Source organism: Pan paniscus, chromosome 16, assembly GCF_029289425.2.
Source record: "Pan paniscus chromosome 16, NHGRI_mPanPan1-v2.0_pri, whole genome shotgun sequence".
Classification (NCBI taxonomy): domain Eukaryota; kingdom Metazoa; phylum Chordata; class Mammalia; order Primates; family Hominidae; genus Pan; species Pan paniscus.
Window position 1 is genome coordinate 39,095,238 of NC_073265.2, and position 559,321 is coordinate 39,654,558.

General features: G+C 40.1%; 4 protein-coding genes and 1 non-coding gene across 18 annotated transcripts; 1 reads left to right on the forward strand and 4 right to left on the reverse strand.

The window, feature by feature from the left end:
• Positions 1-351: 351 nt before the first annotated feature.
• ATP8B4 (ATPase phospholipid transporting 8B4 (putative)) lies at positions 352-266,887 on the reverse strand. The gene is made up of 30 exons (XM_063596635.1): positions 263,278-266,887; positions 263,069-263,184; positions 254,328-254,419; positions 250,864-250,933; positions 216,858-216,916; positions 190,196-190,309; positions 187,454-187,552; positions 181,945-182,006; positions 153,941-154,013; positions 145,246-145,316; positions 139,767-139,849; positions 130,483-130,641; positions 124,293-124,381; positions 121,596-121,792; positions 114,570-114,778; positions 103,985-104,028; positions 76,040-76,205; positions 73,140-73,328; positions 65,428-65,543; positions 62,300-62,464; positions 60,893-61,004; positions 58,989-59,094; positions 43,142-43,289; positions 40,115-40,298; positions 39,339-39,562; positions 21,389-21,472; positions 18,300-18,545; positions 8,370-8,508; positions 4,245-4,375; positions 352-2,586 (listed from the first exon to the last, which is right to left on the reverse strand). The coding sequence occupies exons 4-30, from the start codon at positions 250,889-250,891 to the stop codon at positions 2,305-2,307; spliced, it is 3,579 nt and encodes a 1,192-aa protein (XP_063452705.1). The 5' UTR covers positions 250,892-250,933; positions 254,328-254,419; positions 263,069-263,184; positions 263,278-266,887; the 3' UTR covers positions 352-2,304.
• A 60,202-nt stretch (positions 266,888-327,089) lies between these two features.
• SLC27A2 (solute carrier family 27 member 2) lies at positions 327,090-379,301 on the forward strand. Of its 2 annotated transcripts, XM_003831503.5 has the most exons (10): positions 327,090-327,571; positions 342,116-342,325; positions 347,094-347,252; positions 349,906-350,030; positions 365,901-366,095; positions 368,922-369,012; positions 369,914-370,112; positions 371,872-371,969; positions 376,787-376,917; positions 378,835-379,301. In XM_003831503.5, the coding sequence occupies exons 1-10, from the start codon at positions 327,094-327,096 to the stop codon at positions 379,009-379,011; spliced, it is 1,863 nt and encodes a 620-aa protein (XP_003831551.1). In that variant the 5' UTR covers positions 327,090-327,093; the 3' UTR covers positions 379,012-379,301. The 2 variants fall into 2 exon arrangements, with proteins under 2 accessions (XP_003831551.1, XP_003831552.1); XM_003831504.5 differs by lacking the exon at positions 347,094-347,252.
• A 5,548-nt stretch (positions 379,302-384,849) lies between these two features.
• On the reverse strand, positions 384,850-408,954 carry HDC (histidine decarboxylase). 2 transcript variants are annotated; one of them, XM_003831505.5, is made up of 12 exons: positions 408,497-408,954; positions 406,121-406,293; positions 401,283-401,396; positions 400,304-400,426; positions 397,426-397,560; positions 397,026-397,169; positions 396,494-396,560; positions 395,507-395,669; positions 395,325-395,415; positions 391,143-391,241; positions 386,058-386,159; positions 384,851-385,920 (listed from the first exon to the last, which is right to left on the reverse strand). In XM_003831505.5, exons 1-12 carry the CDS (start codon positions 408,525-408,527, stop codon positions 385,174-385,176), a joined length of 1,989 nt encoding a protein of 662 aa, XP_003831553.3. In that variant the 5' UTR covers positions 408,528-408,954; the 3' UTR covers positions 384,851-385,173. The 2 variants fall into 2 exon arrangements, with proteins under 2 accessions (XP_054954972.2, XP_003831553.3); XM_055098997.2 differs by lacking the exons at positions 400,304-400,426; positions 401,283-401,396 and having other exon boundaries at positions 384,850-385,920; positions 408,497-408,648.
• Positions 408,955-420,132: 11,178 nt separating this feature from the next.
• Positions 420,133-516,517, reverse strand: GABPB1 (GA binding protein transcription factor subunit beta 1). 12 transcript variants are annotated; one of them, XM_063596636.1, is made up of 11 exons: positions 499,766-516,513; positions 492,556-492,799; positions 491,130-491,153; positions 454,712-454,819; positions 448,984-449,151; positions 445,757-445,951; positions 444,097-444,208; positions 443,629-443,742; positions 432,332-432,517; positions 428,920-429,035; positions 420,133-421,657 (listed from the first exon to the last, which is right to left on the reverse strand). In XM_063596636.1, exons 4-11 carry the CDS (start codon positions 454,817-454,819, stop codon positions 421,505-421,507), a joined length of 1,152 nt encoding a protein of 383 aa, XP_063452706.1. In that variant the 5' UTR covers positions 491,130-491,153; positions 492,556-492,799; positions 499,766-516,513; the 3' UTR covers positions 420,133-421,504. The 12 variants fall into 12 exon arrangements, with proteins under 12 accessions (XP_063452706.1, XP_024781437.1, XP_008973176.2 ...); XM_024925669.4 differs by lacking the exon at positions 492,556-492,799 and having other exon boundaries at positions 432,332-432,514; positions 444,061-444,208; positions 499,766-516,517; XM_008974928.6 differs by lacking the exon at positions 492,556-492,799 and having other exon boundaries at positions 444,061-444,208; positions 499,766-516,514.
• Positions 492,183-492,289, reverse strand: LOC112437383 (U6 spliceosomal RNA). The gene has a single exon (XR_003026002.1). It is a non-coding gene; the product is annotated as a U6 spliceosomal RNA (small nuclear RNA).
• Positions 516,518-559,321: the final 42,804 nt, after the last annotated feature.

The window sequence follows — 559,321 nt, forward strand, 5'->3', positions numbered from 1 at the left end:
GTTCAAAATAATCCCTGGCACTTGTAATTGAATGATCTCGCAATGGGTGTGTGAGTTTACTTGGATCTCATGGGGCCAAAGTAAGCTGATAATATGTTTCTCTCACAATCACCCACACTATTTGTTTATAAACAGCCTTATTTAATTTAAACCGGACTTGCAAAATTGGACCACTTCTAATCTTTCCTATCCATTACACATAGGTCCAATTGTTTCATTTTATTCTTGACTCTGATTCTAAGAATGAGTACATTTTCCTCAGCATGTAAAGGAGAGAAAAAAATACCCGTGGACTAATGTAACAAAAATCTCCCCAATGAATTTCCCATAAAGAAGAGATAAAACATCAAGTACCAATAGTGCCAAAACATTTACTGAAAGTTTTCAAATCTTGCAAAAATGTTACAAAAAGTGAGCAAATGTGGTGAAACTAATGACAAATTAGACATTGAAAACCAACATCTGGTTAAGTGTAGGCAGGCATGTAAGGGAAAGACAACGTCCATAGGCAGTTACTATGGTAAAGGACTGCATTTGACTCTTTTACACATATTATTTCATTTGATCCCATTTAGGAAAAATTATCCCAGACTTGAAAATTTTGGTTTTAAAAAATTGTGACCTATAAATATCACATTAGCTCATTATCCATCAAACTCACTCAAGTGTCACCTGACTCTCTTGGGAAATGTAACTTTGTCTGACCAAGAATTTAATAGGGACCAGATTAAGGACTCTGTAGAATTAGAAGTTGATTTGTAGAAAACCATTAAGACATGATGCTTTATTTTTGCTTTCTGGTAGAGAAATGTACCTCCACGGTTATAATTTTAGTTCCCTGTAGGACCCTAACCAGTTTTATATCTTTCTGGCAATTTCATTTTATCAAAGCCTTCCTCACTGACTATTTAGATTCCAGTTTTTTCATATTCTCTTCCAATTGCTCTGTTATACTGATGTTGAGTTAACTGGAACTTAACTCATCTGTTTATGAAATAATTATGTTTTTAATAATTTCAGAGTTTGTGCTTTGACAGACAATCATCAACCAACCACGTGAGGTAGGTAGTATGTCCTCATTTTACAGAGGAAGAAACTGAGTCTCAGAGAAGGCACATTATCATCCAAGTTTATAGAGGTAAGAAGTGACAGAACTGAGGTTTTCACACAAATATGCCCGAATCACTTTATGGAAAATACACTGATGATTCATATGTGGACTGAAATTTGAGCTGCAACATCTCCAAAAAAACAACCTTACCTACATATGTTTACTACATGTTTGAATTATAAACATGACAGCTGAGTATCAAAAGCAACTAATTTTAAACAATCTAAACCTGAGTTTTTAAATAGTAATTTAAACAATTATTTATTAATTTGTTTGGCTTCAATTCTGAAGCTTTAAAAATTGGAAATGTTGAAAATATTTGCCCATAGACTATATGGAATATTATCATTAAAGTGTGAAATTCCAGTGCTTTGCTGATTCTATTAATGGTCTGGATGATGCTCAGCAAATTACTACTGAGGTTGTTAGAAAAGCCATTGAAAAGTATTTAGAATACTTAGTGGCGAGCCTCTCTCACATTTCATAAGCATGTCCTTACATGACACAGACTGAGAGCTTTTTGAATAAATTTGATCAAATTACCAGCCTATCCTGCTGCAAAGATGTTCAGTCTCCTTTGTCCCTAGACTGGTATAAAAATGAGAAACACAAGCACACTTTTGTATTCTTCAGGCTTGGAAGCCATTTGTTGTCCTGGCTGAACAGACAGGTAGATATCAAGACTAAAGAGTGACATGCAACTCAGTCTGAAAGCAACACAGTACACGCTTTAAATTGTAAAAGTATACCTTGGGAAAGGCTGATCTTACAGATACATGTTTATCTGTCAATAGGCATGCTTTTCAGCTTGGATATATACCTTTAAAATGCACCCTTTTATCCGCCTGAGGATCCATTCAGTGAATATGCAGCTTTACAAGTTTTTCTCCATAAATAAGATTCTAAAGTTCAGGTCAAATGGTATCTAGGTTGATTAAAAAAAAAAAATCTGTACTTGTAACAGCGAGTGTTTTGTCCACCAAATCACAAACTAGACAGTGACCCTCTGGCCTGGTTTTCCATAGCGCACACTCCTGTTTGATGGGCACTGGCAGTTGTCTGCCGCAGATTTAAGTTAAGTGAGGCAATCTGCCTGCCCCACCTCTTGCCTCAAATCTCAAACTCTGGAGCCAGCAGAATTTCAGCTCCACCTGAAGTGAAAAGATAACTATGTGGTTTAAATTCATATTGACTCACAGTTTCACTGTTTTATCCTGGCTAAAGCTGCTCACTGTGTCTGTGGTTTTCTTACATAAATTTTCAATCCAGCTAGTGCTATTATAATGTGTCTTTTCCAGCCCTGATGTTGGGGGTGGATTTTTAGCTCGCATATTTTTTCCAGATGTGATAAGCTCTCCATAGCCTTCTTGGTGAGCAAAAGCATATCCAGACCTTCTTGAGCTTGACCTGCGGGTCCGAGGCCTTCGGCTACTTGGAGGCCTTGCCTTCTTTTGAGCCTTCTGCCACCGGCGGATCTGGAGAGAAACAGACCCAAAGTGAGATGATGCATCCAAATGATAGACTCCAGGCAGTGGCCCACTTTGTAAAGTGAAAGCCTTTTTTTTTTATAAGTAAAAACAACATTGCAAAAGGAAGTTTTAAATCTAAAAACTAAGAAATTTTCCACCCAAAAGATAACACTGGGGGGGCACTGGTCCATTTTTATCTCTATCGAGACACTATTAAGTAATTAAGAAATATCAGACAAATTCCATTATTGTCTCTCATATATCTTCAATGCATACGAGCATACATTTGTATAGAAAGATTTTCTAACATGCACCGCCCAAAGTCAGCATAATAATTTATAATTTCATTCTCCCAAAACAGCCTTTTTCCTCTCTTTTAGAGATTCTCTGGATCCAACAGTTGTCAGTAACTGGACTAGAAGAAAATTCAGAAAATGAGTCAGAAATATTCAATTCTTGTGGTAGCTCAATGTATCATGAGACTTCCAGGGTTTTGATTTATCTTAGGTTTGTATGGCCTTTCTAAATGTTCCCTATTATGTGAGTAGGTTTCCCACAACTCTTTCATTTCCCTGTAAAGCTAAGGAGAAAAAGACCTGAGGTTTGTTGTAAGCGACCTTGTTCTCTGGTTTGGCAAATCACTTGGATCCTGACTTTTGTGTCAGGAGAAACATCACGATCAAATTTATCAGACAAACAAGCACACCCTTCCTTCCTTAACTCATCCGCCATTTTCTGGGTTTATGTCAGAATGAGCTTGGAGAACCAAAGAGAGAGGACAGATATGACAAGGGACTCCGAATTTTTCCAGAAGGAATCTTTTTACACTTTGGTCCCAAAATGTCAGAGACATCATGATTTAAAAAAATGTGTGTGTGTGTGTGTCTGTCTGTCTGTCTGTCTACCTACCTACCTACTTCAGTCTCTCTCAGCATCACTGGCCTGGTCCCACTCACCACAGCAGCATGTTCCCCCTTCTCATGACATGGCTATGAATGTTTGTCTCCCTTTCTTTCTCCTTTTCACGCTTTATCTGAGTCCTGACCTAAGTTGATATTGTCCTACTTACTCCTCTTCCCATGAAATTCTGAAATATGTTCTGTTAATTCTCCAGTTAAGGAATTTCTATAACCTGTTCTTCCTATTTTCCTTCCAAGTGTACTAATCTACCCAGCATGCTGCTCTTCCCCTTCTTAATCTGTTCAGAAGGTAACATCTCACCCATGTTTCTGAATCTGCTACTGGATTTCTACAAAAATGTTAAGCCCCTTTGACTCATACCATGCTTGTCTCTCTTTTATTGTGCTTGTACTTGCCCTCAAATCAGTATCTTTTCCTATAGCTTGCCTTTCCCTTGGAAAAATTATCCAAAATGATGCCTGTGATCTTCTTTTTAAAAGTCAGCTTTTTAAAATACCCAGTTCAACTTGTAATTTATGACTCCCCATCCACATTTAGTATAGATGCCTCTCTTCATGGCACTAAGGACTAGTACATTCAAGACGTGGGAAGTCCCATCTATTCTGATGTGATCTCATGCACCAGTAGGTGTTTGCTTGTGACAATTTCATTAGCCCATCTCTGAGCTTCCAATAAGGCAGAAAAGGACACCATTTCAAGAGCCAAAAACCAGCCTTCAAGTATTCATCAGCACTGTGACATACCTGATCACTCAGGGTTGGGTATAAATCCACCTTCAAAAATCTGAATGCCACCACTGGCATAACCGAAGCCACTGTTGTTAAGAGAATTACAAGCCAGATGCACTTCTGGGTCAGGGAATGTCGTGCATTACCTATCAATCATTAAAGAAAATATACACTGTGGTTACAAGTAGGACTGAATTATTAATTAATAGGTTCTTTGTTCCTACAAGATCTTTTTTTTTTTTTTTGAGATGGAGTCTTGCTCTGTCTTCCAGGCTGGTGGAATGCAGTGGTGCGATCTCAGCTCACTGCAAACTCTGCCTCCTGAGTTCATGCCATTCTCCTGCCTCAGCCTCCTGAGTAGCTGGGACTACAGGTGCCCGCCACCAAGCCCGGCTAATTTTTTTTGTATTTTTGGTAGAGGCAGGGTTTCACCATGTTAGCCAGGATGGTCTCGATCTGACCTCATGATCCTCCCGCCTCGGCCTCCCAAAGTGCTAGGATTACAGGCATGAGCTACCACGCCTGGCCAAGATCTTTTCTCAATGGTGAGATTTGGATCACCTAATGTCACCATGATGATAAGAAGGCAGAAGTGCTAAGATCACCCTCAGGAACAGCTTAGTGGCCTGATCACTTAGAGATTACCAGCCTGAGCCAAGCATTCTCTCACCCAGGCTCAGTCTAATATCACTCACGGAGCACAATTCTCTCTTCCAGCATCAAGATCTTGTGGTTACAAAGCAGCCATTATTTTTAAAAGGCACATTTACCCTTTACCCTTGTGGACTCTTGAATTAAAACTATCACATCAAAACTACACAAAAAATGTTCCAGATGCAGGTACAATCTCAAGTAATGATCGCATTGATTGGCTTGTCATAAAAGGGGAGCTTTATCTATTGCAGGACCAACTTTTTAATTTCAGGCAATGGCCTGAGAAAACCTGCCTCAGAGGAACTTGTTATTTCTCTATTGTTCACTTGGTTATGAAGTCCCCAAAGTTCCAAGATCAAGAAGGCTCCTGGGTTTGTGAAAAGAACATTCCCTCAGCAGGAGACTGTTGATGCAGCCATCCAACATGCTAGGGCAAAAGGACAGTGAAACTCATTTCCAAGCCTGAAGCCAGTTTCCTTACTTTTTACTCACACCTCACATACCCCATTGTGGGTTTAAACAAGGCAATACGGGTCAGTAAGGCAGGCAGACAAGCTCCATGGGAAGATGCCAACCCTGCTTATATCACCAAAATAAACTTTTGTCCCTGTTCATTTTCTAGAGATTTATCATCATACCCCCAGTTATCCAGGTCCCCTATCTCAGTATTCAAATGTTACCACCATTCAAATGTGCTTTGGGTATGAGGGCTTGGCTACTGAATGGTATGTCTGCTTTTTCTGGCTTTAGAGAGAGGAATCTGCCTACCCAAGAGCAGCTGATTCCAGTTGCCTTCAGCCATGGGCAGAAACAAACTTGACTTAATAAATTAAATGTCTCTTTGAGCTCCTTGAAGCTTGGTACCCTCAGGCATGGCTGGGAAAACAAGCTTCACTTTGAAACCACACTCCTGTTTGCTGCTAGCTACTAAGGAAAAAAAAATTTTCCTGAAACCCCAATGTTGATCTAACTTTTAAAAAATTTCACTGGAGCTCAGTAATTAATTACTGAAATGGCTTGTGCTTAGCTGGAAAGAGTGGTCCCTGCACAAATTACTTTCTCCAGTTGAGGCATTCTAGTCTCATTATGCATCACAGTGCTCTCTTAGGACTGGAAATCTTCTAGTCAATACACTGAACTTTTCGTTTTGGCAAACGATCTTAAAAAAATAAAACAAAAATAGTTTTGGTGTCTTTGTTTCCCAATATGCTTATTCTTACTCATGACCAACATGTCTCTACATAGTTGGAATCTTTTGGTAAACAACGTATTACCAGTACATATTAAGTAAGAGTGGTGCAACTTAAAGATTTCCATTTACATGTAGGAAAAGGCAAAAGGTGAAGAACATTTTTAAGTGTATGCGTGAATTTAAATTGAATTACAATTTCAGGTGCCTTTGCATCAATGTGGATTTGTAACCTTACTAACCTTATAATCCTATTTTAGTCCTTGTGGTCTTATTTTGCTTTCTACATAAATTAGTCCAAGAATTTACTTCCTCAATTAGTGGATACAAATCTCACTCTTGCCTGATTAAGTTCAAGAATGTTGGTCACTGCGCATCTCTCTTTTCCAGTTTGTTTAGATGAACTCGGTTAGCAGCTTATTTCACACACACTAGAGATTTCAAAACCTCTGAGAAAGTATATTAATATCCCTCTTTTATAAAGCTCAGTGGCCTTTGCTGGGAATCATTTTGAAATGTGGAGTGCAATGATGGTATACCCTATACATAGACCAGAGGTATACTCTTTGTAGAATAATAGAATCTTTTTTAAGGGATTTTAGAGGGTCCTTTGCTACTCATCTGATGTTCAAATTCCTCTGCAATCTTCCCACCAGTAATCAAGCCACATTTGCATGAATAATAATAATCACCATCACCATGGTTAACATTTATTTAAAAAGTACTATGTACCAGGATACATGCTAAGTGCTTTATATGTATTATTTCATTTAATCCTCATAAATTTTCCATGAAAATAGGCTTATTAATATCCTCAGTTTATAAGTGAAGACATTAATGCATAGTATAATATTGTGAGCTGTATGTTTGGTCGTCTTCTCTGTTTTCTGGCATAGATTGAAAACTCCTCGAAATCCTCAGTGATATGTGTCTTTTTATTTGTTAATGAGTTGACTGATGGCTGGAAGTCCCTAGGTAGCTTCAGGATGGGGGCTGGTCATCAGAAAGACTAAGGTAGGATTAGAGGGTTGGGAGTTTCAGCTCCAGCCTCTAATCTCCTGGAAGGGAAGAGGGACTGAAGGTTAAGTTGATCACCAATGGCCAATGACTTTATCAGTCATGCCTATATAAAAAATGCCTTCATAACAGCCTTAAAGAACAGGGTTCAAAGAGTTCCTAGATAGCTGAACATGTAGAGGTTCCTGGAGGGCAGCGTTCCTGGAGGGCAGCATGCCTGGAAAGGGCATGGAAGTTCCACGCCCCTTCCTCCACACATTGCTCTATGCATCTCTTTATCTGTATCCTTTGTAATATCCTTTATAGTAAACCAGTAAATGTAAGTGTCTCCCTGAGTTCTTTGAGCCACTCTAGAAATTAATCAAACCCAGGGAGGGGGTTAGGGGGAACCCCAATTTATAGCCATCTGGTCAAAAGTAGAGGTAAAACATCCTGTGGCTTGCTACTAGCATTGGAAGTGTGGGTGCAGTCATGTGGAACTTAGCCCTCAACTTGTAGGATCTGACACTACCTCCAAGTAGATATTGCCGGAATTGAATTGGAGAATATCCAGCTGGGGTCCTCTGCAGAAACACCTCATTGGTTGTTGGTGGGAAGAAATCCCTACTTCTTGGTGACCAGAGGTCACAGAAGTCTTCTGTGTTGCTTGCTGAATGAGAGTATAGGAGAAACTGAGTTTTGTTTATTCCTATATATTCTCACATGGAAAGAAGAAACTTGCCCAAAGTCACACAGCTTGTTAAGTGGCACAGCTGGCGCTTGAACCCTGACTGACTAACTACAAAGCCTACTCCTCATGCCACTTATGGATTAATGTCCAGGAATTTTTAGAAGGCTCTAAATTATACATTGTTTCATTCTTATCTAAATGCAAATAAGTTCTATGGGTGAATTTTGGCAGATGTTGGTGATAATGTGGCATAAAAGGAGAGTCTAGTATTTCTTTTTCTTCTCTCTACCATATATGAGCATTTGACAGGTCTTCAGGTAGCCCTAATATATGTGCTATGCCTCTCATTTGCAAAGAGACAGCCTACTACATGTAAGCTGTTGAGAACCTGTAAGCTACTGTGAGTGATTCTTCTGCATCCAGCAGAGACAGCAGAAACTGAGCTTTTAGAGCCACTTTTAAACTCGGAAGCCTTCGGATGCCTGGCTCAATCAATTTCTGGACAAAGGATCACTAATCATCCCCAGCTCTACCTAACACAAAAAATAAATTATAAGACAAGTAAACAGCAGCAGACACTAGGTTCCACTAGTCAACATGACTCACTTACCAACAAATGGAAACTGGTTTGGGAAGATGCCAAAGATGCCATTACTGTGCATTGTAAATAAAATGGAGAAATAAATGGCAATGCTCCCCCAGATGAAGACGTGATTAATGAAAGTCCAGTAACTGGTATCCAAGGCTATCTGTAAATAAAATCAAATGCAAACGGGAGGTCTTTGAGGATTAAAACAGCATCATTTTACCTCGTGATGTTTCCCGAGAACTGCCCTGTGGCAGGAAGGTTGCACCTGCCTAGTTGCCAAGCCAACCACGGGCATCCCCACTTTCTGAACACACACAGGGGACTGATCTGACTTCATATTTCTGGTAGAAAATTGACTTTAGAACTTCTATACGCAAGCCATTATATCTGCCAAGGTCGAGTCAGAATCAGGAGGTAAGATGTTAAACATGTTAAACTTCTTTTAAGTGAGAAATATGAAAGCACAATGGCTTATAATTTTTAAGTTACTTTCCAAATGTCTCTCAAAACTTTTCTATTGGAAAAAAATTCTTTCTGTGATGGGCAAGTGCAACATTTTATACTCTGTAAGTAAATTTTCACAATACCATTTTTACACATGCATGATCTTTTTTACACCAATATCCCAACTCATTTTGATGATCCTTTCTCTTCAATTACTCAACTTATAACAAAGAAAATTCTTCAGCCTTATTTTGGCATAAAATTCAGAAACTGGGATTCACAATGGCCTGGAAGCATGGTCACGAGCTCTTCTTCCTTCTAGTAACTTGTGGCGGCAGCTCAGCTAGAAGAGTGGTCTGCTACTGGAGAATCAAGGACACCACTGGTAAATATGAACACTTGAGTTCTTCAGAGAATAAAAAAGTAGGTTCTGGTATCATTATTTGCATCTCATAGTTCCCAAGTGATCCACGTCCAAGTGAAGGTTTGTATTTCTAGTAGTTTGTTGCAAGACTAAAGATTTCTCATCTGTCTGAGGGGGCCCTACCTGCTTAGTAAATAGATCCCTCTCAACATGCTGAGACATACTTTCTCTTCCCACTTGTAATTTACTGTCCCTTAAAATGTTTCCCCATTAAAATGATGCTGGCAGCCTTTGATGTGAACTACAGGGTTTATAAAAGTACAGGCTTTCCTCCCCTCAGGAGGTCTGAAAACAGCCCTGCCATCCATGCCTCAGCAAAGACATGCCCGCTTTCCAGTTCATTTGGCTGCCAAGACATTTCACCAAAATCTCCAACTTTACCTTCCACCACCTGTTAGTTTAACACTCTCAAGAGTCAACGATAGCCTGATCTGTGTGGGTAAGAGTAGGCAAAGAAAAATTACAACCCATTTAAAAGGTTTCAGCGAAAAAGCAAGAATAGGTGGCTCCTATTGAAGCAGAACTAATAGAAGAGACAGACAAGCACGATAACAACAACAAAATATAATAAGACCCCGTAAGAAGATGCAATTAGGTCACATAAAAAAAAATCTGAAAGAAAAACACACTATTTCTGAATTTAAAAATTCAACAGCAAAACCAAAGAATAGTCAATGAATAGAACTAAATTAATATTCTGGACAAAACAATACAAATAATATCTCACAATAGAGAACAAAGACTTGGAGACATGGAAACCATTTTCAAAAAGATATGAGACATGAATAGCAAATTCATAGATCTCAGATCTATGACTCCAATATACAAATAATGGCATTTTAGAAAGAGAAAAAGGAATAAATAGAAAAGTAACAATCAAAGAAATGACAGCCGAAAACTGCTCTGTGATAACAAATAGCATAGATTTTCAGATTGAGAGGGTCCTTTAGTTCCTATCCAAAGTAATGAAAGAAGATTCTGGTGACATAATCTTTTACACAGAGAAGGAAAAAGAATCAACCTAACATCAAACTGTCACAGTGAAACTGTGAAACAACACAAAATTGTTGAAACAACAACTATATAGTGAAGAAACAACAAAGTTCCTAAAGAAAAAGACTGACTCAAGGATCTTATGCTCATCCAATATATCATGTAAATGTAAAGGCAAAGACAGAAAACATTGAGCTAAAAAGTATAACATCTCAATATCCTTTCTGAAGAAATTACCCAAGGATATCTCTGCAATGAAATAAAAATTAAAACTGTACAAAGACCTCAAAATAACAGAAGACAGGTCATAAAAATAGTGGTGAGCAATGCTTCTTGTAAATGTATAGTTAGTTCTAGATGAGTAATAATGTATGAGGGCAGTATTAATTTGGAAAAAAATGGGAATAGTCAGCAAATATGTTACAGGAGGAGCATTTAATAACCTCCTGGAATTAAATTCTAAATAATTAACATGTAAGAGTTGGGGATGGGAGTGAGGACAAAGAAGGGTAAGTAAGATAAAAACATTGCCAAAACTGTTTAATTGAAGAAGCATAAGGAAAGGTTTAGAACAAGATAGTGAAACATTTGATGAAGGATAGAATTTCATATTATCTGTGGAATTCCATTCTGCCAATATGGAAATATATATATTTAAATAACTATGAAAATAAAGAGAAATCACTAGTAAAATAAGAATATAATAGTAAAACTTGTAAGTTATTCATTAGAAATGGGATTTTTTTGTTGTTGTTGTTGAGATGGAGTCTTGCTCTTGTCGCCAATGGTGTGATCTTGGCTCATGGCGACCTCTGCCTCCTGGGTTCAAGCGATTCTCCTGCCTCAGCCTCCTGAGTAGCTGGGACTACAGGCAGGCACCACCATGCCTGGCTAATTTTTTTGCATTTTTAGTAGAGACAGGGTTTCACCATGTTGGCCAGGCTGGTCTTGAACCTCCTGACCTCAGGTAATCCGCCCGCCTCGGCCTCACAAAGTGCTAGGATTACAGGTGTGAGCCACTGAGCCTGGCCAGAAATTGGATATTTTAAAACCATGATTAACGCATACAAGTATGAAAAAGTAAAAAAAAAAAAAAAAAAAAAAAAAAATTGAAAAGCAGAATTAAAAGTAATCAGAAAATAATATTAATATAGCATGATAAAATACAAGTTATTATAATAAAAATGAGTAGCTTAAACATTCTTATCAAGGAAGACTAATAGAATGAGACAAGAAATAAATGGAAATTAAGAAATTGGCCCAGATTATGTATCAGGCAAATGTAAACTAAAAAAAGCAAGGGAAGAAAACTAATATAAAAATATAAAACTTAAGAATCTTTTATTATGAAAAAAGATTAAAACTACAAAGAAAAATTAATAATCAGAAACCATTATGTGGCAAAGATATAGCTTAAATTATACGAGGTAAAAATCTCTTTGAAACACACGGAAAACTTAATAGGAATCATAATCACAATGGCAAACTTTAATATGCTTTTCTCAGCATTTGACAGACATGATGGCAAAGGTGATGGTTCTTCTGGAAGTCTATGGCGAACCTTTTGGCAGCCCGTCCCCAGGGTGATGACAACCAAGCTGTAAGGTGTAATAACAGCAGTGTTTCCACTGAAGCTACCTAATATGTTTTAATAAAGCTCTTTTTTTAGCTTAAATTTTTAAAGTGTCTGTCATTTGGAACTACTATCTTTTTGGGAACATATTATGGCAATATTTATGAAAATTTTAAATGTACATACTCTCTGACCCAGTAATGAAAACAGCAAAATACCATTCTTTATCCCCCAGATTGGTAAAAATTAGGAGTTCTAACCCCAGAAGTCTCATTTCTAGGAACTTATCTGACAGTATATAAAATATATGTACTAATATATGCATTGTAGCATTGCTTCAATAGCAAAAAACATATAGAAACATCTTGTATGTTTATCAATAGATGATAAATACTTATACATTCATATTATGAATTTCTGTGCAGCTATTAAAACAATTAAGATAGATCTGAATGTGTTGATTTGGAAAGCTGACCAGAATATCTAGTTAAGCAAGAAAAGCATATTACAGAACAATATACATAATTATTATCCCCTTTTGTTAAATATGTGTGTATGCGTCATCTCAAAGTACAGAAAATGTATGGGAGGATTTAAGCTATGGTCATCATCATAGTAGTTAAAGAAGGGAAGGAAAGGAAGATGGTTCATTTTATTTTAAACACTTTTGTACTCTTTGAAATGTTTAAAAGAGCATTTTATAATTCAAATAATTGAAAAATACTTTTTTTTAAAAACAATAGAGACTTCTTAAATTTGGCCTGTAGCATCAGCAGGACATAAGATTTATAACTGTAATTACAGACCATGGAAATTTCATGGGGTTGTTACCACAATGAAAAGTCAAGCTTAAACAGTGAGGAAAGGATATTAATGCTGCTGTCAAAGTGAGCTTATTCACAGAATTCCTTAAAGTTATTATTCTATATATTAAAGACCACAGTTTTTGATTGAAGCCAAAATTGCCTAGCATCCATGGTTACAAACATTTACATACTTGGGTCTAAGAACTCTGGTATGGTAAAACAGACATTTTCAGGGCTTCCTAGAAATAAAAACAAGTGGTAATATTTGCCAAAGAATTAGACTGAAATGACAGAAACTGGGAGTCTATATATTCCTCAAGTTGAAACTCTGCCATCGAAAGAAACACCTATGTGCTTGTCATCTATTAACAGTTTGTCTCCCATGTTAGCCAAGGGTGATACTGGTATCCTAGGTATTCCCACATGAGTGAGAGAGGTGGGGACCACGAATTCCCTGTACTTACTATGTGACTGGGGAGGCCCACAGCTTCTACTTATCTTTACAAAGAAGGGAGGTTCACATAGCTTTGGAGCTGGGCATCTGGAGTCAGAAGACCTCTGTTCAAATCCTGGCCTACCACTTTTTGTATGACTTGGAATATAACTTAATCTTCTTGTTAAGTCTGTTTTCTCAATGGTGGTAATAGTACTTACATTTCATAGGACCATAAAGATAATTAAATGAGATAATGGGATTATCCCAGTATATGGCACAGTATCCAGTGTTTCCTTTACGCTCAGTATAAGGTTTGTTCTCATATTTCTTGAAAATTTTGTGTTTTAACCAGTCTCACTGTAGACTTTGTTCCAGATAACACTGGAATTAGACAGAACTGGATTCTCCTGGCTCTGGGACTTACTGTGTGACCTCAGGCAAGTCATTTAACCTCTCTGAACTTTATCTATAAAAGCAGCCCATAATATTTACTGCATAATGGCATCATGAGGAGCAAGTATAATGCATGGTATCACTCATGGTGGTGATGATGATACAGGTCTCTTACAGCTGCCATCAAGGACAGGCCTGCTTTGGTCATCTAGGTTAAGACAGACAGAGTTGAAGGATAGGTGGATAACACAACCAAATTATTTTCACTTCCTTTGCTCAATTTTAACCTCTCTCCTCATATCCCTTTGCCCCTGTATTCTTTAGCCCTGTGGTTTCCGTTAGGAATGTAGTGGCAAACAAAGCATGCCAGACACTGGAAGCCTCCACTCATTCTGCTTCTAGGCCACCATTTCTAGCCTGGATCTTTTCTACCTCATCCTCCTGTCCAGAAAGTTATCCTCAATCTCCTAGCTGTTTTAGGCCCTCAAGCACTCAGAATTAATGGTGGGAGTGGGACTGGGAGTGAGGGCAGGGAGAAATTAGGTAGGGGAGAAAACAATGGGCTGGGAGTATGTGGATAAGGTATAAGGAACTTCAACCCTGTAACGTGGCAAAGTGATCCCAGCCACAGAGGGGTGACAAGCAGCACCACCTCTTTTAAAGTACATGACTTTCTGTCTGCATTGCAATGATGAGGATTACATTCCACTGCTTCCCAACTATGCCTAACTACCCAAAGCCCAGTAATAATTGTGCTGTAGGAAATGCTTGCCTCAAATCTTTAACAGAATAATCACAGATGCCTTTATTAAAGAACATCGACTTGGGAAATCAGACTGTTGGATCTTAGTGCTAAACCTGCAATGTTGTCACTGTGTGATCTTGGGCAAATCCCTTATACCGTTGGGGCCCCTATTATAGCAATTTTATTTAAAATTACACCTGCTACAGTTTTAACATATAACCACTAATTCTTTGATACTCCTTCCTCTAGGAGGTAAAAGTTAATTCTCCTTCTCTTGAATGTAGGTTGGACTCAGTGACTTACTTTTAGGCACTAGAATATGGAAAGGGAAATATAGTCAGCTTACAGTGGAGAAACCTGAAAAACATCATTGTAAGCAAGTAGTCAAGATTAGCATCACCTGTATAAATCATGTTGCTATCATGTGCTCCCTGATAGATGAGACAAGAACACATCACTCTTTGTGATTCTTTCCCCAAATCCACAACCTCAGTCTATTTCTAAGAAAAAACATCAGAAAACCCAAACTGAAAAACATTCTACAAAATACCTGGTGACCAGTCTTCAAAAGTGTCAAGGTCATGAAAGACAAGCAAAGACTATAGAACTGTCAGAGATGGGAGGAGACTAAGGAACATGACCACTAAATTCAATGTGGGATCCTGGATTGGATCCTAGAAAAGAAAAGGGTAATTAATGGAAAAACTGGAGAAATCTGAATCAAATCTGTAGCTCAGTTAATAGTATTATACCAATGCTAATTTCATAGTTTTAACAAATGCACCATGGTGAGGTAAGATGTTAATATTAACATCAGAGAAAAGCTAGGTGAGGGTATGCAGGAACTGTCTTTGCAGTATCTGCAACTCTTCTACAAATTTAAAATTATTCCGAAATTAAAAGTTTTTTAAAGAAATTATTCCTGTTTGAACAAGATGTATTCATTATTTCCCAAGCAACAGAAGGTTATCCATTTTTTAATTATAAAATAATTCAAAGTAATACTCTAAATCAGTGAAGGGCTGCTGAGAAGGGTAATTTGCACCCTTCAGCTGAAAATGATACAATCTATTTGGAAAGCCATTTGGCAATATGTGTCAAGTGCCTTAAACTTCCTTATGTCTTCTAGCCCAGAATTCCCACCTTTAAGGAGATAACCTTAGAAAATAACTAGAGGATCATGCTGAGAATTATGTACTACATGAAACTTTGCCATTGTATAATTTGCCATAGTGAAATGTAGAAGCAATCTAACAGCAACATGGTTGAATAAATTATGGCACATTCATATGGTGGAATACTACAGCCATTAAAAGGGATATTTCAAAGAATATTTTATAAATAAGATAAATGCTTGTGACACAAAGTTAAGTGAAAAAATAAGACATAAAATTATATATATACAATCCGATTTCCATTTTTTTCATGCTAACCCTGATTTGTGATGACGTGTGAATTTTAATTTTTCCCTGCATTTTTATGCTTTTCTGGAATTTCCTGCAATGTATTCCTTTTATAATAAGACTAAAAGGATTTTGTGTTTTTAGGGCAGAGGCTCCACAGGTACATACATGGCCTAAGTTTCTGCCTGGCTGCAGGAGGTGTGGCGACCGCAGCACATCCCACCTTCTGAGGCCATGCAGTACTTGACTCTCCCTGCACTGCCTTGCTTTTGAAGGCATCTAAAATCTCTCACTTTTCCCCATACCACATCTCACAGCTGGGTCATTCTGCTGGACTCAGCACAGGAGGACCCTCTCTCAGACTGGTTGGAAACTTTGGGCACATTTGAAAACTGTCAACACAATCTGTAAACACATCAGTTATAATGATTCTTTCCTAGGAACTTGACACACCAGATGAACTCTCTTGTTATGACAGCATCAGTAGCAGGAGAATTTCCTCTCAACATCTCCCTCATTTATTCAATACTCAAGAAATATCCATTGTGTGTCACACTAACAGGTGATGTGCTCAGCTCTGGGTATACAGCGATTAACAGACATTTCCACTGCCTTCGTGAAGGTTACACTCTAGGAGGTAGAAAGACATTAAACGAGAGAACACACCACTAAATTTGTACTTACAAGGGGAGATGACAACTATGAGATAAAATAATTGATTTCTATTCCACTAGAGAAAATAAAGGGGCCTTAGTTTAAATGGATCCAGGGAGGCCCCTCTGAAGAAATGACATGTGAGGGAAACTGAGAGAAGAATGTTCCAGGCAGGAAAGAGCAAAGCCATAAGGCAAGCAAGAGACTGGTGAATTCCAGGAGCAGAACAAAAGCCAGTGTGGCTGGGGCGTGTGAGTAATGGGATTGGAGGGATGACTAGGACCACTATTGTCCCTGAGGAGATGGAAGGCAGAGAATAGATTTTGAAGAGACAAATGGCCATTAAGGTCTGAAGCAAATGGATTTGGATTTCCTCTTGCAAAACATCCTGAATGAGGGGCTAATGGTTACTTTGAGCCTAAGGTGTGAATCCTCTCTGAAAAAACACGGATATCATTCTATATCATTCTTATAAAACTTGGATAATCAAGGGTTAGAAATTTCAAAAGTTTATTTTAAAAACTTCAAGCAACAAGAAGTCACTTGAAGCTTTTAAAATAAACTTTTGAAGTTCTGTAATTTTTTCGTGACTAAACAATGTTTTTAAAATGTGGTAGTTTCTGTGGGCTCTCAACTTGTGAGAAAGGAGAAATGTAATTTCAACATTCAACTGGAATAAGAACTGTATGTTTTATGAGAAAAACAGCTTCTAAACATAAAGTTAATATAAAAACATGGCACTGGCACTACTGTAATAGCACATAAAACAAATTATGGGCAAGCAAAAAAAAAGAGAAAAAGATGCATGGGCATAACAGCAGGCTTTTTCTAAAATTATAAAGATTAAGTTAACCAAAAACTGTAGGGTTAATTGTGAACACCAGTTTCACACACACACATGCATGCATGTACACATGCACACACACATACACACAAACATTTAATGCTTATTACATGTCACACCTATAATGACTCTTCCAGGTAATTTATTACCCTTACTTATAAACAGATCATGTTAACAGGACAGTATGAAGAATGTTTTCTATTTGCTGCTTCTTCAGATAGTGGCCTTTTATTTCAGTTACTACCTTTCAAATAATCTCTTGGAGTACCAAGGAACAGGTCTGAGCCAGAGGTGAATCAGCTGTTACCACTAAAAAGATGTCCCTGTACACCCCACCACTGTCTTCTCTATGGAAGGAGAATCCAGAGAATTGGAAATGTACCCTCATGACAGAGAAGATCACCTAATTATTAACAGTTTGCTCAGTAATCAAAAGACAACAAAATAAAACAGAGGTCACATAGCTTGCTGAACCTACTCGGAGCTACAGATAGTAATAGAGGAAAAGTTTTTCTAACTATGTGCGGTGATGCATGCCTATAATCTCAGCCACCTGGAGGCCAAGGTGAGCAATTACTTAAGCCCAGGAGCTCTAGACAAGCTTGGGCAACATAGCAAGGCCTCCTCTCAAGAAATAAAAGTTTTTGTGAACTCTAACTCAGTATCTAATGGCATTGACCACATTCACAGTAAAAAGGAAATAGAGACACAACTCAAGATGGAAGGTCAATGGAACCTCAAAAAATCATCCCCACCAGAAGAGCTCCTCTGAGTGTGAGATTCGGATATGCTACAGATATAGCATTGAACCTCTTGAATAACTCCATAGAAATGTATTGCCAAGCAAACTTTAGATCTCACTTTAAAACCTGGCAGTTATTAAGTCTTAAAGAAATCATGGGAAAGTTTCTCCTTCTGTTATTGGAATTTTTTTTCCTTCAAATACAAGAAGGAAATAATAGTATAATCATTTCTCTTTACATACAATGCACAACCCAAAGAAGTGATACATTGTGAGGTTTCTACTAACATGGATGTTACAGACACCTAATGCTAATTCTCCCCAGTAATTTATGTTAAAGCTTCCTGCTTTCATCTCAAAATGTGTACTTAAAAGGAAAGCCCCAGTATTCCTTTAGGATTATTTCCCCCCAACAAGTAGACAAAATCAATCAACAATGAAATAGTAAAAGTTGTAAACCCATCAAGTTAAGGTGCTTACACCGACAGCGTTACCTGCACACTGACCACAATGACCAAAGATGTGGCCATGGTAACTGCAAAGGACTGGTAGTCAGCAATATGTTGCCCATCTTCTCCAGCCACGTTGTAAAAGGCCCCATAGGGGATGAAGAAAAGGACTAATGAGGTGTAGATTCCATGCAACACGCAAATGAAAAATTTACGCTTGTTAAAAAGCAGATTCAGCTGTCCCGGTTTGTAGAGCTGGGGACAGTCCATGCTGTTCTGGTCACTCACATCCTGTAAACAGAGTGTAATTTCAGTGGAGAAGGATTAAAAAGAGTCAGAGAGGCCTTGTATTCCCTATCTTCAGAAATATCAAATCCCTGTTTAAACATGTCCTAAAATGCACTACTCACTGGGCCAGAACAGGACATTATCTTGTTTGTATTCCCACAATAAACCAGAAGATAATAAAATGATCTCTACTTTACAGAGAAGGAGCTTGAGTCTCCAAGAGAGATTCATGAGAGGTCACACAGCTCGTAAGTAGCAGAACCAGGGCTTGGTTTGAGCCTAGCTATTGGCTTCAAATTGAAGTTTCTTTCCTACACTCTCCTGCAGGCTGTCAGAAGCATTCGTGCTCCCAGAATTCCAGCACATCATGTGCAGCCAATGGGCCCCAGAAGTTAATTGTCAAGGTAGTGAGTGGTAGTGACCAGGAGATGACAGCAGAGAGCTGTGGAGTCAGAATTGTCAAATCAGAGCTCATGACTTTGGAGGGAAGTGAGCAGGAAGAAGAGAGCAGGGAAAAGGGGAAACTGCATTTGGGATTCCAGGTGAGAAGGAGGCTGGGATGAGGATCCTACCCAGTGAGAATTTTAACAGCAGTTACCAGGTGTTCAGGACAAAGAAAGAATATAGACAGAATGAGAAGGTGGCACATTTGACACCAACCAGGTCCCAAGAGAAACTAAAGGCTTCTCAAACCTAATGTGCACACAAATCGCCTGGGAAACAGATTGTGATTCAATAGGGCTGAGGGCCCAAGACTGCATTTCCAGCCAGCTCCAAAGTAATGCTGATAACCACAGTGAGCACCAAAGCCAAATGCCAAAAACCAAAAAGGATGGCAAGAATCAACCACAGGGGACATCAGAGGACCACAGGTGGAGGAGAAGAGGCAAAAGTGGAAGCAACACAGGTGGTGAACTATTGTGGGAGAGGAACATTCCCCTTCCTGCTTGTGGGATGGCCCAGGTCTCTCCAAACAGAGTCCCATGGAAAAACACAGGCATATTCTCTTTAGAAAGTCCTGTTTTTAGATGCTTTTCGATGCTTGTTCCCCTAGTTCAGTGACTGAGGGTTATGTGCGCAGGCTTTGAAACAAGACAGTCATGAGCTCAATCCCTGGTAACGGGTTTAGCTGGTGTGTTATCTTAAACCTGTTACTTAATCCGCCTGAGCCTTGGTTTCCTCATGCCCAGAAATGCAAACAATAACACCTCCCACATGGAACTATCACCATGATTAAACCAATATGTAAAGTATTTAGTAGAGTTCTTGCCACATCATAAGTAATAAATATGCCAGATGCTTCTATAAATAACAATTAATAAAATAATGATAATAACAACAATAGCAATAATGTAGCAACCTCAAAGTTAAGAGGCCTGGTTCTAGTCTTAGCTGTGTCACTTATTGGCTGTGTGGCTTTAGGGAAATGACTCTCCAAGGCTTGGTTTCTGCCTTAAAAAATGAGCAGATCTGTTGATGATTGCTGAGGCCTGTCCAGCATAGCATTCCACGATCCTGTGATCAGTTTAAGGGCCAAGGTTGACAAAGCAGGAAAGGAGAGAGGAGCAGACACTCAACTTGATGGTAATAGGAAGCCTTATTATATTTTTTTTGAATTGCACAATAACCATCTTTTCCCAGAAACTGCTTTATTTTTATTATTTTATTCCACATTCTGGGCAGCTACAAAGCTCCAAGAAAAGAAACACTTGTAAACATGGGCGCTGAGAAATGAATGTGCTTAATCCTTTACATCTAAGGTCTTCAGAAGTTCATTACTTTTTGTATAATTCCAGAAAATATGCCTTTCGCAAACTGCCCTTTTTACATATGAGAAGGGAGACTTAACAACTGACTACAAAGCCAGCCAAATGGGAGACTGGAGTGAGCTCATAATGTGAAGATTTATATTTTGCAATAGACGGCTTTGGGCCAGAAAATGAGGCCTAGCAAATAGGTCTAACAACAGCCTGGAGAAAATCTGGTCTCCTTAAAAATACTTTTTAAAAAACAAAAAGTCTTTTTAAAAATAAGACACTCTAATTGTGCCACGGAAATTCCACTGGCTAGTCTTTCACTTCCCCACAGGCAGCCAGACTTTTTCCCCTTTCCAGGAAGTCCCTTCCAAGGCTCTGAGTATGCCAAGGATCTACCATTTTTGTGATTGATCCTCTCCTTTCTCCCCACTCAAGCACATTGATGCTGGGACAAAAGAAATCCATGCTTTTTCTTTCCTTGGCCATGGAGCTTCTCGTCCTCCTCTCCCACTGGCAGACTGCTCTACTGGTCTGTGGCTCCTGTTCTGGGCTGTGTGTAACAAGGAAGTCTCACTGCAGATGCTGGCAACAAGGGAGTCTCACTGCAGGTGTTAGCCCCCTGTGTTCCAACCTAGCTCCATGATTTTCTATCATTGCATGGTTCTTTATAAGCTCTCAGAGGCTAACATTTCCCCGTGTGTGAACCACAGACACTAGTTCTGAGACATATTAATTAATAGGTGCTATATGAAAACAAAGTACAGTCATAGAAGTTTGGGAAATGCTGGGTTAAAATGAAGTTAAAGAGATTACCGTACAGGACTTCTAGAGCCTTTAGAGCAATCTATGGGGTGTGAACCTCTAAGAGAAGAGCAACCAACTTTTATCAAATAATGCTTTTGGGGAAGCTAGGGTATAGGGGTAAGGAAGGCACAGTGGACCTGGAAGCATGTGTGATCCATGCAAAAGCAACTAAAACAACTGCATTCCTAGGGCTGCTACTTAGAATTGTGTTTTCTACTTAAAACCCACAAAAAACTAAAAGGCATAAAAGAGAAACTAAGTTATAAAGATGGAAAAAAAACATACCTGGTCAAAAATCCCCATGGCTAAAACAGGCAGTGATGTGTAAACAATGTTAAAAAGGGTGATGAACCACTGGTCATAAACAGTCTGAAAAGAAATATAACATATAAGTGAGAAACATCATCCATAGTAGTGAGAATATTCACATTTAGGTTAAATAACCAGGTTTTCTGAGGTGGGTGGGAGTTGACTTTTGGAATCAGACAAATATGAATTATTTCCTAGACCTGCCTCTTATCAGCTCTGCTGCCTTAATGGGATACTAGATCTCTCTAAACGGCAGTTTCTTTATCTCTAAAGTGATGTATACCCTTCCTGCAGTGTGGCAGTGAGGACAAAATAATACATGCAGTAGTACCCCTAACATAGTGCAGGACACGTATGAGCCCCTGACCTTGTGGTGGGTTGCCATTTTATTCTCCAGGTTTTCAGTGGCTTATAATGAGTCCAATTATCTGATCCAAGTGGTAAACAAAGGATTCACTAAAATCTTCAGAGATAAATATAGTAATAAGCCTGTTATTTCTATCCTGTGTTAAAATGGAGAGGTTTTTGCGGGGGAGTGGTTTAAAGCAATATGGGCATGAAGCTACATGCTCACTATATGGGCATAAATAGCAAAACAACAAAAATATCCCCTCACACCTTTGTAGACTAATTACACAAGAATTCCCTGCATGGGCCTCACTAAAAGTCAATGAGGCATGTGAAGCAGGCATATATCCCCATTTTGCCTATGAGTACACACAGATGTGGAAACAGAACCTTTCGGTTACAGAGCTTATTATGGGCAAAAGCAAAAATTAAAATCAACTTAATTAGTTAGCCGGTAGTAAGTGCTAGAGAGGAAAGGGGATAGGGAATGTGGGAGGGCTGTAATTGTAATACAGCAGATTGAAGAAAGTCTCACTGAGAAGTGAATTTGAGATAAGACCTGAAGGAAATGGATCTAACATGCAGCTTTCTGAAACAGCTGGAAATGCTGGGATGTGCAGCATTCTATACTGCAAGTAGGCCCCATGAAACAACCCTAAGGCAAGAAAGCATCCACTATGCCCAGAGAACAGCAAGGTGGCCCAGTTGGGTAGAGCAGAGTGACCTGTAGGAAGAATAATGGATGTCAGGAGGTAAGAAGAACAATCCTATGTAACTAAACATGGCTTATTACCTAAGTGAAAGTAGAAGACATTAGAGGACTTTAAGCAAAGGAGCAACCTGGTCTTATTTATATTTTAACAGGATTACTCTGGATGCTATGCTGAGAAGAAACTGAAGACAATGGTGGAAGTGGGAAAGCTTATGACTCAGAATAACTATGTCTAATAACAAATTTTAAGTTCTCTTCATGGTAACTCTCCTTTGTTACTCTCTGATTCCTATTTTCATTATGTGGTCTAAACCCAGCTGTAAGGATTTAGAAAGGGGGACTATATCCAATGACATGCTGATAAATGTTTAACAACAGGCTAAAAAAAAAAAAAAGCCGGCCAGGTGTGGTGGCTCACACCTGTAATCCCAGCACTTTGGGAGGCCTAGGTGGGTGGATCATGAGGTCAGGAGATCGAGACCATCCTGGCTAACATGGTGAAACCCCGTCTCTACTAAAAATACAAAAAATTAGCCAGGCATGGTGGCGGGCGCCTGTAGTCCCAGCTACTCAGGAGGCTGAGGCAGGAGAATGGCATGAACCCGAGAGGCTGAGGTTGCAGTAAGCCAAGATCACGCCACTGCACTCCAGCCTGGGTGACAAAGGAAGACTCCATCTCAAAAAAACAAACAAACAAACAAACAAACAAAAGCCTTGATTTGTAGCATTTGCCAATTTCCATGGTATAAATATTCCTCCATGACTGATTTCAAGCAATGATGCCACTGAATGTGGAGTTGAGACATACTCACCATTATATAGTATTTCTACTATACAGACCCAATATAATCTCAAGAGCATAAATAGTAAAACATGGGAAAATAATTAGCAAGGGATTCATTTTGAGTATATTAACTGTCTTTTGTTTTTAATATAACTTAAATTGTAAATTTATATAACTTTTAATAATGGCTGTATTTAACCACTGGCTCACAAAATTCATGAAAATTTAACAATCAGCTCTTGTGAATCAGTATGGGCCAGTTCCAAGATACCACAGCCTAGGTCCATGCTGGGAGCAAAGTGATACAAGACAGCTGCAGCCACGTGAAGGATAATGCACTCAATGTGGCATGAGAGAACCTGCAGCAGCTACCTGAAGGATAATGCACTCAATGTGGCATGAGAGAACCTGCAGAAGGGCAGGGCAGTAGTCCACTAGTCAGGCAACCATGAGAACAGACTGGAAAAGCTGGCTGGCACTCCCTGGAACCCCCTTGGGTATTTAGCAGAGGTATCTGAAAGAAGCCTGAATTTATCATACAGGATAGGGGGCACGTGCCATAATAATTGATTCATACCAAACCTCCTGCTGAAGATAACGAAAAAAGTTGAGAAAAAAACAAATGCATCTTCATCAAAGTATCAATGAACTAACAAGACAGTGGGGAATGACTTGTCAAGATCAAGAAGAGAATTAGAACTTAATAACTATCTCAAGGCCTAGGATAATGCGATCCTTCTCCAGACTCTCTGTTTATTTCCTTCTATCAGCTGTTGAGGACAGAATGAAGGCCTGATATTTTCTGGGCTAGCCAACTGTCCTGCTATGGCAGAGTCTGTGACCTCACTGCTGGGAGGCTGCCTTTGGGTCCCAGCCCAGAGTAGGAAGGGTTTCATCATGATCTCTACCCTTGATAGGCACTGAACCTTCTCCCTTCAGCCCAGGAAACTACTGAAGGCACAGCTCAATCTGTCAGTTGCCTCCTGTAGATTATCAACATTCCCAAGGTACATGGTTCAGAGCAGTGCGACCCCACAGGGTCCCAGCCCAGAGCAGCAGTTGTGACAGGGTCCCAGTATCCAACTCCTATCTACTGTCAAGAGTCCACCAAAACTGCAGCTCAGCCTCTTTATCTTCCTTCTGACGAGTGAATGTGTCCAACTCTACTTCTAGATACATATGTTCACAAATGTCTATCTTCGTGCAGTGGGATACATATAAAAATACTCATAGCAGCATTGGTCGTAATAGTCCCCAAACAAAAACAACCAAAACATCCTTCAAGTGTGGGATAAAGACATTATCATGTATCGATATAACAGAATACTATAGAATAATGAAAAGCAAAGAATTATAACTATATCCCAAAACAAATGAATAAAAACTACATATAATATTGAGCAAAAGAAGCCAGATACAAAGGCATAATTGCATTTAAATACAGTGCGAAAGTATGAAAATCTATTCCTATGTTGTTTCGGAACTCCTAATCATATGGTAAAGTTATAAAACAGAAGAAATGTGACTAAAAGGGTAATGGTCACCTCTAGAGGATTGGAAAGAGGTCTCGAGGAAAAGCAGGAGAGCTGTTGGGTGTTTGGAAATGTTATATTTCTTGCACTGGATCATGGTACATGGGTGTTCATTTCACAACAATTTAAGCTGATATTTATATACTTTTTAATATATTCGTTAAACTTTACCAATGATAAAAAATTTAAAAATTAAACATGTGACCTTCTTTTATAGTTATAGCCCAGTGAGATTTCAGAGAGTAGGAAGATTCCAAAAATCCTGATGCCCAGGCCACACCCCAGGCCAATTAAATCAGTATCTCTGGGAGAAGGATCTAAGTTTTGGTCATTTTAAATTTTTCCCAGGTAGTTCCAATGTGAAGCCAAGATTGGGAATTACACTTACTTCCATTTTTTTTTTTTAAAAGCAGAGCAGCTGACACAAATCTTCAACTCATTGATGATGGCATCTGACAGTTCCAGGTATTAAGAAGAAAGAATCTGAGAAATTATGGCGTACTCAACTGTGGACAGCTGAAAGTCTGGCATAGCGTGCCCTCATCATCACAAATGGGCTCGCATTACAAGCTACACTTATTTGACAACTATCAGCATTTGTCAACTGGCACTCAGATTTGAAGCCTCATTTCACAACTGGAGCAAGAGAGGACAGGAAGGAAAAATCAGAGTAAGGTTTCAATGAGTTTCTGCAAATTCTCAGAAGTTTTGCTGCCACTCAGTGTCACAATAACAAAAAGAAATAAAAATAGCTGATATTTACTAAACATCTACTCTGTGCCATTTTAAGTGCTTTACATACATCGGCTCATTAAATTTTAACAACCACATAAGGTAGGTACTATTAATAGTTCCCAGTTTATACATGGGAAAACTGAGGCCTATCAAGGTTAGGAGATTGCTCAATGTCATACCTTAAATGCAAAGGTTTTCTCCATGATGTGCTTATTTCACATTGCATGCCTGTATCAAAACATCTCATGTACCCAATAAATACATATACCTACTATGTACCCACAATTTTTAAAAATAATATTTAAAAAAAAACCCAAAGGGGAAAAAAAGGTTTTCCAAGTATAGTTCAGAACCTTTTAGGGGATCCATAATGTCAAAACTATTTTCACAATAATACAAAAAGTTATGTATTTACCCTTTCACCCCATTCTCTCATGAGTCTGTGTGATATGTGACATCACAGCTGGTTGAATGCAGATGATATGAGAACCCAGGTGTCTTCTATTATGTTAACTAGTTTTACAAAAGTGTAAAACAATGGCATTCTTCTCATTAACTTGTTTTTGTTTCGGAAAATACAATCATTTTTCTTAAAAGTATGTTACTTTTGTAAACACGTCATGGGTTCACTATTTTTTAACAAATTAATAAAAGTATTTAGATTTTTTTCTTCATTTTCATTTCTAAGATGATAAATATTGATAGTGGGGTCCTGAGATCACAAAGTTTGAGAACCGCCAGCCAAGCAAGTGTCAGAGCTAACTGCAAGCCTATGAACCTTAATGCCCACAACACTGATCACTACATGAAACCACCTCTCTCAATCAGTGGTGTCATTTGGAAAGCTTCCTTGGCCTGGTACAGTGGCTCACACCTGTAATCCCAACACTTTGGGGGTCGAGGCTAGTGGATCACTTGAGCTCAGGAGTTCAAGACCAGCCTTGGCAACATGGTGAAACCTGTCTCTACCAAAAATACAAAAAAATTGGCTGGTCATGATGGTGTGCACCTTGTGATCCCAGCTACTTGGGAGGCTGAGGCAGGAGAATCACTTGAACATGGGAGGCCGAGGCTGCAGTGAGCCGAGATCATACCACTGCACTCCAGCCTGGGAGACAGAAGTGAAATCCTGCCTCCAAAAAAAAAAAAAAGAAAAAGAAAAAAAGTTTCCTTGAAGGCTTTTTCCCTCACCTTGTTTAATGTAATTGAGAGCATACACAATTTTATATGCTATTTTTTGGCATTTAAAACAGGGGTCCCCAACAGCCTATAACAGTCCATAGCCTGTTATGAACCAGGCCTCACAGCAGGTGAGTGGCAGGCAAGCGAGCCTGAGCTCCACCTCCTGTCAGATGAGCGGCCGCATAAGATAATCATAGGAGCATGAACCCTGTTGTGAACTGTGCATATGCCAGTTCTATGCCTGATGATCTGAGGTGGAACAGTCTCATCCCAAAACCACCCCCACTGGTCTGTGGAAAATTGTCTTCCATGAAACATCCCTGGTACCAAAAAGATTGGGTACCACTGATTTAAAATAACAACATTAGCATTGACCTGGGTTAAAACCCTCTAATGGCTTTCCATTTTACTTGGAATGAATCCAGACTCCCTATTCGTCATGTCCTAAGAGCCCTTCCTGGTCCTCTGCCTGCCAGACTCTTCAACTTCACCTCACAACCTTCTCACCCTCCCTCACCTAGCTGAGGCTTCGCTGATGGGCTTTCTCCAACTTATCTGGCTCATTCCTGCCTCAGGACATTTGCACTGGCTGTACCCTCTGCCTGGAACACTTTAATCCCAAGGTATTCATATGGAAGTTTCCTCTGAACACTCAGGTCACAACTCCAGTGTCACCTCACCCTCTCAGTGAGACCTTTTACATTACCAAGTTCTTTCTTAACAATTCTGATATTATCTTACTGATTTCTTTATTATCTGTCTTCATCCCACTAGAATATAATCTCCATGAAAACAGAAATTTACTCACAACTATAATTTTAATGCCCAGAGCAGGATCTAGCCATTGGTAGATACTCTACAAATATTTGTTGACTATAGGTACTCTATAAATACTTGTTGAATCAATTATTTTACAACTTTTTAGTAAATGCTACATATTTAACTTTCTACTAGGCATTTTCCCATAGATGCACCATAGATTCAAACTTAATATATCAAGACCAGAGCTCATCCTCATATTACCTTAACCAGACGCCCCTCCTGGGTTCCCTATACCAGTATCTGATACCATCACATCCACCCCAGCATCCAAATCAGAAATCTGAGATTTGTCCCTCTCTCCAACACCCCATATCAAATAACTCCCCAGATACCTGATGGCTTGTGTTCCTGCCCAAGCTATTCTTCACTTCTGGAACTTTCCTCCTGTTGTCTCCTCTGCTGGGATGTCCATCCTCTTACTTCTCATCTGCTTCAATATGTTTGATCCTGGAAGGGTCAGCATGGGAGGGGGAGTGGGCAGGTCTTCCAGGAAGCCTTTCTGAGTCCTGGCCACTCCCTGCCTCCATGAGTGGCTTCTGGACCACTCATTGGTAGTTCCATGATGCCCCTATACCTCACTGCTTCTTAACTACTGACTTACAATTATTTATATGCTGGTTCCTAGCCCTGTCTCACTAGACTGTGAGCTACTTGAGAGCGGGTAATCTAACTCACCCGTGGGGCCCAAGAACCAAACTCAGCACCTGCTCAATAAAAGGAAGCTGGTGTCTTAAGGGTAAGGGAGTCGGCAGACAGAACTGTGTGAATTTGAGTAGGATACTCAATCTCTCTGAGTCTTGGTTTCCTAGGCTATAAAATGAGGATTACAGGGAGGCTGTGAGCATTCAATGAAATGAGGTAAATGCCACGACAGCACCTGAAAGACACTGCTCAATAAGTGAGCACCATATTATGGAAGGAAGAAAGGAGGGAGGATGGGGGGAGCATGCAGGGATCCAAGCTTCAAGAGATGTGTTTAATGGGTAAATAAAAAGGTACATTTTCATGCTAATCATATTTTTATAAAAATAGAATTCTTTATTGAGACAATTAACCATAGATATTTATTTCTATAATAAACTATGGTAGCCATGAGATCAATATAACATCAGAACAAGATTTAAAGAAAAATGAGTACCTTGGTACAATTACTTTCTTCATGAATACTTAATTATTTCAATCACTGTTCACTCTAATTCTGGTTTTTATCTCAGGCTCTACCAAAATGTGTTAACCTGAGTCCTTTACCTTAGAAACCAACTTTGCCATATGGGCATTGGCTTAGCACAGTTTAGACTTCAGGGTCTTTCACAGAAATTAAGGCCACAAGCAATTTTTTTTTTTTTTTTGAGACAGAATTTCACTCTTTTGCCCAGACTGGAGTGCAGTGGCACAATCTCGGCTCACTGCAGCCTCTGCCCTCTGGGTTCAAGCGATTCTCCTGCCTCAGCCTCCCGAGTAGCTGGGATTACAGGCGCCTGCCACCATGCCTGGCTAATTTTTGTATTTTTAGTATAGACGGGGTTTTGCCATGTTGGCCAGGCTGGTCTTGAACTCCTGGCCTCAGGTGATCCACCTGCCTTGGCCTCCCCCAAAGTGCTGGGATTACAAGCATAAACCACCGTTCCTGGCCAAGCAATGTTTCTTCTACAACAGGTTTCTGTTGAAGAATCCTTGCAAGAGATCTCCAGCTACTCAAATAGTTATTCTAGTAAATGCCCCACTTCTACTTGTGGTCCTTAGATCCCCTTGGAAAAATTTTAAGGCCCCCTTCTGGTGACTAGGACTAGCTGAGAGGGGCACATGAGCCCAGATCAACCTCCCTGTTTCTCCCCTTCCAAGCATGCTCGGGCACTCTACCACCTCTTCTTCCCTCCCAACCCACCCAACACAGGTTGACCAGCTGCCCTGAAGAGAGGGGCAGGGTGGAGGTTGAGGGATGATGACTCTTTTCAGATTTCTAGGTTGACACTCTGATTTTGGGTGACTCAAATTGTTTATATAAAAGGAGTCCCACAAAAAACCATTTTCCCTAGGGCACCCGTACTCACAGGGGAAGCCATGGCACCTCTGCCTCCAAAATATTTGTTCCCTATCTCCAATACTCTGAACAAGAGAGAAAAGCCATGCTACTACAAGATGTCACAAGTCTGTTTAAAATCCTATAAGTGTCTCTTCACAGATCAGAAAAAAACAACAGGGAGGAGAGTTCATTTTTCCAACTTCACTGTTTTTTCTATTTAAGGAAAGCTCCTCGCTCCCTTCTTTATGGGAGCAATTTATCAGCCTTATCAACCATTTTATATAGAGTTAAAAATACTCCAGCTACAAATTACAATCTAAAAACAGCTTGGAGAACACAAAACCTATGATTTATAGAATGACACATTTAAATAAACCTTAATAAAGTTCTTAAACAGCTGCAAAGGGCTTTCTGCTCTTTCTGCTTGACCACTGGCTGAGATCCTTGTTCAAATAACAGGATGAACTTACTACCTCTTTGGAGATGTGTATCCCCCTTTTCCTATGTGTTGCAGAGGAAACCTATCTAATGACCTTTTGGGGGCCTTAAAAAACATTTGTCATTTAAAGAAAACACATTGTGGAATAAATATGAGGTGCTCAGCCTCAGCACATCTGTTATTGATTTGTGTAATTAGTAAAAACCCACTCGCAGCATCCAGGAGGAGTGACCCAGGCCTGAGCACTCGTCCAGTCCTGGACTTTCCCCAGAGCACATCTGGAAGGTGAGGGGGAGCAGAGCTACCATGCCAGGTGGAGATGGGCTCACAGGTAACCAAATCCATGAAGTCTTCAAAGCCTTAAGATTAGTCGTAGTCTTTCACGTCACTTTCCAAACTTTTTGTTGCTTTATTATACTGTTTGACAGAACTAAAGTTTTTCCAGCCTTGACAAGATAATTGCTTCCATATCACAGTAGAATTGAAGAAAAAAAAAACATACACAGCCCTGTATCTCACTGACAATGATAAATTGTCATCAGATAATATCATCTCACAAGTACACAGTACCAGTAGTTGCGTAGTTTTAAGCATGAATTTTCTAAATAGGACTTCAACCAATTTTTTTTATTTAGCTGTATCCTTGGTAGGGGACAGTTCCTCTTTATGAAAAGTCCTGAAAGCATAGGGTGCTTTTAAAATAAGTTACAGGTATAAATTGTGAATCCAAACCCACAGTGGATGCCACAAAACTCATGTGGGTTTCAATAATAGATTGGGATAAGGCATGTCCTTAAAAAGAATCCATGATTCAGTTTAGAGACTTAGTCTCCTTTATCCAAACCTCTCTGTTCCAGAAATCTGGCTGGAAATCTCATTAGAACAAATTATATTTAATTTGTTTCTCAGTGGCAGTTGAGTTGGAGCATTTGCCAGCAGAAGGTGTCCTCAAGCTTCCAGATGATTCTACAAACAGTTCGCCCAGGGACAGGCCTGTCCCTCCCACAGCTCTAAGCTGTGACACACCCCGCAAGACATGAGGTCTCTTTCAATAGAGAGCTCATTTCCTCCACATAGTCATATTGAACTGAGTGTTTCTGGACATTTCTCCTTTAGATTCCAAATAAAGCAAACATTTGCTGATTAGGGGTTGAGGGAAGACAGTTTAAAAAAAAAAAAGGATATGGCCATTAGCTTTTCCAAATTTATGACAACCCAAGAGGTCACTTATCATCAGGTAGAGTAGGCAGAGCGCTGAAGTGGGAGCCAGGAGACTTGGTTCCGGTCCTAGCCTTGCCTACCGCTGATCCTCAGCTCCTGCAGGATCAGGATGCTCCTCTGTAAAACGAGGGACTGGACTCAATGTCTCTGAAATTCTCTGCCAGAGTAAAGATTCTAGGTTCAACAAGATACATACTTTTTGTTCTTTGTTCCCGCTGCTTCTCCCAAGAAATTCCACCCAACATAGGAAACAAAAGGGAGTCTGGTCCGTGGGTTCTTTTCACTGTACATCTCAAGCCAATCACAACATAAGCAACGTACTGAAGTTAACCAGAGGAAAGTCCATAAACCAACTACAACCCAGACTACATCACATCACCATCCATCACAGATGTCCTAAGTGCCACCATCCCACAGGCAGTAATGCTCCCACCCATCGGCCTTCTTGAAGCCTTGCACACCACAGCTGGATTTGCCTACACATGTGCCCCAGCCCACCTACCAGGATGGGGCATTGGCTGGAATCTGCTGGAGCTCTCATCAGAGAATAATTGCCTGGATAAAATCCACCAGGCCCCAAAGGCAGACTGATGTAGTAAAGAAATAGCACATGTCACTTCATTAAATAATTAAGCTGGTGTTTTAGAAAGTCAACATTGTGTCTTAAAAAACACAATCTGTTTACATTTGTTCAGATGTTTTCAGCTGAAGAAAGGATTACTTCCAAACAATCTGTTGAGAGGTACACGGAAGAATATTTAGGCGCTTATGAATCATGCTGTGATTTGACAGGTTGGCCCCAAGACATGGCTTATCCATAGTAAATTTATTCCAAAGAAATTTTTGGTAGAGAAATAAAAGAAAGGAGATTATGGGATTATTCAACATTTGTTATGCATTTATGAAAATAAAATCTTTCCCAGACTGTAGGTTCCTTGAGGGTAGGAACAGCATCCCTTTGATTCACTCTGTTGTTCCTGGGGGGCCATCAGAGCACCTGGCCCTAAATTGGCACCCAGTTTATTGTTGGTAAATGAACAAGCATTCAGACCACAGGTTCTGCATTGGACAATATGTGTGAGAGTCTCACTGCTGTCGGGACTGGACAGAGAAAGTGATGGAAGATTAGGCCTACCCAGGAATGGCCTCTAAAGAGATGCTGGCTATTACCAAATCTGCCAGGCCTTGGAGTTATTACTACTGGCTCCATTTCACTATGGAGCTTTCAATCCTGTTAAAGCAGTTTAGGAGAGGGGTGGCAGGGAGTGGGAAGACCTCAGATAGCTGACTTTCTTTAAAAGACTGGAAGTAAGTGGCTATCTAAGGGGCTTTAGGGGCTAAGAAAGTCTCATCATCCAACACATGGTGTTGGAGGCCAAAGCCACATGTTGGGTGATCTTAACGGGGAGGTGAGAGAGTATGACAGTGAAATTGTCCCCCATTCAAAAATTCTCATTCTCTGTAGTTCTTACAAATAGGTTGTTTTCTTTTCACTTGCCTCATTTACAGCATATTGTCCTTAGAAAAACAGGACTAAAAAAAAGCCAAAACATTTTTCAGTTAAACCTGTTGCTAATCAGGCCCTTCCAGTGAAAAACAGGGAATGGAAAAGAGACAATGATCCCTGCCAATCCCAATTCCAAATCCGAGCCACCTTCACAGCCAGTCTTCAATACCGCGAACATGCCAGGCCACTCCCATGTGGGGTGTGGCTGGGGAACACCAGAGTTTCCAGCTTTACAGTGGTAGAACACCTGCTCTAGAACAGGCTTCTTGCTATAGACAATACTGCTAAGCTCCCCATTCAATGCCATGAAGTTTTTGAAAGGTATTTCTCAGTGAGTTGGTGTTAAACAGAATTTTAGAAATTACAAGATTTTAGCTAATTACAGGTCAGTTGGAAAGTGTATGAGGGGAGGGATGTCCTCCTTTTACTCCACAGTCTCACACCCTTCTGCAAATCAAGCCCCAAATCCCTGAAGGGAGCTAGAATTTCAGGCCTTCAGATCTCCACTTAATTTTTAAAATATTCATACACTTGCTTGCAGACTAATTGTGCCTAAGTCATCCCAGATCCTCCTAAGTCATCCTAGATCCTCACACATTTCTCCTTTCCCCATGCTTTCAAATTACCTTTAAATACAAGTTTGTTTGTTTGTTGTTTGTTTGCTTTGAGATGGAGTCTCGCTCCATCACCCAGGCTGGAATGCAGTGGTGTGATCTCAGCTCACTGCAACCTCCACCTCCCAGGTTCAAGCGATTCTCCTACCTCAGCCTCCTAAGTAGCTGGGATTACAGGCACGCTCCACCACGTCCAGCTATTTTTTGTATTTTTAGTAGAGACGAAGTTTTACTATGTTGGCCAGGTTGGTCTCAAACTCCTGACCTCAAGCGATCTGCCCACCTTGGCCTCCCAAAGTGCTAGGATTGCAGGTGCGAGCCACTGCACCCAACTAAATACAATGTTTTTATTAGACTGATTTATGCACTTATTTATTTCCCAATGAGAAAAACCAGTTCTAGGTGGGCAAGAGTTTGTCCTTTTCATTATTTTGTTTTCTCTTCCCAAGATAGCAAGCAAGTCTTTCTATTAGCAAGTTGACAATGTCATGTGACTCACAGATGAGGAAGACAGAAATTATTAAATTAAAAACAACATCTTGGGCCAGGCACAGTGGCTCATGCCTGTAATCCCAGCATTTTGAGGGGTCGAGACAGGGGGATCACGAGGTCAGGAGATTGAGACCATCCTGGCTAACATGGTGAAACCCTGTCTCTACTAAAAAAACACAAAAATTAGTTGGGCATGATGGCACGTGCCTGTAGTCCCAGGTACTCGGGAGGCTGAGGCAGGAGAATCATGTGAACCTGGGAGGTGGAGCTTGCAGTGAGCCGAGATCACACCACCGCACTCCAGCTTGGCAAGAGAGCAAGACTCACCTAAAAAAAAAAAAAAAAAAAAATCTTAAGTCTATAGACTCAGAATAGTTAAATAATTTATAATCTGGGTTTCAGAATGTCATTAAGAAAAATAACATGTTTGAAGAATGTAAATCAAGAGAACTTTCTTAAAGTGTGACAAGTTGTGTTTTTAATAAGAAAGCTATAAAAGAATATGATTGTAGTAGTATAAAAGTTGAGATATATTCACATATAAATATTTTTATAAGATGAAAAAAACTTTGAGAATAATGGAAAAGACTTTGCAGAAGTTTAAACGTAAACCCTTATTTTGATATATAAAATGGGTATTTTGTCCCTTGGACTAGAGTTAATTATTAAAATGGAAGTTTTTGTAAAGGGAGAAACATAAAGAGCCTGTTCCTATGGGGACAATATTCTTGTTATCATTTTGCTGTTTGTACATCTTATTGTTTTCAAAACACTGGAACTGGGATAAATAGTGAGGCAATGTCAAGTTTTGAAATTGTTGCTATAGAAGCATCCATTCCAGAATGTCCCAAAGTGAGCTCCATATGGCACCTGTTCTACAGGACATTATATGTGTTGCTTAGAAAAAGCAGCGTTCCATGCAAAATGAGTTTGGGTAATAATACCAAATCTCATTGACTCTAAAGCACAATTGATTGTAAGAAATACCATTATCAATGCCAAAATTCAACCAAATGGGGAATCTAACATTCCCATAAAGCTAGGGCAACAAAGAGCTACATCCTCAGTGTATAAGAGAAATCTTCATGCAGAAAGGGACTGCAAGGAAACTAGCCTATGTCAACTTTGCACTAACTAAAGGGAGAGACAAAATCTCTCTTGAAAACATGGACTACAAGCTGGTATTCACTAGAATCTGCAATCTGAATTCAAAAAATCTTTGGAAAGAGAAAGATCTTAGGTTGGCAGCAGTGCCCACAGGGAACTGGATGAAGTCACACAAATGCTCTCTGGAAAACCTGACTTCAATCCAGATCAAAGGATATTGTAATATACTTTTGATTGTAAAGACATATCCAAGTTTTAGAGATGTCAGATGTGAGAATACATGTATATGCATCTTGGAGTCAAATATAGTAGTGTTTCTTTACATTTGGACTTGTCAGAGCCTACAATTCACAGACTAATGTGAACTGTAAATTTTTAAGCCTGAAGAGAGAAGATGGGGAGGTGAGAGTGGGAAGAAATAGAATTTACTGGACAGTAGAACTCCCAAATATTATTATTTAGAAAATATCGAACAAAGAGCTGATATAGACTAAGAGGTGGAAACAATCCAAATGTCCATAGATGGATACATGGATAAACAAAATGTAGTATATACATACAATGTAACACAATTCAGCCTTAAAAAGAGGAAAAATACTGCCACATGCTACAACATGGATGAATCTTGAGGACACTATGCTAAGTGAAATAAGCATGTCACAAAAAGACAAATACTATATGATTCCATTTATATGAGGTATCTAAAGTAGGAAAACTCATAGAAAAAGAAAGTAGAATGGTGGTTGCCAGGCACTAGGGGAAATGCAGAGTTGTTATTTAGTGGATATAAAGTTTCAGTTTTGCAGAAAGAAAAAGTTTTAGAGATCTGTTACACAACAATGTGTACATAGTTAGCACCACCGAACTCTACATTTAAAAGTAGTTAAGTTGGTAAATTTTATGTGTTTTTTACCATAATTAAGCTAATATAGACCATGATTGTAAAACCTACTTCATATGGTTATTGTAACTACTGAGCTAATAAAAGTAAAACATTTAGACAATGCCTGAAACATAGTAAGTACTATTTAAATGTTAGGTATAATTATAACTTGTTTGTATCCCTACTTGTTAGTGTCAACAATATCATGATTCTACAAAGAAGCTGACCCCACAGCATTGAAGCCACTACATGGGTACTGTCACTGACTGGCTGTCCTCTCCTCTCCAACAGGTGATAAGCAATTACTACTTGTCACTCTCCTGGAAAGCCTATCTGCTTCTCTAACAAGTCTGGAAATAAAACCTTAAACCTTCCACAACATGAACAGCTAATAAAATTTGTCAGATCACACTTTGCCATGCCCATCAAGAGCACACTTCTTAACATACCCAGGACATAAGGTCCAGGAGGCACCACGGCCTGACACATAGCAAAGGCTTAGTGAATATTTATTAAATGAGTGAAATCCTTAAATAGTGGGACCAAAGTACCCTTTCCAGTATAAGCTTTGGTCCCAATTTGATAAGGTCATCATACAAATTGGGGCAAAGTAGAGAGCGGTCCAGGACTCCTATTCAGAGGCCCAATTATTTTTATATGGTGATTGCTCCTCTGCGTAAAAAAAGGTATCCTGCCCTATTTAAATCAGACAAGAACCAGCCAAAACACCTGGAAAATCCACTCTATATCTTTCCTAGAATGAAAGGATGTATAAATAACTAAGAAATGTATCACCTGTAGCCCAATTAACTATTGTATCATATTAATATTAACACAACTGAGAAAAACAGCATTCCATATTCTGAAATCAGTTCCATAACCGCATTTAGATCTTAAGACCCTGAGCCCCTTTGCCACAGTGGTGATCAGGCTGCACACGTTTAAACAGACCAGATCCAGAGCCTGCAGGGATGGCCCCTGGGGTGGGTAGAGTAAGTGGCAACTGTGTGAGTGACTGTAGGCACGTCGGAATGGCTCTCTTTGCTGCACCTGCCTCAAGCATGGGAAAGGACTATAGAAACACCCACCAACATGAAATGACTAGAAGGCCTTCTATATGGCAGGTAACATTCAAGATTTTATTACAGATGTATCGATGAGTTAGATGTACTTCTTTTCCTCAAGGAGCTAATGGTTAAGCTAGGTAAGATATAATAGACTGGCTAAACTGGGGAAAGAAATCCTGTACCATGAACAGACATCCCTTTTCCACCTGGCCCTGTCTTAGCGCAGGTAAAATATGCTTCAGGGACAGTGGTCTGATAAGAGGGCTGAAAGGATTTTAAATCCTCTGGAAAAATTCAACTGGGGGAGATCAGCTGTTGGCTTAACTGGCCCCTCTGCTTTAGAAAAGATGAATACGGTCTAATGTTGTTGACAAAACAAAAAGTCAGCAGATTGGACTTTACTCTGGTCTGGGTTCAAGGAAGCAGAACTTGGGATACTCTTCTAGGTTTTCTAGCCCAGTGGTTCTCAAAGTACAGTTCTAGGGGCTAGAGCCCAGTGGGCAGTGCTTTAACCAGCCCTCCAGGTGATTCCCATGCACGCTAAAGCTTGAGAACCACTGGTCCAACCCAATTCACTGGCTTAAGAAAGAACACAGATGGTCAACTGGGACTAACAATGGATTCAAAATGAAGATTGTGCAATTAGCTAGAGCTTTCAGTGTAAAAAAACAAAAGGGAAAGGAAGGGACACAGAAAAGAAACATGTTAGTTAAATCAAACATTTCAGAAACCTAATCACAGACAGGTGGTGTGCCTTACAGCTGGGTTCAACCATCAAGCTGCTCATGTCTTTGGGGCAATTATTGTTCTCCCTTGTTGTTCTCTTTTAAAATGCAAATACCAGTGAAAGAATAAAAATTCTAGTTGCTTAATATCTGGCTCTGACCGATTTTATCAGAACCCAGAAAATGACCTAAATGTAGAGGTTAGAAGTCACTGAACATTAGTTTCAACTTCACAGTTTTAACAGACAACTTAGTGGAACAGTTGCCTATTCAAGCTTTGTGTGTCTGCAAATACAAATCATTGACTACTCTTCTGTGTTCTAAGAGTTTTTAAATGGGGTTTGTCCCTTCATAGTCTTGAGATTCTTCAGCCTTAAGCCTTTGGAATATGAAAATTAGATCTCTTAGAAACACCCGTTAGCAGATGGTCTTGCTTTGTTCTTATGTGGAAGGAAAATCAGCAGACTAGGAAGCCCCAGGCCACATTCCAATGCTTGTCTTTGTTGGACAAAGGAGGAATTATGAGCGTGCAAATAACCCCAGCCCCACGCCTACTCTGAAGTAGCACTAAGATAACTTCTACTTCTGAGTAGCTAAAATCAAGACTCTGCTTTACTTCAACTGTCAAGAGAGTAACCAAAAAAAGGCAAAAATATCAACATAATCTACTCTTAGTTTAGGGCATGTTATCCTAAAAAGAGAAAATTAGGAATGGGAACAGGTATGCCTCACTTTAAGAAATCTTAATTTCCCAGAAGAAGGAAAAAATGTTGAAAATGTATTTTCATTGTAAAAAGGAATTCACTAATCTCCCTTAGCACATGTAAGAAGAAGATGCCAAGATTTCATTTATCCTCAGTCTTTTTGAATAAAATGATTTTTTAAAAATCACCTTCATGCATATTGTTGGATCCAGTGTCATTGATTAAACCCAAAGAAGGGAAGAACAATTGAATAAATCTCTGAGTGTTATGGTTACCATTTCATTTTCAAGGACAATCTTTTTCTTGTATTGTTGTTCAAAATGTCAATGCCATATCTACATTTAAGTTTTTGGCAACAAATTTTTTAAATTTATAAGTATATTTAAATGATATAGACATTACATTTTACAGTTGATTCATTGGGTCAAAACTTTTCTGATATTGAAGATGTGTGGTTAAATAACTATCCTTTAATGTATAAGAAGCGATATAAAAATAGAATCCTAATTTATACATTTGCTAATTTTCTTTCTTCCTACCAGCATTATCTATAGATCAACTTTTAGCTGATGAATTGCTGTCTAAACAGCTTTGATGTCAGAGTACCAATCAGTCCAGATACATTTAGTGTGTTGGATAAGACACCATCTTCCCAGTAAAGATACCTCAACATTTCTTATTAGTGATTTGCAGACTTCTGTTCTAAATTAAAACTCTACCACAAGCTTACCTGTCATCATACCAAAAACATTTCAACAAAAACTAAAGTATGCATGGAAGGAGTACTCACTGGTTGACTATCTAAATAAGAAAATAAATAAATAAAATTCCAGCTAGATACATATTCTTCCTGGGTGCAAAGCTCAAGTCAACTATCAATTACATAATTGTAATACTGTTACTTGAATCAGCCATTAAAAAATGCTCTGAATTTATTAGTAAAGAGCTATGAAGAAGAGTCATTTGTAATATCATACAAAAAACAAAAAACAAAAAAAACAAAAACAAAAAAAACATGCTTTTACCAACCTGGGCTGAGAAACCACAGAAGAAACCAAACCAGAAATGCACAAGTGTAAATGCAAAATTCTTATAGAAGAAATAGCATAAGAATTTGCACATTCGGAAATAAGACCACCTTCCATGAACAAGGAGAAGCCTTTGGAGATATCTAAACTGTGCAAATGAATAGTCGCTGGCTAAGACTGCTTGCAATCCTTCCTGGCCGCTGATGCCAATACCAATGTGAGCACCTACAAAGGAAAGAGGAACACTGTCATTCCCAAAACAAAGCCACAATCTCTTTCGGAAACTTGTCATTCCTCTTTCATTTACGGAAAACTTACAGCCATTGCAATTATAATTTTTCACGTATATTATCTCATGAAACACTTATGATAGATATTTATCTTAGTTTTACAAAAGAGAAAGTCAGCCTCAGAAAAGTTCAGTGACTTACAGAAGTTTTTACAATTTGTAAGTGGCAAAGATGGGGTTAAAGTCACATGTTACAAATGTGGGTCTGGTGTTCTTTCCTCTACACCGTAGCTACTTACTTCCTCAAATAGTAAAAGGTGAACGACGTCTTTTTCTAGCCTAAAAACACACAAATGGTTTATTTAAAGACAAAGAAATTTTGTTACGAATACTAATAATGGTGGTAGCATTGGACCCAGAAGTATCATTCATTTTAGAATCACTGGCAAAATTAAATTTTAATGCAATCTAGTGATTATATATTGCCAAATGCTGAAACTGAGGACCCCATGTATGCAGCATACCCCATTGAGCAAATATCCTCTTACTTTTAATCATGCTGACATCATTGGCCCCATCACCAATGGCCAAAGTAACAGCATTTCTGTACTTCTTCACCAGCTCTACCACTTGGGCTTTCTGGAGTGGAGTGACCCTGCAGCAAATTACAGTCTTACACATGCAAGCAAGTTCTAGGAGATCATTCTTGACATCACTTTCTAGGGCATGAGCCTGTGTGATTAAAAATAAAATTCAAACAAGAACAGGAAACAATAAATGAAGGTTGAGAAACAAGACAAATGTCTTGTTTTGTTTGCTAAAACCATTTCATTTGTTTGCTAAACCATTTCATTCACTCCAAAAAGTCATTGTTGATTCAGAATCACACAAGCAACAACAACCAAAGAAATGAGTATTGAACTCCTAAGCAAATTTTAAAATACTACTAAGGAATTTTAAAATAAAAATACACGAAACTGCCATTTATATGTCTTCCTTGATATCATGCTGCACTGGAGAGAGAGAGTTAAATGCTGGAGAAGTTCTAGAAACCATTAAAATTGATGAAAACAAAAGACAGAACCTATCTACCAGCTCACCAAGTTTAGAATGAACTACAAATGATGATGTTTTGTTTATTCTATCTGATGGGCTTTTTGTTTCTTTGCACTGTTGTTTTGTATATTTAGTTTGTTGTGATTGTTAATGTGCAGGCAAAATGAAAAGCAGATGATCTGGGGATTGTCCCTTGAAGAACACAGTGACTGAAACCCAGAGAGGCCTGTGCAAAAGGGGGGCACGCAAGCTGCGTCACAGACAGGGTTCCTCAACCATTTCTACTCTTGCTCCTATCCAAATGCATAAGAGCCTTTAGCTATACCAAGAAATCACTAAAAAAGATAGCACAATCCCTTCCAATTAACTGTGCAATTTTTTTTCCTAGAAAATGTTTTACTGTAAATTCTTTAATAAACACATTAAGAGGAAACAAATCCACTTACACTTTGAGTCATCAGTATCTTTGAGTGAATCTTTAGCAAGACATTCACAGCCCATCACAATCTGGCCCCTGCATTCCTTTTGAGTTTTATCTTCTATCACCACTTTTAAGTCTACACTTTTTTCCCATCATGCCAAATTGCTTGTTCCTCATGATTGAATGGGCTCTTTCTTGCCTCTGTGCCTTTGTACTTGCCATTACCTCTACTTGAAAATATCACTCTCTCCAGGAAGTCTTCCCTGATTCTCCCACAAGGAAGTAAATTTGTCTCCCTCTGTGCTCTCAAAGCATTGTGTTCATTCCTCTTTTACAGTATTTGTCATACCACTGTGTGATTATCTCACCCACTAGACAGCAATCCCTAAAACGAGAACCATGTTCTATTCACAGTCTTATCCTCAGACTTTAGCACTGTGACCGGGGCACGCTTAATAAAAATGTCAATGGATGAATGGCTGGATGGGTAAATGAATATAAAAACATAACTCAGTACAGAAAATTCTCATGTTCAAACCTATAATTCCTAGGTGAAATTGTGAGTTGGCATTTTCAAATATTACCACTCTTTCTTAAAGAGAAAACAGATAATTGTCTGTCTTGCCTAGAATGGTCTCTTTCTCTCTCTCTCTCTTTTTTATTATCAGCAAGTGAAAAACTATGCTAAGACTCTGAGAAAAAACAAAGGCCCAATTACATTCTGCAAAGCATCAGGATTTGAGCAAATTAGAATCATGATTTAAAAAAAAAAGAAAGAAAGAAAAAGCTTTCTGACCATACTAGCAAAAACATAGTCAAGTCTCCTTAAATAAAAAACGGCATTTCATGGTTCCATGAGTTTCAGGCTTTGAATATGATGGTGTTCTTGAAGAGCATCTATCTTACCTCCTTCTTTCAATGCACTTAGAGACAGAGAGAGAGAATGGTATAAATTATCACCTGAGTACTCTAATGCCACCACACATTGGATTCTTTGAGCCTGAGAGAAAGTCAAAGTATAACTCATAAGGTTCCCTTTCCATATTGTGGTCTCTGGGGAATTCAGCTTGGGGGCCACCAGCTTTAAGACCCAGATGACAGTCGTAATTTTCAGTTACTGTTCTTCTGTGCATAAAGGAATTTTGCGTCATGTGGACAAACTTTCAACTGAGTTTGGCCTGCAGCTGAGCTCTGTAACTTTCCGTGGTGTAGAAGGCAACACATCATTATGTCTGGAATCCAGCTGGATAATGCTCTAAGCACTACGAGCTAACAACAGACAGCTGATCGCAAGGGAGAAAACACAATATCCTCATACCCAACTTCTTTTGTCCTCTAAGAAACTGTCTACAAGAAGATACATTTATTGTCCAAACCCTAAAGTGAAAAATGATCATCAAAGCCAGAGAAAGATGTGAGATTAATTCTTTGTGCATATAAATTATAATTTCACTGGAGTGTAATTGGAGCTTTTGCATTTTAAATTAGAAACTCAGAAGAGTATTTTCATGTTTGTTCAAGATTCAGAATCTGAACTACATTAAAAGTACAATGCAAGTTCATTCTATTAGGACAAGAACCAGATTTCCTAATCAAAGCAAATTGTTTGGCATTGCTGTAAAATGCTGCTATTTAGAAAAACCACTAGAGGTATCTTAATGGCAATAATTTCGTATAGTAATTACATGAAGGTCAGGTTGTGCTCCACAAATCACAAACATTAGTAAGAGCAATAATTATAATACATCCACCCAGTTGCATTCTTTTAATTAAGTAACAGTGAGCTGTAACACTCCCCTCTAGAAAGGCACTTAAATAATACTGCTAAGTGGTCTATAGTCATTTAGACAAGATTGATATTCTGTGAATTTAGCATTTCTTTGGAACCTCCCCTTTACTGTGGTGATCCAAATAATAATGTATGAGATATATATTAGAAGTTTCCTTTCCCTTTGCAAACAGGAAATCATCGCATATGCCCTGTATCTAGTAGTGACATTTGTCTGGAAAAGACAAAGGAGTTCTCATTATGATAGCACAAAAGAGATGATTATTGCAGTGAAGAAAAAGAAAGGACAAAAACCTTAGGCAAACTCACCAAACTGTGGCCATTTATGATTAAGGCATAATCTCCTGTTAGCGTTTCTTCTACAATAGAATCCAACTCCAGCTGCTGCTTTTTTTCACAAACTACATGGCCATTGGAAAAATTTCTGTTTTGTCCAAACAAATTTTGTTTTGCTTTCCTTAAAGGAGAGGGTGAAAAGTGAAACATAACAAAGCATACAGAGCATGCCTACTAACTCTAACAAGAAACTTGCCTAGAGGTAAATTTATTTCACCACTATTCAGAGAGAATATGGCATAAGACCCAGTTTCAGTAAGCAAGCTGGATAATTCTTTGTGATGGGAATATCATAGCAAATTTCCAAATTCCAGGATGTAGGAGAGTAAACATAATGAAAATACAATATCTTAAACATTTAAAATGACTTAAAAGCTAAATCACCATCTTGAGCTGTGTTTGAACTAGGGGATCTTGATAGATTTGGTACTTAAGATTGTCTGAGCTTCAAGGGCTTAAGAACCACTATCTGGCATGCATGCTGTTAAATAATGGAAAGCACAAGACTAAAGACAATTGATGAAATCTTCTAGGAATTCCAGGACATCTATATATAAAATAAATTCATCAATTTGAGGTACAATGTAATACGATCCAGCTTAAAATAGTCCTCTGAGAAACATATTTTTTAAAAAAATTTTAACAAGAAAAAAATGATGGTACTTACTGAATTGGCATAGCCATTATAATAGAACATTTTAAGAAAAAATTGTATTCAGCTTAAAAAATAGAATAAATCTTCTAGGAAAAAAACTAGACACCAAAGTATAGAGGGTTGTTCCAAATGGAAACGCCCTCCAAATGCTCTAGATCTAATTAGCAGTAGCTATAAAACAATCCTGCTCACATCCCATGCATCTCTGCCATCTAAGAGGAAGATTGTATGGTGACATAGCACACTTAGAAGTGGCATTCTACTGTTCTCTCCAAAATGGAAAGATGATGCCTTTAAAGGAAGGGAAATTCCTCTTCAAGAACAGCTGAGTGCAGGCTTTGAAGTAACATAAGGCAAGCTGACAAACCTACAGAAGCTTCAACCACAACCAGAGAACTATCCAGCATGGGTCATAACTGGCGTTTACAAAATGAGCACTCAGGAGAACATGGAGAGTGAGAGAAGACCAGAAAGTGAATATTGTGTCTTTTGGCGAAATGAAGTTACTCAACCTGTGTAGAAAATGTTTATTAAAATGGTTTTATGCCGAGGCTCCTCTGAAAGAAGAGAATGTCCACTTACCAAAACAACTGTTTTAGCCCTCAGCTGTCTAATTATTTGAAAATGTAACACCAATTGTTTACATACTAAGTTTAAAAATAAAAATGATACAAAAAGATACATTAACTTCTAGCTCAATATCTCCTTCTGCTGTCCAAGACCAAAATCACATCTGCATTTAGGAACCCAGAGGTCACATGGTTCCAAGAATGATATCACACATTTAACAATCAGTTTGCAGAATCAAAGAAAAAGATGTATAAAGTCAGAGTGCTATGTGTGAAATTTAGGGAGTTACAAAGGGGAGAGGGAGGTAGAACAGACATGAAAAATCATTGTTTTAAGTGAGAGGATCAGACTTTCCCATCAGATAACTATGTCAGGGAATCCTCCTCACAGTCATGAAAATGTACAGTGCCAAATAATAAAGAAAGCAAGGGAGACAAGTTCCTTGGAAATGAACATTTCTCTGACAATGTTGCAGAGCTCATAAATTGCAACTTCAGAAAGCACCACAGGGAAAACATCTCCTGAGTACTCCTTTTGAGTAAAGTTCTCACTCGCTGTATAAATGACTCAATCTGTTTTCCCCTTAGAGAGTGAAAACATTCCAAAGAAGGGTGAAGTTCATGAAAGTATTGGCTGAAATTCTATTTACTTAGGATTTTTTTCTCCTTAAACTGTCTTCCTAACATCTCACATGAACCCTTTTCCAGGCAGAAAAGGGACAGTTTTTCTGGCTCTGCTGAAATTGTCACTGCATTTTCTCGGTACAGGCCAACGTCTCTTGGCCAGATTGGGCTTTCATATTTCTAGACCTTTGCCCACGCTCTGTAGCTGTCATTTCTTTTTCTTCCTGGAACTTAGCTCTTCAAACACCAGCTGGTTCTCACAAAAACGATTTATTAGGAAGGGAAAAAGCTACACATAACTCCCTTCAATGACTATGAGCTATACATTTTTGAAGCGTAACACACAATGCTTAACCACATAATACAAATAACAAATGCTAAAACAAAAGAGTGCCTGTTTTTTCCAAGCTGCGTAATGAAGGGCAGTTTATTACAATTCTTGGCATGCAGAATCGCATTAACAGTTGAGGCAACTGTGGCATTCACAGCCCCATGTCACTACAAGCACAGCAAAGCATAGTTAGGCACATACTGGCTTGCATACAACCTATAAAGAAGAAAAGAGGATGGTTGGAAAAAAGAGTCGTTTAGTCAGTCCTCTTAAGGCACTCTATATTGAAAGGTTAAATTGATCTGTTGTGGCCAGGCACAGTGGTTCATGCCTGTAATCCCAGCATTTGGGGAGGCTGAGGCGGGCAGATCACCTGAGGTCAGGAGTTCAAGACCAGCCTGAACAACATAGAGAAACCCCCATCTCTACCAAAAATACAAAATTAGCTAGGCTTGGTGGCACATGCCTGTAATCCTAGCTACTCGGGAGACTGAGGCAGGAGAATCACTTGAACCTGGGAGGCGGAGGTTGCAGTGAGCCAAGATGGCGCCATTGCACTCCAGCCTGGGCAACAAGAGCAAAAATCCATCTCAAAAAAAAAAAAAAAAAAATCGATCTGTTGGGAAATGGATTGAAACCATGACATCCTGTTTAAAAGAAGAAAATCTGGACTTTGATATGAAAGCTGGAGCTTTGAGCTTGGAACCTGGAAACCTGGGTTCAGACTGCCTCTGACATCTTATGTTTGTTTCCACAGTTGAGTTATCTGACCTCTAGCCACTTGATTAGCCAGCGACAGATCCATGGCTGGAACCTACGTCTTCGCATTCACAGTTCTTGGTCTACTGCACCAAGCTGGTTTACACATAGAGTCAGCCACAGACTGCCTCTAGGTTGGACTAAGACACAGTGCTGGAGGGACAGTTTTAAGGGACAGCGCTACCCTGCCAACAGTAGAGAAAGGGAGAAAGTACATGAAATTTTGATTTGAATTCCCAGTTCTATTCCTTACTACCCTACCTGAGAGACCTTTAAGATGTTCAACCACTGAACCAGTTTCATTATTAGAGTTCAGGAAATGGGACCAGCCAGTCAGTTTGGCTAGTGCCCCAAGCAGTCAAAATAGATCATGAAAACTTGGGCTGCTGCACCAGTGTGTGCCAGAAGATCTACAGGATTACCTAAGTAAGTGCTCTAAAATTTTATGATTCATGAGAGAAATTTAATGTACTAAAACATTTTTCCTGGGTGACTAGGGGTTAGGAATTAGGACCAAAATGCATTTTGTTTGGCCTGCACAGTGTCTTAAAGAATCTCTATGGCTTTATGGCCAACATGATGTTCCCACTCACCAAAGGCCCCGTCACTCCCTGATGTATAATAGATAGCCCAGATCACATGATTAATGCTATATGCCTGTTCCTGAAGCCATTTGCATTTGAGAACCCTGCACATTCAAATAAATAATTTTCCACCAAGTAGATGTTCAAAAAATACTGATGCATATTTTGTTGATTAAAGAAGAAATATCAATTCCTAGTTATATCACTGGGATACTTCTTAGAAGCAGTGGAGTCACTTTATGATTTAGTTAAAGAACATGAGTTTTTCTAATAACAAAACACGTGATCAATGCTACAAAAATGAAACACGGAATGAGTTTTCCTCTCAGATCAATCAAAATTAAATTCTCAGTCTGTTTTCCTTTCAGCAGAAGACATATGAATTGGTGAAATGTATTCAATGTAGTAATTTTCTGAGAAACCATAGCAGGGTTTAATTGTAGCTTTCTAGGCATGCCTTTAATAATAAGGCAGCTACAGCAGCAAAATTAACCCAGGACTCAAAGTGTCTAAAATGGTTTCACGACACTAAATTTGAAACAAGCCATATGTATGATATGTATAAAAATTATATATCCATGTTTATGAAATAATCTAAGCACATTTGACAGGTTTAAATATAAGCATTTTGGTCATTTCTTTTCAATAGCTACTATTGTTCAGATCCTGTTCTTTGGTTACACTTTCTTTTTAAATGAACTCCCACTGAACTCAAAAGCATAACACAAGAAAAAGAGATGGTGCAAATTTATGATTTCAATATTTCATCCCAAAGCTGTAGGCTTAGATATAAGTAGCTGAGATTAGGAGTATAGAGAGCAACTTTGAGCAATAGCTTTTTTGGATGCCATTTTACCCCCAGTCCTAATATTAAGAAAATGCACATTATAACTATAATGATTTCTCTTACATAGAATTTTCTATCATACGTTGCCTCTCTGTCTTATACTCTAAGAATGGGGTTACCTACAAGTCTGAGTAGAAATAACATTATTTTCCAGTCAGCTGAGCAAGGTGGCCCCAAGGCTCCTGAAATATTGAGTCTAGCTGGAAATTCTTTATTTTTTTTCTTTTGAATATTTTTTCTTCTCATTAAAAAAGATAACTTTTTTAGCTTTTTTCTAATTGTAAAAGCATTACACAAACACTATTACAACATCAGATAATACAAACAGCCATGAAGAAGGAAGTAAACATGATCCATAATTCTATCACCCAGAGAGAACCACTGTTTATATCCTCCAGATCTTGATAGGCAAGGAGGTAAGGAGGTGGGTAGATGTATAGTGTTTTATACATATATGTACCTACACATATATATATATATACACACACACACACGCACACACGCACACACACTTTTTTGCAAAAAGAGAGATCATATTACGCATGATGTTTTGTAGTCTCATTTATCATTTAACAAAAATATCATGGACATTTTCCAATGTCAAAAAATACAAAATCACTCTGAATGACTGAAGAGTGTTCCATTGCATGTATATATCATAGCATTTAACAAAATCCTTCATGGCTGGTTATTTGAGCTATTTCTCATCTCTATTATCATAAATCAATACAGCAATAAATATTCCTTTTTATACAAATTCATACATTTGTTCACTTATTTTCTTAAGGGAAATTTCTAGAAGAATCACTGGGTAAAACTATGCGTATGTGTAATTTTGAAATATATCGCTAGTTTGTCCTCTAGGGAGTTTCTATCAACTTACAGTCCCAACAACAGCATACAAGTAGTTCACATTTCTCCATATTCTTTCCACGTAATGACAGTTGTGTCATCTAGTCAACCAAATGTAGTTGGATAAAATCTTGAGATATTAACTCAATCGCTCCTTTTCCCACTACTACTAGGACCACAAGTGATCCTCTCCATTTAACTAGAAACATACTTTGCTTCAGGAGGATCTGCAGAGCCAAATATAGAAGGAGAAAAATAGAACCAAACTTTTGTTTTTGAGCACCAAAATAGGGCTTTGAAACTCATAGCAGCATCATTAGTCTGAATTTCAGCAATCTGGAATTTCACTAATTGGACTTTTGGAAAAAGAAGGGGGGGATTTCTTTAAGTATCAAAAGAATAAACTTCAAATGAGTCAAGGCATTAAAATGATGACAAAAGGAGCAGAGTAGGAAGAAATTACTTTCCTTCATTTCCCATCCCAGCCTAGGGAAAAAGGACTTTGAGGAGTTTAGAAACTGATAAGTGATGGCTAAAAAAAGCCTGGGTCCTGACCCGCCCCTGAATTGGTAGTGGATGAAGGAACCATGTGGCTAATGGAATCCTCAGATAAATTTAGGGGAAACAGCAGAGTAAAGGGATTTTAGAAACTGAAGTGGCCATATAAGAACACAAGTCATCTTGGGCATAGAGAGGTGAGGAAGAGCAGCCACACTTTCCATGGTTCCCCAGCAGAGTGTGGAAGTCAGCCAAGAGGGAAAGCCAACAACAACCCTAAGAGAGCAGAGACCAGACAGGAACACAGACGTGGGAAGTGCTGGATGCCAGCAGGGTAGACACTGATGAACAGGCAATTGTACATCCCAGACTTGAACTAAATTTAACTGAAAATGCCTAGTTTAATTGTTCTGTCCTCAGACAGAAAGAGGTTCAAGTTCAGTTTTAGAAAATTTAATGAGTTTCTATTCTTGCATGCCTGAGCACACTCTGGGCTGTGAAACCTAGCAGTGACAAAGCCTCCTACTATTTCTCTTCACATCCAATCAAATTACAAGACCTATTCATTCTACCTCCAAAAAGCTGTCTATTTTATTCTACCCTTTCCTTCCCCACTGTTTCAGGCCTGCTGTCCTTATTGGGGAAATAGTTACAAAAGTAGTCCTTGTTGGTGGAAAGATTGGGATCAGTGGCTGAAAGAATGAAGGAAGGGAGAAGGGAGGAAATAGACAAGGAATGAGGAAGGCAAGAAAGATGCTCATGGAACAGTCATAAAGCTTTAAGTTCTTATCTAATCCCCCAAATAAAATAAGATATAGGGTAGATATTTGTATCCCCATTTTACAAATAAGGAAACCAAGCAGACAGAGGTTATTCACATATCAAAAGTTTCCCACTCAGCCTAAGCATGAAGCTGAGATTCCAACTTGAATCCAGCTGACATGAAGCCCATACTCTTTCTCCTACATCTGCTATTTCCCCTGGAAATTTCTGCTGACTCTACTTGCTAATCTGGTGTCTGACCATTTACTCAAGTGAAGCAGTAAGATACCTTAACAACTATATTTTTAGGTTAATTATTAAAGGGAATAAAAATAAATCTGAGGTATGTTTAGGGAAACACATCGCAAGTACACAGCCTCTGAGACCAAGCTGCCTAGATTCACATCCCACCTGAACCACGGACTACTTTGGGCAAGTTACTTACCCTCTATATACTTCAACTTCCTTATATGTCCAACAGGGAAAACAGTAATGCCTATGATTGAGTTTCTTAAGAACAAAATGAGGTAATACATGTGTACTGCCTACAATACTCTTCCAGGCACTGTCTCAAAACATTTAGCAACAGGCTTATTAAAATCTAGATCTGTTTGCATCTATCTTCCTTCAGCAAGAGTCAAGTTCTGAATGAGAGTGGTCCTTCAAGATGTACGACTAAAGGCATCTGGCAGTTGCCTCCTCCACAAAGAAGCACCAAGATAGAGAGTAGATAATCATACTTCAAATATGTCATCTAAGAGAAAATATTGGAATTCAAGAGAGAAGTGACAGGAAACACCTAAAAGAAGGAGAGGGAAACAAGGCATCGTGTCTGGCTGGGAGCCCAGAAAGGCTCTCCTATGTAGGGAAAGTATAAGTGAGGGATGCCCAGTGGTCCACAATCTCACCACAGACTCCACTCCTAGCCATGGGAGAGCCTCTCAACCCTTTCAGACCCTGAAATTAACATAGGGAGCTGCCTGAAGACAAGGCAGTGCCATTGCCCCAGAGAGGGAGCTCACACTGGGTCCCACATACCACAAAATGACAGCAAAGTGTCATTTTGAGAGCCCAGTCCCACCAGACTGCATCCTGCCTGAGGGCCCAACAGTACCTGGCTTTCCACATTCCTGGAGCTCCACTGACATTCCCCACCTGCAGCCACCACCACTGCCACCACTGCCACCATGGCCAAAGTGCAAGACGCTGACAGCAACCCCACTACCCTTCCAGCAACAGGACTTCCTCACATTTCCACATGCCCTAAGGATAGGCTACCTTACATATAGCTGCCACCTACAGCCAAAGCACACACTTCCCAGCCACCTGCCTAAGGCTGCTACTACTAAAAGCAATCCCACTCACCCCAGCAGCCAGCACGGCCAGAGTGCAGCTACTGCCACCCCCACCTAAGCATTCCACCAGAGGCCTTGGGATAACCCTGTCCCTGCCACCACAGCCAGCACCCATACATACCACTGGACAGCGGGGAGAAGGGGAACATACAGACAGGTCTGTCCAGTCTGGCTTTGACCGCACTCCATACCCCCCACCCCAGTACTTGAGCATACCACCTAGGGGCCTGAGGATCACCCTGCTCCATCCACCATCCACTGCCGTGGCTCCATCCATCATCATGACCACTCCTCCCAGAGACTGGAAGACAGACTAACCCAGCCTGCCACTACCACCACAGCTAGCACCCACCTGCACTTACCACCCGTGGACCTGGGGAATGGCCTGACCAGCCTGTCACAGCCACTGCCAACACCAGCATAGGCTATTTGGGAGCCAGAGAGTTGTCCAACCACTGCTACTGCCATTGCCTATGCCATGCCTGCAGCCCAGGGGCCCAAGGTCCAGCCCACTGTTTCTACTGCTGTCACCTAAGCAAGCCTCCTGGTGGCCCAAGAATCATCCCACCAGGACACACTAATGCCAGTGCCAAATGTGCTACCCTTGGGCCCAAAGACAGGCAGACTCAGCCTACCACTGCTCCCACTGGGGCCCAAGGACTGTCCCACCTGCTGTCCCCATGCCCAATAAAACTTCACTACAGTCTCCATTAACAACCACACCCTAAGCCACTGAGGAAGTCACAGACACCACTGGCTTTGTTTACCAAAAAAAAAAAAAAAAAAAAAGAAAGCCAAATAAATTATATGGAGACTATACTACTGCACACATCCAGAATCAAAGCCAAAGTGCCCTACCCAACCAATACCAAGATACATATTGAGGAAGTCCTCTCCTATGAAAGTAAATCCACAAAATTGGAAGAAGCGACTGTTATACCAGATGTGCAGATAGCAACATAAGGACACAAGAAACGTGAAAAAGCTAGGAAATACAACTCCAAAGGAACACCATAATTCTCCAGTAACAGATTCCAATGAATAGGAAATTTATGAAATTCCCATAAAAATAATTCAAAATAATGATATTAAGGAAGTTTAGTGAGATACAAGAGAACAAAGATAAACAATACAAAGAAATGAAAAAAACAATTCAGGATATGATTGAGAAATTTACCAAAGAGGTAGATATCATAACGAAGAACCAAACAGAAATCCTGCAACTGAAGAATTCATTGAATGAAATAAAAAAATATATTTGAGAGTTTGGACAATAGACTAGATCAAGCAGAAGAGAGAATTTCAGAAGAAGACAGGTCTCTTGAAATAACCCAAACAAAAGTAAAACAAAAGAATTAGCAAGAGTAGACAAAGCCTACATAACATGCGAGACAACATAAAGCAACCACATATCTGAATTATCAGCATTCCCAAAGGTGAAGAGAGAACAAAAGCATTCAAAAGCCTATTGTTGAAATAATAGATAAAATCTTCCCAACTCTAGCAAGAGATTTAGACATTGAAATACAGGAGGCCCAGCAATCCCCAAACAGGTACAATGCAAAAAGGTTTTCTCTGTGATACATTATAGTCAAACTGTCTAAAGTCAATGACAATGATAAAATTCTAAAAATAGCAAGAGAAAAGCATCTAGTCACCTATAAAGGAGTCTCCATCAGACTTACCGTAGACTTATCAGTAAAAACCTTACAAGCCAGAAGATAACAGGATAATACATTCAAAGTGCTGAAAGACAGTATCTGGAAGTCAAGAAATACTATACCCAGCAAAGTTATCCTTTTTGGAGAAATAAGTTTATTTCTAAATAAAGTTACTTTATTGTGGAGAAATAAAATTACCCTCTTTGGGGAAATAAAGTCTTTCCCAGACAAGCAAAAACTAAGGGAATTCAACACTACTAGAAAAGCCCTACAAAATAATTGAGGGAATCCTAAACCTGGAAGCAAAAGGACAATATCTACTATTAAGAACAACACATAAAAGTGCAAAACTCACTGGTAAAGCAAACACACCAATGAGGAAGAGAAAGGACTCAAAGTTACAACTAAAGAAAACTACTGACACAAAAATATATAATAAAAAAGAAATAAAGGAACAGAAGATACATACAACATCCAGAAAACAATTAACAATGTGACAGGAACAAAACCTCACATATCAATAGCAACTTTCAATGGAAATGAATTAAATTTTCCACTTGAAAAATACAGAATGGCGGAATGGGTTTTTTAAAAATGTGATCCAGATGGCCTGGATCTGGATCTATAAAAATGTGATCTATATGCTGCCTACAAGAAACTCCTTAACCTGTAAAGACACCTATAGACTGAAAGTAAAGGTATAGAAAAAGATATTCCTCACAAACAGAAACCAAAAGCAAACAGGAGTAGCTATACTTATATCAGATACAAGACACTTTAAGCCAAAAATAGTAAAAAGAGCCAAAATTATCATTTTATAATGATAAACGGATCAGTTCAGTAAGAGGATATTACAATAAGAGGATATTACAATTCTAAATATATATTCACCCAACACTGAAGTACCCAGATTATAAAGCAGATATCATTAGATCTAAAGGGAGAAGTAGACTCCAATACAATAATAATGAGGGACTTCAACAGTACATTCTCAACATTAAATAAATCATTTAGACAGATAATCAACAAAGAACATTAGATTTAAACTGGACTTTAGATCAAATGGACTGAACAGACATCCACAGGACATTTTATCCAACACTTGCAGAATACACATTCTTCTCACCAGCACATGAAACATTCTCCAGTATAGATCATAAGTTAGGCCTCAAAATCAGTCTCAACGAATTTTTGAAAATTGAAGTCATATCAAGTATCTTCTCAGACCACAATGGAATGAAACTAGAAATCAATACCAAAAGGAACTTAGAAACAATACACTACATGAAAATTAAACATGTTCCTGAATGAATACTGGGCCAATGAAAAAAGTAAGATGAAAATGAAAAGATTTCCTCAAACATATGAAAATGGAAACAAAACATACCAAAACCTATGGAATACAGCAAAAGCACTGCTAAGAGAGAATTTTATAGCAATAAATGCCTACATCAAAAAAGTAAAAAGATTTTAAATAAGCAATATAATGAAATGACTGAAAGAACCCGAAAAGCAAGAACAAAACCCAAAATTAGTAGAAGGTAAAAGATAATAAAGATCAGAGCATATGTAAATAAAATAGACTAAAAAATACAAAGGATCAATGAAATGAAAACTTGGTTTTTTTGAAAAGATGAACAAAGTTAATAAACTTTTAGCTAGACTAACCAAGAAAAAAAGAGAGAGGATCCAAATAAACAAAATCAGGAATGAAAACAAAGACATTACAACTTATGCCACAGAAATATATAAGATCAAGACTTTAAGAACAACTATATGCTAACTAACAGGAAAACCTAGAAGAAATGGATAAATTTCTGGACACATGCAAACTTCTAAGATTGAATCAGGAAGAAACGGAAAATCTGAACATACCAAAAGCCAATAATGAGATTGAGTCTGCAATAAAAAGTCTCCCAACAAAGAAAAACCCAGAATTGGATGACTTCACTACCAGATTCTACCAAACATGTAAAGAAGAATTACTATAAATTATCCTTAAGTATACCAAAAAACTGAAGAGAAGGGAATTCTCCCTAACTTGTTCTACAAGGCCAGCATTACCCTCATACCAAAATCAGAGAAGAACACAACAAAAAAAGAAAACTACAGATCAATATCTCTGATGAACATAGACATAAATATTCTCAACAAAAAAAGTAACAAACTAAGTCCAACAGTAGGCTTGAGTGTGGTGGCTCCATGCCTTGTTTTGCCGTGTTTCCCAGGCTAGTCTCAAACTCCTGGGCTCAAATGATCCTCCTGTGGGAAGCGGAGGCAGGCAGATCATTTGAGCACAGGAATATGAAAACAGCCTAGGAAACATGGCAAAACTCTATCTCTACAAAAAATACAAAAATTAGTTGGGTGTGGTGGTGGCTTATACCTGTAGTCCCCACTACTCAGGACGCTGAAGTGGGAGGATCACTTGAGCCCCTGAGGTCAATGCTGCAGTGAGCTATGATTGCACCACTGCAGTGAAAGCCAGGTGACAGAGCACCTGGCTTTTTTTTTTTTTTTTTTTTTTTGTCTCAAAAAAAAAAAATTCCTACAACAGATCAAAAATATAATACACCACGATCAAGTGAAATTTATCCCAGGAATGCAAGCATGGTTCAACATACGTAATAAATATGATACATCACGTCAACAAAATGAAGGACAAAAACCATATAGTTATCTCAATCGATGCAGAAAAATCATTTGATAAAATTCAACATCCCTTCATAAAAACTCTCAACAAACTAGGTGTAGATGGAACACAACTCAACATAATACAATCCATATATGACACCCACAGCTAACATCATACTGAATGGGGAAGAGTTGAAACCCTTTTTTCTAAGAACTGGAACAAGACAAGGATGCTCACTTTTACCACTCCTATTCAACATAACTGAAATTCCTAGTCAGAGCAATCAGGCAAGAGAAAAAAATAGAAGCCATCCAAATTGAAAAATAGAAGTCAAATTGTTCCTGTTTGCAAGCAACATGATCTTACATTCAGAAAAAATTCAAATGATTCCATCAAAAACTCTTAGAACTGATAACCAAATTCAGTAAAGTTTCAGGATACAAAATCAAGATACAAAATCAGTAGTGTTTCTATACACCAATAATGAAGTACCTGAGAAAGTACCTGAGAAAGAAAGCAATCCCATTTACAATAGCTGTAAAAAAATAAAATACTTAAGGATAAATTTAACCAAGGAGGTGAAAAACCTCCACAAGGAAAACTACAAAACACCAGTGAAAGAAATTGGAGAGGGCACAAACAAATGAAAAGACATTCCATGCTCATGGATTGGAAGAATTAATATTGTTAAAATTATCATACTATGTTATTTTTCACAGAAATGGAAAAAAAATTCCTAACATTCATATGGAACCAAAAAAGAGCCCAAATAGCCAAAGCAATCCTGACCAAAAAGAACAAAGCTGGAGGCATCACACTACCTGACTACAAAATATATCACAAGACTAAAGTAACCAAAACAGCATGGTATTGGTATAAAACAGACACATAGGCCAATGGAACAGAATACAGAACCCAGAAATAAATCCAAACATTTACAGTCAATGGATTTTTGACAAAGACACTAAGTACACACACTAGAGAACAGACATCCTCTTCAATAAGTAGTGATGGGAAAACTGAATATCCATATGCAGAAGAATGAAACTGGACCCCTAACTCTCACCATATACAAAAATTAACTCAATATGAATTAAAGACTTAAACATAATCCCCAAAATGATATAACTACTAGAAGATAACATAGGGAAAACAACTTCCAGACACTGGTCTCTAGGCAATGATTTTACGGCTAAGACCTCAAAAGCACAGGCAACAAAAACATAGGCAAGTGAGACTACATGAAATGAAAAAGCTTCTGCACAGCAAAGGAAACAATCAACAGACTGAAGAGACAGTCTGTTGAAAGGCAGAAAGCATTTGCAAAGTATTCATCTAACAAGGGAGTAATATCTGGAATATACAAGGAACTCAATTAAAACAGTAAGAAAACAATCCCATTAAAAAGCAAAGAACATGAATAGACATTTCTCAAAATAAGACACACAAATAGCCAACTTATATATGAAAAATGCTCAACATCATTAATTATCAGAGACATGCAAATCAAAACTACAATGAGATGTGATTTTATTTCAGCTAGAATAGCTACTATTAAATAAATAAATTAATAAATAACAGATGCTGGTAAAGGGAGCTATTACACTTTGTTGGTGAGAATGTAAATTAGTACAGCCACTAGAGAAAACACTATGGAGATTTCTCCAAAAACTAAAAATAGAACTACCATATAATCTAACAATCCCAGTACTGGGTATTTATTCAAAGAAAATGAAATTACTATATCAAAGGGATATCTGCACCCCATGTTTACTGTAGCACTACTCATAATATCAAATATATATGAAATCAACCCAAGTGTCCATAAATGGATGAATCAATAAAGAAAATGTGGTGTATACACATACAATGGAATACTATTCAACCATCAAAAAAGAATGAAATCCTACCATTTTAAGCAACATGAATGGAACCAGGGGTTCCATGTTAAGTCAAATAAGGCACAGAATGACAAGTTTCACATGTTCTCACTCCTATGCGAAAACTAAAAAAGTTGATCTCATAGAGAGTAGAATGATAGATACCAGACACTAGGAAGGTTGTATGGGTGGGAATGTGGGGGATGAAGACAGGTTGGTTAATTAGTACAAACGTATAGTTAGATGGAAGGAATAAATTATAAAGTTCAACAGCAGAGTATGGTGGCTATAGTTAGCAACCATGTATTGTATATTTCAAGTTAGCCAGAAGAGAGGACTTTCTTTCCCAACACAAAGAAATGATAAAGACTCAAAGTGATGGATATCCTAAATACACTGACTTGAACATTATACATTCTATCCATATAATAAAATATCACATGTGCCCCCAAAATATGTATAAATATTGTATATCAATTTAAAGAGTCAATCCAAAAATCAAAAGGTAAAGAATCTACTTTTAAAATTTTAATTGATTATTAAATAAGTTACTAATATTTCCCCAACTGACTCTATGGGGTCTATCATTAAAATTATACCAATAATAATATTTAAATTATATTAGTAGTAGCTAATTAAATTTCCCAATTTTTATTTGGCAAAGACATGTGCAGTATTTAGTCATAGTTTCTAACCAGCACGATATAGCAGGTTTGTTTTTTTTTTTTAACTGCAGGTAAAACCGAGAGGCTGGGAGATTCGTGTACAAGTACCATCAAGTAGTGGTGCTGACTTTTAAGACTTCCTTTTTTTAAAGTTCAGGAAGAATAGTTTAATGACAGAGACATATTTGGGAAGCCACAGAGCTCTACTATTATATTGAAGGAAGGTTAGCTCCCCATCTAGAATGGAGCAAGCGATAAGTAATTTGCATCTGTGTCATCATTCTGCTTGGCCAGTGTCTAAGTGAGCTGAGCTTAGAGAAGCTACTACAAGCAGCAAGCAAGCAAAAATTGTTATAAGACAGTATTTTTTAAGTTCTAGGAAAATATTTTTGTAGATTTTTAAACGTTCTTCTCCAAATAAAGTAACAAGAAATAAGGAAATGAAACAAATTGGTACATCTTAAGAAATATTATTTCTCAAACTTTAATGTCTGTCCACTGCTACCTCCAATTTCAGCACTTATGTATTTTCTGGTACTGTGCAGTAGTTACACAAATCTCACAGTATTTTATTTCACATAAACAGTATATATCTGGGTTCAATAGTAACTACATCAAAATATCTACTTTCTTTAATGCTGAAAGACTCTATTCCATCTTTATATGCTGTTTACAGCTGTTTTCCAAACTTATCTGATCATAAGCTTCATCTAGGTGCTTATTAAATACAAATACAAAGTCCCATATCCCATTCCGTGTAGATTCTTAATTTGTAGGTCAGAATGAAGCTAGGGCATTGGTATTTTTAAGAAGTATCTCATGATACTGATCACTCATCACCATGCAAGAGTTAGCAGGTACTAACCAAAGCACAATTTTAAAGGACAACTCAACATAGCTGATTTGAAATTCTTTTCTAAAAATAGTTGAGAGGCCTGAAGACAATAATTCATTACTGATATCAGCTTCATCTCAGTTTGTCACCAAAATGAAAGGAAGTTTAGGAAACATGCACAAAGAATTTTATACTAAGTTAAGACCACAGGAAACTATAGCATAGCTTTTCACTTTCTCAACTCTCTGATCTTTTTTCCCTCCCTCCCTCTCGTCCTTCCATCCTTTCCTCCTTCCTTCAACACCTACCTGAGTTCTTCTCTCACTTCCACAGCATTATTCCCTGCTATCACAAACACATCATTCATGTCATCAGTCAGCATGTTGCAGGCATAACCGATGTTGATGGCAGTTTCTAACACAAAATAAAGCCCAAGTCAGTTAAAATGTTACTTAATAACCTAAGTCCATTTTTAATGAAAGTTTTGAGGGCTTAGCTGTATTTTCTTAAAGCCTACAGGGGGCTGATGTCAGAGAGAGCACAACAGGTGATAAAATACAAGCAGTGCAGAGGGAAATTCAAAGACCTGGGTTTCAGGATCAAATTCCCTACTTGCTAAACCCATGCACAAGTAGCAACACTAACAAATGTGCAGCCTTCTCATCTAGTTTTCAGAAAAACCTTTTCATTCCCAAATTAGCACTCATGACAATAAGATCTTGTGACATAATATGTACAAATATAAAACCTTTGACCAGAAGTCTGAATACTGTCTTGGGAGAGATAAACTACTAAACTTAGCCAATATTTAATTCTGAAATGGAAGACAATTTGAAGAAAAAACTCACAAAATGTTCAGTTGAATGACAAAAAAAAATGCTCTTATGAAATTTTTATAGTTCTCTCACACACAACATTGCCATTTTCCCATTAAATATATGGAAATTTGGAATTTGACTATCATCTCAAAAACCACCCAGCACTGTTCTCCTAGAGAACTGGAGAATCAGATGGTGTTGGGTAATTCTTCCTCTAATTTTATAGAAATGGAACCTAAGATAATCAGATAACTCCTTCTATCTAATAGAGTTATTTGATTGTCTCTAACTGTATAGAATAATTATACTCTAGCTAATTCTATGGAATCATTAGTTTTGTCCTAAATTAAGGAAGGTAATTGATAAAATCTCATCATATACCTTGTATAAACCACAGAAATTAAAGCTAAATAATAGTAAACTCATGGATATTAGTAATAATAGAATGGCTGTAACTGACCAAAATCAAACTCTAGAGAGTTTCTACCTAGTAACACACTGGAGTGCTCAACTTTCTACTGTTTATTTTTTGTGATCAATGATTTGGATAAAGATGCAGAGAATTGATGCATCACATCTGCAGATCCCCTAATGCTATAAAAAATACCTAATAAGTAGATAGAATTTTAACATAGGTGTATGCCAGTTAATTGAATATTTTTCGTTTACTAATAGCCAAGCATAAAATCATTTTTGTTTTAACCATTACTGCTAGCAGTAGATCAAAAATATGTTGGTCCCCTTTTCTTTCATAGGAAACACAGTAGAACATGATGATTCACTAACGATTTGGCATTTTGTCAAGCCTGAAGGTCAATGAATTCTCACTGTACCTTGTATAGACAGTCCTGGAATTCAGCCAGGTTGCACTGTTAAGCTGTTGTAGTTATTAAAATACCAAAATATTTCTATAAATGGTTGATAAACAGCTGTTTCCCTGAGCTTCTTCAAAGTGTTCCCATCACCCTGACACTTCCCCTAAGATCCTTCAAATTCCCCACCATCAAGAAACTAAAGGAGTAACCCAAGGTCTCCAATATCCTGCTTTAGTTCTGTGCCAATATCTGTCCTGACTGGGGACAGTGTTCATATAAACCAATTGTTAAACATTTTTAATACCATTTTTGCCTCTAGGTGTAATGATTATATTCAAGAGGCAATTGGACCGAAACTTAACTGACTCCAGCTTATACTATGGAAGGCATTTTGTTAGTTTGGTTTGTTTTAAAATAGATTCTTGCAATACATTAACTTCCTCTTCTCTATTTCAAGTCTTTCCTATGTGGAAGATTGGGTGAATATTTAATTACTTAACCTTTCTGGTTAATTAAAATTTTGTGATATAAGTCATCTCCCCATTTTCAAAATATCATCAACATTCATTTTCAAGTTACCTTGTTTGTCTCCTGTTAGGACCCAGATCTTAATATTGGCTAGTGATAAACTTGTAACTGTTTCAATAACACCCTCCTGTAACTTATCTTCTACAGCAGTGGCACCTAGTAGCTTTATTGAAAAAGAGAGAAAAGTTTATGTTAATGCATGCAAACAATATCTATAACATCTATGGATTTCACTCACAGATTCTGGAGGCCAAAGAATATTAATTGAAGACAGAAATTATGATACATTGATATAGCAGGCATCCTATTTTGTGTGAAAGTGGATTGGGAAGGACTCCAGAAGGAAGTTCCCAAATCAAGCCAACTTAGCAGAGATCTTGGGACTTATTATTTACTTGAAGGGGCTGATATGCTCAGATAACATGTTAGCGTGAGCAGTAGGAAGCCATTTGGACTTAAGAACTCCCCAGCTGCTTCCCCACTTATATCAACAGTGGAGGAGTCCAAAGAATAGCCTTCATCTCATAGTCAGGAAGCTGATCACAAAAAGTCTAGTCATTCTTCTACATTAACAAACCAGCAGATGCCATAAACTAAAGTGAAAGTTCCTGCATGATTTTTCCTTTTCCTTTCTTTCTTTTTTCTTTTGAGATGGAGTCTTCCTCTGTCGCCCAGGCTGGAGTGCAGTGGCGCGATCTCGGCTCACTGCAAGCTCCACCTCCCGGGTTCACACCATTCTCCTGCCTCAGCCTCCCAAGTAGTTGGGACTACAGGCGCCCGCCACCGCACCCGGCTAATTTTTTGTATTTTTAGTAGAGACGGGGTTTCACCATGCTAGCCAGGATGGTCTCCATCTCCGGACCTCGTGATCCGCCCACCTCGGCCTCCTGAAGTGCTGGGATTACAGGCGTGAGCCACCGCGCCCTGCCACGATTTTTCATCAAAAGTTGAGCAAAGCATACTCTCTAGTACCTCACAGTGGGTGAGGTATTCCTGGCCACTGGGGCTTCAGGTAAGAGTGGTTTTTAGAATAGACCATGCTCTGGATAGCACAGATATCATCAGAATCTCATGGCTTAGGATGGTTTAGAGCTGTAGCCCCATTCTTCACAGCAAATTTCTCTGCTCTAAAAAGGTGGGTAATAAAACAAGGAGAAAAGTAAAAATTCCATAACATCAAGGACCATCAGAGGTTGACAAAGAATAGGTAGCCTACTATCTTCTACTCTTGGGAAGCTTCCAATTGCATAAGCTACTGCTAATAGAAATACAATTCTAGGCTCTCTAGGACCATACGTGGAAAACTCAAAGCCAAGATATAAAGCATGATTCAGTGATTGAAAGAGAAACATCTGCTGTGTGCAAGATGATTTAGCCAATGGCTTATTCCTATGCTAAATCTCTAAACACATACTATCTTTCCTGTAAACACAAACCATCATGCTTCTAAACTCATACCATCAAATCTCTTTCAATTTCTTCATATAGCCCAGCTATTCGTTCATCCCTCTCTTCTGTGGCAGCATTCGCATCTTCAAGCATCTTATGCCACTCTTTAAAGTACTTGTCATCCAGGTCTCTGTATGCGATGGCCAAGGTCCGAAGGCCTTCCCCTGCAAATTCCTGCCAGAGATGACATAGACTCATGAACCATCAAAGAAACAATAAGCACAGAAATAACAACAACAAAAATAATTGGTAAGAAAATTTTCACTCAAATTCATTTTGTACCAAGAGCACTGCTTGGCTATCCTTACTCTCAACTTTTTAATCTCCTCAGAAATGGGAGATAATGTGTTTATTTTCCGTTTTATTTCTATGAGGTTAAAACATGCAGGGGAGCAAGTCTTCCCCCTAAACACAGCTGAAAAGCCTGCTGAAGTGTCCTAGTTGAGAGGTGATCAATGACACCCATGACTTGAGATATTCATTTATGGCAACATATATTTGTTTCCAATCTGTCCTTGACGGAAGGAAGCATTTCTGGCCATGAGAGGGACCCAGTGTGTTTTATGGACCTCAGCTTTCAGTGAAGAGGAAAGGACCCTTAGAGAAGCCATAGTCCTGAAATCAAAGGCAGGAGGCTCTCCCCAGGAACCACAACATGACATCACACCAAAGTCTTGTCACATTCCCCCTAGTGATATGCCTATGCCTAAAATTGAGTCCTACTTTTGCATATGCTTGAAAATTTTCATAATAAAAAGCTAAAAGTAAATAATAAATGAAGAAATAGATGTTAAATAGTCAGATATTAGAAGTTTAAGCATATTACTTAAGGTTATAACAATAACCTCTAGGGCAAAAGGGGAGAGAAAGGAAGAAAAGCTAATATAAGTGGTTGCTTCTGGGAAGCAGGACTAAATATGGAGGCTGACCTTCACTCTTCATTATAGACTCCTCCATGAAACTTTTTATTTTTTGCTATATTAAAGTTTTATCTTAATAATAACAAATTGTTGGGAATTTTAAAGATACCATTATCAAGTCAGCTTAGTGCAAAAAAGGTATTATTTTTTAGAAGCTATAGTCTATGAAGTTAGTACTAAATTAGTCAAACTGATTGGGGAAGCATACTCTTCCTTTTTCCTGTATCGTGACAATCTCAAACACCTTTGGTGCTTTATCCTAATAGTAGGGGAAAAGAAAAAGAGGAGACTGGTGTTTGCTAAGTGTCTCACACAGCCATAGTAACTAGAAACATATGTAGATTGCTTTGGGGGAAATGCTCAAAAACTCCCATTCCGCTTGTGCTTCCAGTGGTCATTTTATGGGCCTCTACACTGCAAGTAAAGCATTTTTATGGCCATTTCTGCTCCTTTGGGTATTGCCACTGAGTATGTCTCCTCTGTGGTGTTTTGGCGTATGGTACACATAGAGGTTTATAATCAGGCGTAGGTTAAACTGTGAGATATTGTAATTAGGTAAATAGAAAAGTCAATGCATACTGCAATGAGATGGTTTACCCCAGACAGATATTGAGAAAAATTATCCAAATTTATATAGTAGGCAGTTGGTAGCACTTCGGATATTGGAATCACATTTTGCAAGCCCTGCCTTTCAAGACCACAACTGGATCCCCTACTGATCTGAAAATCTAGTTACTGTCTTGTAATGATCTTTTGTCCTCTTAATTCACACAAGCACTTTTTTGCCTTTAACTTGCAACCCCACTGGGCATTACCACTGCCTTCCTCTCTGTTCTGCACAACAGTGAATGAACAATAAGATGACATTACAAAAGGAAACAGATGATTTAAATTATTTAATTAGTACATGAAACACAAGTTCAATCCTAAATGAGCATTTTATTAAGGTCTTTTCCTATCATTAAACAATTCGAAATCAGTAATTAAATAAACATTTAAGACCTCAGAATCTAGAAGTCAAAATGAATAAAGTGAATGAAGCAAAGAGCAAGTTAAATTTATATTACCTGAAAAAAATTATTTTGCAGAGAAATGTAAAAAGACCAAATTAGGTTTCCTACAGTTTAGTATTAAAGGAGAATGTATGAAAAACCAGGGCCTTGGTGTTTGAGTAACGGCAAAAAGTCAGACACTTATGATTCCAGTGTTGTGTTCATTAAAAAAAATTTAAAAGACCATGCTGGCCTCCTGGAAAAGATTAAAAGAAAATCAATTCTCTATTGGAAAGACAAAAAACAATAGCTATGTTTGTAACCAATATTACTAAACCATCATTTTTAAAATTTAAAGTGAGGCAGAGGATTTTTTTTATTTGTTTATTTGCTTTTTAAAGATTCAGGGAATGTTTTGCATTAAATATAGGGTCTGACAAAGAACATGAATACTCAATAATACCTTAAAGGAAAGAAACCAATGAGAAAATGACAGTTTTGACCAGATGCCCTTAAATGGAACCACAGACAAATATTTGAGACACACTTGAATCTCAGGTTTAAAACAAGTAATGCTCATATTAATTCCCATTCCCTTACTTTTTGGCATTTAACAAAAAAAGTGCCAAAAATCACTCTTACTTCTTTCAGAAAGCTTTTGGAAAGAAATTATGCTGGTCTCAGAATATACAAGTTTGGTGTCTGAGGGTAGTGACTCATCATGATTTATGACCTGAATAAAAAGACCCTTAGAGGAGAAAGTGTGCACCAGAGACTATTTTCCTCTCACAATCTAAACACAACTCTAAACTTTCCCTAGAGGTAATCATAAGATATTCCACTGGTGCCAAACACATCAGAACCCAAGGAAAAGGAGCTCTCTGTCTCCTCTTTCCAAAACTAGTCCAGTCTTCCAAGAGGAGCAACATGAAGCTGCAGGGGAGTTACAGCAGGTTCCCTAGACGCCCACATTCTGTGGCTACTACTCAGTTGCTGTGTGTTCCTCCACCTGTAGAGACTGACTGGACTTCCAACGGGGCAGAAAGGGGGGTGGTCCTTGTGCCAATTCCCAGACAATCATTGGCACAGCTTCCTGTGGAACCATTCTCCAGATGCTTTCTATTTCAGTAGTCAAATCATTTAGCTGCTATTTTTTTTAAACAAGACCTAACCATAGGAGATGGCAAAAGGGCCATTGTGCTAACCTTAAGACGGAGGCACTTACACTGAGGTGGTCTGACGTCAAAGACAAAAGGACTTCATTGGAAGGATGAAGTTTTTCAAACAGAATAGTATCTGCTCCTTTGGAATAAAGCTTTATCTGTCCTTCTGGGTTTCGAACTGAAAAGAAAAAAGTTTGGAAAAGCAGAATATAATCAACGACATACATCAAAATTAGATTCTCCCAGAGCTCCAGCCTGGCAATTTGGAAATGGGCATAATGTTTTAGCCAGTAGTAAGACACTCGGTGCCTTTGGTTAGGTCATTACCTAAGTCACTTGGCTTTATTCTCATTTATTAACTTAAGAAATGCTCCATCTACTGGAATCTTTGATTTCCCAAATTCAGAAACAAGTGTTTTTATTCTGAAGCATATGACCTTCCTGTTTTCCTTGCTTACTATTTCTGAAGGGTTGATACATTTAAATTAAGTCTTCATCTCCATATTAAGGAGAATTGAGAGCTTTATTTGCCTGTCTCCTGGTGTGAAATTCAAGACCTGCTGTTCAAATCAGTATCAGTGCTATGCTAAATCATCTCCATATGCAATTCTAGCCATTCAAAGTCATGGTTTATGCATTTTTTCTTGGCCCTTGCTGACATATTTCTTCATCCCTTTTACTCCGGAAAAGTCCATTAATTCTTGGTGGTTCGTTCTTGGGTAACAATTCTGGCTGAAAACACACTTCACAGAGGGGCTTTTAAAAATAAAGTTTCCACCTCATTCCCATTGGAAATCTATATCAGTAGTACTGTGTTTTTAACCTGCCCCACAGGTTTGAGATTGACAGCCCTTCCTAGGCTACCCTCAACTCCATTCCCACCGACAACCCCCAGCATATTGCTGTTAGACAAAGCTTTCTTTCAAACCACAGAACACTTGGCCTAACTTTTTAGGTTTAGTTGTACAGCTTGACACATAGTAGGCAATTAATAATTATTTGTTGAATGAATGAATGACATGGCTGGATATTTCTTCCCAGAACTGCCTACAACTTAAGACAACTGCCTTTGTCACAACTTCATAATCTGAATACTCTTGCCCTCATAGGCTTCATCAGTTCAGTCAAAGATCATTACATGCTTTCTACTCAATTATCCCATTTATCTACAAAGAGAATGCCTCAAAAAAAGGTTAACATAAATGTTTACTATTAATTACTGTTAATGTAATGCCAAAGAAAATGGCAAACAAAATTTAGTGCTTAGTTTAAAAAAATATAAAAACCAAAATACAATGTTACCCTCCCCTCTACCCCAGTCTACACTTATCTATTCTAGTTTCCTCCTGGCTTACATAGATCTAATAACATACCCTGGAAGCTTTTTAGGACTGGGCCTTGTCTAGGTCTTGTCTTCTGTTTTAAGACCCTTGGTTAGCTTGCCTAATTGCCAGAACTCATGCGGGTTTTCTTGTACTCTAGCTCTAACCCCTACATTGGGGAAAAAGAAAGAGAAAAACATATGCAATTTATCTTAATCCTAGGAAAGACTCTCTCTTGATTTTCTTGTACAATAATCCAATTTAATAATTTCCCTTATATTTTCTCCCTTCCAACACCAGAGGTATAAAGGCAAAGGATGAATAACCTACATTTGCCTGTATTTTGTATTCTAGACTAGGACATTAGTTCTCTAACTTATGGTCTCAGGACCTTCTTTATAATTTTTCAATGCTGAGTGAGGATTCTAAAAAGTTTTTTTAAGTGAATGTTATCTATCAATATCCATATTAGAAATTAAAAATGAGAAATTTTATTATATCAGTTTTATAACACTAGTCACTATAATTATTATTATAAATCTAACATATAAGCATAAATAACATTTCTATAAAAAAACTATATTTTCCAAAAAATATTAGTTTGGAGATTGGCATTATTTTACATGATTACAGATCTTTGTAACATCTAGTTTAATAAAAGAGGGTTGGATTCCCATATCTGTTTCTGCATTCATTCTGTTGTGACATCACATGTCACGTGGCTTCTGCAAAACTCCATGGTATACTCATGAGAAAAAGAATGAAAAAGATAAATAATAGTGATATTATAATGAAAATACTTTTGTCCTTGTGCATCCTCTGAAAAACTCACAAAGCTCCCTAAGGTTCCCTGGACCACACATTTAGAATCACTGGTCTGGAAGAATCACAAACTGATTGTGATTTGTGTAAATCCCTTACCATCACTGTATCTCAGTTCCTACATGTGAAAAGGAGATGTTTAAACAATCTAACTTCAAAGGTCCTTTGCAGCAGTACAATTTTCTGATTCAATAAATACTTTCCATCCCTGATACTTTCCCTTAACCTAGTATTTGTCCCTTTAAATTTGATTTTGTGGAAATCCAATTTCATGGAATCCTGCTTATGTTTACTCATTAAACATTTGCTTTAGCAGCAAGTTTTATATCTCTTTTCTTCCAAGCCTTCTGGTCATTTCTGTTCAAAGTTAATTAAATCTAAGTCATTTCAGAAGTTAGTATTTCTTAAATAAACTAAAAAGGACATAGTTTTAAATGGTCAAGATAACATATGGCCAGAACTTGGACAAAGGTTACAGTTTTTAGGTTATAAAATCTTCTCCCAATGCTTTCCATTTAAATATTAGTGTTCTTCAGAGATTTACTCGGGGTCTTTTTTTATCTTCCCATCCTTCATACTGTCCATGGGCAACTGCATCATTTCTATGGCTTCAGGTTCCATCATCAGGCTGTTTTCAAATGTGTATCTCCTGTCCAATCCATCTCTAGCACGCCATTCTGACCTGCACATCCGACTACCAATTGAAAATCTCTTGGATATGCTCAGGCACACCAAACTCATACTGGACATATTACCCTCCTCCAATAATTAGCTACTCCTCTTATATCCCCAGTCTTAGTAATCAGCTTCACCATCCACTCAGTCTCCCAAATCAGAAATCTGGGCATCACTCACAGTTCTCCCTTCACCAACCATACATCTAAGGGAAGCTACGGATTTCTCTTGCCACTTCTCTCTTGCCTAGAAAATCACTTTAACCTAACTGGTTTTACCCATTCCAGTACCGCTTCCTTCCAGACTCTTCCGTATATTCCAGTTACAGTCATCTTCACGCTGCTGCTTAGAATCCTGCAACAGCTTCCCTCTCCCTTCTATGAAGTTTGGACTCCTTGACATGGCATATAGAGCTTATTAAGAGCTGCACTATCCAGTCTGTTTCACCATGTTCTCTTGGATGCAGCCACATAGAACTACCTTTCAACTTTTCACATTCTCCCTTAGCTTGAAGGCCCTGGAACATAGGGGGAACTTAAATCAATATTTACTTAATTAAGATGAACCAAAATTGTGCACAATTTATTGAAAGCAGAAGCTATGCCTTTGTGACATAAAGGAAAGAAAAAATGTCATAAATGGCTTCCAGTTAGATGCAACAGCAGCACTGTGAAGGGTGGTAAATAATTCTATTTTGCCGTATCGCCGCTGTTCATACATCTACACAGAGAAATGCCTGTCACATGACAGTGTGATTTGTACTTTGATAATCTTGAAAAAGTTTAGAGTTGAGCAACTTTTATCTAAAGATCTCATAAGAGCCTTCTGAGAAGCTTCTTGTAATTTATTCTTCTTTAATGGTTATCTGCCACTTGCCCCTGTTAATAGCTATCTCTGAATTTTATCTCTGTATTTCTATTTACAGAATTAGTAGAATTGGTCCTTCCAAAACTATATAATGTCATTTATATTTTTTACTAATATAGTATATTCTGTTCCCTCTGGAAAAAAATCCTTTATAGAAATCCATTTTTATATAGATACTTCTGACTTAAATCAGGGCTCTTTCTTCAGAATGAAAGTACTACTGGTATTGAAATTATACATTGATGATTTAGTGAATAATGGCTGCCACCCAAAAACGAGGAAGCAGAAGAGGGAGGAGGAGAAAGGGGAGGATCAGCAGCAACAGAAGCAATGCCTGAGCCTTCGCATCAGGGTGTTGTTCCTACAGACCAACCCATGTGACGATCATGAGACCAAGATTGTTTTCTGCCTTGTTATCATGCAAAGACTTTTCTGCCCTGGTAGAGTCCCTCTAAAAATCCTCCTCATTAAAAACCAAACAGAATAAAAATAAATCCAGCAAACCTTCATGCATTCTGTGGTAGAGCACTACCTTTCCTCATATGGGATCCATTAAGGCAAACATCTGATGTTTGTGGTTAGGCTGCGATTTCTCCACAGCCTGTAATGGTGACCAATGCTGAGGAAAAGCCAAACATCTCCCTGTGTAGCAATTTTAGGTTTTTGTCAACACCCTCAGAGCAAAAAGAAACCAACTCTGGGCCAAACCAACATCAATAACACCTTCCCTGAGGCTGTAAATAGAAGATAGCTCCTGCTGATACAACATTAAGCCAACACCTAGAACGGCATGTGTGCTCATCAGTGACACTGGTGATGACTTCCCTGTTGTCAAAACATAAAAATAAAAATAAACATTCTCAGATGTTGTTTGGTTTTTACCTGCTGAGAGCCACCTTTCAAGGCTAGTTTCTAGTAGTTAGAGACCAAAAACCCTACTGTTAACGTATAAACACTTTTTAAATAGTAAGAAATTGATTAAATACAATGAGTAGGATATTCATAACTTACAAAGTGTTGGGTTGAGTAGTATTTCATAAACATTAATAGAAAACTTATCATGTGCCAAGCTCTGTGCTTTGCCTTGGACAGTTTAGGAAGACTAAGGTATAGCAGTTGCCTGAGGTAGCACACAGTTTAATGACTGGGATAGTTGTGAGTGTCATGGGACTAATACCACACTGGTGTTATGAACAAGGCATTCTGGGGAACACAGAAGAATGTGGTTATTTGGAGAATAGAAAAAGAATTGAAAAATGGGTAACATTTGAATTGGACATTACCAGATGAGTAGTAGGGAACATTTCCAAGAAGAGAAGTGGGGGAAAGGAGTATTCAAGACGGGAACAGCATGTCCAAAGGGTATAACAGCAACAGTGCATCCAGGGATGGTGAGGTCTAGTTGAGCTCAAAGTTTTGGAAAGTAGAAGAAAAGTAGATTGAGATCAGATTGCAAATAATTTTGCACGTCATACTAATGACTTTTTCTTTTAAGGTTTGGGAAGCCACCTAGGCTTTTTAAGTAGGGGGTAGTAAAATCAGGCCTATGTTTTAGAAAGAATATCCTGGTGACAGCATAGAGGATTATTTTAACAGCAAATAATTTTGAAGATATTACAATAATACAAGCAAGCAGTGACAAGAATCTTAACTAAGGCAGGGTACTGGGAATTAGGAAAAAAGGACAAAAAACTTTTATGATTAAAAAGGGGTTTATGAGGCCATTTTAATAAATATTATTCTGATGCCTCTGAGGAGAGACTTACAAACAGGGTGACAACAGAATATTCTAGAGATGTTAAGGCCTGAGAGTGGAAGAGAAGGAGATGGATTAGAGAAATGTCTCAAACATCTCTGGGGAAAATAATGGATAGTATTTGAGGATCTATTAGACTAGAGAAGTGGTCCCCAAACTGTGATTCCCTGACCAGTGGCATCAGCATCACCCACAAGCTTGTTAGAAATGCAAATTGGTGGGCCCCACCTCAGACCAGCTAAATCAGAAACTAGAGGCTAGGGCCCAGCAATCTGTATTGTAACAAGCCCTCCTGGTGATGCTGATGGGAGCTAAAGTTTGAGAACCATCAGCCAAGGGGCACAAAAGCTATGGAAAAAAGTGAGTGAGCTATAATAGGGCTTAAAAGACCAGATTTTGGAAAACCTGGGTTCACATATCTGATCTGCCTCTTACCCAACTGTGCCACAAGTTGTGTTACAGCTGTGTGACAATCTTGGGCAAGTTACTTAAAATCTTTGCATTTAGTCTCCTCTTGTCTTAAATGGGACATGCATGTTACATGCAGTTGCAACAATTCAATAAAAGAATTCATTATAAAGTTCATGGACAAGCATACAATGAGACAGGTAACTGTGAATTTTAATACAGATTATAGAAAGAACTATAGTTGTGAGAAAGAAAGTTCCATATTTGACATAAAACTTTAGGTAACAATCCAGTGACAGGACATAACGGAAGCTGAAAATGTGTGTTTGGACTCTAGCAAGAGATTGAAGCTAAACAGCTGTATAAGAAGGTCACAGAATATAAGCAATAGCTACCACCATGTATGTGCTCAAGATCATCCGAGAAGAACACAGGAGCTCAAAAGAGAAAAGGACATCAATATTGAAGAATGGGATGAAGGAGAATAGTCAGCAAAGGAGCTTGAGAAAGAAAACAATGGGACAAGAAGAGAAACAGGAGCCAGAAAGTTTACAGAGACCAAAACAGGAGTGTCAAGAAAACAGGGCCAACAGTCTCAAATACTACTAAGTTTAAAAAAATAGATAGATGAACAGATTAATAAGGAAAAGCCATTGGACTGGGAAGTTACAAGGTTAATGGAAACCTCTGAGAAAGCATTTCTTCTTGAGTATAGGAAGAAGAAACTTAACCCTAATGGGATGAAAAGAGTAAGAAAGGCAAGAAGCAAAAACTGACCTGAGAAATTAATCTGGGATGGAAAGCAGAAAAATATAGTGGCAAAGTCAGTGGACACCAGCATATGAAGAATATCTTTAAGGAAACAGGAGGATAATATAGTTGTGGGCTGAAGGAAGGAGCCAGTAATTGAGAAATTGAAGGCAAAAGCAAGAAGTGAGCAAGCAAGGAGGGATAAGGAATGGGACTGGAAAAACCTTCAGCTTTGAAAAGGAAAAAGAGCAATTGTTTTCTGATGCAGGAGAGTAAATTATTAAAGATACAGCTTAGGGATGAAGGGGGAGGATGGGGAAAAGACTTAATGGTGTGCATTCCTGAGGGCCTTTATTTTCTTAGAGAAATAGGAGATGAATTTAGCTTTCAAGAGTAAAGAAGATTGTAGCAGTGTTGAGAACTTGAGGAAATAGCCAAGGTTTAGAATATCTATTGTGAAAATGGAAAAAGGCACTAAATATGAATGAGAGGGACATTGACACAGCACTAAGAGTTAGCATTGAGTCAGGAAAGCACAGATTTGTTGTGGTGCTAAATATAATATTAGGTGGTCCTCCCCAGCAATGGAGGTGGACAGAGAAAATGAATGATAATGAGGAGGCTGAGGACGATGTTCACAACAACTGTCATGTGCCAAGCAATTTAGAAACTCATCTGGAGCCAGTATTGTATAGTGAACAAGTGAATGGGCTATGCAGTCACACTTCCTAGGTCTGAATCCCAGCTATTCTACTTCAAACTATGCGAACCTGGGCAAGTTACTCAACCTTTCTGTGTCTTAGTTTCATTATCTGTTAATGGGTATAAATATAATAGTTCCTACCTTATTAGGATTGTTGGGACAATTGAATAAATTAATTCATGGAGAGCATTTTTGTGGTTTATTTTTAAAATTTTTTTATATTTTTATTGATATATTGAACATACTCATATAAGGCATTTAGAACAGTGCTGGGCACATAATGAGCACTTGATAAATGTTAGTTATATATCACTGCAGTATTGAGGCTAGGTTGAGCAACACAAGAGTTTATACAGAAAGTTTCAAAACTATCACAACCCTCAGCACATAGCCAAAAGTGAAATTAATCCTTGAAAAGCATAACCACAACAGTATGAAAAGATCAAAAATAGTCTTAGCTACCAACCATACCTATGACAGACATCCTTTTTCTGGTGTTGTTGAAATCCAAAAAGGCAAGTAATTGATAAGTAGCCAGTGTTCCCAATTCTTCTATTGTTATGGTCTCTGGGGTCCGGGATTTAAAAATGAACCCAAAATTTCTAGCGGCAGTCACTAGAGCCCCTTCATCAGGTGACTGAACTTGGTAAATCAGCTCTCCTATAAGGTAAAGAAACAAGTGTATCAATACTGACTAACAGCTAACATTCATAGAGTTCCAATGCCAACTCCAACTCATTATTTAACACCCAACTCAAGCATCAGGTCTAAAAATCTTTCCTGTCCTCAGATCTTTTCTACTCACCAACAGCTCAATCTGGTATCTGTCCTCTGGGATACCATAGGACTCTATGCATATCACTGCTATAGCCCTTGTCATCTTATAGGAAAACATCCATTTCCGAGTCTGCCTCTTCACTGTGCTCAGTTTCTTAGGTTAGAGATCAAACCTTTGTATTTTCTGTGACTAGAGATGTGCCATGAATGTTTTGTAAACTAAAACATTTTAATATATATTAACCCAAATAATCCTCAGGGCAGCCTTTGAGGTAGAGAGATTATTAAAATTATTATTTCCATTTTATACTGGTGGAACCTATGACTGAGAGAGGTTACATGAGTTTGATGAGATCACACAGCTAAAGAGTGATGGAGAGATACTCCAAATTCTACGTCAGTCTGCCACTAATGACCATTTTATGAGAATGCATACAAGAAATCCCTTGAAATGTAAGAAATCAAACCAGGATATTAATACTTGTTACCTGATATTTTGTGTAGTTGGAGTGGGGGTAAGAGGGGAGAGGAGACAAAAAGAATAAAATAAGTTATATGTATATATACATATATAGAGAGAGAGTTTATAAAACAGCATATATAAAGTAAGCCCTTATATAAAATTATATTTATATGTAAAAATTAATTTGAAAATTAATTAGTTTAATATTTAAAGACTATTAATTAGGCAGAGCTAGACCCATATTTCCTGATTTATAGTCATGTCCAAGATAATTGTTAAGTAAGCAAGTTGCATATTAATGGCTATACTATGAGTTCTTTTTGTTAAAAAGAAACAAATCACCTAAATATCTAGAAATATTCTTGAATATATGTATATATTTATGAGCCAGAGGAAAGGGTGAAATGATACACACTAGATGTTACCAGTGGTTACCTCTGTAGGGGTGAGACTGGAGTTCAGGGAAGCTACCATTAGCTTCACCTTTATAAATTTTTGTATTGTATTGTTCCACTTGATACAATAGACATGAATGAATTTTTGAAATTCACAAAAGGAAAAAACTTAAAGCAATTACTTGATCTACCCACGAAATAACATAAGTTCTACTTCTGGTAACATGGTGGAATGGGTGTCAGGACCAATCTCAACTGCTACAAACAACTATAAAAGCATTTTAATATTCTTAAATACATTCATGAACTTGCAAGAAAGTAAGAACTGTTCAGGTCAGAGACTGAGAAAAAGAACACTTAAGGGATTAAAGAAGCACATTAGCCAGCATTTGCCTTGAGGGTGTTTTCTGAACCAGGAGAACTTGATAATTGGTTTTCAATGTCTCTGGGCTTTAATTTAAAAAGCCATAGCCCAGTACCTGTCTAAGGTGAGAGTCCAGTGAAAGATGGCCTCTCAAAACTGGGTCCCCCAAAGACTACTCTCAATATAAGGGTAAACTGGACACCCATGCCCCCTTGAAGAGGGCTTGGAATAAAACTTGCCTAAATAGAACCCTCCTTATAATTGGAAGGGAAAAAAATATCTGCCAAGAATTTATAACCAATCACTGACTCTCATGTAAACTTGCATTCTGAATTCACAATATCTAGGTGGCCTGAAAGAAATCAAGTTGAAACTTTAGTTTAAAATGTTTCTACATTAGAACGTTGAAGCAAATGTAAATCCTTTCTGGAGGAACCAACTGGACCCAAAAAATTTATATAAATTAAGTTCAAAGTAAAATGGTCAGCTCACAGTGAAAAGTATAAAACAACAACAAGTAAAACCTAAGAACCAACAGAAACAATGCAGAATAAGATCTGAAAAAAAAATTAGATATTGGAAGTATCAGAAACAGCACATGCAATATATTTAACAGATTTCAAGAAATAAAATTGAAATATAAAATTAAACAGATTTGAGAAAGAACCAAAGACCTTGTAGGAAGAATTAGTGGGCTGAGGAAAACATATAAATGGAATAGATTAGGTTCAACTAGGGCAAGAAGCCAGTTCACTATACCATTATCTACCTGTCTCACAGCTTCAAAATGTTAAGTGGCCCAACTGGTTTTGTTCTATCCTATGAACCCTGAGTTCCAAACAACCATCTCACAAGTGTGAGGACCTTCTCATAATGGAGCCTAAATAAGACTATTCTAATATCAAGGTCAATTTATCTCTGTTACTGGGAAAATTCATTCTAAGCATATGCCTGAAGGTCATCTGCATCTATTAGATATGCATACTGATAATGAGAGATGTGTGACTCAACTGTATTTCAGTATTTGTCCTGGCTACCCAGAAGCTTACAGTCAAATGTGGTGCCCAATTGTAAGAACGATGTCATCCCTTGACTAGCATATTTGGGTCCTCACTTTTCCATTGTCCTTGTTTCTTTTCTTTTTCACTTAAATCTCTCCACATTTTTTCAAAACATATGGGATATAAACTATGTTCTATCTTTAACTTGAAAATCCTTCAAATTTAACATCAGTTTCTGTGTTAAAAAACAAAAACAAAAAACAAGGCTCACTGCTCAAACGCTTAATTTGTAAATCCTTCAAATTTAGTGTCAGTTTCAATTTTAAAAAACAAAAACAAGGTTCACCACTCAGACATAACTTTTCACTTACCTGCGCTATTCTCTTCTGACATTACAGTGTGGCAGAGAGCAAGTAACCTAAGGAATTCATGAACTTTGGGATCACCCATTTTAATGGATTCCATCAGATTGTGGTCAAAGAACTGAAATTCTCTATCCGCTTGAGATTTGACTGAGAAATCCACAGGCTCTTTTTCCTGTAGGAGAACAACAACAACAAAAATAACCATAAACCTCATTCCAATAATTATCTTTTAAAATTCAAAAATAGTTCCCCCAAGTATTTTTAGTGTATTATTTTGCAGCCTCAAATGTCTGGCACTAAAATGGCTGTTTCATCATTACTGTTAAATATAATCTTCTCATTTCAGAACCATGTACCAAAGAAGTGAACTTTCCAAAAGTATATGGGAAAGAAAAATCACAAAACTATATGGGATGGCTGTACAGATCCTCAAATGCTCAATACAACTTCAAAATACAAAAAAGCACAGAAAATGCAAAGTTTTTTCAAAACCTACTTGACGGCAAAACCTGATCTGACTTGAACCCATTTGTGCAGCAATATCTGACCTGGAATGTTATGTATTTAATGATGGCTTCTTAAAGCCTACCTAATACTTGTGAATTAATATTTTCTAATACAAAAACATTAATGTGTTTGATTACAGGTACTTTCTCAGATGTCACTGGAGTTATTGCATAATAAAAGGGCAGACAACACCATATTGTCTTTCTACAACCAGAAAATCCTGAATTTCTAAATATATCTGGCTCCAAAGTTTTCGATATGGAACTGTGAGCCTGTATCTATTTCAGGAGCAAGCCTACAGAAGGTTCCACTCTGAACACTTACATATAAGAGCTTTATCAGCTGCAGAGTCCACATTTCCTCCCCCGGGATTATTGCTAAAGTTTTTATTCTTAAAGACTCCATTAACTTTTGCAATTGATTCTAAAGTTACAAGAGCAGATAGGATTGTAACTACTTTTTTAAAGAGAAACTCCATTAACTTTTGCAATTGATTCTAAAGTTACAAAAGCAGATAGGATTATAACTACTTTTTTAAAGAGAAACAATGCTGTGGGCAATTGCAATTATCTATTCTGTGTCACAAAGCTTGTTAATACCTACAGTAAAATTGGAGCCACATGTAGGTCCTTTGTTCCTTGAAATCAAATTTATTCTAAAATTAATAATACTGAATAAAATAAGAGATATTTATTATCTCTATAATAGGCCCAACATTATGCTAACAGTTTTATATGGAATATTACATATAATCTTCCTAACAATGATGTGTAGTGGATACTACTATTATCCCCGTTTTACAGATGAGAACCTGAGCATTGCCAAGGCCAACCATATATATCCATCAGCCAGGACTCAAACTTAGCCAAAAATCCATGCTTCAAATACTTTGCCATAACAACTCCTTAATATAATTCTGGATTATTTCCCTGCCCCCTTACTAATAAAATAACGGCTGCCATATATCAAGTGTTTACAGTATACTAGTTTCTTTTTTAAGTACTTTTAATGTTTTCAATCAAAGCAATACATGCAAAGAGTTACAAAATCAAATACTACATTAAGGCATATCTAGTAAAGCAAGAGACTCTTCATGCCCCCACCTCCATCACCACAGCCCCAGTCCCACTCCCCAGAGAAAATTACTCTCAAACTTCAGAAGGTACATCAAATGGTTACCCCAAAAACTGTAAATTATGTACATATATTACCATTTCTGGATTTATAAATATTAGACCTTTTCCAAAATCAGACAAAGATATAAGTCATTTACTTCTCCACTTTCTTTTTCCAAAAATATAGGCATATCCAGTTTAATTTCCTTAATGATTATTTCTGCAACTCTAAGTAACATACAGAAGGCTGTTTTGTTTTGTTTCAGTTCATCAATTATAAACACTCCCTAACTGGTAAGATGAGGTTATTACCCACTCCTCATCTCCTCTTCACTTCTCCCTCCAACCTATTTATTTATTTTTTTTCTATTTCACTATAGAGGTTTAAAACATTTGTGTTCTTTTCTGTAGCCAAACTTAAATACTTTTTATTGGTCTAAAGATTGATTCTAAAAGTTGAAAATGAATAAAAGATATGTACATAAGTCTGTCTTTGAACTATGGTTCACAGCAGAGGAAAATGTGCACTTTGTTATATGGGCCTTCGTGGTGTCACCCACTCAAGGCTGATTGTTTGTCAGGTCTGCTGCTCAGCTGCATCCTGGGATTACTCTCTTGGGCTGGAGTCACTGTTTCCTCACCCCATGCCACTCCCTTTCTTAATTGATTCTCTTGCTTGTAGCATATCTTAAACATATTTCATAAGACAAAGATCATGGGAGGCAAAAGTTATGAGGCTTTCTGCTTGAAAATGTCTTTATCCTGCCTCACACTTGTCTCATGGTTTGACACAATATCGAATTTTAGGTTGAGAGCCATTTGAAGGGATCACTCCACTGTCCTCTGGCATCTTGTGTTGCTGATGGTAAATCTGATGTTAGTCTGACTTTCATCTTTTGGTAAGTGCCCCACTTCTCTCCTTTAAAAGCTTTAAGTTCCTCTCTTTATCCTTTCTGGTTTGTAATTTTAGAGGTATTGATCTTGTTTCATTCATTGTTTCTGAGTATTCAGGAGACTCTTTCAATTGGAAGATTTGGGGAAGTTCTCTTCTGATATTTCTTTATAATTTTCTCCTCTTCATTATTTTTTGGTTGTTTGTTTGTTTGTTTTTCCATTCTTTCATCTAGAAAACAGTCTTAGTTAAATTTTGGATCTGCCAGTTGACCCTTTATTTTGTCTTTATTCTCTGATGTTCTGAGTCTTTCTTTTCATTCTACTTTCTGGGAGAGTCTCTTGACTTAATCTTCCACCCCTTCTATTGAATGTTTTGGTTTGTCAAGATTTTTTTTTAAATTTCCAGAAACTCTTTTCTTTTTTTCCTGACTGTGTTCTCTCCAGAGCATCTTGTTCTTGTTTCATGGATGTTATAACTTCCCAAATCTCTGTGCTGATGTTCGAGTTTTCCAATTTATAGTTTATAACTGTTGGTGGGTTCTGTTCTATTTTCTTAATTATCTTAGGTCATATTTTTTACTGCATTTTGGTTTTTATCTCTCACATTTATCACAGAAATGTTCCTAATGTACAGTGACTTGTTACTGCTCAGGCATCTTTAACACCAAGACTGAGCGAACTCTACAAAGGCAGGACTTATTGGCTATCACGTTTCACTTTAGGGTGAATGAGAGAGAAGGTGGTCCTTGTGATTTCAAGCCCCTAAGATCAAGGATGTAGCAGACTTTTCACTAGGGCACAAAAACCCTCATTAGCTGCCCCAATTCTACCCAGAAAATATGTGCTATGTTTATACTGAAGACCTCTTTTTGCAGGGAGGAATTCAATAGACCTTCACATATTCAATTAAGCCTCACAGGGCCAGGACTAGGTAAGACAAGAGACAGGTATAGTTCACAATATTTAAGGAGGCAAACTCCATGTTTTCATTTGTGCATTCAGAAAACATGTATTGAGTGCCCAGTATGTACCAAGCACTTTTCTAGGTGATAGGGATTCAGAAATGAACAAAACAAAAATCTCTAGCCTCATGGATCTTAGACTATCTATGGTTTGACATTTTTCAGCCAACTATTAAGATATTTGAAACACAAAATATGAGTACTTTAACTCTTATGAAAAGAAATAAATATTAAAAAGAATATTTTAATAGTAATTCCAGTACTGAACACACATATTGTCCAGAATTTCAGGATATATCAGCCATTCATTGATTAATACACAATACAGTATGCTTTCAAATAGGCAGTGAACATTTATTCATCAAATATTTATCATGCACCTACTGTGGGCCAGGCAATGTTTTGAGTGCTGGGGATAGAATGGTAAACCAAATGCTATTCCTGCCCTCAATGAAATCCAGTCTATTTTGGGACACTGAAAAACAGGCCATATATGGTAAGTGCCATGATAAGGCAAGCACGTTGGACCCGGGGGAAGGAAGAGAGGTGTCAGGAAATATTCCCAAACAAGTAACATCTAAGCCAAAGCTGAAGAGATGAGCAGGAGTTACCCAGATAGAAAGGTAGGCAAATATTGTTTCAAGCCAAGGGTATAATTTGCAAAGGCCTATGTGAGAAAGTGAGTGTGGCAATTAAGTACATAGTTTACAGGCCGTGTAGAACTACCACACAATAGAAACTATAAAGCAACCAGCTGACAGTTTCATGATAGGGTCAAAACTGCCCATATCAATATTAACTTTGAATGCGAATGGTCTACATGCCCCACTTAAAAGGCACACAGAGGCAAACTGGATAAAACAAGAGACCCATCTCACATGTAGCAACACCCATAGGCTCAAAGTAAAAAGTTGGAGAAAGTTCTGTCACACAAATGGAAAACAGAAAAGACCAAGGATCACTATTCTTCTAACAGATGAAACACACTGTAAACCAATAACAGTAAAAAAACAAAGAAGGGCATTACCTAATGATAAGGGATATAACTCAACCAGAAGACTTACCTATCCAAAATATATATGCAGTCAATATTGGAACACCCATATTCATAAAACAAGTACTTCTAGACCTACAAAGAGACTTAGCCACACAATAATAGAGGGAGACTCCAACACCCCACTGACAGCTTTAGACAGATCATCAAGGCAGAAAACTAGCAAAGAAATTCTGGACTTGAATTCAATACTTGACCAATTGGACCTAATAGACATCTACATGATACTCTACCCATCAACCACAGAATATACATACTTCTCTTCTGCACGTGACACATACTCCAAGATCAACCACATACTCAGACATAAAGCAAATCTCAACAAAGTCAAAAAAATCAAAATTATATGAATCATATTCTCAGACCAAAGTAGGACAAAAATAGAAATCAATACCAAGAAGATCTCAGAAAACCACACAATTACATGTAAATTAAACACTCCTGAATGACTTTTGCGTAAAGTATGAAATTAAGGCAGAAGTCAAAAATTATTTGAAATAAATGAAAACAGAGACACAACATATCAAAATCTCTGGGATGAGGCAAAAGCAGTAATAAGGGGAAAGTTTATAGTGCTAAACAATTTCCTTAAAAAGTTAGAAAGATCTCAATTAATGACTTAACACATACCTACAAAAAAAAGAACAAGAAAAAATTAACCCCAAAGCTAGCAGAACAAACTAACACCAAAGCTAACAAATGTCACAGCAGAACTGAATGCAATTGAGACCCAAAAGTCTATACAATCAATAAAACCAAAAGTTGGTTTTTTTGAAAGAATAAACAAGATTGATAGACCACTAGCAAGATTAACAAAGAAAAAACAGAGAAAAGATCCAAAAAACATAATAAAAAACACAAATGTGACATTATAATCAATCTCACAGAAACACAAAAGATCCTCAGAGGCTATTATGAATACCTCTATGCACACAAACTAGAAAACCTAGAGGAAGTGGATAAATTCCTGGAAACACACAATATCCCAAGATTGAATCAAGAAGAAATTGAAACCCTGAACAGACCAATATTGAGTTCTGAAATTGAATTAGTAATTTAAAAACCCACAAACCAGAAAAACGTTCAGACCAGATGGATTCACAGCCAAATTCTACCAGATGTATACAGAAAAGCTGGTACCAATTCTATTGAAACTACTACAAAAAAGTGAGCAGGATGGACTCTTCTCTAACTCATTCTACAAAGCCAGCATTCCCCGATAGAAAATATGCCAAAGACACAATGATAAAAGAAAACTACAGGCCAATATCAGAGAAATTCAAATCAAAACCACAATGAGATACCATCTCACACCAGTCAGAATGGCATTAGAAAGCCAAAAACAACAGATGCTGGTGAGGATGTGGAGTAAAGGGAATGCTTATATGTTGGTGGGAGTGTAAATTAGTTCAGCCACTGTGGAAAGCAGTCTGGAGATTTCTCAAATAATCTAAAACAGAACTACCATTTAAGCCAACAGCCCATTACTGGGTATATACCCAAAAGAAAATAAATTGTTCTGCCGAAAATACACATGCACTTGTATGTTCATCATGGTATTATTCACAATAGCAAAGACATGGAATCAACCCAGGTGCCATCAACAATGGACTGGATAAAGAAAATGTGGTACATACACACCATGGAATACTAGACAGCCATAAAAAAGAATGAAATCATGCCCTTTGTAGCCACATGGATGCAGCTGGAGGCCATTACCTTAAGCAAACTAATGTAAGAGCACAAAATCAAACACTATATGTTCTCATTTATAAGTGGGAGCTAAACATTGGGTACACACAGTCATAAAGGTGCAACAATAGACACCAGGGACTGCTACAGCAGGGAGGTAGGGAGTGGGGTAAGGGTTGAAGAACTACCTATTCAGTACTATGTTCACTCCCTGGGTGATGGAATCAATCATACCTCAAATCTCCGCATCATGCAATATACCCATGTAACAAACCTGCACAAGTATCCCTTGAATCTAAATTGAAGTTGAAATTATAAAAAAAATTTTAATCAACAAACAAAATAGACAAAGAAAAATGAGGGTGGTTTATTTGGAAAGACTCTAAGGAGTACCATATGGCTGAAGTATCTGGTTCATGTGGCTGAAAATGAATCTGGAAAGAGAATAAGGGGCTAGGTCCTCAATGACTTAGTCTACAAAAGGCCAAACTCTTCTAGACAATTACTAAGGCTTCTTTCCTCACTTCTGGATGATTTGCCTATTGCACTCTAAAAGTATCTGAAATCAAAAAAGGAGGAATTTTCAGGCAGAGCACCAATTGGTCAATAACATTTAGATTTTTGACTTGTTCATCACAGCATAAAAACAGAGTCCCTCCTTGTCTTGCTAGAATTCACCCTCGAGAGACATAGAGAGAAAGACAGAGAGAGCAAGACAGAGAATGAGAAAGAGAAAGCAAACTATATTTTTAGGGAAATTAATAGAACCCAAGCCACACCTTTTTGAATTAGGTGTGATTGCAACCAAACTGGGAAAAGAAAGAATTATGGTGGGGGATAGGGAGTAGACATTTATAGGGGAGGGGTAATAAAGGGAGAAGAGACAAGATAATACAAAGAGAGCACTCACAGTGGTTAAAATCTCACAGGAAAAAAAGCCCACTAACACAAAATGCTTAGAGGGAAGGAACATAACCTTTATTTACTATAATAGTAAAGGGTGTGAGTCAACTGTCAAGAGGAGGTTCCTGGACTTGGTTTGATCCCAGAGACAAAGAAGGCAAAACTAAACAAGGAATTCCAGAGACAATAAAAATTTCCAGGAAACATGCTGACTCTGGGTTAGCAGAGAGAAAAAGTTTGACCTATTGCCATAGGCTGGTGCAAGGTAACAGCTAATCACATTTAATACAAAATCCTGAACCAGAACAAAGAAATCACCCTTACCCTTATTCCAAAATGAACCTTCTGCAATTAACTGATCAAAGAAAAATTCAGTTCCTACAATAATGAATAATTTTAAAAAAACCTTTATTGAAAAGGGAAGGCTTGTACACTGCTGGTAGGAATATAAATTAGTACACCCTCTATGGAAAACAATATGGATATTTCTCCAAGAAATGAAAGTAGATCTACCATTGAATCCAGCAAACCCACTACTAGGTATCCACCCAAAGGAAAATAAGTCATCATATAAAAAGACACCTGCACACATATTTTTATCAAAGTACAATGCACAATTGCAAAGATACAAAACCAATTTAAAACAGGCATCAACTGATGAGTAAATAAAGAAAATGTGGTATATATACACCGTGGAATACTACTCAGCCATAAAAAAGAATAAAATGTTTTTTTGCAGCAACTTGTATGAGGTTGGAGCCCATTCCTCCAAGTGAAATAACTAAGAAATGGAAAACCAAATACCATATGTCCTCACTTATAAGTGGAAGCTAAGCTATGGGTATGCAAAGGTATATAGAGTGGTGTAACAGACATTGCAGATTCAGAAGCGAGGAGGGTGGGAAGAGGGTAAGTGATAAAAATCTACATATGAGATACAATGCACACTACTCAGGTGATGAGTGCAGTGTAATCTCAGACTTCACGACTGCAATTCATCCATGTAACCAAAAACCACTTGTACCCCAAATGCTATTGAAATAAAACTATATTAAAAATAAAATAAAAAGAAACCTCTATAGGAATCATACAATGATACTACAAAAAAAAGTAATGTACAGAAAAAAATAATAAAAGATGAAGTACATTCACTAGTAATAAAGCAGAAGAAAACTGTGACCAAACATTTCCTCCTTAATTTAAAAAAGGAAAATTGGATGAAGCCAACAATCTATAAAGCAATAACACAAGACAGAAACTTGGGGAGGAGGTATTTAGAAAACAGCAGAAAATAAAATAACATGGCAGTGTTCAAAAAAGAAGAAAAAAATAGGGCTACTGCAGAAACTAAAGTGAAATTGGAGAGAGCACTGGGGTAAAAAAGAAACTACAGAAAACACAGTAGTCCCATATCTCCCCACATCCTAGTGATTTAAAGAGGAATAGAAGTAAGAAAAGTCATTTAAAAAAAAAGTCATTAAAAAAACATGGTGAAACCCGGTCTCTACTAAAAAATACAAAAAATTAGCCAGATGAGGTGGCAGGTGCCTGTAGTCCCAGCTACTCGGGAGGCTGAGGCAGGAGAATGGCATGAACCTGGGAGGCAGAGCTTGCAGTGAGCCGAGATTGCGCCACTGCACTCCAGCCTGGGCGACAGAGCAAGACTCCATCTCAAAAAAAAAAACCAACAATAAAAAGAAATGAACAAAATAAAATTCCAGAAATTAGTCTAAAGAAACAGAGGTATATGAATTACCTGGCAAATAATTCAAAATAGCTGTTGTAAAGATGCTCTACAAGCTCAAGAAAATGATGCATAAGCAAAATTAACAAAAATTTTTTTTATCTTTACAAATATCAACAAAAAGACTTTAAAAAAATTTTTTAAAACAAATTTTGGAGCTGAAGAATACAATAAATGAATTGAAAAATTCACTACAAGGGTTCAACAGCAGACTTGATCAAACAGGAAAAAAATTCACCAAACAAAGACAAGTCATTTGTAATTATCCAGTTAAGGGGAAAAAAGAGAAAAAGAATGAAAAAGGTGAAAAAATCTTTATGGACTCATAGGCCACCATTAAACAGAACAGCTTATGCATTATGAGAGTTTGAGGACAAGAGAGATGGAAAGGACCAGAAAGCTTATTTAAATAAATAATGCCTGATAACTTCCCAAATCTAGAGAAGGAAATGGAGATCCATTTTCAAGAAGCCCAAAGATCACCAAATTAAATGAAACAAACAAAAAAAAACCACACTAAAATATAATCAAATTGTCAAAAGTCAAAGAGAATTTTAAAAACAGGAAGAGAAAAGCAACTCATCATGTACAAGGGAACCTCCACAAGATCATCAGTAGATTTTCCAGCAGAAACCTTGCAGTCCAGGAGGGAGTGGGACAATATTTTCAAAGGGCTGAAAAAAACATCTGCCAACAAAGAATAACAGACCCAGCTAAACTCTCCTTCAAAAATGAAAGAGAGATAAAGACTTTCTCAGAGAGAAACTCTTAGGGAGTGAATCACCACTAGACCTGCCTTACAAGAAATGCCAAAGGGAGTCTTTCAAATTGAAATGAAAGGATGCAAAACAGCAACATGATAGCATGAAAAAATATGAAAGTCATTGGTAAAGGTAAATACATGGATGAATACAGAATACTGTATTACTGTAATGGTGGTAGTTAAATCACTTTTCATTCAAATATAAAAGCTGACAGACCAAACTATTTAAAATAACTGTAACCACAATAGCTTAAAGGTACATAATATGAACAGATGCAAATTGTGACATTTAAAAGTATAGCATTTTTGTATGTGATTTAACTTAAGTTGTTATCAACTTAAACTATCATAACTATAAGATATCTTATGTAATCTCCAAGGCAACCAGAAAAAGTACCTATAGAACTTACATAAAAGAAAAACAGAAAGGAATCAAAGCATCTTAATACGAAAGACTGACAAAACACAAAGGAAGACAGCAAGAGACAAAAAGACAAAAGAACTACTATATAACAGAAAATGAGTAACAAAATGGTAATAGTAAATCCTTTCCTGTAATAATTACTTTAAATGTGAATGGATTAAGTTCACCAATTAAAAGACATAAAGTGATTAAATGGATTTTTAAAAAATCATCACCCAACTATATGCTGCCTGCAAGAAACTCACTTGAGATTTAAGGACACACATAGTCTAAAAGTGAAGGGATGGAAAAAAATATTCCATGAAAATGGCAAACAAAAGAGAGAAGAGGTGGTCATATTTAAGAGACACAGCGGACTTTAAGTCAAAAGCCATTACAAGAGACAAATATGGACATTTCATAAAAGGGTCAATCCACCAGGATGATATAGCAATTATAAGTCTACATGCCCCCAACATCAGATCATCGAAATATATGAAGCAACCATTGACAGAACTGAAGGGAGACTTAGACAGCATTACAATAATAGTAAGAGGTGTCAATATTTCACTTTCAACACTAGATAGGAAATCCAGACAGATCAATAAGGAAACAGAGGACTTGAACAACCCTATAAGACCAAATGGACCCAACATATATACAACAAAACATTCTGCCCAACAACAGCAGAATGCACATTCTGTGTGAAGGTAGCACAGACTATTGCCAAGAATAGATCACATGTTAGAGCACAAAAGAAATCTCAACAAATTTAAGATTAAGATTATGTCAAATATATTTTCTGACCACAATGTGATGAAACTAGAAATCAATAGCAAAAGGAAAAGTGGAATCCTCACCAAAATGTGGAAATTAAATAGTATTCTTGAATAGCCACTGGCTCAAAAAAGAAATTTGAAAATATTTCAAGACAAATGAAAGTGAAATACAACATGCCAAACCTCATGGCATATAGCAAAAGCAGTACTAAGGAGGAAGTTCATAGCAATAAATGCATATAATTAAAAGAAGAATGATCTCAGACAATTTAATTTTATACCTCAAAGAGCTAGAGTCATGTAACAAAAAGCTAAAATAAATAAAACCATGAGGGAAAGAAAAAACATGATGACAGAAATTAAGAGAATCTTAAGAGACTTACGAAAAGTTATAGACCAACAAAGTGGAAACACTAGAAAAACAGACAAACTCCTAGAAACATAAAACCTACCAAAACTAAATCATGAAAAATAGAAAGTCTAAGCATACCCAGAGCTAGTATAGAGAGTGAATCAGTAATCTGAAACCTCCTGACAAAGAAAAGCCCAAGACCAGATGGTTTCACTGGTGAATTCTACCAAACATGTAGAGTATAATTAATGCCAATCCTACTCAAACTCTTCCAAAAAAATTGATCAAGAGGGAACACTTCCAAACTCATTTTGAAGGCCAGTATTATTCTGACAACAAAACCAGACAAAGACAACACAAGAAAAGTATATACAAGCTGATTACCCCAATTAACATGCAAAAATCCCCAACAAAAGACTAGTAAATTGAATCACATTAAAAGGATCATATGCTACAACAAAGTGGGATTTATTCCTGGGATTGAAGGATGATTCAACATACAAAAATCAATATGAAACACCACATTAACAGAACAAAGAATAAAATCACATGATCATCTCAAAATATGCAGAAAAAGCATTTGACAAAATTAAACATCCATTCATGATTTAAAAAGAAACTCTCAACAAAAAAGAAACAGCAGAAAAATACCTTATAATAATAAAGTCCATATATGAAAAACTCACAGATAACATCATACTCAATGTCAAAAAACTGAAAGCTTTTTCTGTAAAATCAAGAACATGGCAGGGATGCCCATTCTCATCACTTCTACTAGATGTAATACTAGTAGTCCTAGCCAGTGCAGTTAGACAAGAAAAAGAAAGAAAAGGCACATCAATTGGAAAGGAAGAAATAAAAATGTCCCTATGTGAAGATGATGCTATCTTACATATCCTAGGTGCACCATTTTTTAAAAATATTAAAATAAATGAATTCTGTAAAGTTACAAGACAAAAAATTTTAAAAAGTAAAGTTGCAGTACAAAAATCAGTTACATTTCTATATAGTAACAACAAGCAACCCCCAAAAATGAAGAAAACGATCTCATCTAAAGTAACATCAAAAAGAATACAACACTAAGGAATAACATTAACGAAGGAGATGAAAGACTTGTAGTAAATTCTTATGATTATATGTTGCCTTTGCATTCATTTTGAATATAATTCAACTTTCTCAGTCCAGAAGCAGGGCTCAGTCATCCTTAACACACTTCCCAGTTCTATACCACACACAAACGGACTAAGCCAGTAGCCACAGATTAGAACTTAGAAGCATCTTCTCTTGCCTAGCAGACTGGGTTCCCCAATTTCCTGTTGCTTCCTTTAAACAGATCATTCAAGCATTTTCCTGTGAGCTTAAAGTGACCCAAACTCTATTTCCTTACATATCCTGCTAATTAATCCTTTTTTTTTTTTTTAAATCTCTCTGCCTGACTCTTCCTTCCTGTTTCTTGCAACCCAGGGATGAAGGACTGCCCTCCTAACCTATTACACCCTCCTTGCCCAGGATCTCTAAGTAAAAATATTTGAACTTATTTCTTATCGTGGTGGTGTATTGAATTTACATCTTCCATCTGAAGAAGGAGGGGCTGCCCCAGACTGGGTTGTTCCTGGAACACTGGGAAGAACACAAGGCCTAGCTCCCAGCACCGGGACAATGGTCAGCCAGGCATAAACTGAACACTGGTCAGACAAGAGCCACAGGAGTGTCTGCCAATATAAACAAGTTTCCCATGTGAAGGACTCCTTGGCAAATGATCAGACAACTAAGCATTAGGTCACCCGCCAGGTAAAAGAAATATCCCCTGAAAGGCACACTGTAAACATCTATGTCCAGCTCTCCTTCATTTCTATCATGGTAGGGTTGTTGCTAGCTGCTCTGGCGCTGGAGCCCCAATTTGAGCTGGGGGCTCTCAAAACCCTTGCACACTGAAAATTAGAAAACATTGATGAGGCCGGGTGCAGTGGCTCATGCTTGTAATCCCAGCATTTTGAGAAGCCAAGGTAGGCGGATCACGAAGTCAGGAGATTGAGACCATCCTGGCCAACATGGTGAAACCCTGTCTCTACTAAAATACAAAACATTAGCCGGGCGTGGTGACACGTGCCTGTAGTCCCAGCTACTTGGGAGGCTGAGGCAGAGGAATCACTTGAACCTGGGAGGCAGAGGTTGCAAGTGAGCTGAGATCTCACCACTGCACTCCAGCCTGGCGACTGGCAACAGAGTGAGACTCCGTCTCAAAAAAAAAAAAAAAAAAAAAAAAAGAAAACATTGATGAAAGCAATCAAAGACACAAATAAATGAATATGTATCCAATGGTCTTGGAGTAGAAGACTTAATATTGTTAAAATCTCCATATTGCCCAAAGTGAACCATAGAAATCCCCATCAAAATTCCAATGGTATTTTTTTTACAGAAGTATTAAAAAAATTCTAAAATTCATATGGAACCACAAATGACCCCAGATAGCTAAAACTATCTTGAGGAAGAAGGACCAAGCTGGGGTCCTCACAATTCCTGATTTCAAACATGTTACAAGCTACAGCCATCAAAGCAGTGGGGTACTGGTATCCCCAGTAAAGACAGACACAGACCAGTGGAATAGAATAGAGAACACAGAAATAAACCCACACATAAACAGATGAATGAATTTCAACAAGGGTTCCAAGACTATACAGCAGGGAAAGGATAGTCTTTTCAACAAACAGAGTGAGGAAAACTAGATATGCACAGGCAAAAGAAAAAAATGGACCATTATCTTACATCTAACACAAAAATCAAATTAAAATACATTGAAAATTGAAACATAATCCCTGAAACTATAAAACTCCTAGAAGAAAACATGGAAGAAAAGCTTCATAACAATGGTCTTGACAATGACTTCTTGCATAGACATGACAACAAAAGCACAGACAATGAAACCAAAAACAAATAAGTGGAATTATATCAAATGTAAAAGTCTCTGCTCAGGACCGGGCGCAATGGCTTATGCCTGTAATCCCAGCACTTTGGGAGGTCGAGGCGGCAGATCAGGAGGTCAGGAGTTCGAGACCAGCCTGGCCAGCATGGTGAAACGCTGTCTCTACTAAAAATACAACAACAACAAAAAAATCAGCCAGGCATGGTGGCACACGCCTGTAGTCCCAGCTACTTGGGAGGCTGAGGCAGGAGAATTGTTTGAACCTGGCAGATGGAGGTTGCAGTGAGCCAAGATTGTGCCACTGCACTCCAGCCTGGGTGACAGAGTGAGACTCTGTCTCAAAAAAAAAAAAAAAAAAAAAAAAAAAAAAGACTGCTCAGCAAAGGAAATAATCAACAGAGTGAAAAGGCAACTTATGGAATGGGAGGAAATATGTGCAGATCATATATCTGATAAGGGGTTACTAGCCTGTTGAGCTTTTTTTCATATGTTTGTTGGCCATGTAAATGTCTTCTTTTGAGAAGTGTCTGTTCATATACTTTGCCGACTTTTTGATGGAGTTGTCTTTTTCTTGTAAATATGTTTACGTTCCTTGTAAATTATGGATATTAGACCTTTGTCAGATGGGTAGATTGCAAAATTTTTCTCCCATTCTGTAGGTAGCCTGTTCACTCTGATGATAGTTTCTTTTGCTGTGCAGAAGCTCTTTAGTTTAATTACATCCCATCAGTCAATTTTGGATTTTGTTGCAATTCCTTTTGGCATTTTTGTAATGAAGTCTTTGCCCATGTCTATCTCTTGAATGGTATTGCCTAGGTTTTCTTCTGCTGAATAGAAGATCCTTTCCCTATTGCTTGTTGTTGTCAGGTTCGTCGAAGATCAGATGGTTGTAAATGTGTGGTCTTATTTGTGAGGTCTCTGTTCTGCCCCACTAGTCTATATGTTTGTTTTGGTACTGGTATTATGCTGTTTTGGTTATGGTAGCCTGGTAGTATAGTTTGAAGTCAGGTAGCATGATGCCTCCAGCCTTGTTATTTTTGCTTAGGATTGTCTTGGCTATACAGGGTCTTCTTCAATTCCATATGAAATTTAACATAGCTTTTTCTAATTCTGTGAAGAATGACAATGGTAGTTTGATGGGAATAGCATTGAATCTATAAATTACTTTGGGCAGTATGGCCATTTTCATGATATTGATTCCTCCTATCCATGAGCATGGAATGTTTTCCCATTTGTTTGTGTTCTCTCTTATGTCCTTGAGCAGTGGTTTGTAGTTCTCCTTGAAGAAGTCCTTCACATCCTTTGTTTGCTGTATTCCTTGGTATTTTATTCTCTTCGTAGTGATTGTGAATGCGAGTTCATTCATTATTTGGCTCTCTGCTTGCCTATTGTTGGTGTAAAGGAATGTTTGTGATTTCTGCACATTGATTTTGTATCCTGAGACTTTGCTGAAGTTGCTTATCAGTTCAAGAAGTTTTTGTGCTGAGACGATGGGGTTTTCTAAATATAAAATCATATCGTATGCCAACAAAGACAATTTGACTTCCTCTCTTCCTATTTGAATACCCTTTATTTCTTTCTCTTGCCTGACTACCCTGGCCAGAACTTTCAATATTATGTTGAATGGGAATGGTGAGAGAGGGCATCTTGCACTGGTTTTCAAAGGGAATGCTTCCAGCTTTTGCCCATTCAATATGATATTGGTTGTGGGTTTGTCATAAATAGCTATTATTTTGAGATATGTCCCATCAATACCTAGCTTATTGAGAGTTTTTAACATTAAGGGATGTTAAAGTTTATCAAAGGCCTTTTCTGCATCTATTGAGAAAATCATGGGATTTTTGTCTTTGGTTCTGTTTATGTGATGGATTATGTTTATTGATTTGCATATGTTGAACCAGCCTTGCATCCCAGGGATGAAGCTGACTTGATCATGGTGGATAAGTTTTTTGATGTGCTGGTGGATTCAGTTTGCCAGTATTTTATTGAAGATTTTTGCATCGATGTTCATCAGGGATATTGGCCTGAAGTTTTCTTTTTTTGTTGTGTCTCTTCCTGGTTTTGGTATCAGGATGATGCTGGCTTCATAAAATGAGTATGGAGGAGTCCCTCCTTTTCAATTGTTTGAAATAGTTTCAGAAGGAATGGTACCAGCTCCTCCTTGTATTTCTGGTACAATTCAGCTGTGAATCTGTCTGGTCCTGGGCTTTTTTTGGTTGGTAGGCTATTAATTACTGCCTCAATTTCAGAGCTTGTTATTGGTCTACTCAAGGATTCAACTTCTTCCTGGTTTAGTCTTGATAAGGTGTATGCATCCAGGAATTTATCCATTTCTTCTAGGTTTTCTAGTTTATTAGTGTAGTGGTGTTTATAGTATTCTCTGATGGTAGTTTGTGTTTCTGCGAGGTCAGTGGTGATATCCCCTTTATCATTTTTTATTGTGTCTGTTTGATTCTTCTCTCTCTTCTTCTTTTTTAGTCTAGCTAGCCATCTATGTATTAACTAAAAAAAAAAAACAACAAAAAACAGCTCCTGGATTCGTCGATTTTTTGGAGGGTTTTTTGTGTCTCTATCTCCTTCAATTCTTCCATGCTGTTAGTTATTTCTTGTCTTCTGCTAGCTTTTGGATTAGTTTGCTCTTGCCTCTCTAGCTCTTTTAATTGTAATGTTAGGGTGTTGATTTGAGAACTTTCTAGCTTTCTGATGTGGGCATTTAGTGCTATAAATTTCCCTCTTAATGCTGCTTTAGCTGTGTCTCAGAGATTCTGGTACACTGTCTCTTTGTTCTCATTGGTTTCAAAGAACTTCTTGATTTCTGCCTTAATTTCATTACCCAGGAGTCATTCAGAAGCAGGTTGTTTAATTTCCATGAAATTGTGTCATTTTGAGTGAGTTTCTTAATCCTGAGTTCTAATTTAATTGCACTGTGGTCTGAGAGACCGTTTTTTTGTGATTTCAGTTCTTTTGCATTTGCTGAGGAGTGTTTTACGTCCAATTATGTGTTCAATTTTAGAATAAGTGCCATGTGGCACTAAGAAGAATGTATATTCTGTTGATCTGGGGTAGACAGTACTGTAGACATCTACTAGGTCCACTTGATCCAGAGCTGATTTCAAGTGCTGAATATCCTTGGTAATTTGCAGTCTCATTGATGTGTCTAATACTGACAGTGGGATGTTAAAGTCTCCCACTATTATTGTGTGGGAGTCTAAGTCTCTGTAGGTCTCTAAGAACTTGTTTTATGAATCTGGTTGCTCCTGTACTGGGTGCATATATACTCAGAATAGTTAACTCTTCTTGTTGAATTGTTCCCTTTACCATTATGTAATGCCCTTCTTAGTCTTTTTTTTATCTTTCTTGGTTTAAAGTCCAATTTGTCAGAGACTAGGATTGCAAACCCTGCTTTTTTTTGCTTTCCATTTTCTTGATAAATTTTCCTCCATCCCTTTATTTGGAGCCTGTTTCTTTGCACATAAGGTGAGTCTCCTGAATACAGCACACTAGTGGGTCTTGATTCCCTATCCAATTTCCCAATCTGTGCCTTTTCATTGGGGCATTTAGCTCATTTATATTTAAGGTTAGTATCGTTATATGTGAATTTGATCCTGTCATCATGATGCTATTTGGTTATTTTGCACACTAGTTGATGCGGTCTCTTCATAGTGTCATTGGTCTTTATAATTTAATGTATTTTTTCAGTGGCTGGTATGGGTTTTTCCTTTCCATATTCAGTGTTTCTTTGAGGAGCTCTTGCACAGCAGGCTTGGTGGTAACAAAATCCCTCAGCATTTGCTTATCTGGAAAGGATTTTATTTCTCCTTCACTTATGAATCTTAGTTTGGCTGGATACGAAATCCTGGGTTGAAAATTCTTTTCTTTAAGAATGTTGAATACTGACCCCCAATCTCTTCTGGCTTGTAGAGTTTCTGCTGAGAGACCTGCTGTTAGTCTGATGGGCTTCCCTCTGTGGGCAACATAGCCTTACTCTCTGGCTGCCCTTAGCAGTTTTTCCTTCATTTTGACCTTGGAGAATCTAAAGATTATATGCCTTGGGGTTGATCTTCTCATGGAGTATCTTAATGATGTTCTCTGTATTTCTTGAATTTGCATGTTGGACTGTCTTGCTAGGTTGGGGAAGTTCTCCTGGATAATATCCTAAAGTGTTTCTTTTCAGATTGTTTCCATTTTCCCCTTCTCCTTCTGGTCCTCCAATCAATCATAGGTTTGGTGTTTTTATGAAGTCCCATATTTCTTGGAGCTTTGTTCCTTACTTTTCGTTCTTTTTTTCTCTATTCTTGTCTGCTTGTCTTATTTCAGTAAGGTAGTCTTTGAACTCTGATATCCTTTCTTCTGTTTGGTCAATTCGGCTGTTGATACTTGTATATATTTCACGAACTTCTCATACTGTGTTTTTCAGCTCCATCAGGTCATTTATGTTCCTCTCTAAACTGATTATTCCAGTTAGCAATTCCTCTAACCTTTTATCAAGATTCTTAGGTTCTTTGCATTGGGTTAGAACACGCTCCTTTAGCTCATCATAGTTTTTTATTACCCATTTTCTGAAGCCTACATCTACCAATTCACCCATCTGATCCTCTGTCCAGTTCTGCACCCTTGATGGAGAGATGTTGCAATCATTTGGAGGAGAAGAGGTGCTCTAGCCTTTTGGGTTTTCAGCACTTTTTTTTGTTAATTCTTTCTCATCTTCATGAGTTTGTCTCATTTTGGTCTTTGAGGCTGCTGACTCTTGGATGGGGTTTTTGTGGGGGCCTTTTGTTGTTGTTGTCAATACTGTTGTTGCTTTCTGCTTGTTTTTCTTTCAATAGTCAGGTTCCTCTTCTGCAGGGCTGCTGCAGTTTGCTGGGGGTTCACTTCAGGCCTTATTCATCTGATTCACTCCCATGCCTGGAGATGTCACTCAAGGAGGCTGGAGAGCAGCAAAAATGGGTGCCTTCTCCTTCTGGGACCTCTGACCTCGAGGGGCACCAACCTGATGCCAGTAGGATCACTCTTGTATAGGGTGTCTGACAACCCCTGTTGAAGGGTCTTGCCCAGCAGGGTGGCATGGGGAGCAGGACCCATTTAACGAAGCACTTTGTCTCTTGGTGGAGGGGCTGTGTTTCACTGGGTGGAAACCCATTTAATCTGGGCTGCCCAGATTCCTCAGAACAACCAGGAGGAGAGGCTAAGTCTGCTGGTGTGCAGAGACTGCGGCCACCCCTCCCCCTAGGGGCTCAGGTCCAGGGAAAGCCAAATCCTATCCCTAAGTCTCTGGCTGGAGTTACTGGAGACCCTACAGGGAAGCCCAGCTCACTGAGAAGGATGGGTCAGGGTTAGACCCGAAGAGGCCCTCTGGCCGCAGACTACCACAGCCAGTGTGTTGAGCTGTGGGGACAAGTCTTGGGACCAAGCTGTTCAGCCTCCCTGGCTCCAGCAGGGGAAAAGTGCATCCTGGAGCTACAGAAATTGGTGCTGCCCTTCCCCCACCCAGGGAGCTTAGCATGTTAGGCGGTTGTGAGTCCCATTGCTGATTGCTGCTCCTTCCTCAAGGAGCTCAAAAGGCTTAAACAGCAGGCAGCAGCAGCCAGTGGTGGTCACCCCTCCCTCGGGGAGTTCAGCAGGGCTTAAGCAGATTCCAGCTGAGAATGTGCACATTCCGGAGTTGGGATGCTAGACCTTGGTGGGTTTGCAAGTGGGATCTTCTGATCAGTGGGTTGCACAGTTCTGTGGAAAAAGCACAGTTTCCCTGGCTGGGTAGCGTGCTCACTCACTGCCTCCCTTGGCTGGAGGCAGGGGGTTCCCCTTCTCTGTATGTCTCTCAGGTAGGCCGCCCACCACACTGCTCTTCCTTCTCTCCGTGGGTCATGCCAGCCTTCTAGTCAATTTTGAAGAGAGAACCTGGATACCTTGGTTGCCGGTGAAGGATTCACATGCTTATTATGGCTTTTTTTATGGGAGCCTCTGAATGTCACTGCTACTAGTCAGCCATTTTGGCCCTGCCCTGGCTTCCCTACTTTTGAGGGTTTGGGTCTCAGACTGGCTTTCTTGCTCCTCAGCTTGCAGATGGCCTATTGTGGGACTTCATCTTGTGACTGTGTGAGTCAATTCTCCTTAATAAACTCCCCTTCGTGTATACATATATCCTATTAGTTCTGTCCTTCTAGAGAACCCTGACTAATACAGCAACAAAACAATTGATAAGTAGGACCTAATTAAACTAAAGAGCTTCTGCACAGCAAGAGAACCATCAAGAGAGTAAAAAGACAACCCACAGATTGGGAGAAAATACTCACAAACTATGCATTCAACAAAGACTTAATATCGAGAATTGATAAGGAACTTAAATCATCAAGCAAAAAATGAATATTCCTACTAAAAAGTCAGCAAAGGACATGAACAGACACTTCTCAAAAGAAGACATACAAGCGGCAAACATGAAAAAATGCTCATGATCATTAATCATCAGAGAAATGCAAATCAAAATCACAACAAGATACCATCTCACACCAGTCAGAAAAATTTTTGTTAAAAAATCAAAAAACAACAGATGTTGGTGAGGCTGCGGAGAAAAGGGGACACTTACACATTCTTGGTGCAAATGAAATGAGTCCAGCCACTGTGGAGAGCCATTTGGAGATTTCTCAGAAAACTAACAGTTGAACTACCATTTGACTCAGCAACCCTATTACTGGGTAATTCCCAAAAGAAAATAAATCATTCTACAGAAGGGACACCTACACCCACATGCCTATCACATTGCTATTCATAACAGCAAAAAACATAGAATAAACCCAGATGCCCATCAGCGGTGGATAGGATTAAGAAAATGTGGTAAATATACACTATGCAGTACTATGCAGCCATTAAAAAATGAACAAAATTATATTCTTTGCAGCTACACAGATGCAGCTGGAGGCCATTATCTTAAGCAAACTAATGCAGAAACAGAAAACCAAATACCACATGTTCTCACTTATAAGTGGAAGCTAAACATTGGGCACACATGGACACAAAGATGGGAACAATAGCCAGTGGGAATTACTAGAGGTAGCATAGAGAGAGGAGAACAGGAGCTGAAAAACTACCTCTTGGGTACTGTGCTTACTACCTGGGTGATGGGTTCAACTGTATCCCAAACCTCAGCATTCTGCAATATGCCTTTGTAACAAACCTGCACATGTACCCCGATTCTAAAACAAAAGTGGAAGAAAGAAAACAAACAAACAAAAAACACACAAACAAAACAGAAAATCCCAAGTATTGTTGAGGATGTAGAAAGATTGGAATCCTGGTGCACTGTTCATAGAAATGTAAAATGGTGTAGTCACGATAGAAAACACTATGAAAGTTCCTCAAAAAATTAAAAATAAAACTACCATACTATCCTGCAATCTCTTATATGTCCAAAAGAATGGAAATCAGGATCTTGAAAAGATATTTGCATTCCCATGTTCATTGCAGCATTATCACAATAGCCAAGAGGTGGAAGCAACCTAAATGTCCATGAATAGACAAACAGATAAGGGAAATGTGATAGATACGTACAATGGAATATTATTCAGCCATAAAAAAGGAGGAAATCCTGTCATGCTACAATATGGATGACTCTTGGCATTATTATAAATGAAAAGCGCTGGTCACAGAATGACAAATACAGAATTATTCCACTTTTATGAGATCTCTAAAGCACTCAAACTCATCGAAACATGAAATAAAATGGTTCTTGCTAGAGACTGGGGAAATGAGAATATGGTGATTTGCTGTGAAATTAGTATAGAGTTTCAGTCATGCAACATTAAAAAAATTCTACAGATTTGCTATGAGCTTACAGTTAACACTACCATACTCAACACTAAAAAAGTTGTTAAGCGTAAAAAATAGAAACAAAATGAATAAAATGGAATTAAATAAAGAACAGAAAAAAATAGTGGGAAAGATTCAATAGTAAATATGATCCCTATTAAGGGATTACTGACTTCTGGAATGTACAATATATACTTTTAAAAGTTTATGACTCAAGTATTATCCCTGTAATAATGTCTTTTCAAAAACATTTGATGGGAAATAAGTTTGACAGATGCTTTGTCTTAGAGATTGTAGAATAATATTGTTTTACACTTTATCCAAGTATATGAGATGACTTATACACAAGACACTCAGTTACTTATGTTGGTCACAGAATCATAGAAACTTATTTAAACACAGACTGTTTTGTTCATGTAATAAATTTTGAACACAGTTGCATTATAAGTTTTTATATTTTAAAATATTTAAAATAAGTGTATATATTATTATATGACTAGTAAGTTCTAAAATACACACTGGCCTTGGACTTCCCTAAAACCATCCAGAGAAGAAACCGGCCCAAAGAGTTTATAGACAAACTGTCAAATATAAAGTTAACAAATAGTTCTCAACAGATTTTTCTTGAGACAGAGTATCACTCTCACCCAGGCTGGAATGCAGTGGCGAGATCATGGCTCATTGCAGCCTGGAACTGATGGATTCAAGTGATCCTCCTATCTCAGCCTCCCAAGTGTCTAGGACTACAGGTGTGCCCCAGCATGCCTAGCTAATTGGTTTTTTTTGTTGTTTGTAGAGGCACGGTCTCACTATGTTGCCCAGGCTGGTCTCAAACTCCTAGCCTCAAACAATCCTCCCACCTCACCTCTCAAAGTGCTGTGACTATAGGTGTGAGCCACCACACTTGGCCTGAATAGGTATTTCTTATGAAGTATTCTTGAAATTAGAGGGTGAACTTCAGCCAAATAGAAAAATAACTGAAAAAAATAAATGAGAAAGGGACTAGTTAGTGGTGGACACAAAATATCTTTAGCTGAAGGAATAGGTCTAAAACCAATAGATTAGGATGACAAAACAAAATGCAAATATTACACACTTGACTATGTGAAAAGATTGCAAAAAAAAAAATTGGGAGAACATGTTGATTTCCTCATTTTGGTAGTTGAAAACCAAAAAATATCTTTTAAAGCTGCAAATCGACTCATAGAAATTTATATACATTTCAGATTAAGAGTACTATTAAGAAAAATATTAGGAAAATATGAGGAAAGGAAAGAGAAATAATAATCTCATCAATGTTCATATTAGGAAATTGATCAATGCTGCCTTAAGAAAAAATTTAAAGTATTATGTAAACACTTGAGAGTATACAGTACAGAAACAATAAAATACTTCCTTAAATATTACAAGAAATGCACACAAACACACACGCAGAGTAAAAGAAAGAGACCATATAAGGAAATAATTATTAAGAATTATAAAGACAAAAAGTAATAACCGAAAATATTATAACAGAACCAAGACAAGATATAGCCCCATGTAAATGGGCCAAACTCGTTAAAAGATTGGAACTTAAAGCAAAAGCAAACTATAGCCCTGTGTTCTACACAAAAGATATACCTAAATCAAAGTAATTCAGAAACTTTGAAAATAAAAGGTGGGCAAATATAAATGAAAAATACTCAAGAATAATGATCTTAATATCAAATGACGTTTAAATCAGGCCAAGAAGAATTGAATGAGTCAAAAAAGAGTACTTTTAATGTTAAATTGTGTAATTCATAATAAAAGTTAAACCATTATGACCATCAATGTAACCAAAAACTAGCATCAATACTCAATAAAACAGACTTTGGAATATATATGACCTATGATCAGAACACTTTAATTAGCTTCTTCAACTCAAACAGATAACATAAATAAAAGATAAATAATTATATAGAAGACCTAAAAAAATATAATTAACAAGATAGAGCTAAATTATACATAGCTAATTCCTACCTTAAGAACAGAGAATACAAGTACTTTCTTCTTAAGGGTCCTGAAACATTAATAACAATTAACCTTATTAAGCCACAAAGAAAACCTCAATAAATTCTAAAAGGTAGAAACAATAAAAATATATTCTTTTATTAAAAGTGCAATAAAATTAGGGAGAAAAAACCCTTACCACCTGCAAATTTTAAATTCTTCCTTAAAAGCTTATGGTTCAAACTCAATGGTTCAATTTGAACTCACTGATATTAGAAAAATAAAGATAAAATAATCATATAAAAATAAAATTAAAATACTTTAATAAACTACATGCCAAAATATATGTAATAAAACTAAAGCAGTGTTCAGGGGGAAATTGTTAACCTTAAATATTTGTATTCTTAAAAAACAGGAAAGAATAAAAATAAATAAATAAAGCATCCAAATATGAAGTAGGGAAAAGCAAAACAAAAAACTGTAAGGAACGAAGAAGGCATTAATTAATAAAGAAGCAGAAGTTATTGATTAAAATGCAGGAAAAAAATAAGTAAATCCAACAGCTATACTTTTTCATGGGAGAAGGGGCAACTAAACTATTTACTAACATAATTAAGACAGAAAAGGACAAAAACAACACATAAGAAATAATAAAAAGAACCACAGATAAAGAGGAAATTAAAAGACCTATGAGTCTTTTCAAATAAATGTGAAAAGAAATATGAATTTAAAAGACTTATGAGTCTTTGTAAATAAATGTGAAAATAAATGTGAATTTAAAAGACTTATGAGAGCTTGCAAATAAATGTGAAAATCTGATTGAATTTGACAATATTCTAAGAAAATATAATTTTCCAAATCACTCCAAAAGAGATAGAAATTCTAAACAGATAACTACTGTAGACAAGACTGTAAGAACATTATCTAAGAGCTACCACCTGAAATAGCACCAGGTCCACATAATTTTATAGGGGAATTTTATGAAAACTTTAAGGCATATATTATTTTGATTTTATATAAACTGTCCCACAGAATACAAAAAGAAGGAAGGATCCCTTATTTATGTTTCTAAAGCAAATATAACATTGGTAGCAAAACAAATATTATCCCAAAAAAGAACACTGCAGAACCATGTCTCTTACAAAGATCAATGCGCATATCTAAATAAAGCATTAGTAAATAGAATCTAGTAGCATATTAAAAAACAGTTTAACATGACAAGTGGCATTTATTCCAGGAAAATATGGATGAAATTGAATCTGTTAATATGATTCATCATATTAATATATCCACGGAAGAAAAAACATTTTATTATCCTCATGGGTGACAAAGGGCTATTGCTAAATTCAGTATCCAACTTGTACTTTAGAAAAATAAATTTTTATGTGTGAAAATAAATTTATATTCATAGAATAGATGAATATTCCAAAAATATATCTATTCTAATCCAAATTTTTCATTCTGTTTAGTGGGATAATACTAGAAGCATATGCACTAATGTCAGAAATAAAGATATTTTAAAAAAGACCATATTACTTTGTATTATTCTAAGAGTACTAACCAATGCAATTAGATAAGAAAAATAAATTAAAAGTAAAAAAGTTAGAATGACATGGATAAAATTGTCTCTATTTCCAGATAGTATGGTTATATACTTGGAAACCCCACAAAAAAGACTAGAAGTTACTATAAACAAAAGAAAATATAGTAAGACAGTGTTACACAAAATTAACAATCAAATTTATTGCTTTCATATTAAGAGGCATAATGGAGAGAAAGACACTAGGTGGAAACAATAACCCCAAAAATTAATTGCATACCTAGGAATAATTTTTTTAATGAGCAAGGTATTTATGCAGAAAACCTGAAAATGCTTCTGAGAGGCACAAAATATGAATTAAGTAGCTTGAAATACATACTGTGTTCTTGGATAAGAAGATTCAACATCATAAGGATATTAACACTTCCTAAGATAATCAATAAATTTAACATCATTCTAACAAAAATATCATGAGGAAAGCTAAATAAGCAAAACAGTCAAGAGAAATCTAGGGGAAAAAAAGAGCACTGAAAAACAACCAGTCTTACCAAATGTTAGAGCCTTGAGCCTTGTCAATAAATTTTTTGGTTTTTTTTTTTTTTTTTTTTTTTGGAGACGGAGTCTCTGTCACCCAGTCTGGAGTGCAGTGGCGAGATCTCAGCTCACTGCAACCTCTGCCTCCCAGGTTCAAGCAAATCTCCTGCCTCAGGCTCCCAAGTAGCTGGGACTATAGGCACCACCACCACGCTTGGCTAATTTTTATGTTTTTAGTAGAGACGGGGTTTTACCATGTTGGCCAGGCTGGCCTTGAACTCTTGACCTCATGTGATCCTCCTGCCTCAGCCTCCCAAAGTGCTGGGATTACAGGCATGAGCCACTATGCCCAGCCTTTGTCAATAATTAAAACAGTATGATGCTAACATATGCCAGAAAGAAAACACATCAAAAATTCAGTAATAGACCTAGCACACAAGAGTTAGGCATGCTATAAAAGTAATATCCCAAATCAGTGAAAAAGAGGACAGGCTTTTAAGTAAATGGGTAAAGTCAGTAATCATCTAGAGAAAAATATAGTTGGACTTATATTTTACATCCCACACCAGGATAAAATCCAAATGAATCTAAGATTTAAATGTAAAACATTAACTCTATAATGATGGTGTGCTTTATATCTAAGGCATAAACCTCAGTGATGGAGGAAAAAGTGATAAACTCAATTACATGAAAATAAAATATTTTTCATGGCAAAAATACCAGAAAAAATAATCATGGGACAAAGGACAAATTGGGAAAAGAATACATAAAACTCATTTCACAGACAAATACTTATTTTCCCTAATATAGAAATATACAAGTTAATTTTTGTCATAGACAACCCAATAGAAGAAAATGGGTAAAAAAATTATGAACCAGAGGCCGGGCACAGTGGCTCACGCCTGTAATCCCAGCACTTTGGGAGGCTGAGGCGGGTGGATCACGAGGTCAGGAGATGAAGACCATCCTGGCTAACATGGTGAAACCTGGTCTCTACTAAAAAATACAAAAAATTAGCCAGGCGTGGTGGTGGGCGCCTGTAGTCCCAGCTACTCGGGAGGCTGAGGCAGGAGAATGGCGTGAACCCAGGAGGCAGAGCTTGCAGTGAGCCGAGATTGCGCCACTGCACTCCAGCCTGGGCGAAAGAGCAAGACTCCATCTAAAAAAAAAAAAAAAAAAAAATTATGAACCAGAAACTTACAGAAATATCATAAGCTCTTAAACATGAAAATATGTTGAACCTACTTATAATAAGAGAAGTTAAAATTAGAACCAATATTGATGTACCCATTTTTCATATAATCTCATCAAAGATCATAAACTTTGATAAAACATTGTGTTGGTGACAGTGGGGGAAATCAGACACTCTTACACTTGTTTGTGTCAGGGTAAATTGTTATAAATTCTAAAGAAGGCAATTTGCAATATTTATCAAATTACAAATGCAGATACCTTTTGATTTAGCAATTCTATTTCTAGAAACAGATTCTATATTCTCTAACATGTGAAATAACATATGTACACAGTTTTTTTTGCTGCATTTTCTTTACTAGAAAAATATTGAAAATCCTAAATGTCCATTAGAGTCTCTTCATATAAATTTTGGAACATCAATATAACGAAATACCATTCAGCCATTAGAAAGAATGAGAAAGTACTTTTTAAAAACTAATCTAGAAAGATCTCCAAGATATATTATTGAGAACACTGAAGAACATTATGTAAATTATGCTACCACCTATGTAATTATTTTTCTCACTATGTAAAAGGTGTGGAAATATAATTCCTTGTATCTGCATAAATATCTCAAGAATAAAAAATAGAAGGAACTCTGTGGTTGGTTCAGTAATATGAGAAGGAATTTTGAATCATATTAATCTATTTTTTAATGCTATGCATTAAGTATCTCATCTGGTCTTAGTGGAAATCAGGACACTAAAAGTTTATCATTTTCTTAAAAGTACATATAATTTGAAATTAAAACTAAGAATAAAATTTTATCACTTCCACACCTGAGTTATTTCTGTCTTCTGATCCAGGTCATCATGTACTTCACCTGACAAAACAAAAATTGAGAATTAAAAGTAAGTGAAACCGAAATTAGAATTAGACATTTAGTTTTAAGGAATACACTTATTATTTATTACATCACCATTACTAAATGGCATTATGAATTTAAACAGGCGAATGGTTTTAGGAGTGCTTTCAAATTGTAACCATAAACATGGCAATTATGCAGTGAGACATTCGTGTTTGCCCAAGATAGGACTAAAATGCAGTAGGCATTAAAACAAAAAATGAAGCAATTATGTTTTTCTGTAAATGTTATCATTCTGTTATTACATTATCTATGATATTTGCAAGAGGCAAATTTCTATCTTCCACGTCATTCCCACTGTTGAGAAATCCAAAATGATATCCTTGCCAGGCCAATTCTTCCCAATGCAGAACTTTGCCTATCTTGGTTTGGGCCAGATACATCTGTGTAATATCAAGATCAAATTAGCATGTAAGCCTTAAACAATGCCAGTACTTTCTGCAGTCAGAAAACATAGCCACCCATATGCCAGAAATTTAAAATAACTTTTTTCTTAGTACAAAGCTAATATGTACTTATTATAGATCTAATAGAAAATAAGGGACATTTACAATAGAAAATAAAAATCACTTCCCTTCATCCAGAAATAACTACTATTTGTAGAATGATTTTATCGTGTATTTTTATATACACATATATTCACCATATTGTTCATAATCTTCTTGTTCTTACAGTTTTTAACCATGTAAAGTATGAGAATTTCTCCTATCAAATTGTTGTGAATCTTATTTTGAATCGTTGTATAGTAGCCCACGATTATAGATGTAGCATAATTTATTTTCCCTTTCCCTATTGTGAGTCATTAATTTTTTTTAATTTTTACTTGGCATTGGAAGGTTTCATACTATTTGCCAGGATTAAATTTCTTATAATAATAATGAGTTACTTAAAGAAACTACCATCAGAGTGAACAGACAACCTACAGAATGAGAGAAAATTTTTGCAATCTATCCATCTGACAAAGGTCTAATATCCAGAATCTACAAGGAACTTAAACAAATTTACAAGAGAAAAAACCCGACAACCGCCATTAAAATGTGGGCAAAGGACATGAACAGACACTTCTCAAAAGAAGAATAAATGGGGACAACAAAAATATGAAAAAAAGCTTAACATTACTGATCATTGTAGAGAAATGCAAATCAAAACCACAATGAGAAACCACCTCACACCAGTCAGAATGGCTATTACTAAAAGGTCAAAAAATAACAGGTGCTGGCAAGGTTGTGGAGAGAAAGAAACTCTTACAGTGGGACTGTAAATTAGTTCAACCATTGTGGAAGACAGTGTGGCGATTCCTCAAGGACCTAAAGGCAGAAATAACATTAGATCCAGCATTCCAATTACTGGGTATATATCAAAGGAATATAAATCATTCTATTATAAAGATACACACACATATGTTCATTGCAACACTAATCACAATAGAAAAGACATGGAATTAGCCTAATTCCCATCACTGATAGACTGGGTAAAGAAAATGTGGTACATATACACTGTGGAATACTATGCAGCCATGAAAAGGAATGAGGTCATGTCCTTTGCCGGGACATGGATAGAGCTGGAATCCATCATCCTCAGCAAACTAACACAGGAACAGGAAACCAAACACTGCATGTTCTCACTTATAAGTGGGAGCTGAATGATGAGAACACATGGACACATGCGGGATACAGCACACACTGGGGCCTGTTGATGTGGGAAGGGAGAGCATCAAGAATAGCTAAAGAATGCTGGGCTTAATACCTAGGTGATGGCATGATCTGTCTAGGAAACCACCATGGCACACGTTTACCTATGTAACAAACCTGTACATCCTGAACAAGTACCCCTGAACTTAAAAGTTGAAAAAAAAAAAGTTACTTGAATCAACCTGTGCCAGGCTCTTAAATTATCACTGATCCTTATAATAAACTTGCAAAGTGAAGATTTTCATTTCTGTTTTATGGATAAGGGAACCAAAGAATGGTTCAAAATGACATGACTAAATGAAAACTAAAGTAAGCATAGTGGGTTTTTAAATCTAAGTTCTCTCTCTCTTCGTTATACAATGCTATGAGCACCAACCACTTGACAAGCAGTTCTATTTGTTGTTTCTCTGGGGTGCTGGTCTGAATCTGGAATGCTGTATGGCTGCTGTGTGGGAGGAGTCCCTGAGCTAGTGAGTGAATCTGGCCTAGCACCTGGAATTTAAATCTCAAATTCACTGTGTTATGCTCTAGTGGTTACCCTGTAGGCAGTCACTGTAATAAAATGATGGAAAAGAGAAAAAGAAAAAAAAAACTGTGTCTTTGTGTTAAATGGTCTGCCTCCTCCCTACAATAAAAGCCCATTTACAGGGCTGTTGATGAAAGTGAAGAAAAATTGCCTAAGAAGATAATATTTCTTAGCCAGGAAATAGAAGATTTAGATAAATTAAAGTCAAATGTTAAATTTTCCCAAGGCCTACATCTGTGATATTAATACCCCCAACTTGTATGAAAACAAGGAAAAATGATTCTGAAACATTGAGTGCTTTAGTAAGAATTTATTTTAATGATGTTATAAATGCATTATAAATTATAACAGCATATAAATTAAGAGTCTAAAGGGATTACTTAAACCTTTAAGTTACTTTCCTGCATTTCACGAGAGGAATTACAAGCTATCATGGGATTTGTGAATTTGGAGATTTGCAAAAATCTTGTGAAAGTCAAGAGCCTTCTCCAAAAATAGGACATTTATCACAAAATGTGATAAACATTTCAACAAATGAATCTTGGTCCACATGTCTGATAAGTCCTTTAAGATTGCTTCCTAGAAGTGATTGTATTATTAGATCAATATGTGGCAAAAAAAATCCAAAAGGTCCCCAAAACTCAAAATATTTTCAATATTCTGATTAAAAGTTTCCCATTTAAACTATGTTTTGGGTTAAAGCAATATTTTTAGAAAGCCTCTGAAAATAATGTCCAATGGGAACTTTTTAAGGAAAGGTTCTATGTTATTTACCAGTCATTATGATACTGATATAAGATTAATACATTGATATAACAATGCAACTGTGGGCTTGTGGAAGTCCAGGTTGGAAATCATCTTGTCTACTGCCAGAGAAGGCAGGAGGGGAAGCTAGGAGTGGAAGACAGCTGAGGAAACCATAATGACCATGGGTTATAGGGGTGTGGGTAACCAAAGGAGGTCAAAAAGTAGGAGATTGCAAACATCAACTTCTTCTTAGTTTTGTTCAGGGTCAAATCTTGCTTTAAAATACTTGGCAATGTGTGAAGTTTCCCATCAGGGGACAAAGGAAAAGTTTCCCCTCTTTCTTGGATTTCCTTTACTTCCTGAGATTTCTGTATTGAGAAAGTGGACACTCAGAATCCCATGAAGGGACATTGGGAGACCAGAGGAATCCACAGAAAGTTCCGCAGAGCCTCTGTGCTCTCAGCAGAAGGAACAATCTGCAAAATGGCCAGCGTTGGGGTGACAAGGGTCACATATAAACAGAATGCTTGAAAAGCCAAATATAGAGCATGTATTCTGATAAAAGCACGCAAACAAGAAGTGGGTATTAATGAAACAGCTTATCTGGCCATTCAAGGCAGCCCCGTAAATGAATAGTAGATTCCCAAAACCATGTGCACTTACATAAACCCCAGAGCTGATAGGAATCAAGTATAAAATGCTGCCCTTACTGACATAACTCAGGCTACCAAGAACTTGCCCTCCCTAGGATATGGTTCTATTCAGCACTACAAAACAGAATCACACAGCTGGGGGGGACCTGGGCAAGATGGCCAAATAGGAACAGCTCCGGTCCGTAGCTCCCAATGAGATCAACACAGAAGGGGGGCAATTCTGCATTTCCAACTAAGGTAACTGGCTAATCTCATTGGGACTGGTTAGACAGTGGGTGCAGCCCATGAAGGGCAAGCAGAAATAGGGTGGGGTGTCACCTCTCCAGGGAAGTGCAAGGAGTCAGGGAACTCCCTCCCCTAGCAAAGGGAAGCCTTGAGGGACTGTGCCATGAAGAACGGTGCATTCCAGCCCAGATACTACACTTTTCCCATGGTCTTCGCAACCCGCAGAGCAGGAGATTCCCTCAGGTGCCTACACCACCAGGGCCCTGGGTTTCAAGCACAAAACTGGGCAGCCATTTGGGCAGGCCCCAAGCTAGCTGCAGGAGTTTTTTTTCATACCCCAGTGGCACCTGGAATGCCAGTGAGACAGAACCGTTCACACCCCTGGAAAGGGGACTGAAGTCAGGGAGCCAAGTGGTCTAACTCAGCAGATCCCACCCCCATGGAGCCCAGCAAGCTAAGATCCACTGGCTTGAAATTCTCACTGCCAGCACAGCAGTCTGAAGTTGACCTGGGACGCTCGAACTTGGTGGTGGGAGGGGCATCCGCCATTACGGAGGCTTGAGTAGGCAGTTTTCCCCTCACGGTGTAAACAAAGCCAGGATGTTCAAACCAGGCGGAGCCCACCGCAGCTCAGCAAAGCCTCTGTAGCCAGACTGCCTTTCTAGATTCCTCCTCTCTGGGCAGGGAATCTCTGAAAGAAAGGCAGCGGTCCCAGTCAGGGGCTTACAGATAAAACTCCCATCTCCCAAGGACAGAGCACCTGGGGGAAGGGGTGGCTGTGCACGCAGCTTCAGCAGAATTATATGTTCCTGCCTGCTGGCTCTGAAGAGAGCAGCAGATCTCCCAGCACAGCACTCCAGCTCTGCTAAGGGACAGACTGCTTCCTCAAGTGGGTCCCTGACCCCTGTGTATCCTGACTGGGAGACATCTCCCAGCAGAGGTTGACAGACACCTTATATAGGAGAGTCCTGGCTGACATCTGGCAAGTGCCCCTCTGGGACAAAGCTTCCAGAGGAAAGAACAGGCAGCAATTTTTGCTGTTCTGCAGCCTCCGCTGGTGATACTCAGGCAAACAGGGTCTGGAGTGGACCTCCAGCAAACTCCAGCAGACCTGCAGCTGAGGGGCCTGACTGTTAGAAGGAAAACTAACAAACAGAAGTGAATAGCATCAACATCAACAAAAAGGACATCCACACAAAACGCCATCCGAAGGTCACCAACAACAAAGACCAAAGGTAGATAAATCCATGAAGATGAGGAAAAACCGTGCAAAAAAGCTGAAAATGCCAAAAACCAGAACGCCTCTTCTCCTGCAAAGGATCACAACTGCTCACCAGCAAGGGAACAAAACTGGACAGAGAATGAGTTTGACAAACTGACAGAAGTAGGCTTCAGAAGGTGGGTAAAAACAAACTCCTCCCAGCTAAAGGAACATGTTCTAACCCAATGCAAGGAAGCTAAGAACTTTGTAAAAAGGTTAGACAAATTGCTAGCTAGAATAACCAGTTGGGAGAAGAACATAAGTGACCTGATGGAGCTGAAAAACACAGCACAAGAACTTCGTGAAGCATAGATAAGAATCAATAGCTGAATCGATAAAGTGGAAGAAAGGATATCAGAGAGATTGAAGATCAACTTAATGAAATAAAGCATGAAGAAAAGATTAGAGAAAAAAGAACGAAAAGGAATGAATAAAGCCTCCAAGAAATATGGGACTATGTGAAAAGACCAAACCTACGTTTCATTGGTGTACCTGAAAGTGATGGGGAGAATGGAACCAAGTTGGAAAACACCCTTCAGGATATTATCCAGGAGAACTTCCCCAACCTAGCGAGGCAGGCCAACATTCAAATTCAGAAAATACAGAGAACACCACAAAGATACTCCTTGAGAAGAGCAACTCCAAGACACATACTCATCAGATTCATCAAGGTTGAAATGAAGGAAAAAATGTTAAGCACAGCCAGAGAAAAAGGTCAGGTTACCCACAAAGGGAAGCCCATCAGACTAACAGTGGATCTCTCTGCAGAAACTCTACAAGCCAGAAGAGAGTGAGGGTCAATATTCAACAGTCTTAAAGTAAAGAATTTTCAACCCAGAATTTCATATCCAGCCAAACTAAGCTTCATAAGCGAAGGAGAAATAAACGCCTTTACAGACAAGGAAATGTTGAGAGATTTTTGTCACCACCAGGCCTGCCTTACAAGAGCTCCTGAAAGAAGCACTAAATATGGAAAGGAAAAACCCATACCAGCCACTGCAAAAACATACCAAATTGTAAAGACCATTGACACTATGAAGAAACTGCATCAACTAATGGGCAAAATGACCAGCTAGCATCATAATGACAGGATCAAATTCACACATAACAATATTAACCTTAAATGTAAACGGGCTAAATGCCCCAATTAAAAGACACACTGGCAAATTGCATAAAGAGTCAAGACCCACTGGTGTGCTGTATTCAGGAGACCCATCTCATGTGCAAAGACACACATAGGCTCAAAATAAAGGGATGGAGGAATATTTACCAAACAAATGGAAAGCAAAAAAAAGCAGGGGTTGCAATCCTAGTCTCTGAAAAAACAGACTTTAAACCAACAAAGACCAAAAGAGACAAAGAAGGGCATTACATAATGGTAAAGGGATCAATGCAACAAGAAGAGTTAACTATCCTAAATATATATGCATCCAATACAGGAGCACCCAGATTCATAAAGCAAGTTCTTAGAGACGTACAAACAGACTTAGACTCCCACACAATTATAGTAGGAGACTTTAACACCTCATTGTCAATATTAGACAGATCAACGAGACAGAAAATTAACAAGGATATGCAGCACTTGAACTCAACTCTGGACCAAGCAGACCTAATAGACATCTACAGAACTCTCCACCCCAAATCAACAGAATATACATTCTTCTCAGCACCACATTGCATTTATTCTAAACCTGACCACATAATTGGAAGTAAAACACTCCTCAGCAAATGCAAAAGAATGGAAATCACAACAAACAGTCTCTCAGACCACAGTGCAATCAAAGTAGAACTCAGGGTTAAGAAATTCACTCAAAACCACACAACTACATGGAAACTGAACAACTTGCTCCTGAATGACTACTAGGTAAATAACAAAATAAAGGCAGAAATAAGTAAGTTCTTTGAAACCAATGAGAACAAAGAAACGATGTACCAGAATCTCTGGGACACAGATAAAGCAGTGTTTAGAGGGAAATTTATAGCAACAAATGCCTACAGGAGAAAGATGGAAAGATCTAAAATTGACATCCTAACATCACAATTAAAATAACTAGAGAAGAAAGAGCAAACAAATTCAAAAGCTAGCAGAAGACAAGAAATAACTAACATCAGAACAGAATGGAAGGAGATAGAGACACGAAAAACCCTTCAAAAAATCAATGAGTCCAGGAGCTGGTCTTTTGAAAAGATTAACAAAATAGACAGACCACTAGCCAGAATAATAAAGAAGGAAAGAGAGAAGAATCAAATAGACACAATAAAAAATTATAAAAGGGATATCACCACTGATCCCACAGAAATAAAACTACCATGAGATAATACTATAAACACCTCTATGCAAATAAACTAGAAAATCTAGAAGAAATGGATACATTCCTGGACACATCAACCTCCCAAGACTAAACCAGGAAGAAGTCAAATGCCTGAATAGACCAATAACAAGTTCTGAAATTGAGGCAGTAATTAATAGCCTACCAACAAAAAAAGCCCAAGGCCAGAGAGATTCACGGCTGAAATGTACCAGAAATACAAAAAGGAGCTGGTACCATTCCTTCTGAAACTATTCCAAACAATAGAAATGGAGAAACTCCTCCCTAACTCATTTTATCAGGCCAGCCTCATCCTGATACAAAACTGGGAAGAGACACAACAAAAAAAGAAAATTTCAGGCCAATATCCCTGATGAACATCAATGCGAAAATCCTCAATAAAATACTGGCAAACCAAATCCAGCAGCACTTCAAAAAGCTTATCCACCACAATCAAGTTGGCTTCATCCCTGGGATGTAAGGTGGTTCAACATATGCAAATCAATAAATATAATCCATCACATAAACAGAACCAATGATAAAAACCACATGATTATCTCAATAGATGCAGAAAAGGCATTTGATAAAATTCAGCACCCCTTCATGCTAAAAACTCTCAATAAACTAGGTATTGAGGGAATGTATCTCAAAATAATAAGAGCTATTTATGACAAACCCACAGCCGATATCATACTGAATGGGCAAAAGCTGGAAACATTCCCTTTGAAAACCAGCACAAGACAAGGATGCTCTCTCTCGCCACTTCTGTTCAACATAGTATTGGAAGTTCTGACCAGGGCAATCAGGCAAGAGAACGAAATAAAGGGTATTCAGATAGGAAGAGAGGAAATCAAATTGTCTCTGTTTGCAGATGACATGATTGCATATTTAGAAAACCCCATCGTCTCAGCCCCAAATCCCCTTAAGCTGATAAGCAACTTCAGCAAAGTCTCAGGATACAAAATCAGTGTGCAAAAATCAAAAGCATTCCTATACACCAATAATAGACAAACAGAGAGCCAAATGATGAGTGAACTCCCATTCACAATAGCTACAAAGAGAATAAAATACCTAGAAATACAGCAAACAAGGAATGTGAAGGACCTTTTCAAGGAGAGCTACAAACCACTGTTCTAGAACATGAGAGAGGACACAAACAATGGGAAAACATCCCATGCTCATGGATAGGAAGAATCAATATTGTGAAAATGGCCATACTGCCCAAAGTAATTTACAGATTCAGTGCTATCCCCATCAAGCTACCATTGACTTTCTTCACAGAATTAGAAAAAACTACTTTAAATTTCATATGGAACCAAAAAAGAGCCCATATAGCCAAGACAATCCTAAGCAAAAAGAACAAAGCTGGAGGCATTACACTACCTGACTTCAAACTATACTACAAGGCTACAGCAACCAAAACAGCATGTACTGCTACCAAAAGAGATATATAGACGAATTGAACAGAACAGAGGCCTCAGAAATAACGCCACACACCTACAACCCATCTGATCTTTGACAAACCTTCAAAAACAAGCAATGGAGAAAGGATTCCCTATTTAATAAATGGTATTGGGAAAACTGGCTAGCCATATGCAGAAAACTGTAACTGGACCCCTTCCTTACACCTTATACAAAAATTAACTCAAGATGGACTAAAAACTTAAACATAAGACCTAAAACCATAAAAACCTAGAAGAAAACCTAGGCAATGCCATTCAGGACATAGGCATGGGCAAAGACTTCATGACTAAAACACCAAAAGCAATGGCAAATGGGACCTAATTAAACTAAAGAGCTTCTGCACAGCAAAAGAAACTATCATCAGAGTGAACAGGCAACCTACAGAATGGGAGAAAATATTTTCAATCTATCCATCTGACAAAGGACTAATATCCAGAATCTACAAAGAACTTAAACAAATTTACAAGATAAAAACAAACAACCCCATCAAAAAGTGGGCAAAGGATATGAACAGACACTTCTCAAAAGAAGACATTTATGCGGCCAGCAAACATATGAAAAAAAGCTCATCATCACTGGTCATTAGAGAAATGCAAATCAAAACCACAGTGAGATATCATCTCAGGCCAGTTAGAATGGCAATCATTAAAAAGTCAGGAAAAAAACACATGCTGGAGAGGATGTAGAGAAATAGGAACACTTTTACACTGTTGGTGGGAATGTGAATTAGTTCAACCATTGTGGAAGACAGTGTGGCAATTCCTCAAGGATCTAAACCAGAAATACCATTTGACCCAGCAATTCCATTACTGGGTATATACCCAAAGGATTACAAATCATTCTCCTGTAAAGACACATGCACACATATGTTTATTGCTGCACTATTCACAATACCAAAGACTTGGAACCTACCCAAATGCCCATCAGTGATAGACTGAATAAAGAAAATATGGCACATATACACCATGAAATACTATTGCAGCCATAAAAAAGGATGAATTCATGTCCTTTGCAGAGACATGGGTGAGGCTGGAAACCATCATTCTCAGCAAACTAACACAGGAACAGAAAACCAAACACCGCATATTCTCACTCGTAAGTGGGAACTGAACAATGACAACACATGAACACAGGGAGGGGAACATCACACACCAGGGAGTGTTGGGACGTGGGAGGCTAGGGGAGGGATGGCATTAGGAGAAATACCTAATGTAGACGACGGGTTGATGGGTACAGCAAACCACCATGGTACATGTATAGCTATGTAACAAACTTGCACGTTCTGCACATGTATCCCAAAACTTAAAGTATAATAATAATAAAAAAGAATCACACAGAGCACTGAAACGAACTTCAGAGAGTATCATATCTAACCCTCTTCTCTATCCATGAATGGCAATAAACCCAAAGTTTCATCTAAATTACTCAACATTTATCCAATACATATTTAGTGAGAATTTATCATCTGCCAAGCATATCAGCATCTATATGGTAGATGCTGACGGTGCCCATATTAATAAGAAAGCCAGTGATTGTTTTGGATTTTTAAATTTTTTTTAATGGGGTCAGTTATTCAAGAAATTGTTAACAATATCGTTAAGAGAAAGGAACTGTTTCTCTTACCATAGATTCTCCCATTAATGGAACATCTTTTAAAGGTCATGATGTTTTGAGTGAGGGTACCCGTTTTGTCGGAGAAAATGTACTCAATCTGCCCCAGTTCCTCATTGAGCGTGGTCGTTCGAGCCTCTGCAGGTATTGCTTTTCGAGAATAATACATCTTCCGGTCCCAGTTTATAAAATAACTGTGTCCTAGACGAATTACTTCCACACTATCATCCATTAAAATGGAAAAAAAGAAAGAAATGCTCCATTAATTTCAGAACATACAATATTTTGCCAAAATAAGAAGTCTGCCAAAGTCTCCAGGGGTTAAAGGAAAATGTGGATGCTCTGTCCCTAGGTCCCAGGGATCTTCAGAAGCTTCTCAACAGAGTCTGTTTATAAACATTTCCAAGTCATTTTCTACAAAACCATAAAACAATAAGTCAGCTTAGGACAAAGCTTTAGGGAATGTTTCCTGGTTTTCTACATTAAACAGGCCCGGTGGAGACTTTGTGTGTAGCGTATTATTTTGTGTCTCCTCCTATAAGATACGGCAGTGGTCCCCAACCTTTTGGTCACCGGGGACCAGTTTTGTGGAGGACGCTTTTCCACAGATCAGGGGAAGGGGGATGGTTTCAGGATGATTCAAGCACATTACAATTAATGTGCACTTTATTTCTATTATAACACTGCAATATAAAAACTGCTGTGCAGTTCACAATAGGGTTTGCACTCCTTTGAGAATCTAATGCTGCTGCCACTGATCTGACAGGAGGCAGAGCTCAGGTCTGTGGCCTGGGAGTTACGGAACTCTGTGGTAGGGGAAACTAATGATTATTGAAGATGTTTGTCTTATGTCTGATCTAAAGAAATGTGCTATTGAGAACATTCTCTCCAATACATTGTTTGATGTGGCTTCACTTTGCCAAAAGAGATAGAAAATAGTATTTCCATGAAGCAGAACCAAACCATAACAAATACTGAGTGAAAACAGGATGTGTTGTCATACCACTCTTCCCATTTACCATGAAAAGAGTGTTGCATCACATTCTAATTACATAATTACATTATTACAATAATTATGATTAATATAATCCTGATTACATTCTAGTAATCATTTATGACTTCCAGCTCCAGAAGCAGAATTTTTATGGCAAAGTGTATGAACTCTCTCAATGCTCAATGTCATACATAATGCCAAACTAATTTCCAAAAACGTCATAGCAACATAAGTTTCTACCATCAGATTATTAAGAATTATCTTTCACCACATGCAAATTCAAAAGGTATGTCACCACTGTTCACTGCATTTCTTATCAATGAGTTTAACACTTTTTTCAAATTTTATTGGCCAGTGACATTTCTTCTTGGAACTATCTAATTGTATCTGCCTATTTTATTTTTCCTATTCTGATATCAGTGTATTTATTAATGATTTGTAAGAATTCTATAGTTATTAAGTCTATTAATTCTGTCAAAAAACAATGCAAATATTTTATCCAATTTATCATTTGTCTTTTTTTTTTTTTTTTTTTTGAGACGGAGTTCCGCTCTTGTTGCCTAAGCTGGAGTGCAACGGCGCAATCTCGGCTCACTGCAACTTCCACCTCCCTGGTTCAAGCAATTCTCCTGCCTCAGCCTCCCGAGTTGCTGGGATTACAGGCATGCTCCACTATGCCCAGCTAATTTTTGTATTTTTAGTAGAGACGGGGTTTCACTACTACTACTCGAACTACTCGAGTACTCAAACTACTGCCCTCAGGTGATCCACCCACCCCGGCCTCCCAAAGTCCTGGGATTATAGGTGTGAGCCACCGCACCCAGCCACTTGTCCTTTTTTTTTTTTTTAGAGACAGGGTCTTGCTATGTTGCCCAGGTTGGCCTCAAATTCCTGAGCTCAAGCGATCCTCCCACCTCTGCCTCTAGAGTAGCTGGGACTGCATGCACCACCACAGCTGGCTGATTGTCTTTTCATTTTGTTTCCAGTTTTTCAATATGAGTTTTCTCTTTCTAAAGGATCAAATTTATCAAAAGTTTATACTTTCTGTTTTTGTAGTTTTGTTTAGATATGTCTTCTCTATGCCAAGATTATATATACAGACATCTACATTTTTCTTTGTTTTTATTGATATTTTCCTTATTTAATTCCTTATCCCAATTGAAATTTTTGATTGAAATTGAAAGTTTGATATACATATGAGGAGCAAATTTCAAGTTTTCCAAATAAGAAGATTTTACATCACCATTTGTTGAACAATCAATCCTTTCTCCATTAAGCTGGGATGCTTTCTGTGTCACAAATAAATCATTTTACTCACTAGCATCTGATTTATGGATTTCAATTGTATTCATTGATATGACACTTACTACATCTGTTGTTTTCATTATTGTAGCTTTATAATAACTGGCAATACGTACAAGAAACGAAATCACCTTTATTCTCTTCCTCTTCAAAAATTCTTAACTATAATCACCCATTTATTTTTCCTGATAGAATCAATGTATCCATCTAAGTAAACATTTGAATCAATGTATTAATTTTTCTACAAAATTTATTTGAGATTTTTATTAGGTCTATGTTAAACCCTTATTTGAAAAGAACTGATATTTTATAAACTTAAATACAACTTCAAGAAGGTCAAATCTTTTTAGGAATTCCATTTTTTAAAGTACCTCAATTAGTAAGGAATTTTAGTTTAGTTTAGTTTTGCTTTTTCATATAGATTCATACCATAGTCTTATAGAATTGTTCTTGAACATCACAGTTGCCCCTTGAATCTGTGGGGGATCCCTTACATAAAATGGCAGAGTATTTGCATATAGCCTATCCATAACTTTTTTGTATACCTTAAGTCATCTCTAGATTACTTATAATACCTAATACAATGTAAATGCTATGTAAACAGTTGTTATACTGTATTGTTTAGGGAATAATGACAAGAAAAAACTCTGTACATGTTCAGTACAGACCCAACCATCCTTTTTTTATCCAAATATTTTCCATCTATGGTTGGTAGAGTCCATAGATACAAAACCCACGGATACAAAGGGCAGAATATAAAACTTTTTACTGATAGGATAAGTTTTTAAATTGTTGTTGTCTAAAAGAAAGCTTTTAATTTTTTTAATGTTACTTTCATAATCAGACACAACCAAATTGTCCTACTGAAAGTTTTACAGATTATTCTTATGGATTGACTAGATTTATAATCATATTATTGTCTGTGTTCTTCCTTTCTAATAGGTTTATTTCAGTTTCATGTCTTATTTTATTCATGGATATTTCAGTTTCACGTCTTTGTAATTTACAAGGATATCCAGAACAGTAGAAAATAGTTATGGTAATAGCAGGAACCATAGCTTATTTCTGATCTTAGTGGAAATTAATCCTTGGTTTTTCTCATCTGTAAAGTGAGAAAGTTGGGCTAGATGACACTCAAATCCTTTCTGGTTATAAATTATATGCTTCAAGTTCTAAAAGTACATGACATACCTATGTTTCCCTCCCCAAAAGAGGTATGGCGCCAATTCATTTTTTAACTATTTGGATGGTAGCAGTTTTTTTCTCCCTGAAATTACACTGTGACTATGTAGAGTATGATATGATATTAAGATACATAACTCACACTCTTTATTTATTTATATATTTTCATATATGGTTTACTCTTCTGCATCCCACCCCACCCCCACCCTCCATGTAAATTCCTTGCTAGCTGGTCTGATTCAGCTTTATTTTCCTTATTCTTTTCACTCAAAAAGCATTAGCACTTACAATGGGCTGGGGTAGTGTCTTGCCCATCAGAGGCAGTCAATCAGTCTTGAGTGTATGAATTTTAACTCTTTAGACTCTAATTTTACCAACAGGGACATTAAGACTTAGAGAGATAAAGTGACTAACCCAAGGTCACATCAATAATTAGCCACAGAGCCAAGACTAGAACTCAGGGATTTGGGAAAGCCAGTGCAGAACAGGCCTTAAGAATGGCATTATGAGGGTCACAACACAAATCATGAAGTTCTTTATTTATCTGAAAGTCTAGTAGCTCCCTGTAATCTTAAACCAAAGTGAATGAAACAATTTGATTGTTGTGTTATAGTATAATCCAATGGAAGTATTCAAAATTTATTCAAATTCCTAGAACTTAAAAGTCTGAAGAGAAAATGGGCATCGTTTTTGTTTGGGAAAAGAGGATTCAGAAGAGTCACAGTGGAACATTCAGCGCTTTCTTTTACAATAGCAGAGAAAAGGAGAAAAATATTCAGAGTTAACATAATCCAGCCACTTAGTGTTTTCTGCCTGAACACTCACAGAACAGAGCTTATAATTTCACCCAGTCTCAGGCAAAACAAGCAACATAGAAATGAATTCCTATTGCTTTGGAAAGAATACTCAAAAGCTAATTCCTTGGGAAAACAATGGCTGCATTTCTTAAGATTATGTATTAAAAAAAAACTGTAGCTGGGTACGCCTTAACACAACAGATAAACAAACTGACAACATAGAAATATCCTACCAAAATAAGTGTCCTTTGCTCACCTGGAATTGTTAACCATTCAAAGCAAATACTGAACTTCTATCCTCAAGTGATATATGGCACTAATTTACTCTTTGTACATATTCTAAAGCCTAATAGAAGCTTTGGCAGAAGGTCTTCATCATTCCAGACAGAAATACCTGGGTATTCTCTTTTCCTATGTCTCAATCTTTAGGACCGAGAAACCTGAAATTCCTTGGAATGCTTTTTCCCTCGAGTTAAGATCAGAATCACTGTACTTATTTGGTAAGAGAAAAGCTCTCATTTGTCTTCATCCATATGCCTAACAACAAGGACAGAACTCTAGACTCTTTTTTTTCTTTTGATTTCTTCACTGAGTAATAAATCATACATAGCTTAGGGATAGAGGAAAACACTGTCCCAACTCTCAGAAGACTTCTGCCCCTCTTTAGCTCATGATCCTGAGCAAATCCTCTCATCCCATTTTGAAAGCAGCTCAGCAAATCCTACTTCATAAGATTGTTGGGCAACATAAATGAGATAAAGTATGTGGAAGTGTAAAATATAAAAGGCTAAAAAAAGAGAAAAGTATTCAGAGTTTTAAGGTATCATATTTTATGGTATATTATAGAACATCAGTAATTTTGAACATTATAAGAAAGAATGCATAAGAAAGTAGTTTTTAAGTGATAAAGTGTTATACTGATATCAAATATATATTTATAATGTTATCTAAAGGTAAGGTGATATTATTTGGAGAATAAAGTAACTCAGAAATTAATTCTTTTAATCCCCTTATTTTATGGGGAAGTACATATTTGACAAGCAAACTAAGGCACAGAGAAGCCAAGCACTTTCTCCAAGGTCACACAGCTATTAGTGGCAGTACCAAGACCAGAAACTGGGTTTGGACAATTATAAATACGTTTTCTGTCAAATGTACCATGGCACATTAGAAGTATAAGGAATGCCAACCTGAGAATCTACCTTTGGTCTATTAAAAAAAATCAACCTTTCAAATCATTAAATGAAAATGCCAATGTACTTCAAAGAATGTATACATAATATACTTCCTTTGTGAGGACATATGAAACTGCACATGTGCAGATGGAAAGCCACTATGCACATTTATTATTCATTTAGGATATAAAGGAATGCTATAAAAGCTGACTGTAGCTCTTCTGGCAAAGAGCAGGATTTACTACAGACTTTATAATTGGATACAAGCATGAGAGGTCCTCAGAATCAAAGATGAGCCAGTAGGATATAGTTTAAATAGAGCCCTCTCTGACCACAGCTCCAGAGGGCCCAAAGCAATTTGTGGTATTGTGGCCACATGCCACTACTTCAAGTGAATTTCCCACAACTTGGCATTTCAGTCTCCTGACCACTATCCAAAACAAGGGTGGATTTTGTGCATTAAACTTCCCTTGCTTCATCATAGCTAGGTTTTTGAAGAGAGATAAAAAGAGGTTCATAAAAATAAGTGGGGATTTGGAGCTGATGATTTTGTGTATTGTTAAAGTACTGATGATGAGAACTGTCAACCAACCAAATCCCATCTTAGCTCCAATGTTTTGGGGACAGTCTGGCTCAGCCTTGTTAGGATTAGGATAAAAAATGTCCCAGGTACAGATTCTAGGGCCAATTTCTAAGCTTTATCAAATACACACACACACACACACACACACACACACACACACACACACACATATACGCATACATATGTATATAAATAAAGAGGGGTGTGTGTGTGTGTGTGTGTATGTGTTCTGTTTGTGTGCATAGACAGACAGAGAGGCAAAAAGAGAGACCACCTTAGCTCTAATTTATGGGACCGAATCTAATCCTGACAGATCAAATTGTAGTAGAAGTTATAAATCATACTTCTTATCTTACAATGGACTAGCACCACCTACTATATTTTAACTCCTTTATGTACACACTTATAGTTACTAATAATAGGAAAAGCTAATATTCATTAAGCTTTTATAATGTGTCAGGAATTCTTAGAGCTTTATAGACATGTATTCACTCCTCATACAATTGTATGAGGTAGAACTATTATTTTCTTCATTTTTAAAATGAGGGAACTGAGGCACTAGAAGATGAAGCTACTTGCCCAAGGTTATGGAGCTAGTAAGTGGTAGAATAGGACCTGAATCCATGTATCCATAGAGCCAGTCTAGCGGCAAAGAGGCACCCTCTCTATAGATCTCCCCAATGTTCTTCCTTTTCTTACTCAAAATTAACCCAATTCTAATTGATCAGGTTACATGAGATTATATTGTAGTGCATGTCTTACAAAGAAAAACATTTCTAAGAAACCAAATCAAATCAAGAAGAAAATTAACCGCATTTATTGTAATTTGAAAACATAAAAGTTAACAGATTAAACAGCTAAGCTGTCCCATTTGTAACAGATGTTGCAGATCATAAGCAGTTAAGAGCAACACATCTATTGCACTGCTGAAACTTTAAAACAAACAATATTGGAAACAAAGGTTTTGATGAAATTATTTCATTAAAATATAAACTCTCATCTTACCTCACATATAAGGAAATGGGTACAACTGTATTGAGAATAATAATATATGACCAGAATGTTAAGAATCCGGAGAACACAGAGCTCTTCTCTCCTTCATTCCAAAAGAGGAAAGTTCTGAATTGGTCCCCAGTTTGACTCTCCCAGATTGAATTTCCTATTGCAAGAATAATTCCCAAGCATATCAGAAACCCAAAAATCTGAAATAAGATAGAAGTCTGGTTAAGGTTAACTTGAACTCAAAATTAGTCATATCAACATGATCTAATTACGTGTCTAACTCCAAGAAATAGTCATTTGAAAAGCAAGTATGCAAACCTCTTCTTACCATTAATCATATGAATTATGTCAGGAACTCAGCTAAATATTTTACATACATTTTCTCACCGAATTTGCCCATTGACTCTCTAAGATGGGAACAGTCATTATCCCCACTTTACAGTTTAAAAACAAAGTAAAATGGAAGCACAAGAAAGACTATGTAACTTGTCTATGTTCACATAGTTAACAACTTCACATCCTCAGTTTGTGGTAAGTACATATATTTAGGTGGCTTAATTAAAGGAGACCATATGCACTGATTTGCCCTGGATGGCCCCACTTTACAACTATTGTGGATGTAATAGTAATAATGTTGCATTTCACCTTCAAAGGTGTCCTGTTTGGATGATAAATTATATGGCCACCCAAGGCATAAATGCAAAAGAAAATATCAGTGATAAAGAACAATTTCATACTAATCAAGTCTCTTGGCTATAGATCTGGCTGTACAATCGTTACTTGAGATCAACAAGAAATATAAGGATAATTAAAATACTTCATGGCATATACACTTTACTTTTAGGATAAAAATGTGGGAAGCAACTTGAAAACCACTAGCAGACTCTTACGTGGTTATTAGTAGAAGTATTAGAAAAACACATATTTGTAGGTATAACAACTAGAGAGACAACAAGGTCAATCCACAGTGAGTCTAAAACCCTTCCTGGGAAAGGAAAGGCCACGAACTCAGTGAGCATGGTTAAGACATGAATTGAACAAGATGTTGTGGAGACTTTGTTCAGCTGAGTGTCACACTATGTTGGGAGCTGAGACCAGCCAATGTTGAGGGAGGGGTAGGGCTAGAGAACAGAAATGGATTTTCCTTTACTTCCTTTTTCTTCCAAGAAGGAATATTCAGAAATTCTAGAGCTTCTTTCTTCTTTATTCCATAATATGGGCATGTAAGAATAGGTGTATAAGAAGAAAAGATTGGGAAAAGCCTGATTTAAAGTATATTAGAAAACCATGTATGAGAGAAAAGTAGGACTGTGAATCCCCAAAAATTCTATGACTTTGGTACCTATATTATAGTATCTTCTTTAATGGCTGAGACTACAAATTAATTAAACATAATGACTTTAGAGCATTAAAATTTAATGTAAAATACATTAAATGCCATAATTTAAGAATTGATTTGGCTTATAACTCCCCAGTGGATCATCCTATTTTCTAGTATGAAAGATTGGGTCAGTTTGCTCTGTGGTGGGTAGACACACCCTGCATGCCCTGAAGTGGAGTCAGGGCTATTTATGTGAGAAATTCCTGAGGGGCAGAGGGGTGACAGGCCCTTACGGGCATGTCTTCTTGGCCTCATAGGCTCTGTATGAAGGTGACTGGTATTGCTGGAGAAAACCCCGGTCTGCAGGTGATACTGAAAGTAAAACACAGAGCCTGGCCAATATTTTGTGCACAGCAAGTGCTAATTACCTTCTTTCCTTATTCAGAGTCCAATTGTTACATATCAGGTAAGCAAATACATATTGAGCTCAGATTCTTTATGATTGTGAGCCTGTGATAGGGTACATGGGAAAACATGGTTTGAAGTCACAGTCTTTATATTTTAAAGTGGCTGTCTTCGAACTTTACCCCTATATAAGCAGACAAAGCAGTATTACACAAAGACTAGATAGTATATCAATAGTATGAGGTAGCACAGGATTAACTGACAAAAGGATGGAATGTAAGGAATATCTGAATGTTTTTGGTAAACGAGTAGTAGAGAAGATCATTTCAAAAGAATCAGAAGTAAAAAAAAAAATTCATAAGAGAAAGATAATCATGAGCTAAGGAGGTTAGAAGCCTCTGTGAAGGAGGAGAACTGTGAGGTGGGGCTCAAAGGATTTATAACCAGAACCACCTACATAATTTGCAGGGTTCAGTGCAAAATGAAAACGTGGGACCTTCTGTTCTAAAAGTATTAAGAATTTCTAGATGGCAACAGAAGTTGAATAAACCAAACATAAGGCCCTCTGAGTGTGGGGCCCTGTGTGGTTACACAGATCACACACCCGTGAAGCCAGCCCTGCCCACCATAAGCTATGTATAGAGGATCTGAAAAAAAGTAAGAAAACAAAAACACCAAACTGCCTTAAAAACTATGTTTGGTTTTCCAAAAACAAATCCCTGGGATATGGGGAGTTTGTAAGACCATGAATACCTCCATAAACACTAACCTACCTCTCATGATAAATTCTACCACTGGTTGAGAAATTAGCATAATCTAGAAAATAGAAGGCAGTGTAACTGAGCCTCAAATGGAAAATCCCCAAAAACAAACTCCACAAGGAGAATGTAGGCTTCTTAAAGAATTCCCAGCAAGATACAGTAAATATACTAAGATAACGATGACTAGTGATATCGCCTAGTTTTGTAACTTACCCATAGTACTAGAGTATTCATCAATCTATCAATGCTTGTCCTTTTAAACTTTGTCTTACCACTGTTCTGCATTAGTTTAGTGTCAGGACCTGCAAAAACAAAAAAAAGTAAATAACTTTGAAATGATATGATTATGTATTCTTATTCTTATTAATGCTCATATCAAATGTCTCTGAAAGAAAAAAATATTTATTTTTCACAATAATTTAACTTTTATTAAGAGCAAGGGCCATTAAGTTGTATATGATTCTCAACAATTAGGTTAACAACAATCCTGGAAGCTGCAAGAGATGTGATCTTCTTAGACCAGGATAAATACAGTCAGAACTTGTAGTTGAAAGGTTTAAGTAAAGCTAGTTTTTCAAAGTCTATGCATGAATATGCTTCTAGTTTGACATAGTTAAAGATAACAAAGTCAACAAAAGTGAGGAATAATTTGGAAATATTAAAAATAATGCAGCAACAAACACAATTCAGAACACTAAGGTAAAAAATGGAAAAATAAATCAAATTCTAGATCTGTTTCCCAAAAAGATTTGAGGTCCCTTTGAAGGAGAAACTAGAATAGCCCCCCAAAATACATCAGCAAGTAATTTAAACCTTTATTGTGTATTGTATACTGCATGTATATAATATGTAATTTTTGTAAAGACAAGAACTGTCTTAAATGTTGTGTTAGATTTATTTCAGGTAATTACATTATCCCATGATAAGTGCCTTGTTCCAGGAATTCTAATATAATCAACTGCTTTAGAAGTGGGTTATTAGATGATAAACAAATAAGAATATTGAAAAATTTTGTTAAAGAAATTCCTTGTGGACAGAGAAAATGCTAAATAGAAGCAATTAAGTTTTAATTAAAGCTAATTTCTCCAGTGTTTCCTCTTCACATATTCTCCTCATGATTTTCAATTCATAGAGCCATTTAATATAGGAGAAAGGGGGAAATTAAAGAAAGGAGAAAAGGGAGGCACACCCAAAATTATATACCACTCCAGAAGTCAGGGAAGGACAGGCACATCCTTAAAAGACTTTTCTTTATGTAAAAGAAAAACAGAAGCAATAATTGAGGTTTCATAACAATTCATTGTCTGAAGTTGGAAATTGTACCGCAGTGTCCTATTCCTAGCTACTGCTGTGTATAGACCACCCACATTTTCTCAGAATCATTTATTAAAATCATATGAACATTGAGGATGGGAAATATTTCTTTTATGGTAAAGATCACAAAGGCCAAATAGTCTGCAGCCAGAGCACCCTGAACATACTTGATCTCATCTGATCTCAGAAGCTAAGCTAAGCAGGTCAGGCCTGGTTAGTACTTAGATGGGAGACTGCCTGGGGATATTTGGTGCTGTAGGCTTAAAAACACACACACACACACACATAAAGTTTGTGGTTGCTAAAAACTGAAATATGAAAAGACCAGTTAGGTGCTGAAAATGTACATTCCATTAGGCACACAAATGCACACAGACTAATAAGGAATCCTTTTTATGGATTATTAAGCATTTATGTAAATATAACCACAAATGTTTATATGCACATCCTGAAAGAATTTTCTACACTCAACAGCCTCCGTTTTCTTATCTCCCACTCGTCACTCAACCTAGTCTCTGGGCCAATCACAACACCAAAACAGATCTGGTGTTATCATCAATATCCTCCATAACTTCTTGACTATTCAGCAACCTTTGACACTGTTGACTATTCCATCCTTTTGAAACATACTCTTCCTTTAGCTTCTGTGTTATAATATTCTCCTGCTTTCCTTCCTACCTCTTTGGTAGCTCCTTTCCTGTCTTCCATGATACTTACTCCCCCTTCCCTTTACCCAGCTACTAAAGACTGAGAATCCTTAAGACTCAGGCATAGGTCACCTTATCTTCTTACTCAATCTACCTTCCCTGAGCAATCTCACCTAAGACCGTAGCTTTGAGACCAATAGTTTTAATAATATAGACAAGATGTGTATCCCCAGCTCATGCTGTTCCTCTGAGCTTTAAATCTATATATTTAAACCTACATATTTTGTTGCCTGTATATTTCCACCTGGATTCTTCTAAGGCCTCTCAAGTGGCCCTTGTCCAATCTGGCTTACAATCTTCCTCCAAGCTTCTTATCTCAGTGAGTATCATCACCATCCATCCAGTTGCGAAGGTTGGAAGAAACCTCAGTCATAGTTGATACCTTTATCATCCTCATCTTCAAGCCTGGTCATCAAAGCTTGTCAATTCAACTTTCTAAACTTTCTAAAAGCCTTCTGAATTTATCTACTTCCCTCTCCTTTCCTAATCTGAGGGACCATCACCTCTCAACTGTAAAAACCTAGAAACTTTGTCTCCCTGTATCCACTCTGCCCCCAAAACTAACCAATATTTTTCCTCCTCCCCAACCCCAGGACCTGCTGTCTATTTACAAACATTACAAACAGTGTTGGCAAGATTAAGCCTTTCACAATTAACACATATATACCCCACCTGTTTGAAAACTTACAATGGCGTCCCTAAGCTCTTAGGATAAAGACCAAACTTCTGGATACTGACCACAAGGTCTACCAGCATGGTCTAGCCCCTATCCATGTCTCCAGTCCCATATCCATCCCTATCCTCTGTGCTCTCCATACCCCATACTGGCCTTCTTTTTTGACCTCACTTTCCTTACTCCTGCCACAGGGCCTTGGCCATTGATATGATTTTGGCTTGAGATTAATGCCTCTTTCTCTCTCCTACCATACTGAAAATCATATGAGTGAAGGTACTGCATTTGTTTTTGTTCACATTTTTAATCCCCAATGAGTAAGTAGCATAATGCCCAGCATATAGTAGACATTCAATAAATAATTTGTAAGTAAACTAATTTTTAAGTAAATTAATTTTTTGAACATCTACATTTCACCTATAATCTCAGCTAATGCTTACAACAAACTAACAAATTAGGCACTATTATCCTCAGTTCACTAATAATGAAACTGAGTTTAAAGAATTGAACTTGCCTGAGATTTCTCATCTAGTAAGTGTCAGAGCAAGAATTTGAACCTCGACATAAGTAATTCTAAAGTTCTTGGTCTTTACTATTTTCTAAAACTATATGAAATAGTCAACCAATATTTAAGACTGTGTCTCATTCAGGATCCTAAAAGGAAATAGATGGCACATTGAACAAAGAGAATTGGAGGAAGTTTTATTTATAAAAGAACTCTTTACAAAAAGCATAGGTGGGATTATAGGGGAAACAAAAGGTTAGTGCATTAACCAAGGGCATGTAGCAAGCAAGCTGTTTCTCCACCTGAGCCAGAAGGGATGAAGGGAAGGAATGGCTACTGGACCCTCAGGGAAAGAGGTGACAGGAATTTGCAGCCCTTAGAGTAAGAGTGGCCTTCCGTTGATAGATCTGGCCAGCCTGAAGTTACCACACAAGAATGCAGCCTGGAGGAGTAAATACCTTGATCGTAATCTCCTTCTTCCTTTTGATCTCTTCCTAGGGATCCCCGAGACAAAACCCAACCAGAAGCAGAAGTACAAGGTAACCTATTAGTATAAACCACACAAGTAAGCCTCCTAGGGCAGAAAGAATGGTAGAAAAAGGTGAGAGGAAATCCGGAAAGCAAACAGAAGACATCTAGGACAAAAATGCAGTGTACACTCAAGATGGTACAGACTCCTAGAGACTGTTTAAATGAATATAATTCCTGCCCTCAGAAACAAGATTTTCTCCTCTCTTGAGCATAAAGAAGGCATTACCAGGGAGGTGTAGCCTAGCTGTTAATATATATTAGACCTTCATAAATTATAGGTTTGTAAAGCAAACCATATCTGTGTCATCTATATTCGTTGCACAATTCCTAGTGGTAGGTATAACTAGAGTAATAACACAGAAAGAATACTTAATAATTCATTTTGGATTTTTTTTTTTTTTGAGATGGAGTCTCGCTCTGTCGCCCAGGCTGGAGTGCAGTGGTGCGATCGCGGCTCACTACAAGCTCCACCTCCCAGGTTCATGCCATTCTCCTGCCTCAGCCTCCCGAGTAGCTGGGACTACAGGCGCCTGCCAACACGCCTGGCTAATTTTTTGTATTTTTAGTAGAGACAGGGTTTCACCATGTTAGCCAGGATGGTCTCAATCTCCTGACCTCGTGATCCACCCGCCTCAGCCTCCCAAAGTGCTGGGATTACAGGCGTGAGCCACCACGCCCGGCAGATATTTTTCATTAGACCTAGGTGTTCACCTGGAACTAGTTCCCCAACTAAATGTCTTAAGACTTAGAGGTTTTGTGACATCCATTTGTTCATCTCTGACATGGACGAAGCCAACCACTAATTCTTCTGTTTGCCAGCATTCTAATTAAGCTTTCTACTAACATTTGTGACCAGACTAAAGTCAATGCAGGCATGCTCTGCTTTACAAACATCCACTTGATAAGGTCTGCAAGTGAACACCGTGGCCAAATCACAAAAGAAGAGGGTGTTCCTCTCTCCCTGCTGCCTGCTGCCAAGGTCCAGAGAGCAGTAAGTTTTTCCAACTCTCAGCCTAGAGAGCAGGCTGGGTGCCCTGAATTAAATTTGAAAGAAGGGAGAAGCAGAAAAGGAAGGAAAATAGCATTTGTCAAGCATCCTTTTCTGTATGCATTATCTCACTGAGCCTTTAAAATGACCCTAATGTACTCATTATTATCCCCATGTTACAGCAGAAAAAAGTAAAGCTTACAAAGTTTAAGTAACCAAAGCTTACAGTCCTACAGCTGGTAAAATAATAATAACAATAAATAAAAAATAATAATAAATCCAAACTCAGGTCTGCCCAATCCAAATTCTGTGAACTTTCTGTTACACTTCCTTGGAGGGAGACCTATTCAACTTACCAACCAACTTCCTTGTTTTTCAGAACATTTTCCCACAAAGAAACCTTACAAAGAAGAACTTGGCCTCTCAGCGGTTCACAACAACCGCCCTAGCATGAAACGTTGTAGCTGAACTAGAGTCCTGAATTAGCCATTCCAAACAAGGTCACGGAAATGCAAAGTTTGGGACTATATCCCATCCATAGGATGAAGCACCTCCATCTCTATGATGACAGGAAGCAAATCAGGAGGGTATTTCCCAACAGAAGACCATGAAATTTCCCCATCATTAAGTAGGAAGATAAAGGAATGTTCATGGACAAGCCTAGCTCTCTTTTTCTCTGTGTAATGAAATATATAATCATATGTTTATTTCTCCAACTAAAATGTAAAAGCGCATATACTGGCTCATTTCTAGGGATTTCCCAAGTCTTTACAATGGCAATGCCGCAAGCAGCAAGAGCACTGCTAACACCAACAGCTGACAGTATTTAGAGGAATTGGGAGAACGTTTCTAGGTTTGGAACACTTTTAAGACTTTAATGAACACTTTGTTGTTGTTGAGGAAGGTCAGTTAAGAAAAACATTCCAATTTTGATTGCACATAGTCAAGAGGCCCAAAACACATCTTAATTTGGTGTCACAATAAACAGGACTTTTAAAATCAAGGGCTGGCAATTGAAGCCATGAGTACAATTTGAGTGGCTTTATGAAATGATGCTACTGTAAGCTTTCTTAGCAAGAGAGGGCCACCTCGGGCCTACAGAAATAAAGCAGAGAAAAGAAATTTGGTGGGCAAGAAGAGTAAGAGGCACCTCCTCCCACCCACCCACCCCCATCATGCACAGTCTTTCCAGAACCCACTCTCCTATTTACAAACAGTGGAAAAAGCTATGGAGTATAAACAGAAATGATTACAGGATCAAGAAGCCTTTTCCAAATGGTCTGCTTGACCTTTGCAAACTACAAAATTAACTGCACAGCCAGGGGCTTTCTTTCATACTCTTATCCACTTTAAAGGTAGATTCATACATAAAATGACAAAGGTGATTAAGATGGGGTTAATAAAGAAAAATTAAGCAGTAGGTATCTAGCACCCACTGTCTAGTTAAAGCTCCAGCATCCTTAAGAATAAGATGTCAGTAGTTCCTCATACAGCAGGGCCACCTGGACTATTTTCAGAGCAATAGTGTTTTCTCCTGGCGTCCTACAATCTGAAGTCAACTCCAGAGCACGACTTTGCATGGAATGAAAGCACTGCGCTCATCAGAACACAGAGAATCATAGACTGTGCTGGTGTACGTAGCAGGAAAGGTTCCCACAGAGCTGGCCTTGGGTCACATGCTGTACCTGCAAAAATAACCATTCCAAAACACCAGCTGGTATTTCTCAGGATGCAGCCTCTCAGGATTATCTTCTCATTGTTGAGGGAGTGCTTGCTGTCTTTCCAAGAAAGGATTCCCATGAATTTATCTAACTTGTTGTTAGGCACCTCACAGACAACAATCCCTGGAAAATAAAAAAACAAAACAAACCTCTTTATGACTCACCCAAAATTCTCTTCAGAAGCCCACAGCACTGTTTTACCACTGTTTCCCTCTCCTTTAGACAGCCTGGGGTTACATATAAAGAATTGTGCTAGAAAAAAATAAGCTGGGAGGTAGAAAAATGGAAAGCCATCAACTATTTTGAAACACAGTTTTCTGTACTGTCCAAATAAAAATAGAAAAAACAAATAACAACAGAAACCTTAACAGCCATGGGATATTTTTTCCTTAAAAAAGAAAAAAAAGCATATCTTTACTTCCGGTTTATAACAAATAATTTTTGAAAAGATAAAGCAGTGACTGTCCTAAAAGTTTCTCTTATTCCATCTCTTTTAGCTAAATGTGAACTTTTACACAGTTTAAAATAGCATACTTCTAGTCTCACAACAAAAGTTAACCATCTTTCTAAGCTCACAATCAGGATTTCTGAGGTCCTACTGTATTCCACCAGAAAGAAACCTGGGCCTTGTTTGCCCCATGAGCCTGAGAATGCGTGTGATTCCTTTCAGCTGTTCTATGCTTCTTATCTTGATTAGATTCAGAGTTCTGGGGACTCTGAAAGGCACCATATAACTTGCCCCTAACTGGCTAGAAGATGTTTCTAGTTTCTTTAATTCCAAACCAAGGGCATGCCCACTCCAAATCAACGAATCAATTCGTTCCATTATTTCAATATGAAAATATACATTCAGGATGAGGGTTCCCTAGATAGAAAAAGAAACCACAAATAATCTTTCACGGACCCTGCCACAAAACATAACTATTAGATTAATATACATATCCACTGCAAACAGGTAAGGTTAAATTTTTTATATATAATGAGTACAAAGACGTGAAAGAACAGAATGGAGGGAGAGAGGGACAGAGGGAGGAAGGAAAAAAGAGAGGGGAGATATGAAAAGGAAGCTGTGGGTAGATCCAATCAGGGTTTGAGCCAGAGTCAGGGGTGAGATTAGTACCTACAAAGTTCTCTCTCTCAAAAACAAACAAACAAAAATACACTTACATTTAATCAGAATTCAAAAGGGCAAGTTGGAACATAAAACATAGCATTTGGAAAATAAAAAGGGGACTGTATCTTTAGCGCTGATTAAAGAGAAAGGGGACCACGTCAGCCTAGAGATCCTCTATATTACACTGACTCCATCCACTCTTCAAGCTGCCTTCTGAACTTAAAAGAGGCTTCTTAGGGGGGTCCCCTTTCTCCCTAGGATGCTCCCTTTAAAACTACTAAACAGAGGTAACAGCAACCAGTTGCCACATGGCCACGTCACTCCTGACCAACCATTTCACTAACAGACCTTGCATTAAAAAAGCAAAAGCAAATAAAACTGTGAAAGGAATGAGGGACTTATGTCCTCAGGGCTGCTTTTCCAACCTCCACCTGTCTTTCCCCAATATAACAAAAGTACTGCCTGAAGCCTCCCCACTTAGGAACTCACTGGCAGTTTCCCAGACATCCCTATTTCCCACTGCTAAATAGAGACTGCTGGCAGGAGGATTTGGATAAGACAAACAACCTTGCCAAGGGAAGGGGCTGAATTCTGGTTAGCTCCGTGATAGCCTATCACTGATAGTAAAAAGTAAATTAAAACTGATTTAAACTGGCTCAAGTTGTTTGGACAACTATGTTGTAGATGAGGAGACATTTTCTAAATCCCTGAATTCAGTATCTTTTTTTCTTGACCAATAATTTTCATTCTGAATTGTAAAATCTTGAATTGGCTATCACCAGCAAAATCTACATAAAATAACAGGTTGACAGCAACACTTGAAGTTTATTCCAGATTCTTGACCCAAGACTCAATTTCTCAGGCTTCAAACCTAGCCACTTAAAAAAAAAAAATGTGCTTTGGGCAAAAACAACATGATATGCAGTCCCTGCCAAAAGGAATATAAAAAACAGGTTCATTTGATCATTTCTATTGTCATAAGCAAAGACTGACATGGAGGCAAATACAGCCTTAAACATGTTGGCTTGCCCCTCCCTGACCTCACACCAAGGGTGTGGTTCTAGACAGGAACAGGCAGTAAGGCCAAGGGGTACTGCCTGGGTTCTTGGAGGCTAAGCCCCAATTCAGCCTTTCTCAAAGAGTATGGTCTCGGTGATGTAAGTTCTAAATACAGGCCCCAGTCAAAACAAAATGGTGGGAACAAAGCCAAACTACATTTGTTTTTATCATCAGAAGTGCTCGGCTTCCCCTTTTTAAGCTCTATTAGCATAAAACACACACTTCCCAATTTCTTTTGTACCACTTTCGAAAAGCGATGAACAGATTCCTCTGAAGGGAGCACTGTATTCACCTCTGTATTCCTATAACCTATTATACTATCTACATAATAGGATCTTTGTCGAAGAGATGGATAGAAAAAATTTCAGATGATTTCGAGAGAGGTTAAGAGATGAGATGGATATTAGAGCAGATCTAAGAAAAATGGAAAAAGTGGGTATATTTCCATGATAGTAATGAAGGACTAGAAAATCAAATAGCCCAGGCACAACCGCCGGGGCTTAGTTTGGCCTAAATCTAAAGGGAGTCGAGTAGATCTGAGAGTACTGAAAAAAGGTGAGAGCATTAAAGTGCATTAGAAGCAACCAAAATGAGAGCCTAGCCATGAAGCATAACAAGGATGAGGGGAAAGCTCTCTTAGGACCCTTCTTCTTTTTGCTGGTTGAATCAGAGAAGAGAAAGAGGCAGTAAATGATCAGTTTGACAATCGATGAGGAAACAGTTAAGGAAAAAATCGCATCATTTCTCACATAGTCATTTACTGAATACATGTTTGGAGCACAAAGTCATCTTTAACGGGCAATAATAAAGCTGGAAGAAAATCACGTCAGTAATGAAGTGTAAATACAATCAAACTAGCTGGTCATATCTGTTTGCCCCTCTGAAGAGAAGACATGAAAGCAGATTGCAATTTATCCATTTGACAATCACACAGAAATGCTCTAGACCCATACTGAAAAAAATCTACAGGATCTCATTCTAGACCTTCTTAAGCATTCTAGATTTAGTCAGCTGGATCGTTGGTTAATTACCAACTTGACAGACTTCTCGAGCTAAGTATTTACCTCAAAGTGAAAGTCTGTAGTTTATCATAAAAATGGAACTCAGTGCCCAATAGTCTATGATTTTCCGGAGAAGCTGGCTTCATCTCTTCATATACATTATTAATAGAAATAGTTCTTGATTATCTGTACTGCAACTCTTCCATAAGACAAATCATCCAGCAAATAAAACATCAATATTGCTGTTCAAGAATTTCTCTAGCCAAGAGTTTTTTAGCGTTTTAGAGATTGCCCACTAGTGTTTGCCCTGATGATTGTGACAAATATTTATTTTCTTAGAAAGAAGTATGTCACCTTCCTATTTTCTAAAGCTTCTTTACTCTTCAACTGTCAAGGCTCACCCATCCATCATTACCACCATAATGGCATGTCGGCACCAGCAGTAAAGAGGGAAATTATTCTTCACACCTTTACATGGAATCTATGCCTCATGCGTCAGCTGTGCTGTTGGGTTGTGCTCCTGTCCAGGTGAATAGGAAAGCTATCTGGTAAGCAAAAAAACTCACAAGATGCTAACCAAGCTATTTTTTTTTAACCAAAAAGAGATGCTTATTTTTCCATGTTTTAATTACACACATGCTATTCTTTAGAAAGAACCACAAAATATACAAGGATTCCTGAATAAAGAGTCAACCTTTCCTCGGTTCAGAATTCAGCATTAACAGTCATACAAAATATGTAAACTTGTCAGGAGTTGCAGAAAACAGATCTCAGTTCAGTCAGTAACAATATGCAAAAGATTCTTAAACACATTTTGACAATTTACATCCGGGGTTTTCCCCAAGGAATAAGAATGTCCAGTTTACATAATAATAATTGACAAGTATTTCAGTTACTTGTTTATAAAAGCTTTTCAATTCCCATAAGACTTTAACATGAAAATCAAGGCCCAATCTCTTTTTATATTATATTTGATCTATAATATTAGATCAAGTTATGTATCTTTTCTTACAAAATTCAAGAGACCATAAATCATTTTTTTCTGATGTTTGAAATGTATAAAAATATTTTCATGAGAACTTTTCAAATAAATGGATTTACCTGCCAAAACCCAACTCTCTTGTGTGCACTGGTCTCTACATTTGGCCAAGTCTTCTATAAACTCTTGTCAGGGATCCTGACATTCAAAATCACTGAGAACATTGCTACGTTTTAAAAATATGATGACCTCATCCTTGTGCTGGATGGACTTGATCTCTGGTAATTAATTTCATACCTTTGGGTTTAGAATATTTTAAAATTTCATTTATTTCCCTAATCAAGAGCTAAGCTCTTGTGCTAATTTTTCCTAACCCTCCAATGCTGTCTTTCTACTTTGGTTTACAACCTGGGGTTTTGTGTCCTTTTGTGTCCTTTGTAAAATAGGCTTTGCCAGAAGTCCAGGGTTCATAGTCTGGCTTCTCCACTTAACAGCCATATGACACTGGGAAAGTTAATCAATTTACCTGGGTCTCTTTATCCATAAATTGAGCTAATAATAATCTCTTCCTTCAAGAGCTGTAAGGGTTTAACAAGATAATGTGTGCAATTACTCAGCATGGTGCCTGGTACATAGTGAGTTCTTGCTCACATATCAACATCATGTTTAGGGCCTGAGAACTTTAGGGCCTTTACCTTATCAAAGGCTTCTTTAGGGATGAGCCCTTGTTCAAGTCTGTCTTCTCCCCTGGGAAATAAGCTCTATAAAAGTAAGGCCTGAGCCTGACTTATTAACCACTGTATCCCAGTCTTAACAAATCCCTTGGCCTTGTGTTAAATATACATTTGCTGAATGAATAATGGGTGACTGTATGTATGGATGAAAGAAATAAGTCCACCAGAAAGACACTATCTTTGAATATAGATGCAAAAGTGAGGAGGCAGAGAGACTTACCAGAGACATCCTGAGATTTCAACCCATCTCAGTTCTGACCCTATGTGTCTGAAACCTGGAGTCCCCATTGGGAACTTCTCTGGGGATAGGAGTGGGAAATTCAGGTCTTTAGATACTTGGAAGATGTGCTTTTATGATTCAAGGACAGAAAATTGTAATTTAGTGCTAGAGAAAGTATTTTGGCAAGTCTCAGAAGAGAAAACACACAGTAACCAGAAGCAAAAATAATGCCATACCCAGATTTGCCCAGAAGTCACAAATTAAAACATATACTTAGCAGACAGAACATGGTAAAGAGTGTGACTCCCATATCATCTCATCGATTATACCTTGCCAAAGCTAGCCAGGGCATTGCCAAACATATACAATGTTGATATCCTATTTTAATTTAAACTAAAGGATGCAATATCTAGTTTTGATTCCCATGAGTCAAGAAAGTCTTTTTCCAATCACCAGAGGAAAACCTGAAATCTATTGATATTTCATTAGGACAAAGTTGAATAAAGAAGACACAAAAAAGGGAGTAGAAAAAGAACGAGGAGCAAAGGATCAAAAGAACCTTGGTAATATATGGAGAGATCATTTATAATTCTACATACTTTGTTTTGCATCTTGTACTTAGGAGGTACTTAATAAACAGACTTAAACTAATATGGAGAGAGTGATAAAAACAAAGATAAAGAATGACAGAAAAGTGACCCTGCAGGTGGAGAAAATAGCTAACAAAAAAGTGAAGGAAGAAGATGAGATGAGAACAGTAAGCAAGAATACAGGAAGGAAAGAAAGGAAAGAGAAGAATGGTGAAATGCAGTAGTTAGAAAACCATGTGCTGATAGTAGTGTGTGTGTGTGTCAGAGATATTAAAATTGAAATGTGTAAATTAGGGCTTGGAAAGAAGTGATGGAGAAAATAATCGAAGGCCAAGGAAAGCAAGAGCAATCGTGGGAAGGATTTAGGGTTTATTAACTGTCCTAACTCTTCCAAAGACTTCCATGCCGCACCTTGCATCATCCTCTTGGTCTTTAAATTTGGCTGCTAACTGGGGGGAATCTAATTTGTATGTTGTTTCTAATTTATTTTCCCTTAATTCATCTATTCATTCTTCTGATGTTTTCTTAGAAACAGGAAATTATATTTTTACTTATTAGAATAAACCCATAAAACTCCCTGTTGCCTTGAACTTCAAGGTAGATTGAAATGCAGCCCAAGATTTTAAAATGAAAAAGTAACTTAACAGAAACCTGGATTTTAGCCCAGAAGTGTACCAGCCTCATGAATCTGGCATTACATGTTTTCTGAAAAGCTGACCACAGTTTAAGTATATATAATCATAAAAAAGAGAGGTCTGTGTTGTCTTTATTTGTGAAAACAATTATTCATTGGGGATTTGGTGAGTTGCCCATTCTGTATGAAGCAAATTCAAGTCATATCTAGTAAGTAATAATTATTAACACACCTTAAAAGTAAATTTTGTGAAGTATTTTTAAATGGCTATTTTTATATATAAGCAAGTCCTTTAACTTCTCAAGACCTGTTACCTCATCTGAGAGGAAAGTGTTTTCAGCCTGAGCAACACCACTTGTATTGGTTTAAATTTGGAGCTACTGTGTTCCATTTTCTTACTTCAGAAAGGATCTGAAGTAAAGACATTTTAAAACTACCATGCCAGCTGATCCCTCTCCCAGACACCTGCCTTCCAGGAGGAGAGGATCCAGCACTCCTTCTTGGTCCTACAAGGCCACTTCAGGAAGCTTAAGCTTCCTCCTCACCCCATTGTTTCACACTCTCTTCCCAGTCTCTTTACGTTAGGACTTTCCTTTGCCCTCCCATGTCTTTTTGGGGCCTGACGCTAGTCTTCCTCTCGGTCCCCCAGTGGGATTTGTAACTATTTATTTATTCATCCAGCAGGGATTTACTGAGTACCTACTATGTGCTAGATGTTGTTCTAGAAGCTTGGCGTACATCAGTGAATAAAACAAAGATCCTTGTGTAGCTTACACTGAAGCAGATAAAGATGGACAATAAATAATTAACTTTAAAAATAAATGAATTATCCAGTATGCCAGACAGTGCTAAGTGCTATAAGAAGAAGAAAAAGCCAAGCAGGGTATGGTGGATTGAGAGTATAAGGAGTCATGCTGAGGAGAGGGATGCTTAACCCCAGTCCTGCAGTTCCATGTAAGAAATCCACCTAATCCAGCCTGGCTCCTTATGCATTATCCTGGCATCAACTTACATGGCCATGATTCTTGAAGGGTGTGGTAGAGACAGTTAATGCTCAACAAGTATTCATACTTGTTATTTCCTAGCCTCCCTTGCAGTTAAGTCAGGGCCAGGTGACAATGTTAGCCAATGAACTATAAGAGGAAGAAGAATTTAAAAACCATTGTGTCTCTTTCATCTTACCCTTAGCCCAATGCAGTGATCTCAGATGCCATTAGTCCAGATACTGTGGCTCCATGATGGAGAAGGCCACCCAACCCACTAAGAATGTGACATGAGCAAGAATAAGCCTTTACTGTGTTTATGCCACTAAGATTGCAGGGCTGTTTATAACTGCATCATAGTGTAGCCTATCTGAGCAAGCATCTAGGAAAGAATGGGACCTAAATAATTGCTAACAATCATGTTCTGCTTTTTGATGATTAGCAACACTAAAAATCATGAATTTCTACCTCCTCGTAGATCAATAGAGGTATAAAGGTAAATTCTGCCAGGAAAGAAATGAGTAATAGTAAATTATATTTAGATGGCCTTTTTGGGACTCCATGAATATTCAATGAGGTATTTTAAGCAAGTATTTTGATTCATGAACACAATTTACTTTTCTTGGATTCACATAACAGTAAAATTTCATTGAAAAAATTACTTAGTAGAAAATGTATAATTTGTTTTATTCTAATCAAAATATTTCTTGGACCATTCAGTTTCCTGGCTACTCTCTGACTTCAATCTCAATTCGGAGGAATTTTTTTTTCTATAAACATCTGTTATAAAAGCACTCATTTAAGAGAGATTAAAATATTAACAGAATCCAGACAGAGTTTACAAGCAATTGCAAAGCACAGGCAATAGGAGCTCTAAGCTCTGCACTGGAGAAACTTTAAAATATAAACTTGCCTGTGCTTTAACTCATGTGATTATGCTAATACCCTTGTCCATGTTTTCCCTAAGTGGATCCCCCAAAAACACATTTTGAAAGATTGTCTCAAACTCATGAAAATCCATTAGTAAATAAAGCCAATCTGTATGGATATACTAATACTCTGGGCCAGACTGTCAAGTGGGTAAAGCAGGAGACCACTGAGGAGTGAAAGGGAGACTCCAGAGATTCTCTCTGCAGCCTATTATGTTGCCTAAAATCCTACAATCAGTGTCTCTTTCCTTTGACTCTTGAAGTATTGTGTTGCTCTGCGGTATCTTAATCATACATGCAGATATCCTTAGAATGGACAACATCTAGAGGTTGTTCCATGACTACTTAAGAATAACTTTAACAGAATAGAACAAGATATAGGTAGAAAAGGAAAGGCAAGAGAGATTATACTGAAGATCGGGGACCAGCTGAATGGTATGAAGATGGAAATACTAAAACCATGGTCTAAAATAAAAGTCAACAGATGACCAACTGATTAATAAATCAGAATATTCTTCTTGAACACCTAATATCTTCAAGACATTATGCTAAGCGCCGTGCAAGGTACAGAAATACATGAGGCAGGATGACTGTCTTCATGAAGTTTGAGGTCTCCTAGTTAGTCTTTGTTATGGAGCCAGGAAATGGATGGGTGGTTAGACCTAGAACTAGAAATACAAGGGTGGCCAATATTTCTCCCCAGCAAGTCTGTATATGGCTTCAGGGAGGCCAACATCAAGCAAGTAAAGGGTATTATGGGATTGAAGTAAATGATATTTAAAAAGGAAACAAGCATGAAATGAACGATGAACTGATAAAGCCATTCTCTCCTTGGCAAACATTTTTACTCTTTTTAGCGTGCGAAGAAATTACAGGCTTTGATGCCTGGAGAATTTTATGTCCTTCCACCAAATAAAAAGAAACATAAATTGGATCTCACATTACTTTGTTGCATTGCTTTTCGGGTTTGAGATTTTTGTTTGTTTATCTGTTTAAAATACTTACCATCAAACCCTGCAAGTCTGCTGATATCTGCTCCAAGTTCTGAAGTAACTGATAGTGCATGGCGGACTTTTAGGTTCGTTTCCCTGTGAAATTATTGACATGACATGAATTTTTATATGGAACAGCCCAACAGCATCCTACCAAAGCAGTCAGGTGGGTGTAGCACATGCAAAGCCAAACCCAAGAGATCCAAGAAACTCTCCTTTGAATGTCATTCACACTTCGCTCACTGTTTCAGGAAAGTGGGCAGGGCTTCTTGGGCTCCAAAGAGTTGGCATTCTACCCATGGCACATCTTTATAACAACACAATGATCTGTTTTGCAGTTTGAAAGAACAGAGGACATAACAAATATGGTTTCATTTGAACCTACTCAGACATCATGCATGAGTTACAAAACACATTCAGAATTGGAACACAGTTGCCAAATAAAGGAGGCTAATATCACTCCAGAGTCTACTATCTACATAGGAGTTTTACTTGCAAAAAATGGTCATGACTAATTTCACAGTAGCTGAAATTTAAATGGGAAAGGGAATACAGCTTTCATTTTCTTAGAGAATCAATCCAAGAAACCCGTAAGTCTAAAATAGACAACCTAGACAAGCTCAGCAAGTCACAGTGAGTTGGGCATCTTCTTATAGGTGAGACCACACATATTTTGGACAGATGGCTCTCTGATATTCATAAATGGCTAGCAGTTAAGATTCTATGGCCATCACTTACGTCTTGTTTTAAGGGCTTGCCATCCCAGTTTTCTCACTGAATTCAGCCTAATTCTCTTATACTGTAGCTTAAGATCAGCTATCAGAGTTCTATCTTTTATGCAAATGTTTAGTGGTACTTTCCTTCAGTCAACAAATATTGATTAAATACATACCCTAGTCACCCAAGATACGCAATGCTGCCCCAAGAGTATGACAATCCTCTTGGGGAAAACGAGTGGTAGGTAAAAAAGCAAACATCACTGTGTGGAATTTTGTGCAAACCCATGAAATAACTCATTTTAGACAGCCAAAAAGCAGGTACCTAAGAAGGCATCCAATCTTAACCTTCCGTAAATGAATTTCACAATGATGTAGGACAATATGAGTCCAACTCAAGGAATACCCATTGCTAAAATAGCTTTCTTCAGGAAAGCCTAAGTTGGATGTATAATTCAAGCTAGTTTGCTTAAAAGTAATCTTATTAATCAAAACCTGCTGATTTCTAGGACGCAGAGATGAGTAGGAATTGAGATAGTCAAGAACTTCATAGATGAAGCAGAAATTGAGCTGGGCTTGACGGACAAGAGTGAGATAAGTGGTATAGAGGCTAAAGGGCCAACATGTCCATCCATTTAAACAACTGTTCAAATAACTGAAATAGTCACACCAAAAAAGCCAGACAGCCCTAGTTCTTTAGCCCTAATCTACGTCATGTAATTTATCAAAGTTTATCATCATTTTGAATTACTTCCTCAGGATCCTCTCCACTATCTCAGTTCTACCTTCAAATGTGAAAAAACAAAAGAGGAAGAATAATCACACACAGGCCTTCCTGATACTTTTAAAAAGTATTTTCCTTTGGGTATATACCCAGTAATGGGATGGCTGAGTCAAATGGTATTTCTAGTTCTAGATCCCTGAGGAATCGCCACACTGACTTCCACAAGGGTTGAACTAGTTTACAGTCCCACCAACAGTGTAAAAGTGTTCCTATTTCTCCACATCCTCTCCAGCACCTGTTGTTTCCTGACTTTTTAATGATTGCCATTCTAACTGGTGTGAGATGGTATCTCATTGTAGTTTCGATTTGCATTTCTCTGATGGCCAGTGATGGTGAGCATTTTTTCACGTGTTTTTTGGCTGCATAAATGTCTTCTTTTGAGAAGTGTCTGTTCATGTCCTTCACCCACTTTTTGATGAGGTTGTTTGTTTTTTTCTTGTAAATTTGTTTGAGTTCATTGTAGATTCTGGATATCAGTCCTTTGTCAGATGAGTAGGTTGCGAAAATTGTCTCCCATTTTGTAGTTGCCTGTTCACTCTGATGGTAGTTTCTTTTGCTGTGCAGAAGCTCTTTAGTTTAATTAGATCCCATTTGTCAATTTTGGCTTTTGTTGCCATTGCTCTTGGTGTTTTAGACATGAAGTCCTTGCCCATGCCTATGTCCTGAGTGGTAATGCTTAGGTTTTCTTCTAGGGTTTTTATGGTTTTAGGTCTAATGTTTAAGTCTTTAATCCATCTTGAATTAATTTTTGTATAAGGTGTAAGGAAGGGATCCAGTTTCAGCTTTCTACATATGGCTAGCCAGTTTTCCCAGCACCATTTATTAAATAGGGAATCCTTTCCCCATTGCTTGTTTTTCTCAGGTTTGTCAAATATCAGATAGTTGTAGATAAATCATGCTGCTATAAAGACACATGCACACATGTTTATTGCGGCACTATTCACAATAGCAAAGACTTGGAACCAACCCAAATGTCCAACAATGATAGATTGGATTAAGAAAATGTGGCACATATACACCATGGAATACTATGCAGCCAAAAAAAAAAATGATGAGTTCATGTCCTTTGTAGGGACATGGATGAAATTGGAAATCATCATTCTCAGTAAACTATCGCAAGAACAAAAAACCAAACACTGCATATTCTCACTCATAGGTGGGAACTGAACAATGAGAACACATGGACACAGGAAGGGGAACATCACACTCTGGGGACTGTTGTGGGGTGGGGGGAGGGGGGAGGGATAGCTTTAGGAGATATACCTAATGCTAAATGACGAGTTAATGGGTGCAGCACACCAGCATGGCACATGTATACATATGTAACTAACCTGTACATTGTGCACATGTACCCTAAAACTTAAAGTATAATAATAATAAAATGAAATTTTAAAAAAAGTATTTTCCAGGACTCCTGATTAATGCCTTCATTGTCATTCCACACTCTTGCTTAATCTGCCTGAGTATCTTGATAAACTTCAAAGTGATTTTCAGCATAAGAAACAATACCAAAAGATGCTGTGTACCCCTTATTCAGAATTGCATCTTACTACAGTTTCACATCTTGCAAAATATAGTATAATATCACAACCACGATATTGATATTGAAATAGTTAAGATACAGAACATTTCTATCACTGCGGGATCCCTCAGGTTGTGCTCCATAGCCGTACCCACCTCCCTGCCTTTCCCACCCCATCTTAACACCTGGAAACTACTAATCTGTTCTCTATTTCCATGATTTTGCCTTTTCAAAAGGCAAAAATTTTATAAACAGAATTATACTGTATGTGACCTTTGGGATTGGCTATTTTTTGTCAGTATAATTCTCTGAAGATTCATCCAGAGTGTTACATGTATCAGTAGTTCACTGATTTTCATTGCTAAGTAGTATTCCATGGTATGGATGTACCACAATTTATTCAACCATTGACTTATTGAAGGATATTCAAGTTGTTTTCATTTCTGGATGTTATGAATAAAGCCACCATAAACATTCATGTACAGGTTTTTGTACAAACATGTCTTCATTTCTCTGGGATAAATGCCCAGGGGTGAAATTGTTGGGTTGTATGTTAACTGCATGTTCAGTTTTTAAGAAACTACAAAACCATTTTCCAGAGTGATTGTAGCATGTTACATTCCCACCCACAATGTATGAATAATCCTGTTTCCCTACTCCCTTGCTAGCATTTGGAGTTGTCACTCTTTTTCATTTTAGCCATTCTGATAGGTCTGTAGTGAGATCTTATTGTAGTTTTAGCTTGTATTTCCTCAGTAGCTAATGATGTTGAGCATCTTTTCATGTGCTTATTTGCCATTTGTACGTCCTCTTTGGTGAAATGTCTCTTTTATGTCATTTGCCCATTTTCAAATGGGATGGTTTGTTTTTTTACTATTGAGTTTTAAGAAGTTTTTAAAAAATATATTCAAGATACAAGTCCCTGGTCAAATAGATGGTTTACAAATATTTTCTTCCAGTCTGTAACTTATCTTTAAGTCCTCCTAACAGGAACTTCTGTGGAACAAAAATTTTTAATTTCTTGAAGTCCAGTTTATCAATGTTTTCCTTTTATGGATTATGTTTTCTGTGTCAAGTCTAAGAATCTGACCAGACAGCCCTAGATTTCAAAGATTTCCTCCTATTTTTTTCCTCAAAGCTTTTTATACTTTACATTTGAAATCAATTTCTGTAATATTTATAGAGCTATTCAAATTATCTATTTCATATTAAGTGTATAGTCTTTTTTTTGAGAAAGTGGTCCATTTCTTCTAAATTGTCAACTTTATGTGTGCACAGTTGTTTGTAGTATTTCTTTTTTACCTTTATAATGTCTTCAGGATCTACACCAAATTGCCATGGTTCATGCATAATATGCTAATTTGTGTCTTCTCCTTTTTTTTCTTTTATCAGTATTCTTAGAGGTTTGTCACTTGTATTGATGTTTCCAAAGAACTAGCTCTGTGTCGTTGATTTTCTTTTTTTTTTGTTTGTTTTCAAGTCTATTTATTTCTGCTCTTATCTTATTATCTCCTTTCTTCTGCTTCTTTGGGGTTTATTTTGCTGTTTTCTAGGGTTTTTAGATGAATGATGAGATTATTTATTTGAGAATTTTTCTCTTTTCAAATGTATGCCATAAATGTTCCTCTCAGAACTGTTTTAGTTGTGTCTGAACTGTTCTGTCCAAAGTAGGGTCCCACAGACTAAAGCACTATTTGAATAGCTCAATATGACAATAATTTGGAAGGCACCAGTTAAAACCATGGACTCTGGTGTCAGACTGCCAGGTTCGAGTCCTGGCTTCACTCTTCAGATGTTTTGGACAAATTACCTAGGCTCTCTAAGCCTTGATTTCATTGTCTGTACAATAGGGCATAATTACATAGCACCTACATCAGGATTAAATGATAAATTCCATCTAAAGAACACAAATACATAGTGTCATTAAAATGTAAGCATTCAATAAATGTTTTTATGCCAGACAAACTAAATCCTCTAAAACAGAACTGCTATATGGTCTATAACTAAATTCTAAATTAATATCAACATCAAAACTGCATCATATTCTGTTTCTCTCTTCTTTTTCTATGACTTCATTTGACACAGTTCCAAAAGGTTGCCTTTTAAAGTAACATCAGTCCTTCCTTCCCTCCTCAAGGAATCTTGATCTCTACCCCTCTCATTTTCCCTATAAAATCACTTGAAATCAAAACAAGCAAAAACTTTTTTTAAAAAATCTAAGGAATCTTACTGAAGATTCTCTGTATAAAGTTATTCCTGTATATAAGTTTCGCTCACTGTTTCTGCAAGAAAATAAATTTAAGAGAAAAAACAGTTTCAAAATTACTGTAGAGTAATTAACTGTGGACTTTGCAATGTAAACTCCTATGTCTCCCAAGAAGATACTGAACAAGGTTAAGTCTTATCTCTAAAGACATTACTTTTAAATAAATTAAAAACCAACCAAATTATTCTAATTTTAATAACTTACCCATCAAGCTCAGCAGTTTCAACGTAACAGAGACCATGTGGCTCACTACTTGATAGGAGAAGTAAATCAGCCTATTTTCAAAAATCATAACAAAAGAATACTTGAGAAGTTAGATTGGTTGAAAGTCTTCTACAGTATATCACCTCTTGACTACTAAAGAGGCAACAGAGCCTCAGAAATAGAGTAAAAGAAGTGAGATCCTGTTCTACCTCTATGTCATATGCCCTGAACCAAACCCTCCCTCTTCCCTGTTCCTCCTTTATATGCCCCTTGACTATCACAACATAAGCAAGGAAAGGAGCTATCATATGAATTAATAGCTACTTGATTCACCTTTTTTTAATGAAACATATAAATTCTATTTTCTTGCTTTGATAATTACTAACATAAAACTCTCTCCAATAAATAATTGGAAATATATGCACAAACTTTAATTACCTAGTGTCATCAGTTAAAAGCAGGGAGCAGGCAAAGGAGATGGGGAAAAGACAGAAGGGAAATAGATGGAGGAAACTAAAAAAATAAAATAAAAATAAGAGGGGCAAGGAACTTAAGAAAGAGATAAAGATGGAAAGAAAAAAGTAAAAGATGGTAGGGAGTAAGAAAGAGGAGAGCTAAGATAAAGTAGGGACTAAGGAAAACAGCAAGACAGAAGAGAAAATGTAGTCAAAGGCAGTGGGAAAAAATCATACTGAGTAGTTTGGGTTTTTCAGAGATAAACAGTTCTATTCTGATGTCCAATTGAGCTTTGCATATCACCTATCACAATTCAGTTTTAGCATCCTGGTAGCTCTCTAAATTGGCAAAGTGCTTATTGATTTTATTTCAAATTTCTAAACTTATTTTAAAAATAAGTGTTTTTATAAAATTTTGAAGGGTCTGAATGTCTAAAAAGAATTGGCTTAAATTTTAGCAATTTAGTTTGAGACATTAGCCTAACAATTTTCTAGCTATGTCTGAATGTATGATTGGCATTCCAAATCTGTGATATTTTCTTACCTTTATTTTTAAAAACATTAGAATTGCTTTGTTCTTGAATCTTGGGGGTTAAATTTAGAATCAACTTACTTTCTTGATTGTCTCAAGCTTTTAAATTTGCAACTCAAAAATAGGGTGTGCATGCGTGTGTGTGTGTGTGTGTGTGTGTGTGTGTGTGTGTGTGTGGTTTTGTCTAAATTGGGATAAAACAGAGCTGGGGAAAAATACCCTGTGACGGCCCCTATAAGAATAAGTGGGTTTGCATTACCAAGGCTCTTACACAACTCTGAATCAAAGAGCCACAGAAGCTTGTTGAGGCAGAAATTCTCTGACTTGTCACACTGTGAACAGAGGAAAGCCACATAAAGAAAGTGATTGCCGCTCTTGGGCCAAAAACTACCCATCCTGATTTTAAAGGAAAAAAAATTTTTTCTTGAAAATTCACCTTGATCTTATTTCCCACATTTAAATTTCAATGCATAAAAGCAGGCACCAGGCACTAAACAGCAATAGACCTTAACAGTCAGTCTATGGGCCTGCACCTCTCCTCCCCTGGGCTTAAAAGGCTCATTTTAAACAAAATCCAAAATTCTCTAATCCTAAGAATCTGTGATTGAATATAGAGAAAGATGCCTATTTGTACCCAGGGCTGCTTTTCTTTGAAACTCGAATCCAGTGTTACTGTTAAAGACTGGGTGGGGCTGCACTCACACTCACACCGTGGTAAACAAGGGGTGGAGTCCCTGCACACAGCTGGCTAGGAACATGTGACTGAGGCGCCACTGCCATCTGGCGGTCAGATTCTCTCCTGAGCAGTGACCCAGCTTCCCACAGGCTGACCCCCATAGGTTCCAGGCTAACTGTTCTTGCTCACTGTACTCTCCAGGACCAAGACGCCTACCTTCCCCACCTCCGCCCATCTCCCCAGTTACCAGCTTTTTCTTTGATGTTCTCTGAACCTTCCTCCTGCTTTCCTACTCCTTGATGGCCTTGCTGCACTCCCTTCATCCATCCTCCCTTCTCCCTGTCCCTCTGCTGAGGCCTGCTGTTCCCTTTTGTTAACCTCGTCCTTCAAGGCGTTAATTCATTGTGGTTGAGGAGGGAGTGCGAAGGGAAGGCCCAGCGGGGCTGGGAGGATAAGCGGTCAATGCGTTCATTGTCATGCAGGCAGGCCTATATTCTAGTGCACTCAGTCATAATTCTGAAAAGGAAAGGGCAGGAGAGCTGCAGAAAAAGCCCTGCTCATCCCTTGTCACCCATTTGCCAGAAGTGCTGTGCCAGGAGTGGAGCAACCCATGAATTTTGGGGCCCACTTTCCCCAGGACTCTGAGTCTCACAACAGGCCTCCTCAAGCTGACTCATCCAGTAAATCCTACGGGGACCCAATTCCTAGTTGATCCAGAAACTTGTGTTCCAGGTGTAGGTGTTTATGATTCCAAATAACATAGCTGATATTTAGTGAGGGTTTACTATGTGTCCATCACCGTCCTAAGAGCTTCACATGCGCTATTTTATTTAACATTCACAGAAATCCTGTAACGCAGGTCCTATTGTTATCTCCACTTTACAGATGAGCAAAGTAAGGCCCAGAGGGCTTCTGTAACTTCCTCAAGGTCACACAGTAAGTGGAGGAGTCAGGATTTGAATCTGGGCAGTATGAGGCATATACTGCAAGGGATACCAAAATGAGTAAAAATCTCTTTGCTTCAAGGATTTGTATAGTTTAATAAAGGCAGAATATAAGGGTTCTAAGAGCCTCATTAACAAAGTGCTATGAAAGGAGTGCAAATGAGAGTGCAACATTGGGTTGGTAGTTGAGGAAGGGCGTCATGGAATATTCTAGATGCAGTGAAAGGAAGTCCCCAGGCAGAATGACTAGCAGGAGTAAAGAAGAGGAAAGGAAAAGCGTGAATATCCAAACTCACAAGTGGGCCAGGATATCATTAATTCCAATCAGAACCACCTATCATATGCCCCATATTTACTTTCTTTTGTGAATTATTCATGCCTTTTCTCCTTGCTCTGCCAGGAGAGGCTCTGCTATGTTCTTCATGAAGGAACCGGTGTTTTCCAACACAACGCCCCTTCCCCAACTTCCATGGGCAACAGAAAACAAATATTCCCATCAGAGGGAACCTGAAAAGAATGCACTGAACATATTTGGGTCCTCAGAGCCAAAGACATTGTCCTCATAGGGTTATCAGGCATAATAAATATTTGTTGAGTTAAAGAATAAAGTAAAATGTAAAGCAATGATAACACCCTAAAGCTGTACAATTCTTTAAGGATTTATAAAACCCTCTCTCATAATTGTGTCGTTTTACTCTCTTTACAACCCCATGAGTGAGTAGTATTATTCCCATTGTATGGATGAGGAACCCGGGAGGTCATATCTGGCCCAGGAGTGAGGGAGGAATAGACTCTACCACACCCACCAGAAGAACTAAATTAACTCATGTAAAGCCCATGGCCCTTCCAAAGTCACTGAGGAACCCAAGGGCCCAAGAGACTTAACACAATCCTCATGGACACTCATAGCTTAAATTGCAGAGCTGGAACTAGAATTTAGAACTTCTGATCCCAAAATGTATGCTCTTTTCCTCTGGTGGGCTACTAAATCACTGGAACACAACTATGAAAAACAGAAAGTATTTCACTTTGTTTTATGTTTTGTTTTGCTTTGTTGGTGTTCAAAAATCAAAACTACAATGGTGAAAGAATATTTGGATTGTGGCTCCATGACCTGATGGAAAGATAAATTTGTAGAATTAAGTTGAACACTTTTGGATCGCCTTTTATTTTTTAGGCCATTCTCACACATAGAGTTCTTCATCGTCTCTATCATCTACAACATTATCTTTTATTTTAATCCAAAAATAAAAATAAACAAAATAGCTCATGCATTGAGTCAAAAAATGAGAATGAGATCCTAAAATGAAGTTTATATGGTAATAGGTAACATTTGTATTTAAAATTTAAATTTCAGGTCCAATAAATGCATATTGATTACTAATATGTACGGGATACATCATTGTTTTTCTAATTACAGTGATTTGAGAAGAATAAGAAAAAGATGGTGATAAAGAAGAGAAGGAAGGCTGAGAATAATAATGGACATCATAAAATTTATTAACAGGCAGGCTGCTCCTCTAGTAAAAAAAAAAATTGCCTGAATATTTTACCCCCACTTTCTACTGTCATATAAATATGACAAATAGATATATATCAGAGAGAGAGACAGAAAGAGATAGAAAGATAGAGATGGTTTATTTACAGCAAATAGGTTGGAACAACAAGCAACTCTGACGTGAAGTTATAAAACTTAAAAGAGCAATGAGGGCAATGAGACCACCAAAAAAAAAAAAAAGGCCTCTCTGGAAGTGTGTCCAAGATAGGTGTTGAAAAAGAACAGATGAAATTCCCTGATGAGTCAAGAAAGAGCAAAAGCCCACCCCAGTCACGCCTGGAGTTTAGGTCAAATTAATCTTTCTAGCCCTATCATTTCCGAAGAATAAAATTGTCAATTCCTCTATCAGAAGAATGCCGTGGTTTTAAAACAACAATTCTGTGAATGCCTTTTTGTGAAGGGAAAGGAAGGACTTTTCAAACAAGCTAAATAACTCAATTCTAGTAATGTTCAAATATGCTCATGCCAAGTAAGGATTTTATTTCTACCATCAGCTAAGAAAAGTGAAACAACACAAGAGTACTGCTGTCCAGTGAAGGAAAAAGGTACGCCTGGCTCCCACGGTCCGAGTTCCGGTGGTATCAGGAACTCTGCAGTATGTTTTTCTAACAAAATTTATTTGGTTCTTCTGATGCAAGTCAGACTCCTTGTGGTATCTGAATTATATTCTGCATTTTTCCTGGTCCTTCCAAAAAACTAGGAATTCTAGCAATTCAGCCCACAAGTATTCTTGAATTTTAAAATGTACATACAAATGCAGAACAAGGAAGTTCCCTACATAAAAAAATAAATAAAAATAAATAAAAGGTAAGTAACTTCTGAATATGCCAGCTAATTGGCAATCTCCGGTGAGCTTTTTTCCTTGCTTAAAATTTACTGATAAACTGACATAAATCAGGTTGCAAATTCTAAGTTCAAACAGCTAGAAGTTATGCATCTGCACTGGGCACAACATATTTTCTGATCACTTGGCTTCCAGCATCCAAGCCAAGGGCCCCTAACTCTGGTAGCCCAGACTCAAGTCAATGAGGATGACTGTTCCAATGGAGTAAGGAACAGCAAATGGTAGTGGTTAGAAGTGGGGGCACTTGAGCTACATTGCATAGACTTAACTCCTGAATGTCCCATTGGCGAGCTGTTTGACGGCACTGTGCCTCTGTTTTCTCATCTGTAAAGTGAGAGCAATAAGGATACTATGTAACCTGCCCTTACTGGGCTAATGTGAGGATTAAATGAGTTAATCACATGAAGTGCTTGTTAATATTGTCTGGCATGTGGCGTATGGCCAATCAATGCTAGCAATTGTTTTCATGACCTTCATGACCTGGTTTCCCCCAAATCTACCTCAGTATAACTCCTAAGTGGGTCTCTTTCAGGGGCCTGTAAGTTTTGCCCCCCGAATATAAGCTCTCTGAAGCCCCCGCCAGCTGATACCAGAGTGCAGGGAGATATATTAGTACTCCTAAGTGATTCCAATGGTTCACCAAAAAAAAAAATTTTCTTGCCCTTGAAAATGGTTTTGTAGGTGCTGAGTAGATAGACATGGAAAAACTTTGAACAAAATTACCTAATCAAGAGGTTCAGTGAGGTGGATTTGAAGGACTCCCATCCTCAGTTATCCAAAGATTAGGCCAACAGAACTACATTTGTAGGAGTCAAACAGAGAACAATGGAGATAAAAATATCTTTTTTTCATAAAGCTGTTATTACTGATAAAGACCAGGCTTCAGGTCTGTGGCCCAAATGGGCTTCACTCCTGTTAGACAAACTCATCGAGCCACAGATGCTGGAAGCTCTAAGTTGCCCTGGCCCTCCCAATACCCCCACCACAGGGATTTGCTTCTATAAAATTGATAGCGTGGAAGAGCAGAGCAGAACAGACTCTCTGCACACAGGTGCAGCTCAAAGAGAACAAGAATTAAGGAAGCATCACCTAGGTCATGTGGCGCCACTCCCAGCTCCCAAACTCACCAATCAGAGAAGTCACTCCTAGGAGAAAGGCGTGAGCAACTGGATGAAAGACACTTAGAGTGTTATTTTGGTGCTGTCCCTCCAAACGATAACAAGAGGAAGAGTGGAAAATAAGCATTCTCACCCCATCATGGGAACCACCATAAAAGGCCACATCCGTGTGTCTAATACAGTAGCCACAAATCACATGTAGCTATTTAAATCTAAATTAATTAAAATTCAAAATTCTGCTCTTCAATTGCACTTGTGCTTGCCTTCTGTATTTCACTTCATTGAAGCTTTTGCAATAGCAAGTAAGCACACATACCATAATATAGAAAATATAACCAAATTAAAAACAAAGACCAAAGAAAATACAAATTCAAATATAAAGGCTAGAGGGCCAATTGGAGCCTAGATCTGCTGGCCATGAGGCACCATAGAGTTAAAAGCTTTGAGACATAGATTTCACTGCTGCTTTTCTGGACCCACTCCTAAAAATGTGATAAATCAGCACACTATGGCGTTAGTAAACAAGTGAGTCCAGTCTGATGTTCACCCTTGTTAGAGCACGTTCATGGGGCTCCTAACACTCATTGTTTTTACTGAATACCTGAAGTAGAAACATACCTAGCATTGCCCCTGAAATATTCTATTCCAAATAAAATGATAGTTAAGTGTGTGGCATATATCCGTTTATGCTAATAACTCTTCAATAATCTGACACTATCTAGCTGAAATCATTGCCAAAAACATTTGAATGCACACATCTAAGAATTCCACATGTCCCTTTTTTATAAGTTAAGGTTATCCACTTAGAAGCACCAAAACTCTTTCACTGTAATCATTTTAATTGAGAGTAGAACTCGAATGAGTTGCCTGGAGCCCTTTCTTCTTAGACAAAGAACCCTGAATATATGTGATCTTTAATTAGGGCAGATACTGTTTACTGGTATCCTATTGATCCAGAACATCTGAATTTTTGTAAATTTATATCTACTTTTCTTTTTTTTCCTGTCTTCTTTCTTACAAAGATCAACACTTAACTATTCAGCCAACATTTACCAAATGCCCCTGTTGATGGAACATGGCACCAAGTGTTGGAGAACAGGCAAATCAATAGGTGCTTTGCCTGCAAGAATCGTATAGTCCAGTGTCAGCTTAGACAGAGAATCACAGCATGGAAGGGATTTTTGAGATCCTGTAGTGGTCTAGCATCTTACCTGACACATGGACAAACAAAAGACAAAGAAGATAAAGTCTTTACTGTCACTGAAAGAATGAAGCAAAGCCTCAGTTCTCTCCCAGTTCCCCATCTAGTGCCCTTACACTGGAGCTACCTTGATTCCATGCACAGAGTATGTTCTAACAGACACCACCTTCCAGGGTATTATTCCTAATCTTTAATGAGCTGAAAAATAAGATGGACAAGTAAATTTAAATTGTGGCTTAAATAAAAGTAAATAGATTGCGAGTGAGAACCTGGCAAACTGTTCTGCTTATAAGGAGCTTAACCAGAGTGGACTTTGAGACCTCTGTTTTGGCTGCCGACACCTTTTTGTTTATTTTTGGTTCCCAGCTATTTTCCAAAGCATTGTGGTTACCAGAGAAATAAGCACTTCTCTACTGAAAGTGTGAACTCTTTTGTGAATGGCCTGTCTACTGAGTAGTCTCCTTAGTGTGGGTTGTTCTGGAGAATTCAGTATACACAGATGGTGCATTAATGAAAGAAGACTGTTTCTGAAAGTGAATGTTTAGGACTCTTAACTGAGTTGTTGTTCTTGTAAATAACTCTTGGGGCCATATTTTTTCCCCTGTGGTAAAATGTCTCAACTTGATACACAAAATAGCACTCAACACAAAAAATTTCATATGTAATCTAATATATATTTGACATAAGCAATACAATAACTTGAATTTTTTAATCTCTGATCTCAATAACTTTTGTTACCTTAAATTTAATTTGAACTATAGTTAGTTGCATATATTTTAGTGATTAGACTAATCCCTTGAATTTTATTAAGGAAATTATAACATAGGCCATTTGAGTATATAAATTATAATATATTTGATAAAGTAAAATCTCATTAATAACATGTTATTAATTCAGCACAATCAATAAACATTTTCTAATTTTTAAGGAAGAACCATATCTTTTCTCTTTCTCTAGCTTATTTTTTTTTCAAATATACTATAAATTAACAATACTAATCAGGATATTAACAGTACTAATCACAAAATACGTGAGAGCAGACTTTTTAAAGTACTCAGGAGCATTTTTAAAACTCTTATTTAAATCAAATATTGGCTAATTTAAAATCTTTTGTTCCGATTAATTTAAAAGATCTCTAGGGAAATGGACAAGGTGATACTCATTCAACCTTATGTGAGTTGCCAAGTTATTGAAACTAATAAATCAACGTCTTTTAAAATATTTCATAATTGAGACTTTTTACTAATACATACTGATGATAATTATTCTGGATTAGTAAGGATTTACTAAATTTGCAAATGTAAATACTTCCATATATATGCTACTTTAATCTGAGATAAATTATTCAAACAATATTGAATACTTACAGCAACAAATTGGTTATTTTCTAATTTAATGATGTCTCCCACTTTGACATTCATCCATTTTTCATTCTGCAGTCTAAAAACAAAAATAAAATTAATTTTCTTCAAGAATGAAGAATTGAAAGTATAACCAAGGGAATGTATTCACAATGTAGCATCATATAACAGAGGAAGCAGGCAAGACTTTCCTAGTATGTTAATTCAAAATGGTCTTACATTAACACGGGAACAAAGGCCCAGAGAGGTTAAGTGATTGGTCAAAGATACCCAGTGAGTTAGTGGTACTCCTGGGCTAAACTCAAATGCTAAACTCTTGGCTGAGCACTCTTTCCACCACCTATGGTGCCAGCTTTATGCAGCAGCTATGAAATCTCAATAAATTTTAGTCACTGACATTCTTTTCCAACTCGATTGATAAATACAGAAACATCATTGCCATTGCCTCAGAAGTCTATTTAACTGGAGGCAAAAAAGCAAAGGAGACAGTGGCAAGGTAGAGCAATAGCTAAAATGCAAGTAAAAGGAAAAATATGTTAAACTCTGGAAAGGACAAGAACAACAAAGCATGATAAAAGAAGCCTTGGAAGACTGAAAGAGAAGGACTACCTACAAACCAGCACTGAGGCTGAAGGACAGGCTTGGTGGTATTCTAACAGGACAGCAGCTCAGAATAGAGAACAACACAGTCAACCTACTGCACTGCTTTCTGTGCAGGTCATGTATATGATGGAGCCCCAAGACCACCCTCCACCCAGTTCAAAGGGGTTTATTATGAAAAGCTATTGTGTCCATTGAATTTGGCCCCTGATGACAAGTTAGTCAGGGCTGTCCAAAACCAGACAGGCCTGGTTTTGGATGCAGACCACCTAGGCCAGTATACCATGATTCTAATCATTCCTTCTGAAATTCCCTGAAATGTAAACCAGCTTTGTTTTCCAACTTGGAAGTTTTCATCACATTTCTTTCTCAGAGATTCCCTTCTAAGAGAAAAGGTTGGGATGAGTAGAGCAGGTTTGCCCAAAAGTTGAGGTGGACAGGTTAATTTCATTGTACTTTAAAAAAAAATAACCTAATTTACTTGTTTTATAGGCTGGAAAATAGTTTTAAATATTTATTCGACTGTGAAATATGCCTCACACTATCAACTCTGCTGGATCATTTGGCTTAAACACTCAAAGAATTTTTCTTTAATACAGATCCAAGTACACGTTGTTCTGGAAATTTTTCAATTGCAGTATTTTCATCTCTAGCCAGAATTCAATCATTTTTCCAGTGCTACACTTTTCTGAACTTCATCTAGTTTGACAACAATAGAAGAACCTATGAAGCCTTCTAAATCTCATTTATCTTTACAGGTATGAATTATGTGCTGGTTAATTTCTCCTAGAGACACCTCCTCTGGCACCTTAGTGACACTTCTCAGCAAACAACATCTTAGAAAAAATGGGCATGAGTGGACAGAGAAGGCTATTGTGTCATTGTTGGAAACTGCACTGCTACCAAATTGCCTTGAAGTCTCTACTGAAAGTGCACCTGTCTCAGGAAGAAGTCAAGATGATATTGCGTCTTATTTCCAAACTCTTATTCTTCCAACTTGTATAGCACAAGCTCTAGGAAGGATTATACAAGAAACAGTAGGCAGTAGTTCTGGATGTTGACGCCGAGCCTAGCACAATCCAAACTACTTCATCAATAACCTTTACAATGGACAATTGGACACACTTTTCAGGTTTGTGGACAGAACCCTAACAAGAAGAAAGCACAGCCCTCACAAAGTAAGACCATGAGAGGAAATTGTCTTATGATTTGACAAAGTTATCAGAAACTGAACGAAGAGTAAGAAAAAGAAGCACAAAATAGATTATTTTAAAGAGGAGAAAGTAACAGTCTACAAATGTAACTAGAGTTTACAGAAAAAGAGCCTGGAGATATTGGTAAACCATAGGCTGTGTGAGATGCCTTGCTTAACCTCTGATTTGAATATATCCCTGTAGAACAATCAGTATGTACAATACAATCAGAGGAGTTTTTACATTATCCCCTATTCTGTCTTAGCAAATATTAATATATATAACTGCACTTAACTAGGAACTCAGAGATACATCTAATGAGCACTAAGGATCATAGCAACAGAAGTACCCAAACTTGCTGAATAAGCATAAACTGATAAAGACCTATAAACAAATTTAAATAATCTATATTTTGAATCCAATCATTTTTCTTGTCCTACCTACAACCACCATCACTGACAATAATGCATAAAAAATATCCCAGCAGTACTGGAGGGTCAGACAAAATGATTTGCTTTAAAACTCATCTTCAAAATATTTCTAGACTTCTAAAATTTTAGCTTGTATGGTGATTGGGTTTTGTCACCAACTTGAAACATGAAAGCAGACACTCCCTGGCTCTAAATGTGTGATGCAGCTATTCTCAGGGTTCATGTTTAAAGCAATCTTGCACCATAGCTCTTCTAGGGGGACATAGGATGGCCTTTTGGGCTGTGAAGGTGACACTGGCTCCACAGACTCAGCACCTTCAAACTTTGCTTTTGCCATTGTCAAAAGGTGAAAGCTCCTGTAGATGAATTGCAGTATATGAATATTCTGAAAAGAAAGGAGAAGTTATAAGATTTTAAAATGTGGCTCAATTTTCAGCATCATATAATTATTTCAGAGTATAAAACTCTGACATAATCTAGTTAATGCTTCTTAGAATCCGTTTTTTTAAATACATATGGGATAATAAGATAGCCTTTACCTTAGCAAACTCACAAGTCAATTGCTAAATAAGCCAAAATCCAAGTAAAAAATTCATAAAATTTATATTCCAAAGGCACCATAAAACATACGGAGTTTAACTGCCACAGAACAGCAACTAGAATTATTTGAAGCAAATTTTTAAAAAATATGCCATTATATATCTACTCTCAGAACTCTGAGTTCTAAGAAAAGGAGGTAAGAGATAGCAAATGCAACTAATAATTTTTGATAAACTGGTCTGAACCTGCTTCTTCCTGATGAGGCATAGCATACTAAGAGCTGCTAGACTTCACTGAAAATCTCCTTGAGAAAATGCAAGTCTGAGAGTGAGGTAGCACCTATCATGCTCCATGTCACTAGACTATTGCTTTCAGAAGCTGAAAATCAAGTGTTGACCTTAAGGAACACTTTTGGAAGCAATATTGCAAGTGCATTGCTAAAGCTTGAGAAACAAAAGAGGGGATTTTCAATGGGTTCATCAAGGTCATCCTTTCCATGTTCTAATGCTCCTGATTTCCCACAGCAACATGGATTCCTGAAAAGGGGATTTCCTCACAAGCTACAGAAGTGTTGGGGTACTAGAGAGAGTAGATAATAAAGGTCAATATAATTGACCTCCCCAATTAACCAATCAATCCACTTAACACTGAGCTTGGTTTCTTCTTTAATCTCAAGCACATGTCAGCCTTATAACACTCAAAAGTATTCCCTTGCTCATACACTTTTTTTGTTCACCACTCCATCCTGAGGACTTAGAATAATACCTAGTTCACAGCAGGCACTCAATAAGTATGCAGTGAATGAATGATAAATAAATTAAGGAGTATAGAATCATTATTTCCAAAAACATTTGCTGAATGATAGCATTTGCCTGAATGTCTAATAAGAATTATAGCATCCCATGTTTATTTAGTGCTTACTGCATTCCAGGGACTGTACTGATCCCTTCATGTATAGGGCGCCAAATAAAATAAATAACACCTCAATTAAATTTGAATTTCAGATAAACAACAAATTATTTTTAGTATATATTCCATGAAATATTTGGGACACATTTATACAAAAACATTATTATTGTTTATCTGAAATCCAAATTTAAATAGAGTCTTATATTTTAATTTGCTACATCTGGCAACACTATTCATGTATCTTATCTCATTTAATCCTCACAACAGCCCTAGAGATAGGTATTGTTTTGACTTCCATTTTACAGAATAGGACACTGAGGTTCATAGAAATTGAGATCTTTGCCTTATTTTGCAGTATCTATCAAAAGTTTAAATGACCACACACTTTGAAAACTGATCCTACAGGTACTCAAATATGAATGTACCAGGATATTTATTGCAGCATTATTTGTAGCAGAAATTGATTAGAAGCCACGAAAACGTCCATCAATAGGAATTAGATAGATGTACAATGAAACACTTACTTAATCATGGTTCATTCACTCAATGGAATATAGTGCAGCCACTGAAAAGGATAAGGTAGGTCTATATGTGCTAATATGAAATATGCTGTAAGTTACATTATTAGGAAATGTAAAAAGAAGTAAGTGCATGTAGGATATATTATACATTTTTATAGGCATAGAAAATTTCTTGAAAGATACACAAGAAACTACTGTGGTTGACAATAGAGAAAGAAAATGAAGAGGGAAATTGGGATGGAAGAGAGACTTCGTTTCCATTTTACGTTCTTTTGTACTGTTTAAATTATTTGGCATTACACATATTAGTATTTTAATGGCCAACTGAAAAGAAGAATAGAAGCAGAAAGAAGTAATAGAAGAAAACTTGGCCAAGGTCACATATAAGTGGCAGGTCTGGGACCAGAACCCAAGTTTGTCTGGCTACAAAGCCCATGCTCTTAATACATCTATATTTATTGTTGCTTTTTATTTCCCAGAGTAATTATGTATTACCTATATAGAAAAAGATTGGACCCTAAGGAGCTGAAAGGACCCAATCATGGCAACAGTGCACACTCCCAGCATTTAAAACCAGTTGATCCAAAGACAGCTTGCAATCATGATCCCCTGACACAAACACTCAGTGGACAGCAGCAGTTTCTGGTTCTTTTCAATCCCAGTACCATCAGAGCTGCGCTAGAGGAAAACATACAGCTTGGCCCTAATCCCCTAATAACAGAGTGGTGAACAGGATCTCACTATGTTGAGAATGAACATAACGCTCATGTCTTTGGAATCTATTTATTTTAAAGAATGCAGATGTTTCCCTTTTTTCTCCATTCTTCTTAGCAAAATGCTTATGCTGAGGCAAAATCACACAGGGAGGTCTCTGGTCAGCTGCTGAAGATGCTCTCTCACCAATTTTGCCAGGGAGGAGGGTGAAAATAAGAGATGATGAAAGATGTAGTGCTATAGCATGGAGAATTTAGTTTAACAATTTGCTGAGAAAAAGTAATCAATCTTACAGATGCCCTGCCTAATTTATATAAATCCTATTGTGCATTATTCAGATGCAGAAATAGACACACAATTTAGTCTTCCTATTTTGAAAACAAAATGATCAACTCACTAAGTTTTACCTGAACAATAAGCCTGCTGAATGTTTTACAGGAAATGTATTCTCTTTCATCATTTTCCTAAACTGAAACCCTTGCCCAAATGAGCCTCCTAAGACTCTATCTTCTGTAGATTCTTAGTAGGATTCTGTGAATAGATGGCTATAGATTATGAAGACACAGGAATTCAGAAGAAAATGATTTCAAAGAAAGACAATTCCATCTGTTCTCCCTTATGAAAGCTAGAGGAACTATCTTAGATTGACCATGGAGAAAACAGAGCTATTGGTCTAGGTTGGATTCCTGGGTAGTAGATTTAGAGGGAGCTTTATGTATAAGAGGTTGATTGGCAAGTTCTCTTGGGATTAACACCTGTAAGAGAGGAAAGAAGCACTGCTGGACAGAGGGAGCAGTTGGGCTGTTGATGTAGCCACAACGAAAGCCACAGCCAAGACCACGGAGAGCTCTGGAGCTCTGGAGCTGGAACAGGCCTTTACAATAGGATCAAGGGGACCAGGACTTTATACCATGGCATGATTCAGTCATTGGATGCAGGATGACCCCAGAAAGGAGGAGTGTCCTTAAGGAAAACACTCTCGTCAGCCAAGGGCAATTCCCAGAGAGGGCTGCCAGCTGAAGGTTATATGTGGGCGGCACTCCTGACAGCTGGGAAAATATGTTCTGCAGTCCTAAGGGGGGATGTGGGTGGCACAGCAAAACATCCACTACAAACTGAGAGCCCATTCCCAGCTTTGCTATCAATATCTTCATGTATTTATAACATTCCCTTGCGGGGCAGCGGGCAGGGGAGGTCTCACTTTGTTGCCAAGGCTGGTCTTGAACTCCTGGCTTCAAGTGATTTTCCTGCCTCAGCCTCCCAAAGTGCTGAGATTACAGGTGTGAACCAATATTCCTTTTTTAATTCTAAGCTCCACCTTTCTATCATTTCAATTTCAATACTATAAAGTTAATGCAGGCAAGCTGCCATGAATCTTTGTGCTTCCCCAATCCAAGTTTAAAACTTCTGGGGAAAACAAATCTGTAAAATCTTAGGTCATCTGATTCACCTCCTTTGCCAACAGTACAATAAAGTTGGGAGATACATTTCTAGTACCTATCTATTAAAAATATTCTACAGATAACCACCGACTATCTAACTATCCTAAGAACAATGTCTATAGGAAAAAATCACTGTTTCTGAAATCTTTCTTATATGAAGAACATATTTTGATTTAAAAAATGTACAATCACCTTAGCCCAAGTAGATCAACTATTTTCTTCATCTAAGTGGCCACATATTATTTTGAAAAATCAGAGAATTCACTCTTACTAAGCTTAATAGCAAATAATTATCCTCTTTTTGAAAAAAACAAATACCCCAAAAGAAGATAGTTTCCAATGGAAAAGAAAACCTGGATATCTTAGTTCCAGGATAAAAGGCCTATGTTATATTTTTTCATTGCCTCTAGTGATAGTCTCAATCAATTTGCCCATATAGAGCCAAGTGAAGAGATAACCTAATGTCTCTTAAACCAGAAAAAATATTGGCTGCCTTACATGTCAACTAATAATACAAGCCATAGCAACACAGACAAAGCGAAAGTGCTGCTCAATGGTGTGATGTGGTTTGTTCTGGCCAGAAAACCTAACATTCTGGAAATAGCATTTCTGATTTTACAGCACAAAGTACAATTAAAGGTATCACTGGAATATCAGGAGTTGATTTACTTATTAGGTTTGCAGTAATACTGTCCCAGAACTTTTTAAGAAAATTTCAAGATGTCACTTTAAAATAAGTTGTAATGTTTATCATCCCTAGTTCCTCAAAAATGGGATAGCACATAAGTCGAATTCTTTTTTTTTCTTTTTTTTTCTGAAACGGAGTCTCACTCTGTCATCCAGGCTGGAGTGCAGTGGCACCATCTTGGCTCACTGCACCCTTGACCTCCTGGGTTCAAACTATTCTCGTGCCTCAGCAGCCTGAGTAGCTGGGATTACAGACATGCATCACCACACCTGGCTAATTTTTGTATTTTTAGTAGAGACAGCGTTTCGCCATGTTGGCCAGGCTGGTCTTGAACTCCTGGCCTCAAGTGATCTGCCCGCCTCAGCCTCCCAAAGTGCTGGGGTTACAGGCATGAGCCACCAAGCTTGGCCCTAGAATTCTTAATGAGTTCATCACTGGCATATGCGGTATCATCACCCTGCATTAATGAGTTTAAGACCACTCTTATGTGTACAAAATGACCCCTCTAATCTAGACACCATGCTGAGTGTCAGAGCTGCAAGTGGAATCAGATACAGACTGTGGTTATCAAAAAACCTGAAGACTAGTGGAAAAATATAAGTCTGGCTCTTAAATAACCACAACTAAACTATCTCTGTCTTCTGATACCCGGAGTATATGGATATCTTCCCGTCAACAATGAAGAATACCTGCACTTCAGAATGACCTCAGTGTTAGATTGTTTGCCATATAGCTGTCATCAAAAGTCCAGTGAGAAAACTGATAGACCAGAAAGATTGTCTAATAAAGGATATATTAACTTTCATTTCTCAAGATATTCCAAGCTTTGTCCCCATAAATGGTGAGCTCATCAGAAAACTATATGCCTGGACTGTATTATTCTGGTCCCTCTAGGCTTGTCTTCTCAGAATCATAACTTAACATCATGCCAACAGATTTCAGTCAGGATTTATTTATAATCATGGGTAAAATATCTCTACTCTCTGAAGCTTCAACCATTATGTCACTTACATTTTTCTCAGGACCAGGATAAATCTTCTTCCTTACAATTACCAGAGTACTTCCTGTCATTAGACCCTCAGCTTTGTACCTTCAGCACCTTCATTATGAGGAGAAACAAAGTTCGAGTCAATGTAAATCCATGAATGACAAATCTTGATCGGTCATTTAAACAAAAACCAGGAAATTTTATAGTAAGACTCTGTCCCTGTCCTTTGAGGATGACTTTTTAGGAACAATCTTGACACTTGCAGAAACCAAATTCTGTTGAGAATGGGCCAGAAATTGGAATTTAAATTTTACACCTTTAAAGAAGAGAATATTGGCCCCCTTGTTTATGAAGGAAATGATGTAGCATAGTAGAAGAGTACATGTTGTAGAACTGGAAAACATGCACTTGAGTCAAAGCTTCAGAACCAACCAGCCTTCAGGCAAGATATTGATTGAGACTGGAATTCTCTGCTATGACCTACCAAAACCGGCTCTTATCAACCCCTCAGAATGTCTTTATTCAGAAAACTGAGGTCTTTGAAATGCCACAAACCCACCTAACATTTAAACACCTGTCTTTCATGACATTTTTTACTTTCAGATGAAATAGATTCATTAAAGCATTTTGTAAACTGTAAAATAATATATACATTTAAAATACTGTGACTATTTTTTATTATTATGAAGCACCTCATTATAAGGATTGTACATTCTGATTTTGATTTCAAGTCTTCAAAAGAGCTATCTGCACTCACTTTCTCTACTTCTTGACTGTCCATGCTTTCTCCAATCAGGATTTTGTCTCCATCCTTCCAACTGCAACCTCTCTGGTCATCCTGTATGTTACTAAATCCGATGATCAGTTCTCAGTCTTCACTTTATTTATCACAGTTGGCCACCCCCTCTTTCTTCAAACCTTTTCTTTGTTTTAACTCCAGAACATCCAAGTAGTTTTCCTCTTATTTCATTAGTCACTGCTTCTCACACCCTTAGCCAGCCCTTTCTCTTTCGCCCATCTTCAAACTTTGGAGTGCCTGAGAGCTAGAGTTCCTCTCTCCACTATGTAGGGCCCAGAATCTTCATCCAAGGTGGCCAAATGACTTTTTTTTTTTTTTGAAACAGGGTCTCTGTTGCCCAGACTGGAGTGCATGGCATGATCTCTGCTTGCTGCAGCCTTGAATTTCCAGGCATCAATCCTCCCTCCTCAGCCTCCTGAGTAGCTGCGACTGCAGGTGCACACCACCATGCCTGGCTAATTTTTATATTTTTAGTAGAAATGGGGTTTTGCCCATTTGCCCAGGTTGGTCTCAAATTTCTGCTCTCAAGTGATCTGCTTGCCTTGGCCTCCCAAAGTGCTGAGATTATAGGCATAGGCTACTGCAACAGGCCTTGGATGAGGTTTTTGGTTTTTTTTTTTTTTAGATGGAGTTTCTTTCTTGTTGCCCAGGCAGGATGGAGTGCAATGGCACAGTCTCGGCTCACTGCAACATCCACTTCCCAGGTTCAAGCGATTGTCCTGCCTCAGCCTCCCAAGCAGCTGGGATTACAGGTGCCCACCACCATGCCTGGCTAATTTTTTTGTATTTTTAGTAGAGAAAGGGTTTCACCATGTTGGCCAGGCTGGTCTCAAACTCCTGACCTCAGGTGATCTGCCCGCCTCAGCCTCCCAAAGTGTGATGACTTTTAAATTATATCTTCAGCCCACACCTCTCCCCTAAGCTTCAGTAATGCATTCCTCTACAGAATGACTAATATCTTGATAGAATTCTGGTTTCCTAGACCAGGCAGAAAACCACCACCACCACCACATGCTTCTTCCCCAGTTTTCTCCATCTTGGAACCTCAGCCAACAACTAGGTTTCCTGATGCCTCTCTTCATACCCACCCAGTACACCAACATATTGCCTCTGCCCTCAAAATACATCTCAGTCTGTGGTTATTAGGTGATATTTATTAAGGTACTACTGCTATTTTGTCAAATGTAGTAATGGTAGTATGGCTAAATATATGTAAGTCCTTATATGTTCAAGATAAATACTAAAGTATTGATAGATAACAGAATATGACATACAGGATTTGCTTTTAAAATACCCCAGAAAATAAAATAATAAAAATTGATACAAAATAGCAAGAAGTATGCAAGTATACAAGAATAGCAAGTTGCTGCAGCTAGGTAATACATAGAAAAGGATTCATTGTACTGTTCTATTTGTGTGTGCATGTGTGTCTGAAAATCCATGAGTGATGGTGATTATGATAGATAGATAGATAGATAGATAGATAGATAGATAGATAGATAGATAGACAGATAGATAGATAATTCTACTTCTGTTTATGTCCTTCACTGCTAACACTCATGTCCATGGCATCATCATCATACCTGGACAAGAGTAGAAAACAAAATTTGTCACCGTCATTCTGCTCTTGTCTCTCTCTACTGTCTACTGTCTACACAGAAGCCAGCGAAATATTTTTATTGTTCATATAATTTTCCTGCTGAAAACCCTCCAGTAGCTTCTCATTACATTTAACATAAAATTGGAATTCTCTATCACTACCTCTAGGAATTGGCTCTTGCCAGCCCTTCAGCACTCCCCTTTATCACAATACTCTAGCCACAGTAGACATCTTACTTACAGTAAGTAGAACCTTACTGTCAGGTTCATTTCCACCTTGGAGCTTTTATACTTGTTGTTTCTTCTACCCAAGATCTTGGCATGGCTAGCTGCCTCTCAGTTCAAATATTACCTCTTCAAGGGGCCTTCTCTGGTCACCCTCTTTAAAATCATCTCCCCATCTCCCATCCCATCACTCTCTATCCTATTCCCCTATTTCATTTTCTTTGTTGTACTTACAACTACTTGAAATCATATTATTTATTTACATTTTGTTTATTATGTGTCTTCCACACTAGAATGTTGTTCACTAGGGCAGGGATTTATCTGGCCTCCTCATTTCTGTATCCTTAGTACATAGGAGAGTGCGTGGCACATATTAGGGGCTCAATACATATTGGTGAATGAATATTTGAACAGATTAGCTATTTATGTGATCACTCATAATGTGTGCATAGCATATTTAGTTCTAGAGCTGACATGAGTAATAGTTTCACAAGGCTATGTCTCCTGGGAAGACCCTAAGAAAGTGTAACAAACCTAATGACAAAGTCTGGAAAGAGGGTAAGGACAGGATGAATCATTGTAAGGCAAAGGATAACAGTTTAGACAATAAAAGAAATAAATAAAAACTTTTTTCCAAAGGAAAAAAGTGGAAAGCAAAATTGCATATATTGCATGGGCTCTTTTGCATATATGTATATTTGCCACAAAAAAAATGCAACAACAAGGGATAATACGTTTCCCTAAAAAGTAGACATTTTTACTTTTCTGAGTTTTTCACATTTTTAGTTGATAAATTTTAGATAAAAACTCACTTCTCAGAAGCCTCCTTTGTTCCCCAGACTGGCCTAAGTACCCCTTCTTTAGTGCTTCCGTTGAGGTCCATCAACACATCCATCCTCCTATACATTATATTGAAACTAAAAACTTGGTTGTCTCCCTGCCCTACCAACTGTGAGTTATGAAAACAGAAATGCTATGTTAATCATCTTTGGCACATGGGAGATACTCACTATCTGCAGAAATAAGATAGACCTAAAGATTCCTCTGGTTCAGAGCACCCATGCTATGTCTGCTCTTAACAATGCTGGGACAATAATTCAAATGACCCCAACAAAATTGGCTGTATTATTGAGGCTTATCATTTTTTCCAATTCAAGCCAATAGGATTAGAGTGTAAGCAGGAACTGCAACACGCTCCCCTGGCCCAACCTATGACATGAACTAGAGTGCCCCAAAAAATCCTCTATTTCCAGACCCGTCAGGTCTGGGTAAACCTGGCCTCTGGTGAAGGTCCTAAATCTGTTTCCCCATGCCCCGTTCACCACAGTAAGTCCCTGGAACAGGGGAAAGCCTTGGGCTCAGGGATGGTATATCAAATGGCAGTTGCATTTCTCATATTTTAGGAATGAGATGGATAAGAAAGACCTTCTAATGCAATCCCTTCATTATTCATTGGCACTACTCAAACCCCAAAGTCTCTAGGTTGTTTTTCTACTCCCTGGATATATCTATATGACAATTTTTTGCCTGGAGTAGACTCCATTTTTCTCTATTAGGAAGATGAAAACTTTCTGCCAGAAAGTTGCCCTTTTAATTACTTTCTGGAAAACACTCTAAGTTATGTGCTCCACCCAGCTCCAGGATGAAGTTTTTCTGCTTAATAGCAATGACAGGCTGGCCTCATACTCCTCCAAGCCCTCTCTGCTTTCTAGCGATCAAGGGGTTTAAAGACCTTATGGTCTTATTTATAGTCTGTAAAAATATGTCTAAATATATGTATAAGCAATCTTCTGTCTTCTGAATTCCTTTCTTAATCACAAGAGCCACTACTGGGAACAATATTTTCAATTTGGTTAATCAGGAGATTTCGTGCCAGGGATCGTGACCATAATTAGGTACATTTGGGTAAAACTTTTATTAGTTTGACATTATCAGTACCAGATTTGAAATTTAACACAAGCAAATCTGCAGGCCAATTATAAGCATTTATACCACAGTCCTTTGCATATTTGTTTGCATAAACTCTAATCCCTACATTTTTAGGCATCTATTACTCTAAAATGCTCCCTATTTAATAGGGCCTCTGTTGCTTATTGTTTTCCTATCATTCTTTTTATCTCAATTCCAGTGTTCTTTCTTCTTCATCCTTAGAAAGAGAGTAAGAAATGAGATACAGAGCAAAGACAAAATTTAGAATACAGAGAAAGCAAGAAAAAAGAATCTAAAGACAGCCACCAAAACAGAATGAAAGGTGTCCCTGGTAACCTAGTGTGGAAAGCATGACAGCATCTCTTCACCTCTGCACCCACAAAAAATTGAGACCAAAGGCAAAAAAGAAAAAAAAAAAAGCCTTTTAAAACTATAATGAAGGATCAGGTGAAAAAGAGAAAGACTAATAAAGAAAATAGGACATATGCTGAAAAATATTTCTCAAAATGAGAAGTGATACTCTAGTACATTAGTTATCTGATGGGGTGCAAATTAAGGAAGCCATGTACCTTTTCTCATTTTTTATTTGTCTTGTTCTTACTGGAAAATTAGGTTCTATTATTTTTTAAAATATTAACATATTATCACTCAAGTTTCAAAGGAAGGATTAAATGAATAAAAGTAAATTCCCATAAAAGTTATGCATCTAGCAGTTTAGCTATGGTTCTGTGACCCCAAAACTTATTTCTAATAAAGCAAGCATTTGCAGAGCTGAGTTCTCACAGTGGTTAAGTCTGGATTTGTCCACCCTGGACAGACGGAGAGAGTAAACAGATTGTATGATAGAGGTAGGTAATTTCCAACAGATACTTAATAACTGAGCCTAGAAAGAAAAAAACCTCAGCTCTTCCCTTTTGGCAGAGCTTTAAATTTTTTTTCACATTTTGAAACTATTTACAGTTCATATGGTTTCCAGACCTACTCTCCAAAACCAAGGGCATCATCCCCTGCCTGGGTCTCTCAGTGCTCCACATGTGATTTCTCAGGCAGCCAGCCAGATGAGCATTTGATTTGAAAATGAAGCCTTAAATTTAGCAGTGTGAAAGGGGAAAGCATGTAAGAACATAAATGCCTGGAAAGGGGCAAGGTAACCAGATGAGGACAGCTGGGTGAATACTCTTCGTCATCCAGGCAATTCAGAAAGTGCCGCTGCAAGGGAAACGTCCACTGCAAACCCCAGCAAGTCTATTTCTGCTTCTCCACCGGGTGTCTAGGGCCGCCTGTCACATTTTTGCTTGTCCAACTTGCTGCAACCTGGGGGCAGCTGCGAATGAAACAGTAAGCATTGCTTCAAATCATATCTTGAGCTCTGCTAATTAAGAAATGAAGTCCAGGCAGACCTAAATCCTTCCCTTTCCTTAAGTGTCAGACACTGTCCCATACATGTTAATTTCCAGCAGTGCCCAAGAGACTCCCAGTAACACAGAACACTAGGGTAAAGATGGGCTTGGTATCCAAGGACCTCACACTCTCAAGTGCAATGATAGCCAGCAGCGATGTGCACAAACACACAACATATGAATACTTCTCCTTGCCCCATATTAGTTACAGGGAAGAAAAGAGGAGTCTAAAATATATTCTGCTTTTGCCCCAAGAGGCTTTATTTAATTCACTTTAGTGCATTTTGCCCACTATCATGTAATTATTGCGTATCAACTGCATGGGAATATGGAGATTGTCTCAGCCTCAAGTAAGTCACAGCAGTAATAGGAACAGACAGACAAGTATAGCAATAGGCAATTAGCCTCTCCCCATATCTATCTTGACCCCTCTGCATTAGCTTCTTCCCATGCAGCAGGTATGAGATTTTCCAAAGACAAACTCTTCCACACAATCCCTCTGTTATGAGGAAAAAGACCCAAACTCTTAATGTAGCCTTGAAGGCCCTGCAGGGTCTGGCCTCTGATGGCTTCTCCAGCCCTGTCTGCCCCTTCTCTTCTCTCCGCCTTATTCTCTGGACTTCTGCCAATCAGTCCCTCATAATCACCATCCTCCTTCCCCTCCACAGGACCTTTGCACATGATTTTCCCTCTGGAATTCTTCTCATCCCATTGCTCCAACTCCTATTACCACCTTTGCCTAGTTAACTCCTAGTCATCATTATGTTTTCAGCTCAAATGTACTACTCCCTTAAAGAATCCATTCCTAAACTGCTTCACCTCACCTCTACCAACCCCCACAAAAAATACTTGTCTTTAGAACCACACTCTTTTCCTTAGCAGCATTTGCCTTGGTTTGTAATTATACACTACTTAGCATGGCTATTTTATTATCTACTTCCCTGACCAGACACTAAGCTCTGTGATTGCAGAGAACATGTCTGTTTGGGTAGACCTGCATTTGCAGAATATAGCTCAATGCCTGGCACACAGGATTCACTCAATAAAGATTGACAAGTAAATGAAAGGTAAGGAGACCATTATGATACTATGTGTCATGACATAATAGAGTGCTATTATCAAAACAAAGAAAGATGGTGGGAATATGATCAGGACATTACCCTAGTAGCCTCATGCTTTGAATTGTCTCCTGACACCTTTTGCTACAATTTCTTCCATCTGGAATACAATTTATCTCCACTGTTGGAAGACCTGATGATTAAAGTTCTTCTTCCTTACCTAATCCATTTTGTAACTTTCAGATCCTACCCTCCTTGTTCCACTGTCATCTCTACTACTATTACTATCAAATCCATCCTCATACTTTCAATATTCCATTTGCTGTTAAATCTTTTTATCAGGTGGAGTCACTGACTCCCCTTCTTTGGCTCCTCACCATCACACCAAAGCTGAAGAGGATCACAGAGTCACTGTACTTAAAGCCTGAGAGGAACCTTGAAATATCTGGCCCAGTGGTACTCAAACTTCAATGTACATGAGAATCCCATGAAGTGCTCATTAAAAATAGAGTCCTCAGTCCCAGACCCAAAAAGTTTGATTCAAGAGGTCCGGGAAAGAGCCCAGGAATCTGCACCTGGGTGATTCAGATGCAGGTGGTCCTCAGACCTCATGTGCAGAGGTATTGACCAGTGCTGTGATGCTTGTGGAGGCTCCTCAAGATCTACCATAAAGGGTGAGAGGGCAGCCGAGAGCACCTGCTCTGAGCAACTGCACTATACATAAGATTTCATTTGAAAAGGGTTCTGCTTATTGGAAAAAGAAATGTTTGAAAATGACTGGTATCCAATATCTTTGTTTCATAGATGAGAAAACTCAAGTCCTTGGTCCTCAGTCATGTAGCCAATTCATGACAGAGCAGGACTGAACCTCAGCCTCCTGACACCAGGCTAGTGGACTTTTCCCAATGCCTTCCTGCCTTGTGGGGTAGAAAGACAACAGAGGTTCTCACTGCTGTGTTGCCCAAGAGTCTTACAATGAGTAGCCTGCATATGAAGATGGTACTTGTGATGGACCACATTGCACCAGAGCACATAACTGGAGGGACAGGAGATGGTGGATTTGGGCTCATTTTTCATCCAGCATATTCTCAGCCTCCCTCTTCAATAAGCCTGTAAAGACCTAGTCATCCTCTATGGCCTGACCTGTTCCTGGGTTCTCTAATGCTCTCCCCACCCTCTCACCCCACCATTCCATTAGCTGTTCAATGGCTGACTTTTGCTGGGGGGCCAATTCTATCAAGGGTTATTCTGAGACAATGAAATCCCTGCCACCAGCCCCCCAAAACTAGTATTAGCCATCCCTACCCCATATGTGTGCACCCAAAGCACCCAGTGCACCTGGAGCACCTCATACTTCCTTGCACCTACTGCTGTCAACTAAGAGTCTATTTGTCCATCTCTTCCCCTAGACCCCAGACTCCTTGAGGGCAGTGACATGGGTCCTAATAGTCCATGTGTCCGTAGCATCTAGCACAGTGGCTGGTACTCAGAAGTGTTATTTAAATATGGGATGGATGGGTGGATGGATGGGTGGATGGGTGGATGGATGGGTGGATGGGTGGGTGGGTGGATGGATGGATGGATGGATGGATGGATGGAAAACATGAATCCCTGCTGCTACTCTCAATGTTCCTATAAAACCTCTATCATATCCCTGAGGAAGCCCTAGCACATGCTGATTGACACTGAGCCAGCTAGATTATCTGAATGAAATTCGTCCCCTGTTGCCAACAGAGCTCCTTAAATCTCCACTGCTGTTTGTGTGCTCTCCTCCATGAAGCCCTCTCCAAACTCAATTCCATTTCTCAATACTTAACTTTTTTTCTTTCCCCCTGCAACTCCATCATACTGGACTGAACACTGGACATTAAGCAAATTTAAAATCCAGTAAGTGTTTATTGTGAAGGAATGCTAAGCTTATGGAAAATGTACTTTATTGCACCATAGACAGTAAGTTCTCACTTAACGTCGTGGATAGGTCCTTGAAAACTATGATTTTAAGTGTAATGAAATGTAACAAAATCAAGTTTTTCCTCACCCATGCTATAATAAATGACTTTGAACTCAACAACGTTATTTGAGGACCTACTGTATACTGTTTCACTTGAAGTCACAGTTTCCAAGAACCTATCAGCAATGTTAAGTGAGGACTTACTGTATTCTCCATTAGAAAATACCATCAACTTTCTTCACATCTTCAAAATCTATTCTTTCTCCATCATTAGAGTCCGTTACCTTCCTTCTACAATATTCAGTATCACTCTCAATTATATTTCCCAGTCTTCCTCATCTCACAGCTCTTCCACAATGTCACTGCCAGAGTCTTCTTTCCATATGTTGCTGATGATGTTACTTTTTACAGCCCCCAAATTTCCCAGGTCCTTTTGAGTCCTTAGATCTAATTTAGAGATCATTACTCTTACTTTCTATGCTGTCTGCCTCTATCTTTTCCTTTTCCTTCCAGTATTGCACATCTGATTCTTGTCAAAGATCAGTAAGCAGAGAGAATTAGAACATGCCTAACATGGAATAAGGAAATAGATCTCAGTATTTTAGAAAACTGGTCAAGTTTAAAAATGTTCCAGTGTTCCTGAGTTACAGCTTCAAAGCACCATTCCCAACTAGGCTCCCCAAACCTACCAAGGTTTTCTACCACCGGGCATTGTTTCATCTGCAGAGCCTGTATACTGACAAGAACTTTTGAGAGCTGCACATTCCTAATGAGATGAGTCATTTTGCTCACACACCTTACCCAGAAGTAAAAACAACAAAATGTGAGAGTATCCTGGCAATTCTACAGATAAACCTATCCTGTACCATATACATATGATTGCATTATATTTGGGGAAAACACTATATCTTATTAAATTCTGTATCCTCAGCATATAGTAGGTTGGTGCAAAAGTAATTGTGGAATAACTTTTACTTTTGCACCAACCTAATAGCATTCTGCCTGACACATAGTAGGCAGAGAATAAGTGTCTACTGAGTGAAAGAACGAACAAATGAATGAACATAGAACCTCTCAAGTAAAAGCTAAAAACAAGTGAGTATTAGTCTTCTAGGGCTGCTATAACATGTCACCACAAACTATGTGGCTTAAAAGCAAATCATCACGAACCAACTGCTTTAAAACAACTTTGGCCAGGCGCAGTGGCTCACGCCTGTAATCCCAGCACTTTGGGAGGCCGAGGCAGGCGGATCATGAGGTCAGGAGATTGAGACCATCCTGGCCAACATGGTAAAACCCCGTCTCTACTAAAATACAAAAAATTAGCCAGGCTTGGTGGCACACGCCTGTAGTCCCAGCTACTCGGGAGGCCGAGGCAAGAGAATCACTTGAATCCAGGAGGTGGAGGTTGCAGTGAGCTGAGATCACGCCACACGCCACTGAACTCCAGCCTGGCAACAGAGCAAGACTCCATCTTAAAAACAAACAAACAAACAAACAAACAAACAAACAGAAAAAAACAGCAGAATTTTATTCTCTTGCAGCTCTTCAGGCAAGAATTCCAAAATCAAAGTGTTAGCAAGGCTGTAAACCCTCTGGAGACTCTAAGGGAGAATCTGTTCCAGGCTTCTCTCCTAGCTTCTGATAGCTTCAAGCATTCCTTGGCTTGGGGCTATGTAATTCCAATCTTTGCCTCCACCTGCACATAAGCTTCTTTTCTGTGTCTCTTCTTTCCTTCTCTTCTCTCATAAAGACACTGGTGGTTGGGTTTAGAGTCCACCCTAATCCAGGATGATCTTACCTCAAGATCTTTAATTTAATTATGTCTGCTAAGAGCCTTTTTCCAACTAAGATCATATTTACAGATTCTGTTGCAAATATCTTTGTACTATTCAACCATGACAGTAGGATGTAGTATAAAATAATCTCGATTATTGTTAAAAGGCATATTGTGTGGAGAAGCAGAGAGGAAAAAGAAGAGGAGGAAGCAAAGATGAAGGAGAGGGAATCATAAAATGCATCCACAAATTAATTGTAGTTAACTCTGATCTGGGTAGCAAGATCAAGGGTGATTTCTATGTTTTGTTTGTACTCTTCCGAGTTTTCTTAATTTACTACACACAGCAAAAACATCATACACCAATTTAAAATGCATGGAAGAAATTAACCCATTGAAATATATCAGGAAGTGTAAAGCAAAATGCCCCTGTAGTAAAAATTTGCTGGGAGGAAAAATTGATGAGAAATAATCAACAAATGCTGTTAAAATGTTGGTTTGGTTTGGTGTAGACAACCTTTGAGCTCTGAATGAAACCAAATTTCTTCACTATAATATTTTGATCTCTTTTAGCTTTCAGATTTTAAGATCCTAAGAAAACTTTATATTTTTAAAATTAATGTTCTAACATCTCCAAGGCCTTTGTGGTTGAGGTTTGAGTTTTTTTTTTTTCTTTCCAAAAGAAATTCTGGATCTCCTCCCAATAACAACTGAGAAAAGATGCATAAACCTATTTTTTTAAAAAAGAGAAAGAACAGAGTTCTAAATGGCACATAGAACTTGGTGTATCTTTAACTTCCATTATCATCTAAGATAAATGCATCCTGGTTACAAAAGACCCTGCTATTCTGGTGATTGGCTGCAATAGATTTGAGTTCAGAGCTGAGGGAGAATCAAACTACTTTGTGTAATAGGGAGGAGATCAATTTGAGGGGTCCCAGACACCAAGACAGGGGAGACTGGAGCCAGCTACACTGAGCACAGAATGGGGGAAGGAGACATTAAAAAGGCCAAAAACTGAGGAGAACTTTGGTGAAGAAAAATGTTGAAATGGGATTTCATGTCGCTGGCTAAGGAGTGTATGAAATAAACCCCCTCAATTTTCTCCCCCACAAATTCTTCAGTCAACTCTACCTTGCCCTCTAAGCCTTCTATGTGAGAGGGCTCTTTGAAGGAGCTTTAAGAAGAGAAAAAGAGAACAGCTAACATCTGGGTCACATAAACTTTAAAAAGAAATTAAGAGATGCCACTGGAAACCCATGTGCAGAGTTTTGAAAGTGTTATAATTTCCTCTTATTTCAAGATGTACCTCATTTGGAGAAATAGTACCATTTAGAAATTCAACCCTTAAAAAATTGTATTCATGCAATATAATAACTGATTACAGTGGAAAATCATTTAAAGAACTACAATAATGTCACGGCTCACATACAGAAACCAGCCCATTGGCAAAGGAACCCTTCCATCTGCAAAGCTGAGAACCAGAAACTGCCCAAGAAATGATCAATCCAAGACTTAAGAAGCTGAAATTAACTTATTGAAGGCAAAATTGTTTTGAAGCACTATTACTGTAAGTTGAATATTCATTTTTAAACCACTTCACTGAGTTCAAAAAGCACTGAGACCACTCTTGTTAGCTTGCTTTTGAACTCATTGTTATGCCTATGGCTGTTACACCCATAAAAGTGTGTTTTATTAATATTGTTTTTTAAAAAAAGAATCAAATTTTTCTCCTCAAAATCTCCTTTCAAATCTGCAAGTCTGTTCCTATAGACCCTAAATACCTTTCCCCTAGCCCCAGTGGTACCATCATTATGTATACGTAATCTGGGTGGGCTGGAGATAAAAGACTCAGGTAGTTGGTCCTGTGCCTTGTGTTTAACCACTCTAATTTCAAGCCCACAATTGAAATGGAATAACTCAATGGAGGGTACATCAATTCTCCCATGTGATCAACAAGATCCCACTCTCCCACTTACAAGACACACACAGACACACTAAATGTGTGTAAGCTGCAAATACACTGAGTTCAATGACCTTTGGGTTTTTTTGTTGCAGGTGCTCAAACAGAAAAAGTAAGAGAATATTTAATAAGAGTAGTAATTCACACTTACCCAAGACTGACATACTGGATAAAATCCAGCAGAAGGCCATATCATATACATCCAACCCCCTACCACCACCTTCCTTGGTAAGTTGTTTCCAAGAATATAGCAGCAAATTATAAATCTCTTGACCATAGGTCTACATGCCTCTAACCTGGAAGTACAAGGAAGGTGGGAACAGGTCCTTCCTAGCTGCCTGAAGGATCTGCTAGCCACCCCTCTGAATCAATACACAAATTTGCTATCAAGATGCTACAGACCAGAACACTACTTTATATACTTCACTTTTAAATGCTATATAGTTAATTATTGTAATATAAAACATATTCAAATTGTTTTAAATTGTTACTGTTTGGGGATTTACATGTATTCTACTTTTTGATTCAACAAATATTTATTCTTTAAAATTTTACTTTAAGTTCTGGGATACGTGTGCAGGTTTGTTACATAGGTATACATGTGCCATTGTGGTTTGCTGCACCTATCAACCCGTCATCTAGGTTTTAAACCCTGCATGCATTAGGTATTTGTCCTAATGCTCTCCCTCCCCTTGCCCCCCACCCCCTGACAGGCCCTGGTGTGTGATGTTCCCCTCCCTATGTCCATGTGTTCTCATTGTTCAACTCCCACTTATGAATGAGAACATGTGGTATTTGGTTTTCTGTTCCTGTGTTAGTTTGCTGAGAATAATGGCTTCCAGCTTCATCCATGTCCCTGCAAAGGATATGAACTCATTCTTTTTTATGGCTGCATAGTATTCCATGGTGTATATGTGCCATATTTTCTTTATCCAGTCTATCATTGATGGGCATTTGGGTTGGTTCCAAGTTTTTGCTACTGTAAATAGTGCTGCAATAAACATACGTGTGCATGTGCCTTTAGGGTAGAATGACTTATAATACTTTGGGCAAATATCCAGTAATGGAATTGCTGGGTCAAATGGTATTTCTGGTTCTAGATCAAGAAAGATCAAGAAATTATATTTTAAAATTGAAAACAAACATCCAAACAACAGAGAAATGGTACGTGAATTGTGAGATATGCACTGGATGGAATGTTATGTAGCCCCTAAAAATCGTATGTATAAAGAAATAAGAAATCATAATGATATGATATAAAGTAGAAGCAGAAGGATAAAAATGTAAATACACAATTATAAGAAATCTTGGCATAGAAAAAAAGACAGAGAGGAAATATAAGAAAATAGTAACAATAATTACTTTGGATAGTGGAAGAATGAATGTTATTTTCTTCCATCCACTTTTTCTTGTTTTCCAAATTTCTCTTAATGAATATATGCTGCTTTTATAAAGGAAAAAAATACACAACAAAGAAAAAATAAAACCGAATTTTAAATCCTAATATCCAAAGGGAGTCATCACTCAAACTAGAAAAGTTGATTGAACAAGTTGTTCCTATTGAAAGAGTATATTTGTTCACGTAATTATGCAGCATCTAGAAACACCAGACTTGGAAAGTGCAGAGACAATACTCTACAGTAGTAAAAGAAAGCTCCTTCCTTTCCCCATAATACACAGTTTCCAAAAATGAATAAGATTGATGGAAACAGGCCTATGAGAGCTTCAGAGATTTAAGCAAAATTTACCAATGCCCAGGAAAGTATAAAGTAGAATGTTGCACAAAAAGCTTACAGTCAAGTACAATTTAAAATCTAAAAGTGTCAGGGAAATATCCCGACTAAATGAAGGGCAATTGCACTGAAGCATCTGATCTCAGACTGTTCTAATGCAAAATCTTAAGTTTAGAAGATGCTGGAGAAGTAAAAATGTTAAGAAGTGATATGGACTCTATTTGTTAATAATGACACAAAGAAGGGATGCTAGCAGCCTGGAAGAATGAAAAGAGAATCCTCGGCTTTTTAAAATACTTATTATGTGAAAAACTATGCTTACCATCTTATTTTTTAATAATTTAACTTTTATTTTAGATTCAGGGGATACATGTGCAGGATCATTACATGGGAATATTGTGTGATGCTGAGGTTTGGGATACAAATGATCCTACCACTCAGGTAGTGAGCATAGTACTCAATAGGTAGTTTTCCAATCCCTGTCCTGCTCCCCTTCTCCCTTCTCTAGTAGTTCACAATGTTTATTCCTATCTTTATATCCATGTGTACTCAATAACTAGCCCCCACTTATAAGTGAGAACATGTGGTTTTTGGTTTTCTGTTCCTGTGTTAATTTACTTAGGATAATACCCTCCAGCAGCATCCGTGTTGCTGCAGAGAACATGATTTTGTTCTTTTTTATGGCTATGTAGTATTCCATGGTGTATATATACCACATTTTCTTCATCCAGTCCATTATTGATGGGCATTTAGGAAGATTCCATGTCTTTGCTATTGTGAACAGTGCTGCAATGAACATATGTGTGTGTGTGTGTGTATTTATGGTAGAATGACTTATTTTCCACTGGGTGTATATCCAGTAATGAAATTGCTGGGTCAAATAGTAGTTCTGTTTTACGTTCTTTGAGAAATATCCACACTGCTTTCCACAGTGACTAAGTAATTTACATTCCCACCAACGGTGTATAGATGCTTGCCATTTTGGATTAAATGGAATTCCTTTCCTTGAGTGTTTTTTTTTTTTTTTTTTTTAGATAGAGTTTCACTCTTGTCACCCAGGCTGGAGTGCAATGGCATGATCTCGGCTCACTGCAACCTCCCCCTCTGGGTTCAAATAATTCTCCTGCCTCATCCTCCTGGGTAGCTGGGATTACCAGTGCCTGCCACCATGCCCAGCTAATTTTTGTATTTTTGGTAGAGATGGGGTTTCACCATGTTGGTCAAGCTGGTCTCAAAATCCTGACCTCAGGTTACCCACCTTCTCGGCCTCCCAAACTGCTGGGTTTACAGGCATGAGCCACCACACCCGGCCATTGAGTGTCTCTTAAAATTAGACATAAAATATAAGTATAAACAGACAGATATGGGTAAAGATATGGCTTCAATTAGAGGTTCTCAAACCTGTCTGTACATTAGACTCATCTTGGAAACTTTAAGAAACACCAGGGCCTCATCCCCAAGACCCTCATTTAATTGCTCTGGGCTGTAAATGGGATGTGGGTATTTTTTAACTCCTCCAAGTGATTCTAATGTGATGTCCAGTTTGAGGAGCATGGGATTAGGTGACCTCTGCAGGAACTTTCAGGATCCCTCTCACTTGCCCTTCACCTGCCCAGTTGCTCCCACGGTGGCCAGGAATAGTTAGCATGACTTGAGGAAACATCCTCTTATGAAACATTTAAGTATGTATTGGTACTCGCAGACTTGCCAACAGTATCTTGTAGCCTAGGGCTGAGAATGTGCACTTCTTGTGCAGCAGTCACATTAACTTCTACAATAAGGAATCATGCCACCGCTACTTACTTTTAAAACAAAAGTCATCAAAAGATTTTACCAAAAGCTAATACAACACCCATTTCTTAAGCACTTTCACATATTACAACAGTTTGTAAAGGCAGAAGATTTGTCCTGATTTGAAAGGAATAGAGTAAGAAAACAAAAAAAAAGCGAAATTGTAGAGGAAGGTTAGAAAGGAAGGGTTTCACTTCCATAATTATATCGTGGCTGAGGTTTACATTATAATTCACTTGGTGCTAAGAATGTTACGAGTAATGCTCCAGGCACTGAAAGTGTGGATGTATGTGTGTACTTACATATGCAAATTAACATATAGGTAAACTACATATATATTACATAATGATGTTTATATGTATATGATTGTATACAAAGCCCTTCAAACATAAAATAAATAGAGAAGACTTGATGAGACCACAAAGTCCACACTTGACACATTGCATCATGAATGGATAGAACTCTAACGTAGACTCTTACCTGCCATGAAACCCTGGGCTAGTCATCCCTTCTGGGCCTTAATCCCCTCATCTTTAAAATTGGGGCACTATTACCCACACCTTAGGGTTTTATGAGACTTAAGTGTGGGAGCACTGGGGCCCACACATAGTAGTTGCTCAATAAACGTGTTGAATCTGAATGTAGCCACCCACTTTCCTGGCTCCTGAGCACAGGAGAAGGGGTACCTGAAGCCCGGAAGGAAAATCAATTGCCCAAAGTCACACAGTAATCACTTACAAGGACCCAGGTTTCCTGACTGCTACTTTTCATCCCACTTTCTTCCCTTTAGGGTCCTCCTCTCCAAAGCTGACTATGCCCTGCCTCCTTCCAGGACATGCCAATGGCTCCTGCCCTAGTTTGAAGACCCTAAGTCCAAGACCTTCTGCCAGGAATACACAAGGGAAGCCACAAGCACCTGGCAGTGCCCAACCCAATGTGACACCCACCCCAGCAACACCTGGACTCCCAGAGCCCAGATCCCCTCCAGCCATTTTACTTTATTCCTGAATTGTGGCCCACAGATGCCAAGGATAGGGCCAAAACACTTTTTAAATATTTTCTCTTAATATTGCCATGGGCTTAATTATGCATTAACTACTATCTTATACCTGCTTCCCTGGAAGCAGATCCTGAGATGAGTATTCACATGCAAGTGGCTCATTAAGAAAGTATTTCTAGGAGAAACTGGGAAGGGAGATGAGAAGCAACAGAGGAAAGGGGAAGAAGCCAAGCAAGAGTGTGATTGCAGGCAAGTCCTGTCCTCAGCCCGAGCTCAAGGGGCACTCACGAGTGCAAGTTACACCTCAGTGTTTGTCCAACCTGAGGCAGGAGAGCTGCTGTTTGACGCTCGTGCCCCAGTTGGTCACTGGGTCCAATATCCCAAGGGCCAAGCCATGAAGAAAGTGGCAGGTGCAAGCTCTTAGAAGTAATGCACATGGGTGATTGGGGATGAGCACAGAAAGACAGGGAGATCTGGGCAGAACCCCAACAGCATCCTCCATAACTGATTTCCCCAATATCTCAAAATCCAAAAAGTGAAAAGCCAGTCTCCATAGCCTGAGCACATTCTACAGAAACCACCATCCTATGCACTGGAATTGGCTAATGATGGGATTTAGCAGAATTTAACAGGACAAGTCCGTCTTGTAGGTTGCCCTCTCTGCAAGGACTTGTTACAGCATAGTTTGAAAATTCAACAGATACTGTGGTAGGCTCAAGGGACACAAACACAATCAAGAGAAAGAACCCCTACCCTAGAGAAGCTCAAGGTTGTGGATAATCTCTCAAATGGACATTTTTGCCTGATTTTTCACTGAATCCTAAAAAATACTCCATTCCATTCTCAATGATAGATGATTCTCCCTTCAACTTTACAGGATCAGCAACAATGCTTTTCAATACATCATGCCATATTGCGTTACAAAGAGATACTATCTCACAAGGAATTAACAAAAAGCTAAATAAAACCACAAGAAAGTAACACTAACACTATTTCAAATGATAATGATAATGATAGTCACCATGTGTGGGAGACACATAGTCATCACATTTCTGAATATCGAAGTTATTGGATTAATCCCATGGCCTCCAAATAGAGGCCCCAACGTCTATCACAATCCAGGTATTTTGACTGGTAATTTGAGAGACATTAAAAGATATGCTAGTTATTAGTTCAAATTCACTATGTAAGTGTATTTACTTTTAACACACTTTATATGAGATGAGACTTCAAAGTAATGAGACTGATGATTAGATGTTCCTTGGGAAAGGAACGTATTAACATCAGATCTAATACACAGTCAGAACTTTCAGACTTGAGAAAGTCAAGATATGCAACAGTGCTACCCAGAACCACACATACTCTGTCTTATAAAGAGCCTTTTAAAGAAGTAACAAGACTACATGGAGAATGCTAACAACATACAAGACACTGGGCCAAGCATTTTACAGAACTCCTTTAACTTTGACAGCAACTCCATCCATGGGAGAGAACACATTATAACCCCACCTTACAGAGGAGAAATCCAGTGCTTACAGATATTAAAAACTTCCCCAAGACCACAGAATTATTCAGAGTAGGACAAAACTCATACTTAAGTCTCTCAGTGCAAAATGCATACTTTTAACACCATATTGTGGCGGCAATGATTCAAAACCAGCTAACCTGGAATTGAACCATGGGGGTCCAGGCACGTTTATGGCTTATCCATGTCACACCAGGATCACACTTTCCAAGGCTCTGTCTCTACAACTATGGTTTTAGCTTAAGATCATTTTTCTTCACTGTCCTTTTTACACCATTTTCTAAAACAAGCCAAAAGAAAAACTGTAGGTATTCATTGTTATTAGAAATCAATCAATATTTTAGTTATAGAGATTACTTCAATATCACCATGTATTGCCTAAGCTACCTAGCCCCTCTTGATATCTTTAGCATTTTCCCTCACATACGGCTAATTCATTTTATTATTTTCTCTTTAAAAATTACATTCTTCACGGTATCCAAATGATTCAAAATCATTGCCTGATGTGACTGACTGCCAGATTTAAGTACATCATTAAAATTTACTTTGCCACATTATCATTAGCAAAAAAATAAGGGGGGGGACAGCAAAAAAGAGAGTAAGAAATGATGGAAAGAAGTTTTAAAATTACCCCTGCTAAGTTTTCTGGAGGTGTTTTTGCTGTCGTTTGTGGATAAATGCATGTGTTTTTAAAGCATTTCTGATTCTAGCACTGTTCCCACAAATACTTTTTCTTCATTGATGGATGAATATAAAAGCAATGAAAAAATTGTACTATGGTAGATGGCCCATGTATATTCCACTATCAAGTGAATACAAAATTCTTATCACTACCACTTGATACAGTAATGTGTGAGAAGTCTCTCTAGCAATATTCCCCAGAAATTACCAAATTAAATAATTCACACACTCATGAAACATCTACCACATACAAAACCCCATATGCACCAATTCTAAATAGTACTGGATCTAGAAATGGAAAGTGACAAAGATGTGTCTGTGTTCCATAAAAGGTACACCAAAGGAATCTGAAGTCAAAGTTGAGTGAGTAGCACAAGCATTTGCGGAACATAAAAGAGAGCCATGAAGATAAAATGGAATTAAAGTTCAATTTTTAATAAATTAAAGGGAAAAAAGAATCATGTATCTAATTAAAAGAGAAAGCCACCAATCGTCAAGAGCTGTTTCAGGGTCCTAGAAATTTTCAGAATAACCCACAGAATGTATTTCTTACTTGCTGTTGATGAGCACTTCAGACTGCCGATTATTCACTTGATTATCACTCTTGTGGCGAAACTGAAAAATCAAAGTGTTTGTGAGAAAACACATTACAAGGTACTTTGTCAGCCCAAATAAGCACACTGGCAATACTTTGAGTTCATCCATTTAAACAGTGTTGTCACTGGTCTAAGATGACACTGTTTGGGCTTCCTGTGAACCCAGCTCTACATGTTCTAAATCTAAATCAAAACCCTTCTCACTACATTACACTCTGGATGTCACCAATGAAACAACAAGGCTAGCCACTACTCTTCCAATCTCCACACGTTTAGTTGCTTCTAAGAAGACAATATGCTCTCTACTGTACCTTATAGTCTCAGAGAAAACCATGTATTAATTTTGATGTCTTTAACAAGGAATGGGGCTTCCATTTCTCTCCCATGTGTACTGAGTGCTTTATTAGAACATCATTCTTCCTGTTTTATGGATTTCTTTGAAGTCAAGAAGTCACTTGTAACAACATGAATTTTTATTCTCCAGAAATTCTAATTGTTAACAGTGATCTTATGAAGTACTGAGCATTTAAAACAAAAATTAGAATCCAATACTGAAACACATTTGGTGTAGATTGGTGATTTATGTCCAAATGGTTGTATTTCTTATTGTTTACTCCAGTAATGTAAGCATCTTATATAGCTTGAAAGAATCTCAATATTAAGAGCTCTCTACTAGGCTCATAAATTAGCAGTCATTCAGGTAAGTCTTTCTATGTGAAATGTCAAGATCAGATAGTAGTAGTAGGCTATAAGAGAAAAAAAAGTAATATAGAGAAAATGGTAATACCATTAGTAATGGGCTATAATATAGTTATTTCAGCAAATTAGCCTACATGCACAGATGAATAGGGGTAGTCTTTTCAGAAGACAGAAACTTCAATTTCATAGATTTTAATCATCAGAATGTTTTTTTTTTTCTTAAATACAAAATGTTGTGTCAAAATCACAAAATACAAAATGCTTCAACCAGCCCTTTTCCTTTTTCTACAGCCTTCCCAAATCCATCCCAATCTTTCTATTATGCTATGCCCAGTACATACAATTACTCAGAATGGCAGGTATAAGTTAATAGATATTACCAGTAAAAATAAGAAAACAAGCTCTTTAGCATTTGTTAACATAAAATTAGTTTATGATAATGGTAAAGAAGTAAATTAAGTCACACGTCACCCATTGACATGAATACTTCTTCCTACAAGTAGAACAATAGAAATGGAAACATTATTTGATCTGAGTGCACAATTTGGAAGGGTTGCTGAATATTCTCTCCTCCACCATATCTACACAGCATTCGTCTCCACTCTGCCCTGTGCCATGAAAAGCTGGGCTCTGTGGTCCCTGTCCTGTGGCTTCTGGTAAGATTTGGCCAACAGATAGTACTGGCAGAAGATTCGAGTCAGAGAAAAGTGAAATGAGGGAATTTATCCCCTGGCTTTCTTCTAGCTGGGTTAGCAATGGCTGCTTCCACAGACAGGCACAGCTGCTACAAACAGGCCTCAACTATGTCTCCAGGTCTGGTCACTCCTTCATTCCTTTGCCTCTTCAGGTCTAGTAGTATTGCCAACCATGTTGCTGCCATAGCTGCTTTTCCTTGCCCACACCCTTTGTAAATGATCCCATCATTATTAAACTCTCCAATCCACCCAATTTCAGGGTGACCTCTGTGTTTTGCCAAGACCCTGACTGGTGAAGGTGTCCAGTTAATGAACTGGCACATAACATCACAAAAAGGTGAAAGCACATTCAAGCATTAACTGCAATGGAATCAAAAGGAGACTTTTTGTTTAGTCATGTAAATCCCCTAAATTGACTAGCTGAACATCACAGAAAAAGACCAGTCAGCTCATCCCCCAAAAGCTGAGCAGCTCACTCTCGGGGAGATGTAATCACTTCTACTTCTGCTCAGGTTTTACCAAGAGGACTTGATATTGGAGTAGATGGAGTCTGGAAGGATTAGAAATGGTAGTTTCAAGGCCAGCCTGACTCTTATTGACAATTTCTCCTCTAAGAAATAAATATGAAGTCTCAGAGGGGAACTTCCACAGGAAAGAAAGGAAGTAGAGGGCTAGCATTCATTGTGTACTCCCTGTGAGCTAGGTTCTATACCTGATGCTTTACACATATCGCTTTCTCTCTTCCCAACAGCTCTGGTGTCATTGGCTATGTTATACAGAAAAGGAAAGGTTTGAGAAGTTAAGTCATTTGCCTCATGTCAAACTGTTAGTACATGGTAGGGTAAGGTGGTAGGATAGTAAGGTGTCTTTCTCCAAAGCCAATATTCTTTCTACTCTACCATTTATTCCTCTATGAAGTGTGACTATAATGAAGACCTTTAAGGCCAATATGTAGGAACTCATGCATCTAAATGAGTACCATTTCCCTGAAAAATCAGATAACATGGAAAAACCACACATTTACTCCAAAGATGCCATTGCTCAAATGATTGTTGAAATTTCCTCTCTTAGAATTACCTCTGGAGCTCATAGCCTGTTCCTCAGAATGTTCTCTATCCTTTGAGAATTGAGCTCTATGTCCTTTGAAAAGACATAATGAGATGTCTCATGTTTTGAAATATATGAAAGCCACTCTTAGAAAGCATGTCTGGTGGATAAGATTTTTGATTAGGCTTGAGAAGTAGCATTTGTTTCCAAAGCTGTGAAGCCATTAAGTCATAAGACTACCTTGTACACTGACCTTCAGAAGACAATTCTATAAGAAGAGACCCCAAAGTACCTTGAACAATGGCAACCTCACAGGAATCAGTAAACTCCAGGAACATCCCAAGTTAGCCACTTTAATGTGATATTACTCATCAGTGTGGATGGATCCTATGTGTTTGTTAAAAATCTGGGGCCAGGCACAGTGGCTCATGCCTGTAATCCCAGGACTTTGAGAAGCCAAGGCAGGCAGATCACGAGGTCAGATCGAGACCATCTTGGCTAACATGGTGAAACCCCATCTCTACTAAAAATACAAAAAATTAGCCAGGTGTAGTGGTACGTGTCTATAGTCCCAGCTACTCAGGAGGCTGAGGCAGGAGAATTGCTTGAACCCGGGAGGCGGAGGTTGCAGTAAGCCAAGATTGCGCCACTGCACTCCAGCTTGGGTGACAGAGCAAAACTCCGTCTCAAAACAAACAAACAAACAAAAAATTTTCAACACAGTAAAACCCCATCTCTGCTAAAACACAAAAAATTAGCCAGGCGTTGCAGCATACACCTGTAGTCCCAGCTACTCAGGAGGCTGAGGCAAGAGAATTGCTTGAACCCATGAGGCAGAAGTTGCAGTGAGCCGAGATCATGCCACTGCACTCCAACCTGGGTGACAGAGTGAGACTCTGTCTTAAAAAAAAAAAAAAAAAAAAAAACTAACCTCAAAGGTTATAGTCAAAATGTGAACCATGAAATAGGCTAGAAATTTCATTAAGAAATGAAGAGTTATATCCTGTGTATTCTTTAAAAAATGATATATGAAGACACATGCATTATTTGTGTGTATGTGTGCTCTTTTAAAATGACTTGCATCAAATTGATTTATCAAAAAATTATATGTAAGATAACTATGAGGAAATATCACATGAACCAACTTGATAAGTACAAATCTTCCCATATGTCTTCACCATACTCAACTACTCTTAGCAGGGGTGAGTTCCCACTTTCTCCATAATGTCTTCCCTAATTCTCTTTCACACATCCCACCTCTGTTATCAATCTAGCTACTGAAGTTCATCTTCCCCCCTCAAAGAACCAAAGCACTTTGGTTCTTTTAAATTATGAATTTCACACCATTTTTATCTCATATTATTATTGTTCATGAACATGACCCACCTCCCTCTACTGAATGTTAAGTTTTTTTTTTAACTTCGTTTTCTGGTGTCTCTTTCATTTCTGCATTCTCCATATAGCTTAGCACAGAGGGGTGTGGTGAGTAAGTGCCAGTGTTCTGAAAACAGATTGCTTGAGATAGACTACTACAGACTAAAACAACCATGAAAAAGTATGTCTGTTAAGCCAATAATATAGATAAAATGGAATCACAAAAAACACTCCATTAATCTAAAAGTAGGGAGAGAAAAATATAATGAAGAGCCAATGGGGCATATAGAAAGCAACAGCAAGATAAAAGATGGCCTAACCATAATGATAATTATATTAAACATAAATGGGTTAAATATTCCAATTGAAAGGCAGAGATTTTCAGATTTTATTAAAAATTATTAGCCTACTATATATGCTGTCTACAAGAAAACCATTTTAAAGATACAGATGGGTTAAAAATAGGCAACAGGAAATATGGGTGTGAGCTCAGAGGAGTGACTTGGGCTAGGAATATAAACCTGTAACTCATTGGCATAGACAGTTATTGAGGGGGCACATGCAATCACTCAGGATGAAAATATAATTTGTCTGGATTTAGAATGTTTGGTTTTCCCAAGACTATGTTTTGTCTTTGAGTGAGAATGACTTCCTTTGGGTTATGCAGACTTTAAAATTCTCTATTGCCTTATATCTGACTTATTTACATTAGTTTCCTGACTTTTGAAGCTACAGTTGACCCTTGAAGAACATAAATTTGAACTGCACAGGTCCACTTATACACAGATTTTTTTTCTCTAAAGGCTACATTGAGTGTGCTTGCTCTCCTGCTTCCCCTTCCTCTGCTTCCGCAACCCCTGAGACAGTAAAACCAATTCCTCCTCTTCCTCTTCCTCCTTAGCCTACTAAACATGAAGATGACAAGAATGAAAACCTTCATGATGATCTACTTCCACTTAATGAATAGCATACATATTTCTCTTCTTTATAATTTTCTTAATAACATTTTCTTTTCTCTAGCTTACTTTATTATAAGAATACAGTGTATAATAAATATAACATACAAAATATGTGTTAATCAACTGTTTATGTTATTGGTAAGGCTTCTGGCCAACAATAGGCTATTAGTAAAGTTTTGAGAGAGTCAAAACTTATACATGAATTTTTGACTGTACAGGGAGTTGGTGTCCCTAACCCCCACATCATTCAAGGATCAACTATATTTGACTTTGTAACTCCTAATATAATGACAACAATGTATAAGAATACCTAATATTTACCAGCTCTCAAACCTTAAACAAAGACATGTGATAAAGAATAAGTAACACTTCACTGAGTGAATGCAGGTTGATTTCCAATTCTGCTCTTCCACAAATTGGTTGTATTATTAGCAAATCACTAGCTCTTTCTGGGCTTTAGTTTTCTCATCTATAAAAGGAGAAAGTGAATCTAGTTACTGAAGCCTTCTTGCTTTTAAACAGGCTCTGGTTTTACAGCACCTGTATTAATCATCAAACAAATAGTAAAATAGCTTTATATGATATTGACCAAAATAACTTCATTCAAAATTTCAAATGTATCTTCATTATCTATTTCTGAGAAGCCACAACTGAAATTGAGACCTCAAGAATGCTCAAGAGCAAATACTCACATAGTCATCTGTGGCATCTTTGACAGCTGTCATAGTTATCACCAGGACCAAAGGCACAATGGTGGTAAACCAGGTCAAGGAGGAAATTTCTGGAATTAGCTGAAACAAACATTCCAAATAGTTTAGGGCTTTTAAAGTTAGAAAATATATCTTCCAAATTGTGTCATTTAATTTTAAATTAATGGGGTTATATTGACTTATTTGTACAAATGGAGAATGACTTTCAATAATTTAAGTGTTTGTATTTGGTTATAAGACACATAGAGTAGAATTATTATTGAACTTGTTTTCAAACTACCTAACCAAAAACTGAAATTTTTATAGCAAGGGGAGAAGCTTTTTGAAATCTCTCACAGATGATCACTTTCTCCAATATGTTAAATTTCACCCATCTTTTTTGCTTTTCATGTCAACTTTTAACAATTTTACCAACTCCTCTTTTTACCAATTCCCAAAGAGAGATTGTTTGAACATCTGCCTTGCACCAGACACCGTGCCAGGTACTTTCCATTTATTACATCATTTAATCCTCGGAAAAGTTCATTGAGTTAGATTCCTACCAGGATTGTTTTCGTATAATCCCGGAAGGTTTGTATTCCACATAAATAGTTCCCCCAGTACACAACACAGAATACTACATTATGAATGGTGACCAGGAGTCAGGAAATGTTGCAGACCTGGGTATCATGTCCCAATTTTATAAATGAAGAATCTAACAGGTCATGCAACTGGGCCAAGATCACATACTGTTACAATTTGAAACTAGGTCTCTTGGACTCCAAGCCCTATTCCCTTGTGCCCATACCTCCAAAGCCACCCACATAAGAGAGACATAGTGACAGTGGACATAAATCTCTTAGGTGGTTTTCAAATGGGATTCATTTGAAAATCTGCTGCTTCAGGGTCATCAGGCAGGAAAGGATGGGGTAGAGACGGTCAGTGGCTAAAGATCAGGCCCCATCAAAACAACTCTAAATCAATTTTATATAGCAGCTTCCATGTAAGATTTTTTTTAAAAAACTCAAAAGCCTCTGATGTAGCAGTAAAAATGTTGAGCTTGGTGTCAGAAAAGCTAAATTCTAGTCCTAGTTCATCATCAACTCATGGTGAAAGCTTTACCACCTAATCTCTCTGGGTCTAATTTCTTCATCAATAAAGAAAGGAGAGGTTAGACTGAACCATCCCAAAGTTCCCTTCTAAATATAAAATTCTATGAACAAGAGCCTTTGGCCACAAATGAGAAAGCCATTAGAGAAATGAATTCAAAATTCTGGAATGGTGTGAAGTGTTACTTGAAGAAACCAAAAGCAACTTTATGGGGAGAGGTGGGGGGAAGAAATTTGGACTCTAAGCTTTCTTCAACAAATAGTAAGGTGTTTATTCATTGTTTGTTTTTGTTTTCCTGATCAGCACCCAGTTCTTCTCAAATATACTCCTATTTCTTAGGGAACCATCATATCCCCTCACTTTCTGTCCACATAACTTTAGGAAACTGATTCCACCATGGATCCAGGGTTTGGCATATGATCTTGGTTAAGTCAATTACTGGATCAAACTCTTGAGCCACAGTGACAGGTTTAGGAATGAAGATACAGCTCCAATCAGAACTAATCTCAAGACTTTTGCTGGAGCAACAGAAAAAGTAATTCCTTCATTCATTTTCTTTCTCTCTCTTTCTCTCTCTCCCCGCCCCCACCTCTGCCCCGCTCTCTCTCTCTCTGACTTGAGTTGGAACCAGGAAGCTGTCAGGGCCACCAAGTAGAGGGCCTACCTAAGAAAGGCCAATGTGTGAAAACAAAAACAAAAACAAAACAAAACAAAAACAGAGAAAGAGAAGCCACATCCTGATGAAATTGTGCCCATGAATCCAGTAATACCTGAAATGAGATACCCATGAATAATTTATCTTTTGCTCAAACTAATTAAGATTTCTGTCACTTGAAACATATTCTTAAATAGATATTCAATTAAAGAGAAAACAGTACTCAAATCTATTAATCTAATCCATCTTCTTACTTCTTAGCCATTCTCGACCTACCAGTTTTATCTGCTTAAAGTATGCTAACATAAATACTAGGTAAATAACTGGCTAACATGAACTATTTATGTGTGTGTACAGTATGTATGTGTACAGTATATATGTAGCTTCCTTGATTCATATTTTTTTCCTTCCCAAAATATCCATAAAAGCTGAAATTTCATTTAAAGGCAAATTTTAGTCAGGAGAAAAAGCAAAGGTTACTAACTACCAATTAACCATTCAAAACTGCAAAAGTAGTCACCTACAGTGAAATAACATATAGCATCATCACTTTATGTATATTAAAAATATGTCACTGTTCTTAAATGAAAATGAAATGTGCAAAATTAAGCTCTGCAACCTACTCAGTCACCTAAGATTCTGCCTCAACTCTGGCAATCCCCACACTGTAGATGCGAAAGGGAGATAAAGAAAGGAGGGAGGCTATGAACAGTAATTATTAGGCTCTGGTTTGGTTCAAATAAAGTGCAAGGCTGTGTTTTAAAGTGACCTCAGTGTTTAAAATGATGAATGTACTACTTTTTAACCATTCCTACCTCTCCCACGTTTGTGAAGAGAAACAGCAACAACAAGATTAAAAATCTGATAAAGGATGATTTTACCTAATCACGAACATTTAGCTAAGTAAATTGACTTACTTTTTACAATTTTATGAATACTTTAAACAAACAGATAATAGAGAAATACAACCTAAATATTACCTGTAAGATCAGAAGGCAAAGAAAATAGGCATTTGCCACTCTTTGGAACTGTTCAAATAAATTAATTGGCAAGAAGGTGAGAATATTATATTTCGATGTGTGGATACGATTATCCTGGAAAAGAAATAGCATCATGTTAGTTTGGGGCAAGGCATTGCTCATGATCAGAAATAGCTGTAAAACCTACAAGCCTGAGCCAGAGTAAGAAAGATAAGCCGGTTATCTAGGAAATTTCAACTCTGTGTGGCTCAAGGCCTTCATTTTTCCCAAGATGATATGCTCCTGATACTAGGTGAAATTACTGGTCCATGCCATAAACTCACCTGTAACTAAATATGTATCAAATGCAAAAGTCTACCCCTGAGATTTCTGACTTAAGCACTCAACTATTTGGCAGTCATTGCTTGAGTACCTACTGTATGCAGTATTGAGTTCCTGTTGGAGCCCGCAAGGCAGGAGGGAACTTCAGAAATCATCTGGTCCACCTTCCCAAAGCATGACCCTTTTAGATACCTCTGACAAAGGGCTCCTAGGTCTGTCTTAGAAGATCTCCTGTGATGGGAAACTGACTGCCTTGCAAGGCAGCCTGTCCCCATTTCAGAACGGGAATTGCTGGAATGGTCCTTATTATGAGGAACCCAAATCTGCCTCCCTATAACTTCTTTTTTTTTTAATAACTATTTTTTTCTACTTTTATTTTAGGTTCAGGAGCATGTGTGCAGGATTGTCACATGAGAGAACTACATGTCACTGAGGTTTGGTGTATGAATGATCCTGTCATCAGGTAAAGAGCATGTTAGAGTGGGTGGAGAGCTAGACATTAACAGGAGGGGAGCTCCTGGGAAAGGAAACCTCTGGGAAGGCTCACACCTGAGGGACCACCCAAAATTTGCATATTGATGCCATTTCTAATGGTTGTTGGGGGGCACTTAGTCATATGTGGGTAGGAGAGCGAGAAGGTAGCCACACAGAAAGAAACACCGCAGAATGCCTCTTAAGACACCCCAATAATCATTCACTCTGCAGTTAAAATGTCAGAATGTCGTTAGCTACATGCTAATAAGGAGGGCAAAGGGGGCCAAGCACAGTGGCTCACGCCTATAATCCCAGCATTTTGGGAGGCAGAGGTGGGTGGATCACCTGAGGTCAGGAGTTCGAGACCAGCCTGGCCAACAAGATGAAACCCCCTCTATACTATAAATACAAAAATTAGCCAGGCATGGTTGTGCACGCCTGTAATCCCAGCTACTCAGGAGACTGAGGCAGGAGAATCGCTTGAACCCAGGAGGCGGAGGTCGCACTGAGCCGGGATTGCACCACTGCACTCCAGCCTGGGTGACGGAGCAAGACTCTGCCAAAAAAAAAAAGGAAAAACGATGGGCAAAGGGGACATTACCAAGAGAAACCTGGCACCACAAGTACAGATTAGGACACACAAGGAAATTCCAAAGAGATATGCAGGCCCAACAGGTATAGATTTGACCACTATACAACCTTTCTGGGGTGGCAGCAATGAGCAGGGCCATCAGACAGGATTTGTACTGATCACCAGCCCACACATGCACATTAACCAACAGTAAGGGAGGGTCCCACAAGCCTAGGCGAGGAGTTAAGGCAGGAGTGGGAAAAACTAGGCAAAGGAGAAAGGTGGAGAACTGAGACAGGGGCAGTAATTTGCAGAAAAAGTCCAGCATGATAAAGCTCCCTGTGCAGAACCTTTGGAACTGTTTTCGCACAGGATCATCCCACTCCTCCTTTGGGGTGTACCCATTTTTCCTACAATAAGCTCTTTACAATATATTTCTTTTCAATAACATTTTTTGCTATCTTTGTACTGTCTCTTGGTTGAAATCTTTCTTCCAAGTTAGACAAGAGCTGGGACATCCACTCTCCCTAGTAACAAGCATAGTATCCAATAGGTAGTTTTTCAACCCTTACCCCCACCCTTTCACTCTCCTCACTCTAGTAATCCCCAATGTCTATTGCTGCTGTATATGTCCATGAGTACCCATTGTTCAGCCCCCACTCATAAGTGAGAACTTGCAGTCTTTGGTTTTATGATCCTGTGTTAATTCACTTCAGATAATGGCCTCCAGCTGCACCCATGCTGCTGCAAAGGACATGTTTCATTCTTTTTTTATGCCTGTGTGGTATTCCATGGTGTATATGTACCACATTTTTCTTTATCCAGTCCACCATTGATGGGCATCTAGGTTGACTCCATGTCTTTGCTATTGTAAATAGTGCCGTAATGAACATACAAGTGCATGTGTCTTTATGGTAGAACGATTTATTTTCCATTGGGTGTATACCCAGTAATTGGATTGCTGGGTCAAATACTAGTTCTCTTTTAGGTTCTTTGAGGAATTGCCACACTGTTTTCCACAATGGCTGAACTTATTTACACTCCTACCAACAGTGTATAAGCATTCCTTTTTCTCTGCAACCTCACCAACATCTGTTATTTTTTTTCTTTTTTTACTTTTTAATAATGGCCATTCTGACTGGTGTGAGATGGTATCTGATTGTGGTTTTGATTTGCCTTTCTTTAATGATTAGTGTTATTTAGCATTTTTTCATATATTTGTTGGTCACATGTATGTCTTCTTTTGAGAAGTGTCTTCTTGCCACATAGCAAATTCCATGCCTGGGGTCACCTAGACCAAGTCTAAGGCCTTTCTATGTTGATAACCTTCAAATACTTGAGAACCACTCATAGGACTCCCATAAATATTTATTCTGACTCAGACATTCCCAAACCTTTCAACCATTCTCCATGATTTATTTTACAGACATTTCTTCCCAGTCAGGCTCTTTTGGGTCCATCCCAGCTTCTCTGCATCTCTCTTAAAACATGATGCCTAGAACCAAACACAACTGCAGATCTGGCTCAACAAGTCTATGTATAGTAAGGACTTTGATGTCCTGTGTTCTGAACTATTGTACTGACATGTCCAAAGATTTCATTGGCATTCTGGCAATTGTGTCTCACTATATCTTCATATTAAGTTTTGATCAACAAAAATTCCTAGATCATTTCTACATAAATCACTATTAAATCATCTTTCCCTTTCTATACATTTATAGTTGGTTTTTAAAATATTTATGTATACATCTTTCATATTTCCTATTACACCAGCCTAATGAAAAAATATTTAATCTTGAGTATACTATCTAAAGCATTAAATATTCCTCCCAGCTTTGTGTCATCAGAAAATTTCAAACACATGCCTTTTATATGTTCTTCCAAAGCTGTAGACAAATATACATTAAAAAAAAAAACAGGCTAAATGCACCAAAAGAAATTTTAATTAAACCAATAAAGCTATGGCAAACTACTAGAGACCTCTCTACAAATTAATGTTAACAATTTTTTCAGATTTAACATGTTTTATATAAAACATATTAAATATGTTTTATTTAACCATTTGTAAAGCCATGTAACTATATTATTTGAGGCTTAATTCTATCCTATCCACAAAGATAACATGAGAAATTTGGGGTGACAGATATTACTGAAATTCAGAATCAATATGCCCAGAATAATATTTTTTAAATGAGGTTAGTTTGGGGTAACTTGTTTTAGGTGAACCTACACTGGCTCCTAGCCATCACTCCTATCTGTTTTTTTAAAGTCCAGTCGTCTGTTAAATGACCATTTTTAACATTTGATATGGTTGGGCTGTGTCCCTACCCAAATCTCATCTTGAATTGTAGTTCCCATAATCCTCACATGTCATAGGAGGGACCCGATGGGAGATAATTGAATCATTAGAGTGGTTACCCTGATGCTGCTATTCTCATGATAGTGAGTGAGTTTTCACAAGATCTGACCATTTTATAAGGGGCTTTCCCCTCTTTTGCTCAGCACTTCTCCTTGTTGCCTCCATGTGAAGAAGGACGTGTTTGCTTCCCCTTCCATCGACTCTAAGATTCCTTAGGCCTCCCCAGCCATGCTGAACTGTGAATTAATTAAACCTCTTTTCTTTATAAGTTACCCAGTCTCAGGTATGTCTTTATTAGCAGCATGAAAACGGACTAATACAACATTTGTCAGGAATCAAGGTGTCCAGTTTTGTGCTACAAGTTCTGGGAAAATAAGAAGAGATGTCAAGAGAAGAGTTTCCAGCTTAGTTGGTCTGATGCACATTAATGTACTGAAAACTGTTCTGAAAGCTAATAATGATGATATTGCAGTATGTTAACTACTCAAGAAGTTAACACACTGCAAAATAGGGTGTTGGTACTGTCAATCACATGTTTTTCTAAAGAAAGGACTTGGAGAAAAGAATGGGGAAGATTAAAGCTAAGGAGAAAATACAGTTAAATAAGGAGCTCACATTCCTAATTCTGTTTTATACTTTCCTTCTAACTTAAAGCTAAAATAGAGGTTAGCCTAGCATCTTGCAAAAAGGACATATGCAATGTCTATAACCGTCAAAACCACGGCAGGAATTATAAAGACACTCTCCTACAAAACTGAGTTCCATATAGGTAAAGAGCTAATTCTGTGGGATAAATAATGCCAAACAGAAACAAGGACAATTTTCTCCTATTTGCTTAGCTTGACATATAGCAATGATTGTGTTTGTTCTACTCGTTCTGTTGTAACTTAGTCACAGATGATGAAAACCCTCACAGCTTTGAATGGGAACAAGGAACAAGGGCTCCCCCTCCTGGAAAATCTCTGGGCCAGTCTACTTTTCTTTGTTTTTCAACCAAAAGCAAAACACATTTCCATTTCCACTGCCCTGTCCAAGCATATGAGTACTGCATTGGTAAGACCTTAAATCAGGCACATTAATATTTAGTCATTTCATAGGCTATAAGGCCTACAGTCCAATCTGAGTACAGTTCATTCCATAATAAGGCACAGAAAGATCTTCACCACTATCCTCTCAGAAGTACTTTCCCACCATGAATGACTACAAACATCCCAATCCAAAAGAAAAGGAGTAGACTCCATGGAGCCTCTTTGGTGCTGATAAAAGCCAAACTAGAGGCCACGGCATTAGCTTGTTAGTGAGGAGGAATGGTTAACAGATTCCATGATGAGGTAGGCTTGGGCTCACAGTCACAGGTGATGCCAGACCTGGGCAGGGTCCCACATAGTGGGAAAGTGCCTCCCCGTAAATGAATGTGAGGAAGATGTTCCCTGTGGAAAATGTGCTTCCAAGAGGGAGAAGGGCAAAGATGAGCTGAGGCCCATTATTCCTCCAAGATTGGCCCATCAGGTCAATGACTTCATCTCACATGTGGCAGAGTAGTAATGGAGTTGGGAGAGAAGGGTCACACCAGTAGAGAACCCTCCACCTGGAAGGCAATGTCATTGCTTCTCTAAAATATTTTAATGCAAAGGCCCTTAGGTAGGCAAAAGGTGGCATACTTGGGGATCTAGAAGAGGGCCTATGAGGCTGGACTGCAGAGATCAGCACAAACAGACTAGATGGAGTAGTTCCTCAGAATACATACTAAGAATTTTAGTCGTCCTTATTATCAAGACCAAAAGAGTCTTTATTATAAAGACTAATAAAGACTAAAATCCTAAGTGAAGGAGGAATTACTGAAACATCTTAAGCAAAGAAGTAACTTGAGATTTTTATTTTAAAATATCACCCTAGCTAGGTGGAGAACAAATCAGTGGTAACACAAGAATAGATATGAAAAGAGCGATGAGGAGGTCTTTGCATTAGTCCAGGTGAGAGATGATGCACAGCTTGGATCAGGGTGGGGACAGAAGGAACGACCATGAATGGTAATAATTACTGACATTTATCAAGCTCTTACTATATGTACTAAGAGTTTTACATTTTACAGCTCATCTTATCCTCTCAACATTCTTATGAAATAGGTACTATTATTTCCATTCTGTAGAAGGGAAATCCAAGGTTCAGAGAGATTAAGTAACTTACTAACTTACACGAGTTGACACAGCTTGTAAGTGGTGATTGTAAGAGCCAGGATTTGGATCTAGCAATAGACATTCTGCTCCAGAACCCACCCTCTTCACCACTGTGCTGCCCCAATTCATTGCAAAGCAGTTATCTCTTCTGCTTTCAGAGTAATCTGCCCTTGCTCTCTCTTCCAGTCTGCATTTCAAGCCTGCTGCCACTTTCTTACCAAAGGAAATTCAGTATATTTACCTTCTCCTCTCTAGTCAAGCCCTTCAGGCAGAGCCCTCGTTCTACTGCCTGATGTATGCTTACAGTTTCCTTGGATTCTCTTTCAGTTCCCCTCAAGAATGATTCTCTTGGCCCCTAATAAAGCTCAATGCAGACAAATAGTACACATAACCACTCCCTTACTTTAGCTTTCAACAGAAGCACAGTGGCCAAAGTCCTTTATATTTCCAGCATTTACTACTTGGTGGGGGGGTGGGGTGAAGGTGGGGAATAAAGTAAAGAAAATGGAGTAAAAATGACAAATTTTTCAGAGACGGGCTACCAAATAAAATATTAATAAAATGGGAAGTATTATTTTTTCTAGAGATCCTCATTATACATGCAAAGTAAGTATATTGCTTAAGTAAACAAAGCAAATAGAAGATAACAAACTCTGCTATATTAGCAAACATTTGGAGCATTTGGGAGATTGCCTCAATTTTTCCACTGGCAAAATGGAACTAATAACATTTCTTATATATTTATAGGACTATCATGGAAATGAGAGCATAGATGTAAAAATATTTCTGCTAAATTGAAAGAATTATGCAAATATAGGATTTTTGTGAGTGATCCCAAATAATTCAACTGTATCAAGAAATGCAATGTACTGGTCAGGATAACCAGCTATGCTACAGTAATAACTCCAAAATCTTCACAGCTTAACCCAATAAGAGTTTGTTTCTTGTTCATGCTACTTGCCCAACATGAGTCTCCTCATCAGATACTCATAACGGACCACCCACCATCTCCAATGCTTCGAGGTATATTACCAGAGGAAAAAGAAGCTCTGAACAGTCTCACTCTCAAATGTAATGCTTCAACCCAAATGCTCACAACTTACTGGCCAAAAGAGTCACCATGGGTCCAAAAGACAGAAAGCTAGAAACATTAATGGATATCACTAATGGCTACTGCAACCAGTAATGGATGCTAACCTAGTATTTTGAGAGTAAGAGACATATCTACTAGCAAATATATCAAAAACCAACTGGCTGGGCACGGTGGCTCACGCCTGTAATCCCAGCACTTTGGGAGGCCGAGGCGGGCGGATCACAAGGTCAGGAGATCGAGATCAGCCTGCAGCCTGGCTAACATGGTGAAACCCCATCTCTACTAAAAATACAAAAAAAATTAGCCATGTGTGGTGGCAGGTGCCTGTAGTCCCAGCTACTTGGGAGGCTGAGGCAGGAGAGTGGCATGAACCCGGGAGGCTGAGCTTGCAGTGAGCCGAGATGGTGCCACTGCACTCCAGCCTGGGCGACAGAGGGAGACTCCGCCTCAAAAAAAAAAAAAAAGAAAAACACCAGCCTCAGCACTTTAAATTCAGTTCTGTTAACGACGCATGTAATATTCCTTTGACTATTTCCTCTCCCCATCAGCTAAACAATGTGCCAAATTCCTTAGTTTCACGAACTGCATAGATTCATCTCCCATCCATAATTCCAGGGTCAAATTAGCTTAAGGCAAGTACATGGCCCACCCTCCTAATTACAATTTTGAATTCAGACACTGGCACATAAACTACGTCAATTCTGAAATTTGCTGATAATGTAAGCTTTCTCTTTTCTATTGCATTCCAATCTGGAAACAAGTAGCCCTAGAGATTACTAACAGCAACTTGGGGCTATGAGTGGGGAGGCTGCCAAGAACAAACTCCGCACTAAAAATGCAGGGCCAAGAAATGCAGAGAAAGAAACTAGACCAAGCCTCTCCTGAGACTAGCCCTATCTCTGGACTTTTCAGTTACATGATCTGTCCATTCAACTCAAACTAAGTCAATTTGAGTTGGTTTTTCTTTTACTCTCAACCAACCAAACACCAGGTAAGAACATTCTTAATACATGCAAGATCAGTTTGCTTTTTAAATAATAGCTTACTTGTATCTCTATGTTTGTCTTAAAGAATGCATCCCAGAAGGCTTAAACCCAAATGAGCTCAGCAGTTGTCCAGAGACACTGCCTACGTCTATGAATCCCACAAGCCCCAGGAGCTTTTGCAATCAGTACCACAGTTTCCTCACTATCAAATCATCATCCCACATTTGATGAAACATTTGTACATCATGACAACTATAAAAAGTAACTTTCCAGAGCTTGAGGGGGAAAACATCTAGCCCCTCTTCCCACAAAAGGAGGCAAATACAGTATTTTTATGGTACAATCCAGATTCCAGAGACAGAAATAATCCTGACTAATAAGGGAGAGATTATCTCTAAGCCATAAAATAAAAAACAAAAAGGGATTGTGTCCACAAACTACTGGCATAAAAAAGGAAGTAGCCAAAAGGCATTTGTACTGCTCAGAAAATATGTGAATCACCCATGTGCATGCAAAGATCCCAAAAGAATGCATGTATGGGACCTGGAGATTAGACATCTGGTACCTCACTGATACCAGGAAGAACCCCTGGTAGCTCCTCAGTATCAGCTGACTGTTGCCTGGTGCAGAGTCCACAGCTTTCCAGGATAGGGGCAATGGAAAGATGACAGTGCTCTTCTACGAACGCTGCTGAGGAAGCCTCAATCACAGAAGAGGCTTTGCAGAGTGTGTCAATCAATACTGACTACACTCATCATCACCACCACCACCACCACCATCATCTTAACGTTCTCCTGAGCCTCAGCTCCCAGACTTGAGCAGAAAACGTGTATGAGGAGGGAAAGAGCAGAGGGCACATATCCCCCAACATTCATTCATTCATTCATTCAACTAATTTTTGTTAAAGTCCTTCTGTGCTTCAGGCAATAATGTTATTGAGCCAGGGCTACAGACATGAGTAAGCAAAGACCCTCCCATCATCGAGTAAGTTTGTATGTTAGTTGTGGAGAGAGAGGCAGGAACAAGCAGACAATAAACTTGTAAACTGATGACACAATCTAAGGAGATGATCATCAAATACTATGACAAAAACAATGAACAATAGAGCAAGAGCACCTTGCCTGCCAAGACTCCCTCAGGAAGCCTTCTTGCTTGATTTTCCAGGTTAATGCAGTATCAAGATTACCCTACTTGGTGAGACCAGTGGGAATACGTGTCCCCTAGGGGTGCTCGTTTCCTGGGTGCCCAAAAGAATCCTTTGGGCTATGAGAAATAAAAAAGGACTTCATGTATATTTTAACTAAAAATGTTAAAGTTACTAACATTTAATTACTATATACAATATATGTATATGTATATATATATATACACACACACACCTATAGCAAAGACAATATAATATCTATATTATCTATAGTAAAAATATATAGTACACACATGCATATATGTGTATACACATATATAAATATTAACAGTAAAGACAATCTATGTATTGTCTATATGTATACACACATATAGATTAATTTCTTTTTTTTTTTTATTTTTTATTGAGACAGGGTCTCGCTATGTTGCCCAGGCTGATCTCGAACTCCTGGCCTCAGGTGATCCTCCCACCTCGGCCTCTCAAAGAACTGGGATTACAGGTATGAGCCACCACATTCGGTCAGATTTAATTTTCTTTTACAAGTGAGGGACATGCTCATAAACTTTGAAAACTGTGGACTAAACACTGTTATGGACAAAGGAGCTCATCTGTGCCTCCTCCTTTTAGATCAGATGTCACTAAGACTTGGGCACATAATGGAGAACATATAACTTTCTATGTCATAGATTCTCTGGGTCATACAGTGACACCAGATAATGGTATTGCCTCCTTCCATCTGCAGGCGCTATGCTGAACACTGTATCATCTCAGGCAGTCCTTAAAAAATCCAATGAGCTGTGACTATTTCAGCACCATTTTACAGATGAGGAAACTGAGGCTTAGAACAGTTGTGAGGGTTGCCCATAAAAGCAAGTATTGTACAATCCTGTGTTCTCCCAAATGGTGTTTCGTGAGCAACGAGTCAGAAACTAGGAAGTCTCTAGACTGCCTTTTGGTTAATGGACTCACTGGCCCTCATCTGACATCCTTCACTCTGGTGAAGAACAGAACCTCTCTAAACTAAAGCACAGTGAAGAGCTCACATTAATTCAATCAGCTGGAGCAGTCACTTCCAGTCCTTTCAATCTAGGGAGAACATTGCTGGGCTTGTCTAGGGAGCTCATTTTCCATCTAGACCCCAGGAACAGAGATAGTGGCCAGGAAAGCTTTCAGGCCTCTGTCTCCCCACAAAGCAAATCTGCCTGACAGCATCATAAACTTTGTTCTCTTTTCTACCTTCCAGCCTTAATTTAGTGTTCCAGTGTCTGAAAGACAGTTCTAGAGCTAGTAAATGGCCTAGGAATAGTAATTTATCTACAAAGAACTAATTTTGGATAATTATCAGGGGAACAAATTAAATTTCCCTCTGAGATTAATTTAATCACACTAATTTTTTTTTCTCCAGGGTGTTTAGACGCATATAACATTTTAGGTAGTTGCAGTAAAATGTTTACTTTCTTTTTGTGACATCTAAAAAGGGACTGAAAATACAGACAGAAAGAGAAAGAGAGAGAAAAAGACCTAGCATATGCCTTCTCCAGAGAGATAAGAAGAAGGCATACAAAAGAGCAAAAGAAAAGAAAGCAAAGATTGTATTTCAGTGGGACTTTCCTGGGGCATCCCTAATGATCTGTTTGCCTCCTATCTCTGCTGGCTAGAGCTCATCTATGCCTCCTCCTTTTAAATCAACTGAGGATCTAGGGAGTCAGCCCTCAGCTTTGGCCCACGAATTCGTCTTACCCTGAGCTTTAGGGATCTTGTATGATCAGAGTGGGCATTTCTTTGAGTTGAGGTGGGGGCTGGCTTGTTCAAGCCCATTTCCTGAACTACAACTTTGGACAACTTAGTGCAGATGGACTGCTTTGTTTATTTGGTCTGAAAATTAGACCATGTTCACGCTGCTGTGTAGTCTGGGGACTAGGCCAAATTTCAAGACCTCAGTGTTTACAACAATAAGAAAGACACAATGGAAAAGTCCAGTTAACGAGGAAAGGCACCCATAAAGAATTTTCCAAAGGGCCAAAGAGTTATAATAGCACACGATACACAGTCTAATCCTTCCTAGCACTCTACTTCTTATACTAGAGTTCTACATAAATAACACCACCTCAGGGGTAGCTATGCAATTTTCTCCTGAACCCCTAAGGATCAGATGGAAAGTACATGCAGTTGTCAGCACCCTCTGCCATGCCCAGGGGGTACTGGAGCAACTGGGACCCTGATCCACTCATGAAGGTATTCTCCTGCAACAGTCCTAGCCTTTCCTGGTCTCCAGCCCCTTCACAGCCAGGTTGGGGAGTAAATCTATATTCAAACAAACCCACAACACCTGGCTTTGTGGTTTTTTTTTTGTTGTTGAGTGGCTTTTGTTTGGGAGTAGAGGTGTTGAGAGGGAGAGAATAGAAGACCGGGAAATACAGAAGGAAAATTCTCCACATGGGGCAGGTAGGGGAGGGCAGGGGGAAAAAAAAGAGTTTTAAAGCATCTTCTATCATTAAAACACATCAATAATAATTTATGAATAAAGTGCCAATCTTTAATTTTTGTGATTATATCATGCACAACGGGTTTGATGAATTTTCACCAAATTTGAGGTTATGCTTGAGATAGTCTGAGTTAAATAAAGACTATCATAAATTTGCTTTGGGGGACTGACAATGGAGTTCCCTGATTACATATACAAAAATAGGCATTTGTCTTCTGTAGGAGCCAACATGGAGATTCAATAAGAAGCTCATGTGGATCCTGAGCAGAGCAAGAGCTGCACGGTGAGAAGATGCACAGCGAGTCTCCAATCAAAACTCACTAGGCCAGATCCTCTAAGTCACTGAACTGATTTGCAACTGAGCCACTTCTACGGGAACAATTCTAAGTACCAGGCTTCAGGTCAAATAACAGTGTGACTTAGTTGTTTAATAGTTAATGATCCACCAGAGCATCACTAGGAAGGCCAGCTAGGAATAACTGTTAACATACAAAACTGTGAAACAAAGCAAACCAGATCCTTTCCCCTGTTCCCTGAATGAATGAATGAATGAATGAACAAATGAATGAATGAATCAAGGGCTCTGGCTGCAGTTCCTGAACCTCCTCCACCATCTCATTTCACTGCCTTCATAATCCTCTTCCCTAGTGCATTCCTCATCCATGTTCCTTTTCCCGATTCACTCCATCTGGCATAAGGGTTAGAAAACAAAGTTCATCCAGACACTTATGCAAGTGTGTCAGTTTTTCAGGAGGAAGAAGCCAGAGAAGTCAGAGGGTTTGGAGGAACAAAATCAGGAGGCTTGTCAGAGGAATAGACAACTGTGCCCAGTATCCCTCCCTCTGAGGGTGACCAGGGGTGCTATCAATGAGACGAGGGAATTGAAGGGCTGGAGGAGGCAAAACCTAGGGGTCTGTGGCCTGAGCCCTTTTTTAGAAACTGGTTTTCCCCAAATGGTTAATATTTCTTGGTATATAACTCCACAAGATATCAAGCCTGCTTTAGATATTCTCTTCCCACAATTGTCATTTCCAGTACTGTAAAATGAGTTGCTTATACCCTCAGTAAGGAAACTGAAACCCAGAAAGGCTAAAAGGCACTTGCCTCGGCTGAGCCAGAGCCATGACCCACAGCGTCCCCTGGGTTTCTAGGAAATTTTCTGATTCCAGAACTAAAGAAAAGCTGCCACTAGGAAGGAAGGAGGGCAGGCAGACATGCCGTACTGAAAGGAACTACTTATGTGACAAGACAGATCACCTCAAGCCTTAAACTTAATACACGCAGGTTAAGAACAAAGACCTTCCTCACAAACCTGGTTTCAGGAAAGCTTCAAGAACTTCTTGAAGACATTTTTCCCAAAAAATCTACTCATATTCACCACAGTGAAACAACAATCCAATTAAATAATACTTGAGTGCGTGCAATTTTCCCAAGAGATATTTAGAAAAAAGTGAGGGCTTAGAGTCCTGAATCTGAAAAGTGATTCCATGTTTTATCAACTAAGTGACCTTTCTCTTAATTCCTCCAATCCTTCATTTCCCCCATGTAAATTTGCATGGGAATACCTGCCATGCAGAGTTGTTGTGAAGATTAAATGAGATGATACATGTAAAGTGCTTAGCACTGTGCTTGACAATTAAATACTTTCCCCGCCCCGCCCCCACCACCACCTCTTTGCTTTTGCCAAAATCTTCCAGGCACTACTAACTAAAATAAGAGAGAATCAGTTCAGAACTTCTGAAACTCAAATATGTATATGAATCATTTTGGTTTTTGTTAAAATGCAGTGATACACCTGGAGTTTTGTGGTGGGGCCCGAGAGTCTGCATTTCTAACAAGCTCCAGGTGAGGCCAATGACGCTGGTCTGTCTGTGGACCACACTTCAAGAAGCAGAGTATTAAAGAGCTCTAAGAGTTTTGATAGGCACAAATTGCTGTGATATAGGAAAGGTTGCATGCAGCTTTTTCAAAAGTTGATATAAGTTAAATTAGTACAAATCCAAGGGAGTCCCATTTGTGCACTAGAGACTATGAACTTTAGGAGGTACTGGATTCCCCCAGTAGGCCGTGGAGTTGAATCAATGTCACAGATGAAACACTGAAATGCCTTACTCCGGGATTTAGGCTAGAAGTACAATGTGCCCTTTTGACTCAGCTGAAGATATTTTTCTGGACTTCGTTTTCAATCCTTTAAGAGAAGTATATTGGATAAAAAAAAAAATCAGTGAAAAATCAGATTTTTTCCCCTCCACTTTCAATTTAAGCTCTGGCAAATAAAAAGATCAGATCAAGCATCAAATTGGAAAATAAAGGAATCATGGAGGAAATTCCACAGGAATGTGGAAGCAAGAAGGAGCATAACAGGCTGAGGAAAAGGAATAGGGATCAAAGATATTCTTATTTTTAAAAAATGTACATCCCAAAGTACACAGGCATCATTTCCACAGGCAATAGCATATAGGCCCTGAACAGTTTCAGGAATTTAGTAATAACTATTTGTTGATAAAACATAAATTCATAACTATTCCAATGTCAAAATATCTGATTGATTTTAATAAGCCTATATAAAACTCACATTTGAATTAAAGAAACAAAAAAAATTAACTGCTTTTCATATTTAAAGAAGTACTTTTCAGTGAGCTCATCATCTTCAGTCAGTTTAGGTTTAGATCTACTTAACATGTGACTGGCACTTGGCTTTTTGAGTAGCCAAATGGTTCCCCAAATCCAGACAGGGATTCAAAGTATAGTGCAAGTTGGGAAGTTTTCAAGCCAAGTCAGGTCATTTTTACACTACATAAATGAAACATGGTATTTTACCATTCTTTCATTCTCTTTGAAAGACATTACCAATATGAACAACTTTAAGAAAAGAAATGCATTTATCTCTTCCTAGAAAATTATCTTCCTTACCCAGATACAGTGAAAATGTTTATTATAAGCTAACACCATTCATTTTCATACTTAACTTTGTAATGTCTAATACTGTTATTTCATTTATGCATGTGAAATAATCTCAAAATTCCAAGAGTTCCTGAAGGGCTGAGACCTTATACGTTTTTAAGTGTCTAGAGCATTTAACAAAGTGATAAGCAAGAATTACTCAATACATGTGATATAGTTTGGATGTGTGTCCCCACCCAAGTCTCATATTGAAATGTAATCTCCAGTGTTGGAGGTGGGGCCTAGTGGGAGGTGATTGGATCATGAGGGCAGTTTCTTAGGGATGGCTTAGCACCATCCCCCTTGGTACTGTCCTTACAATAGTGAGTTCTAGTGAGATCTTGTCATTTAAAAGTGTATGTCACCTTCCCACTCACTCTCTTGCTCCTGCTTTCACCATGTGATGTGCCTGTTCCCCCTTCACCTTCTACTATGATTGGAGGCTTCCTGAAGCCTCCCCAGAAGCAGATGCTGCTATGCTTCCTGTACAGCCTTGTAGAACCGAGCCAATTAATCCTCTTTTCTTATAAATTACCCAGTCTCAGGTACTTCTTTATGGCAATGCAAGAACAGTCCAAGACAACATGGCTGATAAACCCAATTGGAAAAAATACAAAATAATATATGAGAGGAAGACAATTCCACTTATCAGAAAATAACATGAGCTAATACAATTTTTCATAATTAACGATGCATCACAATAATTTTCAGTACCTAACCTATAGAACTTCTTTTGCCAGAGAAAGATAGGCATTAGCACAAATATAGATTTTTCACATTATTTAGCACAACATGCAGTTTATTAATTTTCTCATATCAGAGTACAAGGGAGAAAAAAAATCAAATATTCCTTTAGCTCATTTTCTCACCTAGAAAAGCATTTCTTTTTCTGCAAAGCATTGCAAAGAAGTTCAGCTCAATTGTGCTTCTAACCTCAAAATCGTCTTTCTTAGGACAATGGCGTTTTTGTGGTATTGAATCTACAAGAGTCTTTGAAATATCACACATGGTACTAAGTGGTTTGCAAGAATCATAGGAATATGACTTGGGGAGGAATCTTCAAAGTTCAGTTATTCATTCTATCCTTCTGCTTCCATACATGTAGAAATAATCTAAACCAGCACTATAATAGATGTCTTTAAAAAAAAAAAAAAGCCTTTCTGCTTATTAAGACAGAGAGCAATATTACTACATAATTAAACAAAAATTGGGCTGCCAGCAAAGACAGTTCATTATAGAAATTGGAACTAGTTAAGTAAACAAAATGTAATGATTAACGGCCCAACAGCAACCTATAGGGAGGTCTCTAGTGATAAGACGCATGGCTATGTTCTTCATTGTGTTGTGCTCAGTATTTTTATTATTAACTTAGATCAGTGATTAATCCAGGTTGCCCATTAGAATCACTAGGGGAACTTTAAAAAAAAAAATGCCTGGACTCCACCCCTAAAGCTTCTGATTTAATTGGCCCATTTGTTTAACTATCAATGACAATACAGAGAGATGCTAAAGTCCGCATAGATACAATAATAAAAGGAATAGTTTAATGACAGAGTAAGTGCCTATTATGTGCCAACAAGCCCTATGACAAGCAAGATATGGAGATAAATGTGACACGGTTCTTGTCATTAACAATAAAAATAAAATTAATATGAGATTAATAGACTCAACAGTCACTGAAAAGATAGTACAGTCTTAGACTGTATTAATAATCTTTCTCTACTTCAAGATGGTCAAATAAATTCTAGACTATTGTGTTTGACTTTGGAGGAACCCACTTGAAGAAGTTATAGAAAAACTGAGGCTCTTTGAAAAGAAAAGGAATAGCAGGTGATTTTCCTGGAGATCTGTTTATTCGATGAATTTGTGTTTGATATTTTAAACACAAATATCTGAAGTGTTGTTGCATGAAACAGAAGACATGTTTGCTCTGCTTTGGTCTCTGAAGAAAAGCTAAAACAATGGAAAATAAAGCAAGAGAATATCAATTTGGCTCAATTGATGGAAAAATTACCTAATGACTAAAACTACCCAAATAAAGAAAAGGCTGTTTGGGGAGGTAATGAGGTCCCCTCTTCTAAAGGGATAAAAGCACAGACAGGACATGGAGTTGGTTAGAATTCTGTAAAGAGAGTTGAATGGAAAAGCTTTAAAGGATAATTCCACACAGAGATTCCACAGTGTATTGTACTGAAGCTAATTTCCTTGCAGTACCTAAGAAATCAGGTTTTTCCTTTTGTATAAAAAAAGCCCTTCTTCCCTAAACTTTTGGACAATTGGTACACAATGATGTCACCATCTATAACTTACCTAGATGACACCTGAACAGCCACATCTGTAATGATGTGAACTGACAACCAAGGAGGACACATAAAACCCAGTACAATCAGGACTGCTAGAGACACCAAGTCAAGGGTATCAGGAGCTAGAGATTTAGATCAACAGTCTTGGCATGTGACTCTGATTGCTGTCCTCTGCTTAATTCCTCTGAGAACAGTCTCTCATTATTCAAGCAAAAACTTTCTTACAAAACTGTATACACTTCCTCACAACTACGACACTACCTCCGTGCACACAGTCATGCAATAGACACAGATTTATTGACAAATATATAGCCCAAGTCTTGGATCATTTTTAAAGAATTTTCAAGTTTAATGCCTAAGTAGCTTACTTTTATAATAAACCTGCAAATTGTATACTTGATGTATTAGTCTATTCTCATGCTACTATAACAAAATACCTGAGACTGGTAATTTATAAAGACAAGAGGTTTAATTAGCTCATGGTTCTGCAGGCTGTACATGAAGCATAGAGGCTTCTGCTTCTGAGGAAGCCTTAAGAAACTTGCAATCATGGCAGAAGGCAAAGGGGAAGCAGGCACATCTTACACGGTTGAAGCAGGAGCAAAAGAGAGAGGGAGGAGGTGCTACACACTTTTAAACAACCAGATCTCAGGATAACTCACTGTCACTATCATGAGAACAACACCGAGGGGATGGTGCTAACCCACTCATAAGAACTTCATCCTCATAATCCAGTCACCTTCTACTATGCCCCACCTCCAACACTAGCGATGACAATTCGACATGAGATTTGGTGGGAACACAGATCCAAATCATATCATTTGATAATTGCTATGAGAGTAGATTTTAAGTGTTCTCATCACAAAAAAATGATAAGTTATGTGAGATAAGGCATATGTAAATCAGGTCGATTTAGCCATTTTGTAATTTATACATATTTCAAAACATTATGTTGTGTACTATAAATATATACAAATTTTATTTGTCAAAAAAAGAAACTACATAGAAAATCAGGTGTAAAATGTGACAGTAATCTGGGTACTAGTTTCATAATAGTGGACACGAATTTAAGATCACCTTGGTACATAAATGATTTGATCTTTCAACAACAAAATGCAAAACATGATTGTTACCATCTTTTAACAATAAGATTCCCAGAACCAGACCATTTGGTCCAGTAAAGAAGATTGCAAAACAAGATAAAAACCACTTTGAGACCGTTGGGGTTAGTGGTTTTTTTCCGTTAACCTCTCAATTGTTACTAAACTTGCCCAATTTCATCCACACAGTTGATTTATGGATTATTTTCATGAACCATTTGCCAACAAAGGAAACTCCATTTATAGTTCCTTCTTCACAAGTAACTTACTCTTCTTTCTATGTAATCTTTTCATTTCTCAATCTTAAATTTATTCCATTACAGCCAAGCTATAATAGAGCAAAATTCTGCCATCAAAAATTGCTTATTTTAACTCTTGTAATTCCAATTACATATTGCTTGCATACTTTTCAGTTTTGTACCATTGCAGTGAAGAAAGTAAAAATAAAAATAAATAAATAAGCCAAATCTGTATTTTTTTTTAACTTAAAATTTACTTCTCAAAGCAGATGGAATGGGAACTAGTTTATGAGGATGCTGAAATTATCTCAAGCCTGGAACAGGTAAATAACAAACAAATACCTCAGAGAACTTACCTAGATTCTTTAATTACTTTAATATGCCATTTTAGAACATTTAGGAATAGAAATTCAGAGGCCAGAAAAAAAAAAAAAGATTAAAACAGGCAAACTAAATTAGGGAAACAAGAAACCAGACGAATGCTTAGCCAAAGAATAACACTATTTAAACAAATCAGATGTCAAAAAGATAAAAAATATTTATGTTTTTATACTCTTGAATCCAGAAAGAAAATGAATTTGAGAGATATCCAAAAAATATATTTTCTCCTACAAGTAAATTATTTATAAAGAAAAAATTAAAACCTTTGCCATGTCAAACTTAGAATAACATACACAGATATTAACAGCACACAAAATAGAAGCCATTTTCAATGTTTGCTAAAAAGCCACTGTTACTATGGTGATGCCCCAATACAAAAAAGCAACAACTAACAACCAGAAACCCATAACAAATGCAAGTTACTGGTGCTTTCCATGACTAATTCCAACGTGTCACACTGCTTGTCATCATCTGTACTCTTTAGTTGGTGCATCTGGTCGTCAGCCCCATAGGTGAGGATCTGCATCATGTGGGCAGTACAGCTATGCTGCTCAAGAAGAATAGAGACCCAAATGTCCCATCAGTCCGGGGATGTGTTTCAACATGGTGACATCCCAAGAGTCTCCCAAAGAAAATATTTACGGAGTTTTACCTTTCCATGGATTTTAAACACATACTTAAAAAGCAAAAATATGTGAAAAGATTGATTTTAAAATGGTTGACCAAATTTCAGTCAGCCTGAAAGCTTTTATACCGTTTCTCTTCTCTTTATTGCAAGCTATTAATTGAATTAGCTCTACCCCACCCCCTCTTTCTTTTTTATACAGTTTGTGGGGTTTTTTTCTGCCCTCTGACTTTTAAACCTCAACTTTCTTAAAAAATTAAAACGGCTTTCTTCAGGTCCTCCAGTTACTTCCTTCTATTAAAGATGTTTTCCCTTAGTTCTTAACCTCATAGGCACCTACCATTAGACCAGTTCACCACTCCCTCTTTCCTGAGACGTTCCCTTCCTTAACACTTTCCTCCACTGTCCTCTCTTCGTTCACTTCAATCCTTGCTGTCCTCCGTTCCTTCTTAAGTTCTTTCCCTCCCACTCTCTAACAAACTGAGTTTCCACCCCATACCTCACATTTAGCAAGTTCCATCACTGCTTAACAAGCCCCACTTCTCTCCTAGCTCAAAGTTTCTCCTTCCAGCCGATATTCCTAAATCTACAGCTCCCACCACACCCAACTTACGTTCTGTGTTAACCTGGCCATTTCCGTTTGGGGATTTGGCCTATTTTATATGGAGGGCAAATAAAATCTCTTTTCACTTTGTGATTCCCCAGCTCCTGACAGCCAATTACCTCATGTTTAAACTCTCTTTTTAAATAGTCTGTTCTCACCTACCCAAACCATAATTCCTCATGACATACTGTCACTTCTCTTAGCCTGTAGTCTAAGGTCTGACTACAGGCTTTTGCTCCTGTCTCCCCTTGCTAACACTGGTGGTACAAATAAACAAGGCAGGAATCATTTCCCACTTCCTCTGGCAAAACTTCCTCAAACACTTTCGTGTACTTTGAGCTCTCCTTTCCCTAGCATTTACAGGCCACATCACAAAATTAGAATTTCACAGCACCTTTTCATTCTTACCTATTATTAGTTTCATTCTAGTGTGCTGGGCTTCTCTTCCTGAGTAGACTATATCTGCTCCTTGAAGGTAGAAAGCAGAATTTGTACCCCCTTTCTTAATAGCTCCAGTAGCACTCAACACACTGCTAGTCTAAGCAGGCAGGTCCTGTAGCATGCACTTTGGGGCCCACCTAAACATACTCTGCCTACACTAGCTTCTTCATGTATTGTTATCCCTTTGAGCTTTATATGCTTTTTGTACATTGCCGCAAATACAGTTTGGAAAATAAATGAGGAAAAGGCAACAAACGTACCTGTTGCTAGGTATAGAGCGGGTATGTAGTGAATATTAAATTCTGAAAATTATTTTTATTTCTATTAAAGAAAAGGGGACAATGAATGGTCTATGCACTCCACACACAGGAACATAAAATTTTCCTGTTAAGCCAGTCTTTTCTCAGAGAAACACAGATACATTATTATGATGTGGGCCTAAAGAGGCCCAGTGACCATCTCGGCTCACACACTGAGAATGATGGTGAACCATATTTTTCTACTCTACTCTCAACCACTTAGATTCTGAGTTAAGAGGAGAGAGAAGTTTGCTGACTGTGGAAACGTACAAAGTCCTATTTAAATGGGCGGGAGGGAAATAAAAGGAGTTCATGTTGCAGGGAGCCTTAGTGGTGTGACTGTAGCACTGACTGCTGGGGGTTGGAGGTACTCAACCACATTGTTGCACTGAATGAACACTTTGGAAAATCCAAATGGGCATTGTTTTACCAACCACAAAAAATCATGGGAGCAGCAAATAGATTTCATCCAATAACTAGGATATCAACAAGGCATTTGCAGATTCTAGGAATAAACTACAGCATTAGAATCATAATTTTTAGGTGGGATTCTTTCTTTCTAAGCATGTAAAACTACTGGTTAAATCTTCATCAATTTACATAAGCCTATGCACTTCCTAAATGGGATCAATAACTCCACTAAGGAAAAAAATCCTTTAAAAACTGCCTACCTACCTTTGTGCATTAAATATATTCAGATAAAATTTATTAAGTGTTTTGGCTTTACTGAAGTTTCTGAGTTTGAGGCAGGGTAAGTTTCTCATCACTCAAATAAGTTAATCTCCCTTCTCAAATTCTGTTAAAGTTCAAGAGAATTGAATGGGGATAGATCATGCCTGGGCCTATGTGACAGAGAGTGAGAGAAGAAGAACCAATGAGAACCAGTGCTTTCCATCATCATCTTTTTGAACTTTTAAACAAAATCAGAAAATAGCTATAATTAAGCTAACACTTTTTCTGATCTTTTAACATTAATACATTTTAATACAACTTCAACTGTTTTCACCACTTCTACCATTCACTCTGAAATCCTTTTAACAGGAATGAGTCTGGCTGTTTGGCTCACTCACAATTTTTCTTTTAACAATTATTAACATTAACATATTTTAAAACAACTGTTTTCTACTTCTATTATTCATTCCTATTATTAACCAAGAAAACATTGAACTCCCTTCTAATGAGAATAATTCTTCTAGCACTTGGCTCACTTTCCCTCCACTCTTCAATCTCATTTTGTCTTACACATTTTGGCAGTCTAAATCCCTCTTGTAATTTGACGTTTTTACCTTCCAGTTCTCACAATATCATGTCTAATTTACAAACTAATTTGACTTAGAATCATTAACCTTATCTTTTATGTTCTAAACCTTTATTTCTCAAAAGTGCTTTTGATCATTTTTAAACCTGTGCTATGTCCTATAATGTGATTTGCAGCTTTAGAGTTTGTTGATAAATGAAGGTTCTCGAGGTATTGAAGTATCTTCTGCCAGCCTTCCAGGAAAAAAGTTTGTCTGATCAGGCATAATGTTTCTGGAAATCACACAATTTATCAGAGCTATCTGTAAATTTTTCTCCTAAATTCTTACCTATAAAAGCCCAGGGTAATATTTAAGGCCACTCTTAGCCTCAGATTGTAAAATTGTGTATCTCCTTTATCTACTTTTGTCTTTAGAATATAAGAACTTTACCAGTGGTTATATGAGGAAAGGCAAAGTGATTAGGGTTTGTTTTGTTGTTGTTGTTTGGTTGGTTGATTGGTTTTTTGTTTTATTTGTATTTTGTTTGTTTTCCAAGAACGCTCAAAAGAGCCACATGACATCATGAAAAAAAATATAGGTTTTAGAATCTGGCCAGTCTGCACTAGAATTCCAGCTTTGTTACCTTTTAGTTGCATGACTTAGACAAGTTACTAAATGGAGCCCCATCTTCATCTCAGCAAGTTTTGTGGAAGACTGAAATATGTTCAAAGCACCTGGTACACAGTTGGGTTCAAGCTGTATGGATGTGAGCTATTATCTGTGTGACCCTGAGCAAGTCACTTAAGTGAGATCTCAATGGCTTAACATTTCCATATATTAAAAAAGATAATAAAAAAGTAAGAAATAAGACTATTTCGTGGACTAGTTATAAGATTAAATAAGTTTAATATAGTACAGTGCTTAGAACCATGCCTTTCATATGGTGAGCCCTACCTGTTTTAAGCTATCATTATCACTATCTTTATTAATTATTATTAGCACTCTCCCTGGGATATGTTGAAGTCTCTCCACATTCATTTCCATCTGGAGTGATATTCTTTAAAGCTGGGCAAGACTGAGCAAAAGACACCAGGATGCTGCCTTTCTTAAAAGGATATTCCATTTAGGGGTTAAAAAAAAAAAAGCTTAAAATCAGATAGGCATAGGTTCAAATCCCAGCTCTACTTAGACTAGCTCATAGGGTTGTTGTATTTTACTCTACTTTACTCCTTACAATAACTGTATTAAATAGGTACTTTGATTATCCCCAATATATAGCAGAATAGACTGAGGCTGAGAGAGGCTCCACAGTTCACTGCATGGCCAGGCATCCTTTTGGGTGTTCCCAAACCAAGGCAACACCACCTAGGTGTAGCTGAGGGTCCCATGCTCCTTCTAAGAGCATGGCAGGTGCTCATTTTCTCTGAGCCAAAATGGAAGTCCTTTAATCTGGGATATCTGTGCCCCTCTCTGCTCTGTAGTTTTCTTTCTCCACTTTTGCTGTCATTCTTGGTTTTGCCAACCCATAGTGGAATTTGATTTTATCTTGGTTTTTTGTTTTGTGTTTTGTTTTGTTTTGTTTGTTTTTTGACATGGAGTCTCACTCTGTAACCCAGGCTGCAGTGCAGTGGCACAATCTTGGCTCACTGCAACCTCCGCCTTCCAGGTTCAAGCAATTCTTCTGCCTCAGCCTCTTGTGTAGCTGGACTATACACGCCCCGCACCACCACACCTGGCTAATTTTTGTATTTTTAGTATAGACAGGGTTTCACCATATTGGCCAGGCTGGTCTCAAACTCCTGACCTCGTGATCCACCCACCTCGGACTCCCAAAGTTCTGGGATTACAGGCGTGAATCACCATGCCCAGCCCATCTTGGTATGTTTTAACTCAGAGATGGAGCTATCTTGTTCAATCTGCTGTAGCCACAGGATATTCCTCTACTGCCTTGTGATTGTTAGGAAACCCAACAGAAGAGCCACAGCCACACATGTGCGTGCTTTTGTTCAATATCATGAAAACTCAAGAGAAAATCATGTCTATATCATTAGCATTTATGACTTTTAAAAGAAAGAAAGATCTGAAGCAATGGCAAATTGTTAACATCTATTCAATATGGGTGATAGGCAAATGGTATGTTGTTATTCCCCGTGCTTCTCTGTGAGTCTGCAATATTCCATTAATTAAGCAAAAATAATTGTAAATTGAAAAGAGCGTATCACTTTACAAGGCACAAACGAAATAAGGCTTTCCTTATAGGGTTACTACTCACAGAAGGAAAATATTTGTTACATATTGGAAAACAAGTAAACGCAGCCAAGTACTTAAATGCATAATTACCCCATAGCAGATTAGTTATTGCTGGGTATTTTTCTCAAGGTCTTAAATATACATGTATCTAGCTCTCTGATTTGGGACTTGATGGTCAAGCCTTTCAGAGGTCATTCTCCACAGTCAAAGGACTGGCTATAGAATGGATGGAAAGGCATGGGGCCAAGTCTGGTGTTCACCAGGAGAGCTGAATGACCATATGTCAGGAGGCCATACAGAGTGACATTTGTCACCTTGGGGAATTATAGCCCCTCCCTCTCCCAGGCTAAGAAGCATGTTGATCAGCCTCCTGAGAGGGATTTCTTGTCTCAAGAGCAGACTTACTTTAACCAAGCTTACAAGACTGATGAATAAAATCAGAATGCCAGTATATTGTTCTACAATGAGAAATCTGTCATGGAGGTGGCATACTGAATTCCTACAGGGAAACCTACATTGAAAATCAAATTATAATCATAAGTTTGCATGACTAGCACAGCATGAAAAAAGAGAAATTTAAGCTACCTCTCCTAAATATTAATAAATATTAATATTAATTAATAATTGATTAATAATTAATCAAGCTATAATAGCCCAATGCATTCATCTCCATATATGGGAAAGATCTGCCAATAGGAACAACACACAAAAAACTCCACTGACCAAAATTCTCTCTCCTCTAGTTGGTACCTAATGGACACTGCCAAAGTTTGCCCCTGGGACTCTCATATTTCTATGCTTTAATAGCCATCAAACCCCTCTTTGAATTGAGAATTTCTTTCATTAAATGTGCTGGTAAACTCAATCATACAACAGGTCTTATAGGCCACATATCACCTACAGAAACAACTCTACCACTTTTCTATCTTAGAGCTTATAAAAGATTCCAGGTAGCAACTTACACAGAGTCATAGAAGAATAAGATCTTTATGAAGGCCCATGATGTAATTCATGAAGTTGTTCACCACTGTAGCTTACAACAGTGCCAGTCACTTAGTAGACATTCCATAAATATTCCTTACATCAATGAAAAAAATCCTCACTTAAAATAAACTGTTCAGTACAAGCCTAAAGCCCACACATGTAATCATTCTGTAAATACAATCATTCAGGACCTGGGAACTTTATCTTTTTTTTTTTTTCCTTTTGAGACGGAGTCTCCCTCTGTCACCCAGGCTGGAGTGAGTGCAATGGTGCGATCTTGGCTCACTGCAACCTCCACCTCCTGGGTTCAAGCGATTCTCCTGCCTCAGCCTCCCGAGTAGCTGGGACTACAGGTGCCCACCATCATGCCTAACTTTTGCATTTTTAATAGAGACGGGGTTTCACCATATTGGCCAGGCTGGTCTCGAACCCCTGACCTTGTGATCTGCCCACCTTGGCCTCCCAAACTAGTGTTGGGACTACAGGCATGAGTCACTGCGCCCGGCCTCTCTCTCTCTCTCTCTCTCTATATATATATATATATATATACACACACACACACACACATTATACATATACGCATATATATATGTGTGTGTGTATATATATATGTGTGTGTGTGTGTTTTTAACTTCTGGGACACGTGCAGAATGTGCAGGTTTGTTACATAGGTATACACGTGCCATGGTGGTTTGCTGCACCCATCAGCCCGTCATCTACATTAGGTATTTCTCCTAATGCTATCCCTCCCCTAGCTCCCTAGGCCCTGACAGGCTCTGCTGTGTGATGTTCCTCTCCCTGAGTCCATGTGTTCTCATTGTTCAACTCCCACTTAAGAGTGACGACATGCAGTGTTTGGTTTTCTGTTCCTGTGTTAGTTTGCTGAGAATGATGGTTTCCAACTTCATCCACGTCCTTGCAAAGGACATGAACTCATTCTTTTTTATGGGTGCATAGTATTCCATGGTGTATATGTGCCACATTTTCTTTATCCAGTCTATGCCCAAATCATGGGCATTTAGGTTGGTTCCAGGTCCTCGCTATTGAGAACAGTGTTGCAATAAACATACATGTGCATGTGTCTTTATAGTAAAATTATTTATAATCCTTTGGGTATATACCCAGTAATGGGATTGCTGGGTCAAATAGTATTTCTGGTTCTAGATCCCTGAGGAATTGCCACACTGTCTTCCAGAATGGTGGGAGTGGAACTTTATCTTACATATATTTTTCCACATTCAGCCTGAGTTGCTTAGAGAAAATCCCTCAAATGCCATTCATCAACCACTAGCTAACGTCACTACATCCATCACTAAGTGCTACCAAAAAGGTCCATTTTCATATTATTCCTATGGATTCTACTAACCAAATGGGTACCAAAATGAGCTAAACATCAATTCTTGAGAAAGAAGAGATTTTATCATCTTCCCATGACAATAAGCATACCAACTACTCTTAGTGGGAGAGAAATACGTTTGTAAACATTACTAAGATCTGTATTTATGGAAACATATGTCACCTTGCTGTCAAAATGGGCCAATGAAGAAAGTTTTTGGTGAAGTCATAAAGTTCTAGAAGACATGCATCCCACTGTCTTTAGGTAAGACCTATCCCAGTACGTATGTGTTATGTGTGTTTCACTCACCGCATACTGGAACTTTTCATTATATTCACGGTCATTGGCTTTCACTATCCGTTCCACTTCTAAAGAGAGAGAAATCAGGTATGAAATTAAATTGTAGGCCCACAGAAACAAATAACTCATTAAAACAACAAGACTTAGGTTGCTTTGTTGTTAAGGCTGCAAGAATTCTTTTCTTTCAAATTTGAAGGGTATTGGCTTTTTCCAGTGTACATTTTGGAACATGTGTTGTAAAGTCCCAAAATGGAAAGCTACAATGTTTCTCATTGTCCTCCTGATGCCAACCATAAAGCAAAACATTATGTGTCTCCAATTTCTATGTATCTTCAGCACCACAAAGACCCTTTCTCTTAACTTCAAGTGGTGCCTAAGAGAAGGAGCTGACAAAGTCAAATGCATCCTGGCAAGGAATGCTTTGTGGGGTTTGTTGCTACAAAGTCACAAAACATAACATAGCCAAAAAAAAACCATACAGAAGTGGCCAGTGAGGTCACTCACCTTATGGTCTTAGAACCAAAGGTGATATCTGTAAGCAGCCCAGGCATATTAAGAGGAATGACACATAATCAGGAGACTGAGAGCTGCCCTTAGCTGGAAGTGACCAAAGAATAAAATCTCTTCTGAAAGCAAATGCAAACACCAGTACAAATAATAATATAAAAAGGACAATAAACCTAAAGATTATGACAGTGCAGAATAAAAATTTGCAGAGGGCAAGATAAGACAGTGCCCCAGAAACACCGGCAGAACAAGTTTAGTAGTAAGGGTAGCAAGCTCTTGCTCCATGTTTACTGAAGAGATACTTCCAGAGTTGACCAAAGATTTAGGATGGAATGATGAAAGCTATGAGAAAAGAGTCAGCAAGGTAACCACCAGATGTCAATGCTGGATTCTCATGGCGAGTGACTTGACCTTCTCACCATTAAATTCCCTTAATCCCATAATTCTCCAACTGGGTAGGTGACAGGTGGTAAAAGGTGGAGGGATTGCAGTAAGAGTCTGAGTTTAGAGAAGGCACTTACAACCAGAGATAAAGGAGACTGGATGGTGGAAAGTAACTTGGAGACACGTGTTGGGGATGGAGGAGGGAAGAGCAAAAGAAAAGTGAAAAGAAGAGCTGGAAGCAGAAGGGAGATGAGGAAAATGAGGGAGATGAAGAGGGAGAGAAGGAAGGAAGGAATATATTTCAGCACCCACCCCTTGCATGCCAGGCACCATGAATTGTAAGAACAAATTTTTTCCAAAAGTGCAGGCAGAATCTCTCTGTAGCCCTGGTGGTTCAACTCCCAAGACTGAAGGTCACCTCTAAGGACTGCTCCTGACAAATGACACTCTGTCTTTGGTTACGACTGGGTTTCTACCATTTGTAGGGTGTTTTGTCTGTCCAGTAACCACCTGCATGGTTTCCCTCTTGCCTATCTAATAAAGCCAGGTCTCTGTGATGGTTCCTGTTTTCTAGTCTGGCTCAACTAACTGCTGATAAGAACAATATTGGACTGGTGTCAACAGTTGATGATACCTAAATGGGTTTGCTCCTAACCTATAACTTTGAAATCCAGAATCCACCAGGAAGCAACCTCTCAACCACCCACCCACCTGAAGGAAACACCTCAAACCCTGGCTAAAAAGCACCATCCTGTCTTTCTTGCTGATACCCCAACAAAGAATTAAAACATCAAATCCCAAAGTGGTACTTTGAAAGGTGAGGGAACCTAAATGCTTAAAAAGCTAGAAACTTATTTATATAACATCACCATAACCCAGAAGTAGTAAAATTGCTGACAGGAAAGCAAAAAAATGTTACTGGGATGGTAGGAGCGAGGGCTCTTCCTGCATGGCAAAAGGTTAACCTGGACCACTGGTATGCTGCATGTAATTAATAGATTATAGCAGCAAAACAAAAATCAGATATATTAATTGTATATTAATTGGCTTTAGCTTGTTTCATATACATTCAGATGATGATCCTTCTAAAATTTCACATTTATATGAAGCACATCCAAGAGTAGAATTCTATAGTTCTGTACCTAATTTTACCCACTCCAAACACCAGAATCTTGACTCTGTGAGCCACACAGAAACCATCCTGGGCTGGGTGTGGTGGCTCACGCCTGTAATCCCAGCACTTTGGGAGGCTGAGGCAGGCGGATCACAAGGTCAAGGGATCGAGACCATCCTGGCCAACATGGTGAAACCCCATCTCTACTAAAAATACAAAAATTAGCTGGGCGTGGTGGCACATGCCTGTAGTCCCAGCTACTCAGGAGGCTGAGGCAGGAAAATCACTTGAACCTGGGAGGCGGAGGTTGCAGTGAGCCAAGATTACACCACTGCACCCCAGCCTGGCGACAGAGCAAGACTCCATCTCAAAAAAAAAAAAAAAAGAGAAAAAAGAAAAAAAAGAAACCATCCTGTCCAGCATCTCCATGTAACCACACTCCACAAGGATAGGGACTAGCCCATTCCCAAAGCAGCCAAGTAGTTTCGATGGTAGGTCAGTTTGGATCTTCTTTCAGGTATCCAAATTGCTCTCATCCCCCAAAACCTGATTAGAGCCAGGAAGCCCACTTTTGTTTCTAAATCCTTCTTAATAAGTATTAATCGTTGTCTCTGTTACTTCTACTAATTATCATCTTTATGAACTAAGTCTTCCTGGATTAATTCTGGCAGAAAATTTAGCATCCCTTCATTAAGTTCTGTAAAATACTGGCTTTGGTTCTAAATTGCTACAGTTTTCTGTCTTTAACCTGACTATGCTACACCTGAATTATCTTTGCAGGAATTAACTTTCTTCTCTGTGCTACCAAAGTGTATGAGGGGATATAAAGACCTTTTGGCAATAAATCACATCCTGGAAAAAAAGGATGCTGAAAACAAATCCCCCATAACTATTCCCATTGAGAAAGGCTCAGAGGTTCAATGACCTAAAGCCTGATACTTCAGAGGCATCATGGGATCCTTCCATATGTAAGAGGAATGAAAGGAAACTAGTCACCAAGGGGTTGATGATTTACCAGTGTGAGCTCACACCTGCACAATTATCACTGAATTTGTCCAGTTCCAAAAAGGAGTAAGGCAATATATAAGGATGTATAAAATATAGTAAGCCAGCATGTTTAAAGTGGACTAAAACAGCTAAAAGAGCTTCTGGTTTAAGATGGCAAGTCGAGTCTGTCTTTTTCCTCCCTTCCTTCTCAGGTCCCTCTGAAATTACAGAAAACATTTTTTAAGACTGAAAACATAACAGTGCTGGAAAACAAGAGTAGTGGCTAGCAGAGGTTCATAAATTTTGAAGAAAGCCTAGAGAATAAAATAGAAAGCAGATGAGATCATTTTGACTGGGAGAAAAAAGATAGAAATAACTCTAGCCAAAAGAATTAGAGTGATCTTCCCAGTGAGCCCAGAGCAGCTCTAAATTCAGAGTCAGTAAATATGAAGATTGAGAGTATGTTATGGACAGGGTGACAGGCCCAGGTTATGCCTATTATCTTGTCAAAATAATTGATAGGTTCCCCTTTCATTCTCAAAAGTGTCTCCATTTGATGATAAATTATATTACCACCTTAGAGTAATTAAAAAAATAACTGAACAAGTTGGGATCTCCCACACCCCCTTCTTTGCCCACAAAGAGAGTAGGCAACACGTCAGGGAAGGAAACCAAGGGTGGGTATTCAGGCCTGAGAAGGAAGAGCTCTGCCCCTCTACAGCAGCTATAACCAACTTGGCCCCTAGTAAAGCCTGCCTGACTGGGGCCATTGTGGGATTTGCCAGACTGCCTGACTAACCCACAGAAAAGCCTCTGTCAGCAGGCTGCTCACTCCTGTTCAAAGGAGAGGCCTGGCAGAGAAAAAGACCCTTGCGATGGCACTAATCTATCTAGTCTTTTATTTATAAATACAAACCAGTAACAGCTGAGAAAAACCAAGAGCACAAAAAAGAGGGATCCAACAAGAAGAAATAATGCTGAATACAGGTAGAAAAAGGGGATTGGTTTCTCTTTTTAATTCTGATTAGTGCCTTGAATATATATACATAGATATATAGGTTTTTTAGAGATGCTTTTTTTTTTTTTTTGAGATTGTGCCACTGCATACCACTCTGTCACCCAGGCTGGTATGCAGTGGCACAGTTGTAGTTCACCGCAGTCTCGAACTCCTGGGTTCAAACAGTCCTCTCACCACAACCTCCTGAATAGCTGGGACTGCAAGCATGAGCCACCATACCCAGCACCTCGAAGATATTTAAGAAGACATGGCATCCATGAAACAAGAACAAGCTAATATAAACAAAGAAACCAGAGAACAAGAAAAAGTCCCTAGAAATTAAAAATATTTACTGGACACACTGGAGAGTAGAATGGACAAGATGGAAGAACAGATTGGATAAATCTCACAAAATATACATCAAAATGACAAACAGGAGGAAAATGTGGAAAAAAAAACGTAGGATAAGGGAACATCGACAGTGGATAGGTGAAAACAATCAAGTAAATAGAAGAAAACTGCCCTGCTCCAGAGTAAGATGTAACTCTTCAAAGTGAAAGGGCCACCAAGTACCAATCAGGATGAATGAAAATGAACCCACAAACCTTCATAAAATTTTGAGCTCCAAGGACAAGGAGATAATCCCAAAAACTTCCAAAAGAAAAAAAAAATGGTTAGCCTGAAACATAAGAATCAGACCAATATGACATTTCTCATCAGCAATAAGGATGCTAGAAGACATTGGAGTGATTATTTTCAGTTTTAAAGAAAAATATTTTGAAACTTAGAATTCTATACCCAGCCAAATAATCAAGTGTGAAGGGGAAATAAAGACATCTCTGCAAAAGTGTTTACAGACAACGACCATCTACAAAACAGCTACTCAAGAATGTACAACAGTAAGACCTACTATTTGACAGCAAACCAGGTGACTATAGTCAATAACTTAATTGTACACTTAAAAATAACTAAAAGTATAATTGGATTGTTTCTAATACAAAGGAAAATGTTTGAGGGGATGGATACCCCATTTTACATGACGTGATTATTATATACTCCATGTCTGTACCAAAATATCTAATGTATAACCCATAAATAGACATACCTACTATGTACTCACAAAAATTAAAATAAAAAATTTTACAAAAAAGAATGTACAACAGGAAAAATACTTGTTTAAATGTTTACAGTACAGTAGGGTGGAAGAAGATATAGAAGGAAGAATGATAATCAACCAGAGTCAAGAATGATAATAAAAATAGCTAATCCAATGACCCACACACCTGATCCAGGTGTGCCACAAATGTCACAGAATAAGGGAATGCCTGTCTATTGCCATTTATTTTACAAAGTCTGTGAGGTAATAAAGTCAATTTATCAGTAAAAGTACAATTATTAGTAGTTCTGGTAGGTAATAATAAATGAATTTCTCAGGAAAAGTACAATTACTAGTAATTCTTGCCTCAGGCATTAATTTACCTTAGAAATCCTCATAAGGAAGTCATTGTTTGATATAAAGAACGTAAAATAAGGTTTTTGTAACAACCCTAAGGATATTATCTCAGGACACAATTCAGAGGGGTCTATGATGGGGTCTCTGTACTCATTCTCTGTTGATCTGATTAAATCCAGGAATATATTTTGGGATATTTGAATGAATGCATAAGCTATGTGTTCGTTGACTAATCATTCTTATTTCTATCAACTTCACTGTAATAAATACTATGTGACCATGAACTTGAGATTGAACTTCCTGGAACATACCTGGAATGCTGCTACACTGTATTGCTGGCTGAGTACAAGACCCGAAAGAAGATCAAGTTGGTAATAGCATTTGCATCATTTTTTGACACCTGAGGAGCCTAACAGAAACATGTGCCTGGATAGGAAGGAAGCCATCCTTTGTCATTCTAGTGATCCAAGATAACAGCCATCAGCAGAGGCAGAAATCTCTTAGACATTTGTTTTGAATCTGCTCCAGAATATAGAAAAATAGATAAGTAAGCCTTCAAAGTGCTACTCCATATAGGATGACGATAATAACCTTAAATCCCCCAAAATCATAAAATCCAATATAATTTGATGCCTTCCTCAACCAAATAGGATAGCAATTAAGCACTCATTGGATGCTTGTCTTTGAGCCATGTACTTCCAGTTATATTCTCCAAGATAATTAAATGAGAATACCTCATTTATTTTAGGAAGTAAACATTTATAAATCAGTTAAATATTAGGGAACATTTATCAAAAAGAATAACCCAGTTTCAGAATAATTAATCTATAGCTCCCTACTTCCCTGCAAAAAAAGAATTATCTCATAGGGCTGATGGTTTGTTAAAGTCGCTCCTGGTTTATGATTAAAAACAAAACTATATCCACTTGTGCTTGTCTTTCCATTTGGAAAGGGAAGATACAGACAGAACATCTGAAAGTGTAATCAGATCACTAAGAAACAAGTTTAAAAGATGAGAGGGACGTAATACTATCTTGCTAGAATTTTTTTTTTTTAATAAGTAGAGACAGGGTCTCACTATGTTGCTCAGGCTGGTCTCGAACTCCTGGCCTCAAACAATCCTCCCACCTTGGCCTCCCAAAGTGGTGGAATTACAGGCATGAACCACCATGTCTGGCCCCCTGCTAGAAATTTTTAAGTTCAATTAAGGTGTTGTTCCCCTGTTAGGAAGACTTTTAGGACCCATAAAAATGAGAGTTTAATGAAAGAGTCCTCATAGGCCGGGCGCAGTGGCTCAAGCCTGTAATCCCAGCACTTTGGGAGGCCGAGGCAGGCAGATCATGATGTCAGGAGATCGAGACCATCCTGGCTAACATGGTGAAACCCCATCTCTACGAAAAATACAAAAAATTAGCCAGGCGTGGTGGCGGGCACCTGTAGTCCCAGCTACTATGGAGGCTGAGGCAGGAGAATGGCGTGAACCCAGGAGGCGGAGCTTGCAGTGAGCCGAGATCACGCCACTGCACTCCAGCCTGGGGGACAGAGCGAGACTACGTCTCAAGAAAAAAAAAAAAAAAAAAGAGTCCTCATAAAAGAAAAAGACACTTGGACCTTGAGGCAACAAGAGCCAGTGATCCTTCTGCAAGTACCTATACAAGCACATTTTAACTCATACCTCTCTTTACTTATGGTTTCTCAGTAAAATAATGCCACTGTGTGTTATAATCATTTAATGAGGAAATATATGGAAAATACATTGTAAACAGAAAAATACCAGAAAAATCCTTTTTTAAAAAACTGAAAAATAGTAAATGGGCAAAAAAGGAAATCACTCAAGCTTGAATAGTCAGTCTTAAAGTTGCTAATATGATTATTTCCCAAGAAGATCTTGAAGTAATTTTTTAAATATTTTCAATGGAAATTGGCAAATGCCCATTGATTCTACTCCAGGTCCTCAAAGGCAACACCCAACTCCTAATCTGGCCTCTTCTCCATCATAATATAATAAATTATACATTATCCAACTTCCACTTCCAGTAGGCAAAAGAAAACAGGCCATTTACAACCTTTTCCTAAAAATCAGTTTGTGAACAATTTGTAACACCTTAGTATTTAAGATTAGGTAGTGAACGCATGAGGTCTGCTAATAAGAGCTAGAGTAAAGGGAAGAGTTAGCAAGTTTCCACTAGACCCACGAGCGATCACAGCAAGTATGAATCCCTAATTAATAAATACAACAGTCTTTCTTTAATTAACTCCAGAGCATTTTGTCCTTCACCAAATGTGGTTTAGAAAACAGCCTCAGGCACTTGGCTGTAGACCCTCAAAATCATGAAATGATGAAGCACCATGGAGCATTCGGGGTCCCTATATAGAACTCAGTGATATAGACTGATATTTCCTGAGCAAGACCGGTACTGATCCAAAAGCTGAAGAATGTCTCCAAACATGAAGTGTCATTTGGGGTTTAGGGTGATTGTGGGTTTTTTGGGGTTGGGTCAGAAATCTCTGAAAAATTTCCTCAAGCTAAATCAATAACTTAAGCTTCTTCCTTTCCTAATTTTCTTTCATTCTTCATAATCTGGTCCATGTAGTTGGAAGCCAAAGCAATTCATTAAAGACATGAGGAAAGAACAATGAGTGGGGAGAGCTTTAAAGAAAAGGAGTCCCTCAGCCTCCAAGATTTCCTGAGTTGACTCCAAGAACACATTCTGATACAATTGAAAAATGTGTCCCGAGTTGGGGTTTCCTATTGAAACCCAGTGGTGACCTGCAGCTTCTGGAACTTATTGACATTTAAGCAGAAAACCAAAGAGAATAGAAGGAAAAAAAAACTCTTCCCACAATTTTTTTACGCTTTCCTCACAAGAGAGCTTGGAAACAAAGTTAGGGGATTCAAACAAATACTAAAGGGCCTTGGGTTTGTTTTTCTCTTGGCTGAGCCAATTTGCTCATCAGGTCCAGATAGCTGGAAAATTTGATTTGAGAGCTTTATTCCTTCCAGGGCTCACTATAGCTTCACAAAGAAATGTAAAATTTTTACCAATTCATTATTCATTCCTCTTCTAGGATACATGAACTGGATTATACAAATTACACATAAAATTAATAAAATCTCCATATAAACCCTCAGCATGTAGCTTTCCATAAGTAAAGATTCATGACTAGAGATTTAAGACTTATTATGATAATGATAATAGTAATAGCTAACATTAATTGAGCACTTATTTCAAGCTAGATACTACATGAAGTGTTTCACACACATTATTTTATTAATCCTCAGAACAATCCCATTAGGTACATGCTGTTATCAGCCCTACTTTACAGGGGAAGAAACAGAGTCCTAGCAAGATTATGTGGTAAAGTCAGAATGCAAACACAGAACTGCCTCCCTTATAAAAGAAGCTCGGAGGAGATTCTAGATATAAGGAGATGGTGGTGGTACAGTGCATAGATGACTGGGAAACTGCAAATTGGTGTGTGCCTTGGTCCAAAGGTCAAAGAGAGGGGGAAGAGCCCTCTCATCAAATGCAATACTCCAGATGTACATCAAATCACACACCCCATCCCAAACAACCTCGTGGCCCAGTCACTTCCCATGCTTCGTCATCTCCAGGGTTGGTCTCTGCTGCACTGGGAAGGCCTTCCTGTAGTGCGTGTTTCCTCTCTCCTTGGAGACTTTGGGCAGTTCACTAAGAATACTCCTGTTCAAAACTGACTGTTTTCTTTGAAACTTTTCGTATATGTGCCTGTTCTAATCTGTTCTTTTCTATCTACATTCTTTTACAATTAGATTATCTATAGCAAAAAAATGCATTTTTATGGACTGGACCATACTGAATGCTTTCTCTAAAGATGAGAAATAGTCATTTCTTTCTTTCTGTATCATCTCTACTCAAAGAAAAAAAAAATCAGCATCTGCCCCAAAGATTATAAGAGCCTAGAAGCCAGAGGGCATTTAATTTTCCTCTGTGAAACACAGGCTGGCCACCTAAGGGTTGGCCAAGAAAGCCTCCTGTCATAAAATGAGAGGAAATAACTCCAGGCATAAAAGAAAGACAGGCAAGAAAGAGCTCTGAAGAGAGCACTTCTCTGCTTGATACCTCAGGGGTTGCACAGGAAGCTTTCAATTCGTGTTTGTCACTTTAAGATGCATGAGGCTATAAACTGAGTTTCTTTAATACGTATTGGTTTCCACATCTCAGCTCCCTGAATCCATATGGCAAATAAAATTTACTAGAGCCAAGGGAAAGTGATTTATCCCAAAAATATTTATTGAGCTCGTTTGAGCAAGGCTAATAGAGCTGCCCATCTAGCTAGAATAGCTAGTCAGCAAAGACAAAACAAAGACAAACAAGACAATGATTGCCTTCAAAGTATTTTCATGCCCACAGATATGTGCACAGCAAGGATGCAGAAGACAGGCCAGAGAGCCACAGCAACTGGAGAAAAGGAACATCACATCCAGACGGGTGGCCAAAAAGCATCCCTGCCTGTCCCAGGCAGCTCTGAAGGGAGCTTACGTAGCCATATACAAACCATGGAGTATGCAGGGTTATTTTGCCAGGCACCTGACCCAGACTACACCACCGTGATGTAATGAAAAGGAATTTGGTGGAGGCGGTCTGCCATCTAAGATGGGGTAAAAAACATGGACACTAAAAGAGGACATCACCACAGTCTCATCTCAGCTGTTCCTTCTAATATCAGTCCAAGTGTGAAAAGACCAACAAAAAAATAGGAGCCTCACTTTATTTACCTATTCATGACACATTCAGGTAATAAGGCTTTAAAAAGAGATACAAGGGGGCCAGGATTTGAGGCAGAAAAGAAAGGTGGTAAATGCTCAGAATCGGCCACTTCTCAGGCCTCCTCTGCACACACCCTGGTCCAAGCCACCATCCTCGCTGCCCAGGCTACTGCAACAGCCTCCCCTCTGGTCTCAATGCTTCTGCCCCTTCGCCCTACCATCTATTCTCAATGAACAGCCAGAATGCTCCTTTCAGAATTCTATCAGTTTTCCACTGCTGCTCTAACAAATTACCATGAATTTAGTGGCATAAGACAACATAAACATTATCTTACAGTTCTGAAAGTCAGCAGTCTGAAAAAGGTCTTACAGGGCTAAAATTAAGGTGTCAGCAGGGCTGAGTTCCTTCTAGAGACCCTAGGGAAGAATGTGTTTCTTGACTCTCCAGCTTCTAAAAGCTGCCCACGTCCCTTGGCTCATGGCCCACAGCAGTCCAACCTCTGCTTTCGTTGTCACATCTCATTCTCTGCCCTTGACCCTCCTGACTCCCTCTGATAAGGATCCCTGCAGTTACACTGGGCCTACCTCCATCATTCAGGATATTCTCACCACCCTCAAGATCCCTTCACTTAAGCACATCCACAAAGTTCCTTTTGCCTTGTAAGGTAATGTATTCACAGGTTCTGGGACGTCATTGGGGCAAGGGGTATTATTTTGCCTACTGCAAGTCTTATCTCTCTCTCCTACTCAAGGCCATCCACTAGCTCTTCATCTGAAGACACAGAAGCCAGTTGTTACCAAGGCCTTCAGGGCCCTGCCTAATCTTTACACATCTACCCCATTACCTCCCTGGCCTCACATCACCACCAGAGGCCAACTTACCATGAAGCTAAACAAGCTTCAGCTCACCTCACTTGCACAGTTCATCCCAAGGAGTAGCACTAGAAATGTGTTTGCATAGTCCTTTTTTTTCAGTTTATAAAAGTCAAGTATTTTAGCCACAGGGGGCTGAGACCATCATCTCCTCCACTTTAACGTTCCTTCCATCACACTTTGCCTAATATCAGATGGTGCTGCTTGGAACCAGATAAGGGGCAATCAGGTGCAACTACATGAGTTTGTGTTTCCTGGAGTCTACTTATGTGATTCACAGATACTTCTACATAGAGTTCAGTTATTGGTGGTCAGGAATGCAGATCCACGCAGTGCCGTAACATAAGAATCTAGGGCCCAAGATCACATGGCAACATGATCACATCCTACGGCACCTGGCACTAGAAGTGTATGGATTGTGGAAGAGACTGGAGGTTTGAAATATAGAGCTAGAAGTAAGCCTGTGCAGAATTCTCCCAATCACCAGACGTGTAAAATTATATATGTAAGATTTAGTATTCAACAATTCCTAGTCAAAACAATATATCTCCCATCAGAAGTACAAGGAGTATCAAGTAAATGTATATGTATATGCATATGTATGTATCTATATGTAAAACATTTTATTACGTATTTCATTTTATTATATATAATATATATGATATAGATTATTTTATTATATATAATAAACATATCATATATATTTATATTTTTATATATGATATATATTTATATATGATATATATGATATATATTTAGATGATATATCAAATATATCATATATATTTATTATATATAATCATAATATATAGATCTATATTTATTATATATAATATATATAATATATATCTATATATTATTTTAATAAATATAGATCTATACTTACTATATAAAATAAAATAAATATAGATCTATATTTATTATATATAATAAAATAATATAGAGATCTATATTTATTATGTATAATAAATATAGATCTATACTTATATAATAAAATAAATATAGATCTATATTATATATAAAATAATATAGAGATCTATATTATATATAAAATAATATAGAGATCTATATTTATTATATATAATAAAATAATATAGAGATCTATATTATATATAATAAAATAATATAGAGATCTATATTTATTATATATAATAAAATAATATAGAGATCTATATTTATTATATATAATAACATAGAGATCTATATTATATATAATAAAATAACATAGAGATCTATATTTATTATATATAATAAAATAACATAGAGATCTATATTTATTATATATAATAAAATAACATAGAGATCTATATTTATTATATATAATAAAATAACATAGAGATCTATAATTATATATAATAAAATAACATAGAGATCTATATTTATTATATATAATAAAATAATATAGAGATCTATATTTATTATATATAATAAAATAATATAGAGATCTATATTTATTATATATAATAAAATAATATAGAGATCTATATTATATATAATAAATATAGATCTATATTTATTATATATTATATATAGATCTATATTTATTATATATAATAATATATAGATCTCTATTATATATAATAATATATAGATCTCTATTATATATAATATATATAGATCTATATTTATTATATATAATAAAATAAATATAGATCTATATATATTATATATAATAAAATAATATATAGATCTATATTTATTATATATAATAGAATAATATATAGATCTATATCTATTATATATAATAAAATAACATATAGATCTATATTTATTATATAATATATAAATCTATATTTATTATATATAATAAAATAATATATAGATATATATTATACATATATTTATTATATATTATATATCTTATATATTTGATATATAATATATATACACTCCTCATATTCTTGAGAGGTGATAAATTCTGTTTTGACTAGGAGTTGATGAATACATGTATGACATGATATGCTTATTATACTTAGTAAGTATAATAAACATATTTTTCTTTTTTCATGGGGATTTCACAGAATAAAATGCATTAGAATTCCTGTGCTTATAGAGCATAAACCTACTTACAGCAGCACTACTTATGGCAAGTATATCTGTAACAGTTCATATATGAAAGAAACTTGGTGGAAGTTTTTCCAAGGTTGACCATTCTAAATGTTTATGTGACATTGTGAAGTCACAAAGGTGAAAATTTTTTCTAAGCTACCATAATTCTTAAGTTAATGTTAATTAACTATACCAAAGGAAAAACTGAATTATCTAAGTCTCTCTTTAGGAAATTTTGTAACAAAATAATTGTTATATGAGAGGCAATCAAAAATAAAAGGCCAAAAATAAATAAATAAAACATTTTATAAAGGCACATTCAGCAAAATGAAGACATTGTGTTGTTTTTCTGAATTTTGGGATGCTTGGGGTATTTTGCAAATTTTCAAAATTATAATTTATAGAGATTTTCTCACTCTAAATAAATATTTTTTATTATACCTGATTTTGTATTTTGTATTTATATTAGCTTAAGACCTCAAAAAACCTAGATCCAGGTTGGGCACGATGGCTCACACCTGTAATCCCAGCACTTTAGGAGGCCAAGGCGGGTGGATCACCTGAGCAGGAGCTCGAGACCAGCCTGACCAACATGGTGAAACCACATCTCTACTAAAAATACAATTAGCTGGGCGTGGTGGCAGGCGTCTGTAGTCCCAGCTACTTGGGAAGAATTGCTTGAACCCGGGAGGCGTCTCTGCACTCCAGCTTGGGTGACAGAGCGAGACTCCCTCTAAAAAAAAAACAAAAAACAAAAAACAAACAAACAAAAAAACCCTCGATCCAGCCCTGACAACCACTGTCCCCCATCTTCATTCAACTCCAGCCTCAGTGGCCTCTTGTTCCTTGACCACACCAGGTCCATTCTCATCTCATGGCCTTTGCACTTACTGTTCCCTCTGCCTGGCATGCTTATCGCTCAAGTATTTACATGGCTGCCGCCTCACTTCCTTCAAATCTGCAATCAAATATGTCTTCTTAATTCAGCCTTCCATGGTTATCCTTTTTGAAACTGCAGCACACTCCCACCCAATGTAGAAGATTATTTATTCATTTATTTTGTTGATAGTCTTTCTGCCCCGCCCCCCGACCAGAATGTGAGCTCCATGCAGGTTGAGGGCTTTTTACTTCTTTAAACCTGTTTTGTTCACAGCTGTACCTGCAACCTTTGGAACAGTGTCTAGCACATAATCAATGTTCAGTATATATTTCTGAAATGGACAGAATGATGGATGGATGGATGGCTAGATAGATGAATGGATAGATAAATCAATAAGTGAATGAATGGTTTCTCAAAGATCAGATGGTTGTAGATGTGCAGTCTTATTTCTGAGTTCTCTATTCTGTTCCATTGGTCTATGTGTCTGTTTTTGTACCAGTACCATGCTGTTTTGGTTACCTGACAAAAACAAGCAATGGGGAAAGGATTTCCTTTTTAATAAAGGGTGCTAGGAGAACTGGCTAGCCATATGCAGAAGATTGAAACTGGACCCCTTCCTTATGCCTTATATGAAAATTAACTCAAGATGGATTAAAGACTCAAATGTAAAACCCAAAACTATAAAAACCCTAAAAGAAAATCTAGGCAGTACCATTCAAGACATAGGCATGGGCAAAGATTTCATGACAAAAATATCAAAAGCAATTGCAACAAAAGTAAAAGTTGACAAATGGGATCTAATTAAACTAAAGAGCTTCTGCACAGCAAAACGAACTATCATCAGAGTGAACAGACAGCCTACAGAATGGGAAAAAATTTTTGCAATCTATCCACCTGACAAAGATCTAACAACCAGAATCTATAAGGAACTTAAACAAATTTACAAGAAAAAGCAAACAACCACATTGAAAAGTGGGCAAAGGACATGAACTTCTCAAAAGAAGACATTTATGTGGGCAACAAACATGAAAAAAGGCTCAACATCACTGACTATTAGAGAAATGCAAATAAAAACCACAATGAGATACTATCTCACACCAGTCAGAATGGCAATTATTAAAAAGTCAAGAAACCACAGATGCTAGTGAGGCTGTGGAGAAACAGGAACTTCTTTTTTTCTTTCTTTCTTTTTTTTTGAGACAGAGTCTCACTCTGTCTCCCAGGCTGGAGTGCAATGGCGCGATCTTGAGAAACAGGAATGTTTTTACACTATTGGTGGGAATATAAATTACTCCAACCATTGCGGAAGTCAGTATGGCGATTCCTCAAAGAGCTACGGGCAGAAATACCATTTGCCCCAGCAATCCCATTACTAGGTATATACCCGAAGGAATATAAATCATTCTATTACAAAGATACATGCACACGTATGTTCATTGCAGCACTATTCACAATGGCAAAGACATAGAATCAACCCAAATGCCCATCAATGATAGACTGGATAAAGAAAATGTGGTACATATACATCATGGAATACTATGCAGCCATAAAAAGGAATGAAATCATGTCCTGTGCAGGGACATGGATGGAGCTGGAAGCCATTATCCTCAGCACACTAAAACAGGAACAAAGAACCAAACATCACATGTTCTCACTTATAAGTGGGAGATGAACAGTGAGAACACATGGACACAGGGAGGGGAAGAACACACACTGGGGCCTGTGGGGTAGGGGAACAACGGGAGGGAGAGCATCGGGAAAAATAGTTAATGCATGCTGGGCTTAATTCCTAGGTGACAGGTTGATAGATGCAGCAAACCACCATGGCGCACATTTACCTATGTAACAAACCTGCACATCCTGCACATGTATCCCAGAACTTAAATAAAATAAAATAATAAAAATCTAATTCCCTATGTGATGCAATTTAGAGGTGGGACCTTGGGAGGTGATTAGGTCATGAAGGCAGAGGCCTCACAAATGAAATTAGTGCCACCCCTGTCAAAGGGACCACAGAAAGCTCCCTCATCCCTTCTGCCATGTGAGGACACAGTAAAAACATGGCTGTCTATGAACAAGGAAGCAAGCCTCACCAGATACTGAATCTGCTGACCACTTGATTGGATTTCACCATCTCTAGAACTGTGAGGAATACATTTCTGTTTCGTTTTTTAAAAAGTGAATGAATGAATGACTAGTCAATATTTTTTATTTTTCATAAGACAATCAGCACTACTACAGTGAAACAAGATCATACTAGCCAAAATTATTGAAATGTGATTTTTTTTTTTTTAGAGATGGGATTTCCCTGTGTTACCAGGGCTGGTCTCAAACTCTTGGGCTCAAAAGATTCTCTAGCCTTGGCCTTCCAAAGTACGGGGATTACAGGTATGAGCCACCTCACTTGGCCTGAAATGTGATGTTTAAATTAGCTTTTTCACCATGTAAAAAGTAAATTTACAATTCACAGTAGGCTTTTAATTTCTGAGTTATTAAGAGTACTTTTATTTATAGAAAATATCATATTTGGTTAGCTCTCTTTTAGGTGCTTTTAAAAAAAAGAAAATAGCACATTTGAGATTACCTCACATGCTTTAAGATTTCATTCTGCCATCAAAAGAGAGTCCAGATTTCAAAATTAAGTCCAGAAATTTAAAAATTATAATTATTTTTATATTGGGAAGTTCTGTTTGGACAAATTGTGAGAGCAACATTAGATGAGAACTAGGTCCCCTGGGGTACTCTAACTCAAGTAGCATTGACTGACAATACTCAGCCTAATACAGTGACAGATAACATTCATTAACTGCTTACCCTATATGTCAGATTCTGGCTCAAATACTGGATCAAAGGGGTGTTCTGTAGTAATGGTTGTATGGAAGGGACTTAAAAGCATTTTACAACAAAGTATAATTCTATGGATGAAAATTTTTACTTAAACATTTTTTTATAAAACCAAAATATGGCAATTAGATTGTATACTTGGAAATCATAAATAATGAAGAAACGTAGAGTTAGAAAAATGCATTTGGAAATATGTTCTAAGCCCAATGAATGTATCCAACATAGAATATTATTTTAAGTATTTAATCATTTTATTTTTCACTGTAGTTTGAAGCATTTCCAAATAGATTTACATTTGTTTATGTGTCCTGACTAAAGTTTAGCTCATTCCAGCAGAGAAGACTAATTAATATATTGATTGACCATTTTCTTATTCAACTTAACATTTTTTTCATTTCTCACTCATACATCTTCCTGATGTATTCAAATAATCACCTAATAACTATAAAATACTAATATTTAATGTATTCTTATAAACTTATAAAACAGATTATTTAAAAATTAACTTGTGACTTCAGCTTCCTATATAATGTAGTAACTTGTGTCAGGACCAACCCACCTGCTAAGAATAACGATAAATGCTAGAGGAAATATACATAGCTACTTGAAGATCTCATGGAACAACAAAACAGCCAGAATTTAAATAGCCAAGATCCGGAAGAAAAGAGAAATGTATTAAAGTAAACCTGATATTCTGTACCTTTCCCCTTGAAACACTTGCTAATTCCAAAGCTGCCCAGAAGTGAGAAAAAACAATAATTAGAGTTCAGAGCCTAGCAGGGAAGAGAGGTCTTGGTACACACTAAGTTTTCATTTCACTTCTAAAGGATTATATTTGATGAGACAAACCAATGAAAATATACTAAACCTTATAAAGATTGAAATTCAGCCTCAAAAGTATCTCGGTCCCTGACTGGATCAAGACAATCTGCTCCTTCTCTAACTGCTACCCAGATGTAAAGTAAATCCTCCTGAAGGAAGACATTATCCAGATCCTCTACAATTTTTCATTTACAATATCTAGCATTCAATAACAAATTAGTGGTTATGGCAGAAGATAATATCAAATTATTGAAAACAAAAAGAAATAAATATAAAATAAAAACAGATGATCCAGATATTAGAACTATTAGATTTGGACTTTAACTGATGAACATGTACATTAAAAAGATAACAAGATGGAAAATTTCACTAAAGAACTGAAATATATGTAAAAGAAACAAATGAAAACTCTAGAATTTGAAAATATAGTAAATTCAGAATTCAACATATGAACAGAAAATTAGAAACAGCAACATAGGGTAATAGTAAGCTGGAAACTGGTCAGTAGAAAATATGAAAACTGCATATGGAAAGATGAAAAGTTTAAAATTTCAGAAAAGAGCATAAAAAGATAAGATATATGGTTAAAGGTTTATCATATGTGTAACTGGATTCCCATTGAGGAGAACAGAGAGAATAGGGGATAGAAACATCCCTGAGGATATTCTGACTGGGAATTTTCCAAAACTTTCAAAAGACATCAAACTACAAAATGAAGAATTTCTAAGAATCCCAAGCCGGATAAAAAAAGAAACTATATCTAGACACATAATAGTAATACTTCTCAAAGACAAAGTTTTTGAAGCAGCCACAGGAAAAAGATACGTCATCTTCAAAAAAGTAATAATAAGATTGTCACCTTACTTTTCAAAAAAGTCAGTGGAGGCCTGAATGCAGTGGAAAGATATCTTTAAAGTGCCAGAAGAAAAGAGTATCAACATAGAATTCTCCACCCAGTGGAAATATTCACATTCAAATGTAAATCCAAAATAAATACTTTTTCTAACTGACAAAAAGTGATAGAATTCATTACCAGCATTCCCACATTTAAAAAAAAAAAAGGAAGTCTTAAGAAAGAAGAAAAACTATTCTAGATAGAATGCAGAAAAATAAAAAATAACAGAATGATTACGGGTAAATCTGCACAAATAATTACTGTACTGACAATAATACATGTTATTTATTACTGTTGCACTGCTGCTTTTAAAATGTACCAAGAATTAAATACATGGTAATGATAGCATAAAAATGTGATTAAAAGAGTTAAAATATTCTAAATTCATGATATTGTTGATAAAGTAGTAAAAGTACTCATTCAACTATACAGAAATGTTGTTAACCAGAGTAATCACAAAAAGAAGTTTAAAGGAATGATGACTGCCAAGCTAACAGGTGGTTGGAACTAGAATAAAAATATTTGATTAATGCAAAAGAAGGCAATAAAAAGAAAATCAATGAATAACAACAAATATTAAGATAATGGATTTATTTTACTACTGATACAAATATAGCAATAACTATATTAGATATAAGTAAGTAGACTAAATATTCTACTTAAAAGCCAAAGTTTATCAAACTGAATTTTTTAAAACTCTATATGCAGCATCTTAAATATAAAAATATTAAAGAGTTTAAAGTAAAAAAAAATGTGAAAATATATAACATGCAACATTAACCATAGGAAATCTGGTATTATCATACTCATATCAGATAAATTAAACTTTAATACAATAAGCACTGCTAGAGACAGAGTCATCCCATAGTAACAAAAGATTGATCTTCCAGGACTATACAACAACTCTAAATTTGTATGCATCCAATAACGTAGCCTCAAAATATGTAAAGAAAAACCTGACAAACCAAAAGGAGAAATACACAAATTCAAAAAATATCTTGATAAACTAAAGTATGTCTGTGAGGGTGAATTTTGTGTGTCAACTTGACTTGGCTACAGGGTGCTCAGATATTTGGTCAAGCACAGTTCTGGTGTGTCTGTGAGGGTCTTTCTGGATGAGATCAACATTTTAATCAGTAGGCAGCGTAAAGCAGATCACCATCCCTGATGTGTGTGGGATTCATCCGATCAGCTCAAGGCCTGAATAGAACAAAAAGGCTGAGTAGAAGGAACTCCTCTTGCCTTTGAGCTGGGACATCAGTATTTTCTTGCCTTCAGACTCAAACTAAAACATTGGCTCTTCCTGGGTCTCAAGCCTGCTGGCATTTGGACTGAAATCATGCCACTGGCTCTCCTGGGTCTCCAGTTTGCCAACTGCAAATCAGGACTTTTCAGCATCAATAATCATACGAGGCAAATCCATATAGCATTTATATATAATATAAATGAATATATATAAATGCATACATATATCCATATATGTATGTATTTGGACACATACATACATGTATATATACACCTATATACAAATATAGGTGTATATACACATATATACAAATATACACATATATACACGTATATACACATATACATGTATATATATTTTTATATTATTATATATTGTATATTATTATATATACATATATATTTGTATATATGTGTGTGTGTGTATATATATATACTACTATATATATATACACACACACATATACATTCCGTTTTACTAGAGAATCCTGACTAATTCAATGACTCTACATCAACTTAATAAATACAGAAACATAACACCTGACTCAAGACCCTTTCGTGGTTTTTCTGCCTTCACTGCGAGCTCAGTGAGCCATAAGTACAAATTCCCAAAAGCTGCTAATACAATCTTAATGGAAGCCAAATTCCAGATCAGCAGAATCTGGTACCACTCCATTCCAAGTTAAGTCAGACTACATCTTGAAAACTGGGTTCAACCGAACCCAGTTGTAAGCAATATAGAAGCCACTGGAGAAGCCAAGAGCATCAAAACGTTTTGTGACCATGATGTGTTCATTCAAACATCTACTCAGTAGATGTCCAGGTTCTAGAACAAAGTGACACACACCATACTACATGTTGCAGGGTCAAAAATGAGAAAGATAGCAGCCCTTCCCTGGTGAAGCTCATATTATAGGTAAGATACTGAGAGTCTAAAAACTATGAACCATGTCATATATTAGAGGAAACTTGCAGGTGTCCACCCAAAAAATCAGGGACTGAAAGAGAGAGAAAATATTAGCAAAAGAAAGAGAGCATGTGGCAAAATGAGAGAGATCTTCAAATATTTGATTGTTTTTAAGGTAGATGGCAGAATAAATACTCTGTTATTCCAAAATTCAGAACAGAAAGTAAACTTTACAAGGATCTGAAATTCTGTTAACATATGGTTGAATTTACTGTCAAAACAGATAATGAGGTTGAACACAGTGGCTCACGCCTGTAATCGTTAACACTTTAGGAGGCCCAGGGTGAAAGATTACTTCAGGCCAGGCCTTCAAGACAAACCTGAACAGTATAGTGAGACCCTATCTTTACAAAAAAATTAAAAAACTAGCCAGGTGTGGTGGCACAGCTGTAGACGTGGCTACTTGGGAGGCTGAAGTGGGAGGATCATTTGAGCCCAAGAGTTTGAGGCTGTAGTGAGCTATGATCACCACTGCACTCCAGCCTGGGTGACAGAGTGAGACCCTGCTTCTAAAAAAAAAAAGAAAAAGAAAGAGAATTAGACATCTCCCAAATTAGATATCTGAGCTACTTGTCAGAGCAATATTCAAGGAAAATATTCATCAGCGCTATAGAAACAGATTGTCAAAGTAGAAATAAAGCTGGAAAAACTGACTTCGAAGATTCTTCTAATTCCCAGGTTTTCTAATTCTGTGCAATCTAAAGCTATATTGATACAACTATTAGATCAAAATCAGCAACAGTTGGAAATAACGTATAATGTTTAGGAAAGATTTCACAATAAACACCATAGTTTTAAAAGTCATCTCTATAGAGATGAACAGAAACCAAAATAGAGGGGGAGTTCTCTGAGGAACAAAGTGAACAGAGAGAAAAGTGCAGAAGACTGAGCCAGGGGGAAATTCCACCACCGGGGTGCAATGAAGGAGACGGAGGCAGAGCAGCCTGAGAAGCAAGAAGTATCTGCATGAGGGTCATGAAACCCAAGAAAAAAAGAGTTTTTGTGGAGAGAATAGCCGCTCTCCCCTAATTCCACAGAGAGGTGAGGGAAGGGTGGTGGAGAGGAACACTCCCTGGGGCTTCTCTTTAGGAAGTCCTCTGTGACTGGTGGTTTGTGACAGCATCCTAACCTAGCCCATATCCTGAGTAATAAAACAGACTGCTCTATGTGAATAAAGTTAAAGCAGCACACAAACTTAGGAAGGGTTTGAAAGGCAGAAGACATCTCCTACCTGTACTTTTATTTATATCTCTGCACTATGACTATGGGAGAAGATTTAAAAATATATAGTGTATCCTGTCTGAGAAAAAAACTTCTATTCCAAAGTGACTTAAAAACAGGATAAATTCTAGACCACACCTAGGACTAAGGACTGCAATGCTGCCTCCCTGTCACTCCCAATCATAAAAGCTGATGAACCTATGACTGGAAGGCTTATGCCCTGCAATATTTATAACAAGAAGCAAAGATTCAGTCTCTACAATAATTTCAAGCATCTTTTTGCACAGAATTTTAGTATAGTGAAATGGAAGATATTAAGTCTTTCTCTCTCATCTCTAGTGGAACCAAAGATAATTTCCCATGCCTTTTCTCTCTGGACACCAAAAAGTTATTAAAACGTAGAAGAGAACTCATTAGGAAACAGAACCCCAAAGTTATGAGAGGGCTTTTGTGAAGCCAGCACTGTCTTACGTATGTCACTCGCTGGCCAGCACCATGTGGTACTTCATTTCAACAGCCTCATTCAACCAAACTAAGAAAATAGATGACTTTTTAAAACATGATCCAATTTAAAATAAATTATTATGGTAGATGAAATGCAAATTCAAACAAAAACTAGTTCCTTCACAAGAGCAACTGAAAATCTACTTGAGAAAACAGCTTTTGGATTTATTGTTCCATAAGAGATAAACCCAATAAGAAATAACACTTTTTAAACATATAAATTAATACAAATAAAAATACTTTTATATGCATTGATAAGGTACCTATAAGGATAGGTTCCATGTCTTATTCATCTTTTTTATCACCCTCTATCAAAGGACAAGCACATTACCTGTTAAATAATATATGCTCAAAGCAATGTTTATGGTGTTATGTAATCTAATTATACAAAAAAAAAAAAAAACAAAAAAAAACACAGACTTTATTCCCCAAGTGCAGGCCAAAAACAATACTTTCCAAAATGCTGTTGGCATTGAACCTCCATGACCCCTAGGTCCTATTACGGCCTGTTAGTTTGTTAAACAGATGTGATAATGAAACATTTATTGTAAGAGAAGTCATTGTAAATGCCTGAGAAGCAGGTATATCAACTTCAACCAAAGCAACTGACCACTGTCATTTGCACCACACTGGCAGGCCTCTAGAGAGTCACCATAAGTAAACCCTTTTGAAAGAGTCCCAGAGGGTACAGAAGAGGCTTCCAGGATGTCCCCTTGGAAATCAGAGCCCTATACAAGTCACCTCAGTAAATAGGAAACCCACCTGTGTATATAATGCTCATGTCAGCCATAAAACTGGACAACACTGTTTTTGTAAAACTTAGAGCTCTCCCTCTCCCTCTCCCCCTCCCCCTCTCCCTGGTCTCTCTCTGATGCCACCAAAGTTGTGAAAGCCGAGGCTGGACTGTACTGCCGCCATCTCGGCTCACTGCAACCTCCCTGCCTGATTCTCCTGCCTCAGACTGCTGAGTGCCTGGGATTGCAGGTGCGCGCCGCCACACCTGACTGGTTTTTGCATTTTTTGGTGGAGACGGGGTTTCACCGTGTTGGCCGGGCTGGTCTCCAGCTCCTGACCGCGAGTGATCTGCCTGCCTCGGCCTCCCGAGGTGCCGGGATTGCAGACGGAGTCTCGCTCACTCAGTGCTCAATGTTGCCCAGGCTGGAGTGCAGTGGCACGATCTCGGCTCGCTACAACCTCCACCTCCCAGCCGCCTGCCTTGGCCTCCCAAAGTGCGGAGATTGCAGCCTCTGCCCGGCCACCACCCCGTCTGGGAAGTGAGGAGCGTCTCTGCCTGGCCGCCCATCGTCTGGGATGTGAGGAGCCCCTCTGCCTGGCCACCCAGTCTGGGAAGTGAGGAGCGCCTCTTCCCGGCCGCCATCCCGTCTAGGAAGTGAGGAGTGTTTCTGCCGGGCCGCCCATCGTCTGAGATGTGGGGAGTACCTCTGCCCCGCCGCCCCATCTGGGATGTGAGGAGCACCTCTGCCCAGCCGCGACCCCATCTGGGAACTGAGGAGTGTCTCTGCCCGACCACCACCCCATCTGGGAGGTGAGGAGCATCTCTGCCCGGCCGCCCCGTCTGAGAAGTGAGGAGTCCCTCCGCCCGGCAGCCGCCCCGTCCGGGAGGTGGGGGGCAGCCCCCACCCGGCCGGCCGCCCCATCCGGGAGGGAGGTGGGGGGTGCCTCCGCCCGGCCGCTGCCCCATCTGGGAGGTGGGGGGCGCCTCTGCTCGGCCGCCCCGTCTGGGAAGTGAGGAGCCCCTCTGCCCGGCCGCCACCCCGTCTGGGAGGTGTACCCAACAGCTCATTGAGAACGGGCCATGATGACGATGGAGGTTTTGTCGAATAGAAGAGGGGGAAATGTGGGGAAAGGAAAGAGAGATCGGATCGTTAACTGTGTCTGTGTGGAAAGAAGTAGACATGGGAAACTCCATTTTGTTCTGTACTAGGAAAAATTCTTCTGCCTTGGGATGCTGTTAATCTATAACCTTACCCCCAACCCCATGCTCTCTGAAACATGTGCTGTGTCCACTCAGGGTTAAATGGATTAAGGGCGGTGCAAGATGTGCTTTGTTAAACAGATGCTTGAAGGCAGCATGCTCGTTGAGAGTCATCACCACTCCCTAATCTCAAGTACCCAGGGACACAAACACTGCGGAAGGCCGCAGGATCCTCTGTCTAGGAAAACCAGAGACCCTTGTTCACATGTTTATCTGCTGACCTTCCCTCCACTATTGTCCTATGACCCTGCCAAATCCCCCTCTCCGAGGAACACCCAAGAATGATCAATAAATACTAAAAAAATAAAAAAATTTTAAAAAAAAGAAAATTTAAAAAAAAACTTAGAAATTAGGAGTTTTCAGGAGAAAAACCTAGAAATCAATGAACTGTATCATATATCTATGAATTCAGTACTAACATTTACATACTGCTTTTATAATTTATGAGTTACTTCACATATATTTCATTTTACGTTCATGCTCACAGTAACCTTCAGAGGTAAACATTAGTCCCATTTTACAAATGCGAAAATTGAGGCTCAGAGGATTTGAATACAAATGCCTGGTAAGTAGAACCAGGTTCATTCCTATCACTTCTGACTCATGTTGTTTCTGTCACGCAACAATTGTGTTCACAAAGGACAATTACGGAATATTAACAGAGCCTTGTAAACCCATAATACCCACTCTGGCCAAACCCAGTAAATTCTTATGCTATTGATCTGTTATGTCACAGTCACCTAAATTCAAATAGTATGTGTAAGTTGGCAAGAAAAAATTAAAGATTTTGGTTGTGTCATGAAAATACATAAGTACCATAGAGTTCTGTATTGTCAGGTGACTTTTTTTTTTTTTTTTTTTTTTTTTTAGATAGGGTCTCACTCTGTCACACAGGCTGGAGTAAAATGGCACAATCATAGCTCACTGCAACCTTGACCTCCTGGGCTCAAGCTATCCTCCCACCTCAGTCTCCTGAGTAGTACAGAACCATGCCACCATGCCCAGCTAATTTTTAATTTTTTGCAGAGACAGGGTATTGCTATGTGGCCCAGGCTGGTCTCAAACTCCTGGCCTCAAGTGATCCTCCCACCTCAGCCTCCCAAAGCACTAGGATAACAGGCATGAGCCACCAAGCCCAGTCTACCACATGGTTTTTAAACTTATAGTGGCAATAATAACTTGAAAGGACTACTCCCACTAAAAGCATATTTAACTACTTTCTATATGTAGATTCACAAAAATAAGCATAAGAAGCTGTCTCTCTCTCTCCTCCCCAAGATATACAGAGTTGCTCTCTGGAAGGCTATTTCACCCCAGTATGCATATCTGATTCAGGGCTGACTTATCCATGAGGCATAGTAGGCAGAGTGTCTAGGGCCCATGATATTTTCAAGAGCCCACAAAACTGTTTCAATTTTCATTTATTTCAAAATCAGAGGAAAAATGAATATAATAGTAATGGATACATAATAATGAATCTAACCTGGATTATATTTGTCTTTATACTGACATATTCATCAAACATAATTTTTCATATGTTTTTATGGAGGAAGGGACCCACAAAGGCAAAAGTGCCTAGGGCCCACAGAAGACATACACAGCCCTGGTCTGATTCATCCTACCCTACACCCCATAAACATACTAAGGCAGTAATGTGTTCTGACTCCACAACCCCCACATTTTGGAATAAAGAACAGCTAAGCTGGTTTAAAGAAGGCCTCTAATTATGTACTTCTTTTGCTTCCCATATTTCTAAACTAATGAGATCTGAATTAGGTATTTTACCCATAAACAACCTTCTTCCTGGTTGCGGAAAAGCACGTGTACAATTTTTTTTCTTTTCTTTTCTTTTTTTAGAGACTAGGTCCCAGTCTGTCACTCAGGCAGGAGTGCAGTAGCACAATCAGAGCTCACTGAAGCCTCAATCTCCTGGGCCCATGTGATCCTCCCACCTCAGTCCCCCAAGGAGCTGGAACTACAGGCACGTGCCACCATGCCCGGCTACTTTTTAAATTTTTGGTAGAGACAGGGGTCTCACTGTGTGGCCCACTCTGGTCTAAAACTCCTGACCTCAAGCGATCCTCCTAACTCAGCCTCCCAAAGTGCTGAGATTGCAGGTGTGAGCCACTGCACCCTGTCACTTGTACACTTCAAAACAATTTGTCTTTGGGCCTCTCATACAAGCTATAAGGAAAGAGTGAATTTCAAAGAACAAACAGAAAATAGACTGTAATCATAAATAGACTGTAATCATAATGTTTTAAACATTTGAGTCAAGGGGCTGGACCTTTTTACATCTTAAAGAATGCAAGACGTGCCAGGCGCGGTGGCTCACGCCTGTAATCCCAGCACTTTGGGAGGCCGAGGCGGGCGGATCACCTGAGGTCAGGAGTTCAAGACCAACCTCAACATGGAGAAACCCCATCTCTACTAAAAATACAAAATTAGCCAGGCGTGGTGGTGCATGCCTGTAATCCCAGCTACTCGGGAGGCTGAGGCAGGAGAATTGCTTGAATCCGGGAGGCGGAGGTTGCAGTGAGCTGAGATCACACCACTGCACTCCAGCCTGGGCAACAAGAGCAAAACTCCATCTCAAAAAAAAAAAAAAAAAAAAAGAATGCAAGACATCTGAATATGGAGATAATAAAGAATAAAGCATATCTGGGAGAAAATTGTTATTTCCCCACAAGACCCATGGCTGGCTTGTCATATTTTCACACACATCATCAATGTCCTATGCTTCCCAATGATGTTGTGAAAGTGCATAGAAATGTAAGGGCAACTTTATTAAAGACTGCAGACGTGAACTTTCTCACTGAGATAAAATATCATCTCTGCATGATTTTTCCCTCTGACAACTCCAGGCTGATTAGAAGATCTCCAGTCTGTACCCCTCTGGCAAAGATACCACTTGTAGGCAAATATACCACTTGTAGGCAAATATACCACTTATAGTGATGTTTAATAAACTATTTTAAGTTATCCTTGCTACCATAAACTTAAAAATTGTATCAGAATACATATATTTTATTGAATTGTAAAAAGCCATTTGAAGTCAAGGTTGGTGCTACCTCACAAATTATAAGGACTCAAAAATGTTTGTGGAGTGACTAAATAAATGAATGCATGTTTTAGGTTAAAATAAAAAGCTCTCCAGACTATTGCCAGATCTACAGAAACTGATGTCATCTAAGGAGGATCACAAAGATGTGTCAGTCCCACTCATGATGATACAAATGATGGTGATCATTTCATCACGTCAGTCTTGCAGGTCATGGGCCATTGTGACAAGTCCAAGAAGAAGTGACTGGCCTCAGCTTTCTCTGCCAGTCACTGTCAGGAAGTGAATGCAGACACAGTTACACAGCCAAAACTTAGACTCACTACATAGCAATTAGCATTTGTCGGTAAAATGAAGTTCTGTGTGAGGAGGATTAACAAGTTCCATTCCTCATCAAAAAACTGTCAATTAACTAATTAATGTGTCAATTAACTAATTAATAAAAAAACAATTATGTACACAGTATTTGTGCCAAAAATATTTAACCCAAATTACTTTAGAAGAAATTAAACCATGCTAGAATATTCAATAAAATGGATAGACTAGACGTTCCCAAAATTCAAAATAATGAAAAATTATTTTAAATTTAAAAGAAAATAAAGGAATTAGCCAAATTCAGTTTATGAACATTGATTGGATACTGTACCAAAAATTAAAACCAATTCCAAGAGATGAGATATACTGGGGACCACTGAGGAAAGTGAAAAATGGGATATATGCCATTTATCAATGTTACATTTCTCAGGTATGGTGATGATAATGTGGGTATGCAGGAGAATGTCCTTGTTCTTAGGGGATGTGTGCTGAAGTATTTGGGGTAAGTGTCATGATGTCTACAACATTTGACAAAAACAACAGAAACCTGTGTGTCATAAAGACTCACATGAACTTAAGGTAATGGGGTGGAAAAAGATATTCTATGCACATGGACAACAAAAGCAAGCAGGAGTAGCTATTCTCATAACAGACAAAAGAAACCTTAAAGCAACAGCAGTTAAAAAAGACAAAGAGGGAAATTATATAATGATAAAAGGACTAGTCCAACAGGAAATTATCACAATGTTAAATATATATGCACCTAACACTTGAGCTCCCAAATTTATAAAACAATTACTACTAGACCTTAGAAACAAGATAGACAGCAACACAATAATAGTGGGAGACTTCAGTACTCTACTAACAGCACTAGACGGGTCATCAAGACAGAAAGTCAACAAGGAAATGATGAACTTAAACTATACCCTAAAACAGATGGACTTAACAGATATTTACAGAACATTCTACCCAACAAATGCAGAATACACATTCTATTCATCAGCACATGGAATATTCTCCAAGATAGACCATATGAAAGTCCACAAAACAAGTCTCAACAAATTTAAGAAAATTGAAATTATAGCAAGTACTCTCTTAAACCACAGTGGAATAAAATTGGAAATCAACTCCAAAAGGAACCCTTAAAACCATGCAAATAAATGGAAATTAAATAACCTGCTCCTGAATGATCATTGGGTCAACAATGAAATCAAGATGGAAATTTAGAAATTCTTCAAACTGAGCAATAATAGTGACACAACCTAACAAAACCTCTGGGATACAGCAAAAGCGGTGCTAAGAGGAAACTTCATAGCATTAAATGCCTACATCAAAAAGTCTGAAAGAGCACAAGTAGACAATCTAAGGTCACATCTCAAGGAACTAGAGAAACAAGAACAAACCAAACCCAAGCCCAGCAGAAGAAAAGAAATAACCAAGATCAGAGCACACTAAATGAATTTGAAACAAAAAAAAACCACACAAAAGACAAATGAAACAAAAAGCTGATTCTTTGAAAAGGTAAATAAAATTGATAGACCATTAGTGAGATTAACCAAGAAAAGAAGAGAGAAGATCCAAATAAGCTCAATTAGAAATGAAACAGGAGATATTACAACCAATACCACAGAAATACAAAAGATCACTCAAGGCCACTATGAACACCTTTACGTCCATAAACTGGAAAACCTAAAGGAAATGGATAAATTCCTGGAAATATACAACCCTCCTAGATTAAACCAGGAACAAACAGAAACTCTGAACAGACCAATAACAAACAGTGAGATTGAAATGGTAATTTAAAAGTTGCCAACAACAAAAAAGTCCAGGATCACAAGAATTCACAAATGAATTCTATCAGACATTCAAAGAATTGGTACCAATCCTTTTGACACTATTCCACAAGATAGACAAAGAGAGAATCCTCCCTAAATCATTCTATGAAGCCAGTATCACCCTAATACCAAAACCAGGGATGGACATAACAAAAAAAAAAAAACTACAGAACAATATCCTTTATGAATATAGATGTAAAACTCCTCAACAAAATACCAGCTAGCCAAATCCAACAACATGTCAAAAAGATTCTCCAACATAATCAAGTGAGTTTCATACCAGGGATGCAGGTGAAACATACACAAGTCAATAAATGTGATATACCACATAAATAGAATTAAAAACAAAAATCACATGATCATCTCAATAGATGCAGAAAAAGTATTTGACAAAATCCAGCATCCCTTTATGATTAAAACCCTCAGCAAAATCAGCATAGAAAGGGCACACCTTAAGTTAATAGAAGCCATCTATGACAAACCCACAGCCAACATTATACTGAATAGGGAAAAGTTGAAAGCATTCCCCCTGAGAACTGGAACAAGACAAGGATGCCCATTTTCACCACTTCTATTCAACATAGTACTGGAAGTCCTAGCCAGAGCAATCAGACAAGAGAAAGAAATAAAGGGCATCCAAATCAGTAAAGAGAAAGTCAAACTGTTGCTGTTTGCTGATGACATGATCATACACCTAGAAAACCCTAAAGACTCTTCCAAAAAGCTCCTAGAAACGGTAAATGAATTCAGTAGTTTCAGGATACAAAATTAATATACACAAATCAGTAGCCCTGCTATACACCAACAGCAACCAAGCTGAGAATCAAATGAAGAACTCAAACCTTTTTATCATAGCCATAAAAAAGATACTTAGGAATATACTTAACCAAGGAGGTGAAAGACCTCTACAAGGAAGACTATAAAACACTGCTGAAAGAAATCATAGATGACACAAACAAATGGAAACACATGCTCATGGATGGGTAGAATCAATATTGTAAAAATGACTATACTGCCAAAAGCAATCTACAAATTCAATGCAATTCCCATCAAAATACCAACATCATTTTTCACAGAACTAGAAAAAACAATACTAAAATTCATGTGGAACCAAAAAGAGCCCACATAGCCAAAGCAAGACTAAGCAAAAAGAACAAATCTAGAAGCATTACATTACCCGACTTCAAACTATACTATAAGGCCCTAGGCACCAAAACAGCATAATGCTGGTATAAAAACAGGCATGTAGACCAATGCAACAGAATAGAGAAGCCAGAAGTAAAGCTAAATATTTACAGTCACCTGATCTTTGACAAATCAAACAAAATCATCAATGGGGGAAAGGATACCCAATTTAACAAATGGTGCTGGGATAATTGGCAAGCCACATGTGGAAGAATGAAACTGGATTCTCATCTCTCACCTTATACAAAAATCAACTCAAGATGAATCAAAGACTTAAATCTAAGAACTGAAACTATAAAAATTATAGAAGATAACATCAGAAAAACCCTTCTAGACACTGGCTTAGGCAAAGATTTCATGACCAAGAACCCAAGAGCAAATGCAACAAAAACAAACATAAATAAATGGTACTTCATTAAACTAAAAAGCTTCTGCACAGCAAAAGAAATAATCAGCCAATAGACAACCCACAGTGTAGGAGAAAAATCTTCACAATCTATACATCCGACAAAAGACTAATATCCAGAATCTACAAGGAACTCAAACAAATCAGCAAGAAAAAAAACAAACGGATCCCATCAAAAAGTGGCCTAAGGACATGAATAGACAATTCTCAAAAGAGGATATACAAATGGCCAACAAATATATGAAAAAATGCTCAACATCACTAATTATCAGGGAAATGCAAATCAAAACCACAATGTGATACCACCTCCCTGCTGCAAGAAAGGCCATAATCAAAAAATAATAAATGTTGATGTAGATGTGGTAAAAAGGAAATATGTTTACACTGTTGGTGGGAATGTAATCTAGTACAACCATTATGGAAAACAGTGTGAAGATTCCTTGAAGAACTAAAAGTAGATCTACCATTTGACCCAGCAATCCCACTCCTGGGTATCTACCCAGAGGAAGAGAAGTCATTATACAAAAAAGATACTTGCACACGCATGTTTATAGCAGCACAATTCTCAATCGCAAACAATATGGAAGCAGCCAAAATGCCCATCAATCAACAAGCAAATAAAGAAAATATGGCATATATATATATATATATATACACACACACACACACACACACGCACCCATATATACACTATGGAATACTACTCAGCCATAAGAATGAACGAAATAATGGCATTTGCAGCAACCTGGATGGAATTGGAGACCATTATTCTAAGTGAAGTAACTCAGGAATGGAAAACCAAACATCATATGTCCTCACCCATAAGTGGGAGCTAAGCTATGAGGATGCAAAGGCATAAGAATGATACAATGGATTTTGGGGACTTGGGGGAAAGGGTGGCAGGGAGAGTGAGGGAAAAAAGACTACAAATTGGGAACAGTGTATACTGCTCAGGTTATGGGTACACCAAATCTCAGAAATCACCACTAAAGAATTTATTCATGTAACCAAACACTACCTATTCCCCAAAAACCTACTGAAATTTGAAAGAAAAAAAAAAAGACCCCACGTGTGTGTTTGTACATATGAGGGCATGTGTTTGTATAGAAAAAGAGACAGACAGTAAGGAAGCACATGTGGCAAAATAGTAATAATTGTATAATTAAGGTGAAGGGTTTCTGCGTGTTCATCATATCATTCTTTCAATTCTGTAAAATTCAACATTTTCAAAATTAAAAGTTAGGGGAAACGTAAATAAAAATAATGTTATTGAGAAATGTTTAAAGACATAAAAGATGTCTGTGATTATAATTCTAAGTTTAAAGAGGAGGTTTCAAAATAATGTACAGGATAATTCCATTTGGGGATATATATTTGGATCGATATACACAAATACATTAATAGAGGTCACTATAATTAGAGCCCTGTAAAGTTGTGCAACACAGCAACCTCAAGTAGTTATTTCTAGGTGGCATGATTACAGCGACTTATGCTTTCTTATTTTTATTTCCAAAAATTTCCTACTTTTACATATATGCATTAATATATACATATACATATGAATTACTGTTTAAGAGAATAAGACCTGGATCTCAGATCATGTTAGAACACATCAAAAGTTTGCAACACTGGGTCCTGTTGAAAACTTGTTTGTGTTAAAGTCAGTTAATCTTATCGTCACACTATTAAGATTGTATATAAATAAATCATTTTACTGGAAAAAAATGGGTGGCAATAATTCTAGACTCCTGATTAGCATTGGGAATATGAATATATTGCCCCAGAGGGCATAATTAATGGCCTGTGGGTGGGAACCACATTGAGACAGAGTTCAGCTCATTATGAGACTAAATGTTGCAATGAATAAGTATCCAACAAGAGAATGAAGTGCATCATGATATAATTACCTGCAGAAGTAGGTTAACCACCTATCAGGGACGATATTGGAAGGAAGGACAGGGCACTATGTAAACTCTAATCCAGCCTTTAGTCTCTAAAGAGTCTATGGTCAAAAATAAAGAAAACAGCCATAATAGGTTGGACACACGTCCACTGAAGGAAAAATTACATAATAGCCTGTCACTGACTAACTAGAGACAAAAGAGACAATCAACACTCTCTGGTGTGGATGCTCTATTAAAGAAATTGGATTCAGCAAACTGAAAAGTGTTAATAATACTATTAATTACTCAACCAAATTACTCAACCTAAAAAACAAAGTGTGTTTTCTGCTATCATGATCAAAATTATTTCTAACTATATGAACTCTGTTTTAAATGTTGGTGTGTTCACACAATGGAACACTGCTTTGAAATTTAAAATGAAGAACAAACTATTAATACATTCAACTGTATAGGTATATGTCAAAAACCTTATGCTGAGCACAAGCAGCAATACGAAAGAACACATACTGTATGATTTCATTTATATTCATTTCAAAAGTAGGTAAAACTGATCTGACAGAAATCAAAAGATGGTCACAGTGGGTGTAGAAAGAATGAACGAAAAGGAGCACAAGGGAACTTTCTGGGGTGATAGAAATCAATGTTCTATATCTTGTTTTATACACCCTTTGTAGTTACATGGGTGTATATAATCATCGAAGTTCATTGAGCTGAACACCTAGACCTGTGTGCTTTTTATATATAAATAAAACTTCCATGAAAAAATTAAAATTATATTTTTAAAATATCACTTTGCATCATTGGAAGAACTCAAAACTTACCACGCAATTTCTTTTCACTGCAGAACATTATTATACCTGATCTTTCACCAGGTCTCAATAAGTGGCCTACCTAAGAAAAAGAAGTATGCAATATTAGTATCTGAAAAATACACAATAACTATAAATTTACCTCCTTTAACTTTCTTCCTAGACAAATCTAGATAATTAGGAAGTCACTGACACAGGAAAGAACAACAGATTTATCAGGCTTTAGTCCAGCCAGATAAGAATAATTCTGTACAAAAATAATCTATTTGTATTTTAAAGGCCATATGAGACAACTCAAGGTAAGCACAAATGCGCCACTCAATTTGGCATTCAAATTGAATCAAATATATCTCAAATCCTGTGAATCAGAATATCTCAGGGGTGAGGTTCCAGCATCTGCCTTTTATTTAAATGCCATAGGTGATTCTTTCACAAGCCACAGCTGAGAACCACAACTGAACTTCGAGAGCTATGTGTGACAGGAAATTATTGCCCAGGCTCTAGAGAAACAAAATGCAATCCAAAACTTTTCCTCAATTTATTCTCATGAACGTAGTCTTCTCCAGGCAGTTATTTTTTTTAAACCAGAATAATATCATTATTATATTTCATTTTTTCCCTACATGTGGTCTAATTTTCTTCACATTGTAAACTCTTAGAGATTTAGAATGATAAATGAAGGAGCAAACAAGTAATTTCAAACATTCAAAACCCAAAAGACCAAGGAAATAAATGCACCTTTGCAAACACATGACAGTGCAGGCAGAGGTACTGACCACATGCTCTTTCAGTTAGAAAAAAAATGACTGGTTTGCTTCCTGCTCAGGAAAGTGGTGTGGCAGGATGCGGCCAACACACATAAAGAAGAAGTTGGTCGGTCATATGGTGACCAGAGAAGGGGAAGAACAACACTTATGGCTTAGCAGTTACAAGAAAAGAGGTTGCAGAGGAAGTTCATCAACACACACTGCTCCACTACAAATCCCCGAGAAGTCTAAAAAGCCTGAGACCATCATTTCTTCCTTTTCTGGCCCCTGGAGTATGCCTAACAAATAGGGTCACTGACACTTTGCAGGACCCAGTGTTTTCTAGGGGCCAGGTTACTAAAACTTACGAATCCAAGCAAGGACATAGGGGTGTCGCTGCCGGGTGTTGCTAAAAGCAAGGCTAGGTCATCAAATATGACCCCATCAGTAACTCCCCTGTTGCTCCCTCCACATCTTCAACCAGCTGCCAGCAAGGCTGCCCAAGACCATCCCTCCTAGCCCCGCCTCTCTACTCCCCCACCCCAGCCCCAGGCAGTGGGTTATCTCCAGGACATGCCTGCTGACCAGTGCTTGCTCTCCCTCTATGTTCCTCCCTTGTTCCAGGCTTGGCCACCTGTAGACCAGTCTCCACATCAAAGCCAGAGTTATCATTATAAAGGGGAATGGCATCATGTCACACCCCTGCTAAAAACCCTGCAAACACCTCTTGTTGGCCTCAGGAAAAAAACTCTAACATGACTCCTAGGACCTTCTGCGACTTGATCCCTGCTCATCTTTCCAGCCTGTTTCCTCATCACTCTCCTTCCCTGCTCCCATGCTTCCCTGCACCTCCTCATGTCTGCACTCCAGAAATATACAACTCAGCCTCTTTCCATTTGGGGGCCTTCACACATGCTCTTCCCTCTGCCTGTAGCCATCTGTCTCCACCCCCTTTATCCGACTAGCTCCTACTCATCTGTCCAATGTCAACTCATATATCATTTCCTTTAGGAGGCCTTCTCTGACCTCCCCAAATCAGAGATAGGAGGAGCACTTCCTGTGTGTTCCCGTAGAACCTGGCACTGCCCATGTGAGAGCCCCTATCACTCTAGAATACATTTTTCTATTATATTGGCTATTTCCCCATTATTCCACAAACTCTTTTAGGACAAGGCTCCATAGCTGTATCTCCAGCATCTAATGCCTGTCTGGCACGTAGTAATGCTCAGTAAACACTTGTTGAATGAGAAATTAATTTATATGAGAAATGGAGGAAGGGCTTCCAGATGCTAAAAGACACTTTCCTTTTAGCAACTATCCCTCCCTGGATCCCAGACCCCGGCCCCAAAATGTCTTAGATCTGCCTTCCCAAGCTGGAGTGGCTGCAGCTTTTTTGGCTGCTCCCTCCTTTTTTCTGGTCCCCATCTTCCTACACACCCTTATCTTCAGCCTGGGAAGAACCTCAAAGCATGAGCAAAACTGGGTTAGCAATAGGAAGAGTGCTGCAGGCAAATTGAAGAGCAGAAGAAAGAAGAGAAAATGAGCAAACCTGGGGAGAGGAGGCACTAGAGTTATAAAGGAAGATTCACAAAAACGATGTTTGGTGGTAAAGACTTCCTGTCAAAAATACCACAGACAAAAGTGAGTTTTCATCCATGAAGGACTTTGTTGTTTGTTTCACAAAATACTCAAAAAACAAACAAAAAACAAAATTGTTTTTGTTTCACGAATAGTCATAGCAACAAATACAAAATGGTATTGGGCAGGTGAATGAATTCTGTGACAACGACATCTGTATCTGGTGGCCCCACTTGGCCAGAGGGTAAAGGCTCATCAGCAAGGTCTAAGCCAACTTGTCAGGGCTTGAAAATTCTCCAGTGGGACTAAGTCAACATGTTCTGTGTTCATGGGCTGAGTCCCCAGAGCAGAGGAAAGGAAGAACAATTCTTCAAGCAAGATTGAAAAAAAAGGGGACTCTATACCCAAACAGCGGCAATGAGAATGCAGGCAGAAGACATTTATCTCTCAGAAAGCTAATCAAAGTACCAGGCACTTGGCAGCTTATCCTTTCTTTGTCCTTATTGGATGCTAGATTGGTGTGAGGGACTGGTACTAACAGTTAACAAACATGAACTTAAATACAATTGTGTAATATAAGGTAACTAAGGAGAATATATCCATGTAACCTCTTCTCTATCTTATTTTAGATCTTCCTGCTAGCACTTCTCATTTTAAAAGTTCCTAGACATTCAAACATAAAGCAATGTCATATTCTTCCATATTCTTCCTAAAATTACTTTTAAAACATACAGCTATGTTGCTACTGTTAATTTCTCCAATACCATCTTCCAAAGTGTCTTTGAAACCTTTTATTTTGAACATACTGAATAAATCCATTTTTCAATTTTAGCCATTTTTCATTTTGTAGAAAATATTCTGTCATGGTAATTATATAATCACTATTGCATGAAATAAACAATATTTCTATAAGATTTCCAGAAGTTGTTTCTTATTAATGATCCTAGTCAAGTGTTGTCACTCTAAAACATAAAGTAACATCGAAAAAATAAGAATTGACATTCAAGTCCATGTTTCCTCAAATCTAGTCTTTTTCTAGTAGCAATGGCAATCAGGTATACTTTACGGAGGACTCATAGTAATGTAGCAGATTCTAGTTTAACTCTAGAAGCAACATTTAGTCCCGTCATTCTTGCAAATTTATCAACTCACCGAAATACCACCACTGACACTCGCTCCACCTCTAAAGGTTGTCAGAGTAAAGAAAAAGTCATCTTTCGTTGAACTTTTGGAACAGTAAAGATCTAAGGAAATAGATTAAACAAAATCAGTTGAAAGAAAAAGGTTTGCTAAAGTCAAGTCTAGCTCTAGAAGCAGGAACTTAGGATTTTGAAATTTAACCCTTTACAAGTACTGAAGCAAACAATATTTACAAGAATAAGTTCTCCCTCTTAAAAACTGCCTCAAAGTAGAGGAAATGGAAAAAGGAAAGCTGCTAGATGAGTCTTATGTTACCCTTAGCTTCTTATGGCTAAGGTATAATTAAATAAATGGTATAATTAAAATTATACCATTTTAATCTTATGCCAGGGATTAAAATGGTAGTTTCTTCATGTGAAAATCCTAGAGGGTTGCTTTTAATAAGGGAAGTGTGAGAAAGTAGAGAGAGGAATGTAGCAAATAATAGCTAAGGACTTTACATATATTAATTTAAAAAGCAGTGCATATTTGTTTTAAAGATTGAAATTCATACTTCCATAAATGCTTTTTTTTTTTACATTTCAAGTTTGGGTGTTGAATCTTGGTCACAGAAAATAATTTTCTAATGCAAGAAATAGCAAAGTCAAAAGAAGATGCCAGTTTGTACAGGGAAATTAAAGAGTTGGTTTTAGACACCTTGATATTGAAGATACCAAGACCTCCATGCTGGAACTGCTACTTAAGCATCCTGTGAGGAAGAGGGCAGCCTTCCACAAGGAGGTCTCTTCTTACAGTGAAAATGGGCACATCTGGGTGCAGGTGACTCAACACTTTAAGCAAAGGATTAAAATGGAGAGTCTCTTTAATGATCTGAGGCCGTTCAGCAATCAAGTTATTACAGCTAATTCCCCTTGCTCTGATTCCATGCTCACCAAGCAACCTGCTGATAATAATTTGCTTTCCCACAGAAGCCTGCCCACAGGGAAAGAATGCACTTGTCATGCTGAAGTGAACATTCTGGTTCTCCTGACAGTTAGAGTATGTATTTTAAATTAATAAATTGTCATTCTTATTTTATATCATCAGTTTCCTGAGCTACTATTAATCTGCCCCCAGAAAGATCTGTTTTGGGTGTGCTATTGAATTATGGTCCAAAGTCTACAGGACAAATGGCCCACTCTGGCCATAGTAAACTCACCAAAAGCCATCCAAGAGAACAGCCCTCGGAGCTGTTCGGGGGGATGGGGAAGCAGGACATGGTGGTCAGAAGCCTGTCCTTTGGGGCCACACGCCTTGTTCTTGGATTCCTGCTTTTTCCACTAACTCATTACAGAATCTGGGGCAAATAAGCTCTGTAAACCTCAGAGCCAACCTGGGTGGGTCGTGGGGACAGGGCACATAATGAGAGTGTACATTTGATATTAGTTATCTTAAAGGCAGACCATTGATGTCTCTTTGTCAACATTTCTGCATAAACATTAGGAACAAATGAGGACAGCGAGTGTAACTCCTTTAAGACATTCTGCAATAAAAGAAAGGAGATAATGGCTGGGCGGGGTGGCTCATGCCTGTAATCCCAACACTTTGGGAGGCTGAAGTGGGAGGATTGTTTGAATCCAGGAGTTCTAGACCAGCCTGAGCAAATTGTGAGACCTGGTCTGTATAAAAATAAATAAATAAATGGACATAAGGGTGAACAGGTGATGGGACTTAAAGAGAAGCTCTGTTTGCAGTGAGGAGCTAGAGGGCATGTGGTAAACTGAAGGGTTGGGGCCAGTGGAAAGAGAAAGATTGAAAATATGAAGTAGAGTGACAGAAAAGCAAAGGAATTAGAGGAGATTGGAAAAAAAAAAGGGAAAAGGAAGGAGCCAGGGCAGTTGAGGAAGAGACAGGAACAGTGCAGGCCAGGAAAAAGCACAGGCAGAGCCTTGGCAGCCCCCCTTGCTGGCCCAGAGACCTGCCCAGGCGAGCCCCTCCCTGTCTGTCTCCTATCTGAGAGCCTAGGGAGGAACTGAAGTGTTCCCACCATGGTGGGGATCTTATACTTCCTTTGGGTGTGGGTGCTCTCCAGTTCTCTGAAGACTCAGGAAAAAGCAGGCCAAGGAGGAAGGGACCCAATATGGAACATGCCCAAGCCCAGACTCAATATCCAACGTGCCCAACCCCAGATCTCCTTCTATGCTCCTTTCTCTGTTCCGTTCGGCTTGCCTCCTCTCCTCTTTGGAGGCAGAGTGCTACAAAGGAGAGACTTTTAGAATAGCAAGGTTCAAGTCCCAGTTCAGTGGCTTTCTATCTAGCATTACTTTGAGCAAGTCATGTACCCTGCCTGAGACTCAATCTCCACATCTGTAAAGTGGAGATGGGAATGCCTTCCTCCAAGCTGTGTGAGGTTAAGTACACAGGTAAGAACAGTTCACGCCATAAAAGTGTGTTCCCTCCATCTCATTTCCACCTCCCCAGTCTACTTTTTCTCCTCTTACTCCATCTCCTTCTCTCCCAGTTTCCTTTCCATTTCCCTAACATTTTTTCACAATTCTCAACAAGGCCCCTGCTTCCCATCCCAACCCACCATCTCTCTGAGGACTAACCCAACCAAGCGTGGAGAGGAAGAGGCTCCCTGTGAGGGCTGCACCAGTGTGGTCTTGAGCAGGAGCTGGGTCTGAGGATGTCAAGCAAGGATGACAGGAGGAAGGAACAAGCCCTTCTCTCCTCCAGCTGCCCAGCCCTTCCCCTTTCCTCCCTCTGGCCCTAGGTTCCCAGAGCCTGAAGAGCAAAGCCTCAGAGAGTCCTCCCACCCTGGGACCCATATAGGGGTGACCTTGCTGTCCCACAGGCATCCCTGCCTGCCAACCCAAAATATTACCTGCAGCCCCAGTGCTGGCCCCGAGGAGAAGGTAGGATTGGGGAACTGAAACTCAGCTATGAGACCCCAGAGATGGGCGATCCAGATGAAGCAGAGTAATCTCAGCCTTGGGAGCTGAGAGAGCGAGAGAAAAAGGAACAAGCCCAGGCTTCTGTCCTGCATGTGTGCAGTTTTGAGTGTGAGTGTGAGGGTGGGAGCTAAAGATAATTCTATTTGGTATCAGTGACAGCTGCCAACAGCCACAGTGCTTGTAGATTGTAGGAACTGTACAAAAGTTGAAGTAAAAAAAAAATTAAGCCAATCTATGTATGTGTGTATGTGTGTATGTATGGGTGTGTGTAAAAGCCAAATTTATAAGGCCAGGAGCGGTGGCTCACACCTGTAATCCCAGCACTTTGGGAGGCCGAGGTGGGTGGATCACCTGAGGTCAGGAGTTCGAGACCAGCCTGACCAACATGGAAAAACCCCGTCTCTACTAAAAATACAAAAATTAGCTGGGCGTGGTGGCACATGCCTGTAATCCCAGCTACTCAGGAGGCTGAGGCAGGAGAATCACTTGAGCCCAGGAGGCAGAGGTTGCGGTGAGCTGAGATCATGCCATTGCACTCCAGCCCGGGCAACAACACGAAACTGCATCTCAAAAAAAAAAAAAAAAAAAGCCAAATTTATAAATGGCTTGCAACTACAGGTATATGCAATTACCGTGCCTCAACAATAAATTATTGTTATATTTACTGTATAACATACAGCAGGTTAATTGTTGTGAGTCAATTAATGGACTCATGTCCATACAGGAGTCTCTTTATATTCTAGTCATGCAGCCATCACCCAGCCACAACATTTCAAAGCTTCTCTTCGTCCTCTCACATATCCCCTGTTCATTTTCCTTCTTGGTCTCCTAGTTTCTTTTTTTTTTTTTTTTTTTTTTTTTTAATTTTCATAGACTATTGGGAAACAGTTTGGTTACATGAGTAAGTTCTTTAGTGGTGATCTGTGAGATTTTGGTGCACCCATCACATGAGTAGTATACACTGCACCCAATTTGTAGTCCTTTATTCCTCACTCCCTTCCTACCCTTTCCCCCTGAGTCCATAAAGTCCACTGTGCCATTCTTATGCCTTTGCATCCTCATAGCTTAGCTCCCACTTATAAGTGAGAACATACGATGTTTGCTTTTCCATTCCTGAGTTACTTCAATCAAAACTTCAGGCAACATTGGAAGTACTTATAGAAATGTATTCTAGTTTCCTTTTCTCCTTCCCTTCTCTTCCTTTCCTAGTCTGCTCTTGCTGGTCTCTTTCTCATTTTCCCCTCCTTGTCCTCATCCTGTCCCTCTTCTCTCAACCCTGCTTTGGCCATCTTCCTTCCTCTTCTCACTTCCCTATTGCTCCACCAGTGCTGGCGTTAGGCCGCCCAAGTTTGCTCCTGTTAACCCTAGAATCTCAAGCAAGTTCCCCTCCCTTCTAAGCTCCAGTTTTCTCCTCTGTGGACAATCAGAGTAACTCATAGGATCACTAGGAAAACTAAACCAAGCCATCTTCATAAAGAAATTAGCTCAATGCCTGCTGCCACAAAGTTAGTACTCAATAAGGGAAAGCGATGATTATTTTTATTTTTCTTAAAATGTATTAACTCTCCACATGGAAAAAACCTCCTACCAAATTTGAGAACCATGTCCTCCCTCTACTGACATTCAATTATCAAAGACTTATCAGGTGCCTCCTCTATAGCTAACATGGGCTGGGCATGAGGGAGGCAAAAATTCATTTCCAGTCTTTCAAAAGCCCACAGTCTGGGGAAGATGAGAGCAGACAGAAACATAAAAGACCATTCGAATGGTGAGTGTAGGCCAGACACAGTGGCTCACACCTGTAATCCCAACACTTTGGGAGGCCAAGGTGGGCAGATGCCCTCTATCTCCTCACTTGAGTCCAGGAGTTTGAGACTAGTCTGGGAAACATGGCGAAACCCTGTCTTTACAAAAAATTAGCCAAGCATGGTGGCTCATGCCTCCAGTCCCACTGCTTGGGAGGCTAAAGTGGGAGGACCACTTGAGCCCAGAAGCTCAAGGCTGCAGTGAGCTGTGATTGTGCCACTTCACTCCAGCCTGGGTGACACAGAAGACCCTGTCTCAAAATAAATAAATAAATAAAAATTTTAAAAATGGATGATGAGTGCAGGGCTATGGTAGAAGGAGGGATGGAGAACTATGGAAGCAGAGGAAAGGCAGTCACCAAGCCTGCTTTGCAGAGTCAGCGAAGACCTCACAGATGGCAATTCTGAGTTGAGTCCTTTTAAAAGGAAAAGAAGAGCTTACTAAATAAAACAAGGTAAGGACAAGTCAAAGGAACAGCGTGAGGAAAGGCCAAGTGTTGTGAAAGGGAAGGAAGGTTTGCGGAGCAGTGATAGTCATGGCAAGCAGAACATACAGACATAGGAAGAATGTGCAGTGATATGGGGCTGACAAGGCAGGTAAGAGCTGGATTCTGAAAGACAGGATCATCTTCATCATTGTCCTTATTGTCACTGCCATTCACTGGGGACTTGGCCTTGTGCTAAGAACTTGACACGTGTTGTCTTATTCAGTCCTCACCAAAACTCTACGAGCAGGAATTATCATTATCCCCATTTTATAGATAAGGTGACAGACAGCATTGCCATGGTCAAGATCCTGTGGTTGCTCCTGCAGGTTGCGGGGAGACAGAAGAGGTATCTAAGTAGAATGGCACAATTAGAATTCAGCCCTCTTTTCCATTATCCTTGTTCCCTTTTGTCTCTCTGTGCCAGTCCAGGCTGTCGGAGATTTTAGGAAGGTTAATCTCACAGTATGGGCTGGCACAAGAGGAGATGGAGGAGCAATGACAACTGGCAAATGGGGCTGAATTCTAGAAATGTTTCCATAGTTAAATATGCAGTCTATAAATGATCTGTATGGGCCAGACATGGTGGCTCATGCCTGTAATCCCAGCACTTTGGAAGGCCGAGGCAGATGGATTGCTTGAGCCCAGGAGTTAGAGACCAGCCTGGGCAACATAGTGAGACCCTGTCTGTTCAAATAAAATAAATGGTCTGTGTGTTTGGATGCAGAACAAGGAGGAATCTGGGGTGACTTCCAGGTTTTTGCCTTGGGACACTGAGGGAATAGAGGTGCCACTATGATGATAAATACAGCAGTGAAGGGAAAAGGAGGAGAAGGTGGAGGGGCAGAAGAAGGAATTGGGATGAAAAAATAATGTATTTAGTTTGAACATGTGGGCTTAAAATGCAACTTGATCATTGAAAACATCCTCACAGCACTAAAGACAAAAAGACAGATTTGTAGACTTGGAATCATCAACATATAAGGAAGGAGTGAAGTCAAGGGGGAATGAATGACCTCACCCAGAAAGGACAAGAACAAAGAGAGGTGAGGAAAGGACAGAGGACGAGGAACAAGGACAGAGCTCTAGAGGGCGCTCAACTTCAAAAGAAAGGTCAGTGAAGGATCCATTGAAATGAAATGCTGTGGCCCTCCCTCTGTGACCTCTTCCCCTAGGCATCTAGCACAGTGCCTGGCACTGGGTAGGTACTCAAACTCCAGTTGAGTAAATAAAAGGAGAGAGAAAAGCAAGGTAGCTTTAAAGTAAGGAAGGACCATGTTTCCAAAAACATAACGATCAATAATATTTAATATTTAATTAGAATTTATTAATATTTGAAATATATAATGTTGCTAGGAGGTTACTATTTTTTAATATCTTTTCATGAGAGATCCTACAAATAAATACTTGTTTCTAATTCTTACTCATGCTATACAAGAATTTAGATTACACACATTAAGTTTTGTTTTTTATTTTTTATTTATTTATTTTTTTGTGGAGACAGAGTCTCGCTCTGTCACCCAGGCTGGAGTGTAGTGGCCTGATCTCGGCTCACTGCAACCTCCACCACACGGTTCAGGCGATTCTCCTGCCTCAGCCTCCTGAGTAGTTGAGATTACAGGAGCCCACCACCGTGCCTGGTAAATTTTTGTATTTTTAGTAGAGAGGGTGTTTCATCATGTTGGCCAGAGTAGTCTCAAACTCCTGACCTCAAGTAATCCACTTGCCTCAGCCTCCCAAAGTGCTGGGATTACAGGCATGAGCCATTGCATCTGGCCAAACATACATTAAGTTTAATTTCAATGACAGCTACAATTTCCAATTTACTTTTAGATGGTTAGTTAACTCTTTTCCTACTAAATGAAAATATTCAATATGCCACATATGAAAAAAATAAAATTCTCCCACCCACAAAAAAATCCTCCAGGGGCACAAAAAAAATCATTTGTTCCCTCATTTTTAAAGATTTCTGCATGATGAGACAATATAAAGGCACAATATAGGTTAAAATAAATCACTCTGTGGTTTCTCAAAAAAAGTGAAAACAGATCCACCATATGATCCAGCAATCCCACTTCTGGGAATACATCCAAAAGAAAGGAAATAAGTACCTTGAAGAGATATGTGTACTCCCCTGTTTATTGCAGCACTATTCACAATAGCCAAGATATGGAAGCAATAATATTTCTTCTTGAGGAATAAAATTTTTAAATGTGGTATTTATATACAATGGAATATTATTCAGCCATGAAAAAGAATAAAACTCTATCATTTGCAGCAACATGGATGGAACTGGAGGATATTATGTTAAGCAAAATAAGCCAGGCACAGAAAGACAAATATCACATATCCTCTGTCATATGTGGGAGCTAAAAAAGTTGATCTCATGAAGGTAGAGAGGGAGAATGGTGGTTACCAGAGGTTAGGAAGGGGAAGAGGAAGAAGAGGGTGAAGGTAGGCGGGTTAATGGGTACAAACATATACTCAGAAGGAACAGGTTCTAGTATTTGATAACACGGTAGTATGACAATAGATAACGATAATTTTTTATTTATAATAAACGGTATAAACGATAAAATAAATGATATAGATAATGATAATTTATTGTATCTCAAAATAGCTAGCAGATTTGGAATGTTCCCAACACAAAGAAATGGTAAATGTTTGAGGTGATATATATGCTAATTACACATCGTATGCATATACCAAAATATCACATGTACCCCATAAATATGTGCAGTTATTACGTATCACATAAAAAATAAAAAATAAATTTAAAAAAATCAAAACTGAAATCACTCTGAGTTTACATTTTGTAGTAAAGGCCAGCATGGAGCAACAGCTGAGTAAAAGGGGATACTTCATGGGCACAGGTGTTGGTAATCCCACAAGAAAACCTGTGTTTCCTCATTTACTTTCTAACAAGACTTCAGCTTCCAATTAATGTTTTTCACCAGTTTTCTTTTCTTCAAAACAGCTAATTGTTAACCAGGGACCTGAGACACTCTCTTGCCTATAAACAAAACAACTAGAAGGATACCTTTTTCTGTTCAGACAAATTTTAGCACTAAAAACATAACCCTCAAACCTCAGAGGGATAGCTCAGTGCAAACTGTTCATGTCTAAAGCATAAATTGACCATAAACAATATATTGAATAGGTGCACTGTATACAAACCCCGTGAAAAAAATAAAACCACAAAAGGAAGTGACAAAGACCTACAAACCAAGAAGAAATGCACCTTTATGCTACTATCATTGGTCATTTAATAGGCATGCTAACAGAATAAAAAATAGACATTTCAAACAACAAAAAAGAAAATGTCACATCTCCCATTTCCAACTAACTCCCCCAAATTTATTTTTTAGCAAAAGGGGAATAATAAAGAATATTTGTGAAACCTTAGTCACCAAGATGAAAACAGCAAAACAAAATAGGGATCTGGAGAAAAGAAACAGATCGTTCCAACCAGCCCACAGCTAAATTTCCACTTCATCTCACTAACCATTGAATGCTACCCATCTACTCACCTCAACCCAGACTTAATCCTCTCCCCCAAAAGGAAGATTTCTCAGCGGTGCAGGAAGATCAAACAGGTATCCATTCCGTGACCACGCCAAGGAGAAAAGCAAGGCTACTTTGAAAGCTTGAGGGATGATACAGAAAACAAACTGGGTCTCTAGGGGGCATTCTCAAAAACCTGAGATCAACTCCTGGAAAAACACTCTTGACCACTTACCACCACCGGAAGCTGCTAGATGGCAATCAGAATCAGCATCTCATCAGAAGAAGAGGAAGACCTTACAAGAAAGCAGCTTCACTGCCAGTGAGGAATTGAGGGAGAAAAACACTCCTTGGAAAAATGCTGAAAGCCCTGAACAGCCTCTCCTCCCCTAGTTGCCTGCTCCTGCTGACAGGACAGAACTCGTTAATCTTGGGGAAACAAAAGGAAACTCCCAAGAGGCTGGCTTCTGAGGATGGCTTCCTCTGTGGGAATCAAGAATTCAGAAGGATGAAAATGAACAATGGAAGGGGACACCGGCTACCAGGTCTACTTACCAAACTTTTACCAGCCCTTGACTGAGCAAGATAAGCAAATCTCTTTGCAGTTCCCACCTGCTTTTGCAGAGATGAAAGAATCAGCAGTGGGTTTTTGTCACTTTTTTTTTTTTTTTTTTTTTACAGGGGAAGTTCAGCTCTCTTATGGATGAAAGCTAAGCATACTCAAGCGACATTTAGTAGGCAAAGCAATGACACTTCTTTCCCAACATCCTTAATTTCAGCACAGAAGATGCAAACATTAACCCTGATGGTACCAAAGAACAAATGCACATAGGAAATGGATTTACATCTTTTAGTTTGGAATTGCTTTTAAGGGGATTCTTGTCGTTAAAGCGGGATTAGATGAAAATAAAATATTTTGGTGCATATCTATTTTTAAAAGGAAAAATATGGCTTCTTTTAAATATGCCTAAAGCCATCTAGGAAATTTTCAGAAGTTGCATCAGATTTGCCAGTTAAGTACTGAAATCAAATAGATTTTAATCATGTCTCTATAACCAGAGCAAGCTAATCCCCTGCGCACCATCAACTCCACTCTCCTGGAACATCCTCATGCTGGGCCCTCAGGTTTTCACAGAAACAAGAGCCTTTTCCTACCAAGGTTCCACAGTAACAAGAAACTACAGATTTCTGGAAATAAGAGAGATGGCTTTCTTTCTTACATGATAAAAGAGGACCAAGAACAGCTTAGAGCAGGAAGCAATCATCTCTTTAAAATATTTAAAATAAAAAACACTTTTAAGTGAAAAACATTTTTAAGTATCACCTCTATACCATTTTTAAACCTATCATATGGGGCAAATATAAGTTTGGTAATTCCCTTTGTTAAAGAAGATATAAGGAAATCAGGGCCTTTTCCTTTTCCTATACTGTTAGTGGGAATATAAATTGGTAAAATATTTTTTAAAGGAAAATAAGTATAGTAGTGCCTATCAAGTATTGAAATGTGTACGTGTTTTTATTTCTTAGGAATTTACCTTATAGAAAACCACACACACGTGCAAACATATCTCTAAATATGTTAATTATAGCACTATGATAGCAACAACAAAAAAACACCTAAAAATGGCTTACATATAAGAGACTGCCTAAATAAGTTAAGGTATATTGATACAAAAGAGTACTATGTAGCCATTCAAAAGAGGTTAGAATTGGAGTAAGGAATCACGTCATCTGAGTTTAGTTCTGTCTCCACCAGTGACTGGCCAGGTGACTATGCAAGCTCCTACACTTATCTGGGCCATCTGTAAAAAGATGATCATTATAGAACTTACCTCATAGGATTGTTGCAACTAAAACAGTGCCTGGAGCAAAGTAGAGACTCAATAAATTTAGCTATTATAAATAAGAGATAGGCCTCTTCAGACTGACATAGAAAAAGATGTCCAAGATGTACTGTCAAGTGAAAAGATCAAGTTGCAGAAGAATTGTGTATAAGATAATCTCATTTTTTAAAAATATTTTAAATGTGCTCGCTGTTTATTGTCTCCCTCCCACTAAAATAAAAGCTCCTTGAGAGCAGGGACTTTTATTTACTGTTGAACTCCCAGTGTCCATAATAAGCACTCATGAATAATGAATAATGTTGAATGAATAATGATAACAGCAAGGCTCAGCAAGAAGAATAGGTGAATTCACAGAGACAGAGAGTAGAGGCTACCAAGGGCTGCAGGAAGAGAGTATGGGAAGGTATTCTTTAATGGGTACAGGGTTTCAGATTGGGATGATGGAAAAGTCCTGGAGATGGATAATGGTGATAGTTATACAACACTGTGAATGTACTTAAAGCCACTGAACTGTACACTTAAAGGTAGTTAAAATGATAAATGTCATGTTATGTATACCTAGCACAACTTTTTCAAAAATTTCTACTTTTTCTTCATAAGGAGTAGAAAGACGGGGAACAGAGAAGGATGTCCATCTTATAGAGGACTATTACTAGTGTGACTGCAAACCCTTGCTAATCAGAAAACAGTTTAAATTCTCGATTTAGGATACAAGAAAAAAAAAAAACCTTTTATTCCCATTATACAAAGGTAGCTAAACAGAGCTTAAACTTTCATCCCTATTAGGCAGTATGTGCACTGTCAGAACGCCAGGTCTGTGTTTTCAAGAGGCCTTATTTTGTTTTAAAGCCTTACTTTTGACAAACGTCCTTTATGTCTGTAGTCTAGAGTTTTCAAAGTGCTTTCTCAAGGATCATCTCAACTTGTCCTGACAAAAATCTCATGATCATATTAAAGGAATTTTAATTAAGTATCTGAGCATTTGAGAGAAAAAAAGAATTCCGAATTTACTCACTCTTTTACCTTGTTCTCCAACTTTACACACATTTCATCAAAACGAAGAGATGGAAATTTTTATTCTTAAGAATCTGAAACCACACAGCTATAAGTCTAATATACAAGGAATAAATAGCATCGTATGTTTCTTAGAACCTGTAAATATCTCTTGCCTAACTGCCAAGATAGCTAAGAAAGCCAATGAATTACGGTTTTAGATAAACAGATTAACTACCTGTAGCAAGTGGGATGGCCTGGCCTATAGTTTGAAATCTACAGTTGGAAGAAATTGATCTAACATATTTTCATTCAACAGATGCAAATACTCTGCTAGACACTTTGTGGGACATAGAAAAGATGAACAAAATATGATTCCTGCTCCTGTGATGCTTATCAGCTGCTGGAAGGAATCAGATGTGCAAATGAGGAGATTCTACAATTTAAGTCTCTGACATTGAGAATGGGATTGACAAATAGTAGATTTAGTCACTTTATGTCAATTCAATTTAATAACAATAAAATAAATTTAGATTTAATTGATTACCTGGAATTTAGTCATAACAGAAGTTTTAGGTTTTGTTGTTTGTCTGTTTGTTTGCTTGCTTGCTTTTAAGGCCAACAAGGGAAGATTGAGTTGATTGAAATGTCAAACCAAGTCCTTGGTGTCAGCCTAAACAGCAGAGAAGTAGCTCTGGCCTAAAATTGCAATTTGGGAATATGCACTAAATAATGAAAGAAAATCAGAACAAAGTATTTCATAATTCTATAAGCATATTCTTGAAGAATCCACCTGCTCCAAGCAGACTAGAAGCCCACTTGAATCTCCTAAAGTCTACACTGGAGTCTACACTGCAAACCTACTCACTAAAGAATGAGAATTGCTGAAGTGTAAATCATAGAACATTGTGTAAATTACTCACCCACCTTAAGCCTTAACTTCCTGGTTGCAAAATTGGGAAGATTAAAACCTTCTTCTCAAGCTGTTTGTGAAGATTAAATGAGATATTCATTAAATAAATAACAAATGGATAAAAGTATGCATTCATATGAAAATTGTATATGCAGTGATAGAATAAGAATAAATAGCACACAACCCAGCACGTGTCACATAAGCCATTGTCTAACAAAGGTCAGTATCTTCTTTACTATCTCTCCAGAATCCAAATGCGACTACATTTTCTTTATCAGAACAGATAGGAGACTGAAGCCACCTTTGCAAAAATTATAACAGTGAGAAGATTATGACAGTGAAAGACATCTGACCTAACTGACTCCATCTTGCTTCTAACCTCCAAGCTGTCCTTGTCATTCCTGGGCATAGGCTGAACTAACTTTGGGAAAAATTTAGTTTATAGTTTAACTTTGCAACAAAGATGGTAACAGCCCTTCCCCAAACAAACCCCCTTCTTACCTAGGGACCAGTCTGCCTTTGTAGGACTAACAAATTAGCTACAAGATTAAAAATTATGGCTTAGGAGTCATGCAGCCAGAGGCTGCAAGATTCTGAACCTTCCCATATTGCTCCTGAATGGTTTACAGAATTAACCAGGAACAGAAGACAGCAAGGAAAACCCAGTTCAACCTCCTGTGATTTCATCTTCAACTCGACCAATCAGCATTCCCCACTTTCTGACCCCCTACCCACAAAATTATCCTTAAAAACCCCAATCCCCAAATTTTCAGGGAGACTGATTTGAGTAATAATAAAACTCCTGTCTCCCATACAGCTGCCTCTGTGTAAATTAAACTCTTTCTCTGTTGCAATTCCCCTGTCTTAATAAATTGGCTCTGTCTAGGCAGCAGGCAATGAGAACCCACTGGGCAGTTATGAGACCTTTGAATTCTGAGCTACTCCACATCTCCAGTTCTTTTCATCCTGATCCAACCATCTGTCTTCTCCTCCTCTCTCTAGGGCAGTATTCCCCAAGCATATCCTTTCCATACACCATAAAACAGCATAAACAGACATTTTAAAGGGATGATATCAATAAAGATAATTCAAAGTTTTTGTATTTTCTTCCTGCACCCCAGAGGAGTTATTCAGAACCTCCTTACCTCAGCAGGTGACAGGAGTACAGTACACTAATAATGTTCCTGGGCCACCACGCCCCCTTCTCTCTAGTGATTGAAACCAATTTGCCTCCCATTCAAAAACAGATCCAACAAGTCTTTGAAGTAACATATGCCCTCATAGCCTTTAATATCTAAAAAGAAAGTATAGTTTTCTAACCTCTTGTAGTTTCATTTATTATCTGGCACTTTCCACTGTGTATTGGGCCGAAGTTCACCAAGAGAAGGTAACTCAACTCCTCCCCCACCCCAATTTCCCCACCAATTACTTAACCTTTTATGAAATAAAGGAGGTTTCTTTACATTGGCCAACATAAACGACTGACCCATTGTTGGTAGTGCCATTTCCTATGTGAGATTTTCCATCCTCCATGAAAAGACTCACAGTTAAGTTTTAGTTATTACTCAACTAACTCATGAAAAGAACAAAAAGAGAATAAGAGAATGCAAACAAGAAGTTAGAAGTTAAGCCACAGATAGAGACCCGGATTTAGAAGTAGAGGACTTTTCTACTCTACTAATAAAATTTCAGGAATTAAACTTAAAGTAATATAAATCCACCACTACATTACAATTAAGCTGGTAAGATTTTAAAAAGAAAAAAAAAGATACCTAAATTTATGGGTGCTAAATGTCACCTCTGGGAACCAGCTCCTGACAGTGATCTGGACTTTCCCTCAAGGGCTCTCCTGAATATCCCTTTCAGTGCAGACACTCAGACACAAGCAAGAACAATAGATCCTACAGGGCTTGTTGTTATGCAAGCCCACTCACCAAAACCAGGTGATTTGCATTTAATTTGCCCTTTCAAATACTATCTGAACCATGTGTTCCAGAACTAGATGACCCAGCTTTAAACCAGACAGCCTAACACCAAGCCAGACTATTGGCAACTCTAGTTGTAAAAGTCATTCTAACAATTCATTTCCAAGTGATGAATGCTCCACAGCCAAAACTGGATCCTGGAATAGGCTGTTGGCATCAGCAAGAGAAACACTCCCTAAAATAATGTATCTCTTGCTATCAGGGGAGTATAGTATCTTCTTTGCACATAATAGGTATCCAGTAAAGACTTTTGGCCTCCGCTTTTTTATAGATTGACATCATAAGAAGTCCTTCCAACAATCAGGGCATTTACAAGAAAGGAGTAGTAGAACAATGAACCCGATCTGGATCAGTTTCAGGGCTACATGGTTCTTGTTATCTCAGAGTCTCCAAGACCCAAGGAGCAGCCAGACACTTACGGTCTTTTAACACTCACTCCAGCCCTATTTTCTCCTTAGCAAACTGTCATCCCAATGAGAAGAGACGCTCTGCTCTTCATCTCTTTACCCTTTTAGTCTGTCCTCCAGGTCACTGGGCGTGAAAATTTCCTACCCCTTATATGACACTTGGGAAGTATAGGGTCCAAGATCAAAGGAGTTCAGGCTCTTAATCAGGACATGTCTCTGGGACATTTCACACATTCTTCACCATTTTCCAAGCCCCAATTCTGTATCAACCCCTCTGCAAGGCATTGGGGACCCCAAAGTAACCGAGACCTGGTCTCTGTGAGAAAAGAAAAATAGCTCAGAGCAGTCTGCACTACGGGAGGTTCGAAAAATTTATCAGGCCCAAAGAGACAGGAGTCTAAGATTTCAGTCATGTGACCCCCCCAAACCCATCTGTGGGGGCAATTGTTTAAAGGCATTTTGTTCCTAACTACCTGCCTCACCTATTACCTTCATGTTCCTGGAATTTTAATACAAAGAAACAACATATAGCCAATCAATAACTTATGTTATTTTAATGTAAATTCTTGGTAAACAACTTAGAAACTGCCTCTTCTTTTCTTTAAAAACCTGCTTGTAACTGCTGCTACAGCTTGTAACTGCAGGAAACTGAATCTATGCTCCCAGGTTGCAATCCTCAAGCTTGGCCCAAATAAACCCTCTAGTTATATCTATTTTGCCTGGGATTCTTTCTTTTAGGTTGATATCTGCCCTAACAAGAATCCTTCTAGTGAAAGAGAAAATAGTTGTGAACAAATTGTGACACAATGTGATAGTAACTCTAATTTAGGTGTCCCTTGTCCAAACAGGCTTTGGAACTACAGGAGAGGGGAAGCCATATTTCAGTGTGGGTGTGGAGGTGTCACGGGAAACCCTCAGAACAAGTGAACAAGTGAAGCTGAGTCCTGAAAGATGAGTAGATGAGTTAGGGAGGGTCTTATTAGTTCCTAACAAGCTAACAGTCCAAAAAAAAAAAACAAAACTTCACTAATACTGTCAGAGGCGTCCAAGGCCTTTGAACCAGAGCAACTCCATCTTACATTCCCAGAAGGTTAGTCATTCTTAGACACAGTTTCAGTTAAGAGAACAGGTTAATAATGTTTACTGAACAGACCCAGGAAATGTCCTGATGACCTGATATTGTTACTGGAAAGGGATCCCAATCCAGATCCCAAGAGAGGGTTCCTGGACCTTGTGCAAGAAAGATTTCCGTTTGGTGGAGGTCCAAGTTTCTGAAAAGTAAACTCAGGGTCATATGTCAAGATGTTATCTTTAGCTTCTGTAGAGAACCAAACATCTTATGACTATAACTTCTTTAGCTATTATTTTAAGCTACTATTACTTTCTTACTTATCAAGTTGCTCATTTAATTCTCAGGACCAGCTAGGTGCCTGGAATTTCCATTGAAGAAACTCAAGATTTTCCTTTATTTCCATGCTGGGTGGAGGGTGGCAGGCAATCTGATAAGCAAGGAGGTAATAATAGCTTGAAACAATAGCCAAAGAAGTTAGAGTCCCAATAGAAACTAAAAATAACATCTTAACATATGTCCCTGAGCTGTTTTGCAGAAACCTGCCCACCGCCCCCACACCCCCCGCCACCAAATGGAAAACACCATCCACTGGCACAATAGACCTTGGGGAAGGGGGAACTGGGGACTGAACTCTGACCACTGTTCTTCATTCTAAATTTCTTCCTGAGGGGCCTGGCAGAAGTCACACCTACAGGCCAGAGTTCAACATTCCTTTCTGCTGACCCCAAGTTTTTAAACAAATCTTAACCAATCGCAGATCGGGAAATCTTTGAATCTACCTGTCACCTGTGGACCCCCACTTCAAGATGTCTCCCCCTTTTTAGGTCAAACCAATAGCCTCCATGTATTGATTTATGGCTCTGCCTGGAACCTCTGCCTCCCTGCCTTTAAAAACTCTTACATGTAAGCCATCAAGGGGTTTGGGTTTTAAGATTAGTTGCCCATTTCTCCTTACATAGCACCCTGCAATAAATGCTTCACTTTTCCTCACTGTAAATCAATCCCAGTGTTAGTATTTGGCTTTGCTGCATGGGCAGGCAGATTAACTGACCCACGTTCAGTTCAGTAACAATGGCCTTCCTCTACTGTGACTTGGGCTTCCATTCTAAATGGCTTGAGTGAGTCACAAACATACATCCCACAGCATTTGTGAATGTGGAGAGCAAAAGTGAGTTGGCCATCATCTCAGTATATCAGTCAAGGTAATTTCTAGGTCCTAATGGATCAGAGACCAGGGAAAGATTAGGCAAGAATTGAGTCATGGAAGCCTCAAATGTTGCCTTATACACACTATCTCTGAGGATAGCAACCTAGATGCATTCTCTCTTAGATAAATAAACTGCTGCAGCTTGTGCTATAATGCCGATTGCAAAGAAATTGATCCTACAAAACTAGAAGACTGCACTGGGGCAGGAGGTTAAAGCATCGGATGGCAGGAGGGAGATAAAACTGTTCAAGGCAGCTCTAGGACCATCCTGTCCTCTAGAGATATCCCATTATACATAGGGAGAGGAACAAACACCAGTAAGGTCTGTCTTTGAAGAAATATTTATTTCAGGTGAACAATACCAAGGTGTGCCTCACTGTGGTTCTGCACACATCCCCACCAATGCTGAGCCACCTTTAGGTAGAGTGTGCCCCAGTCTCAAGGCCCAGGAGCTACAGCAGATGAGCAGATGATGGAGCTACTTCTTGTGCAACCCCATGTTTCTGTGCATTTCAGGGTAAGGAAGGTGCTACCTTCAGAGCTTCTCTTTTGAGTAAGCCAGTGTTTCGTTTTGTATCCAGTCTGTCAAGGAAAGAAGGAATTAATATCACCCCAGAAAAGCAGGAGGAACACTTATGGAGTTAAGTCATGCCAGAGACCAGCGAAAGAAGGGGAATCATGGAGACAGACACCAGAGTCCTGGGTTTTCCTAGCTTCAGAGCTAAACTTCAAGAGGGAGCTGGCTTTAGAAACATCCAGAGAGTTGGAGTCACATGGAAAATCTAGGCTAAGCACCCATTTCCTTTGGCTCTGAAGGGTGCCCTTGTCCATTAGAGCATCAGATACAGCAAGGCTGGGAGCAGTATGGAACACTGGAGGAGAAAGGTGGCTGCAGATGCTTGAGGCTATGTTCCCGCCTCCTTGTGGCTGATGAAGGGCAAGGCCTGGGCCAAAATGATAAGATCTGCTTGTGCAAAGAGAATCCAGAGGACCTGGCATGGATCCAAGGCTCCCACTTCCCTCTACTGTCACAGAGTCACACAGGTTCTCTGTGATGCCATTCTGGAGAGAAGCAGGAGAGGAGAGGGACACCCAAAGGCCCTAAAAAAGACTAAATAATCAAAAGCTTATTTGAACTGGAAAAGACTGTGGTTGGTAAATTGATCAGTGGAAGGTTTATTGGGGATTATTTTTCCCTACTTACCCTTTGGAGTGTGTGAGTTAGTGAAAAAGGACAGATCCTTTGTAAAAAGTTAAGTAGGCTGGGCGCAGTGGCTCATGCCTATAATCCCAGCACTTTGGGAGGCCAAGGTGGGCGGAGTTCGAGAACTCACAAGATCAGGAGTTCGAGACCAGCCTGACCAACATGGTGAAACCCTGTCTCTACTAAAAATACAAAAATTAGCTGGGCCTGGTGGTGCGCACCGGTAATCTCAGCTACTCAGGAGGCTGAGGCAGAAGAATCACTTGAACCCGGGAGGTGGAGGTTGCAGAGAGCTGAGATCGCGTCATTGCACTCCAGCCTGGGTGACAGAGCGAGACTCCGTCTCAAAATAAATAAATAAATAAATAAAAGTTAAGTAGCCACATTTTTTAGGGCACATAGGTAATAGTGTGAGTAAATTGTGACCCCAGCTACCTCATGTCCATCACTAAATGCAATCTGTTTTTTTTTTCTTGTTATCTTGAGGAGTCAAATTCGTATCAAGAACACCGTATTAGTTTCCTAGGGCTGGAGTAGCAAAGTACCACAAGCTGGGTGGCTTAAAACAAGGGAAACTGATTCTCTCACAGTTCTAGAGGCTGGAAGACCAAAATCAAGGTGTTGGCAAAGCTGGTTTCTTATGGAGGTTCTGAGGGAGAATATGTTCCATGACTCTCTTCAGCTTCTGGTACTTGCTGACAATCTTTGGCATTCTTTGGCTTGTAGACCCATCCCTCCACACTCTGCCTCTATCAACACATGGCATGCCCTTTGTGTGTCTTCTCTGTTTCTTCATGTCTTTATATGGCCCTCTTATCAGGACATGATTAGATTTGGGCTCCATTCTAATCAAATATGACCTCAATCTTAACATCTGCAAAGACTCCATTTCCAAGTAAGGCCACATTCCAACGTTCCAGGTAGACATGAATTTTGGGCCACACTATTCAATGCAGCACAAATGCAAAAGGGGATTTTAATTAATGGCCAGTATTGAAATTATGTGGTAGACTAGGTCAAGAGATCGAGACCATCCTTGGCAACATGGTGAAACCCCGTCGCTACCAAAAATACAAAAATTAGTTGGGCATGGTGGCACGTGCCTGTAGTCCCAGCTACTCAGGAAGCTGAGGCAGGAGAATCGCTTGAACCCAGGAGGCGGAGGCTGCAGTGAGTCGAGATGGTGCCACTGCACTCCAGCCTGGTGACAGAGCAAGACTCTGACTCAAAAAAAAAAAAAAAAGAAAGAAAGAAAGAAAGAAAAGAAAAGAAATTACATGGTAGAGTACTAGGGAGATTTTCATTTGCTATAAAGAGATCTAGAGGTCTCCACCACTTGGCCAGACTAGACTTCTTTGGTTCTCTACTCTACATGAATGTTGAGGCCTTTTCACAGCCTGCCCAGATGCCCTTTCCCTGCCTTGTTTACCTGGCTAAATTTTCCACATCTTTCAGGTCTTAACTGCATTCTCACTTCCTCCAGGAACCCTCTTCAGAGAATTTTAAGAAATCAGAGCTTCTCTGGGCTCCCATGATATGCTGCTTTTCCCCATCATGGCACTTGCCTTGCTATAATCTCACACCTGTCCACTTGTCTGGGTCTCCAATGCCTGAGGGTAGCAACTCAATTTCCCACTGGTAGCACTGGGCCTAGCACAGAATATAAGAGCCCAGGACTCCTGTGATAAGATTACCCAGGCTCTGGTGAGTAACTGAGTATTCTTATATAAGTCACTCAACTTCTTGGGAACTCAGTTTCTTCATCTAAAAAATAAGAGTCTTGGCTGGGTGCAGTGGCTTATGCCTGTAATCCCGGCAGTTTGGGAGGCTGAGGCGAGCGGATCACAAGGTCAGGAGATCGAGACCATCCTGGCTAACAAGGTGAAACCCCGTCTCTACTAAAAATATAAAAAATTAGCCAGGCGTGGTGGCAGGCGCCTGTAGTCCCAGCTACTCGGGAGGCTGAGGCAGGAGAATTGCTTGAACCCAGGAGGCGGAGGCTGCAGTGAGTCGAGATGGTTCCACTGCACTCCAGTCTGGTGACAGAGCAAGACTCTGACTCAAAAAAAATTAAAAAAATAAAAATAAATAAGAGTCTTGGATTGCTATGTCTAAGCAACCCTCCTTAGTCTAACGTTCTATGTTAGTAATTGTATTAGTCCATTTTCATACTGATATAAAGGACTACCCAAGACTTGGTAATTTATAAACAAAAGAGGTGTAATTGACTCACAGTTTCAGCATGGCTGGGGAGGTCTCAGGAAACTTACAATCATGGCAGAAGGTGATGGGAAAGCATGGCACCTTCTTCACAAGGCAGCAGGAAGGAGAAGTGCCTAGTGAAGGGGAAAGAGCCCCTTATAAAACCATCAGATCTCATGAGAATTCACTCACTATCACGAGAACAGCATGGGGGAAACTGCCCCCATGATTCCGTTACCTCCCCCTGATCTCTCCTTGACACATGGGGATTATGGGGATTATGAAGATTACAATTAAAAATGAGATTTGGATGGGGACACAAAACCTAACCACATCAATAATGATAGGTAAGAACTTCTAATAGCTATGCAGTACTTAATAGTTCTAAGTGCTTCACATATAGTAATTCATTTCATATTACAATAATTCTATCCTTTACAGATAAAGAATCAGAGAAACAGAGAGGTTAAAGAACTTTCACAAAGCTGCAGAGCTAGAAAATAGCAGAAGTGGAATTTGAACCTGACAGTCTGGTTCTAGAATCTATGTGCCTAACCAATCCACTATCTCTGCCTCTCTATAATGATTCTCCTTTTATTCGCTAGAGGAGCTGGTGTGAATGTTTCATCCCCAAGGAACCAGATATGTCTGATTCTTCATTTATATGCTAGAAATATAAGCTCTAGTTCATCACAATTAGGCAAAAAGGGGAGTAACATTTCAATATCTTATAATCAAATGTTTAACACTAATATATAAGCATTGATATACTTCAAACTCTTAGTAGTATCTTTGGAATAATACTAACAATAGTTATATATTATTATATTCATATAATATTATATTATACTAATATTAATTGAAATATAAATATTTTAATACTAAAATACTAAAAATATTTATATTTCAATTAATATTATCATGTAATTAGAAATATTTTAAAAATAAAGGTTATAAAATCACGCAGCTACTGCTCTTGCACCTGTTACTCAGCATTAGAAACAAAAATGTTTTGTTCTGGAAATTTAACCTGATTATATTTATATTAGTCCAAATTCTTATTAGATTTATTTTGTCCTTTCACTTATTTTTAAAGGTAATGCCAAAGGCCATTGTTTCTATGCCTGATTATAGTACTCACACACACTATAATAGTCATTCAACAATTGGCCTGTGGTTTGGCACCCCTGAAACCAACTTGAAAATAAACAAGTTATTGGCAATATTTATTTAAATACAGGCTGTATTACTATTAAATAATTAGTATCCTGTTTCATGACTTTCATAATAAAAAGTACAGGAACAGCCATCCTGAGCTTGCATTGGTAATATGAATATTAATTAGATATGGATTCTTTTATGGATCCATAAAAATTGGGTGAAGGATATGAACAGATGCTTCTCAAAAGAAGACACTTATGCAGCCAACAAACATGAAAAAAGGCTCATCATCACTGGTCATTAGAGAAATGCAATTCAAAACCACAATAAGACACCATCTCATGCCAGTTAGAATGGCGATCATTAAAAAGTCAGGAAACAACAGACCCTGCAGAGGATGTGGAGAAATAGGAACACTTATAAATTGTTGGTGGGAGTGTAAATTAGTTCAACCATTGTGGAAGACAGTGTGGCAATTCCTCAAGAATCTAGAAGCAGAATTACCATTTGACCCAGCAATCCCATTACTGGGTATATACTCAAAGGATTATAAATCATTCTACTATAAAGACACAGGCACAGATATGTTTATTGCAGCACTATTCACACTAGCAAAGACTTGGAACCAACCCAAATGCCCATCAGTGACAGACTGGATAAAGAAAATGTGGCACATGTACACCATGGAATACTATGCAGCCATAAAAAAGGATGAGTTCATGTCCTTTGCAGGGACATGGATGAAGCTGGAAGCCATCATTCTCAGCAAACTAACACAGGAACAGAAAAGCAAACACCACATGTTCTCATTCAAAAGTGGGAGTTGAACAATGAGAACACATGGACACAGGGAGGGGAACATCACACACCAGGGCCTGTTGAGGGGTGGGGGGCTAGGGGAGGGATAGCATTAGGAGAAATACCTAATGTAGATGATGGGTTGATAGGTGCAGCAAACCACCAATGGCACATGTATACTCATGTAACAAACCTGCACATTCTGCACATGTATTCCAGAACTTAAAGTATAATTTTAAAAAAACTTGAAGTTTTGTACATACAATGGAATATTATTCAGCCATGAAAAAGAAGAAAATCCTTCCATTTGTGACAACCTAGATCAGCCTGGAAGACATTATGCTAGGTGAAATAGACCAGAAACAGAAAGATAAATACTGTATAATCTCACTTACCTGTGAAATCTAAAAAAGTCAAACTCACTGGGCATAGTGGCCGACACCTATAATCCTAGCACTTTGGGAAGCAAAGGCAGGAGGATTGCTTGAGCCCAGGAGTTTGAGACCAGCCTGTGCAATATGGGGAAACTTCATCTCTACAAAAAAAAATTTACAAAAAACTAGCCAGGCGTGGTGGCATGTGCCTGTAGTCCCAGCTACTCAGGAGGCTGAGGTGGGTGAATCACCTGAGTCTGGGGAGGTGGAGGCTGCAGTTAGCCACGATCACGCCACTGCATTCCAGCCTGGGTGACAGAGTGAGACCCTGTATCAAAAATAAAAAACAAAAATAAATTAAAAATAAGAAAGTCAAACTCACAGAAGCAGAGAGCATAATAAGCAGTTGCCAGGGGCTGGGGTTAGAGAAATAGGGAGATGTTGGTCAAAATTTACGAACTTTCAGTTATAAGATGAATATGTTTTGGAGATCTAATATACAACATGATGATTATAGTTAATAATACTGCATTGTATACTTGGAATTTGCTAAGAGAGTAAATCTTAAGCATTCTCTCCACACACACAAAATAATGAGCCAGGTATGGTGGTTCATGCATGGAATCGCAACACTTTGGGAGGCCAAGGCAGGAGGACCGCTGAGGCCAGGAGCTTAAGACCAGCCTGGGCACCATAGCAAGACCCCATCTCTATAAAAAATAAAAATTTAAAATAAAAAAATGGTAACTGTGTGGTGATTGGATATGTTAATTAGCTTGATTACGGTAACTATTTCACAATGTATATGTATATCAAAGCATCACATTGTATACCTTAAATATAGACAATTTTTATTCATAAATTATACCTCAGTAAAACTAAGGAAAAATAATATGTAAGAATGATAGACTGTCAGTGAGAGGGAAATGGAAAAAAAGAAAAATAGACTGTCAAAAGTAAAAATAAATAAAAATTAAAAGTTGGAGTTTAGCAGAAGAAATAAAACATAATGTAAAAATAACTATGGCAAGTAAACTATGCAATGATCAGTGCTCTTATAAAGGTGGAAAGAAAGTTGCAACGGGAAAGAAAGGCAAGTGAGAAGAGGGGCAAGATCAGAGCAGACTTTGGGGAAGAGAAAGCTCTTGAGCTAGTCCTTGAAGATTGGTGTGATTCCTGTATACAACAATAAGGAGTGAAAGCCATTCAAGTAGAAAGAACAGCAGGAACAAGGAGAATCAGAAAACAGAATATCTGCAAAGAACATCAAATACTGTACTTTAGTCTATCTGGCAAGTGGAGTGCATAGGAGATAATGGGAAATCAGGGGAAAAAACATATGTTAGGGTTAGATTATGACCCTTACAATTATCCTAGTACATGACAATAATAGTCTAAGGCAGTGTCAACAAGAATGGAGAACAAAGTATAGATTCAAGAAATATTCCAAATATAGAACTGACAACATTTGGCAACAGAAGAGGAAGGAAGAGGTAAAAAGTCAAAGATGATGTCACATTCTTTGCCCTAATGGCTAGGGGAATGTTGGTGGCATTGACAAGAATAAGGAGAGTGAACGTGGAACAAATTCTGGTCCATCTGTTTGAGTTCTGCATACCAATGCTCAGCTAGCTCATCACAAAGCAGAAGTAGAGAACATTTCAAGCTCAACAGTCACTCTGTGACTCATCAGATGTGAGGGTGAAGTTATTTTTACTCTCACAGCAGTAAAACAAAACCTGAACATTGTTAAAAAGATTCTTCAGGTTTTCTGAATGTTCAAGTGGGTCGTCTAGAACAACAAGCCTTAACTTAGAGCCTCAAAGTCTAATCTTAGAGGAAAATTTAAATGGTTTTATGTCCCCAGTCCTTTAGTCCTTAGCTGGTTGAAATCTAAAAGCTATCTTTTCTCCTTTTGAGATATGAGTGTGACACATCATTCATCTCTAAACTTTCTCAGTTTTCTCTTCATTAAATATTTAGTGTGACAAATTCAGCTTGTAGGTTGATAAGGAGGTACTCTACATTTCATTATCTGGATTTTCCCTCCAACAATATTCTGAATAGTTTTTCCATATTGCTCTCAATCTTTAACCACTCCACCATCACTTGATGGTGTCACACTTCAGAGAACCTTTCATTTTAACCCCATTTCCATGAATCATTATCATTGTGGCTTGCGGGAATTGCTTGAGCTATACCCAGAGCATCTGACCTGTCATATCTGCCCAAGATCACTTTATGTGACCTTTTATGTGCACATATGGCCACGCCCCTAGACATTCTGTAAATCTAAACTAAGTATGGGGAACAAACTCATTAAAAATCCAAGCACAAGAATTCCACATGAGACTTTACCTGGTGGCACAATAAGCAAATGCTTTCCGCTAAACAAGGAATTGGAGTCTACTTTCTGGACATATTTTCACCAGTCATCATAACTGAAACCTGACATACATAAAACTGTAACTAAATACCAATGCCGTTGAAGCAGAGTACCATAAAGAGAAATGTCCTAGGCTCCTCTTATATCCAATGGGGAAACTTTCTATCCAATTAAGGGAACACACATGTAGCTTCAAACGGCCTACAAAAGAATGCTAAATTCTCACTGATAAACTCATATCTCCCCAAAATTAAACTGAACGGTCCTCTGACATTTAATAATTCTTTCATGTACATTTCAATGAAAGGTGAAGCTGTTTTATTTAATCCAACCTTGAGTGTGGATACTTTCCTCTTCCGAACTATTGATATAACCATGACATTTAAATGCACACAAGTAGCAGCAATTCCATTTGGATCCCCTGATTGAGTCAATTACTGTGACGTTAAGCATGCCCATTCCATCCCAGAGTTTAAGTAAACAAGACCACCCCTCCCTGCTCTTAGCCGAGGATTTATGAGGGTCGTGTGTCTGGCACTCAGGGAGATGTTGGCTTTCTCTCACCAGTGATTCCATATACAATACTGTCATATAATTTTTAGATTTTTCAAAGACTTCAAAGTTCACAGCCTTCTGTGAAGTTGCTATCTGGGCATGTTTATCATGGCAAGGACTAAAGGCAGGAGCGCTATGCAGAAACTTCAAACTGTGGGCACTTCACAAATGCATTGTGTGCATCTATAAAATGTCAAAACGTCCAGGAGAAAAATTTAAAAGCCAGTCAGTTCACCACTCATACAGGGATAAAGCCAGGCTGGGGCAAATGTGGCTTAAATGTTGGGTTGGAAAGACTGTTTGATTTTTCCATGATCAAGACATTGTATCCTAATTGTTTCCTTTGCTAAATGAGCAGTGCTTAATTGCTAAGTAGAAATTAGTTCACTTCCTCCCTTCTCTCTTTTTGAAAGTGACCAGATGTCCCATTTGGGGGGTTTACCCTTTGTGATGTGGTACTGAGAACACAGGACAAACTTTGTGTGTCTTAAGAGGCCACACTGCTTGATGGTGAGCTTGGGGCTCTGGAGTCAGACGGCCTTTGCGTGAAGCCCAGCTCTGCCACGCAGCAGCTGAACACCACCGGACAAGTTACCCTGTGTGTCTCAGTTACCCCGTCTGTAAGATGGGGTTGATAGTAATGGTACTACCTCATCAAGCTGTGAGGATCCAATAAAATAATGTGCTGAGTACATGAAAAGTATTCCATACATATTATTTTATTATTATAATTGAAACATTGGACAAAAGAAATGAAAGTTCTTTTCTTCAGTTCAGGGATGAATCCCTGAAACACCAGTAAGGATTCTCTTATTTGGGTTCTGAATTCTGTATCCCCATAGCTTTTGGACATATCGATGTCCTACAATGCATCAATTACTGTGCAAGAGGCTTCTCAAATATAATAGTCACAGAATCAAGCAACAAGCTAGCACTGATTTAACGTCAATCTTCCCAAAAATACTATCTCATTCACTCTCTTTACGTTCCATTCATCCAACAAGGATCTATTATGAGCCAGCCAATGGGTTACCCAAGTGGAGCTACCTAATATCCCTGGCTCTTACCAATCAAAGTAAATTCTTCTAGAAAAGGAATGTTTTGAGAGAAGCTGTCTAGATCCTCCATGTTAGCCGGCACATTCTGGAAGGCTCTTCAGAGGGTTAGCAGGTTATCAGACATCTTTCCATGCAGTCCTGACTGAGGAGAGCCACTGTGTCCTTTGCATGCTGAGCATCACTGTGCATCATCATGACTCACAAGCGATCAATCACCGAATGACATTTAAACATCTTGACTAACTACCAGCAGCATTTTGCTTCAGTTATTGGAAGTGTCTCAGAGTGAATGTGCTCTAAGATCTGAATCACTGTCTCTGAGGGCAACAATGCAAATTGCCAAGAAATGCATAACAAACAACCACGGCACAAGAATAGCCTTGTTGCATGTCACTGTGCACCATGAGGCATCTGATGTTTCTGCCTCCTTAATCATGCTCACGATGCTTCTTCTTGTGAAGTGACGCACATGATCCTTAGAGACATATACAGTGTTAGAGCTGGGAGGGACGTCATCTTGAAGATGAGGTGATCATCACAGAGAGGAGTGGAAGGAAGCTAACATTTATTAAATTCCAGGACCCAGGTCTCCTAACTGCTACTTCAAGGATGTTTTCACTGTACTATATCTAGTGACAAGATTCTCTGCTCAGCTATTCCCTTATCAAAGTTCTCACTTACCAACTTAATTATCAATATTTTAGTAACTGTGAGCTGTGAGCACAACCTGCCAACCATAATGCTCATCTTAGTATCGCTCTAGCCACTGGATGAGAGATTCTATCACATTTTCATCCTTCGGCAATCTGTAAACCACATTGGGATAGCTTGTCTCATACCCTGGTGGTGAGAGGGTAGATTGGTGCAATCTTTCCAGAAGGCAGCATTGCAATGTATCAAACACTCCATACATGTGTCTACCTTGGGACTCAATCCTTCTGTTTCCAGGAATTTACACTAAAGAAATGATCTGAGGTGTGTCAAAGGTGTGTGTACATGATTAGCAAGGGACAGAGCATTGCAGGTCCAGATAGATAAATAGATAGATAGATAGATAGATAGATAGATAGATAGATAGATAGATAGATAGATAGGCAGGCCATGATAGATAGATAGACAGACAGACAGACAGACAGACAGATGATAGACAGATGATAGATAGATAGATAGATAGATAGACAGATAGATAGATACCTGAATAAATTATCTGCTCAGTCATTGGTTACCCGCACCTAAACACCCTAAAAGGCACCACTGCCACACCTTAATATCCTAATAGGCATCATCTCCCACCTGGTGGCAGATACTGGAATTATACAATGCCAAGGATGAACTATTATCTAAGAAGCATACCTTGTAAAGTCAACTGAATTTCACTGACTGGAAATATCCTCATTTCAAACTAGAAATTAGAAATTTTTAAAATAAAAACATTACTTCCCAGTCACTTCTTATCTTTTTCTCCCTTTATTGTTCTCTTATACCCATACAACCACCACTTTCTCCTAGTCTTCTACCTTCTAAGAAGTCTGTCTGCATTGTAAATCCTTTTTATTTCCAAAGTCAAAGTAGCATGATAGGACTTAATTGCTGGTATAGGGGAAATTGTGTGAATAGATAAGGTAATTAAATGTGTCTGTTCTCATGCTGGCAAGGCTGTGGAGAAAACAATGCTTTTACACTATTGGTGGGAGTGTAAATTAGTTCAACCATTGTGGAAGATAGTGTGGAGATTCCTCAAGGATCTAGAACCAGAAATACCATTTGACCCAGCAATCCCATTACTGGGTATATACCCAAAGGATTATAAATCATTGTACTAAAAAGACACATGCACACGTATGTTTATTGCAGCACTATTCACACTAGCAAAGACTTGGAACCAACCCAAATGCCCATCAATGACAGATTGGATAAAGAAAATGTGGCACTTATACACCAAAGAATACCATGCAGCCATAAAAAGAATGAGTTCATGTCCTTTGCAGGGACATGGATGAAGCTGGAAGCCATCATTCTCAGCAAACTAACACAGGAACAGAAAACCAAACACCGCATGTTCTCACTCATAAGTGGGAGTTGAAAAATGAGAATACATGGACACAGGGAGGGGAACATCATACACCAGGGCCTGTCGGGGGGTTGGGGGCAAGGGGAGGGATAGCACTAGGACAAATACCCAATGCGTGCAGAGTTTAAAACCTAGATGACGGGTTGATAGGAGCGGTAAACCACCATGGCACATGTATACCTATGCAACAAACCTGCATGTTCTACACATGTATCCCAGAACTTAAAGTAAAATAAAAATAAATAAATAAATAAATAAATAAATGTGTCCGTTCGATGGATGAGTCAATACACCTTAGAGTGACTGTAATAGATCAGACTACTAGTTCAGGCATTAAGTAGTTCTCACTGTTAACAATCTTCCTGCAAAACTTCAAATTTTATTTTCAGAAAATTCACTGACTATCCTGGAATATGCATATTAGGGGAAGTAACTTCATGAACCACTACACCCTAAAGAAACTATTTTTGTTAGAGATCACATTTTCTCTTGAGTCCAACTGCACAGCAAGATGTTTTCTGCTTGATGGGCAGATAGAAATTAAAACTGGATAAGCACAATAGGTGTGTGAATACCATATGTTCTCACTTATAATAAATGGGAGGTAAGCTATGAGTACGCAAAGGCATACAGAGTGGTATGATGGACTTTAGAGATTCAGAAGGGGAATGATGGAAGGGGAGCTAGTGACTAAAAAACTACATAATGGGTACAGTGTGCACTATTTGGGTGACAGGTGCACTGAAATCTCAAAACTCACCAGTATATAATTTATCCATGTAAAAAAACAAATGCTTGTACCCCAAAAGCTATTGAAATAAAAAATGTTTTTAAAGAAAGAGAATAAAAGAATAAGAAAGATGAGTACGTTGAGCCATCACTGATATCTAGGAGCTCCCCCAGGGTAACCATGACAACACTAGTTTCCAAGCAGCAAAGCCTAGTAATGTGATAAGCCAAGCTGAACACTCCAGGCCCAGACTCCTGACTCTTCCAAGACTGGCCTTGGGATGTAGTTAAATCACTTACAATCCATTTCCTAATGTGTAATGTGTAAGCCATAATTATATCCCTGTCTACCCAGCACTGGGTTGGATCAACACTAGAAATTCATTAAATATTTTTTGATTGATTACCTCCCACAGAGTAGTTATGAAAACTTAGATAACAAAGCATTTAGGAAGGATTAAGAGTGCCATAAATGTCATTACTCAGTAAATGTTATTTACCAAAGTAGATCAATATTTATCATGTATTAAAACCATAACATAGTTTCATTTGTTCTAATTCCTGGATTCAAAATATACAAAGAATGAAATAACACACCATACTTCTCTGGGGAAAACTACTGATATATGATTTTTACTATATGTTTAGAGCACTGGTTCCTAAACATCCACCTGAATAAATTGCAAGAGAATCAACAGGAGACCTTTTCAAAACATAGGGACTTTTAGGCCCCACTCCTGGAGATTCAAATTCTGTAGTTCTGGGATGAGACTGGGGAATCCACTCTTTTTTAAAACTCCTAAGGTGATTGTAATGTGCAGGCAACTTTGGGAAGCACTAACTGAGAATGTACAAATACTGATCTCTCTAAGACAATTAGACTATCCTTGAAAGAGAAAAATCTACTAGTACCTTCTAGAACTCCATCATGGAAGGAGCTGTTGGTCAGAGATCCCCACCCCGATATCTGTGACTCTGGTATGCTCTTGACCTGCACCTGCCTCCAGGGCCCCGTCTTCTTTGTTCCTCTTTCCCCTTTTCTTAAGTCTGACTCCATCTGCCCCAACCCTTGGGACATTCCCTTTCCAAGACCAGCCACAGAAAGAGTGGCGACCTCCTTTTCCTCTTCCTGTTTGGCTGCCCCTACAGATAAACCAAGGGCTCTTTCCCTTTTAAGTGATGCTAACTGATTAATACCACCAAGAATAGGGAAACCAAAACACAACAAACTTAGAGGTGAAAGGTTCCAGACTCTCCAAGGCCTTACCACCACGATCCTGGGCCACGGTTTTTGATTCCTATTGGAGAAAGAGCAAGGCAAAAAGTTTGGGTAGAAATTCTCAGTAATGGGCTGAGAGGACCTCACAGGCAATCAGGGCAGGGTTCTTAGAAATACAATCCAATTATTCATTTATAATACTTATTGAGCGTCTCTTAAGTGACAGCCATTTCACTCACCAAGAGACTGATAAGAACAAAATCTTTCCCCTCAAAAAGCTCACGATCTTCCGTGAAAGGAACATATGTAAACAGGTGATTTATACACACATTGTGTGAGAACTTGTGATGGAGCCGCACTGTGCATATGTGGCTATTTAATTTTAAATTTATTAAAATTAAATAAAAGTACAGAAAATGGGTGAATTTTATGGCATGTAAATTATACCCCAATAAAGTTGTTTTAAAGAGTTAAAGTTTTTTAAAAGTGAAATAAAATTAAGAATTCCTTTCCTCAACCACACTAGCTGGGTTTCCAGTGGCTGCCATATTGGACAGCACACACAACATATTTCCATGAACACAGAAAGTCTGCACAGCACTGTGAGAGAGGTGTTGCGGTAAGCCAGAGGAGGGAGCAACTTCTCTGCTTGAGGAGGGCACATAAGGCTTCACATATGGCATGTTTGAGGGGCTCTTGAAAGACGAATATGAGTTTTTCCTAAAATGTAAGAACTGAGGTAGGGAAAGAGGAAGTGGACAGAATGTACAAAGGCAGAGAAGTTGCATGGTGTGTTCAGGGAATGCTGAGAAATATAACTAGAAACACTGGTTGTGTGGGACTCAGAAGCGAGTTATGATGCTGAAGAAGTAGGTCCTGAACAGGAGCCATGGGGCAGCTCTGGATGCCGAAGGAAAGCAGCTTTTATCCCTGATGGCAAGGAAGCCAACAGTGATGTTCACTTGTTTGTACGTTCATTTTTTATGAATAGACTTTTTATTGCAATATAATATACATACAGAAAAACACACAGAGCATCCAGGACACAACTCAGAGTTATCACGAAAGGTACCCAACTGTATAATCACCATCAAGGTCAAGAAACAACATGTCAGCAACTCAAAAGCCCACCCTTTCACGCCCCTTCCCACCCCTTCCCACTCACCGTCCACTTCCTCTTCCCCAAAGCAACTCTAGCCTAGATTAAACCCTACGGATCTGTTTTGTATTTTAATAGAGGTTTTTCAAGCAGGAAAACAACATGGCTATATTTCATTTTGAAGAAGAACATCTTGGCAGCTCAGTGGAAGAGTCTGTGGTAGAAAGAAATGGTGGTAGAAAGCAACGAGGAATGATAAAGATGGCTCTAGTTTAAGGTAATAATGAAAAGAGGCTGATGTCCAGGGAATCTTAGTAATAAAAATCATAGCATTTACTGAGTCCTCGATATTTTCCAGGCACTGAAGTGTGGGCATGGCATAGATCTTAACATTCAATACCCCCATGCAATCCTCCAAAGTCAGTAGGCATGCAGGGAGGGAGAGGCAAAGCCAAGACTCAATTACGCACACATCTGCTTCCACCATCTATGGCCTTGACTGTTACTCTGCCTCTGTTTCTACTATCCTCCCTTTTGAGAAGAAACGAACTGTTTCAGGGTCTGACTATGTATAATGCATAGGAAGGAGTTAAGAATGAATTAAATGCTTAGCTTAGGAGAGAAGCTGAAGACCTGGAGATGCCAGGACCTTCCTTTGAGGATATCAACCTCATCAAAGCCCTCATTTCCCTTAAAGGCAAGAACTTTTCTTCTAAAAATAGAAATTAAAGAGCAAGTAATTCTAGTTGGCTGCCAAAACTGTGCCATCAGAGGCTTGATGTTGTATTATCTATTGATGTGTAACAAATCACCCCCAACACTTAGTGGCTTAAAACAACAATATAGTGTCTGTGGGTCAGAAACTCAGAAGCAAGTGGATGGGCAGTTTTGGCTTGCTGCCTTCAGTCAGATATTAGTTGATTCTGCAGTCACCCAGGGGCTTGACTGGGGCTGGAGGAATCACTTTCTGAATGGCTCACTCACATGGTGGGCACGTTGGTGCTGACTGTTGAGTAAGGACCTCAGCTTCTCTCCAAGTAGATCTCTCCATAAAGCTGCTTTAGTGTCCTCATAGAATGCAGCTGGCTCTCCTCAAAGTGAGTGATCCAAGACACTAAAGCAGAAACTACAAAGCTTTTGATAAGCTAACCTCAGAAGTAACACATTTTTACTTTCACCATATTCCATCAGTTATTGACCATACAGAGTCAGCCGTGAGTCAGTGTGGTCATTTCACAGTGCATGAGTACCAGGCAGCATGGATCTCTGGAGGTCAACTTAGAGGCTAGGTGCCACAGTAGTAAAGGGTGGCTTTGTGCAAATCACAAGTGTTCTATGAAGCATTTCAAATGGAAACAGGGAGGGACGATTCTGCATTCTTGACAGATGGAACAGCGTGATTAAAGGTACCATGTTATATGGCCTCTGTCTGATTTGGCTAAAGTGAACTGATCATGAGTGAGGGGGAGAAAACCCAGAAAATACAGGCCCACATTGTAGACTGACTTGCATGTCTAAAAAGGGAACATCAACTTCACCTGTAGATAAATGGGAGCCACACATGCTAGCTCAGTGAAAGGATGACATGTAAGGATCATAAAACATTAGAATGGAAGGGCTTTTTGAGACCAACTTCCTATCAATAGATTGTTTTCATGGTGCCCTGAAAGCTGAGCCAATTCAGGTCCCTTTGTTTTACCAAAGGAAACATACTAGGTCAGGGTTGTGCCTTAGGAAGGCAGTCCTGGCCACAATGTGGAAAATCGATTTAGAGGAGGGAAGAATGGAAGCAGGGATTCCAAGTTGAAACCTTAGTCCATTTCCCAGTATGAAAAGCCTAGAGTATGATGATGGTGGTAGAAATGCAAAGGAGGGGAAGAGACGTGAAAAACATTCTGAGATAATTGTAGTGAACATGATAGACTTTTGCATTCACAGTGTATTAGTCCGTTTTTCACACTGCTGTAAAGAAATATCTGAGACTGGGTAATTTGTAAAGAAAAGAGGTTTGATTGACTCACAGTTACGCATGGCTGGGGAGGCCTCAGGAAACTTACAATCATGGCAGAAGGCAAAGAGGAAGCAAGGCACATCTCACATGGCAGCAGGAGAGAAGAGCAAAAAGGGAAAATGTCAAACACTTACAAAACCGTCAGATCACATGAGACTCACTCACTATCTTGAGAACAGCATGGGGGCGTTACCTCCCACCAGGTCCCTCCCTTGACACATGGGGATTACAATTCAAGATGAGATTTGGGTAGGGACACAGAGCCAAACTATATCACAAAGTTAAGGCATGTTTTCCTTCACTTCATCATGAAAGAATAACTTAATATGAGATGACATAATTTGCAATTACCCTTTTTTTTTTTTTTTTTACATCTTTCCTTGTATCCACAGGGCCTACCTTTCCCTAACTATCAACTCATATCTATGATTTCCTTCAGCACCTTTTTCAAAGTTCACTTACTCCTGGAAGCCATCACTGACTACTCTCAGCTGATCAGATCACTCCTGCCCTCTATACTTACGGAAGTAGTTGCTTCCATATCATATTACACTACTGAATATCGTAGAAGATATTTCGTTCCTATAGCCTAGCTGAGCCATGAAAAGCAGTGACAGATATTAAATAGAACTTTTTGAAAGATCTATTGAGTTAACCAGGGGTATGGTATTACCTCTACAATACCGGCTATATGTACCAGATCCTAATCTGAGTTAAAATGAACCTTGATATTTAGTTTACTTTTTGGCTTTGACTACTTTTTACTTGTTTTAAAAATCAGGATAAAACAAAATTGAACAAAAAATACAGAGGTAAAGTGCATTCAATAAAGAGATTTTAATTAACACTGGGCATAAAAATACATTTTACTGAATCTTAAGGGTTTTTTAACATTTGCTGTTTATAGTATCTTGTCTGATTTGAGAGGCTATCAAATCACAGATCAGTCATACATTGATTCAGGATCAGTCTCTTTCTTTTTTCAGTATATTACATTACTAAGGGATAAACTGGATTTAATTTTAAAAGTTAAACTGGTATTATCTGAAAAATGAATCCATTTAAAATATTTCTGCATTGGGTGGGAGTCTGTCCTAAACACACTCCACAGCTCATCATTCCATGTAGGTGAGTCACCCTATCCCAGAACACAAAGGAAACTTATTCTTGGAGTGTTACTGCCATCTAGTGGAAATTTTACTAAATGTGAATAAATTCTTAAGGCTAATTAGGCCCCCTACTCTCTTCACCGCCACTCTCACCATGCCTTTTTTTCTTTTTCCTTTCTTTCTTTCTTTCTTTCTTTCTTGCTATCACAGGTGCATTCAGGTACACCAAGAAGAGAAAATGCTTGCTTAGTCATTGGGAACTTTTTTGAAAATTGGTGCTTTGTGCCCAGCAAGACAATACTTCTATTTGGCCAAAGCTGCTTTGTCAGAAAATATATGAATATGTCCTAATTTTTGCAAAAAAAGAAATGCATAAAGGATTAACCAGAAACTAATGGGATTGATTACCTAAAGCAAAAGGATGAAAATGAATGAGAAAGATGGAAAAAGATAGAACTCTTCTGTTTATATTTTTATATAGTTTTTACTTTTGAACCACATAAATGTTTACTTTTTTTTTTTTTTTTTTGAGACGGAGTCTCACTCTGTTGCCCAGGCTGGAGTGCAGTAGCATGAGCTCAGCTCACTGCAACCTCCGCCCTCCGAGTTCAAGCGGTTCTCCTACCTCAGCATCCCGAGTAGCTGGGATTACAGGCATCTGCCACAGCGCCCAGCTAATTTTGTGTGTTTTTAGTAGAGACGGGGTTTCACCATCTTGGCCAGGCTGGTCTTGAAATCTGACCTCGTAATCCACCCGCCTTGGCCTCCCAAAGTGCTGGGATTACAGGCGTGAGCCACCATGCCCGGCCTATATTTTCAAATATAAAATTTAGTCACCAGGCTGGGAGGACTGTAAGTTGAACAGAAACAGAAACAAATCAACCTAAGCATGTATCATATAAAAAATGTAATTATTCAGAACAAGAAAAATAATTATTCCAAGTAACTTGTGAATGTGAAATTCTAACTGGCCACCCTCAGGGAATATTCTAAGGATAATAATTAAGAAAGCCTTGAACTTTACCTGGTAAGGTAAGTTTGTCTTTGGTAGTGGTATTGATGTAGTAATTCTGAAACTACTTTGTGTGTGTTTTAGAATTTCAAATAGATAAACATATTGATCTTCCTGGTGTTGCAGGACTTTTCCTTAGTTCAGCTAAAGACAGGGTCCTTTTTCTGTCCCATGGTCACCAACATTTAGGCTCATAGATGGTTTGAAGTGTGAGTAAAGCAGGGTTGTATTGGGTAAAAGGGAAACAAAGGGAAAACAGGGATCCTCCTAAGGCCAGAGTCCCTGCTAGAGAACTTCCCATCCACAAGTTCCACACAGGAAGAGGAGGAGCCTTGAATCCCAGGTTCCACACAGGAAGAGGAACCCTGCTGCAAATGTTGTGAACTTCTGTGTCTCCACCCCAGTGTGCACTCTTCCCAGTGCACAAGCCAGTTGGAGTTTTTCCAGGGACCCCCTTCCCACTTGGCTGTCTCACTGGAAACCAGTTTTCATATTGGGAGGGTTGTTTTTTGTTTTTTAAAAGAGATATGGAGTAAAGGAAGAAGACACAAACTCTTTGGTGTTGGGTCATGAAGTTAGAGGTATCAGTACAAATTCGAGGTCTTTAAAACTATGTATTAGCCAGGCACGGTGGCTCACGCCTGTAATCCCAGCACTTGGGGAGGTCAAGGTGGGCAGATCACCTGAGGTCAGGAGTTCAAGACCAGCCTGGGCAACATGGTAAAACCCTGCCTCTACTAAAATTAAAAGAATTAGTCGGGTATGGTGCTGCATGCCTGTAATCCCAGCTACTCAGGAGGCTGAGGCATGAGAATCGCTTGAACTGGGGAGGCGGAGGTTGCAGTGAACAGAGATCACACCACTGCATTCCAACCTGGGTGACAAAGAGAAAGAGACTCTGTCTCAAAAAAAAAAAAAGTATATACTTCCTATTTTGTCCATTGAAAGAGCCTAGAAGCAATAATCCTCCTGCAGAAGTATACCTGCACCCTGGCTTCCATGTCTAAACACCATAGTCAAAAGACAAAAGCAGGATCCCACAGAGAAATGGCTGATTCCAGGGCTGGGTCAAGGGAAGCACAAGGTGATCCTGGAACATCTTTTGTTTCGGAACATCAGAACATGCTCAAAAGCTGATTGGGACCTGCCAAAAGACACAGGAGCCAACCAAGATCAATGACACAAAAGAATATATAAGATTGAATTTTTTGAAAATTGCTGAGTCTATATCCAACCTTTAAAGGAGAAAAAAAGAAAAAGAAAAGATGCCAATGAATGCATGTGGAAGGAATGATAGAAACAGAAAATCACCATCTCAGAACCACCATAGAAATAATAGATTCAGGCAAGGATCATCAAAGAGTGCCAAAATCATTCAGTGGGAAATTGGGGCGTAAAAGAATATTTATACAATCTAAAAGTATAACTCCACGCAATACGTATTAATTACAAAGAAGAACTATATCTTTCCAATGCATCTAGCAGTTAGCATTTTTACTAAGTGATCAAACTTAATATGAGCAATAATGGGACAATCAGGCAGCAGATGCCTCCTGGTCTGACACACTGAGAAGAACAGAACACCACTTCTTTAGTGTTCCTGCCAAACTGCAAAACCTGAATCTAATCATGAGGAAACATCACATAAACCCAAGTTAAAGAACATTCAACAAAATACTGGCCTGGACTCCAAAAATGTTAATGTCAATTAAAGACCAAGGAAAAGCTGGGGAACTGCTCTTGATTAAAGGAAACATAAAAGACATAAATAATTATATTTAATATTAAATGCAATGTGTAATCTAGATTGGCTTTTGGATGGTTTAAAAAAAAAAGCTATAAGACATTGCAATGGGTTGAACGTGTCCCCTCCAAAATGTAGGTGTTGCCAATATGATAGTATTAAGAGGTGGGGCCTTTAAAAGGAGATTAGGCCATGAGAGCAACTCCCTCGTGAATGGGATTAAGGCCCTTACAAAAGAGGCTTCATGCAGTATGCATTCCTTGCCATTCCACCTTCTGCCATGTAAGGACACAGCATTCCTTTCCTTGGAGGCTACAGCCTTCACCAGATAATCAAACCTGCTAATGCAAAGGATCTTGGACTTTCTAGCCTCCAAAACTATGAAAAAATAAATTTCTGTTCTTTATAAATTACCCAGTCTAAGGTACTCTGTAATAGCAGCACAAAACAGGCTAACACAGATATTATTGAAATAATTCAAAAACTGAATAAGAATTCATATTAGATAATAATATTAAATGTAATATTAGATAATAAAATTGTATCGACTTCAAGTTTCCCAAGTGTTATAATTCTGTTGTAGTTAGATTACAAAATTCTCTTGTTTTAAGTGATACGTACTGAAAGTATTTAGGAATAAAATGTTATATTGTCTACAACTATCTCTCAAATGGTTCAACATCATTTCATCCATAAGTACTTAGTATGTATCTCAAAAAGATAAGTATCCCTTTTAAAAATAACAATACATCATGCTATTTTTAAAGCTTCCCAGGTGATTCTCTTGTTCATCTATGAATCAATACTACAGAGATGATAAGCAGAACTAATCTCAGGGGTTAAATGTGAATGTGGTGGTGGCAGTTGAGAACATTGTGTTAAGAACAATTCTGACACATGATTAGGCTCAGCCTAAGATAATGCCATGATTGATTGGCTAGGTCTGCCGTAGTGCCCAGTATGTCCCTGTATATTATCTGAGTCATGTCATAAGCATAAAACACAGAAGACAAGAGAGAGTAAGCTATAGGCCAGAAGTTAGAAAGGAGATCCTAGTATCACTGGTAGAGTCTGATCTGGTGATACACTGCTGACCTCTCTTCCTCTTCAAATCAGTCAGACCTGTTTTCCTGGTTAAACAGTTTATAAGGAAACAAAAGGCAAGCATGGGAGGGGATAATATGTGTATGTGCATTAAGCCTTGAAGCAGATCTCTTTGATCATCACAGAGTCCACTGAGGTGGTAGGAAACAACTGCAGAGAGGAGCTCTTTAGAGAAATAAGCACAATAATAATAATGATAATGATGATAATATGCTCAAAAGAGAAGTGAATCTAATGAAAAACTACTTCATTAGAATGAAATTCTAATAGAGGCATTTATCAACCTAAATAGCAAAGAAAGACTCTCTAAAAATAAATGATATGTATTTGGGAATAAGGCATTGCAGTGGGAAAGCACATGCCATAGTAAACTATGTGTGTATTCAGGGAAGTAAAGGAATACAAAGGCTTTTAAGAGAAAAATTAAGAAAATTTCATAGTTGGCCGGGCACAGTGGCTCATGCCTATAATCCCAGAACTTTCAGAGGCCAAGGTAGGCGGATCTCCTGAGGTCAGGAGTTTGAGACCAGCCTGGCCAACATGGCAAAACGCTGTCTCTACTAAAAACACAAAAATTAGCCAGGTGTGGTGGAGGGTGCCTGTAATCCCAGCTACTCGGGAGGCTGAGGCAGGAGAATTGCTTGAACCCGGGAGGTGGAGGTTGCAGTGAGCCAAGATCACGCCATTGCACTCCAGTCTGGGTGACAGAGCGAGACTCCGTCTCAAAAAAAATTTCATAGTGGTTTTTGAGGTAATTATCCTTGGCTACAAGGATCAGTAACAGTAACAAGAGTGACAGCAGGTGAGCTTGAACAGTGAGTTGCTGGGCAAATGTCCACATAAAAGTATTTTTTGCAAAAGGCTGTGATGGTCTTTGTGCAAGGTTGGGAGTTTTGCAGAGTCTTTTGTGATAGTTTGTGTTATCAGGCATTTCATGAGAACTTTTCTCTGCATGGCCTACCCCAGATCCATTTCTCAGGGAGGATTTTAACACTACGGACTCCATTTTGATTCTGAGAACTTTCACACTTCCCTCCTTTTCATCAAGGTCTTTCTCCAAAAGCATCACTGATCAATCAACCTATAGTTGGATTTTGATGTCCCTCAGTACCAGGATGGATTTGTCCCAGGTTGCTAGTCTACACCCACATTTGGAAGGAATGATTGGTGACTACGAGTCATACTGAAACTCTTCTGGCCACATTTGAGCAACAAAGGGAGTTTGAAGCGAAGCTCTCAGACTAGTCTACCTGGAGTCCATTATTAAGTTTAATTTTGTCTGTTTCGTAGGGGTTTGCTATCATCCCCAAGTTCTGGGCCAGCATTATTCTGTTCAGAGTTGTACCTCTGCAAGAATTTAACAAATAACAAATACAAAGTTTAAAATAAGAAAATACAACACAAAATTAATAGTAATATGACAATTCTAGTTTGCATAATGGTTTTGAGACATGAACCTGGGCTAAGGCTAAAGACAACCAATTAAATAAATCAAATGACCATTATCCTGTAAAGTGAAAATGGTTGGCATTAACAGGGGTAAGAGTCTCATTATGATGTGGATTCCTGTCCTAACATCTTGGGAAAAGCTGTCTAGAGCATGAAAACATCTCACCCTGGTTTGCAGATTAAATCTGTCTGTGGCATCAGGTGGTTTTGTAAATTGTTGTGTGACTCATTATCAGGCACAACTTCCTTAAAATTTATCTAGTTTCAGCTTATAGGGCTTCAGGAATGGAGCATTTTCAATTTTTAGCAATTCCATGAAAGAAAGTTGGATTGGAAGGCTCTAGAATTCAGGATTTAGTCTAGTCTGTAGGGAGATCACAGGAACTCAAAAACAATGCACAGAGCTACAATGTAATAACAGGTGTATTATAGCTTTTCTTTAGAAACATAACTTTTTCTATACATATTACTCACATAGGAAGCTCAGATTTTAAAATCTCTTTAGGCTAGGAAGCCAAACCAAGGCAGATTTAGATTTTACCTATAGTCTTAAGGTTCCCGGGCCTGCCAGAGAGTAACAACTTTTTGTCTATTCATTTAAGTCTGGGAACACTTGAAGCCAGTCATTCTATGCACACTGTCAAATATGATATTTTGGTCAAAGCCTTGGTAATATAACTAATGTTTCTGATTGTATTCTGCTATTTAAAAAGAAAGACCTCTGACATGGTCAACATGGCGAAACTCCATCTCTACGAAAAATTTTAAAAGTAGCTAGATGTGGTGGCACATGCCTGTAGTCCCAGCTTCTCTAGGGCTGAGGTGGGATGATCACTTAAGCCCAGGATGTGGAGGCAGCACTGAGCTGAGATTGTCTCCAGCCTAAGAGACAGAGCGAGAACCTGTCTCAAAAAAAAAAAAGAAAAAAAAGAGAGAGAGATAAGATTTTTACTGGACTTATGTAAACAACTATATTGCCATAAGAAAACTCATGAACAGTTTCCAAATTTTTGAGGAATAGTAAGAATAAAGAGTAAATGCTTCCAGCTTTATTCACAAGAGCATACTTTACCAAAATGTTGTAAACTATAGACAGCTTAAGAGAGAAAATTTTCTTAAGTCTGGAAAACAAAACACTTGAAGAACAATTAATGTTAGATAAAAGTCATAAAAGCATTATCTTTATCATTTATATAATATCATGTAATTAATTTTTGTTTTGCCTTACCTATTGATTAGCAGTTTCATAAACCCATAAGTTTCTTCATTAGAATTTTGAAAAAAAATTCTATTTAGTTCATTAAAGTTATTAGAAACCTGTATTTAAGAGTACTTGTTAGACTCTTTTCCATAAATCTGATTGGAAATGCTTTTAGAGGACTTAAAACATTAACTATGGAACTAAGGACCTAAAACAGTAACTATGGATGACAAAAACTTAGAATACCTGTGTTAAAAATCTGATGGAAGTTGATTACAATCAGCAATTGGCAAGAAAATTTAGTTATTTTTATGGCAGACAACATAATAGTGACTGATTTCATATTAGATTTCTAAGAGTTTTATACAATTTAGAAATATTAATATCAATAACATGCCCATAAATGTAATTCAAAGGAGATCTAGTATCACTTATTGTTTGACAATATTTTCCATTTAATTTGACAATCAAGCCTAATTATTTAATATCTCTACAAGATGAGAGATACAGTCCTTGAGGCTCTCCCAGGGCCTATCTAGAAAATCTCAAATTAATTCTAAATCAAAAAGATTTAATTTACAATTTTAATCCTGGGAAAGTCTGTCAAAGACATCAAAAAGTTCAAAACATTTGATCTAACATACAGGACCAAAGAGAATCACAGGTCACTGTGAAATAATATTCATTTAACCAGAGCGATAATCAAAAGATTTCAAACGCAACACAGAAAGTTACATGGATTTTTAAAACCTTAACCCTTTCAAAGCTCAGTTTTCCCAAGTAATCAAAAACCTGGTGAAGACAACATTGAAACTTATCTTGATAAAACGTAATATTTTGTGGAGGTTTTTAGGCCAGTTACCAAAAAGGTAAAGAAAAACTTCCTGCATTGTGATTGCTTCTTCTTCTGGAAAGCCCGTTTAGATAACTGCAAGTCAAAACTGATGAAAAGGACATTGCATTTAATTACACACAGAAAGAATGTGTCCAAAGTTATCAACGTACACTATATTATAAAGGAATGTAAATAAGAAAATGGTATATTGAGCAGAGGACTGCATGGCTCTTGGAAAAAGTAAGAGCATGTGAAATGTCCTGGTTACATGGAACAATTCAAACATATCAAGAAAAGCCAAGAGTACAGAATCAAATTATCCTAAAGGAAAACATTGTTTTTCTAAGCCTACAAACAGAACATTTCAATGACAAATCATAACAGCAGAATTAGAACTGAACAAGAGAAGTTACAGAAGCTGACAAAAAAGTTGAAGGAAAGAGTTTTCATTCCAGGCAAACAAAAAGATACACTTTTTTTTTTTTTTTTTTTTGAAACGGTGTCCCACTCTGTCGCCCAGGCTGGAGTGCAGTGGCGCGATCTCAGCTCACTGCAACCTCCGCCCCCCAGGTTCAAGCGATTCTCCTGCCTCCATCTCCTGAGTAGCAGGGACTACAGGCGCCTGCCACCGCGCCCGGCTAATTTTTGTATTTTTAGTAGAGACGGGGTTTCACCATGTTAGCCAGGATAGTCTCCATCTCCTGACCTCGTGATCCGCCCGCCTTGGCCTCCCAAAGTGCTGGGATTACAGGCGTGAGCCACCGCGCCCAGCCTAGACACACCTTCTTAAGGGGAGAAAGAGCTGAAGGCAATGATGCACGACCTACAAATCACGTGCAACAAGATAAAGCAAAAATTGAACTTCTGAGATATGAATCTGAGAAGCTTTAAGAGAAAAACCCTTAAAGAAATGAAATTATCATTCTGATTGAAAAAGACAGCATTTCCAAACTAAAATTAAGGAAATGAGTTATGTGGCAGAAATAGAAACTGTCTGCAGTTTAGAAGATGGCTGTTAAACAGATTTTAGAATTAAAAATCAAAGCCTCTTCTAATTTTTACTAAGAGAAGATCGATACTTTAAAAAAACCTTGTTCTTCTAAAATAGAGGACCAAATTTTTAGTTTTATATTAGTGTATTTTTAATATCCAAGCTCAATCTTTAGAAAGACATAAATAATTCCCTTCTAATCATAGCCAACTTGATCACATGCAAAATTTATTTCATAAACACATCCTTCATAAACATTATCACAACTTATTCAGTCCTTTAACAACATGCTGAAACTTTCTGCTTTGTCCTATACTTTCTCTTTCATGAGTAACTAATCATTTTACTTAAGGACAAAAATTTATCACACAGGATTCTTTTTATATATAATTATTATCTTTTCTTTTTAACATATCTAACCAAAAATACATCTTAATAACCCACGACTTTTCTTACATCTCTATCCTATTCACTAGTTCTGTTCTATCTTGTTTTTATTTCCTTTCTAAATCCATATATTGAAACAAATTAGACAAAATTATTCTTTTTCCTCAATTAAAAAACACATTTTATGTCTTTCTTACAGTTTTTCTCACCAAAAACATATTTTTGGTACACTTATACAATTCTATATATACTAATCAGAAATTTAACTAGGAGTAACCTTTTTACCAAGCAATTATCAACTGTATGTTATATATCAATATTTTATAGATGAGAACAATTTTATAATTTTTAGAAACCTGTTTTTCTATTACACAATTTTTAATGTATGAGTATCCAAATATATTTAGTCTTTCTATAAAATGAACATATTTATATTAAGCAATTTTTTTTTTTTTGAGACAGGGTCTCACTCTGTCACCCAGGCTGGAGTGCAGTGGCGTGATCTCGACTCACTGCAACCTCCACCTCCCATGTTCAAGCGATTCTTCTGCCTCAGCCTCCAGATTAGCTGCGACTACAGGTGCTCACCACCATGCCCAGCTAACTTTTGTATTTTTTGGTAGAGACAGGGTTTCACCATGTTGGCCAGGCTGGACAGCAATTTGTTTAAGTTTTTTATTTTATTTGGAAATGATCCAGACATTTAATGAGTATCTATTACTTAATTTAACATAACTTTAAGATTTTGAATTACATGAAAGCTCACTTATATTTATCTTGTTTACATTACCTACTTTTAACCATTATGCATAGATTACTTATGAAAACTGAGATATTTAACAAAGCTAGTTATTTTTCTTGTTAACTACTTTTATAGCCTGTGAATATCAGGTGTTCACCTAAGAACCTTGAAGTTAAATATATATTCATTTTGTCAATAACTCAGAAGCTGTTTCTCAAATAGTTATTTCTATTAAATCAATAAATTGAATTAGCCTTATTTATCAAAGAATTGCACAAAGATCACTGTTTTAGGCTTATAGTGTATAGTTGTATATGTTTATATGTTTATAAAGATTCTAAAACTATAAAGTTATATGTTTATAGCTTATATGTTTATAGTTTTATAACCTTTGTGTCAAACTCTGACACCTTAAAACAACTAATGAAGAAAAAGATAAAACTGTCTGACCAATAAACCCAGGAAAAATGTGTGTTTACAATCTTGAAGTCATTTTTATTTTTATTTTAACAACAATTTTTAAACCAACTTATTTACTAAAGATTTACTTAAGTCACATGAACTAAAAGGTATTTGGGTTAATTAGTATATATTTTACATAAACACTCATTTATCTAAGCCAATTTAAATAGAATTTCTTAAGGGGGTTCTACACAACTATGTCACATTTTACCATGTAGACACAACATACAATGTAATGTATGTACATATGCATAAATACACTTAAACATGTATACATACACAAAGATCTTATAACTTTCATTTTAGAACTTTAGTCATGAGATAGCAATACAAATTTACCAGTTATTAAAAAGAATAGGTAGATCCAAATTATATTTCTGACAAAATGAGAGCTGTTCATATGGCTAAACTTTATTTGCCCCAATAGGTCATTTAATGAAGGCTGTGAACTACAATTTTGGATAAAGAAGTTTGGTTTTAAAAGATGTTTTCTTCAGTTTCAAATGAGTTTAGGGCTAAACTTTCAATGTTTATATTTTAGCTAGGACTGGCTGACTGGTATAAAAAAAACAAAATCTCCTAATAGCCCTGAATTCTTGGATATATATATATATATATATATATATATATATATATATATATATATTTGTTTGCTGGTTTGATTTAACTGGTCAATGCAGATGGCAAAGCATTTTAGATATTTTTGTTTTGTTTTGTTGCTTTTCCTTTTGGCCCCTGTGTACCAAACAAAGCAATTTTTATGACAGACAGAGATACTTGATATAAATGCTCTGAGAGCCTAACTTTTATACACATTTATCTAGGTTTTTTTCCTTTAAAACTTCAATCCTTCAATTAAATGTTTCATCACCTTAAGCAATTGTTAGACAAGCAAACCTAAATTTACATTTCCAAAAGCTCTTTAGGCAGTTGGGTACATAATGCTGCTGTAATTTGTAAAACCATTAATTTCAAAGCCATTTAATACTCACCCCCTCTCTTTTTTTGGCTGGAATATCATAAGCAGTGAGTTTTATTTCAACACCAGAAGAAAGGTCAGCAGATTCAAGGTAGGCAAAAAAGAGAGACAGAGATAAACAAAAAACTTAGTAGGCTCTACATGTTAACTATAGTTGTAGATTTTTTAGGTTCAAATAATGATAAACTGAGCTCTACATTTTCCTTGATGCAATTTGCACATCAGTTTTTAAATGTGCATGAGAATGGATAATAATACAGCTGGCCAGTGTCTCAGAAAACCTTGACATGACTTAATGTTTGAGATTGCCATTCCACTTCTTAGTAATCTCTCAAGAGCAAAGACTATCTTATAAATCCTGTCAGAGAATATCAGGAGCTTGGACTGGTATTTTAGATTGTGGTGATAGTCTTAGCGGCTTTTAATTAGCCATCTTGTATCTACCATTTAGTGTGTTTATTTTTGCTCTTGAAAGATTTTTAGAAACAAGCAAGGGAAAGAGCCAAATCACTTAAATAACCAGACCAAAATGAAACCAAGATTAATGTTCAGAAAAATTTTAACTCAATTGTACAGATCAAACAAAATATTAAATTAGGCACAGAGAAAGAACCACAAGTAAATTTACCAGAAAAGACATACCCACAAATAGAATATAAGTTCTGTAAAAACCAGAGTACTCAAACCAAAGGGATAAAGAATTTGCCAGAAAAGATAGAAAGTTTTTTTTACCATCCCAAGAGGAATATATAAGGTCCTTTATATGAAGTGGCCTCATAACCAAACCAAATCCCAAATAAAGTCAAAAGCTTCTATCAAAAAGAGAGAGACTCAGCCTGAGAGAAGACTCACCAGTGCAGAAAAGATGAGCCATGGAAGTGGAGAGCTCAAAGAGCTCAATGAAGTATTGTACACCAGATCTAAGAATCAGCCATTCTTTACAAAAGTGATCCTGCTTCAGATCCCACTTCTTTCTTTTTTATTTCAATAGCTTTTACGGTACAAATCGTTTTTGGTTACACGGATGAATTGTACAGTGATTAACTGAGATTTTAGTGCACCCATCACCTCCAGGTTTGTTGTTGTTTGTCTGTTTGTTTTTGCTCAGGATAGCTTTTGTGGTTCCATACAAATTTTAGGATTTTTTTTTTATACCTGTGAAGAATATCATTGGTATTTTGATAGAGATTGCACTGAATCTGTAGATGGCTTTGGGTAGTATGGACACTTTAACATATTTATTCTTCCAATCCATGAACATGAAATATCTTTCCTTTTTGTGTCCTCTTCAATTTCTTGTATCAATGTTTTATAGTTTTCATTGTGGAGATCTTTTACTTCTTTGGTTAATTCTTAGGTATTTTATTTTATTTGTAGCAATGTAAAGGGGATTATATTCTTGTTTTTTTTTCAGATTGTTCACTTAGCATATAGAAATGCTACTGATTTTTGTGTGTTGATTTTGTTTCCTGAAACTTAACTGAATTTGTTTATCAGTTCTAATCGTTTTTTAGTCGAGTCTTTAGGTTTTTCCAAATATGAGATTATATCATCGTAAACAAGTATAATTTGACTTCTTCCTTTCTAATTTGAATGTCCTTTATTTCTTTCTCTTGTCTGGTTGCTCTTAAACAGTACTTCCAGTACTATGTTGAATAACAGTGGTGAAAGTGGGTATCCTTGTCTTGTTCAGCATCTCAGAGGAAAGGCTTTCAGTTTTTTCCCCACTCAGTATGTGTCAGTATGTGGGTCTGTCATATATGGCTTTTATTATGCTGAGGTCTGTTCCTTCTACCCAGTTTTTGAGGGATGTTGAATTTTCTCAAATGCTTTTTCACCATCAACTGAAAAAATTGTACAGTTTTTGTTCTTCATTCTATTGATACGATGTACCACATTGATTGATTTGTGTATGTTGAACCATCTTTGCATCCCTGGAATAAATCCCACTTGGTCATGATGAATGATCTTTTTAATGTGTTGTTGAATTTAATTTGCTAAAATTCTGTTGATGATTACTGGCCTCCTAGAATGAGTTAAAAAGTATTCCCTTCTCTATTTTTTGGAATAGTTTGAGTCGGATTGATATTGGTTCTTCTTTAAATATTTGATAAAATTCAGCATCAGGTCCTGGCTTTTTTTTTTTTTTATTAGTCTGTTCAGGTTTTGGATTTCTGCATGGTTAAATCTTGGTAGGTTGTATATGTCTAGGAATCTATCCATTTCTTCTAGGTTTTCCAATTTATTGGCATATAGCTGCTCATAGTAACCAATAATGCTCCTTTCCATTTCTGCAGTATTGGTTGAAATGTCTTCTTTTTCATCTCTGATTTTGTTTGGTCGTCTTTTTTTATTTTTCTTAGTCTGGCTAAAGATTTGTCAATTTTATCTTTTCGAAAAAATTTCATTTCATTGATCTTTTGTAATTTTTTTAATTTCAATTTCATTTATTTTTGGTCTGATCTTTATTATTTCTTTTCTCCTACTAATTTTGGGTTTAGTTTGCTCTTGCTTTTCTATTTCTTTAAGGTGTATCATTAAGTTGTTTATCTGACTTTTTCTACTTTTTTTTTATGTAGATACTTACTGCTATAAACTTGCTTCTCGGTGCTGCTTTCACTGTATCCCACAGGTTTTGGTATGTTGTGTTTCCATTATTTGTTTCAAGAAATTTTTCAATTTCCTTCTTATTTTTTCATTGACTCACTGGTCATTCAGGAGCATATAGTTTAATTTCCAAATGTTTGTATAGTTACCAAAATTCCTCTTGTTACTGATTTCTTTTTTATTCTGTTGTGGTCAGAGAAAATATTTGATATGATTTCCAATTTTTTGAAAGTTTTAAGACTTGTTTGTGGCTTAAGATATGGTTCATTTTGAGAATGATCCATGTGCTGAGGAGAAGGACTGTATATTCTGCAGCCATATGAAATTTTCTGTAAATATCTATCAAGTTCATTTGGTTTATGGTGCAGAATAAGTTTCATGTTTCTTTACTGATTTTTCTGTCTGGATTAACTGTCCAATGCTGAAAACGTGGTGTTGAAGTCTCCAACTATGATTGTATTGGGGTCTATCTCTCTCTTTGGCTCTAATAACATTCGCTTTATGTATCTGGGTACTCCAGTGGTGGGTGCATATATACTTAAAATTGTTATATCCTCTTTCTGAATTGATCCCTTTATCTTTATATAGTGACCTTCTTTGTCTCTTCCAGTTTTTGTCCTGAAATCTATTTTGTCCAATATAAGTATAGTTACTCCTGCTCTTTTTGGTTTCCATTGGCATGGAGTATCTTTTTCTATCCCTTTATTTTCTATGTATTGTGTCTTTATAAGTGAAGTGTGTTTCTTGTAGGCAATAGATCATTGGGTCTTGCTTTTTTATCCATTAAGCCACTGTATGTCTTTTCATTGGAGAGTTTAGTCCATTTATATTCAATGTTATTATTAATAGGTAAGGATTTACTTCTTCCATTTTGTTGTTTTCTGGTTGTTTTGTGATCTTCTCTTTCTTCCTTCCTTCTTGTCTTCCTTTTAGTGAAGGTGATTTTCTCTAACTGTATATTTTTATCTCTTACTTTTTATGTATCTGTTGTAAGTTTTTTTATTTGAAGTTACCATGAGGCTTGTAAATAATATGTCATAAGCCATTAGTTTAAACTGCTAACAACACAGATTGCATAAACAAACAAGCAAAGAGAAAAGTAATAAAAACTCTCCACTTTAACTATATCCCCCACTTTTTACCTTTTTGTTTTTTCTATTTATATCTTATTGTGCTATGTCTTGAAATCTTCTTGTAGTTACTATCTTTGATAGGTTCATCTTTCAGTATTTTTATGCAAGATATGAGTTTCCACACCACAATTATAGTGTTGTAATATTCTGTGTTTTTCTCTGTACCTACTATTATCAGTGAGTTTTGTACCGTCAGATGATTTCTTAATCATTTCTTAATCTCATTAATGTTCTTTTCTTTCAGATTGAAGAACTCCTTTTAGCATTTCTTGGAGGACAGGTCTTGGGTTGATGAAGTCTCTCAGCATTAGTTTGTCTTGAAAAGTCTTTCTTTTTTATGCTTGAAGGATATTTTCACTGGATATACTATTCTAGGATAAAATATTTTTTTTACCTTCAGCACTTTAAATATGTCATGCCACTTTCTCCTGGCCTATAAAGTTTCCACTGAAAAGTTTGCTACCAGATGTATTGGAGCTTTCTTGTATGTTACTTTTCTTGTATGTTTCTTTTCTCTTGCTGCTTTTAGGATCCTTTCTTTATCCTTGACCTTTGAAGTCTGATTATTACATGCCTTGAGGTAGTCTTCTCTGAGTTAAATCTGCTTGGTGTTCTATAACCTTCTTATACTTTATTAATATCTTTATTTATATATATACTTTATTAATATCTACTTATACTTTATTAATATATTTCCCCAAATACGGAAATTTTTCTGGTATTTCTCCCTTGAATAAACATTCTAGTACAATCTCTCTCTCTACCTCCTCTTTGAGACCAATGACTCTTAGATTTGCCCTTTTGAGGCTATTTTCTATATCTTATAGGCAAGTTTTATTCTTTTTTGTTTTTTTCTTTTTTAGATGGAGTCTCGCTCTGTCGCCCAGGCTGGAGTGCAGTGGCGCGATCTCGGCTCACTGCAAGCTCCTCCTTCCGGGTTCACGCCATTCTCCTGCCTCAGCCTCCCGAGTAGCTGGGACTACAGGCGCCCGCCACCACGCCCGGCTAATTTTTTGTATTTTTAGTAGAGGCGGGGTTTCGCTGTGTTAGCCAGGATGGTCTCGATCTCCTGACCTCATGATCCACCCGCCTCTGCCTCCCAAAGTGCTGGGATTACAGGCGTGAGCCACCGCGCCCGGCCTCTTTTTTGTTTTTTTTCTTATTTCCTCTATGTATTTTCAAATTGCCTGCCTTCAAGCTAACTAATTCTTTATTTTGCTTGATCAAGTCTGCTGTTAAGAGACTCTGATGTATTCTTCAGTATGTCAATTGCATTTTTCAGATTCAAAATTTCTGCTTCTTTTTAATCATTTCAATCTCTTTGTTAAAATTTATCTGATAGGATTCTGAATTCCTTCCCTGTGTTATCTTGAATTCCATTAAGGTTTCTCAAAACAGTTATTTTGTCTTTTCTGTCTGAAAGGTCACATATCTCCATCTCTCCAGGGTCGGTCACTAGTGCCTTATTAAGTTCATTTGATGTGGTCATTTTTCTGGATGTTTCAGATGCTTGTGGAGTTTGTCAGTGACTAGGCATTGAAGAGTTAGGTATTTATTGTAGTCTTCATGGCCTGGATTTGTTTGTACCTGTCCTTCTTGGGAAGGCTTTCCAAGTATTCCAAGGCACTTGGGTATTGTGATCTAAGTCTTTGGTAACTGCAGCTATATCTGCATTGGGGGCACCACAAGCCCAGTAACGTTGTGACTCTTGCAGACGCATACAGATACTGCCTTGGTGGTCTTGGTAAGGTTTAGGAGATCCCCTAGATTACCAGGCAGATACACTTGTTCTATTTCCTTACTTTTCCCCAAACAAATGGAGTTTGTCTCACTCAGCTGAGTTGCCTGTAGCTGAGTGAAAGGTGACACAAGCACCCCAGTGGCCACCACCACAGAGACTGAACTGGGTTGGTCCCAAAGCCAGCACAGCACTGGGTGTCACCCAAGGCCTATGGTGACAACTGCCTGGCTATTGCTTATGTTTACTGAAGGCTGAAGGGCTCTACAATCAGCAGATGGTGAATCCAGCCTTGCTTGTATCTTTCCTTTCAGGGCTACAAGATCCCCCTAGCCCTCAGTGGGTCAAGATGCTGTTCAGGAACCAGGACCTAAAGTCAGGAACCTTAGAAATCTACTTGGAAACGACTTTGCACCCAAGACTGTGTGGTAGATAGAGCTCCCTCTCCCCTCTCCCCTCTCCCCTCCCCCCTCTCCCCTCTCCCCTCTTTCCACGGTCTCCCTCTGATGCCGAGCCGAAGCTGGACGGTACTGCTGCCATCTCAGCTCACTGCAACCTCCCTGCCCGATTCTCCTGCCTCAGCCTGCCGAGTGCCTGCGATTGCAGGCGCGCGCCGCCACGCCTGACTGGTTTTCGTATTTTTTTGGTGGAGACGGGGTTTCGATATGTCGGCTGGGCTGGTCTCCAGCTCCTAACCGCAAGTGATCTGCCAGCCTCGGCCTCCCGAGGTGCCGGGATTGCAGACGGAGTCTCGTTAACTCAGTGCTCAATGGCGCCCAGGCTGGAGTGCAGTGGCGTGATCTCGGCTCGCTACAACCACCTCCCAGCCGCCTGCCTTGGCCTCCCTAAGTGCCGAGATTGCAGCCTCTGCCTGGCAGCCACCCCGTCTGGGAAGTGAGGAGCGTCTCCGCCTGACCGCCCATCGTCTGGGATGTGAGGAGCCCCTCTGCCTGGCTGCCCAGTCTGGAAAGTGAGGAGCGTCTCTGCCCGGCCGCCATCCCATCTAGGAAGTGAGGGGCGCCTCTTCCCGGCCGCCATCACATCTGGGAAGTGAGGAGCGTCTCTGCCCGGCCGCCCATCGTCTGAGATGTGGGGAGCACCTCTGCCCTGCCGCCCCGTCCGGGATGTGAGGAGTGTCTCTGCCCGGCCGCCCTGTCTGAGGGGTGAGGAGACCCTCTGCCTGGCAACCGCCCCATCTGAGAAGTGAGGAGCCCCTCTGCCCGGCAGCCACCCCGTCTGAGAAGTGAGGAGCGTCCTCCCTCCTCATCTGGGAGGGAGGTGGGGGGGTCAGCCCCCCGCCCGGCCAGCCGCCCCGTCCGGGAGGTGAGGGGCGCCTCTGCCTGGCCGCCCCTACCGGGAAGTGAGGAGCCCCTCTGCCCGGCCAGCCGCCTCGTCCGGGAGGGAGGTGGGGGGGTCAGCCCCCCGCCTGGCCAGCCGCCCCGTCCGGGAGGCGAGGGGTGCCTCTGCCCGGCCGCCCCTACTGGGAAGTGAGGAGCCCCTCTGTCCGGCCAGCCGCCCCGTCCGGGAGGGAGGTGGGGGGGGTCAGCCCCCCGCCTGGCCAGCCACCCCGTCTGGGAGGGAGGTGGGGGGATCAGCCCCCCGCCTGGCCAGCCGCCCTGTCCAGGAGGTGGGGGGGCGCCTCTGCCCGGCCGCCCCTACTGGGAAGTGAGGAGCCCCTCTGCCCGGCCAGCCGCTCTGTCTGGGAGGGAGGTGGGGGGGTCAGCCCCCGGCCCGGCCAGCTGCCCCGTCCGGGAGGGAGGTGGGGGGGTTAGCCCCCCGCCTGGCCAGCCGCCCCGTCCGGGAGGTGAGGGGCGCCTCTGCCCGGCCGCCCCTTCTGGGAAGTGAGGAGCCCCTCTGCCCGGCCAGCCGCTCTGTCCAGGACGGAGGTGGGGGGGTCAGCCTCCCGCCCGGCCAGCCGCCCTGTCTGGGAGGGAGGTGGGGGGGTCAGCCCCCCGCCCGGCCAGCCGCCCCGTCCGGGATGGAGGTGGGGGGGTCAGCCCCCCGCCCGGCCAGCCGCCCCGTCCGGGATGGAGGTGGGGGGGTCAGCCCCCCGCCCGGCTAGCCGCCCCGTCCGGGAGGTGAGGGGCGCTTCTGCCCGGCCGCCCCTACTGAGAAGTGAGGAGCTCCTCTGCCCGGCCACCACCCCATCTGGGAGGTGTACTCAACAGCTCATTGAGAACGGGCCATGAAGACAATGGCGGTTTTGTGGAATAGAAAGGGGGGAAAGGTGGGGAAAAGATTGAGAAATCGGATGGTTGCTGTGTCTGTGTAGAAAGAGGTAGACATGGGAGACTTTTCATTTTGTTCTGTACTAAGAAAAATTCTTCTGCCTTGGGATCCTGTTGATCTGTGACCTTACCCCCAACCCTGTGCTCTCTGAAACATGTGCTGTATCCACTCAGGGTTGAATGGATTAAGGGCGGTGCAAGAAGTGCTTTGTTAAACAGATGCTTGAAGGCAGCATGTTCGTTAAGAGTCATCACCACTCCTTAATCTCAAGTACCCAGGGACACAAACACTGCAGAAGGCCGCAGGGTCCTCTGCCTAGGAAAAGCAGAGAACTTTGTTCACTTGTTTATCTGCTGACCTTCCCTCCACTATTGTCCTGTGACCCTGCCAAATCCCCCTCTGCGAGAAACACCCAAGAATGATCAATAAAAAAGAAAAAAAAAAAAAAAAAGGGAAAAAAAAAAAAGAAATCTACTTGGTACTCTATTCTACCATGGTTGAGCTGGCACCCAAGCTGCAAGACAAAGTCCTTCCCCTTCTTCCTTCCCCCTTTCTTAAGCAGAAGAGTCTCTCCCCATGGCCACCACTGTCTCAGGCTCATGGAAAGTACTGCCTGGCTACTTCCAGTGTTCTCTCAAGGTCCAAGGGCTCCTCAGTCAGCTTGTGGTGAATGCTGCCAGGCCTGAGTCTCTCTTCCGGGCAGTGGGCTCACCTGTGGCCCAGGGCAGGTCCAAGAATGTTGTTCAGGAGCCAATGCCTGGAGTCAGGGACCCCAGGAGCCTGCTTGGCGCTCTATCCCCACTGTGGCTGAGCTGGTACTCAAGCTGCAAGACAAAGTTCCCTTTACTCATCACATTTTTTCCCTCAAACAGAATGAGTCTCTCTCTGTAACCACCACAGTGGAATGTGCTGGGTTACACCTGAAGCCAACATATTTCTGAGTCTCACCCAAGGCCCACAGCAAATACCGTCTGGCTACCACTGCTGTTTATTCAGGGACCAAGGGCTCTTTAGTCTCAGGTGATGAATCCTGCCAAGATGAGATTTTTCCCTTCAAGGTACCAATTCTCTTCTGGCCCAGAGCATGTCTAGAAGTGTCATCTGGGAGCTAGGGCCTAGAATGGGGACCTCAGGTCCCTGCCTGTGTCTTATTTCACTGTGGCTGAGCTGGTAAGATGAAGTCTTCTTTACTCTCCCCTCTTCTCTCCTCAAACAATCTCTCTACTGTGCTGCCTGGGGTTGAGGGAGGGATGAAGCAAGTACTCCCTTGGCTGCTCCAGCTGGTGTCTCACCAGGTCATGTGTACCCCAAGTCCACTGGCTCTAAGCCCAGGACAGTACCAGGACTTGTCCAGGAATTGCAGTCCTTGTGGTCTAGATGACCTTTCAAGTTTATTTAGGACTCTACATCACTTTAGCCCATGGTGACAGGCTTCCAGAACTCAGACTCTAACCATTGAGATGGGAGATTCACCTCTGGCTATGGCTGGTCTTAACACTCTCTTCATGGGCAGCAGCTGAATTCTGTCAAATGTTGCTTTCCATTGTGAAAAGACAGTCCTGAGTTCCAATGCAAAGTTCTACAATCACTGCGCTCTCCTCCCAAGCACACAGATTCTTTCTCCATGCCATAAGGCTTCTGCCAGGGTATTTGGGAAGGGTTGTGTAGGCAATTCAAGAGTTTCAAGAGTGTCTTTCCTACCCTCTTCAATACCTCTTTCCTTTTTTTTTCTTTTTTTTTTGGGAGATGGAGTCTCGCTCTGTTATCCATGCTGAAGTCCAGCGGAACGATCTTGGCTTACTGACTCTGTCTCCCAGGTTCAAGCAATTCTCCTGCCTCAGCCTCCCAAGTAGCTGGGATTACAGGTACCCACCACCACACCCCCCAGCTAATTTTTGTATTTTTAGTAGAGATGGGGTTTTACCCTGTTGGCTAGGCTGGTCTCGAACTCCTGACCTCCAGTGATCTGCCCGCCTCAGCCTCCCAAAGTGCTGGGATTATAGGCATGAGCCACCGCGACCAGCCCCTCTTTCCTTAATATGATGTTAAAACACAGTGAGGTACTGTGTTCACTCACCTGGTTTTTTTGTTTTTCTTATGAACATGTTTCTTTTGTGTGGATAGCTGCTCAATTTGGTGTTCCTGGTGGGGGGTGGTGGGGGCAATCACTGGAGGCTTCTCTTTGGGGGTGGTGGGGGCAATCACTGAAGGCTTCTCTTTGGTCATCTTGCTCTATCTCCTCCCCCCAAATAAAACAGTTTTTAAAGGATCTAGTTGAAAAAGTCAACAACATGTGTGAGAAGATGAGGAAACATCAACAGAGATGAAACGGTAAAAATAAAAAGTGGGGTCATATGGAAATTGTGGAAATAAAGAAGCACAATATCATAAACGAAGAATTACTTAGAGTTATCAAAGCTGAGGTGGAAATCTCAGTCAATTGAATGTAGGTTTAAAATTATCAAAATTGAAACACAGAAAGAAAAAAAGCAAATAAAAAATGTTCATGTAAAAACTGTTGAGCAATATCAAATGACCCAACATAAACTGGAGTCAAAGAAAGAGAAGAGAGATAACAGAACAGATAAAAAATTTGAAAAGATAATGACCCCAAATTTTTCCAAAGATATAAAAGATATCAAACCATAGATCTGAAAGCTCAGAGAATCCCAGAGAACACACACACACACACACACACACACACACACACACACACACACACACACACCTCATCTAACTGCTGAAAATTAGATAAAGGGAAAATCTTGAAAACAATCAGGAATAAAGAACAAATATAAGAATTACAGCAGTCTGAAACTCTGTAAGTCACAAGACAATAGAGTGATATCTTGAAAGTATCAAAGAATAAAACCTATCATAGAATTCTATACTCAGTGAAAATACTATTCAAAAATGAAAGTAAGATAAAGACTTTATCAGAAAACAAAGATGAAAAAATTAATTGCCAGCAGATCTCCAGTACAAGAAATGTTAGGGGAAATTTCTCCAGCAGAAGGAAAATGACATCAGACAAAAATTTGAATCTCCATAAATTCTTCAAGATATAATCTTGCCACACAAGTAAGCACTAAATTACATCATAATTCATTAGCAATAGAAAGTAGCTATTCATGACTGCTGTATGTAGTCATCAGAGAGAATAATATCTTAACAAACCAGGAAATAAGCTCCTTTAGAGGGAAACTGCCAACCCTCTACTGGTGAGTGCCTTATTTATAGTGACGATGTTTTGAATAAGGAAACCCAACTACCTTCCCTATTTCCACTTCCATCCACCTCCAGGAATGCACACAGCTGACTGGACCAGGACCATGCATCTTACTCGAGTACAACAGTCTAATGGCTAGACAGAAACCTCAGCATTCTACACAATCACGTATGTGGGTGATTGTCTGGGCTACCAGATTTGTTATCTCAAGAATATGACCTAGAAAACTGGGAACATAGTTGAGTCTACAGGGAGCCAAAGCAGAAAGATTTGCAGGGAGAAGGAGGTAATCACATGTCATAAGCCAATAGAACACCTGATTACGCAGAATCCATGCATGGGGGGTTGGGGGTTGGAATGTTTCATAGTACTGAGGGTGAAATTTGTGGCAGGATCAACAAAACAGCAATAGAAAAAAGCTGAATCACCACAACAGTAAGTGATCCATTAATTTGAGATTCTGGGTCAACAAGCTGACCCTGAACTCCATGGGAAATGTTTAATTCCCAGATCACAATTTTACTCACCATGAGGCCAATTACATGAGGATTCTCACTGTTTCAGTGAAATAGTTACAGCCTACTTTAGGTCCTTGTACTGTTTTCTATTTTGTCAACTACTGGACTTTTTTTCACCATTGTGCATCCTAGTTTTGAAGTCAAAATCCCAATTTATTTGAAACACAATGTGGTTTAGCATATTAGTTTCCTAGGGCTACTGTAACAAATCACCATAAACTTGATGTCTTAAAACAACAGAAATTTATTGTCTCACAGTTCTGGAGGACAAAAGTCCAAAGTCAAGGTGTCAGCAGAGTTGATTCCTTCTGAACACTCTGAGGGAGAATCCATTCCAGGCCTCTCTCATACCTTTTAGTGCCTGCCAGCAACTTTTGACATTCCTTGGCTTGTAGAAATAGCACTTCAATCTCTGCCTCCATCTTCTCATTGCTTTCTCTTCTCTGTCTCTTTTCTCTTCTAAGGACATCTGTCATTGAATTTAGGGCCCAGCCTAACCCAGAATGATCCTGTCTCAAGATCCTTAGCTTAATGATATCTGCAAAAACACATTTTTCAAATAATGTCACATTCACAGGCTCTGGGTATACACATCTTTTTTTGGAGGGCAGCGCGAGACACATTTGATTCACTACACTTAGCATATCAGCACTTAACTAGGAATCAGAAAATTTGGGTTATAGTCCTTGCTTCACAATTGACTTGCTGTGTGTGGCTTTAAGCAAGTTGGTTAATCTCCCTGAGTTTCAATTCCCTTACCAAAAAATGGGAATAATGTTTGTCCCACATGCTTCAATGTGAAGTAATCTATACATAGTATACTTTAAATAAACAGCAAATGAATACATTAATATGTGAGTAAATAAAGGAATGGATTCATCTGGAGGTGCTCGGTAGGCCATAATTAAATCAGATCTAGAACTCAGCAGACATATTTGGGCTGAATATTTACAATTCCTCAGCATACAGGTGGCACTCAATTCCATAGGAATAAATGAGATCAACTAGATAGAAAAACAATAAAAAGCTGAAGTAGAAGACATAATGCTAGGAAACTTACATTTAAGAATTGAATAAGAAGAAAAGATATTACAAGAGAAGGAAACAAAGAAGCAAAGGACCTAAGTAGTAAAGAATTAACCAACACATTTGGGAATGAAGAGTACATTGTGACTGGGAGCTCCCAACAGAGCGGCATGCGAAGGCTCGCATTGGGAATTTTAGCTCCAGAGCGACTGCAAGAACAAACCAACAATCCCAAGAGGACCCACAGACCCTCTGAAGGAAGTAGACTGCTCCTGCAGGACCACGGAGACACCACAAATACTGTGAGTGCCCCAACTGCAGAAGTGGGAAAGGTAGACCCTCCTCTCTCAAACACACACCCCCACTGCAGAAGCTGAAGGTCTGTTTGTGGAAGAGGTTTCCGAGGTTACTTGAAGCTGAGTCAATTTGGAGAGCCGAGTGAAATACAGGGGTAGAGAAAGCAGCAGAAAGGCCCTGGGAGCTCGCTGGGCCCCCAAGCAGCCCATTTCTGCCTGACACCAAAGAGATCCATCAGGAGGGTGAACAGAGGAGCAGGGGGTAAAAGTCCACAGGGAGAAGGAATTCTCTAGTTAAACTTTGTGACAATTTGAATGGAGTAAAAAGCCTCCTGGCCAGAACTCAAGAGGAGGGCACGAAACAGGCATGTAGACTTCACAGGTCGGGGAAGAACTAAAGCCCTTTTCTCTTGCAGCTGGTAGGTGGAAAGCCTCAGGCAACTTTTCAAGCCCCTCTCGCCCTCCTCCTGGAAACAGACTTGGGGCCATTGGTGGGGTATGGTGGGAGTGAGACCAGCCCTTCAGGTGGCCTGGGAGCTGGGTGAGGCCTGTGACTGCTGGCTTTCTCCGACTTCCCTGACAACCTGTATGACTCAGCAGAGGCAGCCATAATCCTCTTAGGTACACAGCTTCAGTGACCTGGGAATCTCACCCCCATCCTCAACAGCAGCCACAGCAAGACCCACCCAAGGAGAGTCTGAGCTCAGACAGGCCTAGCCCCACCCCTATCTGATGGTCCTTCCCTATCCACTCTGGTAGTGGAAGAAAAACGGCCTATAATCTTGGGAGTTCTAGGGCCCTGCCCACCACCAGTCCGTCTCCACACTACTACAGCTGATGCTTCCTGGAAAGTGCCACCTCCTGGCAAAAGGCCAACCAGCACAAAAATAGAGTACTAAACCACCAAAGCTAAGGACACTCATGGAGTCCATTGCAGCCTCCACCACCTCCACTAGAACAGGTGCTGGTATTCACGGCTGAGAGACCCATAGACGGTTCACATCACAGGACTCTGTGTGGACAACCACCAGTACCAGCCCGGAGTCAGGTAGACTCACTGGGTGGTGAGACCCAGAAGAGAGAAAACAATCACTGCAGTTCAGCTCACAAGAGCCACATCCATAGGAAAAGGGGAGAGTACTATATCAAGGGAACACCCTGTGGGACAAAAAATTCTGAACGACACCCTTCAGCCCTAGACCTTCCCTCTGACAGAGCCTACCCAAATGAGAAGGAATCAGAAAACCAACTCTGGTAATATGACAAACCAAGGCTCGTCAACATCCCCAAAAGATCACACTAGTTCACCAGCAATGAATCCAAACCAAGAAGAAATCCCTGATTTGCCTGAAAAATAATTCAGGAGGTTAGTTATTAAGCTAATCTGGGAGGGACCAGAGAAAGACAAAGCCCAATGCATGGAAATTCAAAAAATGATACAAGAAGTGAAGTGAGAATTATTTATAGAAATAGATAGCTTAAAGAAAAAACAATCAAAAATTCAGGAAAGTTTGGACATACTTTTAGAAATGTGAAATGCTCTGGAAAGTCTCAGCAATAGAAGTGAACAAGAAAGAAAAAGAAATTCAGAGCTCAAAGACAAGGTCTTCGAATTAACCCAATACAACAAAGACAAAGAAAAAGATTAAGACAATATAAACAAAGCCTCCAAGAGTCTGGGATTATGTTAAACGACCAAACCTAAAAATCATCGGTGTACCTGAGGAAGAAGAGAATTCTAAAAGCCTGGAAAATATATTTGGGGGAATAATTGAGGAAAACTTCCCCAGCCTTGTTAGAGACCTAGACATGTAAATATGAGAAGCACAAAGAACACCTGGGAAATTCATCACAAAAAGATCTTCACCTAGGCACAGTGATCAGGTTATACAAAGTTAAGATGAAGAAAAGAATCCTAAGAGCTGTGAGACAGAAGCACCAGGTAGCCTATAAAGGAAAACCTATCACATTAACAGCAGATTTCTCAGCAGAAACCCTACAAGCTAGAAAGGATTGGGGACTTATCTTCAGACTCCTCAAACAAAACAATTATCAGCCAAGAATTTTGTGTCCAGCAAAACTAAGCATCATATATGAAGGAAAGATACAGTTGTTTTCAGACAAACAAATGCTGAGAGAATTCACCATTACCAAACCCCCCCACCCTCCACAAGAACTGCTAAAGGGAGCCCTAAATCTTGAAACAAATCCTGGAAACACATCAAAACAGAACCTCTTTAAAGCATAAATCACACAGGACTTATAAAACAAAACTACAAGTTAAAAAGCAAAAACAAAACAAAACAAAAAAAAACAAAGTACACAGGCAACAAAGAGCACAATAAATGCAATGGTACCTCACATTTCAATATTAACATTGAAGGTGAATGGCCTAAATGCTCCACTTAAAAGATACAGAACCACAGAATGGATAAGAACCCACCAATCAACTATCTGCTGCTTTCAGGAGACTCACCTAACACATAAGGACTCACATAAACTTACAGTAATGGGGGGGAAAAAGGTGTTTCATGCAAACGGACACAAGAAGTGAGCAGGTGTAGCTATTCTTATATCAGACAAAACAAACTTTAAAGCAACAGTGGTTAAAAGAGATGAAGAGAGACAGCATAGAATGGTAAAAGGCCTTGTTCAACTGGAAAATATCACAATCCTAAATACATATGCACCTAACACTAGAGCTCCCTAATTTATAAAACAATTACTAACAGACCTAAGAAATGAGATAGACAGCAACACAATAATACTGGGGGACTTCAATACTCCACTGACAGCACTAGACAGGTCATCAAGACAGAAAGTCAATAAACAATGAATTTATACTATACCTTGGAACAAACAGACTTAACAGATATATACAGAACATTTCATCCAACAACCACAGAATATACACTCTATTCAACAGCACAAGGAACTTCCTCCAAGATAGACCATGTGATATGCCATAAAACAAGCCTCAATAAATTTTAAAAAATTGAAATTATATCAAGCACTCTCTCAGACCACAGTGGAATAAAACTGGAAATCAACTCCAAAAGGAACCTTCAAAACCATGCAAATACATGGAAATTAAATAACCTGATCCTGAATGAGCTTTGGGTAAAAACGAAATCAAGATGGAAATTTAAAAATTCTTCTAACTGAATGATAATAATGACACAAACTATCAAAACCTCTGAGATTCAGCAAAGGCGGTGCTAAGAGGAAAGTTCATACCCCTAAACACCTACATCAAAAAGACTGAAAGAGCATAAACAGACAATCTAAGATCACACCTCAAGGAGCTAGAGAAACAAGAACAAACCAAATCCAAACCCCAGCAGAAAAAATGAAATAACCAAGATCAGAGCAGAACTAAATGAAATTGAAACAAACAAACAAACAAAAATACAAAGAATACATGAAACAAAAATCTGGTTCTTTGAAAAGATAAATAAAATTGACAGACCATTAGGAAGATTAACCAAAAAAAGAAAAGAAAAAAAAATCCAAATAACCTCACTAAGAAGCAAAACAGGAGATATTACAACTGAAATGCAAAAGGTCATTCAAGGCTACTATGAACACCTATGCACATAAACTAGAAAACCTAGAAGAGATGGATACATTCCTGGAAAAATACAACCCTCCTAGCTTAAATCAGGAAGAATTAGATACGCTGAGCAGTGAGATTGAAATGGTAAATTAAAAATTACCAAGAAAAAAAAGTCCAGGACCAGATGGATTCACAGCAGTATTCTACCAGACATTCAAAAAAGAATTGGTCTCCCTCTCCCTCCCCCTCCCCCTCCCCCTTTCCACAGTCTCCCTCTGATGCCGAGCGGAGGCTGGACTGTACTGCCACCATCTCCGCTCACTGCAACCTCCCTGCCTGATTCTCCTGCCTCAGCCTGCCGAGTGCCTGGGATTGCAGGCGTGCGCCGCCACGCCTGACTGGTTTTCGTATTTTTTGGTGGAGACGGGGTTTCCCCGTCTTGGCCGGGCTAGTCTCCAGCTCCTGACCGCGAGTGATCTGCCAGCCTCGGCCTCCCGAGGTGCCGGGATTGCAGACGGAGTCTCGCTCACACAGTGCTCAATGTTGCCCAGGCTGGAGCGCAGCGGCATGATCTCGGCTCGCTACAACCTCCACCTCCCAGCCGCCTGCCTTGGCCTCCCAAGGTGCTGAGATTGCAGCCTCTGCCTGGCCGCCACCCCGTCTGGGAAGTGAGGAGTGTCTCTGCCTGGCCGCCCATCGTCTGGGATGTGAGGAGCCCCTCTGCCCGGCCGCCCAGTCTGGGAAGTGAGGAGCGCCTCTTCCCGGCCGCCATCCCGTCTAGGAAGTGAGGAGCGTCTCTGCCTGGCCGCCCATCGTCTGAGATGTGGGGAGCGCCTCTGCCCCGCCGCCCTGTCTGAGATGTGAAGAGCGCCTCTGCCCAGCCGCGACCCCGTCTGGGAACTGAGGAGTGTCTCTGCCCCGCCACCACGCCGTCTGGGAGGTGAGGAGCATCTCTGACCAGCCGCCCCGTCTGAGAAGTGAGGAGCCCCTCCGTCCGGCAGCCGCCCCGTCCGGGAAGTGAGGAGCGTCTCCGCCCGGCAGCTGCCCCATCCGGGAGGTGGGGGGCAGCCCCCGCCCGGCCAGCCGCCCCGTCCGGGAGGTGGGGGGGCACCTCTGCCCAGCCGCCCCGTCTGGGAAGTGAGGAGCCCCTCTGCCCGGCCGCCACCCCCTCTAGGAGGTGTACCCAACAGCTCATTGAGAACAGGCCATGATGACGATGGCGGTTTTGTTGAACAGAAAAGGGGGAAATGTGGGGAAAAGAGAGAGAGATCAGATTGTTACTGTGTCTGTGTAGAAAGAAGTAGACATAGGAGACTCCATTTTGTTCTGTACTAAGAAAAATTCTTCTGCCTTGGGATGCTGTTAATCTATAACCTTACCCCCAACCCCGTGCTCTCTGAAACATGTGCTGTGTCCACTAAGGGTTAAATGGATTAAGGGCAGTGCAAGATGTGCTTTGTTAAACAGATGCTTGAAGGCAGCATACTGGTTAAGAGTCATCACCACTCCCTAATCTCAAGTACCCAGGGACATAAACACTGTGGAAGGCAGAAGGCGGCAGGGCCCTCTGCCTAGGAAAACCAGAGACCTTTGTTCACATGTTTATCTGCTGACCTTCCCTCCACTATTGTCCTATGACCCTGCCAAATCCCCCTCTCCAAGAAACACCCAAAAATGATCAATAAATACTAAAAAAATTAAAAAAAAAAAAAGAATTGGTAGCAATCCTTTTAACACTATTCCACAATATAAAGAAAGAGCCCTCCCTAATTCATTCTATGAAGCCAGCATCACCCTAATACCAAAACCAGGAAAGGACATAACCAAAAGAAGAAAACTATAGGCCGATATCCTGGATGAACATAGATGCTAAAATCCTTAACAAAATACTAGCTAACTAAATCCAACAACATATCAAACAGATTATCCACCATGATCAAGTGGGTTTCATACCGGGGATGCAGGGATGGTTTCACGTACTCAAGCCAATAAATGTCACACATGACATAAACAGAATTAAAAACAAAAATCACATGATCATCTCAATAGATGCAGAAAAAGCATTCAACAAAATCCAGCATCTCTTTATGATTAAAACTTTCAGCAAAATCGGCATACAAGGGACATACCTCAATGTAATAAAAGCCATCTGTGACAAACCCACAGCCAGCATAATACTGAATGGGGAAAAGTTGAAAGCATTCCCTCTGAGAACTGGAACAAGACAAGGATGCGCACTGTCACCACTCCTCTTCAGCATAGTACTGGAAGTCCTAGCCAGAGTAATCAGACGAGAGAAAGAAATATAGAGCATCCAAATTGGTAAAGAGGAAGGCAAACTGTCACTGTTTGCTGACGATATGATCATTTACCTTGAAAACACTAAGGACTCCCCTAGAAAGCTCCTAAAACTGATAAAAGAATTCAGCACAGTTTCCAGATACAAGATTAACGTACACAAATCAGTAGCTCTTCTGCATACCAACAACGACCAAGCAGAGAATCAAATCAAGCACTCGATCCCTTTTACAATCACTGCAAAAAAAAAAAAAAAAAACTTAGGAACATACCTAACAAAGGAGACAAAAGACCTCTACAAGGAAATTACAACACACTGCTGAAAGAAATCATAGATGACACAAAGAAATGGAAACACATCCCATGCTCATGGATAGGTAGAATCAATATTGTGAAAATGACCATACTGCCAAAAGCAATCTACAAATTCAAGACAATCCCCATCAGAATACCACCAATCTTCACAGAATTAGAAAAAAAAAATTCTAAAATTTATATGGAACCAAAAAAGAGCCCACATAGCCAAAGCAAGATTAAACAAAAAGAACAAATCTGGAGGCATCACACTACCTGATTTCAAACAATACTATAAGGCTATAGTCACCAAAACAGCATGGTACTGGTATAAAAATAGGCACATAGACTAATGGAACAGAATAGATAACCCAGAAATAAACCCAAATATTTACAGCCAACTCATCTTTGACAAAGCAAACAAAAACATAAAGTGGGGAAAGGATACCCTTTTCAACAAATGGTGCCTGTGACAATTGGCTAGCCACATGCAGAAGAATGAAACTGGATCCTCATCTCTCACCTTATGCAAAAATCAACTCTAGATGGATTAAGGACTTAAACCTAAGACCTGAAACTATAAAAATTCTAGAACATAACATTGGAAAAACCCTCTAGACATTGGCTTATGCAAGGATTTCATGAACAAAAACCCAAAACCAAATGCAATAAAAACAAAGATAAATAGCTGGGATCTGATTAAACTAAAGAGCTTTTGCAAAGCAAAAGGAACAGCAGAGTAAATAGACAATCCATAGAGTGGGAGAAAATCTTTACAACCTATACATCTGACAAAGGACTAATATCCAGAATCTACAACGAACTCTAACCAGTAAGAAACTAACAAATCTAATCAGTGAGAAACGAAGAAACTAACCAACGAATCTAATCAGTAAGAAAACAACAAACAATCCTATCGACAAGGGGGCTAAGGACATGAATAGACAATTCTCAAAGGAAGACATACAAATGGTCAACAAGCATATTAAAAAATGCTCAACATCACTAATGATCAAGGAAATACAAATCAAAACTTCAATGTGATACCACCTCACTCCTGCAAGAATGGCCATAATTAAAAAATCAAAAAACCGTAGATGTTGGCATGGATGTGGTAAACAAGAAACTCTTCTACACTGCTAGTGGGAATGTAAACTAGTACAGCCACTATGGAAAACAGTGTGGCGATCCCTTAAAGAACTAAAAGTAGAACTACGATTTGATCCAGCAATCCCACTGCTGGGTATCTACCCAAAGGAAAAGAAGTCATTACTCAAAAAAGATACTTGCACATGCATGTTTATAGCAGCACAATTTACAATTGCAAAATCGTGGAACCAAGCCAAATGCCCATCAATCAATGAGTGGTTAAAGATACTGTGATATATATATGTGTGTACATATGTATCGCAGTATATATATATCATAGTATAGAGTGTATATATATACCGCAGAGTATATATATATATATATATACCACAGAGTATATATATAGTGTGTATATATATATACCACAGAGTATATATATAGTGTGTATATATATATACTGCACAGCATATATATATACACTATATATAAACATTGTGTATATGTACACACACAATGGAATACTACACAACCATAAAAAGGAATGAATTAACAGCATTTGCAGTGACCTGAATGAGATTAGAGACTATTATTCTAAGTGATGCACCTCAGAATTGGAAAGCCAAACATCGTATGTTCTCACTGACATGTGGGAGCTAAGCTGTGAGGATGCAAAGGCATAAGAATAATACAATGGACTTTGGGGACTTGGGAAGAGTAGAAGGAGGGCAAGGGATAAAAGACTACAAATCTGGTGCAGTGTATACTGCTCAGGTCATGGGTGCACCAAAATCTCACAAATCACCATTAAAGAACTTGCTCATGTAACCAGATACCACCTGTACCCCAATACCTTATGGAAAAATAAAATATTTTTTAAATTAAATTAAAAAATAAAAAACAAAATAAATAATAAAATCCAAAAAAGAGTACATTGTGACTGGGATGGAGAGTATGTGCGTTGCAGTGGGATATTGAAAGAAGAGAGAGAAAGCTATTGAAAAAATACAAACCAAATCTGGAGAATTAGCACACATATTAGCACTAGAAACAATGATGATTTCATTAGGAGTTTTCCCTGAGTTAGAATTCAACACCTAATCAAAGACATTCTGGTCAGAACTAAAGAGGGCAAACATCTTTTTCTCAAATTATAAATTGTCCTGACTGTGTAGCAAGCACAACTGGGATGCCAATGCAAGGGTTCCCTGCTCTGTCATGTCTAATATGAATAATCAGTTGTTCTCAGTCTCACCTTTTTTTCATTCTCCAAAAAGAGGGTCAATCTTATCACATACCACCTCCATCAAACCCTTGCCATTTTGTTGGCTGAATACCTCCACATCCTGTATGTCTATACCCAAATGGTACCATGCTAGACAGTCAATAGGATGACAGGCACCCACATTTCAAGAAATGTGATTAACTTATGGCAACAACAGTCAGCTTCCCACAAACCACTGAATGAGTCAGTCACACAAAATTTCTATTTGTACCAAGTATGTAATGTCACAAAAATTGCAAGCTTCATAATCTATACTTTTTTGTCAAGAATGGCCCTGTGCATTAGGTGCCTCAAATTCTACAAAATTAACACAAGTCACTGTGAGAGCTCAGTACACTTCTCAAAGCTACTCAGCCAATGCATGACAGATAAAGACTCAAAATCAGGTCTTCTGGCTTCAAGTCTCACAATCTTTTCTATTACTTCATTCCAGGAAATTGAATTCTAGTTACGAAGGCAAAACTAACAGGTAAGAAACAATCAAAAGCCCACCTATGTGATGGGTTTATAAGTTCAGTACAAGGGCTGGATCAGCATGGGCTGGAAGATTTAAAGGAAAATGTTTGGGAATACTTTTTTTCTCATGAACTCTACATGGAAGTGTAAAACAAGTATATGAGCTGTTCTGATTGGAGCTAGGGTAGGATCCTCCCAGAGCCCCTTTCCCACTCTATGCAATGAACTCTCCTCAGTAGCTTCTCAGCCACTAGGGCTCTACCAAGTAGTTTGGAAGCCAATGGACTAAATCAGTAGTTCTCAAAGTATAGTCCCTGGACTAGCAGTGTGAGCAATACCTGGTAACTTCTTAGAGATGTGAATTCTTTGAATCAGAAATTCTGGAGATGGGGCTTAATAAACTATATTTTAGCATGTTCCCCAGGTGATTCTCAGGCTTGTAAAGTTTGAGAAATAGTGAACTACTTCATCTCCATAAAGTAGGAAGGGAAGCCACCTGCTTTAAAAGAACATTTGAGATTGGGATTGGAAACTTTGAAGGGGGTAGGGAAGGTCTGGGACTGCCAATAGGAAGCCTTCTCTCAAATAGCAGAGATAGATGATAGGGATGAACGTCCTGACCAAGGCTAGAAGGTGTCAGTATGCACACCCAGTAATCCTGTCTTGCCCCTAAACTTCTCCTGCAATACCTAGAATAGGACAGAAGACAGTGGGCATTTGAGGTCATCTATACCTGGATAGAAAGTTTAAGGAAAAGAGGGGTCTAGGAGGCCACGTTGAAGTGACTGGCCAGGAAGGGACCGAAATCTTGATAGAGGAAATGAATAGGCTCAGTAATGTCAGAGAATGGGAGAAGTGGAATGAGGAGGCTTAACTAAGCCTATGGGGACGGAGAATCTCCATGTCTGAGATCTCAGTGCTGACAAAATCCTAAATTACATCAAAGTCCAAGATCTGGCTCTATTTCATATTTCCCTGTGGAATTTATGTTACTGAATAGACAAACTTGTATAAAAACAATTTCTATATGGTATAAAAACCCAGACAAAAGTTGCAGTTTTCTACATTCAAAAATATTTTTAATGTTTTTATTTTTATCTCTTTGTGAGAATTTGTAAGATTATTTTGTTTTGTTTTTCATATGAGATGGGGTCTCACTGTGTTGCCCAGTCCAGTCTTGAACTCCTGGCCTCAAGTGATCCTCCTGCCTCAGTCTCCCAAGTAGCTGGAATTACAGGTGCATGCCCCCACACTTGGATAATTTCTGTACTTTTTATGTGTTGGTGTAACACTGTCTTCATCTTTTCTTGGAAAGGGCTATATGTTTATTGTTACTGTCTTTAAAATTGTGGTAAAATATGCATAACATAAAAATTAACTATTATAACCATTTTTAAGTGTACAGTTCAGGTATACTTTTTTAGTGCCAAAAATGTCATTCTTCTATAAAATAACAAATATACTGTGATGGGGGAGGGGGTTGTTCTTACTAGAAAAATTAAGAAGTCGTTACTTTTTTTGAGTCCCTAACTTGGTTTTGAAATATAACACGGGACTAAGAAATTCAGGAATCAAACAACTACTGCCCTAAAGGAGAGTTGAGATTTACAGGGTTAGGATGGTCAGGGGTGGAAAGTGGTAAGAACAAGCCAGTAGAAAGAGGAAGGTGCAGGGCATTTTTAGGAGTGTGCAGACCAGACTTGCTAAAAACAAAGTGCGCTTGAAAAGGAACAGTTAGAATTAAGTTTTGGTCCATTTTAAAATATTTAATACCTAATAATGTTTGGTTCATAGCACAAACTCAATAAATATTTGTCAATTGAGTGTAGTGAAAGCTTGAGTGAGATTCAGAAGAGCCAGAAAATAAAGTTTAAATTTCATTTTATAGACCAGAGGTTCCCAAGAGATGTACCAAGAATGGGCAGCCAATGTGCTAAGCTATCGATCACCTTTCAAAGGAGTCAGGCAGAAGCCAGGGCATCTGGTCAACTCTAGGCCAGGTATGTTCTAGTATGCTGTACAAGTACAAACTGTCTATAGATGTCATTGATGGAAGACAATAGGAAGCGATGGGGAACCACTAAAGATAATTGAGCAGTGGAGATATAAGACGGCAGCAATATTTCCAGGAAGACTATTGCTGTGGTTTTAATGTTCATGTCCCCTACAAAATTCATATATTGAAATCCTAACCCCCAATGTGATGGTATTAGGAGGTAGAGCCTTTGGGGAGTAATTTGATCATAGGGCAGAGCCCTCATGAATGGGATTAGTGCCCTCATAAAACAGGCCCCAGAGAGGTCATTTGTCCCTTCTACCAAACAGTACACAGTGAGAAGGCACCATCTATGAGAAAGTAGCCCTTCACCAAACACCACATCTGCTGGCACCTTGATCTTAGACTTGCCTCCAGAAGTCTGAGAAATAAATTTCTGTTGTTTATAAACTACCCAGCTTACAGTATTTTGTTATAGCAGCCCAAACAGACTAAGACATCTATTAACCTCGTGATAAAGCAAGAGCTGGATCCCAGGCTCAAAGCTGGAATCACTGGGACTCCCAAGGTATATATTATAGACATTTGCAAGTTACTTCCCCAAGTTTACTCTCCCTAACCCCACTTTTTAATAATACCGTAAAACGTTCCACAAAATGGCCTAGGTGAAATTGATTATACTCTCACCCCCACGGGTGAGCGCTGATTGGCTTAAAACAACTAGCACCTTTTTCCCCAGGACCCACAGACGTTGGTTCAGAAATGGGTGCATAATCCAGTCAGGGATTTTTTTTTTTTTAATGAGAACTCCTAAGAAAAAGATTCCTGTACTTCTCTCTGAAGTTGAGCCAGAAAGCATGTACCCCTAAGGGCTGTTGGCAGCCATCTTTGGACAAAAACCAGAGAGCCTGAATGAGAACAGAGGAGGTGCAGAGGAGAAATAGTGAAAGCAAAACTAGATCCAGGTGTCAGCATTTAAAATCCTTGATGTCAGCCCCGGACTCTCCAGTTACTGCTTAAATTCCTGTTTCTGCTTCAGCTAGCTTGGGTCTTGTTTTCTTTTACTTGTAACTGAGGTTAAAGTGATCCTCAGAATAAGAGGGGAAAAAGTGGACCCTTGTGGTAATCTAGCACTCTGGGTAGACAGTAGCTGTTCAAGGAAGAGAAAAGAGGGGTGCAGGTGGCTACACAGAAGTGACTAGCCATCAAGGGACGAGGGTGGCATTGGGATGAAAAAGGAAGGGCTGGCTCTGAGCTTCAACATGAAAGAAGTGCACATGAGAATGGTTTCTGTCAGGCCGTCACTTTGGCTAATTCTACTGCTTTCTCCTCAGGGATGATGAAGGCCCCCAGCTCATCCCCAGGGAAATGATGCAACCAGGTAGCTGGATCAGAAATGAAAAAGTCAGGAAAAGGGAAAGGTTGCTTGAGCAGTTACTAGGGATAAGAAAAGGAGGCTAAAAAACGGCAGGGGGTGGCCTGGAGGGAATGTGAAACATTTTTGTGTGTTTTACACACACCGAAAAAAAAAGAGGACATGGACAGAAACCTAGAGAATAGGAGGACAGCATAATATAGTCACTAAGAATAAGCTAAGAGTTGGTTCCCCGGGACCAAACAGATACCATTTCCAAAACCCACGAATTACTTACCAGCTGTCTCAATTCACCTAAGCTTCCCTTTCTTGTCTGTAAATGAGCATGAAAGTGCCACCTGTATAAAATAACTGAGGCTCCCAAAATGTAACATAGGGAAGCTCCTAGCAGCGTGTCTAGGAGGAATAAGCATTATCTGTATTTATCGTATCAAATTAAGATAGAGGAACAGAGGAGGACAGTAGAGGATGAAAATAAAACACTACTTAGATCCTGACCCTCCTCAGTGGCAAGTAGTGAGCATTCACTTCGTACAGAAGTAGCACTAAGGCAAATTAAAAGAAAGGTTCACATTTCCTCTAAAAGAAATGGTTTTTGAGACATGCCAATACCACTTACTCAATGTCCTCTGTACTATACTATTCTCTGACAGAGCCACTTATTAAATGTGTGAACTGTGCTGACAACACTTGCCAACTTTCAACATGAGGGAACAGCAGGATCACTTAACAGTACAAAATCGTAAAATAATGTCAAAGCTTGATTTCAGGTGGTGCGGTGTAGCACTGCTCTTCACGAAATCAGGACTCCCCCGACCAGGCAGGGCCGACTAGGTTAGTGTGTCCTGCCCTCACTCACCTGGCAGGGCTTGGGATGAGCTGGACGTGACTGCCACAGGCATTTCTGTTCAACCTTGAAGGCTTCGCTACAGGAGACCGCCTGGCAGTTGGGCTGGGAAGCAAATCTGAGAAACAAAGAGAGACCAGGCGGAAAGCCCTTGGGACCAGGAAGGAGAGATGAGATTCTGGTTTGGCAGTGGCACCTGGTACCCGCTATTAATAAATAATAGGACTGTCTGACACTTATAAGGCACTTTATCAGTAATAACAGTGTCATCTCCATAAGCCATTCTATTAGTGGTAACAAGTAATAGCCCCACGCCTGCATTATCTCCTTTAATATTCTCAACGTCCGCTAAGCGCGTCTCATCACCATCCGTGGCTCCTAGAGGTAAAGTACTTCGGTCACAACGCGAGGAGGTCCAGACTTGACCCCAGACCTCCAGACTCGAGCTGGGAAGTGGCCGAGGCTCCCGGTGAGCCGCAGGGCAGCCTGCCCAGCCCCGGGAGGACCGCGTGGGAGGGCCGGGAGAGCAGGTGGCTGGCCCCCACAAGGGGGCGGGCTCAGCCGGCCAGTCCTGCCCGGAACCCCCGGCAACGCGCATACGACTACACCTGCTCCGGAGCCCGCGGCGGTACCTGCAGCGGAGGAGCTCTGTCTTCCCCTTCATCTCACGCGAGCCCGGCATCCCGCCGCGTGCGCCCCGGCGCAGCCCGCCAGTCGCCGCGCTGCACGCCCGGGGTGAACCCTCTGCCCTCGCTGGGACAGAGGGCCCCGCAGCCGTCATGCTTTCCGCCATCTACACAGTCCTGGCGGGACTGCTGTTCCTGCCGCTCCTGGTGAACCTCTGCTGCCCCTACTTCTTCCAGGACATAGGCTACTTCTTGAAGGTGGCCGCCGTGGGCCGGAGGGTGCGCAGCTACGGGAAGCGGCGGCCGGCGCGCACCATCCTGCGGGCGTTCCTGGAGAAAGCGCGCCAGACTCCACACAAGCCTTTTCTGCTCTTCCGCGACGAGACTCTCACCTACGCGCAGGTGGACCGGCGCAGCAATCAAGTGGCCCGGGCGCTGCACGACCACCTCGGCCTGCGCCAGGGAGACTGCGTGGCGCTCTTTATGGGTAACGAGCCGGCCTACGTGTGGCTGTGGCTGGGGCTGGTGAAGCTGGGCTGTGCCATGGCGTGCCTCAATTACAACATCCGCGCGAAGTCCCTGCTGCACTGCTTCCAGTGCTGCGGGGCGAAAGTGCTGCTGGCGTCGCCAGGTGAGCCCCGAGGATCGCCCTGCCCTGGCACCAGGGCTTCTCGGCGCCTTGACTGACGAGCCACAGCGTGGCATAAGGGGTTCGCAGAGGGAGGTTCAGATCGGAACTGTAGGTATAGAAAAAGGTTGGCAGTGTTTCCTTGAATCGCAAATAATGATCTTTTAGGACCACCTGTTGTGGAAGCTGATAATGTGCTAGGTTCTGTGTTAAGCACTCTACAGGCAGTGTGGTTTTTAATCCTCACAATGGGTAGGCTTTGTTATAGGACTTTTATAGATGAGACCACTGAGGTCCTGAGAGGTGAAGCCTCATGCCCAGCCATCTATCTCCAAATTCCAAGCTCTTAATCAATACTTATAACATCTGCATTAAAATGCAGAGGATCTTGAGTGCGAACTCTAGTGGATCCAGAGGGGCTCTTCTCACCTCTGCTGCTTGACTGGCTGTGTGATCATGGGAAAGTCACTTCTCTCTGTCCCTTGGTTTGCTCCTCTCTAATGAGGCAGGCTTCAATGTTGCTTCCAGCTCTCAACTGCTGTTAGCATCCTGTCCCCTCCCTGCAGAACAAAGGTGACCCCACCTGATCCCCAGGGAGAAGATATTGGGGATCTGCTACAGGCCCCTTGTGAGCCCCCACTGCATCTATCACAATAGTGACCCTTTCAGTTCTGTGGTTAGCTCCTGCCACATTTCAGCCAGACTTGAAATAGTAACTTAAGTGATGACAAGGTCAGGAAGTGACAGAGAACCTGTTACTCACAGGGCTGATGGCTTTCCCCTCCCAGAGAGCTTGTCTCTGCACTTGAATAAGGACCAAGGGTTCCTTCTCTCAGTCAGTAAGAAGAGGCCTACCCAGGAGTGGGCTGAAAGACCTGGGTGACAGGGTAGGGGTCTAGGGAGCCGAGGAGCCTCAGCTTTCTAGAATGCATTTCTGTGCTAAGCCCTATAGTAGATGCTTTTATTACCCCGGGAGATAACATATCACTATCCCCACCACCACCACCACCACCATTATACAGTTGAGAAAACTGAGGCTTAAAATTCCAACCTAGCTCTATCCAACTTCGAAGCCATGCTCTTTCCTACATCTTTTTTTTTTTTTTTTTGACAGTCTCGTTCTGTTGCCCAGGCTGGAGTGCAGTGGCGCTATTTCAGTTCACTGTAACCTCTGCCTCCCAGGCTCAAGCGATCCTCCCAGCTCAGCCTCTCAAGTAGCTGGGACCACAGGCATGCACCACCATGCCCAGCTAATTTTTTGTTATTTTTGGTAGAAACAGGGTTTCACCATGTTGCCCAGGCTGGTCTCAAACTCCTGAGATCAAGCGATCCACCCACCTTGGCCTCGCAAAGTGCTGGGATTACAGGTGTGAGCCACCACACCCAGCCTCTTTCCTACATCTTATTGTTTTCCTCTGCATGGATGTAAAGTGTTAAGTGTGCTGGAAGGGATGAAGTGTCCACTTGCTCTACCCCTTCATTTCATAGCTGGGGAAACTGAGGCAAGCTAAGCGGGTTACAGAAAGATGAAAGGTTAATTCGCTTGTGAGAAACCAGGAATCTTACACACCTGCTTCATGTGGCATGAAATAAATAATCCAAAAAATATAGGCTTTGTATAAAAGTTTAAAAGCAGAAAGCCAAATTTTAGGCTGGGCACAGTGGCTCAAGCCTGTAATCCCAGCACTTTGGGAGGCTGAGGCAGGTGGATCACTTGAGGTTAGGAGTTCAAGACTAGCCTGGCCAACATAGCAAAAACCCCGTCTCGACTAAAAAAAAAAAAAATTAGCTGGGCATGGTGGCACGTGCCTGTAATCCCAACTACCTGGGAGGCTGAGGCAGGAGAATCACCTGAACCCAGGAGGCAGAGGTTTCAGTGAGCCGAGATCATGCCACTGCACTCCAGCCTGGGGGACAGAGTGAGACTCCATCTCAAAAAACAGAATAAAAAAAAGAAAGACAAGTTTAAAGGTGGCTAAATTATTTGGAAGAGATGGTCCTTTCAAGAAAATTCCCATTAATTTCTAGCTGCCTGCGAAAAGCGATAACTTCACTACTTTGTAACTAGAAGACTCTCCTAAGCCTATTACTTTACCAGCTTGCTTGGAGGGAAATTATTAACACAGTGATCTTTGTACCACTTCAGGAAGCATTTAAATTCTGTTTATCACTTTAGTATCCCAGGCCCCCTGAGAGGGAGGTCACAGGGTTTGGAGTTTTGTTGACAAAGAAGTTCAGGATTAAATGACCATAATACAGTTTGATTCTGCAATAAAGTCAGAATTACAACCAGATGCCCTCTTCCCACCCAGCTAACAGTTGTCTGCCATAGAGCTATGTGTTTACATAGAGAATATATGGGAATTTCTATATTAAACTCAAACGTGAACCAGACTTTACAGCGGACCTAAGGCACTCTCTGGACCGTCAACTGACCTCTGAGGGAGGCCACATATTTGAAAAAAAATCAGTTTTTCCAAATCACTGAGATACCTTTGCACATGAAGCAAAATTACAGTCTGTCACAGAGTTGCATGTTTACTAAACATGCCCATGGGAAAATATGTTGAATGGACTGATTCTTAGAATTCTTTGGTGTTGGAAGGGACCTTAGAGATATTCTAACCCTATAATCCTGTAAGTTTAATGAATGTGTTATACTTTTTAAAAAAAAGTTTACAGAAGAAACTTTAATAAGCCTAAGAATCACCTAGGAAGCTTACTTTTTTTTTTTTTTTTTGAGGCAGAATCTCGCTCTTTCGCCCAGGCCAGGCTGCTGTGGCGCGATCTCGGCTCACTGCAAGCTCCACCTCCCTGGTTCACGCCATTCTCCTGCCTCAGCCTCCTGAATAGCTGGGACTACAGGCACCCGCCACCACGCCCGGATAATTTTTTGTATTTTTAGTAGAGACGGGGTTTCACCGTGTTAGCCAGGATGGTCTTGATCTCCTGACCTCGTGATCTGCCGGCCTTGGCCTCCCAAAGTGCTGGGATTACAGGCGTGAGCCACCGCGCCTGGCCGGAAGCTTACTTTTAAAAACATTCTGAGGCTGGACACTATGGCTCACTCCTGTAATCCTAGCACTTTGGGAAGTGGAGGAGGGAGGATCACTTGAGCCCAGAAGTTCGAGACTAGCCTGGGCAACATGATGAAACCCCGTCTCTACAAAAAAAAAATACAAAAATTAACTGGGCATGATGGTGAGCACCTGTAGTCCCAGTTACTGGGGAGGCTGAGGTGAAAGGATTGCTTGAGCCCGGGAGGTTGAGGCTGCACTGAGCTCTGACTGTGCCACTACACTCCGGCCTGGGTGATAGAGTGAGACCCTGTCTCAAAACAAAAAAATAAAATTTCTGAGATCATCCCCAAAAATGCTGATTCAGTAAGACTATGTTGGGGCCTAGGAATGTGTATTTTTATAAGAAACCCCACCGCCAACCCTAGGTGATTTTGAAACAAATGGTCTGAGGACTAGGCTTTGAGAAACAGTCTAGTTTCCCATTGTTTTTCATTGTTGTTTGTTTGTTTGTTTGTTTTTGAGACAGAGTCTCGCTCTGTTGCCCAGGCTGGAGGTGCCGTGGCGCGATCTCGACTCACGGCAACCTCTGCCTCCCAGGTTCAAGCCATTCTCCTACCTCAGCCCCTCAAGTAGCTGGGACTACAGATGCCCACCACCATGCCCAGCTAATTTTTGTTATTATCAGTAGAGATGGGGTTTCACCATGTTGGCCAGGATGATCTCCATCTCTTGACCTCGTGATCCACCTGCCTTGTCCTCCCAAAGTGCTGGGATTAGAGGCGTGAGCCACTGCTACTGGCCTTCTCATTGTCTTATAGCTGTATAAACAAAGGCCTAGAGGGATGATATGAATTGCCCATGATCAAGTGGATAGTTAGGAACAGAAAGGTAGAGATGGAACCCAAATATTTTTTTCTCACTTACGAGGCACTGTTTATTCTATCACACCATCTTGAACATGATGCATAAATGTCAGTTTGATTCCATACTTTGAGTTTCAGCCCAGGGCTTGTGGACTAGTAAGAGCTCTTGAGCTCCATCTGTCAGTCAAATTCTGCAGTATATGTAAAGGACCAGCACAGAGGCATTTATCATGAGGATTGATCCAGTTGTTATGAATTTGGGGGTTTCTTTATTAAACTTAACAGGACTCAACCCTATCAGGAATTTCAGTACTCAATTACTCTTTTCAATTTTACTATAGTTACAGAAAGTCAAGACTCATAAACACTTCCCTGAATCAAGCAGCAGCACTGTTTCCCAGAGAATATGACTTTCTCTCTGTTGTACATTTCAGGATCGTTCTCCAGGGCAGGGTATGATCTAGGTAATCACATGGGAAAATTGTCTCCAAGGATAAGAACCTGTATCAATGTTGTAACTAATAAAAGCCACATGGCTGGGCCGGTAGTTTTTCACCCAACTTTCCAAATACAGAATATGGGTAAAACAGTAAAACATATTTTATTTCACACAATATGGGATATTTTATAAAATCCTACAAAAGAGGCCTGAAATTGTACATTTGTTCCATTTCCATTTATCCTAGCATCAAGACCATCAATAAACTAGCTCTTCCACTGGGTAGATAACCCAGGTCTCCTGAGGGTCCCTTCATCAGCTCACTGGCAGGGTATACACTGCCTAACTCAACACAGCCATGTGAGGCTCCCACAGTGTAGGCACTACTCTTATGCAAGGCTTTAGTGACAGTTAAAGATACTCTCTGTTGCAAAACTGAGTCCCAGGTAAGTTATAAAACGTTCCAGATTACCTTTGACCTCGTTTTGCAAGGTTGCAGAAAACAAAATTTGACCTCCTTTAAACAATGTGATAAAGGAAAAATGCTTACAATAGCTTTCAAAAATATTGCATCATTAAAAGCTGTAAGACTGAAGAACTTCATTACAAAACAAGTGTTGGGACCAAGGATAACCCTTGTCATCCAAACTTTTGAGATTAGATTGAGAAAAACTAATGGTACAACAATTTGATTTTCAAAGCAAGAAACATTTAGAGGGAGGAGAGGCCACCAAAAAAAAAAAAAAAAGGAGAGAGAGTCCCAACAAGGTACAAGCTAGTTTTCTCTGTGCCATGATGGGATGGAGAAATAAGATGAATTAGTTCAAGGATCTTACAGTCCAGTAAAAGAACTAAACCGCATGCACAAATGATTGACACCCAGTAGAATGTGCTCAGTGTGCTGGGAGAGCTACAAGTGCTGCAGGAAAACAAGCAGAGGTCAAGAGAAGGCTTTTTGGGGCACTGACTATTGAGCTGAACAAATGCAGTGGGGGAGGGAGCATTCCAGGCAAAAGGAGCACCAGAGGCAGTTCTGATCAGGTGCTTAAAACAGTGAGATGCTTCATTAAAGGATATTGCGATGTAAGAACAATGGCAGTCTGGACTTAATAATAGTCATTTTTTTAAGCTGTTTCCTGAAGGGACAGGAAATTGAAAAAATAGGGACTCAGAGAGTCCAAAGAATGGCCAACAGCAGTGGCCTCACTTCCACAGAAGGAAATATTTAATTTTCTAATGCCAACTTTAGTCCAGAATCAAGGCACAGAAATAATCTAATCTACACTCTTTCCAACTCTTTGGACTGCCCAAGGAGTAACTTAAATGAGTTGTTTCAATGCACTTTGTCTCAAAGGCTTAGAATTCTCTCATATATCTTTGAATAATTCCCTAGTAATGTCTAGCACGTAGTAGGCAGGCAGTCAATAAATGTCTGTTGGGCAGGGCACGGTGGCTCATGCCTGTAATCCCAACACTTTGGGAGGCCAAGATGGGCAGATCACCTGAGGTCAGGAGTTGGAGACCAGCCTGGCCAACATGGCGAAACCCTGTCTCTATTAAAAATACAAAAATTAGTTGGGCATGGTGGCGGGCACCTGTAATCCCAGCTACTCTGGAGGCTGAGGCACAAGAATCACTTGAACCTGGGAGGTGGAGGTTGCAGTGAGCCAAGATCACACTACTGCATTCCAGCCGGGGTGACAGAGTGAGACTGTCTAGATAGGTAGATAGAGAGAGAGAGAGAGAGAGAGAGAGAGAGAGAGAGAGAGAGAGAGAGAGATGCATGCATACAAACATACATACATACATACGTACATAATGGATAGATAATGTCTGTTGAATTAATGGGTTCCATTATTCTGGTTGATTGTGACAGCCTTTCTCTCCTGAAGCTTAAGGACCACTGGGTTGGGCATGAGGGCCTGAAAAATGATGTAACAAAATCAGATGTGAAAAAATCCATTTAAACTCAATCTACCCCAGGCCCGGCCTTACCCTACCACAGGCTTACTTACCTCTCAAAGGTCCTCCTAATCAATGACTCTGTCCAGCTCTCTGGCAGTACACGGTAGGACAGCGGTGCTCTCCTTGGGTCTCAGTGCAGCAAGTAAGCAGGTGGTGAGCACAGGATGGGCTGGAAAGGACCTGTGAGTAGGGTGGTGGAGGACCCTGTGCAAGGACAGAAACCCAGACACCAAATGATTAATATATCCAAGGGCTGGGATTCCCAGCCTAGTAGCCCAAGGAAAGATAGCTTAAAGATATTCTCTAAAATTTTTCTTCTCTCCCTGCTCTTAACTAAAGCTTGCAAAGGAGGTGATTGTACATCTCCATCCAAGAACAAAACTAGCACTTTGCCAGCATATATGGGAATGCACTTTATTTTCTTCAGAAACAGGGACTGAAGAGGTAAAAACAAACTCTGAATCAGGTGTTGTTATTGAATCTGAAAGAGAAGGATAGAGTTCAGATTATTCTATATAATAGGTGCTAGTATTTGAAAAGGACCTTCCCACAGCCTCTGAGAAAAGGGAAGTAGATCATTGGTAGAAAGATGACATGGTTGCTTACAGATATCAAATGCTAACAATTATGTAAGGCCTTGTGTGACCTGGTAACTCATGATAAGGAACTACCTTTGATTCCAGGGCTATTTAGAAAGCAAGAGTTCATATAAGCAAGAACTTTAACTTGGAGAAATAAAAATTAACATCAAGGAGATTACTACTTAATTACCTAAATGTAAAATGAGTATGTATTTCCTTGTTAAATTTTTGCTTACTCCTGGTGGAACTTAAACATTTTTATGACCTCCGGGTGATTTGTGTGGGGAAGAAGGAGGAGCACATGCATGTCTCTCTCTATATATATAGTATTATAATGTGCATCATCTTGCTGTACAAAATACTGTCATTCCAAACTGCCAATGATTGAGATGCAAAATTACAGTTACAAATGGCATTTTAGGAACTATTTTTAGGTTGTCTTCAAGAACTATGTTATTAATAGCACAAGATTGCATTTCAGTTGCTTTTCTGAATGAAGAAAAGAGATAAATCTTCAAGCTTGACTTGCTCATCAACCAACCATTTCATGATCAGAGTACATTTCCTTTCACTACCTTCCTTTTGGACCTTACCTTCTTGGTAAATATTTCTGGGGTGTTTTGTTTAATCCAGTCAGTTACTCATTCACTGAGGCAGTCTAGTAGCAGAACAAGCTACTAGACTGAATGTTTTCCTATTGGAAAGCTGCAGGTTTAGCCTGAGCACCTGACACCTTAGTAATGAAGATTGATTCAGCTCACCACCTACCCAATCTCTCTGCCTTCTAGCAATGGACTTGTTTATTCAGAAAATTCTTCCTTTTTCCTTAAAAAAAAAAAAGGCAGGGGCAGACTTAATATGCTACCTTAATTTTTTAAAATTTTCTTTGAACAGACTTTAAAGGGATGGGGGAGTAGTGTTGTAATCACTTGATTTTTCAACACCCAAGTGTGTGCTCTTTCTCTGTGGGTTTATTTCAGTCTACAACTTAAAACTAGACTGATGAAGAACTGACTGATGGAGCTGCTCTACACCCTTCAGGCAACTTTCTGTGACTACTGTTTCTCATACTCAAACTTTTAATAAAGCTTGAGGTTTTGCTCTTCAAGAAAAGATCATCCATGTTACTCATTAAATGCAGATCCACATGATTGAACAAGCAGAGCAGAAGGCCAAGCAGCCAGCCTCTTCCAAGAAATAAGGCACTTTGCTAGAACTTAATCTGAATGGCTCATACAAGGAGGTGGGAACCTCAGAAGCCCAGAATGATTCTTTTCATTTTGCATGTGACCCTCCATACACTGACTTGGTGAGCCTCTTCTCATTTGTAGAAATAAGATTACTGGTATCTATATCACAGGGTTGTTATGAAAATTATGTGAAGTGATGTATGTAAAACTATACCAACAGTTCTATGCAAATGAAAATTTTAAATGTTTGTTATTAGTAAAGAGAGAGGTGGGTGCATGCTGTGATGTGCCACCCAGATCCCCGCTTTAGGACTGACGGACTCACTCTTCAGCTGCTGGGAGCTCTCAGCTGAGACCCCTCCCAGGACTTCTCCTTGGTTGAAGAGAGACACTTTGCCCAAGGTTAAGCACCACCACCCCAGCCTGAGTCCATTGGACTGGTCAATGGGCAGGTGTGAAGGCACAGCCTACCTCCCTTAATTTGGGAGGTAACTCTGAAGGGCATCCCAGGTCCAGAGTCGCCTTAGGATTAGAGGATCTGCTGAGGGAGACTTCTGTTGTGACTGCATTACAGTTCAATGTCTCCCTCTATCCAGTCTGCTTCCCTTGCAGCCTCACAGGTCCCATTCCCAAGAGCACTCCTGCATGCACATCTCGGAGTCTCAGAGAACCCAACCTTGACAAATAGAATTATAGGAGCTTACATGTTCTGATTGATAGATGAGCAGACTTTACAATAAAAATTATAAAAGGTAGATAGATATTTTATGCTTACATTAGAAAATATGTAGGCCAACCAGGCAGTGGCTCATGCCTGTAATCCCAACACTTTGGGAGGCCAAGGTGGGCGGATCACTTGAGGTTGGGAGTTCAAGACCAGCCTGGCCAAATTGGTGAAACCCCATCTCTACTAAAAATACAGACATTAGCCGGGCATGGTGACAGCCGCCTGTAATCCCAGCTACTCGGGAGGCTGAGGCAGGAGAGCCGCTTGAACCCAGGAGGCAGAGATTGCAGTGAGTTGAGATCGCGCCATTGCACTCCAGCCTGGGTGACAGAGTGAGACTCCATCTCAAAAAAAAAGAAAAAGAAAAAGAAAATATGTAGGCCCAAACATATCTACAAAAGACTCAAGAAAATAAAAGACATTAAATATCAACTAGATAGTTGACAGGTAGATTCACATCCAGAATTTCCTTTCAAATTTCTTTTTTCTTTCTACATCTTTAAGGGAAGAAAGGCTTCCATAGTGTGTCCAGATATGGTTGGCAAGCCGCTGGAAACTCAAGTCTGCCCAAATAACAAATCTACACCAACAGCCTAGAGGAGATGGAAGGAGATGGTGTAGGGCAGGGGCAATGGCCCTCCCTTCAGATTAGATGACTTGCATAAAAGGTCAGGAATCACAAACTACATGCCTGCAGAGGGCCAGCTGGAAACATGAATGAAGTACACATGAGGTGAAGTTGCTTGGACTGTGATCAAGCATGACACCAGCTTAATTACATTTCCTTTTATTATTAATTTTTCATGCTAATACCTGAGTACATTTTTCTTTTTTTTTTAATTTTTTTTTTTGAGACAGGGTCCCACTCTGTTGCCCAGGCTGGAGTGCAGTGGCATAATCATGGCTCACTGCAGCCTTGACCTCCCAGGCTCAGGTGATCCTCCCACCTCAGCCTCCAGAGTAGCTGGGACTACAGGTGTGCGCCACCACATCCGGCTAATATTTCTTTGTGTGTGTATTTTTTTGTAGAGGTGTTTTGCCATGTTGCCCAGGCTAGCTGTAAGTACATTTTTCTTAAAAAAAAAAAAAAAAAAGAAGTACAGAAAAACTTAAAGTCCCTTTTGACCTACCATTTTCCCCTCATTAAGATGATTACTTGGAGGTGAAAAATAAGAAGAAAAAAAAAGACTGTTGCTAAGTCCTATCTACTCTACCTACCAGATATCTCTTAAGTACATTCACTTCTCTCTACCCACACTGCTGCCTACACAGTGAAGACAAGCATCATCTAACAGCTGGTCTCCCTACCTCTTCTCCCAACCTTATTCCCCTCCCACTCTACATTCCAGTCAGCTTTAACCTCTTTTAGTTACTCAGGCCCCAGGCTGCGTTGGCTCTGGGCCTTTGCATAAGCCGTTCCACTGCCCAGACTCAGGCTTAGTCAGTCCCAGCTGATCTTCATCTCCACCGTCTGCTCATCTTTCAGGTCTCAGTTTACAGGGCACTTCTTCTAGGTCGTCTTTCTGCCCCCCACCACCACCTGCTCCCCAAATACCTTCTCCTTCCCCTGTTGTGACACCTGTGGCAATTTATTTTGATTTTTGTTTGTTTGTTTCTCCTCTATTAGACCTGGGCTCTATGAAAACAGGGAGAGCATTTTGCTCACTGTCATATCCAGCATGTAGAGACCTGCCTGGCACACAGGGAACACTCTTTAAATAGATGTTGAATAAATGTTGGGAGGGAGGGAATGAGAATGGATCCAGGTAACTTATGAATGGATTGTTTGACTATGGACCCTGAGTCTCATGACAGGAGGAAAGAAAGGAGATTTCACAATTCTTTAGCAGTAGGAGTTGTTGTTTTAAAATTTGCCTCTGTGGGCCCTTACTTGTAAGCAAGGCATACTTGTATCTCAGAAATTATTTCATCTTACATTATGTTTCATTAAAGGTTTATCACCTGCCAGATCTGAATCCTTTAAGCAGCTTTAGCTTATTCCTCTGTGTCTTCCACACTAATATCATATTTTGTGCAAAATTTTTTCAATTATAAACATTTATTGAGCACTTATCTAGTAGTTCTGGGGATACAAAGATGATTTGATTATTATCTTAATTTCAAAGATCTCCCTGTCTAATAGAGGAGAAAATGAATTAAACCACATCCGCCAGGCATGGTGGCTCACACCTGTAATCCCAGCACTTTGAAAGGCTGAGGTGGGAGGATCACTTGAGCTCAGAAGTTTCAGATCAGCCTGGGCAACGTAGCGGGACATCATCTCTACAAAAAGTTAGCTGGGCATGGTAGTCCTGTAGTCCCAGTTACTTGAGAGGCTGAAATGGGAAAATCACTTGAGCCCAGGAGGTTGACGCTGCAGTAAGCCATGATCACACCACTGCACTCCAGCCTGGGAGACAGAGCAGGACCCTGTCTCTAAAGAAAAATTTAAAAATTGAACCCTATCATACTGTGTATAAGTGCCCTGATAATTGTAAATACGGGCTCCTATGGGAGCTGTAGAAGGGAGCAGCTAACTTTGCAGAGGGAGGGAAGATAACAGAAAAGAAGTGCTACCTACACTGAGTCTTGAAGGATAAGCAGGAGTTTTCCAGGTGACCAGGGGGTGAGAGACCATGAAACAACCTGGGCAAAAGTAATGAGACGTGAGCATACAGGTACCTTCAGGGATTTTCCATAGATCAATATGGTTAGAGGAAAGAGGGCAAGAGGTAGAGAGTAGGAGATGACACAGAAAGCAAGCAGGAGTGGGACCGGGAGGGACCTCCGGTCCTCCCGAATAAGGAGAGTGGATTCTATCACAAGGAATGAACAGCCCTGAAGGATCTTAAACAGGGTGGCAACAAGAAATTGGATGAGAGTGAAGCTGATAAATTAGAAGCAGGAAGAGACTCAAGGGCAGGACATTGGTCAGGAGGCTATAGCAATAATCTAGGTAGGAAATAATGAGGACATGAGCCAAGGCAGTGGCACAGGAGTGGATGCTACCACTCCCGTTTCTACAACAGTCATATTTATGGTAACCTTTCTGGAGTGCTGAAGGATTAGAGAGCAACCAGACAAAATTTTTTTAAAAATGTAAAGGAGGGGAATAAAGATTCTTGGGGCAAAAGAAAAAAAAAGAACTGTTCAAGAAAAAGTACAATTATAGCACTTTACTTGGCTCCGTGGTGAATATTTTCATAGTCACAATTATGTTGATTCTGATTATTGGTTTTCAGCTTCTAGAGCAAATCCATAAAGCTGGGAAGACAGAATAATGGTATCAGAATAAATATAAATGCTATTACCCTAGACAATGTAAAGGGAAGATAATAACTGTCAGAAATGAACAGGGTGAAATGGAAGTAGGGATCAAAATTGATAGGCCAAGAACTAGCAGGAAATGCATATTTTTTGGTGATGGAAAGGTAATTGCCAGAAGAAACAGCTTTTAAAAAATTGACAGTGGTGGGCCGGGCGCTGTGGCTGATGCCTGTAATCCCAGCACTTTGGGAGGCAGAGGCGGGCGGATCACGAGGTCAGGAGATCGAGACCATCCTGGCTAACACAGTGAAACCCCGTCTCTACTAAAAATACGAAAAAAAAAAAAAAAAAAAACAAATTAGCCAGGTGTGGTGGCAGGTGCCTGTAGTCCCAGCTACTCGGGAGGCTGAGGCAGGAGAATGGTGTGAACCCGGGAGGCGAAGCTTGCAGTGAGCCGAGATCGCACCACTGCACTCCAGCCTGGGTGACAAAGTGAGACTCTGTCTCAAAATAAATAAATAAAATGAATGAAAAATTGACAATGATTTCCCCTAGGCATTAGCTTTAGTTGTGAGGAAGGCCTGGGTAAGGACTTGTTTATTTTCATTATAAACACTTTTGTACTATTTGATTTATTGTTACCAGGTGCATGAGTCTTTTGATTAAAATATTTTTTTAAATTTTAAATGCATGTATCCCGGTGATATTTCTTGTCTTCATGGAGATATCATACACAAACATCTGAAAAACAAAGCATATCAGATGAATTAGGTGTGGCCTCCCCAAGGTAATACCCTGGGACATTTAGTCACCTTCCTACCCAGCACTTTGGGAGGCCGAGGCGGGCGGATCCTGAGGTCAGGAGATTGAGACCATCCTGGCTAACACTGTGAAACCCCGTCTCTACTGAAAATACAAAAAATTAACTGGGCGTGGTGGCGGGCGCCTGTGGTCCCAGCTACCGGGAGGCTGAGGCAGGAGAATGGCATGAACCCGGGAGGCGGAGGTTGCAGTGAGCCAAGATCGCGCCACTGCACCCCAGCCTGGGCGACAGAGCAAGGCTCCGTCTCAAAAAAAAAAATATATATATATATATATGTATATATATATATACATATATATATGTACATTCACTTCTGTTATCACAATTCAAGACAAGTAGGCTTAAAAGCAGTCTCACTTTACGGCTTAAAGGCACAAAATCCAAGTAGCAAGCATGAAATGTGTTTGCATATTAAATCGGTGCCTTTAACATTTTTGACCTTAACCCAGTAAGAAATACTTTTGTGCGTGACCCAGTACCCACACACCCACATAACTGAAACAAAACTTTTAAAAATGAACAGCCCTGTTCATCTATTAGGAATAATTCCTAAAACAGTGTTATAGGAATACTGCTATCTGGAAGAAGCAATATTAAGAGTAGTGTGTACTAGGCATTTTTCAAGGAGCTCTATAACATTTATTGATAAGATTCTGCTACCACTCTTGAGATGAGTACTATTTTTATTCCATTTTAGAGATTCAGAAAATGATGCTTAGAGAGGTTAAGAACTTCTCAAGATAAGCGGTAGAACTGTCAGTAGAACTGTTACCTTTTACTATGTTAAGATGTGCTTCAAAATTTCTATTTCCTTAAGTATTTTTCATTTTTTTAAGTATCGCTCAGTTTAAATGATTATAACAATCCACTACTGTAATTATGACCCACAGGTTGGGAAACACTGCTCTAAATTAATCACTCCTTTTTTTTCCCTCAGATTAGAAAACGGGCTTTTGAAATTTAGAGCTTATTTCTCAGATCAGTTTAACCTTCCTAGGAAATTACTTGTTACTGATGCATAAGAAAAAATTGTTACATAAAGTTAGCGTCTATCATCTTTGTTAATTAGCATGGCTCCCTTCTTTTCATTTCTCTTCTCCTTCCTTAAAATTTTCTCTTTTTTTCATCTTTAGTCCTGTGTGGCACATATTAGGAATAGCCAAATTTATTTCTGGAGTATATTTAGATATATATCAGTTACACACGGATATTTCTTGGGTTTTGCCCATATGTCTATTGGTTTGCACTTGCCACAAGAAGTACAGATTTCAGCCAACCATCTGCTATGCTTGTGAAACCATCAAAACCCAACCTTCCCTCAAATATTGGAATCCTGTGATTTTTTTTTTTTCAAATGTAGTAAATTTCATGTTTAAAATGCATAATAGGGCTGGGTGCAGTGGCTCACGCCTGTAATCCCCACGCTTTGGGAGGCCAAAATGGGAGAATTGCTTGAGGCCAGGAGTTCAAGACCAGCCTGGTCAACATAGACCCCATCTCCATTAAAATAATAATAATAATATAAAATGCATAACGATAAGCATCATTTGTCATGCCCACACATTTAAGCAAAAAATTATGCTGAAAATAAAATTATGATGCTTGTGGAAGCACTAATAGAACTTTAATAGACTGATTTAGTTTGTTTTGATTTTTTTCTTATTAAATTAAGAACTACAAGCAGCTGTCGAAGAGATACTGCCAAGCCTTAAAAAAGATGATGTGTCCATCTATTATGTGAGCAGAACTTCTAACACAGATGGGATTGACTCTTTCCTGGACAAAGTGGATGAAGTATCAACTGAACCTATCCCAGAGTCATGGAGGTCTGAAGTCACTTTTTCCACTCCTGCCTTATACATTTATACTTCTGGAACCACAGGTAAAAATAAAGGGGGGATTCTCCAAAAAAATTAATCTGAAGGAGTTAAATGTTGACACAGGTTTTCAAATCTCTTTCTTTGGCAAAACGTATTGGGTAACTAATACTTCAGGAGATTTAGTTATTTGCCTGTGGGAACTGATCTTATTTCATAGCATGTGATCCCATTTGGGTTTCTCCAAGCTATGCATATTTTCCCCCAGTTGGTATAGAACAGATAAAGAGGTTAACCAAGAACTACAGAAGTAGTTATGATGATGAATGAGATTTGGCACTGAATGGGTAGTTGGAATTTTTTTTCATGCTTGTTGTATTTTGATTATATTACATCCAGAGTCCATATAGACTGTATAATTGATTATAAATGGAACACAGGAGAAGACCAGTGAACAATGAGGGGGTTCTATTTATATAAATGTTTTAACCATTATCTTCCCATGCAACACTGATTTGGAGCTGTTTGGTGCTGTGGATGTGGGGTGGCTGTAGCATAAGACCTAAAATACTGTATTTCATCAAATCTAGGATGCCTTCAACTATAAGCTGCACCATTATGAGCCACTAAGAAGAAACACTGCCAATTAACAATGTTATGGGAACACTGCTGTATGGAAGAAGCAATATTAAGGGTAGCATGTGTACTAGGCATTCTTCAAGGAGCTTTACAACATTTGTTGATAAGATTCTGCCCCCACTCTTGACATCGGTACTCTTTTTACTTCCATTTTAGAGATTCAGAAAATGATGCTTAGAGAGGTTAAGAACTTCCCAAGGTAAGCATTAGAACTGTCAGGATTCACCTTGCAGGCTGATTCCACAGCTCACACAATTGACAGCTCTACCCCAGTACCTTCTTGTTTATTCGTGTGATAGATATTTAGTGTCTGCCTACTACAGGCCAGGAAGACCAAAATGTAATAATATGAAGCCTGAGGGATATATTTAAAAGAAGGACAGGAAGCCAGCCCCAGCATGCCGATTATTATTATTAATATTGGAAAATTGAATCTATGAGTCTTTTACCTCTGTTGATTAAAATTTTAATTTAATTTAAGCAGGTAATACAGGTCTTCTCCTTGTTAAATAATCAATAGACCAGGATAAAATTTCCTTGAGCCTTTTATCTCAGCTGCAGCTGACAGGAACTGTCTCCTTCACCTGGACAGGCCCTCAGCACCCATCTGAGCTCACAGTTCCTGGACCTGAGTTTAACCTGATTGTTGACTTCACTTCATACAGTCACTTTTGCTAAGTATTTAAGTAAATGAGAGGAAGCCAGGAATGACATATTAAAGCTGGTGCCCAAAACATAATGTCTATCTTTTTTTTTTATTTTTATTGCCAGGCCAACAGAAAGGTGAGATGGCACAATTAACCAATTGCTTCTGCTGCATGCAGACACTCCCTTAACATATGGGACTTTTATCATCATTTCTTAATAGAATGGTAAAATTAAATTGTAAATGTTTATAACTTTGTTACAGTGCATGTTTTCACAGTCAAATAGAAAACCCCTTTTATTGGGAGGCCGAGGCAGGCAGATCACGAGGTCAGGAGATCAAGACCATGCTGGCTAACATGGTGAAACCCCATCTCTACTAAAAGTACAAAAAATTAGCCAGGTGTGGTAGCGGGCACCTGTAGTCCCAGCTACTCAGGAGGCTGAGGCAGGAGAATGGCATGCATGAACCAGGGAGGCGGAGCTTGCAGTGAGCCGAGATTGCGCCACTGCGCTCCAGCCTGGGCGACAGAGCGAGACTCTGTCTTAAAAAAAAAAAAAAAGAAAGAAAAAAAAAGAAAACCCCTTTTAGGGAGAAAAAAGAGAATGAGCATCCTCTGATTTAATCTCATAAGTCAGAATTTATATTTAATTGGAAGACAATTAGAAGGGTGTTTATTTTACTTTTTTCATTTTCTCTGAATCAAATATTTGCTAGGCCAAGCACAGTGGCTCACATCTACAATCTCAGAACTTTGGGAGGCCAAGGCAGGAGGATCACTTGAGCCCAGGAGTTTGAGACCAGGCTGGGCAACATAGCGAGACCACATCTTTACAAAAACATTAAAAAATTAGCTGGCATAGTGGTACAACTTGTAGTCCTAGCTACTTGGGAGACTGAGGTGGGAGGATCACTTGAGCCCAGGAGTCTGAGGCTACAGTGACGTGCCACTACACCCCATGCTGGGTGACAGAGCAAGGCACTGTCTGTAGAAAAAAAATAGTGCTAAGTTACTCTTGTAAATATTAATTAAAAGAATTTGTTTAAACAGTTGGAGAATAAATGTTCCTGCTCCTCAAAGGAAGTCATTAGCACAAAATTATATAATAGTTACCAGATATTCTCATTTATTCATTAATACAAAATCTTAATTTAGGAAAGTTCTGAAAGTACTTCAAGGCAACAAAGATGAGCATTTCTTTTAAAAAAATTCAGAGGCCAGGCATGATGGCTCATATCTATAATCTCAACACTTTGGGGCCAAGATGGGAGGCTCACTTGAAGCCAAGAGTTCAACATCAGTCTGGGCAATAAAGCAAGACCTTGTCTCTACAAAAAATATAAATAAACAGCCAGGCATGGTGGTGCACACCTGTGGTCCCAGATACCTGGGGGGCTGAGACAGGAGGATCACTTGACCGGAGGCTGTGGTGAGCCTTGAACACCACTACACTCCAGCCTGGCAACAGAGCAAAAGCCTATCTCAAAAATAATAATAATAATAATAATAATAATAATACATAAAACAAAACAAAAAACTGGCCCATTGTCAAAGAAAATGAATTTTGAATTGTGTTTACAATAATGGTAGGTTGCTAGCCATATTTGTGTGCCTTGTAACAAGTTGCTGCTATTTGGGCACTATCTGGTGAAGGTACCACCAAGTATTGAAGAATCTGAGTCAACAGAGATCTGTCTTCCTCTTCACGAAGTCTGCTTACCCACTCAGATCTTAAACTCTTAGTCCCCTTCCCAGTGACTTCATGCCCTCCCCAATTGAACTGTTCTTCCATGGGAAACAATATAAGCATACACTTACAGAAGAAAATCTTACAAAAAACGTACATAAATTATGGTTAAGAAAGTGCAAGCACATTTAGTCTAATGTACTAAAACTACACTGAGATACGGTTTTTCACCTTTCAGACTGGCAAAGGCCCCAACATTTAAGAGCACACATTGACAAGGCTAGGAGGAAACAGGCACACTCATGTATTGCTGATAGGAGAATGAATGGGGACAGCCCTTATAACTGGCAATGTGGAAGTTATCTATCAAAATTACAAAGACTCTTTTTTTGAGGCAGAAACTCATTCTGTTGCCCAGGCTGGAGTACAGTGGCAGGATCAGGGCTCAGTGTAGCCTCAACCTCCTGGGTTCAGGCGATCCTCCCACCCAAGTAGCTAGGACTACAGGTGCATACCACCACACCCAGCTAATTTGTTTTACTTTTTGTAGAGGAGGGGTCTCACTGTGTTGCCCAGACTGGTGCTGAACTCCTGAACTCAAGCGATCCTCCTGCCTCAGCCTCCCAAAGTGCTGGGATTACAGGACTGGCCAACTTTTATCTTTTGACACAACAATCTCACTTCAGTGAATTTATCCAAAAGATATGGTGTCATTCATAGTGTGAATTGCCATGTGGACGAGCTTCTTCACTGCAGCATCATTTATAACAGCAAATAGTATAAATAAATTATAATACACTTATAAAAGGACTTGAAGGAGCTGAGAAAGAGAATAAATAAATGAATAAATAAGGGAAATCTCTATGTACAAACATGAACAAATCTCCAATAAACATTGTTAAGCAGCAGAGACAAAAAACATGCAAAAGAGTGTGCATATTTCTTTTTTTTTGAGATGGAGTCTTGCTCTGTCACCCAGGCTGGAGTGCAGTGGCCCTATCTCGGCTCACTGCAACCTTTGCCTCCCAGGTTCATGCCATTCTCCTACCTCAGCCTCCTGAGTAGCTAGGACTACAGGCACCCACCACCATGCCCGGCTAATTTTTTGTATTTTTAGTAGAGACGGGGTTTCACCATGTTAGCCAGGATGGTCTTGATCTCCTGACCTTGTGATCCGCCCACCTCAGCCTCCCAAAGTGCTAGGATTACAGGCGTGAGCCACCGCACCTGGCCAAGTGTGCATATTTTTTAATGGAAAAAGCAAGAACATATAAGCAAATGTTCATATTTGCTTTGTTTGTATAAAATAGTACGTAAGAAATCTCTCTGACTCTCAGCCTTCACATCTGTGGATTGGAGAATATAATTCTGTTTATGTCATACATAAACTTGTTATGGATTTTTAAAATGTCTTGCAAAGTGGTAGCCACAGAGCAGAAATTCAATGGACAGTCATTCCTCTGTTTCTGTTTCTCTTCAGATTGCTACTGTCATAACCATCTAACTCAGGAGTTAGCAATCTATGGCTTGTGGGCCAAATACAGCCTCCCACCTGTTTTTGTAAATAAAGTTTTATTGGAACACAGCCACACTCCATTTATGTATGTGTATGGCTGCTTTTGACTACAATAGCAGAGTTCAGTTGTTGCAGCAGAGATTGTATGACCCACAAAGCCCAAAACATTTACTCTCTGGTCCTTTATAGAAAACATTTGTCAACTCCTGGACTAACTGGTCATGGCCCTTCCCAGTGCAATTCTCAAAATACAGGATGATGAATCTTCCTAAGCCAGATCTCTCTCCTACACTGTAAATGCCCAATCTTGGTTAACTCATGCCTTCTCTTGTATATTTACAAAGGTCTTCCAAAAGCAGCCATGATCACTCATCAGCGCATATGGTATGGAACTGGCCTCACTTTTGTAAGCGGATTGAAGGCAGATGATGTCATCTATATCACTCTGCCCTTTTACCACAGTGCTGCACTACTGATTGGCATTCATGGATGTATTGTGGCTGGTAAGCTTTTTCTACAAAATGTTGGAGGCGAGTGCACATTTACATTTTCTCACAAGGAACAGTAATACAAAATTTGGCTACATTGCTGTCTGCTAGGAACAGTTTTCAATTTTGCATTAACAATAAGGCAATTTGAATCACATATTACAAGCAAGCATCTAAAATAATCTGTTTTTCATGCCTGCCTATCTAATAATGTAATGCTATAATTGTTCAGTATATCAAGAGACAAACTCCTTTAAAATATTTTAGGGCTGAGTGCAATGGCTCACACCTGTATTCCCAGCACTTTGGGAGGCCAAGGCAGGAGGACTGCTTGAGGCCAGGAGTTCAAGACCAGCCTGGGCAACATAGCAAACCTCATCTCTAAAAAAAAAAAAAAAATTATATATATATATATATATATATATATATATATATATATATATATATATACACACACATAGCCAGGCATGGTGGCTCAAGTCTGTAGTCCCAGCTACCCAGGAGGCTGAAGTAGAAGAATTGCTTGAGTCCAAGAGTTCAAGATTGCAGTGAGCTGTGATTGCACCACTGCACTCCAGCCTGGGTGACAGAGTGAGACCTTGACTGTAAAAAAAAAAAATTTAGGTTATGACACTTGAGTCTTAGATTCTATGTCATGTCATTTCCATCTTTAGAAACTTGCATGTTAATCTCCATCAGCTTTAAACTTCTGCAGTTGTGTGCACTCTTCTGTAATCTCCCATTTCCACAGCTTTTCAGCTCTACTAGAAGGAGAGAAGATGGCAACTCCATCAGAATACTTGGCTTGGCTTGGCTTGTCATCTCTTCTGTTTCCTTCTCAGACTTTACTATTCAAATTGGAGTTGCCATCCTCTCTCCTTCCAGGAGGATTCATGTCACTTGTATACATTACCGCAAAGTTCAATAGCCAACTCTTCCAGGAAGCTATATGTAACTTTCTGACTGAGCTAAATAAACAACTTTTTCTCTCATGTGGCATTTCATTTTAAATAATCATATATGTATATATAAAAATATATACACATATGTATATACACACACATATATGCGTGTGTGTATATGCATGCATGTTATGGATGGATATTTGTGTCCCCCAAAAATATATATGTTGAAATCCTAACCCCCAATATGATGGTATTAGCAGGTAGGGCCTTTGGGAAGTAATTGGGTCATGAGAGTAGTGCCTTCATGAAAGGTAGTGCCCTTATCAGAACAGGAGACAGCCAGCTTCTTTCCTGACTCTGTTCTGTTCCATGTAAGGACACAGGGAGATGATGACCATCCCCAAACCAGGAAAAATGCCCTCACCAGACACCAGACACCTTGATCGGGACTTCCCAGCCTCCAGAACTGCAAGAGATAAATGTTGTTTAAGCCACCCATCTGTACTATTTTGTTATAGCAGCTCAAACACACACACACACACACACACACACACACACACACAATCCAAAAATTTGAAATCCAAAATGCTCCAAAATCTGTAACTTTTTAAGCACCAGGACACCACAAGTGGAAAATACTACACATAAGTACTTAACACAAACTTTGTTTTATGCACAAAGTTATTTAAAATATTGCATGAATGGGCCAGGCACAGTGGCTTATGCCTGTAATCCCAGCACTTTGGGAGGTTGAGGTGGGCGAATCACTTGAGGTCAGGAGTTTGAGACCAGCCTGGTCAACGTGGCAAAACCCCATCCCTTCTTAAAAAATACAAAAATTAGCCAGGCATGATGGTGTCCACCTGTAATCCCAGCTACTTAGAGGCTGAGGCACGAGAACCCACAAGGCAGAGGTTGCAGTGAGCCAAGATTTCACCACTGCACTCCAGCCTGGGCAATAGAGTGAGACCCGGGCCAGGTACGGTGGCTCACGCCTGTAATCTCAGCACTTTGGGAGGCCGAGGGGGACAGATCACGAGGTCAGGAGATTGAGACCATCCTGGCTAACACAGTGAAACCCCTTCTCTACTAAAAATACAAAAAATTTGCCAGGTGTGGTGGCACGTGCCTGTAATCCCAGCTACTCAGGAGGCTGAGGCAGGAGAATCACTTGAACCTGGGGGGCGGGTGTTGCAGTGAGTCGAGATGGCACCACTGCACTCCAGCCTGGGTGACAGAGCAAGACTCTGTCTCAAAAAAAGAAAAAAAAAATAGAGCAAGACTCTGTCTCAAATATATATATATAAAATACATATATACGTATGTGTGTGTGTATATATATATAATATATGTATGTGTGTGTATATATATGTATGTGTGTATATATATATACTTGAGACAGAGTCTCACTCTATTTATACATATATTTAGTATATATATAATATAATATATATATATATATTGCATGAAATCTCTTTCCCTCTCCCCTCCCTCCCTCTTAGGACCTCATTTGAATCTCTTACTGCAAGCTAACTTTTATTAAAATGACCTTTGTATGAGTCTTCTCCTCCATAGATTGGAAGCCCCTATCGAACAAAACCATGTCTTACTAATTTTTTGCATTTGAATATAAGGTACTCAATACTTGTTTGCAAATATAATTTATTTTTAAATTTCTACCTTTCAAAGTTGACAAATTAAACATAACTGGGAGAATTTTTTCCACCATTTCTTTCTTGACACTTTCTGTGCTTTCTCTGTAGGTGCTACTCTTGCCTTGCGGACTAAATTTTCAGCCAGCCAGTTTTGGGATGACTGCAGAAAATACAACGTCACTGTCATTCAGTATATCGGTGAACTGCTTCGGTATTTATGCAACTCACCACAGGTAGCACTCCCCCCGTTTTACTATCATTTTGAAATGGGTAAGATGGAAATTCAAGTCACTTTGGGTTGTGCTAGGCTTCAACTGATTTGCATATATCAGTTTTGAGTTTAGGATACAATTATCATGATAAAGTACTTGGCACTATACCTACCATATAGAGGGGACTTAGTAGGTGGGAGTTAATATTATTATTATGATGATGATTATTTCCTGCCTTTTTACTTGTTTTCACATCTTACTCCCCACCTAGCATATCCTGCATTTCCCCCTCTGCTTACTAAAAGCCATTGTCAAAGCCCAGTTCAAATGATACCTCATACATTAAACCTATTTGGGTCACTCCAACAAAAGTCATTACTCTTCTCCCCTACGTCATTTTATTTCTACCCTCTGTGGCCCTTGTCATGTTGCAGGAGTTTGTGTTCATGTCTCCCATCCTTCCTTGGCTGTAATATCTTTGATGGCTGGAACCACATCTTGTCTCCTTGTTTTCTGTTATACCGAAGGCATACAGGAAACTTTTACTTAATGCTGTTTAATAAATAAATCTCTGTGTGACTTTGAAACCAGCCAGCCAAGTCTGTCACCAAGCTGGGAACAGATGCCCCAGGGCATCTCCAATGGCCTTGGATCTGCCCTGTTTGCAGATGTTCAGCTCTCGATGGGGTTGTTCTCAAGAGCTCCTCCTGCCCAGTCCCTCAACTCTCATCAGAGATCTGGTATCAGATAGGATTTATCAATGGTGGCACTGCTGACATTTTGGGCTTTTAATTCTTTGCCGTGCGGACTTATTCTGTGCATTGTAGAGTGTTTAGCACCCTTTGGACTTTGCCCACGAGATGCCGGTAGTAACCTCCCCACCTCCCCAGGTCATGATCATCAAAATGTCTCCAGAAACTGCCAAATGTCCCTTGGCAGGCAAATGCTACCCTAGTTGAGAACCACTGTACTAGACAATGCAGTAAACTCACCAGATTCTAATCCCTTTCACCAGATTCTAGTTCCTTTATTCAGTCAGTTTAAACTCAAAGGATCACTAAGTTGATAAATTGCTATTGATAAGCACCTGTTGTACTCACCTAACATACCAGCTGCCGTGTGACGCAGAAAGAAGTGTCAGATGCTCTTCCCCCAGGTCTCTCTCACCTCACTTTACTCAGTCTCTGCCCAGATGTTGCCTCATTAGAAGACAGCCCTGTTCTGCTAATAATCAAACATATCATCTGCCCCTCACTGTCCAGCTTGTCACTGCATTTCATGGCACCTGTCACTCCTGACATAGTAAAGGTTTATGTGATTATTGTCTGCCCCCCCTCGCCCCAATTAAATGAAAGCCGCATATGAGCAAGGGCTCTGTCCACTACCAGATCTACGGCACCAAGATCTGTAAATGACACATCATAGGCATCAACAGATTTTGTGGACTGAACCTCTAAATCCTTGCCCCTGAAAAATGTGTAGTTGAGTTGAGGGAGCTAAAATGTTTCCCCAAAATGTTTGGGCTTAGCACATATTATTCTGATTTTTTGGCATATTCAATAGATTCTCGAGGATCATCATTAGCAGTGAGTTGGGTTAAGGTATTTTCCACAGCAGTTCTGTTCATGTCATTATTGAATTTTTTTCACATTAATATTCCACGTGGCCCCCAAGATAGCATGTCTCTCTATTAAAATCCAGAAATCCATATGGGGCCCTTCTGCTGGGCTTTTCTTCTCTACCTTAAAGGCACCCCTTTGTCAGTTAGAAAATCTCCTGGGGAGTGTGTGTTGTTTCTGTATGTCCTAATGGGAGCTTCCTTTGGACTGGATGAAAATAAATGTTTGTGTGTAGCTGTCTTCAGGCCCACACATATCCACATATACACATGCACACATACACACATGCATGCACTCTCCCAGTTTTTCTCTTACTGTTGTCTCAAATACTGGAAAACAAAGACAATTTCACTGGGGTTTTACAACTTCAAAATATACTATGATTTAATGCATAATCTTGAATGACCCCTGGACTTCCTATTTGCCAGTGCTTCCCCACCCCTGAGTTCTGTTTGGAAACTATTTATAAAAAGTATAATAAAAGATCAAAGTTATCTCAAAAAAAAACCTTCAGTTAAAGATTTTTTAAAATTATAGGTCATCAGTCCAGGCACGGTGGCTCATGCCTCTAATCCCAACACTTTGGGAGGTAGAGGCAGGCAGATCATTCAAGGTCAGGAGTTCAAGACCAGCCTGGCCAACATGGAGAAACCCAGTCTCTACTAAAAATACAAAAATTAGCGGGGCTTGTTGGCACATGCCTGTAATCCCAACTACTCAGGAGGCTGAAGCAGGAGAGTCGCTTGAAAGCAGGAGGCAGATGTTGCTGTGAGCCAAGATTGCACCACTGCACTCAAGCCTGGGCGACAGAACAAGACCCTGTCTCAAAAAAAAAAAAAAAGGAAAGAAAGAAAGAAAACAATCATATGTCATTAGACAAGCAGGAGATCTATGCAAATTTTTTTTAATTTAATCATAGGTCATCATAGGAAGTAGAAAGTACAGATTGTGTGGGATGTAGGGAAAGATTATATCAAAAAGACTTTGCAAAAAAAAAAAAAAAGAATTGGATAAAAACTAGAATGAATGGGGGAAGGGCCTGGATCAATGTAATCAGGAACTTCTTCACCCTTAGAGCTGCCTAGAATACGCTGTTGCTGGAGGGACTAACCCCACCAGCGACCCCCAAGCACTGGATGCCAGAGAGGCAACCTCTGCCTTAGCAGAACAGCTAAACCAAGTAACACCCATCCACAGACATACATGGCCCAGCTCATCAGGAGAATCTGGGGCCAGTGTTGGGAGGTAGAAGCCACTGTGCTTCTCTGCCCTCTTCTTAACCATATTCAGTAGCTTCTCTAGTAGAGCAGGGGGCTATGGAGAATGCTTCCAGCCATGCTCGGGTCAGTGGTTCAGATTTGGCCCCAGGTACTTAAAGTAGTGCTGAGAGCAAGTACTCTGGAGTTAGTCGGCCTGCATTCTGACTCTGGCATTGGAGCAGGATAGTTAACCTCTCTAAATCTCAGCTTCCCATCAGCCAACAAGGAGATAATAGTACCTACCTCACATGGGGTCTATGAAGACAACCTGAGATGATATATGTAAACCACATAGTAGCTGGAACTTAGTAAATTCTCAACACATGTTGCCATTATTATCATTATCACTTTCCATGCCTAACAGTGTGTAGCTCATAATAAGTACCCCATACATATTTGTTGAATGAATCAATGAAAATTCTGCCCACTTACACAAAGGAAGAAATAAGGGAAAACATTCTACTTAGTTAATCACTCTCATCTGAGGTTGAGTAGGGGATGGGATAGCAAAGCTACTGACTTAAGTGATTTTTAAAATATTATAATGAATATTTTCTATTTTGCCATCTTCCCGCATTGTATTTGGGCCTTTGCTTTCAAAGCGACTGTTTGTAATGAAAGGCCATTCTGATTCATTTCTTGCAGTGTATGGTTGTCAGCTCCCATTCGGTTTTTGTAGTTGCCTAAAAACAATGTCATCTAGGGAAAGTTATTTATTGGAGCATGATATTGCTAAAGCTCAGTGTTTCTTTCCTCCAGTTACAGACTGAAGCTACAGTCTGTACTGGACAAGGCTCCAGTACAGGGGTCTCAATGAGGCTTTATGACACCTGCTGGAGTGTGGGAGGAGGAAGACAGAAAGGGAACCAAAAAAGAGTTCCAGGGGCCACACATAGAACCATGATATTTGGAAGGAGAAATAATATTGGCCAGAACCCTGAAAAAGCTGAATAGATTCAACTTACCTCTAGTGTTGACTGCGTCCCCCCAGAATTAGATAACCTCTGTGGTCCCTTCTAGCCTAAAATTTCTGTCTCTGCATCAGCTTCATTCTGTTCAAAAAAGAGAATGGATGGATCTGTTGCAGCACAGAGTGGAGAATGGCCAATATGACTGGGGCCCAAGACAGAGGGAGGCCAAAAGAAAGAGGGAAGGGGAGCAGAATCAGGAAGGTTCGCCAGGGAAGGTGGGCTTTGACGAGTACGGAGAAGTTCTGCAGCCAGGCAAGAAAAGAAGGGCTTCTGGCTAGCAGGAAAATCACGTGAGCAGTGAGATGAAGGACCCAGCACACTGGGAACTGCAAGCAGTCTGGCAGGAGGTGAAGCTGAGGGGCTGAGTCAGGTGGCAAGGGCTTTACTCTGCTGAGACTCAAATGTGAACATGACAAGCCATGACTAAAGGGCCTTACATGGAAGAGCAATGTGGGAGATGGCATTTTTAGACAGTCCTTTTGGCTACGATGTGAGAATACACAGAAGGATGAAGGGCCTCTTCTGTAAAGCAAACAGGTGGAGCCTTGTCCAGGCAGAAGTGTAACATATTAATTATTAAGAACAGGGACTCTGGAGTTTTTCTAAGGTGATAAAGACCTTCTTCCCTTTCACCTCTTGGAAGTCACCCCAAAACAAGGCGATGAGAAAAACACACACAAGCACCATCATCTCAGAAACTAAGAGACATTGCAACCATGAACTACATAGTATAGGAAGCTAAAAGATAACAGTGACTGACATAGTAGGCTGAGAAGGGTGAAACTTAAAAGGCAAGTCCCAACAGGAAGGAAGCCAGTTGCCTTCCTGAAGGCTGAGAAATTGCAGGCTTTGAATACAGCTGAAGGTGGGATGAAGTGTCAGACTTAAAACAGGGGAGTTATTTGAAAATCTGTGTAAGAAGTAAAATACGGAGGACGGGATCATGGCGAGCGGGAGGCAGGACTAGATTGTGGCTCCAGACAGAGCAGCATGAGAGGCTCACATTGTGAATTTTAGCTCCAGCTTGACTGCAAGAACTAACCAGCAACCCCAAGAGGGCCCACAGACCCTCTGAAAGAAGTGGACTGCTCCTAGAGGACCCGGGAGACACCCCAAATACTGTGATCGCCCCAACTGCAGAAGTGGGAAAGGGAGACCCTCATCTCCTGAACACATACTGGAGAAGCTGAAGGTCTGTTTGTAGAACTTCCCGACTTTACCTGGAAGTTAGAGAGCCAAACCGAGCAAAATACAAAGGTAGAGGAAGCTGCAGAAAGAACAAGTAGAAGAAAGAAATTCAGAGCTCAAAGTCAAGGTCTTTGAATTAACCCAATAAATAAAGACAAAGAAAAAATAATAAGGAAATATGAACAAAGCCTCCAAGAAGTCTAGGATTAAAAGACCAAACCTAAGAATACTTGATGTTCCTGAGGAAGAAGACAATTCTAAACACTTGAAAAACATATTTGGGTGAATAATTGAGGAAAACTTCCAAGCCTTGCTAGACCTAGACATGCAAATACATGAAGCACAAAGAACACCTGGGAAATTCATCACATAAAGATCTTTGCCTAGGCACATTGTCATCAGGTTATCCAAAGTTAAGACCAAGGAAAGAATCTTAAGAGCTGTGAGACAGAAACACCTGGTAACCTACAAAGGAAAACCTATTAGATTAACAGATTTCTCAGCAGAAACCCTACAAGCTAGAAGGGATTGGGGCCCTATCTTCAACCACCTCAAACAAAACAAGTGTAAGCCAAGAATTTTGTATCCAGCAAAACTAAGCATCATATATGAAGAAAAGATACAGTTGTTTTCAGACAAACAAATGCTGAGAGAATTCGCCATTACCACGTTACCACTACAAGACCTGCTAAAAGAAGCTCTAAATCTTGAAACAAATCCTGCAAACACATCATAACACAACCTCTTTACAGTATAAATCACACAAGACCTATAAAACAAGAATACAAGTAAAAAAGCAAATAACAAAAAAACAAAAGTTCACAGGCAACAAAGAGCATGATGAAAGCAACAGTACCTCACATTTCAATACTAACATTGAATGTAAATGGCCTAAATGCTCCACTTAAAAGATACAGAACTGCAGAATGGATAAGAACTCACCAACCAACTGCTGCCTTCAGGAGACTCACCTAGCACATAAGGACTCATCACATAAACTTAAAGTAAACAGGTAGAAAAAGGCATTTCATGTGAAAGGACATGAAAAGTGAGCAGAGGTAGCTATTCCTATATCAGACAAAACAAACTTTAAAGCAACAGTGGTTAAAAGAGACAAACAGAACAGTGTAGAATTGTAAAAGGCCTTGTCCAGCAGGAAAATATCACAATCCTAAATATATATGCACCTAACACTGGAGCTCCCAAGTTTATAAAGCAATTGCTACTAGACCTAAGAAATAAGATAGACAGCAACACAATAACAGTGGGAGACTTCAATACTCCACTGACAGCACTAGACAGGTCATCAAGACAGAAAGTCAACAAAGAAACAATGGATTTAAACTATACTTTGGAACAAATGGACTTAACAGATATATACAGAACATTTCATCCAACAGCAGCAGAATACACATTCTATTCAACAGCGCATAACTTTCTAACTTTCACCAAGATAGACCACATGGTAGCCCATAAAATGAACTTCAATAAATTTAAGAAAATTGAAGTTATATCCAGCACTGTCTCAGACCACAGTGGAATAAAACTGGAAATTAACTCCAAAGGAACCTTCAAAACCATGTAAATACAGGGAAATTAAATAACCTGCTCCTGAATGAGCATTGGGTCAAAAACAAAATCAAGACAGAAATGAAAAAATTCTTCAAACTGAACGACAATAATGACACAACCCATCAAAACCTCTGGGATACAACAAAGGCGGTGCTAAGAGGAATCTTCATAGCCCTAAATGCCTATAACAAAAACACTGAAAGAACACAAACAGACAATCTAAGGTCACACCTCAAGAAACTAGAGAAACAAGAACAAACCAAACCCAAACCCAGCAGAAGAAGGGAAATAACCAAGATCAGAGCAGAACTAAATGAAATTGAAACAAACAAACAAAAAAAAAAAAGATAAATGAAACAAAAAGCTGGTTCTTTGAAAAGATAAAATTGATAGACCATTAGTAAGATTAACCAAGAAAAGAAGAGAAAAAATCCAAATAACCTCACTAAGAAACAAAACAGGAGATATTACAACTAACACCACTGAAATACAAAAGATCATTCAAGGCTACTATGAACACCCTTATGCACATAAACTAGAAAACCTAGAAGAGCTGGATACATTCCTGGAAAAAATACAACCCTCCTGGCTTAAATCAGATTAAATCAGAATTAGATACCCTGGAACAGACCAGTAACAAGCAGCAAGATTGAAATGGTAATTTAAAAATTACCGACAAAAAAAAGTCCAGGACCAGATGGATTCACAGCAGTATTCTACCAGATGTTCAAAGAAGAATTGGTACCAATTCTTTTGACACTATTCCACAAGATAGAGAAAGAAGGAACCCTCCCTAATTCATTCCATAGAGCCAGAATCACCCTAATACCAAAACCAGAAAGGACATAACCAAAAAAGAAAACTGCAGACCAATATCCTTCATGAACACAGATGCTAAAATCCTTAACAAAATACTAGCTAGCCAAATCCAACAACATATCAAAAAGATAATCCACCATGATCAAGTGGGTTTCATGCCAGGGATGCAGGGATGGTTTCACATATGCAAGTCAATAAATGTGATACAACACATAAACAAAATGTAAAAAATCACATGATAATCTCAATAGGTGCAGAAAAAGCATTCAACAAAATCCAGCATCTCTTTATGATTAAAACTCTCAGCAAAATCGGCATACAAGGGACATACCTTAAAGTAATAAAACCCACCTATAATAAACCCACTGCCAACATAATACTGAATGGGGAAAAGTTGAAAGCATTCCCCCTGAGAACTGGAACAAGACAAGGATGCCCACTCTCACCACTCCTCTTTAACATAGTACTGGAAGTCCTAGCCAGACCAATCAGACAAGAGAAAGAAATATAGGGCATCCAAATCAGTAAAGAGGAAGTCAAACTGTCACTGCTTGCTGACGATATGATCATTTACCTTGAAAACTCTTAAGGACTCCTCTAGAAAGTTCCTAGGACTGATAAAAGAATTCAGCATAGTTTCCAGATACAAGATTAATGTACACAAATCAGTAGCTCTTCTATACACCAACAGCGACCAAGCAAAGACTCAAATCCAGAACTCAACCCCTTTTACAATAGCTGCAAAAAAAATAAAATACCTAAGAATATATCTAACCAAGGAGTCAAAAGGCCTCTACATAAAACTACAAAATGCTGCTGAAAGTAATCATAAACTAAACAACAAATGGAAACATATCCCATGCTCATGGCTGGGTAGAATCAATATTGTGAAAATGACCATACTGCCAAAAGCAATCTACAAATTCAATGCAATCCCATCAAAATACCACCACCATCCTTCACAAAATTAGAAAAAAAAAATTCTAAAATTCATATGGAACCAAAAAAAGAGCCCGCATAGCCAAAGCAAGACTAAGCAAAAAGAACAAATCTGGAGGCATTACATTACCCCACTTCAAACTATACTATAAGGCCATAGTCACCAAAACAGCATGGTACTGGTATAAAAACAGGCATGTAGACCATTGCCACAGAATAGAGAACCCAGAAATAAAGCTAAATACTTACAGTCAACTGACCTTCGACAAAGTAAACAAAATCATAAAGGGGGCAAAGTACACCCTATTCAACAAATGGTGTTCAGATAATTGCCAAGCCATGTGTAGAATAAAACTGGATTCTTATCTCTCACCTTATACAAAACTCAACTCAAGATGGATTAAGAACTTAAACCTGACACGTGAAACTATAAAAATTCTAGAACATAACATTGGAAAAACCCTTCTAGACATTGACTTAGGCAAGGATTTCATGACCAAGAACCCCGAAAGCAAATGCAATAAAAACAAAGATAAATAGCTAGGACCTAATTAAACTAAAGAACGTTTGCACAGCAAAAGGAACAGTCAGCAGAGTAAACAGACAACCCACGGAGTGGGAGAAAATCTTCACAATCTATACACCTGACAAAGGAATAATATCCAGAATCTACAACAAACTCAAATCAGTAAGAGAAAAACAAACAATCCCATCAAAAAGTGGGCTAAGGACATGAATAGACAATTCTCAAAAGAAGATATACAAATGGCCAATAAACATGAAAAAATGCTCAACATCACTAATGATCAGGGAAATGCAAATCAAAACTACAATGCGATACCACCTTACTCCTTCAAGAATGGCCATAATCAAAAAAATCAAAAACACCAGATGTTGGCATGGATGCAGTGAACAGGGAACACTTCTACACTACTGGTGGGAATGTAAACTAGTACAGCCACTATGGAAAACAGCGTGGAGATTCCTTAAATAACTAAAAGTAGAACTACCATTGATCCAGCAATCCCACTTACTGGATATCTACCCAGAGGAAAAGAAGTCATTATTCAAAAAAGATACTTCTACATGCATTTTTATAGCAGCACAATTCACAATTGCAAAATCGTGGAACCAACCCAAATGCCCATCAATCAACAAGTGGATAAAGAAACTGTGGTATATATATATATATATATATATATATATAGTATAGTTTGAAGTGGGGTAATGTAATGCCTCCAGATTTGTTCTTTTTGCTTAGTCTTGCTTTGGCTATGCGGGCTCTTTTTTTGGTTCCATATGAATTTTTATGGAATATATATATATATTCCATAAAAATATATATATTCCATAAATATATATATCCACGAAATATATATATTTTATGGATATATAAAATATAAATATATATATAATACATATATCCATAAATATATACCATAAAAATATATATCCATAAAAATATATATATTCCAAAAAATATATATATATTCCATAAAAAGGAATAAATTAACAGCATTTGCAGTGACCTGGATGAGACTGGAGACTATTATTCTAAGTGAAGTAACTCAGGAATGGAAAACCAGACATCGTATGTTCTTACTGATATGTGGGAGCTAAACTATAAGGAAACAAAGGCATGAGAATGATACAATAGACTTTGGGGACTTGGGGGGAAGAGTGGGAGGGGGACGAGGGATAAAAGACTACAAATATGGTGCAGTGTATACTGCTCAGGTGATGGGTGCCCCAAAATCTCACAAATCACCACTGAAGACCTTACTCATGTAACCAAATACTATCTGTACCCCCAAGAACTTATGGAAAAATAAAAATAAATAAATAAAATCTGTGTAAGAAGTAGCTGGACCTGCTATTTCCCTCTTCCACTGTGTGGGAGACAGGAGGATTTTTCTCTGGAGAGCTAAAGAAGCTTTGACTGAAGGACCCCAAGAACAGAGGAGAGCAGGGACGAGGCACTGAAAACAGAGATTAAGAAAGTATCTACGTACTAACCAGGGAGACACCCCACCAGCTCCTTTCCCCTGCACAGATACTGGAACTCCAGTAGCCAGGTTATGCTTGCAGGCAGGATATTGAAGGAGTGTAATTCTTAGGAAGAACTAAACTTTCCCGGAAAAGACATTGGACATGGGCTCACTGCCTCGTCAACCAGCAGTGCAGCCCACCTAGCAGTAGCCCCCCTACCCTTCCCCCACAGAACTGCCTAATCATCTTTCTGTTGCATTACTCTTAAATCTGAACAAACATGAAGAATCACCAAGCACCTGAGGAAAGCCTCCTACAGGAAGGATCATCAAAAGAAAAGAAGCATCAACTCAAAAAACGGAAGAGGCCAGGCATGGTGGCTCACGCCTGTAATCCCAGCACTTTGGAAGGCTGAGGTGGGCGGATCACAAGGTCAGGAGTTCAAGACCAGCCTGGCCAACATGGTGAAACCCCATCTCTACTAAAAATACAAAAATTAGCTGGGCACGGTGGTGGGCGCCAGTAATCCCAGCTACTGGGGAGGCTGAGGCAGGAGAATCATTTGAACCCGGGAGGCAGAGGTTGCATCGAGCCGAGATTGCACCATTGCACTCCAGCCTGGGTGACAGGGCGAGAGGCGAGACTCTGTCTCAAAAAAAAAAAAAAAGAAAAAACCGGGAGAAATGTTTTTAATGTATCATTAATATCCTCAGAGAGACTGGAGAAGATATTGTATCCATAAAACAAGAATAGTGTACTGTTTTAAAAGAAAAAATCAGACTTGAAAATTAAAATGATGTTTAAAAATCTTTAATTCATAGAAAAGTTGGAAGATAAAGCTGAGAAATCTTACAGAAAGTTAAAAAGATAAATTGATGGGCATAAAGGGAGAGTAGATAGGAAAATTAGAGACTGATCAAAGAGGTCCCATATATATTTAATTGGAAATCAGGAAAAGAGAATAGAGAAAGTGGAGAGGAGGAAATGATCAAAGAAATAGTACAGGAAAACATCCGAGGGCTGGACAGACTGAAAGGGCTAATGGAGTAGCCAATAAAATTAGTGCAGGAAAAAGAAATTGTGCCATGATGAAATTTAAGACTACCAAAAAAAGATAGTGAAAGTTTGTCAGTAGCAACACTGCAAGCTGAAAAACAGAGGACTGGTGCTTTCAAAATTCTAGATACAAATTATTGCCCATCTAGAATTCTATATCCAGCCAAATCATCACTCAGATATACAATATTCAGATATTCGAAGTCTCCACAAAAAAATAATAAAAATAAAATTAAAAAAACTTACCATGTACATACTCCCCTTCGGGAATTTACTAAAGAAAATATTCCATCCAAACAGAATGAAAAAAAAGCAGAGGAAAACACAGGATCAAGGAAAGAGAGACAAAGGGACCCCCCAGGCTTAGAAAATAACTAGTCCAGACTGGAGCAGAGGAGACAAAGAAGCATAATGGAAAATAGGAAATTCCATGAGCAGATAGATTTCACCATGAGGAAAATTTTAGAGGCTGTTGGAGGATAAGGGGAAACTTACAATAGAAACTAAGGAAATGAAGCAAATTGGAAGAAAGGCAATTAATTCCAGGAAAAATAAAAATTTGTTCATAGTGTATTATTTGGCTCCTCAGTGTTGTATTATGGGCAGAATAATGTGAACACTGAATATTGGTTTAACCAAAAATTGTGATACTGGAAAAATGGGAGAGAGAATAGGAAAGAACTGAATCCTCATCTACCACAATAGGAAATCTGAAATTGACGAAACAAGAGAAAGAAGTATAAGCATTTAATTTAGAAATATGCAGATAGCAAGAAGCAGCTACAAGAGTTAACTGTCTGCCTCTGGGTGGTAAACTGGGGGTGAAGGGTGGGAACAGGTAGATGGCGTGAATACAGCATTGTTCACTTAAGGGTCTTTCAGGACTATTTGTTTCTTATCTTACACTATGTGTGTGGCACTCTCTCTTTGTTGCTTTTTTTCCTTTTTTCTTTTTTTTGTGGGGGGTGGAATTTATTGGTGGGCATGAGTAAGGAGGGGCAGCACAGTGGACGCCCTCTCAAGTGCAGGGCTTTAAAAAAAAATAAGGAAAAGAGCTCTCTGAAGGCACATTGATTCAGATTTGAATCTTGGAGCAACCGTTTTGCTACCTTTGTGATCCTGGGAAAATAATTTTAAGCTTCCTGAGTCTCCATTTCCTCAATTGTAATATGAGGCAAATACTTTTATTAGCTATCACCTTTCATTGGGTTCTTTAGAAACAGGTCAACTGCCTGACCCACAGAAAAGCCTTCAATAGAAGCTTTCTGCCTGTGTTAATTACCTGGCACCCTTCATTCCTCTCTGGACATCTTGACCTCTTGCTCCTCATCAGTCCCCCAGGTGTGTTTGCATGTTTCACCTTATCTCTAATGTGAAGAAGAAGGTTTTTTTCTTGTTTAAAAAAAATAAGCTGGTGACCCTTGATCTAGAAATCAGTTCCTCTGAGGAGTAGCTTTGGTGATGGAGAAACACTGTTCGCCCTATGGGAAAGGAAAACTTGAGTCATACTCTTTCAGCCACTGGTGAGCAAAAGCTTAGGTGAGAACCAGACATCTTAGAAGCCTCCAGGATCTCCCATTTGTGCCCACAAACATTTCCAGCCTTAATCCCTTTTGCTGATGTAATAAGATTCTTCAGCTGGATGATGAAAACTGAGCCCATGGTGTTGTGATTATGAGCTCAGCTACCTGCTACTGGCAGGTGACAGCTGCACCTGTGAGGCTGGTCAGCTTCCCACACACCCAGGGTGCCTGCGGCCTCCTGCACCCTAAGCCCTGCCCTGACCCGGCCACTAATTATTGAACAGGGAGTGAGGTTTCCTGGTAGAGATTATCTATTTTACTGCCAGGATTATGCTCTATGCAAAGCACAGGTCCAGGCACTGGGGATGACATAGAGATACATGTACATTTGGCCTCAAAGGAGTTTACCATTTAATGAGGGAGATAGATAATCACCATCCAATAGACAAGGAAATAAACGAAGTGGGTAGGAGAAGGGCTGCTGGTGGGCTGCATGTGGGGTAAGTAAGACCTTGGGTCTACATGTGGGAATGCTGCCTTGGAGCTTCCATGCAAGCCTGGGAGCAGGTGAGCACCCAGTTCAGGTGATCTTCTTTAAGCAAAAGCAAGTCTTCAAATATGTGTGATGTTTTATCCTTGGGGCGGCAGTGGGAGGGGGTGGTCTCTGAATACTGACAGTCCTTATGGAAGAGGATAGTGCCTTGTGGGCAGGGTGACCCTACAATTCATTATCCAAACAGGGACACTTGAGAGTGAAGGTAATGAAAGATAACCAGCATTCCAGGACACGTATAGCCAGGGCTTGCCCTGCAAACCAGACATATGATCTCTGGACTTAACGGGAGCTTGGTAATTATAAAGCAGAGTAGAGTCAGTGACCTAGGGACCAGAAGAGAATAGATTCTGGCTGGGCACAGTGGCTCATGCCTGTAATTCCAGCACTTTGGGGGGCCGAGGCAGGAGGATAGCTTGAGGCCAGGAGTTCAAAATGAGCCTGGGCAACATAGTGAGAACTTCATCTCTACAAAATTAATAAATAAATTAGCCAGGTATGGTAGCACGCACCTGTAGTCCCAGCCACTCGTGAGGCTGAGGCAGGAGGATCGCTTGAGCCTGGGAGTTAAGGCTGCAGTAAGCCATAATTGCACCAGCCTAGGCAACGGAGCAAGACCCTGTCTCCAAAAAAAAAGAGAGAGAGAAAATAGATTCCTACTCAGTCTGAATGTCTAGGTCTCATGCAGGTTCAAAAGGCTTCTCAGGCAGTTCCCCCAGACACCCTGGGTAAGAGCCACTGGCGGTGGGGTGGGGGTGGGCTGGTCTCTCTTGACACATTTCCTCCTCAGAATGACTGCTGAAGGGGCCCATTTTCACCAGTGACCAGCATCAGTCCACCTCTCTGGGTGGGACTCCTCAAAAAGCTGCATATGTTCTGGCCAAGCTACTTAAAGATTAAATGTTTATTTTCTGCTTCCCTGGCGCCTTAGCTCCTCCTGCATGGAAACCAATTCAGAGTTTGCCTTGGTGTGGTTTTTAATTGCCATGCCAAAGTCCCGTACCCTTATAGTGCTTTTCAAAGAGTAATTCTTATTCCAAAACCACTTCACAGTGATTTCACAGTGAAAGAAATAATGTAGAAAAGGCTCTAACCAATTGCCGTTTTATCAAAGAAATTAACAGTTGATGTGAGAGGACAGCCCTAATGACCTAGCACTGTTACCCCATTTCATTTTGTATCCTGATAGAATAAAGGTCATAGAGTAACAGAATTTACAAAGTAAAGTTATACCTATTTATTTTATTTCTCTCTTCGACCAACCTGTGATTTCCTGGAGGACATAAATTACATTATTAACATAAGATATCATTAAAACCATCACCGGGCTGGTCTGAAGGTAGTGAGTTACCTCAATTGATTGTTCACAGTTATAGATCAAACTTCTTGTTCTACTCTTTCCCCTCTTCTCACTACTGTACTTGACTAGTCTTTGTTAACAATTAAAAATAATAAAATAAATAAAACCATCATTGGCATGGACATATTTGTGGGGTCTCCTAAATGACTGTGGTTGAATGGAAGGCAGCCTGGTCATAGCCCCACCTCTCTTGCTGACACCAGAGAGACTCCTTTCAGTCCTTACACCCAAAACAGACTTTCCTTTGTGATCTTTACTTACAGCAAATCATATTCTTCCCAGGCCACCTGAGGCAACTGGGAGGTGGCCTCCTCCTTCTCTTCCCCTCCCCATCCCACTGGGACAGTTTTGTTGTCTCGGTTCAGCTCTGCCTGATCTTATGAACACTGGGGTCTACCTGTTAAACGGGGCAGGGCATGGTCAAGACTCTTCCCTGCAGTTCCCACAGGCTCCAACTGTTGCTCTTTAATGGCTTTGTGGAAAATGGCTTTCTCTCTCTCTCTTTCTGTCGCTCACTAGACTGTGTTTCCTGTTTTCTTCTTTATTGTCATAAAAATCCTAGACACTGCTCAGGGTCCCACTGGTAATAGATTGTGCCCATCTCTGACAGATCTTTCCCATGTGGCTCTTCCTTTCTGAAAATTCACCAGTGTTCACCAGCCCCATCAAGAAAACTATGAACATATTATACACATTATTCTCACTTTAGATTGGATATGGATTAAATGTTGGCATCACCTGGTTCTGTCAGATTGCCTCATCTGGCTCCTTAGAAACCAAAATGGGAGAATTCACATGTTTTGGTTGTTAAATCATAGTTCCAGCTGTCAGACCATACTGCTTGTGCTAGAGGAATAGGGAACAATGTGTGTGGGTGGCAGGAAAAAGGCAGACACTAAGGGGCATTTATAACCAACATAAATATGTAATAAAGGCAATGTCAGTATAAATTAAATACATACAAAATAAAGGCAATTATTAATATGTAAGCATAGGCTCCAGAGATGTTTCAGTTTGGTCTCCTTCTTCTCCCCCTACCACAGAAACCAAATGACCGTGATCATAAAGTGAGACTGGCACTGGGAAATGGCTTACGAGGAGATGTGTGGAGACAATTTGTCAAGAGATTTGGGGACATATGCATCTATGAGTTCTATGCTGCCACTGAAGGCAATATTGGATTTATGAATTATGCGAGAAAAGTTGGTGCTGTTGGAAGAGTAAACTACCTACAGAAAGTAAGTACATTGAAAAATGAGAGCATACGTAGCCAGTTTTCAGAATACAGAGACTTCTTAAAAGCCAAGTCATGATGATGTTATCAGAAGTCAGGCAGCATCAGAGCCATGGCCCATTCCTATCACCAAGAGAAGTTTTGCTCATTCTCTGTGATGATGACTTCAAAAAATCAGATCCTCCAATTAAAAGCATCTCAACTTCTATTAAGAACAATGCATTGTGCCCTTGCCATCTGCAACTTAGGTGAAGTCTTCCTGATGCCATTTATACTTGTATGTGATAAAACACCTGAAGGTTACAAGTTCCGTAAGCTAATCGTACACTGTGAAACATATTATTTCCCTTTAATTGTGTCGTGCAGCACCATCACCTGGGGAGTTTTTTTATATGCACAGATGCAAGGCCCCACCCGCTAGGCTTTGGATTCAGTTGTTCTGAGGTGGAGCCCAGGCATCTCAGTGCTAGGATCTGGTGAACATTTATGTCCACCTAATAATTCCACCAGAAAGATATTTGTAAGCCAGCTCACATAGCCGTCTCTTCCCTGTCAGTCATTTTATTGCTCGTGGGTCTCTGTTGTCTTTTTTGTACTCAAGCAGTCAGTCTTCCAGATAACCAACTATTCTACAAATATCCAGAAATGTTCAGCAAATGCTGAGCCTCCTTTGGCTTGAGAAGTCACTGTGGTCATTGTGCCTCTGGGCAGCTCATCCTTTCTGGCCATGAAACAGCCGCACTGGAACTCCCACGCAACCTGTGTCCCCAGGGACAGACCAGCAGAATACAGAGGACAGTAGTTCATGTGCGTAAGAGCCCTGGCTGTGGAGAGCAAATCTCAGTTCCACCATATGCTAGCTGAGTGACCTTGGGCAGGTCACATATGTTCCTCAGGCCTCAATTTCATCATCTGTAAAACAGAGATAACAAGAGAAAATATTGAACCCAGTGCCTAGCCCACACTCGATAAGGGAAAAGGATTGTTGAAAGGATTAAATAGCCAGGCGCGGCGGCTCAGGCCTGTAATCCCAGCACTTTGGGAGGCCGAGGCGGGTGGATCATGAGATCAGGAGATCGAGACCATCCTGGCTAACACGGTGAAACCCCGTCTCTACTAAAAATAAAAAAAAATTAGCCGGGCATGGTGGCGGGAGCCTGTAATCCCAGCTACTCGGGAGGCTGAGGCAGGAGAATGGCGTGAACCCGGGAGGCGGAGCTTGCAGTGAGTCGAGATCGCGCCACTGCACTCCAGCCTGGGCAACAGAGCGAAACTCTGTCTCAAAAAAAAAGAAAGGATTAAATAACTTACGAAAAGGCCCTTAGAGGCTATAGCCCAATGCCTGTCATTTAATAGCCTTGAATAATTGTTAGCCGTAATGATGATAATCACTCTATTTCTTATATTCTGGCCTAATCTCAAGGTGTTCCCAAGTTCAAGGACCCTCTCTGACAACGACAGCTCCACCTATGCTACACAGGTCCCTCCACAGTCCTCTAGACCTGCGCTGTCCAAACAGTAGCCACTAGCTACATGTGGCTACTTAAATTTAAGTTATATTAATAAAAGTTTAAATCCAGTTCTTCAGTCACACTAGCCACATTTCCAGTGCTGAATAGCCACGTGTGGTTAGTAACTACCGTATTGAGCAATGCAGACAGAGAATATTTCCATCATCACAGCAGATTCCTGGGCGGTGCTGCTGCAGACTGAGAATCGATCTCCTACACCCCACTGGAACTGCTGCAGAGGGTCAGCTAATGCTGTATATTACCCATTCTTTACTTTCTCATCCATTGATTGCCGTATTTTATTGTCAGTTTTTCTACTTTAAGCAAAACATTAAAAAAAAAACTTTAAAACCCGGATGATCCCATGCAATTGATGTAGAAAAGAACATTTATTACTACCTATAAATTTTTTACATTCCTGCAAATAAGATCTACATTTGTTGACCATAAACACCACTTGTTTTTTTAACAAGTACTAGCTGTCTGCTAATACTAAAGCATATGATTGTTTGCTTCATCACATAGACTTGAATATAAATTTGAAATAGACACAGTAATCATGGCTAATAATTATATCCAAATACTGTCATGTTTGCATTTTTCTTCCAACAAGGAAAATAATACATTTATTATTGCTCTTACTGAATTGCTGATAATTAAATTCTTATGCTTTGAATTATATGTTAAATATGATAGAGTTTTAATAATTTTATAGTCATGGGCATGAAATAATTATGGCTTCGATTCTAAAATATATTAGATAACATTTCCTTAGAAACATGAAAAATCTAATAGTGTCATATTAATATAAGGTTATACAAGATTTTAAAAACCCATTTGTGATACATCCACCAAAAGACACAAGAATGTTCATAACAGCTTTATTTATAATAGGCCAAAACTAGAAATAATCCAAATACCCATTAACAGGAAAATAGATAAATAAATCATGGTATGTTTATACAAGGGAAAATTGCATGGCAATAAAAAACACCAACATGGATGGATGAATATTATAGACATATTTAGTGAAAGAAGCAGACACAGAAGCATACATTTATTTCATTTATTTGATATTTAAGATTAATTGACAGCAGTATAAGTCAGAATAGTAGTTAACTTCACAGAAAAGGGCAGGAGGAAACTTTCTAGGTGAAATGAAAGTTTTCTCTGTCTCTCTCTGGGTGGCAGTTTTAAGGGTATATGCAAATGCAAAATTTCATCAACCTGTACGCCTAAGATATACTTTGTGTTATACCACAATTAAAAAGGGAAAAATTGTAAAAGATTTATACTCAAAATTATTTTAATCTTGCTAGAAAATCATAACTTATGACCTGATTAAATATGATGTGGAGAAAGATGAACCTGTCCGTGATGAAAATGGATATTGCGTCAGAGTTCCCAAAGGTACAGTGGACTTTTGTTCAATCAACCTGTGCCCCTTCTTATCTTGATCAAGTGACTTTTAAGGACTAACATATTATTGCCACATGGTAAAATTTATCAGAGTGGGGAAAAGGGGGGTTTATTTAAGTACCCTCCAATATACAGGAATTCCAAAGGTGCTAATTTACCGCTGCATGTAACATAATTCTAGTTTTAAACCTAGCTTAACAACTTCTTGCTTATGAGGTAATGTTTTGTGGGAAGGGATATGTAATTGTGGTTGCAAAACTATAGTTTTAGGTGGCCTTTACCTTTAAGCTTTAACAACTGTGCGTTTGTGTAAGTGTGCATAAATCATTATTCAGTAAAAAATTAGCAGTAAAAGAATTACAGGCCAGGTGTGGTGGCTCACGCCTGTAATCCCAACACTTTGGGAGGTTGAGGAAGGCTGATCATTTGAGATAAGGAGTTCGAGACCAGCCTGGCCAACATGGCAAAATCCTGTCCCTACTGAAAATACAAAAATTAGCTGGGCACGATGGCACACACCTGTAACCCCAGCTACTTGGGAGGCTGAGGCAGGAGAATCCCTTGACCATGGGAGGCAGAGGTTGCAGTGAGCCGAGACTGCACCACTGTACTCCAGCCTGGGCAACAGGGCAAGATTCCATCTCAAAAAAATAAAAATAAAAGTAAAATAATTAGGCCATATACAATAATGTACAGTATATGTGTGTGTGGTGTATGTATGTGTGTCTGTAATATATATGTACATATAATTCACAGGTATACATGCATGGAAAATGATACTTCCTACAGCCAGCTTGTTGCCAGCAGGTTGTATGGCATTAGTTTTAAGAGAAGGTTGATGTATAAATTTGACCTCTAGCACATAAAATAAGTTTACTTTCTTCTGTCTTAGGTGAAGTTGGACTTCTGGTTTGCAAAATCACACAACTTACACCATTTAATGGCTATGCTGGAGCAAAGGCTCAGACAGAGAAGAAAAAACTGAGAGATGTCTTTAAGAAAGGAGACCTCTATTTCAACAGTGGAGATCTCTTAATGGTTGACCATGAAAATTTCATCTATTTCCACGACAGAGTTGGAGATACATTCCGGTTGGTTTTTCTGAATCATTGAGCCAAAAACAAACACATGCACAGTTTGGCTTACTCCTAGTGGAATCGCATTCCACTTTGGTTATGGTGCATTTCCTTCTCTATCTTTGGCACATCAGGTCAAACTCCTGTGTTCCCAGAGAATGAGGAATGAAGTGCATGAAGTATCACTCTGCAGTGCACGGTTAACTTGGCTGAGCAACACCAGATGAGAATAAGGCAGGAAACCTGTATCTGATTTCTGGAGACAAAAGTACATTTAACTCCTCTTGTTTCTCCTGCATTATTACTGATCACTCTTAGGACAGCCAAGGATTTTCACTTTTCCAATCATGGAGGTGTTTAGATAAAATCAGATGCAAATTAATGTGGAGCTGATCTAGTTGAAGAGGAGGTGAGGGGTTCGGAGCCCCTTCCCCCAACCCCTTTCATCCCCAACCAGATGGTTTCCCACAGAACTCCCAGGTCAGCACAAGGAAGTTTGGAAGTCCTTTTAACAGACCATGGAATTAACTTCCAACCATAGCACAGTCCTCCAGCCTCATGACACAGCTTCCTTCCTGTGTAAACTCCCTGAGGGCAGGCCGTGTGTCTGCCTGTTCACCCCCAGCACCTACCATGGTGCCTGGTGTCATTTTTTGCATGAATGAATGAGGAAGGGATGGAAGTTGTCTAACTGCAGTAGAAAGACAGCAGGTGGAATGAGGAGAACCAGGCTCACCTCTCCCACTGAGCAGCAGTGGTATCAAGACAGATAACCATTCTGGACCTCAGTCCTTTTGCCCTTGAGATGAGGGTCATGATGATTCTCAGGGTCCTTCCATCTCTACTATTCCATGTCTTAAGATCCATATCACTTTATGCCATCTTCATGTTATTAAGATGATACTTCTGGGAGGGCTAAAGAATTTTTAATGGGCCAGGCGTGGTGGCTCACGCCTGTAATCCCAGCAGTTTGGGAGGCCGAGGCGGGTGGATCACCTGAGGTCAGGAGTTCCAGACCAGCCTGGCCAACAGGGTAAAATCCTGTCTCTACTAAAAGTACAAAAATTGCTGGACATAGTGGCACGTGCCTGTAGTCCCAGCTACTTGGGAGGCTGAGGCAAGAGAATCACTTGAACCTGAGAGACGAAAGTTGCAGTGAGCTGAGATTGCACCACTGCACTCCAGCCTAAGTGATAGAATGAGACTCTGCCTCAAAAAAAAAAAAAAAAAGAATTTTTAATGAAAACAAAATTTAAGTCTTTATTAAGTGAAAAATAGCACCTGGTTGGGCCTTAACATTAGAATCTCCCTGTAACTAAAGTATGATTTTTTTTTCCTTTCTTGTTGCCATGAGACCCTGAAATAAAATATGAAGTTCTATTAGAAAGAACTTCAGAAACTGAATTAAATAGCAACTGAGTTAGTAAATGAGAAATTGAGAGACCTAAACAGCAGAAAATCGTTGAGATTTCTTTCTAATTTCCACTGCCTTTCTTAGCTAGGGCTATATTTTAACATTAGAACATTATTCTGTGTATTGTGTTTCATGTGGCAACATTGAAATTCCATATTTTGTTATCTAGGTCTATACTTTTCCCTTTTATGCCTCAAACAAGATACCCCGGCCAGGACTAAGTTGGGGAGTTTGAGGGGCCAAGATGAGGAACATGAGATCAGGATCATGCAGAAATCTAAAGGAAACACCAGCTCTCCGACATTGCAACCTGGGCCAGAAACCACCAGTGACCTCTGCTAACTTTGTCCTTTCTTCCAGGTGGAAAGGGGAAAATGTGGCCACCACTGAAGTTGCTGATACAGTTGGACTGGTTGATTTTGTCCAAGAAGTAAATGTTTATGGAGTGCATGTGCCAGGTATATACAAGATATGATCTGTACCTAAACCCATAGAGTAACTGAACATAATTTTAGCCTCAAGGCGAAGTTTGTCATTGCTTTCTCCTGCCATCCAGAGTTAAACAGTTCTTTCAGCTGCCAGGGAGTAAGGAGCTTATGTCTGGCTTATGTTCCACTATAAAAGCCAACTCAGTGCATCTGAACATGGCCTTCTCTTCATTTCAGCTCCCAGCCATTCTTGGGCTCTCAGGCAAACAAAGTCTCAAATATGGGAGCTCCATGCCACATTTGGCACACCTCGAGAAAAGTCGTGTCATGCTTAAGAGCTGGGAAATGATGTCCTAGCCTCTGAACTAGGAGGCACAAAGAAGAGCCAGTGCAGTTGCTAGAAGAAAAAGCTGGGGAAAAGTGGATTTTGTACAGCCTCTTCTTTTTAAGATTTCTAAGCCCAGTTCACCACACTAAGTTTCAGAATCATCACACAAGAATGTTGTCACCACAGCTTCATCTGCAGATCCACTTCTGCCAGCAGAGTCAGGAGGGCCAGTGTCTGACCTTGAATCCTGGCTTCAACATCTGCTGGCTGTTTGACTGCAGGCAAATCACTAAAATTAAGGATAATGCCAGCCCTGCAGTTAAGCTTGTCAAGAGAACAAATTCATTTTAATTACATCAACGCTAAGCATATATTTATCAAATATATATATAAGGGTTGTTGTGACAATAAATCACATTAACAATAGACATCAGAGAGGATTCCAGCCTCCAAATTACTGTCCAAATATAAGGCATTAGGGGTATTATTATTCCCCCACAACTCATATTTGGGATTCCCACCCATATTCAAAGTAGAAATCTAAAAGTCCCTTTTTCCCAAGCTCTGACACTTCTACATGGCCTTGTGCTTGTTATTTTTTAAAGAATATTCAAGGCCGAGCATGGTGGCTCACTCCTGTAATCCCAGCACTTTGGGAGGCCGAGACGGGCAGATCATGAGGTCAGGAGATCGAGAGTATACTGGCCAATATGGTGAAACCCCATCTCTACTAAAAATACAAAAATTAGCTGGGTGTGGTGGCACGTGCCTATAGTCCCAGCTACTCGGGAGGCTGAGGCAGGAGGATCGCTTGAACCAGGGAGTCGGAGGTTGCAGTGAGCCGAGATCGTGCCATTGCACTCCAGCCTGGGCAACAGAGCAAGACTCTGTCTCACACACACACAAAAAAAATTAAGTCCGGACACGGTGGCTCACACCTGTAATCCCAGCACTTTGGGAGGCCAAGGCGGATGGATCACTTGAGGTCAGGAGCTTGAGACCAGCCTGGCCAACATGGCAAAACTTAGTCTCTACTAAAAATACAAACATTAGCCAGGGATGGTGGCTCCCATCTGTAATCCCAGCTACTTGGGAGGCTGAGGCAGGAGAATCACTTGAACCCGGGAGATGGAGGCTGCAGTGAGCCAAGATCTCACCACTGCACTCCAGCCTGGGTGACAGAGTGAGGCTCCATCTCAAAAAAACAAAAAGAATATTCAAGAATATCTCTTGCTTGTTCCTCCCCAACTCTGGGACAATGACACGAGGGGAAATATGGCCACATCTTGATGTGAGAGGGGACAGAATGGAAGGGGGTGTGAATACTCCCGTTGGAGAACTCCCCAGGCCTTATGCTGAGTTGACACAAGGGTCTAAGTTGTGGTTGTCAGCCACTGTGCCACCCTACGCTCTTGCAGACCCTTCCTCAAATGTTGTGTAAACATCTAAATGCTTGATTTTAAAAAGAAGAATCATACAAAAGAGTATGTGTGAGGTGAGAGAATCTAGAAGATGAAACAGAAGGATCTAGCCTAGTGTTCCTCAAAGTGGGTCCCCAGATCAGCAGTGTCAGCATCACCCAGGAGTCTGTTACAAGTGTAATTTCTCAGGCCCACCCCGAACTACCAAGTCAAAAATCTCTGGGGTGGGGCCAGGAAACTGTGCTGGCACAAACACCCCAGAGATTCTTAAAAACATTGGAAGTCTGATTTAGGGGGTGATGAAAATACACTAGAACTAAATCCTGGTAATGATAGTACAACATTGTAAGTGTGTAAAATACCACTGAATTGTACACTTTTTTTTTTTTTTTTTTTTGAGACGGAGTTTCGCTCTCGTTGCCCAGGCTAGAGTGCAATGGCGCGATCTCGGCTCACTGTAACCTCTGCCTCCCATGTTCAAGCGGCAATTCTCCTGCCTCAGCCTCCTGAGTAGCTGGGATTACAGGCATGCACGACCATGCCCGGCTAATTTTGTATTTTTAGTAAAGATGGGGTTTCACCATGTTGGTCAGGCTGCTCTCAAACTCCTAACCTCGGGTGATCCACACCCCGAACTTGGCCTCCCAAAGTGCTGGGATTACAGGCGTGAGCCACCGTGCCTAGCAAATTGTACACTTTAAAATGAGTTGGAATGATAAATTTTATGTTATGTGTTTATCACAATTTAAAAAAAACACACACACTGAAGTCTGAGAAGCACTAAAGCCCAGTGGTTCCAAAAATTTGGCCAATCATCAGAACCATCTGGGAAATTTTTTAAAGCCTGGATCTAATGGACCAGAAGCTCTGGAGTATGGGACTCAGAATCTGCATGTCTTTTTTTTAATTCCCAAGTGAATCTAATGATCAGTGAGTTCTGGGAGCCACTGAAACAGAACAAATGGAAGGAGATTGACAGTCTTACAGTGTTGGCAGACAGTCAGATAGGATGAGGAGCAGGTGTGTTCTGTGCTGCTCCAGTGATCAGAACTAAAACCAATGGATTAAAATGACCAGGGAGCCAGTTTTAGCCTGAGAACTCCCCTGTAACCAAAGGAACCATCAATAGAATGGGCTTGTCTCCCAGGATAGGAAATGCCCCCACCAACTAGGGCATGTAAAGAGAGGCTGGATGTCCACCTGGGATCCTGGGAGAACTCTTGCAGCAGTGAAAGATTAGAGATAAATTCTAAAGTCCCTCCCAACTTTCAGATTCTGTGATTCCCAGTGCCACAACTGCTGCTGTCTGCCCCCATCCACAGAGGCCAGTCCCATTCCAGACTAGAAATGCAGCAGTACTGTCTGAAGAAAGGCATCATTCCACTATGGGTGATTCTGCACAAGGCAGTCACACATCTCGGCTTTGGAACAGGAGAGAATTTCCAGGTTTGGGCCTGGAGTGGAGTTCACTTTTTCTAGGTGTCACACCTGAACTGCCCAACTACTCTGTAGAACTTTCTGCAGTGATGGAAATGTTCCATATCTGCACTGTCCAGTATGATAGCCAATAGCCACCATGTCACTATGGAACACTTGAAATGTGGCTAGTGCAACTAAGGAACTGAATTTTTCATAATATTTAATTATAATTGATTTTAGTTTTAATAGCCACAAATAACCAGTGGGTGTCATATTAGACAGTGCAGCTCTAGAGAACCCTTGGCCAAAATTGACCTTTACAATTAGCCCAGAGCTCCTATAGGCTGGAACCATTCCCCCCGAAGCTGAACTAGTCCCAAACCACCCTCCGAGAGTTGGGGCAGAGGCCTGAGACCTGACAGGCCCATTTGCCCGTAGGTCCAGCGTCGCTACTACCAGAGCAAGAAGCAAGGAGACGGTGAATGCGGAGGATTTCTGTTGCATGAGCCTTAATTCTAAAAGGAGCTTATTGGAGACACTTGAGATTTCTAAGACAGCTGCTAGGGACCCTAAACTAAGAGGATCTGGTGCCACTGCCTCTCTCCCTCAGACAAGAAGCAAACCAAATGAGGGGGCATCTTTTTTTCCTTTTGCTGTTTGCCTTCTTTAGAGCTATAGGTAAACACACAATCACCATAGGAGAGATTTTGAAAGCTGGGGCCCAGGTAACCAAGGGAGGCTCCTGTCTCCTCTCTGATTACAGCTGAGTAGTTTAGGGAAGTGGAACTGGACTCCCGCTGGGTCTGCTGGATCAGGTAGAAGATACATTAATACCTAATTACCACTGTCCTCACAAGAAGGCAGTGGTAATTGTTGGAAACTTCTCTGGGCTAAATTCCCTGATGTAGGATCTGTTCTCTCTGTGGAGAGCACATCCTCTTGGGACTAATGGGCCTTAATGGGAGGGCACAAAACAGCTCCTCCCTGTGCCTGCCTTCACCTCCTGTCCCACATCCTCTCCAAAATGCAGACAAGAAAAGCCATTAGAACCTTGATTAGATAAGTAGGTCTCCAAGGTGGTATTTGTGCCCAGAAGTGCAACAAACCTGATGTTGCAACCTGAAGAACAACCCAAGCTCAGTAAGTCATGCATGGAGGTGGAGCAAGGACTTTCACTGGAGTCTAAAGTAACTTCTTGTAGCCACCAGTCCAACCTACTCCCTACTAAGATGTGTTTGTATAGGCTGCTAGAAAGAAGGATGATGGTTATAAGCACGGGATCTGGAGCCAGGCTGCCTGAATTCAATTCCGTACCCTGCCTAGTATTTGCTGTCTGACCTTGAATAAGTCTCTTAATGTCTGTAAGCCTCAGTTTCTTCATCTGTAAAATGGAAATAATCTCTATATCTCTTCAGAAGGTTGTTGTGAGGATTGAGATCATCAATACAACACACTTAATATAGGGCCTGGAATATAATAAAGATTCAACCAACTGTTACTATTGCTATTAGTATTAGTACAATCACTTTACAGTATCTTCGACATGTATTTTTAATAAAAATTCCAGCTATCCAAATGAAACCCATGCTATAAATGTTGTCTGAGCCCACAGTTCTTTGAACTAATAAAGCATCATAAATAGCCATAACACATCTAATTTTTTCTCACTTTATTTCTAGATCATGAGGGTCGCATTGGCATGGCCTCCATCAAAATGAAAGAAAACCATGAATTTGATGGAAAGAAACTCTTTCAGCACATTGCTGATTACCTACCTAGTTATGCAAGGCCCCGGTTTCTAAGAATACAGGTGAGATCTCTTATTATCCAGTTCAATGATCTGCCCTCTTGGAGATTCCTACCTCTTAGGGAACAACTCGCCTTCTCCCAGGATGACTACATTTGCCAAGTTTTCACCGCACTTTCCAGGAAGCTCAGAAAAGTGTCATAGACCAATAAGGAAGTGGTAATATCAGGCTGGGTGCGGTGGCTCATGCCTGTAATCCCAGCACTTTGGGAGGCCGAGGTGGGAAGATTGCTTGAGCTCAGGAGTTTGAGACCAGCCTAGGCAACATAGTGAGACTTCATGTCTATTAAAAATGAAAATTTTTAAAAAAGGCCGAACGTGGTGGCTCATGCCTATAATCCTAACACTTTGGGAGACGGAGGTGGGTGGATCACCTGAGGTCGGGGGTTCGAGATCAGCCTGGCTAACATGGTGAAACCAGGTCTCTACTAAATAGACAAAATTAGCTGGGCGTGGTGGTGCATGCCTGTAGCCCCAGCTACTCGGGAGGCTGGGACAGGAGAATCGCTTGAACCTAGGAGGAGGAGGTTGCAGTGAGCTGGGATCACGCCACTGCACTCCAGCCTGAGCAATGGAGTAAGACTCCATCTCCAAAAAAAAAAAAAAAAAAAAAAAAAAAAATTAGCCAGGCATGGTGATGTGCACTTGTAGTCTCATCTATGTGGGAGGCTGAGGCAGGAGGATTAGTTGAGCCTGGCAAATCAAGGCTGCAGTGAGGTATGATTGCACCACTGTACTCCAGCCTGGGCATCAGAGCAAGGCCCAGTCTAAAAAAATATATATCAGAAAACAGCTAGAAGAAATCCAATCCTAATCCCTTTCTCCTTACAATGACAGGCCAGTTCGTTCAGCAAGAGTCTTAGCACATAACTCACAAAGTCTGTTTGGTGAGTCCTGACAGATAGCGCAAATAGAAATGCTCTGACCCTGTTTGTTGTTTCCAGTTTTAAAGAATACAGAAATCCACAGAAGTTCTACACCTTTCTATGGTGTGAAATTTAATTGGACATTAGCCAGCTGGAATTGCCTAAGACTTAACTATCACCGCTAGGAGGATTTTTTTTCTTCCTCCAACATTAACCCTTTGGTTGGTTTAATACTCTCACTTTTAGACTTTGAGCTCTGTGATTCTGTAGCTAAAGACTTGACAAAGGAGGTCTTAAGATTCCAGATATTGTGTGTATAGGATTATTCCTGTTGATGTTCATAGGGCACCAACATTTGCTTTGCAACCAGATGGTAAACAGGCATGAAAATGAAATATCCTCAGATATTTTGATTAACACATACTTGAAGGAAAAATCAGTCTTCAATCTAATAGACAAGCAGACTGAGAAAACAGAGTTGTCTGTAAATGATGCCTCCTTCTACTCCCACCATGAGTCAGGATATCCTAGCGGTACCTGAAGCCTTACCAAGAAATAGGCACCACCCCTCTGCTCAGAAATCTATGCACAGGTATCTCATCCTTGGCAGGTCCTCCCTCCCCACAGGTGATCCTAAAGCTTTAAGGGAATAAAAAATACCTCACAAAGGGCTCCCTAATGGAGATCCTGCAAACAGAATGTATGGGTATCATATAAAACTTTCACTTCGCTAGAAAATGTAAAGAGTGGATGTTACTTGCCCCTACCACAAAAATGATATCTATTTGAAGTAATCCATTTGCTAACTAGCTAAACTATTCCACGACGTATATGTACTTCAGCACATCATATTGTACATGAGAAAAACACACAATTATATCTGTCCATTTAAAAATAAATTAAAATGGAAAACTTTAACTTTCACTTCCCAGCTCTCACATGAGCCAGGGATACTAATGATTTGCTAGATCCCCATGTCCCACCCCTACCCCTTGCTCTGCATCCTAATCTATTGCAAAATGCAACCAAAATGTGGATTATTTGATGTTTTCAGGACACCATTGAGATCACTGGAACTTTTAAACACCGCAAAATGACCCTGGTGGAGGAGGGCTTTAACCCTGCTGTCATCAAAGATGCCTTGTATTTCTTGGACGACACAGCAAAAATGTATGTGCCTATGACTGAGGACATCTATAATGCCATAAGTGCTAAAACCCTGAAACTCTGAATATTCCCAGGAGGATAACTGAACATTTCCAGAAAGAAACTGAATGGACAGCCACTTGATATAATCCAACTTTAATTTGATTGAAGAGTGTGAGGTGCAGTTTTGTAGGAAATTATGCATACCAGTAAAGGGAGACTTTTTAAAATAACAGTTGAGTCTTTGCAAGTAAAGATTTAGAGATTATTATTTTTCAGTGTGCACCTACTGTTTGTATTTGCAAACTGAGCTTGTTGGAGGGAAGGCATTATTTTTTAAAATACTTAGTAAATTAAATGAACACCAACATGTGAGATGGCACTGTCTCTGTGTTCTTTCCTCACTTTACTCTAAATACAAAGCCTGTGTCAATTACTCCAAAGCCTGAAGTCCTCACTGGTAACTTTTCATAGGTGTCCCATTCATAAGAGTAAAGACGTTCTAGGTAAAAATGGCTGGGAACGGGGGGGGGTGGGGTGAGGGATGGTAGGGTGAGGAGGCTAGATCAGCAGTGGCCAACACAATGGAAATCTACTCCAATGTGAGGAGGCCAACTTTCCCTACCCAGAGGCATCCTGTCCACTGTGTATAGGTAGCATTATCCAACAGGTAATAATGCCATCTATAGTCCTTACAGGAGCCTAATTCTATGGCATCAGAGTTCTGTACACAAAAGGTGTTCAGGCTGGGCTCAGTGGCTCACGCCTATAATTCTAGCACTTTGGGAGGCCAAGGCAGGTGGGTCACGAGGTCAGGAGTTCAAGACCAGCCTAGCCAAGATGGTGAAACCCCATCTCTACTAAAAAAATACAAAATTAGCCAGGCGCAGTGGCAGGCGCCTGTAATCCCAGCTACTCGGGAGGCCGAGGCAGGACAATCGCTTGAACCCGGGCGGCAGAGGTTGCAGTGAGCCAAGATCACATCACTGCACTCTAGCCTGGGTGACAGAGTGAGATGCCGTCTTAAAAAACAAACAAACAAACAAACAAAAGGTGTTCAATACATTTTAGCTACTTTAGGGGTTGCAAACTCAAGTGTCTTCAGAATTCACATAGGTAATGTGGATGAGAAAAGCAGGTCACAAATGAATGTGGTAAACTTGGGGACGGCCACTAAGCTTCAGTCAGCTAAATACAGGTCAAGTATTGCTGGAATTTTTTAATTATTCAGAAAACAGAAATCCATCAGAACTTATTAACATTAGTGTCACTAAAGTTGATCTACAACCCCCCCCCCACACACACACACACACACACTCTCTCACAACTACTAAGTTTGACTGGCTTTTTAAAAAGAAAACAAATCCAGATATATATGTGAATCTCCCAATTTTTGAAATCTGAAGTCTCAAAATTTTTTAAACTTCTATGCATCCCAAACAAAATGTGTGTCTGGGCCAGATAAGTCCCAGCTGTCCAGTTAGCACCCGAGTCCCACTTACATGTGCCCCTACTCCTCAGATGGCAACTGGTTTCACTCCAAAGCCAGTCTCCTGCCCACGGACCCTTTTCAAAGACCGGAGGAGCTTTAGGGTGGCACGGGAGGCTTTGGGAAATTCTGAGGAGCTCTTTCACATAAGCCCTTTCTCCTTAGACCCAGCTGCCTCCCTTCCTGGGTTTAATTGCTTTACCTCTGCATGTATGAGCTGCAACAGAATTCCAGGAGCAGGTCATGGGTAAAAGCATTCAAGATGACATGTACCTTACCTAGAGCTTGTCCTAGGCATGGGAGCATCATGGTCATTGAGTTCACATCCAGAAAGCATGGCCCAAGTTTACCACAGCCTCTCTAGAAGTTTCTGTCATGGAGTTTCCTTCCCTAGAGGACATCTTCAGATGACCAGGAGCTGGTAATGCGTGCTAATTCTCCCCCAGTTTAGTCCCCATAAAGCCCCAGGCAAACATTTCTAGGACTTCTCAATGATATATGATGAGAGGTGTTGCCACCCCCAGCCCCAACAGAGTACTAGAAATATTTTTTTTAACTCTCTCCACTCTTTTGGGTGACTTTAAGAAGAATCATGACCAAAATCCTTGCCCCCACTCATTATACCTAACAATAAACATTTCCTGAGTGCTTAATATACACTGAGGACTTGAGGAGGGTCTAAAGAAAACTCTAGATAGGCTGCACCTTTGTGAATTTTGCCAGTAATTAGAATGATTATTGTTTGTGGGTCAGCACTTGGGAATTTTTGCAAAATTCTCTCTGCCTTTGAGTTACAGGAGAATGTGAACCTAAGTAGTGGGAGATAGGACAGCCTTTGAGTATCACATTGTGCAATTGTGTTACCTGGAATCTTGTCAAAGGAGAAGCAGGTTGTCAGCAGGGGTCATGTTAGAGCAGTGGCTGCATTCTGTGTCACAAGGGGTATCTTTTTGGGTAAGAGGTCAGCATTTACACTGTTGGCCAGAATATTCGTGTTATATTAACCAGAGCCTGCTTGCCCTGATCTCATTTGACCCATGTTTTAGACCTTCCAGTCAGAAACTCAGAGACCCAAGTCCTCACATCCACACCCTGCCCAGCTCTGCCTCCCAGCCTGATGGTTTCCTCAGTCTCCCACTTCCCCATACCTCCCTGAATCTGGCCAGGTAACACAGCTCCATTGAGATAAATAGAGACACCCCCACAATGTCCTCAGCCCCTAGGTTTGCATGTATGTAAACAATTTTAAGCCATCACCTGTGAGAGATAATACCTTAAAGACTGATTTTTCTCTTTGAAAAGGGTAAGAAATAGTGCCCAAGAAATATCTGCACAAGTCATTCTCATTTGAAAATATAAGTGAATTTAAAAAAATAAGCTGATATCCATGTAAATTATCCAACAGGGCTTTGATTTCAAATGTATTGTTTGGAAACCTGTAATCAGTGCATAGATGGGATGCTATAGGCACCAAAATAATTTGGGGATAAAAGTAGGAAATGTCAGCCACTGAAATGGATGCTAATGAGAATCAGTATTAAAATGGGTAAAGTTAGGCAGGCATGGTGGGGTGTGCCTATAATCCCAGCTACTCGGGAGACTGAGGCAGGAGGATCACTTGAGCCCAGGAGTTTGAGTCCAGCCTGGGCAACATGGTGAGATCGCATCTCCAAAAAAAAAAAAAAAGATAGGTTTACCTGACTGCAGTCACTCAACCTAAGAGATAATTTGCTAAATGTGTCGTTCATTCATACATCCACCCTACAAGCACTTAGCGGGTGCCTGCTACGCACCAAGAAATGTTCTCAGCACAAGAGTGCTGAGTCCCATCCCCCCAAACTAGAATTGGAGTTTGCATTTCTAACAAATGCCCAGGTGAGGCTAATGCTGTGGGACGGGGGCCACATTTGGGGAATCACTGACATCCTGAGTTATACAACATGTGCACTTACTTAGTGGGTAACTCAGTTCCTCAGAGCCAGGTCATCCCTTACTAACTGAGGCTCAGCTCTTAGCTCAAGTGGCTCAAAGTGCAGTCCCCAGGAAAGGCCCAGCATCAAGAAGCACCTTGTCATCACAAGCCTGCAATTGCTCTTGGAAATTTACATCAATTAGAGATTATATCTGCTTGCTAGATACATACACATATATTGTGATTTGCTATAGCAAACGAAAAGCAATCCTAGAGAGTAGCTAGTCAAACCTCTTTACTTGATAAATGAAAAAAACTGAGGCCTGAGGTTAAGTGACATGACTAAAGTCACACAGCTAATTGGCATCACTAAGCTCTCACCTAGTACTTGCAGGAAGAGAGTACCGTCATAGACCAGTAGTTCTGAGTGTGGTCCCTGAGCCAGCAGCATCAGCAGCACGTGGGAACTTGCTGGACCAACAAATTCTTGGACCCTGAAAAATTCTAGACCTACTGAATCAGAAACACAGAGGGTAGGCCCAGACAGCTGTGTTTTGACAAGCCAAAGCCCTCCTGGTGTTACTGATGTGGACTCAGTTTGACAATCACTGGCTTAGAGCAGTGCACAAGCTTTACTGTGCATGAGAATCACTTGGGGACACCAGTGCTTTGAGTGCTTGGAGTGCAGTGAGTGCTTGGGGCACACACACTGCTTTGAGTAGCATGTCAATCTAAAGCAGTGGTTCCCAGATGTCCCTGCACATTAGAATCATCTGGGGAGCCGTCAAAAATCCCAAAGCCCAGGCCCATGCCATACCAATTAGATCAAGGATTCTGGGAGTGAGAACCAAGCATCAGTATTTTTTTCAGGACCTCCAAGTGATTCCAGTATGCAGCAAAGCTCAGGGATCACTAGTAGAGAACAAGCGGCTAGTTTTCAGCTTTTGGCCAGGTGCAGTGGCTCACACCTATAATCACAGCATTTTGGGAAGCCAAGACAGGAGGCACTCTTGAGCACAGGAGTTCACAATCAGCCTAGGCAACATAGGGAGACCCTGTCTCTACAAAAAAATTTTAAAAATTAGCCAGGCCAGTCATGGTGGCTCACGCCTGTAATCCCAACACTTTGGGAGGCCAAGGCAGGAGGATCACCTGAGCCCAGGAGTTCCAGACCAGCCTGGGCAACACAGGGAGACCCTGTCTCTATAAAAAGTTAGAAAAATTAGCCAGGCATAGTGGTGTGCACCCGTAGTCCCAGCTACTCGGGGGACTGAGGTGGAAAGACAGCTTGAGCCTCAGAGGCTGAGGCTGCAGTGAGCTGTGTTCACACCACTGCACTCACAGAATGAGACCCCATCTCAAAAATAAATAGCTACTTGGGAGGCTGAAGCAGGAGGATTGCTCAAGCCCAGGAAGTCGAGGCTGCAGTAAGCCATGATTGTGCCTCTGCACTCCAGCCTGGGAAAGAGAGAAAGCACTAGTCTCAAAAAAAAAAAAAAAAAAAAAAAAAAAAAAGCTTTAAACTCTTAACAAAGATTCTTTTCTCGACCAAACTCTAGCTAAGCTCCTCTGAGCCCCCTTCTCGACTAGGCCTCAACCTTTGCCTATAAAGACTTGAACAAACACTAACACAGTTTCTCACAGCTCAAGGCCACATCCCTAAGATGATCCTAGCTCACCTTAAAGTGCCTGCTTAAGACAACTCAAAGCTGCCGAAAGAATTAACTGTTTGTTCCAGCGAACCCCTGAACACAGGGCCCTGACTCCCAGTCTCTGTGGGAGGGTAAGAGTCTTACTTCAAAAAGCACCAGTTAGCAAACCCAGAGGGGTTTCACATCAACCACTTTCCGCTTTTTGTAATTTTCCACATTCCTGACTCTTCTAAGTCTAGGCTGGCCTTCTCCCTATTCTCCCATTCACCCTGTGAAATGCCTAGTCACCTTTGCACAAATCCAAGTTGAGTTCAGTTCACATGGGACCCTTTTCCCTATTGTGATAGTATATTACTGTTTAACATCTATCCTTAAAGTTCTAACTAATGTCCAGCTTTGTTTGTCTTTAATACTCTTTACATAACCCATTTCAGAGTCACAACCTATCAAAGTACCATCTGAAATGGAAATAAAATTATGTGTTTGGCCTCTGAACTAATTATGGGCAAACCACTTGTGAGCATAGCTTTTATTTGACTACCGGGTCTAGGAAAAAAAGGGGAAAATGCACAAGTTCCAAACCTAGAAAGGAAACATTTAAATGTACTGGAGGACCAGAGCAGCCTGCTGGGCTGTGAGCTCCTGTTCAGGTCCAACCTTGAGCAGTACTGCATGGTGGAAACAGCCTGGGCTTCACTGGAAGCCAGGAGACCTGGGTTTGCCTGTTTAAAGCTGTGTGACCTAAACGTTGGTTTCCTCATTTATGAACCATGAGCCACAGTGCCTGACTCATAATTGATGCTTCAAAAAAAGTACATATGTTTAAGCTCCCAGACTGGTTAATCAATGTTTCAGCAGCCAATTAAGTGACACAGGGTATGTTTTGTTTCAGGGACAAGCATAATTTATTTCTGTGTTATATATCATGTCACAAGCTGAACCACAGAAGCTGCCTGTCTACCCTCGGCCCTTTCTCACTGACCAGCCTGCTGAAGCCATCTGGATCATGCTGGCTTAAACTCTTCGTTTGTATCCTATTGTGGGTCATGAACCCCTATGAGAATTTGATTAAAATTATGAACTCACCCCAAGAAAAATGCATGTACACATAAGCACACAAAGTTAGCATACAATTGTGAGGGGTTCACAGAGTCCCTGAAGTATATCCTCAGACTCTGGCTGAAGGCCCTGGGTCTAAACCATGGCCTGCAGAGGGCAACAGGGCAGCTGGAGTCCACATTGAGAGCTGCATTCAGGAAAGCTGGGGACGCTGTAGAATTTGATGAGTTTTTTGAAGGCACTTTTCTTCAGCATCATCATCTCTTCTGGAAACCTGGAAAAGATTCTGACCCTGGAGGAGCCCCCATTCTTCACAGAGGCCTCTGTGGGCAGTGGCTTCTGAGCACTCACTGGCACACTGTTGCAACTGAGGGAGCGCACCGTCTTCTTCTTAGTCTGCACAGACAAGTAACTGGACAGGAAGGAGGACAGCTTGTGCTTGGTGGCATCTGGGGCCTCTTCTGAAAAGCAGTCATCAACTGGGTCCAGCAGGGTTTCAAGATGGAGGCCGTTTTCCCTTTTCATGGGACCGGCTCCCACACGCTGAGGCTGCTTGATGATCTTCCTGGCCTGGACTGGATCATCTCCTGCCCCACTGACAGACTGAAGGGACGTTCCACAGGCCCAGGCTCTGGCGCCCCTGATTTGGGAGATGAGGTTCCCAACCCGAGGGCTGGGTTGGGAAGTACAGTGCTGACTCAGGATGAGAGTGGCAGCATCTCGAATGAGATTCCAGTCTCTCAGGATGTCATCCCTAGTGGTAAACTGGGATGTCACAGTGAAACGGATGATTAACTTGTCCTGGATAGTGGCCGGGATGAGGAAGAGACGGCCAGCTTTAGCTATTTCCTTTAACACATTTTCTGTGAGACAATTAGGACCCTGTTTGAAAAAATAAAGGAAGTGAAGTCTCCATCGCACCCCCTGTCAGCATCCCCAGAGCCCAGCATTTGTGTTTCCGAGAGGCTCTGGAGCACCACAAGACATCATTCACAGAGGGGCCTGGAAGATGGTATTACCTTTAGACGAAAAACCACCAGGCCAAGGTGCCTCTTGGCAGGAATTTCAAAGGAAGGGTCGTTTCTGACCAGAGATTCAAAATATTTAGCCATTTCAGTACCCTGGAATTGCAAGTATAAAAAGAACTGAGATTAATCATCAGACAAGAGACTATGCATAAACTTTCAGACTGCTAAATGGTTTTAAACCAGGGCCATCTTCCCGTCACAGCCGTTGTAAGCGGCTTCTGCCTCATTGTCATCTCCATTTGATTTTGCTCATATTCCAAGCTGGAAAATTTCCAATGGCGCCCTGTTTCCTGTCACATCGGATCCACCTCGAGAACTCATCTCAGGGCCCTCTTTCAACTCAGCCCCAGAACCCAGAAGGCATGTGCTTTGCAGTCCAGGCAACCCGGCCTCAACTCCTGATTTCACAGCTCCTTGACTGGCCAAGTGGGCAAGTGAGGGCCAAAACCCAGTCCATGCTCTGCGTTCCCAGCCAGGTGCCTCATGCGAGCTGCGTGTGCCTAAAGGAAGAGATGCCTGTTTGTAGTGCACATCAAGTTGCCATATGGGCTAGTGGCGGCCCTGCCCCATCCTAAGCCTACATGCTTCACTTGCCTCTCAAACCTCTTCTCACCCTGTACCCCAAATGCCGTTTTCATCCCGTTTCTGACATTCCATAGAGAACATATTTTCACATCCTGTCTCCACCCATCATGGAAAGGTTTTGGACCTGGTTAATGGATACAGAGTTTCTGCTCGGGATGATGAAAAAATTCTGGAAATAATGGTGATGGTCACACCACATTGTGAGTATTCTTAATGCCACTGAATTGTACACCTAAAAATGAGTAAAATGGTACATTCTATGGTATGAATATTTTGTTACAATTTTAAAATGTTAAAGGCTTTGCATTATATTAATCTTCCACTGAAGTTCATACCATCTTTTTAAATGTCCTGGGGTTTTTTGCTTTTTGTTTTTAACCCAGGATTACTAACTAAACAAGGACAGGACTTGCCTTTTCTTTTCTTTTTAAAAATTTCTCCAAGCATCCAGAAGATCTCAATAAAATATTTGCTAAGTAATTCTATCAGTTAGTTCTCATACTTACTGCTCTATTTCAAGAGAGGGCAAGGGAGTTAGCTGAACCCCCTTTTTTTTTTTTTTTGAGAGATAGGGTCTTGCTTTGTCACACAGGCTAGAGTACAGAGGCATGTTCCACAATCAAAGCTCACTGCAGCCTTGAACTCCTGAGCTCAAGTAATCCTCCCACCTTCACCTCCTGAGTAGCTAGGACTACAGACATGCACCACCATGCCCAGCTACATTTTTTAATTTTTTTGTAAAGACAGTGGTCTCACTAGGTTGTTCACCCTGGTATCAAACTCCTGGGCTTAAGCGATCCTCCTTCCTAGGCCTCCCAAAGTACTGGGATTACTGGCATGAGCCACCATGTCTGGCCCTGAGCCTGTCTTTTGACCATAATGAAATGAGTTTCTCCAAATCTTTCTCACAGCCCCTTTCTCCCCTGCGTGGTCAGTTTCAAACAGCACAGGAGTTTTGACCTGCTCCATTTCTAACCTGGGCCCCTTCACCCCTCCTTAGGCAACCTGGTTATCCCTTGCTCCTGGGAGGTCACCATATTGATGCCGAACTTAGTGCGGACACTCAATTGGCATAGCACACCATAGCCCAGAACTCCCACCTGGGCTATGGTGGGAGCAATTGAGCTTCCCACCTCAGCCTCCCAAGTAGCTGGGACTACAGACACGTGCCCCTGTGCCCAGCTCAATCTTTCCATTTTTTAGAAGGAACCAAGGGAAAGTGACTTTCCCAAGGTACAAGTGACAGTAGGTAGATCTCCTCCCACTGTGCTTTTATCCCTCCTACAACACATGCTGTTTGCAACAACAGAAGCAGAGGTCAGGGGAGAGGAGAATACAGAGCACAGGCAGCACTGCCACCTCCAAAGCCCCACTTTACAGGTCATGAAAGCAGAGCTGCTGCCAGTGCCCTGCACCACTCTAGGTCAAGGGCAGGCACAGCGCAGCCATGGCCAAATATAGCCCCCACCTGTGTTTGTAAAGTTTTTTGGAACACAGCATTCCCATTTGTTTACATATTGTCTACGGTAGCTTTTGTAGTACAGAGGTAATTACAATAGAGTATGGCCCACAAAGCCAAAAATATTTAGTATCTGGCTTTTTATAGGAAATGTTTACCAATCCCTATTGTAGGTGATAGGAGATGAGGATGATGATGATGATGATAGTGATGATGATGACAATTTATAATTAGATGAAGAAGGAGATGATGAAGAAGGGGAAGAAGAGAAGAGGAAGAGGTACTCATTGAGTACTTAACTGAGTAGTAGGTAGACCCTGTGCTAAGGGCTGCATATATATTATCTCATTTAATTTGAGAGAGGTAGTATCCTTTTCTCATTTTTATAAATTAGGAAGGCATGGCCAGGGGTGGTGGCTCATGCCTGTAATCCTAGCACTTTGGGAGGCCAAGGTAGGCAGATTGCTTGAGCCCAGGAGCTTGAGAACAACCTGGGCAACATGACAAAACCCCATCTCTACAAAAAATACAAAAAGTAGACAGGCATGATGGTATGCGCCTGTAGTCCCAGCTACTCAGGAGGCTGAGGTGGGAGGATCACCTGGGCCTGGGGAGGTCAAGGCTGCAGTGAGCTCTGATGGCACTACCGCACTTCAGCCTGAGCAACAGAGACCTCATCTCAAAAATAAATAACAATAAATAAATAAATAAGGCAGACAAATATAGAAAGGTTAAGTAATTTGTCTAAGGTCATCAAACAGTAAAGGGTAGAACTAAAAATCCATTCTTTAAAGCACTTCTCTGTAACACAGAAATATGAAATTTAATTTTATATAACTTTCCAAGAGCTCAGTGTAGTAGAAAGCAGCCCAGAACTATGAAGAAAGGATTTGGAATTGGGAGGCTTCAGGGAAAGTCCCGGGCCTTCTTCCCTCAAGCAGGGCAATTACTCCCTCTGAGCCTTGCCAGGTTAGAGTGACCACCCCAGGCACTGTGCTAAGGATCTAATGAAGAACTAGAGTTTATTTTTGTATTGAAGGCATTACGCAAGTGTCAATAATGATCATCACAGTCAAGTTGAAGAGATAAAATCAAATCATATCAAACAACTTTATTTTAATTCCATTTCTTCTATTGTGGGACATTGGAAGAACTTTGAGCACAGTTTTGTAAAGGTGTTTGAGTAGGTGATCACAGGAATGCTAATGAAGCAGAAACCAGAACAGATGGAATAGGCAGAAAAGCTTCTAGTGGAAGCAGAATTTAATCCATTCACAACATTTGGAGAGGAGAGGGTAGTTCAGTTGAAGGACACGGGTGAAGGTGCAGAGATGGACTGAGCATGAGGTCTGGATGGGTCGATGAAATGCCCAAGCTAAGGTAGGAGCTAATCGTCAAGTCCTTGAAAGCCAGGCCCAGGAGTGTGGGCCTCATATGGTAGGCAATGGGGTTGCTAATAGGAATTCAGGGGTTTGACTTGCAAACAGAAGTGCTAAGGGAGGTTAGTCAGGATCTGCACATTGAATATCCAGTCCCAAACTGTAAGCAAAAAAATGTTCCTAATTACTTGTAACCTCCACCAACCATTCCCCACCCACAACCCTCCAGTCTTGAGTCTGCATTTCTAGAAACAGCACAAAGTGCCTAAAGTTCCTCAATATTGTTGGTGGCAGCTGCTCATTGGTAAACAACCAGTGGTGATTACAAAGGTAAAATTACCAACATTAAAACCAGTCATAGGAAACTGGAGAACATTATGTTAAGCAAAATAAGCCAGGCACAGAAGGACAAATTTCACATGTTCTCACTCAAACGTGGGAGTTAAAAAGTAAGCAAACTGAGCTCGTGGAGACGCACAGTAGAATGATGGTTGGCAGAGGCTGGGAAGGGTAGCAGGGAATGGGGGATAAAGAGGTGATAGTTAACGGGCGCAAAAATACAATCAAATAGATCTAATGTTAGGCGGCACAATAAGGCAACTATAGTTAACTATAATTTGCTGTACATTTCAAACTAACTTAAAGAATGGAACTAGAATGTTTCTAACACAAAGAAATGATAAATGGTTGAGTGGTGGATACCCAGTTACCCTAATTTGATCATTGCACATTGTATGCCTGTATCAAAACCTCACACATACCCCATAAATATATATGTAATTATTACGTAAGCATAATAATTATTTTTTTTAATGTTAAAAAAAATCATAGTTACCGCTTCCACCACTTCGTTTTGGTTTGTGTTTGTTTAACCAAGAAGGAATTCCCTAGAGGAAAGGTGGAAGGACAAAAACACACATAGGCAGAAAGGACAGTGTCTTCAGCTTCCCCCACTGCTTTTATCAACGGCTTTGTCTTGCATGTGGACTCTTGTAGAAGTGGGAGAACAACGCCAGTGGCCAGAGTTCTTAGTTAAGTCCCGCCTCTTCCATGAAGAACATGGGAGAGAGGCTGCACCTGTCTCATTTACCTCTGTGTCCCTTTCTTAGCACAATACCTTGTAATTGTTGAATTGAATAGAAATAAATTAAGCAAAATAGGCCTTCAATAAATGCCTGTTGATGCAGGGAGGTTTGTTCCAGACTTGGTAGGTCTACCTGTCCAAGCCAGGAGAGCTTTATTTCAGGCATAATCATAATAGTGCTAAAATATTCAGCCAGCTGTGACCATTGAGGTAATTCCAAAGCAGATAGGATCCTACCCTGGCCACACACACTTCCCCTTGATTTACTTTCTCTTTCTCTCCTGCAAACCAGACTCTGGGGCCAACCCTCCCCAGTGCTCAGTGACAGCAAGGGAAACGGTGAGACACTCAGCAGAGGACAGGCATCAGGCAGCCCTCAGGGCATGTTGTGCTCAGCGCTCCTCTGGTTAACAAAGAGAATCAAGTCCCAGGAGCCGAGGAACAGGCCCAGACACCTGAACCACACACCGCAAGTCTCCTAGGCAGATCTGCAAAGCAGAAACCAGCCTTCCTCGCCATGAGAAAACAGAGGAACACAGGCTCAGCCCCCACAGCAGCATGCTACATACATGTCTGACATGTGCTTGAAGATTCTTCACCCCGAAGGACCGAATCACGAACCAGAGTTTAATAGAGCGAAACCGTCGGCTCAGGGGGATCTGCCAGTGCTAGAAACAAAGGAACACAGTGCCCAAGGTTAGAGACAAGGGTGCCCCATTCCCTCGGGCATTTCTGGGCATTATCTGTTGCCTGCCCAGCCCTCCCGGGATGGACGATGTCACCATGACTCTGGGAGTTGTTGCTAAGGAGTAAGCCAAGCTCCCCAAGGGTTGCCCCATCGTGTGACCAAATCACTGATGAAGGTGGCCAATAGTGACTTGTCTGAGAGCCAGACAAGTGGAAGTCAAGTCCATTACCCTGAACCAATGAGAAGGGCACTTTGCTTTAAAGTGCTGCTTTAAACATTTCATCCCGGCCCAGAAATTCAACATAAGGGAAATACATTTTTACTCTAAATGAATCTATATTCCTTGAATAGCAGAAAATAAAGTTCTATTTTTATTCCTCCCAAAATGTAAAGTAAAGTAGTTAGAGTGCAGACACTAGAGCCCTGCAGACCTAGGTTTCGCCTCCAGCTGTGCCACTTACTAGCTGTGTGACCTTGGGTAGTGCCACCTCACTGGCTCATCAGTCCGGGACATAAAGAACCAATTGCACCTCCCGGGCAAGTGGTGTGAGGACAAAGAACGCCAAGAGCCTCAGAAGAAGTTGTCAGTAGGTGTTGGCTATTTAGATTATTTTAAAATGTGAGCTACAAATCACAGTAGCATTTCTGTCTAGAGCCAAGATGACCCCTATTTAACCTTACACTGCCTTGTTCATTTTCCTATGAGATTCCTGTGATCTGAGAGCCATCACTCCAGCTGTCAGATTTCAAATGAGCACCCAAATTTCTGCCGCTGTTAGATGAAAATTGACCCTTTGCTCCTGGTGGCCAAATTCAACAGAGCTTAAAGTTCAAGGTTGCAGTCACCACACATCTGAAAATTTCCAAATCAATTTCAGACTGATTTCTCAGATCTGAAAATAGAGCAGAGGATTTGGAAAACATTTGCAGTTATTCTAATGAGTCACGTGGTTTCCTAATGACATCTCCCTCAAACGTCAGAAAGTTTCTACCACAATTTCTGTTGACTAAAAATAAATGTTTGTCCCACTGCGTATTTATCTGCCCATACACAAGATTATCAAATCCTCACAAATGTCCTCACCTTCACCCTTCACCCCAGTTTCCTAAGCCAGGCACAGTTGGGATGTTACCCCTTTGTTGATGGACAATGTTTCCCCAGCAGAAAACTACTAAGCCTTTGATTTCCAAGCAAAACTCTGTTGTGCTGGGGAGAAGCTTGGGGGCTTTTGTGCCAGCAGAAGGCATCAAAACCTGAAAATGGAACAAAATTGCTGTAACAAGGAAAGTGTCAACTCCACCTCTTGTCCAATGGACACTCCAAGAGAATAATGAACGGATGATAGGGATCATCTCTCAAAAGGTTCTGGTTTCCAGATAGTTATAGCCAATTTATTTCATATATAGAGAGAGCTACTTTATTTTACCAGCAAATAAACCAGGATAGGCAGAGGTGATTTTATTTTGATTTCTTCACAATCTTCCTTATTCCCAGTTGCTCCTTTTCTTGTCACTATTCCAAAACTGATCCATGCTGACTCAGCAGAGTGGTTCTAGCCAACATTTTCTGTTGGATCAAAAAATCTGGACGTATAAAGCCTGACAGGGCTCTTCTTTACCTTGAGGCATCTCCAGCCTCCTCTGTGTCCTTGTAAGGTCCTTGCAGGGCTCCCTTGCCAAGGCTAAAGTAACGCTCCCTCCACTGGTGCTCTCTGTCCAGTGAGATGCAGAAAACAGGGAGCTTCTCCGCTGTCAGAGAATCTAGCCCTGATTTTAGGTGATTCCAGGACCCCAGGGGTTAAGCACCTAAGTCTTCTCTCCTGGGATGCTGCCCTGTTTCTGGCTCATCTCAGAGCAGGACTGAGCTTCTGTTCAAAGCTGCAGCCACCTGGGTGGGAAAGACATTGGGCCCAGGTGAGAGTAGCTCTGAGGACCCTCAGAATCATGAAAAAGATAGCAACTTCACTTTTCTAGGAGTTTCTTCATGGACTTGAAAATCAAATCCATAGGATTAAAGGTGGGGGAAGGGTAAGTGTAAGGCAGTGCCTTCTGGGTGGAGAGGTAAAAATAATAAGGTTCCCCAGAGCAGGGCTGGGAAGAGTTTACTCTAACATTTTTATGAGTTATCTGGAAGACAGAGAGCACTGTAAAATCTCCAAACTCCTAGGAATGAACCCCGGGAAGATCCTGAGGCACTGTGGTAAATGAATTTAAACGGTAACATGAAATTCAAAAGGGCAAAGGTGAATATAATGCTCCTCAGTTATGATGACCCAAATACACTCATAGGAGAATGGGCATCAATTCACACTCAGGAAGCAAACCTACAGTTATCCCTAAAGATATCTGACCCTTGGGCTGTTCTGGAATTTTTTTAATTTTTCATTAAAAATCTCTGAAAACCTACCAGAAAGAGCAGTGGAGATAAAGAACCATTATTTTTCTTTCTTTCTTTACCTCTAGAGGGTCTGCTGTCACCACCAGTAAGCCGTGAGGCTTACCGCTGCAATTCTAATCCAAAAGCTTCAAAAATCTAAAGAGGGTGTGGACTGGTCCAAGGGAGAATAGCCAGTATAATCAAGTGATGACGAAGCTATTATTTTAAGACTAAAAGGGCAAGACACTTCAGTTGTCCAAGAAGATAAGATAAAACCATCTCTTCACAAGGAAGGACACTTACAGGGGTCAGACACTGCTCTCAGCGCTTCAGTGTATTAATTTGTATAATCCTCACAGCAAGCCTAAGAAGCCAGAACTGTGGTCATCAGCCTCATTTGACACAAGAGGAAATCTGAACACAGAGTTTAAGTCACTTGCCCGAGGTCACACAAGTTAGTAAACAGAAAGCCAGGACTCCAACACATGCCATCTGGCTTTAGCACCTACATGCCTAACCACTGTCATAACAAATCTCTGCAGCTTCAAAGAAGAGCTTTCAGAAATACTATGCCTACCATATATTGAGCACTTGCCACACGGCTATTTTGCTAGGCGATCCACACGTGTTCCCATTTAAGCTTCACAATACCCTATGAATCAATGCCACTATTCTCATTTTACAGATAAGGAAAGCAAGGCTCAGAGAGGTCCAGTTAGTCTCCCAAAGGGCCACTGCTGGAATGGAATTCCAAACCAAGCTTGCCCCCACTCTGCTCTGCTGCCTCCGTTGGCCAGGTTATGTGTAATACATTCGTTTACATCCCTGTCTCCCCTACAAGTAAAGGAAGGGCTCATCCTCAAACTGTGGAGTCAATTTGTTAAGAACTCGTTTCCCTCAGGCAAAATACTGGCTGAGGATGTGGAATCAAGAGAGTTGAGGTTTGCTGGGCGCGGTGGCTCACGCCTGTAGTCCCAGATACTTGGAAAGCTGAGGCAGGAGAATCGCTTGAACCTGGAAGGCGGAGGTTGCAGTGAGCCAAGATGGCGCCACTGCTCTCCAGCCTGGTTGACAGAGCGAGACTCCGTCTCAAAAAAAAAAAAAAAAGAAAGAAAGAAAGAAAACAAAAGAAAAGAGAGAGAGTGAGTTAGAGAGTTGAGGCGCAGTCAGTTGGGAAAGTCAGGAATGCTTGGAGGCTTCCAGAACCTCACACAAGTCCTGCAGCCCATCACTACCACAGAGCTGCCCCACAGCGCCTCTGTCAGGGACAAAAAAACAAAAGCGATTTCAGCAAGAAAGCTCTTTCCCCACCAGGGAAATTCTCCACCCTGCCCTGCTGCTGGGTAAGAAACAAAAAAGATGACCCGAGATGGAGGCAGAAGGAACTGGTCCACCTGTGGTAGGAAGAGCATTTCTGGGAATTAAAAAATGCCACAAATATTCAGGAAATGTGCACACTGCCTCAAAGGCTGGTCTCATTTTCTAGGGTTTTTAACCATTTTCTGGGTTTCATTCTATATACTTAGGCACAATTAGAAACCAAGGTATGCATTGGCAGTATTATGAGATGAGCTCATAGTGTGCTGCCTTCTGAAGGGAGCCACCGTACAGATTTTGGGGGGTCAGACGCCTACAGTTCCCACTGGCCACCCGAGACCACTAGGCTGCCCATCCCTGGCCACTCACCATGAAGTCGGTGGCCACGCCTGAGTTGGCATGCCTGAGGTAGATGGGATTCACACTGAAGGTCTGCTGCAGCTTGTACTTGTCCTTGACCCTGTGGGTTTCCAAATGGGCATTAGTGGCTGAGGTCTCTCCAGAGGAGGCAAGGCGTTCCTGCGTGCTCGGAGCTGGGCTGCTACACTCACCAGAACCCAGTACAGTCAAAATGCACCATCATCCACTTGGAAGGATTAAAGGTGAAGGAGTCGGCATACTCAATCCCCTTCAGAAACCCCCGGAACTCGGGGCACAGGAAGGCAGTGCCTGCATAAGCAGCATCGATGTGGAGCCACAGCCCCTCACGGGCACCTGAGGAGGCAAACATCACCTGGCCGGAGGGGAGGTATGAAGTGGGGAAAGATGTCTCGCACCTGGCCAAGCTGAGTGGTGGGCTGCAAGGATGATGTGCTTTGGCTAAATGAGAAATGGAGGGTGTGGAGATGGGAGCAGGTGGAGTCAGTCTGAAGAAGTGGGGCTGAAGGAGGCATCATTACCTCCTAACGGGAAAGTCTACAAAGCCTCACCCTTGCCTTTTTCTTCCACTGGGTAAAGGGCCAGCACCCTCTTGGCCTCAGCCTAGAACATCCTGGCACAGAAATCAATTTCCCACCAGCACAGAGAGCAATGTCAGTGCACCGAATACAAAAGTTAGAGGGAAGGTATCTCTCTTTCCTAGTGGTTTCTTGCTTGGGGATTAAACAGTCCCATCTGGGTTTCCTCTCTGCCTTTAATCTCTCCCATGATTTCCCCTACCCTACCCTTTTCCTTTTCTGAAGGTAGAATAGAAAGCATTTCTATTCTAGCCTAATTCACACTGTATTTTGGGTATAGCCTGCATTAAGTAAAGTTCAACATACAAGTAAGAGGATGAGAAAACTGAAGGCTCTCCTACTGTCGCCTCCTAGGACAGAAGGCAAGGTAGGCCACCTCTAACTCTTGTCACACCACTGGGAAAGGCAATGTCCAGGGATCCCTGGAAGAGACCCTCATGACCTTTGGTGGTTCTTCCCATGTCTCTGCATTGACCAAAGAGGAACAAGAATAATCCCATAGAGCTGGTTTCAGGTCCTTGCTTTAGGAGACATTTAAAAATGTATTCCTTGTCTTCCTAGCCAGAGAGGGAAGATACTTACAGATGGGGCCCAGCTCTGACAGGCAGTCAAATGCACAGACCCCAGTGGTCCCTAGTGTTGCACAGACCTAGGGGAAAATTAAGGCAAGTTAACACAGGAGGGTGGGCTCGTGTGACACATTTGGCCTGAGAAAGATTTCACCACAGACGTGATCTACTCCCATCCATCCCACCAGAACAGTGTATATTTCAGACTGTGTTTTACCATGGCTCGTAAGAAACACATTTTATATAACAATCTAGTACATGTATACGTGTGTATTTGAAAAAAAAAAGTTTCATAAAACAATACATACTCTGGCTATATGTGTGCACTCTAATATTTTATACTATATTTCTTTTTAATGCTGGTTATGACCCACAAAATTTATTCCATAACACACCTATGGATAGCACCTCATGATGTGTAAAATACTGTATGGGAGGACCTTTCTGCTTTTGTGTGCAGCATGTTACTTACCTGAATTCTGCCAAAATTCCTTCCTCACATCCAAGTTCTATCATTCTAAGCTTAGGCATATATCCTGACTTACAAAGACGGGCACCAAGCCCCGCTGCTTGTCTTCCTCGATGGCCTTCTGAAGAGCTTCCCCTCGGAGTGAGAAGTTGTCATCCACAGGCAGAAATTTCATCTTCACAAGGGAAATCAAACCAGCCTTTTCCACAGAGGAGTGAGCCTAGAAGGGCCACAGAAACCTGTCAGCAAAGAGTCATCCTGGAATGATCACCCCCCAGAAACTGCTGAAGCCTAAGACTCGGGAACCAAATATGATCATTGGAAGCTTGTCTTCCCTACAGTTGCTGGAGACAAGCTCCCATGTCTGAGCTGCTCAGAACCCCAGCATACTCACGTCTAGAAAAAAATTGCTCAAGGACCAAGATTCCAGAAGCCAAGCACCAACCCGAAGGGCTGTCCTGCGTCGGGCAACTCACCTGGTCAGAGGCATAGGCCACGAGTCGGGCATTTAGGCAGGACTCATCAGCATCGGGCTCAGATGTTTTCATTTCCAGGATTTTGTTCTTCCTTGCTGCCAGCAGGGCAATCAAAGTGGATTCACTGACCGTGCTCTGCAGGGGAAAAGGATGATCATGGCAGCCTTTCTGTATTCTCTTGCCAAATTTCCCCAGGTTTTCTAGTTTTTTTTTTCTCTCTCTCTCTCTCTCTGTGTGTGTGTATGTGTTTGTGTGTGTGTGTGTCATAGCTATTCACAGAAGGAAATACACAGCTCCTCCTGCCCAAGGTGCCCATGTCCCTCCCCAACTTTCATTCCTATTCTGCCTTCTAAAATAAGCTTGCACCTAATACCAGCCTCTCTATTACAGAGGCCACAGAAACCAAAAAGAGAATGTTCTGTCCCTCCTGGATGTGTTTGCTCCCCATGTAAAACATATTTAAAAGAAGAACTCTCAGCTTATTACACAAATGGATATGGAGTTTGATTCCCCAGGAAGAGAGGATCCTGGCCTGTGTGAGAGGCTGGTGACTTGGGCCCATTTAGTTGTCAATAGCTCTTGTGACCTTGGGCTAACATTTCCCCTCCAGAAGACTCTTTTCTGTCTATGAAATGGAGAGCATCCCTTTAACTGCTTCCCAGGATGGGAGTATAGATTATCCAAACAAGGGTTGGGTAGGATTTTGCTCTGGCCATGATTGTGGAAATCTTCGGGGCCACCTCAGAAACTTCACAGGAGTCTTTATGGTTCCTTATCATTCATTCACCCAGTCTTTGATGTCTTTGCTTCTTGAAATCTTCAAGTGACCTACAGCTGATAGAATCCTGCTAAAAATGCCTAGCAGACACTGTCATGGAGAGTGGTGTGGACCAGATCCCACAGATATTAAGTGCCTGGGAGTTACTCCATAAAAAGAAAGCTATTTATGTAAAGAAGTATGTAGCATAATAATAATAATCAGCTGGGTGCAGTGGCTCGCACCTGTAATCCCAGCACTTTGGGAGGATCCCTTGAGTCCAGGAGTTTGAGACCAGCCTGGACAACATAGTGAGACCCTGTCTCTACAAAAAAAACAAAAAACAAAAAGCCAGGTGTAGTGGTGCACACCTGTAGTCCCAGCTACGTGGGAGGCTGAGGTTGGAGGATTGCTTGGGCCCAGGAGGTGGAGGCTGCAGTGAGCCATGATGGCTCCACTGCACTCCAGCCTGGGAGACAGAACCAGGCCCTGTTTTTAAAAATAATAATAATGGTAACAACACCTTCCATCTGTATTGCAATTCATAGTTTACAAAACACTTTCTGGCATTCTACTTGCTCCTCACAACACCTCTTTGAGATAATTATGATTCTTGTCATACTAAGATGAGGAGAGTGATGCTCAGAGAGGTGATGGGACTAACTCAAGTTCACATGGCTGACGATACAGGAGAAAGCATGGTTTGGATTTAGACAGGCATCAGTTTGAATCCTTGTTCTTCCGCTTATCAGCTGTGTAAGCTAGGGCAAATTATTTAATCTCTCTGAACTTCAGTGCTCTTATCTCAAAACATTGGGGAATGGTACTATTCACCTGCAGGGTTCCTGAGATAATCAGATGAAAAGCAAGATCATGTACCGCAGACATTTAGCATGTTCTCCCAAATATGATATCTGAAGTTGTAACTATTTGCTGACAATCCAAAATGTCCACAACATGCAGCAATTTGTCTTTCTTCCGAGGTTCAGATTTTAATCTTGCTGCAAGGCTGCAGTGAGAGAGGGAGTCACTTAGCTAGCAAGAGGACCCAGTGAACTTCCTGGTTCTCATCTCAGAGCAACATGGCAATTTTTTTATTTTTTGAGACAAGGTCTTACACTGTCGCCCAGGCTGGAGGGCAGTGGCACAATCATAGCCCACTGCAGCCTCAATCTTCTGGGCTCAAGCAATCCTCCTACCTCAGCATCCCAAGTAGCTGGGTCTACAGGCACATGCCACCACACCCAGCTAATTTTGTTTGTTTGGAGAGATCAGGTTTCACCATGTTGCCCAGGCTGGTTTGAACTCCTGGGCTCAAGTGATCCATCTGTCTCAGCCTCTCAATGTGCTCAGATTACAGGGGTGAGTCACCATGTCCAGCCACGATTTTTATTTAAAAAAAGAATTCATTGAATCCTTGCATATACTCTTTGAGGGAAATAGTATTATTATCTCTGTCTCATAGATTATAAAACCAGGAAACATACATTAAAGTAGAATTCAAGAATCTGAGGAATCTCAAAGGTCTTAGAACCAAGCCCTCATGAACGTCAAGGATTTATAGATGCAAAAGCACCTAACAATGTGTGTGGTCCATGGGAGGCACCCAGAAAGCTCCACTCCATGGCGCTACTCTTGAAAAAAAGAAATATTTGAAGAACCATAATTTGACAAGTATCCAGAAGATAGGGTCAGAGGTTACCGTTAATCAGTTTATGCTGTTAATTGCTCTCACTGCAAGGGATCTCCTGAACCTAGCAGGGAGAGAAAGAGAAGTCCTCTCCATGCCTTCTCCTTTCCCCTTTCACCGTGAGATACAACATGGGACACCAAAAAGGAATTGTCAGATTATAGACTAAGAAACCTGAATCAAGTCATACTGGAAATGTGATCATGTGTTGGCTCTTTAATTTCTTTCAAAGGAAGTAGCAGTACATGTGAATGAAGCAGAAGCAGAGGTGGGAGTAGAGGTGGAAGCTGTGATGATGGTGCTGTTGGTGATGACGGTGTGGGTAATGTGGGGGAAACTCCATGGAGAACGGGAGAATTGCCAGGTTAGGGTTTGGCTTGTCTTTCACTACTTAGCCCCCATGCTAGGTGAAGCTTTGCCAAGGGAGGTACCTGCAGGACGCCTCCGCCCTGGCTGCTGGGGTGGTGGTGCAAGAAGTGCTCTGGAAGTCCCAGCATTTTTGCCAACCAGTCCATGACGTTCATCTCCAGCTCTGTACACGCAGGGCTGGATGCCTGAGAAAGGAAAAGGAACTTCAAACTGCACAGCCCCAGGGCACTGAGGTGCCCCCACGAGCTCCAGAAACATGTCTGCCCCTGATGGTGTCAATGGGAACATTTCTGGAGAAGGGGTCATGTTAGGCCATGTGCCTCTCTCCTGGTCCACTCTCTGTCAACCAAAAGAGAAAATAATGTGGGGTTTTGGATTCATGCTGCCCTCAATGAGGCGAATTCTCCAAGGCTCTATGGAGAAACAGCCCTAGAAATGGTTGGCTTGGATTTGGTTCTCCAAGTCGCTAAAATACATAGCTGAGAAGTCCTCAAATGCCCAGGGGGAAGTTTTCCTAGAAAAGATATGAATACCCCCGCCCACCCACCCACACACCCATAGGAGTTCAGGCTTAAAATAAAAAGATGTTCTGGAAGGCTTTTGGCACCATTTAAAGCTGAGTGGTGCTTAAGGGGTTATTAAGGGAAGTCTTAGGACATATCTCCAGCTACTCAAATACAAGAGCACAGAGGAAGTGGTGACTCAATAGGCATGAAATTGCTTAGGTAAGGTCACAAACTGTGGCAATAACCAGATCTGTATCCAAGTCTTATCTGTGTCTCTATGAGCTGTATGATCTGGGGGAGATAAGTTGCTTAAGCCTCGATTTCTTCACCTACAAAATGGGATCAATACTCGTGATTCCATAGGGTTAAAAGATGTGATGAGAAAATTAAAATAAAGCATAAGCTTAAAGAATATAGCCCTCATTAATATTTATTGTGGAGCCATATTCAGAAACCAAGACAAAATATGTCTGCCCTAGGATACCACTCCCTGCTACGTTCCCCATTGCGAGTAGTTACAGCCGTTGCTACTCACCCAGGTGAATCCCAAGCAGTTGATGGCATCAGCCAGCATGTCTCCTAGCAGGGAGGGCCAAGAGGTGAGGGCTGGGTAGTAGGCGTGCATATGGGGGCTCTGCCAATGTACCACCTGGAGGCAGAGCATGCACAGAATTGGCACCAGGAGGCATTTCCAGCAGGCTTTCTTTCTCCAGAGACCATCTCTGGCAAGGTGAAGTGTCACTCTAGAGATGGGCTGACACTTTTAAGCAGAAATAAGTGACATAACTCCATGAAAATCAGACTTGTTCACTGGTGTTCTTGTCACTAATGTGGCCCATGTCCTATGCTAGATCATCAGTGGAGCCTTTTCATATATGCAAAATCCAGAAGGAAATATGCAAAAGGAAAATCACTACAGTAACCCAGTTGTGGGATTCTGGGTGGTATTCACATTAGTCCCCAGTACTTACCCCTCATGCCGCCCCTGCCCAGCAATAAAAGGAAGGGCAGGCCGGGCGCGGTGGCTCATGCCTATAATATAATCCCAGCACTTTGGGAGGCCGAGGCAGGTGGATCACGAGATCAAGAGATTGAGACCATCCTGGCTAACATGGTGAAACCCCGTCTCTACTAAAAATACCAAAAAAATTAGCCAGGTGGGGTGGCAGAAGCCTGTAGTCCCAGCTACTCAGGAGGCTGAGGCAGGAGAATGGTGTGAACCCAGGAGGCTGAGCTTGCAGTGAGCCAAGATCGCTCCACTGCACTCCAGCCTGGGCGACAGAGCGAGACTCCGTCTCAAAAAAAAAAGGAAGGGCAGACTATGAGCTCCAGAAAAGCAGACTACTTGTTTCATCCAGTTTCTTGCAAAAGGCACCTTTTGTTTTTGTTTTATGGAGCACTGAGCTCCCTGAGCATGCAACTCAGAGGGTCTGGGTGAATGGATTCAAAGCTGTCCTTAAGCATCACATTGGGAATGTAGTGAGGAAAGGAGACGGTAGAGAGGAGAGCCCAGACCAAGCGTATGGGAGGCCAACCTCCAGGCTAAGCCCTGAGCCCACAATCAAAACCGGATGTAAGGAGGAGCTGAGTGGGCAGGAAGGGCCCCCCATCAGAACTCGGAAGCAGCCCTGATGGTTCATCGGCCTCATGGATTATCTCATCTCTCCTCATCTCACTGCTCTGCAAGCATGCCCTGTTCCTTTCTGCATTTATGTCTTTGAGCAATGCTGTGTCCCCTGATAGAAAGGCACTCTCTATAAAGACATGACCTTCCAAAACCTGCCAGTTCTTAGAAAGCTACTAAATATTCATTTCCTCCTCGAACTCTCCCCCAGCTCCCACAGCTCCCTTCGATCCCTTCCCTGAGCGATGGAACTCTAGAATTCTAGATGTTTCACTCTACTGAGGACTCATTTGATAACCTCTTAGGGCATCATCCTGTTCTTTACTGTCCACACATACTTAGAGTCCTTCAAGAGCAAGGACCTTGTCCTGGACAGTGTGTATAGTATAAGGAGCCTAAGAATTAAGTCCAAGGACACAAGTTCCCATCCCACCTCAGTCCCTAACCAGCTGTGTGACCGTGTAGATTTACCATGAAGCTAATGAACTTAAGCTCCAACATACCATTTGTGTGGGTCTCTTTTGAGATTCATTCTTTTTTTTTTTTTTTTTTGAGACAGATTCTCGCACTGTCACCAGGGCTGGAGTGCAGCAGCGCCATCTTGGCTCAGTGCAACCCCTGGCTCCCAGGTTCAAGAGATTCTCCTGCCTCAGCCTCCCAAGTAGCTGGGATTACAGGTGCCCACCACCATGCCTGGCTAATTTTTTGTATTTTTAATAGAGACAGTGTTTCACTATGTTGGCCAGGCTAGTCTCGAACTCCTGACCTCATGATCCACCCGCCTCAGCCTCCCAAAGTGCTGGGATTACAGGCATGCACCACTGTGTCCGGCCTCCTTCTTTTTTGTTTTTCAAAAGGAGGTCTCAAAAAGTGTTTACAGTACAGACCCCATATGACCAGGAGCCTCTCCTGCACCTCCCTCAACCTCAGTTTCTCATCGTAAAATAAATCCTGTCTCCTAGGGTTGTTGTGTGGGTGGAGGCGTGGGCAAGAAATGTGTGAAATGTTAAGCTCTAACATTAACGGTAAACTAATCATGTGGGTGACAGACACATCACATATCCTGACTTGACTCAGAGAATCAAACCTCTTCCTCCGATTTTCACCATGCAAGAGTCATGATCGGTAATAACCACATCTCCTGCTCTCCAAGCCTTCTCTTACTTACTTCTCACAGGTCCCTATGGGGTAGGACCTACACATTATCTCTGTTTTGCAGGCGAGAACTGGGGCTGACAGAGAGAGGCCACATCCCTGTGGTCACACATACCCCATAGGGACAGGTGACCGCAATGAGGCAGAAGCCCAGACACCCGAGCAGGGTGGTGTCCTGACTTTTCCCATGGGGATGCTCTCTCTCTCTCATGAAAAGTAAATGAGGATTGTCTAACCAGGGTTGGAATTAAAGGGGAAAGAGAGTTTTTCTTCTCTTATTTTCTAGATGGTGGCAGGAAGAGAAAAACTAATTCAGTTTTCAATGAGGCACTGAGCAAAATGAGTAAGCAAAGGGCCAACTGCTTTCAGGCCAGCTCTCGGAGGCTGGTGTGGCCTGAGAGATGAGTTGAGAGATTTGACCGTCATTATCACTGTCCTTAGTGACAGTATTTTGGAAACCCCAGAGAAGGGCTTCTACCTCCTAGCTCTATCAAGAGACAATAGTCTGTTCTTGTAAGATAAATAAGATAAAATAGCCAGAAGAGCCCTTATCAAAAACAAACAGACCTCTTTCCAGAAATGAGCCTCACCAACCATACCCACAGCAACTGCTGGAATTCCTTTTGATCAAATGAATCAGCTCATTTCCACCTCTTCTGACAGTTGCTTTCAGTCTCACTCCCAGATTACAGTTAGCCCCTCAGCAGATTACATTTTACAGAATAAAATCCAGGAGATAATCTTATCAGGATCTAGCCTCCTTAAAGCCTTACTGATATTGACATTTTCAAAAAATGCTTGTGAAATAGGCTGAATGGTCAAAGAGATGAGTGGCTTTCTATGAAATTGCCCTCATGGCCAGGCACAGTGGCTTAGGCCTCTCATCCCAACACTTTGGAAGGCCGAGGCAGGAGGATCACTTGAGCCCAGGAGTTGGAGACCAGCTTGGGCAACATAGCAAGACCTTGTCTCTATTGCTTCAAAAAAAAAAAAAAAAAAAAAGTCAAAATTGCCATCACTTTCTGAGTTTGAATATTTTCCCACCCCTGCCTCTAGGCATATTTTTGTCACTTTTTTTTTTTTTTTGAGATGGAATTTCGCTCTTGTTGCCCAGGCTGGAGTGCAACAGCGCTATCTCAGCTCACCGCAACCTCCGCCTCCCGGGTTCAAGCGATTCTCCTACCTCAGCCTCCCAAGTAGCTGGGATTACAGGCATGTGCCACCATGCCCAGCTAATTTTGTATTTTTAGTAGAGAGGGGGTTTCTCCATGTTGGTCAGGCTGGTCTTGAACTCCCGACCTCAGGTGATCCACCTGCCTCGGCCTCCCAAAGTGCTGGGATTACAGGTGTGAGCCCCCACGCTTGGCCTTTTTGTCACATTGAAGTCAAAAGTTCTTTGGGAATGATGAAGGCAAACCTCAAGTTGGCCTCAGGAAGAGCCTCTAAACATGTGTGGTTCAGAACACAAATGCCTCAAGCAGGGAGAGGGAAGACACAGCTTGTGTGGGGGTGTGGAGCCAGACAGGCAATGCTAGGGGCCCAGGCTTAGCCAGGCACATTCAGGCACCCACCAGTAGAGGTGACAGAGGGTAGGAGAAACGGCACAGCCTGTGAAGTAAGACTGGTCTAGGGTAAAATCCTGGATCTACCAGGTACTAATTCTGTGACTTTGGGCAAGACAGTTAACTTCTCTGAGCATCAGCAGTTTCCTCATCTGTAAAACAGGGCCACTGGGAAGATTAAATTAGATAGCATGTCATGTGGCCAGCACAGAGCTGGCACATGGCAGGGAGCCCCGCCACAGGAAGGGAGTCGATGCCACTTTAGCATGAGCACCATGGCAGAGCTCCTCACCGCCAGTGGTCAGGGGTGTCCACCACCCATCAAGGCAGGCTCCAGCTCAAGCCCATGCATCAGCCAGCTTCCATCAGCTTCCTGGCCCCACCAGCACTATCCCAGGCTGCACCCTCCGTCATGGAAAGTATCAATGATTCAGGGAAAGTCCCTTCTTGCTCTTGAAAAGCAGCTCAATCACCAGACCTCAGAGGGGACAGGAGGGGTTGCCAGGGCCCACTCAGTTTCCTGGGCCAACGCAACCTGGTCACCAGCGTGTCCTTGCCAGGATGTGTTCCCCACTTCCTTCCTTCTCTTTGGTGTGGTCTCAGACACTGTATAGAAGAGTCTCTGGCTCCGTCGTCAGGGCCAGGCACTACCTCCAGCTTCCTCTCCCCTGTCTTACTATCCACAGTTGTCCTTTCCCCTCAGACAAAATGTTCACTTCTCCACCCATCCCATTAGACTTCCACACTTCTGCCAGGCTGTGCTCTGGAATGCAGGTGTTCTGGCCAGCCCTGCCCTGGCGTCAGAAACCTCATGCCATGGCACAACTGGGCAAAAAAAAAAGAAAAAGAAACCTAATACCAGTCAAAGTCCTGCCCTCCACATGCCTAGCAGATGGGCTGGGGTGTTGGTGGCCAAGTGGCTGAAGGATGCATTCTCATCCCAAGCTGACCCAAAGCAGGTCTTCTCCAGGCCACCACCCACCCTTCTGTGCCCTGAAATCCAGAACTGCCCTTGTGGTCACTGTGTCTCACCCCAGGCATGATGATTCGTTCAATGTCCCCAAAGATGCTGTCCCAGCTGTCGGGGTCCTCAGGAGCACTCTCAGGCAGCTGGGCTCGCAGGTAGCCAGGCTGCACGTCTGGTGTCACACGTCTCTCCCGCAGAGTGCTCAGGTACTGGCAGATGTAATCCACCATCTCTCTCCCTAGAAGTGACATAGAGAAATCAGGCTGAAATCCCCTGACTGGGCCTGACCGATTTGTGCCCATCCCTCTCAGGTCCAGGCCAAGAGACTTGGTAAAGAAGGAGACGGATTTGGCCGGGCACAGTGGCTCATGCCTGTAATCCCAGCACTTTGGGAGGCTGAGGCAGGCGGATCACGAGGTCAGGAGATCAAGATCATCCTGACTAACATGGTCAAACCCCTCTCTACTAAAAATACAAAAAATTAGCCGGGCGTGGTGGCAGGTGCATGTAATCCCAGCTACTTGGGAGGCTGAGGCAGGAGAATCGCTTGAACCTGGGAGACGGAGGTTGCAGTGAGCCGAGATCGCGCCACTGCACTCCAGCCTGGACTCAAAAAAAAGAGAGAGACGGATTCATGGGCCGAGGGTAGGATCTGATCCCCTGCACGACCTTATCTTCAGAATTTAAAAAAAGAGTGAGGGAGTGAATGAATGATGGAGGGAGTTTCTAAGTGAGCAAATGAACAAAAAGGAAAATCTCCAAAGCACAAAACTCTTGCGCCAAAGTGAAACGTTTCATTTTCTTTCCCCTTCCTTTATCCACTTCAATTTTGATTGTCTCTCCTACCTTTCTTTCCTTCTCAGAAACAGAACATCTATTAACTATTTTATAGGTTCAATAGAAACTCTATAGCTCTTTGTATCCAAAAATTGTTACACACACACCCACCAGTTATATCTGTTAGCACAGATAGAAAGATTCCATGCCCAGTTCCGACAAAGGACAAAAAAATCTATTTTTTCACCATCCCCATTGAATCAGTTATTATTCATCTTTTTTGGACTCATATGAGGACTTAATTCAAGAATCTGATTAAAACTGTAGGCTTACATATACACAGAACTTTGTGTATAATTTCTGAGGCTCACAGAATCCCTAAAGCACAACCATGGATCCAGACCAAGCCCCCTGCCCTGGCCTGGGAAATGTGGCACCAAATCTTAATGACTTTCTCTCCCTCCTGCTGCCTCCATCAACACCTCAGTGCTTAGGATATTTTTTAGATGCTAAAAAAAATGTATCAAGTGAATGAACATATGAGTAAGGAAGGAAAAAAAAGTCAAGTCGAACACTCTGAAACTATTGCAAATTATTTATTCTTTCAGGTTGCAGTCTTCAGTGCCTCTGTTGCTGTGTGTGCGTGCGTGTGTGTGTGTGTGTGTGTGTGTGTGTACATATCTCTTTGTCTGTCTCAACATCCATTCCTTAGTACTCCCTGGGCTGCTTTTACCTAGGAGAGGGGACTCAGTTTCTCCCCTCTGCATCAGCTTATGCAAAGTTCTTAAGAACAGAACCAACCCCAGACAAAACTTATGAGACAAAGGTAGATTTCCACACCATTCTATCTTCCTTCTGCTCCCCTTCAACCCTCTCACATCCTGGTTCTTCTCCAGCAGGGCCCCACCAGAGATCTGAGAGCTCTAGACCTAACCCTCCACTGATCCAGGAACAGTGCTAAATGTATTTGTGTTCCACTCAGAAGATAAATATCCACAGGAACTTGCTCTCAGCTGACAGTGCCTTAGGAAAGCAATGGAATAAGCTAATGCACACTAATTAGTGAGTAGGAGGATATAAAACATTATAGAAATAGACATTCAAGATTCTTTTTTAAGCAACTACCTACTTTCCTGCTAAGGGAGATCCATGCCTGAAAACTGGATAACCACTTGGTTTTGCCTGATACAGAGTAGGCACCTGCTAAATATTTATGAAATGAATGACTAAATGAAAGAACGCTACTGATAGATTCACACATGAAGGAATGAATGTTAAGAAAGACAGGATTTGCAGTGATTACAGAATATTGAGAAAATTTTTTTCTATTTCAGAATATGAACAATCCCCTTTTCCCATCTAGTGGCTCAGGGATCCAAATCCTCAATTTTGTGGGAAAGTGGGGAGGAAAAGCAAGGCACGGTAGTGTGGACATATGTGAGAGTGGGTATATGAGAGGGAGAATGAAAGAGTGGTTGAGAAAAGTTTTACACTCTGATCCCACATTCCTTTCGCAGAAAAAAAAAATGTTGCTGGTGCCAACTCTCAGAAGGCAATTCTAATGCTCCCATCAAATGTCACCCCAGAATCTAAGGGCCACCCACCAGCAGCCGTTCCTGCAGGAGTAGCAGCAGGGAAGAGGGCCAGGGATGCCCGTTGCTCACCTCTCTCTCTGTACTCCTCAGGCTCCATCATCTCCCTTGGGCTCTGGCTCCTTCTCACAGATGGACACGCAGGAGGTGGAAGGCGTGAAAGGCGTGGAGCAGCCCGGCTTCCCTCTTGCCAGTCCTGCGCACTCCCTGGCAGCCAGTGTGGGCCCTTTATTTAAAGGGTTCTTTCTTTGACCTTAGCTCCGCCCTTCAAAGTCCCTTCCTCCAGGTTTAATTAATTCCACCCTTTCTTTCCCCAGTCCTTGTAGAAAACAGCGACCACAACTTTGACTGGTCAAGAGAGCCAGGATAAAAGGCGCTTCTAAATTAAGCAGTGCACTTAGCAACCCAAGCCTGCAGGCAGCCTCCAGGTGGATGCCGTAAAAGAGCCCTCAGTTCTTTCTGCCCCTGGATTCAGACAATAGAGCTCCAACCTCAGACAAGCTCCCAGCTCAGTAGACCAGAATAAGGCCAAGGGTATGCAGAAAAAGTAGCACAAATTATTAGTATTATTCCTGCCCCTGTTTCCTTATCAGCAGTAGGGAGGGAGGAACAGGCACTAATAGTGATGCCCCCTGTGCCCAGGAACAGGCAGAAGTTATCACTGACCACAATGGATATTTCTATTACAACATACTACCTGTTGTTGTAAAGAATGAGAAAACACAGTTATAAGCCAAAAAGAATAGAAATTAAAACATCACCCCAAATTAATCACTTTTAGCACTTAAAGAAGTAGAAGGGGGGCGTGTAAAGGGACCTGCAGCAACCCCTGTAGGGAGGGGAAACACTATCCTTGGGGTTTGATTTCTGAGTAAAAAGTAATCCAACGTTTTCACGTTGCCAAATGCAATAGTCTTTCTTGTTTATTTGTTTCCAGTCGTCCTTCTTGTTCTCTTGGTGGCATTTTATTTGTTACTACTTCATCCTTGCAGCTCACAGTTTCTCTGGGCTTTCCTCCTACATCTCTGGCTGTTTGTTTCCTCCAATGCTGGCACACCTCAGGGCATTGCCCTCCTTTCATCTTTCTGCTTTGGTGGCATAGCCCATTTCTAAGGCTTTTTTTGTTTTGTTTTGTTTTGTTTAGACAGAGTCTTGCTCTGTCGCCCAGGCTGGAGTGCAGTGGTGCAATCTTGGCTCACTGCAACCTCTGCCTCCCGGGTTCAAGCAATTCTCTCACCTCAACCTCCTGAGTAGCTGGGCCTACAGGTATGTGCCACCATGCCCCACTAATTTTTGTGTTTTTAGTAGAGATGGGGTTTCACCATGTTGGCTGGGTTGGTCTCGAACTCCTGACCTCAAGTGATCCACCCGCCTCAGCCTCCCAAAGTGCTGGGATTACAGGTGTGAGCCACTGCGCCCAGCCCATTTCTTAGGCTTGAAATGTTACCTATGTGATATCCGTATAGGTTTAAACATACCATCAGGCCCTCCCTGTCTTTTGAGCTTCAAAATCTTATATCCAACTGCCTTTCTGACAAATCCTCTCATGACTCTGAGGCACCTCAAACTTAACGTATTGCAAAACTGTCTTTCCCCAAAAATATGCCCCACTTCTAGTCTTCCCCATCTCAGTTCATCATCTCTCCATTTTCCATCCACCCATCTATTCACCCCTTGACCGTCCATTCATCCAACCACTCATCCATCCAACCACCATCCATGCATCCATCTATCCTTTCATCCATCCATTCATCCACCCAAATGCTGAAGGCATAAACCTGGTGTCTTCCTTCCCCTTCACTTTCCCTGCTCCCTGCCCAATTCAATCTGTTCAGATTCAGTTCTATTTCCAAAATAAATCTAGTCTGTCAAATTCTCCCCATTTCCATGACTACCACCCTATTCTGGTCCAAGCCACCATTATCCTTCACCTAGACTAATGCAGGAGGCTTCTCATTGGCCTGTTACTGACCATGGGTTCTTGGGATCTCAATGTAATAGAAATTGAGAAGGCCAAAAGAGTTTTCCCAGACAGGGCATTATCAGAGCTTATGCCCAGGCATAAGGGAGACAGCACGAGAGAGAGAATTCTCTGGCAGGCTCCTTGAAGAGAGTCAGGAAAGTAATTTTAGGCTAAAATAGGCAGGAAATTTTTTAATTACTACTGAAAAAACTACAGTGAGAAATCACTTCATACAGACTATGATGACTATAATAAAAAAGATAGATAACAACAAGTATTGGTGAAGACAGGGAAAAATTAGAACCCTCATACTTTACTGGTGGGAATGTAAAATGGCACAGCCATTTTGGAAAATAATCTGGAAGCTCCTCAGAAAGCTAAACCTAGAGTTCTTTATGACTCAACAATTCTACTGCTAGGTGTATATCCAAGGAAAATGAAATCATGTCCACACAAAAACTTATACATGGGTGTTCATAGCAGAATTATTATAATAGACAAAAATGGAAATAATCCAAATGTTCAGATGAATGAATGAAATGTAGTATATCAATACAACAGAATATTATTCCATGATAAAAAGGAATGAAGTACTGATACATACCAAAACATGGATGAACTTGGAAACATACTAAGTGAAAGAAACTAGTCACAAGGAACCATATATTATATTATTTCATTCATATCAAATATCGAGAATAGACAAACCTACAAAATAGATTCATGGTTAGAAGTGGGTAGGGAGCTGAAGATTGATGGCTAAGGAGAACAGAGATTTTTGGCAGGGTGGTGAGATGAAAATGTTCAAAATTGTTGGGTTTTGGTTTTGTTTTATTTTGCTTTGTTTTCTTTTGTTTTGAGATGGAGTCTCACTCTGTGGCCCAGGCTGGATTGCAGTGGTGCAATCTCGGCTCACTGAAACCTCTGCTTCCTGGGTTCAAGCAATTCTCCTGCCTCAGCCTCCTGAGTAGCTGGGATTACAGGCGTGAGCCACTGAGCCCTGCTGAAAATGTTTTAAAATTTATTATGGTGATGGTTGCACACTTCTGTGGATATACTAAAAGCTATTAAACTGTACACTTCAAACGAGGAAATTTTATAGAATGGGAATTATATCTCAATAAAACTGTTGATTTAAGAAAAAAAAAAGCCCTAAGAAAATAAGGGCATTGGTGAAAAAATGGCCTAGAGGATTTAGATTCCAGTGATATTGTCAATAAATCCTTCATTAGGAGCCAGGGTGGGAAAAATAATAATATTGACAACGATATGGGAGGTAAAAAATTTGATCTCATGGAGGTAGAGAATAAAATGATAGTTACCAGAGACTGGAAAGGGTTGGTGGGAGCTGGGGGTGAGGAATAAGTAGAGATTGGTTAATTGGTACAAACATATAATTAGATGGAATTCAATAATATTCAATAGCACATTAGGATGACTATAGTTAATAATTTATTGTATATTTCAAAATAGCTAGATTTGGAATGTTCTGAACACAAAGAAAAATGTTTGAGATGATGGGTATCTTAAATACCCTGATTTGATCATTACACACATTGTATGCATGTATCAAAATATCACATATACTCCATAAACAGGTACAAATATTATGTGTCAATTTTAGAAAGTGCCAAGCACCAAGTTAGGCATTTTTATTTTTATTTTTATTTTTTTTTGTTGAGACAGGGTCTCACTCTGTCAACCAGGCTGAAGTATAGTGATGCGATCACAGCTCATTGCAGCCTTGACTTCCAGGCCCTGGTAATTCTGCCACCCCCACCTCCTGAGTAGCAAGGACTACAGGCATGTGCTACCACACTCAGATGATTATTGTTTTTTATTTCTTGGAGTTTTTCTGTAGAGATGGGGTTTCGCCATGTTACCCAAGTTGGTCTTGAACTCCTGGGCTCAAATGATCCACCCATCTCAGCCTCCCAAAGTGTTGGGATTACAGGTGTCAGCCACCACACCCAGCCAAATTAGGCACTTTAAATAAAAAAGTGTTTGTTATTTTTTCTCCAAGTGTTGCTATCTCCCCATTATCTCTGTTCTATTCTGCAAATGCAGTCCTATGTTAAACTTGTGTATTATATATACTATTATATATAAATATAAATAGTATTGTATTCTTTATTTTCCATCTTCTTGTTTCTGAGTTGGTTTGAAAATATTTTTCTTATTTTTTAGTTGTCTCTTCAAATGTAGCTAATATAATAAACCATTTATTGATTTCTTAATATCAGATATTATATTTTTTCAGTTGTAGAATTTGTATTTCTTCTGCCTTATGGGGGCAAAAAAAGAATTTTTATTTGGTTCTTTTTTATAGTTTTCAACTCCTTGCCAAATTTTTAAATCTGGCCTTTTATTCATTGAACATAGTGGATGATTTTTTTAAATTGCTACTGAACAATATAAAAAAAGACCTGTACAGATGAAAAGACGTACCATGCTCTCATGGAGTAAGATTTAACATCATGAAGATAATGGTTTTCCCCTAAGTTAACCCGAAAATTTAACATAATCCCAGTGGAAAAATCAACAGGTTTTTGGGTGTTCTATTTTGGAATTCAGTGCCAATTTTTAAAGTTCTTAGGAAAAATAAACCAGAATAAAGAAGAAAATTTTGTAAGAGTAACGAGAAGGTTCTGTTCCTACCCAGAAGTATTAAAATGTATCCTGAAGCTCGAATAATTAGAACAATGAGGTAGATACTGGTGTACAAAGAGACAAACAAAAGGAGCAAATAAATTTAAACATGTACAGAAATTTAGCATATAATAAAGATAGCATCTCAGATCAGAAAGAAAAAGATGGACTATTTAATAAATTGTCCTAGAACAAGGTGTAGCCATCTGGAAAGAAAAATAAGTTGTATCTATCTTTCACATCGTGCACTTAGATAAATTCCAGAAAAGTCAGATCTAAATGTGAAAAATGGAAGCATAAAATTACATGAAACCATCACCACCATCAGGTTAACTGATGGCTTCATGGGTGTGTACACATGTCCAAACTCATCAAATAGTAGTAAATATATGCTATTTTTGTATATCAATTATGCATCAATAGAGCTGTTTTTAAAAGATGAAAATTAAATTAAGAAAATTAGAAGATTCCCTGGACAACCTCAGAGTAAAGAATACATTTATAACTATGGTTCAATGCCAGAAACCATAAATCCAATCACATTTTTTTAAAACCATAAGAAAAATCAAGATAAACGACAAACTGAGAAAATATATTTGCAACATATTTGCACAATGGGCAAATTTGTCTAATCGATGAAGAATTTCACATCAAGAAGAAAAGAGGCCAGGCACAGTGGCTCATGCCTGTAATCCCAGAGCACTTTGGGAGGCCAAGACGGGTGGATCACCTGAACTCAGGAGTTTGAGACCAGCCTGGGTAACATCGCGAAACCCCATCTCTACCAAAAATAAATAAATAAATTAGCTGGGCATGGCTGCGTGTGCCTGTAGTCCCAGCTACTTGGGAGGCTGTGGCGGGAGGATTGCTTGAGCCTGGGAGGTTGAGGTTGCAGTGAGCCGTGATAGCGCCACTGCACCCCAGCCTGGGTGACAGAATGAGACCCTGTCTCAAAAAAAAAAAAAAAGTGATTTTTTTTTGCACATAAAAGCAAAAAAAATTTTTCTCCTTTTCTTTTTTTTGTTAAACACAAAAGGGGTAAGTACAGTACAATATTCTGTACTTTATTTGTTAATATATCTTGACACGTACTCCTTTTTTTCATAGAGCTGCATTGCGTGGACATACCAGAGAGTAATCAGTTCCCTAGCAGTGTACATTTCAGTTGTTTCCAGTCTTTTGCTATTACAAACATTTCTACAAAAAATTGCTTTGCACACATGAGTAAGGATATCCTGAAGTGGAACAGCTGGATCAAAAGGCATGTATATTTGCAGCTTTTATAGGAATTTTCAGGTGCACACCATTCCTCAACATATATTTAAGAATGTTAACTATGTCCTGAGCACTATGCCTTGCAATTTTCATGCACACTATTTGATTCAGTCTTTACAACAACCTGGTGAAAGCCATTTTCTACTTCATCTTCGAGAAACTGAGTCTCAAGGAAATTAAACACTTGGCTAAAATTACAGAAGATAATTACTGAAGAAGCCAGGATTTGAACCTAAGGCTATCGGATGCAATACCCATGTTCTTTCCACCACACCAAGCTGCCTCTCTCAACTTTGCTATTATTGACTCTTAAGATGCCAGATATGTAGGATCAGGGGGCTAGTGGAATTCTAATTTTTGGAGGCTGTGCTAAATGCTCCCAAACACTTTACTAAATATCATGTGCAATAATCCACTTAATCCTTTAAAATATAATTCAAAATACACAACTATAAAATATCAGAAGTTAGAGCAAGAATTAAAAACAAGTTAGGTAGCATATTACAGCTTTTAGAAATGCTAAAAGTGAAAATCAAATCTTTATCTCACTAATTATCTGGAAAGCATACATTAGAAAAAGGCGGAAGTACTGAACTAAAAAACAGAAGGATCAACTCGCAAATGAAAATTTCATTCCACCTTTAATTACAGGCACCCTGGGTGTCAGACTCATATAAAACTTCTTAGACTTCTCCCTCAGCTTGACATTAAGAATTGCACATAGAGGCTGAGCTCACTGGCTCACGCCTGTAATCCCTACACTTTGGGAGGCCGAGGCGGGTGGATCACCTGAGGTCAGGAGTTCGAGACCAACCTGGCCAACATGATGAAACCCCGTCTCTACTAAAAATACAAAAAATTAGCTGGTCATGGTAGCGGGCACCTGTAATCCCAGCTACTCAGGAGGCCTGAGGCAGGAGAATCACTTGAACCCGGGAGGCGAAGGTTGCAGTGAGCTTAGATCGTGCCACTGCACTCCAGTCTGGGAAACAAGAGCGAAACTCCATCTCAAAAAAAAAAAAAAAAAAAAAAAGAATTGCACATAGAGGCATTCACTAAATATGTGCTAATTTAGACAATACAAAGTTTTAAAAAAACATACAGTGGGAGAAGATATTTACAATTCACACAACCAGCAAAATATTAGTTTCCAGAAAAACATTAAACTTCAATAAATCAGTTAGAAAAACTACACCCCCAAAATGGCCATGAACTGGCAATTCACAGAATAAACTTTAATGGATAAGAAATAAGAGGGAAAAAATGTTTGACCTCACTAGTAATAAGTGAAATGCAAATAATGAGAAACAATTTCATACCAACATGGGTTGACAAAAAAAAATTTTTTTTTCTTTGAGACGGAGTTTTGCTCTTGTTGCCAAGGCTGGAGTGCAATGGCGCGTTCTTGGCTCACCGCAACCTCCGTCTCCTGGGTTCAAGTGATACTCCTGCCTCAGCCTCCCAAGTAGCTGGTATTACAGGCATGCACAACCATGCCCAACTAATTTTGTATTTTTAGTAGAGACGGGGTTTCTCCATGTTGGTCAGGCTGGTCTCAAACTCCTGACCTCAGGTGATCCACCTGCCTCAGCCTCCCAAAGTGCTAGGATTACAGGTGTGAACCACCGGGCCAGGCCAACGACAAAAATGTTAAAAATGTGACATTAGGTGTTGGTGAGATGTGGTGAGATGAAAATTATCATTATTCACTCATTATACTTTAGAAAGCAATTTGACAATATCTAGAAAGGTTGACTACTGTAGACCTAACAATTTCATTACTAGGTACATGCCTCTGGGAAACTTAGCATATGCTATATGGAGATAATATACAAGGATGTTCATTATAGCACTATTCACAATAGCAAGAAATTGGAAGTGATATTTCTATAAGAGAAAAATGACAAATTAGGATACATTCTTATTTAATTTTATATAACAATCAAAATGAATGACTTAGCTATTCAAGTATAAATATGAATGTCTAATATACTATTTAACTGAAAAAATCAATATGTAGAATGCTACTTATATAGTACAATAGCCTTAATAAAGTTTAAGAACCACACAAAACTCTACCATATATTTCTGAAATCCAGCCTATAATAAAAGCATAATGTAAAAATGTAGATAGAAACATCTCACACCTAGGATAGTGGTTGATATTGGTTACCTTTTAGGAGAGAGGAAGGGAATGGGTTATGGGAAGAAAACAAAAGAACTTAAACTACATCTGTAACATTCTGTTTCTTAAAAGAATTAAAGCAAAGAAGGCCACTTAGGATGTATTAAATTTGGGTGGTAGGTACATGGATGTTATATTATTCTCTGTGATCTTTCATGAAAACTTCAAAACACAGTAAATGAATGCAATTTAAACAATTCTTAAGAGTCATGATGAAGACGGTAAGTCTAGAATAATGAAAAATAGTAACGCAAAAACAAATGCTCTACTGACTGTTAACTGGCACACAAAAATATGTAGGAAAATTGTTTGCTTATAGAAAAAGCAGGAAGACATTTAAATAATCCATACAATTCAAAATTATAAACCATGTAATCAATCAGTAGTAAGATTGGAACTGTATTCGATAATATTACATATTTACAGATGTGAAAAACATTACAGTCAACCATGCACATGAGATCAAAACTATCCAAATTAAAAACTGAGGAAGCTAGGGCCAGGCCTGGTGGCTCATGCCTGGAATCCCAGCACTTTGTGAGGCTGAAGTGGGCGGATCACTTGAGGTCAGGAGTTTGAGACCAGCCTGCCAACATGGTGAACCCCAGCTCTAATAAAAATACAAAAATTAGCCGAGTGTGGTGGTGCGTGCCTGTAGTCCCAGCTACTCAGGAGGCTGAGGCACGAGAATCACTTGAACTCAGGAGGTGGAGGTTGCAGTGAGCTGAGATTGCCCCACTGCACTCCAGCCTGGGCGACAGAGCGAGGCTTCGTCTCAAAAACACACACACACACACAACTGAGGAAGCACTTAATAAAGCATAATGAGCAGAATCTCAGAAAACAGGTCAAAGTTTTTCCAAAAAGCAACTGGTGGCATTTGCGGGGTAGTTACAAAATTTATCTGAAAATAAAGAGCCCCTAGAAATTGTATCCAAATTATATTCAAAATTTGACTGTCATTGAAGTGAAAAAATTTAAAAGAGCTCAGTGTATCAAGAGGATCAAGACTATGTATCTGTGTATCTATATATGTGGAAAACAGTTTTAATAAGTCACAAAAATATTGATATCAAACTTTTGATTTGGAACCAGAGGCGTATTTCCAATGATGATAGTATGTTTTCTATCGTAGGTTACACAGAATAATCTGAGAATGAATATGGAGAGCTTACGTCAAACTGAGTCCATCTGCATCAGGTTTTCTCAACTAACAGAGGAAGCAAATAGCAGACATCATTCAAAACTACAACAGACTAGTTATCTATAATGAAATCCAAGCATGGTAAATATTATTTGATGAAATAACAAATCTATTAGTTAGTCCATTCCTAAGTTGATCTGACATAATGGAGGAGTTATTTATTCAATAGAAACCAGGTGAATGGAAAATATTTTTTTCTATTTGCTATATAAGCCTGAGTGCTAATGCCTTGGGAACCCATCCATATGGACATTAAGGTTCCTTTGTGATTTTATCTGAAAAGGCTTTTCTTCTTGCTCTATTTTATTCTGAGTCAGTTCTCAAGGTCTTTCAGGTATTAAAGCACAAATAAACTTTATAAACTTTATCAGGAAAAACTTTGTTACAGAGTAGTATGGAAAAAATCAGTAACATCAGAATAAGGTACTCATAAACATTTCTATCAACTCATCAATTCCTGTTATGAGCAAGGGTTTCTTCTAATTTTCAATAACATCATAAATGATCACGTTGAAGACATATATACTGGTGTAGATATTCATCAGTCACGTTTTGGACAAAGATATTTGTAAGCAGATCTTTTTATTACAAACAAGTACAGATGCTCTCTGGCTTGCAATGGGGTTACGTCCTGATAAACCCATCCTAAGTCAAAAATATCATAAATGTAAAATGCAATTAATACCCTGATAAACCCATTGTAAAGTCAAACAATCATAAATCAAAGCATCATAAATTGGGGACCATCTGTATAGTTTTCATTACATGAGATTTCCCATTTATCCTCTTTTCTCTCTAATTGTCTTCCCAACCCTCCACCACCATAAAGAAATAGAGCAATCCAGTGACAGAGAAAAAGAACTCTTCTGCCATTCATATCACAAAAGATTGATGTTAAGAAAATAATTCCTAAAAGCCAACGAAAACAAATGACATCACAAGTCCGTTTGTGAAGTAATTAAGATATAAATAAAATAAATAACAATAAATGAAAATTAGTTGAGAAGCACAGTCCCTGCAGATACTACTTCTCAGATGAGGCTTTCTGAAAGCATCACAGATTCAGTCTAGAATTTATAATTCTAGAGGTTCAGGGACTATACAGAGGGAAGTGTTAAATCTGAATCAAGTAATTGGGCAGTCAAGATGCCTAACGAACTCAGTGTCTGGATAGTACGTAACAAGAACGATTCTAGGTGCACAGGAAAGAAAATAATTCATTACACCATAACACTAAATGGCTTGTCTTGCAGAACCCTGGTTGAGAAAGGTTGCTCCAGGTGTTTGTTCACACATATGTGGAAACAATTAACCAGTGATGTGGCAACCAGATGACTGCTAACTACAAATCCATCACTATGTAGTGGAAACAATTATGTGGATTTCTGAAAACTTTTATTTCATATACTTTTATTTTTGTCAGTTCTTTAAATCCTCTGTTCAGAGCACTATTGAGAATGACTAGAATGCAAAGCTTTTACAGCCCACCTGAAAACAGCATGAAATAAGTGAAGGGAAGAAGACACCCATTTTAAGTTTTAATTACAAATTCTTGTCTAAGTAGTGATTTTACAGAACAGTAAATCAGATGTAAATGATTGAGAAATTATGTTATTTAACAATGACTCTGAAAAAGGTGAGCTTCCTCCACAGATACCTGAGTACCTGATGCTATCATAGACTTACTCCTTTTAAGCACCAATTATTTTCTCCCATCTATGCCAGCTGTTGTTATTAGGAATCAAAATTATTTCTTGCACCAGGTAAAGTCTCCAGCAGGAGAGGAGACTGGAAGTCAAAGACGACATTAAGTTAGCTTTCACAAACTTGTTCCCAACACTGTCTTGAGTCTTTTCAGGGCCAGCCTGGTCTGAAAGCAAAACTCTACAGTGGCTGCACTCTGGGGTGAAGACACTGGCCCTTCTCTGCTCCAGCACCACACATCAGGGTACCTGGCTGTGGTACCAGCACCCTGCCTAACATGACAAATTAATGTACCGAAGTAACCAGAAACGACATTCTCTATTGACTTTTCAGGACTGCAGAAAAAGTCACTTCATGCTATTGAAAATATGGCCTGGCATTTTTAAAAACTAGTTTTGGGATCACTTAAAATATGTCAAATTTAGTGGAAAATTGAAACAGATCTTTTTCCTCTTCCTTACAGAGTTCTTCAATTTGCCCTAAACTCTTTTTAAGTGCTTCCAATAGTAACCATCAGGCTGACAGACCATAGACCCCTTTTTTACATTAACAAATATACTGGTAATTCCAGTGAAAGAGTTAACAAATTCTCAAGAGTTATCTCAGGAATTTTAAAGTCATGTTGTGGAGAGTATAAAATATTTTCATATGGTGGCTCAAATATGCAGTAGGATAACATTTTTAATGTGTTAATAAGATGTGATAAAAACATAAGTCTACAATGAACATATGTGAAAAAGATATTTAATTGCAAAATAGAAAAGTAGGCCAGAGTACAGTTTTAAGGGTAATTGCTTTTTTATACAGTATAGATAACCTAGAGGGATTTCAGGGTTAAACAGTTCATAAAGCAATAAAACACTGAAAAATAAAGCAAGAAAAAGGGGTTTGAAGTAATATTTTACCAAAAAAAAAAAGAAAAAGTGAACAGTCTGCCAGTGTTTAATGTCCATACATTGTGGAATTCAACAATATTGTGATGAGAGCAAGTCATAGCACAGACACTGAGCTTTCAAAGGGAAAAGTAGAAGTTACATTAGACATGTCTATTGCATCACTGTAATACAAAAAGTTCCTGTTCTACATACAAAAGCAATTTTTTTCCGTAAGAATAATTTCCTGGGGAGAAATAAGTCCATAAAATATTTCAGAAACCCATATGCATTGGGTTTTCCAAAAACATTATCTTAAAATCAGTGCCTTAAAGTGCTTTCATGTGGAAATCATGATGGAAGGCACAGAATACAGTTTCACGTCCCCACTCTTAAATTTTCGAAAAAGCACAGATTTTGCATAATTGGCAAATTCAAGTTATCTTGTAGGCTGCTCCTTCCAAGAACACTGTCATTCCAATAAAACCAGCTGCCAGCTTACTTCGTTTCAATGACCTACAGAGTAAAGGGGTTTTGTTTTTGTTTTTTTCTGGTCACTTTCATCATTTCTGTGGGAGAAATACCTATGTAAGTGATGCATTTTGAAATTATAAAACATGCAGAATATGTACAAACAGAAATTTTTAAAAATATTTGCTTCATATACATGTAAATCTACTTGGGTATAGCTGAAATTGAACAAATATAAAAATTTTGCTTTCTAAAAAATGTTTTCAGAGAATCTGACACAACTTAAAGCTGTACAAAGATTTCCTGGGAGAAATCTTCTCTTCATATAGAGGTTTATACCTACAGGAGTAATTCCAGCATCAGTCCACCATAATTATTACACAACATTTGGTCTAACCAACAACGATCACCCTTAAAACTGTTCTGTTTCTGAGAAATTAAGGTTTGTACTAAAATCAAAAAGAATTCACAAAAACAGCGGCTTATTCTGGTTTTGGATCTCTTCAACAATCTTTATCAACTCATTTGGAACTGTAAAAAAAAAAACTATTTACAGAATTCAGTTTTAAATACATTTCACAACTTCTAAAGTAAAGTTTTATGTTACAAGAACTCAGAGCTCATGGCTTAAGTCCAATTATCCATCTGTAGTCTCTTCTATCATTCTGTATTCCCATGGCTGTACCTTTGTTGTGTACAGTTCAAGATTGTATTCTTTCCTGACCAAAAGTAAAATCAAACTACATGTTCATTTCAATTAAACAGCTTCTTTATTAGTCTGAAGACGAGTCATAGCTTCCAACTTCTGTCTGTAGGCCTCTGCTTCCTGTTCTTTCTTTAGGAGCTGCTGTCGATATTTTTGTGCTTCTCGATTTGCTTCATCCAGCTGTTTCTGAAGAGCTTCTCTCTCCTAATTAAAAGAAGAGGTTTTTTTTAATTTTTACAAAAATACATTATTAATACATATAAGCATGCATCCTTCAAATTAAAAAAAAAACCGTAGTAGCTAAAAGCAGCCACCTATTGAAATTTCCTAGACATCTTGCCTTTTCAATCAATTCACTAACATTTAAGTCCCTAATTTTGTGCTCCACATTATGAGATATGGATTAATTTCTGACTGCAAGGAAATTATTTTCCTATTTAGAAATAAGACTAACAGAAAGACTCCAAACTGGGCACCTGTACTTTTATATGTACTACAAAAACTAGTGAAGAGTTTTTAAGAGGGAAATATACAACCACACCTCTTTATATTTCCATTTGTGGTGCTCTTACCTAAAGGTAATAATTATAAAACAATTTTACTGAGCACCCACTATATGAGTAAACAGGGTGATTTCCAACAATAAGCATCTAAGACAGATATTATGCACAAGTTAAAGATGAGAAAAATGATGCTCAGGGATGATGTAGCTCTCCCAAGGTCACATAGTAAGAAGTTGGATTAATAGGGTTCTAACATTACTGCTTTTAAAACTATTTTCATTTACAATAGCAAGCAAGATAATTTACCTTTAAAATGCAGAGTGCTGATCAAGATCAGCATTTCCTAAATTATACTATTTCATAAACCAATAAAATACTAAATTATCAATGATTAAATTATATGGGTATAAAATATATGCATTAAATTCCTCAACAAATTGAGAGCTGAAACACAAATCCAATCCAATGAAAACGGTATTGTTTCTCCTCTTCCTCCTCACTCTGCCCCTATTCAGTTATTGCAGGAAAAACAAGGAGAAACATTTCAACGAACCCATTCCCACACCTCTAAGTGAGCACAAGGACAAAAGCTCAACCTCCACAGACCAAAGCTCAAGGGTAGTTTCCAGGTCTTAGGAATGAGGCAACCTCATCACAGATGCCCAGGACCTCTGAGTGGGGTGAAGGCCAGGGGTCGGACTATCACAAGAATGACAGGTCCACAGTGGACAAGACACTTGGCCAGAGAGAACTAAAGGTAAGTGGTTGGCCGACCACTGGGGAGGCACAGTATGAGGTTCTCTTTCTATATATCCTATTCTGTACATCCTCTGCCTCCTTGACTTTTGCCCATTGCGAACACCAAAGGATTCCTCACCTTCTCTATTCATATGGTTGGTCCACAAGCAGGAGCATGTATAATCCTCCTGCCTTTCTGTGATTCCACTTCCCTCCCCACAATGGGAATGAAGCTAGATCCAACATTTCTTTTTCTCATGGGCCCACCAGATGTGGGAGTGATTCATTTGGAGACAAAAGATCTCCAAATCTTCCAATTACACAAAATGTACAAGTAGAAGAAAGGAATGCCCCTTACTCCCAGTTTAAGCAATGCCCAGGCCCTATCCTGCTGCCTCCCAACACTTCTTCTCCCCTCCTCTTATCCTAAATCCAGCCAAGATAGGAACAAGTCAGAAAAGACAACCTAGGATGAGTCCAAGGTAAGCAATCAATGCCGGTACCCTGGCTACAAACTGTGCAGGACTTTAAGGACACCAATGGAAGGGGTGAGGGGTGGAAGGTTGGATGTTACTTCCCAGGAGCTAGACCACAGCTCTGGCAGGAGTGTCCACAGCCATGCACGTGTTTTAAAACTTTACATGTGGCTGGGCACAGTGACTCACACCTTAATGCCAGCACTTTGAGAGGCCAAGGCAGGCGGATCACTTAAGCCCAGGAATTCGAGACAAGCCTGGGCAACATGGCAAAACCCCCACAAAAAATACAAAACTTAGACGGGCATGGTGGTATGCGCCTGTAGTCCCAGCCACTTGGGAAGCTGAGGCAGGAGGATCACTTGAGCCCAGGAGGTTGAGGCTGCAGTGAGCAACTCCACTGCACTCCAGCCTGGGTGACAGAGCAAGACCTTGTCTCAAAAGAAAAAAGAGAAAACAAAAAAAACTTACATGTATGTGAAAAATAAGACCAATCCTTTGGTAGCCAAAGTTTTGAATATGGGTAAAAATTTACCTTGATTTAGCAGGAAATATTGGAAGAGGTTAACTCTAAAGCATCTTCTAGTATTACCTATTTATTAACATTTAGAGTCAGGAAAGGATTCACAATTATTGCAGAAGATGAAAGCAAACCGAGTGAGGTAGTCTAACAGTGAAAAGAACCTAATCCTATTTTCCATATTGCATATTTTAACTTCAAGAAGTACAATTTATCTTGATAAAAATGAAAAGATAGTTTCCTTCTGCCTACCAGGTCAAATAAAAAACTCATTTTCACAGCATTTTTTGGCTAATTCTATAAAACCTAGAAGACAAAGATCATTAGCACTGCATGCTGAATACATTTAATCTTTAAGATTGAAAGTATAATTAACACTATAATTTTTTTTTTCTTTTTGAGACGGAGTCTTGCTCTGTTGCCCAGGCTGGAGTGTGGTGGCATTATCTCAGCTCACTGCAACCTCCACCTCCCGGATTCAAGCAATTCTCCTGCATCAGCCTCCCGAGTAGCTGGGACTACAGGCGCATGCCACCATGCTCAGCTAAATTTTTGCATTTTTAGTAGAGACCGGGTTTCATCATGTTAGCCAGGATGGTCTCGATCTCCTGACCTCGTGATCTGCCCGCCTTGGCCTCCCAAAGTGCTGGGATTACAGGCATGAGCCACTGCGCCCGGCCTAAATGTTTTTTAAAAGAGAGAAACTGGGCAGGATATGTGAGCTATTTGCTTGTGTGTAAACATCAATTTTCTAACTGCCCTGGGCCAAATATGACAAGTATGATTTTGTTTTTATAAATAAAGTTTTATTGAAATACAGCCATACCCACCCATTTTCAAATTGTCTATGGCTGCTTTCACTACAATGGCAGAATTGAGTAGTTGACAAAGAGGCTGTAGGGCCCACAAAGCCGAAAATATTTGGTACCTGGCCATTTATGAAAAAAAACTTTGCCTTCTCCAGCCTTAGAAAAAAGAGATATAGACTGGGTGCTGGGCATGCAGTGGCTCATGGCTGTAATCCTAGTATTTTGGAAGGCCAAGGCGGGTGGATTGCTTGAGCCTAGGAGTGAGAGACTAGCCTGGGCAACAGGGCAAAAACTCATCTCGAAATCCTGACCTCAAGTGATCCTCCCACTTCAGTCTCCCAAAGTGCTGGGATTACAGGCATGAACTACCATGCCCAGCCACAAAACCTTATCTCTACAAAAAAATACAAAAATTGGCTGGGCATGGTGGTGTAGCCTGTAGTCCCAGCTACTCAAGAGGCTGTGAGGTGGGAGGATTGCTTGAGCCCAGGGAGGTCAAGGCTGCAGTGAACTGTGATTGCACCACTGCACTTCAGCCTAGGCAACACAGTGAGACCCTGTCTCAAAAAATAAATAAATAAATAAATACAAACAGACATACATATATAAAAACACTAATTTAAAAAAAGAGAGAGAAGAGATATGACCTGGATATGGTGACTTATGCCAGTAATCTCAACTCTTCAGGAGGCTGAGGTGGGAGGATCACTTGAAGCCAGGAGTCCAAGACCAGCCTGGGCAACATAGCAAGACACCCTCTCTATGAAAATAAAAATAAAAATAAACTTAGCTGGGTATAGCGGTCCCAGCTGCTTGGGAGGCTGAGGTGGGAAGCTTGCTTGAGCCCAGGAGTTTGAGGTTGCAGTGAGCCATGATTGCACCACTGCACTTCTGCCTGGGTGACAAAGTGAGACCCTGCCTTAAAAAAGAAAAAAAAAAAAAAAAAAACAGAGATGGATGTGACTATAAACATTTTTAAATTGTGGCAGATCAGGAAAGATAGCCATAAAAAAAAAAACCAGATTGAAAAACTTTGCATCAAATAAAACATTTTATAAAGTTTACAGAAATCAGTTTTTAAGAGAGCACTAAGGATCTCAAATCTACCACCAGTTAAGGACACAAATATTTCATAAAAATAAAATTTACAGCCATGCGCAGTGGCTCATGCCTATAATCCCAGCACTCTGGGGGGCTGAAGCGGATGGATCACCTGAGGTCAGGAGTTCGAGATCAGCCTCGCCAACCTGGTAAAACCCCGTCTCTACCAAAAATACAAAAATTACCCAGGCATGGTGATGCATGCCTGTAATCCCAGCTACTTAGGAGACTGAGGCAGGAGAATCACTTGAACCTAGGAGGCGGAGGTTGCAGTGAGCTGAGATCGCAGCACTGCATTCCAGCCTGAGCAACAGGGACTCTATCTAAAAAATAATAATAAAATTTACTAATAAACATTTATCTCTAACCTCCATGGCAAAGAAAACATAAAGGTATTTCCTGAAGTCACACAATAAAGTAAGTAATAGAAATCTGTTACTCCTAATACACTAAATACATTTCTTACACATGTACAAAGATTAATTTCAATTCAGAATAGTCTAACATTTATTTTTGGAAATCTGTAAATAACACTCTTCCTCCAAAAATATCTTCGATGCGGTAATAAATGGAAGATAAAATTATATACATTATCGCAATTTGGTATTTTATTCAAACCTTTCCCTCCAAAAAAAAAAAACCTATTTTATTTCCTATATTGCCATATTCAGATGTAAAGCCCCACAAAATTTACAATACACTTTCTACAATTTAAAGTAATTTTTCCAGAGACTCTTGGCAAACCTCTCCATTGTTAGTTGGGAAACTGTAAACATAAATTTTTAGCACCTTATTGTTTTTTTTTTTTCTTTTGTCTCACTCTGTCACCCAGGCTGGAGTGCAATGGCATAATCTCAGCTCACTGCAACCTCCCTCTCCCGGGTTCAAGCAACTCTCCTGCCTCAACCTCCTGAGTAGCTGTGACTACAGGTGCATACCACCACGCCCAGCTAATTTTTGTATTTTTTAGTAGAGATGGGGTTTTGCCATGTTGGCCAGGCTGGTGATCCACCCACCTTGGCCTCCCAAAGTGCTGGGATTACAGGTGTAGGCCACCACACCCAGCCAATTCTTAGCACTTTCTTTATGGACAGTCACTCTGGTCATTGCAGTCACAGATACATGGAGAAAACTCAAACATTAGATTTTGTATAGAGTTAATTTTTAAATTTCTTTAAGTTTCTCAATCTCAGCATCACTGATATTTTTGGGCCGCACAATTCTTTATTGTGGGAGGCTGTCTTCTGCATTGTAGGATGTCTACCCAGCCTCTACCCATTACATGTCAGTGGAATGCCACTAGTCATGACAACCAAATATATCTCCTGACGCTGCTTTAGAGAAACTTTGAAAGTTAATGGCCAAGCTGTCCCTTAGGAGTATAAAAGTCTCCCCCCAAGATAACCCCATTGGCCACCTAAGAAAATAAATGCAAAATAACGACTTCATGTATTATAAGGAAATTATTACCTGGTTTGGTGAAAACATTGGAGGTCATCTCTTCATTCTATATCTCCAGCCTACCACTACCTGTATACTCACTGTATGCTTCCAGATTTCTCTGAAATAGCCCTAAGAGGTCATGCAACCTTGGCTTGAACATTTCTAGTGATGGAGAATAAGATTTCCATTACCAGAAAGCTCTAATTACTAAAATCAAAACAAAGCAAGCAAACAAAAATCACTGTTCTTCATACCAAGCTAAAACTCAATTTCCCTAAAGCTCCATCTCCTTGGCCCTAGTTACTTTATATACCTCTCAATTCATACTTCCCTGTTATTTGCAATTATTTTCCCTGGTCTCTCAAAAGACTGTAAGAAAGAAATCAGGCTGAACTTTGAGGGAAACAGCAATGCTCACTGGTCATTAGGTAAATAAAGGTATAGGCTGCACATTCATTGTTTAAAAATATAATCTGTTGAATTAAATAAGCTTACATTTAATAAAAATTCAAGTAATTTTAAAATAATACTTTATTAGATAGTTAAAGCGAAGTACATGACAATTTTTTTACCTTATGTGTCTGAAAAAGATCATCTGACATATCAGAAAAACAACAAAAATTATTAAATAATAAGTATACTGATACTATTCAATGGAAAAATTGTTAGTTTGTGAATAAGAACTTCAACATCCTACACATCACTTTAAATCTTGAAGAAATAAAACAACCCAACATCAATATTTAAAGTCATAATTTTACCAAATATTCCGGTTAAACCAATAACCAGATTCTTTTAAACTCAATAATATATTTGTGGTGTGGCGAAAGATGTACCAGTCTTATATTTACATGAATTTAGGAAGGGTATTTTCTCATTGTCTTTAGTTTGACTTATGTTGCCTTTTAGTGACTTATTTTAAAAATCTCCTTTCTATAACAAGAACCTTTACAAAAAATTACTATTCACCAAGTTTACTACAAACACATATCAGATATAAATATTGTATGACTATGCTGACTTTTTCAATCCTCATAAAAACCCAAAAATGGAGACATTATTATTATTCTAAATTCCAGTTTGGGACACAACAAAACTGAAACTCAGAAAGATAAGATTCCTTGCCTCAATGCTAACAGAGCAAGAGGTGGGATTCCAACTCAGTTCATTTGATTTCAAGTTCAGTGGCTGCAGTTGTTCTTTCAAAGTTATTCAAGTGTAACTTTGTTTTCATTTGATATAACTTATTATCAAGTTCATGGAACAAAATTTATTTACAGTCAGTCAAGAAAAAAATCTGTGAAGCAACTATGGTTTTGTTACACCTACAAACTGGTTTACACTTACAAATTACTTTGGGAGAGGGGAAAAAATGATGAATCCTATGAACAGCTAGTCTAAATTCATTTACTTGCCTTGAAATAAGCAATTATCTACTGCTTTTAAAAAATAACCCATTTGACAAACATCAACCTTCTTTAAGAGGACCCCTAGCCCAATTAGGCATTTGAGTTTCAGTTTTGAACAACAAAAAAAAATTTTAGCCAATATATACTGGTATTTTCCTTTAGTGATGTGTAAGAATGGTGTGTGTAAGTTTAAAATATAAAGGATGAAGTGGAAGAACCAAAGACATTCCAGTGTTATCAAGATGACAGACTGTTATAAACAAATTCTTCACTCACTCATTCATTCATTCAATATTTATTTATTGAGGGCTTGCTATATGTATAAGGCAAAAATAAACAAAATGAAAATACTACGCACTTTCATTCTGTATCAAAACAATACTGTCAGTAATAAATATAAAAGACAAAAAAAATTGAATTTATTTTGGATGACTGCGGCAAAGCACACCGGGTAAAAGACTCCTTACTTCTATTTCTGCAGATTCCACCCGGTTTTCAATTATTTCGATACATTGTCTCTTAGCTGGTGGTTCTTCACTTATAACAGTTTCTTCAGCAATGTCTGTTGCTGGTACTGTTAATACTAAAATGAAAAAAAAATTATGCATTACTTCATTTTCAGAGAGATTTATTAGAAATAAAACTAGTCTTGACATTGTTGATGCTACTCATCTAAAATAACTACATTCCAAAACAATAATTCCAAATCATTGATTTGCTTTTTATGAGACTATCCCTATTTGTCTTTTTTATTACCTTCTTGCTTTTTTACTGAAATCTACTTATTAAAGTACCTACAAATATTTTTTAATTATATAGATAATATATTCATTCATGACTCAAAACATCAAAATATTTAACGAGCATATTTTGAGAGGCCTCATGCCCACCCCTGCTAACAGATGATCATTTTATTAATTTATTATGTATTATCCTTATATTAATTTGTTTAAAAATTAGTATACATTCTCATTTTCCTTTCTTACATAAAAGGTAGCATATATACAATAGATATATTGTTCTGCATCTGCTTTTTTCACTCCAAATACTTATAATATCTTACATCACTACATAGAGAGCTTCTGTTTATTTAGCTGCATAATATCCACTAAGTGCATATTCCATTATGAGCACTGATAGTTCATAAACATTGCTTGTTTTTGTATTGTACTGTTGGGCTTTTTCTCAATGTTTAGTAGCTCTTTATATAAATGCAATTATATAGAGAGGCTGTCCTTGCTTTGCACAGCACTACAGGAACATAAAAATGACTGTGCAAGCTGAAACCATGCGAAGCCATTTTAATAATCACGATGGGGAAAATTATAATTGTTCCATGGCCTTTAAAATTTTTTGCCAAAACATGAAAAACTCTCTTAGTGACAGTTATAAATGTAAATAAAAATTTAAAAATAGTAAAACTAATATTTATTTAGTACAATGTAATTTAAAACATTAGAAATATTGAGAATTTGGGTTTTACTTCTTTTTTATTCGTGACATAAATTACCTCAGGAAAAAATGAGAATTTAAATCTGTTTATTAGACTGTCTGTAAAGTCTATATAATTCACATGTAAACGATATGTTTTTAATTCAGGAAGGCTTTAGAAGTTTTTTTTTAATATTCAGTAGAACTTTCTCATTGCTATTCTTTTCCAGAGTTTTCCTTATTCTTCTTCCCTCTGCCCCATCAACATAAACTTTAGAATCCATTTGGCTAATTACAGAAAAAAACTTGATATTTGTTATGGGCTGAATGGCACTCCCACTCCCCAAATTCACATGTTGAAGTCCTAACCCCCAGTACCTCAAAGTGTGACTCTATTTGGAGATAGGGTCCTTAAACAGATAATTAAGGTAAAATGAGATAGGCCCTAATCCAGTACTACTGGTGTCCTTACAGGAAGAGGAGATTAGGACACAGATAACACAAATACTGAGGTAGACCATGTGAGGACAGGCCACAAGACGGCCATCTGCAAACCAAGGAGAGCAGCCTCAGAAGAAACCAAACCTGCCCAACACCTTGATCTCGCACTTTTAGCCTTCAGAGCTGTGAGAAATCATTAGTCTGTATAATGATACGGGTTTTGGAAACAATGTTATGTCTGCTTGATAAAAATATTTTTAAAGTTTTCTTCTTTTCTAAAAATTAGAATTAGTTCTTTAACGCTTTGTGAAAGCATCTGACCCTAATCCAAATTTCAGACCAGCTATCAGCAGAAGATTTCAGCAGAGTGGGACAGAATGGCCTCCAGGCTTCAGAGGTCAAGGGTTTCCTCTCCTACTGCTACAGCAACAAACTCCTTTCTTGAAATCTGGTCTCTGTTCAATGCCATGCCTCCTCTGTCACTCAAAACCAAACCTGGTTTAGGCGAAGTTCTACCTCAAGCCCTGCCCTTCACTGGCCATGAAAGGCACACGCTCTACAATCCTACTCATTTTCTTTCTTTCTTTATTTTTATGGAGACAGGGTCTCGCTCTGTCATCCACACTGGAGTGCAATGGTGCAATCATAGTTCACTGCAGCCTCAAACTCCTGGGTCCAAGCGATCTTCCTGCCTCAGCCTTCCAAGTAGCTGGGACTACAGGCTGACACTATCATACCTGGCTAATTTCGTCATTTTTATTTTTGTAGAGACGAGTATCATTGTGTTGCTAAGACTGGTCTTGAACTCCTGGCCTCAAGCAATCATCCCACCTTAGCATTCCAAAGTGCTGGGATTATGGGCATGAGCCACCATACTACTAGCCCTAGTCATTTTCTCAAAGATTATGTGTGGACACTTCTTTTAGGGGGAGACAAGGTACAGGGCAATGCTTACTTAGGCACTTTCTACAGCTTCTCTCTGCCTTAGTATTCATGCCCTATTCTATCTCAGTCCTGCATGCAGCACTTCCTACTGAGTCTGGGGCCCTATCCTTCTGAGAGAGCATGTTTATTGCTGAGCTTAACCCCTTTTCTTTCCTTGATGCACCAGTGTGGATTTCTATGAGAGTCCTCTTGCCCTGGCTGTAATGGCTTCAGATACTTTTGGCGGCACTTAAAAATGTGGAATTCTGAGGTTTTTCTCAGCCTTTTAGTTTCACTGAAAATGTAGCTGAGGCTTTTGTTTCATCTTGTTAGCCTTTGTGGTTTCCAAAAGGAGAAAAATATTAGAACTCACAATAAAGCTGCTAAAATGTGCTACCATATTCCTACTACAAGTCCTAAGTCCACCTTTTTTTTTTTCTTTTTCTGAGAAAGAGTTTCTCTCTGTTGCCCAGGCTGGAATGCAGTGGCATGATAATGGCTCACTGCAGCTTCAACCTCCTGGGCTCTAGCAATTCTCCCACTCCAGGCTCCCAAGTAGCTGGGACTATCAGCAAATGTCACCATGCCTAGCTAATTTTTAATATTTTTTTTAGACATGGGGTCTCACTATGTTGCCCAGGCTCCAACTTCTTTTTAAGTAGCTTTTTCTTATATGGTATTTTTAAAAGCTCACATGGTAATTGAATTGCATTAAATGATCTAGGAAACTACTGTCCAATGCTGATTTGAATTATTTATTTTGGATATTATTTGTGTTGACATTTAAGCTCATTTTTCAACCAGAATACTTTGGGGCCAATTTCTCTTTCCACCAGTATATACTCAGAGAAAGCAAGCTAATTTGAATTTTAATTAGCCTAAGCAAATAAAATTAGGTAATTAAGTCTATTGCAAAGGGTTATACAAATATAACTCAAGGCAAAAATACATTCTTTGGAACACATATCACAATTTCCTGAGAATTAAAAATAAACACAATCTTTTTGGACTGCAGGGAAGACTTAAAGAAAGTAAAAATTAAAAAAAAAACATACAAACTTTATATAAATGTCTACTACTAACCTTGTTGTCCATCTGGCATGGTCACAATGATGGGCTGACCAATTCCACTGGTTGGAATAGAGTGCAAATTTCCAAGCTGAATTCCATCTGTAACTATTGTGATGACTTGCTGACCCCCTGAACTAACTACTTGCTGAATGGCACCATCCACAGATTCTGCAGTAACTACTTCCTCCGTGGCCACTACTGGAAAAAAAAAAAAGAAAACTCAGCAAACATATGTAACGGTATGAATAGAAACCTATTTTTGCTTTGTCTGCTACTTTTGCTTTCTATGCTTCTTTCTTTTCTTTTTTCTTTTTTTTTTTTTAAATAGAGATAGGGTCTCACTCTGATGCCCAGGCTGGAGGGTAGTGGCACAATCATGGCTCACTGCATCCTTAACTCCTGCACTCACGTAATCCTCTTGAATCAGCCTCCCAAGTAGCTGAGACTGCAGGTATGTACCACCATACCTGACTAGTTTTATTTTTTTTAGGGATGGGGTCTTGCTATGTTTGCCAGGCTGGTCTCAAACTCCTGGCCTCAAGCAAGCCTCCTGCCTTGACCTCCCAAAGTGCTGAGAATTACAAACATGAGCCACCACACCTGGTCCCCTGCTTCTTTCTTACCCAGGAAAACTTGTACATGGTTTTAAAACTCAGTCGCCAGAGGTGTTGGAGATATCTATGTAACCAGTTGATTACAAGTCTCTCATAATTTACAATACATCAGTTCCAACTATCTTTACATGTGAGTGGTTAAACAATTTCTCTTCATTTGGTTGTATGAGGTACAAAATTTAGATCTAATATCATGACAAAGGTTATATCTGTTTCGTAAAACCTCACAATTCAGTCGGGTGCTGGTGGCTCAGGCCTGTAATCCCAGCACTTTGAGAGGCTGAGGCGGGAGGATCACTTGAGGTCAGGAGTTCGGGACTAGCCTGGCCAACATGGCAAAACCCTGTCTCTACTAAAAATACAAAAATTAGCTGGGACTGGTGGTGCATGCCTACAATCCCAGCTACTCAGGAGGCTGAGGCAGGAGAATTATTTGAACCCAGGAGGCAGAGGTTGCAATGAGAAGAGATCATGCCACTGCCTTCTAGACTGGGCAACAAAACAAGACCCTGTCTCAAAAAAAAAAAAAAAAATCCACAATTCATAAGATGAATTTGAATATGATTATACTCCATTTACATTTATGTGTGAGTTGACATACAGAATAAAGAGTATTCTCTTTTTGGATTAAGTGAACAAGGATTTGCCTTGATAATAAGTGGCATACAGATGTGGTACTATGTGATAGTAAATAGTGTATGTTAACATTTCCATAAATAAAATCCCCAAATATGCTCTTAATAATTTATGAAAGCCTTAGAGAGGATTCTGGCAGCTCAAGCAGCACCTGTGGCCTTGTCTGGGTAGAGAAATCACAAGTTAATACTGCCAAAATCCTTTCTCACAGGCCATCCTACACCCAACTACTGATCCCAAAAGACATGTAGAAGAATATACATGGTAGCTTGATTCATACTAGTAAAAAACTACAAACAACGCAGATATTCTTTGATAATAAATTAACAATGGTAGAGTCAAACACAGCAATTTGACTATATGCAACACATGGATGAACCTGACAAAAAACAAAACTGAGTGATGTAAACCAGACACAAAAGAATATGTACTGTCTACCTTCCATTTATGAACTGAGCAATGTTTACACAATGTTTACAATTATCCTATGTAAACCCTTTGTGATCATTCCTCAAACTGTACACTTATAATCTATAAACATTTCTGTACATTAAACCTCACTTCAATAAGAAAGCATCAAAAGGAATGATAGTAATGGATTACTATCCATTGAATTTTTTTTTTTTTGAGATGAAATCTCACTCTGTCACCCAGGTTGGAGAGCAGTGGCGTGATCTCAGCTCACTGCAACATCCGCCTCCCGAGTTCAAGCGATTCTTCTGCCTCAGCCTCCCAAGTAACTGGGAATACAGGTGTGTGCCACCACGCCTGGTAATTTTTTTTTTTTTTTTGTATTTTTAGTAGAGACGGGGTTCACCATATTGGCCAGGCTGGTCTTGAACTCCTGACCTTGTGATCCGCCTGCCTTGGCCTCCCAAAGTGCTAGGATTACAGGCGTGAGCCACCACGCCCAGCCTGAATTTTAAAAAATCTTTCTATCTGGCTCATGCCTATAATACCAGCACTCCAGGAGGCCGAGGCAGGATGATCACTTGAGCCCAGGAGTTCAAGACCAGCCTGGGTAACACAGTGAAAAACTGTCTACAAAAAATTTAAAAATCAGCCAGGTTTGGTGATTTACACCTGTAGTCTCAGCTACTTGGGAGGCTAGGGTGGGAAGATCCCTTGAGCCTGGGAGGTTGAGGCTGCAGTGAGCAGTGATCACACCACTGCACTCCAGCCTGGGTGACAGAGTGAGACTCTGTCCCAAAAAAAAAAAAAAAAAATTATATCTATAATAATACCTCATAAAAAGGAGAGAAAGGAGGAAATGGGAAAGATATTCCTGATAGAAAGACATCTAGTTAACATTTAAAAAATGACAAGTTAAGATAAATCATTGCGGCCAGGCGCGGTGGCTCATGCCTGTAATCCCAGCACTTTGGGAGGCCGAGGCGGGCGGGTCAGGAGATCGAGACCACAGTGAAACCCCGTCTCTACTGAAAATACAAAAAATTAGCCGGGCGCGGTGGTGGGCGCCTGTAGTCCCAGCTACTCGGGAGGCTGAGGCAGGAGAACGGCGTGAACCCGGGAGGCGGAGCTTGCAGTGAGCTGAGATCACGCCATTGCACTCCAGCCTGGGTGACAGAGTGAGACTCCATCTCAAAAAAAAAAAAAAAAAAAGATAAATCATTGTAACTCCTAATGTAATAATTCATTCAAGCAAGGATCGGTAGTGGGTGCTAAAAGCAGTGGTAAAATCTTTTGGGGAAACAGGATATTCAAATGTTCTCAAAGTATCCCACCAAAGATTACTATTAGTTGCAAAGGGGAAAATCTACCTGAAAAGACCCGGCAGTCATCATTCTACCAAGTGGTCATTATCAGGATGGGCTGATATTATGAGCCTCCTTACGTGATACACTGGGAGGTTACAAAAATTCACTGGTGTTCTTCCTGGAAATGTCTGAACTAAATCTGACTATACACGACATTTGGAGGACAACTTGAAAACGGACCATATGTCAGATAATTTTTTTTAATTAATGTTGATGTTTTTAGAAAATAAAATGGAGCTGTGGATATGTAGAAGGCCATCCTTATTCTTGAGAGATACATGCCAAAGTAAAGGTGAAGTATCATGATGTCTCCAGCCTACTTTCATATAACTTAGCAAAATAAAAGTGTGTATATGTGTGTGTGTGTGTGTACATGCACACGTGTCAGAGAACATATGGGCATGCCAAGATGTTAACAGCTGGTGAATACAGGTGAAAGTTATACAGGTTCATCCTCCAATTTTTCTGTGGGTTTGAAAACTGTCTACATATAAAAAAAAATAATTATAACTAGTTCAAAGAGGAATGACATTAAAAATTATTTCTAAATGGCATGGTTTTTAATGTATTTACACATTACAAAAGTGTAATTACAAAAAGTGTAATTTTACAAAAAGTGTAATTAAATAAAACCACTCTCTACTAAAATCAAGCTACCATCCATATACACAGTTGCTCTGAAACATGCTGAGTTTCTATCAACTCACAGTATGGCATCATGGATATCAGTGATCACAGGATTTACTAAGACAGAAAGGCCATAAATACAGGAACCGCTTTTTTTTTTAAGGCAGGAAAAATACTAGGAAACTAGTTTTCAAGATGTACTCAACAGGCCTGGCTTCAACTCTGTTACTGTGTTACTTAGTAATCAAGGATCACAATACAAACCACAGAACACTCAAAATGCAAACAACCTTTGTTTTGAGCTCTCTTGTAATTTTTGTTTACCTTAAACTATAATTAGGTTTTATCACCAAGCACTTAAGAAAATTTCAGGAAGATAATTACAAAATGAAATGTAGGACATAAAATAGTAATATATTCAACAGAGCTACTACTAGGATTTTCAAACGCATTAAGTATTGCTTTGATTTTTTCAAAAAACTATCCATATGAAAAAGAAATATTCACTTGAATTGAATGCTAACTACAGATAGTAAATATTTTAAAGCATAATCATATGTAAGAAATTTCTAAGATCACACACAAGGCACAATTCAAGAACTTTCATCTTTGCACTATTTGCAATGACTGTTATTAAAATAATAGAGTTCTTGCCTTTCATCTAAAAAGCTTTCTTTTTAAGTTGTGCTACGGTAAGATATTTAAGAAAAAATTAAAAGGAAACAAATTACGTAAGACAAAGTGCCCCCCAGAAGCCTTAAGAACAATCTAACAGTAAAATGTTGAAACACGTAAGAGTAAAAGAGAAAGCCTAAAAACTCTTAAAAGATTATTGATTTTAAAAAATAGATTTATATTCCAAAACATAAAGCTCCCTGGATAAAAAATAACTATAACATAAATATACATTGATCTGATTCAAAAGTCAAGTTGCAATATTTAAAGAAAACCTAGATAATCTGCAGCACCTCTGACGACATCTGAGATCTCTTGTTCAATAAGAATTCTGAATTCAGATGCCATACAAATGAAATAAGGGAAGAAAACTGTCTTTGAAATGTCCTAAAAGATTGAAAATTCTACATAGAAACATCTAAATAATAAAATAGAAACTATGGGCCGGGAGCAGTGCTCATGCCTGTAATCTCAGCACTTCAGGAGGCCAAGGCAGGTGGATCACAAGGTCAAGAGATCGAGACCATCCTGGCCAAGATGGTGAAACCCCGTCTCTACTAAAAATACAAAAATTAGCTGGGCGTGGTGGCACGTGCCTGTAGTCCCAGCTACTCAGGAGGCTGAGGCAGGAGAATGGTGTGAACCTGGGAGGAGGCGGAGCTTGCAGTGAGCCGAGATCACGCCACTGCACTCCAGCCTGGGCAACAGAGCAAGACTCCACCTCAAAAATAAATAAATAAAATAAAATAGAAACTACATTCATTGAAGAAAAAATAAACTTTTCGAAGGTATTATGGTGGCAGTTTAACCTGAAATTAAAAACAAAAAAGCAAAAACAAAACAAAACAACCTCATGAGGCCCCATGCATACCCCTTAAAGCCAATTGAGTTGTATCACCCTATTTTTGATATAGACCAAAAAACAATGTGCAAAACAGACCTGGTTCAAATTTCACTTTTAGGGAGAAAAAGAAGGAACTTTTTTATTTTTATTGTTTTTCTTTTTTTAACCCCTGTTTTGACACATAAGAAAAGAGGGAACTTTTAAAGCCACCAGATGCATTACACCTTTGGAAAAACCACTTTATTAGTAATTACCAGAAGTTGCTCTAAAGACAAAAAAGAAGGGTGGTCACTGATGTGTATTTAATCAAGGTATTATACAGTTGTACCACAAGGAAGAATAAAGCTAAGCAAAGGAAAGTTGCTATAGGACTACAGGCTAGAGCTACAAAATAAGAGACGTATGAAAAAATATTTTTAAAGGGCCAGATAACTACACTACAGATGTAAGGCCTACATCTTAACCAATCACAGCTTCTAATTCTATATCCCAAATAACCCTTGAATCTATTCAATTATTGTCTCTGTCAAATCTTCATTCATGCTATCATTATGATAACTCTTCCCTGGTTGACTGCATTAGATTCCAAACAAAACTCCCTTCCAAAGCATTCTTCTAAACCTGCCAAAGTGATCATTTTTAAAGTCCTATATAATCTCACCTTCAACCACCTTGAGTGACTCTTCCACTTACTGGGTTTAGATGCACTGGCCTCTGGGTCCCCTAAAAAGTCAAGCTCTTTCCTGCCTCAAAAGCTTCACATCTCCCTCTTGCTAAAATGTTCTTCCCCAAACTTTTCCCTACTAATGCCTACTTTAATTTTCAGTTTAAATGTTTCTTCCTCTAGGAAGATTCCATGCCACTAGAGTGGCCTGTAAGCCTTAGAAGAAAGACAGGAAAATGTGATTGCTTCTTTATACTAATAAATAATGTACTACATGGTGGTAGTTTTCCTCATAAGAAAATACATATCTGCAATTCCCAAAAAAAAAAAAGCTTTCACTTTTTTGTCTATTCATTTTGGAATGACTTTCAAAATGAAAATCACACAAAATGGTATGAGTTGGAATGAGTTCCAAAAAATCTAAATCTTACCCATTCTTTAGGGCACAACTCAACACATTCCCCTCCACCACACCCACCCCCAACTCCAGCTAAAAGTAATCTCTTTCCAGTGAACAATAATAGTAATTCAATGAGCTATTTTAATCATCAAGCACTGACAACCTGCTGTTATATTTGCTTATAACATCAAGAAAAGACAGAGGTATCATTTGATTTCTCAATGAAAATATTATAATAGACATTGTAAGGTTCTCATAGGACTACCATTAAAATGTGTGGTATATGTCAAAAATGGTACTAACGTCATTTCCATTTTCTAATGGAAAGACAATTCCATTAGACATGAAGGTGCTATTTAAAGCCATAATTCCAGAGTGAAATGGCATGGTACCCTGGACTATCACAATTGCCTTCTCTTTATATATAGGACCATGCCAACCAGCTAGTTTCCATTTAAAATATAGTCCATCTGCTGCTACATTCTGGCTGTTTTGTAACCAGGAAAAATGTTTATTATACCACTTAGCTAGTAAAAGAAAAGAATATGAGCAGGAATAATGAGTGTACTGATGGAGCTTACACTATATTTTGGTCAACATCATTTAAAAAGGTCAAGAAAGTAGCAGAACACTTATTTCAACAGACTACCTATTACTAGAAAAAGCTATAGAAACAGATACATCCCAAAAGTAATAGCGACGCTCTTGCTTAAAATAAGATAAAATGAAAATTACACAAATAATTCAATATTGTGTATTTCAAATATCTCAAACCAAATTATAAACGTTCTAAAAGAGCCCACAGATCATGTGAATAAACTGCATAGGAGAGATGGTACATTATAGAGGTCACAGACACATACCTTGGGAATCAGTCAGACTGACCAAATCCCCCTTTCTCTACTTAATAGCCATATGCCCTTTGATAAAATTATTCAACCTCCACAACCTCCAATTCAACCTGTTTCATTATATATAAAATGGAGGTCCCACTAATGTATTTTCCAGATTCTAACAAGCCCTTGAAAAGATATATATAAACATTTCGAGAATCAGGATGAGTCTGACGATAGATTTTAAAGAAACTGGACAGCCAGAAATCAGAGAAATAATCTGTGGTAGATTTAGCTTTGCCTGAGTATGTGCAAATTGAGCTTTAAGTTGTTTACTCTGGTGGTAACATACTTAAACTTTAACTTAATTCTTTTTTGTTTTTTTTTTTTGAGACAGAGTCTCCCTGTGTTGCCCAGGCTGGAGCACAGTGGCACAATCTTGGCTCACTGCAACCTCCACCTCTGAGGTTCAAGCGATTCTCCTGTCTCAGCCTCCCGAGTAGCTGGGATTACAGGCACACGCCACCACATCTGGCTAATGTTTGTATTTTTAGTAGAGATGGAGTTTCACCATGTTGGCCAGGCTTGTCTTGAACTCCTGACCCCAAGTGATCCACCCACCTCGGCCTCCCAAAGTGCTGGGATTACAGGTGTGAGCCACTGAGCCCACCCATTACTTCTTTTTTTTTTTTTTTGAGATGGAGTCTTGCTCTGTCACCCAGGCTGGGGTGCAGTGGCACAATCTTGGCTCACTGCAACCTCTGCCTCCCAGGTTCAAGCCATTCTCCTGCCTCAGCCTCCCCAGTAGCTGGGATTACAGGGGCACACCACCACACCCAGCTAATTTTTGTGTTTTTAGTAGAGACGGGGTTTCAGAAACATGTTGGCCAGGCTGGTCTTGAACTCCTGACCTCATAACCTGCCCACCTCAGCCTCCCAAAGTGCTGGTATTACAGGAGTGAGCCTGCGCTCCCGGCACTTCTTTTTAAGTAAGCTTTTAAAATATCTTCAAAAAGATTCCACTATGGGCCGGGTGCAGTGGCTCACACCTGTAACCTCAGCACTCTGAGAGGCCGAGGTGGACAGATCAGAAGTTCGAGGCCAGCCTGGCCAACATGGCGAAACCCCATCTCTACTAAAAATACAAAAATTGGCTGAGAGTGGTGGCGTGTGCCTGTAATCCCAGCTACTCAGGAGGCTGAGGCAGGAGAATCGCTTGAACCCAGGAGGCGGAAGCCTCCGGGCTTCACTGAGCCAAGATCACGTCACTGCACTCCAGCCTGGGGTGACAGAGTGAGACCCTGTCTCCAAAAAAAGATTCCACTGTGATGTCATATTGAAATGAAAAATTATTGTGCTCATAGAAGATTTTAAGTCACATGCAATAAAAACTAACTGAAATTACTAATTCTCTCAGACTAGACCAAAACATTTTCAAAGGTTAAGAGAAGTTAGAGAAATTGGTGTGGCCATTTCATGGAGTCACACATTTAAATGTCAAAATTTCCAGCTGACTTAGAAGAAAAGCCGTTTTACTTTCAGATATATGTGTTTTTGTTTTCGTTTTTGTTTTTTTGTTTTTGAGACAAGGTCTTGGTCTGTCACCCACGCTGGAGTATAGTGGCGCGATCACAGCTCACTGCTACCTCTGCTTCCAAGGCTCAAGTGATCCTCCCACCTCAGCCTCCCAAGTAGCTGTGAACACAGGCACCTGCCACCATGCCCAGAGACAGGATTTTGCCACGTTGTCCAGGCTGGTTTTGAACTTCTGAACTCAAGTGATCTGCCACCCTTGGCCTCCCAAAGTACTAGAATTATAGGCATGAGCCACCACACCCGGCCAGATGTAAGTTATTTAATTAAAGAAAAGAAATTTACAAGTTTAACCAAATAGAAACCACCAATGAAATCAGTTTTCTTTGCTATGCTTCTGCAATTACATAAGTATTAAATAGATCCAGGCATAGGTTATAAAAGCAGCATGTTAGTATGATGATGCATATAACTGCAAATGGCCAAAAGTGATTCATACAAATCTTAAGACTCCCAAATATAAAGGCTTGGATTCAAACTTAGATTATAATGCTACAGAAGCTAAAGAATGGATAAATGTTATTTTCAAAAAGAGGCTGGGCACAGTGGCTCATGCCTGTAATCCTAGCAACTTGGGAGGCCGAGGAAGGCAGATCACTGAGGTGAGGAGTTCGAGACCAACCTGGCCAACATGGTGAAACCCCGTCCCTACTAAAAATACAAAAAATAGCTGGGTGTGGTGGTGCACGCCTGTAATCCCAGCTACTGGGGAGGCTGAGGCAGGAGAACTGCTTGAACCTGGGAGGTGGAGGCTGCAGTGAGCCAAAACTGTACCACTGTACTCCAGCCTGGGTGACAAAATGAGACTCCATGTCAAAAAAAAAAAAAAGAAAGAGAAAAGAAAAAAAAAAAGAGAAAAGAAAAAGGTAGCATTCCCCCAACTCCTCCAAGTCAAGAATATTACAGTAATATCCACCCTAAAGCTTTCTGGTGAGGAATAAATGAGATTATAAGTAAAATATTTATCACAGTGCCTAGCAGAGAGAGTAAGCATTTGATGAAATGTTGTTATTATTGATCAAATTTTGAAAAAACACTAATTTAAAAAATGAATGACAAATTATTCTTTGCTTTTATAAGCACTGAACCAAATATAATGGCTTAAGCTACAGAAAAATATTTTCTTGGAATTTAAAAAATTTCCTAATTAAATTTTACCGACATAATAATTACATCAAGAAGTATTTTGGTTAAGTATAAAGGTAAATCTTGTATAAACCAAATGTTCATGAATACTGTTTGTCATCATTTAACAACAGGTAACCCTTTCATTTCTTTTTGAGATAGAGTTTTGCTCTTGTTGCCCAGGCTGGAGTGCAATGGCGTGATCTCGGCTCACCGCAACCTCCACCTCCTGGGTTCAAGCCATTCTCCTGCCTCAGCCTCCCGAGTAGCTGTGATTACAAGCATGGGCCACTACGCCCGGCTAATTTTGTATTTTTAGCAGAGACAGGATTTCTCCATATTGGTCAGGCTGGTCTCGAACTCCTGACCTCAGGTGATCCACCCGCCTCAGCCTCCCAAAGTGCTGGGCTTACAGGAGCAAGCCACCACACCCAGCCAGGTAACCCTTTAACAGTGGTTTCTGTATACTATTTCCTAGTTCTATCAGTCATTAAGATTTTATAACACTCTAGTAGAGCTGCTAAAAATTAAAATTTATGAAAAAAGCGTTTTTTGGTTTTGGGTTTTTTTTTGAGGCAGGGTCTCATTCAGTCGCCTAGGCTGGAATGCAGTGGCATGATCTTGGCTCACGGCAACCTCTGCCTCCCAGGTTCAAGCAATCCTCTGACCTCAGCCTCCTGAGCAGCTGGGACCACAGGAGTGGACCACCACACCTGACTAATTTTTATATTTTTTGGTAGAGATAGGGTTTCACCATGTTGCCCAGGGTTCTGGGCTCAAGCAATCCACCTATCTTGGCCTCTCAAAGTGTTAGGATTACAGGTGTGAGCTACCATGCCCAGTCAAAGTGAGTTGTTTAAACAAAAAGTCACAAACTAGTAAATCAAGAGCCAAATTAGAGACAGGGACATTTTTTTCTGTGAGCCACACAAGTTTTGTTTTTCAATTAGTTACCAAGATTTAATGTTCTTTTAAAATCCAGATTCACAGCTTCCTATTAAAAAACAGGATTTGGGAATACTGGACTGATGACTATAATCAGCTAGAGTTGAGTCACAGATGCCTCCCTGCCCTTGCCCCATTCTTCAGTCGGGTGTGATCTCAATCCTGCCCACTTTAGCCTTTTATTGTCTTCCTGGCCTTTGTAAATATTTGAATCTGCAACTGTTTTTGGTTTTTTTTTTTTTTTTTTGAGACAGAGTCTTGCTCTGTCACCCAGGCTGGAGTGCAGTGGTGCAAACTCAGCTCACTGCAGCCTTCACCTCCCGGGTTCAAGCAATCCTCCTGCCTCAGCCTCCTGAGTAGCTGGGATTACAGGCCATGTGCCACCACGCCTGGCTAATTTTCTGTATTTTTAGTAGAAACAGAGTTTCACTATGTTGCCCAGGCTGGTCTCAAACTCCTGAGCTCAGGCAATCCACCCGCCTCGCCCTCCCAAAGTGCTAGGATTACAGGTGTGAGCCACAGCACCCAGCCTGAATCTGCAATTTTAATGTACACATTAGACTTGTTTTTCTAACCTGGAGTTTCTGAAGAATTGGACAATGGAGCAGATGCTTCAGCTAAGGCAGCTAATGTAGCTAATACTGATGTAGAAGAGTTTCCAAACTGAACAGCAGATACACCCGTTTCATCTGTAAGAAAAAAGAAAATAGATTTGAATTTCTAAGGAGCTTAATCCAATGCATATTTCTGATATTCTATTTATCTTACTGACTCTTAAACAAAGCTTGGATAGCATTAGCTTTTGAAAGGTAATACTGCAGTAAATTTTGTAATATCACCTTTCTTCAGATTGTTTTGTCTCATAAAAATCTTTTTGCCAGTTATACCAAAGAAAACCAAGGTGGCTGATAGAATCTTACCCTCATTCTCCAACCGTCCTTTCTTACAAGGATGAATACCTACTAAAGCATAAAATCCCAAAGCCTATCCTATATGCATCTCAATACCTGTTGCCTTGGATGAATTTTCTGAAGATACCAGACCTGTTAGGTTCACCACCCCTCCAGGTCCAATGATAAACTGTGGTGTTGCAGCATGTATTGTCACAGTGTCAGGACTCTCTGGGTTTGTGTTGATTTGGTTCTGCATAGCAATCTAGGGAAAAAATGACCACAGTGTTTTCAGAATTATAACCAGAACATATAGCACAAATTCTCCATATAATACAAACACATATAAAGGAATATTCTCTAAGAAGAATCACATAGTACAAGTGGAAATATTTGTCTAAGGTCCACTGACAGTGTAGGGGCACATCATGGGTATATATTTATATCCCAAGTCCCCCTCTTAGGTAAAGCAACAAAATCCTGGGAGAGGAGAAATGAGTATCTAAAAGGTTTTTAATAGAACACAGAACAACTGGACATTAAGCTGGCTGAGGTGGCAGGTGCCTGTAATCCCAGCTATTCAGGGGGCTGAGGCAGAAGGAGTGCTTAAGCCCAGGAGTTCAAGACCAGCATGGGCAACATAGTGAGACCCCCATCTCAAAAAACAAAAACAAAAACAAAACAAACAAAAAATATTTCTGCCCTGTAGCTATAGGAATTTAATTATTTCTTCTACGTTTGGCAATACATAATACCACATATATAAAGCATGTCCTTCTCAATTAATTGTTCCCCATCTTCAACTCCAACCCCCAAACTGCACTCTTAGGAGTAAAAGGAATGAAAAGAGGCATGGTAGAATTCATTTTCCTGAACATAAAACATCTTTTAAGTAACTAGTGGAAGCTCAAAGGAGTCAGATAGTCTCAGAAAAGAAGAGTTCTACTGCTGGGATTGGGAACAAACAGGCAAGAAGAGGCAGTAATTAAAGAAGATAATTTATATTATGTCATCTGGCTGAAAATAAGAGAAGTAATGTTGGTTACTAGAAAAACCTTCCCAAAAGCCAAAAACAACAGATATTTTTGAGGATGCTGAAAGATAAAAGAAACAAATCAAACTGCATCACTCACTCAAGGAATGATATTATGGTTGCTAATATGTTTTTTAATTTTTATAAAGTCATTTATAGTAGACTTGGAAAAACCATATAGTATCAAAATGCAACAAAAATAATAGAATAAAATGTCTAGGGCCAGGCGCAGTGGCTCACGCCTGTAATCCCAGCACTTTGGGAGGCCGAGGCAGGCAGATCGCCTGAGCTCAAGAGTTCAACACCAGCCTGGGCAACATGATGAAACACCATCTCTACTTAAAACACAAAAAATTAGCCAGGCATGGCAGCATGCACCTGTAGTCCCAGCTATTTGAGAGGCTGGGGCAGGAGAATTGCTTGAACCCAGGGGGCAGAAGTTGCAGTGAGCCAAGATCGTGCCACTACACTCCAGCCTGGGGGACAGATCAAGACTCTGGCTCAAAAAAAAAAAAAAAAAAGGTCTAAAGGGAAATTCAGAAACTTAAAAAACAGAAAGTAATCACCTTATCTAATGTTAATGAAGAGACTGGCCTTATAATCAAGAAAATGAATAGTAATAAACAAAGAGGAAGTGAAAGAGAAAAAGGCCTATCCAAAATAACTAAGTCCAAAATGAAAGGCTACAAACAATAGTTTAAATCATGCACAATATAAGAGATCCCTCTACTGATAAGGCTTCTTTTTCTTTATTTTCTTAAATTAAAAGCCAAAAGTTACCTGTAATATCTCTGCTAAATCTTCATTTCCATTGTCTATTGAAATATCAAATGCAGTTTTACAAAATTTACTTTGCGTGTGTACATCAGCACCATATTTGATTAAAAGTTCCACCACCTCTTGATGATTGTGTTCTGTGGCCCAATGGAGAGCTGTCATCTTTAACATGTCCTTTGCATTGACATCAGCACCATGCTACAAAAATATTTCAAAGAGATTACTAAAATATGAAATATCACATAAAAAATTCCTGATATGAAATTATTAGTTCTGTGCTTTAAAGCAAGAACAAATAATGTAGTCAATTATTTATATGTATATGTTAAATAGATGTTCCAGGCCAGGTGCAGTGGCTCACCCCTGTAATCCCAGCACTTTGGGAGGCCGAGGCGGTTGGATCAGCTGAGCTCAGGGGTTTGAAACTAGCCTGGGCAATATGGCAAAACCCCATCTCTACAATACAAAAAATTAAGGGCCGGACATGGTGGCTCACACCTGTAATCCCAGCACTTTGGGAGCCCAAGGCAGGCGGATCACTTGAGGTTAGGAGTTCGAGACCAGCCTGGCCAACATGGTGAAACGCCATCTCTACTAAAAATACAAAAATTAGCCAGGCATGGTGGCACACATCTGTAATCCCAGCTACATGGGAGACTGAGGCAGGAGAATCACTGGAACCCGGGAAGCAGAGGTTGCAATGAGCCAAGATCACGCCACTGCACTCCAGCCTGGGCAACAGAGCGAGACTCTGTCTCAAAAAAAAAAAAAAAAAAAAAATTAGCTGGGTGTGGTGGCACACACCTGTGGTCCCAGCTACTCAGGAGGCTGAGTTGGGGGGATAGCTCGAGCCTGGGAGGTGAAGGTTGCAATGAGCCAAGATTGCACCACTGCACTCCAACCTGGGTGACAGAGTGAGAGTCCATCTCAGAAAAAAGAAAAAGAAAAAGAAAAAGAAAAAAAATATATATTTATTTATGTATATATTTTATAAATATATATATTATTATATATTATATACATATATTATATATAAAATTATATAGAATATATATTATATAAAATTATATAATAATATATATTATATAAAATTATATATAATATATATAACATATAAAATTATATATAATATATATATTATATATATACACACACACACACACACATATCCCAGCAATCACCACTTAATCTGTCACTTAATCATTTTTCTCTCATGCTGGTTTTCCTTCTAATTTCTTAGAAATTAGGCAATTATTTTTTGAGTCACCCAGCTATGGGCACAAAGAGCTAGAATGGCATAAGAAATGAAGGAAACTATGAGCATTCCTCTAAAAGCTCCTTTAAAGTTTGTATGGCTGCTGGTCCCTTGGTTCCTCATTTCTACAAAATAAAATCTTTTGCTTTCAAAATCACTACAACCCAGAAAAATTAAAAATAAAAATAAAAAAATTATAAAAAGAAAACCAGTGCAACATAAAGAACTAAAAGTAAGCTATCTAGAGATATATTGTCCAATATGATAGCCAATAGACACATGTAGCTTTTGAGCATTTGAAATGCTGCTAGCCAGAGTAGAGATGTGCTGTATGTATAAATACACACTGAGGCCAGGTGCAATGGCTCATGCCTATAATCTCAGCACTTTGGGAGGCCAAGGCAGGAAGATCACCTGAGGTCAGGAGCTCAAGACCAGCCTGACCAACATGGAGCAACTCCGTCTCTACTAACAATATAAAAAATTAGCCAGGCCTGGTGGTGCACGCCTGTAATCCCAGCTACTCGGGAGGCTGAGGCAGGGGAATCACTTGAACCTGGGAGGCGGAGGTTGTGGTGAGCTGAAATCACACCATTGCACTCCAGCCTGGGCAACAAGAGCGAAACTCTGTCTCAAAAAAAAAATAAAATAAAATACACATTGAAATTGAAAGATTTATACCAAAAAAATAGAATGTAATACATCTCACTAATAATTTTTGTACTGGATCAAGCATGGTGGCTCACCCCTATAATCCTAGCACTTTGGGAGGCCAAGGCTGGCAGATCACTTGAGGTCAGGAGTTAGAGACCAACATGGTGAAACTGACCAACATGGTCAGCCTGACCAACATGGTGAAACTCCATCTCTAAGAAAAATAGAAAAATTAGCCAGGCGGGTTGGCGGGCACCTGTAATCCCAGCTACTTAGGAGACTGAAGCAGGAGAATTGCTTGAACATGGGAGGCGGAGGTTGGTATGAGCCAAGATCGTACCACTGCACTCCAGCCTGGGCAACAAAGCTAGACTCCATCTCAGAAAAAATAATAATAATAATAATAATAATTTTTATACTGATTTCATGTTGAAATGATAATCTTTGTATATATTGGGTTAAATAAAATATAAAATTAGAATTACTTTTTAAATGTAGCTACTGGAATATTTAGAATTACAGTATATGTGATTTGCATTTATGGCTTCCATTGTATTTCTTTTTGATAGGCTGATCTAGAGGCCATGATAAGAAGGATCAAGTAGAACATCTATCACTCTACGGTTCAGAATTTTCTACATCACTCTTTGGCATTTAGATGATTATAGAAAAATCCTCACTTATATTATTTGCTAATATGTTTGTTAATCATTCAAGCCTAATGTTCCCTTCCATGACCATTCTGACTATAAGACAAAGCTGTAAGCCGGGCGTGGTGGCTCGGGCCTGTAATCCCAGCACTTTGGGAGGCCAAGGCAGGCGGATCACAAGGTCAGGAGTTCGAGACCAGTCAAGCCAATATGGTGAAACCCCATCTCTACTAAAAATACAAAAATTAGCTGGGCATGGTCGTGGGCGCCTGTAGTCCCAGCTACTCGGGAGGCTGAGGCAGGAGAATCACTTGAACCCAGGAGGTGGAGATTGCAGTGAGCTGAGATCGTGCCACTGCACTGCAGCCTGGGTGACAGAGATTCTGTCTCAAAAGAAAAAAAAAAGAAAAAGAAAAAACGCTGTAGTCCCTCATCATAAGATAGATCCAAGAAATCAATTAGCTGACTTAACTAAGAATATACCTAAATGAAGTTTTGTCCCTCATGAAATGAAAGCTATAAGACAATTTTCATTTAATGGGCTTATACACACAAAAAATGAAATACTATAGATAAAATACTAAGTAGGCATTTAACAAAAACTAGTTCCCTCTCCTTCTTATAAAACCGTAAAGTCTTTTAAAAGCAAAGTGCAAAAAGAGAACACATACCTTAAGTAAAACCTCTACTATGCTGGCATGGCCCTCAGAAGCTGCCATATGTAATGGTGTTCGGTCCACTTTGGTTCTGGCATCTCTGCTCACACCAGCTCGCAGCAGTACCTCTGTGGTGGAATAATGACCATACTGTGCTGCTAGATGAAGTGGAGAAGTTCCCAGCTGTACCACAGGAAAAAAAAAAAATCCACATTTACATTATTGTTACTACACTTCTGTTTATATAGTAAACAGATTTTCTTTACATTATCTGTTTACATAGCAACTCAAAACTCAAAAGAAATGCCTAGATTCATGCTTATCACATCCTCTTCATAGACATCTTGAAGAATTCCCAAACACTCTCAATGAAGAAGAAAATCCAGTATTTCCTTTAATTCAAACTTTCTTTCTTCATTATTTTTTATCAGATAAACTGCCTGAACAAAATTAATTTCATTAGAAATTAAGATATAGAGGCCGAACGTGGTGGCTCACGCCTGTAATCCCAGCACTTTGGGAAGCCAAGGCGGGTGGATCACTTGAGGTCAGGAATTCAAGATCACCCTGGCCAACATGGTGAAACCCCATCTCTACTAAAAATACAGAAATTAGCCAGGCGTGGTGGCATGTGCCTGTAATCCCAGCTACTCAGGAGGCTAAGGCAGGAGAATCGCTTGAACCCAGGAGGCAGAGGTTGCAGTGAGACGAGATCACGCCACTGCACTCCAGCCTGGGCGACACAGCGAGATTTTGGTCTAAAGAAAAAAAAAAAAAAAAAAGAAATCAGAGATAGAGTTTGAGAAATTTTTCTGTGTATTAGAATGTATTCCTCATACCAATCACACAAAACTTGCTAAGTTAACTTCATCTGTAAAATTCATCTCAAATAAATGTAACAGTGTACATTTTTACTTTAAGTGGATCAAAATTGTTTTGTAGGTCTTAAAAAATTCACGTATTGAAACATCTCAGTGATCTTTTTAAAGGGATTTTTTTCAAAGGAAAAATCTTAGGTGCACTTGCCAAAGTTGAATCAGGACAAAACCAAAACAGAGCCCAATTCTCCTGAAATTGGTTCCATGTGGTCTAGTCATTAAATTGACATCCACAATACACAGAGGGAGTACTAAAATGTGAGGGAAGGAAGATTAAGTTCTATCACATGCAATTAAAGGCACAGAAAATCCCTACAACCCTCTGATTACCACATCACTTGATATTCCAAAGAACTAAGATATTTGGACTAAGGAAATTTACACATATAAACAGTTTACTATGTTATGAAGAGATTAAGTGAGATATATGTATAAAGGTCCTTAGTCCTATCTCTCTATCTATCTATCTATAGATAGAGAGATAGATATATATTTTGTTTGTTTGTTTGTTTAATTGTTGTTTGTTTAATTAGAGACAGGGCCTCACTGTGTAGCCCAGGCTGGGGTGCAATGGATATTCATAGGTACAATTATCACACACTACAGCTTTGAACTGCTGGGCTCAAGCAATCTGTCCACCTCAGCCTCCAGAGTAGCTGGGACTACAGGTACACACCAACAAACCCAGCTAAACCTTACATTTTTAAGAGAAGGTCATCCCAGCAGATCAAAGAAGATCCTTAAACAATCCTTTCTTTCTCCATGCTTTGTCAATTTTTCTTTAACTAGCCTTTTCTATACTCTTAAATTTCAGTATTTAATGAAAATATCTCAACAGCCCATTTAGCAACCAGGAGCTTTGCTCAGTTTGACATTAGGATCTACTTTTTTATTTTTGTCTTCTGAGACTTTCCCTTCTTGGTTATTGACACAAAATATATATACATATATGCAGGGTTTTTTGGTTTTTTCTGAGACAGGGTCTCACTCTGTCACTCAGGCTGGAGTCCAATGGGGTGATCACAGCTCACTGTACCTTCAAACTTCTGAGCTCAAGCGATCCTCCTCCCTCAGCCTCCCAAAGTGCTGGGATTATGGATATGAGCCACCACACCTGGCCATGTAGTTTTTGTAGCTTTTTGGGTTTTTTTTAAATTCATTTTTTTAGAGTCAGCTTCTTGCTCTGTCGCCCAGGCTAGAATGCAGTGGAGCTATCGTAGCTCACTGTAACCTCTAACTCCTAGGCTCAAGCAATCCTCCCATCTCAGCCTCCAGAGTAGCTAGGACTACAGGCTGAGCCACCATGCCTGACTAATTTTTTTCTTTTTGTTTGAGATGGGGTCTATGTTGCCCATGCTGGTCTTGAACTTCTGGCCTCAAATAATCTGCCACCTCAGTCTCCCAAAGTGCTGGGATTACAAGCGTAAGCCACTGTGCTCAGCCAATATACGTAGTTTAAGGCAAACACCTGTGAATCAACACCATAGTCTAGAAATAAAACACTGCCAGTAATTTAAAATCTGGCCAGGCGCAGTGGCTCACGCCTGTAATCCCAACACTTTGGGTGGCCAAGGCAGGTGGATTGCCTGAGGTCAGGAGTTCGAGACCAGCCTGGCCAACATGGTGAAACCTCATCTACTAAAAATAAAAAATTAGCTGGGTGTGAGGGTGGGCGCCTGTTATCCCAGCTACTTCAGTGCCTGAGGCAGGAGAATCACTTGAACCCGGGAGGCAGAGGCTTCAGTGAGCCAAGATCATGCCACTGCACTCTAGCCTGGGCAACAGAGCGAAACTCTGTCTCAAAAAAAAAAAAAAAAAAATCTTCCCACATGCCACTCCCTAATCACAAGCCCCTCCCCCAGCCCCAGAGGTAACTAATATTTTGAATTTTGTGACAAGCATTACTTAGTTTTCTTTGTATCACTTATCCCTAAAAAATATACTTTGGTTTTGCCTGTTTTGAGTTTTATTTAAACAGAATTATACTGCATGTATTTCTCTGTGACTTGCCTTCTTTTGCTTGACACTGTATTCATGAGATTCACCATGTTAATAACTGTAAGTATAGCTTACTAATTTTCTGTGTTCTATAATATTCCATTGAATGAGTAAACCACAATTAATTTAACCAATCTACTGATGAACATTTAGATTGTTTCCAGTTTTTGTGTTATTATGAATAATGTTGCTGCTAAATACAGTAGTCTTGTATATGTTTCAGGCACATGAACAAGTCTTCTCTCGGGAATAGTCTTAGAAGCCCAACTGCTACATCATATACTATGCACATCTCCAAATTTACTATGTGCTGCCAAACTGTCTTCCATAACGATTATACCAATTCCATACTTCCACCAAAAATATTTGAGAGTTCCCACCATCTCCTCACCAAGCCTTGGTACTGCTCAACTGTTTTTGCTAATCTGGTGGATATATGATAGTATTTCATGATTTTACTTTGCATTTGCCCCAATTTTAATGTAGTTGAGTATCTTTTCATGTTTATTGATCAAACTTTCTCCTTGGTAAAGCACCATATCCAGTCAGTCTTCTATTGCCTTGTCTTTTTATTGCTAACCCATGGGAATTCCTTATGTATTATGGATACTAATCCTTCTTAAGATCTTTCTGTCTTTGGGAGGCCGAGGCGGGCTGATCACGGGGTCAGGAGTTCAAGACCAGCTGGCCAACATATTGAAACCCCATCTCTACTAAAAATACAAAACATTAGCTGCGCTTGGTGGTGGGTGCCTGTAATCTCAGCTACTTGGGAGGCTGAGGCAGGAGAATCACTTGAACCCGGCAGGCGGAGGTTGCAGTGAGCCGAGACTGAACCATTGCACTCCAGCCCAGGCAACAGTGCAAGACTCCATCTCAAAAAAAAAAAAAAAAAGATCTTTTTGTCTTGAGGTACTACAGCATCACTATGATATATCTAGATATAGATTAGTTTTTAAATTGATCTTGCTGGAGATTTGTTAGGCTACTCAAATCTGTGGGCTGCCATCTTTCATCAGCTCTGGAAAATTCTCAGCAATTACCTCTTTGAATTATTTCATCCCTATTTTTGCTCTTTTTGTGGATCTATGATCAGATGTTAGACTTTCTCACATGATCCTTCATGATTCCTAACATCTCTTTTACATTTTCTATCTATTTTTATCTGTGACATAGTCTGGATCATTTTTTTTTTCATACCTTTCAGTTTACTAATTTTCTCTTTAGCTGTTTCTAATCTGTTACTAAAATTTTATCTCAAGTCCTTATAGGTCTGCTTCTGTTGACAGTTGTTTTAGCAGGTTACTGTCCAAATTGGCATGTGTTCATGTGTTTAGTTATTTCTGACTGCTCACTTTCCTTTGAATTTCATTTGTGGATATGAAGCCTGGGATGAAGGCAGGTTCCTCCAGAGCGGATATTCATTTGCTTCTGTCAAGAGCCTGGGGTAATCCCTAGTCCAAAGATCACTTCAAATTCATTTCTCAGTTTACAGTTTTTTAGACTACACAAGTATTTATGAGTTCAGGCTGCAAGTGTGTAAAAAGGATGCCTTGTGATTCCAAATTCTCACCATCAGATTGTTTTCCTCTCTCCATTTGATGTCTTGGTTCACATCAGCTTATTATCTTTGCAGCATCACGGCAACAGGGGCAAGGGCAGGAGCAGACAGGAGGAGGGACAGGGTATTCCTGCTTTATCCCTACACTGAAGGTGCAGCTCTTTGGGATTCCAGAATTATGAGATAAGATCTCCTATCAGACTTCTCTCCATGAACACTCTCAGGTCTTTAGCTTTAGTACCCCAAGCCAGTGAGGTAGAAAAACCACCAGACAAGTGTGAGTTCACCTAATGTTCTTTAGGGTAAAATTTCTCTGGGTTCTTGCCTTCACTTAGTTTTTCAGGTTGATAATCTCGTTCTTTCTAATTCAGCAGTGTACTTAAGAAGACTTCCTTTAAAATATTTCATCAAAAAGTCTTTATTCTTTAAAGATTTATTTATTCTTTAAAGAAACATTTATGGATAAAATGATATGGTCCCTGGAATTTGCTTTAAAATAATACAGAACAAAAAATAATACAGTAGACAGAGTTATAGAGGAAACAATATTCATCATGATTTGATAATTTTTGAAGTTGGGTAATATTACAGGGATATCGTTGATATATATTTGAAATTTTCTATAATAAAAAATTTTGTTTTTTCATGAAAAATGTAAAAAGAGAAAGAAAGGCAAAAACGGCAAAATCAAAAATCTGGAATTTTTAGTTGTTACCAATGGGCGGGTTAATTCAGATTCCTAGCATTCCATATCCACAAGACAATACTTTTTTATTTGCCCCCAGAATTAAAGAGTTATGTTTTTTTTTGCCTTCCCCACAACTACCTTCTTTCCATAGTTGTCAAGATCTCATTCCCATTCCTTTCTTCCTCTTTGGTCATGTTTGCAACAGTTTTACAAGTAATAATTGAAACATAAACTTGTTTTTCTTTTAGGAGTGACTATTAACACTAACTCCAATCTTTATCAGTATCTTTCTGAATTATAAATTCTACCTGTGCTATTTATAGGGCCTTTAAATTAAATCCCAAGCAGATATATTTTTATATTCATGCCACATTAATGCACTCCACAGTTTGAAAGAAAAACTCTTTGTGGATGAAATATTTGGATAAGGTTGTCCAATATCAAAGAAAATAATATAAACCACTTCTTTTAGGACAGTTATAATTCTAAAATAATAAACACATTTGCAAAAATAATAATATTTTACCACTTATAAACACCATACTGACTACATTTTTCTCTGCAAAAACTCAAAAATGAGAAGGAAAAAGAACACACAATATTAAAATCATTCTTTACCCAGTCTGTAGTAAAGGGAGCTCCATTTGCCATCAAAATACGAACTTCATCATCTTGACCTGCTCGTGCCGCTTCTAAAAGCTTCTTTCCCAAATCTACCAGGGACATCTAAACAAAACATAGATGAACTGAACATCAAAATCTCCATTTATACACTATGACATGACATTTTCCCTTCCTGTCTTTATTAATAAGTCAGTTCTCAATTATCCCTTCAAAAGAGTGTGCTATGGTTAATTTAAAATTACAGATCATACAAAAGCAATTTATATTTGGATTTTAGAATCCATTTTCCTTTCTCGTTAAGTTTTTACTTAGAATAAAAGTAGTTTAAATTCTCCAAATACATCTGGTAAAAGATAGAAGAGGTAAGTAGCAGAGAAAAGCTGGCCTAAATTTTTATTTATTTATTTTTTTCTTGAGACAGAGTCTTGGCCTGTCACCCAGGCTGGAGTGCAGTGGCACGATGTTGGCTCACTGCAACCTCCGCCTCCTGGGTTCATGTGATTCTCCTGCCTCAGCCTCCCAAGTAGCTTGGACTATAGACATGCACCACCACACCCAGCTAATTTTTCCATTTTCAGTAGAGACAGGGTTTCACCATGTTAGCCAGGCTGGTCTCAAACTCCTGACCTCAAATGATCTGCCCGCCTTGGCCTCCCAAAGTGGTGGGATTACAGGCATGAGCCACCCCGCCCAGCCAAGCTGGTCTAAAATTTAAAACTGGCAACTAATTGTTTTCACTGGAGGGTTTGCAGCAATAAAATTTTTCATAAAAGTAAATAAAGTGCAAGATATTGTCATCTGTTGTTGGTGCAAATTAAACTAAACTTAGCATAAATTTTTTTGCAATAGTAAATGTGTTCAAAATTTTAAAAAACAAATTTTCTGCCCTCCTACATGCAATGTATATTTAAGTTCTTGCAGAAAGTAAACAATTCATATTCTATGAAAATACTAAAAACAGTAATAGTATTACGAATAGACTGTCTCATTAGAGGCTAGAGGCCGGGTGCGATGGCACATCCCTGTAATCCTAGCAGTCTGGGAGGCTGAGGCAGGTGGATCACTTGAGGCCAGGAGTTCGAGACCAGCCTGGACAACATGGTGAAACCCTATCTCTACTAAAAATAAAAAATTGGCTGGGCATGGGGGCTCACACCTAGGGTCCCAGCTACTCAGGAGGCTGAGGCACAAGAATCACTTGAACCCAGGAGGCGGAGGTTGCAGTGAGCCGAGATCATGCAACTGCACTCTAGCCTGGGCAACAAAGTAAACTCTGTCTCAAAAAAAAAAAAAAAAAAAAAAAAAAAAAAAAAAAAAAACCAGGAAAGAATATCTTGTGCCTTGAATTTAATATATCTGAAAAGGCTAATGTCCTAGCCTGGGATGTGAGGTGTGCATGGGTGTGTATGTATTTGTGTCTTCTTGAATAAGAAATATTGAAATATATGTCAGAAAAAAGATTATGACAGTAGACTATAGGTAAATTAAGATTTGAATGTATCACAAACATTCAAATTCAAGGGATGACAGTTCTGAGAAGAAAGTTTCCAAACACAGAAAGACTATCCAGCTGGAAGATTACTCAATTATGTCATACAGTATCCTAAGTAAGGAAAAGCAGAATTTTAGGCCCATGGGGAAGGGAATATATGGAATCCCTGAGATTTACAATGAAAAAATGTGCCTGGGGTATAAATTTATCTCAAAAAAAAGTATATACTCTGAGGGTTATGTAAGTAGTCAAGAGAAAATGAATTATAAAGAGAGTAATGGCAGGTTGATTAGTGTATCTCTACCTGGTAAGAACAACTATTACAGGTTGAGTATCCCTAATCCAAAAATCTGAAATCTGAAACTTTTTAAGCATCAAAGGAAATACTCATTAGAGCATTTCAGATTTTGCATTTTTGCATTAGGGATGCTGAACCAGTAAGTATTAATGCAAATATTCCAAAATCTGAAAAAACCCAAAATCGGAAACACTTATGGACCTAAGTATTTCAGATAAGGGATACTCAACTTGCACTCAATAAGGAAGAGAAAGGAGCGTATGTGTGAGAAGGAAGTTGGCAAATGGGGCTTGAAAAAGTTATTTCTGCCAGAAAGAAACAAAATGTTCTACATCATTAAAAGGGATAAGAAATCTAAAAGGGGTAATTATAAGAAAAGCTGTCCATGAAAATAAACAGAATTATGCCTATAATTTTTAGTAGATTAGCTAAGATGGGAATAACCAAGCACAGAAGAGGTAACCAGGGACAGATACTAATACTTGGAGGCTTGCACAATAATTAGGTGAGATATACATATCCCAAACAGGCCTTCGTCACAAGGCAGGAAAGAATTTCTTAGAATTGTTTCATTTGTAAGGATAAAAATAATCTATATTATGGCCAGGCGCAGCAGCTTACACCTGTAATCCCACCACTCTGGGAGGCCGAGGTGGGCGAATCACTTGAGGTCAGGTGTTCGAGACCAGCCTGGCCAACAGGGTGAAACCCTGTCTCTACTAAAAATTCAATCCAGCCTGGGCAAGAGTGAGACTCCATCTCAAAAAAAAAAAAAAATCTATATTATATCCTGTAGTAAAGAATAGGAAAAACAACCACATGTACTTGTGGGATTTATATGGGTTTTTTTAATACACTTCTCTGTGACACTCGCAACATTTTCATCTTTGAATTTCTGATTTCCTTTCCTTTTTTTCTCCTATTCTCTCATACCTTGATGGAGTCACTGAAAGCCAAGATACTCCTCAATCCTGCTTAAAGATGCTAAGATCTATAGAGATTACTGATCTCCAATGAGGCATTTTTTCCTAGATAATATGTAACTGCTGGACAGTAAAAATTAACATAATATTCAACAGGCAAGAAACCTGCAAAAATAATTTCCTATTAAAGGCAGGATAAAGCAAAAAGAAACTGACCTCTCTCCTACAGAAGTATGGTAAAATCTAAACTGGTCACACTAACAAATACAGCATTTATACTCTGAATGATACAAATTTGGCTTTACGATGAAATTTATCTTTCCAAAAATCTACATTTTTAAATAGGTTTTACACAGGTAATATAAAATCAGTTTGCATTCATTCAGCATACATACTGCCAAATGGTTTAGATATCTGAGTATCTTTTGTGAAGTGAGAGTTTAGGGCTTTTCCCCATCTTTTGAAACTGGGTTGTCTGTCTTTTTCTTATTGATTTGTAAGCGTTCTCACATATGTTCTGGATATGAGTCCTTTGTCAAATATAACAAGTATTATAAATATCTCTGTCCAGAACCCTGAATTTTGACTGTCTTATGTTCTTTCTTTGATAACACATAGTATTTTCTATGGGTAGATAACTGTTGAGTCTCATAAAAATGTGCAACTTCTACATATTAAAATAATCAAAATAAGAAATGGCAAATATATTTACCACAAAAATGACTAGAAGAAACATTCATGTTTTACTTATTTAAAAGGTCTGACTCAAAATGAAAAGGTGGGGGAAAAGTAAACAGCAAGGACCCAACACATCAATAGTTAAAAGACAGGACCATATGTTTTACAGAAAAGAAAATAGAAATAATTCACAAGGGCAAAAAATGCTCAGTGTCACTGTTAATCAGGTTAACATAAAGTAAATAATTTTAAAGTAATTCCTGATGCAGCCAAGAATTAAGTGAAACTGATGCTTTGATATATTGACAACTCAGATGTGCTGATAGTAATATAAGTGGATCAGCTTTATTTTTTAGTCAACTGGGCAAATTTAACAAGTTACAAAAATATCCAAGTCCATTGACCCAATAAGTGATCCCACTTCTAAGAATCTATTCTAAAGGAAAAATATATTGAAACAGATTTATCAGTAAAGATTATATATGCGTACACATATATATTATATATAACTCTTCTAATGTGACCAATCTAAAGAAAACGATTGAATTGTAGAATCTAAAGGAACAAAATGCAGTAATTTAACCTAATAGTTTTGAAGCTATATAAACAACAAAAAATTTATGCCACATTATGAAAAGATATAAATCTTTTTAACGTCAAAATATGCATATAAAGTATAAAATACTGAAAAATATTAACAATCGTTTAGGATGGTATGATTATGGGAAATTTTGTCATTTTACAAAGTTTCTAATGTTACTATATTACCTAATTTTAAAAATTTTTTTTCAAAGGGACAAATTACATTGTATGACTGTCAACTAAGCAAATGATAACATTAAGGAAAGTTTTATGTTCTTGACTTACTAGAGAGGATGAGCGGAAAAAACAAAGAAAATGTATAATGTTGGGAACTTAAAATATCAATCATAGATCTGCTTACATGAATTATAATAAAATCATGAAGCATTTGAACAAATCGACTTTTACCATAATTATTCAATTGTCTTAATTATTCAAAACATATCACAGTTTAGGACCTAATATACTTAAGTTACTCTGCTTTTAAAATTCCATGAGCAATACAGCCATACGGTAGATTTATTTATTTATTTATTTTTATTTTTTTTTTTTTTGAGACGGAGTCTCGCTCTGTTGCCCAGGCTGGAGTGCAGTGGTGTGATCTCGGCTCACTGCAAGCTCCACCTCCCAGGTTCACACCATTCTCCTGCCTCAGCCTCCCGAGTAGCTGGGAGTACAGGCGCCAGCCACCACGCCCGGCTAATTTTTTGTATTTTTAGTAGAGACAGGGTTTCACCGTGTTAGCCAGGATGGTCTCGATCTCCTCACCTCGTGATCTGCCCGCCTCGGCCTCCCATAGTGCTGGGATTACAGGCGTGAGCCACCGCGCCCGGCCGCCATATGGTAGATTAATATAGATGGATTCTTGGAAATCAGTGGTTCTCATTGGCAGCAGCACTGCCCCCTTGAGGGCCCTTTGTATGTTTATAGAGGCATTTTGGGGACTGAAGGTGAGGATGCTCTGCTAGCATTTAATGGGCAAGTGCCATGGATACTAGAGGTCCAGCAAAGGAGGGAATAATCCTGTAGGACAAAGAATTGTCACATGTTCTAGATAATTTTCAAAGATTCCATTGAAAATATATCTACGGCTGGAATATAACATGTAAACAAAACGTATTTTTCCACAGTGTTAATGTATTCCAAATATTCTAGAATGCAGTCATACTATAAATCTATTTTGTTTTGTTCAGAAATTTACTAAGAGTTGTTTACCATTTTGGAAATCATGTCAATGCCACTTTGGCATCTGCATCACCAATATCACGTATCAATCAGCTTGTCCAGCTATCACATTCACAGTGATTTTATGTGCTGGTATAAGTATTTTACTACCTCACTGTGACATCTAATGTAGTGTGCTCAAGTATTTACATATTTTAATGCACATTTTATTATAAATTGCTTATTTTCAAATTATCCTTTATATTATAATCAAAACATGATTTTTTTGAAATTATGCAGATCAGTAACATTAACTATGATTTTCTTTCTTTTCTTTTGAGATAGAGTCTCTCTCTGTAGCCCAGGCTGGAGTACAGTGGTGAGATCATAGTTCACCATAGCCTCGACCTCCCAGGCTCAACCAATCCTCCCGCCTCAGTCTCCCGAGTAGCTGCAACTACAAGAGTACACCACTAAACCCGGCTGATTTTTGTATTTTTTGTAGAAATGGGTTTTTGCCATGTTGCCCAGGCTGGTCTTGAACTCCTGTGCTCAAGCAATCTGCCTACTGCAGCCTCCCAAAGTGCTGGGACTATAGGCATGAGCCACTGCACCCAGCAACTATGATTTTCATTTAAAGTTAGCAGAAGGGGCAATACAAAATATTTATCATAAAAAGGTGGCAATGGGGCTAATAAGATTGAAATCAATGGAAGAAAATACACATGAGATCAAGCAAGACAAAAATCAAAGGTCCTCTGATTTTCTTGTCAAGATAATTAGTAAAGTTTTAAATAATGAAAACAAAATCGTAGCATTTTCACTTCTGATTATCACCTGACAGGGACCACACACACTCATCGTAGTTTTTGACCCTTAGAAGAACTCAGTTGTAATAAGACAACTACATTGACCAAGGGGAGCATAGCTCCAGGTCAAGTCACTAATTTACTCAGTTCAATATCTATATATTAAAATTCTGGACGGGTGCAGTGACTGAAGCCTGTAATCCTAGCACTTTGGGAGGCCGAGAAGGGAAGATCACTTGAGGCCAGGAGTTTGAGACCAGCCTAGCCAACATGGTGAAACCCCGCCCATCTCTGCTAAAAAATACAAAAATTAGCTGGGTGTGGTCCCAGCTACTCAGGTGGCTGAAGCAGGAGAATCCCTGAACCCAGGAGGCAGAGGCTGTAGTGAGCCGAGATTGCTCCACTGCACTCCAGCCTGGGCAACAGAGCAAGACTGTCTCAAAAACAAACAAACAAAAATCCTCAGACATAAAGTGCTAGATTTTTTAAAAAATCATTTAGTTTAACAACAAAAATATATTGCTTTTCTGCTGTGGCAAATAAGTTCTTTACTCCAATTAAAATATATGTTAATAATAAATCTATTATACAAACTAGCTACTTTTGCTCAAAAGTACATGCCAAGATGGCCATCTAGTGGTAACAGGAATTACTACCAATAATTACATGTTAAAGCTTAGTCTATTTTGTTTTGAATTTCCGTAATTTACAGCTAATAGAGTTGTTGTGAGGATTATGGCATGTACTGGACAGGAAAACTCTATAAAAGCATAAAGTACTAGTTCCACGTGAATGGTTACTAGCACTCTTAAATAAGAATATGAATTTTAAAAATGTTTGCACCTATTATATTTAATAAGCCTTTACTCACATTAAAAATTTAAAATAAACTTGCTATATAATTCTTATGCTCAATGAGTACAATTATAAATCCAATATAAATCTCCTAAAGATTTTCTCCACTCCAATTTTGTATTACACACACATCCCTACACACACCCAAAGTCTTTAAAATGTTCATACTCTTTGACCTAGTAATTCTACTCATATAAACCCATCATAAGGAAACTATTCAAAAATCTAAATATATCAATACTAATGTTATTTAAAATAAGGAAAAAAACAACCACAAACAATGATTAAAGAAATTAAGATATGTCATAATGGAATACTGTAGTGATTTATTTCTTTTACATTATGAAAAATTTGTAGTATATATAAAGTAGACAGTCATATAATAAACTCCCACATAGCCATTTAGTTTAATATTATCAATTAATGTCTGACTCATTTCCCAACTCCACCCATTGTTTTCAATCAAGTGTTAGACATTATATAATATTATCTCTAATATTTCAGTACAGATCTCTAAAAGATAAAAATATTTTTAAAATAATACTATATATATTCATTTGAAAATATTTACCAACAGTATGTAACAGTTTAAGAATCAGGACTCTAAGTTGTATATATACCATGATCTTAATAGAAAAACACTTGGAGCCGAGTGTGGTGGCTCATGCCTGTAATCCCAGCACTTTGGGAGGCCGAGGCAGGTGGATCACCTGAGGTCAGGAGTTCAAGACCAGCCTCGCCAACACAGTGAAATCCCACCTTTACTAAAAATAAAAAAATTAAAAGAATTAGCTGGGTGTGGTGGCTGACACCTGTAATCCCAGCTACTCCGGAGGCTGAGGCAGAGAATCGCTTGAACCCGGGAGGCAGAGGTTGCAGTGAGCCGAGATTGTGCCATTGCACTCCAGCCTGGGCAACAAGAGCAAAACTCCGTCTCAAAAAAAAGAAAGAAAGAAAAAAAAAAACCACTTGGAAACAATACACCATTGTAATGAAAACTATGAATTTTCCCTTTTTTCTAAGTTTTAATTTTTTTATAGCAAGCATATATTACTAATATAATATTAAAACTTTTATTTAAAAGCTTTTTTTCAAAATTAGGTTACAGATAAGCTTAATAAAGCCTTTAATGCACCACATTAGATATTGAGGCTGGGCGCGGTGGCTCACGCCTGTAATCCCAGCACTTTGGGAGGCCGAGGCGGGTGGATCACGAGGTCAGGAGATTGAGACCATCCTGGCTAACATGGTGAAACCCCGTCTCTACTGAAAATACAAAAAATTAGCTGGGCGTGGTGATGGGTGCCTGCGGTCCCAGCTACTCGGGAGGCTGAGGCAGGAGAATGGCGCGAACCCGGGAGGCGGAGCTTGCAGTGAGCCGAGATCGCGCCACCGCACTCCAGCCTGGGCGACAGAGCAAGACTCCGTATCAAAAAAAAAAAAAAAAAAAAAATTAGTTATTGAAAGCATTTTTCATAGTAAAAGTATGTAAAATATGACTCCAAGTAAAATTTAGCATACTATAATCATGTGTACGTGTATGAAAATATTCCAAATTTAGTTGCCTACAGTCTCATAAGAAAACAATTTCAATAATAATAAAAACAGTCCCTAGCATCTTGCTCTTTATCTACATTGTCTCATTTTATCTAAAGGGCCTTAACAAGGTCATTATTGTCTCCACTTTGCAGAGGAAGCAAGTAAAAAGTAAAAAGATTTACCAAAGAACACTAGTTTTGATCTTAAAATCAGACCCTTATTCTCAATTCTTCCTGTGTTCTAAGTTGAAGAACACTAGGAATCTGCTGGGATATAAAGGGCATGTCCTCCAAGGATTTAAGTTTAGTGTCTCCCAGTGTAATTCCTTTGAAAAGAAAAATCATCACATGAACTCTGGTATATTTGGATTTTTTCCTCCATGCCCATTTTACCTAATGGAGTTTTTTTTCCCCTTTATTTTTAAAATAAATGATATTTTCAAATATTATATCCATATATGTATCTCCCATATACCCCTTTTTCAGAAAACCACTAGATGACGTGTTCCACCAAAACCAAAAGTAAACTAGAAAGAATAATCAAGGGCTTCAGGAAATAAAGATCCAACATAGAATAGGAGAGAGTACCCAAAATGATGGTGAAGGGAGACCCCAAGACAACAGCTGTGACACAGACCTAGAAGGCAAACCCAGATGGGAGCCAGAGAACAGAGTTCCAGGAAGGAGGTCTCCAAGGAAAAGACAGGCTGGTAAGTCTCCTAAGAAGAGAATGAATGTCAGTGGAGAGTTTGGGATGGGTTAATGACGGATACAAGAAAACTCAGAAAAGAAAAAACTAGACTGTTTTTCAGAAGGGAGAAAAAAACTATACCATAAAGGTATACATGTCTCTTGTACAGTTTTTCCTTTACACACACACACACACACAGATATGCACACGCATTTCCTTTGTGGTATAGGCGTGGATTAGCTAAGAATAATAGCTCCTGGGGTGTAATGTAAAGCAAAATTTTCAGTGTAATCCTATTGAAAAGATAAATGGTGAGGGAAAATATGTATAGGAATAGCTTAAAACAGCTGAAGCCTCATCTTCCTAAGTAGAAAGTCAAAAGGTATCTAATGTGGAAAAAAATCAAGAAATAGCACACATTTGTTATTTAGAAATATGAAGAGCTAATCATAAAATGGAGACCTCTGGGAAAGAGGGTTCTGGGGTGGGAAGAAATAACACAACTGAGTGTAGGATTTTCATAAGAAGGCTTATATTTTTTACTTTTTCAACTATGTGCACATATAATTTTTTCTTCCTTAAAAAAAGTTTTTATTTTTATAGATTCAGCAGGTACAGGTGCAGTTTGTTACACGTATATATTGCATAGTGGTGAAGTCTGGGCTTTCAATATGTCCATCACCTGAATAGTGAACACTGTACCCAACAGGGAATTTTTCAACCCTTGCCCCTCTGCCACCCTCCCCGCTTTTGGACTCCCTAGTGTCTATTATCCCCCTCCGTATGTCCATGTATAACCACTGTTTAGCTCCCAGGTATAAGTCAGAACTGTGCATGTATACTTTCATAAAAATTACAGGGCTGGGCACAGTGGCTCACGCCTATAATCCCAGCACTTTGGGAGGCTGAGGTGGGCAAATCACGAGGTCAGGAGTTCGAGACCAGCCTGGCCAACATGATGAAACCCCGTCTCTACTAAAAATACAAAAAATTATCTAGGCATAGTGGCAGGCGCCTGTAATCCCAGCTACTCGGGAAGCTGAGGCAGGAGAATCGTTTTGAACCCGGGAGGCAGAGGTTGCAGTGAGCCGAGATCACACCACTGCACTCCAGCCCAGGCGACAGAGTGAGACTCCGTCTCAAAAATAAATAAATAAATAAATAAAATCACAATAAACAAACACATGTTTACTGTACATAAGAATTATACAGTTTAAAGTCATCTCAACACATCCTTATGTTCTCAGAAGTAACCACTATCTAAATGTTTAGTGTGCATCCTTCCAGATCTTTTCTATGCATATTAGAAACACATATACACAATGCTTACTTCTTTTTAAACAAAAACACACAAAGGGGTCAGGCGGGTGGGCAAAAATAAAAAATTAAAATTAAAAAACACACAAAAAGGGGATCATACTAAATTGTTTGGCAACTTGCCTTTTTCCCCATTCACAAGCAATCCTCTTTTTTTCATTTTACTTTTTTGAGATGGAGTTTCGCTCTTGTTGCCCAGGCTAGAGTGCAATAGCGCAATCTTGGCTCACTGCAACCTCCGCCTCCCTGGTTCAAGCAATTCTTCTGCCTCAGCCTCCCAAGTAGCTGGGATTACAGGCATGCACCACCAGGCCCGGCTAATTTTTGCATTTTTAGTAGAGATGGGGTTTCAACATTTTGGTCAGGCTGGTCTCAAACTCCTGACCTCAGGTGATCCACCTGCCTTGGCCTCCCAAAGTGCTGGGATTACAGGCGTGAGCCACCACTCCCAGGCAATCCTCTTGTTTTTTCAGTGAAATCTTCCTGTGTCTGTACACACAGTCTTTTTAGTGGCTGCACAGTACTATGGAGTGTGACAGGCTGAATAATGCTCCCCCAAAGATGTCTAGATACTAATTCTCAGATCCTGTGAATATGCTACCTTACATGGCAAAAGGAACTCTGCAGAAATGATTAAATTAAGGATCCTGACTAGGGTGGTTATCCTGGATTATCCAAGTATGATGTAATCACAAGACTTCTTATAAGAGGGAGACAGGAGGATCAGAATAGGAGATGTGACATTGGGAGCAGAAGGTCACAGTCAGTGAGAAGGAAGCAGAGATCAGAGAGAGAATGAGAGAGATGTGAAGATACTATGCTGTTGGCCTTAAAGATGGAGGAAGGGGTCACAGGTCAAGAAATGCATGCCTTCTTTAGAAGCTAGAAAAGGAAAGAAAACAGATTATCTCCTAAAGCTTCCATAAGGAACAGTCCTGCCGAAATCCTAATTTTAGGTCTTCGGACTTCCAGAACTATAAAATAATAAATTTATGTTGTTTTAAGGCACTAAGGTTGTAGTAATTTGTTATAGCAAATGGGAAATTATTACACGATAGGAATAGGAAACAAATACACACAGTATACTAATTATATGATCCTGTTTTAATTTTTCACCTTTACAAATAGTGCTGCAATACACACGAGTTAGCATTGTTCTAGAAATTATGGTGAGAAGCAGGATTGCTAGACTTGTTTAAAATCACATTTTAGTTGTGATTAGACACTGCCAAATTATCTACCAAAAGATTGTAGCAACTTATACTCCCACTATCAGTGTACAAGAATAACTGCTTCTCCATAAGGTCTCCACTCCCCACAGAGAGAACCTTGATCTCAGAGCTAGATCTTCCAAAAGTCAAGACCACTTCCAATGAAATCATACTCACAAAGCTGATGAAAAACCTCCTTCTAGGATAACTTTCTTTCAGTAACCATAACCTGAGGACATCCCACCACATAAGGAGAGAAAGACTTAAGAAGTAAAAGATGCGGCAACCCTTTTATCGCTTTTAAAGTCTGCATTAAAAGGGCATTCTGTTAGCCAGGCATGGTGGCAGGCACCTGTAGTCCCAGCTACTCAGGAGGCTGAGGCAGGAGAATCACTTGAACTCAGGAAGCAGAGGTTGCAGCGAGCCGAGATCCCGCCATTGCACTCCAGCCTGGGCAATAGAGCAAGACTCCGTCTCAGAAAAAAAAAAAAAGCTCAATAAATATTAATCCATTGAATGAACAATATTTGGCACACAGTAGAAACTCCAGAAATACTTGGAACCAAAATCGTCATAATGTTTGCCTTTTTTTAATGTAATCTAAATTTCACAAACCCTAGGAAATATCATAATAGAATGCTCACTGAATTCCTAAGTCAGCCTTGTTGTAACAAAATTTCTTATAACTAAACAAGGCTGGAACTTGCCTGGATATTATCTTTTTATTGGCAGCAACTCAAATTAACAGATGTGACCAAAAAAAAAAAAAAAAAATCTGAGGTCAATTCGGTTTTCTAGTCAAAAGAAAAAATTGTGAACATAATAAATGTAGATATTGGCTTTGTCTGAGACCCTCAGAATTACTCTTGGACCTGCCCAGTTAGCATAGAAAAATCTAGGCAGGAAGCCAGAACTTGTCTAATAACTAGCAATAATATTACAAAGCAAAATCAGCTCAGGACCACCCTCAATGACAGTAGATCAAATCAGTACACCAAACTGAGTTCAAAGGTTTCAAATGGGTATATTCTAAAACTGAGGTGTCCAGGCTGGGCACAGTGACTCATACCTGTAATCCCAGCCCTTTGGGAAGCCAATGCCAGAGGATAACTTGAGGTCAGGAGTTTAAGACCACCCTGGCCAACATGGTGAAAAACACACACACAAAAAAATTAGCCGGGCGTGGTGGTGCATGCCTGTAGTCCCAGCTACTCAGGAGGCTGAGGCAGGAGAATCACTTGAATCAAGGAGATGGAGGTTGCAGTGACCCAAGATTGCGCCACTGCACTCCAGCTTGGGTGACAGAGCAAGACTCCATCTCAAAAAAAAAGAACTGAGGTGTCCAGTACAGTAACCACTAGTTATACAAGGAGACTGGGCATTGAAATGTGGCTAGTCCAAATTGAGATGTGCTATAAATATAACATACCAGATTTTGAAGACTTGCTATCAAGAAGGAATGTAAAATATTTCATTAATAACTTTTATACTGATTACCTGTTGAAACAATATTTTGGAAGGGCCAGGCACGGTGGCTCATGCCTGTAATTCCAACACTTTGGGAGGCTGAGGCGGGTGGATTGCTTGAGACCAGGAGTTCAAGACCTGCCTGGGCAACATGGCAAAAAAATACAAAAAAATCAACCAAGCATGGTGGCACATGCCTGTAGTCCCAACTACTTCGGAGGCTAAGATGACAGAATAACCTGAGCCTAGGAAGTCAAGGCTACAGTGAGCCATGATCGCACCACTGCACTCCTGTCTGGGCAACAGGAGTGAGACCCTGTCTCCAAAAATAATCATAATATTTTGGATATAAGGGATTAAACTCTATTACGAAAATTAATTTTGCTGGGCACAGTGGTGTGCACCTGCAGTACCAGCTACTTGGGAGGCTAAGGCAGGGAGGTCACTTGAACCTAGGAGTTCGAGACTGTACTGCAGAGCGGCTACTAGAAATTTTTAAATTAAATCTGTGGCTGCAGGCACCACTGCAGAGGAATGGGAAGCTGCTACCCTAGGATCAGGCCCATGGGGGAAATGGGAAACCTTGGTACTGCAGTAGTTCCTGCTAGCCCATCATTTTTAGGAGCCATGACAACAAAACCAATCATAATTAATAGAATGCACTACTCTCACTACAGGCCCCAGAAGACAACATAGATGCCCTTTATTTATCCCTGCCTAAGGGAAAGAAAAAAAACACGTGCAGAGGCAAGAAGTGGCTGAGGACCCAGAGTGAGGCAGGGAGAGGTCACTCAGCCTTTCTACGCCTCAGTTTACACACCTGTAAAATGAGAGTAATAGCACAACCTCTCTCACAGGGTTGTTCTGAGGATTAGAGGCAATTAGCCAGGCACAGTTGCTCCCAGTATTTGGGGAGGCTGAGGCAGGAGCATCCCTTGAGCCCAGGAGCTCAAGACCAGCCTGGACAACACACAGAGAGACAGCACCTTTCCCTAAAATAAAATAAAAAATTAGCTGTATGTGGTCCTGTCTTCCTGTAGTCCCAGCTACAGCTACTCAGGAGGCTGGGGCGGGAGGATCGCTTAAGCCCAGAAGTTTGAGGCTTCAGTGAGCCATGACTGTGCCACTGCACTCCAGCCTGGGCAACAGAGTCAGATCCTGTCATTAATTAATTAATTCATAAATAAATAAAATTTAAATTTAAAAAAATGGCTGGGTGGGGTGCTCATGCCTGTAATCCTCGCACTTTGGGAAGCCAAGATGGGTGGATTGCTCGAACCCTGGAGTTGGAGACCTGCCTAGGCAACATGGCAAAACTCTATCTCTACAAAAAATACATAAAAATTAGCTGGGCGGGTGGCACACACCTGTGGTCCCAGCTACTCAGAAGGCTGAGATGGGAGGATCACCTGAGCCCAGGGAGGTCAAGGCTGCAGTGAGCTGTGATTGCACCACTGCATTCCAGTCTAGACTACAGAATAAGACCTCATCTCAAAAAAAAAAAAATTTTTTTTAATGAGTTCATTGATGGCAAGCGCCAGGCCAACAGTAAGTGCTCAATAAATCTGAGTTACTATTGTCTCCCACTGTTAACGACCTGCATTCGTTGAGTGCTGTGTGCCCAAGCACCATCTCCCTACACACAGTCCTAGAGAGGGGCTGTACTGCCTATACTCACTTTACAGATGGGAAAACCAAGGTTTGGAAAAGTCACCTGACCAAGGTCCCAAAGCTAGTAGGTGAGAAATTCAGCCTCAAAGGTGGGCTCCCCTGGCTTTGAAGCCCCTCCAGTGATCCACCGCCCTGAATGCTCCCAATGTCTCCGTGGCTTTTTTTTTTTTTTTTTTTTTTTTTGAGACAGAGTCTCACTCTGTCGCCCAGGCTGGAGTGCAGTGGGGCAATCTCGGCTCACTGCAACCTCCGCCTCCCGAGTTCAAGCAATTCCCCTGCCTCAGCCTCCCAAGTAGCTCGGATTACAGGCGCATGCCACCACGCCCAGCTAATTTTTTTGTATTTTTAGTAGAGACGGGGTTTCACCATGTTGGCTAGACTGGTCTCAAACTCCTGACCTCAGGCAATTCGCCTGCCTTGGCCTCCCAAAGTGCTAGGATTACGGGTATGAGCCACCCCGCCTGGCCTCTGTGGTTCTTTCTATGGGCACAAGTTAAGGTTATAGTACTTGCTGTTAAGAAAATAAAGGAGGTTAGCTAGACCCCAGAATCTCTGGCTCCTTGGGGAGACTGTGGGATTATGAGTAGGTTGTTTCTTGTCTCCACTTTTTAGAGGGCTGGCCCCACCAGACATGCGTAGCTCCCTGAAAATACCATGCCCAAGGAAGGTGTTCAGTAATGTGTGTTCCTTTCTGACTCTAAATGTCAGGTCCTTTCTAAGTAAATTTTGTGATTTAAAAAAGGTGAAGTCAGTAAAGGATGAAATGTGCTTTGAGAGTGTCAGGATGAAATTGTTTCCATGAGGAAGAGGGACAAGTGTACCCCATGGTAAGTGGGCCTAGATCAAGACTTGGCCTCCAATAGTCAGTAACTACAAACTGGACAAATAATATTTTGAGGGCACTAAGGCAATATGATGTTATGCCAAAAAAAAAAAAAAAAAAAAAGGCACGGCTAAAAGCCAGAAGTTGAGACCCCACCTCTGCCACAGATCAGCTGTGTGACCCAGGTGCAAATCTCGTCACTCCCTGTCTGGTTCTGTTTCTGCTGATGTAGAATGGAGCAATCAATGACAAAAAAAAAAAAAATCATCATCATCTGTGGTTCACTATATTTGTACTGGAGAGAGCTGTTCTAGAATCACTGGTCAAACTTTTTTGTTTGTTTTTTTTTCTTGAGATGGAGTCTCACTCTGTCACCCAAGCTGGAGTGCAGTGGCACGATCTTGGCTCACTGCAAGCTCCGCCTCCGGGGTTCACACCATTCTCCTGCCTCAGCCTCCTGAGTAGCTGGGATTACAGGTGCACACCAGCAGGCCCAGCTAATTTTTTGTATTTTTAGTAGAGATGGGGTATCACCCTGTTAGCCAGGATGGTCTCGATCTCCTAACCCCATGATCTGCCCGCCTCGGCCTCCCAAAGTGCTGGGATTACAGGCGTGAGCCACCGCGCCCGGCCTGGTCAAACTTCTTGGAGCCACTAACTTCAGAATATGCAAGAAGTCATAACATTTTAAAATAAGATATAAGGGGTTTTTTTTTGTTTTTTTTTTTTAAGACAGAGTCTGGCTCTGTCGCCCAGGCTGGAGTGCAATGGCACGATCTCACCTCACTGCAACCTCTGCCTCCCAGGTTCAAGCGATTCTCCTGCCTCAGCCTCTCAAGTAGCTGGGAATATAGGCGCCCACCACCACGCCCACCTAATTTTTATATTTTTAGTAGAGACAGGGTTTCACCATGTTGGCCAGGCTAGTCTCGAACCCCTGACATCAGGTGATCCACCCACCTCGGCCTCCCAAAGTGCCAAAAGGCATGAGCCACCATGCCTAGCCAAGTGGATTCTTTTAGAAAAACTTCATCTAGGCCAGACATGGTGGTTCATGCCCATAATCCCAGCATTTTGGTAAGCCAAGGTGGGATGATCGTTCAAGCCCAGGAGTTTGAGACCAGACTGAACAACATGGTGAAACCCTAATCTCTCCAAAAATTTTTAAAAATTAGCCAAGAGCCAGGCATGGTGGCTCACGCCTGTAATCCCAGCACTTTGGGAGGCTGAGGTGGGTGGATCACCTGAGGTCAGGAGTTCGAGACCAGCCTGGCCAACATGGTGAAACCCCGTCTCTACTAAACAATAAAAAAACAATTAGCTGGGCATGGTGGCATGCGCCTATAGTCCCAGCTGCTGGGGAGGCTGAGGCAGGAGAATCGCTAGAACCCGGAAGGCAGAGGTTGCAGTGAGCTGAGATGGCACCATTGCACTCCAGCCTGGGCAACAGAGTGAGACTCCGTCTCAAAAAAAAAAAAAAGAAAAACAAAAATTAGCCAGGGTTGGTGGCATGCTCCTGTGGTCCAGCTACTCAGGACGCTGAGGTGGGAGGACTGCTTGAGCCTGGGAGGTCAAGGCTGCACTGAGCCATGATCACACTCCTACACGCCAGCCTAGGCAACAGAGCAAGACCCCCGTCTTTAAAAAAAAAAAAAAAGAAAGAAAGAAAAACTGCACATGATGAATTGCCCCTGTTATGGTGCTGAATACGCTTTCCTTCTAAAAACCATACGAGGAGACAGCCTTTATCCTTGTAAGATTTCACAAATTCATTTGACAATGAAGGGGGCCCATGGATTTTACTAAATCCTCCTCATCTTTGCCACTGACTGTGCCTTTGCCCAATTCAACTACCAGTTGTTTTTAAATCACACGAATGTATCCCAGGAAAAAAATGGAGGCTTGAAAAGAGTGCAAGTAGAAGATAAAGAAAAGGCTTTTTAGAACTCTACTGGAATTAGCCAGTAGATGCCTTTGATTTAATCAGGGAAGTATAACTCACCTGCTTCCTACAAAATGAAGCCAATAAACTGCTGGTTCTTGTAAGTCACAAAAATGAACCATCAATATTCTGCTCAAAAAAAGAATGCATACATTCTGATCCTTTCTTCTCAGAAGTTCTCATACTCATCCCCTCCTCTCTACTACCTCTGGTCTTACACACTCATTGCCTCATACCTTACACATCACAATGGTCTCTCAGCTGATTTAACTCTAGTTTCTCCATCCTGCTGCCAGGCAATCCCCTTAAAATACAATTGTATTCAATCAAACATTTCTACATTTGAACCTCTACATAGTACCTGCCCTTAAAGAATTCACCATCTGGTAGGGAAGACATACGTCTCATGATTCCCTTGTCCAAAATCCCCACCAATACAATCATTCTGAAGAACAATTTATCAACTTCTAGTAGAGTTTAAGATGGGATGACCGGGCGTGGTGGCTCATGCCTGTAATCCCAGCACTTTGGGGGGCCTAGGTGGGCAGATTGAGGTCAGGAGTTTGAGACTAGCCTGACCAACATGGAGAAACCCCATCTCTACTAAAAATACAAAATTAGCTGGGCGTGGTGGTGCATGCCTGTAATCCCAGCTACTTGGGAGGCTGAGGCAGGAGAATCGCTTGAACCCGGGAGGTGGAGGTTGCAGTGAGCCGAGATCGTGGCATTATACTCCAGTCTGGCAACAGAGCGAGACTCCATCTCAAAAGAAAAAAAAAAGATGCGCCTACTCTTTGACCTAGGGATTCCACTGCTAGCTACCCTATCTTGGTATACTCTTAAACACATAAACAAGGAAAGAAATATGTTTATAAAAACATTATTGTAACAGGAAAAAAAAAAGAAATTCCAAATAACCTAAGTGTCTACAAACGAAAAAATTAAATTTTCATTACACAAATTTTCAAATATAGAAAATATACATGCATATATATAATATATACTGTATATGTGTGTTTGTGTGTTTGATTATACACATACCTATATACCCATCATTGACATTCTAAATTAAAAGCTGGTCATCTTGCTTCATCCTATTCCTTTCTAAAAAAAAAAAAAAATTGTACTTTACAGCTTACACATGTTGTATTTGGTTACTCTATCTCTAAATCAAGTTTATTCTAGGACACTTTCCCTTTCTCCCATCTACCTCTCCCGTTTTTCTCCCTCATGACATTGATTTGTTGAAAAGAATGGTCGGTTCATCTGTACCTCATACTGAGTTTTTTTTATTGCTTCCTCAAGATAGCATGTAATTTCTTGATCTTCCATATGTCTTACAAACTAAGTCTCTGAAGTTAATTAAAATTCAGATTTAATATTTTAGACAAAAAATGTCAATAGCAACATGCTTGATATTGAAGCACATCAGGAAGCACATCTTTTTTGGATCACTTTTAATGATACTAAGAATAATAGCTAGGTTAGTGATAGTCTAATCCTTCCAATGTAAAGTTATATTCTTTTAGCTTGAGGCCAACTAGTAATCTGTGGAATCATACTTTGGCTCCATGGGAATATCCAATTCCCAAACATTTTTGTCTGACAGTTTTAGCACCCATTAATGATCCTGGCCCAAATCAATTATTCATAACAGGTTGTAACAAATTGTCACTTTCAAATTCTTTATTTCCTTCTACATTACTTGGCATCCCTCACTAAATATAAAATGGTGCCCACTCAAAAGGCAGTTCAAATATATTATCGTTTTTCATTACCAATTTTCAGAGTAAAGAATAATAGCCACCTAGCCACCTCCATTTGTTCTATTTATTGTTATATAATCATTTTCTCAAGAAATTATTCTCCTTATTTCTTCTGATGTTCAAATTGTCCCAATTTTGGCCAAGGAGAGCCTTTTCGATTTGGCTTTTCCATCTTTGAAAGCTTTCTTGGTTTTGGCACAAGAATGTTCCAGGTTATGCATGTCCCCTGCTCCAGACCCAGAATCAGTCATTTCTTCAAGGAGTCCTGGATTCTTTCAAGTACAAGTATTTAAAGACCAAAATTAGGGTTTTAGAAGAGCTCACATCTACCAAGATGACAAAGTGTTTCTAGGTCCTCTCAGTGGACAGAGCTAAGGAACAAATTTATATGGATTGAATTAAGAAATGTATATTATAAATGATGAATTCATATTGACATTTATAATTCAGGTTCAAAATTATAGGTTTTGTGCTTAGCTTCTTTGATTTTATACTTGTATCTCTATTGATTCGTAATCATTCACATAAAGACTTACTGCCTTTATCCTACAATACATATCATATGGTGTCAAAATTAAAATACCAATATTACAACTAGCAATAAAATGAATAAAGGTGGGGGTTTTTTTGCAGTTCTTTTATCCTTAGCGTATATGCCATTTAGTATTAAGCTCCAAAGTCACCTGAAATAGTTTTTCTCCATGTATTTAAATAACTATTTTGATATAAACATGGATACAATTGTTCAAGTTTGTCTTCAATTTTAAGGATTTAAAAAAATTTACTATAATTTTTGAATGTGTATTTACATAATTCAAAAGTCAAAGCTAAATAATAAAAAGACACACTCAGAAATCACATTTCCATCCCTACTTCATGTATTTCCCATACCTTCTACCATAGGGTAACAATTTTATTAGTTTCTAATTTGTCTTTTAAGTGTTTCTCTTTGCAACATAAACAAATTTGCATATATTCATATTCTTATTCTCCACCCTTCCACTCTTACTTTTTTTTTTTTTTCCCTGAAGGCAGGGTCTCATTCTGTCACCCAGGCTGGAATGCAGTGGCGTGATCATGGCTCACTGCAGCCTCGACCTCTCAGATTCAGGTGATCCTCCCACCTCAGCCTCCCAAGTAGCTGGGGCTACAGGCACGCATCACCACACCCGACTAATTCTAATTTTTGGAGAGACGAGGTTTTGACATGTTGCCCAGGCTGGTCTCAAACTCCGGGGCTCAAGCAATCCTCCCACCTCAGCCTCCCGAAGTGCAGGGATTACAGGCATGAGTCACCATGCCCAGCCACCATTCCCTACTTCTCACACCAAAGGAACATACTAAACACACATTGTTCTGTACTTTGCTTTTTTTCCCATTTAATATATATCCTGGAAAATACTGCATAGAGATTTTTCTCATTCTGTTTTACAGCTGCATAGTACTCGGCTATGTGAAAATACCGTTGTACACTTTTAATTAAAAAAAAACTAGTTATCTCTTACTCTAGCAATCACAAGATCTCACCTTGCAATTTGAGTCCCTCTATCAACTGCCTCACACATTTACTTCATCCATTTTTCTCTGAATATAGGGCCCTGACAGTCATCCGATTTTAAACAATTCTCCTTCCTCATCTCATACACACTTACCTTATTCCAGACCCAATTCTCCTTCCTCATCCCATATACACTTACCTTATTCCAGACCCAATGTCTCCCCTCATGCTATTTTCCCAGTTTAGAATGGTTACATCCTTTCTCTCCAAATGCTATACTTCAATCAAAGCCCATTTTTAAAAGATCTTTTCTCCAACAAAACTTTCTAAGATGAGCTCTTAAATTTCCTCAGCAATATATAGCATAATCTCTATGTTTCTCTTCATTCAACAAACAAATGTTTACTGAGTAAATGAAGAGCAAAGAGCTTATGTTCTGGGATAAGAACTTCACAATAAAGAAGTAAATAAGTAGTAGTAGTAGTGGTAGTTGTGGCAGTGATAAATGGTATGAAGAAAAAGTAAGGCAGAGTAAGAAACAGAGTACTAGATTAGGGATAGGGAATTGCCATTTTGGAGAAAGTGATTACAAAAGGCCTCTCTGAGGAGGTGACAACTGAGTAGAAACAGGAATGAAAGGGAAAGCAAACCTAGGGAGGATCCAAAGGAAGCATCATGATGCACAAGTCATTCTCTTGGTTGCTTAGCATCAAAACACCTTCTTGTCCTTGGGGAATTCCCTTCCATATGCATCTTGAAAGAAGGCAGAAACCTCTGCCTACTACTGAATATTTGCTTTCCTTGCTTCCCATAAGGCAAGGGTACAGTCATATGACCTCCACTCCACAAGAGAAGCATCTGTGCTGGACCTTAATGTAGAAGATAGTGCATTTAAAAAGCCAAGAGTGTGTAGAACCCTTAGTGGCAAACGTGGCAGCAGATTCCAATAACAGTAGTGGTAGCAGCTTCCTCCTGTGATAAATTCCTTTTCTGTTAAATTAACCAGAGATTATTTGACTACTTAGAACTAAGAATTCTGGCTGACCCTGGTGATCCAGGGAAATGGAACAGCATATGTTAAGGGCCCTGAGCTACAGTGAAGAAGTATAACAGGAAATGCAATCATAGAAATACAAATGGGCTGGATCACATAGAACCTTATAGGCACTAGCAAAGAGTGAATTTTATTGAGATTACTAGCAAGTTGTCAGAAAGTTTTAAACAGGAGAGTGTTGTGATGTGATTTACATTGTTAAGAGGCTACTCCTGTTATCATTTGGTTAATACATAGTGGAAAGCAAGAACTGAAACAAGCGTACTAGTTAGAAAATTATTCCAGGCAAGAGCTGCTGGCACCTCAGGCCTGGATGATACCTGTGTGGTTATTAGACAATTTACCTTTAATTGCTATATATTTAAGTTAAATCTAACATCATATTTTATGCTTTCCATTTGTCCAGTTCAGTTTTTTTTTGTTGTTTTTTTTTTGTTTTTTTTTTTTTGAAATAGAGTCTCGCTCTGTCGCCCAGGCTGGAGTGCAGTCGCATGATCTCGGCTCACTGCAACCTCCACCTCCTGGGTTCAAGCGATTCTCCCGTCTCAGTCTCCCAAGTAGCTGGGATTACAGGCATGCACCATCACACTCTGCTGATTTTTGTATTTTTAGTAGAGACGGGGTTTCACCATGTTGATCATGCTGGTCTCGAACTCCTGACCTCAAGCAATCCACCTGCCTCGGCCTCCCAAAGTGCTGGGATTATAGGTGTGAGCCACCGTGCCCAGCCCCCTGTCCAGTTTCTTTTCTCTCCTTTGTTGTTGCTGCCTTCTTTTACCTCAATTCTTTTTAGCATTCTATTTATTTCCTCTACTGATTTGGAAGTTATACCCTCTGTTTCTGTTCTTTTGTTGGTTTTCTAGAAATTATACCATGCAGTAAAGTCTAATCAAAATCTTTATTCTCTCTTTTCCCAAAAAATCTATAGATTTTAAAAGACATAAGCAACACATCAACAAAATGCAATATGTAGACCCTGTTTGGATTCCAGTTTGAAGAAACCAAATATAATTTTTTAAATCTTTTTTTACATCATTGGGAAAATGTGAATACTAACTATGTAATGCTAAGAAATTATTGCTTTTTTTCTGTATATGATACTGGTATTATACTTTAAGCCCATATCTTTTATAAGAACAATATATTTATGGGTTAAATAATGTGATTGTTAGGACTTACTTTAAAATACTTGGGATATATATAAAAACACTTTAGTCATGAATTCATAACTGTTGAAGGTGGGTAATAAATACATAAGGATTCATTATACTCTTCTCTTTTACATATTTAAAATTTTCCATAACAAAGAGGTTTTTTTTAAATTACTATCCTTCTAGGTAAGACAAGGACCTTAAATCCTAGACTCTACCTATCCTACTTGTTATACCCTTGTTTTTAATCCATTAGACATTTTTACTATGTTTAATGCAATCCATATTCATTTTCATTCTCTAAATATGTATCATTTTCTTTACCTTTAATTTACTCTTCATACATTTCATTTTGTGATTTGAGATCAATTTCATTCTGTCCTAAGTATATCCTTTAAAAACATACTGTCCAATATGGTGCATGTGGATATTTAATAAAAATTAAGTTTATTGGCTTAATAACTTATTAATAACTTAATAACTTATTAAGCCAATAAACTTAAAAATTCAGTTTATTGAATTTTCAAGTACTCAATAGCCCTATGTAGCTTATGACTACAATATTGGACAGCACAGAAAAAGAACATTTCCAGGCCAAACATGGTGGCTCACACCTACAATCCCAGCAGTCTGTAGGACTGAGGTGGGAGAATCACTTGAGCACAGGAGTTTGAGCCTGAGCAACACAGCAAGACCTCGTCTCTACAAATAATTTTAAAAATTAGACAGGTCGAGGTTGTGTGCATCTGTGGTCCCAGGTACTCAGGAGGCTGAGGTGGGAGGATTGCCTGATCACATTATCATTATATTATCACATTACTTAATCCATAAATATATTATTTTTAGCTCAGTGAGCCATGATTGCACCACACTCCAGCCTGAGTGACAGAGTGAGACCTGTCTCAAGAAAAAAATAAATAACATACCCAATTCCACAGAAACTTCTATTGAACACTGCTGCTTTAAATGATCTTTCATAGGTGAGATGTTCGTGACAAGTTGTTTTTATCTGAAAATATCCTTATTTTACCATCATTCTTTAAATATATTTTCACTGGGCATAAAATTCTAGATTGACAGGTAGTTTTCATTCCATATAGCAGACATTTCACTGTCTGCTGATTTCCACTGTTGCTGCTGAAAAGTCATCTAGCCAGGCGTGGTGGCTCACGCCTGTAATCCCAACACTTTGGGAGGCTGAGGCATATGGATCACCTGAGGTCAGGAGTTCGAGACCAGCCTGGCCAACATAGTAAAACCCCGTCTCTACTAAAAATACAAAAAATTAACTGCATTTGGTGGTGGGCACCTGTAATCTCAGCTATTAGGGAGGCTGAGGCAGGAGAATTGCTTGAACCCAGAAGGTGGAGGTTGCAGTGAGCCCAGATTGCGCCATTGCACTCCAGTCTGGGCAACAAGAGTGAAACTCGATCTCAAAAAAAAAAAAAAGAAAAGAAAAGTCATCTATTACTCTAATTCTTGCTCCTTTGATGGTTTTCTTTTTCTCCAGCTACTTTTGGTTTTCTGTGACTTTATTACAATGTGTTTAGGTGTGGACTTATTATTATCCTAATTAGGATTCATTGAAATTCTTGAATTCTGGTTTGGTATCTTTCCTTGGTTCTGGAAAATATCAGCCATCATCTCTTCAAATGTCCCATTCTCTCTTCCTTTCCTTCTGGAATTCCAATTAAGACTCTCTCACTCTATCCCCATATCTCTTACACTGTCTTCTATATTTCCCAACTTTTTGCCTCTAGCCATCATCTATGCTACATTCTGGATAATTTTATCTGATCTATATTCCAGTTTGATAATTTTTCTGATGTGTCCAATCTGCTGCAAATTGCATCATTAAGTTTTTAATTCAGTTACTTTATCTTTTTCTTTTTTCTTTTTTTTTTTTTTTTTTTTTTGAGACAGTCTCATTCTGTCACCCAGGCTGCAGCATGGTGGTACAACCTTGGCTCACTATAACCTTGACTTCCTGGACTCAAGTGATCCTCCCACATCAGCCTCCCGAGTAGCTGGGACTACAGGTGCATGCCACTACACCCAGCTAATTTTTTTGTATTTTCTGTACAGACAAGGTTTCATCATGTTGCCCAGGCTGGCCTCAAACTCCTGAGTCAGTTTTTATTCCAAAAATTCGATTTGGTTTTTTCAAAACAAACAATCATTTCCTGTTCCCTATTCTCAAATTTGTCACTTATTTCTGTAAACACAGTAAGCTTGGTTGTTTTATTATGTATCTTTTAATTCTATTATATGATGTTTATCTTTTTCTGCTGTCTGTTGGTTCTACTGGTTCATGCCTATGGTTCCTTGTCTCCTCGTACGTCTAGTTATCTTTGACTATGTGCTGATTACTGTCCTTAAAAAATTGTGGGGAGGCCTAAGATGAAGGAGCCTTCCTTTGAAGAACATTTGCATTTGCTTCTGACAAGCACCTGGAGTCAGGAACCAACCTAAATTAAGTATGGCTTACGGTTCCCTTTCCCACCTATGCTACGGCCACAGCTTTGTAAAGACTTTTGTTTGCTTGTTTCCTTTCTCTTTTTTCCTCCTGCTCTGCTCAGTACCAACACAACTTGTCTTGAAATTCCTTGATATTTGATTGGGAGGTAGGTGATGAAAAGCGGTTAGTTCTGGTTCATCCCTACCTCTCAGCTGTAGATATATGGAGCCCAAGCCTAATTAGGCAAGAATATCTCATAAGACTTTACATGTCCACATGTTGGGTGGGCTCTGCATCTTAATTTCTGTCCACCTCACCCCATAAGACTGATGAACAGAAACCTAAATTTCTTGATATTGGCAAACATATTGAAAGCAAAAGTGGCTTCAGTTCGCCAGATAGTCTGTTAACTTCCTGCTTTAGGCTTTCTTCCAGAATTTGGCTTAACAGATTCCCTTTTCTTCCCAGTTCTTCAAAGCTACTAAGGTAATGTTCTATATATTTTATCCAACATTTTCAATTGTCTTCAAAAAGAAGACTGGTCGGCCGGGCGCAGTGGCTCACACCTGTAATCCCAGCACTTTGGGAGGCCAAGGCGGGTGGATCATGAGGTCAGGAGTTCAAGATCAGCCTGGCCAACATGGTGAAACCCCATCTCTATTAAAAATACAAAATTAGCCAGGTGTGGTGGCATGTGCCTGTAATCCCAGCTACTCAGAAGGCTGAGGCAGGAGAATCACTTGAACCCAAGAAGCAGAGGTTGCAGTGAGCCGAGATCATGCTGCTGCACTCCAGCCTGGGTGAGAGAGCAAGACTCCGACTCAAAAAAAAAAAAAAAAAGAAGAAGACTGGTCTAATCTAGGCCACTATTATCCAGAAACAAGATATATTTGGAAGTGACCTTCCTGATGTACAGCTGACCCTTTAATAACCCAGATTTGAATTGCACAGTCCACTCACACACTTTTTTAAATATATTAGAAAATGATTTTGAGGCTTGGCACGGTGGCTCACGCCTGTAATCCCAGCACTTTGGGAGGCCAAGGCAGGTGGATCACCTGAGGTCAGGAGCTCGAGACAAGTCTGGCCAATATGGCAAAAACCCATCTCTATTAAAATAATACAAAAATTAGCCAGGCATGGGGGCAAGTGCCTGTAATCCTAGCTACTCGGGAGGCTGAGGCAGGGAGAACTGCTTGAACCCAGGAGGCAGAGGTTGCAGTAAGCCAAGATCACACCACTGCACTCCAGCGTGGGCAACAGAGCGAGACTCTGTCTCAAAAAAAAAAAAAAAAAAAAAAAATTATTTTGAGATCTTTGACAATTAAAAACCTCACAAGCCTAGGTACAGTGTCTCACACCTGTAATCCCAGCACTTCAGGAAGCTGAGGCAGGCAGATTGCTTAAGCCCAGGAGCTTAAGACTCCATCTCTACAAAAAATTTAAAAAAATTTTTTTTAATTAGCCAGGTATGGTGGCACATAGCTGTGGTCCCAGCTACTCAGGAGGCTGAAGAAGGAGGATCACTTGAGCCCAGGAGGTCAAAGTTGCAGTGAGCCATGTTCATGCCACTGCACTCCATCCTGGGCAACAGAACAAGACACTGTCTCAAAAGCAAAACTCACAAACTGCATACTTAAAAACTTAAGAAAAAGTTAGGTATGTCAAGAATGCATAAAATATATATCGATATTGGTCTATTTTATGGTTTACTACCATTAAATATACACAAATCTATTATAAGAAGTTAAATGTAGCCAGGCATGGTGGTACATGACTGAGAGGATGAGGCAGGGGGATCTCTTAAGCTCAGGAGCTTCAGGCCAGCCAGGCAGGGTGGTGTGTGCCTGTAGTCCCAGCTACTCAGGAAGCTGAAATGGGAGGATCACTTGAGCCCAAGAGGTTGAGGCTGCAGTGGGCCATGATCGCACCACTGCACTCCAGCCTGGACAAAAGAGTGAGACCTTGCCTCAAAAAGAAAAAATTACATATATATATATATATGAAGAGGTCAGAGCCCATCCAAAACTCTAGCCCAGCCCAATCCAGCATTTCTCAATTTGTGTTTCCCAAAGCTCCAGACTTCAGTAGCAAGAAGGACAGTGGCTAAAGAGGTAAGCACACATTGGAGGTGACAGAACAGCAAGTTTCAGACCCTTTTCACTCTCACATAAACAAGACCACCTCCAACTGTTATGAGATTCTGTAATATTATTTGTAATTTTTAAAGCATTTTTTGAAAGACTAAGCCGGCAATAAAAGAATCTTAAAAAGTAAACTTTTACTAGTAAACTCTCTTCTCTTCAGACATAAATGGTTAAAAGTTTTGAATCTCAAGCAAAAAGTACTGGCTGAGTGCAGTGGTTCACGCCTGTAGTAATCCCAGCACTTTGGGAGGCTGAGGCAAGCAGATCACTTGAGCTCAGGAGTTCAAGACCAGCCTGGACAACATGAAGAAACTTCATCTCCACCAAAAAATACAAAAAATTAGCCAGGTGTGGTGGTGCGATCATGTGGTCCCAGCTACTTGGGAGGCTGAAGTGAGAGGATCACCAGAGCCCAAGAAGTAGAGGCCTGCAGTGAGCTGAGATTGCCCCACTGCACTCCAGCCTGGGTGTCAGAGACAGACCCCGTCTCAACTAAAAAAGAAAAAAAAAGAATTACTTAGTTCTTTTTCATTACTGTTCCATACCCAAATCCTTACTAACTTAAATCCAGAAAAAAACTACTACGTTTATTTGCAAGTATGTGCTTTATCTGTGCTCCTCTTTTACTTAATTTTAGACTCTGGCCAAATAAAACTCAGGTAAAAGTAGTATGGATAAATGAGAACCTCAAAAATCAGATCCTGAAATATAATTCATTCAAAAAAAATTTAAACTCTAAATTATATAGCAAAAGCTTAGTTTTTTTGGTTTTTGTGTTTTGAGACAGAGTCTCACTCTGTGGCCCAGGATGTAATGTAGTGGTGAGATCTTGGCTCACTGCAACCTCTGCCTCCCAGGTTCAAGTGATTCTCCTGCCTCAGCCTTCCGAGTAGCTGGGATTACAGGCATGTGCCACCACACCCAGCTAATTTTTGTATTTTTAGTACAGACGGGGTTTCACCATGTTGGTCAGGCTGGTCTCGAACTCCTGACCTCAGGTGATCCACCCACCTCGACCTCCCAAAGTGCTGGGATTACAGGCGTGAGCCACCGCACCCGGCCAAGAGCTTGTTTTAAGTAGCACCCAACATGTTATGACTCCTTGTCTCCATTAGGTTAAACTTCTTTGTCTTATATACAGTTACTCCCAAACATACTACATAAAAAAATATTTCTGTGCTGTTATAAACTTCCCTAAACTTCAAAGAGATTTGTTTTTGTTTCAGAGCTCTGTCTCCCAGGCTGGAGTGTAGTGGTGCAATGTCAGCTCACTGCAACCTACACCTCCTGGGCTCAAGAGATCCTCCCACCTCAGCCTCCTGAGTAGCTGGGGCTACAGGCAAACACCACCATGCCCAACTAATTTTTCTATTTTTTGCAGAGACGGGGCTTCACCATGTTACACAGGCTGGTCTTGAACTCCTGGGCTTCAGTGATCCACCCGGGCCTTGAAAAGTGCCGGGATTACAGGCGTGAGCCACCACACCCGGCCTAAACCTCCGTTTTAAATATTACAGTATAAGCTATCTACCATGATCACTTCCTTATTCAAATCTATTTTTGTTTCTTTGAATTTCAGACCTCAAAAGATGTCATTAAATTGGAACCATAGGCCAAACACAGTGGCTCATGTCTCACTTTGGGAGGCCAAGGCGGGCAGATCACCTGAGGTCTGGAGTTCAAGACCAGCCTAGCCAACATAGTGAAACCCCATCTCTGCTAAAAACACAAAAATTAACCAGCAGCTGGGTGTGGTGGTTCCCACCTGTAATCCCAGCACTTTGGGAGGCCAAGACGGGCAGATCACTCAGGTGACCCTGACCTCAGGGTCAGGAGTTCGAAACCAGTCTGGTCAACATGGTGAAACCCTGTCTGTACTAAAAATACAAAACTAGCCAGGCATGGTGGTGCGTGCCTGTAGTCCCAGTTACTCAGGAGGCTGAGGTGGGAGCACTGCTTGAGCCTGGTAGGCAGAGGTTGCAGTGAGCCAAGATCGCACTGCTGCACTCCAGTCTGGGCAACAAAGTGAGACTCCATCTCAAAAAACAAAAAAACAAATAAATAAATAACCAGTAATTAACCAGGTATGGTGGAAGGCACCTGTAATCCCAGCTATCTGGTAGGCTGAGGCGGGAGAATCACTTGAACCTGGGAGGCAGAGGTTGCAGTGAGTTAAGACTGTGCCACTGCACTCCAGCCTGGACAACAGAGTAAGACTCCACCTTGGGAAAAAAAAAAAACTTCTTGAAACCATGTTAATAAATTAAATTCTTACTTTCCACCTAAGCTATATATTTATCAGATATACATTCTCTATTTCTCTATCTACATTCTATCTGTGCTTATCAGTGTCCCTATTATGACTATAAAATTAGTCATAATTTTCTAAAAATTAACTCAGAATATAAATGTCTACAGATAAAAAATATTTATTGGTGACTACTTAATATTCATGTTTAAGATAAGCTCGAAAGTTCCATATCTAAAGTAGATAAATTATACCCATACACACTAAACTAAGAAGTAGTAAGGATTTGTCAGTTAGCATGTCCAGAACTTCCCAGGCACATGACAAAACCTAATCTTCCTTCTGCATTACCTGATAATATTATCACCCTCTTTACTTCCCAATTTAGAAATCTGGGAGTTATCTTCCACTCTTCCCTCTCCCTCATCTTCTATACACAGCTGGTCTCAATGTTTGTGTCCCCACAAAATTAACATGTTGAAATCCTAACCCCAAGGTGATGGTATTAGTAGATGGGGACTTTGAGTGATGATTAGGTCATGAGGGCAAACCTTATCATTCCATTCATAATTTCATGGATGGAATTATTGCCAGATAACTGCTTTGTCCCTTCACCATATGAGGGCACAGCAAGGTGGCTCCATCTATAAAGCAGGAAATGGGCCCTCACCAGCCATGGAATCTGCCACCACCTTGATCTTGAACTTCCCAGCCTCCAGAACTCTGAGAAATAAATTTCTATTGTTTATAAGTCACTAGTTTATATTTTGTTATAGTACCCCAAATGGACTAAGACAGTTGGTCAAGTTCTATGAAGTCTTCTTCACATATTTTTCCTTTTTCAATAGGCAATACTTTCATATAGCTCAAAAGCCCAAACACAGAAATGTATGCATTGAAAATCCTCAATGGAAGTATTTACACTGCTCACTGCTCCTCCTCGGCCCACCCCGGACCCACAACCCCAACAAGTTATTACCTTTACTAGTTTCATGAGTATCCTTCCAGTATTTCTATAATCACCCAAAAAAAAAAAAAAACATTACCACATAATACTGTTCCCCACTTGCTTTTCTTGCTTAACACATGAGATCTTTTCCTATTAGTTCACAGAAAGAACTTCCTCGTTTTTTTATACAGCTGCATGGTATGCTATTATTGTGTTTTAATACGCATTTCTCAAACTCCTAATGAGACCATGCATCTTTATCAAATGTTTATTGGCCACTATGTTTCCTCTTCCGAAACTGCCTATTCATATTCTTTACCTATTTTACCATTTCATTCTCTTTGTAGGAGTGCAATATGTATATTTCTGGTTTATTACATATGTTGCATACTCCTCTCAGTCTGTTTTAAATTTGTATATATTTTTTTCTTTAAAATTTGTATATTTTAAATGTTAGTGTTGTCATAAAGTCTTAAATTGTGGTTTGGCCAAATTTATCAAAATATCTTTCCAAAATGAATATAGATATAATTATGCATTTCAATCACCTACAGAATACAGTGGCACTGACCATATGTATATTTAACTTGAAAATGATTTAGGCCAGGCACGGTGGCTCACACCTGTAATCCCAGCACTTTGGGAGGCCAAGGCAGGTGGATCACCTGAGGTCGGAGTTCGAGACCAGCCTGACCAACATGGAGAAACCCCGTCTCTACTAAAAATACAAAATTAGCCAGGCATGGTGGTGCATGCCTGTAATTCCAGCTACCCCGGGAGGCTGAGGCAGGAGAATCACTTGAACCTGGGAGGTTAAGGTTGCAGTGAGCCGAGATCGCGCCATTGCACTCCAGCCTGGGCAACAAGAGTGAAACCCCATCTCAAAAAAAAAAAGAAAATGATTTAAACAGTTGGCTACTCACCATTCTACTTAATAAACATAAGTCCCAGCATGAGCCTGAAATATGAATCTATTTCCTCAGTAGGTCTCAGTTCTCAAATGCATCTTATGGAATGAACTTCTCATCGCAATGGATAAGTTAACGTTTTATAAGATTTTATTTTGTACAACATAGCCCACAAATGTAAACCGTCTTCCTCTAGGGCACAATTGAGGAAACAGTGATATATTTCATCACTAGAGGAAAAACTGACTGTTTTGGAATTATTGAGAGATGGTACCTTACTTCCCATATGGCAACTTCCTACAAGTTAATTCTGACTATACAGTATTTTCCCCTAATATGCATAATCATTAAATAAGTGGTAACTCCAACGCGTCTCAGACCTTTAAGGATGTGACCTGTGCCTCATTGCAGCCTCATCACTCACCACTTCCCCCTTGGATTTATATTTTAATACAGGGTTATCTACAATACCCTCATGTGCTATTCTGTCTCATGATTCTACTCCTTTATATGTTATCCTGCCTAAGACGTCTTCCCCTCCCGAACTTACCTAAGTAGTCCTATTCTCCCTCCAAACGCAGTTCAGACATTACCTCCTCCGATAAGTTTCCCTTGACCTCAGCAAAATGAATTAATCACTTCTTTATTCTCTCATTGTGGCCTTAACACACTTCCATTATTAGATAGATTCCATCACATTACAAATGATTTATTTATAAGCTTTTCTCTCCCATAGGCCTTAGGAATTCAGACAAGGATTGATCTTTTTTTTTTTTTAACCCTTATAGGAGTAAAGGCTAATGGTTTATCTTATTCTTATGTGTATTTTAGTATCTAGCAGCTTCTAATATACCACTCAACAGATGTTTGCTAAATTAAACAAGTCCTTTCTATTCAGCATTATTATAAACACTGTAAACCTACACACAAAGATTAAAGGCAAGATCTTTAACCAAAAATATTTCACAAACTGAAAAAATGTGTAGATTATAACAAAAGTAGTTTGTAGTTCAGTGTTTTGTTTAAGTGGGTATAGACACCATAGATCAGTGCTCTTCAAACTGTTGGTCATGACCTATTAACAGACTGTGAAATCACTTTAGTAGGTTAAAGCCAATGTTTTTGAAAATATCAGCATATATCAAATGTAGTTATCACACATGCACATAGTAACATATATAGATAATTACCATGTAAGATATATTTTTTATTGGGAGTCAGAATAAACAATCATCTGAGAGCTACTTCTATAGTTGTTAGGTTTCAAGGTTTATATTAACAAGTTGTAGTAGTCAAAGAAGGCCTCTTCAATGAAGGACTTAACATTTGTTTTTGTTTGTTTGTTTGTTTGTTTTGAGATGGAGTCTCGCTCTGTCGCCCAGGCTGGAGTGCAGTGGCACAATCTTGGCTCACTGCAAGCTCCGCCTCCCGGGTTCACGCCATTCTCCTGCCTCAGCGTCCCAAGTAGCTGGGACTACAGGCGCCCACCACCACACCCGGCTAATTTTTTGTATTTTTAGTAGAGACGGGGTTTCACCATGTTAGCCAGGATGGTCTCGATCTCCTGACCTCGTGATCCACCCGCCTCGGCCTCCCAAAGTGCTGGGATTACAGGCGTGAGCCACCGCGCCCCGCAGGACTTAACATTTGAAGCATAATCTGTCTCCCCATCATCTCTTCTCAGCTCATCTATCAATCTCCCCATCATCTCTTCTCAGCTCATCTATCATTCTCCCCCTTAGTCACTGTGCTCTAGCCACAAAAGTCAGCAATTCTTTGAACAAGGCAAATGTGTTCACACTTTAGGGTCTAGCACAAGTTGGTTCTGCTGTCTAGAACTCTTCACTTAGATACTGTATGGCTTGCTCCTGCACTCTAGGACACCCAGGGAGCAGCTTTCCCAGACCACCTAAGATAGCAACCACATCCCACCAATCTATCCCCTCACCTCTTTTTTTTTTAGATGGAGTCTCGCTCTGTCACCAGGCTGGAGGTGCAGTGGCACCATCTCGGCTCACTGCAGCCTCCACCTCCCAGGTTCAAGCGATTCTCCTGCCTCAGCCTCCCGAGTGGCTGGGACTACAGGCACACACCACCACGCCTAGCTAGTTTTTGTATTTTTAGTAGAGATGAGGTTTCACCACGTTGGCCAGGATGGTCTTGATCTCCTGACCTCATGATCTGCCGGCCTCGGCCTCCCAAAGTGCTGGGATTACAGGTGTGAGCCACCACACCTGGCCAATCAAATGTAATTACCACACATGCACATAGTAACATATATAATTACCATGTAAGATATATTTTTTATTGGAAGTCAGAATAAACAATCATCTTTTATTACCTACTTTTATTCCTTTTCATTTTACTCATTACCACCTAACATCACATATTTGTTTACTATGTGTCCCTCCCCACAAACGTCAGCTCCAAGAAAACGGGACTTTGTCTTCTCTTTTGTTCATTACTATAACATCAGAGATTAGAACAGTGCCGGCCGCAGGGCAAACATCCCTGAGTAGGCTCTGACAGGCAAGGAAAGGAAGAATGCATGGAGTTGTGCTTAAGCAAGGTATATTACAGAGTAAACACCAGCTTGATAATGTTAAACAGTAAGGAATAAGGCTGAAGAAGAATATAAAAAGGTTTGAAAGTCAGAAAGTAGAATTTGGACTTTATCTTGTAAACAACTGGGAGTCATTCAAATTTTTGAGCAAATGGTGACCCTTTCAAACATTTATTCAGCAAGGTTCAATTCACTTTGTTTGACAGAATAGACAGTGCAAAGGTCAATAGCACATGTTCTCTCCTCAGGCTTATATGTTTAGCAATGGGTTCAAAATATTTTCAGGAAAATCATTCTGGCAGCCATATGCAAAAAGGATGCAAGGAAGGAAAATCTAAAGTTTAAAGGAAGCAAATAATAGGCAATGCAGAATTCCAAGACAAACTGAGAGCCAATAAAGGGTAAAAAACTGTGCTCACGCCTGTAACGCCTGCACTTTGGGAGGCCGAGGAGGGCGGCACCTGAGGTTGGGAGTTTGAGACCAGCCTGACCAACATGGAGAAATCCCATCTCTACTAAAAATACAAAATTAGCTAGGCATGGTGGTGCACGCCTGAAATCCCAGCTACTCAGGAGGCTGAGGCAGGACAATCGCTTGAACCTAGGAGGCAGAGGTTGCAGTGAGCCAAGATTGCGCCATTGCACTCCAGCTTGGGCAACAAGAATGAAACTCCGTCTCAAAAAAACAAAAAATAATAAATAAATAAAGCAAAAGTATGCATCGCAAACTACTTCAAGATTTAAGTATGATAAAATTAAAAGAAATGGTGAAAGCAGGTGGGAGGCTGAATAATAATAAATCTAAAAGTGATGGAAATTCCTTAAGCGTTCCAACAGAAATATCCAGTAAACTACTGGAGCAACAAACATGGATGGGACACACATTTGGGAGTCATCAGCATATAAAACATCTAAGAGGGGAATAATCAAGTACTGATGAGACTAACAGTGCTAAGAGGCTCATGAAACAACAAAGAAAACAGAATAGTCAGAAGGGAAAACCAGGATGGCAAACTAACACAAACGGCAAGGAGAGAACATTAAAAAGCCTCAGTGGAAATAGTAACACATATATACTAGCTGAAAAGAGTCAGGATGAAGCCAATATTATTGACAAAAAAGATGTCCACTGAAGCGACAATCTGAATTATGCTATTCCAAAACTGCGTAAGTTAGGAAAGTAGTAGTAAAAGAACTCAGGAGTTGACTAGCCTGGCCAACACAGTGAGACCTTGTCTCTACCAGGAAAATACAAAAATTAGCCAGGCATGGTGACACATGCGTGTAGTCCCAGCTACTCGGGAAACTGAGGTAGGAGGATCACCTGAGCCTGGGGAGGTCAAGGCTGCAGTGAGCTGCAATTGTACTCCAGCCTGGGCAACACAGTGAGACCCTGTCTTCGAAAAAAAAGTAAAAACTCACGGCAGCAATTGTAATTCAATTCTTAAAATTTTTGAAATGAAGAGAAATGCAGCAAATAGCTAGAAAGAACAGTAGCAGCAGTTCATCAAAATTGATTTTTTTTCCTCCCAAAGTACAGATGTCTGTACATTTTTTTTTGTTTTTTTTGAGATGGAGTCTCGCTCTGTCGCCTAGTCTGGAGTGCAGTGGTGCGATCTCTGCTCACTGCAAGCTCCGCCTCCCGGGTACACGCCATTCTCCTGCCTCAGCCTCCCGAGTAGCTGGGACTACAGGTGCTGGCCACCACGCCCAGCTAATTTTTTTTATTTTTAGTAGAGACGGGGTTTCACTGTGTTAGCCAGGATCTTCTCGATCTCCTGACCTCGTGATCCACCCGCCTAGGCCTCCCAAAGTGCTGGGTTTACAGGCATGAGCCACCACGCCCGGTGAGAAGTCTGTACATATTTTAAGGTAGGGAAGAAAAAACATTGCAAATAACAATCAAAGTGACCAGAGAGGTAAAGTTAACTGTGGCAGCAGGATTCTTCTTCCGTTCAATTTACAAAATAAGATGAAAGAACAGTGATTTGTCATGGTTACAATGAAAAAAAAGTGCAAGCTTGTACCCTGTATTCCTTTTTCACTTATATAGAAGTAAATGGCATCTATTAAGAGTTAAAGAGGAAGAAGGAATATGAGACAACAGAAAAATGCAATTAATAAGATGATTGCCAAGATGTAGGAGGGGCCTATTTGGAATTGTTCAGCGTACATTTATAGTGGCCAAGAAATCTTCATAATTACTCACCTTCCTCCACAAATATGCTGTGACCTGTGAGGGAAAACAGAAGAAATCGATGGTGGAAAAATCTGACAACAGGAGTCCAGTAAAATATAAAATAAGTGATTGATGTCAAAGTGCAGACTGTATCTAGTGCATACAGGAGTTAAGCTAAACGTCTCAGACTGTTTGGGTTGCTGTAACAAAATACCATGAACTGGGTAGCTTACAAACAACAGAAAGTGATTTTTTTTTTTTTTTTTGTAGAGATGGGAGTCTCACTATGGTGCCAAGGCTGGTAGTGAACCACCTCACCCAGCCCAGGAGGCTGAGAAGTCCAAAATAAGGCACTGGCAGATTCAGTATCTGGTAAGGGCCAGCTTCTAGACATCTGTCTTTTTGCTGTAACCTCATGTGGAAGAAAGAGCTAACAAGCTGTCTGGAGTCTTTTTTTTTTTTTTTTTGAGACAGAGTCTCACTCTGTCACCCAGGCTGGAGTGCAGTGGCGCCATCTTGGCTCACTGCAACCTCCGCCCCCCCAGGTTCAAGCGATTCTCCTGCCTCCACCTACTGAGTAGCTGGGATTACAGGCACCTGCCACTGTGCCCGGCTAATTTTTGTATTTTTAGTAGAGATGGGGTTTCACCATCTTGGCCAAACTGGTCTTGTACTCCTGACCTCCTGATCCACCCACCTCAGCCTCCCAAAGTGCTGGGATTACAAGCATGACCCACTGCACCCGGTCTGGAGTCTCTTTTTTAAGAGCACTAATCCCACTCCTGAGGGCTCTACCCACCTGAGCTAATCACCTCCCAAAGGCCCCATCTCCTAATGCCATCATCTTGGAGGTTAAGATTTCAACATGAATTATGGGGAGACACAAGCTTTTAGACCATAGCACTTAGGGCGAGAAACTGAGGGTCACTATGAATGGAACAAGTAAAGGAACACAGGAAGAATAATCACATTGGCAAAGATCACAGAGTTCACACAAGTCATTTAGGGCACAAAGGAAATTTTTTAGATCATTCACTTATACACCATACAAATTTTTTTTATTTTTTATTATTAAAAAGAATAATAAATATGGAACACATCATAAATTTATGTGTCATCCTTGTGCAGGGACCATGCAAATCTTCTCTGCATCGTTCCAATTTTAGTATATGTGCTGCTGAAGCAAGCACTATACTACTAATTATTTTTTCCTCTGTTTGGATACATGGGAAGTGCTGTGGAAATAAAGGATTCCAGGAGTCAGAAGGGGCTATACATCCAAAACCGTTATCATAATAAGAAGAATTGACCTAATTCCAAAGTTCAGTACTGTAATTTTACAACCACCTCAGTCTCTACATGCACAGAATGGGTGCATTAAAGACAGGTATCACAGTGTCATCTACCCACCTCCTTTAAAGAATCACTACTATAGGCTGGGCGCAGTGGCTTATACCTGTAATCTCAGCACTTTGGGAGGCCAAGGCGGGCAGATCACTTGAAGTCAGAAGTTGGAGACCAGCCTAGCCAACATGGCTAAACCCCGTCTCTACTAAATACACAAAAATTAGCTGGGCATGGTGGCGGGCACCTGTAACTGCAGCTACTTGGGAGAATCACTTGAACCCGGGAGGCAGAGGTTACAGTGAGCCTAGATCACACCACTGCACTCCAGCCTGGGTGACAGAGTGAAACTCCATCTGAAAAAAAAAAAAAAAAAAAAGAATCACTACTATAGTAAACCACCATAGTAAAAGTATCTTATCCCTCAAGTGTAATGAGACATAAACAAGCTAATTGGGTTATAGGAATGCTCAAGCCTCTTTCAGAAAAAGATTCTACATTATGTAATATAATCACAGCATTAGTGGGTTTAAGATATTCTTAAAAATAGAATCACAGTCAGGACCAACAGGAGTAGTTTTTTAAAGTTTCTTTTCTTTTTTTTTTTTTTTTTTGGAGACAGAATCTTGCTCTGTCACCCAGGCTGCAGTACAGTGGCACAATCTCTGCTCACTACAACCTCCGCCTCCCAGACTAAAGGAATACTCCCACCTCGGCCTCCCGAGTAGCCGAGACACAAGCACACACCACGTCTGGCTAATTTTTGTATTTTTAGTAGGGACGGCGTTTCACCATGTTGGCCAGGCTGGTCTTGAATTCTTGACCTCAAGTGATCCGCCCGCCTCGGCCTCCCAAAGTGCTGGGATTACAGGCATGAGACACTGAGCCCGGCCATTTTTTTTTTTTTAAACTTTGAAACTTTTTGGCTGGGCACAGTGGCTCACACCTGTAATTGCTGCACTTTGGGAGGCCGAGGCAGGCAGATCACAAGGTCAAGAGATCAAGACCATCCTGACCAACATGGCGAAACCATGTTTCTACTAAAAATGCAAAAATTAGCTGGGCGTCGTGGCGCGCACCTGTAGTCCCAGCTACTCGGGAGGCTGAGGCAGGAGAATCGCTTGAACCCAGGAGGCGCAGATTGCACTGAGCTAAGATCGTGCCACTGCATTCCAGCTTGGCGACACAGTGAGACTCCATCTCAAAAAAAAATTTTTTTTTAATCATAGTATCAGTATGCTGAGTATTTTTTAAATCAAAGGAGATGGAGGTGGACATTTTCCATTATTTCATTTTAATTGACTTTAATTTACCATGCACTATAAAACTATAAAATACCATGAAAAGATGTTTTAATATTATAAAATAGGACTCAAAATTAATATTTTATAGGTTCCTTATCTTCAATTCCAAAAATCCAAAAAACTTCTGAAACCCAAAATAACTCATCTTGTGGTAAACCTTACCCAAACTGATATGAAGCTATTTACAGTCTTTATCCTATTTAGTGCGAACATTCATACATTTTGTTGCAGAAACAGTAACACTTTTGAAGGGGGATATTGCACTGGACTCCATTGGAAGGCTACACATTACTACCTTGCCCATATAAAAAAAAATTCCTAATTCCATAACCTATTAGACCCTAAGAGTTTGAATGGTGTGGACTGTGATCCTATAATTGCTAACATTTATTGAGCTATTAACTGTTATGTTTCAGGTACTGTTCTGTTCACTTTATATGAAATAACATTTAATCTTTCCAATCATCATGAGCTAAGTATTACAATAATCCACATTTTACAAAGAAGGAAACTGAGCCACGGAGAGATTAAGTAAACTGCCTAAAATCACACAGCTAGAGTATGACTAACTGGGATGACACTGGGATGAATATTTAAAATATTACACATAAGAGTAACAACACACAACAAACTAATTGATTATGGTAGGGTGGTAGGAGTGATATGTTTCTCTACTCAATTGATATTACTTCTAGAATAAGGAATCAAACAAAAAATTACAAAACACTGCATGCATTTACAAATTCTCATGTACAATTTCTACAAACTTGCTTAAAATGCAGAGTATAAAACCCAAATTTCTCAGCTTATGCTAACACATTTAATTTTTTATTGAAAAGTTACATCTTAATATCTTAATTACAACATGATAATTTATATTCATTGTAGAAGTTAGAAAATTTGGATAAGCAAAAAGAAAACAATCACCTGTAAAACTACACTCAGAAATAACCATTTAACAATTTGGCACATATCCTTCCAGACATCAATATATTTTTGGGTTTTTTTACCAGAATGGAATCATGTTTTTAAATTTATTTTTTCTCACTTACATATACCAAGACATCCTTTCATGTCTTTATATTATTCTATCATCATTTTCATGGCTGAGAAGGCAGTACCCCACTGTAGGGATGGACCCTAACAATCACTGTGAAACATTTAGGTTGTTTACAATTTTACCATATAATGATCAATAGTACTGGCTCTAGAGTCACACTGGTTGGATTCAAGTCCTGGCCCTAACACTTAACTAACTCAGGTACCTTGAGCAAGCAACCTCATTTCTCTATGCCTGTTTTTTCTTCTGAAAAGCAGAAATAGTATTACCCACTTCATATGATTACCGTGGGGCTTAAAGGCATTAATACACAGCTTTTATAATCAACAATACTGCATCTAGTATGCTCACAATTAAATATTCACACACATCTTTACTACATCAAAAAAAAAATTCTTTAAAGGGAATTTCCATGTCAGAAGGTATGCCAATTTTTAAAGCTGCTGAATCTACCAAATTACAGTGTGGTTTAAAGCCCTTCATTAAATAGCCTTCTCACTTAATACTCATTTCTCTTTATCCAGGAAGGCAAAAACTATTATCAAGTTAACCAGCTTGTTTCACTCAATTAGCTTTTTGTTCTTCCACCTGTAAACCTCGGCATATTTAATAAAACCTCAAAGTTTATAGGTAACTTGAAGACACCTAGCTCAAATTCTCCTTCAGTACAATTCCTCTACTCTAGAATCCCCAACTTGTCAGTGAACAGGAACAGCCTACCACCCAAAACAACTCATTCTATTTTCACAATTTTGAGGAAATTTATCTTGAAAGAGAATTGAAATCTGCTTCTTTTAAACTTCCACCCACTGACCCTAGTTCCTTCTGGTCAAGTCAAATCTGATCCTTCTGCATGACAGAACTCCAAATCCTTAAAAGTGGCTGTTACTTCTTAAAAGAAGCTCCTCTTCTTTAGGTCAAACATCCCATTTTTTCAACTTTTTCTCGTTTCCATTTCTCTCATGATCAAGGTCCTCGTTTATGCTCTACAGATAAGTGATTTTGACACTTAGGTGTCTACCACCTTGGAAATGAGAAAAATTAAGGTCCGTTCCTACCCTACTTAAGTTTGGGCCTCTGTGTGGTTTTTTATTAGCTCTCCAGATGATTCTGATAAAGTCTGAGAATGAATACAAGGTCTCACTTATGACAGTATGCTACCCAAAAAGCCAACACAATACCCCAAATATAACTAGTACACAGTAAAGTGGGGCTAACACCTTGCTCTGTCAATAAGCTGTTCTACCAACTTCAGAATTATTCACAGATGGGTGTGTTGGCTGACGCCTGTAATCCCAACACTTGGGAGGCCAAGGTGGGAGGATCACTTGAGTCCAGAAGTTTGAGACCAGCCTGGGCAACATAGTGAGATCTCGTCTCTACAAAAAATTAAAAAATTAGCCAGACATGTTGGCAGGTACCTGTAGTCCCAACTACTCAGAAGGCTGAGGCAGAGGCAGGATCGCTCGAGCCTGAAAGGTGGAGCTTGCAGTGAAGTATAATCGCACCACTGCACTAAGCCTGGGTAACAGAGAAAGCAAGACCCTGTCAAAGAAAGAAGAGGTGCAAAGGGGAAAACAGGGAGGGAAGGAGAAAGAGGGAGAGGGACAGAGGGAGAAGGAGAGAGGAAAGAGGGAGGGAGGGAGGGAGGGAGGGAGGCAGACAGAAAGGTGCACTAGCCCACCAACAACTGAACTGACAGCTGATTGCACCAAAGCATCTTCTCTGTATAGAGCACTGTGATGTCAACACTGAGAAAAAACACAGGCCCTAATACTGATCTCATCTAGTGCTAGATTTACCTTCTAGAAAGCATGATGGAACAAACATCTTCAGAAAACTATAATACTAATTGTAGCTATCCCAATGTAGGCACATCAGAGCTATAGAAACATTGTGATTACTAGCTGGAAACCATACTAGTTGTTGGGGAGGAGAGGGGAGCAGAGGGATGACACTAAGGAAACTAAGTTGCTCTCAACTTCAAGATTTTGTGTGGGTTTGTTTTTCAACGTTTGCAAAGTCAGAAGAGATGGAGGCCATCAGTGAGTTTATCTGAACTCAGGCTACTTGCAAACAGAGACTGGGTAACTGCCTCGTGCACCCTCAAAAATAAATTCATGATGCAAAACTTCATGTAATTTCTGAATTTCTGAATTCCTCATGATGTGCACTTTACCTGTTACCTGTTAATATTTCTGGTACTGAGGGGCAAAAGAAAAAAGTAAAAAAAAAATTCATGGTACAGGAGATGTGGTCCATTACAATGACACAATGTTAGGGGAAAAACACACTAAAACCAAGCATACTTTTTTTTTTTTTTGAGACAGAGTTTCGCTCTTGTTGCCCAAGCTGGAATGCAATGGCGCTATCTTGGCTTATTGCAACCTTTGCCTCTCTGGCTCAAGCGATTCTCCTGCCTCAGCCTCCCGAGTAGCTGGGATTACAGGCGCGCACCACCACGCCCAGCTAATGTTTTGTATTTTTAGTAGAAATGGGGTTTCACCGCGTTAGCCAGGCTGGTCTCAAACTCTTGACCTCAGGTGATCGGCCCGCCTCCGCCTCCCCAAGTGCTGGGACTGCAGGCGTGAGCCACTGTGCCTGGCCAAGCCAAGTGAACTTAACCAAGATCCAATCTATTTTCGTTTGAACAGCAAACATTAAAAGTACACCTGGTATTTTCTAACAATTACACGAAGAATGACCAGATGCTTCCTGTTGATGGAACAGTAGAGAACTATAGACTGACAGATTCAGACTACAGTTCACAGAAACAACTGGAAACAAACTTAGCTTCCTTTCAAAGCCATTAAAATACGGCCTTAAATTTTTATGCATTCATCAATTAAGTATAATTGTCTCCCAATAAGTATAATTGTCTCCCAACCTAGAAAACCCAGAATGATTCAGAGAGACAAAGAACTCTAAGGATATGTCTCTGCAAACTGTTCGTTTCACCAAAGGATTCACTGCAGAATTAATTTTCTGTAAAATCTGTACCTCCTATAATTTTCAACATGTTCTATCTTTAAAGATAACATTTACACAAGTGTTGATAGCATATGTGGAATTCACGTGTTACTTGTGTAAATCATTATAAATATGTAATAGAATTAAATGTTTTAATCACTTAAGAATATCTTCGAATGTTCCTGAGTCTCCGAGATCATAGGCAGATTATGCAGTCTTCATCTGTGATTTTGTTTAGGCACCTAAATTCCAACTTTTAAAAAAGTTAGAGCCCAGTAAAAAAAGTATAGGAATCAATCTTATTCAGTCTTGTTAAAATGTGTCTTGCATAACATCTTGATTTGACTTGTATGGTGAAAGCACGGTAAGAATGACACATTTCTGTTTTTTGGTGTTTTTTTTTTAAAAAGTATGAGTGTACAGTGGAGTGTTCCAGAGGTTACATGCTGTGCTAACCACAACAGTCTGACGTAGATCTGAGAATCTTCTATTAAACCAGGCATTAAAAAGATTTGCAAAAATGCAAGATGTCACTCTTATCATCTATGTTAACATGTAATGGATTTATTTTTTGTTTTTGGAAAAAAAATAACCAAGAGAAAAGAAAATAAAGTCATCTTTAGTTTCCTTAAATTCAAAGTCTGAGCCTGAAAATGGAAGTATCAAAGCTGATGGTTATACGTCAGTGAGAAAAAAATTTAAACCAAGCTGGGTGGGTCTTTACATGAGATAAACTATCTACATGAAAGAATGACCACTAACTTCTGCATAATAAATGAGAGTGGATCTTTTAATTCTGAGATGGCAATGTACTTTACAAGGACCATTTACAGACTACATCAAACCTTTTTCTAGATAAAAAACGTACTTCAGTAACTTGCCTGAATTGAGAGAGCAAAACAGTCCGGAGAGAAAACTTAAAATGTTTCCACATTATCAAGCCCCCTTCAGAAGTACTGTGGTCTCGGCCCCTCCTTTGAACAGATGTCCGCTCGCCACAGTCCAATCAGGTTTAAAGCAAGAGTATTTGTACTGAAAACAAGCTTAAAGTGGGAAGACACACACAAAGCAGGCCTGTATCATTCCTTTGGTTTCAGTTTTCACGATGCACCCTTGAGGCTAGGCACGTTGATTCAACACACTTGGAGAGCTTCACCGAAACACACTAAACACACAGTGATGAACTGTGCCCTGGCAGAGATGACCTGGCAAAATTCTCAACTTCTTCCCTGAGGCAGTGCACCCGCAGTTCTCGGCGGCGAAGTCTTTGGGGCAGAAGTCCCGAGCCTTCAGAACGGCAGGCTTCTCCCCCTCAGGACTCCAGTCCCCGCGGCCAAGGCTGTCGCTGCGGGGGCCCCGCGCGGGACTGGCCAGGCTCTTCCATTAACCCTGTCTGGTCCAGCCGATCCCGCCGCGACCCGAGCGCCTCTCGGCCCCGCAGCACAGGGCGCCCAGGACCCGCCACCCTCGCCGCCCGTTCCCCTCTCCGGAGAGCCCGGCGGGGCCGTCAGGCTGCCGAGACAAAGGGTACCGCGGCGCCAGAGGCCGAGGCCCAGCCGCGCCTGCCTTCCTCCTTCTCCCGCCCACTGCCAACCTCCAGTCGCCCGCAGAACCTCCGCTGCCTCGGCGCGACCCCATCGCCACCCCGGGGCTGCCGCTCGGGACCGGCACGCCGGGTAGCCGCGAGGAGGCCGCGGCATGCTAGGGCCGAGGAGGGGGCGGCGGCCGCCACCATGTCTGCCCGCCCCTCCCAGAAGCGGGGTGCCCAGCGGACAAAGCGCAGCGGCGGCGCGGGCGCCCAGGCCGACCCCGCCGACCCCCGCGGAATAAGCGGGGCCAGGAGCCCCGGAAACCCGGCGCCTTAATGCAATAAACAGGAAATCGCGGGGATGATCTGGGTTCCGGGGGAAGTGGAATTATTTTTTACCAGCGAAGAGATCAACTTCCACATCCGGTGGTAACAGGGCCCTACACAGACCCGCACTGACCTGGAAAAGCTTCGGGAGCGGCGACGGGAAGGCAGCAGGAGGTGGTGCGGGGACCCGAGGCGCCTCGTACCCGGCCGGGCTGACGCGGCCCCGCTACACACAAAGCGCTTCAGCTGCACAGGGCGCTATTTTCCGAAAATGCCGCGTCTGGTCGGCGCCCAAAATCCCCACCGAAAAGTCCCCCGTGCTGCGCGCGGAGGGACACATGGTGTGCGAGTGAGTCAGGTTCCCAGCATCCCTCCCGGACCCGGCCCTCTTCAGCTCATCGCCCGAGGATTTTCCGCCTCTGCGCTCGTCGGCAGATCTTGCTACTACCCGCTCCCTAGCTGTGTTCCCGCGGGGAGAGAGGGGAAAGAGGGTCTGATTTTTTAACGAAGGGAAAGAAAATATGCCATTTCTAGCGCTTCAGCCACACAAAGAAAGCGGCGGAATGATCCGCTCTCGGCGACCGCAAGTCCCGGCTCGCCCGGCGCCTGCGCGGCAGCGGGGGTGGGAGCTGCGAACGGCCATGTGCGCGGCGGAGAGGCCGGGTGGCCACCGAACCTTGCCGCCTGTTCTGCGGTGGGTAGGAGTTTGGCAACTAATGTTCCTGTGCTAACCTTCGTGTCTCTGTGACATGACTGTTGAAAGACGGAGAGTGCGGAATCTTTGGAGTTTAAGCTTGCCAACTGTGCGGCCTAGCAGAATCCTGGGAGACGGAAGGACAGCCAGGAGGCTAGGATTTACCTTTAAGTGTCCCTAGATTCAACTAGGCAGACTGGGACGGGAGACGCTGTGAAGGTACCAGGGAAGGAACGAGTGAGGTTCCTTTTCCACTTTTTCATAAACTCAACAGTCAGGTTCATGACGAAGATATACATATTTCTGTAGATTTTTTCCCCAACATTCTAATTATGCCTCATGTTTCGTAGATCCTAGTAACCGTTGGGATTACTGCCACCTCAGAGGTAGAGATCTGTTTTTCCGTGGCTGGAATGTCAAAAATTTTGTTGTATTTTATTAAGAAAGTAGCAAAAGTTTGGAGATTTGCAAAGTTAAAAAAAAAAGCATTATGAACTTAATCTAGATGTGATTTGCTAAGGAACTTAATATATTGATATGTTTTTCACAGGGGCGTCTGGGCATGGCTTTCCCAACCTAGTAACTGCAGCTTCTAGCATCCTACATGTAGGACTTGGGAATATGTGAGACAGCGCCAAGAATTTAATCCAGGAGAATTGACAAGCTTAAATGAAATCCATATTGCCCACTGATTTTGTGCAGCTTCAGATAAGTAATCTTTCTCCACTTAGCCTTTTGTAACAATTGATGTAATAAAGGTTTGTAGTCTTTGCGTAATTTATTAAAGCATTGTGCCTAAAACAGAAAAAAAGCATAGGAACCATAGGCTGTGTTTTCTTTTGATTTAATATTTTCATTTCTTCAGTTAATAGAAATTTGTCAAAATTCTGATGTTTTTCTGTAGCATTATTTGAATGAGCATTGTTTATTTGAGTGAACATTCAGCTAATTGTTACAGAATCGTTGCCCCCATTAATCTTAGGCTGTAGAATGTAGACAAGTAAATAGGCATCATCAGTATGATGAGAGTGAAGCTACTTAATACTGTGGAATCAAATAAAGGAGGAATCCCTTACTAAACCAAGAGGGAGGAATAAAATGGAATGGGACTAGAGAAGCAATTAGCTTTAATAAGGGTATTATGGAAGACTTTCTAGATGAGAAGCAGTAAGTACAGATGTTTGGAGGCAAACACTAGAGAGATTGTTGGGTAAAGAAGACAATGCTGGAGGTCTACTTGTGAAGGCCTTGAATGCTATGTGCAGAAGTCAGCTTCTGAGAACCAGGAGGAAGATATTGAAAGATTTTAAGTAGAAGAATCATAGGATTGAATTCATTTTAGACACATCACTGTTACACAAAAATTTGAGGCAAACAGAAGAGTTTGGAGTAAACAGTAGGCTGTGAGCCAGTAACGACTTGGACTGAGTTGGTGGCAGGTAGGTGTGAAGAAAATAAAGTGGTTATTGGGAGATTTGGTTAACTGAAAATGACTGAGGGAGATAGATGTCAGGTGACTCCCAAGTGAGTTGGTGGAGCAGCTAGGAGGATAGTAATGTCTTCACTGAGATTAGAAACAAAATAAGAGAATATATGTTAGGGAAGGAAGAAGTCTCTGTTTTGACCATGTAAAATTTGAAGTGCATGTGAGCCAACCAGTCATATATGTGTAGTCTGCAATTAGATATTCATTCAACACTGTTGGAAGAGCACCTACTCTGTGCCTGGTACTGTTCTACACACTGAAATAGGTAAAGCAGCAGCAAAACAAATGGTTCCTACTCCTGTTTTTAGAGGGAAACAGCATATAAACAAGTTTTAAAAATAAGAGGAGAGAGAATATCCCATAAATTCGTGAAGAAGGCTGGGTGCAGTGGCTCATGCCAGTAATCCCAGCAGTTTGGGAGGCCGAGGTGGGTGGATCTCCTGAGTTCAGGAGTTAAAGAGCAGCCTGGCCAACATGGCAAAACCCCATCTCTACTGAAAAAAATTAGCCGGGCATGGTGGCACGCTCCTGTAATTCCAGCTACTCCGGAGGCTGAGGCAGGAGAATAGCTTGAACCCAGGACATGGAGGCTGCAGTGAGCCGAGATTGCGCCACTGCACTCCAGCCTGGGCGACTGAACGAGACTCCGTCTCAAAAAAAAAGAGTTTGTGAGGAAAATTAAAAACTGATTGGATAAAGTGTTACTCTGGGGAAAAGAGAGCAAACTTTGGTGGTTGGTTGATCAGAGATGGCCTCACTGAGAAGGTATTAGAAAGGACAAGAACAGTGTGAGACCAAAGGGAATAGCTGGGCAAAGGCCCTAAGGTGAAAAGTTTGTTGTGTTTAGGGAATAGCAAGGTCAGTGTATCCGAAATCTAGTGACCAAAAGAAGGAATGATAGGAGGTGAAGTCTTCAGCCTCAATAAGAAGGTGAAGTGCACTGGAAGCCATTGAAGGATTTAAGAAATGGAGTATCTGGCCAGGCGCGGTGGCTCATGCCTGTAATCCCAGCACTTTGGGAGGCCGAGGTGGGAGGATCAAGAGGTCAGGAGATGGAGACCATCCTGGCTAACACGGTGAAACCCCGTCTCTATTCAAAATAAAAATTTTTTTTTTAAATTAGCCGGGCGTGGTGGCGGGCACCTGTAGTCCCAGCTACTCGGGAGGCTGAGGCAGGATAATGGCGTGAACCCAGGAGGCAGGGCTTGCAGTGAGCCAAGATCGTGCCACTGCACTCCAGCCTGGGCGACAGAGCGAGACTCCATCTCAAAAAAAAAAAAAAAAAAGAAATGGAGTATCATGGACTAGGATAGTAGCAGTAGAGATGAGGGAAGTGGATGGATCCAAAAAGCTAACCTATCTTGCTTACCAATTAAATGAGGAAAGGGAGGAATCAATAGTGATGCCTAGGTTTGGGGCATGTTGTCTAGGTGGAATTAATTTTAATTACGCTTTTTATTTAACCTAGCATATCCAAATATTATTTCACATGTGATCAACATAAAAAATTACTAAATATTAAAAATATTTTACATTATCTTTCTCATAACTAAGCATTTGAAATCTGGTGTGTATTTTATACTTATAGCATATCTCAGTACTTGATTTCGTAAAATTTCCAGCTGAAAAAATAGATTCACATACCCAAGTCGTTCCAAGCATACTTAAAAGTTTTACGGTAATCGAATCGTGTATATTTTTAAATTTTATTTTAAATTAAAGTTAGGATTATGAATTCAGTTCCTAAATTAGCCCCATTTCACTTCTGCATTTCAAGTGGGACAAGTTATTACCATATTGGACAATGCAGTCTAGTGAAGTAGAGGATAGTAGAAAGTCAGACTTAAAAAGTTGTTTAGAACCAGCTCTGGAAGGCCTTGGATGTCAGATTAAAGGACTGAGATTTTACCCTTGAGTCAGGCAGAATAATGGATGGTTTTTGAACTAAGGAGTGACACAAGGTTGTGCTTATGACTAGAAAGAGGCCACTAGGTGGCCAGCTGGTGAGTCAGGACACCCTTCAGTTGCTTTGACTTCAGCCCTGTGGATTCAAAGTCTGATTTTTGTCAGCGCTCTAGAGCAGTCTCACCAAAAGTGTGGTCCACAAGGCAGTGCCAGTCTGTAAGCCCTTTGTTACACATCCATGTCAAGGCATTTACAGAAAGTAAGAATTTAGAAACTTATAGCAATTTAACAGACTAATTTTATTTCTGTGGGTCTAATAAAAATTTGAGGGATTGTACTTTGCATATTCTTTATTTCCCTTTTTTTGTTTGTTTTTTGTGTTCGAGATGGGAGTCTTGCTCTGTCGCCAGGCTGGAGTGCAGTGGTGCAGTCTCGGCTATGCAACCTCTGCCTCCTGGGTTCAAGCGATTCTCCTGCCTCAGCCTCCCAAATAGCTGGGATTACAGGTGTGCGCCACCACATTCAGCGAATTTTTGTATTTTCAGTAGAGACGGGGTTTCACCATGTTGGTCAGGATGGTCTTCATCGCCTGACCTTGTGATCCGCCTGCCTCAGCCTCCCAAAGTGCTGGGATTACAGGCGTAAGCCACCGTGCCCAGCCCTTTTTTCCTTTTTAGTTTATTTTTTTCTTTTTTGAGACAGAGTTTCGCTCTTATTGCCCAGGCTGGAGTGCAATGGTGCGATCTTGGCTCACCGCAACCTCCGCCTCCCGAGTTGAAGCGATACTCCTACCTCAGCCTCCCAAGTAGCTGGGATTACAAGCATGCACCACCATACCCTGCTAATTTTGTATTTTTAGTAGAGACGGGTTTCTCCATGTTGGTCAGGCTGGTCTCGAACTCCCAACCTCAGGTGATCTACCTGCCTTGGCCTCCCAAAGTGCTGGGATTACAGGTGTGAGCCACTGTACCCGGCCGTTTTTTTCTTTTTCTAATAATTTTTATCATATTACATAAAAGTACCTATGGTCTCACAGATGAAGGGAGTCAGAAGAACCAAACTCCCAGAAGACATATAAATCTAAATGCCTTTTTTACTTTAGAGTGAAAACTGTAATAGCTAAATTATAGTGGACATCTGCTCATTTTCTCCCTCCATGTAGACATGGAAAGCTACATGGAAATAACCGAGTTTATAGTAGCTACCATATATTAAACGTTTCCTGTATGCCAGCCACTGTGCAAAGCATATTATATATATTGTCTCATTTAATCCTCACAAGTCTGTAAAATAAGTATTGTTTGCCCCATTTTTCCAATGAAGAAACCGAGGCTAAAATAGGTTGAATAACTTACCTAAATTCACCATCCTCAAAGGTGTTAAAGACAGGATTCCAGTACAGGTCTCTCATTTCCTTCATGATTAGGAATACTACTTTGAAATGGGAGACCTGTACTGTATCTGTTAATTCCAAATTCCCTGGCATAAAGACTCAGTACATTGTTTAAAGAGAATGCATGAAGTTAACTGCATTACCTTTTGGAGGGTTCATTTGTGAATTTGGGGCCAAAGTAAGGGGAGTTACTGGTATTCTAATAGCATCAAACAAATGAATTCATTTCATCTTTTGGGGAGGTGGAGGGAATAAGGTCTCACCTTGTCGCCCATGCAGGCTGGAAGGCCGTGATATGATCTCAGCTCACTGCAGCCTCAACCTGGGCTCAAGCGATCCTCCCACCTCAGCCTCCTGAGTAGCTGGGACTACAGGTGCACACCACCACGCCCAGCTCATTTTTGTATGTTTTGTAGAGACTGTGTTTTGCCACGTTGCCCAGGCTATTCTCAAACTCCTGGGCTCAAGTGATCCTCCCACCTCAGCCTCCCAAAGTGCTGGGATTACAGGTGTAATCCACCACACCCAGCCAAATGCATTCATGTCTACAATAGAAATACATCTCTTTGCTGCTATCTTGAATTTGTAGACTCCCACAAATCAATAAAAAAGAAGACATCCAATAAAAAAATGGGTAGAGGCCAGGCAGTGGCTAACACCTGTAATCCAAGCACTTTAGGAGGCCCAGGCAGGCAGATCACTTGAGGTCAGAAGTTCGAGACCAGCCTGGCCAACATGACAAAACCCTGTCTCTACTAAAAATATAAAAATTAGCCAGACGTACTGGCACGTACCTGTAATCACAACTACTCGGGAGGCTGAGACAGGAGAATTGCTTGAACCCAGGAGGCAGAAGTTGCAGTGAGCCAAGATCGTGCCACTGCACTCCAGCCTGGGCGACAGAGCAAGACTCCATCTCAAAAAAAAAAAAAAAAAAAGGTAGAAACTTAAACAGTCACCTCACAAAAAAGGGTATCTAAATATTAGTTTCTTAAAAAATATAAAAGGGGCGTGTAGATGGCCGATAAACATGTAAAAGATAACTAATTTAATCATTAGAGAAATGCAAATTAAAACCTAAATGAGATTTTAATCTCACATCCAACAGAATGGCTAAAATGGAAAACCCAGAAAATGCCAGATGTTGGTCAAGAGTTGGAGTAACTGAAACTACACGGCTGCTGGAAATGTATATTGGTATAACCACTTTGGAAAATGGGAAGTTCAACAAACAGGCAAACCAATCTAGATTTAGGGATATATGTTTAGGTAGTAAAAGTATAAAGAAAAGAAATAGTTAGCTTTGCAGAGAGTAGTGCTTGGGAGGTAATAGGTGCTTCTGGAGTGCTGTTGATGTTATGTTCCTAAGTAGGGTGCTATGGCTTGAGTTTGGTTTACCTGACCCTACCAAGTCTCATGTTAAAATTTCATCCCCAGTGTTGGAGGTGAGGCCTGGTGGGAAGGGTTGTGGGAGTGGATTTCTCATGAGTGGCTTCGTATTCTGTAAGGAGTGAGTTCATTAAGAGACTGGCACCTCCTCTCTCCTTTCTCTCGCCATGTGATCTCTGCATATGTCATCTCCTGTCTGCCTTCCACCATGAGCAGCCTGAAGCCCTCACTGGAAGCAGATACTGCTACCATGCTTCCTGTACAGCCTGCAAAACCGTGAGCCAAATAAGCCGAACATTCTAAGACACTGGGATTACATGAGTGTTAGCACTCTATGACTTAATGAGAAGTAGGTTTTTTGGAGAAAAATGTACTTTCAGTATGTATATTATATATTTCATGGTTATTTTTAAAACTCGTGAGCAATGCTGGATACACACTACCAACTATTACTTCCCTGACTGAGCCAATTTTTCTGTAAATGCATCACAAATGTGAAAGATAAGGTAGGCCTGAATTCTGGGGAATGACAGTGGTGAAGGAAAGGCGAGACAGGTGCAAAAGACACTGCAGAACTCAGGCTCAAAATCTCATCCTTAACTCCTTCCCTCATCCCACCATGTTGAATCAGATGTCAATAGCAATTTTATATGGCATTTTTTAAGCTTGCAAAAAGTTATAAACAGAAAATGTTCATTTTATCACTCCATCACAGACGAAAAACATGAAATTAGAGTAGATAGAACATAGACTGAAAACCAGTGAACTTATTAAAAAAAATCCCATGATGTGGACAAAAAAAAAGAACTTGTGGCTCCTCACTCCAACTCCTGTGACTCTCTCACCTTACCCCCACTGCCTTCAAGTTTTTTGTAGAAAGAGAAATTTTGTATGGATTGAGTTTAAGATGATGCCAGAATATCAAGGTAGAATTATTAAACACACAAAAGCTAAGGTTTGGTACTCTGAAAAAAGGTCAGAATTGGTGATAGAAAATTAGAAGTTACCCATCCATAGAAGGGTAATAAAGCCATGAGAGTGAAGGAAACCAGTGAGAGAGAATATTGAGAAAAGTACTGAAGGACAGAGAAGGAGAAGCGAAGGAGGAAAGCAAATCAGCATTTATTGAGCATCTGTTAAACTGTATGCCAGCTGCTCTACATTTACTATCTCATTTATTCCTTTCCATTTCCAAGGTAGCCAATTTTAGCCTCATTTGATAGACTGGCTTTGTAGACTCAAAAAGCAGTAAAAAGAACCAGCATTCAAAACCAGCTTGACTCCAGTTTATTCTGTGTACTACACCATTCCTGGAGAGGCTAAGTGTGTGTTACAGAAGACCATGGGGAGAATTTAGCTCAAGTAAAGATAAGCCCTGGGAAAAGACCATTGGATTTTTGTGTTTTTTGACTAAGGGGTTCCCATAACATAGCAGCACCTGCACTCCTGTCTTAACGCTTCTGTGAATGTGGGTAATCCAGAGAAATGTAAAACGCTTGTCAATAAGGGGGGAAAAAGTCAAGATAGTAAATGTAAAAATTAGTATAATGAAAACAAACCAGTTATTAAATTCTATCTAGATACTCTTGCCAACCAAGCACTTCGAATCTCAAGGCTTGAATGAAGAATAGCTTTTTTTTTTTCTCTGAGACACGGTCTTACTCTGTTGCCCAAGCTGGCGTGCAGTGGCAAGATCTCAGCTCACTGCAGCCTGGATTTCCCATGCTCAGGTGATTCTCCCACCTCAGCCTCCTTAGCAGCTAGAACTACAAGCGCAGCCACCATGCCTGGCTAATTCTGTGTATTTCTGGTAGAGATGGGGTTTTGCCATGTTGCCCAGGCTAGTCTTGAACTCCTGAGCTCAAGCGAGACACCCACCTTGACCTCCCAAAGTGTTGGGATTACAGACATTAGCCACCACGCCTGGCCTGTAAACAGGAATAACTTTCTTGCTGTGTGATTCAATGTTATTTACTGCTTTGTTCATGTACTGCCTATGTTGATTATCACCAGTGGTATGGATCCTGCACATTGGGAAACACTGCAGTGTTATTTAATTTTGTTCAGTGTGTTTACAGTGCAGTTTTAGTCACCTGAAATTCTAAGAGAAAAGATCAATATGGTTTTGCCAATCAAAGGTCATTAATACTTGGAATGAAAGATAACTTCTCCTGGTGATGAACACATGCCTTTTGAAAAGCATCAGTATCTCCTTAAAATGTATAAACTACTGTAATCAATGAGGAAGACTTTTTCCTATCAGATTTATTAAACTCATTTACCATACAAATAGCATTATAACATTAAAGAAAATTTTTTTAAAATTCTGTACCATAAAACAATTACTGGTTCCTTCCTACCTGTTTTTAGGTTTGCAGATGAATAATGTGTGGATTTTTGGCAGACACACTGCTGAAAATTTTTCACTTCGTTGGGTGAGCATCTCACCCTATCTCCATTTGTCTCCCTGCTCTGAGTTCTAGAGAAGACCACCAATAAGCAAGTGAAATTCTTTGGCCAAGTCACTGATATCAGAATTCTCCAGAGGCACCAAGAACTTTGATTTCCAGAAATTGTTTAGGCACAGCCACTCATTCAACCTTATATTTTGTATCTCAGAGTTAAGGTTGCATTTGGGCTACCTAGCCTATAGACTCTATTTTAAGACAAGCAGGCATTTAATAGTTGTTGGTTGGTTGATTAGAGCTTCTAGCCAATTTTTAAAAATTATTTGAATAGATAAGGCATTCACTGGTTCAAAAAAAATTTTTTAATCATCACTTCCACCCATCCAGTTATCAGTACTGAAGTAACCTCTACTTTTTGTTTCTTGCATATTCTTTCTTTTTTTTTTTTTTTTTTTTTGAGACATAGTCTCGATCTGTCGCCCAGGCTGGGGTGCAGTGGCGTGATATTGGGTCACTGCAACCTCCGCCTCCCGAGTTCAAGCAATTCTCCTGCCTCAGCCTCCCATGTAGCTGGGACTACAGGCGCATGCTACCACGCCCGGCTAATTTTTATATTTTTAGTAGAGACGGGGTTTCACCATGTTGGCCAGGCTGGTCTTGAACTCCTGACCTCAGGTGATCGCTTGCCTCGGCCTCCCAAAGTGGAGTTACAGGCATGAATCACAGTGCCCAGCCTCTTGTATATTTTTCCACATACACATTTTTTCATACATACATATGTGAGAATAAATGTTCTTATTCCCCCTCCCCCATTTTTATGTAAGAGAAAATACCGTACAAACCCTTCTGCACATTGGACTTGAGATGGCTTTTCCATCTCAGTGCAAAAAGGTGACATTTTTTCTTAACCACTGCACATTATTTAGTTATGACCCAGTTTAGGGACATTGAGTTTCTTTTGTACTCTAGTGCTTGAATGGTTATCCTTAGATGTACATCTTTCCTTGTATATTTAAATATGTCTCATCTCAGTTTCCACAGGTGGAATTGCTCTGCAAAAAGGCATATATGTATTTTTAATTTGCCCTCTATGTACCAAATGTTTTCACCCCAGCATTGCTGATGGATTAGGGTGCTGCCAAGTTTTTAGATTTTTACCTACCAGCTTTTGAAGGGCAGATTATTTCAAGTCTTAATTAATATTTTCAGGAACAATAACAATATCATTTGGTTAAATTGAGAGAAATGGGGTTCAGTTGACAGAATTTGTTCAGGATGTAGAATTTTTCTGCTGCTGCTCCTGCAGCTACACACCTACAACTAGTAAAAACATGGTTGCTTAGGTTGTCAAATGACCAGCAAACCTGGAGAGGAACCTGGAATGACTATAAACAGCTCCACCCACACTTTTTTTGGGCAAATGTGCAAGCTTAGTAGAATCTAAAAGGATCCTTCAGCCTTTGTTTGAGTTGCAGAAAATTAACATGGTAAGGAGGAAAAAATCACTAATTTTTTTAAAAAGTTCCCTGATACAGGAACTGAAAATGATTTTTGACCAACCTGGGCAATAGAGCAAAATCCCATCTCTACAAAAAAATACAAAAATTAGTCGGGCATGGTGGTGCTGCCTGTAGTGATGGCTACTCATCCTGAGGTGGGAGGATTGCTTGAGGCCAGGAGGTTGAGGCTGCAGTGAGCCAGGATCACACCACTGCACCAGCCTGGGCTACAGAGTAAGACTCAAGAAAAAAAAAAGATGTTTAATTAATCTTGCTTCAGTGCTGAGGTGGTACAGGGAGGGAGAAAGGGATATTGGGCTATGAATTCCATCTAAACTGGGGATTTTTATCAGGGTGTGAAGAAAGATTTTCAGGAATAATTATCTGAGTTACTTGGAGTAAAAGTAGCAGGAGGAGGAAAAGAGATATGGCCTGTGGGTCTCTGACTTGCCAAACTTTTTATTCATTTTACAAATCATGATTTCTAGAGCATCTTAATCTTTGAGGCCCAGCTGCTTGGAAGTTGCATAATCTCTATACTTCAGTTCCCCCCTATGAAATGGGGAATATGATAGAATCTACCTTGTATTTGAGAGGACTAAATAAATATAAAGTGCTTAGAAAAGTAAGGACTGAAATACTAGTAATAATTATTTTGACACGTTTAAGTAATCAGTATTATCTGGAAAACTGTGCTAATAGTGCCTGATCTACACAAATTTAAGTGACAATACCCCTTTTTTGAGTCAGAGTCTCACTACGTTACCCAGGCTAGAGTACAGTGGTACGATCTCTGCTCAGTGCAGCCTCCGCCTCCTGGGTTCCAGAGATTCTCCAGCCTCAGCCTCCCAAGTAGCTGGGATTACAGGCGCCTACCACCACACCTGGCTAATTTTTGTATTTTTAGTAGAGATGGGGTTTTACCATGTTGGCCAGGCTGGCCTCAAACTCCGGACTTCAAGTGATCACCTGCCTCAGCCTTCTAAAGTGCTAGGATTATAGGCTTGAGCCACTGCAGCCACCACTCTGTATATCTCTTTTGAAAGTCATAAGCAATATCTTTGGAAAAAACACTTAAGGTTATTTATTTAGAGGTAGTGTCTCTCTGTGCCCCAGCTGGAGTACAGTGGCACAGTATCACAGCTTGCTGCAGCATCAAATTCCTAGGCTCAAGCCATCCTTCCACCGGACATGTTGGCGTGCACCTCCTGAGTAGCTGGGACTACAGTTGTGCTCTACCACACCGGGCTAATTTTTGTATTTTTTAGTAGAGACAGGGTTTTGCCATGTTAGACAGGCTGGTCTGGAACACCTGACCTCCGGTGATCTGCCCACCTCAGTCTCCCAAAGGGCTGGGATTAAAGGCATGAGCCACCGCACTCAGCCACTTAAGTCTTTTAAAAAATCAATTAATTTCTAAATGGTTTTGGACTTTTGACTCCTTATAAGTGTTAAGATATTTTGGTATCACTTTTTTCCTTCCAAAAAAAAAAACCAACTAGGTGATATCTATTCCTCAGTCAAAGTTAATTAAAACTATTTTGGATCCCAGCACTTTGGGAAGCCAAAGGCAGGCAGATCACCTGAGGTCAGGAGTTCAAGACCAGCCTGGCCAACATGGTGAAACCCTGTTTCTACTAAAAATACAAAAATTAGCCGAGCATGGTGGCAGGCGCCTGTAATCCCAGCTACTCAGGAGGCTGAGGCAGGAGAATTGCTTGAACCCGGGAGGCGGAGTTTGCAGTGAGTCAAGATAGTGCCATCGCACTCCAGCCTGGACAACAGAGCGAGACTCCATCTAAAAAAAAAAAAAAAAACTCAGTTTTTGGTTTTGAAAATGTCATGATACCTGTTGAGATAACTGCTGAATAGATGGGTAATACACAGTCTAGGGCATGGTATCAAAAGAACTTGTCACTGTACATATCGGAAATGGTAAAAATATGTTTTGCCGTTTTCACGAATTCATTCATTTTTCATGTTTCACGAATTCATTCTTTTAAAAAAAAAAAAAGATCCTGCTAATTCTCTGTTTCTCTTGCTTTTCTCCTTTATGACTAAGTTTTCCTCATTATGGGTTACCCCACATTACTGCTTACGAAGACATCTCTTTAGTCAGAAAACAGTAGCTTGGTTCAGCTCTAGCTTCATTGTTAAGCTCATAGGTAAATCTGGCAAATGGCTAGAAACAGTCACATGTTTGCTTGTCCTTAATGCTCTCACCTTTTCCCAGCTATTTGGATGTATATACTTTTGTTTACTTTGTAGTGTACCAACTTAATATATGTTATAGACTAAATGTTTATGTCCTCCCAAACTTCATATTTTGGAAGCCAGACATGGTAACTCACACCTGTAAGCCTAACACTTTGGGAGGCCTAGGTGGGAGGATTGCTTGAGTCCGAGAGTTCAGAACCAGCCTGGACAACATAGTGAGACCCCGTCTCTACAAAAAAAAATTTTTTTTTAATTAGCCAGGTGTGGTGGCATACACCTGTAGTCCCAGCTACTCAGGAGGCTTGCCTGAGCCCAGAAGTTTGAGACTGCAGTGAGCCATGATATTGCCAGCCTGGGTGACAGAGCAAGACCTTGTCTCAAGAAAAAAAAAAAAAATTGCCAATTGCAATGGCTCACGCCTGTAATCCCAGCACTAGGAGGCCCAGGTGGGTGAATCACCTGAGGTCAGGAGTTTTGAGACCAGCCTGGCCAACGTGGCAAAACCTCGTCTCTACTAAAAATGCAAAAATTACCGGGACGTGTTGGTGAGCACCTGTAATCCCTGCTACTCGGGAGGCTGAGGCAAGAGAATCTCTTGAACCCAGGGGGTGGAGGTTGCACTGAGCCGAGATCATGCCATTGTACTTCACCTGGGCAACAAGAGGGAAACTGTCTCCAAAAAAAAAATTTGGAGGGCTGGGCACGGTGGCTCACACCTGAAATCCCAGCACTTTGGGAGGCCAAGGCGGGTGGATCACAAAGTCAGGAGTTCAAGACCAGCCTGGCCAACATAGTGAAACCCTGTCTCTACTAAAAATACAAAAATTAGCCAGGCATGGTGGCACACGCCTGTAGTCCCAGCTACTGGGGAGGCTGAGGCAGGAGAATTGCTTTGAACCCGGGAGGCAGAGGTTGTGAGCTGAGATCGCGTCAGTACACTCCAGCCTGGGCAACAATGCGAGATTGCATCTCAAAAAAATAAATAAATATTTGGAGTCCCATAATAAATAAATATTTGGAGTCCAATGTGATAGTATCTGGAGATGGGGCCTTTGGAGGTAATATGGGTTAGATAGGTCATGACGGTAGGGCCCTCATTATGGGATTAGTGGCGTTATAAGAAGAAGAGAGAAATCTTCCTCCTCAAGAGCAGAGGAAAAGCCATATAAGAATACAGTGAGACGGCCACTTCCAAACCAGAAAGGGAGCCCCCACCAGGAACCAAATTGGCTGGCACCTTGATCTTGGACTTCCCATGCTCCAGAACTGTGAGAAATAAATTTCTATTATTTAAGCCCATGGTAGTTTTATGGCATCCTAAGCTAAGACAACGTGTCTCTAGTTTCCCACAGATTCATAAAGGTCCATACAAAAATGTTATAACTGTTAATAGTGTCCTGTCCTTGAATTTAACAGCAACCAACATATTGTTTGCATAGTTCTTGCACCATTTGGAAACAGTGACCTTTAGGTGTTGCAGGTAACTATTGGGAAATCCTTCAGTTTGTTTAACATTTCCATATTTTGATTTGCATCTTGGGAGTTGCTTGGAATTTGGGATCCTCTTCTGTCTCGAGTTGAAATCAGAGGCTGCTTGCCGGGCAAGGTGGCTCACGCCTGTAATCCCAGCACTTTGGGAGGCCCAGGCAGACAGATCACCAGATGTCGGGAGTTAGAAACCAGCCTGGCCAACATGGCGAAACCCCGTCTCTACTAAAAATACAAAAATTAGTCGGGCGTGCTGGTGCATGCCTGTAATCCTAGCTGCTTGGGTGCTGAGTCAGGAGAATTGCTTGAACCCGGGAGGTGGAGGTTGCAGTGAGCCAAGATCGTGTCACTGCACTCCAGCCGGGGCAACAGAGCAAGACTCTGCCTCAAAAAAAAGAAAAAAGAAATCAGAGGCTGGGCATAGTGGCTCATGCCTATAAGCCCAGCACTTTGGGAGGCCAAGGCAGGTGGATCACTTGAGGCCAGGAGTTCAAGACCAGCCTGGGCAACATGGCGAAAGCCTATCTCTACTATAGATACAAAAGATTAGCTGGACGTGATGGTGTGTGCCTGTAATCCCAGCTACTCAAGAGGCTGAGGCACAAGAGAATTGCTTGAACACAGGAGGTGGAGGTTGCAGTGAGCCAAGATCACGCCACTGCACTCCAACCTGGGGCAACAGAGTGAGACTGTCTCAAAAAAAAAAAAAAAAGAAATCAGAGATAATATAAATGCAGGTGTAAACTCATACACTTAATGGGCTATAAGTTTTGGAACTGGCTGTGATGACAAAAGTAATAATGGGCTGTAAGTGGTATTAAATGTGGGATTAACTGGATATTTAATGATACCAAGGAATCATTAATTTTGTTTGGCTATGATGTTTTATTATTAGAATGATGTTATGATTAAATTTTATTTTTGTCTGGATACAGTGGCTCACACCTGTAATCCCAGCGCTTTGGGAGGCCGAGGCAGATGGATCACTTGAGGCCAGGAGTTCCAGACCAGCCTGGCCAACACGGCGAAACCCCATCTCTACTAAAAATACAAAAAATTAGCCAGGCCTGGTGGTGCACGCTTGTAATCCCAGGTACTTGGGAAGCTAAGGCAGGAGGATCACTTGAACCCAGGGGAGGCTGCAGTGAGCTGAGATCGTGCCACTGCACTCCAGCTTGGGCAACAGAGCAAGACTCCATCTTAAAAAGAAGAAAGAAAGAACTTCTATTTTTTAAATGTTTTTTCCTTTCATTGAACTCCATTTATAGCCTTTCCATTCAGAGCATAAATTTAGATTAAATTTTAAAACAAGGCTTGGCACCCTGGCTTATGCCTGTAATCCCAGCACTTTGTGAGGCCAAGGTGGGCAGATCACCTGAGCTCAGAAGGTTGAGTCCAGCCTGGCTAACATGGTGAAACCCCGTCTCTAAAATAGTACACAGTCCTAGAGCAGTGGTGTGCACCTGTAGTCCTAGCTACCTGGGAGGCTGAACCAGGAGAATTGCTTGAGCCTGGGAGGCAGAGGTTGCAGTGAGCCAAGATCGCACCATTGCACTCCAGCCTGGGTGACAGAGAGAGACCCTGTGCCCCTCAAAAAAATGTTTTTTTTAAACAAGAATCTCTCAGGCATACTGAAATGTTGAAGAGGAAATTATATTAATATTTGGGACTTGTTTCCAAATTTGGAATTGGGGCAGGGTGTAAATTGTTGGCAATATCAAAGAAACGAGGAGTTGGAATGATAATTGTAGAAGCTGCATGATAGATACACATTCTTTATACTTCTGTATATGTTGAAATTTTTTATCAAATTATAATTGTGTATAATGACTAATTATGCTTTCATTGTCTATTCTGTGTGGTTATGTTACTTGCTGAAATTAATACATAAAGAGTCTTCAACTTAAATGACTTATCAAGCATAAATATTAAAATACTGGATGTTACTACACATTTGACTCCACTTATGCATTTATTCATCAACTATTAAATGCTTTCATGTAGGTTTCTCATTTAATCTCTGCAAGGTAGGTGTTACCCCTGGTTTTACAAATGAGAAAATGTAGATTCAAGATAAGTAATATGCAGGTCAAGAATAGCAAAATCGGTCGGGTGCGGTACCTCACGCCTGTAATCCCAACACTTTGAGAGGCCGAAGTGGGTGGATCACCTGAGGTCAGGAGTTCAATCCCAGCCTAGCCAATATAGTGAAACCCCATCTCTACTAAAAATACAAAAATTAGCCAGGCATGATGGCAGGTGCCTGTAATACCAACTACTCGGGGGGTTGAGGGAGGAGAATCGTTTGAACCCAGGAGGTGGAGGTTGCAGTGGCCCGAGATTGTGTCACCACTCCAGCCTGGGCGACAGAGCTAGACTCCATCTAAAAAAAATGAAAATAGCAAAATTACAACTTTTCCCCCATTTGGTCTTCCACCTGGAAACTCATGTTTTATTTCTACTGTTACCATGCTGCTTCTCAGACATGCCTGACTGTTTCTTCCCGTGCTGTTTTCCTTTAGGAGTGAAAGCTTGGCACAACATGTACAATAAAATTTAGGGAAGATTTTTGGGGTCTTTGTCCTCTTCTTTCCTGTTAAAGCAGCTAGAGTCAGTAGGCAGGACCTAAGGTGTACTACACCATAAGGAAGCCATGGAACAGTGAACTGGCAAAATTCTAGACCCAACTCATGAAATTTTGGTTCTTCAAGAATTTCTTTGACTGCTGTTACCTGTATTTGTGTTGATTACTGTTCAATATACTGGGTCTCATCTCACTTTCAGAACATAAACGAAGAGCTTAATCCCAACGCACTTGTCTTTGTCCTCCTTCCTGTCTACGTGTTATGCATCTTCTCAATTAGAAGGCATGTCTGTACAGCTCAGCAGCTCAGGAGTAAATGCAAGGTACAAACATTCCCAACACTGAGCAGCCACCCCAGCCACTCAGTCATTGCTTTCTCATTCTTCTCAAGGACATTCCAAGTTTGCAATATAGGGAAGTTTGGGACAACCCCTATGCCCAAACTGATTGTAATAGTGGAGCTTTATGAATTACGTATAGTATAGCAGAGGTTAACTAAATTCTCACCCTGAACTGTGTGAAGAGACCAGATTTTGTAAGCACTTGTGGTTAGAGACCCAAGAAAGGATCCACCTATTGAGGTCTTAACATGGGTTCTAGGTATTTATACTCACTTAATTCCTTCTAACTTGCCCCCACCTCAGAAAAAAAGACACCATACTTAGGCAAATCTAGACCCAACTATGCTTAAAGCAGTCCTTTGCTGACTAGCCCATAGAGTTGCTTATATGAGATAGACTTGCAGCTGTATGGTACACTTTCCCTGCCTCTAGCTTTCTGCATCTCCAGGCTAGAGAGAGTTAATGACAACAAAAGTACAGACTCCAGTTTTACCCACAGAGATACCCTTTGACCAGACAAAAACACAGGATCGGCCTTGAGTGGTGGCTTATGCCTGTAATCCCAGCACTTTGGGAGGCTGAGGCAGGCGGATCACGAGGTCAGGAGTTAAAGACCAGCCTGGCCAACGGGGTGGAACCCCGTCTCTACTAAAAATACAAAAATTAGCTGGGTATGGTGGCGTGTGCCTGTAATCGCAGCTACTCAGGAGGCTGAGGCAGGAGAATTGAACTGGGACCCGGGAGACGAAGGTTGCAGTGAGCTGAGATCGCACCACTGCACTCCAGCCTCGGCTACAGAGCGAGACTCCGTCTAGAAAAACAAAAAATCACTGAAGAAGCTATACTATTATTGATTCTGACTCAAATAAGAGGTCATTGAAAAAATTGATCAAATCAACTATGTAAAAATCAAAAACAGGCAGGGCACGGTGGCTCACGCCTGTAATTCCAGCACTTCGGGAGGCCGAGGTGGGCCGGATCATGAGATCGAGAGATTGAGACCATCCTGGCCAACACGGTGAAACCCTGTCTCTACTAAAAATACAAAAAAAATTTGCTGGGTGTGGTGGTGTGCGCCTGTAGTCCCAGCTACTCAGGAGGCTGAGGCAGGAGAATCCCTTGAACCTGGGAGGCAGAGGTTGCAGTGAGCCAAGATCACACTACTGCACTCCAGCCTGGTGACAGAGTGACACTTGGTCTCAAAAAAAAAAAAATCTGCATGACCCCCCCCCCCCCGCAAAAAAAAATAGACAAGTCAAAGGACAGATTAACAACCTAGGAAAAAATATAAGGAACATTGATAAGTACTCATAGGGAAATATTTTCTGCTTAATATAAACTTAATGATAGATTAAATTTAAAAAGGAAGGTGCAGAAAGTATATATATTGTGCTACCTTTGAATAAAAGAAGAAGATTACTGATAATCAAGGCTAGTGTTAGGTACACTGAAACTTTTGGCCTGCCTGCTGTTAATAACCCATGGATTCCCTTCTATCCTGCCTCTGCAATGAGATCACTCTGGGTTTTCCAGGGCCTTTTAGAAAAGACTCGACCCTGGCACCCTGTTTCCTATTCCCACCAACAGACTGCTATGCAAGACTCAGTGTCTTAAAGGCAGGAGCCGTTAGTTTCTTTGCATTCCTCACACCTGCCACAGTCCCCAGAATACTTCATGTTACTTAGCTGAACTGAATAGAACATATCTAGGGCCCAGTATACTTAAGATCCAAATGTGTCCCCTCCAATGTGTATTCTGTTAGAGTGAGTTTCTGTTGATTTCCAATCTGTTTTAAAGTTTCTGATACCCAGCTACAAATCCTGTAGCTCCCATTCCCTTTCCCCACAATCATAACTGCTATCTTTTCTCCATCCCTTCTGGAAATGTACATTAACCCTAGCTTTTTTGGGAAGCAGGCATTACCCTGGTGCTCAAGATAAAACTTGGCAAGTTGATTTTTGTTCCTTAAGGATTTCCTCAATACATATTTGGTGCAAGCTTGACCCTTTGTTCTGGCAGGTTATGATTCAAGGTTTCTCCAGTGTTTTCTCCAGAAACGTTCTGAGTGTGTTGCATGACAAGGTGGAAAAGAGCTTATGTTTTAAACACACATAATTGCTTTCAAGTTTGATTCTGTCACTCGTCAGCTCTATGATATTGAGTAAGTCACTAAAGCACTCTGAGCATCGTTTTCCTTATCTATAAATTTAGGATAATAGTGCTCATCTAATAATGTTGTTGTGGGGAGTTGGAGATAATGTATGTGAAAATCCCTGGCATAAAGTAACTGCTCTAAATGCATCCCCCTTCTTCTCCACAAAGTGATTTATGAATTGATGAAGAAACAAATGAATAGCTTTCCCAGGCAGCAATGCTTACCTTATTTGTAGAAACCTGTATTACAAGTTTCTGGCTGGGCACAGTGGCCCACAGCTGTAATCCCAGAACTTTGGGAGGCCAAGGCGGGCAGATCACGAGGTCAGGAGATCGAGACCATCCTGGCTAACAACGGTGAAACCCCGTCTCTACTAAAAATACAAAAAAATTAGCTGGGCATGATGGCGGGCGCCTATAGTCCCAGCTACTCGGCTGAGGCAGGAGAATGGCGTGAACCCAGGAGGCAGAGCTTGCAGTGAGCCGAATTCGCGCCACTGCACTCCAGCCTGGGTGACAGAGTGAGACTCCATCTCTGAAAAAAAAAAAAGAAAGAAATCTGTATTAAAAGTTTCTGAATACAGGGGCAAACTAGGTCTCTTAGTAGTTTGCCTTGGCCTATACTACTGAAGTGATAGGTCCCTCCCTATCACTTTAGTTTTTGAATTTTGTGCTCTTGAGGGATGTCCGTATGTCCTGATCAAAGTCAAATCTAGGTGTGACAATGATGTAGGGAGCCTATATAGTAAGGGCCCTCTTATTAGCCTCCTTGAGGCTGTCAGATGGTAAGGCAAAGTCTCTGGCCTTTAGGGGATAACCATCCGTCAGGGTACATAAATAACAATTACATATGGTAGAAAATGATATGACGTGAGATGTACAGAGAAAACGCTATGGCAATTTAATAAAGACAATTTACTTTTTTTTTTTTCTTTGAGATGGAGTCTCACTCTGTTGCCCAGGCTGGAGTACAATGGTGTGATCTCGGCTCACTGCAACCTCCGCCTCCCAGGTTCAAGTGAAACTCCTGCCTCAGCATCCCAAGTAGTTGGGATAACAGGCACGTGCCACCACACTTGGCTAATTTTTGTATTTTTAGTAAAGAAAGGGTTTGCCATGTTGGCCAGACTGGTCTTAAACTCCCGACCTCAGGTGATCCACCTGCCTTAGCCTCCCAAAGTGCTGGGATTACAGGCATGAGCCACCATGCCCAGCCGACAATTTACTTTTAGCTAGAGAAGATCAAAAATGGATTCACTCATTTCAGTCAATAAAGATTTATCATAGATGTTTCTTTTTTTTTTTTTTTTTTTTGTCTTGAGACGGAATCTTGCTCTTGTCTTCCAGGCTGGAGTGCAATGGTGCAATCTCGGCTCACTGCAACGTCTGCCTCACAGGTTCAAGTGATTCTCCTGCCTCAGCCTCCTGAGTAGCTGGGATTACAGGCACCCACCAGCACGCCTGGCTAATTTTTTGTATTTTTAGTAGAGACGGAGTTTCACCATGTTGGCCACGCTGGTCTCAAACTCCCGACCTCAGGTGATCCACCTTCCTTGGCCTCCCAAAGTGCTGGGATTAAGGCGTGAGCCACCATGCCCAGTCTATCATGGATGTTTCTGGGCAAGGTGTTATGCTGGACATTAGGGATGCAGAGATTAAAATTATCTTCTGGGCCAGGCACTGTGGCTCACGCCTGTAATCCAGCACTTTGGGAGGCCGAGGTGGGCGGATCACCTGAGGTTAGGAGCTGGAGACCAACCTGACCAACATGGAGAAACCCCATCTCTACTAAAAATACAAAATTAGCCGGGCATAGTGGCACATGCCTGTAATCCCAGCTACTCAGGAGGCTGAGGCAGGAGAATCGCTTGAACCTGGGAGGCGGAGGTTGCAGTGAGCTGAGATCGTGTCATTGCACTCCAGCCTGGCCAACAAGAGTGAAACTCCGCCTCAAAAAAAAAAGCTATCTTCCACTTACTTTTGTGCTTGTTTTGTTTGTTTTGTTGTTGTTGTTGTTTGAAACAAGTCTCACCGTGTTGCTCAGGCCTGATTACAGTGGTGCAATCACAGCTCACTGAAGCCTCAATCTCCCGGGCTCAAGTGATCCTCCTGCCTCAGCCTCCTAAGTAGCTGGGACTACAGGTGTGTGCCACCACACCCAGCTAATTTTTTAATTTTTTGTAGGGATGGAGTCTTACTGTATTGCCCAGGCTAGTCTTGAACTCGTGGGCTCAACTGATCCTCCCGCCTTGGCCTCCCAAAGTGCTGGGATTACAGGCCTGAGCCACCACGTCCAGCCTCTTTTGCTTTTTTTTTTATTATTATTATTATTTTTTTTTTTTTTATTGAGATGGACTGTCACTCTGTCACCCAGGCTGGAGTGCAATGGGGCGATCTCGGCTCACTGCAACCTCTGCCTTCCAGGTTCAAGCGATTCCCCTGCCTCAGCCTCCTGAGTAGGTGGGATTACAGGCACCTGCCACCGTGTCCAGCTAATTTAGTATTTTTAGTAGAGAAGGGGTTTCACCGTGTTGGTCAGGCTGGTGTTGAATTCCTGACCTCAAGTGATCCACCTGCCTTGGCCTCCCAAAGTGCTGGCATTACAGGCATAAGCCACCTCGCCCAGCCTCTTTTTTTTTTTTAGAGATGAGGTCTTGACATGTTGCTTAGGCTGGATTCAAACTCCTGGGTTCAGGTGATCCTCCTGCCTGAGCCTTCTGAGTAACTGGGACTACAGCCATGAGCCACCATGCCCAGTTTTTACTCTTTTGAGAAGCTGAGAGATTAGTAGGGAGACAGTTACAGAAAAAAATAATTACAGTATAACATGGTAGGAATTGTTTTTATAATAGTATGTTCAATGTGCTTTGGAAGCAGAAATCAAGAGTGATTAAGTTTACAAACATTGTAGAGAAGAAATTATGTTTGAGTCTTGCAGGATAAAGAGGAGTCTACCAGATAGAGAAGACAGGAAAAGGTATTAAGTAGTCAGCCTTTTATCTTGAAAATTCGGAAGAATTTAGATATTCGCAAGTGGCGGGGGGATCTATGAAGAGGGAACTGCATAATAAAGGTGGGGAAATTATAATAAAGCATGAAGTGAAGTGGTTCTTACTCCAGTATGTGTAAGTAAAAAGAATTCATGAATTGGGTCCAGTTTGTGTTGGGACTAAAGACAATGGGAAAAAAAAAATTAAAGATCTTCGTAATAGGACATGATAAGATTAGAACTTTGAATTTAGAAGATTAAGTTTGTAGTCTTGTTCAGGATAGGTTGGATTAGGACACACCAGGAACAAGAAGGGCAATTAAGAGATCATTAAAATAGCTACTAAATAAGAGGTAATGAGATGATACAGAATATGGCAGGAGGAATGGAAGGGAAGGGCCAAATGGAAGAAACGTCGCAGGCAGGTATGTATTGTTTTTGGCAACCTGAGTGTCTGGGAGGATGGTGTACCATTAACAAGTAAGAAACATAAGAGATAAGGCTTGGGGGAAGTGAAAAAAATTTAGTTTGGACACACTAATTCTGAGAGTCTTCAAGAGAGCAGTTTCTGTAGATTGGTAAGACAATTGACAAGATGGGTTAAATGGCTAAGAAGTGGGAAGTGAGAAAGTGGAGAGCAAATATGACTACTCTGTTCTGACCTTTGACAATGAGAAAAACAGTGGAGGGTTTTAACGGTTGGATAAATTGGGGAGATTGAGCTTGTTTTAGGTTGAAAGGGAAAATGGAGAAAACTGAAGGTGAAGGAAAGGATAAGTGACAGAGCAAGGTCATAGTATCAGAGGTATTGGTGGAGCAGTTACCCTTGGAAAGATATTTCTATGACAAGAACTTTCAGAAATAGGAGGTAAAGAATCTCAGATTCTACTTTAAATGATCTCACTGCATTTTTTTCTTTCCTGTGTGGAAAATCTCACCCTGTTTTATTTTATTTTCTAGTCCCTTGGCAATCAAACCAATTTCTGACTGGCTTGCAACATGGCCTACTTAGTAAGGGACACTTTGCTGAAAAGTAGAGTGGGAGTTGTGTAACTGCATTTCCTAGTGTTCCTGCTGCAGAGAGCTGCTCGTTCAACTACTTGAGATTTGATATCACAATACTCTGTGACTGGTTCTTTAAAAATCACTGTTTAATTTGGATAGATGTTGATTTTTACAACTCTAACTCAGACATTTTTAAAGTCATGAGTAAAACAATAAAACCTCTAGAAGAAAACAAGAGAATAGTTTCCTGATCTTAGGCAAATATTTTTAAAAATAGGACACAAAAAATACCAATCATAAAGGGGGGGAATGGTATAAATTGGGGCTATTAAACAATTACAAGCCAAGTGCAGTGGCTCTCACCTGAAATCTCAGCACTTTGAGAGTCTGAGGCAGGACAGCACTTAAGCCCAGGAGTACAAGAACAGCCTGGGCAACATAGTGAGACCCTGTCTCTACTAAAAATAGAGTTAGCATGTGACATGTGCCTGTAGTCTCAGCTACTTGGGAGACTGAGGTGGGAGGATAGCTTGAGACCAGGAGTTCAAGGTTGCAATAAGCTATGATTGCACACTACTGCACTCTAGCCTGGGCAACAGAGTTAGACTCTCTCAAAAAAAAAAAAAAAAAAAATTTGTTTTTGAAGCCGCAGAGTGAAAGAAGACATTTTAATACATAAATTTTTTGGCTGGGGGCAGCAGCTCATGCCTATAATCCCAGCACTTTGGGAGGCCGAGGTGGGTGGATCACCTGAGGTCAGGAGTTCAAGACTAGCCTGGCCAACATGGTGACACCTTGTCTCTACTAAAAATACAAAAATTAGCCAGACATGATGGTGGGCACCTGTAATCCCAGCTACTTGGGAGGCTGAGGCAGGAGAATCACTTGAACCCTAGAGGCAGAGATTGCAGTGCGCCAAGATCGTGCCACTGCACACCAGCCTGGTCAACAGAGCAAGACCCCATATCGAGAAAAAGAAAAGAAAAGAAAAGAAAAAGCCCTGTGAGCTTTTGAGATTGCAAAGAAAGAATAAAATAAAATAAAATAAAAATCATAAAATGGGCAAATAGCATGAATAGGCGTTTTATAAAAGACTATCCAGGCCAGGCACAGTGGCTCATGCCTGTAATCCCAGCAGTTTGGGAGGCTGAGGCAGGTGGATCACCTGAGGTCGGGAGACCGAGACCAGCCTGACCAACATGGTGAAACCCCATCTCTACTAAAAATACAAAAAATTAGCTGGGCATGGTGGCAGGTGCCTGTAATCCAAGCTACTTGGGAGGCTGGGGCAGGAAATAAACTTTTTTTATTTTATTTTGAGATGGAGTTTCGCTTTTGTCACCCAGACTGGAGTGCAATGGAGTGATCTCAGCTCACTGCAACCTCAGCCTCCTGGGTTCAAGAAATTCCCCTGCCTCAGCCTCCTAAGTAGCTGGGATTACAGGCATCTGCCACCATGCCTGGCTAATTTTGTATTTTTAGTAGAGACGGGGTTTCTCCATGTTGGTCAGGCTGGTCTTGAACTCTCGACCTCAGGTGATCCACCCTCCTCGGCCTCCCAAAGTGCTGAGATTACAGGCTTGAACCATGGTGCCTGGCCCCCCAATAAACATTTTTAAGGCTACTCAAGAGTCTTTAGTCATCAAAGAAGTATACATTACAAACACAATGAAATATCACTACATGCCCATCAAAATGGCAAAAATGAAAAAGACAGATAATACCAAGAGTTGGCAAGGATTTGGATTTGTTCCAACTCCTTGCCAACTCTTGGTATTTTCTGTCCTTTTCAGCTGAACAAGTACATACCCTATGACTCAGCAGTTCCAATCTTAGGATATAACTAGTAGAAACAACTGGATTCTATTTAAATATCCTACAGTAAAATGAATGAATAAATTGTGGTATAATCATACAGTGTAATACTACTCTACAATAAGAATGAAAGAACCACAGCTACACACAACAATATGGATAAATTATACAATAGAATGATGAAGCCAGAGACAAAATAATTAATATTGTATGATTCCACTTATATAAAGGTCAAAAACAAGAAACAAGTAAAGTATCTATTTTGTTAGAAAAGAGGATATTTCTGGCCAGGTGTGGTGACTTACGCCTGTAATCCCAGCACTTTGGGAGGCCGAGGAGGGCGGATCACGAGTTCAGGAGATCTAGACCATCCTGGCTAACATGGTGAAACCCCGTCTCTACTAAAAATACAAAAAAATTAGCCAGGTGTGGTGGCGGGCGCCTGTAGTCCCAGCTACTCGGGAGGCTGAGGCAGGAGAATGGCGTGAACCCAGGAGGCGGAGCTTACAGTGAGCTGAGATCGCGCCACTGCACTCCAGCCTGGGCGACAGAGCGAGACTCTGTCTCAAAAAAAAAAAGAAAAGAAAAGAGGGTATTTCTGGTAGTCTAGTGGTTAGGAAAAGGAGAGAAAAGAGGATAATTGTTATCCTTGGTGTGTGTGGGGAAGGGTGTACAATGTAGCAACTGGAAAGAGACAGGAGGAAGATTTCTGGTGTAGAGGTGTTGTTATCTTTCTTGATCTGATAATAGTTACACAGGTATGTTCAATTTATGAAAATGCATTGAAATATACATTTACGATTTGTGCCCTTACTCTATGTGCAAATTATACTACAGGATTTTTTTTAAGTCGGAGGTCTCAAATCTGTCATTATTCTCATAATAGGTTTGAATCAAAACTGTAATTTGTCATTTTTCCTCTGATTTATCTATTTATTAAAATTATCCATGCTTCACATTAGTTTCTTCCTTCGAAAGCTCTAAGTGCCCAGTTGTCCACATCTTGAAATGTTCTAATCATTTCCACAGAACAGAATATTACACTAAGTTCTGGGCTCTGTGGACCCTCTAGTTGTTATAGAATATAGCTTATCTCCCTTAAAATACACAACACTAATGAAGTTGCTCAAATAACCACATAGATAATAACATCCATTTAGTTTGGAGTCCACAACCATAAACAAAGTCTAGCACAACTACAACTATGGATATCCTCAGTTTGGTAGTGCCTTGGTGACTCTTGTTGCCACATTCTAGTCTTCTAGTCTCCTTGAGAACATTTGGATGTTAACATCATGTTCAGGAGGAAATAATGTTAATGGAGGGGGACGGATGTCAGGAATTCCTTGGTTTTGGCAGCTTCATTATTCATAAGTTATTCACCATTCAGGAGAGGCGACTATACAAAAATGTCTTCAATACAGTAATCTAAATGCTAGAAAAAAAAATGAACTGTTTTTTTTTTAATTTTTTTTTACAGGCAGTCCTTGAAATTAAATAGGTCTAGAGAGACTCCCTGAACTAAGCTTTAAAAGTAAAACTAGGCTTAATATTAGAGATTCCTGATATTTAAAATAATACATTGCTGGTTCAGAGAATGTGCACTTTTGTTTTGTTTGAGATGGAGTCTCCTTCTGTCACCCCGAGGCTGGAATACAGTGGTGCCACCTTGACTCACTGCAACCTCCACCTCCCAAGTTCAAGCGATTCTCCTGCCTCAGCCTCCCAAGTAGCTGGGATTACAGGCGTGAGCACCATGCCTGACCGAGTGTGCACGTTTTTATTGGAATTACATTTCACCCAAAATGTGATTTGGAGGGAGAGGACATTTTAAATAATGTTCCAATTTGTAATCCAAGAACATGATGTGTCTTTCCATTTATTCTCCTGGTTTTTAATGGAAAGTTTTGAAGATGTCTCCTTTAGCCCCTGCCCATTTCTTATTTGGTTAATTAATTTCTAAATAAACATAAGTGGACTTTAAGACTCCTGGGACTCAGGGGTTCCAAAGGAACCCACGTGATCTTTTTCTTCTTTAAGCTGTACATCTAATATAATTGATATGGTTTGGATTTGTTTCCCTGCCCAAATCTCATGTCAAATTGTAATCCCTCCCAGTGTTGGAGGAGGGGCCTGGCGGGAGGTAGTTGGATTATGCCGGTGGATTTTCCCCCTTGCTGCTCTCATGATAGTGAGTGAGTTCTCATGAAATCCAGTTGTTTAGAAGCGTGTAGTATTTCCCCCTTCTCTCTTTGTATCCTGCTCTCGCCATGTGAAGATATGCCTACTTCCCCTTTACCTTCATGATTGAAAATTTCCTGAGGCCTCCCAGCCACAGCCTGCAGAACCTGAGCCAATTAAACCTCTTTTCTTTTTTTTTGAGACAGAGTCTTGCTCTGTCGCCAGGCTGGAGTGCAGTGGTGCGATCTCAGCTCACTGCAACCTCCACCTCCTGAGTTCAAGCTATTCTCCTGCCTCAGCCTCCTGAGTGGCTGGGATCACAGGTGTGTGCCACCATGCCCAACTAATTTTTTTTTTTTTTGAGATGGAGTCTCGCTCTGTCACCCGGGTGATCTCAATTCCTGGGTTCAAGTAATTCTCTTGCCTCAGCCTCCCAAGTAGCTGGGATTACAGGCGTGTGCCAACACGCCCGGCTAATTTTTGTAATTTTAGTAGAGACAGGGTTTCACCATGTTGGTCAGGCTGGTCTCGAACTCCTGACCTCATGATCCACTTGCCTCGGCCTCCCAAAGTGCTGGGATTACAGGCATGAGCCACCTCGCCCGGCTACCTCTTCTCTTTATAAATTACCTAGTCTCAGGCCAGGCATAGTGGCTCATGCCTGTAATCCCAGCATTTTGGGAGGCTGAGGGGGGCAGATTGCTTGAGGTCAGGAGTTCAAGACCAGCCTGGCCAATATGATGAAACCCTGTCTCTACTAAAAATACAAGAAAAAAATTAGCCGGGTGTGGTGGTGAAGGCCTGTAATCCCAGCTACTGGGGAGGCTAAGGCAGGAGAATCACTTGAACCTGGGAGGCAGAGGTTGCAGTGAGCCAAGATCATGTCATTGCACTCCAGCTTAGGCAAAAAGAGTGAAACTCAGTCTCAAAAAAAGTAAAACATAAAAAAAATAAAAGAACACAGAAGTCTGTGTGTGGTGGCTCACACCTGTAATCCCAGCATTTTGAGAGGCTGAGGCAGGAGGATAGCTTGAGCCAGATGTTCAAGACCAGCCTGGGCAAGATAGCAAGACCCGTCTCTGCAAAAGAGTTTTAAAAATTAGCCAGCCATGGTGGTGTGCATCTGTAGTCCCAGCTACTCAGGAGAGTGAGGGAGAAGGATTGCTTGAGCCCAGCAGTTTGAGACTGCCATAAGCTATGATCATAACACTGCATACATACTGTTGCCTGGGCAACAGAACAGGACCCTGTCTATAACAAATAACAACAAAAACAAAAACAAAATAACAGGGTCAGACGCGGTGGCTCACACCTGTAATCCCAGTACTTTGGGAGGCTAAGGTGGGTGGATTACGTGAGGTCGGGAGATTGAGACCAATCTGGCCAACATGGTGAAACCTTGTCTCTACTAAAAATACAAAAAAATTAGCTGGCCATGGTGGCGGGTGCCTGTAATCCCAACTACTCAGGAGACTGAAGCAGGAGAATTGCTTGAACCCAGGAGGCGGATGTTGTGGTGAGCCGAGATCATGCCACTGCACTCCAGCCTGGGCCACAGAGCAAGGCTCCATCTCAAAAAATAAGACAAAAATAAAAATGAGGGCCCACAATAGAATGAAATGACAAGTCAGCCTGGGAGAAAATATTTGCAAAAGACATATCTGATAAAGGAATGTTATCTAAAATATACAAAGAACTCTTTGGCCGGGTGCGGTGGCTCACACCTGTAATTCCAGCGCTTTAGGAGGCCAAAGCAGGTGAATCACTTGAGGCCAGGAGTTCAATACCAGTCTGGCCAACATGGTGAAACCCTGTCTCTACTAAAAATAAAAAATAAAAAAATGCAAATAACTTAAAATGCAACAATTTTTTAAAAAATCTGATTTAAAAATTGAGCTAAAGACCTGGAAAGACACCTCACTAAAGAAAATATACAGGGGCCGGGTGCAGTGACTCACACCTGTAATCCCAGCACTTTGGGAGGCCGAGGCGGGCAGATCACAAGGTCAGGAGATCGAGACCATTCTGGCTAACACGGTGAAACCCCATCTCTACTAAAAATATTTTAAAAATTAGCTGGGTGTGGTGGTGTGCGCCTGTAGTCCCAGCAACTCAGGAGGCTGAGGCAGGAGAATGTCGTGAACCCAGGAGGCAGAGGTTGCAGTGAGCTGAGATCGTGCCACTGCACTCCAGCCTGGGCAACAGAGTGAGACTCCTGTCTCAAAAAAAAAAAAAAAAGAAAACAGAAAGAAAAAGAAAATATACAGGGAGCTGGGCATGGTGGCTCACACCTGTAATCCCAGCACTTTGGGAGGCCAAGGCAGGTGGATCATTTGAGGTCAGAAGTTCGAGACCAGCCTGGCCAACATGGTGAAACCCCATCTCTACTAAAAATACAAAAATTAGCCAGTCGTGGTGGTGTGCACCTATAACCCCAAGTACTAGGGAGGCTGAGGCATGATAATTCCTTGAACAAGGGGGGCAGATGTTGCAGTGAGCCAAGATTGCGTCACTGCCCTCCAGCCTGGGTGACGGAGAGAGACTCCATCAAAAAAGAAAAAAACCCATGAAACAAAATAAAGAAAGCAAAGAAGATATATAGACAGAAAATAGGGGCCAGGTGTAGTGGCTCATGCCTGTAATCCCAGCAGCACTTTGGGAGGCCAAGGTGGGCAGATCACTTAAGGTCAGGAGTTTGAGAACAAATGGAAAATAGACATATGAAAAGATGTTCCACATCATATGTCATTAGGGAAAAGCAAATTAAAACAACAATGAGATACCACTATACACCTATTAAAATCGCCAAAATTCAGAACAATGACAATACCAAAAGCTGGTGAGGATATGGACCAACAGGAATTCTCATTCATTACTGATAGGAATGCAAAATGATATAGCCAGTTTTGGTTTGTTTTTGTTTTTGTTTTTAACTATCCAGTTAAATTGACAAGGAATGATACAGCCACTTTGGAAGACAGTTTAGCAGCTTCTTAGAAGAGTAAACATAATCTTACTTTGCAATCCATTATCAGTCATGCTCCTTGGTGTTTACCTAAAGCAGTTGAAAACATGTCTACACAGAAATCTGCATACAGATGTTTATAGCAACTTTATTCATAATTGCCAAAACTTGTTTTCTGTTTTTTTTTGGTTTTTTTTTTTTTTTTTTTTTTTTTGAGATGGAGTTTCACTCTTGTTGCCCAGGCTGGAGTGCAATGGCGCAATCTCTGCTCACCGCCACCTCCCCTTCCCAGGTTCAAGCAATTCTCCAGCCTCAGCCTCCCGAGTAGCTGGGATTACAGGCATGTGCCACCTCTCCTGGATAATTTTGTATTTTTGGTAGAGACAGGGTTTCTCCATGTTGGTCAGACTGGTCTCAAACTCCTGACCTCTGACCTCAGGTGATCGGCCCGCCTCGGCCTCCCAAACTGCTGGGATTACAGGCATGAGCCACTCCCGGCCAATTGCCAAAACCTGGAAGCAACCAAGATGTTTCTCAGTAGGTGAATGATAAACTGTGGTACATTCAGACAATGGAAAGACATGGAGGAAAGTTAAATGCATATTACTAAGTGAAAGAAGTCGATCTAGGCCAGGCACGGTGGCTCACATCTTGTAATCCCAGCACTTTGGGAGGCCAAGGCGGGTGGATCACCCAAGGTCAGGAGTTCAAGACCAGCCTGGCCAACATGGCAAGACCCTGTGTCTACTAAAAATACAAAAATTAGCTGGGCGTGGTGGCGGGCGCCTGTAATCCCAGCTACTGGAGAGGCTGAGGCAGGAGAACTGCTTGAACCCCAGAGGTGGAGGTTGTGGTGAGCCAAGATCACGCCATTGCACTCCAGCCTGGGCAACAAGAGTGAAACTCCGTCTCAAAAAAAAAAAAAAAAAAAAGAAGAAGAAGAAGGAAGAAGAAGTCGATCTGAAAGCCTCTGTACTTCATGATTCCAACTATATGACATTCTGGAAAAGGCAAAAATATAGAGACAGTAAAAAGATCAGTGGTGGCCAGGCGCGGTGGCTCACACCTGTAATCCCAGCACTTTGGGAGGCCGAGGTGGGCAGATCATGAGGTCAAGAGATCAAGACCATCCTGGCCAATATGGTGAAACCCTGTCTCTACTAAAAATATAAAAAATTAGCTGGGCATGGTGGCACACACCTGTAGCCTCAGCTACAGGTGAGACAGGATAATCGCTTGAACCTGGAGGTTGCAGTGAGCCAAGATCGCACAGAGTGAGACTCTGATCTCAAAAAAAAAAAGAAAAAAGATCAGTGGTACATAGGATTAGGAAGGAGAAAGAGATGTCCAGATGGAGCACAGAGGAGTTTTAGTGCAGTGAAATAGTCTGTATGATACTAAAATGATGGATACATGTAATTATACATTTATCCTAACCAACAGGGTGTACAACATCAAGAAAGAACCCTAATGTAAACTGTGGACTTTCATAATGATGTGTCCATGTAGGTTCATCAGTTCTAACAAATGTATCACTCTGGTGGGGGATGATGATAATGGAGGAAGATATGTGTGTGGGTGAGCAGGGTGTATATGGGAAATCTGTGCATCTTTCTCTCTATTTTGCTGTGAACCTAAAATTGCTCTAGAAAAATAAAGTCTTTAAAAAAAAAAAGTAGGACCCTAAAGGGATTTTGTTTATGTAGTTTAAATCTATAGATACAGTTTTAAGCTTATGGCAAAATTGAGAGGAAGGTATAGAGATATCCCATTGCTGTGGTTTGAATATGTCCCCATAGTTTATGTGGCTCCCCAGTTTTTTTTGTTTTGGAAATTAAAGCTTTTTTTAATAAAAATATATTACTTACGTTAACATATATGATACAATAAGAAATATATATTTGGTCTTTGCCCCTGGTTTTTATTTTTATTTATTTATTTATTTATTTTTGAGACAGAGTTAGGCTCTTGTTGCCCAGGCTGGAGTGCAATGGCACGGTCTCGGCTCACTGCAACCTCTTCCTCCCGGGTTCAAGTGATTCTCCTGCCTCAGCCTCCTGAGTAGCTGGGATTACAGGTGCCCGCCATGACACCTGTTTAATTTTTGTATTTTTAGTAGAGATGGGTTTCTCCATGTTGGTCAGGCTGGTCTCGAACTCCCAACCTCAGGTGATCCGCCGGCCTCAGCCTCCCAAAGTGCTGGGATTACAGGCGTGAGCCACTGCACCCGGCAGAAACTTTGTTGTTGTTATTGTTGTTGTTGTTTGTTTGTTTTTGTTTGTTTGGCGAGATGGAGTCTCACTCTGTCGCCAGGCTGGAGTGCAGTGGCGCGATCTTAGCTCACTGCAACCTCTGCCTCCTGGGTTCAAGTGATTCTCCTGCTTCAGCCTCCCGAGTAGCTGGGACTACAGGCGCATGCCACCATGCCCAGCTAATTTTTGTATTTTTTAGTAGAGACGGGGTTTCACCATGTTGACCAGAATGGTCTGGATCTCTTGACCTCGTGATTCGGCCTCCCAAAGTGCTAGGATTACAGATGTAAGCCACCGCGATTGGCCACCGAAAATTTTTTTAAAGACTGAAGCCAGGGCACTGTGGCTCATGCCCATAATTCCAGCACTTTGGGAGACCAATGCGGGAGGATCACTTGAGCCCAGGAGTTCGAGGCCAGACTGGGCAACATGGTGAAACCCTGTGTCTGCAAAAAATACAAAAAAAAAAAAAATTAGTTGCATGTGGTGGCATCCACCTGCTGTTCCAGCTACTTAGGAGGCTGTGTTGGGAGGATCACCTGAGCCAGGGTAGTAGAGGCTGCATTGAGCCATAATAGCCTCACTGCACTCCAGCCTAGGAGACACAATGAGACCTTGTCTTAAAATAAATAATAAAATTAAAAGATTGACAAAAGGGCCAGAGTCCTTTGACTCAGTCCTTGGCTAGGGACCCAAAACCTTCTGCAGAAGAGAGAGTAAAGTTATCTGGGGGTGGAGAAAAGAGGTTCTTGAAACTAGAATATCAAAATGTAAAGGTTGAAGGGATTATGAAGTTGGTATATTTGAATATACTTCATGTGAAGTGATTGCATCTCTTTAAGACTAAATAGGAACCAGTAAGATTGCTGGAGCCTACCTAGTGCAGAGTATAAGCTGGAATTCTGGTAGAGACAAATTCTCCACTGCATAACCCTCTGTGAAGTACTTCCTGGGGCTTACGGTGGAAGCCTCTGAGCACCTCCCAGAAAAAACTACTGGGTCTTTAGACTAGAGAATTTCCACTTGAGGGGCATTTAGTGCCTTGCTGTGAAACCTTGGCTGAAACTCTGCCTATGACACTTGAAATACCCATGCTGTCTTGGGTGATGTCAGAGAAACATTCTAATGTGGGTGGCAGTGCCCAAAAGAGCTCCATAATAAAATGGAAATGGTTTATAGAGGATCATGCTACCTAAGGAATGCAAGAAAGAGACACTCTTGAATAGGGAGTTTCTTTTCCCCTAGGACTGACTCTGGAACTGTGTGAGAAACTGTTGGATTCTGCAGTGCCCAATAAACAGCTCTCAGCTGACTAACCAAGAGCTGCTTGGTTCGTGAATAGCAATTCCTGGGAAAATGGATACCATCTCGTTTGGAAGGCTGATACTTTGATCCAAGAAGGTAAAACCAGGTCTGCTCAGTGGGCTGAATTGCATGCTGTTTTTCTAACACTGATGGAAGAGTTGAACACCTTGTACAAGCCCCTGTATTTGGGTTTTTACTGACTCATGGGCAGTGACCAATGTACCTGACCACACACTCAGGCAAGAGAGCCATGGAAACCTGGCCTATTAAAAGAATGCCCATATGGAGCAAGTCCTATGGAGATTTGAGAGGCGCGTTAAAAGTAGAACATGTCAATACCCATCAGAACTCCCTTTCAGGTTTGGAAGGTGACTGGAATTGACAAGCAGATATCCCCATGTGCTCCCTTGAGGTGGCCACCTGGCTCCATGAAATGAGTGGATATGGGGGTATTATAGCACTACAGAGATGGGCTGAATGTATTTTGTTTGTTTGTTTGTTTGTTTTTGTTTTTGTTGTTTTTTTTTTTTTTTGAGACAGAGTCACGCTCTGTCGCCCAGGCTGGAGTGCAGTGGTGTGATCTCGGCTCACTGCAAGCTCCACCTCCCGGGTTCATGCCATTCTCCTGCCTCAGCCTCCCGAGTAGCTGGGACTACAGGCGCCCACCACCACGGCCGGCTAATTTTTTTTTTTCTTTTTTTTGGATTTTTAGTAGAGACAGGGTTTCACCGTGTTAGCCAGGATGGTCTCGATCTCCCGACCTCATGATCCACCTGTCTCAGACTCCCAAAGTGCTGGGATTACAGGCGTGAGCCACTGCGCCCGGCCGGGCTGAATGTAGACATGTTCCTTTTGCACCCTCTGAGGCACAAAATGCCAGAAAGAACTGTTCTGTTTCTCAGCAAGAGAGACAGAGACTGCTCATGGCTATGGGGCAGATTTCCTGGTGGGAAGGCCCTGATCACAGCTGGCAAGTGAGACTGATGTTAGTAGCCCTAGGGGGCTACAAATGGGTCTTGGACAGGAATAGACACTGACTCTGGAGTGGGCTTTGCTTATCCAGTGGAAAATGAAAATGCTCTGAGTGCCATTAAAAAAAAAGAAACAGAGGCCGGGGGCAGTGGCTCACACCTGTAATCTCAGCACTTTGGGAGGCCGAGGCGGGCAAATCATGAGGTCAGGAGTTCGAGACCAGTCTGACCAACATGGTGAAACCCCGTCTCTACTAAAAATAAAAAAATTAGCCAGGCGTGGTGGCACGTGCCTGTAATCCCAGTTACTCCTGAGGCTGAGGCAGGAGAATCGCTTGAACCCAGGAGGCAGAGGTTGCAGTGAGCCAAGATCGTGCCACTGCACTCCAGCCTGGGTGACAGAGCGAGACTCCGTCTCAAAAAAAAAAAAAAAATATATATATATATATATATATATAGCATAGACTTGGGTGGCTGACCATAATTTTTGAGACCAAGGAACACACTCACTGCACAGCTCATAACATCCAACAATGGGCAGAGAGATATCCTCCTTAGAGTAATAGTTTGATGTAGAAATAGAACAGGCAATTGAAGCATTGGTTGTCTAAAACAAGGGGTGATAAAAGCATACAGAGCTGGTTTACATGCCTTGCCTTCATGAGTGTGTACTCACACTTAACATGAATAGGACTAGAGTGTCCCTGCTAGATTTTTTCTCTGTTTCTCTGGTTGATCTGAGGAAGTGAGAGTGGGAAGGATGCTGCTATGACTATGCAGTTCTTGCCAAGGGAGGAGTATGCTAGTATAAGGACTATAATATTTTCTTTCTTCCCCAAATCACCCCAGGGGAAAAAATCAACAACTATTTTTCCTCCCCTTCTGATGCACTGGTCCTAAGACCAACCACAGGGTTGCAACTACAAGTGCTGGAACAGCAGGGATGATTTCTAAGCAAAAAACTATATGTTTTTAAGCCTTATGTCAAAATTCCTAAGGGCATGACAGTGGTGATTTGTGCCTTCACCCCAACGAGCAAAATTGAGGCTAACAGTGAAGGCAGCTATATTGCCTAGAGGTAAAAATAGCTCATTTTGCACCTATGTAACCTTACCCTATCTGAATGGGAGTGGAATGAGGAGGAGCTACTTGTTAGACTTGTATTGCTACCTACAATCTAGGCCAGCATGGTGGCAAGTCTAATGTCCCTTCCAAAGGTGAAAACGTTTGAGTATTAATTGAGAGAAGGAGAAATAGTAGTTAAGAGTAAAGAAATAAATAAATGGATTATTAATTGAGGAAAATTCAATATTATGTTAACAATTCAAAAGAGTCTCAGAGCAAGAGATGACATGGTCCCTTAGCTCAATTATCCCAGATGCCTGAAACGGTAAAGCTGTATATTTACCAAGGCTACTCCTGCTTTCGGGCAACCTGACAAGATTCAGAGGAAACCTGCAAACCTGAGTGACCTCATCCTGGGAGACATTCCTTACACTATGATGGACTGGATTAATTATAAATGATTGTGCATAATATATATTTTTGATGTAAAGGATCCATAATCAAAAACCAGGAAGTGGCCAATCATGTTATGATATTATTGGTTTTTGTCCACAGTTCCTGGTTCATAACTCCCATAGCCCTTGTTACAGTCTTTTGTTATAATGTTGGGTATGTTAGGTCTCAGGGGCAGGCCTCTGACCTTCTCCTGCCCTTCTTCTCTCTCTTAAGTTCCCCTGACTTTCTGGTCATGGATCTTAAGACCTACCATAAGTTGGTCCCACCCTATACCCTGGGGGAAGGAATGCTGATGTCATGAAGCTTCCATAAAAATCCAAGCGGGGCCAGGCACGGTAGATCATGCCTGTAATCCTAGCACTTTGGGAAGCCAAGGCAGGAAGATCACTTGAGGTCAGGAGTTTGAGACCAGCCTGGCCAACATGGTGAAACCTCGTCTCTACTAAAAATACAAAAATTAGCTGGAAATCGCTTGCACCCAGGAGGCGGGGGTTGTAGTGAGCCAAGATCATGCCACTGCACTCCAGCCTGGGCAGCAGAGCGAGACTCTGTCTCAAAAAAAAAAAAAAAAAACCCAAGAAGACAGGGTTCAGTGAGCTGTCAGATAGCTCAACACACGGAGGCTGTGGAGAGTGGCACACGCAGAGAGGGCATGGAAGCTCTGTGCCTCTTCATACCTCGCCCTACGCATCTCTTCATCTATATCCTTTGTTGTATCCTTTATAATAAACCAGTAAACGTAAAAAAAAAAAATTGGCAGAAGACTGACATTGTTTTACATTTTTACAAATCTCTTCAATGTTTGGCTTAATAGAAAACAGATGGACTCTCATCTGCTTCTGCATTCGATTTGCTAGTACAGCCTCTGGAAAATTCCACTGTACATTTGTTTTGTTTTGTTTTGTTTTGTGACAGAGTCCTGCTCTGTTGCCCAGGCTGGAGTGCAGTGGTGCAATCTCGGCTCACTGCAACCTCCGCCTCCTGGGTTCAAGCGATTCTCCTGCCTCAGCCTCCTGAGTAGCTGGAATTACAGGTGCCCGCCACTACGCCCGACTAATTTTTGTATTTTTAGTAGAGACAAGGTTTCACTATGTTGTCCAGGCTGGTCTCAAAGTCCTGACCTCAAGTGATCTGCCCGCCTTGGCCTCCCAAAGTGCTGGGATTACAGGCTTCAGCCACCATACCCGGCCTTTTTTTTTTTTTTTTTTGAGACAGATTCTCGCTTTGTCACCCAGCTGGAGTGCTGTGGTGCGATCTCAGCTCACTACAACCTTCAGCCCACTACAACCTCTGCCTCCCAGGTTCAAGCAATTCTCCTGCCTCAGCCTCCCAAGTAGCTGGGATTACAGGCGCCCGCCACCACACCTGTATTTTTAGTAGAGACAGGGTTTCACCATGTTGGCCAGACTGGTCCTCAAATTCCTGACCTCAGGTGATCCACCCGACTCAGCCTCCCAAAGTGCTGGGATTACAGGCATGAGTCACCGTGTCTGGCCTCTAAAGATTTTTAATAAACTTCCACTCCTGGTCTGAAACTTGCCTTGGTCTCTTTTCTGCCTTATGCCCCTCAGTCAAATTCTTCTCTCTGAGGAGGGAAGAATTGAGATTGCTGCATATGGATTTGCCACTGTTATCTCAGATACCTTCTACCTGTAACAGTCCCAGTGACTCGTGAAGATTGCTTGAGCATAGGAGTTCGAGGCCAGCCTGGACAGCATAGCAGGTTTCCATCTCTAAAAAAAAAAAAAAAGTAACTGTAGACACACTGTATAATTTGAATGTATTTGCATAAAAATATAAATAAATAAATGTTGGGAATTTAAAAATTAAGTGTGTTTTAAAAGTTACTTTTCTAGGATATTGAAAATTAGTAAAACAAAAGGCAAAATACAAATTATAAGAAATAAAAACTTCAATCAAACTTATTTGAATAAAGTTGAAAATTTTAATGTCTTGAAAATGTAAATCTTGTGAAAAATAAAACTATCCACTCTATGTATATATATGTGTATATATATATGTGTATATATATGTGTATATATATATGTGTATATATATGTGTATATATATGTGTGTATATATGTGTGTGTGTGTGTGTGTGTGTGTATATATATATATTTTTTTTTTTTTTTTTTTTTTGAGACAGAGTCTAGCTCTGTCACCCAGGCTGGAGTGCAGTGGCACGATCTCGGCTCACTGCAAGCTCCGCCTCCCAGGTTCATGCCATTCTCCTGCCTCAGCCTCCCCAGTAGCTGAGACTACAGGCGCCCGCTACCACGCCTGGCTGATTTTTTTTTATTTTTAGTAGACACAGGGTTTCACTGTGTTAGCCAGGATGGTTTCGATCTCCTGACCTCGTGATCCTCCTGCCTCGGCCTCCCAAAGTGCTGGGATTACAGGTGTAAGCCACCAGGCCCAGCCCACAATATATTTTTTTAAGAGATGGAGTCTCGGGCAGGTGCAAAACTCACACCTGTAATTCCAGCACTTTGGGAGGCTGAGGCAGGCAGATCACTTGAGGTCAAGGGTTCAAGACCAGCCTGGCCAACAGGGTGAAACTCTGTCTCTACTAAAAATACAAAAATTAGCCAGGCATGATGGCACATGACTGTAATCCCAGCTACTAGGGAGGCTGAGGCAGGAGAATCCCTTGAACCTGGGAGGTGGAGGTTGCGGTGAGCCAAGATCATGCCACTGCACTCCAGCCTGGATGACAGAGTGAGACTCCATCTCACAAAAGCCTGTTATGTGGCAATGGTTTTCAAATTGTGGTCTGGGAATCCCAGGAGGCCCCCAGTTTCATTTTGGGGATTCAAAATATCAAAACTATCCTCTTAATATAGGTTGAGTATCTCTTATTCAAAATGTTTAGGACCAGCCGGGCGCCTGTAATCTCAGCACTTTGGGAGGCCAAGGCAGGCGGATCACTTGAGGTCAGGAGTTCGAGACCAGCCTGGCCAACATGGTGAAACCCCACCTCTACTAAAAATACAAAAAATTAGCTGGGCATGGCAGCGGGCACCTGTAATCCCAGCTACTCCAGGAGGCTGAGGCAGGAGAATTGCTTGAACCCAGAGGCAGAGGTTTCAGTGAGCTGAGATTGCACCATTGCATGCCAGCCTGGGCAACAAGAGCAAAACTCCATCTCAAAAGAAAAAAATTGTTTAGGACCAGAAGTGTTTCAGATTTCAAATATTTTTGGATTTTGGAATATTTGTATTACTAATTGAGCTTCCAAATCTGAAAATATGAAATTCTCCAATGAGCATTTCTTTTTTAAAATTTTAAAAATAGGGTTGGGCACGGTGGCTCATGCCTGTAATCCCAGCATTTTGGGAGGCTGAGGTGGGTGGATCACCTGAGGACAGGGGTTCAAGAACCCGTCTCTACTAAAATACAAAAATTAGCCAGGCGTAGTGGCAGGCACCTGTAGTCCCAGCTACCTGGGAGGCTGAGGCAGGAGAATTGCTTGAACCAGGGAGGTGGAGGTTGCCCCAGTGAGCTGAGATTGTGCCACTGCACTCCAGCCTGGGCAACAAGAGGGAAACCCCATCTCAAAAAAAAGCAAAAGAAAGAAGAAAAAGCTTTAGAGTAGGAAAGAAAGGGAAGTACACTTGGAAGAAACCCAAGAAGGTAACTTGAAGGACAAGTGCAGCATTTGACAGGGGTTTTGTTGTTGTTGTTTTTGGTTTTTTTGTTTTTCTCTTTGTTTGTTTGTTTGTTATGAGACAGAGTTTCGCTCTTGTGGTCCAGGCTGAAGTGCAGTGGCGCAATCTCAGCTCACTGCAACCTCCGCCTCCCTGGTTCAAGCAATTCTCCTGCCTCAGCCTCCCGAGTAGCTGGGATTACAGGTGCTCGCCACCACACCCGGCTAATTTTTGTATTTTTGGTAGAGACGGGGTTTCACCATGTCGGTCAGGCTGGTCTCAAACTCCTGACCTCATTATCTGCCCTCCTCGGCCTCCCAAAGTGCTGGGATTACAGGTGTGAGCCACTGCGCCTGGCTCTATTTTGTCTCTTAATGCACTTGCTGGAGCTCACTCGCCCAATTCCTGCAACTGTATTGAGTTACCACTTTAGTGTGAAAGCTGTAGACCATCAGGAAATTGCCTCTCTCTGGTGCTGACTGCCAATTATCGTTTTTACAGATGCAGTATAATAACTGCCAAACTATCGCCTGATGGTCACCTGACCTTCCTGGTGGGGTGAGAGGGAAGCCCTCTTCTGCCCTGCTCATGCCTGAGTAACTACCTGTAACAGGACTACAGGCACACATCCTGGCTTACAATTACATTCCGTTTTTGTTTTTTTTTTCTTGAGACAGAGGCTGGCTCGGTCGCCCAGGCTGGAGTGCAGTGGCGCGATCTCGGCTCACTGCAAGCTCCACCTCCCGGGTTCACACCATTCTCCTGCCTCAGCCTCCTGAGTTGCTGGGACCACAGGTGCCTGCCACCACGCCCAGCTAATTTTTTTTGTATTTTTAGCAGAGATGGGGTTTCACCGTGTTAGCCAGGATGGTCTTGATCTCCTGACCTCATGATCCTCCCACCTCGGCCTCACAAAGTGCTGGGATTACAGGCGTGAGCCACTGCACCTGGCCTACATTCCGATTTTAAATCCTGTATCATGACCCTCAAGAAAACACAAATTATAATTTTTGTAAAAAATCTTGATGATAACAATATGCTTAATGACTTTGCTGAAACGCAAATAAAATGAATTTAATGAAGTAAATATAAAATAATTTTATAATCATATAGGCCTCCATTTTTATTTTTATTTTTTTATATTTTTTTTATTTTTTATTTTTTATTTTTATTGATCATTCTTGGGTGTTTCTCGCAGAGGGGGATTTGGCAGGGTCACAGGACAATAGTGGAGGGAAGGTCAGCAGATAAACAAGTGAACAAAGTTCTCTGGTTTTCCTAGGCAGAGGACCCTGCGGCCTTCCGCAGTGTTTGTGTCCCTGGGTACTTGAGATTAGGGAGTGGTGATGACTCTTAACGAACATGCTGCCTTCAAGCATCTGTTTAACAAAGCACATCTTGCACCGCCCTTAATCCATTCAACCCTGAGTGGATACAGCACATGTTTCAGAGAGCACAGGGTTGGGGGTAAGGTCACAGATCAACAGGATCCCAAGGCAGAAGAATTTTTCTTAGTACAGAACAAAATGAAAAGTCTCCCATGTCTACCTCTTTCTACACAGACACGGCAACCATCCGATTTCTCAATCTTTTCCCCACCTTTCCCCCCTTTCTATTCCACAAAACCGCCATTGTCTTCATGGCCCGTTCTCAATGAGCTGTTGAGTACACCTCCCAGATGGGGTGGTGGCCGGGCAGAGGAGCTCCTCACTTCCCAGTAGGGGCGGCCGGGCAGAAGCGCCCCTCACCTCCCGGACAGGGCGGCTGGCCGGGCGGGGGGCTGACCCCCCCCACCTCCCTCCCGGACAGGGCGGTTGGCCGGGCAGAGGGGCTCCTCACTTCCCAGTAGGGGCGGCCGGGCAGAGGCGCCCCTCACTTCCCCGACGGGGCGGCTGGCCCGGCGGGGGGCTGACCCCCCCACCTCCCTCCCGGACGGGGCGGCTGGCCGGGCGGGGGGCTGACCCCCCCACCTCCCTCCCGGACGGGGCGGCTGGCCGGGCGGGGGGCTGACCCCCCCACCTCCCTCCCGGACGGGGCGGCTGGCCGGGCAGAGGGGCTCCTCACTTCCCAGTAGGGGTGGCCGGGCAGAGGCGCCCCTCACCTCCCGGACGGGGCGGCTGGCCAGGCGGGGGGCTAACCCCCCCACCTCCCTCCCAGACAGAGCGGCTGGCCGGGCAGAGGGGCTCCTCACTTCCCAGTAGGGGCGGCTGGGCAGAGGCGCCCCCCACCTCCCGGACAGGGCGGCTGGCCGGGCGGGGGGCTGATCCCCCCACCTCCCTCCCGGACGGGGCGGCTGGCCAGGCGGGGGGCTGATCCCCCCACCTCCCTCCCGGACGGGGCGGCTGGCCGGGCAGGGGGCTGACCCCCCCACCTCCCTCCCGGATGGGGCGGCTGGCCGGGCGGGGGGCTGACCCCCCCACCTCCCTCCCGGATGGGGCGGCTGGCCGGGCAGAGGGGCTCCTCACTTCCCAGTAGGGGCGGCCAGGCAGAGGCACCCCTCACCTCCCGGACGGGGTGGCTGGCCAGGCGGGGGGCTGACCCCCCCACCTCCCTCCCGGATGGGGCGGCTGGCCGGGCAGAGGGGCTCCTCACTTCCCGGTAGGGGCGGCCGGGCAGAGGTGCCCCTCACCTCCCGGACAGGGCGGCTGGCCGGGCGGGGGGCTGACCCCCCCCACCTCCCTCCCGGACGGAGCGGCTGGCCGGGCAGAGGGGCTCCTCACTTCCCAGTAGGGGCGGCCGGGCAGAGGCGCCCCTCACCTCCCGGACAGGGCGGCTGGCCGGGCGGGGGGCTGACCCCCCCACCTCCCTCCCGGACGAGGAGGGAGGACGCTCCTCACTTCTCAGACGGGGTGGCTGCCGGGCGGAGGGGCTCCTCACTTCTCAGACGGGGCGGTTGCCAGGCAGAGGGTCTCCTCACTTCTCAGACGGGGCGGCCGGGCAGAGACGCTCCTCACATCCCGGACGGGGCGGCAGGGCAGAGGTGCTCCCCACATCTCAGACGATGGGCGGCCGGGCAGAGATGCTCCTCACTTCCCAGATGTGATGGCGGCCAGGAAGAGGCGCTCCTCACTTCCTAGATGGGATGGCGGCCGGGCAGAGACGCTCCTCACTTTCCAGACTGGGCAGCCAGGCAGAGGGGCTCCTCACATCCCAGACGATGGGCAGTCAGGCGGAGACGCTCCTCACTTCCCAGACGGGGTGGCTGCCAGGCAGAGGCTGCAATCTCGGCACTTAGGGAGGCCAAGGCAGGCGGCTGGGAGGTGGTTGTAGCGAGCCGAGTTCACGCCACTGCACTCCAGCCTGGGCGCCATTGAGCACTGAGTTAACGAGACTCCGTCTGCAATCCCAGCACCTCGGGAGGCGGAGGCTGGCAGATCACTCGCGGTTAGGAGCTGGAGACCAGCCCGGCCGACACATCGAAACCCCGTCTCCACCAAAAAAATACGAAAACCAGTCAGGCGTGGCGGTGCGCGCCTGCAATCGCAGGCACTCGGCAGGCTGAGGCAGGAGAATCAGGCAGGGAGGTTGCAGTGAGCTGAGATGGCAGCAGTACCGTCCAGCTTCGGCTCGGCATCAGAGGGAGACCATGGAAAGAGGGGAGAGGGAGAGGGAGAGGGAGAGGGAGAGCTAGAGCTAGAGATGGGATTTCACCATAGGCCTCCATTTTTATACCAATTCAGACTTTAATGGACTATCAACCAAACACTCAGACATACATGATGGTAGTTAAATCCACTTGGTATTTTGCCAAGTTTCAGTTGTATAAATACCATGGCATAACACTCATTTTTTTAGGATTTTTTTTTTTTTTTTTGGAAATAAGAGTCTTGCTCTGTTGCTCAAGCTGGAGCACAGTGACCCAGTCTCGGCTCACTGCAACCTCCATCTCCCAGGTTCAAGTGATTCTCCTGCCTCAGCCTCCCGAGTAGCTGGGATTATAGGCAGCACCCACCACACCCAGCTAATTTTTGTATTTTTTTCGTAGAGATTGGGTTTCTCCATGTTGGTCAGGCTGGTCTCGAACTCCTGACCTTAGGTGATCCACCCACCTCGGTCTCCCAAAGTGCTAGGATCACAGGCGTGAGCCATTGTGCCTGACTTTTTTTTTTTAAATTATTAAAGTGTATTTATAAATGCAGGAAGATAGAACATATTTTTTGTAGGCGGGGCGCGGTGGTTCACGCCTGTAATCCCAGCACTTTGAGAGGCTGAGGCAGGTGGATCACGAGGTCAGGAGATCGAGACCATCCTGGCTAACATGGTGAAACTCTGTCTCTACTAAAAATACAAAAAAATTAGCCAGGTGTGGTGGCAGGTGCCTGTAGTCCCAGCTACTCGGCAGGCTGAGGCAGAAGAATGGCATGAACCTGGGTGGCGGAGCTTGCAGTGAGCCGAGATCGTGCCACTGCACTCCAGCCTGGGCAACAGAGCGAGACTCCGTCTCAAAAAAAAAAAAAGAACATATATTTTGTAACAGTTTGTTAGTTTGTCTTATAACTTTTAAATATTTACATATATGGACTGGGTGCGCTGGCTCACGCCTGTAATCCCAGTACTTTAGGAGGTCGAGGCAGGCAGATCACCTGAGGCCAGGAGTTCGAGATCAGACTGGGCAACATGATGAAACCCCATCTTTACTAAAAATACAAAAAAAATTAGCTGAGTGTTGAGGCGCATGCCTGTAATCCCAGCTACTCGGGAGGCTGAGGCAGGAGAATCACTTGAACCTGGGAGGCAGAGGTTGCAGTGAGCCAAGATCGTGCCACTCTGCACTCCACCAGGAGTGACAGAGTGAGACTCTGTCTCAAAACATAAACAAAAAATGTACATATATGACTAAAGAAAATCCCAAAAGCCAATAAATAAATATTTACATATATGGTATATAAACCTTCATTTGTCCTTGTGTCCTGGTTCCCAAAAATATAAAGGGTAAGTCTGCTCCTCTAATTCACTCCAATCTCAGTCCGAACACTGAACTTGTGTCTACCACAGGCCCAATCCTGCTGTTTGGGTGGAGTGCCTGACAGTGGGGGGAGAGAGGGAAGTAAAGTTTTTGGTACCTCAAGCAAATGCCACCTTGTAATGAGGCTTTCTCCCTTTGGTCACCGGCCTGTACCCTATATTATTTGGAGTCTAGAAGGTCCAAGTTCTGAACAAGATTACGCCCAGCTAAATTACATTAAAAAAAGGTCTAGCCCTCAATTTGAGGGCATCTAGGTATAACAGGATACTTCCTCCTGCCCCTGTGGTGGCTGTTGAACCCACTAGGGCCTGTAGTCATAGTCATTAGTCTCTCCCTCCCAGTCCCATCCACATGGAACACACAGGCTGCCAGGATCAATTCATGCCCCTTCTTTCAGCAAGCACTTTGCCTTGGGAGGAATGAGAGACATTGTTACTTTACTTTCCCTTGGGCAAGAGACTCTCCCTTTCCTTCTTACTGGGTCCAGGGATAACAAGAGTGGCATTAAAGTCTGAGTTCTGGCCAGGGGCCATGGCTCATGCCTGTAATCCCAGCACTTTGGAAGGCCAAGGCAGGAGGATCACTTGAGGCCAGGAGTTCCAGACCAGCCTGGGCAACATGGCGTGACCCCATCTCTATTTCTAAAAATTTTTAAAAAGGGCCAGGCATGGTGGCTCACACCTATAAATCCCAGCACTTCGGGAGGCCAAAGCAGGCAGATCACTTGAGGTCAGGACTTCAAGACCAGCCTGGCCAACATGGTGAAACCCTGTCATTAATAAAAATACAAAAATCAGCTGGGCGTGGTGATGTGCGCCTATAACCCCAGCTACTCGGGAGGCTGAGGCAGGAGAATTGCTTGAACCCAGGAGATGGAGGCTGCAGTGAGCCAAGATCGCACCACTGCACTCCAGCCTGGGCGACAGAGTGAGACTCTGTCTAAAAAAAAAATATATATATATATATATATATATAATGAGTTCTCTATAATCATCTTTGTTACAGCAAAAATATCTGTACTTTCAAACCTAGAAAATCAATCTTTTTGTTATGCTGAAACAATGACCCCACATGACCCCAAATTATTCCATGTTGCTCCAGATTTCTCCAAGGTTTGGCCAGAGGCCATTAATTATTGTTATAGTTATGCACTCAAGGGACTGAACCCTTCATTACTGTCAGATAGCAGGATCATTAGGGGAGAGAGGGTATTTAAACTAAAATTCAAAGAGCCAAATTATGCACCCATATGGCACAAATTTACAAATTAAAAACATCCTTAACCAGCTCTGGATGTTTTGTTTGCATTAGGGAGGCTTAAAATGGATGTCTTCACTGTGGACCCTGCCCTCTTTTTTTGTCCACTTCTCCTTCCCAAAGAGTAAAAACAGTGCACGCTTGTGTTATCTTGTGACTTAAACTTGTAGCTTGGCCGGGCGCGGTGGCTCACACCTGTAATCCCAGCACTTTGGGAAGCTGAGTCAGGCAGATCACTTGAGGTCAGGAGTTCATGACCAGCCTGGCCAACATGGTGAAACCCCATCTCTACCAAAATACAAAAATTAGCCTGGCACGGTGGTGGTCACCTGTGGTCCCAGATACTCAGGAGGCTGTGGTGGGGGGATCACTTGAACCCAGGAGGTAAAGTTTGCAGTGAGCCAAGATGGCTTCACTGTACTCCAGCCTGGGTGACAGAGTGAGAACCTGTCTCAAAAAAATCCAAAAAACAAAAAAACCTTGCAGCCATAAATGTAAGCAGCTGATAAAGGGCAACAGAGGAAAAAGAATGGCATGAGAGAAACAAAGTTTGTGAAGTATTTTAAGACCCTTGGAAAAAATATGAAGTCATTTTCAGCCATAATATGTCCACACACCAAAACAGCAGCTTGAACCAGATGAAATGTCATTTTGATAAGTCAAACAGTCAGATAGTGGCAATTTCACATGGTTCAACCTAATATATGTCTCTTCCCTCAAAATATTCAGTACCAACAAACCAAATAAATATGCCTCAGCCAGCCGAGTGCAGTGGATCACGCCTGTAATCCCAGCCCTTTGGGAGGCCGAGATGGGCATATCACAAGGTCAAGAGATTGAGACCATCCTGGCCAACAAGGTGAAACCCCGTCTCTACTAAAAATACAAAAATTAGCTGAGTGTGGTGGCACGCACCTGTAGTCCCAGCTACTTGGGAGGCTGAGGCAGGAGAGTCGCTTGAACCCGGGAGGCGGAGGTTACAGTGAGCCAAGATCACGCCACTGCACTCCAGCCTGGCGACAGAGCGAGACTCCATCTCAAAAAATATATATATATATGCCTCAGCCTCTCGAGTAGCTGGGATTACCGCCGTGTGCCACCACACCCAGCTAATTTTTTGTATTTTTAGTAGAAAAACAGCCAGGCTGGTCTTGAACTCCTGACCTTAGGTGATCTGCCCGCCTCGGCCTGCCAAAGTGCTGGTATTACAGGCGTAAGCCACCATGCCCAGCCAAATACTGACATCTCTTTAAATATGGTTATGTATTGCCTCTTCATAATTGCTTTCTGCTACAGTTTGAATGTTTGTGACCTTCCAAAATTTATGTTGAAACTAAATCTTCAATGCACCAGTATTAAGAGGTGGGGCCTTTAGGAGGCAATTAGGTCATGAGCACTCTTCCCTTGAGAATGGAATTAAGGCCTTTATAAAGAGGCTTCATGTATCATTTGGCCTTTTTGTCCTTCTGTCTCTTCTACCATGTGAGGACATAGTTTTCAAGGCACCATCTTGAAAGCAGAGAGCAGCCCTCGCCAAACACCAAACTTGCTGGCACCTTGATCTTGGACTTCCTAGTCTCCAGAACTGTGAGAAATATATTTCTGTTGTTTGTAACTTATCCAGTCTTAGGAATTTTGTTGTAGTAGCACAAATGGACTAAGACACCTTCTTATACTTTTAGTAATGTTTGGGTGGTGCAACAAATAATACTGAATAACTTCAAAAATATTTCTCAAATCAGAAAATACACCAGTAAAAAGTTGTAAAGGAATAATTAAGCATGACTAGCCAGGCGCAGTGGCTCATGCCTGTAATCCCAGCACTTTGGGAGGCCGAGGCGGGTGGATCACGAGGTCAGGAGATTGAGAACATCCTGGCTAACATGGTGAAACTCCTCTCTACTAAAAGTACAAAAAATTAGCCTGGCATGGTGGTGAGCACCTGTAGTCCCAGCTACTCGGGAGGCTGAGGCAGGAGAATGGCATGAACCCGGGAGGCGGAGCTTGTAGACTTCATCTCACAAAAAAAAAAAAAAAGAATGACTAATATACATATAAAAGCATTTTCCACTTTAATAGTACTCAAAGAAACCCAAATAAATCAATATTGGGTATCTGTTTTCTTTTTCTTTTTTTTTCCTTCATACTTTAAATGCCCTCCCCCTTACAAATCTTTTTTTTTTCTCCTTTGGTACTGTTTCTTCTTCTACTTTTTTTTTTAGATGGAGTCTTGCTGAGTCGCCACACTGGAGTGCAGTGGCGCAGGGCTCACTGCAACCTCCGCCTCCCGGGTTCAAGTGATTCTCCTGCCTCAGCCTCCCAAGTAGCTGGGACTACAGGCATGCGCTACCATGCCCAGCTAAGTCTTGTATTTTTAGTAGAGACGGAGCTTCACCATGTTGGCCAGGATGCTCTCGATCTCTTGACCTCATGATCTGCCTGCCTCCGCCTCCCACAGTGCTGGGATTATAGACATGAGCCACCTCGCCTGGCCCTTTTCGTTTTGTTTTGTTTTTCTTGAGATGGAGTCATGCCCAGACTGGAGCGCAGGGGTGTGATCGTGGCTCATTGCAACCTCCACCCCCCCGGGTTCAAGCGATTCTCCTGCCTCAGCCTCTTGAGGAGCTGGGATTACAGGCACCCGCCACCATGCCTGGCTAATTTTTGTATTTTTAGTATAGATGGGGTTTCACCATGTTAGCCAGGCTGGTCTCGAACTCCTGATCTCCGGTGATCCACCTGCCTTGGCCTTCTGAAGTGCTGGGATTACAGGCGTGAGCCACCTTGCCCGGCCAGTACTGTTTTTTCAATTGTCAAACCGACAAAGTGTTGTGTTTATTTCCTGTTTTTATTTTAAAAATACAAATCTGTATCTTTCATCAAATATTAATGTATTTTAAATATTATTCCATATCTTTCATCATCTAATGTTAGCAAGCTTTTGAGAACATGAGCAGTCTCCTGCCAAGCTGGCTAATGGGGTATGACCCTCACTGAAAGGCAGTTTTAGGTATTAAAAAGCTTGGAGTCTGCCATGACACCTGTCCCAGGAATTTTACTTCAGAAAATTTATTTTAAGGGGTTTACTGTGGATGTGCACCAACATTTACATTACAAACACATAAGAATATATATTACAATGATTGTATAATATTCACAAATCATAAATAATCTAAAAGTCCAACAGTAAAGTTAAATTAATTAGGGGATTATAACAGAATATTGTGGTCATTAAAATGATATTTTAGAATTCAATAATGACAAGGAAAAGTGTTTATAAGATATTAATTGAAACAGGAGATTATAAAACAGTATGTATAGTAATGATACCAACTATGTAAATGTATGTGTGCAGAAAAAGGAGACTAGAAGGCAGGGCTGCCATGTCTCCTGTGCATATTGAGTTCTTAGAGGGAAGCTTAGCTAGGGAAGAGTGAAAGCAGGAATCAAGTTCACATTCCACAAGCCAAGTTATGCACCCTGAGTTCAGGGTTGCATACATCCAAAGCAAGGAGCACTTTTTTCTGAATTGTTCAAAAGCACCAACTAGACTACTGTCAGCCCCACTGGATGGGCTGGAATTGTGACTGGTATGAATTTTCTTCTCCTAGTTAATCTGCCTTGCCTTTTTCATCTATAAATAAATATTACTTTTGCAAAGGAGAAAGTACCACTAATTTCAAAATACATCTTTTTACAAGTAGGCAATTGATAGTGGTTGAAGTGAGGCAATGGGAACATGGGGATTCACTACACTATTCTCCTTTTTTGTGTTTGAGATTTTCTTATTTATTCATTTTTTTGAGATGGAGTTTTGCTCTTGTTGCCCAGGCTGGAGTGCAGTGGTACGATCTTGGCTCACTTCAACCTCCCCTTCCTGGGTTCAAGTGATTCTCCTGCCTCAGCCTCCCAAGTAGCTGGGATTACAGGTGCCTGCCACCACACCTGGCTAATTTTTTGCATTTTTAGTAGAGACAGGGTTTCATCATGTTGGCCAGGCTGGTCTCAAACGCCTGACCTCTGGTGATCCACCCTCCTTGGCCTCCCAAAGTGCTGGCATTACAGGTGTAAGCCACTGCATCCAGCCTGTGTTTGAGATTTTCTATAACAAAAGTATCTTTTCTGACATCCTCATGGACACAATATTTTATATAGCCTGCTTAATCTTGAAATATGAATCCATATCTTTCATCATAGCTGGAGCTTTGTTCAAAAGCTCTAAAAGACTTAGTCCAATGTCTGAAGAATCTCTACAAGATTAACTTCAAAGCTATGCTGCAGATATGAGGCTCTGATAATTTAACCTGGAATGTTTAAGCAAAATTAATAGAGATCTTTCAGACTCCAGAAAGCACTATATTTACCTTAAGTATCCACTTAAAATCTAAGCCTGTGGGAGTTTTTCAATTTGCAAAAGATTAGTTGTTCTTGGTTGATAGTTCTGATTTGCAGCAGAAAAGTGTTTCAAGACTAGACACAGAAACTCTCTGCTTGTCTCCTTTTCCCTTTCTTCAAGTAAAATATTTTTTACATTGATAAGTCTTTTTTTTTTTTTTTTTTTGAGATGGAGTCTCGCTCTGCCGCCCAGGCTGGAGTGCAGTGGCACCATCTTGGCTCACTGCAAGCTCTGCCTCCTGGGTTCACACCATTCTCCTGCCTCAGCCTCCCAAGTAGCTGGGACTACAGGCGCACGCCACCATGCCTGGCGGATTTTTTGTATTTTTAGTAGAGACAGGGTTTCACCGTGTTAGCTGGGATGGTCTTGATCTCCTGACCTCGTGATCCGCCCGCCTTGGCCTCCCAAAGTGCTGGGATTACAGGCGTGAGCCACCGCGCCTGGCTGATAAGTTGTTTATTTGACAATTATCAAAGACTAAATTGTCACTTTCTGAAATGCTTGCTTGAAATCCAGTCTTTCTAAGCAGTCTATTTGTCCCTCATGCTCCAACCAATAGCCATGGGAAAGTTTTTCCTCTCTTAACCAAATGTTGACTTGTTTATTGATTACTGTTTTTTTGTTTGTTTGTTTTTGAGATGGAGTTTCACTCTTGTTGCCCAGGCTGGAGTACAATGGCGCAATCTTGGCTCACGGAAACCTCTGCCTCCCGGATTCAAGGGATTCTTCTGCCTCAACCTCTGAAGTAGCTGGGATTACAGGCATGCGCCACCACACCCAGCTAATTTTTGTATTTTTAGTAGAGACGGAGTTTCACCATGTTGGTCAGGCTGGTCTCAAACTCCAGACCTGAGATGATCTGACCACCTCAGCTTCCCAAAGTGCTGGGATTACAGGCGTGAGCCACTGTGCCCGGCCTATTGATTACTGTTTTATCACTCACTAACTGAAGTTGTCCTTTTCACCTTGACTGTGAATTTAAGAGAAGCCAAGTCAAATTTTGTCTCCAAGTCGTGGACCCATATATCCAATCTAACTCCATTTGGAGGTGTCCCAGCCATTTCAAATCCAACATATTCAATATAAGTCCTCTCCTTTTCTCCCACAACCTAATCCTTTTCTGATGGTCTCCATGTTAATGAATGGCTCAATCATCCACCCAGTGGCTCAAGTTAGAGGCTAGCATCATTATGTTTTTTCCCTCCTCATACATGTTACACCCTCTCCTTGCCTCTAGCATCCAATCCTGTTCTAACTCATAAACGGTCAATTGCCGGGCGCAGTCACTCATGCCTGTAATCCCAGCACTTTGAGAGGCCGAGGCGGACAGATCATGAAGTCAGGAGTTTGAGACCAGCCTGGCCAGCATGGTGAAACCCCATCTCTACTAAAAATACAAAAAATTAGCCGGGCATGGTGGCGTGCACCTATAGTCCCAGCTACTCAGGAGTAGCTGCCAACTTGGTCAAAGGCAATATATTATCTTGACCTGACAACTACACCCACTTCTCACTGATCTCCCCGTATTTCCTCTTGCTTGCTTTCAAACTATTCTCTCCCACAGCAACAGGAGTTATCTTTAGAAAAGCAAATCAAATTATGTCATCTCCTTGCTAACAACCCTTCAAAGGCTTTTCATGGCTTTTAGGATGAAAACAAAATCCTATATATGGTCTACAAGGCCCTGAATGATCTCACCCCTGCCTACCTCACTAGCTACTATCAAGTTTTATCAGTTTCCCCATATTCTGCACCTCCTTCCTCCTTCAAGGACTCCACATAAAATATTTCCTCTACCTAAAAACCTTCTTCTCCCCATACTCCACTGAACCCCTAATTAAGTCCCATTAGCCACCTAGAATTAAGCAGCAGTTAACTGTAGCTAATATTTGGGGGAACAGTTCTGTGCTAAGCACTTCTTAGGTAATAAATAACTTATTCCTCACAGCCACTCTATGAGGTACATACTATTATTAATATCTCTGTTTTATAAATGACAAAATGGAGGGGCAGAGAAGTGAAATAACTTGACCTAGGTCACATACCTATTAACTGGCAGAGCTAGGATTCAAAAAGGGGCGTCTAGTTCCAGAGCCTGTGCTCTTCATTGTTACAGTATGCTATCTGCAGTTTCATCCAGGAAATTTTTGCTGTAGACTTTGGAATAGACTTTGTTTAATAAATGGAAGGAAGAAAGAAGGGAGAAAAAAAGAGGGAAGGAAAAGTGAAAAAAGATTCTTAGCCTGTGCATGTTAAGTTGCACACTCTGGTTAATTTCTTTGTTCTTATTTTGAGGTTTCCTCTTACAGTTGGCCAAAGATTTAGCTTCTTCAGTTTGACACCATTTGCCAGGAAAGATGTTTCCTGGTAGGCCCAAGAAAAGGGCATAAAAAGAAACACTGAGTATATAAGATTACTTTTATGTGCCAGGAGATAATTGGCAGGGACACATGAAATTTGAAGGCATTTTTAGTAAATGTTACGAAACTCCAGCAGACAATCTAGAGCACTTCTCTGTCCCAACAGGAAGGGACATGTACCTTGGGGTAAAACACTGACTGACATTATTAACGTAAGGGTCTAGTTCAAAGGCAATGTTTTCGAAGAGTTTTGGGGGGTTATCCATTAATGTTTATTAAAGATTACCAGATCATCTGGCTAATAGGCAGAGAGACGGAAATCATTTCCTTGGAGAGGATGAATTCACAAAGATCCATGAAGAGGAAAGGCCCTGGGGAAGGAGGGTAGGATGCTAGGGTGGGTGCAGGGGGAGGCTGGGAATGACAGTGGCAGCATGAAAGCCTAAAGTGCTGGTGGGAGGAGGAGTCTGTAGAAGGGGTACATTGTCAGAAGGAAGAAGTGATTTCATTTCCTTCATTGTCCCCCAATTTAAGTTTGGAGTTAGAATCTTTTTTTTTTTTTAGACAGAGTCTCATCTGTCGCACAGGCTGGAGTGCAGTGGCGCTTTATCGGCTCACTGCAACCTCCGCCTCCCAGGTCCAAGCGATTCTCCTGCCTCAGCCTCCTGAGTAGCTGGGAATACAGTCACGTGCCACCATGCCTGGCTAATTTTTGTATTTTTAGTAGAGACAGAGTTTCACCATGTTGGCCAGAATGGTCTCGATCTCCTGACCTCGTGATCCGCCTGCCTCGGCCTCCCAAAGTGCTGGGATTACAGGAGTGAGACACCACACCCGGCCTGGAGTTAGAATTTTTCAAAGACATCCATGTTTTTTTCATCTTTCTATATATGATTCCTTAGATTGCAGTTGTTTCTGAAATGCTGAATTGTTTCTGACATGAGAATTGTTTCTGAAACGCTGAAGCTTGCCAAACCTTGTTGGACCATTGCGAGATAATTAGCATTGTTGGAAAATGATATTTGCCGAGTAGTTTGTAAGCCAAACATCCCATCTTCAGAGTAACGGCCTACAAGGCAGGAGTTGAGCAAACTGTATGGTAAGGGAATTGCTGTGCTTCCTCCTTTCACTCTTGGTGCCTCCCACCCCTCAGTTATATTCAAACGCACAAAACACAGTGGCAGCAGTGGGACTACATCTAGTCCTCAAGGAGCTGCAGAATAGGAGCGGGAAATAGGCTGTGATTTCTACTCTGCCGTTGGTAGACCAAAAGGCAAACAATTACACTAAGGATAATTACACAATGCTGAGGGAGCACAGCGGAAAGGGCAAGGAGGGGATGAAAATAGAGTTTGCAGGAAAGAGAAAACTTGAGATGAAGATTACAAGGTTAATGGAAATTGCCAAATGGTTTGAGGGGAGGGAGAATGTTCCAGGTGAACAAAGAGTACAGAAGTAAATGCAAGGAAGCTAAGCTTGTTGAGAGAACTGCAATAGTTCAGCATGGCTAGAAATTAGGGTGTTGTGGAGGCCTGACACGCGATGAAACTGGAGAAGGGAGCACAAAAACCCTGTATGCTGCATTGAGGAGTCTATTGTATCTTAAAAGTGATAGGCAGCTATTTAATGTTGTAAGTAGGAAGTTTTATTTGCCTATTAATCAAACATTTATTGGTTTCCAATTGACCACCATGTGCCAGACTCTACACTAGATGTTAGAAAGTCAAACAAGATTTTTTTAAAGAGGAGAAGAAAAGGTTTATAAGTAATAATTCCACAAATATAACTAGTGCTTAAAGGAAGCATTTATGTACAAGGTGCAATAGGAATATAGAAGAAGGAGTTGCTTGTTCTGCCTGCCTCCTTCACAGAGCCTGGATAAAGTAAGAACTCTGTTCTGAAGGACAAAGTTTTCTAGGTGGATAGATAGTGCAAAAGGCACAGAGGTGCAAAAGAGATGAAAGAGCTCTGAGGCATATTCATAAAGGAATCGGGGTCAAGTTATACAATATTTCTTGGCAGAATATAAATATTGATATATAAAAATCAGAGGGATCAGCCGGGCACGGTGGCTCACACCTGTAATCCCAGCACTTTGGGAGGCCAAGGTGAGCAGATCATGAGGTCAAGAGATCAAGACCATCCTTGCCAACATGGTGAAACCCCGTCTCTACTAAAAATACAAAAATTAGCTGGGCGAGGTGGTGCATGTCTATAGTCCCAGCTACTCAGGAGGCTGAGGCAGGAGAATCACTTGAATCTGGGAGGTGGGTTCAAGTCGCCGGGAGGCCTGGCGACAGAGTGAGACTTCATCTTAAAAAAAAAAATCAAAGGGATCACTCACTTCTAGTTACAAAATTATTTGAATCAATGTCAATGATTACTAAGAAATGAATACAGCTTAAACATGTAATGTTTAAGTCTATAATAAAATAGTCTTGGCCAGGCAGGGTGGCTCATGTCTATAATCCCAGCACTTTGGGAGGCTGAGGCAGGAGGATTGCTTGAGCCCAGGAGTTCGAGACCAGCCTGGGCAACATGGTGAAATCCTGTCTCTACAAAAAATACAAAAATTAGCTGAGTGTGGTGGTGTGTGCCTGTGGTCCCAGCTACTAGGGAGACTGAGGTGGGAGGATTGCTTGAGCCTGGGAAGGGGAGGTTGCAGTGAGCGGAGATCATGCCACTGCACTCCAGCCTGGGCTACAGAGTGAGAACCAGTCTCAAAAATAAAAAAGGCCAGGCGTGGTGGCTCACACCTGTAATCCCAGCACTTTGGGAGGCTGAGGCAGACGGATCATGAGGTCGGGAGACTGGGACCATCCTGGCTAACATGGTGAAACCCCGTCTCTACTAAAAATACAAAAAAAATTAGCTGGGCGTAGTGGCGGGCGCCTGTAGTCTCAGGTACTCGGGAGGCTGAGGCAGGAGAATGGCATGAACCCGGGAGGGAGAGCTTGCAGTGAGCCGAGATCGCGCCACTGCACTCCAGCCTGGGCAACAGAGCAAGACTCCGTCTCAAAAAAAAAAAAAAAGCCCTCTCCCCTCTCCCTCTCCCCTCTCCCTCTCCCCTCTCCCCTCTCCCTTCTCCCCTCTTTCCACGGTCTCCCTCTGATGCCGAGCCGAAGCTGGACGGTACTGCTGCCATCTCAGCTCACTGCAACCTCCCTGCCTGATTCTCCTGCCTCAGCCTGCCGAGTGCCTGCGATTGCAGGCGCGCGCCGCCACGCCTGACTGGTTTTTGTATTTTTTTGGTGGAGACGGGGTTTCGATGTGTCAGCCGGGCTGGTCTCCAGCTCCTAACCGCGAGTGATCTGCCAGCCTCGGCCTCCCGAGGTGCCGGGATTGCAGACGGAATCTCGTTAACTCAGTGCTCAATGGCGCCCAGGCTGGAGTGCAGAGGCATGATCTCGGCTCGCTACAACCACCTCCCAGCCGCCTGCCTTGGCCTCCCTAAGTGCCGAGATTGCAGCCTCTGCCTGGCAGCCACCCCATCTGGGAAGTGAGGAGCGTCTCCTTCTGACCGCCCATCGTCTGGGATGTGAGGAGCCCCTCTGCCTGGCTGCCCAGTCTGGAAAGTGAGGAGCGTCTCTGCCCGGCCGCCATCCCATCTAGGAAGTGAGGAGCGCCTCTTCCCGGCCGCCATCACATCTGGGAAGTGAGGAGCGTCTCTGCCCGGCCGCCCATCGTCTGAGATGTGGGGAGCACCTCTGCCCTGCCGCCCCGTCCGGGATGTGAGGAGCGTCTCTGCCCGGCCGCCCCGTCTGAGAAGTGAGGAGACCCTCTGCCTGGCAACCGCCCCGTCTGAGAAGTGAGGAGCCCCTCCGCCCGGCAGCCACCCCGTCTGAGAAGTGAGGAGCGTCCTCCCTCCTCGTCCGGGAGGGAGGTGGGGGGGTCAGCCCCCCGCCCGGCCAGCCGCCCTGTCCGGGAGGTGAGGGGCGCCTCTGCCCGGCCGCCCCTACTGGGAAGTGAGGAGCCCCTCTGCCCGGCCAGCCGCCCCGTCCGGGAGGGAGGTGGGGGGGTCAGCCCCCCGCCTGGCCAGCCGCCCCATCCGGGAGGTGAGGGGTGCCTCTGCCCGGCCGCCCCTACTGGGAAGTGAGGAGCCCCTCTGCCCGGCCAGCCGCCCCGTCCGGGAGGGAGGTGGGGGGGTCAGCCCCCCGCCCGGCCAGCCGCCCCGTCCGGGAGGGAGGTGGGGGGGTCAGCCCCCCGCCCGGCCAGCCGCCCCGTCCGGGAGGGAGGTGGGGGGATCAGCCCCCCACCTGGCCCGCCGCCCCGTCCGGGAGGGAGGTGGGGGGATCAGCCCCCCGCCCTGCCAGCTGCCCTGTCCGGGAGGTGGGGGGTGCCTCTGCCCAGCCGCCCCTACTGGGAAGTGAGGAGCCCCTCTGCCCGGCCAGCCGCTCTGTCTGGGAGGGAGGTGGGGGGGTCAGCCCCCCGCCTGGCCAGCCGCCCCGTCTGGGAGGTGAGGGGTGCCTCTGCCCGGCCGCCCCTACTGGGAAGTGAGGAGCCCCTCTGCCCGGCCAGCCGCCCCGTCCGGGAGGGAGGTGGGGGGGTCAGCCCCCCGCCCGGCCAGCCGCCCCGTCCGGGAGGGAGGTGGGGGGATCAGCCCCCCGCCTGGCCAGCCACCCTGTCCGGGAGGTGGGGGGTGCCTCTGCCCAGCCGCCCCTACTGGGAAGTGAGGAGCCCCTCTGCCCGGCCAGCCGCCCCGTCCGGGAGGGAGGTGGGGGGGTCAGCCCCCCGCCCGGCCAGCCGCCCCGTCCGGGAGGGAGGTGAGGGGGTCAGCCCCCCGCCCGGCCAGCCGCCCCGTCCGGGAGGGAGGTGGGGGGATCAGCCCCCCGCCTGGCCAGCCACCCTGTCCGGGAGGTGGGGGGTGCCTCTGCCCAGCCGCCCCTACTGGGAAGTGAGGAGCCCCTCTGCCCGGCCAGCCGCCCCGTCCGGGAGGGAGGTGGGGGGGTCAGCCCCCCGCCCGGCCAGCCGCCCCGTCCGGGAGGGAGGTGGGGGGGTCAGCCCCCCGCCCGGCCAGCCGCCCCGTCCGGGAGGGAGGTGGGGGGGTCAGCCCCCCACCCGGCTAGCCGCCCTGTCCGGGAGGTGAGGGGCGCCTCTGCCCGGCCGCCCCTACCGAGAAGTGAGGAGCCCCTCTGCCCGGCCAGCCGCCCCGTCCGGGAGGGAGGTGGGGGGGTCAGCCCCCCGCTGGGCCAGCCGCCCCGTCGGGGAAGTGAGGGGCGCCTCTGCCCGGCCGCCCCTACTGGGAAGTGAGGAGCCCCTCTGCCCGGCCAGCCGCCCTGTCCGGGAGGGAGGTGGGGGGTCAGCCCCCCGCCCGGCCAGCCGTCCCATCTGGGAGGGAGGTGGGGGGGTCAGCCCCCCGCCCGGCCAGCCGCCCCGTCCGGGAGGTGAGGGGCGGTTCTGCCCAGCCACCCCTATTGGGAAGTGAGGAGCTCCTCTGCCCGGCTACCACCCCATCTGGGAGGTGTACTGAACAGCTCATTGAGAATGGGCCATGAAGACAATGGCGGTTTTGTGGAATAGAAAGGGGGGAAAGGTGGGGAAAAGATTGAGAAATCGGATGGTTGCCGTGTCTGTGTAGAAAGAGGTAGACATGGGAGACTTTTCATTTTGTTCTGTACTAAGAAAAATTCTTCTGCCTTGGGATCCTGTTGATCTGTGACCTTACCCCCAACCCTGTGCTCTCTGAAACATGTGCTGTATCCACTCAGGGTTGAATGGATTAAGGGCGGTGCAAGATGTGCTTTGTTACACAGATGCTTGAAGGCAGCATGTTCGTTAAGAGTCATCACCACTCCCTAATCTCAAGTACCCAGGGACACAAACACTGCGGAAGGCCGCAGGGTCCTCTGCCTAGGAAAACCAGAGAACTTTGTTCACTTGTTTATCTGCTGACCTTCCCTCCACTATTGTCCTGTGACCCTGCCAAATCCCCCTCTGCGAGAAACACCCAAGAATGATCAATTAAAAAAAAAAAAAAGTTTTCCAAAAAAAAAAAAAAAAAAAAAAAAAAAAAAAAAAGTTTAAATTTACATTAAAATTTCAGTTTTGGAAAAAGATTCTATCCACGTCAGAGAAATTGTGCCCAAAATAATTGTGTATGAACATAGTTATTACTAGCAGAGTATAATTTTCCTGGATCTGTGGATGGAAAGATTAAACTATGAACCATATATATGTGATTTACAAAGTCCTTGTGGAGTTGGATTCTAGTCGAAATGGGGAAGCACATGGACCTTCTCTTTCGGACTTTGCGTCCTCCTCTAATTGGGAGGGTTTATATGTTCCAATTCCTCGTGAAGCCTCTCAGCTGCCCAAGGTCTCTCTGTGAAATTTTTGGCTCCCACAATACTTTCATCTTTGTTATCTTCACTTTGAAAGTGTAGATAATTTTGATAATCTTTTCAAAATGTACCTGTCATGTGTTTAATTCCCTCTCATTATTAACAGGCTGCCTGGTTTGGGAAAATAGTTAAATGCTAAGACAGAAGGTTGTCCCAGAGA

Excerpts from the sequence above, each read along its gene's own strand:
- ATP8B4 (XM_063596635.1), bottom strand. The coding sequence starts at position 250,891 with ATGTTCTGCAGTGAAAAGAAATTGCGTG. Across the intron at positions 139,850-145,245 it reads GAAACTGCTGAGCTTGATGG|GGAAACGAACCTAAAAGTCC; the intron begins GTAAGTTATTAA and ends ATAATTTCACAG. Across the intron at positions 104,029-114,569 it reads CATTAATGGGAGAATCTATG|GTGAAGTACATGATGACCTG; the intron begins GTAAGAGAAACA and ends TTGTTTTGTCAG.
- SLC27A2 (XM_003831503.5), top strand. The coding sequence starts at position 327,094 with ATGCTTTCCGCCATCTACACAGTCCTGGCGGGACTGCTGTTCCTGCCG. Across the intron at positions 327,572-342,115 it reads AGTGCTGCTGGCGTCGCCAG|AACTACAAGCAGCTGTCGAA; the intron begins GTGAGCCCCGAG and ends TATTAAATTAAG. Across the intron at positions 347,253-349,905 it reads TCATGGATGTATTGTGGCTG|GTGCTACTCTTGCCTTGCGG; the intron begins GTAAGCTTTTTC and ends CTTTCTCTGTAG.
- HDC (XM_003831505.5), bottom strand. The coding sequence starts at position 408,527 with ATGATGGAGCCTGAGGAGTACAGAGAGAGAG. Across the intron at positions 406,294-408,496 it reads TGAGGAGTACAGAGAGAGAG|GGAGAGAGATGGTGGATTAC; the intron begins GTGAGCAACGGG and ends TGTCACTTCTAG. Across the intron at positions 395,670-396,493 it reads GTCAGAGCTGGGCCCCATCT|GTGCCCGTGAGGGGCTGTGG; the intron begins GTAAGTATCTTC and ends TTGCCTCCTCAG.
- GABPB1 (XM_008974928.6), bottom strand. The coding sequence starts at position 454,819 with ATGTCCCTGGTAGATTTGGGAAAGAAGCTTTTAGAAGCGGCACGAGCA. Across the intron at positions 449,152-454,711 it reads CTCCCTTTACTACAGACTGG|CTGGGAACTTCTCCACTTCA; the intron begins GTAAAGAATGAT and ends CCTGTGGTACAG. Across the intron at positions 444,209-445,756 it reads ATTTAGCAGAGATATTACAG|ATTGCTATGCAGAACCAAAT; the intron begins GTAACTTTTGGC and ends TTTTTTCCCTAG.